This window comes from Spermophilus citellus, assembly GCF_964194105.1.
Source record: "Spermophilus citellus genome assembly, chromosome: 3".
NCBI lineage: Eukaryota > Metazoa > Chordata > Mammalia > Rodentia > Sciuridae > Spermophilus > Spermophilus citellus.
The window spans coordinates 166,460,786-167,037,501 of NC_138184.1; the positions used below are offsets into that span (position 1 = coordinate 166,460,786).

The 576,716-nt window shown below is 33.8% G+C and overlaps 1 protein-coding gene and 1 pseudogene across 2 annotated transcripts; one reads left to right on the forward strand and one right to left on the reverse strand.

The window, feature by feature from the left end:
- Positions 1 to 9,382: 9,382 nt before the first annotated feature.
- On the forward strand, positions 9,383 to 412,658 carry PCLO (piccolo presynaptic cytomatrix protein; the record flags this gene model as incomplete). The annotated part of the gene is made up of 25 exons (XM_081287316.1): positions 9,383 to 9,627; positions 14,606 to 16,007; positions 31,582 to 32,988; positions 202,579 to 203,271; positions 214,015 to 219,106; positions 219,461 to 221,475; positions 250,976 to 253,163; positions 258,144 to 258,280; positions 262,418 to 262,508; positions 280,287 to 280,412; positions 316,085 to 316,193; positions 316,731 to 316,798; positions 317,931 to 318,145; positions 324,158 to 324,208; positions 327,185 to 327,309; positions 329,836 to 329,862; positions 336,205 to 336,298; positions 337,542 to 337,613; positions 339,103 to 339,283; positions 340,823 to 341,017; positions 357,802 to 357,943; positions 364,568 to 364,641; positions 411,101 to 411,235; positions 411,691 to 411,836; positions 412,518 to 412,658. The coding sequence occupies 25 exons, from the start codon at positions 9,383 to 9,385 to the stop codon at positions 412,656 to 412,658; spliced, it is 15,171 nt and encodes a 5,056-aa protein (XP_081143442.1).
- Positions 50,546 to 51,792, reverse strand: LOC308645260 (heterogeneous nuclear ribonucleoprotein A1-like; annotated as a pseudogene). The gene has a single exon. The product of its transcript is annotated as a heterogeneous nuclear ribonucleoprotein A1-like (transcript).
- Positions 412,659 to 576,716: the final 164,058 nt, after the last annotated feature.

Here is a 576,716-nt window from a genome sequence, read left to right on the forward strand (position 1 = left end):
ATTGGGGGGCATGGCTAAGGAGTATGTATATATTTTGTATCTGGAGAGTGGAGTCCCTCTCTCTCTGCTTACTGATCATGATGTGAGCTGCTTCCATCTGCCACACTCTTCTCTCATGATGTTCTGCTTTACCTAGAGCCCCAAGGAATGGAGCCTGTTGTCTAGGGTTTGAGATCTCTGAAACTCTGAGCCCTCAAATAAACTTTTCCTCTTTGGCAGTTCTTCTGGTTGGGTCCTTTTAGTCATAGCAGTGAAAATTGACTAAAACTTTGACAGAACTATTCAAGGAAGTCTTATTAGTCACCATAATGAAATACATGAGATAATTAACTTATAAAGAGAAAAGGTTTATTTTGGCTCATTGTTTTGAAGGTTCCAGTTCATGAACAATAGGTCTAGGCTAATGGTGAGAGCACATGAGAACAAAACTGCTCACCTCATGATCATGAAGTGAAAAAGAGTAATGAAGGGGCTGAGTTACTATAGTTCTCATTAAGGGCATACCCCCAATGACCTAAAGACCTCCCATTAGTACCCACCTGTCGCGTCTACCCGCCGGCAGGAAAGACGACAACAGCAGGATTCTTCTTTAACACACTTTATTGGAAGCTTCCATGAGGTATAGATGAGAGAAAAAGGGGCCCCGGGCCCGAAAAAACCACCCCTTATATACTTCAGCTGCAGCCCTGCTCGTACACCATTGGACAAAGAGTGCATAGCAACACAGCAGCAGCCAATAGAATGATAGACCCAGCACTTGCACATAATGCAAGAGACACCCAGCTCCAGCTTGTGCAAAGCAACAAGCACTTCTTGAAAACAGTTTGTTCCAGGAGCTGGACAATTGATACATTGTATTCTAGGGAGTGGCTGAAAACAAAGAACTGGGTCTCAGCCCAAGAATTAGGCTCACGCCCACACAAGGCAGCACAGCAAAATGGCTCTCTACAGTTCCCCCCTTTTGTTTTCCAAAAACAATACAGGCAAGAGTAGAGGTGAATTGCCATTACTCATGCTAAGCCTTCAACCAGGAACCTTATCAGACCCAAGCAGGTCAGGACGTTCCCGCATGACCGGTATTGGCTGAATATGAAAACAGACACCACAGATCTTACAAGGCCTTGTGAGCTGGCCTCCTTGACGTGCATAAACTTCAGGGCTGGATCCAAGCCCTGGGGGCCGGGGGGAATCCACTGCCAGCAGTGTTTTCCTTTTGTTTGTTGCACGTCAAAGGGAATCAAGTAGCCCCTGTCTTAGGTCGTTCACTGCCCTTACATTGCTTACCCGTCCTTGGGGAGGCCCCATTCCCCTGTCTTAGGTTGCAGTGCAAGCGTGAAAGTTGCCCGTCTCTGGGTACTACAAGATCAGCTCGTTGTTGCCAAGGCGTTTAATGGTATCTACTCAGCCAGTCATTATTAGGTCTCTGAGGCTGAACTGTGGCTATAAAAATACAACGACAAACAAGTTGGCAACACCCTAAAAGAAAGGCACGGGTCCTAAAGCGATAGAAAAGCACTAGTGTGGAAACCCATCTGCGTGCAATGGCAGTAAAGCCGGCAGAGTGCAAGGGCTTTCCAACACTAAGAGAATAGCAAGAAGAGACATGTCGTTCCCAGTGCAATGTCCGTAAACTTGGGGTGCAACGACCATGTCAAAGATTCACTGTTTAATTTGCTCAAGCCAAACTTAAGGTGAGTTGCCATTTTCTAAAGCTGCAAGAGCTTGTGTGAGCATAGCCTTATCATGAGCATTGCGGGCCTTAAGGCGACAGAGAAACCACAAGCAGAGAACCATACCGAAGCAACACATTGCACCAATCTCTGTAAAGTGCTATGCTTCACTTTCAGGCCCTTGGAGCGTAACAGACCATCTAGGGCCGAGAAAAGCGGACTTGAAGGTGCGGCACCCCTGACACAACAACAAGAAAAACACAGAAAACAAAAGACACAGACGACAAAAAGAACACAGAAAACAAAAGTGAAAGCACACATTGCAGCTGCAATAAAATATGAGGCCTACGGGGTCCCGCTCTCGGGGACGAGGGGTCCGCTCACGGACGAGGGGTCCACTCAGGGACGAGGGGTCCACTCACGGGATGAGGGGTCCACTCACGGGACGAGGGGTCCACTCACGGGACGAGGGGTCCACTCAGGGACGAGGGGTCCACTCACGGGACGAGGGGTCCACTCACGGGACGAGGGGTCCACTCAGGGACGAGGGGTCCACTCACGGGACGAGGGGTCCACTCCGGGACGATCGGTGCACCACTCCTGTCGACTGAAAGTTCTGATTCTCCCGGGTTTCGGCACCACTTGTCGCGTCTACCCGCCGGCAGGAAAGACGACAACAGCAGGATTCTTCTTTAACACACTTTATTGGAAGCTTCCATGAGGTATAGATGAGAGAAAAAGGGGCCCCGGGCCCGAAAAAACCACCCCTTATATACTTCAGCTGCAGCCCTGCTCGTACACCATTGGACAAAGAGTGCATAGCAACACAGCAGCAGCCAATAGAATGATAGACCCAGCACTTGCACATAATGCAAGAGACACCCAGCTCCAGCTTGTGCAAAGCAACAAGCACTTCTTGAAAACAGTTTGTTCCAGGAGCTGGACAATTGATACATTGTATTCTAGGGAGTGGCTGAAAACAAAGAACTGGGTCTCAGCCCAAGAATTAGGTTCACGCCCACACAAGGCAGCACAGCAAAATGGCTCTCTACACCCACCTTTTAAAGTTTACATCATCTCCCCAAAAGTGCTATACTGGGGATGAAACCATCAACACAAGGGCCTTTGGGGGACATTTAAGATCCAAACTACAGCCTAAGGTGATCCTAGTAAAAGAAAGTAGAATTCCACACATAGTCACTCTTAGGGAACCTGCCCAACAGCTCTATTATCTTTAATCCATGGAACCATTAGAGTGGCCTGTTGATTCCATCCCTGTCTCAGAGGAGCACACACTAGAATTCTTTTGTGCCAGGCCTGAAAGTAACACATTTTTAAGAGGTGGAGTATGGTCATAAGGTCAAACATAATTCTAGAGCAAGTTGGACACTTGACCCAAACTGATGTTAGTGAGGAGTAAGCATCTTTCACCTAATATGAGATATGAATAATTAATTGAACCAGACTCTGTTTATTTGACTAAAGGTGATCTTTTTTCATGTATCCAAAAAGCCCCTTAGTTTCAGTTTATCAGATCTGAGTGAACCTTCTTGTGCACATTATTCAGTAATATGCTACAGTGCCCTCTTCAATCTTCTAGAATGAAGTGATTAATTAATCTTCTCATTTAATTTACTCTACCCCTCTAGTACTATCACACAATTATCAAACACAGTGACCTGAACTGTACCCTATATTCAAAAAGCAGACATACCAATTTAAACAAGGTAATCTGCGCCTTCTACCTTTTTCTTCAAAAATTTCTCATGATAGCTTTTGACATAGCTTCAAATAAAAGTCTAGACTGCATCTCAGATGCCTTTTCCTTGTCTTTGGTCTTGTGATTCTGATATTTAAACTTGCTATCTTTTCAGAGCAGTGGTCCTAAACCTAATCTACATATTACAGTTATCTAGGGAGTTCTAGAAATATTTATGCTATCACCTCACCTCATGATTCTGGTTTAATTATCTTGAGGTGAGGCCCAGATAGCAAGGATTTCAAAATAGCTATAGATACATGTAATACACTGTTAGGAATTTAAGCACTGTAATATGAGCAATTTATAATTTTTTCCAATTACATTTTACACATCACCATTAAAAGTCATGTATTTTTTTTTTCTGCTTGCACAAAGACCTATGCAAGATAAAAATTTCCCAATGTTTTCTTCCATGAGCTTAGAATTAGTACATAGGAAACTATGGTGCTCCCGGAAAACCCATACAAACCTTGCACTTTAGCACATTCTGCTAGCTTTGAAAAGATGATACATTCTCTTAAAGGTAATTTGTTTTGACTGAAACAGATATCAGATGGCTTTTTGTACTCTGGTTGCTATATTGCCTATGACTGTAATGTGTATCAACTTGGATATAAAGCTCTGCATTCTTTCAATGTCTTGACTGCCTTTTGTGATTCTTTGGTTTGATTGCACATGTTTTCCTGTTCTCACCTGGTTCACTGATATGTCTAGCCAGCAGGGGTCCCAACTGAGTCAGTGTACTTTAAGGGGTTTTACTAAGGCCTCAGTTGAGATAGCTAAAGGACAGGATAGGCTGCTTGCTCTACCGTCTCACCAACTTGGGCTTTTTCAGAACATCGAGTTCTTAGGATACACAGAGGGCAAAACTGGAAGGCTAACCTGAGAAATTATATGATACTTCTCCCCATACCCCCCATTGTTTTGATTAAAAAAACAAAGTGTTCAGTTCTAGTTCAGGGGCAAAGAAATCAACCCTACCTCTTGATAGAAGGTGCAAAGAGTGGTGGATATGGGGAGTAGTGATTCATTGGGCACTAGTACTGTAACAATCTACCACACTCAGATAGTATATCTGATAGTTTACAAGTACATTCACACCTTTTTCTCATTGAATTGTCACAACCATGTAGAGAGGTAGAAGTATTATTTTCTCTATTTTTACAGCTAAGGAACCTCAAGATCTGAAAAGTCAATGACATTATGTATCCAAATGGCAGAGATTGGCAGAGAGATGGCAGAGATAGGATTTAAAGTTAGACATTGTCAATCAAAAATCATCAAGAATAAGACCTGTACACATGTCCCCATTTTCTATACAGTAGATTTCAAAGTTCATTTATAAATTGATAAATAATGCTTAATCATCTAAGATATAACATGACTTCTTAATATGTTTAAATTTATGAAATAAATACTTTAAAGTGACAGAAACAAATTTTATGACTATTTTATATACCATAGTATATAGGAACATAGTTTAAATATAGGTGACTTGTTCATTTAAATTATAGATTAACTTTGGAAGAGTATGAATGAGAGAAATTGAAGTTTCAGATGTCAGAATTTTAAATATATATTTCAAAGTTTTCTCTAAAACACCTTTATGATTTTTCTTTCAAAATTGAGAAGCCAGTTCATAATCAACTGTAATCTCACTGAATTTCCTACATTCTAGCTATAAATACCACTTTAGAGTTAACAAAAATGGCTGAGAGCAGCAATTCAGAAGCAGCTCAACCATCACAAAAAATGAAATGCTGAACCTCAAGCCACTGCAGGTTCTTCCTTCACTATATGAACACAATCCTCTATCATCTTCTGTTACAGAAGGAACACAAAAAAAGAACATATGTATATACAACATTATAAAAATTATAAGCTATGTTGTCTATATTTATATATTTACAGATCCGTCATACACAAAATGTCATGTACTTTTAAACACAGAATAAGATTCATTTGAGTTTTAGCACTCATCACATCATATGAAAACACTATATGGTGTATACCATGTCACCATTTCTTATATTTTAAATAAATATATTCATAAAATATTATCACCTTGTTGTGCCAGATTTTATTTCTCTATTCTTATGTGTTGAAACTGTAATGGTTATTTATATTTATTGTTATCATACATAACAACCACTGAACATCTTTTTCACAAAACCATTTTTCATAACTCAAATGATTCTTGAGAAATTATTTCCAGAAATATATCATAGATTAAAAATCTTTTTAAGGCAATTGATAACTCTTGTCAAATTATTTTTCAGAAAGCCTGAATTGATTTATATTCTCAAATTGAAGTGACAAAAGACCTTTTTTTTCTACAAAACATTCATCAGCATTATCATGATAATGGTATTAATATTATTGTTTTCTAAAAAGACTTTAATAAGTACAAACAAATATTTTTAGTTAAATAGGCAGAATTTGATTATAGGAAGATAATTTAATTGTAAGTATTTAAAAACTAGTGAGACTAGATATTTTATATATTTGAAATCTTTAACTGCAACTTTTGAAAATCCTCAATTTATTCAGGCATTTCATTTATGGGAACACACAGATGGTGTTTTGATTTAATCTTGGGTTGAATGGAATCTGTAAAGATATGGATAGATGGTCCAACCCTCTTCCTAGGTAGCATTCTCTAATCATGTTTAGTTTTGAATTATCATTGTTAAGTTGGCTTCTATATACTAAATTAGAAAATACCTGGGGAAATGAGACTAGAATTAAATGAAAGGAAAAGTTTGGTTCTATGGAGTTGCCATTTTAATGGACATAAAGTATGTATTAGCAAAGGTTTTCAGAAATTGTTTCATGACCAACATATTAAGTTGAATATATTATATATGAACTATCAGTTCATTGAACTCCATGAAAATTCAAATAATTATTACACTAAGTATAAATAATGAACAAGGAACAATAAAGATTTGGGATATAGCACTATCAGTTCATGTAAAAATATCAGTAATTCTGATATTTTTCTGGTAATCAAAAGGAAATTTTATAAAGCAGAACTAAACTTCTCATATTTGTTCTTTTGATTGCTAACAATTCACACATAAGGAACACACCTGGACTCTGCTTCAGTGTTTCTCTTTAGATCAAAAAACTTTCTAAGTACAAGCCATCTCAGCCCCAATTAGAAGATTTGGAGAAAAACAAATACTTTTTTAAATAACTCAGCATTATAAAGGTCTAAAAGGCAAAATAAATTTAAAAAGAAGACAATCAAAATATTTACAAAGTGCCATCAGCATCAGTTCTCTTGTTTCATAGTCCATTTATTCTTCCTATCATACAATCCATTCTCCTATTTTTCTGATAATATTTGCTCCTAGAAGAGAGGAGGGAAGGAGAAATTGAATCTATATCTTCACAAAGGGGCTACACAATATTTTTATTTACATATCATTGCTTTTTTTATTTGTCTAGCAACATGACTTTGTATATTATCAATTATTTCTTCTTCAGTGGTTCCTTTCACCAATGATGACAAAGAATATGGAATTAATATCCCCTGCTTAATCAGTGTTCTAGGTCTAGAGGCTGAAAGGTTATTCATCTTATTAATTTTTTAAACTTGTGGTTTGTGGATGTGAAACATCATATATTATTTTATACTCACAAAACTTGAGCATATTATGAGAAAACAACCAGCATGTAAACCATCTCTCTTTTTCTCACATCTGTCTTTGAATGCTACTCATCCTCAGGCAGTCTGGACCATGGAACAACTACCTGTTTTGAAAGAGAAGGTATTATGATTCCATTCCTGTATCTAATTATGTCCTTCTTCAAAGCACACTCACTTTTAGGAGCTATGAGTATATTGTATTTGACTGCAAATGTGGCCATCAGAATATTAGGTTGCCTAATCTTGATTTGTTTGAAGAGAGTATTCTCTTCTTTATTTCAATGAGTGATTACTGCAGTTTTGACTTTGGAAGTTTTTGTTATCAGAGAATCAAAGCTTACTCAAAGTTTCTTTAAGAAATCCACCAATGACTTTGTCTGACAACTAGCCATCTTTAAAACCAAAACATTATCATAAATTATTACATCTGTGCTACTTTTTAGTTTTAAAACAAGTAAAAAGCACATATCTTTCTATATGATTATTATAGAAAAAACTTGGAAGTGTACCTTCTGAGCAACCTATTCATTTTTTTATTCCTTCTCAACTGTTAGCTTTTGAATTTCTGTTAACCTCAATAGTTGAGATTTTAAGTCTACATTGAGAGAAAATGTAGGTAACAAAACTGGAATTACAAATTCAGTGCTGAAATAGAACAGTCCTGTTATGTTTTAGTTATGTGTTTTCCCCAAAACCTCGTGTGAAACAATGCAAGAAAGTTTAGAGGTGAAATGATTGGGTTATAAGAGGTTTAACCTAATAAGCGCATTTATCCCCACATTGGGATTTACTTGGTGATAACTTTAAGCAGACAGGATGAGGCTGGTGGAAATGGTTCCCTGGGCGCCTGCCTTTGGGGTTTATATTCTGTCCTTTTGGAACAGAACTCTCTCTCTGATTCCTGGTGCCATGTTCCCAGCTGCTTTCCTCTGCCACATTCTCCTACTACCATGTCTTGTCTCACCTCAGGCCCCTAGAAATGGAGTTGGCCATCTATGGACTGAGGTTGCTGAAACTGTGGGCCCTCAAATATTAACTTTTCCTCTTCTAATTGTTCTTGTCAGGTCTTTTGTTCACAACAGCAAAATAGCTGAGTGAAACAAGTCCCCTCTTAAACAGGAGCAAGAAGCTTGGTGGTGGTGGTGGGGGTTATATTAGTTCTAGCTATACTGCTAACCAGCTGTATGATTCATACTAATTTACATTTATACAGTCTTCTCTCCATATTTGTTAAAAAAAATTAAGGTGGAGTGGAGGAGGAAGGGGATAAAATCTCGTTTTTAATATTTCAACATAGCTATAACATTTTAATATTTAACAATCTAGATGTTACTATAGTTCCCCTAGTGCACAATATCCCATTATCCACAATCCTTTACTTTTGTGTAGTCCATTTGGACTACAACACAAGCTATAAGGATTCAAAAACCTTACCGGCTTGTTTATGTATCACTTTAAATAGTTTTAATCTAATTGGAAAGTTCTAAATGAAAAGGCCTTTCTTGGCTCCTTTTGGGAAGTTTCCCTCAAAGGTATGAACTGTCTTTCTTTTTCATTTCCAGTTACCTGAACTCTTTCCTAGGATCTTTTAAAACCCTCCCTTAAGAAAAAAAAAAAAAGAAAAAAGAAAAAAAGAGAGAAAAGAAAGAAAAAGAAAAAGGAAAGAAAGAAACTACAAATCCCAGGAACCAAAGCTAGAAGCAGACACTTAATCTCCACTGCCTCCCCACTCTCCCTTAAATCTGGTCAGCTAAAACTCAAGTTGAGGCATCCTGAAATATGCCTGAAAGAAACGTCAGGTCTTTGGTCCTGGCTTTTATCAGTGTTCTTGCTCGGTTCCTTTAAATCGGTGATGAGAGCGAAGAGAGACACAGCGCGACGCAGAGTGGGCTGGGCGAGGGGCGCGGGCATCACCTGTTCAGAGGCGCACGCGCACGGCGAGGGCGCGGGCAGGAGGCGGGGCGCGGTGGGAAGGGCAGACGGCGCCTGGCTGGCACGGCTCAGATCTGCTTTTCCCCAGCTCACGGCGCTGAGGCGGCGTCGGGGAGGCGTCTTCTGCAAAGGTTGCCTGGCGCTGTCCAACATGGAGGAGACACCGGCTCTGGCGGGCGTCACCTGCAAACGGGACTAATCCTCGCCTGGCGTTCCCAGCAACTGAGCCGAGTGCAGAACCAAGGACTCAGTAGCCTGCACGCCCTGGGCGGACCCCGGCTCCAATTGCTTCTCCGGCCGCGGGCTTCTCGACTGGGACGCAGCGCAAGGCGGGAGCGCAGCGGCCGCGAATCTCCCTGAGCCATGGGCAACGAGGCGAGCTTGGAAGGGGAAGGGCTCCCCGAAGGGCTGGTGGCGGCTGCGGCCGGAGGAGGGGCCGGCGGGGCGGGGACCCCCTTGCACACCGTGATCCCGGCCGGCATGGAGGCGGATCTGAGCCAGCTGAGCGAAGAGGAAAGGAGACAGATCGCTGCTGTCATGTCAAGGGCGCAGGGGCTGCCCAAGGGAAGCGTTCCCCCGGCCGCTGCGGAGTCGCCTTCCATGCACAGGCACGCACAGCATGCTGTATATGTCCGGGCATATATGTACAGATTCTCGTGCACATATGTGCCAACCCATATGTGCTAACAAGGCGGTACATATATGTCGCCTCCGTTCATTTTATTCTCCTTAATGGGGTGGCGATAAAGAGATCATAAGCTTTTTCACGGGCGTAATAAAAATGATGCATTATGGAGTTTCTAGTGGGATAGTAAAGGGTTGCATTCTTGGAACTGTGATTTTAGGTTGTGATTTTTGGCCTTTTGGAACCTTTCCCCTCTAGGATGGCACGGAGAGACGCCCTCCAGTGTTTTACTAATCTGGAAGTCTTCCATTAATACAATGCGAATGTGTTAGGAAATGGATAGAGCTGGGCTGGGTGTTTACCTGTATCTGTTTAAACCTCCTCAGCATTTCGGGGGTCTTTTTCTCTGCGAATGTTGTCTAAATAGTCCTGTAACAATACCCTTAATCTCTCTGGAAGTGATTTGCCCTCTCCACCTTACCCCCAGAGGAGAACAGGAGCTGTTTAAGCAGAAAGCATAGAACGAACACACCTTATATATTCAGTTGTGAGACCCTGAAATACGTTGTGGCATTAAACAGATGGTTTGGTCACAGCAGAGCAGGTGCTGTACATGTATTTCTGAATTAGCATATGTCATTTTTAAACCATTGCTCTTTTTATGCAAAAGTGACTTTCAGTTTATGGAAGAACATTTTATTACTTTAAAATTAGTTTTCATTACACACTTTGAAAAACAAAACAAATAAGTGACAACTTGTATCAGCAATTATGAGAACTAATCTGAAATCAACTATTCATTTCTTTTTCTTCTGTTTTTATTCATCCCATAAATCAGTTGTTTCCTAATTAAAGTACTAAAAGAGCATAATAGTTGCTTGCCCTGCTTTTATAATTGTAAACAAACTAACTTTGCACCCTTCAGCAGAGAACAAGTCTCTTTCCATGGTCCTGAAATCATCCCTTCCTTATGACACTAAAGGGAAATATACGATTTTTAAAAGATATTGAAAATACAAAACACCTGGACATACAGATGTATATAGTCCTCTACTTTGTAAAATAAGAGCATTTTAACATAGTCACTATGGTATAAGTATATAATTTTCCAGATAACTATAATATTAATATAGGAGAAACTTAAAGAATTATGGACAGTGACAGTATTTTCACATAATATCTTAAGTGTGGAAAATCTGTCAGGTAAAACCCTTATTTATCTTGAAAGAAAATCACTACTGATGAAAATTAGCCTCATTATATTAAATATGCTTTGTGGTATTTAAAAACTATTCATGTATTGGGTCATTTCTTTAATATAAAGCCTTCTTTTTATTACCTCAGTGGTAGAGTTTATAATATGTATTTCTTTTATTTACTTGATGAAAACTTGACTTGTAAAAACATTTAATGTTCATATACTAGATTTTCATAGGATAATAACATGGTCCAGTGCTTTTATTAGCCTTTTAGAAATGTATGCCAGCTCATTGTAATTTTTCCAAAGAGGCACATGCAACAGGTCTAGCATGCTGGTTACAAATACCAAGAAAAGTGTGGTCTTCGATTATTTTTTTCTGTTCAGAGAATGGCTGAGAAATATTATTTTAGCCCATAAAATGTTATTTTATGTAGTATTTTATTAGATAATATATTCTTAAAGCTCTCTATTAATAATTTTATTATGGTGGAATTGCTATGAACAGGTAATCTGTGACCTAAACAGTTCTTGGTGAAGGCTTCCTCCAGATACTCGAATAACAGTACTAAAAGATTTTTGTAAAATGTATATAACTTTTGGAAAATTGACCACACATATGATAACCAGAGAAACATAAGTCTATCATTTAGAATTTTAGAATTATGTTAATTTATATATATGCATATGAGAGCATATCCACATTATTTGAAGTTTCAGATGTTAAAGAGATACAAATTGGACATAGTGAGATTTATTATTATTATTATTTTTAAGAAACAAGGATTGGCAGTTCCAAAACGAGATTCTTATCCTATTGATTTTAACTGACTCATAGCTAATTACATGCACTTCACAACCAAAATATACCTCAGGTTCCTTGTCTCTAAATAGAACTAATAGTACTTATAGAGTCATAATGGGGATTAAAATATTTTTTTATTCCAGCTGCTTTACATTCTTATATTTGCATACATATTGACCTTATTTTAGTTGAAATATCTTTTCTACTAATGTTTGAAAGAAAAATTCTTCTCTGGGGATGGCAATAATAAAATGAAAAAGGAGATAGCATTAAACCTGAGTACCGACAAGCTAGAAGTAGAAGGCAGGATACAAATAAAATCCTCCTTTTTATTCATTGTAGTACAATTTTATTACTTCATCTATTCATTCTATTATGGCTACAGATTTGTCGTATGAGAGGGCTTACTAGAAAACTTTTCTGATAGAATGTAAGAGTCCTGGCTAAATTGATTATTTCTGTTAGTATTCCTTGGGGTCTCCCCTACTGAGTAGCCACCTGCGCTACTGTTTTTTTCCCAGGGCAACCTGAAAAGTCCAGGTTTTAAAATGAGTATGGGATATATCCATTTGTATGGTAGAGGGCCTATAGAAGAATTTGAGGTAAAAAGAATTCAAGAAACATTAATCTAGAGTAAAACAAAAACCCAACATGTTCATTCATCAGTTTGCTCATTGTTAACCATTCATTTATTCATTAATTCATCAAACATTAATGCCTGTCTACTAGTTTTCAGGATTGATTCTAGTGATGGAAAGTTGAGTGAAATACACTCTCTCTAGGAGTTCATGGTCCAGTGTACAAGGCACAGATTATATTTTAATTACTTTGGTTTTAACACAACAACTGCTAAACCAACAAAAATTCACAGAAGAACACAATTAACTAAGGTAGATTTATGTTTTTGTTTGGTATTAAGCTGATACCTTCTCTTAATGATTTTCCTTCTATTTATTTCTCAGTCTCAGATCTTTGTGTTTTATTTACATAATTCCAACAACAAAAATTTAAATTGAGTTTACATGGTAGAGCAACCTTCATGGCTACATAGGTCTTTTCTGGCAGGGAGAATTTTTAAAATATAGCTTAACTTAATGTTTGTAGGAAGAACATGCACTTATAATGTGTGGTGCAAGAAACTTGATCTCAATTTTGGCATTTACTGTTATCACAAATATTTGCCTACATTGCCATTTATAGATTGTTTCCATTCTGAGTCTTTGATGCTTCTTTCTTCTGTGTCTTATCTCATGGTCTGTACCCAGATTTCTACATCAGTAGGGAAGTTTTGGAAAATGTATATTATTGAATGATACAAAATTTAAAAATTTGTAGTTTACTTTTAGTAGGTAAATTTTGGTGCACTGATTTAAAATCTGTAGAGCTTTATTATTATTATATTTTAGGTGCTATTGGATCTCTACTTCTTTATCCTTATCTCTTATATTTTTTCTAAAATTGAAAAGCAATACTTGGCAAATTAAACAATTATCTGATTTTCTGTAACATATGTAATACTCTTTTAGTTGCAAATTTATTTGTAAAGAATGGCTTATTTAAAAAGTAAACATTTAATGTAATGTTTGAGTAAATTATACGTATTTATATTAAGAAACACCTATTTTAATTATTTAACCATAGTCATTTAAAATTGATAGTATTTACTGTTTTTAAAAAGTTCATCTTATATATTTTTCTAAAAATTTAAAGGAAACTTTAAAATTAATTTTCACATATTTATATCAATCTAAATAGTAATAAATATGATTATGAATAATCTATCAGTGATAATAATAAATAATGCAGCAATATTGAGTATACAGATCACTGTGTATTTTCATTTGAGGAAAGTAACAGTACTTCCTAATAGTGGGGACATACCTTGCTTGCTGTTATTTGGATATCAGACTGTATCTCAAGATGCTTTAAGCATGTGTTGTTAACATTGAATAGAAATTTCAGATCAAGAATTATCTATTTGAAAATATAAATACCATTGGTCTTAACAAAAAGATGGATTTATTTTTTAAGACTATCTAATGAATGTAGAGATCCTTATTCCATAAAGTTTAAAGGTACAATATCTGATGGATGTTAACTTTCTAGATAGAATAGAGCAAATATGAATAGGTTATCAATTTTCTTAATGTCCCTAGAAAGGCATCATTTATCCTACATTACCCAGAACCCCCTAATGTCACATTGTGTGCCTTATGTAACTAATGTACAGTTTCAAAGTCAAGCAAACTCCTACATTTTAAAATGAATATTTTTACTTCTTAATGATCCTGCTACTTAGGAGACTTTCTTTGACCATACATTTTAATTAAAAAAGATGCACTGGGGGCTGGGGATGTGGCTCAAGCGGTAGCGCGCTCGCTCGCCTGGCATGCGTGCGGCCCGGGTTCGATCCTCAGCACCACATACAAACAAAGATGTTGTGTCCGCCAAGAACTAAAAAAATAAATAAATAAATATTAAAAAAATTCTCTCTCTCTCTCTCTCTCTCTCTCTCTCTCTCTCTCTCTCTCTCCCCTCTCTCACTCTCTCTTTAAAAAAAAAAAAAAAGATGCACTGGTGACCACATAAGAACTGTGATAGGACATTCATTGACTTACTTAGGTTTTTAATTTAAACATACATTTAATTAAGTTTTAAGTATTTGAAGATTCTATTAAATATACATAAGTTATTTTCATTATAAATATTTGTAATCTGTATATCTTAATTTTTCATTACTCTTGGCAAGTATTGTTTCTTCTTTACCTCCCTATTGAAAATTTCTACCCACTTATTTAAAAAAAATAGCAAGACCATTGTGATCACTCACAGGTTGCTACATAATTGTTTCTACTTAAATTTTTGCATTCATAATTTTGAGGAATATAACAAAGTGATAGCCTTTTAATATTTGATTTGAAGTAACTTCTACTATTTTCACTTTTTTTTCTTTTTTAGGAAACAAGAGTTGGATAGTAGTCATTCTCCAAAGCAACCAGGAAAACCTCCAGACCCAGGGCGTCCATCTCAGCCTGGTCTCAGTAAAAGTAGAACTACAGATACTTTCAGGTCAGAGCAGAAATTACCTGGAAGGAGTCCTTCCACTATTAGCTTGAAAGAATCAAAGTCCAGAACTGACTTTAAAGAAGAGCACAAGTCTAGCATGATGCCTGGTTTCCTCTCTGAAGTTAACCCTTTAAGTGCTGTATCCTCTGTTGTAAATAAATTCAACCCTTTTGATTTAATATCAGACTCTGAGGTATCCCAGGAAGAAGCCACCAAGAAACAAAAAGTAGCTCAAAAGGAACAGGGAAAACCGGAAGGAATCACAAAACCTCCACCACAGCAACAGTCACCCAAGGCAGTTCCCAAGCAGCAAGGACCTGTTAAGGACCCACTTCAGCAGGATGGCTCTCCCAAATCAGCATCTTCTCAGCAGCCAGAAAAAATTAAACCACAACCCCCTGGTACAGGAAAGCCAGTTCAGGGGCCTGCCCAGCTTGCTCAGACAGACACAGCAAAATCACCACTTCAGCGAGATGCAGCCAGGCCTCAAACGAAACAGTCAGACATAGTAAGGGGAGAACCAGTAAAACCCACACAGCAGAGCCCATCCAAATCACCTGTTCAGCAAGTAACTTCTGGAAAATCTCCAGCCCAGCAGCTTGGACCTGAAAAACCACAGCCTGGGGCTACAAAGCCTGTAGTCCAGCAACCAGGGCTGGTGAAGACCCTCACTCAACAGCAAGGGACAGTGAAACCCTTGGCCCAGCCGCCAGGGACAACAAAGCCTCCATCTCAGCAGGCTGGGTCAGAGAAGCCTTCATCTCAGCCTGGGCCAAAGTCTCCAGTCCAGCAGCCTGGTACACCAAAACCCCCAGGTCAACAACCTGGACCACAGTCTCCGGCTAAGCCATCAGGGCCAGGAAAGACTCCAGTTCAGCAGCCTGGGCCAGGAAAGGCTCCAGCTCAGCAGCCTACCCCTGCAAAGCCCCCACCTCAGCAGCCTTCCCCAGCTAAGCCCCCATCTCAGCAGCCTGCCCCAGCTAAGCCCCCACCTCAGAAGCCTAGCCAGGCAAAGCCCCCACCTCAGCAGCCTGGCCCAGCAAAGCCCTCAGCTCATCAGTCTACAAAACCAGTAACCCAAATGGTAACTGAGAAGCCTCCACAACCACCACCAACTTCTCCATCTGTAGCACAGACTCCAGTACAAGGCCCATGTAAAACCATCTGTCCTCTTTGCAATACCACCAAACTTCTGTTGCACGATCCAGAAAAGGCCAATTTTAACACATGCACTAAGTGTCAGACCACAGTCTGTAGCCTCTGTGGTTTTAATCCCAATCCTCATTTAACCAAGGTGAGTGGATGTATTCAGAGTCCATGTTCTTAAAGCATATCATCCTTCTGTAAATGATGCTTAGTTTACCTTATATGGTAGAATGGCATTGTCTTTCTCTAGTTCCATTATTCATTCTTCCCTCCCCTCTTCCTTTGTTTTCAGTTGTCAATTGATTTTTTATGTTTTCTCCAATAATCCCCAAATATTGCACAATTTTTGAAAATTTGGCACATAAAACAAGTACAAATTGATTGAAAGATGCTGAGTTCCTACTCATTTCACTCTGTGTAATATCTACATTATTTGTTATTTGGCATAAAATGATTTTGCTTTAAGTTTTAAATTGATGCTCCTACCTACCAAAATTTTGGTATTCTTGACTAGAATTGTATTTGTTTTAGGGAAAAGTGGACAGGGTTCTCAGATTCTACATACAGTTTTAATGTAAAATTGAGTTTTGATATATCCAATGAGGGCATGTTTCCCTCATTAGTTGGTAGTCATTGAAAATGGCATAGATCAATACAAAAAAAAATGAAGTCATTAGAGCAAGTTTAGCATTGACGAATGTCTTCTCTGATGATTACAGTTAATATTGCCAAGGCTTTACCTATATAAGTCTGCCTAACCACTAATCATAAAGGGACTAATTGTGACACAGATAGGTACAAAAGAACGAAACATAAAATAGCAGAGCACTTAGGAAATTCTCTGAGTTAAGGTAGTGAAGATGGGATAATAATATGAATAAAGTGGGGAACAATAGGTGTAGGATCTAAAAGAGTATAAGAGAGCAGATCCAATAGCCCCTACTTGATGAGAAGGCATGTGGAGTCCATCTGGAGGACAGCTGTCAGTGGGCTGACCACGCATCATATCTGTGAATACTCGGGAAGTAACTGACAGCAGGCAGTGAAGGATTATTGATTTAAATATCCCTAAATGAGGTTTGTGTATGCTTGTTGTAAGTGAAATCTATGTTATGATAAATTATAACAATAATGAGTATTGATAACTGTTATATTAATTTGGGTGCTAATGAAAATGAAAATGATATAGATTTAAAATATGTCAATATCTGTTTTTTTTCTGAAGTACTGTTTACTCTTTTAACCAAAAGTCATATTAAGTGCTTTAACATTTTAAGTACATTATTCTTTACTGGTAATGCAACTAATAAGAACACACTACATTCAAATTAATGAAGAAATTATAAGTAATTTGTTTATATATGTAGTTTTTAAAATTTTGGTAATGATATGTTTCTGCTCATTGTGTACTATCTCAATAGAAAAAGTAATAATATCTCAAATTATAATTTCATCAAATGTTTGAATTTGTTATATTTGAGTATCAATTTATAAGATAAATATATGAAGTTGGGAATTTAAACCACGTTATTTGTATAGCTATTAGTTGGAAGACAGATAGTATTTGAATATGTACTAAATGTACATTCTGCTACATGTTTGGTGGGACATACATATACTAAAACACGAATGCTGATCTTTACATGATTAAAATATACTCAATTAGAAACTATATAAATGTATGCACAAGGAAATATATTTTGTGTACAGATGTTAAGAACTGTGAGGGATATGAACAAATATGGATTTCAGAGTAGAAATTTATTCCATTTCCAGTGGATAAGATCAAGGAAATCTTCATGGAGCAAGTGGAATTTGAGCTAGGTGTTAGGGTCAGTACTATTTTAATAGATAGAGAACATGACAAAGGGTAATGACTTAGGTCAAGATCTGGAAACAGAAAAGTGGAAGATGTATGTTGGAAATCAGGAATAAATCCAAGTTAGCTGGATGATGGGGAGAAAATGGGCAGTGAGTTTGGAGATGGGTTGAAGTTATATTTTTTGCTTTTTATACTCAGCAGTAGTGATAGATGTCTGTTTTCTGAAACATACTTTGATTAATGTAGTCATGCATTTGATTATTTTCCAAATTTGTATCAAATGCCAAGTTGTGAAGCACCATTGCGTACTTTGACAGAATAAAATATTTGTTAGATAATGGGCTATTTCCTAAAGTAGAAATAGGGGAAATGAAATTGTGTGTGTGTGTGTGTGTGTGTGTGTGTGAGAGAGAGAGAGAGAGAGAGAGAGAGAGAGAGAGAGAGAGAGAGAGAGAATGGATAGTAACTTTATATAGGGCTTTACATTTCACATAATTCTTATTTCTTTTATCAAAATTAAACTTCCAAATATTTCCATGGGCATATATTCTATTTTTTCTATTACACTAGTGAGGAAACTGGTGTTCAGATGGTTGCTATGATTGCTTTAGTTATTAGGCTCCTCAGATAGTAAATTACCAAGAATAACTCAAAGCATCTAATTCCAAATCTGTTTATTCCTGTGGGAAGAGACAGAAAGTACTTAGGACAAAGGAAGAAACCATTACTACCAGAGGGAATTTGGAGCTCTGTTATCAAAGCAGAAGTACTTGAACTGGAATGTGAAGAATAATAGAAATTTGAACACACATGGATGGGTAGGGAAGGAGTAGGAAATGTGAAGCTGAGGCAGGCAGAGGTCCTTATTAGCTAAATGAAGGAAGGCATTCCTTATTGACTGAATGGGCTTAGACAGGTCATTTACACTTTCCATTATAGTGGAACCATTAAAATATAAAAATAACAACACATTCTCTGTCAAACACATTGGGTTGTTAGAAGGATTAACTGAAAATTTGTGTGAGATAGTATTTTTTAAGTATACAGTGTGATTTTAGACTTGTAATACATTGCAGAATAGATAATATTAACATCTTAAATAGATTTGACTTTTAAAGTTTACTTGTACATTGCACATTATTTTCTATATAGATATAATATCAGAAGTTGGATTCTGAGGTAGCAATCTAAAAAATTTGATCAATAATATTAATAATTACATTTTGTTTTAATTTTCATTTCTTTTCCCCATAAGGAAAAAATATAATTATAGTTCTAATTCTGAATTCTAGAAAGGTATCCTACCTAATCTTTTCACCACATGGCCAGCTTCTTAACCTCCTGAATTATCTGGAGGTCAGAGTTGGGAAGTTAGGGCTGGGTAGAGGCTGAAGGCTTCTGTTCCATGAGATAAAGTAGATGGAATTTTGGGGATGACCACTGTTTCTAAACTGTTATACGTATCCATGAAAAAGTAAATCTCCATGCATATTCCAAGCTGGCCTCAAATATTCACATTCATTAAACAGTTCTTCCATGCAAAATAGGAACAGATTTTAGACATTCTTTGGTACTTCAGTTTACATGAATGTTGTTTTCCAGTTTGACCTTTACATGTACGTAACTCAGTATATGACTTTTGTGTTCTGTGAGTAAAACAAAATACTGGTCTTTTGTATTGAAAACACTAGAAGAATTTCTCTGATTTTTTTTTTTAACCCACACATCAGAATTGTGACTATATTTACTTGTGACTATACTGACTTAAATCACTAAAACCTCTGGGGAGGAAGGACTGGAGAGGTAGCTACACTTAGCCACAAGATTTAGGGGCATGTTTACTTCTTTAATTATAATTTGCCAACCTTTCTCCTATCCACAAAGACTTCTTAGACAATCCAGTAACCTATGTGTGAGGATGACCTGTAAATTAACTGCCCTCCTTGGAGGCTATGAAAATGTGTGCTATTCCAAATAAACCTTAAGAATCCATTGGCTCCAAGCCTAGACTTATGATGCCAAAAGGAGTTTATGGCTGTAGCTCTTCTTCCTGATCCATTAATGGAATTAATCAGTACAATATATTTCCTCTCTTTGGTCTTGGTTTCTGACACAGAAACTGAACATTTACTTTCTAATCAGTGACAAAGCAATTTTTATTGTTGTTTGTATAGATTTGTTTTATCTTTTTTGGTGTATAATCTTAGGAAAGATAGATTTAGGGCCAGATTGAAAGGCTTGTGCCTAATGTTTGGTAATTCTTTAAACTTTTTCAAATTTTAAAATGTATGAAAATGAATTGTTACTTTTCATGATGTTGATAATGAAGCAAATGTTAATGATGAAAGTGAGTTTAGGTGCCCCCCTGTTTTATTAGATTATGATATATTAATTAGTTTTTTTTCTGCTGAAACTAGATATTTTCTTTTCAAAAAAAAATGGCCACCTTTCAGGAGAAAAAAAATTACCCCTAGACTTACATATATAGATGTGCATAAAAACTTTCATTATTTACTAAAATGACAGATCAAACAATGACTAAAAATCTCCAGTTGGGTAAAATGGCTTCACTGGCCACCTCTTTTAGGTGGATAGTGTTGATGCTTCTGGTTCTAGTGAGAAACAGAATGGGCCTGCAGGGGCCTTGGGGGTAAGGATTTGTTTAAAAAGAGCTGGTAAGAAAAGAGAAGAGCTATGCCAAATATCAGGAGTCTGGTACCTGTGGAAAAAGCAAACCAGTAAGGTATTTCTCATGGTGGGATGACTGAAAGAAGTTTTAGAAAAGAGGATAGTCTTTTTCAAATTCCTTGGTGTTTTTAGCACAGATTTTTTAATTTTTTCTCACCTCAAATTCAAAGCAGACTGCCACACAGTTCCTTTATAAAAGGAGGACTAAGCACTCAAATATTCATCTACTCTTTCTAGAAGTCCCACTTTTAAAATATTGATGGCATAATAGTTCCTGAAAAGATGAAAGAGTACCAGTAACATCATTTGGTATATCGAGGGATTCCAGGCAAAGGGAAGGAGTTGACAAAGAGCTGAGAAAACCATTCATTGTACAGTAGCTTTCTGAAGGAACCTGAGAAAGGCCCTAAACTTGTAGTCAACAAATATAAAAAAGTAGTAGTGGCTTGTGGGTGGTAATCAAAGAATAGATTTTAAAATTGCAGTAGGAGCAAGGAGCATACCTAGATTCTTTCCTACATTCAGTGGGAAGAGCATCCATTGTAGTAAAGGGCAGAAATAAATAAGACATATGGTGTGATAGACACTTTATTTATCCCTCTGTACCACTAGAGAACGTTCTCTAAATGAAGAAGAGAGTTGCCTAAGAAGTGCCCTCTTAAGAAAACTAGAAGCTTTTGAAATAAGAGTAGGAGTGGAGGTAATGCTCCTTTCTCACAACAATGTGTTGTAGAGAAAAGAAATAATCTCAACCATGAGTCAACTGCACTAAATCTTTTACCTTCAGAGCAAAGTTGGCCTTACTTATTTGACCAACATCCTACTTGCCCTCAAAAGAGAGTAATAACAGGAAAACAAAACCGTCTATACGAATAAATTCTGTCAATTACTCATACTAATGGTGGTACTATAAATTAGTGGGTTAAGAGCCTAACTAGACACTTGACATTAATACCATATGAATGCTAGAAATGAACTAATAGGGAGAAAACATATAAACCCAACCTCATAAGAGTTCATTCAGGAAAAATAACTTAAGAATTCTTATTATTCCTCACAAAGATTTAAGTGGATATTTCATTGATAATTATCATATGAAAATATCAATGGGCTGGTTGAGGATAAAAGTGTACCCCATTAATGACTCAGAAATTTCCTAGATTATACAGCTAAACAACATCTATTGTTGTTTATTCAACTACTTAACATCCCCTATATTTTTGGCATGTTCTAGACTATGGGGATATGAGAATAAACAAAATACACAAAAATATTTTCCTCATGGAGTGGATTTTCTAGTGAGGTCACAAATCAGTAAAACATATGGTGTGACAGATGGTAGTGTTAGGAAGAAAACTGAAGTACAGCAGGGTTATCTTATGTACCAAAAGAGGGATGGGGATTAGTTGTGGGGTTCCCTCACTCTGTCATTTGGAGATTAGTCTTGGAGTTGATGGATGACTTGAGATTCAAAAATTTTGAATGGTGAGTAAATGTATAATTGATGCATATAGTCCTAATGGCGGCTGAGGGTCAAGGGGTGAGGGCAGTAAATAGGAAAGAGAAGGAATGCACCCGGGAATGTATACAATTCTGAGATTTTATATTCATTCCTGCCTCCTTTACAGGTAGGGAACTGGTTATTTTATGAGAGGAAAATTATTATAAACTTCTAATAAATTGATTGTATCTTTGTCTTCAATGCAATACCTTTGAAATATTTATAAATAAAAGCTCTTCTTATTTCATAGAGAGCTATTTCTATTCCTAAAAATAGATGATAGTATTGTCTTTTGAAAAAAAATTTAGTTTGAAAAAAAATTCATGCAAGCCGTAGATATGTAACATTTTAAATTTATAGATCAAAAGTAAAAATCAAAGCATTATTTAAAGTTATAATGGCAACCGCAACAAATAATTACAAGAAAAATTTAATACGGATTGATCCTGAAACTCAAGCCTCAGTGTTAGAGAAGAAGACATTTAATGACATACATTTTTGCATTTTTTCAACTTGTGAATTCATGTTATAATTAAAATCAACTCTGATGTAATCTAAAAGTTCTGAATGTTCAAATGATTGTTTAACCAAGTATATGATGTGAAGGAATGGATAAAGGATTTAAATGCTTGTTTTTTAGATTGTTAGCTATAATTTTAGAATTAATTGGAATTCATTTTAGTTTGGCTCAAAGTTTTGGAGGTTTTAGTCCTTGGTCTCTTGGCCCTGTTGTTTTGAGTGTGTGCTAACACAGTGTGCATCATGGAAGAAGCACGTGGTGGATAAAAAACATTCACCTCATGGTTAGGAAACAAAAAGAAGAAGAAGCGGGGCCCCACTACTCCCTTGAAGGGCATGTCTCCAGTGACCACAAGGCCTCCCACTAGACCCCACTTTTTAAGGAGTCTACCTCCTCCCAGTAGTTCCATACTGGGGACCAAGGTCTTAACAGATGAGCCTTTGGGGCGGCATATATAAGGTCAAAAGTATGGCAACATTGTTCTTGGTGAAATTTTAAGAATTTTTGGTTTGATTTAACAATGAAAATTTGTCTTATGTCTGTGATACTGTTTAATCATTTTCTTCATCATTCTTTGTCAAAGTTGTGTATACTTTAACTGGCACCATGTTTATATGAAGCCAATTAAGGGAAATAAAGCACCATAATTCTAAGCATAAGGTTTTTGGAAGACAAAGGATCCTATCTAGTTCTTTTTAAAATATTCTGATAATGCCTATGATGATATATAATAAGAGTATCACTGTTCATACTGTTAAAACAAGAATATCCTAATTATAACAAAATGAATTTACCCTTATTAAAAATATTTTCTAATGAAGTTGAAGAAATAGAATGACCCAAATATTTTAAAATATGTATTATTTATATATGTTTACACATACCATATTGGTTTTGGTCAAATCTTTGATGTGGTCCTCTAGAAACATTTTACTTGTTATGTGGCTATTTCCTGAATGTTTGTGTGTACCTCATGTTGTACTCATACTTTAGTCATTAAAACTAAAGACTGTTTTTACTTCCAGCTTTTAAATCACTAGATGTTTCAGATATCTTTTTTTTTATTTTTAATTTTTTGGTACCAGGGACTGAACTCAGGGGCATTCGACCACTGAGCCACACCCCCGGCCCTGTTTTGTATTTTGTTAGAATCAGGGTGTCACTGAGTTGCTTAGGGCTTCACTTTTGCTGAGGCTGGCTTTGAACTCATGATCCTCCTGCCTCAGCCTCCTGAACTGCTGGGATTACAGGTGTGTGTACAGCCTCAGATATCTTTTTGAAGAACTGACTTTTATAGTAAGCTTGTTGTTGTGTATTATTAGAAGTTGTATGATGTTTTACATAACTTGGTAATACCAGATGTTCTGTGAAAGCAGATATACACTGTTAACAAAATCATCTTTTGGATCAGTAAGCTTAACACAGGGATAAATTAACTCACATATTGTTTATTGCACTGAAGACAAATATACAAATAATCTATTAGGGGTGTATAATAATTTTCCTAAAAGAAATTACCGTATTATAGGCATCAGTAAGGCATCAGGTGATCTTGGTTCCAGGGCTAGTTCTGCCCTTCTCGTAACTACATTCTTGCTGGTATTACTATAAGTTCACTTGAAAATATTGCTAGTTACATAGCAACAACTTCACTGCAAAGTTTCTTGCTTTTTTCTTAAGAACAAAAGCAGACCGGTTCTTTGTCACAGAGATGAGCGTAAGTTTGAATACTGTGCATTTCAAACACTACTAAGCAATATATCTGCATTTTGTCATTTAATACTCCTTTAATGGGGCATTCATTTTAAAAATAAGTATGCAGAATAGGAAGATAAGAATTCAAAGTCTTCTGAGCCAGCCATTTTTGTTAGAATTTGATAATAGAGATTGTAAAGGTAATAACTTGGTTTACTGTTAAGTTCAGAAATCAGAGCTTAGAAGGAGAGCCAATAATTTAGCAATCTACAAGGGAACAATCCTGTTTCTAAAGTGGAATGTAATAAGGTATATATAGGTGAGATCTGGTCTTACCTGATGTAAAACAGCAAATCATCTTTTTTTCTTATTTTTCTAATAAAAATTTTATTAAATGCAAAACAATTCATAGAAATATGATATTTTATCACAGTTTTCAACTGTATACTTTCAACAACAGATTTCTATTTATGTAAAAGAAAATAAATTAAGTGGCAGTTTTCATTATGTGAGCACGTGATTTAGGAATTCTATAATTGTACCTATTAAAAAAATTTTAATGTATAGATCTTCTTATTTTTTTTTACTTACAGACAGAGGAAGGATTTTAAAAAGACCAGAAGAAAATAAACAATAATGAAAAATATAAATAGTATTGGGGAAAATACAAAATAATGTAAATTAAGCATCATTTTGAAATCAGATTTTCCTTAAAGATTCACGAAACTATGTTAAATTTGAGCAATTTACAAGATATAAGGGACTTTCATTCACAACAAGTTAGAAAAGGTTAAAATTCCTTTTACCCAAGCAATAATACATTTTAAGCATTTCATATATTTTCAAAAATGTACTTCCTTTTTTTTTCCAAGTCAACACACAATAAATTGGCTTAATTCCATGGAACATCTGACATATTTCATTTTATATTAAATTCATGAGACCTTTGCTTCATTTCAGTAATGTAATTTATTATTTCATTTTTCGTCTTTAAATAAAATCATAAAAGGAAAATTTAATAAGCTATTCAAATAACCACGCAAATATTGTCTAATTGGATCCACTAGATCACAGGCTGCAAAATTGTATGATAGCCTAAGGTGTGTGTTAATCCATTGAGATACTACAGTTTGAAATCACCATATGTGAGGCAGTCTAAAAGTATTAATGTATAATGTAGGTAAGCTCAGTTTACTAATTTGTCATCCTCTTTTCTTTGTGTAACTGTAATAGAATATAGATATACTTTCATGTCTATGTGCTGCAATTATTTTATAATTTGTGCTTTAGCAAAAGTGTCAGTTTTCTTTGTTTTGGGTTACCCTGACAAACATATTAAAAACATTCTTCTATATTCTATCCTATTTGTTAGGATTTACAAATGCTATTGCTAGCAATTGATGAACATTGTTATGGTGTATGTAAAAAGTGCATATTTAGTTTGCATATCACAAGCTTTGTTTATGATTGCTGAATTATGCAGCTGAAAATTGTAATTCACAGTTTCAGAGAGGAAATATCCATCTAACTTTTGGATATTTTAAATGAAATTTCTTTTCCAAGTTGCTGAGCATCTTATTAAAATCTGACGAATGCTAGTGTCTATTTTTTAACCAAAATAAATTATGTATTAATATGAAAAGCTAAAGATGATAACTACAGTGAGCCATCTGCAGCCAAACTGCTGTTGGGAGTAACAGCCTCTGTAGGGGAGGTCGTGTGTTTTGGGCAATCTTTGAGTAGCAGAAAGCATAATCTGTCACCAAACCTTAGCTTGAATTATTTTTTATAAGGCTCATTTTTTGGCTCTATTTGTCTGGTTATCTTTCTATGGCATTCAAAATAATATAAGGTTTTCAATAAGTATTTTAAGACAATTTGATCAGAAATAGGAAAAAAATCCTTTTGTATAGTTCAGCATTAAATGAAATTCAAAATTTAATTGGTATCCAATACAGAAGCTAATAGTAAGCCTGAAAACTCATCACTCCATTTTTTTTACAGTGTATTGGTTCTTTTTAGTTATCCATGACAGTAGAATCCATTTAATATAATTATAAAAGTATAGAATATATCTTATTCTAGTTGGGATCCCATTCTTGTGGATGAACATGATGATGGGATTCACTGTGATATTTTCATATATGTACATAGGAAAATTATGTCAGATGTCACTCCTTTTTAAAGTCTAAAATGAGAGAAGGGGAAATAATTGGAAAATACTTTAAACCACCACGTATGGAGTCTAAAATCCATTTCAGACTATAATAGTAATAGTTAAGAAGTGGTAGATCTTCATTAATGGAGAAAGAGTAAGTGGTAAAGGAGGTAATTCACTGTGGATTGTAAAGGATGAATAACTTTTAGGTAAATAAGAGAGAAGACCATAGTTGGCTGAGAATCATTGTTCGGGTGAGAGGATGAGAACACTGCCTCCATGGCAAATGGTCAATTCAGATGTTATGGTTGCAGAAAAGTTTACTTGTGAAGAGTCAAGAAGAACCCAACAGGTATTACTGTCTATCTACAGGATAAGATCATGGTTTAAGACAGTTTATTAAAAAACTAATATGAATTATCACCAGAAAATATAAATTCCTAACATTATCTTTCTATGTTCCATTATTACAAGTACATATGCTTTGTAATTGAGTACAAATTTAATTGTAAATCTTATGCAAATTCCAACAAATTTGTATTTGTTGGAAGTAGAAGTTTTTCATTGTTGTTTTGAGAGACTTTCATTCAGTTTCAAAGCTAAACAAATTAGTAATGCTGAGCAGGAATATACTTTAATTCTGAGCTCCCAAAATCTACTGATTTAATTCATTACTTAGATGTAACAAGTTAATTACTTTCAATTATTACTGAAGACACTCATAAAAATCATGATATAATTTTTTGGCAATCATAGTTTTGAGACATTTTTTGAAAGTGGCACCATTAGTTGAAATTCTGTATGTAATGTTCACATTAAACTTTCAAGTTGTAATTCTTGAAAGATCTAAGGCATTTATAATTATCCAGCAAAGGCTTTAGCCACTGAAATTTCATTACTGTATTTTCCAGCACCAATATAGATATATGCTCAACAAAAAGTAACCCTGTGCATTGCAATTACCAAGGAAGTATATTAGAATAATTAAATGCAAATCTATATGAAAATATACAGCGATCTGGGCAGGGGTTGTGGCTCAGTGGTAGAGTGCTTGCCTACCATGTGTGAGGCTCTGGGTTCAATACTTAGCACCACATAAAAATAAATAAGATATATTGTGTCCATCTACAACTAAAAAAGTATCTAAAAAATATACAATGATCTGAGGATGAGCAGGAATGCTTTCTGATCACTTTGTTCTCCCCATTTATATAGCATATCAAGCTGGAAAACTAAATGAATGAAAAATATTATGCATTTCTTTTGATCCTTTTCATAGAACTGAGTTAGAGTAGCTCATTAAATAATTGTTTCAATAACTTGAATTTCATTTATACACCTTCTGAAAGGCCATGGTTAGGAAAAGCAAAAGATGACTGTTTCTCCTTGTTTGTCATATACAATGTAGAACTGAGCAATAGTTCAGGCTTGCCACCCCGATAGTTAGGTAATTTCATTTAATGATTGCACATTGAGGGAAAGAGTCCTTCAGGATACACTGATACAGTTGTAGGCTCTACTGGTACTAATTATCACATTTGTCTCATGGTTTATCAAAGTGGATGATTAGTGTAGTGTTAGGGAGGGGGTGCTACTTGTGACAGGGGATCAGGGAAGTTGCTTATGAACATAATCTTTGTGAACTGACTTGTTGGAATGAGTCTTGGCCTCCAAGATTGTCTGACTTGTGTGGCATGTAGAGGAAATGATAAGGACTAAAATAAGGTCCTCATTCATGGCTATTATAAAATGAAGACTCAATCATGCTGAAGGATGGGGTATAGACCTGCAAGTAGCAGAGCTGTGTAAGTTCTAGCATAACAACACTAATGAAATTATATATTTTGAATTTCTCATAAAAATTGTCTTTATTTGATAGGTAGCAGAGAGGCATTGAAGTTTAGGGGAAGTGGTTAGAGTCAACCTCTTCTGTTGTTTATTAAAATGTTTTTTTTCATGGAAGTGTAAAATATTTGAGAAATTTGTAATAAGGGTCAAATGAAGGATAGTAACTTTGGAAATGTGAGAGAATAATGGGGAATTTCTTTTCATAAGCAATGGAGATCCACTTGGGGAATAATTGAGAATGTGGGAAAACTATGACAAGGTTTCTAACATGAGTGACAGGGTGGTGGAGCTATTCCTACTGGTATTCTCCCTGAGTGCCTTGTGGCAGACCTACCTAACAGTAGAGTGGAAGGCTGTTAATGTTGGGGCTGGTTGTGGATTTTTTTATTTGCTCAATGTATAGGAAGACCCTTTTTTTCCCTTTTCTCTTTTCCTGTTTTTCAATTAGGATATTGGAAATGCTGGTGTTTTTAGTAGAAAGATTGTTAAGTAATGAGATAAAAATCATTTCTATATTCACCAGATTTGCCTAGTAGAATTAAAATGGAGGCTTTTTCTAAAACATCCTAAGAGGATAAAAAACTTTTCATATTGTGACAGCTATAGACAATCATTTCAATCTGTATCCTAGCAGTGACAGAAAACATGAATCAAATATCTTTTATGTGCTTATCAAAGTTAAAAAAAAATGGTCATTAAAAGGATAAAAGAGTCAGTTGCAGTGGTGCATGCCTGTAATCCCAGCAGCTCAGGAGACTGAAACAGGAGGACCACAAGTTCAAAGTCAGCCTCAGCAACTTATCAAGGTGCTAAGCAACTCAGTGAGACCCTGTCTTTAAATAAAATACAAAATAGGGCTGGGGATGGCTCAGTGGTTGAGGGCCCCTGAGTTCAATTTCGGGTAACAAAAAAAAAAAAAAAAAAAAAAAAAAGGACAAAAGATAGGACAGTGAGCTCTGTTCCTGAAAAGGGTATGTTAAGAGGAAAGCTGAATTTTCAGCAAAGGGACAGGGGCTTCATGTTTCCCTTCTCCCTTTTTCTAACTTTTCTCTTTCCATTTTTGTGGAGATATATTTATGTACACTTATAAACTAACACAAATCATTTTATTTGGAGATAAGTTTTGTATATAAGGCACTTCCCAGTGTTGATGTATATCATATACTATATATATCATGGTGGTTTTCTAATTTTGCACTTGACCAAAGATGAAGTTAGAGCCTAAGGACAGGTTGTGCATAAAGCTTCAATGGTCAAGTTGACAAGGAGCTTAGAGTTCACTGATAAAGCCAAATGTATCCAAAGAAATTATCTGGAGGGGTTGGGGTGGGAAAACATTAGCAGGAAATAAAGAAGGAATTATCACAATGTTATCAGATACTTACTTTACATGTGTAAAATTGAAATTGTGCTCTGCATTTAACTTGTTTCTAATCTGTTTACTGTAACATAGCTTCCACCAGGACAGGGATTTGGGGTTCTTTATTCAGTGGCATGTTCTCTATAGAGAGTACTTAATGAATATTTGACTAATGGAATAAATATTAATTAAATTTCACATTTGCTTTGGTCATGACACTTGTTACAAAGGAAATAAGCAAATAATGATAATGAAAGTTACTAACCCTAGAAGTGTATCATTTAAACTGGTTAATGTGGATACACATTTCATATAATAGATATTTAATAGAAAAAAGTTATCATACTTATAAAGAATTGTTTTTAAGTTATACTTTACTTTTGTCTGCCTCCATGAGTATGAGGTGATCATATAAGGCTATATGAAAGAAAATAAATGAGAAAACAACTTAGCAGAATAGCAGAATTACAGCAGTAATAGAGAACGTGAACAAGTGGGTAGATGAATATTTATAGAGCTATTTTATTCCTCAAGAAGGGGATAAAATGGAGTGAAAGTTTTCTTACATTTTAGCCTGCCTTTTATCTTGGTACTTGCTGGAGTAGCAACTGCTTGTTTTGGAAGTTCAAATATTTATATCTATTTATATCTATATCTATATCTATCTATCTATCTATCTATCTATATATATATATATATATATAAAGTTATTTTTTGAAATGCTTCAAACATATAGGAATATAAAAAATATAATAACTACACAAGTGCTTGGCACCTGTAGTGAAAACAAACTTAATGAACACCCAATACTTCCCACCCACATTTAACAAACATCATAATTTTACTTTTTGATTTTGTTTTTAAAAAGAAATGAAATACGTTAGTTTCAGTTGAAAATTTGTTTTAACCTCCTCTATTCATAAGAGTATTTTTCATGAGATGGCAAAATAAACGTTGTTATTTTGACACATAAGTTTAAAGGAACTTTCAAGTTCCGAGATGATACTATTTCTTTTCAAAATTAGCTGCTTGAAAATAAAGAACATTTTGTTTGCCAACTAAATAGTTTGTGCTATGGGAAAATGACCCCCATATATTTTTTTTTCGCCATTCTGTACAAAGAACTTGAGTTTCCAACTATATATATTGATTACTTTGGGTTGAGAGGATTGGATTGTGGTAGAAGTTGATGTTCTAAATTATTTTGGAGATATTTAAAATATTCTGTGATAAGCAAACATAGTTTGAAAAAAATAAAAATTATTAAATATGGGTACTTTTAAATTACCTTCTAATTTATGGCATTAAATTCAACATCTTTTCATAGTTGATGCAGCATGAAAAGAAGAGTTATATATGTTATTATTATATATGTTATATAAATGTATATACACATATTATATATGAATATATCCCACATATTCACCTTCTCTCCCTCTTGTTCTCTCTCACATTTGCACATATTGCTAGTCAAATGTATACATTACTTTTTTAAATATTGCCTTTTAAGTATACGCATAAAACTTATAAGAGAATTTTTTAAATAAATAAGGCTATTTATGATAATTTGAGGGGATGCCAATTTTTAAATTTATTTTCTTTGGAGGTAATATTCTTTCTAACCAGCATGGTTAACAATTTTTGTTTTCTCATATTTAAGTATGTTAACTTGATCAGGGAGGTAATACTCTAATGCTCTGCTAATTTAAGAAACTAGCAATGCTTTCAGAATCTGACTAGCCTACTCTGAGTTGTATAACTAAAAACCATTTATGAGCCATAAATAGAGAAAACATATATCATAACTGACTAAAGGAGTTTAATATGGTTTTCTATATCTGGGAGTAATCAGAATTTGAATAAATCAGAATAACAGAATTAACACTGGAACAAAATTAAACATGTCAATTTTTACTTTTTATTTTCTTTAAAACATTGTTCTTTGGTCTCTGAGTTTATTAATTATGTTTTCATATAATTCAACATTTTATATAAATTAGGTGGCGTATATTTTATATTTTGAATAATGAGAGACATAGTTTGAAATGGTAACAACATATTTTTTAAAAAAATTTTTTGTGCTTTCACAGTATTATTATCTCAGTGACCATTATTTTGTATTATTTTTAGGTAAAAGAGTGGCTCTGTTTAAACTGTCAGATGCAAAGGGCTCTAGGAGGCGAACTGGCTCCAATTCCATCATCACCCCAGCCCAAACAGAAGACTGCTGCTGTTGCTCCTACAACAGTGAGCAAATCAACCCCACTGCCACTGCAGAGTTCCCCAAAGAAGGATGCACCACCCAAACAGGATACAGCAAAGGCTCCTGAGTCGAAAAAGCCCCCACTAGTGAAACAACCAACGCTTCAGGGCTCCCCTGCAGCCTCAGCCAAGCAGCCGCCTGTGGAGGAGCCCTCCTCCAAGCCAGCCCTTCCCAAAGACCCTTCTGTTCCTACAGCTGAGCAGGTGAAAGCCTCCACAGCTGAGGAGAAATCAAAGCAACCCAAGACCATAAAGCCACCTGCAGACATTCAGTCTTCAGCAGAAGGAACAGCCAGGAAACCTGATGCTTGGAGCTCCCAAGTACAGGCTCAGGCTCCAGAGAGCACAGCCCCTCCAGTGAAAACAGACTCTGCCAAACCCTCTCAGAGTTTTCCACCAACAGGAGAAAAAGTCACCCCATTTGATTCTAAAGTCATGCCTCGACCTGCATCAGATTCAAAAATAATTTCACATCCTGGGCCTAGTTCAGAAAGCAAAGATCAAAAACGAGTGGATCCAGCTCAAAAGAAGGAAGAGCCTAAGAGAGCGCCAACCAAAACGACCCCTAAACCAGATGCCAAGCCTGTGCCAAAAGGGTCACCGACACCCCCTGGCCCAAGACCTTCCACTGGCCAAACTGCTCCCGCATCTCCACAGCCCCCCAAACCTCAGGAGCAGTCGAGACGCTTCAGTCTGAACCTGGGCAGTATTACTGATGCGCCACGATCACAGCCCACAACTCCTCAGGAAACTGTGACTGGGAAACTCTTTGGGTTTGGAGCATCCATCTTCAGCCAGGCATCAAATTTAATTTCCACAGCTGGCCAGACTGGACCTCAGCCACAAGGAGGGCCCACAGCCCCAACAAAACAAGCTGCTCCCCCACCCCAGCCCCCAGCTTCTAAGGGGCCACCCAAACCTGCAGGCCAGGCATCACCTGCACCTGAAAAGGCCATACCTGTGAAAAAGGAAACGAAAGCTCCAGTAGCTGAAAAATTAGAGCCCAAAGCTGAACAGGCTCCAACAACCAGAAGAACAGAAACAGACAAGAAGCCTCCACCTGTTAAGGATAGCAAACCTTCAACAGCTGAGTCCCAAAAGTCTGTCCTTCCAGACAAGTTGAAGAAAACCACCAAACCCAAACCAGCCTGCCCTCTCTGCAAAACTGAACTCAACGTAGGTTCTCAGGATCCTCCTAATTTCAACACTTGCACTGAATGCAAGAATCAAGTGTGTAATCTCTGTGGATTTAACCCAACACCCCACTTGACTGAGGTAAGCAATGTGTATATAAGACCTGTGAATGCACAGTTTATTTTGAGATATTTTGGGGGCAAATTTATGAGCAAAAAATATGTTTCTAGTGGAGAAAACAAATCAATATTGATACATTAGAAGTTTTAATTATTCCTTGCTTAATTTACTAAGATTCTCAATTATTAGGACTTTTATGAGTTAATACACTTCAAGTAAGAAAATGGAATAAGTTGATATTAAAATAACAATGATCCCCATCCTTCATGAATCCAAAACCTGTATCTTAGGAGGACTATTGAGTTTTTATATGGAAACTGCAAATAAGAGTTGTAATATATCATTCTCATTTCTCTAACCTTCTACTCCATTTAATATATAAAAAAAAAAAAGTTGGTCGCAGAATCTACAATGATACGAAATCTGTTATTTAAAAAAAAACTTAAAAATCTGGTGTAAATTAATAATGTTACCAAGTAGAAAGTAGTGGCTCAATTATATCTAGGCTTTTTATGATTCTGTTTGAGATATTATCTGGCAGCACCTAGAGTACTTTACTAAGAACTGTGGAAAGGGAAAAGATGGATGGATTTCAGTGACTAATGTGAAGATATGTTTTATGGGATGTCAAGAATACTTTCTCTGCAATGTCTATGACCAAAAAACAGATGGTGCATCTCTGCGTAATGTTGTATTTATAAAAGAAAGAGTCTATAGGCATTAATAGCACATTAAGGCTGTCAGAATATGTGATTTTTGGAATCTCAGGAGTTAAATGATCATTCTGGTGTTAGTAAGTAACAGCAATATTTTAATAAGCATTTTGAGAGTGAATTTAAAATAATCATTCATTGATTTCGTCAAGTCAAAAATACTTAAGGACCATTTTACTTCACTGTATTTGATCTTGTAACTCATTGGAATGGTAAGACCAAATAGACTAGCATCTTATAGAAAAAAAAAAAAGCTTCAAGTTGTCTTTTTTGGGGGGAGGGAGTGTTCATTAAATAATTATTTTTAGAACAAACCATAGAAAATTTTTATTTTGTTATTTTAAAACACATTAGTATGGTTTGACATAGTTAACACCATATGAAAGCATTTTCACTGCAGGCTAAGACAGATTTTTCTCTTCAGCTATGATGAATAATGTTAACTAAGATCCATTTTAAAAGTAGATAAATTTTAGTTTCTGTTAGCATGTTATGATGTTATGAGTGGTAACAACTATAATTATTACATACAGCATTTGGGATTCAATATGAAAACAAAACAAAAATCAACATTAAATTTCTTTTATATTTTAGAAGAATAGCTTTTGGTTGTATGTTCATGATGAGGAAAAATTCATTTTTCATTTTTTCCCCAATACAACTGCATTTATTCTAAACGCTTAAAAAAGTGTACCCTTTAATGAGGAACTTTATGCTATCTATACAATACAGTTAAGTAAAATAGTTCTAAATCAAACTGTACTACTGAAAACAAAACTATATACATATTTTAAAATATTTGAACACTTTTAAAAAACTGTGCCATATAAGGGGAGGTCTATAACTTATAATTTACACATCATGCCTGTGCATGCATATGCATATGCACAAGAGCATGTTGGGATCATCGTGATGCTTAGAATTCTGTCAGTGTTTGGAAGAATGAAGTGAGAGCCCTCTAGCTAGAGAATCAATGACTCTTCTAGGGAAATCTTTGATTTCCTGTGTGTTGGTAAATTATACACTGGAGGTGGTAATTTGGGTATGAGATTTTTTGAATGATACAGAAATTAATGAGGATGTGTGGAAAATCAAGTTTGAATAATTTCAAAATAAAAATTGTCTCAAGTGTTTAGACCATTTAGGTGAGGTCCTATTTTATATATGGTCAGTGGGATATATATATATCTCACTGTTCAAATTCTGCTCTGCTGTCAATTCTTTGAGTTTGGAAGATTATATTTCAGGAGGGAAGGATATCTTATGTAACAAAAGAGTGTTCCTTGCTCACCTTGAATGTGCTAATCTACATGAAGTTTTTAGTTAGCTCAAGGCCTGAGCTCTAGCTTCTAGTAGAGTCCACTGGCTGATCTGGCATCATGGGAATGAATCAAGGTTGGTTGCCTTTATATTATCATCACCCTAAAGGACTTTGGATGAACAGCAGAGAGGTTAATTGAAAAGAATTGCACAATGTGGGGGCTGGGGCTGTAGCTCAGTGCTTGCCTCCAATGTGTGAGGCACTGGGTTTGATCCTCAACACCACATTAAAAAAATAAAATAAATAATAATAAAGATATTGTGTTCATCTACAACTAAAAATATTTTTAAAAAAGAGTGGCACAATGTGCATGTGTGTGTGTGTGTGTGTGTGTGTGTGTTCATATGTGTACGTTTACATATAAATATATACACATACGTACATATACACATATGTGTGTGATATATAAACAAATTCTAAACATCATTTATAGGCTTAATTTGTGCTATGATTCCAGTGTTCATGCTGAAATATCTTTCATTTATCTCACTTAGGAGTTAGGGAAGCACTTTCTTCTTGATTCATATTTTGTTTTATACTTTCTAATTGTGATATTTTTAATGAGATCCATTATTTTCTGCAGGGCTGATTACTGTACTTTCATGTTAGTTTCAGAGAGAACAGCCTGAAACTACTCAGACTTTTATGACTGAAGTAGAAATCTTATTTCTCAAGAAAGAATTTGGTGATTTCTGTTTATTTTCTGCTATGTTTGATTATATCCTAGCCTCTACTTCTCTTAGACTACTCATGAGGCAGGAAGTCATTCCTTGCTTGTGGCATCTTGCACCCCATCCCTTTTTGTTGTCTCTTCCTCTGGTGGTGAAAAGACTCCTTATCCTTTGCTGTGGTTTGGGGAGCTGTAGACAATGTCCCTCTTCCCTCACCTATTAATCCAACTCACCTGTCTCTAAGGATGTTTTCTAGTCCTGGTGCCAACATCTCGCCTTGCTCCTAAGTGCCAAGAGCTGCCTGCAGGCCAGACTTTAGCCTAAGTTATTCTGCTTAACTGCTTGATGCTCAGTTTATATAAACGGTGCTATAAATCTGTTAACCTTTGATAGCATGAGACAATTCTTTTAGGCTTCAATTTCTGCCAACTCGGGATGTTTTGTCTTGGAAAGAGTTTTAAAAGTCACAGTAGGGCTTTTTGAAAGGGCTAGTCTTACAAAATCTGAAAGCATAGTGAGAAAAACAGTCCAAGATGGCAATTAATTTACCTAGTGAATTTTAATCATTCATTAAACAATTAAGCAATTAAAATGCTTAAAGGAGCCAAAATAACTTGCCATCCTCTTTTTAAAGTAACTTTTGATTATGAAAATAAAATGAAATATGTTTCTCATGTTTCAGGAAGTCCTAGAATCATAATTTTGCTTCTTAGCAAGATAATTGTGCCTGGCCTAAACGATGTAGAAATAGCTGGCATATATTTGTCACTAGGCAACAAATGAGTCTTTTGGGCTGATTAAGACCCAGTGGTGTGACTGAGTCCCTTCAGATCTTTGCTCTTTGGCAACAGCAACATCTGCATTTTCTATCAAATACTCAGCATGTGGCTTAGTGGGGATGTGCTGTGTTTCTTAACTTGGCAAAAAAACATATTATCTTCCTTTTAATGAACTTATTATTTTCAAAAGTATGTATTAATACTGAATTAATACTGAAAAGTATTTAAGAAAACAGGCACACGGGCGCGCACATGCGTGCGTGCGCGCACACACACACACATTAAAAATGAAAGGCTAAAAGAATGATCAAAAGTGAATTAGGAGAAGACAATTCTGCTAATTGTTTCAGAAGAATTCCATAGTGGAAATCTACATCCTAGATGAAAATTTCTGCATCATGACAAAGAGGGACACTTGAAGGCACTTTTTGACTGATATAAAAAAAATTTATCTTGTAATCTGTTGAAAAATAAAATTAGTCATTAAGATTTAGGAGAATTTTGATGTTAAAAGTGATATTTTGTTAAAATATTCAAACAATTGATTTAAAATTGAGATTGTTTTTAATAAAATTTGAACAAAAAAGAAAATTTCCTAATAATTCTTATTTTTCTAGACATTTTTACATATTATACTCTATATGGTATCTATGTATCTTAATCAACATATAACATTTCCTCATGTGATTAAACACCTTAAAGTTATTTTAAATGATTAAGTATTCTATGGATTTGTGTTCATTATAAAAAATTTTCTCCTTATTAGGAATTTAGTTTGTTGTCATTGTTTTATTATTATGAACAAGTTAAACTGTTTTGAACATAAATATTTGTATTTTGAACAGTTTCCCAAGGAAAGTGTACTCATATTAAGGTTACTAAATCAAGGATAAGGACCCTGCTGTATCAAATTCTCTTCAGAGCTGTGATAGCAGTTGGCATTGCCACCACTCATGCATGTGATTTCTTTCTCACTACTGCCTCTCCAAATGTGAAAAATATCATTTAAAATAACATTTGCTAATTTGGAAGTCTAAAAATGCTTTTGTTTGATTTGTATTTCTTTGCTTCCTGGAAATTTTTTATTTTAGACATTAAATGTAAATAGATGTCCCTAATCTTGATCCAGACAAAACATTGAGCAGACAATGTTTAAAAAGGTAAAGTGCTATCAGCCATGCTCCTTTTCTTTTTATTCTAATGGGACCACATTTGACATTGTGAGAGGCCTTGTGCAAAGTTTTTTTCTCTCAACCACTCTCTGAGATGGGTTTGCAGATTTGGAGATGAGTAGAATGAAAATCAGAGCTAGGTGCACTTTTCAAGCCACAAAGGTTTAACTCAGAGGCTGTCAGTGCTCTTTTTACTACACTATATTTAAATAACCTAAGGAACTAGATGACAAATACTATTTGTTCTGTGCTGTCTTAACTGTAAGTTGTGTCAGTTGGTAACTGGTAGGATTTTAGTACTAACAAATTTGTAAATATGTGCATCAAATTCAGCTAACACTTTAACTTCACTCACATTCAAAATCATGGGTCTGGAGGCTTGGAATGTAATGCGTGCCAGAGAACAGGTTTAACATGCCGGAACCTCTGGCTCCATTTCCCAACACCCAATCTATCAATGAAAATCTTGGGTAATAAGGAAATTTCTGCCTAGTCTGGGGCATAGCTCTGGTCATTCACTAACACAACTTTCTTGCAAATTATTGGTTTAAGATATTTAAATTTGTAAAAATATAGGTAAACAAAATCAATAAAAATACAACTTCTATAAATAATTTAATGAAAGAAAGGAAAACCAAAGGAATAGAATAAGAAAAAACAAAGTGACAGATAAATTGAAATAAAGTATGCATGGGGGAGGTTTTGTCAAATTTTCACAAGTAAACTGCTAAGTTTCTGGCTTTTTGATTTTAGACTATGTATGTTTTTTTTTTCCCTAAAATGACAAAAAAAAAAAAAAAACAAAATGATTTCTCTTCAAAAAAAAAAAAATTCAGCTTACATTTGGGACCACTAGAATAACAGTGGCTGTATTGCACGGTTGAATTTTAAAGGACTTATTGAAAGATTTAGAAATGTAAAAGCCAGAATCATTGTGCAATCTTCTTCCCAGATAAGTTCACCAGGTGGTCAATGATGACAGATAACAGCATATGACTCAATGAAGAAATGATGTCCCTGTCTTCATATGTAGTGAATGTGAGAGTATAAAGCATACTTGTTCAAGTTGTAAAGAATATTTTTATCCTAATACTTACAAATGATGACCATAAAAATGGTGAATGTCTCAGTGTTCCATTGGTGGTAGTAGAAGTTGAATCTTTGCTCCTACCAATGCTTTGATAGTCTATTGGTGATATTCCTAGACACAGAATATTCCTGGGAATGCATTTCCTATGCTAGTTCTCCATAGTGGTTGTATGAATTTTTATCACAACGCATTTTGCATGCGTGCTCCTATTTTACTAGAGATGCATAATCTGATATAAAAGTACCTGGCCACATGTTCTTATAAGTACTATAAGTAACTCAAGTTAGGATTTTTTTGTTTTGTTTTTGTACACAGATTGAATCCAGGGCTTCCTGCATGCTAGGCAATTACTCTACAACTAAGATACATCCCCAGGTCTTTAAAAATTTTTTGTTTTGAGAGATTCCCACAAAGTACCTAGGCTGGCCTTGGTCTTGAAGTTGAAACCCTTCCTGCTTCAGCCTCTAGAGTAGCTGCATTATTGGTGTGCACCTAGGCATTCAGCAGGATGTGTTTTAATTGTAAACTGCAGAATGGATTTCAAAGCCTTAGCAGGAGACAAATGTAAAAATGTCTTATTAATAATTTTTCATTAGTTGTATATTGAAATAGCCATAAATTTTCATATTGGGTTTTTTATTGTTTTTTTTTTTTTTAATGATCTCAGTTTTCGTTATTGGTTACAGGTTCCCACTTGCTCTTTTGTGAAAATCATTTTTTAAAATTCTTTTAATCTGGGTTTTATCCTTGTCCTATGGATCTTTTTGGGTAGCAATTAATATTTTAAATTGTGGAAAGGCTAAAAGGTTTCCTCTGGCTTCTGAGTCCATTCAAATCCAATTACTGTTGTATAAGGTTTTCATTCCTTGAATATCACTATTATTACCATCGTGTCTTCTTATCATTTTACTTTGTAGTTGCACATGCATGTAGTATATTTGCTTCTATGTAGAATGTTTATTTCTTTATACAAGAAAATATGAAGATTCTTGTATTTGTTGCAATCTAATTTTCTTTTTCAGGGCTTTTTTATGTTACATAAGATAACTGGTTACTTTTGCTTGTTTCCCTGAGAAGACAGATCTCAGTGCTCCCCTAGTAAACACTGCAAATGAAATCTTAGTTCTGCTAGTTTCTATCTACTGTAGCCATTCAACCTTTAGTTCAGGACAGCCTATATTCTCCAATGTCCCCTCTGCCTCCAAATGATCTCCCTTGTTTTCTTAGAAATCTTGAGTCTATTTATAAATTCCCTATGGCATTCAGTGAAAAGTTTACATTTTGGATCAATTTCTACCAGAAGTCTCAGAAATACAGAATATTTGAAATTGAATATATCATTCATTCAGTATTTTATTCATTTCTTTTTTTGATGGCTATCCATTTTACACTTAAAACTGTATTCCACATTTTGAATTATAGAAGTAAAACTCTTCCTCATAATTAGTAAAATAATGAATGAAATGTTTAAAGGTAAATGAATGGCTGCTTTTCATCTAGACACTTCTTTTAGTGGTCTGTTCAGACATGTCTTTTATTGTTTTTTGCTTTATTTTTATAATGGTTATACAAACACAGTAACATGAAAGTATCTTAAGATTTTTAAAAAGTTTTTTTGGGGGTAGTTTTTAAAATTATCTATTTTGAAGTGAATCTTCAAAAGTATGTTGTATTGACTTCTTTTTGTCACTAAGTGGTATACTTTGGGCATTCTCACATGAATCTTTGCTGACTTACCTCGTTCTGCTCTACTCTATGTGAGGTAAGTTGCTACAATTTCACACGGTCTGAACATACATTGTCTTCTTGGAAACTAAGAAATTGAGGGTATTTCTAGTTTCTGTTAGTATATAAACAAAGCTTAAGTCAAATGTTTATTCATATATTTTACATTATGCTTTTATATTTAAGATAAATCCCTTGAAATGAATATATAAGGCTAAGACAAATGGGGTTTTAAAATTTTATCAAAAATTTCTATTATTTTGTTAAAAACTGATAATAATTACAGTACTACCAACAATGTCTGTTCTTTCTTATATTTGTTAGTACATCACAGTTACCAATTTCATGAGTCAGTAATTGTTGTATTATTGCATAAATTTACATTTTCCTGCCTATTTTGAAAGTAAACATTGCTGAAGTTTTATTCATATCATGAGCTTATCAATCATTTTTATTTCTCCTCTTTTATGTTGCCAATTTATACCATAGCTATTTTTTGTTGGAGGAAGTCTATGTATTTATTTATCATATTTTAGATAATTTAACCCTTTATCAAAAACTATCTTGAAATGTTTTCTTATCACTTGTTATTTCTTTATAAAATTTTCATCCATGCATGTGGGTTGTTGTTTTTTTTCCTAATGGAAGCAAATCTTTTAATATTTTCCATGATTACCTACTTTTCTAATGGCCTTCTTCACGTTTCTTTATAAGAAAAAGCTTTTGGTATTTTCTCTTAAGTATTTGTAATTTTATTTTTCACATTGAATCTCTGTCTTATTTATCTGTGCATCTTTTTTTTGGTGGAGTATTAGGTGAAGGTCTAATTTCATATATTCAAAATGCACAGATGCTTGGCCCATGTCATTTACTAAATAATTTATCCTTTTTTTTCCTGATCTGTAATGATACCTTTACCATGCATTACATTTACATTAAAACTGTTCACTTTTCTAAATTCTTTAGTGTATACTATTATTGTCTAGTTTATGGTATTCATACCTTACTATTTTTATTAGACTAGTTTTAATATTTCAATATATTCCATACCCATGCAAATCTTGGCAAAAGCATCTAGTGATAGGATTAATCTGGCCTAGGATTTAACTTTGCCCAACTTACATCTAATAAATTATCCTGTTAGGGTTTCATAGATTTTGATAGTATGCTGAAAATTCCTGGATCAGAGAAAAATAACTTTATTATCAACATATAGCAAATAGCATAAAAATCAGCATGTTTGTATTAATTCTCTTTGTTCCACAGTCCCATGCAGGTGTTACAGTCTGGGTCTAAATTGGTGCTTTGCACATAGTGGGTCTGAGTCACAGGCAAGGATCACTGAGTTTGTAGGCTTTTCCTCTTTTGTAGCAAGCAGAATGCAAGAGATTACCTCAGCCCTTGAAGATTTATAATGTAAAGACAAGCCTGAGAAATGGACAGAGTAATGAGCTACCAGGGCCTTGTTGGCATATGATGCAAGATGTGTAGGGGAATATTATGTTTCTTTATAATATTACAAATTTCTTTAACAAATGATATGAAGTGTAAAGACCTACTATAGAAAACAGGTAAAAACGAAAGTGCATTGGTTTTGACCAACTTCACTCATTCAACTGGCAAATCCTCTTATTCTTGGACTGTTCCTAGACCAACTCCATAAAACTGCTATTAAGGAGGAATGCTTATCAAACCTACTTTAAAGAAGAAATAAATTAGACTCAGGGAAATAATGTGATTATCCTAGATTGAGACCACATTAGATTACTACAGTACTAAATAAAAATACCCTATTTGGTAAATGTTTTTTTTTTCCTATCTTCATTTTAAAAATTCCTCCTCTATTGACCCTATGTGAAGAAGTGATGGAAAAATTAGTGAAGCTAATAATTCTGTGTTTAAGTTACCTTTTTTTTTTTTTTTGTCACTGTGACCAAAGTACCCAACAAGAACTTAGAGAAGGAAAGTTTGCCTCACAGTTTAAAAACAAAAAAGTCTCTCTCCTTAGACAGATGGCTTTGTGGTTCTGGGCCCAAGGAGAAGCAGCACATTATGGGGAAAAAGCCCCTTAAAGAAAAGCTGCTCAGCTCATAGCATTTCCAGGAAGCAAAGAGTGAAAGGGAATGGGCCACAGGGAAGCTGAATCCTCCCAAGGCATACCCTAGTGACCCACCTCCTCTGGCCATGCCCCACCTGTGGACAGTTACCACCCACTTAGTTCCTTCAGACTAACTAGGATGAAGTGATTAGGTTATAACTTTCAAAGTTTAATCATTTAACCTCTGAATATTCCTCATAATATAGGAGATTTGGGGGAATACCTCATATCCATATCATAATAAATATCTGATATCCAAGTAAGCCCTTTCAGGTCTAAATTTGTCAGTCTTTACTATTGCTAATATAATTTACATGTAGTTTGATACTATTTACTATAGATATATTTTATCCTAGGAGAAAAAGGGAATACTTTGTATCATAAAAGCAAATGATATAATGTATTTTGCCTTAATATTTGCTAATATTGGAAGATTATATATGTATATGTATATATACTTATATATACAGATATGTGTGCAAATATATGTATGTGTATCTTGAACCTAAAATATAAAATTTCCTTGGGAAGAGGTTAAGACCAGAATACCACAAAATACCTAAAATGACCTTTGTATGTCATTGGAGAAGATGACATACACTGTTGCACGTTCATATATAAAACTGTGAATCACATTTGCCTTGTCAATTTTTTGAAAAATAAGTTGTAATGACGAGGGGAAATAGAGCAAGCAGGAGAAGTAAAACAATGATTTACACATGGAATTAACCACAGGAATAAATATAATTTTTTTTTAAATTTCTGTGTGGAATGCCTAAAATTGGACTTAAAGACAATTTGCTTCTCTGTTGTATTTTCAAAAATGGGATGAGAAATCATGTTTATGGACAGTTTTGTGTGAGAGGACATGCTGTTTCAATTTGCCAATCTGGCAAACCACAGAAAGATGTTCATTTAAAGCATCCTCCAGTTTTTTAAAGTAAAAGAATAAGATTTTAGCAGCTTTTACAGGTCACAAGTCAGTAATGGTTGAGGAAGTTTACCTTTAAAATTCTGGAATTAAATTTATATTCACTTTGATTACTTTCAACCATGTTGGAGTAACAACTATCATACATTTTCTAACCATTTTCAGTTTATCTTACTAGTTTATAACTTTATAAGTGGAAATTTTTTTTCAACATACCAAATATTGCCACTTCTCTCATCATTTCAAATCATAAGCAGTTTTCTTTTATACCTGCAAAAAAATAGAACTACTCTACCTGAACCACACTTCAAAAGAAAGTTAATTAGAAGATTCTATACAATACACCTTTGATTGAGTAAACTGCTTGCAGGAGCACTTGTTAATTTTTTTCACTATTTCCTCAGCCTTCATGAAACTCTGGAATTCTTGACACCTATTATATGTCACATATTTGTCATTCTGTTCTAGTTTAATCCATCAACACACTATAATACATAAGTACAAGAAAAATAACATGCTTCATTAAAAAAAATTATGCCAAAGTAATTAGGTAGGTATTACCTAAGTATACAAACCCTTTAACAATAGACTTACACAACTCATAATAGTGCCAACTGAGCCATGCAGAACAAACGAATGAACATGTTTTGCAGTTTTTATAAAAGAAATCCTCTATATAAAAACCTTGCTCACTTTTCAGTACACTAAACCACTTGAAGTTTATGTTCTCATGTCACGTAATTCACTAACTAATGATCCCAATATAATCTAGTATTATACCTGGTTGAATAACCTAGAACAGGTTTTATTTTTTTCAGAAGTGTTGTTCATCGAAGCATAGACCACGATAATGCTATACTAAACTAAAATCATGTTCCTTGGTCAAGAAAGTTTACAAAATGCTTCACATTTAGTCCACTTATAGATATGACTTCCATGTATTAATATATTAGTGCAATGAGAAATTTTACAATAGGATATCATTTAAACTATATTATAAATTTATTTTACCACATAATCACTTATGATTATGTATATGATTATATAGTAAATGATTATGCAGTAAAATAAATTTGTAATATACTTAGTTGTTTGAGAAATTGGTGTTTTAGAAGACATTTGTTAGGAAATGCTGAGGTAGACATGTTTTGAAAACATTTTGTCATTATGGAAGAAATGGAAATTTGCTTGAGTTAATGAACCAAACCCAGAGCAATCAAACCATGTTTGTATGTTTAAAAACAGAAACAGAGCAGATGAGAGAAACCTTCCTAATTAGATTAAATAACATTGTTTAGGGTGAATCATGAGTACATAAAAACCCATGTGAGAAAAATATCCTCAGACCATCTTCTCATCATCTCTGCATAACTTAGAACAGTGGCTCTTTGCAAAGACTGTTGACATTCCAAAAGTTTCTCATCTGTAGACTCAATTGCTTTCTTATGACCTTTTATTGTCTCATTAAAATACTAAATACGCTGACCTGTAACCTCCAAACTAATAGCATGATGGTTTAGAGTTCTGACTCTTTTGAGTTAGGACTCAACTCAAATTCTTGTCTGACCACGTATTGGCTAGTTGTATGATTTTGAGTGAGATATCATTCCTCAGGTTTTTACCTATGAAGAGTATTCTCACAGATGCAGGAGGTTTGTTTGTCCTGTTTTTGCCCTAAACAGTGCTGGACACATGGAGACCCTTAATAAACATTTCTGAATGAATGAAAGTAGAAATAACTATGAATTCAGAGTGTGGTTGTATTAGATGAAATAATCTACTTACTCTTCCCAGCCTTCCTAAGCTGACAGCATAGTATTTTAAATATTAAACAGTTCATTCTTATTTCTAGAATTCTTGCCTTTGTCTCCACAGTCATAAATTATACTGTCCAGAGAACATTTCCACTGAAATGTAGCAGAGAGGCTTCATGTTCCACATGGCCTATGTTGGGTTCATCCTCTTCCCTGTGTGTTCCTCAGCTGTTCTCTGCCTTCTTGAGAAGCACCACAACTCTTCAGAATCATTTCATCCATCAGAAGCAAGGGCTTTCAATTCTGGTCAATTCTTCCTGCTAAACCTCTCTCTGTTCTGTTATCTCCTTCTAATCTTCATTATAAGAGATTTGTTTGCTTATCAACTTTGCTATGCAAAAGACAAATTTTTTACTTGAGGAAACTCAGTTTCTCAAAGTTCAGCCTCCAAAAAGTTTTGATTATTTGTGGAGTTTCCTTATTTATTAAATTCTACTAATTTTTTTTTAATTTTTCCCCCCTATAGGACCATGCTCAGTGCCACAAGCAGAGTGTGTACTTTCAGTCCACCATGTCTCTTTGCAGGCCTCTAATGCTGTCCACTAACCATGCCTTTATCTCTTCTCCATTCTTTCAGATTCATCTAAAAACTCACTTCTCCTTGTGCCCTGCTTCATGTTCCCTAATAAGCCTTCTTACTTAGCATTATGATTCTCTGTTCATTTGTATGAGCTCACCAGAGTGTGAACTGGGGAACACAAGAATTAGTCTCCTCAGCACTCTTAATGCCTGTATGTGGTAGGTGATCAATACACATTTGTTTAATGAAGGAAAAACAGCCTTTTGGCAAATGGCTTGTTGAGTGAAACACATGATTTATGTTAATAGAATTATAATTGTATTTAGAAATGGCTTCATTTGGTTCTATGTTGGATGCAAGGATTTTTAAAGCCCTTGGAAAAAATTTTAAGTACTAATATGCATCTCTACTTTTTAAGGTATGGAAGGATAATAGTGAGGCAGTGCTTCTTTTTATGTTTGGAAAAAATGTGGTTTTCAATCATTTGCTTATTATCTCCATGAGGCATATTCTGACTACCTTATTATACTTACTATAAGTGCCTACTGCCTTCCATAATACAGTATTTTTACCCTGATCTTATCTTTTGTTTACAGCTCTTATTATTGTTTAACATAATAGTTAACTTATTAGTGTATTATTCCTTACTAGAATGCAAATTTTATAAATATCAGACCCTATTTCAGGTAACTAGTGCATAATAGATGCTAACTAAATGTTTGTAGAATGTAAGAATTCTAGATAATTATTACTGATGTATTATCTGGAAGATTGGTTAGCCTCATATTTGGTTAGTTACAAATATTTTTAACCAGTTTATGAACTGATTTTTGTCTTGGTATGCCACATATTAATAGGTGAAGAAAAAAGTACATATCATAAATATTGGAAAACTTTTCAAATCTCATTTATAAAATTAGGCTCATGGGGGTAAAGTACCTTTTCTTAAGGCTGAGGGATAAATAAATGAAAATAAGCTTCAAAGTAAAAAGACATTTGGCTTGTAAATTTATAGAGTGGTTAAGATGGTTCCTATGGTGGTGATTACCTGTGCTTGGAAATCAGCTCAGCAATTTCCTAATCATCTTTTTTTTAATTGTTTTTTTTTTCTTTTAGTTATATATGACAGTAGAATCCATTTTGATAAAATTATACATGCCTATTCTTATTCTAATTATGACCCCATTCTTGTGGATGTACATAATGGTGTAATTCACTTAAATTTTTTTCATATGTGTACATAGGAAAATCATGTCAGATTCTTTCCACCGTCTTTCTTATTCCTCTCTCTCCTCCCTTCTCTTCATTCACTTTGTCTAGTGTACTAAACTTTTCTTCTTCTCCCATCCTCTTATTGTGGTTTAGCTTCCACATATCAATGAAATCATTCACCTTTGATTTTGGGAGTACTGTCTTACCTCACTTAGCATGATAGTCTCCAGTTCCATCCATTTACTAGTAAATGTCATAATGTCATTCTTCTTTATGGCCAACTAATCTTCCATTGTGCATATATACCACAATTTCTTTATCTATTCATCTGTTGAAGCAAACCTAGATTGGCTCCATAGCTTAGCTAATTTGAATTGTGCTGCTATAAATATTTATGAGGCTGCATCATTGTAGCATGCTGATTTTAAATCCTTTGGATATGTGCCAAGGAGTGGGATAACTGGGTCAAATCTTGCTAGTACAGATTCCTTAACTTCTTAGGGCTGGGTTGTTGTAAGAATTGAAAAGTAATACATTGAGTTTTAAAAGCATGTTCATGGCACTAGAAACAGCAAAAATGAGCATTCGTTTTGTTAGCAACAGATGTTAGGTCCAGAAGGTGTATGGTATCAGGGTACTTTTTTTTGCTAAACAGTTGAGTTAAAAATGATTTTGTTCTGGCTGAAGTGTCACCTCTAAGAGGAGTTGGGCTGCTTAATAAAATGAATTTTGGTGTTAAAAGGTGAGTGAGGACCTTTACTTCAAGCTTGAAAAGTTATTTCAGATTATTTTATATAATGTGATGAAAAGTAATGGGCCTTGACCAGAGAGAGAGAAAAAAAAAGGCCTTGATGTTGTTTTACTTGCAATGTAAATGCTGCTCTATTTTTACTTATTTGATGGGCTTTTTTCCATGGCTGTGTTATATTAATATGAATGCTTTCTTTACATATGAAAGGAGCAAAATATCTGTAAGATTTTGAACAGAGTTTTATTGGAAGAAATTTTATCATGGAATTGCTTAAAATGAGTATACTTGGAAAGCCTTAGAAAATTGCTGACAAGCGATTACCAACAAGAATATATTGACATGAGAAATGCTTACTGAAACTTGTAGCTAAAAGTCCAAATTTATGTAGGCTATCATCTGAGATTTATTTTCTTTTCTGACATTTAAATAAATTGTTCCTACTTTTGTATTTCTATATATTTTGGATTGAGAAGTTTTATTATTATCATGACTTTTTGCTAAATGGTTCCCAGTATCCAGAATTGTTATAATAATTTATCCCAGTTCTTAATAAAACAAGCAGACATTTCCTAATTAAAACACTCTGTCACTCTCAGTGAAATGTACCCATATTCAACAAATTTTCCTCATGAAATCCATCTTAGACTCTGAGATGGATTTCATCCATCTCTCACCTGAGGAAGGGCCCTTTGAAGAACTCACTTGATTAGGTTGAACCTAATTGGATAATCTATTTTTTATTTCATCATAAGTCAGCTTACTTGAGCAGCAGAATCCCATCGTATTTATTGTTTTCAGCCCCTCAAAGGGCAGAGAATCAAATAAGGTGTGTATACTAGAAAGCAAAAAATACTTGAGGATGAAGGGGTAGAATTAGAGTTGTCTACCAAGCAATTAAATCATTGGATCTCTTAAATGAATTTTATAGAGAAGGTAACATTTATGTAATTGATTCTGTCTGGATAAATTATAAAGGAAAGAGGTTTACTTTGCTGAGAGTTCTAGTCTTGAGTTTGAAAGGCTGCATCTTGCCGACAGATCCTGTGCAAAAACATGGGACCACATGGCAGTAGGTGTGTGTGTGTGTGGTCTCTCCTTTTTCTTTTATAGCTACCAGTATTCAATCATGGGGGCTCATCCTGATGACCTTATTTAATCATAAACACCTCCCAAAGGCCCTGCCTCTGAACATCATAATCGGATTAAGTTTCTGCTCTCTTAATACCAAACAATGGGGATTAAATTCCAACATGAGTTTTGAAGAGGAAAAAACATATTTAAATCACAGCTCAGTGCACACATACATAAATATATACCTGTAATTCACTGACATAGAAATGTAAAGTAGAACTGATTTACCTTAAATTCCATGGCAGGGAGAATGACTGAAAGCAGCACCTGAAGTTCTCAGTATGGCATCATCTCTCCTTTAAGGTCTCTTCATAAAATCAGTAGTGTATCACCCTCTTTATTTAGGATAGTAACAATAGGTTTATATGATTTATAGCTCAATGCTCAATTTTACTTTGTGATTTTATTATTAATTTATTAAATGAACTAGTTGATGTTAGAAATTAGATTGTAGAGTTTCCCCAAGGGGGTGAGAGGGACTTAATAGACTTTAGCAGCTGACTGGATGTGTGGAAGTGGAAAGAGAAATATGACCCCATGGCTTTTATCCTGGGATTGGGTTAGCCATTGTAAAATCGAGGAAGATTTAATTAATGATCAAGTAAAGTGAAAAGTTTGTGTTCAAAGGGAAGTTAGATTACTCAAGTCTAGGTCACAAAAGATATTTAAGGGATAATCATCTTGTTTTGGGTGTTGTAGAATAGAAATTATGTCAAAGTCATGAAGTTATAATATGGAAGGAAACAACATAGAAAAGCAGACAGACCTAAGAGCCAGAAAGGTCAGGTTTAATTTAGGAAAGAGGAAATAGGCTACACTGGCATATTGACTGATTAAAGAGAAAAATTAGGCAAAGGCCTTTGAAAGTAAAGGAAAAAGAAATATTTAAGGAAAACAAGTGATTAAGTGCCAAAAATATGGTGATTAAAACTGGTCTCTTTAATAGCTGTATTATAAATTATTACAAATATTTTTAAATAGGCCTGTAAAGAACATTTTGGGGTCTAATTTATAGCATTCTTTTTAAATTTATTCTTCTTAAATATATATGACAGTAGAGTGTATTTTGACATACATACATGGAGTATAACTGGTTCTAATTAGGATCCCATTCTTGTGGTTGTACATGATGTGGAAGTACACTGGTCATGTATTTATATATAAGCATAGGAAAGTTATGTCTGATTCATCCTATTATTTTCCTATTTCGATTCTCTGCCTTTCCTTTTATTCCCCTTTGTCTAATTCATTGCACTTCTATTCTTCCCCTCCCCTTTCTCCCTTGCAGCCACAAAGAGATGTGTGGAAGTGTTAACATCCATATATATGTTAGCATCCACATATCACAGAAAACATCTGGTGTTTGGTTTTTGGGGATTGGCTTATTTCACTTAGCATGATAATCACCAGACCCATTTATTTACCAGCAAATTCCATAATTACATTCTTCTTTATGGATGAGTAATTTCCACTGTACATGTATACTACATTTTCTTTATCCATTCATCTGTTGAAGGGCACTTATGATGGCTCCATGGGTTGGCTATTATTAATAGAGTATTCTTTCTTTTTTTTTTTTTTAAAGACACATTTATTCAGCGTCATGATCAGACTATTACATTTAGCAATCAATAGCATGGGTGCAAAAAAAAAAAGTCTACATTAAAACCCTTTGTTGGAATGCTTTACACTTTCCACAGAACAGAAACTAAAATAACCTGTTATACAATTAGTTACAAATACAGTCCTCGAGTTTTTTTTGCCCATATACATGAGTATTGTCTAAACCATGTCTTCTTTGTAGCAGCTAGGCCCTGCCACCACTGTGCTTGGCTGAGTTCACAAATCTGTTGTAACCTGTAGCTTCCCTGTCACTTCTCTGGCTCTCCTCTCCTGCTAAGCTTTGTTTCCTGGCAGTATTAAAACCTTCTGCCACTGCCAGAGCTACTGCTGCTGCTGGAACCGCCATAGCCACCTTGGTTTTGTGGTTTGGCAAAATATTGGCCTCCACCACCGTAAGGTCCAGAGCTTCTGCCTCCAAAGTTTCCACCCTTCATGGGTCCAAAATTTGATGACTGATTGTTGTAACTGCCCAAATCATTGTAGCTTCCACCACCTCCAAAATTGCTTCCATCATTACCAAATCCATTGTAGCCATCCCCGCTGCCACCATATCCACCACCACCACGACTGCCACCAAAGCCACCACGACCACTGAAGTTCCCTCCATGACCGAAATTATCATTTCCACCAAAACCACCTCCATGACCACCATGGAAGTTTCCAGAACCACTTTGACCTCTTTGGCTAGATGAGGCACTAGCCATCTCTTGCTTTGACAGGGCTTTCCTCACTTCACAGTTGTGGCCATTCACAGTATGGTATTTCTGAATGACAATCTTATCCACAGAGTCATGGTCATCAAAAGTTACAAAAGCAAAGCCCCTTTTCTTTCCACTGCCTCAGTCAGTCATGATTTCAATAACTTCAATTTTCCCATACTGTTCAAAATAATCTCGTAGGTGATGTTCTTCATTGTCTTCTTTAATGCCACCAACAAAGATCTTTTTCACAGTTAAGTGGGCTCCTGGTCTTTGAGAATCTTCTCATGAGACAGATCTCTTTGGTTCCACAACTCTACCATTCACTTTGTGTGGTCTTGCATTCATGGCTGCATCCACTTCCTCCACAGTGGCATAAGTGACAAACCCAAAGCCTCTGGAGCGCTTGGTGTTTGGATCTCTCATTACCACACAATCCGTGAGTGTTCCCCATTGCTCAAAATGGCTTCTCAGACTCTCATCAGTTGTTTCAAAGCTCAGCCCTCCGATGAATAGCTTCCACAGCTGTTCGGGCTCTTTAGGGGACTCTGATTTAGACATGACGGCAGCAGGAAGACAGACTTTAAGGATGCTTTCTTGGCGTCGTCCACGGGCAGAAAGCTAATAGAGCATTCTTGAAAACTTAACCAGATAAATGACTCAACAGAAAGGTCACTGCTTATTCCAGAATTTTCTTTAGTAGTGAAAACAGAGTTGCAAAAGAACCTTAAACCCTACCAAGACCATCATTTCCAACAATAGATATATACACATAAGGAAAGCATGGCATATTGCGATTTATATAATACTTACTAAGCATTCACTCAAGTTCTAGGTTCAAAGTACTTCATGTGCAAAATTACATAAGGTTGCATTCTTATTGTCTGTTTATGTAGAAGGGAAAACTGAGAATAGGGAAATGGCTAAGTTCATAAGCTAATATAAGACTCAGAATAGAAATTGTAACCCAGACAGTCTGGCTTCAAATTTAGAAATCTTAATTCACCTGCAAACTTCTCTTTCAAAAACTTGATGGAATGTTATGAAACCACTAGAATAATAATATAAAATAATAGTAGTATTTAAGAATTTCTATAGTTATAATACCAAGAAAAATGTGGTTTTGTTATTATTGTAGTAATTTATAAGGACTGGATGAACTTTTCTCAGGAAAAAATAAATGGATTAAAATGATGGGATTACATTCTTTAAATTTTTGTCTTGGATCTTTTAAAGCTTATGAAAATGAGAGGTTATTGAGCATTTAACTAGCTAGAATGTGAACAGTGTTATGTTAATATCAGAGGAATATCATATGAGTAGGTGGGTTGTACATCATCAAAATAACCATATTTGAAACAGATGCATTTTATTTGTTTTGAAGCCAGATAGCTGGAAAGATCACCTACATTAATATCAAGGTCACAGAAGATGGTTGGGGAAGTTAGACTTCAAGCTATCAGGAAGCTGCTGAAGGTCAATAGAAGTGGGACTCATACATTGGCCAATAATGAACCAATAGAGATTTCCAAAGAGGAGAGCAGTTTGTTAGGTGTTGAACCATGGTTGGAAAGTGGTAGTGGAGAGCAGGAAATACATCGATTTCCTAAGTCCATCATACTCCTGGACAGGTTTTTTGAAAATCAGACTAAGCCAAGGATAATTAGAAAAAACACACCAGTTAAATAAATAGATACGTTACTGTGCTAAAACATGGTTCGCTTGTGGCATATTGAAAGTATAATAAAATTGGGGATATGTAGGTATTTGGTTTGCCTGTAAAGGTATGGGGTTAAGTTCTAGGTATAGATAAGGGTATCTTAATGTGATAGTTGGACAAGTACACTTTGATAAGTAATTATTGTTTATAAGCACAACAAAGTGAGGAGGCTAAGAGAGGGGAGAGGAAGTGAACAGGGACCAGTGAGAACTAAAAAGGTGTCTAAATTTCAGAATAGTTACATAGAGCCACTTCAGTTACTCACAGATGTTTCTAGCTCCAATACATTTTTCAACATCAGCATGGTTCAGGTGTAAATTAATGATGGAGGTGTTTTAATTTAACCGTGGATGTTATTGGCGATGTATATTGATTAATCATCCCCAGGTTAAAAAAGTGGAGAAAAAGAATATTACAAAATAATGCAAAGAAGGAATCTCACTAAAAATATCGAACATGTGGGGATGGGGTGGTGGCTCAGAGGTAGAGCACTTGCCTGGCACATGTTAGACACTGGGTTCAATACTCAGCACCACATAAAAATAAATTTAAAAAAATAAATGTATAAAAAGTATTAAACATGCATCCTTTTCTGCTTTTGAAGATTAAAAAGTAAGTATTGAATTTAGTCTGCTTCAGAATTATGTTCTTGCATCTAGTATTCAGAAAATATTTTGTATATCATTTGTGTAATATTTTTTAATTGGCAGAATTTATATTTAAGATTTCGTTATTATATAAGATATTATAGCACATATAATGGAAAATTGAACTTTTAAAGTGGAAGTTCCATGTTGAATTTTTTTATGTGAATAGAATACTATTTCTTTGGTATATTAAAACAATATTATAAATAATTTTTAGAGATGGGTTTTTTTTTTGTATGTATACACACAAAATATTTCTTTGACTTTATGTAAATTATTACTTTGTCTTTGCCATCTTTTAATAGCTATAACTGTTGCCAAAGAATATGTACAACGAATTATAATTTGAAATTCTGTGAGTGTGTGTATGTGTAATTCAAGCCCGGTTTTGTTTATTTATGAGTTAAGTATCTTACAAGGAATAAGTTTTCTAATGAATTCAACTGGGTTTATTTTTGGATTTTAAAACTCCAGATTGTCAACTCAAAGTTAATTTTGAAAGTGACTAGGGATTGACTTAAATAGATATTTTGGTCATGATTAATTTATAATTGAAGTCATTTAATTCTAAGCTAAGGCCAATAATAAGAAAAGAAGCAAATGCTGTTCTAATTTTTGTATTTGACCAGTGACAGAAGGGTAGACTTAGGTGAACTAGAGTGATGTTAGTCTTGAGTCAATTTTGAATTCTCTCCCAGCTCTTGATTTCAGTAGGTCCACCATGACAGTGATGGGTGGCTGTGCTCCGGAGATCTCTCCCTGTTATGTGGTCACTGACACGATAAAGCATGTTTGCCTGGCTGAGCAGATGCTGCTCTTCTGTTGGCTTCTTTAGTAATTCTGTCACATTTCCACATCACTTGTCATTAAAATGCAGAAAATTTCTTTCTTTTAAATACTTTTCCATTAAAAAAAGGTGGAATAACAATTGGTAAGAAATATATTCCGTTGTTTCAGTGTCCTGACATATCTATGAATGATTATATTTTAAGCTGGTGAATCTTTTGAAAAATAAAAGCTACCCCCAAAGACAGCAGAGACTAAGAATTTGACCAGTTAAATAATCCTTGATAACTTTTGTTATACTTAGTGGCTTGCCAAAACTATTGCCATTGATATTTTCCAGGGATGGAATCTAAATCAAAAAAATTCTGGAATGTTGACTTACATTGAAAAATAAGTAATATTACTCTACATTTATGATTAGATTGTTTTTTCTTCATTCGGTTATGAAAAGGGTTCCATAACAAGCCAGAACCTGGCTGCACAGTTAGTTATAAGAGGATGAGTATAAAGGAATCACATTGACAAAGATGAAGAGCACTTATATCAATATGTATAGTGACTGCTTTTTTTTTCTCTTTGAAAATGCAATAAGCTTGTATTTAGTACATTTCTCCAAAGTGTTTAGATGTATTTACTAATCTATTTGTTTAATGCTTCAAATATAAAACAGGCATGTAAAAATCCACAGACTAACAGACAATTTTTTCAAAAATACTTTTTAGTTATATATAGATGGACACAATACCTTTATTTATTTATCTTTATGTGGTGCTGAGGATAAAACCCAGGGCCTCATGTTAGGCAAGTGCTCCACCACTGAGCCACAACCCCAGCCCCTAACAGATGATTTTTAAGTGATCAAAATCGCTAAATAAAAATGATAAACCACACTACTAACAATCACAAATGTTTAATATATTAGGTCATATTGGTTAAAAAGCTAATTTTTTAATCACAGAGAATAATCAGAATTTTGAATATCATTAATTATGAGGAACCTTCAATAACAATACCTTTCTCATACTTATTTTCATAAATGTGCCTGGGTTTTTGTGTATATTATTAGAGACATACTTCTGGAAATGTTGACCTAGTTAAAATTACTATAGTCCATCAAAATCGAATAATCATAGGAAATAGATTTATCTATGTTTGTTTTTGTATTCAGACATTTTATTGTTTCATAAAAAGTTTTAATTAAAAATTTAAATGCTACAGGAATTTTTTATAAAAGCAATAGTATGACTTTTACCCTTACAAAACTTGTAGTCCATGGAAACAAAAAAAAAAATATAAAAATGACCAATAAAATTATACAGTAATAATTACTATAGTAATAATATGAAAAAAAGGTGTTATAAAAATACAGAGAAATGAAGAATTTTGTATAGAGTAAAATTTTAGCTGGCCTGGAAGGTAGACGAAGCTTTTGTGATAGAATTTGCTATGTTTTGGTGTTCAGGAATCTGAGCATTCTTGTAATTTAGAATAATGCTCTGTTTGGAGGTTTTGGTGGGAGACAGTTTTGTCCTATAATCTAGAGGGAAGGGCAAGTGCCTTCCCTGTGGTGGCAACTCTGTCAGCATAGCATTCCTACCTGACTGTTTCTGCATCTCGATTTCTGGTTGCTCTGGTCCAGTCTGTTTCCTCTCTCTTTTCCAATATTGTGTTTCCATCCTTCTATTTTGAGAACTACATTTAGTCTTCCGTGAAAAAAAAATTAAAAATGCCCCCTTTTTCCTTGTTTATCAGAACAGGATGTTTGTATTTGCCAACATGGACCATTCTCATTCAGCTTTCAAAATTGAATTTGCCAGAAAAGATATTTCTTGACTTCTACAGTGCAAATTAAGCAAAGAGAACAGAGAAAATCCTGTAGGTAGGGCTTTCTCTTCAAATCAGAGAAGAGAGAAGGTGAGAGGAAACTATTTACTAGCTCAAAACTTTCTTGGTTCATGGAACCTTTAGTTCTTCATCATTTTTTCCTTTTGCCCCTAGGCAAAATGAAATGTCTAATATTTCCTTTAATTAAGAATTAGGAGCCAAACAACAAAATACTAGCAGTTCATGCAATGTCTGAGAGTTGTCTCTGCTGTTCTCTTGAAAATTTACATACCCTGTGCCCCTGGTAACTCACTATAGTATCTAAGGTTCCTCCACACTGTATCTGGGAAGCAGAAACCTAAAGGATTCTCAGCATTTTGTTGCTTATTTAAAAACTTACACTTCTCACTTCACACAATATTTGCATGAGATATGCAAATAAAACACTGAAGTTCACAAACTTAGGGTAGACTAAGGATGTATAAATACTTAATATGGCAGAATTTTGAACCCAAATCTTTATTTTTATAAGGTATACTGACCATAGCAATTAGATTTCATGTTTAGGATATATAGATTTATAAGGCTAATGCAATGAAAATAAATACTCTTTTTTTTAAAAATGAGCAGAAGATAGGCATGGTGGCATAAACTTGCCTATAACCTCAGCAGCTAAGGAGGCTGAGGCAGGAAGATTATAATTTCAAGGTCATCCTTAGCAATTTATCAAGATCTTGTCCATAAAAGGAAGAAAGAAAAAAAAAAGGCTGGTAATGTAGCTCAGTGATAAAGCACCCCTGGGTTAAATCTCCAGTACTAAATAAATAAATAAGCAAGCAGAAATATAACTGTCATGATGAAAAAGAGTTAGTATATTCTGTGAGTAATCAAAATTTTTAATCTGTTGCTTTCAAATAGTTCTAGAGCATAGATTCTATAAACAGAATGACAACTTTTTGTTTGCATTATAGTTTACACTGTACAATTTATCCTATTCTTGGTAAACAATGTATGTTTATTTAAGTTTCTATTTTTGTTGAAAATTAATATATAAAAGTGATATTTTACACAAAATTTATGCTATCATAGGAACAATTATGGTTTTGCTGTTGAAAAACTCTGAACTTCTTGAATTCTGCCTTTTGATGATTCATTTGCTCATTCTTCATTCATTCATTCAATGGACATATTTATTGAATACTTCTCTAAACATTTTATTTTATTGAGAAGTTTGAAAGTAATATCCAAGATGTAGAAGCCTTTTTCCAAGTCTGTGTTTTGATCCGGGCATTAGTTTTGTCACTTCTTCCTTGATCCTGAAACAACTGAAAGGGTAGAGTTCAATAACATTAAGAAAGTGTTGGGTTTACAGAAATAATTCTATAATATTATAGAAGTTTAAATATTCACTTTTGAATTCAGGAAAAAATATGGATGTATTTTTAGGATGATTAAAATCAGTTCCTTCTGATTGTTTTTGGAAAATATAATTAATTTCAAATGTTAGGTAGCTACTATAGCCATGTGACAAATTTTTTTCAGACATGGTTTGGGTGTCTCATTAATAGTTTCTGACTAATAGCTTTCATTTATAATCACAGCTATCTTGGGTAAATCTTAGATAGAGTATGTGTGTTATTTAGTGAAGAATCTGGTACATTAAACTACATAAAAGAATAAAGTGAAATGCAATGTATGTGTATTTTGTTAAAGTGGCTGAAAAAAGACTTATTAAGAATTTACCACTTTGTTTATTCCTCCTAAAGAAGTTATTTTCCTTTAAAATCAATCAAGTATGATTTAAAACCAAATAAAATATTTTGAATCTACTTATGTGGCCAAAGATATACTCACATTTCTATAACATATTCTTTGGTGTGATTTTTATTATTTTATGTCTCCCTCTTAAATTTCTAAAATTATCACGCTCTTAAACCATTTCCAAATAAATTGAAATATGAAAGTGTTGCTTCTTTTTCAAAATGTCCTGTACTGCTAGAATATGTGTTTGAGAGAACAAAAGAGTTTAAAAGCCTAGAGGCTCTAAATGTCCTAGTGAAGAAAACAATTTCCAATTTTAAAAAGCATTCTTGGGCTAAATGTCATAATCACTTAGACAAGTCTTGGGAATCAATCGGTGCCTTAGGACATTTTTCCTGAAATTTAATTTAATTTTTTTTACAAAGTATAGGGAAATATCTTTATTTGGAGGAAGTGAGGTTTCTTCAACTTCAAACTTTAGCTTAATGCAATAAACTGGTTTGTGCCTATAATAATTAATGATTGAGGGGAGGGTGAGGAAGGTGTCCTTGTGTTTGCTCTTGCTTAACATTTTATAATTTAGTTTTTCTTGATCTTGAGACAACATAATAAAATCACTTTAAATTTGAGTAATCATTACTTCCCTTTAATAATTTTATAATCAGAAAAGAACATTTGAAGTATTTACTATGGTTTGGCAAAGTTAGACATTGCATCCGTTTCTATGTCATCTTTAGTGAATGGAGTACAAAGGCACCTGCCTGCCATGCTGGTTCCAATCTATGGCAGAGACAGGAAATAGAAGGAAAATAAATAAATCCTACTAAAATCATGGGGTTCACCAAGGACCTCTCTGAGGTAAGATCATTTAGCTGAGATCAGTGAGAAGAATAAAGCCATGGAATGGGAGTTGGGTACCTGAAAGGCAGTCCAGGCAGAAGGAATGAATGTTACAGAAAGCTCTGAATGTTACAGAAAGCCAATTGTGATTTAAGTAGAGTGAACCAGGAAAAAGTAGCATGAGATGGCACTCTCCCAGGCCTAGGAGACAGATGTTTATAAATAACCTTCATAAACAAGTACATTGGTACAGATTGAAGTTTACCTAAGAATTACTTCCTCATTCACACAGATGTGTTTTCTGATGAGCTTGTTTTAGGGGTAAGTAGCTAAGGATTATTTCTCTATTTTTCATATTTGTGGTAGTTGTAAATTACTGTAATGTTTTATTTTACCACAAATAATTTCTAGAATGCCTTTGAAAACTTGAATGTGAATGTTGTTTGTGCACAGATTAAATAGAAACATTCAGAGTCTTATTTTCTGATAACTGCATGGTTCTCAAAATTTTACATCTTGGGCTCTTCAGACCTCTCAGTACTACTTAGATAGTCCTTCACATTGTTGATGCTTTTTTCCCTTTTTTCTTTCTTCTTTCTTTTTTTGACATAATACATGTTTATTATTGTTTTAATATAAGCTTGAGTTACACAATGATCAACCACCAAATCTGAAGGGGAAAAAAAACCCTACAAGTTAACGGACAGCTGATTTTTTTGTGCACTGTTATTAAGAAAGATCATGATGTACACAGTCAAGACTATGCTGTTATTAGAGATATTAAAGAATCAGAAATATTAAAGAAATATTAAAGAATCAAAGAATTACACACCTGTAATCCCAGAGGCTTAGGAAGCTGAGACAGGAGGATTACGAGTTCAAAGCCACCCTCAGCAATAGTGAGGTGCTAAGTAACTCAGTGAGACTCTATTTCTAAATAAAATACAAAATAGGGCTGAGAATGTGTGTGGCTCAATGGTTGAGTGGCCTTGGTTCAATCCCCAATAACAAAAAAAAAAAAAGAAAAGAAAAGAAAAAGAAAATCAAATAGTCTCAGTTTTAATGAGTCAAGGATTGGATGAAGGATATTCTACTTTAGATGATAATGCTTATAGAGAAAGAGGTTTGACTTCTGACTCAGATAGGATGTGATTTTTTTTCTTTTTTTTTCATTTTTAGTATTTTATTTTATTTTTATTTAAAAAATAATGGCTCCTTCACCACAGTAAGTTTGAGAAGCCCTAGCCTAGACAGTGGCTTTCTCCTGCTCAGGTACCAAGGTTAGACTTACCCGGGGTTTCTCTACAAGGCTTGTGTTGCCCCCATTTTTTCCTCCTAATTTTTTAAAATTTATATATGACAGCAGAATGCATTACAATTCTTATACATATATAGAGCACATTTTTTTCTTTTTTCTGGTTGTGTACAAAGTATATTCACACCAATTCGTGTCTTCATACATGTACTTTGGATGATAATGACCATCACATTCCACCATTATTTCTAACCCCATGCTTCCTCCCTTCCCCTCCAACCCCTCTGCCCTATCTAGAGTTCATCGAATCCTCCCATGCTCCCTCTCCCTATGCCACCATGAATCAGCCTCCTTATATCAGAGAAAACATTTGGCATTTGGTTTTTTTGGGATTGACTAAGTTTACTTAGCATCATCTTCTCTAACTCCATCCATTTACCTGCAGATGCCATGATTTTATTCTCTTTTATTGCTGAGTAATATTCCATTGTGTATATATGCCACTTTTTTTTAATATTCATTCATCTATTTCAGGGCATCTAGGTCGGTTCCACAGTTTAGCTATTGTGAATTGTGCTGCTACAAACATTGATGTGACTGTGTCCCTGTAGTATGCTGTTTTTTAAGTGCTTTTGGTATAGACCAAGGAGAGGGATAGCTGGGTCAAATGGTGGTTCCATTCCCAGATTTCCAAGGAATCTCCGTACTGCTTTCCATATTGGCTGCACCAATTTGCAGTTCCACCAGCAGTGTATGAGTGTACCTTTTTCCTCACATCCTCTCCAACACTTATTGTTGTTTGTCTTCATAATAGCTGCCCTTCTGACTGGAGTGAGATGAAATCTTAGAGTGGTTTTGATTTGCATTTCTCTAATTGCTAGTAATGATGAATATTTTTTTCATGTATTTGTTGATTGATTGTATATCATCTTAGAGATTAGTGATCTTATGTGTGAGGGGTAAAGATTTGCTCCCAAGATGTCACCTCACAGATTGTTTCTTTTGCTAAGAAGAAACTTTCTAGTTAAGAGTCCATCCCATTCATTGATTCTTGATTTTAATTCTTGCGTCAAAGGAGTCTCATTGAGGAAGTTGGGGCTTAATCCCACATGATGGAGATTAGGGCCTCCTTTTTTTATTAGATGCAGAGTCTCTGGTTTTATTCTTAAGTCCTTGATCCATTTTGAGTTGAGTTTTGTGCATGGTGAGAGATAGATGCATATGGATTTCCAGTTTTCTTAGCACCATTTGTTTAAGAGACTATTTTTTCTCCAATGCATGTTTTTGGCACCTTTGTCTAATATAAGATAATTGTAATTTTGTGAGTTGTCTCTGTGTCTTCTATTTTGTACCATTGGTCCACCAGTCTGTTTTGGTGCCAATACCATGCAGTTTTTGTTACTATTGCTCTGTAGTATAGTTTAATTCTTTAAGTCTGTTAATGTGATGTATTACATTTAATGATTTGTGTATGTTGAACCAACCTTGCATCCCTAGGATGAATCCCTCTTGATTGTGGTGCACAATCTTTTTGATATGTTTTTGTATTTGATTTGCCAGAATTTTATTGAGATTTTTTGCATCTATGTTCATTAGAGATATTAGTCTGACATTTTCTTTTTTTGACATGTCTTTGCCTGGTTTTGGAATCAGAGTAATATTGGCCTCATTCTATAAAATGAGTTTGGAAGTACTCCCTATTTTTCTATTTCCTGAAATAAATTGAAGAGTTTCGGTATTAGTTCATTCTTAAGATGTTGTAGAAATTGGCTATGTATCCATCTGGTCCTGGGCTTTTATTGGTTGGTAGACTCTTGATGGTGTCTGCTATTTTGACAATGAAATTGATCAGTTTAAATTGTGTTTATCATCCTGATTCAATTTGGGCAAACGATATGATTCTAGAAATTTGTTGATGCCTTCAGTATTTTCTATTTTAATGGAGTACAAGTTTTCAAAATAATTTTTAGTTATCTTCTGTATTTCTGTAGTGTCTGTTGTGATATTTCTTTTTTCATCACGTATGTTAGTAATTTGAGTTTTCTCTGTCCTTCTCTTTGCTAGCATGGCTAAGGGTCTGTCAATTTTGTTTATTTTTTCAAAGAATCAGCTTTTTGTTTTGTCAATATTTTTGTTTCTTTTGTTTCAATTTCATTGATTTCAGCTCTGATTTTAATTATTTCTTGTCTTCTACTGCTTTTGGTGTTGATTTGTTCTTCTTTTTCTAGGGCTTTGAGATGTAATGTTAAGTCATTTATTTGTTGACTTTTTCTTCTTTTAAGGAATGAACTCCATGCAATGAACTTTCCTCTTAAAACTTCCTTCATAGGGTTTCAGAGATTTCAATATGTTGTATCTGTGTTCTCATTCATCTCTAAAAATTTTTAATCTCCTCCTTGATGTCTTTTGCAATCCATTGTTCATTCAGTAGCATATTATTTGATCTTCAGGTGTTGGAGTGGATTTTATTTCTTATTTTATCATTGATTTCTAATTTAATTCTATTATGATCTGATAGAATGCAGGGTAGTATCTCTATTTTTTTATATTTGCTTAGTGTTGCTCTGTGGCATAGTATATTGTCTATTTTAGAGAAGGATCCATGTGCTGCTGAGAAGAAAGTGTATTCTCTCGTTGAAGGATGAAATATTCTGTCAGTTAAGTCTAAGTTATTGATTATATTATTGAGTTCTATAGTTTCTTTTTTCAGCTTTTGTTTGGAAGATCTATCTAGTGGTGAAAGAGATGTGTTAAAGTCATCCAAAATCATTGTGTTATGGTCTGTTTGACTCTTGAACTTGAGAAGAGTTTTTTTGATGAACATAGATCCTCCATTGTTTGTGGCATATATATTTATAATTGTTAAGTTTTGTTGGTATATACTTCCCTTGAGCACTATGTAGTGTCCTTCTTTATCCTTTGTGATTGACTTTAGTTTGAAGTCTACTTTATTTGATATGAGGATGGAATCCCTGTTTGCTTCTGCAGTCCATGTGAATGGTATGATTTTTCCCAACCCTTCACATTCAGCCTGTGTATGTCTTTTCCTATAAGAAGAATCTCCTGGAGGCAGCATATTGTTGGATCTTTTTTTTTTTTTAATCCAATCTGTTAGTCTATGTCTTTTAATTGGCCAGTTTAGGCCATTAGCATTCAGGGTTATTTTTGACACGATTTGTTTCATCATTGTATTTTATTTTCTCTTTGTGGAATATTTTGCTGAGCATGTTTTGTAGTGCAGGATTTCTAGTTGTAAATTCTTTTTAACTTTTGTTTATCATGGAAAGTTTTTATTTCATCCTCAAATATAAAGCTTAGTTTTGCTGGAGATAAGATTCTTGGTTGGCATCCATTTTCTTTCAGAGCTTGATATATGTTGTTGCAGGATCTCCTGGCTTTGAGGGTCTCAGCAAGTTGAAAAATCTGCTGAGATGTGAATTGGTCTCCCCCTATATGTGATCTGATTCCTCTCTCTTGTGGCTTTTAAGATTTTATCTTTATTCTGTATGCTAGGCATTTTCATTATAACGTGCCTTGGTATAGACCTGTTGTAATTTTGTACATTTGGTGTTCTGTAAGCCTCTTGTATTTAGTTTTTCAATTCATTCTTCATGCTTGGGAAATTTTCTGATATTATCTCATTGAAGAGATTGTGCGTTTGTTTGGTTTGAAACTCTGTGACTTCCTCTATCCCAATAACTCTTAGATTTGGTCTTTTGATGCTGTCCCATAATTCTTGGATGTTCTGTTCATGGTTTCTTACTATCTTCGCTGTGTGATCAGTTTTATTTTCCATGTTGTATACTCTGTCTTCATTATCTGACATTCTTTCTTCCAAGTGATCTCCTCTGTTGGTTATGCTTTCTGTTGAGTTTTTTATTTGATTTATTGTATCCCTCATTTTGAAGGATTTCTGTTTTTTTTTTTTTTCAGGCTCTCTCTTGAAGTAATCTTTTGCTACCTGTATTTGCTCTCTTATCTCATTGTTGGAGTGATCAGTCTTTGCTTCTATTTGCTCATTTAGGTCATTCTTTAATTCACAGATCATTTTAATTATGAACCTTCTGAACTCTTTCTCTGACATTTCATCTACTTCACTGTCCATGGGTTCTGTTACTAGAGTATTCTGGTTTGTTTCGGGCACTTTCCTCCCTTATTTTTTCATGCTGTCTATGTGTCTTCCTTTCTTCCAGTGTTGATGAAAGATATTACAGTTTCTACCCTACAATCTTGTAGTATCCATGCAGATTATATGTACCTCACCTGCAGCTGTCCCTGGATGTATGGTACTGCACCTAAAGGTGGTAGCAGCAATAGCTGAGGTATCTTGAGATAGCAGTGCAGGTGCCCAAGATGGACGGAACGTCTTTCAGAGATGGGGCTGAAAGGGTAGGCCTCACACTGTCTTTGGGATGACTGCTACTGAGATGCAGCTGCTTCTAGGCCCTGTCTGTTGTCAAAAAGTTAGGGGCTACTGTGTGGGGAAGACTGTGATGATGACAGCAATGTTCCAAGATGGATGTTGGTTAGGCTTAGGCTTCCAGGTTGGTGGGGCAGGGAGGCAGTGGGGGTGGCGAGGAGGGGGTTGAACTAGGACCTACCCTGAACCTGGGTCTTGTACAAGTTGGTGTGGACAGATCTGGGCCAGGCCTAGACTCCCACAGTAGTCTGCTGTTTGGAAGAGGTGGTCCTATGCCAGAGGCTGGGCTCCTGTGGGTGCCTGCTGGTGGAGGGGTAGACACAGGCCTACTGTGAGCCTGGGTCCCACACAGGTTGGTGTGGGTGGATCTGGGCCTACAGGTAGTCTGATGGTCGGAATGGGCGGTCCCTGTGCCAGTGGGTAGGCTCTGGTGGGTGTCTGCCCCACTGGTGGAGGGGTGGACCTGGGCATACTGTGAGCCTGGGTCCCATGTGGACTGGTGTGGGTGGTCTGTTGATGCTTTCTTATACTTATTTTATCACAGTCCTTAAAACTAAATATTTTTAAAACAATTTTCAATTTAGGTAATATTTTAATTGTGTAAAGAATCACATAAGATGCACCCTACTATAGTTTGAATGTGTCTTCCAAAGTTAATGTACTGGAAATTGATCACCCATGCAGCAGGGCTGGGAGATGGGGCAAAAAAGGAGTATTTGAATTGTAAGGTTACACCTCATGAATGTATCAATGCTGTTTTTGCAGGAGAAGGTTATCTCAGGATTTTCTGTCACAGGTGTGGGTTCCTTATAAAAGAATGTTTTTCCCCCCTCTTGCTCTCTATCTTAACCCTTTCCTCTACTTCCATATGACAATTTCTGCCATGAGATGATCCAACAAGTAAGTACTCACCAGCTACCAGCCTCTAAGTCTTAGATCCCCCATCCTACAGAACAGTGAGATATCAATTTCAGTTCATTATAAGTTACCCACTTTCAGATATTCTGTTTCAGCAGCACAAAACAGACTGAGGCATACCATATCCAGTCTTGTCAAGTTTTAATATGCAGCTATAATAGCTTTAGACATATTCATTAGGGGTACAAACAAAGCACTCTGTATTGCTCTTTGGTTCTATTACCTTGCTTCAGTCCTCGGGGAGGAAAAACACTACCCTCCTAAATTTGTTATTTTCTTATCCTAAGCAAGGTGTATACTCTTCTCATGTACACATACATTCAGAAACTGCATAAAGTATTATTTGGAAATTTAATTCAAGATGATATGTGTATCTTTAGTCTTTAATCCTAACTCTTATTATATAGGTTTGTTTATTATATTGGCATATAATGATTATACCATATAATTTTTATATTCCCTTGAGATGAATAGTTAATTTTGTTTTTAAACCCAGTTGACTCTTAATTTATATCTTTGTGCATAAATGTAATTTGTCTTGCTTCATTTTCTTCTTTCCTCCAAATTCAATATCTTCTCTTTAAACTAGTATTTTAGTGGGTTGGGTATGTAAGTCAGTGGTATAACACTTGGCTAGCATGCAGAAGGTCATAGATTTGATCCCTAGGCTCTGAAAAAAAAGTGTTTTTTGGTTATCATAATAACCTAACTTTCCAAACATAACATATTTAAAACATTTTATTTGAATTAATTTGTCTAGCATTATCAAAACAGATTGGAATAGATTACAATCAGTACATCTCAACGTTAATAATTACTCTTTGACATTGATAAAAAATTGCCAACTAGTTATATACCTGGTAAGATTCACAGTCTTGATACTTTCCAAACCTATTACTATTGTTTAACTGTTGGTATATTTTTTTTTTCCTCAGGATAGGCAGTCAATATTCTCAATAATAAACTTTTAAAAAATGTTAATAAATCCCAGCATCTCAGGAGGCTGAGGTAGGAGGATTGCAAATTCAAAGCCAGTGTCAGCAGAAAAGCAAGGTGCTAAGTAAGTCAGTGATACCCTGTCTCTAAATAAAATACAAAATAGGGCTGGGGTTGTGGCTGAGAGGTTGAGTGCCCCTGAGTTCAACTACTGACAAATATCCCTCCTTCCCAAAAAAGTTTTAATAAAATAAAGGTTCTGGATCCTTAGAAAAGTACATTTTAATAAATATATAAATGTCATATGATTGTATTTATAAGCATTTAGCAAGATTAAATAAGAAAAGAAAACATGCCTCTTGGCATGCAAAATAATTAATGTCTGAGGTGTGTGGAAATAATAGATATTTTTTCATCTGCAAGAAACACCAGACCTCATCTAAGTGTGGACTTAGATGAGTTATACAAGCTGCTATACAATGTGCAATCAGAAGGAAATTATTATTCATTTTGAGTGATTAGAAAAATTATAATGAATTATGTCAAGGCTAAATTTATAAGGCCTATTACAATTTTTCAACTCTAACAAAAACTTCCCCTTCTCAGTTCTTAAAGTACCAAATATAGTTATTTGAAATATTGTAGGTCTTCTTCTTTGCTTGATTAAATAACATTGTACTTTTGATCTGAGTCACACAAAGAAGTAGTGACTCCAAATTTTGGGGAAAAAATAGATTTATTTGAGTTGAATCTTTTATCACTGGAGTACTTAAACATCTATTAAAAAGTTAGACTTGAGAATATCTCTGAGGAGGATGATCCTGAAATAAACAAATTTAGAATTTTTGCAGCGTGAGGTAGGATTGCCTCGTGATTGGCAAAGTTAATTTTGGAAGATTTATTCTTAGAATCAACAGATTTCAGCCACTGCAGCAATGAAATGTCAGTTTCTTGTGCCAAAAGTAAAACACATACCAGTCAAATTTTCCTTTATTTCCACATATATTACCTAACTAATGTCCATCAACTATTTTCAAATCACTAGGTTTTGGCTGTATTTATAATTATATTTTCTGTTAAGATTATATTTGTATGCAGAAAATGACTGTCTTATGATTCAGAGAATTCTGGAGGAAATTAAAGTATTTAGTTTACTATTAAATAGAAAAATGGACAGTTTGTAATTTTATGTCTAGCCACGAAGTTTAGGAAGGATTTCTCAGGGGACAGAATTTGTACTATATCATACCTGTTAATCAAACTTTTTAATTTAAGAGAGTAAAACTATTATTTTAGCTATATATATTATATCAATATTTATACATTTGAAGTATGTATATATTTCCTAAATATAAATACATATATATAGATAGATAGATAAAGTTTGACTTTTATAAGCTATATATTTTTTTCAATAAGAGTTTGTCTAATACATATTGATTGTGTGCTTATAAATATCATTTCAGGTGACAATTTATTATGATGACATAAAATGAGTATTGCCATTTCAGTATTACAGTTACAATAACTGAATGTCAGTGTGTCAAGAGATTTTAAGTAACTTGCTCACTATCACAGAATGCAGCAGTAGAATTCAAATCCAGAGCTTCCATATTCCACAGTCTCTGTTTTGTTTCCTCCCAACCCAGTGTTCTGTTTGTGTCTATATTTGTAGGGTTAAGGGGTGAGAGAAAGTATTATGAAAGATAGGAGAATAATCATTCAAAAAAAGCAGTACTTGATTCTAAGTCTAATTACTAATGTTGTCTACAGTGTGTGGGTGTTTAATGAAGTTTGGAAATTATTACTTTATTGTACAAATTATAGCTCTTCAATTTACTGCCCCTTATTTGTTCAAGACTTGAGGTCATGAGATACCTAATAATTCCAGTGGTTTGTTAAGTCTGAGACTAATGATATTTAGAATCTATGATCATTACACCTACAGCTTTATTACCCAGACACACCAAGTGATATTTGCTAAATGAATTCATTTATTTATTTACTTACTTTATTCATTACAATGAAATATTATATTTTTTTAGCTTCTGCTAAATTTGGTTGAGTGTTAGCATCAATATCTATTTATTTTCACTATCTTATTCATATTTTACAGTTCAGAAATCAAGAATGAAGAATGTTATTGTTTTATAGATTAAATACACTGATAAAGTAATTATAATATTTGTTTTTGTAGAGTTCAAAAAATAGAGGTGGTATACTCTAAGAAATATAACCTATGGTTATATTTCAGTCCTGTGAACATTTCATATGTAGGTTTTATATAAAATATCATATATAAAATTCAGTATATAACTAAAGATATTTACATATTTTAAAATAAAACTAGCCTTTATTTCTTGAGTGCAAAGCAAAGTAGAACATAGGTTTAGTATATTTTATCTGACAGAATTTTAAAAATAAAATTCATTCTTAACTCTAAGTCAAATTCTCACATTGAATTATGACTCTCAAAATGTGGGACTACTATATATATATCATTGTAAATGGGTATGTATATATTTTTATAACCCTAAAGTAGGAAAAAAATAATAAAGAAGGCCTTGTAGTAAAAAATATAACATGAGATGAATACCAAAGATGAGACAGATGATATTCAAATTCCTTTCAAGAAATGCTATCATGATATTCCCTGTTCTGTGCCAAATTCTTGTTTACATTCTCAAGATTGACTCACTGAAATTTATTGTAGAAACTTACATCTAATTTTGTAACATGTGCCCTTAAGGAAACCAATTTCTATGCTGACTATGTCTAAAAATGTATTCTGTCATGTACTCTCATGCCTCATGCACGTCCTTATAATCTCAGAATTCTGTTTTTAATTGTTTATTTTATTTACTTTATTCATTACACTTACATATTACATTTATTTTTTTAGCTTCTGCTAAATTTGGTTTAGTCTTAGCATAAATATCTATTTTCACTATCTTATTCATATTTCACAGTTCAGAAATTAAGATTTTTAAGTCTAGCAGAGAGATGTCATTTAGCTTAGGAACCGAATAACAATGATCGTTCTAAATAAAATCCTGAAATATGGGGTCCAAGAGGGACTTTGCTTATGACTGATTTTAGGGAAAGTTCTGAAGCTTTTATTGGAAGTTAAAGTATCCTTTATTCAGAGGGGCTACTGATTCCCTCAGGCACTAACATTTCCTTAGGGATTAATAATTGCATTTAAAGTGGGTTTGGGATATAGCTCATAGGTAGAACACTTGCAGAGTGGCCATGAGGCCCTGAAAATGCCAGCATCACATACAAACGTAATAATAAGTAAAAATTATGTCTCTTACTTTTCTACCTTTTATGGCCACAACCAAGTGATAAAATGAGAAACTCTGCTCAAAGACTGTTTACTACATATGATAAATGATAATAGGATGTTAAGTAATGAAACTGTATTTGTGGATCTTTCCTGCAGATTACAGAAGAAAAAGATTCTCATTTAATTTCTGGATCTAGTATTAAAGTGCGCGCTCATGTGTAGGTGTATAGTTTTATCATAGTGTGACTCTATGTCTCTTAACTATATCTAACTGATGGTTTATTCTTATAAATTCTCCTTTGGTGACATCATTACTTCCTTGTAATGATACAGTAGCCTTTCCCCTTACCAACATGTAAACTCTGTAGTGGTAAGATCCTTACATTCTTTCCTTTTTAATTTTTTACAAAACAGAGTAAACTTTTTTTTTTAAAGAGGTATCATTCACTTTTTTTTTTTGGAAACAACATGAAGTGAAATCTGTGTTTCTCTAAGGATTGCATAAAAAGCCTAAGGCTTTGTAAAGCCATAGCTGTAGTGTCCTTGACATTGTGGTTGTAAAATATACAACAGCCTGCCATTCCTCATCTTCTGGGCTCAGTCACTCTGAATTTAAAGGACTTACTCTGAATGCCCAGTGTTGTACAAAGTGGGGAATATTCTTTATCCTCTCTGACATAAGGAAGTACATCTTGGTTGTATAAGATATCCAGATAAGTAAAGATAGAAGAATTTGAGGGGTAAATGAATTAAGAAGTTTTAAAGTAATTATAATGATTTTTAGTTTTTCAGCCTAAAATAAAGAAAGTCAGTGTTGTAAATATCTTTTCAAAAATAATTCAAGAAAATTATTACTACCATTACTACAGAGTTAAATGAGCTGGTCATTTTTGGACAATGAAACCTCAACATGATTGCTGATAAATAGAAGGAACTTAGATACACTGGTCCATCTCTTGCCATCTGCCATCTTACTCCTTACTCCTTCTGGGTAGACAATCTGAAAAGTGTACATGTTGGAGATGAACAAGGACCTATCTCTACTTCAAGATTATAATAATTGAGCTCCAGCTGTGATGGCCATTTGATGATCTGCCTGTTTTTAAATGAGCTGTAGGGGTCCTAAATGACCCTACTCTCTATGTATCCAAATTAGAAATGTCATAGTTGTCTAGTTCTTTTTGAATCCTGTATAACATTGGAAGCTGTTTTAATTTTTCACCTTTGAGGCCCTTTTTCTTGTGATAATGTTAAAGCTTCTGCTTAATTATTCATCTTTTCTGATCTGTGTCAGGGTTTGCTTTGATAAAGAAGGAATAAAAGCTCAAAGTTGAATTGGAAAGGCAGTTAGATATGAAGCCATTCCAAGACAGGCAGGACCATAGTGAAAAAGTGAAACCCACAGCAAATGTGCCCCTGGTATTAGAGGCTTGCTGGTAATCATGCACAGTTTGTCTTACGGGTCCAGTTGCAGAATTGTGCCAGAATTGTTCGTTCTTTCTTTTTATACCACCATTTCCCAGTTGAACTAAGGGAGAAAAAAACAAAACAAAACAAAAAAGAAACACTGGACTTTTTAGCCTCAGGCTGAATAGCTGAAGAGATCTTTGCCTCAATCCTACCCAGAGGCACCAAAGTACCTAACACAATCACTTTGAGACTATATGAATGAAGCCCAAGAAAATAATTTGAACAAAATTAAGTTAATTATGGGGTAAAGACAAAACCTTATCTTGTATTATTATTCTATTTTTTGTCTTATTCAAAATTCTTTTCCATTAAAAGTGAATGTCCAACTAAATAAAATTACTTGGTAAATTATTGACAATGCAAATCTATTTGACCATGGTGATATCTTTCTTTTTTCTTTTGCTGACCTTTAACAGAAGACAGCCACATCCAAAATGGGTGTAATATCAATTTCTAAGTAAAATTCAGAGAGGAACTTCAATATGTTAGTCCCACTTCATTTTGATTTTAGATTTTAAAATTTTTTGTAGTTATTTTCAATGAGTTCTAACATAATGATTTTCTTTTATAGGATATGTATGAAAAAGAGATTTGATCATCGTATGTTTCCCTTTAGCAGTATAGAAATAATATTTAAGCAAGAATTAGCTATTACATTAATTAACTTAAATAACTGCAAGAGTCTATTGTTAATTAATTTAGTAAAGGATAATAAAGTGGCTATAATTAAATGCCCAAATTCTGTGTTTAATATATTTCTGCAAATGGTATATTTTGTAATATTCAAGGAAATTATCCAAGTGTGATGTACTTTAGGTAAAAAGAGGATTCAAAACCTTTATTAAATTGAGTGACTACAATTTGTATGTCTGTGTTTCTGTGTTGTTTTGTTATTTTAGAATAATTCTAATATTCACAATATATAATTTTCTCATATGTAAAATAATTTTATAACAAGCATATATTCTTTAGTTGAATAAAGTGCACAAGTTCTTTTATATAGATAGAATAATTCTGTCAGTCAGCTTTTCATTCCTGTGACAAAATACTTGAGAAAATAAAACTAAAGGAAGAAAGATTTATTTGGGCTCATAGTTTCAGAAGTTTCTAGAATTGCTTGGTCCTGTTGCTTTAGGTCTATGGCAAGGCAGGACACCATGATAAGAATCTGTGCTAGAGCAACTCTACCTTATGGTGGCCAGGAAGCAGTGAGAGAAAAGGAAGATAACAGGGTCCCAATGTCCCCTTCAAGAGCATGCGCCTAGAGACCTAACTTCCTTCCATTAGGCACTACCTCCTAGATTCTGTCATCTCCCAGTAGTGCCACAAGTAGATGACCTGATGACCAAAACTTTAGCATTTAAACATTTGGGGGAAATTTAAAATTGAAACCCTAATAGACATGTGTATGTCTATTTCCAGAAATTAGATATTTTTTAGTAATCAATCCCATAGTGATATTTAATATAACAGGTGTTATAGATTATAATCCAGTGTAACTTGAACAAGATCCTATGCTTTGTAAGAAACACTTCAAAATGGCTTTTTAGCATGTTAACATTCCTAAGATTTTCTCTACCAATTTATGGATTCAATACAAGAATAGAAAGAGAAAGAACAGTTGGGGAAGCTTTATGAAGAATATATCATTTCCTATGATATAAATTTAGATTAATATATGCCTAAATTTATGTACTCTTAGAAGATTTGCAAGTATATTATACATTAAAAAGATAGTAAAAAATCTATGCCACTATATTTTGTTTGTTTCTCTTTTATATTCTTTGTTTATTCAATTATTTTTTTCTTTTGTAAGCCTTGTTTGGATCCTTATCACCTCCAAACAGGTTTCCTGTATGCTCTCCTTGACTTCAGTATCCCTTTTGATCTGGATACTTATACTCTTCTTCCCTACTGCCTCCATCATTCTGCCACCAAACCAAAACATTGCTAGTAAATGCTTAGGAGATTTCCTTTTTCTATAGAAGAGATTTCAAAGTCCTTATTTTTGATATTTGATAACTATTAAATTTGCATTTAACTTATATGCTTAGCATTTTTGTAAGCTATTCAATTCATCACATGTACTACCCCAATCCTACAGGTAAACCTCACTGGACTTACATATGTTTTGTGCTTTTCTATTCCCTAGCCTTTCTTCTCACTCATCTTGTTGTTGTAAATTCCTTCTTTCTTACCCAAATGCTAGTTAGCCTTCAAGACCCAATTTGAATTTTTTTGGTTTGTTTGTTTGTGAACTAGTTGCTGATTAGTGTAGCTCATCATCACAATTTTCTGGTGTACTATACTTCATATCACTCAGAAGACACATTATGACATCAAGTCAACATCATAGGAATAGCTCATGTTTACTGGACCATGAGGGAATATTTGGGTATAATAGAAAACTTGGTCTGGGAAGGTAACTGTTGTTAGTAAGACAGCGCTGAAGGATGGCCATGAAAAGAAAGCAAGATGTAAAATGTGCAGAAAATGTTATAGACATATGCTAAGACAAATAATAGTAGAGATTGTTTAGGTCCATTACTGATGTTACTGGTGTCGAGTCACTTATTCTTTTTATATATGTGGGCCAGAATTTTAATATTTAGAAGTATTCTATAGACACACTAAAGATTAAGACTCACTGTTAGGACTTAGATTTGTTGCTTTAGATAAACTATAAGCTGCATGAAATAAGAATTTACTTTCCCTTGGTATCTAGCAATCAAGAATTTCCTTAAATCCTTATTATTAATTCATTTATGTTTTGATTAGTTGATCATTAATAATAATTTTTGTTGTTGCATGTTGTGTATCCAAAAGACAAAGGGTATCTTCTTTTGCTTATTTTGCAATATTTACCACTAAGATGGTAATTCTTTCCCAAACTGGAAGTCTGTTCATTAATAAATTATTTTCTGGAATGAATATTGTTATTCTGATTATCTTAATTACACCATTAGTAAATAAGAGATGCTATGATCTTCAAAGAACTCCAGAATCATGGCTTTCAATAAGTCCCCTGAAATTAGAATGATGTTTCTGATATCCATCTGAGATACATTGAAATATATCTCTCTTTCCTTCCTTCACTTAAACTGTATCACTGACAGTTCATTTCCCTAATAAAAGTGTGGAAATACAAGATAATTTATAGCATAATTTAATAACTATACATTATATATTTAATGTTACTATTTTATTAGCAAATTGTATTAATGCAAGTGTCATTCATGAGAAATACAGAGATGGGGATATATTCATAAAGCATTTAATAGTCAGTTCTTAGAGATAATTTTTGTTAAATAAAGAAGAATTTTTCCTGTGCCTTATTTAGTATAGCATGCTCACTGAAGACTTTCAACTTTTCTATTGTTCTGGGCCAGTTTTTGAAAGAACATATTTAACTGTATATTTTGGGTCACAGATTGTGAAGCATGTTAATAAAAAAAAGATGAGTAAATACTTTAACCATTAAAAATAAAGATTTTTCATATACAAAAAGATTAGTCAACCCACTGATGTTTATTTACCTTTATTTACCTTGCCAGTTGTTAATATTCTAAATAGTGACAATGGAAGACAAATTTTAGGATATTAACTGTTGACAGCCTTTTTTCTCCATTGTTAATAAGCAGTCGTGGCTGGCACATACTGCCCAGATGCTCTGTAATAGACACTGATCATTAAGTTCTTTATATGTGTCATTTTAATTCTTAAATAATATTTTGCAGAACATAGTATCCATGCTTTCATTTTTAAGATAAGAAAACTTTCTTAGGAGGCTTAGTAATTTGTATAGGGTTCCAAATATAATCATATAGAGCTGGAGTTCCTATCCCACCACTCTGCCATAATAACTCAGATGACAACTCAATTTCTGCAATAAAGAATGTGGGAAGAATATGAATCTGGGATTTAAAAAGTAGGTTCAAGTCTTTTGTGCAAGTTCAAGTGGCTTATCTCTCACTCTGCATAGTTTAATCATCAGTGAAAGTGGAGATGGTAGGCAGATCTTTCAGAAGGGGTAATATAAAGAACATGTTAGCTACTAAAAAGGAAAGTGCTGTAAAACCAATGAAAAGTGAGTCACAGTCTTTCACATATTAATGAAGTGTAAAGTCTCAGCAGATAGAACTGAGAAGTTTAATTTGAGGTGTGTTCAATATCATTAAACTTATTCTTTAAAAACCAAAGTATCTATCATAGAATAGAAGTAAAGCCCCAGATTTAATGGGGCTTTGTTTATGGAGAACAAAATTTTGGATTTTGGTTTTATAACAGTGATCTAATAGGCATTTATAAAACTCTCTTCCAACATTCTTTTTAATGACAAGGGAAAAGAATGACATACCATAGCAGGGATCATGAAACAAACCTCAACAAATTCAGAAGAAATGAAATCGTAGAGAATGTGTTCTCTGACACAGGAAACAAACTAGTAATCAGTAATACAATGATAATAAGAAAATCTCCCAACACTTGGAAAAGAAACTGCAGATGTTTAAATAATCCATGGTCAAAGGGGAAGCTCCAAGAGAAATAAAATTAAAAGTAGATTGGGCTGGGGATGTGGCTCAAGTGGTAGCGCGCTCGCCTGGCATGCGTGCAGCCCAGGTTCGATCCTCTGTTGTGTCTGCTGAAAACTAAAAAATAAATATTAAAATTCTCTCTCTCTCTCTCTCTCTCTCTCTCTCTCTCTCTCTCTCTCTCTCAAACAGACAAACAAACAAAAGTAGATTGATTATGGCATTTGCAGGGAAATGGATGACATTAGAGCAGATTATACTAAGTGAAGTTAGCCAATCCCTAAAAAACAAATGCCAAATGTCTTCTCTGATATAAGGGGGCTGATTCAAAATGGGATACGGAGGAAGAGCATGAGAAGAAGACTACCACTAAATAGGGAAGAGAGGTGGGAGGGATAAGGAGGGAGAAGGGGAATTGCACAGAAGATGGAAGGAGACCCTCATTGTTATACAGAATACATGTATGATGTTGTGAGGAGAAAAAAAAAGTGTGTCACATTAGATTGGGTAGAGAGATGTGATGGGAGGGGAGGGGAGGGGGGATAGGAAGGGCAGCAGAATAAAATAGACATTATTATGGCTGTATGTATATAGGTGACTATAAGACCAATGTGATTCAGCAACCTGTACAATCAGAAAAATGAGAAATTATACCCCATTTGATTCAAATGTATGAAATGTCAAGATCATTGTACTGTCATGTGTAACTAAAAAAAGTAGATTGAACAGAATGAATATGAAAATAATACTTATCAAAATTTGTTGGACACACCTAAACGGTGCTGAGAAGAAAATTTTTAAGTGCATAAATTAGAAAAGAGGAAGAAGTCTCAGGTCAATAATCAAAGCTCTCATCCAGAGAACTAGAAAAATAGAGCAAATCCAAAGCAAGTAGAAGGAAAGAGATAATAAAAAGTAGGTATCAATTAAATTGAAAACAGAAAAAAATAGACAAAAACAATGATCAGCTTTTTCTTTGAAAAGCTCAATAACATTGACACATCCCTAGGATGACTGTCAAAAACAAGAAAAGAAGAAGAAAAAGGAAAGAAAAATTTAAGTACACAAATTAGTCATGTCAATGATGAACCCAGGCATGTATTTATCTTATAGACACTGAAAATATGATGAGAATGCTCCAAACAACTCTACATGAGTAAATTTGACAACAAAAATGGAATATAACAGTTCCTCAAAAAGCCTTATCACAGCACACAATAAGAAATGACTACATTAAATAACTCTGTGATCACTACGGAAATTGAATTTGTAATTTGAAAACTCCCCCCAAAATAAATCCCTAGGTCCAGATGATTTCATTGTAGAGTTCTGACAATCATTTGAAAAAGGATTAATACTTTGAGTATATAATCTTTTCCAGAAAAATAGAAGAGGGGGGTCACTTCCTAGTTCATTTTACAGTGTTTGCATTACCCTTGTAACAAGACAAGACAAAGAGTTCAAAACAAGAAAATTACAGACAAATCTCCCTCATCAATATGGACACAGAAGTCTTTAAAAATTCAATGCTATATAACAAGAATGATGCCCTCTGGAAAACAGTATACTTTTTTCTTTAAAATTTAAATATATAACTACTATATAGCCCATAAATTGCATTCCTGGGCACTTAACCCAGAAAAAAATGAAGACTTACATTCGTATAAACAAATTGTACACAGATATTTAGAGAAGCTTTTTTTCCCCAAAAAAACTGAAAATCATCAGGATTTCCTTGAAGAGGTAAATGGTTAAACAAAATGAAAATAACCTGAAGTATTAGTATGTACAATAATCTGAATAAATCTCTAGGGAACAATGTAGGAAATGAAAAAATCATTTGTGGTAATTGGTAAAATGACACAATATCTCAGGATTAATGCATATATGATTCAAAACAAATATTTCTTTCGTTTGTTTAGTCTTTGCCTGGCATTTTTATAGATTTTTAAATAATTATTTTGATTTCTTAAAATCTGAAATGTAGGATGATGAATTCTTTATTAGATAATGGTATAGTGTTTATTTCGAGTGAGTAGATAAACACACTAAGACAATCTTCTAATATTTTATTTATTTCCATATTAATGGGGTTCAGTGTGATATTTTAACACATATATACAGTGTGCGCTAATTGTATCTATCCTCCCTTATTTTCACCCTCCCCCTCCCCTTCCCAATCTGCAATAACCAGTATTCTGCATTGAGATTGACTTTTATCTTCCAGGTATGGTATGAAAGAGTACATATGGTACGTACTTGTTTTCCTGTGTCTGGCTTATTTCACTTAACATAATACCTATCAGTTCCATCCATTTTATTCAAATGACAGGATTTCATTATTCTTTATGGCTTAGTAGTATTTTATTGTGTATGTAAACCACATTTTCTTTATTGTTGATTGGTACCTAGGTTGATTCCTTATTTTAATTATTGTGAACATGTCCCAATAAATGGGTGTGTAGGTATCTTTTTGGTATACTGATTTTGTTTCCTTTAGATATACACAGCCAGAAATTAGATAGCTATATAATATTGCAGATATATTTTTAGTTTTCTGAGGAACTTCTATATTGTTATCTATAACAACAATACCAATTTACATTCCTATCAATAGTGCATGAGAGTTCCCCTTTCTCTACATCTTTGGCAGCACTTCTTGATATTATTGTAATTATTTGATAATAGCCATTCTAACTTGTATGAGATAGTATCTTAATAAAGTTTTGATTTGTATTTCCCTCATAGCTAATGATATTAAGTGTTTTTTAATATATTTATTGAAGATTTGTATTTTGTCTTTCAAGAAGTATCTGTTCAGATCATCTCCAACTTTTAAATTGAATTGCTTGCTTTTGTTATTAGGATTTTTGAATTCCTTATGTATTATGGATATGAGCCCTTTGTAAGATGAATAGTTACTCTTATTTTGAATTTAGAAATATTTAGCGCTCTCTGCTTTCATACTACTATGAATTTTTACTAAAACATGAAAGAATATTTTTCTATATTTTAAATGCAACTGAAGATTTAAAGAATACACGGAATCTGGTCTGTGGAATATAGTATTTTCTAGGGAGTGTGTGTTCTGATTTCTGGAGTCTAATGGTAGTCATGAAAGCAGTGGACAGAATATTTGGTTTTTGTCTATTATTTCAATAATGTTATTTATTATTTGATGGAATTTACTTCCTATGTCTTTTATTAGGATTATTCCCACTTTAATCAAATAGTAGGGGCTAGGACTCTTCACATCTAACTTTGTTTTAACAGAGCATCTGAATGCTAGCCTGAGAAGTTGACTTCGGTTTAGTATTGATTCTACCAGCAGCTTTGGGAATAAAGTTATGGGTTGGGATTAGGCTAAATTACAAAAACAGGCAAACTCAGTTTCATGTTTTCCCACCTCCCATTTTCTGGGCTTCTTTCCCTTGTTCCATTGTCTATTTTTTGCTCAGCTCCCTGTGTCTTTGCTCTCAAGTGTTTGTCACTTCTGTGTCATTATGAATCAGGGATAATGGTTTAAGGTATTTTGTTTTTGAGGTAGTTCAGGTTTAGTAGAGAATCTCTCTAGACTGAAAAGCTTTCAGGACTGTAATGACAGAATTTCAGATTGTAAAGAGAACAGTTTGTTCAGGAGGGCTCTGTGGAGTGACTCACGTATCATATTATGTGGGCAGCTGCCACTCTAGGGTATCCTTAGTTATCCCTAACTACTGTGTTCCATAGATTGCATCAGAGTTTCCTAAATTGAACTTATGAAATTAATGCTTTACTCTCTTGCCTCCATTCAAATGTAACATTAAATAGTCATATTGAATCCAAGTGCGGAACTGGCACATTTTTAAGGAACCAGTGAGAAATGAAAGAAATTTGGGAATGGAGTTTCCATAATACTAGTTGTCAAGTGACAGCTCTAGAATGATTTGGGGATGTAGCATGAGGAAAAAACTATAAATAAATGGAGTCTTTTTTTTCCTTTGTTGTTCCTAAGGCAAATGCCTTAATTGGTATCTGATTAAAACCTTCATGGTAAACATTTTAAAGGACTTGGTAATACAATCGATTGTCTTACTAGTAGAGATAAAAGATTACTTCTTATAAGATTGAAATACAGGCTGGCCTTGTTTTAAAAATGCAAAATCAGTTGAACATTTATTATAAGCAAGTGTATAAGATCTCTATCCGAATATGATAAAAAAGTGAAGACAAGAAATTAAGGAGCAAATTTCTTCTCAAGAGAGTTTAGCAGAACTGATACAAATTGGTAGCTAATTAGAGGTTTTTGAGCTCACAATCACTTCATTTCTTACTTGTAAGATTGCACCATTCTTCTGTAGCAATTCTCGAAATCAGGGTTGTATTTCTTATATGCAAGTGACAAAGCACTGGAGATAAAGTCAGTTTTCTTCATTCGGCCAGAGAGAATATGATTCTGTTTTCCCTAACTATATTTATTTCTTCGATCTTTTGATATACTTTAAAATGAGTTGTTTACTTTTCTAATATATAATTGATGTTATTTTCCCACTTTCAGATATGGCTTTACATTAAAGAGGTGAGTATTTTATATATATAAATGTGTGTGTGTATATGTATACGTATATATATATATATATATACGTATACATATACACACACACACACACACACACATACACACATACATACATATATCACTTCATTTCACATATCTTTATTTAGTGGTGAGAACTACATAAGATTGGAGGAGGGGCAGGTTCCTATGTTTTATAAAATCTATTTTCTAGGAAACTAAAGTATTTAGATCAGCATATTTCAGTGCTTATTAAAACATCATTTAGTTAAAGTTCTTACATTATATCTAGATTGTTTCTCTAAGTGGTACAAAAAATTACTCTGTACATAAATTTATCTGCCATAAACTAAAATCTGTCACTGTAGCCTCTTTAGTAGCCAAAAAGGAGGACTCCTGTGAGAGAAGAGGGGCAAAGATAGATTGTGGTAGTTCACATTTAGCACAAGGTCAAAACAACCATCCTTATTTTTTTAATTTGGAAAACGTAAAGTTTTACTGAAAACACAAGTGTTCCAGTTAGATGTTTATCAAAAATTATGTTAATGGAAACAGCTTTTGGAATATTTTAGTATAAAATAAAAATGGAACTAACAGCCAACATGAATGTTCTCTTTGCTCTTCTGAAGATACGCATCACAGGGGTTTGTGTTATGAAATCTTGGGATTTTTAGATCTGAGAAAGGGCCTTAATGAAAAGCAAGTCAGTTTAATATGAGGAAGCTGAGACTCAAGAGTTGAAATGCCATGCCCAGTTCACTTAGATTATTCAGGATTTCTGATCTGAAGCTCATTGTATTAGGTATAAATGCAGAATGTTTATTGTTGGGAGAAAGCTTTTGGGAATCCAGTCATGCTGATGGCTTCCTAATTGAAGAATTATTTGAAGAGTCTTAAATTTTTGGAGGACATATAAATGTCACTTTTCATTTGACTTTAGTTTCCTGGATTTTTAGCTATCTGCATTTTGAAATCTTTCTGTTTTCAGTACACATCAACAAGTAACTTACATGTGTTTATATATGTAGTTAGTACCTACCTTATTCTACTAAGCTTTACTCAGGTTTTATCTTGTTGACTTCTTATATTTTATGTTCATTTGGAAGAGTTGGTTGCAAATTTATATGAATACAAATTACTTAACATTCATGAATTAAAAGAAGTTGAATTTAGAGGGAAGTATCCTTCTGCAGTTTTTAATTTTTTTTTTTTTTTGAATACTGGGGTTTCAACCCAGATGTGCTTTACTACTGAGCTGCAGTCCCAAACCATTTTATTTTGAGATAGGGTCTCATTAAGTGAATAGGGCCTAAGTTGATGAGACTGGGCTCAAAATTATGATCCTCCTGTCTCAGCCTCCAAAGATACTGGGGATCTCAGGTAAGTACCAGCACACCTGGTTTAAATTATTATTAACACATATTAATTTTGTAGATTAATGGTACTCATTGTGCTATGTCCATACAAGCATACATTGTATGTTGATCATCTGACTGTAGTTTTGACAGAAATATGTTAGGAGATTCAGAAGGCCAACAGATTTATGGACAAGCTAGGGTGATGACAAGACAGACTTGATGCAGTACCATGGGACCCCATGATTTTCCTTAGTGATCTCAGGTGCTGAAACTTCCTGTCCTGCCTGTCCATACACCCACTCCTGCCAGTGGTTACTGCAATGGGTTATATAGTGAACCATATGGAATCCTTCTCTGAAGGAAGCAGAAAGATGATAGATGAAATAGTGAATAGAGTTCGGTAAATACTGGGTGCTGTGGGTTTCAAAGAGTATATGGAAAAATATAAGTAAGAAGTATTACCTTGAAGAATGTGAGTTTTGAGGCCTGAGCCAAAGGAGCCTTCAGGTAGAGGCAAGAGAGGAACCTGGAAGACATTTAGTTAATAGACATTTCTCCTAAAGAAGGAAGAGATGAACATTTCAGTGAGATAGAAAAAAGTACAACGCTATAGAGACATGAGAGAGCATGGTATATTCTAGAATGTGGAAGCATTTAGAGACTGAGAAGGATTGCCAGAGTGTGCTAGTGTTTGACTAGAAAATTTAGCCTCAAGAAGGGCAGCAGAGCAGTCACGCAATTCAGAAGGCTTATACATTTCTAACTGCATGGACTCCTAAAATGTAATCTAACAAAATAATACTTACTTTTCATTAAAACTTGAAACAAAATATTGCAAACACATGGGTAGCGTAGCTTCCTTTCAGATTTTGCTTGTAGAATTTAGGGACGTTACCCAAAGCTGAACTTGACTTATCTTCTAGTGCATGCTTCTTCTTCCCAATGTGTAATGCAATTCTATTGAAGGGATTTATAAACCATAAAATGGATTTTGGATTTTATCCTGTAGGAATTGAAGTGATATTGAAGGATGTTTCACAGGGGATTTTTCTGATCACTTTTGATTTTTCAAAAGATAATCTTGTCAGCATGGTGGAGAATGGCCCAGAGGACACTACTGAGATGAGATAGGTGAGGTTGTGAGGGAGGAAGCATTATAGTTCTGTGGCAAGTGAGGATGTCTCAACTCAGGCAGCATCAGTGAACATGAAAATGAGAAAAAAAGACCTCAGAGGAGGTACCCAGGTGGCAGGACAGCAGAACATTATGGCTGTGGATAGGAGAGAAGGAGGAGCCATGAGTCTGTATTCTAGTGGAAGATGAGGAGGAATCAGGCTTGCCATACTGGAGGAGTTAACCTGCCAGCATGTAGGTGGAGAAGTGTGCTGAGGCAGATCTAGAACCACTGAGGATTGAGACGGTGAAGTAGATGAGCGCCAGGGTTGAATGTGGAAAGCAACATTTCTCTCAGTTCCCTGTTAGGGCTTCATGGTCCTTAAGAGGACTGTGTTTGACAAGTCTGTGTTCTTTTGCTGCCTACATAGTCTCTGAATTCCAGATGAACACTGTGCTGCCCCTGTGTGAATCTGCTGCCAAGCCCTCACATCTGTCTAGTGTGGGAATGCCCTTTCTCCACTCTCTTCCATGTCCCCAGCCTTCCTTCTCCCTACCTCTTACCTTTCTTGGGATGTCCCTGACAAGTACCACCCATAGTTTGTGATTCTGGAAAAAATACCAGTTGGCATTCACCAGCCATAAATTTTTCAAAACTAACAATTTGAGAATGAAGCAAATGATTCTTTGGGGAGAAATTGGTGCCAGATAGGAAAAATTAGAAATTGCTTATCATACATTTAAAAGAGCTATTTCATGGATTTACATTTTGGCAAACAAAATAATTTCAGCATTTTATGGATTATATTTTGGCATAATATTTGAAGTAAGCCTTTAGAATTAAATGCCAAATCAATTTAGTGATTTTTAATGCAATTAAATACAAAGTATCCTAAATCTATGAAAATCTCTTCATGAAGTTGTGACCTTAGATAATTTCATAAAAGTCTACAGTAGCTATGAATTATTTAAGAACTATATGAAGCATACCCAAAGGACTTAAAATTAGCATGCTCCAGTGATACAGCCACATCTTTGTTGATAGCAGCTCAATTCCCAATAGCTAAGCTATGGACCAACCTTGGGGGTTTTTAGCAGAAGAATGGGAAAAGAAATGTGATATATATACAGAATATGTCATTTTTACTCAGCCATAAAAAATGCAGTAAATGAATGGATCTGGAGACTTATGCTAAGTGAAATAATCCAATCCCCAAAAAACAAAGGCTAAATGTTCTCTCTGATATATTGATGCTAACAACGGTTGGGGACAGGGGAGGGGAAGAATAGAAGTTCAGTAGATTAGACAAAGGGGAATGAAGGGAAGGGAGGGGGTTCAGGAATAGGAAAGACCATGGAATGAATCTGATATAATTTTCCTATGTAGATATTTGAATGAATATATCAAATTATATTGTACTGTTATGTATAACTAAAAAGAGAACAAATAAAAAAGAATTTGAGAAGGTAAAAAACCTGTATTAAGCAAATATATGATTCAAGAGTATGGTTTTCATTTAATATGTTGAGAAATATAAGTTTTTAAAAAAGGAAATGGAATTCTTCAATATTAGGTATCAATCTTTGATATATCTCGTTTTGATTACATGTTTATTGAATCATGAGTTTAATGATATTTAATATTTTTCATTGTACAAGAATTTTGTATTCAAATTAGAATACTTGAGAAAATATAAAGAAAAATGGCAAAAGTCATCTATTATTAAAACCTGTAGAAAAAATGTTGCTTTTCATGTGTAAATAAGTGTAATTTTTTAGGCTGTTGAATGTTTTTAATAAAAGACAAGAAATTTATTTGGCATGGTTGTACCTGCCATTGTCAAATAAATGTGACAGCACTCCCTTTGGTGGGAATTCATCCAACGCATATTTACCAATGCTATTACTTGGCACTGTGAAATCTGAACACAAAATAATTGAAATAAGGGGAAATTAGCATGCTGTACCACATAGGCCACTCTGAAGTATGTGGGTAGAATGCGGACTATGGTGGACAGCTACCTGATTTTAAAACATGTCAAGTTTTCATAAGTTGGCTGACATTGGGCCAGATACTTCACCACCATGCTCCATGTGCTTTTATTCTCTCATGTATAAAAGTTACAGTTGGAAATGTTTCCATTCTTGTTTTCTAGAACATATATATTCATATTCATATTCTCTCTCTCTCTCTCTCTCTCTCACACACACACACACACACACACACACACACTTTAAAAAACATTGAAGAAAATTCTAAGAGACTCTTGATCAATTTTTCACCTTCAATTATAATTTGACTTGGACTGAAAATGCACAGACCTTTGCCTGTTTACCTATCAAAACAAAAGACCTCTACCACATTGCTAAATTTATCAGTATTTATCAAGAAAAAGTTAGAAAATTCATCCTAATATCAACTTACAGAATTAAGAACATCTTAAAGTATGAATTCCTGTAACTGACAAACAGTTCAGTGCAGTGTCTTCTCTGGATCTCTAGTTCACACAGATAAGCATTGATAAGAGAGCCTCTTCCTTATTCTCACCTCTTCTTTCAGCCTTAATCCTTCTCAACAGAGCCAACAGAGTCGCTCTGACTTATTTCCCACATCTTGTTTACCTGCTCCATTTTTCTTCACTGCTTGTTCTGATGAGGTGTTTGGAGAGCTATATTCGTCCTATTCTTACTAATGACAGATGGGATGTAAATGTATTGGTTTCTTCTAAAGGTTTTCATTGTTTAAAGAAGAGATTTGTATAAAAGAAATACATTATTCATGGCAAAATTTCAAGAATCTGTTTTAATAACTGGAAGTGTTTTTGAGAGGTAGGGTCATCATTACTATGAATTGAAATACTGACAGAGAACTGAGTTTTTACTTTTCATGAAGATATAGGGCACATACTTGTTTCCATTTTTTTTTTTAAGTTACTAATGGGAAACAGATGGCTAATTTTCCATCTGCTTAAAATTGTAGGATCCAGCTGTTACAAAGGTGATTATAATTTATCCATGAATATATGGAGTGTTTTCTTATCAGCTTGGGAGTAATAAATGAATACATAGGAGTAGAGTTTGACAAAGGTTAGGGGAAACAGATTGTCTTTATTAATTTTAGTTATGCTATGCAATATAGAAGACTTTAACTTATAATTTATACCTACGTTTTTCACAATGTAAAAAGAAACCTTTGAATACACAAAAGGCTAACATTTCCCATCCATATTAATATTTTTCTGCATTGCACACTTTTGCTACATAATGTTTAATAAGGTTGAGATTATATTTGACTTTGTATGTTGCTTTTAAAACATAGTTATTTTCCATATTAACAAAATGTTTAATCATTATAGGATTCATATAATATCTTATTTTCATGTATACATTGCAGTATTATCTATTTAAATTTCTTCTAATCTAATAAGATTAATATCTTCTCAGTAAACATTTGCTTTTGCTTTTATCGTTTTTGACATTGACCATGTTAATTGTGTGGTATTTATTTTGTGTATAGAATGAACGTTAAAGTTCTGAAGTGATTTGGGGGAAATAGTTGATTCTGTCAGCATTCATTACTAAATAAAATTTTTCCCCACTGATTTATGAGAATTCTTTATTAAATGTAAAATGCATCAATCTTTCTGACAATGTTTTTAGATACTCTGACCTTTTGATGACTTTGATTTTTCTTCATAACAGTCTTTAAATAGTATAATTTTTTATATTCCATAGCTCGAGTAAACATATTCTCTGCATAATTCTTTTTGTTTTCCAAATTTTCATAACCATTTTGCCTGTATATTGTCCTAGACGTACTTTTCCCCTCAAATTCCATATACACAAGATCTTATTATTGTTGCCTTTAATCTGTAATTTAATTTTGGCAAATTAAATTCTTTATATTACTCTGATTTTAATCTGGGGCTATTAATTTAGATTTCCATTACTATAAAGCAAAAAAAAAATGTTCATTGATGTTCTACATATGAAACATAATTTATTTTTAATTTGTAATATTCATATATTTTATTTATTGTTACTGAGAGTGATGGTGTTTTCTATTGCATATTTTAATTGGTCATTGCCCTCATAAAAATTCTTTCATTATTGATAACACATTTTAAATTTGTATAAAAATATATTTGATAATGGGAGAAAATTTCTTATAAATTCCTCTGCTAAAATAAGTAGTATCACTTTTACCTAATCCTTTTATTTTATGAGCTTAAATATTATTCATAGAATAAAATGTGCAATACAAATATATTAAAGATATCTAAAATAGGTTTTAGGAAATAATAAGTAAAGAATTAATATTTACCAAACTATTGCTAGTTCTAATATCTATATACTCAGTTTAATTTAGTACTGAACTTCCTGTGAAATATGACATATATGAGACCAAAGGAAAAAAGTTATTTCAGGTAAACTAAGTATTTTTATAAATATATACAGTTGGATTTATTTAAGAATCATACAGTTGGACTTATTTAAGAAATATTTTGCATAATATATGAGATTAAACATATCAGGTTTAAATTTTTCTCATTTTTAATATGTGAGCATAGTCTGGAAATTTTCCCTTCTCATTCACATGATGTAGAACCATGATGAAATGATACTTGGCTCTTTAAAGTCGACCATACTTACTATCTAAGCTCAATCCCATCATTAAGTTCATCTTTTAATTGGCATATACATTGCTAAATTCCTAATCAGAATACATGTACATTATTTTTTTCCCCACAAATTATAAAATCTGTATTTTTCCAATTGGATAATTTGAAAATATTTATTTCTTGTAGGTTCTGAAAAAGTAGTCCAAAGTTTATTTGTATGTGTGTATGTGTGTGAATGGTTTTGGTTCAAATAAAGAATACAAGATTGTAAAATGTTAAAGTTCATCCATTTGTTCCTCTTTTTTAAAGTTATCCTTTTAAATCCAGAAAGTAGAAATCAATATAATGAAAATAATCCAATATTTCAAATTAGAATATACTTCCTATGATATACAGAAAAACATTTGAAAATATATTAAATATATTGACTAATATTCTATCTTTATTAAGAATATAACTAAGAAATATTCCATTGAGTTAGAGAATATCATGCTAAGTGAAATAAGCCAGTCCAACAAAACCAAAGGTCGAATGTTTTCTCTAATATGTGGATGCTAATTCACAATAAGGTTGAGGGGGCACTAGGGAAGAATAGTGTTACTTTAGATTATGTAGAGGGAAGTGATGGGAGCAGGGGAGGGGATGGGGGATAGGAAAGAGTAGAATCAGACATTATTACTGTGTGTACATGTGACTACATGACTAACATGATTCTACAACTGGTACACTCAGAAAAATGAGAAATTATATCCCATCTATGTATATCAAAGTGCATAAATTCATTCTACTTTCATATATAACTAATTAACAAAAAAAATTAAAAAATATATAACTGGTATAAATATAAAATGAATTAAAAATTTAGTAAGAGACAGGAGCTCAGGATATTTAAGCATTCAATTGACAGGAAAATAGACTTTTAAATTAGTCTTTTTCATTGACAGCTTTGAGTCATCTTTCTACTAATGTGTTTTAAAGAAAATAAGCCTTGCTTTATTCATTATGCAAAAAGTCCTCTCAATCATAATTTTCTTTAGACTGTATTCTAAGTAGGATGTTATAGCCTGCTGAGAAGCAGTCAAAGCCACCAACAAAAAGTGCATATAAACATGAATGTAGAGTTAATTTCTAAGCATAAGGCCTCCAGAGACCAGTTAGTTATTTTATACTCAGAGAAATCCACATTTAGAATAAGTTGAAAAATGGATATCAGGATGAAGTGCTAAAAGAGGATTTTTAAAAATTTCTTCTTCCTCAGTGGTTCTATCAGAGTTATTTCTGCCCCTTGAATAGCAGGAAGGCAAAATGAGAGCTGATTATTCGTCACCACTCCTATTTTTATTTCAGTTGACCCGGTTTAGAAATAAGAATAAAATAATTTGTCTTGTTTTTATAGGCCATACTGCAGTTTTCATATTAGTTTCAAGTTAACTCTGGTTGAGTGATTAACAATTTTATTGAACATATTGTTGTAGCTTTGTTGATATTCTTAGGATGCTACTACACTGAGCTATAAAAATCAAATTTTAAAGTATCCTCTTAGTGTTAATGCCATCCCCCAAAATACATCACTTCATTAGCAATATTACATCAAATATTATTGTAAAATAATTATGTTACATATAATTAACTTTGTTAGTATTTTAACCTTGCCTTTATTATTTAGCTTGGATTTAGTTAATACTGATGAGAAACTTGCTCTATCTAAGCATCACCGATGTATGATTTTATAATATTCATTTGTTTTAAGTTGGCTGCATTCATAAACTTATGTCTTTGCCAGTACTAATTTATGAATGTTATGTTCTACAAAATAGGCCTGTCTTAGCATTTAATGCTAGCAACATATGGGGTATATTTGAATCATGACTATTTGGCCAGATAGGGTCATATTACATAAACTGCAATAAAAAAATATTTTCGTGTGTCATAAAATGTTTTTTTTTTCTTTTTGTGCACATCATCACAATTTCTGTTCAAAAAATAGGGCAGCTAAGGTTGACATAGGCTATTTTGGGAATAAATAAGAGTTGGCTCACTGCTACCAGGCTAAAATTCTATTTGAAAATGACTCCTTGAAAGTAATGCTTGAGTGCTTTTGGTATCTAGCAAATCCCTCAGCTAAATGTCATCATTTTGATGTTTTAATAATGTATGTTTACAGATTATAGGATGAGGATAATAGGTTCAGTTTCCATTTATCTGGTTATATTTGAGAAATTAATCATTTATTTCTCTTTGTAGCCATTATTAAGAGGCATCTGAGAGACTCAAGAGCTTCAAGGGCAGGGCAGAGCCTTTTTTTCTATACTCCGAGTACTGGAAATGGCTCTGCATGTACTGCTTTCAAATGCAGTCCCCAACCTTGAATTGCCCTGACTGCCTTTTCTCTCCTGTCTTCTTCTATCAGTTGCTGAGATAATTTGGATCTTTCCCATTAAATCTTCTAAGGACCTGGATTTCTAGATTTACCTTTTCTAACCTGAGTGTTTCTCCTTGATGGATCTCACTACTTACATTTTATGTCCTTCAGATAAATCTTTTCAGATGTTTACTTATTTAACTTTCTGCATAAAACAATAATACATTTGTGGGACAGAATGATTTAGATGTGATTAGATTGCACAACAGGAGTCTACTCACATCAGAACACAACAGTAAGAGCTTCTCAAGCACTAACAAGTTAACTGCTATTCATTTAATCGAAACTTTATTTAGATTTGATTGTCTTTATTATTAAAAGAATGTATCTATTCCTTAAGCACTTTTATTTGCAGTTAGTTGTTAATTGTTTTCATTTTCATACTTTTCATATCTGGCAGAAATCAGTTTTGATGGTGAAACTACTTTAAAAGCCTAACAAGAACAACAACAACAAGCCACTGGGGAGGAGACCAGTTAAGGAGGTAGGAGACTAGAAAAGGAAGGTTAGGGACTGGGGTTGTGGCTCAGCAGTAGAGCACTCACCTAGTATGTGTGAGGCCCTGGGTTTGATCCTCAACCCCACATATAAATAAATAAGTAAAATAAATGTTAAAAAAAGGAAGGTTAGGCAGCATTTGCACATTTATAGTGACCTCCTTCTTGGAATTGAATCTTATCATTAATGACTGAGAATCAACTTTTCCCCATTCTTTCCTTAATGTGTTTCACACAATCTGGAAAAAAGAAGTGATATCAATAGAGCATTATGGGCCAGGAGATAATGGCAACAATTATTAAAAGGTAATAGGTCTCTTATTGTAATAATGTAATAGCCAGGGCCATTTTTTTTTGTTATACTTTATGTACCAGCTTTTGTAAAATAGCTTCTTATCTGCAGAATGTAATCATATTTTAATCTAAAGGAAGATTATTAAGAATTATGAAAACTCTTCTAGAATATTCTTATACAAACACTATACATACAAATATATATGTCAATGTACTTTTCATTTTAAAATTATCACATTTTAAATTGTATCCAACAGAATGTTACATTTTAAATAAAGGAGCAGTACTCAAGAAAATCTTGAAAGTAGCCATGTTAGAGTTACACTGTTCTACAATATAGTTTACTATGTTAGTCAGCTTTACTTTGATGTTACCAAAATACCTGAAAAACCCAACTTAGAAGAGGAAACGTTTATTTGGGGCTCACAGTTTCAGAGGCTTAGTGTGTGGTCAGCTAACTCCTATCACTTTGAGCTTGAGGTAAAAAAGCAGAACATGATGGTGGAAAGGAAGTAGTGGAGGAAAACGACCCAAGGTGCCTGGGAAGCAGAAAGCAAGACGGAAAGGGGCCACAGGGAAGATGAACCCCTTCATGGCATACCCACATAACCCACCTTCTCTAACCATTCCCCACTGCCTACAGTTATCAACCAAAGAGTTCATTCAAAGTAGAATGGACTGATTAGGTTCCACCTCTCATAATCTAATCACTTACCTCTGAATATTGCCTGCATTAACACAGGTGTTTGTGGAGGATACCTCATTTCCAAAGAATAACATTCTACCCCTGGCCTTTAAAAGTTCATGTCCATCTCACAATGCAAAAAGCGTTTAGTCCATCTCCAAGAATCCCCATAACCATAACATTCCTAGCATTACCATAAGTCTGTGTACAGAATCTGCTCTAAAACTCAAGACAAACTCTTGCCTCTGAGCCACTTTCAAAGTCAAAAGGAAGTTGCATACATCTAATACATAATGGCACAGAGTAAACGTTCTCATTCTAAAAAAGGAGGTATAGGTTCATAGAAAGGGATGGGATCAAAAAACAACCTAAAATCAGCCAGGAGAACATAGTTTGTTGATTCACCTCTGACATCTGGAATACATGGTGGTTTAATGTTCTCTCTAAACAACTTGGACAGTAGCACTCCTCTGGCCTTGCCAGTTGCAGTTCACACAGCCTCCCTCTTGACTTCTCTCAAAAGCCAGCTGCTTTCTTGAGCAGACAATCTGTGTTACCGGCATCTATTAATCCTGGGGTTTCCACTAAAGCATTGGCTTCCTCTTCATAGCATCATGCATTGTCCTCTCAGGGTCTACCTGCAGGATTTTCAACCCTGCCATACTTTGACTGACCTTGGCCTTCCTTTGAAATTTCATTGGAAGCTTCATGACTGACTATCTAAATACAACATCCTGCATATCTACAAACCAGAATCACATAGATGTTGCCAAGACCTTCCACCAGCTTGAGCAATAATCAGTTTTCCTGGGACCACCACCATGGTGGATGCTGAGTGCTGAATCCTGGGGAAATAAAACTTTGGGGCACCCCTGTGTGAGCAGGGCACCAGTAAGGTCCTTTAAATGAACTTTCACTCTTATACCTGTGAGTCTAAAATGGGTGTGTTCTTTCTTATTCCTGGGATGCCCTTAAGTCATTTTCCTATTGTCCCTAAGTAAGTATTTAACAATCAATTTGGGGCTGTAATCTCTTCAACAACCACACCTTTTTTGGCCAAACAGCAGTTTTTTTTCTTTTTAAATCCCCCTTCTCTGCTTTCTGTTCCCAGTTCTCATAGTAAACCTGGCTAAATGCTGCCAATAATATCCATGCCACTGCCTGAATGCTGGGCTGCCTTAAAATTTCCTTCACCAGGTTCATTAGTCCATCATCATTAATTTTACTTTTATTGACACTCTCAGGACTTGGGTAAAATGAAAGTAACTTTTTGGCCAAAACATAACATGAATGACCTCTAATCCAATTCCAATAGATCCCTGTTCTCCTTTGAAACTTCATTAAAACACAGTCTATGATGTCTACATTCCTGTTGGCATTCAGGACTTCTGAGCTCCCACCAGAATTGCCCATTAAACTCTGCTTACTAAATTCTAAGTCATAGGTAGCCTGCATCTCCAGATTTTTCCAAATTCCTCCTGAAAACCAGTTCCAAAAGCATCTAACATCGTCAGGTTAGTCATAGCCACAACTCCATTGCAGGTACCAGTTTCTATGTTAGATAGCTTTACATTGCTGTGACAAAATACCTGACACACCCAACTTAGAGGAGGAAAAGTTTATTTTGGGCTTATACTTTTAGAGGTTTAGTCCATGGTCAGCTTACTCCATAATTCTGGGAAACAATGTGAAGTAGAACACCATAGTGGAAGGGCAGTGGTGAAAGAGAGCAACTCACTTCATGGTAGCTAGAAAGCATAGAGCAAGAGGGAAAAGAGCCAGAGGGGAAATGTACCCTTCCAGGAAACACTCACAGTGACCCCCTTCCTTCAGCCATGCCCTACCTGCCTTCAGTTATCATCCTAGTTTGGATGCACACAGACTAACTAGTCCATTTAAACTAGGGTGGACTGATAGGTTACAGCTCCTGTAATCATTTTATCTCTGAATATTCATGCATTAACACCAGAGTTTTGGGGGGCCACCTTTTAACCAAACCATAACATTTACTATATTTAGAGTAGACAGATTTGAGAGCTGATTATTGGATAGCTCCTTAACCATAAGCTGGTCATGTGTTCCCCAATTATCATTCATAGCTGAACAAAGGATTAGAAAGATTAGAAGGTTTTGTTGGATTTTTATATGCTTTTTTCTTGGTTTTTGGCTAACAGGAAATGACATTGGCAGAAAGTAAATATTTTACATGAAAGTTTTAAGAAGAAAATTTATCAACCATTTACCTTTGAAAGGATTCTTTGATGGTATCAATTACCTAGCAGGAGTGAATTATGAGAATATAAATATATATAGATATTTCATTATGAACTGGTATAGATTTATGAAAGCTATGCATTTTTTTAAAAGTCTGAGAAATTACTATTTAGGAATGGTTTGAAGAGGGAATCAGTCTTAGGGAATCATTAAAGACCAAGCACTACTTGATATAAATATTTAACTCAGTTAAAAAAAAATCATGGTTTTGATATATATGAATGATCTGAGAGTGACAAAATGAAAAATGTTTTCCACTTAAAACTCTTTAAATATGTAGTCTTTCATTTCTACCTCTAAATTTCCTGGTAAAATATAAAAGATATGTGAAAGAGGGCTGGGGATGTGGCTCAAGCGGTAGCTTGCTCGCCTCGCATGCGTGCGGCCCGGGTTCGATCCTCAGCACCACATACAAACAAAGATGTTGTGTCCGCCGAGAACTAAAAAATAAATATTAATAATTCTCTCTCTCTCTCTCTCTCTCTTTCTCTCTCTCTCTCTTTAAAAAAAAGATATGTGAAAGAAATTTCTTCAACATATTATTTAGTGGACATAAGTTAACTAGGCTTTCTTTTTTTTTGGGGGGGGGTGGGGACATTCAGTGGATTGAACCCAGTGATACTTTATCATTGAGTCACATCCCCAGCCCTTTTTACTTTTTGAGACAGGGCTTCACTAAATTGCAAGGGCCTCTTAAAGCTGCTGAGGCTGATCGGGAACTTGTGATCCACCTGCCTCAGCCTCCCAATTTGCTGGGATTACTACAAGCTTAGCTAGGCTTTGTTCTTTCTTTCTTTCTTTTTGTATGTATATGTTATTTGTAATTATTTAAAAATTCCTAATTATATTGCAATCATATGTACATACATATGAAAAATTTCCCAAAATTTTAACTTGACATTGCATAGATAATACCACTGTGAATTATTATATTGATAAAAATGCATTGAAAAGCTAAGGATTACTTCAAAGTAATATTCTATTTAAATGCTATCAATCCTCAGCATCAATTTATATTGAATAGAAATAGCAGTTATGTTCTATAACTTATGGATTTTTTTCTGATTACTGTCTTTTCTATACTTATTTTGTGTCTTAAAAACATGCAGAACACAGATTTGAAGTATGCTTCTTTGGGGATGAAAGTAAAACAAAAGAACAATCTACCTCCATGGGGCATTTTAGAATTGAGGCATGACCTAGTGTCATTGAGGCCTTTAGACATGGAACAACTTATAGCCTGATTGGCTTCTGATTCAAATATATAAATTAAGGGCTGTGGTGGAAGAAATGCAGCCATTTAAGGGCCATCATACAAGAAATTCAGCCCTTTAAAGATCTGGCTTTTACTATAAAAAAGGTCTTGATACTATTTAGCATTTATACTTGGTGATATATCTTAATTGTTGTATTTTTTAGTTTTAATGGGATCAGATAAATGGCATATTAATTTTTAAAAGCAATCTCTCTTCTAAGTGAGCATATTTTGTTAAATGTATTATGAATTTTGTAATAGTCTCTAGCATGTGCAAAATACTAACTTGGTGACATGATTAATGAGCAGTTTCAGATGCACTTTATTTAACAGTTTAAGGGATTGATGTTGTCTTTCCATGAAGGAACATTTAGTATTTTGTCTATGTTTTCTTTTGGTGACATTACATTATTAAAGTAACCCAGAAGATTTTCAGTTATAGTTAAGGCTATATAACAACAGAGAATTATTTCTTCATTAGTGGTGTACTTCCTCTTTCAATTTGAATACACAAATTTTGAGAGAATGTGTTTTATACAATTTTTGGATCATAAAATTCTTTTTCCCAAATATTTTTGTTTTTAAAGCATTACCTTTTGTTAATCATTTTATAATTTTCAAATATCTGGTGACAATTCATCTAATGTCCCCACATGGCCTCAAATTACTAAGTACTTAAATCAAAAGTAATTTGATAAATCACTGCTCCAATAAGTTTCCATATGTAAAATGTTCCTGTAGAAGACTTTAATTGCTAGTGTGGTACAGTGTATATTCTTTGATATTTATTTTAGACCTTAGAACATATATCCAGTTTATCTGAACATTTTATCTGAACATAGTTGTGCATAATTGGACCCTTATGTATCAAACATAATTTCATACCATAAATGTTTAGTAGGCTTTTTGTAAGATAGATGTAGAATCACTCCTAATTTAACAAAATTCCTTCATACATATACTAGGATGGGCTAAGAGGATCAGCTTTTATGAAAAAAATTTAGATTCTAGATATCAATTCTACCTTATTCTGTTTTTATCAATCTCTAACTCTCTGACCTAAATTGCCTTTGTTATAAAAAGTAAAGAATCATTGTATGTATTGCATGGTAATGCATTGCCTTAAAATTCCTTATTAATTTTTTTAAATGTAAAATGAAGACCTAGATATATCCCAGAAACAGGACATTTATCCAGAATTATAATGTGTTTAATTTGAATTATTTTTTATATTTAATAGCACAAAAATTAAATTGAGATTTAGGTATGAGGCTTGCTTTAATTACTCATAAAGTTATTTTTGTCTGTTCTTTCCAAATATAGTTAGATTCCATAATAATGATTTCAACAAATAATTTTACTATGGAAATTAAATATTTTAAAGAATAAAATTTATCTTAAGGACTAGGGTTGTGGCTCAGTGATTGAGTACTTGCCTAGCACATGTGAGGTACTAGGTTTGATCCTCAGCACTACATAAAAATAAATAAATAAAACAAAGGTATTGTGTCTATCTGCAACTAAAAATATTAAGAAAACTTATCTTAAATTCAATTTGAACTTCAGGATTATAATATAGCATTTGGAGTTTCATCCCAGTATTGTTATGTAATTCTTGGGCATTTTAGAATTAATGTCTTCCACTAAATTTTTACAATAAATTAATAAGATAAATATAAGGAAGCATTTGTGTGATTTACTTTTTTATTTTTATTTATTTATTTTTGCATTAAAAATGTCTTCCTTGGCACTTAGTGAAGATGAGATAAATGCAAAGCATAAGGTCTTTTTCTCTCCCAATACAAGACATTTTTCTGTTTTTATTGTGATTTATATTTGCTTATATTTCTGTCTCCTCTGGCACATATAATATGTTCTTACAGGAGTGATCCACAATTCAGAATGTAACAAAATATTTACTCTGTATTATTTTATGATGATAGTTTGTAATTTCAAAATGAATGTAATTTTATCCAATTTATGAGATATTCAAGAGGTTGCACTAATTTATGTCATCTTCAATTCAGAAATATTTTCCAGTATACTGTGGGACTTAGAGGGGAAAATGGTATTGTCCCTGCTTCCCAGTGATATTTCCAAGCTATCGCTGGATTAGGGGGAGACTTTAGGCAGTATCAGTAAATTGGAAGCTTAGCAGTTTTCCTAGTCAGCAGCAAAAAAAGACCAGAAAAAGTCTGTAACAAGTAAAAATGGAAGGTAAAATACTAAAGAGACCAAAGAAAACTAAAATGAATTTTGCTACTGATTTGATTTTGAAGGGGAAGGGAAAGGCATAAAGATTTCATGACTTTCAAATTTAGATAATGGAGAATTATAAGACCCTGATCAGGGAAAGCAGAGAGTGAATAAGAGGGAGAACAGATCAATTATTTTAAATAAATTTGACTTAGAGGAAACAGCAAGTAGAGAAATGTATAGACAGAGTAAAATACTTCAGTGTTTATAATTCAGAGATAGGAATCTGGATATCATATTTGAGACATAAAGGTTATAGCTGAATAAAGCAGTATAATGCTTAATTTAAAATGATTCCAGGAAAATGAAGTAACATGGCCAAGATACCTGAGATGTTAAAGATTAGAATTTTCACTTTTCCAAAGTGAAGATTAGAATTTTCTTTTCTTTTCTCAATTCATTTTGTCCAAATTTCTTATATTTAGTTGAAGATATAGGGGTGTGTATGTAGAGACATACGTGTGTGTGTGTGTGTGTATGTATATATGTGTGTATATATTTTGATGAAGAGTACAGTAAAAGAAGAGGCCAGATGGCTAATACATCTATTTTAGATGCAAAGGGATAGAAAAGAACATTATTATTTTATTCATTTATTTTATTCATATGTGGTGCAAAGAATTCAACCCAGTGCCCACACATGCCAGGCAAGTGCTCTACCATTGACCCACAACCCCAGCCCTAGATAATATTATTTTAACAATCAGGAAAGAAGGGACATTTTCATTCTAATATTTTGTTTAATCTCTGGCAGTTGTATTAAATGTTATCTTTTAAGTAGTCAAGCTTGTATTGTGAAATGTGTTCCTCATAAAGTATTTAAATGCTTTCCATAATTGAAACTCTCTCATGAGTTATGAACTTTTTCATGTTTTTTTTTTAATGCCAAGCACTTTTACTAGAATCTCTACCAACAAAATCACAGCAAGAAAACCTTTATCATGTAATTATAGGCATCTGTGATAAATTATTGTTTTAGAAAAATTTTTAGAAATTTTTTTTGGAAAAATTTCAAGGCATCTGTGATAAATTATTGTTTTAGAAAAATTTTCATCAGCTGCCATTAAGCTAGTACTTTAATCAAAAACAACAACAACAACAAAATTGAACTTAAAGAAGAATTTGAATAGCTGATTTGTTTGAATGAGAAGTTCATTATCTTCCATGTGAAAATATTCAATATATTCAATATTTAATAGTTGTCTTCTTACCTTCCAGATAGGTCTTATGGAGAGTGCATTCTAAAGCAGTCTAAAACCAGTTGTAAATAATTATTGTGGTTATTCTTATACAATATTTTATTTACTAATTCTTCCTCTAAATCACATAAGCAAATAAAGATCGTTTTATCTGTCATATATTTACTTGGAAGTTAACTTTAAAAGGAGAAAAATTATGTTTTGTTCTTCCCCACCCTCATTGATGGAAAGATTCTTTTAATTAGTAATATTTCAGATACTTCTGATGTAGTATTACTGACAGCACTTGATTACTGTCTAATTGGGAAGCACTATTCTTACAACTATCTAACTGAAGAGAGGGGAAGAGGAAGAGGGAAATGAGATAAAAATGAGAATTTGATATTGTGAAATATTCCATAATTTTATAACTAAAAAAATGCTTAGAAGCAGTTCCTTATATATCTTGGATATTAATCCCTTATTAAATGTGGCTTGAAAAAAACATGCAATTCTTACAGAAAACAATTCATTAAAATTAGTGTTTTTCTTTATTCACCCTTTATTTTCCAAATATAATTTTTTAATATTCTGCATATTCTCCTTAGTATATTTTCTTTCTAGTTACATTGTTTTCTAGAATTTTTATATATCAGACTATTTTTTTTTAATTTGCAAAAGACAGTAGGAAGAAATTTTTACTTTGGTTAAGTATGTATATTTTCTGAAATCTTGGCTGAATTTCACTTTTAATATAAAATTTTGGCCTTAAATATTACCCAACATTATTAAAAGGAGAATTCTTTTGGAAAAAAAAAAGTAGTTTTTATATACATTTACCTTCTAAAAATAATGCTTCTCATTACCAGTTTAAAACAAACATCCAGAAACCACCCAGAAGGTAAACATAAAGTAATTTCATGAACACAGAAAGAAAACACCCCTTGTTTCAGACAGGGACACAAAGTACATAGGTAAGGTTTACCCCAGAAGCGTTCCTTATAAATTTTACATTTGGGCTTCTGTGACCTTCTTTGTGCAGGGGGAATTAGTTGTGAGAATCTTTAAGTGTGATATACCAACCTCCTATTGAATTGCCTCAGAGCAGAAGGAATGGTAAAAACATTGCTGCTATTAGCATGGTCAAACTCAAGGTAGGGGTGATGGGGTATTAGAAAAAGATACATACAGACAGATATGAAGAAAATAGCTGGGATTAGGTAGAGTGCTGCTCTCTGATGGAGAAGAAATAGTTAAAGAAGTATTCCAGCAATCTTTACTTATATATGTCTCATTATCTGGTTAAAGACTTATGGAAGCATTATTCTCTGTACTCAGGAAAGTTATAGAGCTAGAAACATCTATGCAGCTTTTCCACAGTTGCAATGTTCAATGTTAAGAGGTTTGTGTAGTGCTCAAGGAGGCCCATTGTTTAAAATTAGTATGAAGTAGGTAGGCTCAGGAGTAGCAGAGCTGGTGAAACACCGTGGTTGTCTAGCATGAGAATTCCTCTATCCCTGGGAGCAATGTGCCTGAGATCAAGATTGAAGCTGATAAGACTCTTTCACACAGCCTTCTCTGGCAGGGTGTTACCATGCAGCCAGGCATCCTGTGCCTTGCACAGAAACATTCCCAGGCAGCAGGTGCCCAAAGCCATGAGATCATCAGAGACACCCAATCTCAGTCACTGCTCTCCCATTCTCTGTCTCCAAAAACATGGTGCATCCTTCTGAGTATGAAACATAACAAAGCATATTAGATAAGGAAAGATACAGAGCTTTTGTAGCTAACACAAAGCAAGTTGGTGGCTAAAACCAAGATGGACTCTGTGAGTCAGGACACTCAACATGACTGGGCATTCAGCTAGTATGGAGAGACCCTGTATTATGCTGGCTTCAGGGGTCTCAATGTATGGAACTTTTGATTCTCTATTCTTTCTCTTTATTACCATAATTAGTTCAACAGTTTGACTCTAGTGACTCTTATAGAAACAGACCAAAAAATCTCTTGCTCAGAAGGAAAAAGTTATTTAAATTCCATGCCTTGAAAGTTAGTTTGTAAAGTATCTCAAGTAACCAAGTGAATTGATATAAATGGATAAATGTTTGAGAGAAAATCTCTGGAATCTAAATAAATATAAGAGTAGGAAGCCAAGAGGAGGAAGCCCCTAGAATAGGAAAGCCAGTCACTAAACTAGCCTTTTTCACATGTAATCTCATTAATCCTTATAGTAACTCAATGGAGTATTAATATTACTCTTTTAAATTTTAGTAAGTGGAGGCACAGAACACGTTTATCTCATATGTGAAAAAAGTGATGTGACTTAATTTTTTTTAATCTAAGTCCTAGATTACTTCTGCTTTTCCTCTGCCCCATTGGATATTTCTCTGAGTTGAGTATAGTGAGGCAACTTGATAGAACATACACTGTATAACAGAAAATGCCCATTTCATATTTATCAGCAATAATTCAAGTTCAACAGATATTTTGATCTACTAAACCCACTAGAAACACAGTGTACTTTTAAAGATACAGGTGTTGATAGAGTAAGAAAGAAATATATTAAAATATCCTTAAGTTGACTTTCTGGCAAATATAAATGAATTTAAGTGTTATATGAAAATATAGATGAACAAACTCCTAAAAGTCCTATTGTCTTTGAAATTGAGAGTTTTTTCAATTTATATGTGTCTTTACATACATGTACATTTGTATGTGTATCATATATAATGGTTCCTTCCTGAGCAAGTATTTAAAGTTCCATTATAGAATTGAAAAAAGTAACTATAAAAATGGAGAAATGGCATGGGAGATAAAGTAGATTTAAAAAATGTGTGAGGGCTATAATTTAATACCATCAATATAATAAATATGAAAATAAGTATAAATGTAACATATGAGATCTATATTAATAAGGTTTGACTCTAGTGACTCTTAAAGGCTTTTAGAAGTTTCAGCAATTAATTCTTTGGTCTATAGAGGTAGAACTTTGGGGGTTAGCAATAACTACTTATAGAAGAGGACCTATAGGAACTAGAACTTTATATTTATTCACATGCACTAAAACTCATGAACCAGCCAGGGAGCTTCAGAAGAAAATTAAGTACCAAAATACTTTCTCTTGACTACTGCTGTCCTAAAAACATTTGAATACAGCAGGTAGGATTCATTTAATGAAGTAGAATCTTCTGTCAGTCTACTAAAGATGTGTTAGGGAAACAGGCCCAAGAAGATTTTCAATTTAATCTTTTCACTATTATCAAAGATGATCAGATTTTTATCGTATCTATTGACCTATCCTTTTCATCACAATTGTAACTATTGATGTTTTGATTTTCATGGTCTTTTATCTAGGGCACAGGAAAGACAAATGAAAGCTTTCCTGTGTTTATTTTCTTTACTGTTGTAGAGTAGAAATAATTATAATTACTTAACTCTGGCTAAGTTTATCTGTTTCTTCATTGTATCTTCCTCTTTATCTAAATATTTATTTTACTTTAATTAAAAATTTATTGAGAAGATGATTTTTCATGGTCCAGAAGAAAAGCTTAGTTCTCTTTTTGGAATCTTCACTGTATAGTTTCAAGCTTAGGAAATAGTGGCTGTTTTGTTTTTTGTTTTTTTTTTTTTTTTTTCCTTCACATTTTAAGCTGTGTTTCAGAAAAGTGTTCTCTTGAGACTCTTCAAACCAAATGAAACCGTACCTCCTCACAGCAAAGGAGCTTAGGAATTAAGAGTTTTAGTTCTATTTTCAAGCACATGATGAAGTATCTACCTTGAGAAATGGAAAGATCAAAGATCTTAAAATGTTTCATTTCCATCTAGTGTCTTTCTTGGAACCCAAACATATGTAATTAGCCAAAAATAATTTCCACACAATGATTCTAGTGGAGGAAATGAAATGTCTGAGATGCTGGAAAAAGCAAGGCAGTAGTATTCTGTTTCTAACAGATTCCACTTTCTACCTTCACAAAGTTTCTGTACATTTTAGGGGAAAAAGTGAGTTCAAATGGGAGACTACTAAGAAATTACAGGATTTTGGTTTTCTTTTTTCTCCTGTCTCCCTGGGGGTACATGAATATCTATGGCATTCAAGGAAAGACAGATGAACAAATGCTGTTCTTATTGCACTCAGCGATATTTATTGAATTCCTGTGCCTTGAGCATATCTCTATTCTTTCAGAGGCCCAGTAACTAGAAATCCACCTCCATTTTCTCTTTTATTTCCCCCATTCTGTGAAATCTTGGCAGCTTTATCTACATAAAGTAGAATTTTGATCAGTGAACAATGAGAAAGTATCATTTAGGACATCTGTTATTTTCTAGGCACCATGCTAGGTGTTTTACAAACAGTTTTATTCCATCATAACAGCAACACTGTGTTGAGATGCTGCGTTCATTATGAGCTGATACTCAAAATCATTGAATACCCTCAAGGAGAATTGAAAGTCCATAGTGTGCCTTGCTAGGTGCTCCTTGCGTTTTTCATATATTTTTTCCTTTTTACTCTTTCATTTCCTATGTTATATTTTTGCCAGACTAGTTTATGCACTCTTCTTGAAGAATAAAATCTATTCTTTCCTACTCAAATTTTTGGTTTTTGTTTCCTTGGCATCATGGATTATACTCCAAATACTATTAGTTTACTAAACCAAATGTTAGTTTCAATTATAGTGAATGTATCTCTTTTGATGTGATTATTCAACCTTTATCCCACAATTTGACTGGAAGTTTTTTGTTTTTTTTTTTCACAGCAAGGGAATTCTTTTAGGAGTAATGTTTATTTATTTCTATATAGAGAATTAACTTTATTTATTTATTATTTCTCTCATGATATGGTTTTTAAGTTGCAAGAGTTTGTCCATAGAAGTATTTACTGAGTTGCATTGAATTAAATCTCACTTTCTGCAAAGTACTTTACTAATTAAGGAAGGCATTAGTTGAAGCCATATACTAATAAATTAAGGCAAAATCGCATGTGCTTGAAGGACACAAGAAAATACAAGGCAAAGTCTTTGTCCTTAAATAATTTATGTTCTTTCAAATAAGGTCCAAATTACACAGTGTAGTCAAGTGGCCAAATGACCATAGTTTAAAGGGACATTTTATAAGTGCAAAATGATTCGAGTTCTAAGTTAAGGCATTCTGATTAAATTTTGCCTAATGAACATTTTTCTACTTGTAAATTTAATTAGGAAAACAATAAAGTGGTGATAATAAAGTTAGATTTTGAGTTAGATAGCTCTACATTAGGAAAATTTCTTGAAATTTATTTGTTTGGTTTTGTCCTGAACAACAGAAATAGTAATAGTTCAACTAGGTCTTTACAAGTTCACATACAAAATATATATAAAGTAGTTAGAATCTGGCAACTGTCACTCAACTATACAGGCAAGCAGTAGCTTTTATCAGGAATTTTAGAATATTAATTCAACAGTTGTGTATGTGAAAGTTTAGAAATAGTGATTTTTGTCAGAAATTTGAGTTTAGTACAATAAAACCATAAAGGTTTGTGATACTGGGTTCTTAAAAAGAGTGGCAGGAGAATGAAAATGAAAGAAATGTATTGTGGACATGTGAAAAATAGAAAGCCTGGTGGCCCATTTTCAGAATACAGTATTTAGCCTTAAATGTAAAATTGGAATGTAAGAAAGACAGCAGGAGGGAAGAGCAAAGTGGAAAGTTACAAGTAGTTAGCATCACAGTGTGACAAATTCACAGTCCCTTGATAAACAGAAGATGAGGGGGAAGGGCGGAACTAACACACACAGATAAAATACATCCCTGCCAAAGTGCACTTGCCCCAAGAAAGACTTCCCACCACAAGGGAACAAAGGGCAGTGGGGACAACTAAAGGTATGTTTCTTTAAATAACCCAATAGGAGACAATCCAAACTAGGTAACATTTGGGAAGATCTTACACCCCATAGTACTCAGCCACTGAGGAACTGGGGGAGGGACCTTGATCACTAGGGATTAAAATGCAGATTGTAACTGTTTTGAGTATGCCTGCTCTCCCAGACACCCAGTAGTCTTGTAAGACTGTCCATTAAAACCCTTGCTATCTCTGTACCTTTTGTCTCTCAGTTCATTCTGTGTGTTTGGACAGGTTCATTATCATGAATGGAGTTAATCCAAGATGTCAAAAAAAAGAGAGTTTTGAGCTTGAACAACAGAAAACATATTAATTGCACTGGTTGAAATAGAAGCAGGAGTTCAATTTATGATAGCTGATGCTGAGGTAGGGTAGTATTAAATCTGATGTTTGCCTGACACATAGGAATCACTCAGTGAGCATTTGCTGTTGGTGAATGGCATAAGAGAGTCCTCTATTAGGGATTGACAAAGCTATTTTTTTTTTGCTTTTATTTAATGATTATACATAGGTATTATTAAAATTCAACTTGGAAATCATATCATGAAAGAAAATGAAGGAAATATAAGTAAACTTGGCTTTAATTGTCTTCAACACTGAATTATTGTTTAGTTTTATGTGACTCCCACTTTTATCATGGACTTATTACAAGTTGTCTTTTAACTAGAAAGACAATGACATTTCAAAATATTTTTACTTTACCAATGACTTAGCAAATTGGTGAAGGCAGTCATTACTTTTTAGCAGGGGCACTGATAACGTCTCCAGTTATGTGAAAATTTTGAAATTAGATCCATTTGTATCTACAATTGTTTGTATTATATAATGGTTCAATTAAGACTATCATACAAAATAGCTATGACAGACTTTGTGAAACAAAATCAGTATTTGAGATCCAAAGACATGTTTCTTCAAGCTTGGTACACATTTTGCTAACTACTAACCTTATGCCAATTGGCTTTTAGTTACCAAATGTCATTCATACAGATCTGATAACCTGAGTAAGGTAATGAAATGTCCTCTGCCTCCTCTTTGCTGTCAAGTTTAAAATCCCCAGATGTTTAAAATAACATGATCTTGATGCCAGAATAGGAACAGGGTCTCAAAAATAGGATTGAGATAGGCAGTTTCCTATATTCAGAACTTAAAAGGCAGGGTCCACCCACATAGGTATAGAGTGAATCTTGAGCTGAGTCAAGGTTATACTTAGATTTAAAGTCAATGGTTTATGACTAGTATAGTTGAGGAGTGATGTGGAGTGATATAATTCACAAATTAACTGCAAAGGCAGAATCTTATTTTCAGCAAGAAAATAAATGTGACCAGGTAAGAATTTGTGCTGGAAAGTTGCATGTATGATTAGTAAGAGTAGTTAGATAACCTATCTACCAGTGATAGGAAGAATTTCAGGATGGTCCCAAAATTCCTCACACTTTATTGCACACTAATTGTATAATCCTCTCCATTTGAGTGTAAGCTGGACTCATGAATAAGATAGGTTATCAATTCCCTGACTGTCTCATATTTTATGGCAAAGGCAATTTTGCAGATATAATATGTGCTACAGTCAGTTGACTTTGGAGATTTATCCAGACATAGTTTTGTAAGCCTTTAGAAAAGACAACAGGAGCAGATGCTATTCCCAAGATGACCTTAAAGAGGCCAACTTCCATGCTGTAGAGATGACCACATGGCAGAGAACAGAAGGGAGCCTTTTATAGTGGGGAGCCTACCATGAGGAGTTAAATTCTGCCAAAACCCTGAATGAGCTTGGAAGACACCAAGCTGTGAATGACAACATAACCCAACCAACACCTTGATTTCAAACATCTAAAGCCCTGAGGAGAGAAAATAATGATGTCATTCCTGGATTTCTACCTTCCAGTTAGTATGTGATGAATTTTTTTTTTTTTGTTATTTTAAGCCATTAACTTTTTAATAGTTTTTAACATAACAATAGGAACTAATATACTGCTCATACATCTATATCTTTGTACCCAGTAACTCTGTGGCAGGGTCAGAAAAGTATTTAGGGAAACAAATATTGAAGTTGAAGTTTAAATAACACTAGTATATCCACCAAACTTTCTAGACCAGTAGTGAAAAGGAAATTATCAGGATATAGAGTATCAATCATAAATAAATTAAATATATATATAATTTTAATGGTATGATCATTATGAAGTTGGATTTAATAACTATGTCAGATGGAGTAGTGCTTCAGAACCTGTCTAAAACCGATATCAAATTTTTCCCACTATTGCAAACCCTGACTTTTATGCATATAAGAGAAATGATTGCTTGTATATTATTGGAAGAATTAGCCTTTTGTGCACCTCATGTCCCAAAGATGTTCTCTAAGACAGTTGAATTTAGAGGATTGGATGAGTGACATCAGAGCAGAGAGAAAAAACATTGTGATGGCACATGGCATTATAAGCACACTGAAGGAAGGGCTGAGTGATGGCTAGCAGAGAGCACATTCTGGAGCAGGTTTCAAGCTCCTTTGTGGTGGAATGTGCAGTCGAGAGAAATCAGTAATGAGCAGCAGTGTCAGGCAGCATTTCTGGCAGAGCAACCAGCAGTTACTTGGAGGTTTTTTTTTTTTTTTTTTTTTTTGTCTTTCATCCTGTTTATTAATCCAAGTAACCAACTCTGGAACATGAAAATTCGCAAGCACATCAGTCAATATTATCCCAAATTTTCTTTAGTTTTATTTTATACTTGGAAGTTAATGGCAGTCACAATGTAGCAGCCTCAGCACCAGGCCAGAGCCAAGTAGAATTAGCATTGTGATTTTCTTCCCTGGGTCCATGTAGGACACCTACCAGAGAGGCCCCTGGCATTGTATCTGGAGTGTGACCTAACAGGGGCTGAGGTCTGACCATTTCACTGGGAAGGGTTTGGATTTTTAAGGTGACATTTATTACCTGCTCTCATTGCAGTACAGAAGCAATGGTTTATCCTTGTTCAAAAATAACTTGACCATGCAGCTCTTTTCTTACGGTGAAGATGATTTAAGGCACACTGAGAAGTGAATGCAGTGACCGTCTAGGATCCAGGAAATCATTACACTGTTTTTGTTTCTTTTCGGATTATCCCAGCCTCAAGAGAATAATTCTGCTACCATCTTCTTATCCTCACATCACATGCTGATTCAGAATCTGCACACTTCCAGGGGACTTAAAATTTCTTTTATTCATTTCATGTTATTCCACGGCTTTTGGTATTTCTTATTGTTCTGCTGTCTTTTCTGCTTTCCATTTAAAATATATTTTTTTTTATTTTTTATTTTTTTAAGAGAGAGTGAGAGACAGTGAGAGAGAGAGAGAGAGAATTTTAATATTCATTTTTTAGTTATCGGCGGGCACAACATCTTTGTTGGTATGTGGTGCTGAGGATCGAACCCGGGCCGCACGCATGCCAGGCGAGCGCGCTACCACTTGAGCCACATCCCCAGCCCTCTGCTTTCCATTTAAATGGAGAACCCTGCCTGCTGTCTGGCTTCTTCCTGACCTGTCTTTAGGATTCCCATCTTGACACTCCTTTCAGGTGCCACAGCTTGTCCCTTCCTAAGCACCAAGCTGAGAGGATCTCAGGATTTACTACTTATCTCAGGTTCAGACTTCTGTCAGGTTGCTTGTCAGCAATGTATAGAGTACTTAGATACATCTATGTCACAACTGTATTTTAGGCCTACTCATATATCTTTTTATTAAAAATAATCAAATGATAGTCACTCTCACCTGTATTAGAATGAAAGTTTATCCTGTTCCTGTCTTATTTTTAATATAAGTAATCTCCTATAGTATATATATACTCCAATGTAAATAGCATATAGTGTGTGTGTATATATATGTGTGTGTGTGTGTGTGTGTGTGTGTGTGTGTGTATGTGTATGCATATTTTGTCAAGTTTAAAAATGCAATGACTTACAAGACTATTGGTAATTGTGTTTTTAAAAATAAATGTAAGAAAGAACTTAGATCCTTCTAATCTGAGTTTCTTTGTAGTTTGCATTCCTATTAAGTGTGGGTAGAGGGGTCGCCACCCTTTAGGAAAGAACAGCAATTTTATTCACACAAGTATTATAATTTTGCACGTTTGGTAATGCTTCTTCTATAAAACTGACTTTCATTATTCTCAGGTGCAATATTCTAGTGACAGGATATGATTAAGAGGGCAAGCTGTGGAATCAAGATGGTCCAGGTTCAGACTTAGTGACAGTATAATAAAACCCCCTTTCCTAACTCTTAGATTCTTTACTTATAAAGTGAGAAATGGTAATAGGGCAGTTTTGAGGTGGATTAAATTAATATAATTTACATAATTATATTAAATTAATAAATTGATTAAATTTACATTATTTATATAATTATATTAATTTAATTAGTTAATTCATATAATATTATTAAAACAGTACCTGACATATTAAGTGTTTAATAAATATTAACAATCAGTATTGATAAATATATTTACATTAAATTAGTCAATGTTGGTATGTGGTATTCAAATTACACAATAATTTTTTGTCCATAATTTAATGCTGTATTGTCAGACCATATGTTAGGGAAGCACCTCAAATTCTTTTATGTTTTTGTTTTCCAAAAGGGCTTGATACTTGCTGAGAAATTGTCAGCTCTCTGTGTAATTAAAATGGCTTAAAATGTGTTGCATTTTGGATTTTAACAGAAGAAAAATTGGCAGAAGATGCTGCTTCTTTTGAGGTTACTTCCAGCAAATGATACACAAGAGGAAACAACTTCTTTTAAAAAGAAATATTTATTTTTTAGTTGCAGTTAGACACATACTTTTGTTTTATTTATTTTTATGTGGTGCTGAGGATCAAACCCAGGGCCTCACACATGCTAGGCAAGTGCTCTACTGCCAAGCCACAGCCCAGCCCAAGAAGAAACAACTTCTGGATGCCCCTGAATATATGATATCAAATAACTCTAAACATGTGATATTCTTCCACATAATGAATAGAATTTATATGCCTGTGACTTGCACCTATAGTTACAAATTTCTATAACCACATAAAATAGGCCTAAGCCTTAAATATACACCAGAGATGTGAAAGGCTGCACACTTCACTTCTTCAAAGAAAACTACTCTATTTATGCTTCACAGTCCCCAAACTGCCCATATTCTATTTCCCCAAGGTTTTCATTCTGCCCTGTCCTGTCCTGAATTTGTGATAAATTCAGGATCAAGTTTTGTGGTCTTTCATATCATTACAAAATTAATTTAGCTAATTGTATTTCATCCAAATGATTTGGAGGAATACTGTATTCTTTTCAGCATAACAATCACTTTCAAAAGTGGTTACAAAACACTTCAATTCTTTACTGCTTGAGAGAAATATATATCATACTTTGAATTTAATTATGTGAAATCATAAAATATGCAAACTTCAATATACTTTTCATTAAAATTCTTACAAAGTTTAAATCTCATTTTACTTTTTAAGTGAGTACTGTGATTGATTCTTATATAGGTTTAGGATCCTGAGGAAAATCCTATTTAAAAAAAAAACTTCCATGATTAAAGAATGATTATTTTTTAATTTTTAATTGACATATTTGTACTTGCATATGCAATAGAGTATATGTTCAACATGTAATGAAAAAACCAGGGTAATTAGGTTTTCATCTCCTCAAATATTATTTTATATGTGCTGGGAATTCTTCAAAATTTCTTTCTCTAGTTATTTTGAAATTTATAATTAATTGTTGCAAATTATAGTTAATTTACAATGTGTTGTAACATTTGAACGTCAGCCCTCTCAACAAAAGTATCATTATCCACTTTCTCAGTATCCCCCTTTCCATCTACCATTTCTACTTTTTATTGACCTCCGTTTTTCTCTATACTTCTATGTGATCAGCATTTTTAGCTCATTCTACAAATGATAACATGCAATATTTGTCTTTCTGTGCCTGGCTTATTTCACTTCATATCCTGCAGTTCCATCCATGTTATTGCAAGTGACAGGATTTCATGCTTTTGTGACTTGGTAATATCCCAGTGTGTATTTAGCATTTTATATTTACTTATTTAATTGAATATGCAATTTAGAGCAAATGGCAGGTGAGTATAAATTATTACGCACAAGAATTATCATTTATGGGAACCTAAACTGTTAAAATATATGGAAAGAAAATGTCATTAATTAAGAAATTTATAAGGTAATGATATAAGAAGGTTGTATGGTTGAGACATTAATAAAGAATAATGAATTCAACATAAGTAATTTTTCACTTTTGCACCTTTATCTTAATATCTGTGATTCGAACATTGTAAAATGAAATTGCTGGACTACATAACCTGCCAAGTTATTTTTTTCCCAATTTTTTTTTTTTTTTTATACTGGTGATTGAATTCAGGGTCACTTGACCACTGAGACACATCCCCATCCTTATTTTGTATTTTATTTAGAGACACAGTCTCACTGAGTTGCTTAGCAACTCGTTTTTGCTAAGACTGGCTTTGAACTCTTGATCCTCCTTCCTCAGTCTCCTGAGCCGCTGGGATTACAAGTGTGCGCTACCACGCCTAGCTCCTACCAATCTTAACCTCTGTGTTTCTAAAATCTTCATCTCCAATTAGGTTGGAGTTGTATAATTTTGAAATTGAAGTCATATTTTACACTATTGAAATAGCTTCAGAATATATATATCAATGTGAACAGGAGCTAACTATGAAAAGGCCCTGACTTGTAATGATTTGATTTAGGAGTTTTCACCTTTACAATGGTGCAAAAACAACTTGCATTCAGTAGAAACCATATCTCAAAATATTGTCTGTGGTGCTAGGCAGCAACAGCAAGATGCAGCTCCCAGTCAGCCACATGATCACAAGAATAAATAACTAATTCTCTGTAGTGCACTGTATTGCTAAGCTATGAGGTTTGCTATGCTAAGTGTATTAAATACATTTTCAACTTACTATATTGAGATTATAATGAGGTTACTCACTGTAAGTTGAAAATCATCTTTATTCGCTCTGATTAGGTCTCAAAGTAACAGCGGCATGATGGTTATTTTCTGACCACTTAGGGCTAAATCACTCTATAATGATAGGCACATTTATTGTCTTCATTTGATGCATATAGTTATTGACTAATTTGAATTATTTCTCAGTATTTGATTGAGGACAATAATACCATATTTTAAAAGGTGTTTAAGTACACTTGATTTAAACCCTGAGATTTAAGAAGCCTGAATTCATTGTCTACCATTCAGTCCGAAAATAATTCTTCCTCACGGTGAAAAGCAATGGAAATTTATCTCAAACACATATACCATTTGTTTTAATGCAGTGGCTCTCTGACTTTACAGCATTTAAGAATCTCAGGATAAGTTTGTAGAAAACCAAGATTAATATAATTTTTAATATCTACTACTCCAAAGGGACTCTGAGATTCAATCCGATGTGTGAGGCTCCAGAACTGACATTTTAAATAAACACTCTATGTGATTTCAATTAGGTATCCCTATATTTGGAAAAATATAGTTAAATTGCCTAGAAAACAAGTTTGGGCTGAGCCAAACTTGGTTCCAAGTACTTTAAACTGTTGTATTAGAACATACTTATGCAAATCACAGGCCTTTCCAGAGAAAGCTAGATGTCTTTTCACCCATCATTGAAATATCCCTGTTACCAGATTTATAAATAATAGCATTTGTATGTTTGACCTGAATTTCAGTTTGAAAAAAAATGTTTGATTGCTTAGGTGGGAGGGAAAAAGAGGGAGAAGGTGAGTTGCAAAGAAGATGGAAGGAGAACCTCATTGTTATACAGAATACATATATGATGTTGTAATGAGAAAAAGAAAAAAAAAGTGTGTCATATTAGATTGGATAGAGAGAAAGGATGGGAGAGGAGGGGAGGAGTAGAGAGGATAGAAAGGGCAGCAGAATAGAATAGACAATATGATTGATGTATGTACATTCCATATATGCATTATATATCAAAATGCATTCTACTGTCATGTATGACTAAAAAAATAAAGAAAAATTTAAAAAAAAGAAAAAAGAAAGAAAAAAATGTTTGATTGCTTAAATTATCTTCCTCTTTATACCCAATATATTTTTACTAGTACATAAAATCAAAATTAGAACAAAACAAGATATTCTAGAGATAATTAAACCCCACATTTCTTTAAAATATTCAGCGATACTTTTTTTAACTAGAAAATTTACAAAGTTTTAAAATCTCATATACTTACTGACACTACTTTTACCCATCATTCCTGACAAATAATTGACTTTGATAGTTTTGTAACTGCCTGCCTTTCAGAAAGAGATCCAGACAAGTGTCTGATGGATATGATCATAAAAAGTCCACATTCACACTGGGAATGCAGTGTTGGGGATAATAGGTCAGCTAAATAATTTTATGCTGATGTGTTCAGGTTAAAACAGATTCTTCATAAAGCTCCCTTAGGTCCAAAAATAATAAAAGGTCATTACTTTCTTATGCTGTGTTTCATAAAGACCATGGTGAGTCTCTTCAAATAAAAATCAATAAGTAATTGTGATGGAATGTCACAGGTCATTAGGAATCTCATTCTAAAATTCTTCCCTAGGCACTTTCTTCTCTACTCTCTTTTTACCCAGTGGGAAGGAAGGTGTCCTATTTATTCTCCAATCTCTGCATCCCTCTAGGGTTTGAATTTATTGCAGGATTATTCACACTATTAGGGAGAAATAGTATAAACATGTTAAATTTGTTATTAATAATATCATGCTTTTTTTTTCTATAAAGATGAAGTTATGATGGCAGTGTATTGAATACCCATGCCCTTCAGAAGACTTTCAGGTGTTGGAGATGGAATTTACCTTTAGAATAGTTCTTTTTACAAATAGATGTATGCAAGAGTCTTCATTTGTAAAAATTAAATATGGGAGTAGAAAAAGAAATGAGTTTTTTAAAAATATATGCAAATATATAATTATTTTACTGTGCAGTGGTTGAAACATTTAAATTCCTTTTGAGCTAATGAACCTACCTGGGAAGTTGGTTGGCTGATTCAACAAAATTAAATTTCCTAGCAGGAAATTTCTACTCATTGGCAATACTTCTGTCTTACTGCCCACTTGCTTTGCCAATTATTTGTATTAAAATTACACTCATTTTTGAGTCAATTGACCTTTTGATTTTATGTTGATGAGTTATTATGGAAATTTTGAACTTGATGTTGCATCTTAGCCACAGGGAGAATTTTTGTTCAGCTACTTGATTCCTGTTTCTGGCTTCATGCCTGAATTAATTCCTTGATTTCAACCTTAGAACTAATATCTTTTTTTACTTTACATTGTTTTTAAAATGATGTTTAAAATTTAGTAGTTACAAAATGGCTTCTAACACTAATTGAACAAATATTCCAAGAATGCCATAAAACTGTGAAAGATTAAATATATTTAGCATTTATTATGTCTGTCTTGAAAAGGAAAATATGGGGCATACTATTATTTTGAAGATTTTGATTGGATTTGCAGTATTATGATGTATTGCAAAAAGAGCATTTTTTTTGTTGTTGTTGTTCTGTGTATTACATGAGAACATTTCTAGAGCTTGGTTTTATAGCATTACTTTTGGAATAAGGAAGCTTCTAAGAAATTTTTACCTGTGGTAGAAAATTTCCTCTTTTCTTAGTAACTAGAATAAATTATTTTGCCTATGCTTGTAAATATTTTATAGATCCTCTGAATCTGAAGTACCATGTTTCCCTCTTGACAGTAACTACTGAAAATTTTAGAACCAAGTTAAAATTATTTTGTGTTTTATGTTTTGTTTTGTTTGAGTACAAGGGATTGAACTCAGGGGCACTTGACCACTGAGCCAAATCCCTAGCCCTATTTTTGTATTTTATTAGAGAAAGGGTCTCATAGTGCCTCCCTAAATTGTTGAGTCTGGCTTTGAAATCCCAATCTTCCTACTTCCGGAACCCCAGCCCCTGGGATTACAGGTGTGCATCACCAAGCCAGGCCTATTTTGTGTTTATTTAGCTGATATTTGCTGATCTCCACAGTACAATTAAATGAATAAAGCTTCTCTATCCTTTTGGTATACATAAGGAACGGTCCACAAGAAGACTTCACTTTATGTCTACCTACTTTCATAGATTCCACAAAGTATATTTTTTTCCATATTTCAACATCTTTGAAATTAAGGTGCATCTTACAGTTTTGTTAAAGTTTGATATTTTCTTTTGTTTCCTCTAGAGGATATATAATATTGTCATTTTAGGGATTCTTATCTAGATTGAAAAGAACAGAGTTATTGAAAACTCAAAATGACTGGGTAGACTTAGAATTAATTCCAAGATTGTTGTGGATATTCACATAACTCCAAAACATGGCTCAATTCCTGGTTCTTCTTCTCTTTGTTTAAATGATCTTTCCAAAATAATATCTACCCTAACTCTGACACTCTTTCATCTTTCCATTTCTCCTTTCTACTGTCTTTTCCTCCATGTACCTCCCTCTGTCCTTTCCTCCATTGGTTCATTTTAAGATTCACAAATATTTTTAAAAATATTTTTCAGTTGTCAATGGACCTTTATTTTATTTATTTATATGCAGTGCTGAGAATCCAGTGCCTCACACATGCTAGGCAAGCTGTTTATGACTGAGCCACACCCCAGCCCAGTATTCATAAATCATTTAATGAGTACTTTTATGATTTGAAAAAGTAAAGGTATGAACTTGATAGTTTCCTTGATTTCTAGTTACTTATCCCTGATTTGCAAATTGATAGTAGAACAAACCTTTCTCATGGTGTAATGATCTGCAGTAGCGGTGCCCAGGGGAGGCATATGATTTTTGTCAGAGTGGGATTTGAATGGGAAAGACTTGGTGATGCCTGATCTGTATATTAAAGAATCATTAAGAAATATCCAGATGAAAAAGGAAACAAACCTTTACTGAGGAAGGTAATGATTTGTTGGGAGTAGAGAATCTATAGAAAATTCCAAATGGGTTAAAATGACTGAAAAAGTTATGTAAATCTGTAGTGCTGGTAGATGAGGCTGAAGAGGTAGGAAAACCAGAAACCAGATCAATAAGAACCTTCTGCATCAAAACCCATTGTCAACTACATTTTCTCGTATGCCATTTTCTAGGGCTTTTTAAAAAAATATTTTTCTTTTAAGCTTTTAGTCTATTTTTGAGTTAGTTTATAAAAGGCATAAGTTTGAATCTAGATTCATTTTTATGCTCATGGGTATCTGGCTATTCTAGCACCATTTCTTGAAAAACCACCTTTTCTTCACTGAATTGCCTTTGCTCCTTTGTTCCAGATCAGTTGACTATATTCATCTGGGCCTATTTCTGGGCTCTCTATTTTATTTCATCGCTCTCTTTATCTAATCTTTTGTCAAATATCACACTTACTGTCATGATCTCTGTAGCTTTATAGTAAGTCTTAAAGGTGTATGGTGGCAGCCCTCCAGCCTTCTTCCTCAATATTCTGTTGTTTATTCTGGGTCATTTGCCTTTCTATATTAACCTTTGAATAAGTTTGTGGATATCTACAGAATAGATTTTGACTGGGATTTGGACTGGGATTGCATTGACTCCCATAAATAAGTTAGGAAAACTTCTTACTAAGGTGTCCACTTTTCCTATCTATGTAGTATATGTACATTTACTTAGATTTTAAAAATTTTCTTTCATCACAGTTGTGTCATTTTTCCTATAGAAGATCCTATATATATCTTGTTAGATTTACATTATATGTTTCACTTTTCTGGTATTAATGTAAATGATATTTGTTTTAAATTTTAAACTCTAAACATTGGTATATAGAATACACCGGTATATAGGAAAGCAGTTGAATTTTGCATATTAACCTTATATGCCACCACCTTGCTATACTCACTTTTCCCAGGAAGATTTGGAGTAGGGGTGGTGAGGGGAACATCCTTGCCTTTTACCAATCCTAACAGGAAAGCATCTAGTTTCCCACCAGAATGTATGATGTGAGCATGAGCTTCTAACTTTTTGTAGACTGTTTTTATCAAATTGAGAAAGTTGCCCTCTATTCTTAGTGTGTTGTGATTTCTGATGTATCTAATTTTTTTTAATATTAAGCCAGTCTTGTATACTAAGTTCCTTGGCTATGAAACATAATTGTCTTTTTTAAATAATTTTTTGGATTTGAATTGCTAACATTTTGATAAGAGCTTGTGTTTTTTAGTCATTCTTCAATAGTAGTCTAGAAAAGATATTTTAATTTAGGAGGTAACAGTATATAAACGATAGGCAGTGTCAGAGAGTGAAAAGTAAAGTGTGGTATTTGAAGGCAAGTAATGGTAGTACAAAAATTAATATTACCATTAATAATAATTATTATCATAGCACATATTACTGAGTGTTTTATGCAAGATAATCTTCTAAATGGGTTCAAAATTATTTAAGAGGCACTGGTAATTTTCTGTTAGCTTATTGCAATTTTATAGTTGAGGAAAGGTTAAAATTCTAGCAGGTTAAATAATATTCTCCAGGATTGCATTTCAAGCCCCAAGCCCAGGTATTCTCATTTCAGAATTCAAGTCCTCAATCACCACACAAATTTAATGATGGGGATCCCCTGTGGTCGCATAAGAATAGAAGACTGGGTTCAGGGCTTTGGTCAGGAAGGGAATATTATATTTGAAGAAATAACAAATTTGTAGAGGAGGTAGGAGAGAATAGGACCTGGAATTGTTGTACTATGTATTCACACTACACTAAAAACCTCAATTAATCTTATGTTATTATATAAGATATAGCACATCTTGAATCATATTATTAGACCATAAATTCCCTTTATATCATGCTCTATGAGGTTAATTGTTTTATACTTCATGCACTAATACATGCGTTATCCATGTCATCTCTGCAAGATTTCATATTAGAATGTGTAAGAGCTGACTTGAAGTTTCTCATATTCTTGCTGTTTCCTAAGAGGTGAACTTGGTGGCTGTAGGAGAAATCAAGATAGTGAGAAATTAGCAGCAGGTGGCTAAATCAGCTTGATCAAAATACATAAGGGTGCATTGTTGCCATTTGGGAGGACACTCATCCATGACTGAGCCACCTGGTCTAATACTTTCTATGTGCAGGATACTTATTAAAGTAAGGAAGATATGATCCAAAAAATATAGGTAAAACATGTATAAGATATCAAATAAGTGTATTATAGTGGATCAAAAAAGTTTTCTTAGCTAAGTTCTGAAAGATCAGAAAGCCATAAGAGAAGTTTTACAATATTGTGCTCTCTAAAGCATCAGCAAAGTGAAAGTAAAGCTTCTGCAGCATGTTAAAGCAGTCTTAAGTAAAGGAGAGGGTAAGAATCTCAGAATGGTCCTTTCACAAGCTCATAATTATACCTCTAAGACTATTCTGCTAGTCAACTACTTAGCCACAGGGAATACAGCTTTCTTTTTGAAGACTATCAGGTAATCTTTCAGAATTGCATGCAGTACTAGTGGGAAATGGGAGAAAAAAGAGGAAAATACTATAATTTCCTAACTTGTCCAGGGATGGTTTGGTTCTGGCTGACCTGGAGTATAAATGAAGACTATAGTTAATTAGAGATGTAGTTGAATTTATGTCAGTGGAGAATATCCTTAAAAATGACCTGATTCAATAATGATTTTTCTCTTCTAGGGCTAGGATATTTGAACTGATCTGTCTTCTATGCACTGTCTATACTGTGTATCAACAACTCAAGTCAGTAACATGTTCAAATGTTAAAAACAAGCAAGGTGCAAAACCTTTTAATAAGAACTCTGGGCACATAACAGAAATGTAATGCTATAGCAGTGCTCTAATCTCATAATAATCTAACTTGAAATTCCAAAAACAGGTGGGGAAACAGGCAGATGCATATAAAATAGAAATATAAAAGTAAATAACCAATTTAGTGCAAAAATATGTGGTTTAGATTGTAAGTCCTATAGAGTTGAGAGAAAGCGAGACATCAGCATATGCTGGCATCATAGGAGAAAACCCATGAAGGTGGACATTGACTCTTAACAAGATTTGGACCTCGGGTTTGATCCTCTCATAAAGTATCTGTTGCTTGCATTCCTGTGTATGTCTTGGACAATTTATTCTTTATAAAGAAAATAAAGGTCCATGTATTTTATTTATTTATATGCAGTGCTGAGAATTGAACCCTGTGCCTCACACATGCTAGGCAAGTGCTCTACCACTGAGCCATAACCTCAGCCCAGGACAATTCATTCTTTCTGTGGTGCATTCATGAGGCATGCATATTGGAAGGTGGTTGTATATGGGTGGTGGAGGAATGAATGGTTGGTTAAAGTTACATGTTTCAAGTTAGACTTACTGGGTTCATATCAGGGCTCTGTCAGTTATTTATATATAAAACTTTGAGAAAACATTTTATATTCTCTGATTTTCCTATTTATGAAGGGTGAAATATTTCTTCAAAGTAATTTTGTAGATTAGATGTGATCATGTAGTATGCTATGTACTTAACATAGTATCTGGAAAAGAGTAAACCCTCAGTGAGGGATTTTAGTACTTGTGCTAAAAAGTGCAATATTGCAACACTGTGTGTGTATATATATATATATACACATGCACACAATATTGGTGTGTGTGTGTGTATATATATATATATATATATATATATATATATATATACACGTGCACATATATATATATATATATATATATACACACACCATTATAATATATATACACATACATACATATTTAATAGTGATTTGTTCTTCTAAGTTAGGCTAGGATATTTCAATTGATATGTCTTCTATGTACTGTCTATATTGTGTATCAACAATTCAAGTCAGCAATGTATTTAAATGTTAAAAACAAGCAAGGTGCTTGTTTCACATATATATGTGTGTATTTTATAGCAATACTCTTTCTATTACTATTCATATGAAAACGAAAGCAAATGAATTTTGAAATCAGTGATACAGATCAAATTGGCTATGTCAATTTAAAATATCATTAATACCTGCAAAATAGGAAAATATGCATTAATAAAAACTTATTTTAATCCTTTATTTACATATAACATATTTGATTTAAAGTGCAAACTGTATAAATTACTTCCCTAAATTTAATCATACATGTTTGTTGATGTTGGTAAATCATGCCTATATATACAAAGATTTTTCATTTGTAGGTAGATAAAAAGCATTTCTCACATATTCACCTTGATTTAAAAATGATAAAATAAAGGCAAATTATTCATTGTTTCTTTCCAAAGAGTTGGCAGGGTGTCCAGCAAAAAAAAGTTACCAAATGTGATTTATGAAAAAGGAATCCTTCCTTGTCATACTTTTCTAGATTTGGTAGAGTTTCTAATATTTCCCTGTGTACTCATAGTAAGGTGTTAGTAGCTAGCTTCTATGATAAGAAAAAACATGCTAGAATAAAAATCTAGTAGTGTATTTAAAAATAACTAGCTATTTTTATTTCTTTAATGCTACCTATACAGGTTTGTTGTCTGATATTGATTTTTTATACTATTTTTAAAGTAATTGCTTCTGGGCAAAACTCAGCTATGCTCTTAATGTTCCATATTTGTGAACAAGTTAAGACATAGAGCTTAAGAAATATCAAGGGTAGTAAAGTCTTTTATGTTTAAAAATTGATTTGCTATTAAGTCCCTATATTATAAGAACACATTTGGGGCCTTGGATATAGAGTCTTTTTTATTATAATTTGTTATGTAGGACAGCAGAATGCACTACAATTCATATTACACATATAGAGCACAATTTTTCATATTTCAGGTTGTACATGAAGTAGAGTCACACCATTTATATCTTCATACATGTACTTAGAGTAATGATGTCCATCTCATTCCACTGTCTTTCCTACACCTATGCCCTATCTTTTTACCTCTCACCCATTTGCCCTATCTAGAGTTCATCTAATCCTCCCATGCTCCCCCTTCCAAACCTACTATGAATCAGCCTCTATCAGAGAAAACATTCAGCATTTGGATTTTGGGGGATTGGCTAACTTTAATTAGCGTTATCTTCTCCAACTCTATCCATTTACCTGCAAATACCATGATTTTATTCTCTTTTAATGCTGAATAGTATTCCATTGTGTATATATACCACATTTTCATTATCCATTCATCAACTGAAGGGCTTCTAGGGTGGTTCTACAGTTTACCTATTATGAATTATGCTGCTATAAACATTGATATGGCTGTGTCCCTGTAGTATGCTGTTTTTAAATCCTTTGGGTATAGACCGAGGGGAAGGATAACTTGGTTAAAATGTAGTTCCATTCCCAGTTTTCCAAGAAATCTCCATACTGCTTTCCATATTGTCTGCACCAATTTGCAGTCCCACCAGCAGTGTATGAGTATACCTTTTCCCCCACATCCTTGCCAACACTTATTGCTGTTTGTATTCTTGATAGCTGCCGTTCTGACTGGAGTGAGATGAAATCTTAGAGTGGTTTTGATTCGCATTTCTCTAATTACTGCAGATGTTGGACATTTTTCATATATTTGTTGATTGATTGTATATCACCTTCTGAGAAATATCTGTTCAGTTCCTTGATCCATTTATTGATTGGATTATTTGTCTTTTGGGTGTTAAGATTTTTGAGTTCTTTATATATCCTAAAGATTAGTGCTCTCTCTGATGTGTGTGCGGTAAAAATTTGATCCCATTCTGTAGGCTCTCTATTCACCTCACAGATTGTTTCTTTTGCTGGCAAGAAGCTTTCTAGTTTGAATTCATCCCATTTATTAATTCTTGATTTTAATTCTTGCGCCATAGGAGTCATATTAAGGAAGTTGGAGCCATCCGACATGATGTAGATTTGGGCCTACATTTTCTTCTAGTAGGTACAGTGTTTCTAGTTTAATTCCTAGGTCCTCGAGCCACTTTGAGTTGAGTTTTGTGCATGGTGAGAGATAGGGGTTTAATTTCATTTTGTTGCATATGGATTTCCAGTTTTCCCAGCACTTTTTGTTGAAGAGGCTGTCTTTCTCCAATGTATGTTTTTGGTGCCTTTGTCTAATATATGATAACTGAGTTATTTGGATTTGTCTCTGTGTCCTCTATTCTGTACAAGTCTATTTTGGTACCAATAACATGCTGGTTTTTTTGCTACTGTTGCTCTGTAGTATAGTTTAAGGTCTGGTATATGGATGCCACCTACTTCACCCTTCTTTCTAAGGATTGGTTTCACTATTCTGGGTCTCTTATTTTTCTAGATGAATTGCATGATATATTTTTATATGAGGTATGTCATTAGGATTTTGATTGGAATTTAATTAAATCTGTATAGTGCTTTTGGTAGTATGGTAATTTTGACAATATTAATTCTGCCTATCCAAGAACAAGGTAGGTCTTTCCATCTTCTAAGGTCTTCTTTAATTTCTTTCTTTAGTGTTCTATAGTTTTTGTTGTAGAGGTCTTTCACCTCTTTTGTTTAGGTTGACTCCCAAGTATTTTATTTTATTTTTTGAGGCTACTGTAAATGGGGTAGTTTTCCTTGTTTCCCATTCTGAGGATTTGTCACTGATATACATAAATGCCTTTGATTTATGAGTGTTGATTTTATAGCCTGCTACTTTGCTGAATTCATTTACCAATTCTAGAAGTTTTCTGGTGGAATTTTTAGCATCTTCTAAGTATAGAATCATATCATCAGCAAATAGTGCCAATTTGAGTTCCTCTTTTCTATGTGTATCCATTTAAATTCTTTATTGTGTCTAATTGTTGTGGTCAGTGTTTCAAGAACTATGTTAAATAGAAGTGGTGAAAGAGGACATCCTTGTTGTTCCAGTTTTTAGAGGGAATACCTTCATTTTTTCTCAATTTAGAATTATGTCGGCCTGGGGCTTAGCATAGATAGTTTTGACAATGTTGATATATGTTCCTGTTATCTCTAGTTTTTCTAGTGTTTTAAACATGAAGCTGTGCTGTATTTTGTCAAATGATTTTTCTGCATCTATTGAGATGATCATATGATTCTTATCTTTAAGTCTATTGATGTGATGTATTACATTTAATGATTTGCATATGTTGAACCAACCTTGCATTCCTGGGATGAAGCCCACTTGATCGTGGTACACTATATTTTTGTATTTTATTTGCCGGAATTTTATTGAGAATTTTTACATCTATATTCATTAGAAATATTGATCTGAAGTTTTCTATCTCTGATGTGTCTTTGCCTGGTTTTGAAATCAGAGTGATATTGGCCTCATAGAATGAGTTTGGAAGTGCTCCTTCTTTTACTATTTCATGAAATAATTTGAGAAGTATTGGTATTAGTTCTTCATTAAAGGTCTTGTAGAAGTCAACTGTGTATCCATGTGATCCTGGGCTTTTCTTGGTTGGTAGGCTTCTGATGGCATCTTCTATTTCATCACTTGAAATTGATTGGTTTAAATTGTGTATATCATCCTGATTCAATTTGGGCAAATCATATGACTCTAGAAATTTGTTGATGCCTTTGATATTTTCTATTTCATTGCAGTACAAGTTTTCAAAATAATTTCTAATTGTCTTCTGTATTTCTGTAGTGTCTGTTGTGATATTTCCTTTTTCATATGTATGTTAGTGATTTGAGTTTTCTCTCTCCTTCTCTTTGTTAGCAGGACTAAGGGTCTGTCAATTTTATTTATTTTTTTAAGGAACCAACTTTTTGTTCTGTCAATTTTTTAAATTGTTTCTTTTATTTCAATTTCATTGATTTTAGCTCTGATTTAATTATTTCCTCTCTTCTACTAATTTTAGTGTTGGTTTTTTCCTTCTTTTTCTAGGGCTTTGAGTTTAATGTTAAGTCATTTATTTGTTGACTCTTTCAGTTTTTAAGGAATGAGTTCCATGAAGTGAAGTTTCCTCTTAATACTATGTTCATAGTGTCCCACAGATTTTGATATGTTGTATCAGTGTTCTCATTTACCTCTAAGAATTTTTAATCTCCTCCTTGATGTCTTTTGCAATACATTGTTCATTCAGTAGCATATTATTTAGTCTCCAGGTGTTGGAGTAGCTTTTACTTTTTTATTTTATCCTTTTTTTCTAGTTTTATTCCATTATGATCTGATAGAATGCATGGTAGTATCTCTACTTTTTTGTATTTACTAAGAGTTACTTTGTTGTATAATATATCATCTATTTTAGAGAAGGATCCATGAGCTACTGAGAAGAAAGTGTATTCTCTCATTGAAGGATGAAATATTCTATATATGCCAGTTAAGTCTAAGTTATTGATTGTATTATTGAGTTCTGTTGTTTCTTTATTCAGCTTTTGTTTAGAAGATCTATCTAGTATTGAAAGAGGTGTGTTAAAATCACCCAAAATTATTGTGTTGTGGTCTCTTTTACTCTTGAACTTGAGAAGAGTTTGCTTGATTAACATAGATACTCCATAGTTGGTGGCATATATATTTATAATTGTTATGTCTTGTTGAGATTTGGTTCCCTTGAGCAGTATGTAGTGTCCTTCTTTATCCATTTTGGTTAACTTTGGTTTGAAGTCTACTTTATTTGATGTGAGGATTGAAACCCCTGCTTGCTTTCGCCATCCATGTGAGTGGTATGATTTTTCTCAACCTTTCACCTTCAGTATATGGATGTCTTTTCCTATGAGAGGCAGCATATTGTTGTTTTTTTGTTTTGTTTTGTTTTAATCCAATCTGCTAGTCTATGTCTTTTGATTGGTATGTTTAGGCCATTAACATTCAGGGTTATCATTAAGACATGATTTGCATTCCCAGCCATTTTTGTTTATTTTTTGCTATTTAATGTGACTTGGTTTCTCCTCTGATTAGATTTTCCTTTAGTGTAATCCCTATCTCTGATGATTTATAGCATTGTTTTTCATTTCCTCTTCATGGAATATTTTGCCAAGGATGTTCTGTAGTGCAGGCTTTCTAGTTGTAAATTCTTTTAACTTTTGTTTATCATGGAAGGTTTTTATTTCATCCTCAAATAAAAAAAAAAAACTTATTAGTTTTGCTGGATACAAGATTCTTGGTTGGCATCCATTTTCTTTCAGAGCTTGGTATATGTTGCTCCATGATCTCCTGGCTTTGAAGGTCTGGGTTGAAAAATTTGCTGAGATGCGATTTGGTCTCCCCTTATATGTGATCTGATTCTTCTCTCTTGTAGCCTTTAAGATTCTCTCCTCATTGTGTATGCTGGTCATTTTTATTATAATATGCTTTAGTGTAGATCTGTTGTAATTTTGCACATTTGGCATCCTGTAAGCCTCTTGTATTTGGTTTTCTAATTCATTCTTCATGCTTGGGAAATTTTCTGATATTATCTCATTGAAGAGAGAGTGTGTGCCTTTCTCTATCCCAATAATTCTTAGGCTTGGTTTTTTGATGCTGTCCCATAATTCTTGGATGTTCTGTTTATGGTTTCTTACTATCATCTTTGTGTAGTCAACTTTATTTTCCAGATTCTATACTTCATCTTCATTATCTGACATTCTTTCTTCCAAGTAATCTAGTCTGTTGGTGATGCTTTCTATTGAGTTTTTTATTTGGTTTATTGTATCCTTCATTTTAAGAATTTCTGATTTTTTTTTCAGAATCTATCTCTTTCTTGAAGTAATCTTTTGGTATCTGTATTTGTTCTCTTATCTCTTTGTTGAAGTGATCAATTTTTGCCTGTATTTGCTCATTTACATCATTTTTTAAAATTCACAGGTAATTTTACTTATGAGCCTTCTGAGCTTCTTCTCTGACATTTCATCAACTTTGCTGTCTATGGGTTCTGTTATTGTAGTGTCCTGGTTTGTTTGGGACATTTTCTTCCCTTGTTTTTTCATGTTGTCTATGTGTCCTCCTTTCTTGCAGTGTGGATCTAAGATATTACATTTTCTACCCTATAATCTTGTAGTATCCATGCAGATTATCTGTACCTCACCTTGATGTTGAGCTTCTAGACACTGCAGCTGTCCCTCAATGTATGGTACTGCAACTAAGGTGGTGGCAGCAATAGCTGAGGTATCTTGAGATAGCAGAGGAGGTGCCCCAAAATGGATGCAGTGCCTTTCAGAGATGGGGCTGAAAGGGTGGGCCTCACATTGTCTTTGGGATGCCTGCTCTGAGATTTAGCTGGTTTTAAACCCTGTCTGTTGTCAAAGGTAGAGGCTACTCTACGGGGAAGGCTATGACAATGTCTGCAATGTCCCAAGATGGAAATGAGTTAGGCCTGGGTTCTCAGGCAGGTGTGGGTGGTGGACTCAGACCTACCCTGGGCCTTGGTCTTGAGCAGGTTTGCAGAGACAGTCCTGTGCTGCAGTCTGAGTTCAGGTGGATATCTGCTGGTGGCTGGATGGACCCGGGCCTACCCTGGGCCTGTGTCCCGTGCAGGTCAGTATAGGTGGATTTGGGTTGGGCCTGAGCTCCCATGGGTATCTGCCAGTGGCAGGATGGACTTGGGCCTACCCTTATTCTTTCAAAATGTATTCTTTAAAAAAAGGAATACTTGGGCTGGGGACGTGGCTCAAGCGGTAGCGCGCTCGCCTGGCGTGCGTGCGGCCCGGGTTCGATCCTCAGCACCACATACCAACAAAGATGTTGTGTCCGCTGAGAACTAAAAAATAAATATTAAAAATTCTCTCTCTCTCTCTCTCTCTCTCTCTCTCTCTCTCTCTCTCCTCTCTCACTCTCTCTTTAAAAAAAAAAATAAATAAATAAAAAAAATAAAAAAAAATAAAAAAAGGAATACTTAAGGCCAGAATAGTTATAAATAAAAACAGAATTCATCAGAATAATTATCGTATTTCATGATTTTTATATTTAAAATCTGGAAAAAATACTATTAAGATTCAAAAGCATCGAACAATCTAATTCTGGTATTTTTGAAAGTCAGTATTTATGAAATGTTTTCAGATGCTCCAGTATTTATGAAATATTTTCTTGAAACAGTTCTGAGGTAATAGAATTATTATCATCTCCAGGAAGATGCTACCTATTTAAAAATTATAATTTCTTTAATGCACTTATAAAATCTAAAGCAGTATAGTAAGTATGTACAATAGAAAAGAGACACAAAATATATATCTGCTTTTAATAGTTTATCATGGAGAAATATTAAGGAAAATGGTACAATAAGGAATTTAGAAATCCAAATAGGCAGTGTTACAGGCTTAATTGTGTTTCCCTCAAATTCATATGTTGAAATCCTGACCCAGTACCTTAGAATATGATTGTATCTGGAGAAACAGTCTTTAAAGAGATGACTAATTCAAAATGGCATTATTAGAGTGAGACTTAATCCAATAAAACAAGTGTTCTTTTTATAAAGAGGCGATTAGAACACAACCAACACAGACTGTAGGGGCCGCTCTGTGAGAATGCAAGATGAAGGCAGCCATCTGCAAGCAGGGAGGAGAAGCTTTAGGAAACAGCCTGCAGACACCTTAGACTTGGATTTTAGGCTCTAGAGCTGGGAGAAAACACATTTCATTTGTGAAAGCCACTCAGCAGTACTTTGTTATAAGAAACCTAGAATACTCAGAGGCAAGTATCTAAGTATCATAAAGTTCATATTTTAGCTCTTGGAATCCTTACTTGGTATAGTCCTCCTTACAGAGACCTGCCTCTTTTGGAGTATTGGATAATTTTGTTTTTATGAATGAGTCAAAGATTATATCTTCTAGATTATCATCCTTTTTCAAAACTTCTTGGAAATCCATTGCCTATGGGCTAAGGAAAATAAAATTATAATTAAATAAACAATATTTTCAATATTTCTATATTATGCAATCTCAAGATATAAAGATAGGATATTACTACACCTAAAGAGTTTGCATTGCCAAAGGAAAAATATACTCTACAGTTGAACAGCTATGAATCAAAATATACTCAGTGATGTAAGACAAGTCCATGCATTAATATAAAGTTTTGAGGAGAAAAAAACAAACAAGCCCAAATCATTTGTTCCAGAGGGCAAATTAAGGATGTCTCCTTGCAGCAGAAGTTTTTTTTTAGTAAAATTGTAGAGAATGAGTACAGTTTTTGAAAGAGGATTTTTAAGAGTAAATGACAATAACAATGAATAAACTGACTTGCATTCATGGAAAATAATCTATTTTTATTTCTAATACACTAACATAACTCTTCTCTATATTTTTTCTTTTTCTTGGGGGATTTTTTTTCTACAAAAATATATATCTTAAGTACACATTGTATCTGTTTAGCATCTAAGACATATGATTGGCATATCATTAGGAGGCCAAAGGATAGCAATAAAATTGAATTACTGAGGCAGGAGGATCTCTAGTTCAAAGCCAGCCTCAGCAATGGCAAGGCTCTAAGCAAATCAGTGAGACCCTGTCTCTAAATAAAATACAAAATAGGGCTGGGGATGTGGCTCAGTTGTTGAGTGCCCCTGAGTTCAATCCCTGGGATCCCCCCCACCCCAGATTGAATTACATCATGCTTACCTATGATTCAAAATAATCCTGTCATAATCAGAGGTAATGATTTCTTTTCAGTTAGGTTTTAAAACTATCATCAGTTTGTAAGAAACACTGAATAATAGAAGTATGTGGTTTTACTGATATTTTATTATATACTACACTTAAGAATATTGATTTAATTCCATCATAGTTTCTTTTAACTTAAGTCATTTTCAATGGCAAAAGAAATATATCCTTTCAAAACTCTGACTTCTAGTAAGCCAAGTAATATCTTCCCCAACTACAACAACTTCACCATTTGTAGACAAGAAACTATAGTTCTTATAAAATTGTGACAATTCTTATTTTAGACTTCTTATGCTTATTTATGTAATATATGTAATAATGGTAAAAGACATTTATACTTGACTTTTGCTTTACAATTGTTATTAAATTTTAGTCATTCAAACAACCCGTTAATAATTTACTGATCATCTACTATCTGGAAGGTACTATTTATATAACTGCCCAGTTTTCTATTTTGTAGTTTTCAAAATCCCTTCAAGTTGAAATAATTGTGCTTTTTAAATTTCTCACAAATTCTACTTGCTCACTTTAGGGATATTTGGAATTCAATCAGACAAGATACAAAGGAAATATTTTTGTGTGTACTTTTCATGAAAGAAGCCAGGTTCTGATCTCTTCTTTAGAATTTGAAAGAAAACCAGTAAATAAAAATGGGTTTGCATGCAGTGAACATTTACAATCAGTTTTGCTTCTAGCAGACTTCTGCCCACCCCAATTATTGTCTGAGTCTTTAAGTTACTTTTAGAAGCTGTGGCAGCTCCATGGATACTGGAAGTCTGGTGTATGGGATGCAAATGAAAATTGAGGGCAATTCAAATGGTGCCTGAAAGAAAAATAACACCACTTCAGTTCTCTGTTAACTTGCTACTTCCACACTTATGTAAGAAGTTACCATATGAATTATAGATTTGGAGAATTTTATGCCTTGTTAGAAATCAAGAGGGTATATATAATCAAATATTCAACACATTTTTTCCTCTCTGAAATATTGAAATTATTTTGAAATAATGTCATTTAAAACTACTTACTTGCTGCTTTCCATATCAATATACTAAGGCTATGAAATAAAAAATAAAAAAAGATTAATCAGACATAGCCCCGTATTCAAGGAACTTATATACAGAAAGGTCAAAGGAAATGGAGAGAATAGACTTTCAAATTCACAAATACCTTTTATATTCTTGTCAACTATCTTAAAACTTTCTTTAGAACTTCGGTTTCATTAATTTTAAAGTAAGTGGTTATCAGTTGGGTGAGAATTTATCCCCTATTTAGTACAATGGTTTGGATAAATACCTTCCAAAGGATTCCTCATTTCCTTAAAAGTCTGGTCCCTAGCCCAATGATGCTACTGGGAGGTAATGGAAACTTTTTGGAAGTAGATACAAAGGAAATATTTTTATGTATACTGTTCGTGCAAAAGGCCAGGTTCTGATTTCTTCTTTAGAATTGTTAAGAAAACCATTAAATAAAAATGGTTTTGCTGGAAGGAAGTTAGGTCATTGGGGATGTGCCCTTGAAGGGAATATCAGGACCAGGGTAACCTCCTTTTACCCTCTCTTTTGCTTTTGACTTCCATGAGGTGGGCAAGAGATCCATCTCCTCCCACCATGGTATACTAGTATTTCCCTATAGGTCCTAAAACACAAGGCCAATTGACCGTGGACTGAAACCTACAAAACTGTGAGCCAAAATAAACTTTTCACTTTTTAAAGTTGATTACCTCTGATATTTTTGTGATAGGTACATAAAACTAACATTTGACAACATCTTTAAATATTCTTTAAAGAAAAAAGTAACTTGAGAGAACAAAATGCAATATAGAGAGGTAGTTTTGCCCAGTTGTTTCATCTATTTGGATCTGATTGTCTTGTTAACCTCTTAAATGACTCATTTCCATACTTTCATATAGCTTCCTTGTTTATGAGGTAAATATTTTGATGATATCATCTGTCAAAGAACTATAAAGATCATCTGTCAAACTTTATCAATCTTGCCAAATTAATTTATAATTTATTTTGTGAGGGGCAGGACATGTGAAATTATTTTAAGAGAACATTTAATTAACTTATTCCAGTTATAATTATTTTTAGGTCAGAGTTTTGAGAAATTCTCAGTGTGTTTTTACCAAGCATGCGAATGTGATTCACCCAATTATTTTTCATTAATACACATAAATTGAAAGAAGTTTAAAAACACAGAACTTAGTATTCCTTATTTATATGAGCAAAATGACATTAATTTTTAAAATAATAACAGAAACTTTGCCAATATTCTTCAACAGAAAAAAGTTAATGGTATATTTTCAAAGCAAATTAATATTTTAAAACAACTTCTGTATCAATTCAAGTTTATTTATACCAACACAGAATATATCAATTTTCATGCTGCAAAATACATTAGACCTTAAAAATTGAAAGTCTGAGATCCAGCCAAAGAATTTATTAGTCCTTTTTAGTGTTCTCTGTCACTTTTCTACAAATATGTGTTTGGAAATCCTAGCTGGTGCTTATGATAATATTTTTCAAGAACATTTTTCTGATTCAGTTTAATAGTATATACGTGATGATAAAGTAAACCATGCACTATAATATTTTTATTTCATTAGGAAATGCAATTGTAAGAATTAAAGTAAAAGCTCTTATTAAATAGTAGAGTTTAATATTGTCATTTATTATTGAATATTTGAATGGACATTAGTTTAAATGCTGAAGTTAAACTTTATGCCCCTGACTGCTCCATTTTGTGCTCAACATTTCTAGAATGACTCTATGTTAATTCAGTCATTAAAAACTATGGATATTTCACAAACATTGGTTTTTTGATTCAGTATCCTTATTCTAAAATCATTTATAATCATTCTTTTTTAAAACTTTTATTTATTTCATTTCTAATTGATAAATAATAATTCTTTATATTTATGGGATAGAATTTGGCATTTGGATATGTATTTACATTTGGGACCAATTAAATCAAATTCTAATTAACATATCCATCACAGGACTCATAGAAGTAGAGTATAGAGCAGTGATTACTGAGCGGGGGAGGGGTGGAAGGCACAATGAGGAACAGGGATATTTCCAGAATGTACAAAGTTTCAGTTACAAGGAATAATTTGTGAGGTCTCTTTTACAGCATGATTAATAATGTATTTATATTGAAAAGTTGCTTAAAAAGTAGATTTTAAACATTCTTAGAATAATTTTTAAAAACAACTTTGCTAAGAGGTTTAAGCATATGGGAAAAATGGGAACCCTGGACAAATAAAAATACTTTTAACTATGTGGTTAGTACAACATTACAGACTTTATGTCTGAATATATGCACCCAAAACAAAAGGGAACAAAATATAGTTTATAATGAATTATTCACCATTTTAATGAAAATTATCAGTATAGCTTATATTTCAGAGGCAAAATTAATAACTATCTCTGAAGGAAGAAAATTTTAGTATTAATAATTATTGACTAAATAAATTCCAGATTGACTAGATGTTTACTTGTAATGAAGATCTATGCATAGTATTTCTTCTGCCTATTCTTTCTTGGAGATAATAGAATATAGACGAAACTGGTTTTATTTTTAAACAAGTTCGTTAATGTCATAACAGAAACTAAAAAAATGCTTAATACAAAATTATTGATAACATATCATAGTTCTTCTTATAATTACTGAAATTTTAATGTACAGTAAATCTTTTCATGTTCTTGCTACCAAGTGTATTCATTTTAATTTTTTTTAGTTGTAGTTGGATACAATATCTTTATTTTTATTTATTTATTTTATATGGTGCTGAGGATTGAACCCAGGGCCTCATGAATGTGAGGCAAGTGCTCTACCACTGAGCTAGAACCCCAGCCCTCAAGTGTATTTTCATGCTACTCCAAAAATACAAAACATCCTGTCTATGTTGATGAAGGCTTACTATATGTTCTGGTTTCTGCTTAACTCTTCCTGATGGCCTAAGATGGATGTAACTTCTCTCTCAATATACTTATCTTTTCTCTTGTGGTGTAACTGCTTGTGGTTGATAAAAAAGAAAGAAAAGATTCTCCCATCGGCAAAACATGTACAATTCAAGCTTATTACAAATAAAGCCCCTGGAGTTTCACTTTTGGCAGAACAGTAAGAGGAGCTCCAGGGGTCTGCTGGTTAATGAAACTGGTTAAGACAGACAACACCAGTGTTTAGAAAACAAACAATCATTAAAAGTCCCTGGAAATGGAGCATCAAACAAATGAAAAAAAAAAAAAAACAAAAACAAAAAAACCCAAAAAACATCATTTAATATGGCTGCTAAATCTCTGTAAGAACTGAGCCTGTGGTGTTTGAACCAAGACCCACCACCTCCCTTCCTTTCTGCATTGGGACAGCCCACACAAGTGCCCTTTCCCTCAGGCTCTCAGTCAGATGGCCATCCTTCCGGAAGGGGCAGGATTTCTCATCCTGCGTGTCTCATACTGCCTGCAATCGCCTGTTATTGAAGCTAAAATACGGGCCATTGTAGGTGAGAAATGGCCTCTCTCTTGGACCAGCCTCCACTCAGGGACAAATGCCCTGTCTTAGGAGGGGCACCAGTGAGAATGCTGGGCCAATCATCCCTATCTCATGAGAGAAACCAATTGGAGAAAGGCAAGGTAAAAAGACAGGCTTCTGCGACCCACTTTCAACCTGTGCTCAGCACCAAAAAAGAGGGTTGCATTGTCCTTGGGCTCAGCACTAGGCCTGCCTCAGAGATTTTCCCTGAGGCGGGATACAAACTTTAGAATTGAAAGTTCTATTTCCCTTCTCAGAGGAAAGGAGATCAGTAGATTGTGGGCAAATTCTAGCCTAAAGGCACTTTCAAAGCAGTGAACTTGTAGTGAAAGGCAATTGGGAGATGAAGGAAAGACTCCTGAGATATAAATGGAACTGAAGGTCAGCTGGTCCCCTACAGAGAAATGCAACAGATAGAGACGTCTGGGAGGAGCTGCTCCTTCTGGAGTCAGAATAAATTCCTTATCCTGACATTAGAACTTTCCCTTCAAAGAAACCCTATTTTGAATAGATTAGACTGCCCTAAGGCACTGTTGAAAACAGTAGAAAAATGGGTTTAGGCAATTAGTGGGGTTTAATAGTTGGTGTAATCTGGAAAAAGAAAAGTCAAAGAGAACCCTTCCCAAACCTCTGACATTCCAAGGTGACCTGTCACTCTACCAGGACAGGGTACACCCTGTGCATCAGAGACTTTACACACTATGAGTGAGGCAGAAGAATAGACCACTAAAATATTTACTTAGTCACTAAACAAGTAAATAATAGTACTAATAGAAAGATGGCTGTTACTTACATCTTCTGTAATTTATGATCTAAAATGTCTAGTTATTCATAGAAAGTTGTAAGATGTACAAAAACAAAAACACACAAACAAGAAAACAACAACAACAAATCAAATCCAGGAAACCATGACCTGCTATCTTAGGTGGAGATAGGAATTTAGGGATTCAGAGTCTCAAAAGTGTTGATAAACAGTTGGAATGAAAACTAAACACCTGTGAGCCCCCCACCCTGTGTACTTGGACCTGTGTCCTTTCCTGCAGCTTGCTGGTTGGCTGACTGAGGAGAAAAAGTGACAAAACTGCAATAAAACTATAAGCCATCTGGAGGAACCACCCCTTTGGGAGCATGTGCTTCAGAGATATTGCTAATGACTCTTGCCTCATTATAATAGTCAAATCTATACCCCAGAGTGGAAATGTAGGATACTGATGAGACATGATTAGAAGATGTGAGGAGGGCAGTGGGCAAGTGCAATTAAAACTGACCTGAAATTAGGTAACCCTACCCTAACTCCTCCTCTAGTTCAGCCCCCTAGCTGCTGTCCCTCTATAAACTATTTAAATTCCAAACCCAGTTAGTACCCTCCCTTCTCACTTTCTCTCTCCCTATCTCCTTCTGAGATTACCTGCACTCCCATACTTAAGTGTGTTCTCCTTTACAATAAATCTCTTGCTCTGCTACTCAAACTGACATGCACTTAAACTCTTTTCTGTGATGTGGTCAGGGTCTGAATAGAGGTTTCCTCCACTCCTGGAGACCTCCTTGGACACCCATCCAGTGATAAGGAAACATGATCTTGCATGAAAAATCCTCAGGAATCCACTAAAATCTTTTAGAGCTGGAGCTGGAGTTGTATCTCAGTGGCAGAGAGATTGCCTAGCATGCATGAGGCACTGGGTTCAATTCTCAGCACTGCATACAAATAAATAAAGGCCCATCAACAACTAAAATGTAAATATATATAATATATTTAAATATTTTAGAGATAATAAGCAAGTTCAACAATGTTGTAGGATAAAGATCAATATTAAAAATCAATTGTATTTCTCTGCATTTGCAATGAACAAATCGGATAAAAGAAATCAGACTAAGTCTATTTATAATAATACCAAAAATGCAGAACTATATATTTAACAAAAGAAAGGCCAGATTTGTACTCTGAAAACTACTACACATTGTTGAAGACATTAAATAAGATGTAAATAAATTCACATGTTTGTGAATCAGAAGACATTGTTCAGATAGAAACACTCCCAAATTCTTCTGCAGATTCATTACATTACCTATCAACATTCCAGCTGGCTTTCTGTAGAAGTGTAAAAGATAATCCTAAAATTCATATGCAATCACAAGGGGCACATATTATGCAAAATAATCCTGAAAAAGATGAACAAGACTAGAAGACTCACATTTCCTGATTTCAAAAGTTACTGCAAAGGAACAGTAACCGAGATAATGTGGTAAGAGCTGAGTTTAGTGGCACATGCCTGTAATCCTTGCTACTTAAGAAGCTGAGGCAAGATTGCAAGTTTTGATGTTCAGCCTTAGCAATTTAGCAAGACCTTGTCTCAAAAATAAAAGTTAAGAAAGAAAAGAAAAAAAAGAGATAATGTTGTTGCACAGGATAGACATAAAAATCATAATTATAGAATCCAGAATTAAATTCATGTTTCTGTGGTCAACTGATATCTGACAAGAGTGCCAAGGCAATTCAACAGGAAAATAATTGTCTTTTTAACAAATTGTGTTGAGACAACCAAGTAGCCACATGCAAAAGAATGAAATTAGAGCTTTACCCCAAAGCAATTATAAAAAGGAATTTAAAATGAATCAGCAACCTAAATGAAATAGCTAAAATTATAAAAATTTTAAAAGAACATATAAGAGTAAATCTGCATTAAGTAGAATTTGCCAGTTGATTCACACATATGAATAAAAAAGCACAAGCAATAAAAAAATTAGAGTTCATCAAAATTGAAAACTTCAGTAATTTGAATTATATTATCAAGAAAGTGAAAAGCCTATCCACAAAATGGGAGAAAACATTTACAAATCATATAATTCATATTATATGATTATATCTTATATATCTGACAAGAGATTCTTATCTATACTGCAATGGAACTTTTAAAGTCAATAAGAGAAATAACCCACTCAAAAAAGTTGGCAAAAATCTAAGTAGACATTTCTTCAAAGAAAAGATACAAATGGCAAGTCTACATATCCTTGGCATCTTCTGCCTGATTTCTTTAGGTATCAGAGAAATGTAAATAAAATACATAGTGAGATAACTATTTTATATCCTCTAAGTTAGAATAAAAAATTCAGAAAGAATGTTGCTAAGTGTTTGAAGAAATTGGACCATTTGCTGACATACTTCTACTGTGAATATAATCATGTACCCACTTTGGAAAATAGTCTGGAGGTTCCTCAAATGCTTAAACAACAGTGTTACCGTATGGCCCCACGATCTTACTCCTAGATATAAATCCAAGAGAAATAAAATCTCAAATCTACACCAAAACTTATAAATAAATGTTATAGCATAGTAATGCTACTTGTGATAATCAAAAGATGGAAACTACCCAAATGTCCATGGTGGATGAATGGATAATCAAAGCATGATATACATGTACAACGAAACACTATGCTGCTAGTAACATGGGTGAACTTACACATGCTTGTAGCATGGGTGAACTTGAAAGTTTTATTTTACCTGAATGAAGCTGATAACCAAAGACTACATGTTATTTGATTCCATTTATATGAAATGTCCAGCATAATCTCATCTATAGAGACATAAACTTGATTAGTGAGTGGGGTGAGGAAATAGGCAAAATGGAGTGGGAGTGATAACTAAAGGGCATGCAGTTTCTTTGTGAGATGAAAATAAAAATTCCAAATTGACAGAAATTAAAGTCATAATATCTGTGAATGTATCAAAAATATTAAGTTGTATATTTGAATAAATTTATGACATATGAATTATATCTCAGCAAAGCTATTATATAAAATAATAATAATAAAGCATCTTCCCCACAATCATACATTTCAACTAACACAGGAAATTTAGTCAAAATTTGGTCCACAGATTAGCAAATTGTAGACAGGATCAACATTATTTGGCAAGAGTTACTATATGCACTTTATCCCTCAATGTTCCTATTAAAAACAATCATTACCACAAAGTAATTTGCAGATTAAAAATATCTGCAACTGGTGAATTGCAAGGTGGATAATTTTTAAGTGCAAGTAAACAGTATGACATAATTTCAATAACTGCCACTAAATTTTGATTTTTTTTCTGTTTGATTTTTTTGGGGAGATACATGAGAGAAGCCAGAGCATGCTGGAGCCCCGGAGTATGCATGGTCCTTTTCTTTAGTATAAAACAATTGATAAATGTCATCCCATGTCAGCTATGAGTAAAAGTTATTAATTAAAAAGTAACTGGCTGTTACCCTCGGTTCTATTCCTGACCAAAGCTCAGTGCTTATTCTTTCTAACTTGCCATCAGAAGACAGTAGAGTGCACTTTCTGGTGTCTCATTAAATTAGATCGTCACAAACTCTAGTAAAAACCATGTCTCAGTAAGAATCTATCAAACCTTTCAAACCAACTGCTATCCTAAACATATTAACACAGCATCATATACTTTTGTTTTATGATGTGGTAAAAGGCTCCTTAGCTATTGGTAAATCTACTCAGAAAATAATATGGTAGAGCATGGTTTTAACAGCCCATTTGTAAGCTAGGACTCTGTCAATATCAGTGCATTAGGCTTAATGTGGCCTAGCAACCTACTATTGTCTGATTACAAACAAGTTTGTTTTGTCAATAAGTAATGAGCAATATTTCTTTATCTTTTGTGTTTCTAATCTACTCTTTTTTAAAAATGAATACTTTTTTTCTATTTACCTTCTTCAAATTAGAGAAATGACATCAGAGTTGAGAGTCAAATCTATTTACTTCTCCATTTTTTGTTACTACATAACCATTATTTTATTGACCCCCATAAATCACCTATGGTGCCCTAGGAAGTAACTTGAAAAAAGGACACAGTGTCTATGAAACTATTTAGCCATGAAGAAGCAGCCTGGAAGCTAGAAAGCAGTAGGGGACAGGTTGGAAGCAATTATAATAGTAATGGTCATAGGAACTGTGTAATTAATAGCTGTGCCAATGGTAAATATCTGTAGACATTATGACAATGGAGAGTTGATGTCCCTGACACTTCCCACCTCCTGAAATGTTAATCACCTTTATTCAGGGTAAAGCAGGTGAAATAAATAGGGCTGTGTACTGGAGCCTTAAGGAGGACCTCTCACTGTGCTGAGGTCACCCCTTCCCAAGTATATTTGAAGATATCTGCACTCTTATATGAGGACAAGTGCTTCCGCGATAACAAAAGCAGAGAAGTAGTTACACTAGTTCAGGAATAATAATTGAGCAAAACAAATACCATGACTTAGTAATAGGTGATAATCTGTTCTAGATTCATAAGCAATAGGCCTGAAAGTGATTTAGCAGTGTGGACTAATTGAGTGGTTTCCAGTGTGGTCTCTGGAGGAACCACATCAGCAGCACATAGCAACAGGTAGCATGAATCTTAGAAGGAATGTGCTCAAAACCCTACCTTAGTCCCAAAGAAACTAGTGCACTGTGCAGGAAGGCATAGCCTTGGGTACATTATGACATATTTAGTAGGCAATGTATATTCAAATAAAAACATATGGCTACAGATGGAGCTGTATAAATCCCAAGGAGCTAGACTGCTTGTGCTCAGTTTTGTCTTCTCTAAGTCAGTATAATAAAAGTGCGGATAGCTTTTCAGAGTTACTGTGAAAATCTAATGAATTAGAATACTAAGAATAACCTTGTCACATATTAAGGACAGGATAAATGTTAACTCACGTTATACATTTTATATTATTAAAACTGTGGTATAAGTTTTAGGAATTCTAAATTATAATTTTCAAAAGTTTAAACACCTGGTTTCATACATAATAAAATAAAAATTGTGCCAAAATTTAAAAAATTATTTGATGACATAACTAGTAAGATGTCAAGTCTTCATTCTAAAGAGATTTTGGAAGACAAAGATGTAATCTGTCAAGAATGCTGAAATGAGCTTCTAATGGCTGTAAAACTGATTAATGTCATACAGGCCAATACACTGACATGTTTGGAGTTTTCTAAAATCAGACTAAAACCAGTTAAATTTTTCTGCACAACATTTATTTCCATTATTATACATGAAAATTATTTGCTTTACTATTGGATAAGGATAAGGTAAATTGTTATCACTTTTCTACGAGATAATCTTTAGACTTAACAAAATTATAAAAGTGGCCTATTTAATAGAAAGTCAATCAAAGATGACCTTTGTATCACTTTCAAAGAATATGCAGCAATTGATTTTGTTTCCAGTTTCAGGATAATTTTTCTTGACTGATGTTTCAGGTTATTGGAACTGATTTATAGGAACAATTCAGGACCAGAGGCAAGTTTCCCAACTTTTCCCGAGGCAAAGTTGGCCTGCCTCATGATTCTTGACCCTGGGGCATTATTGACCTTCAAACAGCAATAACGTTTTTATAAGGATTAGCAATTTACCACCAGAGAGCCTGTATGAACATTTTGACATCTACTGAGATAGACATTATGAAGAAAGATATACACAGTTAATTTGAAAAATATTTTCATTATATTTGGTTCACAGAAACAAGATGGAACATTGTACTCAACAGTATAAGACATTTACTTATTTAAAGTAATATTATCACCAAAGGTACAAGACATTGAAGGGTTTTATTGTGAGTCACTTTTGATATGACATTCAGTATGTTTTCCTGCAATGCAAATAGAATCAGCAGGTTTTAGATGATTACCTCAGCAAGGGTCTTTAAATTTGTTTCATATGATAACTAGAATATAAAACATAAATGTGGATACTGTTTAAGAACAGTAGAAAATATATGTAGTTAGATCACCACCAACATGACCACTAGTTTTTGTTGTTGTTGTTTTTTTGTTCCAAGGATGAACTCAGGGGAACACTACCACTGAGCCACATCTCCAACCCTATTTTGTATTTTATTTAGAGACAGGCTTCTCACTGAGTTGCTTAGCACCTCACCTTTGCTGAGGCTAGCTTTGAACTCCTAATCCCCCTGCCTCAGCCTCCTACACCACTGGTATTGTAGGCATGGGCCACTCTACCGGGTTGACCACTATTTTTCTTATGCCATTCTTCTTCACTCATTTCTGTGTTCCATTAAAATAATGTAATAGAATTTATTCCCATAGGATACATACATAGAAGTGGAACGGCTACGTTTCTTCAACTTTACAGATTGCTCAGTTGTTCCCCAAGGGATAACACCACTCTACTCTTACCAACAGGGTATAAAACCCATTGCCTACAAGTTCATGACATTTTGTATTTACAGATATTTTATTTTTTGCCATTCAAGTAGAGGTAAAATAGTATCTTATTGTAGTTTTAATTTGCATTGCCCTGGTTATTAATGAGATTGAGTATCTCTTCATACATTTACTGGTCATCTGTTTTCCTAATCTGCGAAATACCTATTCAAGACTTTTGGTTATTTCTCTATAGGTTTTGGTCTTCTTACTAAGTATCATAGTTCTCACGTATCCCAGAAACAAATTCTCCATCAGTTATAGCTTCTCTCAGTTTGTAGTTAAACTTTTCACTTTCTTTATGCTATCTTTTGATTTAAAAAAGTTAAATTTTAATATAGCTAAATTTATCAGTTCCTTTTTGAGTTGTGTCTCTTTAATTATTGTAGAAATTCTAACTCAACTTTTAGAAATTATTTCAATTCAATATGCTAAAAACCTTCTGTATCTTATTAATGCTTTCTCTTTCACCTTTAATTATCAGTCCCCTGTGTCTGCCTTTTGTGCAAAGCTTGTACTAGGAGTATGGTTTCAAGTTTTGCATGTGAGTAATTATTTTCCGGAGCACCAATGACTGTGTAGTCCCTTCTGTGCCCACTCAGCGTAATTTCTAGCTCTGTTATAGCCACATGTCTATATTTGTATAGGCTTGTTTCTAGGCTCTGTATTTTGTTCCACCATAAATTAGCCATCCCTAAGCTTATATTCTATTGTATTAGAAGCTATAATTTTATTTTAAAAATCTTGGTATTTTAACAGCAAGTCTCCCCATCATGTTTTTTTTTTTTTTTCCTTAGGGAACTTTCGACATTTTTGGCTTTTGTTGCACACAAATTTTAGAAGCTAATTTGTCAAATTCCTTAAAAAACAGATTTACAAAAACTATCTGTATCTTGGTTTTGATTGACATTCATAACATTAAGATAAATATCTTCACAATATTAAGTCTTCCTAACCATGTATATGGAATAGCATTTCTTTTGTAGGTTTCTTTAAATGCCTTGAGTACATTTTTAAAATAATCGCCCCATAAATATCTTGTGAAACTGGGTAGATTTATTCTAAAGAATTTTATACTATTGCTGTTTGCAAAATATTTCTTTTTGTAAAAAAAAAATTTTCTGTTAATTGCTGATATAGAGATATTTAGTTCACTTTTGGGTGTTGATCTTTGTATTAGTCACCTATGGCTAAATAACAAATGTTACAAAATTCAGAGACTTAAAACTTTAAACATTTGCAATCTCATAGATTCCTTTTTTTTATTGGTTCGTTTTAGTTATACATGACAATAGACTCCATTTTGATATAATTATACAAGTATGGGATATATTACATGCTAACTAGAACCCCATTCTTGTGGATTTCCATGATGGTGAGTTTTACTGTGGACAGCTGTTGAACAATGATTTCAACATGGCATATAATATACCCATAATTAGATTAGTAAATCTCATATGTAAGAGATTTGGCTGCAAAGCAGTGCTGATTAAGGAGATGAGTGGCCATTTACTCACATAAAGAATCCTAAATCATTATGGAGAAGTTATATCCAGTTTTTTCTCAAAAATCTTTTATAGAAAACACCATAGATCTTAAGGGAAGATACAGAAGAAATTTAATTATTTTAGGTTTTCTGATTTTCTGTCCTGGAATGGAAAAACAGGTAATCGGAAGAGATGCTTTAGATTTTTTTTTCTTACCTGCATTAATGTATTCTCAATTTACAGATTTTTTAAACTTATTTAACTACAGTTTATTGAATGTCTACTTGGAAAGGCTGTTAGTAGGCACTGCAGATGAGAAAAAGATGAATATGACACTCTTTTCTGAGGAAGTTATCATTTTTATTTAGGAATGAATTAAATATGGCTTCACATAAACCCAGAAAGGGGTGTGGTAAATGAGTAAAGCCTGGCTGAGCAGTACATTACAGCAGGAATGTTTTGGAGGATTTGAAAATATAGTGGGAGAGATATATCCAGTAAATAAACAAATTGAAAAATTGAGGTCAGAAAGAGACCAAAGAGAAATGCAAAGCAACATATGTATTAAAAGAAAGAAAGTGTACACCTATATGGAAGTGTAGTTTAGCCTCTGATATGGCATCCATCTCAAATTCAAGGGCTATAAGAGTCCTTTCTCAGCTCTGCTTATAACTTTCTATAAGATGTTGGAGGAGTTACTTAGCTCCTCTCAGGTATAATATTCACATACATTGCTATATCAGAGACTACAGCAGCTACTCTTAACAACTATATATGTTCCTTTTAGGTAGCACTTTTAGGTAGTGCTTGAGGAATATGTTACTTACGAAAGAAGACATAATAATAAGAGATACCATTTATTTAGTGGTGACTCAATGCCTTCAACATTCCAAATGTTATTTTGTTTAATCTTTATAATACATTAGCATATAATATAACTATCTTTTTTGTAGAAGGAAATAACCTGGATAAAGTCAAATAACTAGTAAGAAGTTGGACTGGTAGTTTAAATCAAATCTATTAAATTGGCTTGAACCCCATGTTTCATTTCCCCTTGAATGGAAAAACAGGTAATCAGAAGAGATGCTTTAGATTTGTGGTATTACATATATTAAAACTTCATGATTTAACTCTAGTTCTTGGATGTGGGAGATAAAGGAAAAAGAGTAATCAAAATTGATGCTAATGTTTCATGGCTTGGTGATTTGGAAAATTATTGTACCATAAATGGAAAGGATTTCATTATGGCCAGTAAATAAAAAATAATTAGGAGACCTTCAAGAGGTTATATCAAATAAAAACTGAAATCATATTTGAAATTCAGGAGAATGTGTCTTGAGTTTAGGGTAGAAAGGAAAAGAATAACAATAGAATAAAACTGTGGAGAACACCAATATCCAGCTTTGAGAGGAGAAATTTGAGTATGAAAGTTCACCCGGGATGAAGAGAGATAACCCGGAGAAATTTGTGTTTTTTAATTTCAAGGTCAAGAAGGGAATTTCAGGTAGTAATTGTGAACTGTCTGACACTCATAGGATAATGAATTTGTCAACTCTCAGGGAGATCCTTAAAAGCCTGGTAAGAAGTATAGGGTAAAACCAGAAGCCAGACTGAAAGAGGAATAGGACTGGGTGATAGGCAAATGAATACAAAGGCCATATGCTGAGAAATTAAAACTTAGTTTTCTTTGTGTATTTTAAGATAACAGTCCCAATTTTTGGTGTGGCAGAAAAATTGAAGTAAGGGACAGAATTTGTGTATATGCGAGAGGGAAAGAGAAGAGAGAAATTGAAATTTCCCTAAAAACGCATATCATGGTCTTTTCTTCCTTATCTAATTTACTGATGATTCTTTAAGAAAAAAAGGCAATCATTACAAGTATGTTTATTACCTGGTCCTAAAAGCTGTTCAGAATGTCTTTGTGTTTGTTCAGAGACACCACCTTAACTTTACCATTTTCTTTTTCCTAGTAATATGGTATGTTACCCATGTGGATATGAAATTGTACCCATATGACATCCAGAATATGTAAGCTAACATGGGAGCATACCCACAAGAAAATTTAAAATTAAGCTCTGGCTCTGAATTTTAAAATTCTCAAAACGTTTGATCTACTGTTCAGTGTCTCCTAAATAGAGGGCCATCAGGTTGCTTTCAGGGGTAGCAAACATGCTCAGATTCCCAGGATGACTGAAGAAGACAGTTCCCTATTTTTACTAGTATGGTATGAAATAGAGTTTTGGCGAACTTATATGTAATATATCTTTGTATTTCAACTGACCTGAGATGATTAAACTATTATTATGAGTTGTAAATTAGATCAAAAAACCTTTCTGATTTTTTTTCTCACAATAGCTCTGTTGTTAAGAGTAGTTGCTGTGGGCTGGGGATGTGGCTCAAGCGGTAGCGCGCTCGCCTGGCATGCGTGTGGCCCGGGTTCGATCCTCAGCACCACATACCAACAAAGATGTTGTGTCCGCCGAGAACTAAGAATAAATATTAAAAATTCTCTCTCTCTCTCTCTCTCTCTCTCTCTCTCTCTCTCTCTCTCTCTCTCTCTCTCTCTCTCCTCTCTCACTCTCTCTTTAAAAAAAAAAAAAAAGAGTAGTTGCTGTAATCTCTGATTTAGCAATATAGGTGAACATTACAACTGAGAGGGGTAGGTAACTCCTCCAACATCTTAGAGCAAGTTATAAACAGAACTGGGAAGGGACTCCTACAGTCCTTGAATTTGAGATGGATGCCATATCAGAGACTAAGGAAAAATAAAATTTTGTTCCATTAGAGATACTTATCAAAATATCCTTCTACTATTTAAGCTAAGTGGAAAAAATAACAAAAAAAATAAAAAATAAAAAAGCTCTACAATAAAAAGTTGACTGAATGTATAAAGGCCTTCCCCATTCTGTCAGCACACCATCATCAATCTCCATAAATCTGTCAGCACACCATCATCAATCTCTACATGGCCATTGGCCTGAAGGAGACCTGAAAGGACTTCCCCCATTGGATAATAACACAAGGTCATAAAATAAGCAACATGTCTTTTACTCAAATATTTAATATTTATTTTTATATTAAAATATCATCTGGCTCTTGCTTTCTCATCACTTTAAATTTGCTCCCGAGGTGTCTTACTTACCTACATCCCCCTGTCCCCCTGCTGCTGATTCTTCCTGTTAGGTTACAAATTGCAGTGTAAATCACACAAAAATTAAAAGGCCAAAAAGAGGTTGTAGAGCTCAAGGGAAAAGATTGAAACACAAATGTTTTAGAACTCAACCAATAGTTCATAGACCACTACAGGTTTTCTCCTTCAGCATGCCTTTACTTATGCCATCTGTATCTATCTACTTTCCTCTCATTGTGATGAAATGTTATCATCCCAGATCAAAGGTACATCCTCTCTAGAGTGGTTTTAATATTCAGATATGTTTAATTATTTGTAGCTCTCTACTACTACACTACAAACACCCTGTGCAAAGCCCAACTGTTAGGCTTATCAAATTGTATTAGCATTTTAAATGTCTCTCTCATCCCATCAATTGTGGAACTCTTAAAGCTGAGCTGAGCCTTTTCTTATCTGAGTAACTTTAGCACCTAACAGGGTGACTGGCCCAAAGCCAGTGGACAATAAATGATCCTGGAGTGATAAATGGTTAACATGAGTTATCTCTCAAGAATTGCCCATCAGGCAGCTTTATGGTCTTTTAATTTGAAATGCATTTCAGAAGTAAATTTTCTAGAAATGGTTATTAGAATTTTAGGATTTATTTGAGAAACCTTAAGACTTCCCAGACCATAGTTTTGTTAAGTTACCTGTACCACTCTGGCCTCATAAATGTTTACTAAGTTTTATTTTTTTAACTATTAAATTTTATCCCAAAATAGTATTAAGCTTTCTTAATACTATGGCACCAGATACATGTTCAAACCATCTTTTTATTTATTTTTTTTGGCAAGTGAAGTTTGCTGAGAATGCAATTTTTTTTTTTTGTTTTTATACTCAGTTACACAATCTTTTGTACTAAAGCACTAAAGGATAATAGTTTTACATAGTTCTGAATTTTTCAGTTATCAGTTTTGGATTCAAAAATATGCCCGGTTTGATAGTTCTCTATTTCCCAATCAGAACATCATATATATGGTACTGGGCACCAGGTTTCCAGTGAGAGGTCGTGCGTGTAAATGAGTCAGGTTGATAGAATATATTATTAAATTCTAAATATTTATATTTAGAATATTTCTACAGGTTGATAGAATATATTATTAAATTCTAAATATTTCTATTTAGAATATTTCTACTGTTTGTAGATTCTAATAAGAGAATAATGTAAGTTCCTGTATTTTACTGTAAAGTCATAGATTCACTTTGCAATTTACTGTCTATACACTATCAACAATTCATGTATCAGAAATTCGATTTCTACTCTTTGTAGATTCTAATAAGAGAATAATGTAAGTTTCCTGTATTTTACTGTAAAGTCATAGATTCATTTTGCAATTTACTGTCTATACACTGTCAACAATTCATGTTTTAAAATTGGCATGCTCTATGGTAGTCAATTTTTCAGGTCAAAATAGCTAGTGGTACAGCATAAAAACATTTTACTGAGATTTTAGTCTTACGCTTACAGATGATATTTTTTCACACCAAACAATTAAAAATAGAGTCATGTGTCTAAGAGCAAAAAAGGATCTAAAGTTAGCTTTCCTTTTTTCAATCTTCATCCATAATAAGGTCTTGGGAAAGGGAATAAGTTTAACCTTTAGCCCATATTTTCAGGCTTTCAGAACTTTCATTCATGCTAGTAGCACTTGGGAGCTAATGTGTGTTTCTTACATAAGACCAAAAATTTACTATAATCTTTTCCAATTTAAAGAACTCATACAGTACAGGCTTATAAAAACCCTGCAGCTAAAGTACTTCTTGCTCTATAAATCTAAAACAAGAATATGCCTATCTTGAAAGAAAGTATGGAATTGTGTGAATCATATGTATCAGAAATTTGATTGATACAATCTATACTTATTATTTACATATTATATATTTTTTCATGTAGTATTTGCCAACAATTCTAGGTGATGATCTTGCTGCAATCCTATAAATTTCCAGTGAAAAATATTAACTGGTCCTGGGTAGGATCCTGGCACTTTTTGATCTCATTACATTCAATTTTCAGCTGCCTTTGCATTTGAACTATTAACTATATAATTTAGAAGTAATTATTTATGTATTTCCTTAGTCTATTCAGATTACTCGTAACAAATTTATAAACAACAGAAATTTATTGCTTAGAGTCTCAAGGCTGAGTAGTCCAGTACCAAGTACCCACATCTTGTGTCTAATCAGGGCCCATTTCCCTTAGATGGCACCTTCTGTGTGCCCCCTACTTCCCCAGTGGGAGGGGCTAATAAGTGTCTTTAAGTCTCTTTGCTATGGTGCATCTCATTTATGAGAGCTCTACCTTTATCACTTTGCCACTCCCCAAAAGACCTGACCTCTTTTTGTCAACTCTTTGGGGATTAGAATTCAACATATAATTTTGGAGACAAAAACATGCAGACCATAGCATAAATTGAAAAAAAAATTAAAACATTTAGTTTATATAACTTTTTTTTTTCTTTTTTGTTACTAGGTATTGAACAGTAGGGAATTTTACCACTGAGCCACATCCCCAGTCCTTTTTTATTTTTTAATTTGAGACAGAGTGTTAGTTGGTTAGGGCCTGACTAACATGCTGAGGCTGATTTTGAACTTTCCATCCTCCTGCCTCAGCTTTCTGAGCTGCTGGGATTACAGGTGTGTGTCATGACGCCCAGTGATTAGTTTATATAATATTACCTTTCTGGAGTGCTTACAGGTCAAAATAACAATTCTGTACTAAATTTTCTTTAAGAAATATTTGTAAAATATTTTTCATAGCTTTCTAATCTTGTAATAAAGATTGGGATTTTAGCTTTTGTCGATAACTCTATGGGAAAATTAAATAAGATAATGTATTTTAAACTTCTTATAGTGAAGCACCCTAAAAATTAAATACCTTCTTCTTCTTCATCATCATGATATGATCTTCTCATATTGCTTCATCATCATGATATTATTTTACTTTATATAATGTGTGCTGGTCATGTTCCAGATATAGCAAAATATATTTTTTTTTCTATAGTTTGCCCATTCCACTAGAAAATGGATGTAGGGGAGGATACGAAGGGAGGTCAAAAGAAGGGCTATAATATCTATGGAATTCATATTTTAAGAGTATGTTTTATTCTTTCAATATTTTTACTCATTTTACTTGAAACGTGGACTTAATAATTAATACATTTAATTATATATATATATATATATATATGAGAAAGTTGAAGTCTGTAAACTTTATCTTATTCATCTGAGATCACATTGTCAGTAAACGGGAAATTTAGATTTTAGTTCAGGAATCTTCAGTCAGTGCTTTCACTGACTTTGATAGTTCTTGTCAATGCCATGGTCACTGTCTTAGTCCATTAATGCTACTGTAACAAAATACCACAGACAAGACATTTTATAAACAACAGAAATTTCTTTTTTACTGTTCTAAAGACTTGGAAGTCCAAAGTCAAGGCTCCAACATTAGATGTCTGGTGAGGGCCTTCTTTCGGTAGCCTACAGGACAGAACAGAAGAGCAAAAGGAGTCTAAGTTAGTTTCTTCCATCCCTATTTTAAAGCACTAACCTATCCATGAGGGTTAAGCCCTTGTGAATTAATCACTTACCTAAAGGTCCCAGTTCACTGGAGATTAAGTTTTAACACTTGAGTTTGGAAGGGAACACATTCAAACCTTAGCAGGCACCATGGCATTATTAACACAGATCATTTAAGATTTATCTACTGTCTGCAAACTATGCATAACTGTGAAAGATGAGATACTTTGCAATGCATAAACAAACAAATATTCCCTTTGCTGATTATAAAATACAGATTTGACATAGCTTTTGCCTAAACAGTGTTAACATTAAAACAAAAGAGCTTAGTTCTTTTGATCTACTCTACTTCTTGCCTTACTCCAACTACCCCACACACAAAATTTAAAATTCATCTGGTCTATGTAATCTAAAATAGTTAAACTATTTGCAAGCAAAGAAAAATACATATACCTTTGAGGGAACTATTGGCATTTCCATTCAGTCATTCATTCACTTGTATAAAAGTCAAAGGATTTTGTATCTCAATAAAAACTACCCGCAAAAAAACCCACCACTAATGTAACTACAGTATAATCATGCTCTATAATTAAAGGGAAATTAGTTTAATTCCTAAAAATACTAGTTAATGTTTAATGCAAGATAGTTACAGAGTGATTTGTAAAATCATTAATTAAGATGGGATTTGTGATTATTTTAATATAGCCATTAGGAACATTCTAAAAACTCTGTAACTGTTACATACATGTATTCTCATCCAAACACCAAAATATACAAATTCTTTCCACAGAATATCAATATTTAACATGCTTGTATATCTGTGTATATTTTTCTGGTTATAATAGTGCTCATTGTAAATAATTTAGCAAATACAAAAATGATTTAACAAAAAACAAAGTCAGTGTAAACTGATTTTTTTAAGATTGAAACTAGTTTAATATATCTTATTTTCTTTATTTTTCACATTTAATCTGTACACATTCTTTATTCTTTACCATGTCTATATTTTGTCTTTCTCACTTAACAAGATTGTGAAGTAATCTGATTTTGTTACTGTGTATGTACTATGTATTTTTTTATTTTTATGTAGTGCCTCACATGTGCCAGGCAAGTGTTCTGCCACAGAGCCACAACCCCAGCCCAATAGAACTATTTTTCAAACATCATCTCTACTATCTAAAAAAAAATCCCTTTTCAATCCCACTAATTATCTAAACAATGACCTTTTGAAGACAAGGTGAAAAGACACATTCTTTAATTCAGGAGTCTTCTGTCTTTGCTTCTTGAGGTAAGATTTCTAAATCAACATGATATAGCTATGGTATGACAGTCATTTAGAATTATCAAACAAAAAAATAATTTTCTTCATTCATTTTGTTATAGCCCTGACATGTGAACTAAATTCTACTTATAGCAAGGGAAACATTTTTGGTTCTGCTTTCTTCAACATGGATTCTAATTTCAAGTTTTCTTTTTCACACATATTTTTTCCCATTTTTATCAACCTATTCTTTTTTTATAATTTTATTTTGACATTTTCAGATTTTGGCTTCAGTACAAATTGTTAGTCAGTCCATCTGTTGTTGGGCCTCTGATAGTGGGTGTCCAACCTTGTGCCATGTCCTTTTTTACATGGGGAACTCAGTGAGCTTGTGAGAAGAACATCACCTGTCTCCCAGTGTTTTATTTTCTACACAGGCTGTGCACTTTCATGGAAACAAATCGAGAGCTGATGCTTGAATGCTGCCAAATTTCTGATTTATTTTTTCAGGAAATAGACATAAGTATGTGTGACATTTCAAAATTTAAAAGTCTTTGAAGAACCATTGTGTTAAGAAAAGGTTTTTTATCCTTGGCTTTTGGCCATAAAAATAAGCATATGTTCTTTAGGGTAGAAAAAAAAAAAAACAGTTACATTTTGTGACTTTTCTAAGAACCAGTATTGTGGAGAAAAGAATAAGCTTTTGAAAAAGAAACTAATTTGTAATTTAGTAGAAGAATATGATATATTTCATTCTAAGGATACTGAAAGATGATGTTTGTGCATCATTTAGCTATTTAAAAATGTTGTATTTGTGAGCCATATGTGTTATTTTTTTATTTGTCCTGATTTTCATAGTAAAAAATTATAATGACAATTTGTTATAGATTATTGCCTATCCCATCTGTTTATATCAGGAAACATTATCTTATTTTTACAACTCATCAACATTTTTATTACCAAAATGTGTTTATTTAAAACAACTGCTGCCTTATTTCAACAGTACAAAGTGTTTTGTGTTATCTACTCACAGAGAGATGAGGATATATGGAATTTGGGAGGAAATTTTGATACAAGAAAACAAAAAAGAAAACCTGTTGTTGAAGTCACATAGCACCTGGAGGAGAATGACTGCCCACCAAAAATATATGGTTTTTATTTTTATTTCATTTTATATTTTAATCTAGACATAGCATTGAAAGCCCCCAGAGTTGATCTTTACCAGATCAAGAATAGGTAAGGGATTTAAAGATACTGATTTATACCTACCAAACTCACAGAAGTCGTGGTATAATTGTAATCATAATATGATGCTGTGAGAGACAGTGGAGTATCATGCTTGAGGAAGTCAGGACTTCAGAGTCAGTTTTCCTGAGTCCAAATGCTATGTCTGTGGCTTCCTGACTGAGTGATCTCAGTAATGCTCCCTCTCTGTGCCTCAATCTCATCTGCAAAGTAGAAATAGTAACTGCATTGTTCATGCAGTCATTGGGATGATTCAAAGAATTAATTCAGCTAAAGCTCTACCACCAGGCACATAGCAATTGCTTAAAAAAAATCTCCTGTTTCAATTACACATATTGTGAGAACTATAACTAAAAAGGGGCATGATGATCACATTCTTTTTGTTGTATTTTTCTCGCTCTAGTGAAGCTTCCACAGAAGTTCTATGAGAATCCATGGTTTTCTCTTTTAATTAGAAAATAGAGGACAAAGTGTTACATAATTTGACTGTCTTATTTATTTAGGAAGAGGTAGTCTAACCTATCTACCTTCACAAATGGTGCAGCCTTGCCTCAGAGACTGAATAGTCAAAGTCTACAGACCAAGACTTTCCTCTGGTTGATGCTTAGATGAGCCTGGCTAATTTTGTGACTTTGCAGTTGTTTTTCCATCTTCCAAAGTTGAACAGACCTCCTTTCCCTTCGTCTTAGGAGTTGCACATTCTTTTTTTGTGTGTGTTACTTTTTGGGAATTCTGCTGTGGACTGGGAGTTTCACAGAAATATATTTTTTGATGGATTATCTATTCATTTCATAGATGAACCCCTGCAGGTGGCCTACTTATCTCCAAAAACCTCAGGGAAATCTTATCTTTAGCCCCCATGTACTCTATTCATTACATATAAAAATGTTTAATTAAGCATTCTAAATTTCTGGCAACTGACAAATATTTCTGCTGTTTTTGACAGTAGAATAAGCTGATATTTAATTGAAGACCTCTCAGGGAATTGCTTGACCTCTTATATCATTTAGTCTGGCATTTGCTCTTTTTTTTTTTTTAATCTATCTCATGAGTTTCTCTTATCTTTCATAGAAGATTGTAAATTTTTAAAGAGAATGGACTTTTTCACACTTAGAATCCCTTTCCTCAAGGTGCTAAGCATAAAGTTGGGCCCAGAATTTATGTTCAGTAAATATTTGGTTGCTATTCAATGAAACCATGGGTTGCTGTTTTCTTGTGCTTTGTAGATCCATAGCAGTACTTTTTAAGGAATTCCTATCTTATAGTAGATATAGGAATAACAAAACCCCAAAACTAGCTTTTATATATTTAATATGAAAGATTATCTTGCATCATGTGAATATCTGATAATCTTTATAATTTTTCTCTCACGATTATTATCTTGATATTTCAAAAATTACATGCCTTACAGTTGTGTTAATTCACAAAAATATTACTTTAAATTTTTTTACAACTATAAGAAAGCAAGCTCAGAAATTGTATCTGCATTTCTTGACTCTTTTTTGCAGAAAATCAGAAAACCTTTTTTTGTGTGTTTTGTTTTAAATTTATTAGAACCCAGCCAAAATGTCAGGACTCCCATGCTGTGAAATTTTCTGGGGCAGGGATGTCCCTTATGCAGATGGGCATCTCTGACATCAAGCATCCATTCTGGCTCCAGGAAGCATTCAGTAATTTCATTTGCTCAATGGTAAATAAATACACTGTGACTGTAGGCATTGTACAAGGAATTTGAGCACTTACTTTTAATTTTATCCTGACAGCATCATTGAAAGTGTGATATTATCACTACTTTGAAAAAAGGACATAGAGAGGAACGTAGATTATTTTCATAGAAAATACAGTGTAAAGCAAATATTCTAACCCAAGTTTTATTGTTGATTATGTTTCAACTCTAATGATTGAAGTCTATCTTCGGTGGTTTTGTCGTCTAGCATAATTCAACTTCTAATTTCTGATTTATTCACTACTAACTATATATATTTGAAATATAACAGATCCATATTAATTAGGGTAGACTAATTAGTGAAGATTGATTCTGTCTCTTCTGGTTAGACATTTCTTTTAAATTCATTCTGAGATTTTCAGTTTTCACCAAGATGAATTAAAAAAAAAAATCAAAGTTAAAAAGCTAAAATTTCTAGAGTTGTTCTCTTCATTGATAATGCATTTAAAGTAATATTAGGTATTGAATGTTCAGGGACAGTATTTGGTCTAATTGTGAAATATTCAAATACTCTTAATTGCCATAAGGAAAAATTGTGATAGATTTTGAAATTTGAGTCCAAGCAATCAATCTCATCCTTCTGGATTGTCTCCAGCTTTGATTGCAGTTGAATAGGCTGTTTTACATCTTTATAGAGGTGGAAGTAAAGTTATAGAAAACTAATAGCCATGTTTCCAGGGACTACAATTGATTATCAAATTGTAAATAATGACTGCTAGTTTTGCATCCATTTGTGAATTCACTTATGTTCTTTCCTGAGCCAATTGTGACTTCTATAAGTTCCCTCATTAATTAAACTTTCTGAAAAATGTTCATTCTATATGTATATGATATATGTACATATTATTTTTGGAAGTATTTTTAAGATTGGCTTCTTTGTTGTATTTTCTTTCAGTTTCTATTTCACATTTAGCTTCCCAATGATATACCAATATTTTAGAAATCTATTATTAGATAAATATATCAAGACAATTATCTTTCCCCAAATTTAAATTGAATTTCGTATCTTTTGATGATTAACTACTAAGAGGCACTTAAATCCTGGAGATATGAATGATGCAATGAAACCTTAAATATTACCACATCTCTTAACTCCATTGCATGTATATTTGGATAAAATATAAAATACATACAGTGAATGCAGTATTTTATACATAAGAGATATTTATTTTCAGTTTGATTTAATGTAAACAGAGAAGGCTACTAATCATCATCAAGGAGGAAGAAGAAAGAGTTCCTAAAATTTGCCTCAGGATCTGAAAATATCAGAAGGTATATTGACTGTATATGATATCATATTATAATACAGTGCAGTATTAACAAGGAGAATATTCTGTTAAATTTTGAAATACTTGGTAAAATTTTGTCAAACTTGGATTATTTATGTGTGTTGAGCTCTCAGTTTATATCAGATTTCTTCAGAAATGTATTATATTATTGTGTTAGCTTTACATGGCAATGCCCAAATTCTTGACAACAACATAAAGTAGGAACATTTTATTTGGCAGTTACAGTTTCAGAGGTCTTAGTCCATGGTCAGCTGTCTTCATTGCTCTTGACCCAAGGTGCAGTGGAACATGGTGGAAGGGTATGCTGGGGAAGATCTGTTCATCTCATGGTCTAGGAAGGAGAGAGGGGGGTGGGGAGAGGGAGGGCGGGGGAGGGAGGAAGGAGTGGGAGGAAGGGGACACACACTAGAGCACAAGAGGTATTAGAGACAAAATATTATAATACTCAAGGCATGCCCCCATGACTCACTTCCTTCATTTACTCCTCATCTTCCTACTGTTACCATTCAGTAATCCATTAAATTATTAATCCAGTATATGTCTTCATCCACTGATTAGGTTACAGCTTTCGAAATCTAATCATGAGCTTTCAGGGAATACCTCATATCTAAACCATAACAATTATATCATCATAAAACAGCTAATGTAATTTTTATTTTCATGATGAATGTCATTTTTATTTAAATTCCTACCTGGAAATTTTAAGTAACATGTACAAAATGTATACACATATAACATAGTTGCATGTAGAAATAAATGTATAATATACATATGATCTTAGGGATTAGAAGACTGATTAGCAAGCTAAATAGTAAGTGGAAGGCAACAGGGAATTTGAGCAAATTCAAATCTCTTCCCTCACTCTCTGCTGTGGCAGAGTAGGCAAGTTGGCTTTTTTTTTTTCTTTGCCTTAGCTGAACTCCATTAGAAGCAAGTTATAGAAAGAAAATAATTACAACTGAAATTCCTAATCTGTTTTACTATCTAACACTCGAGTTTAATCTGGATATTGACTTCTCATGGCATATAGGCCAGAACAATTCCACATGGGCATTTTCTTGACTTGTGATATTTTCTTCCCTGCTGGGTTCTATTTTGTTTTTAGATAGTTATAGCTGATTGTGAACATTGGATGTCTAAGGGGTTTCACATAAAAATTGTGTTTTCTGATTTTTCTTTAAAAACTGGGATATAAAACAGCTTTGTGTGCGCATTTCCTCAGAAGAACATTTGGTAGGAACATAGTAATGATTTTACTCTTTATCAAGGATACATATTCTCCAATTCACAATATTTAATACTACTTATTATATCTATGAAAATATCCATTAAAACTATCATTTTGCTGATATGTTTTTTTTCCTGTGTCCAGTTTGCTTTACTTATTTGTTGATTCCTTGAATTCTTGAATGCTTAAGACCAAGTTTTAAAGTTTTTAAATTGATTTACAAAAAGTATACACATTTATGGAGTACTATGTGATGTTTCAATTCATGTGTAATCATGGAATGTTCAGTCAAAATAAACATATATGTCACCTGAAACATTTATTATTTTTGAGGCAAAAACATTCAAAATCCTTTCTTCTAGCTTTTCTGAAATGTACAGTATATTTTCATTATCTTTAGCACTCTAGAATATATTTCACCTACATATAACTTAGTACCTATTTGTAAACCTTTCCCCATTTCTCCCCCTCCTCTTATTCTACCCATCCTCTAGTAAACACTATTTTACTCTGAACTTCTATGAGATCAATTTTTTAGATTCCACATATAAGAGAGATCATGCAATATTTGTCATTCTGTGCCTGTCTTATTTCATTTAACAAAATAACCTTCAATTCTCTCCATGTTCTTGAAAATGACAGGTTGTCATTCATTATTTTTATGAAGAAACAGTATTCCATCAAGGCTGGGATTGTGGCTCAGCGGTAGAGCGCTCGTCTAGCATGGGCGGTACCCGGGTTCTAGCCTCAGCACCACATAAAAGAAATAAATAAAAAAGGCATTGTGTTGTGTCCATCTACAAAAAAGATTCTCTCTCTCTCTCTCTTTAAAAAAAGAAAGAAACTGTATTCCATCATATATATATATATATATATATATATATATATATATATATATATATACACACACACATACACACACACACACACACACACATATATATATATATTCCATTATGTGTGTGTGTCACATTGTCTTTATCTGTTTATCATTTAAAGATAGGTTGTTTTTTTATGTTTTTATTTTTGAGGGGGAGGAAATTTATTTTGGTTCACTTTTAGAGGTTCCAGTACATTGTCATCTGAAGAAACAACATGATGGAAGGGCATGGTGGAGGAAAGCTGTTCAGTTCATAGGAGCTGGGAAGCAGAGAGAGAAAGAACAAGGAGCCAGGGACAAGATATAGTCTCCATGGGACAGGTACATTGGCAAGTGCTTGTCATCCTAGTGACCTAGGAGGCCAAGGCAGAAGGATTGCAGGTTCAAGTTCAATCTCAGCAACCCAGTGAGGCCCAAGGCAATCCAATAGGACCCTTTCTCAAAATAAAAAATATAAAGGGCTGGGGATATAGCTCAGTAGCAATATGATGTAGCTGTCTCTTTGACACACTTAATTCATTTCCTTGGATATACATCCATTAGTGGGATTGCAAGATTCTATGGTAGTTCTGTTTGTAAATTCCTAAAGAAACTCAATACTGTTTTTCAAAATGGCTATATAATTTGCTTTTTTCACCAGCAGATTGTAAAGGTTGTATACTTTCCATCCCCTTGCCACTTTTGTTGTTGTTGTTGTTGTTAAATAATGGCAATTGTTTCTGGGGTGTGGGAATATCTCCTCCTGGTTTTGATTTGCATTTTCCTGATTAGGGATGTTGAACATTTTTTCGTATACATGTTGTCCATTTACTAATTTTTAAAATTTTTTGCTACTGAGTTGTTAGAGTTCCTTATAAATACTATTAATCCCTTGTAAAATGTATAATTTCAAATATTGTTCCCATTCTGCAGGTTGTCTCTTTACTCTGATAATTGTTTTCTTTGATGGGCAGAAGCTTCTGGATTGATGCAATCCCATTTGTCTACTTTTGCTTTTGATTCCTGTGCTTTTGGGGTCTTATAAAGGTGATCTTTGCACATTACAATGTCCTGTATAATTTTCTTTACTCTTTATCTAGTAGTTGTTCAGTTTCCAGGATCACACTTAGGAGTTTAATCAATTTTGTGTTGATTTTTGTAATTGGTGGTAAATAAGAGGTCTAGCTTCATTTTTCTGCATGGATATAGCAAAAAAAAAAAAAAAAAAAGACTAACTTTTCTCCAGTGTTTCTTTTTAGCAGCTTTGCTGAAAATGGGTTTGCTGTAGATAGTTTATTTCTAGGCTTTCTATCTTATTTCATGGTTCTGTGTATCTGCTTTGATGGCTACCACTTTGAGATATATTTTAAAATCAATAAAATCAGTAGTGTATTGCTTTTTGCTTTGTTCTTTTTTTTTGGTCTAGATCTCTTTGACTATTTGTAGGGTTTTTTGTTGTTTCTTTTTTTATGTTTTGTTCTTATTCCACACAAACTTTAGGATTGCTTTTTTTTTCTAGTTCTGTGAAGCATGTCCTTGGTATTTTAACAGGAATTGCAAAGAATCTGTGAATCACTTTGAGTGCCATGGACCTTTTACCAATACCTCTTCAATTTCTTTCATCAGTGTCTTGTTATTTTCATTATAGATATCTTTTACCTCTTTGGTGAAATTTATTCCTAGATTTTTTGTAGCTATTGCAAGTGAGACTACTTTCATGATTTCTATTTCAGATAATTCGCTGTTGGCATATAGCAATGCTACTGAGTTTTCTATCTTGATTTTATATCCTACAACTTTAATGAATTGTTCTTTTAGCCTCTACTTATTGTTGTCTTCTGATATCTTTTCAAGTGTAAGTTTTTTATTATTACTTTCAAGTGTAAGTATTTGATAATAATGGCTATGATGTGTTAGTCTCTGATTCTCAGGGCCAGTGTCTGTCATTCTGGAGATGTCCAATGTTTTATGAATGAAGACATTGATAAAATCTCATTGTAAACATCAGTGCTATTTCTGTGAGAATCTCATATAGGGATCTTTACATTAGGTTTTAAACACTACTGATTTGGGGGCTGTGTATTCTTATTACCAGAATTAAATACAGATGAAATTCAGTCATAGTTGTATCTTAGAAGCCAAGTTTAGGGAGTGGGGTCAGCACTCTGAAGCTAAATTTGGAAGACCTAGCTTAAATTCTTTGGGGCTTTATTTTTATTTGTTTCTTTCTTTTAGCTTTAAAATGTGTGTCAGACCTTTGTGGTGCATTGGCATCTATTTGTCTTGATCTTATTTATTTGTATTTTTTTTTTCAGAATAAAATCACAAAATAAGAATCGTAGAGAATAAAAATATTCACTAGCTCAGGTATTTTTGTCTTATCAGAGTATATATTTACTAGTACAGATATGCCTGTCAATATGCAAGTATCCAGGCAGTACCCAATTAAACAAAAACAATGATGAAATTTAATTAAAAAGTAATCATATAGATGGTTAAAATAATGTATAATAATCAATTTTTTGGAAAAAAATGATAAAGTTTAGCTATTGAACACTGACAATAAAACATATTTAGTTAATCATTGTAAGTTAACAATATTTGTTTTTACATTAGATAAATTTTACTTTGTGATTTGAAAAGAAAAAAATAAAGAGTAACTAAAAACATAAAAGTTATAAGGTAAACCAAATCAGGCAATGAGAAGAAAATTATTATAGAAAACTAAAGATAAAAAAATATAATATTGCATCAATATTAATGATAGCCCTATCAATGTTTATAGCAATATAATTCACAATAGCTAAATTGTGGAACCAACCCAGATGTCCTTCAGTAGATGAATGGATAGGGAAACTTTGGTATATATATATATATATATATATATACATACACACACAATGGAACATTACTCAGCATTAAAAGAGAATAAAATCATGGCACTTGCAGGTAAACAGATGGAGTTGGAGAATATAATGCTAAGTGAAGCAAGCTAATCCCAAAGAACCAAAGGCTGAATGTTTTCTTTGATATGAGGATGCTGACACATAATGGCTTTGGGTGGGGAGGGAGCATGGGCAGAATGGAGAAACTTTAGATAGGGCAGAGGGGAAAGGAGGGGAAAGGCTAGGAATGATGTTGGAATGAGTTAGACATCATTACTTTAAGTACATGTATGAAGAAAACAAATAGTGGGAAATACTTTGTGTGCAACTAGTAACTTGAAAAATTGTGCTCTATATGTGTAATATGAAATGAACTGCATTCTGCCATCATGTATAACAAGTTAGAATAAATAAATAATTTAATAAAAAGTTTTCAAGAGGAAATGTTATTTATATTTCTTATTTATTGTATTTAAATGTGCAGATCTATAAACTTTACATTTTTATTCCTTTATCTTGAATTTATTCCTTTCTTCAGGAATAAGTCTAGTAGCTAGAATAAATTTAGTAGCTCTTTTGAGAATCTAGAACATGCCAGCCTCAGTCATAAGGGCTAGAAAATCAGAACTATAGGTCAAGTTCTTCATTATTTCCTGGAGAAGTAGGAAAAGTAAACCTTGACAACACAGTTTGATAAGAGCAGTGTTAGAATTGTGCTCAATATATTGTCAGAGTTGTATGGTCAGAAGTTCACACTGTGGATCTAATGATAAGATCATGTATAGTTTCATTGATTGAATGGAAGCTCAGATTTCCAGATACTTAGGCAGTGGGAATTATGCCAGAGGGAAAAGAATATATGTTTGGCGTGTGAGAAATATTCATGAAGGTCTAAAACAGAGTTAAAGGAGAAAGATGAGACTAGATATAATGAAGGGCATTATTTTAAGCATTATTGAAGGAGTTCATGGACCAAAGATTTGGAAATTCATTTGTTACATGGAGAAAGGACATTCATATATTTTAGACATGGATTCACAGGACAATTTAGGGCCTTGGAAATATCACTAATGTGATATTTGAAGATGGAATGGTTTGTGTTATAGACAAGTGATAAACTGAATTAGAGGAAAAGCTAGAAGGTAATTTCAGTAGTTTTGGAGTGAAAGACAAGAAAGAATGGTGATAGGGTATAAGTAAATCAACATTTTGTAGGCAGGATTATCATATTTGATGGCCAAAATTATATTGGTGCTAAATGAGGGAAAATTTTAGCTTTTTATTAATTGGATGTCAACTTAGTGGAGTGGATGTTGGTGGTATTCAGTGTTTGAATTTGGATTATATAAGAGTGAGAGGGTTTTTCTAGGGCGGCTGGTGGATTAAGAATGAATTTAGTTTGGTTTATAATTAAGATGCCTGCAAAATATCCAATTGGGACTATCATAGAAAGTTATAAATGAATTTGGGGCCCAAGATTTTATAGTCAGTGTTCCAATTGAGGTTAGTTCTAGAAGGAAGAATGAACCACATGAAATAGTTCCAGAGTGGAGTCCTAGAAGCACTGATATTTAAGGGCATGAAGAAAAGAATGCATATAAAATTTGTCTGACAGTTATTACTTTAATCCTCATCTCAATCCTATGACAAAGTATCAGATATTATCCACAGGGTAGCATAGAGCTACAAGAGGCTCAGAGGCTATACCACTTGCTGAGGATTAGAAAGTGATGTCCAGAAATGTCAGAGAAAATAGTGAGTGGTGTTAAGGACTTTTCATGTTACAAATTAATGTGATTTTGAAAGTAACATTTGAATTGGGTATTTAGAGAGTCTTTAATAAATAAGCAAATTATATTCTTAAGATTTTGTGATATCAGTAATCAGAAATACTTTTAAACATTTTGGGAAGGTAACCATACATAAGCCAGTATGTAACCTAGTATTATTTTTCTTTTCCTACAAGTAGAAACTCTTATGTAAAGTTTCAAATGAAATTCAAATCTTTACCCAAGAAATAAGCATTTATTTCAAATGTATATTATTCTAACTTTAGGAATTTGCTTATACCAAGAAGCCACTGAATTTGATACAAACTTTATATTCTCTTCACATTATTCAGTTATTCTAATTAATCTTTCAAGTTAGTATAGAAATTAAAAAAAATTATGTGCTTTCAGCTCATAGAATAAATAATGTTTTTAAAACACAAGCTATTAACTTTTTCTCATACTTCAACCATTTATCAGAAGTTGGTAGAATTCATAATTAAGTAGAAATTGGAAATCTTTGGCACATATGGGCTGAATAACCTGCTCATAGATCACTAAGAAAACACACTGGCCTCAAGCTGTCATCCTTCTAAAGTGCTAATTTCACAATACTAACATGGTTTTTTTTTTTCAGATAATTGTTTTCTATCTTTATATTAAACCTTGTGCCAATGAGTCCATTTGATACTAGTGGAATTATCTGTCTTTTAACATGTTCAGATATTATGTAATACTCAAGTCTGTGATTGATCCATTACTTTCAAGTCAAAGAAAAATTCAGCAAACTATATTTAGACATTATAAAATATCTTTTTACAGTACTCACTAAAAAGGCCGTTTTAAAATAAAGTAAAATGCATTAGGGTAGAGGTGACTTTTCTGTATGTGAAATTTGTGAATATAGAAATCACTGTAGTATTTATTATCTTATTGAACTATAATTTGTTTCATCTACTTACTATGGTTGTATTTTTAATGCTTTAACATTTTGAGTCTTATAAAAGATACTGGGATGATCCATATTTACAAGCATTTTTTCATAGTCTTTAGAATAAATTGTTTGAAAATGGAGTTGTGTTGGTCAGAGTCAAATTAAAGTACATTGAAATGTGATTCTAGAGTATGAAAAAATTGCATGGTTAAATACAGAATATAGATTGTATAGGATATAGAAGGAAATGATAGAATAAAAGTGAAAGACAGTAATGGAATGATCAGTAAAAAATAGAGCAAAAAAAGATTTCTAGGAATAGAAGACAAAATTACTACAGTGAAAACAAGAATGGATGAGATAGACATGATTAGTTACAGACTAAGAATTGATGAGCATGAAAATATATATGATAAAATTAGCATTTAACAGAGAAAGGTAGAAAACAAATGAGAAGTTAGCAGTATAGGTAATTACATAAATGAGAAACAAATTGATGTATGTCCATTCAGAGAACCAGAATGGAAAAACAGAAAGAAAGGACAGAGGGAGTACTTGAAGATACAAATAGCTGAGAACTGAGGGAAGAAACTGAGTCCCAGAACCTGGAGGAACTATTTATCCTAAGATAAATTTTAAAAATATCTGCCTAGATTCATCATAGTGATACCAAGTAAATTCATACAAAGTGACTGGAATATTGTATGACCCAATGAGTCACAGCTTCTCACATGCTTCCCTGATATCTCTATGCCTTGCCAGAATAAAAGCCACCATGGACAGGGACCCAACTCTCAGTTGGCACCATGTGGCAAACATGTTTGGAGACTATTTTGTTCTGCCCAGTGAGTCCACCTTCAGCTGAATGTAACTCTATGATGGGCCCCAGCCAACACAAAGGATCATAAGAAAAATTTCTTTTCTGAGCCACTAAGTGTAACTGATTTAACTGTCCAGTATTCTTTTCCCACCTTAGAGTAAACAAAGGTCCTGATATAGGCTTGATTTTCTTTTTCTTTAAATCAGACATAGCTGCTAATCCATTCTGTTATATAACATAAAACATGAATTTATCACAAATATTTTCTATGTATGCAAGAATTTTTGTTTGTTAGATGCACAGCTATTCCTTCAGATAATTGGCATTACTTTATTTCCATGGCAGAAATAGAATCAGGCTATTCCATTTTCTGCATCCACACATCTGAGAATACTCTTCTCTGCAGCTCCACTGCCACACCTTGGTTTTCAGACTTATCATTCACTTTATTAAAACACTATTATTAAAAAGACAATAATGTGTCTGTTTTAAGTTTGTCAACTATTTTGTCAATCGGAAGACATAGAAAAGAAGTAAACTGATGAATACTACCATCATTATTTTGAAAAGGTAGGATATTTTTTAACAACAAAGTCTTGGAAAAAATAATTTCAAAATAAAGTGTTATTCTTTAGTTGAAAAGGTTTTATTTCATTAGAAATTCACTAACTTGATTTTTTTTATTATTATGCTGGTGATTGTTTTAAAAAGAAAGAAAGTGCATTACAGTAACCAGTGAACCAGTGGGTCATCACATTTCAGTGTTTGATTTTGTTTGTTTGATTGTCTTGATTTTTTTGCATTTTATTTTCTTTTCTCATGCTTATTTAAAGAATGTAGAATATCTTTATAATTTGGCTGACAGTTTCTTTTTGAACTGTAGTGGAAAAATCATTAAAAGTTTGTGTTTGCCCAATTGCTCCAGGTACTATCTTCTTTTTATTAAGAAAACATAGCCATCATTTATTGTTACAGGTCTATATTGAGGTTTACAAAGATTACTACATTTTTTTACTATAATTCTTTAAGTTGGATATGATATGCCATTTCACAGATGAAGAAAATCAGGGTTAGAGTAGATCTACTGACAACAAATTTATGCAATTTTTGTTCATCTGAGGAAAATCTTTCTCCACTTTTGAAGGATAATCTTACAAGTTACAGAATTTTGGGTTGGTGTTTTTGTTTTGTTTTGTTTTCTCTCAAAACTAAATATTTCACTCCACTCTTTTCATGTTTGTATGATTTCTGAGGGGAAATCAGATGCACTTCTTATTTTTGTTTGTGTACATTAAAGTATTTTTTCTTCTGGCATATTTCAGAATTTTTTCTTAAATCTCTAATCCTCCATAGTTTAAATATGACATGTGTAACATAGTTTTTTCTTTCTTTCTTTCTTTTTTCAATATTTATTCTGTTTGGTGTTCTGTTACTTTCCCAGACCTGTGGTTTGGTGTCTTAACATTTATAGGGGAGGAGTTCTTCATTGTCATGTTTTCACATATTTTCAGATATTTTGTTTGTCTCCTTTCTCTTTTTTTTTTTGTATTTAAATCTTTTGTAGTTGTATCACAGTTTAGATATCCTATTCTGTCTTTTTTTTTTTTTTAAAGAGAGAGTGAGAGAGGGGAGAGAGAGAGAGAGAGAGAGAGAGAGAGAGAGAGAGAGAGAGAGAGAGAGAATTTTTAATATTTATTTTTTAGTTCTCGGTGGACAGAACATCTTTGTTTGTATGTGGTGCCGAGGATCGAACCCGGGCCGCACGCATGCCAGGCCAACGCGCTACCGCTTGAGCCACATCCCCAGCCCCCCTATTCTGTCTTTTTAAATCTTTTTTCTCTTGTTTTTTTTTAGCTTGAGAGGCTTCTATTGATACATTCTCAAACTCAGAGATTCTCCATTGCTCATGTCCTGTCTACCAATGAGCTAATCAAAGGAAATCTCCACTTCTGTTAGTATTTTTCTTTTATTTCTAGCATTGGTTTTGCTTATTTCTTAAGACTTCCATCTCTCTGCTTACACTTCCCATCTATTCTTACATGCTGTCTACTTTGTTCATTGAGCAATAATGTATTAATCATAGTTGGCTTGATAATGACAGCCTCTCTACAGTGCCTAGATCTGAGCTTATTCTGTCTTGTCAAACCGTGTTTTATTTGCCTTTGTGTATGCCTTGTGATATTTTTTTTTCCTGATAGCTTGACATGATGACCTGGTTAAAAAGAAGTGGTGAAAATGAGCCTTTAGTGGTATGATGGTAAGGTGCTGAGGGAGAAGAAGCATTCTGTATAACTGATTAAGCCTCACTCTTAGTGAACTTATACTTCTGGACTGTGAACTTTACGAGTGTCTGTCTATATCCCTTTAGGTGGGAGAGCATGGCTAGAGTAAGCTGCAGTTCAGTAATTCCCTTCTCCCATGTGGAAGATGAGTTGGGCCTTTCCCTTCCCCTGGTCAAAACCCCAGTGGGTTAGGCACTACTTTACTAGATTCTCCTGAGAACAAATCTTTCTAAAAAAGTATAGACTGCTCTGGCACATTTTAAAATGATTCCTTTCTTCCTCCTGCCAGAAGCATTCAAGGACTTTTCTCCAGTATTTACTATTAAAATCTGATTGGAGCAGCTGAAGGTAAAACTCCCCTCATCAATGACTCAATTCCCTGGGATTTTTAACTCTCAGAACTGTCTACATCAAGAGTCCAAAAATTTGTCAGTTGTAGTTCCAGCTTTCCTACTCAAGTACTAGTTCCTACTGAGTTTTCTGTTTCCCAGTTTGTGCTCTGGTAAGCTGTAATTCTTTATGCACTGTTCTGTCACCACGATTTTGAGCCCTGTGACCTCACTTGTCTTGCCAGATCTAAGAAGAGTTGTTGATTTTTCACTTTGTTCAACTTTTTTACATGTTGTTAGAATGTAGTGGTGATTTTCCAGATTCTTACATGCAGAACCAGAAACCAGAAGTCAGCTGCTCAATTTTCATTACTGAAAATTAACTGTTAGTAGTAGTAAGTCTCTTTTGAATGTAACAGAGATATAGAAATAAATATCATAAGTTCAACACTCCCTTTGAATTTTCCTTCTAAATGATATGATAGAGTTATTTTGAACTGGTTCTTTATTCACTAATGATAGTTTCCTTCTGGTCTCCTGATCTGGTCGCAAAGTGAGGAGCATCTGTGTAGCTGATATGAGGGCAAAGTAGCCAGCTGACCCATGACAATGATCTTTGTAAAATTTTCTATTTATATACTTACACCATAAAAACATTTTTGTTTATACATCTCTATTTCCTAATATGTAATTTATAGGTAAATGGAGAATAGCTTTTATATATTTTAAAAATATCATTACTAGTTAGTTAATATAGCTTACAAACTGACTTATTAAAAATCATTCTAAGTGTGAAGGATGAAACCATCTACAGATGGTGTGTATGTATATATATATATATATATTTTTTTTTTCTTTTCCCCCTCTAAACAGGGCAAAAAGAGTATGAAGCTGATATTTATCTTGATGATAGAAATTGTCTGTTAGCCACCATCTGATGGCTCTAAATTCAGCATGGAGTGAACCCAATAGTACTTGACCTTGTATTTCCTGAGATGTAACCTATAATCACCTTTCATGAGATGATTGTTATCCTATTTATCTGCACCACAGTAGGGACCAGCTGTTGCACTCTTTTTCTCTTATTTAGTCTTCAGTGTTACCAGTGATAAGACAATTTTCATTGAAGTCTTGGGTGTAATTATCTTACTGAAGTAAAGTGAAGACCCAAAAATATCTGTTCTGACTCTAACTTATCTTCTCAAGTCTAGTCTTTCCTGTCTAAATTCTTTGATTTAAAATAAATTTTAAGTGCATTATTGGACATAAATGAGAAAATTCTAGAACTGTTCTTTTTTTTAACAAATTAAAACAGTTTGAAAGTTTAAAAGTTTAAAAATTATTTACAGAAATTTCACAGAGGCTTTGGAAACATTAGGTGCACGACATACCAGTTGGCTTAAAATTAGCACAATTCATTTAGCAAAATGTTTCAGCAAGATGCTTAGTTATGGGATATATGTGTATTCTTGAAAGAAGTGGCTGAGAGTACAGGGGACACAAAAAGAAAAAGACTATAGTATGACACCACTGTCATCTACTTTGAAAAAGGTATGACTTCTGGGCAAGGAAACCATTTGGAAAACATTACCTTTTGGGAGTAAAAGTGAATTCAGTGTGTCTTCCACTTGGAAATGTGTGTGATGGGGCTTGTAAATAGGCTATTTTATACATAAGGAAAGGGAATTAATGTAGGAGTTTGTCATATTCAGACTTGTATTTTATTGAGATTGTTTGGATAGCAATGTGTTAACTAACAAGATTTTTGCCAAACCTCAGGAATTTTGGTGGAAAGACTATTGCTGACTCAGTAACCCAAGACTGCTGGGTTTGATACTTCTATGTCAAATAAGTACCTAATTTCTGAATGTTCAGGTTCCTGATAAAAATCTCTCTTAATTTTTTAAATAATATTTTATGCCTCATACACAAAAATAAACATGCTAATTTTAGAAAATACAAAGAGCACTAAAAATAAAATTATAATTTTCTATTACCCTACCACTTATAATTAGCTACTATTAATATTAATGCTATTAATGTTTTGACACATATCCTTATAGTATTTTCTGTATCTGAGTGTGTGTGTGTGAGAGAGAGTCATCCAATCCACACACACAAACACATGATTTTCAACAAAATCACATAATTATAATACTATTTTATATATTTCTCATTATTTACTGAACATAACATGTGCCACTATCATGACATTATGCATATTTTTTCTAAAATAATATTAAGTGTTTTTATTATAAATTTGATAACATGTTTACCATAAAAAATAGAATATACTCTTAAGTAAAAATGGGAGAATAAGAATCAACCATAATCTGTCTCCCTAAAGAAAATGACAAGTATTTACTTCATTATTAGTCTCCTACATTGGATTATTCCAATAGACATTTGAACATACTAAGTATTTTTACATGTTCAGCAAACATTAATAATAATTATATGTGTGTTTGCTATGTATAAGTTATGGTTTGAAGGACTTTACATATATCAATTGCTAATTTTTTTCACAAAAAAATAAGTGATATGATTGTTACCAATTTTAAGAAATTTAAGCACAAAAATAATGAGTAACTTATCTAAGATCACATAACCAGGAAGAATCAAAGCCAGGGTCCAAGGATGGGCCATCTGTTCCTAGATTTTTTGACCTTAAAAAAAAGTATTTTATATTGCTTTTCCTTTGATATTACATAGACTAAAGGCAATTGCTTTATTTCCACCTACTCCTTCACAGCCAAACTTCACAGAAGAGTTATTTATATTTTATGATTGCATTTCCTCACATACCGACCACTTCGTGACACACTCCGGTTCAGCAATTTCTTACATCAAATTGTCAAAATTATTGATTCGTGCTAAACTTTCTAATAAATTTCAATCCAATAGACATTTTGGGTACTCAATTTCTTTGTTATGTTCATCCATCCTCTGGAGCAGAGGACTCCTCCTCCTTCATTCTCCCTTGTTTTCCATGGTACAATATTCTTCCTATGTTCCATCTATGCCTTTACACACTCCTCTCAGACACCTGTGCAGGACCATTATCTTTAACCTGGCTTCTAAAGGTTGTGTAGCTTCAGGGATTAGCCATAGCCCTTCATGTCTTTTCACTGTTTTCCCCCTAGCAGTCTGTTAGGCTTAGATATTATTGTCACCCAAAAGACTGTTGTGTTAAAAGCTGGTGCTAAACCTGTGGCACCATTAGGATCTGGTGGAACCATTTAGGAGATGGGACATAGTGGAAGGAAACTAGTTCATCAGGAGCATGTCTTCAAAGATGATATTGGGCACCTCGCTCCTTTCTCTCCCTCTCTGCTTCCCTCCTGTCTCAGCCTTTCAAGCTGCTAAGGTTATAGGTGTGTGCCCCTCCACCCAATACTTTTCTATTTTTTATATCTGTATTATGGTATATGGAGTATAATATTGTTTAACTTACATCATGCAATAAGACAAATTGTCTCTCACTTAAAAATTTCAGCATTTAATCTTTTTAAATATTTTCTATACTCTCACTTTGATCTCTGCCTTCCAAATTAGTGATTTATTTTTGCATCAACTAATTTGCTTTCCTAATTTTTCATCTAATTTTCCCTTATTAGTTTCTTGCTATAAAACTTAACCTATAATCATATTTAAGTAGTTTTCAAAATTTACCATTTTTTCCTACAACAAAAGAAAGGGTTAGAGATGTTAAATGTTGTACCCAAATCAGAATAATTAGTTGCAGAACCAGAATTCAAATTCAGGATTTTATTAAAAACCCCAAAGCCCTATAGCATTCTTGTTCTGCTCCTGATTGTAAAACAAAGAGGTGAACTTAGTTTCTTGCATTGTGAACTCAAAATATTGAAAGAAACTGTAAAAAAAAATGAATAAACCAATCAATAAGAGGAGCAAAGGAACTGAACAGACACTTCTCAAAAGAAAAAGTATGAATGTCAACAAATATATGAAAAAAATGTTCAACATCTCTAGCAATTTAAGAAATGCAAATTAAAACTACAATGAAATTCCATCTCACTTCAGTTAGAATGGCAATTTTCAAGAATATAAGTAACAACAAATGTTAGTGAGGATGTGGGAGGAAAGGGTACACTCATACATTGCTGGTGGGACTGCACACTGGTGCAACTACTCTGAAAAGCAATATGGAGATTCCTCAGAACACTAGGAATGGAAATACCATTGGACCTAGTTATCCCATTCCTCAGTAGTGGGATTTTAACCCAAAGGAGATAAAATCATCATACTGCAATGAAACAGCCACTGTTTATAGCAGTACAATTCACAATAGCTAAGCTATGGAACCAGCCTAGGTGCTCAGATGAATGGATAAAGAAAATATACACAATGGAGTATTTCTCAGCCATTAAGAATAATGACTTTATGACATTTGCCAGTAAATGGATGGATCTGGAGACTGTCATGCCAAGTGAAATAAATCAGTCCCCCAAAACCAAAGGTCAAATGTTTTCACTGATAGGAAGAAGCTAACTTACACTAAGAAGGGGCCAGCAAATTGAAGTTCAGTAGATTACACCAAGGAAGATGAAGGGAAAGGAAGGGAATAGGAAAGGGACAGAGTGGAATGAATGTACCACAGTGAATCCCACCATCATGTACATTCTCAAGAATGGGATCCTAATTAGAATGAAATTCATTCCATGCTTATATATCAAAATATATCCTACTTTCATGTATACCTATGATGAATAAAAATAAAAAGAACATCTTTATAAAAGACAATAAGAGATCATTCACTTTTAAAAATATTCTACAGAGATATCTCACATTTACTTCATCTCCCTAAGCAATTTTTTTGAGTGAGGTACACTAAATTTATCCAATATAAGAAATTCTATATTGAGATATCAAGTCAGATAAACATATGAGATTCTAAAGATCAAACCTAGAGAAGGGGAAAAATGGCATGCTTTTAATTTTATGTGGTAAGAGTTTCACCTTAGATGATAAGATCAAATACAATGTTCTGTGACTCTAAGTATATTTATTACTCTGCATTATAAAGTGAATACTGAGCACACATCTTGGTTACAGGATGCATTATTAGCCCTGGGTCTAGGAAATCATTAAGAACTGCCCACAATCATATTTGATGTAGATGCATTGGTTACCAGATTATTCCTGACCTATCTTAGAAAACGTTTGATGTTATTTCTAAAGCAACTCATTGTTAAATGTGCTTTAAAAGAGTGACAATATTATAAATATCAATATTCCATCCAAGTTCACAAAAAGGCATCAAATGTTTGGAAATCTCATATTCAGGCTTATCAATCTAATATAATGACTTGAAAATACTGGGTAGGGCATGTTCTATTATTACTGTGCTCTATGATTGACCCTTTGAACAACTCTTGGCTATTAGCTCATCTTAAATATGACTGTCTCAACTAATATTAATTGTAGAAACTCTCAAGGACAAAGAGAACAGTCATTTGTTGTTTTCTCCCTCCAAACACAAACATTTATTGTCTTAGAGGGAAATGGGGGGGGGGGGGGCTTCATCTTTCTTAGTCTATGGGGCTTTCTGTGGAACACAGGCCAAAAACACTAAGAACTAGTTTTGATGGTGTGGGACCAAGTTCATTAGTCAGCTTTCCAACCTTAGCCACTCAGGCAGAATAGAATACAGAAGATATTTCTTCTTCAGTAATAAATATCATTCTAATTATGGAGAAGGAATCATGCAGTGATTTTATTAATAGGAAAGGATAAATTTTTTCTTAAAATTCTTTTTTTTTTGATCTAGGTAAAACAAGATGCCCGAGTTCCTGAAACTAACAGTGCTGTCTCTCTCTTGAGCCCTTAATAGGTTTTTATGTGAAAGGCAGTTTTCAGCAGTATTCATGATGATGCCATAGATAGTTTAAATTATCTTGAAGTATTAAGAATTGTGAGAAGCCTGAAATGATTGTCCTGTGAAACTAATTTAAGCAGGTGTTACACTTAGAACATTTTATGTTTGCTTTATGAATTTCTCCCCCTGAAAAGGAAGTCCAGGAGATGTACCACAGCAGCAAGATAGGAGTGCACTACAGTTCATTGATATTTTATTTTTATAATGAATGATAACTCCTCTGAACAAATATTTAAATACTACAAATATTTAAAATAATTCTGTAACCTCATTGTATTTAGAATTTGCATTTTTCTATCATTCTACTGTATATCTTTGAAAGGTCTCTTTAAAAAGCCCCAATAAAATTGTATTTAAAAATATTAAATTATGCAACTGTTAGCAAAGACTTTCATTTGTTGAGAGCCAGGAAAAAGCACTGGTGGCCCCAAGATCTGAATAAATTGCTTGTTAATAAATTTTCAAAATGAAAATGACTTCTATCATTATACCACTGTCGTTTCTTAAGATCAGTCAATTGTCACAGGTATAAATTTCCAAGATACAAATGTTTATTTTTATTCTTAATGTTTATCAAAGATGTGAGCATAAGAATAGAGAGGTATATTAAGGCTTTAATAATATGCCTTATGAAACAATTTTAATTAAAAATAGAAGTATAAACCATTATGGCTAACTCATGGTATCAAATTTTGAATTATTACTTAATATAAATTCAGTGTTTCACGCCATAACTTAAAATTACATCTTGAAATAAGTTTGGCAATATTAACCATATATTATAAGTTGTGTAAAATCAATATAAAAATGCATATTATTCCAATGGTGACAATACAGATAACTATAGGAGATATGCAGTTATCTGGGGGGGAAAATCCTCATATAATTCATATTTTATCCCCATTGGATAAAAAAAATTCTTATAAAATTATTGTTCATAATTGTTTTATAATTCATATTATTCAATATTTATTGAATAATTAAATGATGCAAATAGTTGACTACTTTTGCAGAGCTTGAGAAATTATTACTTCTGGTTTATTGACAAATGATATCTGATTCTAAAATTAATATGCAAGGGATAAATGAATATCATCTCAAGAACTTGGAAATAACTCATGGTTCATTTGGTGGTTTGATTTTTTGTTATGAATGACTTTGGTGGTGATTTTATTTGCCTATTGTACCATGATGTGTTTTCCTAATAGCTTTTCCCCTGTTCATATGATATAATTAATTACATCAATGCTTAATGATGTTTCTCAGAGAGCATAATCACATTTGGATATCTCTGGGGAGATAGCATATTTAATCAATAATAATAGCAGCCATGCAAACAGATAATACATTATCATAAAGTCTTTGTTAAAGGCATGGTAGAGGGCAAAGTCTTTCTGTTTATAGTAGTTATGGAATTTCAAAAGTGCAAATGATATGTTCCATTCATTTTGCATCTGTATGTAACCAAATTCAAGTTCTATTCTGAGTCCCATTCATTAAGTTGTAAAAACCTCATCTGTCTCAGTTTGGAATTCCCCTGTGATAGCAATCACTATGTACAAGATCCAGTGGGTTTATAAAGGATGAGGAGAGAGGTGGTAATCTATTGGGTAATCGAGTTAAGTGTCTGCAAAGAAAATTTTGAAAAATCACCTTGTCCTTGGTCTTGGGCCACACATTTTAGTGAGTTCTTCCTTTTGCTGTTTTTATAGTTCATTTAGTTTGGGAAACCATTCAGACTGCACAGAGATGTTCTGCTTCTTTGGTGTCTTTTCAAGACATACACTTATCTACTGGACTTTCAATAGCCCTATGAATCTGCACAATGAATCCACAGGCACCCGGGGTCTTTTCTGCAACTCCCACAACCTCTCTGCAGAAAGTTTCTTAATAGCTCACTGTTGAGAATTTTTATTCCCTAGAAATATAATTTCAGCTCTCTATTCCCACAACTTACTTTCTGTATTCTCCCACAAACTCCTTTCAAACCATCTCATCATACAAGCCAATAAATATTATTGTTGGAAAAGAAAAATCTTTACTCTTAAACTTTAGTGTTTCCTCAGTTGAGGCACTGTCTACATGGTGACAAAGACACTTTGAACATAATCCTCTTAATGGATTGAGATTTGGGGAAGCACATATTTGAAAGAAGACCAGGTCATTAAGTCTTTTTAGCATATTATAATTATTCCCCATTGTTCTCAATAGGGAATAAAATATTTGTTGGAAAAAAATGATTGGATAAGGGAAAATTCCACAAGAAAAAGATGTTAATAGTTTAAAAATAGTATCTCTTTGTCTACAGAGAAGATATATCTGATATCTTTGTAAATGTTTTGCCTTAAGTAACTTGTGGTATCTGTGAATTTAAGGCTATATTAGCAAACCAGGCATGGTGACACATGCTTGTAATCCCAGGTAATTTGGAGGATGAGGCAAAAGGATTCCGAGTTCCAGGCCAGCCTGGATAACTTAGCTAGATCCTATCTCAAAATAAATGATAATGTTGCTCAGTGGTAGAGTGCTTTTTAGTTAAATTTTCAGACATATATATGAATTTAAATATATTTAAATATTTAAATATATTAAATATATATAAATATATTTACTTTCATTCATACATATGAATGAAAGTAAATATATTTAAATTCTATTCATTTAAAATCATATAAACCCTTTGGTTCAAGACAGCCCCTTTCGACCAGCATACTACCATGGGAGGTCAAGCCCAGTGGTCCAGATCCACCCACACTGGCTTCTGCAAGGCTCAGGCACACAGCAGTTCTGTTCCACCCCTACCCCAGTGGGGCAGACACTCATTAGAGCCCAGCCTCTGGTGTAGGACTGCCCCTTATGACCAGTGGAGTACGCAGGACTTGAGATCCAGCCCAGACCACCCACACCAGCCCACGTGGGATCCAGACTCTCAGTAGGCCCAGGCTCTCAGTAGGATCCAGGCTCTCCTCTGAGGCAGACACCTCCAGAACATAGCCTTTGGCTCAGGACCACTCCTTCTGACCAGCGGACTACACTAGCCCTGCAGCCCAGATCCACTCACTCCAAGTTACGCAGGAACCAGATTCAGGATGCAGTAGCATTCATTGAGGGATACCAGCAGGGTCTGGAAGCCCAACATCAAGGTGAGGTACAGACAATCTTCACAGGTATTAAAGAATATAGGGAAGAAACTGTAATATCTCAGGTACACACTGCAAGAAAGGAAGACACATAGACAACATGAAAAATACAAGGGAGGAAATTGCCCCAAACAAACCAGGACACCATGGACAGTGAAGTTGATGAAATGTCAGAGAAGGAGTTCAGAACATTCATAATTAAAATGATCTGTGAATTAAAGAATGACCTAAAAGAGCAAATACAGGCAAAAATTGATCACTCTAACAATGAGATAAGAGAGCAAATACAGGTAGCAAAAAAATTACTTCAAGAGAGAGATAGAGACCCTGAAAACAAAACAGAAATCCTTGAAATGAAGGATACAATAAGTCAAATAAAAAACTCAATAGAAAGCATAACCAGCAGACTAGAAAACTTGGAAGAAAGAATATCAGATAATGAAGACAAAGTATGCAATCTGGAAAATACAGTTGATCACATTATGAAGAAAGTTAGAAACCATGAACAGAAAATCCAAGAATTATGGGACAGCATCAAAAGACCAAATTTAAGAGTTATTGGGATAGAGAAAGGCACAGAATTTCAAACCAAAGGAATGCACAATCTCTTCAATGAGATGATATCAGAAAATTTCCCAAGCATGAAAAACAATTTGGAAAATCAAATATAAGAGGCTTACAGGACACCAAATGTACAAAATTAAACAGATCTACACGAAGGCACATTATAATGAAAATGCCTAGCCCACAGAATAAGAATAAAATCTTAAAAGCCACAAGAGAGAGGAATCAGATACCGTATCAGGGGAGACTAATTTGTGTCTCAGCAGATTTTTCAACCCAGATCCTCAAAGCCAGGAGATAGTGCAAAAACATATACCAAGCTCTAAAAGAAAATGGATGCCAACCAAGAATCTTATATCCAGCACAACTAAGTTTTAGATTTGAGGATGAAATAAAAACTTTCCATGATAAAGTTATAAGAATTTCCAACTAGAAAGCCTGTACTACAGAACATCCTCAGCAAAATATTCCAAGAAGAGGAAATGAAAAACAATGATGAAAATCAGCAGAGGGAGGTATTACACTAAAGGAAAAACTAATCAGAGGAGAAACCAAGTCATATTAAATACCAAAAATAAACAAAAATGGCTGGGAATACAAATCATATCTCAATAATAAATGTGTATGTTAATGGCCTAACCTCACCAATCAAAAGACATAGACTAGTAGATTGGATTTAAAAAAAGTGCCCAACAATATGGTGCCTCCAAGAGCTTTATCTCATAGAAAAAGACATTCACAGACTGAAGGTGAAGGGTTGGGAAAAATCATACCACTCACATGGATTGAGAAAGCAAGCAGATGTTTCCATCCTCATATCAAATAGAGTAGACTTCAAACTAAGGACAATCAAAAAGGAGGAAGAAGGACACTACATAATGCTCAAGGGAACTATACACCAATAACACTTAACAATTATAAATATATATGCCCCAAACAATGGAGCAGCTATGGTCATCAAACAAACTCTTCTCAAGTTCAAGAGTCAGATAGACCACAACACAATAATTTGGGGTGATTTTAACACACCTCTTTCATCACTAGATAGATGTTCCAAACAAAAGCTGAACAAAGAAACTGTAGAACTCAAAACACAATCAATAACTTAGACTTAACTGACATATATAGAACATTCCATCCTTCAATGAATTAATACATGGAGGTAATTGATCAGGAAATTCGAGTGTTTTTATTTTTAGTTAATGGTATTTCATTGGATTGCTTTTTGCCCTTAAAGATTCTCCCCTTTATGTGAAAAAGGAAGAACAACTACCTTTTTTTTTTTTCCCCCACCGGGGAGTAATTATAAGTAATACCAGTTGAAGAGCTTCATTAGTGAAAAATAAAAACATCTCAAGTGTGTAATATTTAAAGAATGATCAAATAATTTTTGCTATGTTTACATAGTAGATTGTGATATTGGTATTTTCAACTATATAAACAAAAAAATTAGTAAATAGCATTAGTTGTGCTTTTAACAGATGAGAGTAGTATGAAAAGTTATATATTTTACAAATGAATGTATGTCTCTTCCTGCACATATGATTAATAGTTATATAGATACAGTATATAAGTATTAAATTAGCTCTATTAAAATATGCATAGAAATAAATTAGAGTAAAATGTAAAAAATGCCAAGTAAATAACACCTGATTTTTTTCCATATTCTATTTTCTTTTTTTTTTTCTTTGCCCCATGGAGATACAATATTGGGAATTGAATTCTGGGGAACTAGCCCACTGAGCCACATCCCAGCCCTATTTTGTATTTTATTCATGGACAGAGTCTCACTGAGTTGCTTAGAGCCTCACTTTTTTTCAGGCCAGCTTTGAACTACCAATCCTCCTGCCTCAGCCTCCCAAGCCACTAGATTACAGGCATGTGCCACTGTGCCATGTTTTTCAATAATTATTGCTCACTGTCTCCTATCAGAATTGTTAATAAGTATAAACAACACTCAAACTTCTGAGAAACAAGAGGGGCAATAAAATTAAAAAATAAATCAGTATAACCTAAATGCTGTATGAATTATTTCATAACAAAGACACATTTATATAAATGGTTGTATAAATGGTAGAACTATTCTCATCCATTTGTTTAGTTATAATTATATAATGAACTGAATATATAGGTCATGGATAATATGCTATTTCCATGTTTTAAAAAACTGTTCAAACATTGTTAGATGCCATTGGCATATAGCACATTAATGAGTATTGTTATCCTACTTTGTTTTCTCCCTTTTAATTTCCACTCTTTAGTGTTTAAGACTAGGTGTGTCTATGAATGGGGAAATGATAGGGAGGGATAGTAGGTTAAAATTTTCCTTTTTAGTTTTACATTCAACATATCAAACTTCTATGCTGATTATTGGTTGAAACTGATGCATTTAATTTACTCAGTGGAAAATATTTCTGTAAACTTGTTTGAACTGGAATATTTTTTTGAAATGCAAGTATACCATTAAACCTTCAGATCCAGTTTTACCTATGTAGATTTGTACAATCTAACACAATTTAAAATCACACTTTATTAGGCTTTTGGCTGATGATGAGATTATCAACCAGATTAACCAGAGTCCTGTTGAAGAAGTGCAATTATCACATGCTGAAACACTCATACTTGCAATTTTTGACATAAAGCAAGTATTTCAACCCTAAATTCTCTGCTATTTTTACACACACACATCCACTACCCCATAGGTGTTTTATATATTATTGTTAGTTGTTTTTTATGAACACTCTGTATAAATTGCCTAACTTAAGGCCACAAAACCTCATGTGACAGAATCTATTATTTGTATTTCAGGAACTTAGAAGGTTGAGTATTTTTTCAAAAAGTCAAATAGTACATAGAAAAATTAAGATTTTACTTTATATTTTATCTGACACAGAGTATAAACCACTTTGCTATGATGCTATAAGTAAAGCCTAACTAGACTGTTGGTATCCTGATATCCGTTTATTGAACCTGATTGAATTTTGAAGGTGGGTCACAAATTATATGAAATAATATGACATCTACCTGCAATGAGTCATCAGTTGTAAAATATATTTAATGTTACTAGAATGGAATACCCTTATGTTATTTTTTATGTGTACTTGTTTTGGTGTGTAATTGATACATATACACACTCATATACATTTATATATAATAGAGCTTATATATATTTTTTTATATAAGCTCTATCTAAATTTATATATGTATATATTTATATATATTTGATATAACTTATAAAATCAATGATTTTTTGTTGAAATCTTGTTCAGTCTTTGCAAATTTCATTTGCCTATAGTAAATATTGCACATTTATTTAATGAAATATGAATTATATCCAGATCTAGTGAAATTATTGGTTAATCAATTAAATGCATTTCTAAAGTATTGATATTTAGCTCATTAGACTGGATTTATTCAGCATCTTTTACATTTACATAGAAGAATAATATCAGGATTAGGTCTACTTTTTAATACTAATAGTAAAGAATAAAAATCAGGTAAATTAGAAGGACTTTTATGAAAGAGTTAATTATATGTAAGTAAAGCTCTCCTCATTCAAATAAAATGCAACCTTTAAGAAGAATAAAATAGTTTGCTACTTTAGAACAAGCATATTTGAATGTATAAAAAATACCCTGACTTGTTAATTATAACAGAGCATGTTTCTAATTTATTTTGGTACACATTTAAATATCTATTTGAGAAGAAAGCTGTTATAAGTCATCTATGAATGAAGCCATCTGCAAAGAGATTCATGTAATGATCTTAGTAAGTTATGGAGAAATATGTCAAGTTTTTAAACAAATGCAACCTATAATATATTTTCTGATTCCAGTATTCTTTCAAAATTATTATTATTTTTTAATTTTTTTAATATTTATTTTTTAGTTTTCGGCAGACGCAACATCTTTGTATGTGGTGCTGAGGATCGAACCCGGGCCACACACATGCCAGCCGAGCGCGCTACCGCTTGAGCCATATCCCCAGCCCTTCTTTCAAAATTATTATAGAGTTCTTATGTTTTTTTTCTCCCTCATCATACTTGAATGTAGTCACAACCTTATTCGTGACCTTATTAAATAATTTTAAGAAAATTTTAAATATATCAAATGACCTTTCTAAAAATTCAATGTATTAGTAATCATGGAATTAAAAAGCTTGTGAAAAATAAGAAAAATTTTAACTCAGCTTTTATTTGAAACTTTTTTCCTTTGAAAAGGACGACTAAAATGAATAGTTCTTTTTAACATTGCTAAATTTTATTCAGAGTACAAAATTGTAAGAAATATACATGAGAACAGATAGAGAATGTTATTATTATGTCTAATTTTTAAGCACCTTGTTGAAATGCTGAGTGATGTTTGGGTAAATGACATGGGCATTCTATGAAGTATTTTTAGAATGTGAAAGGTCTCAACTTTTTTTCCTAACACATTTTTAAATTGAAGGACATTTTAAATATTTTTTTCTGTTTCGTCTGTAATATTTTTAGTACTTTGAGAATGAGCAGCTTTAGATTCATGTTGGTTTACTGCCATATACATTGACAATTTTAATCAAATGTTTAGTTAAAATGCTTTGTGAATCTTTGTAGACACTGCTGAAAGCAAGTAGAAAAAGATGCAGCCTTGTCCACTCAGCATTTATCCTTGTTCAACTAATCAACATTCACAAGAAGATAACAGTATATCAGCCCCAACCCCGATTTGGCTAAATATTAAAACATATGGCTTCCCAATTAATTGGCTGCATGGAATAACTGCACGGCAGGTGCTTGTCACAATATCTTTCTGAATCAGCTCCAGGTCAAGTTTTTCTAAAGCTTAGCCAAAATAAATACCATGGCAGTTTGCTTGAAGGCTGTTCAGTCCATTGATCCTCTTAAATGTACTCTTGGACTGAAACAGAATCAGAGAGCCTGGATATTATTATCTTGCCTGCCCCACATCCATGCCATTATAATTGCTTTTTATGTATTGAACTTTGGCTCTGTACCATCAGCCTTTATTTAGAACATTTAGGAAACACAATTATATATAGGGTCAGTTGTTTCTCTTAGAGCATGTCTAGTCATTTACCTGCATAAGTGCAACTAAACAGTTTCAGTTATTATATGAAGAAATTCTAGGTTTAGGAGTGATTCAGATTAAATGGAAATAATAACTATAACATTCTTCCATCTTCACCAGTAAAAACTTTGTGTCATAGTTAATTTTCTAGAGCACTCTAATAACATTTTTACTTTAATTCACATTGCCTATTCAAGGATCACTTTCAAATAAAATAAAATAAATTTTATCATTTAAAACAATACCTATTTCAATAATTAGGTTTTCATCACAGCCTCAGGAGTAGCAAGAAGCAGGAACATTTTCTCAAAGATGAAGGAATGAATGTGTTATAAATCTCAAAATAAGATAAAAATAAAGAAAGGTAACTGAGCCAAGGTTTTGGCAGCTAGTTGTGAAGAACAAATAAAATAACAAAACAAGCTGATTTTAAGTCATAAGATGGGGACTTGTCATATGGTAAATGATGTACCTTTATTCCTCAAGGTGTTCATAGTAATGATCCTATCTTTGTAATTATTCTCAAGATTTTTGACCTAGGTCCTTTACCATAATAGTGATTTCATCTTTGTTCCTTTCTAAATACTTTGTATGCCTTTTGTAAAACTAATACACACACACACACACACACACATACACACACACACACACACACACACTAAGGGGAATGAATAGTTTTTACATTATTATGAGAGATTTAAAGTCAACTTTGTCACAGTTCAAGATAATAATTGTAGTAAGAGGTCATGTTTAAATAAACAAATATGTGCCTCAGAATCTTAATATTTGAGAAAAGCACCATAAAATTAAGTAACCCATGGAACTAAAGGAAGCATTTCTGTTGGAAGAGTAACCTTTGAAATGGTGTAGTGTCCCTATTGAGATAAATGTCTTCAAAAAACTAAGCTTCATGTATTTATCATATGTCATAATTGTACATGTTGGCAGATTAAGAAACCAAATTCATATGTTCACATGTTCAAGTCCCAATAGAATGCAGAATGAAACTAAGTACAACTTAGCCTCAAATGTTGGTTGTTCTCATTCTATTTTCCTACTAGCTGCCAACATATATTCATGTTTTAAAATTGGCCTACTCAGTTTAAGATTACAACTTCTTCAGTGATATTTAAAACTGTTACAGTTAGATTATTTTGATTTTTATGCAGAAACTAAAAGAACAAACCTCAAGAGTAATTGCAAAAATGTTTCTTCTGAAATGAGCATTAATTATGTCCTTGGTGATACTGTTGCCTTTATTTTGTTGTTCCTCCAAAGACCTCATTTACATCTAACAATGTGATGGAACATTTATAAGTAGTTTTATACTGTAATGTATGGATTTATAAATTTAAATAATTATATATTTGTAAAACTTATAATTTTGCTTAGTTGCCTTAAAATATAATTTTTAATCTGTTTCTGTGAAACAAACCTGTGAAAGGCCATATTATATCCATATTATATATTAATAAAACTCAACAAGTTATCTCAGTTCTTTTCTCAAATTTTAAGTTTGATAAATTAAAATATAAAATAAGCATTTTAATAAACAAAATATTAGTTAGAATATTACAGCTATATTCTAGGTAATATGAAAAATATTTCATTGAATAAAGACAGAGAAAATACATAGAAATACTTTTTTTTTCAAAAAATCCTATGCTTTTTCAGAGAGAATATTTTTAAATTTACATTTATTTTTAACTAACGCAAAATATTTTTTTTTTAGTGGAGGTCCATGTAATGTTTCAATACATGTATACATTGTATAATGCTTGAATCAGGTTAAGCATATCTATCCTCTCATTTATCATTTCTGTATAGTAAAAACATTTTTAAAAACCTTCAGCTTTGAAAAATACAATGCATTTTTTGTTATCTATAGACATCCTACTATGCAATAGCACACCAGAATTTCTTACTCCAAACTCTAACTTAGTATCCACTGATCTATATCACTTCAATTCTCCCTCCTCCTGAGTATCCCCAGCCTCTGGTAACCATCAGTCTACTCTCAACCTCTGTGAGAGCAGCTGTTTAATATTCCACAGATGAGTAAGATCATGTGGTACTTGTCTTTCTGTGCCTGACTTATTTCACTTAGCATAATGATCTCAGTTCCATCCATATTGTCACCTTTAAAAGGATTGTTGCTGGCTAGAATTCCATTGTGTGTGTGTGTGTGTGTGTGTGTGTGTGTGTGTGTGATATTTTCTTCATTAATTTATCAGTTGATGAACACTAGGCTGTTTCCATTTCTTGTCTTTTGTTGTGTCATTCTGTGATGAACATGGAGTGCAGATATAACTTTTGATATACTGATTTACTTTCCTTTGTGCAAATACCCAGTAGTGGGGTTGCAAATCAAATTGTAGTTATATTTCTGATTATTTGTGTGTGGTGTTAGGGTTCCAACTCAGGGTCTTGCACACACTATGCAAGTGCTCTACCACTAAGCTATACCCTCGGCCCACTTTTTAATTTTTTGAGGAATCTCTATACTCTTTCCCATAATGTCTATACCATTTATATTCCCAGCAGTGCAAGGGTTACCTTTTCTCCACATCCTTGCCATCACTTATGTTTAGTCTTTGTGATAATAGCCATTCTTACTGGAGTGAAGTAATATCTCATGCTTTTGATTCATATTTTTCTGATGATTAGTGGTGTTGAACACTGCTTTGTCATTTAGCTAGTGTGCATTTGTAAGTATTCTTTTGAGAAATGTCTACTTAGGTCTATTGCCTATTATTTAATCAGGTATTTTGGGTATTGAATTTTTTGAGTTCCTTATATATTTTAGATACTAATGCCTTGTTAGATGTATAGTTTGCAAATATTTACTCTCAATCTGTTGGTTGCTTCTTCACTCTGTAATTGTTTCCTTTGTTTCACAGGTTCAGTCTTACAAGCTTTTATTCCATTTTGAGTAGATTTCTGTAACTAGTGAGAGATAGGGGTCTTATTTCATTTTTCTGTATGAGGATATCCAGTTTTCCCAACTCCATTTATTAAAAAGACTGCACTTTCTCCAATATACATTTTTACACCTTTGTTAAAGTTCAGTTGGCTATAGATATGTAGATTTACTTCTGAGCTCTCTGTTTTTTTTTCCATTGACCTGTATGTCTTTTTATGTGAATACCATGCTGTTTTAATCACTGTAATATTACAGTATATTTTGAAGTCAAATAGTATTTCCTGCTTTGTTCTTTTTGCTCAAAATAGCTTTGGCTATTCATTTTGCTCTGGTTCTATGCAAATTTTGGCATTTTTCTTTTTTAGTTACATAAAGAATAACATTGAAATTTTGATAGGGTTTGTATTGAATCATTAGATTGCATTCAATAATAAGGCATTTTAAAAATATTGGTTCTTCCAATTCAATAACATACGACGTCTGTCCATTTGTTTGTGTCCTCTTCAATTTCTTTCATCAGTTTTGTATAATTTTCATTATAGAGATATTTGATCTTTTGGGTTAAATATATATTTTAAGTTTTTCTTTTTATGTGGCTATTGTAACTTGATTCCTATTTCAGAAAATTCACTATTAGCAAATAGCAGTGCTACTGAGTTTTGTATGTTGATATTGTGTCCTACAACTTTGATGACTTTTTTACTAATTCTAATAAGTTTTTGAGGGCATATTTGGGGTTTTCCACAATATAAAGGCATGTCATATATAAACAGAGTTGACTTCTCTTTTCCAGTTTGGAGTCCCTTTCTTTCTTTTCTTCTCTGATTGCCCTGCCTACAACTTCTAACAGTATGTTGGGGAAAAAAAAGTGGTTTACATGGCATCCTTGTCTTGTTTCAGATCTTAGAGAAAAAGATTTCAGCTTTTCCCAGTTTAAAGTGATGTTGGATATGGGCTTGTTATATATGGTCTTTACTATTTGAGGTTTTTAGTCAACTTTTTCACCATTGTGACCAAAAGACCTAAAAAGAACAACTTTAGAGGTGGAAAAGTTAATTTGGCACTCATGGTTCAGAGATCTCAGCCCACAGACATCTGAGACCATTGCTCTGGGCCTGAGGTAAGGCAGAACATCATGATCAAAAGGTGTGGAGGAGGAATATAGTCCAGGATATAGCAATCAGAAAAGAGATAAAGAGCTCTGCTTACCAGTAACACAATATAAACCACAAAGGCAGACTCCACTGACTTATCTCTTCTAACCATATTCTAACTGCCTATGGATACTGCCCAGTCAATCTATATTGGTGGATCTATCCATTGATTAGGTAACACCTGTCATACTTTAATCATTTCACCTTTGAGCATTCTTTTATTTTCTCACAAATGAGTTTTTTGGGGATACTACATATCCAAACCACAGCATGAGGTACATTCTTTTGATCATTGAAGAGATGGTGACATTTAAAAAATATCTTTTTTTTCATCTTTTGAGACAAAAATCAATAAAAATGATTCAACCTATTTACTTAATTTGTTGGATCATGTTTATTGATTTTTGTGTGTTGAACCATCCATCCTTAGCAAGAAGTCCACTTAGTAATTATAAATAATCTTTTTAACATGCTGTTGAATTTGGTTTGTTAGTATCTTGTTGAAAGGTATTTGGCATCTTCATCAAGAATATTGGTCCATCCCTCCCACCCTCCCATCCTCCTTTTCTTCCTTCCATCTTTCCTTTCATTCTTTCTTTCTTTGTGTGGTTTTGATATCAAAACCAAGGTGATGCTGGTCTCCTAGAATTCATTTGGAATAATTTTCTTCTTATCAATTTTTTAAAACATTTTAAGATGAAACGATGGTAGTTTAAAATGTTTGATAAAACGCAACAGTAAACCCACCTGGTCAAAGGCATTTCTTTAATGGGAGACATTTTATTTCTCATTCAATCTCATTTTGCTGTGGGGGTCCAGATTACTCATTATATCTTCTTGATTATCTATATGTGTTCAGGAATTTGTTTTTTCTAGATTATCAAATTTGTTGGCATATGGTTACTCATAGAGAACTGGGGAATCTTTTACATTTCAGTGGCATTTGTTATTATGTCTCATTTTTCTCTCTATTTATTTTAAGCTTTCATCTCTCTGTTTTTTTAAACTAGTTAAAGATTTCACAATTATGTTTATCTTCTTGAATAAATAACTAATTATTTTATTGAAATATCAGTTTCTGCCCTGATCTTTATTGTTACTTTTCTTCTACTAATTTTGGGTGTGTTTTCTTCTTGTTTTTCTAGTTCCTTGGGATGCAGTAATAGGTTTTTTGAGATTTTCCTGCTTTATTGATATAAATATTCATTTCTTGAGACTTCTCTAGAGAATTTTCTCTAGAGAACTTTCTAGAAACACCTGAGACAATTTCTAATATTGAGTTCTAGAAACAACTTCTAGAGAAATTTCTAGAAATACCTGAGACAATCAAGTTATAAAGAGAAAATGTTTATGTTGTCTCACAGTTTTGGAGGTTCCACTCCATAATCAATTAATCCTATTGTTTTGGGCATGTGGTGGCACATCCTGGTGGGCCTATGCAGTAGAGCAGAACTTCTCACTTCATTGACCAAAAGCACAGGAAAGAGAAGAGGGGCTACCTCTTTCAAGGGCATACCTCCAATGATGTAAAGACTTCCCATAACCCCCCACTTTTTAAAGCTTCCACAGCCTCCCAGTAGCATTACACTGGGAAACAAGCATTTGGGCATAGGCATTTGAGGGTGATATTCTAGGTCCAAACTGTGGCATTTCAACCCTAGCTTCCAGGGGTCCATGTTCATCTCTCAATGAAAAATACATTCTTTCTAGCCCCAGAGTTCCAAAGCATTAACTAATCTATTATTGCTCAAAATTCCAAGTCCAACATCTCTGAGACCCAAGGCAATCTTAACTGTAAGCCCTTGTTTAAATAAAAAATAAGTTACATATTTCCAAAATACAGTGTTGGAACAGGCATAGTGAATATGTATACATGTTGTTGTTAAAAAAAAAAAAAAGAATGAACAGAAAATAGCAAGAGAGGATCATGCCAAAGCAAGACCAAAATCCAACAAGGCAAATCTTAAATCCTATGTCACCATTTCCAACATCTGGGGATCCAGTGGCTTGTGCAGCCCCAACCATAAAGCTTTGCTATTTGAAGTGCACATGGCTACTCTCTCAGCCTTGCTTGCATTTTGCCTGCATCTTTCCTTGGCAGGTGCTTTTCATTACTGCCCTCTCTGTCTTCTTGGGGTTTCAAATGAAGTCTCAATTCATACCTATAGCTTTGTACATTGCCCTCTCAAAGGCAACTTGCAGCAATTCACCCTGTAGTATACTGCTTGGCCTCCTTGGTTTTCCTTTGAAGTCTCAGTGTAATCCTCCATGACACCAATTCTGTACAAAACCAGCATCACATGTGCAGTGCCAAGGTCTGCTGCCAGCATGGCTTGTACCTGGGCCTACTTGAACATTGTCAGGTGCTTTCCATTACTGCCCTCTCTGTCATATAAGAGAAAAGTTATATTTGGGCTCACTGTTTGGAGGTACCAGTCCAATATCAGTTGGGCTCATTGCTTTGAGCCTTTGCTGAGGTTATGGCAAGGACACACGGCAGAGCAAAATGAGTCACCTAGACTAGGGAGCAAAAGAAAGTCACACTCCCAGTGACCTGAAACTTCCTGCCAATCCTTACTTAAATGTTCTACAACTCAGTGGAGCCACTCTGGAGGAAATATCATTAACTCATGAGCCTTTGGGGAAAATTACAAATCCAAACTACAGTACTGTGTCTTTACTTTCATTTGTTGCAAGAAATGTTTCAGGTTCCTTCTCAGTTTCTTACTTGATTCATTGATTGTTGGGAAGTAAGTAGCTTCGTGTATAATTTATTTGTGTGCTTCCAATTTTTCTTGTTATTGATTGCCAGTTTTATTGCATTATGTTTAGAAAACAAATATTTGATATGACTTAAGTTTTTTAAATTTCTTGATACTTGTTTTGCTCCTATCAAATGATCTATCCTGGAGATAACCCCACGTGCTAATGTGATGAATGTATATTCTGTACCTGTTGGATAGCATGTTCTGTATATGTCTGTTAGATCCTAATGGTCTAATGTGAAATTTAACTCTTTGTTGTTTTTGGTTTCGAATACATACATGTCCCTTGTTGAAAATGAGGTGTTAATTCTCCAAATATAGTGTTGCAGTCTGTCTCTCCCTTTAAGTCTGTTAATTTTGTTTTTATATTTGGATGCTCTAATATTGGGTACTTGCATATTTAAAACTATTTTCTCTTGATAAATTGACCTCTTTATTATTATATAATTACTTTCCTTGTGTTTTTACTGCTTTTGATTTGTTTTATTTTATATGATAGAACTATGGCAAATCATGCTTTATTTTGGGCTCCACTTTCAAGGAACACCTTATTATTATATCCTTTGAGTTTCAGTCTATACCTGTCCATAGAGATGAAGTGAGTTTCTTATAAGGAACTTGTATTTTTTTAAATTTCCTTACTTGTATTGGCTCTTATATATTTATCCTCTCTGTTACTCTATGTTTTTAATTGGAGAATTGAATTCATTTTACATTCAAGGTAATTATTGATAAGCATAGTCTTTCTAAAGCCATTTATAATTATTGATATTATTAACCTTGCTAATACCATTCTGTAAGTTGTTTTCTAGTTTTATTGTACTTCCTTTTTCTTCCCTTTCATAGTTTACCCTTGTGGTTAAGTGATTTACCCTTGTATAGGGTGTTTGGATTCCTTACATATTATTTTAGAATTTTTTTTAGAATATATTTTACTTTATAGCTAGTATAAGACAAAAAAAAACCCCACATATTTTGAATTTTGATTATAACAAGTATTTTGAAATGAAAACAACTAATATGATTATAAAGATATAAAATCAAAGGAAGTGGGAGAATTTACTAATAAAAATTCCAGGTTAGCACTTGATTCCTCCACATTTTAATTTTTTTAAATAAATTTTTATTTGTATATGACAGTAGAATGCATTACAATTCTTATTACACATATAGAGCACAATTTTTCATATCTCTGGTTGTATACAAAGTATATTCACACCAATTCGTGTCTTCATACGTGAACTTTGGATAATAAGTCCATCACATTCCATCCATCATTTCTAATCCCATCCCTCCTCCCTTACACTCCTACTCCTCTACCCCATCTAGAGTTTGTCTATTCTTCCCATGCTCCCTCTCCCTATCCCACTATGAATCAGCCTCTTTATATCAGAGAAAACACTCAGCATTTAGTTTTTTGAAATTGGCTAACTTGATTTTTAAATATATATCATATAGTTCTATGTGGCTTGTCTTAACATGTAGACATAGTTATATTTATTTGTTTTTATTTTCTCTCTTTGGTCATTATACTAAAGATGTTAATGGTTTGTGTATCCTGTTCACAATATTAGAGTATCCTGGATTCTTGTGTATAGTTACTCTTATCAGTTGGTTTCATACCTTCTAATATTTTCTTCTTAATCATTAATGCCTTTTTTTTCAATTTGAAGAACTCCCTTTAGTATTTCTTATAGACAGATCTGGTGGAGATATATTCTCTTAGCTTTTATTTGTGACCATGTTCATTGCTTCTTAATTTTTAAAGGACAACGTTCCTGGGTACAGTATTTTTTTTTTAATTTCTTTTTTTTTGTATGCACATGTAAATTTATTGTAGCATTTTTTTATTAGTTACACATGACAGTACAATGATCTTGACAATTCATACATTTGAATCAAATGGGGTATAATTTCTCATTTTTCTGATTTAATTAGAAGACTTTTGGGTTTTTGTTCTCATTTTTCCTTTAATACTTCATATCACTCTTTCCTGGCCTGTATGGTTTCTGCTGAGAAATATTCTGTCAGGAAAATTGGGACATTCTTGTGTTATTTTCCTCTTTTTTTCTTGCTGCCTTGAGAACCTTTTATCTTTCCCTTTTGAAAGCTTGGATAGACTTAGTTGAGTTAAACCTGATTGGTGATGATTGGCTTTCCTATATCTGGATATTTATATCCTTCTCTGCATTTGGAAAGTTTTCTATTATCACATTGAATATGGCTTCTTCCTTTTTAACATTTCTCAAATCCCTAATGAATTTCAATAACCTGTATATTTGTTCTCTTAATGCTATCCCAAAGGTCCTATAAGCTTTATTCAGTCTTTTTCATTCTTTTTCTTTTTTCTCTCCAGACTGTGTATTTTCAAATAGCCTGTCTTTGAACTCAATAATTCTTTTTTTGGTTTGATCTATCCTGCTAATGATGCCTTCTGTTGCACATTTTAAATTCCCTTAGTGTATATTTTAGCTCAAGGATTTCTAATTTGCTTTTGTTAATTTCTTCCATCTCTCTATTAATCTTCTCTTTTAGAGTACTAAATCTAACTTCTCTGCTTTATTTAAGTTCACCAGTTTTCTCTAAGTCAGATTCTTTATATTCTTTATCTGAAATTTCTCCCATACTAATTAATGGTCTGTCCATTTTCTGGTCACTATTTTAAGTATTAGGTGAAGTAACAGTTTCCTGAAAATTCTTAAAACTTGTTTTTACAGAAACTAGAAATTGAAAGATTAGGTATTTTTTTTTTTGAGTCCTTGTAATCTGTCTTTGTGCCTGCCTTTCCATAAATTCAAAGCAGTTGCTTATTTTCTCTGAACCAGTAGTCACTTCTAGTATTTCACTGCTAGAGGATGCTTTAAGTCTAGATTATCACAAGTCTGCTGTGTTGTCATTCTTTTAGTACTAGATAGGATGATCCAAGCTCAGTTTGTGCAAAATCCACAGTTGTTTGTTCAGAAGGAACCATGAGACTATTTAGGAAAAATATTCTGTCCCAGGGTATGGCTAAGCCCAAATGACTCATCCAGTGTCCATAGCCTTGTGATTGGTCCTTGCATGATTCTGTCTATCTCTGAGCACAGTTAACACAGAAAGACCCACCCCAGGCCTCTGGGCTTGCTGCAATGCTGTGTCACAACCTGAACCTACAACCTGTCAATACCAGTACAACACTGAGTTAGTACCAAGGTCTATACTGTTCAGCATTGCCTCCTGCCAAGATCAGCTAGTAGCCCAAGATTTACAGTTGATATTGGCCAGAAAAGAAGTTCAATAGACTGGGATGCTGTTTCTTCTGCTGATATAGTTGCTGTTCCAGAAGCTCCAACCACAGGCCTAGAAATGCGGACCATTAGGACCTTCCCAGTTTTAGGTTTCACTAGCCCAGCACTCAGTTTGCAGGGCAAAGTCATTTTCTATCTACCTTTTCCTACCCTCAGGAAATGGAACCTTGCTCCATGGTATGCTGTCATAAGTTGGGGTAGTGTTAATGAAGGCAGTCCTTTGGCCATCAAGACTGAGGCTAAGCCAGGTTGTACCTGAATCTCAGCCACAAGGATTCACAGAGTCTCAAGAGTGCTTCTCATCCTTTGGTGAAGGAGTGATGCAGGTCAAAACAGGAACCTGTCCTATTCAGCACAGTTACCTTCCTGGTGCCAGGACAGGTAAGGTCTCAAAACTCTGTCTATGAGCACCGGCCTGGGAATTGTTGTACTGCCTGAGGTTGGAGGAGAGATGGTAGAGATAGTCCCTTGGGCACCATGACTGATAAGCTAGGTCACACATGAGTCTCACAACCACAGGAACATGCTTAGTCAAGGGAAGATTATGTTCCCAAACCCACTTTAAGGCTGGCAAAAATGCGAGCAGAAGTTAGTCTGTTGCACTAGCATTCAAATCTCCTCTTGATGGCCGGGCAAGTCTGGAAGTTCTGTTTGCCTTTCTGGACCCTTTAGGGTTTTCTTGGTGCTGAGTTTCACTGTATTGGGCCCAGCATGGAGCTCCAAGATGGAGTCATGTGCTAGGTTTTATGCCATGTTTCCTAGTAGCTGGAGTCTTACTCCCCACACTGCTGCTCAAGGTTTGGGGAGGGATGATCAGCACCTGGCTAACACAATCCCATCCACTCAGTCCATGGGTGTTGGCCTGGGGGTATGAATTATGAGGTTCTGCCTGGCACCATGTTTTACCAAGACAGGGCTGGTTTCAAGTCTAAGGCCTGGACTTCTTTCCCTCTGTCTCCACGAAGTCAGAGGTGGCTGTCTCCCAGCTGTGCTGCTTGGAGTTGGAAGGATAGTACAGGGCATCTCCTTCCTTTCTACCATCTTAATGCCCACTTTTTAATTGTACTAAAGCTAGGCATTTACAGCTTCTCACTCACCTGGCTTCTTTAGCTCTCATGGAAGTGCATTGGTGTGTAAATAGCTACTCAATCTAGTGTGTCTGTGGTGAGGTGATTACTAGAGGAAATTACTCAGCTCCCATCTTGCTTCACCCAGAGATTTTGTTTTTCAAACCTATACTTTTGTTACTATAGAAAGATAATTTTTAAAATTTGAAAGAGTGTTAGTTATATATACATATAAGATAAATCCCCCCTCAAATCAAAGAGTGGTTTTAGGATTACCTTAAAACTTCAACTAAGATGAGTAGAACGTTATATTATGATTAGTAAACTTTTTCTTATAAAAGTCAAACAATTCCTTAACTCACTGTGAATAAAGAATAGTTTTTCTCATTTACAACCATTAAAACCTCTTATAATTACTTTTATAAATAGTAGTAAAAGTTATTTTAAAATGCCTTATATTCATAAATTCATTTGCTTTACAATTAATAAGCAACTTTGACCTCAGTATTTTCCATAATTTATCAGTTAATTAGAGTGAATAAATCATTGTCCTAATCTCACAGGTGAGAAAATTGAAATTGCACACTGATTATCTATAAAAGCCTCAAATATAATAAAGTTACACTTAAATTTTATTGTTTCCTTAACAATTTTTATTTATCACGTCAAGTATTTCATTTTAAATAGCAGTGTGAGGGCATAAAGATTAATTGTGGACCCTATCTTTTAAAACAGTGCAACCAATAAGTGTTCTGAACTTCATAGAATTTATCAGAATACCAGTACTATAATACCAAATTAATATATGACCAAAATGTTGCAAGCCTTAATTCATGCATCACTGTATGTTGAATTTATGTCTCTCAATTTTAAACATCCATCCCACTTAGTTCTTCGCTTTAGTGTCCTCAAAATAAAGTAAATATTCTAGGAGATGAGGGAAAGCAAAATCCCATCCACTGAGACTTTTCAATCAGTATTTCACTTTGTATGCACATTTTCCTTCTGTTCATAAAACATCCTTCATCAACTGGCCCCTCCATTTCTCTTACTTTCACTCAATAACACTCATCTTACAGTTCAGCCAAGTTGTCATTCCTCAGAAGAGCCTGACAACTCTAGTTCCCCATATTACATGAGTCGCAACTTCATTGTGCTTTTAGAACATTTTCTTCTAGCATTTTTTTAATAAAGACAGACTATGTATTCTTATTTCCAGCTATACATTGGGGTCATTTTTGTACTAGACAGCTATGTCATTGAGTTAATATATGCAACACAGTATCTGATAAGTTAATTAAGAATTACAGTGTAATATTTTAGTAACTTCTCCAGGAATAAATATTACTGAAGCATTTTCTATGTGTGCATTGATATATACAATTTATAGAACATTCTCATTTCTTTTCAACTTATTTTTTTTTACTTTAAAAGCTTGAAAAAATTATTGTTAAAGTATTACATTCTATAGTAAATTGTTTATATGAGGTCTAATTATATAACACTTTATAGTGGGAGTTAAATGACACCCATTAATTTCTACTTCAAAATTTAATGTTCAAAGCAGTATTCTACCATTAAAACTTGAATTTTATTCTGGAATATCTTGTGTTTAGATATTTACATTTATTATGTAAACAAGAAGCAATTTAATATACATCATAACTCATTTCTTAAGAATAGGTACACATTTAATCACAGGTAAAACAATTGTTTAGAACCAGTTATGCCAGATATTTGAGGAAACTAAAAATATTTACTACAAAAATGAAAGAAAGAAAGAGATTAAGAAGGAAATATATATAAACAGAGTACTTGGTTCAGTTGTTAAAAAAGACATGTCTCTTTAAAATATGTCACTTAGCCTTGTGCAGAATTTGTTAATGTCGCCTATCACTTCCTTGAAATGCCCACCTTTCTCCACTCTAATTTATTACAAACTGCTGCTTTCCACCCATCTTTGTTAATGATTCTGAGTATTATGCTTGACTGGATTCTTGTTAAATAAAGTTATTCTCCAAGAATCTGCCCTCTGTTCTCTTCTTTTGCACATCATCTCTGGGAAATTCCCCCTTACATCTGGCTTATGTTCCTTCCATCCTGTCATCTTTAAAATCTGAATCTTTTAACCACTGCCAATTCTTTGTAGTCTTCCACTTTCTAGCTTTAGATACCTAACACAGTATTACTTTTCAGTTTCTGCATCTGAGTAAGGAACATAATTATAAAAACTCTCCTAGGATTGTTGTGAGAATTCAACGAGATAAGCATATTCACAGGGTCCTTTAACTCAACATGCCCCACCCTGTGTTTCCCATTGGGACCTGTTCTTCCTGCTCCGTTTTTTACTCACCTATTTCCTTGTAGATTAGGATAGTGTTTTTCCTGGCAATGTCAATTCTGTCATTCAGTTTCTTCTGACACTGTAGTCATCTGTTCAAGCTTGTGACCTCTGCAAAGCAGTGTCCTTCCTTCAGGGTAAACTTATCCTCTTCAAATATGAGTAGCCAACAGAGGAAGTTAATGTTAAATGGAAATCGGCTATGTATTAAAAATGGAAATTCCATTTTATAGTTATGTTTCTTCACCCAGCGCACTGCACACTGTGAAAGGCTGAGAAAGCAGCATTGAGTTCTGATTTTTTTTTTCTTTTTCTAGGGTACATTTTTTAATTGGATTCTTTCCAAAATGACAGATTCAATAATACCACACTTTCTGACTCAAAATTCTTTGTCTCATCTGAGCATTTCAGGCAGTGAGGTTGTAGCTGACTTCCTCCAGGTAGCAATTCTGTCTCAGATGTTCTGGCTACACTTCTATCACAGCGGCCCTGACAGAAAGGTGTGAAAATGAAACACTCCATGTGTTCTCACAAAGACTCTTTTCTTTCTTCCTCCTTCTTCTCTCCTGACTCATTTGAGGTCTCACATCTTCCCTTTCCAGGAAGGACTGAATTGATGCATGGTTCATGGGCATTCATTGTAAAGTTACTCTTCATGCACAATACACATTTTATAGTTGATATTTTTCCTAGGCAGGGTTTACTGGAGAAAAGAAAAAAGATAGCTCCAAACTGTTATCATAGAGATCAAAAATATGCAAAATTAGCAATATATAAAAAGGACATAATATTAAAACCATAACAAAAAACAAATATGCAACAACACAAACACTAAAACAGTGTTTACTCTTAGAGAGTATACAATAGGATGTTATCAAAAAGAGCACCTGTTATCAAAAAGAGCACATTAGATAATATTGTGATGTTTTATTTCTTAAGTGAATAGTGGACACATGGATGTTCACCTCTAATTTTTAAAAATTTTATTTTAAATTGACAAACAATTTAAATTTTATATATATATTACAATTCAGTGTTTAGATACATGTGTACACTGTGGAATTATTAAATTCATGATTATTAACATACCCAAAACTCTATATATCACAAATTATTTAAATGACTGATGACTGAAATGTCTCACCATTACTAAAAAGAAAAAAAAAAAGCCCTTATAGTTTGTTGTTGTTTGTTTGGGATACCGGGGGTTGAACTCAGGGCCACTTGCCCACTGACCCACATCCGAGCCCTATTTTGTATTTTATGTAGAGACAGGGTCTCACTAAGTTGCTTAGCACCTCACTTTTGCTGAGGCTGGCTTTGAACTCGCAATCCTCTTGCCTCACTCAGCCTCCCAAGTTGCTAGGATTACAGGTCTAAAAATTTTGAAATGGCCCATGTATGCATACTACAGTCCCTATATCTCTTGAATTTCACTAAAGTGCACTATCTTTGTCATAAAACTTAAGATCTAGAGTGGTTTGTTAGAATTACTTAGCACACATTCCAACAATAATGGATAATTGTGTGAAAGCTAACTATACCTTGAGTAATAGTTGATTCAGCCTGAGGGTATCACTTAGACTTTAATTAGAGGAGCAGAACTATTAAGAGTTAGAGAATGTATACAATGAGGAGTCTGACCTTACAGAGTTATGACAACTGGTTATGTGATTGCTGAAAGGCTGCTGGAGTTCAAAGGCTGAAGGGCAGGCAGAGGAATGGAAGAAGTAGGGGAAGAGTAAGAAAAAGCTGGAACCTCAAGGATGGGCTAGAACTCCAGTCCATTCTTACTGCCTCCAAACTAAAAGCTGATCAAGAAGCTGAAGGGGAATCCAGAGGGCAGCTGCATTCCTGTCTGCTGTCCTAAACCAAACCATAAGTGATCATCACATGTGATCCATAACAGCACATTGATGGTCCTGCTAAATTTTTCTATACATACAAAAAAAGAATATGAATGGTGTTTTCATTCTCTCTGCAAAGTCTCAGACTGAATTTTACTTATGATATACTGTAATGGAAATCATTTGGGAAGGCAGTTCTGGAAACAGTCCGAACTAGACCTGTGTTTGCACTTTGCATAATCAACACATTGATTCTTTTCTGCAACAAAGGCTTTGCCTAACCACCTTGTCTCTCCAACTACCTTGCATCCATTCTTTATCATGTAATCAGTCTGGTACAACCCACCCTTCCTCTGCATTATCAGGCTTCCTGTGCTGTGATACTTTTCTGTCTTTGAATATGCTTAAATTTAAGAGTGGGGATTGACTTTTATTTATACTATAAAATATTCTGCACATTTTATTCATCTGCAGTATGCTTTAAATACTCTATCTTCCAAATGCAAATGACTGAATCATCTTAAATTCTCCTATGGTAGCATATGTTAGAATCTTTAAAATAAATATTGTTTTAAAATTCAGTCAATCACGGCTTATATTACTGAGTAGCAACTAAGAAAGACTTAAGAGAAGTTTTTGGCTTGGATTTAATTATTCATACATGTAAAATCACCTCACAGGTCTTATAATTGGATATAACAAATTATAAGAGTTTAAGGATCAGAACTTATTTTAAAATGAACTTGAGGTTTGGGCACAGTGGCATAATCCTAGTAATCCCAACTACTTGGGGAGCTGAGGCAAGAGGATCCCAACTTGAAGGCCAACCTGGGTAACTTAGAGAGACCTTGTCTCAATTTTTTAAAAAAGAAAAAAATAATTATAAAAAAAGTGAAAAGTTGGGAATGTAGCTTAATGGTAGAGTGCCTGCCTTGCAAGTGTGAGTCCCTGGGTTGAATCCCCAGTACCCCACCCCCCAACACACACACATACACACACACACACACACACACACACACACACACACACACAAATTTACTTGAAACCCATACAACACAAAACTTTGTTTTAAAACATGTAGTTTAAAAATTATATCTTTTTAAAACAATATACATAACTACTCACATAATTGATTTATTGAAATACATGTATAAATATAAACATATATTCAGTCAATTCAGATATATTCAAACAATTGCTTATATATATAAATACATGGTATGAGTATTTGTACCCCCATCAGAATTCATAAATTGAAATCCTAATCCCCATGGTGATATACATTAGGAATATGGGCCTTTTGGGAAGGAATTAGTTCATGAGGGCAGAGTCCTTATGAGTGTGATTCATACCCTCATTAAAAAGGCCTGGAGAAGGTTGCTTCACTCTCCATCTGAGGTCACAGAGAGAATGTACTGACTAGGCACCAGAAGAGGGACCTCAAAAGATACCAGATCTGTAAGCACCTTTAATTGAACTTCCCAGCCTCCAGAACTATGAGAAATAAAGGTCTGTTGTTTATAAGTAATTTCACAGTAATTTTTGTCACAGCAGCCTATGCAGTCTGAAAAAAATGTATACATATAGATATAGATATAGATCTTGCAAAGCACAGTAAGTCCAATTTTTTCTGTAGCGAGTTCCGTGAAAATTGTGTTAATGTAATAATTCACAATTATTTTAATTAGTTCAGGCACATTTTATGTGTTATTTACATAATGATCTTTAAAACATCAAACACTCTGAGGTGGATTTTTTTAGTTTAGGAAAATATATGCAAAGTGTGTTGATAAAGCAACCGGAAAAGGAGAAGAGTAGGAAATTCTAAACACAGTTTTAATGTCTGCTGTAATATACATTACTTTAGTTGGCATGTGGTTATTGTGGACATGTCTGTGAGTGTATTTGACATTATATAGAAGATTACATTACAAATTTCTAATAAAAGAAACAAAGCAACTTCTACTTCGCTTGAGTATGTGGGCATGGGAAGGTCTTACACAAATAAACATATACAAAAAGAAGAGATGAAACATATTCAGAAAAAGAAGAGGAATAGGATGTGATCAATTTAAATCTAGGAATGATAACCACAATATAATTTCTAACAGCCTTCAATATTCTGTTAGGTTTCAATATTGATTTCTAATATTTACAATTAGTAATGTAAATATTAATCTATTAATGTAGAATAAATTGAATCTTTGTTATTTCTTATTTTTCATGTTCATATTTTGTAGTACATGTTATGTAATTGTGTTTCTACATATGAGCAAGTGAGAAAGAACCCTAATCATTCAATTTATATCAGTCATTTTTGTGTTAATGATTATAAAAGCAAGGGGGTCTATACAGTCTAATTTAAAGTGTATAATAATAAAAGAACCTTATGCATGTTCATTTTCGGGAGGGATAGAGTAAGATCAGAAATCTCTAAAATGCATCATTGTGTACACTCAGCAATCTCATGAGTGATTGCAGATTCCTAACATCCAAATTTTGAAACTGCTTCTATTGTGAATTCACTCCTTTGCTTATTTATAGTTGACAAAAGGAAATGTATCTATAAAAAAAAAGAAAAACAAATTATTAGGATATCAACTTGAATTATAAGACTGCCTGGAACTAATATACACAGACCCTTATATTGCTAAGTTTATCAGTTCCACTGATCCACATGGTAAGTTGCAAGTAACATTTTTCCCTAATATGTGGATTTATCAGTGAATGAAAAGGTGATTTATAAGTGGAATATTATTGTAATTAATTGTCTGCTTAAATAACTTTCTTAATAAGCAAATTAACAGGCCAAAAAAATTTAAATATTATATAATTTTTTTAAAATTTTTGAATCAAAAGTTGTTTAGTAGACAAAGCACTCAATGGCATTATAGTATCAATCCCATGATCACTTATGAAGTCTTTCCTTTATAGAATTTAAATTTTACCTACACTAAAGGCAAGAGTTGCAAGGAGACATTTCTTAAGTAAACAGCTGTAAATAAAAATTAATTAATTTTAAAAAGATGTAACCTACAGCCTTTGCTTAAATACTTCTACTAGAAATAACTACAGGAGCTTGCAATTAGTTCAGTTGGACATTTAATGAAAGCTCATGATTAAATGATATTTTCAGGGTACAAATACAATTGCCAATGTAGAATTTTTGACCATCATTTCCCTACCATTTTAAGCCTGAAGGGCAAACTTTCAACCTGATGCAGGTCTTATTATCAGGCTTCCAAAAAGATATGTAGAAAAGTAAATAGGAGCCCTGAAGTTCTAAGATTTTCCTTAATGGTATTGTTGCTATAGTGACAGCCAAAATGTTATACCAAGCAAATTGCTTATTGATGGGAAAATGCTGAGTAGCACAGCAGCATCCTTTTTCTGTTTTTTTTTTTTTTATTGCCTTCATTTCCAACTCTACTCTTAAGATTAATGGATTTTTTTGAGTGCTGTTTTGTTTTGAGCAAGCTTTGAGGATTTGATGTTAAAATAAATGCATTTTATTATCATGCAGTGGCTGACAATTGAATATATTTGAATATGGTATGATCAACCTAGAGTTATTTTTTATACACTATTTGTTTATCAGAATTTTTTCTCTACTTGGAAATGAATTTTTGAATTGTAGTTATTAATGTTAAAGGAGCAAATAGGAATTTAGTTTCATAGCATGGAGATTTCTGGGCTTAATATATCTAAAACTAATATCGAAGAAACATAGCCTTTTTTAAGGTTTATAACTGTTAAGAGATATGTATAATAGTATATTCAAAATATATGTTAAAAACACAGAAAAACAAATGGAAATGGCCTGAGAACATCCATAATGATTACTGATCTTTTTTATTTTTAATAAAAAACCAAAAACCTCAATTAGCTTCAATAATTTGTATTTCTCTATGTAGTAAATTCAGTGATATAATAGAAATTCCTTCAATGTCTCTGTGTATGAGTATATGTATGTATATATGTCACTGTATATATATACATACATACACTCATACATATATACACTGATATATATGAACATCTGTATAAAATACATGTACATATATAAAAGATAAAAAACTTTTGATTGTCTCAGTGATGATAAGAAAATATTACAAAGATAAAATCATAATCCATTTGATACTTAACCTTAAGGCAGGATATGAACTATCATGTGTTTCCCAGTTGTTCCTCATATAGAAAGGGTGGAGGCTATGTTTAGATAAATCTTTTCAGCTAATGAAAGATGTGTATGTCAGTGATATATTATGCATTGAGTTTTTGTAAAACTTAAGGACTCCTCTTGATTAATTTATTTCCCAGTTGCTACTGGTTTAAAAGCAGTGGTAGTTAATGGATTATTGAGGAACTAAAAGTACAGATGAGATATTTTGGCCCTATAAATATAATACTTCATTAAATTCCTGAATGTGGTAATACAGAAATCTTTGTACTATTTTTATTAAAGAATGTGACCTACAACTTTTTGTATTCCTATGCTGATCTACAGTATTTACAAATATAGTTTTTTGAAGGAAACTTGTCTGGTAATTTTGTTTGTAATTAACTATGACACAATAATGATGATGACCCTTATGGTCCAAAATGAACTTTCTTGGAGAAATTTATTGGTATTCTTTTCTACTCATTGTTAAAAACTTGGGCTGTTTTGTTTTGACATTTGTTTTTCCCTAGCTTTGATATTTTTCAGTGATATATCTAGGCTCCCACTTAAAAAACAAAATTAAAATTTACATATTGAAAGAAATGTATAATTTCTACTGTTACTATATATAGGTTGTTGTTTTCAATTCCTCATTGACATTGTAAGTTTTACTTGAAGATTTTGGTTGACATTCTAATTTTGGTTCTAGGTCTGCAGAAAAAAAGAAGAGAAATATACAAGCCTGACAATTCAACATTTCTAATTGTCGAAAAATTATCCTTGTGTGGCTTATAATTAATCAAATGCCTTGGTTCCAAATTAAATTCATTGGACAGTCCTGTTGCATCCATTATATCCTTCTATTTCTTAAAACAATTTTAGTTTCTTTCTGCCTGTAGATTTAATTTCTACCTGTATAGTTAGGTAACTATATTCTTCATGATTGATCTTGATGTAGCCGGCCTTGTACAGAAACTTTCACTGAATCTCAGTTTCTTCCACAAAGTGTCTAATTTCTTTATGTGGCAATAAATGCTAAGAGTCTCTACTTGATTCTTCAAGCTTATCTATCCTTTTCTTCTTACAACTAAACAATATATTTATTGTTTAAATTTCCACATGTATTCACATAATTATATTTTTTGAAGCATTTACATATATTTTGATATGCCCCATCCCTTACTGTAGTGGCTGAATTTCAATGCGAATAAAATAATCAGGCCTTCCCCTGAAGTTATTGTCTTTGATTGCTACTGAATATAAATATTATTTTTGCAGTCAGTATTATGTTATCTTAAATAGTCAAATGGTGACAATAAATAATTTTGACAAAAATTATTTAACATTCATAATTTATTCCATTTATCTATTTTAAAGTCAAATCTTGGAAAATGTGTGGCTAGAAATGGTATCTCCCTCACTCTGCATTGCAACACAGTATATTCCTCCTGCCTATTTATTTTTTATTGCATATTGTAATTTTTTTACTCATGCTTTATTTCTTCTCCTTGAATGTAAGTTTACTGATACAATAAGCCTTGCAAATACACTTCCCAAATGATGTATGTATTCAGTAGATATAAAGAGAATAAATATGTACAGAATAGATAGATACAGGAATGAATTATGTTTTCCTTATGTGACATGATAGAAACATCAATTTCCAAATTAATTCTGATTACAACCAGTCAAAATATAGTGAAAATAATTAGGATTGGCCTTCTTATTAGCAATGTAAACCACTCAGATACTCAAGGTACTAAGAATATGGCAATTTAATGTTAAAAGTAATTATAAAATACCAATGATTAAAACAATATGCTTTAACTAAATTCATATGGATAGGAATTTTAGCAAAACATTAAATCAGAATAGCCAGTGAAGATCTCTGAGTGACACCACTTTTGTCTTGAATTTATACCATTGCTTTCTGTTCATATGACAGGCCTTAGTTACATGGTGATTATCACCGCTTTATAGTTTACCAAGCATTACATTACATTAGGAAAGTGAAGCACTTTATAATGACAAAATAGAGTAAGTATATTATACCTTTTATCCTTTTACTTCGATTTCAAATCACTTGAAAATGAGTGTACTTTCAGTTTTCTAATAGACGAAAGCTGTATTTCTGGTATATTAAAAGTTTCTGACTGACTTACATTAGGACATGGCCTGATGGGAATGCTCAGGACACCTGCATATGTTTTTCAGAATTCGTGTGACAAAATAGAACTGTGCTGTAGCTATTTGTATCTGTATTGTCTTTAAGAAAGCCATACTCTGAATGAAAATATCTTAAGGCTTGGCTTAATTCAGTAATGGTTTTCTTTTTTTTTTTTTTTTTTTTTAAAGAGAGAGTGAGAGAGTGAGAGAGGAGAGAGAGAGAGAGAGAGAATTTTTAATATTTATTTTTTAGTTCTTGGCGGACACAACATCCTTGTTGGTATGTGGTGCTGAGGATCGAACCTGGGCCGCACGCATGCCAGGCGAGCGCGCTACCGCTTGAGCCACATCCCCAGCCCTCAGTAATGGTTTTCAAAGCTGCAGCACAGGTGATGACTGGTTTTCTGTAGGTATTGTGGAGATGCTTGCTTCAGGGACAGTTCAACACAGGACTGGAACTTTTAGTATTTGACATAAAGGATCAAATAAGTTTCTTTCCAATGACTTGTGTACAAAATCATTATATAAAGATCTACTTAAATATGAAATTAAGGAGCGAATTGATATGGGTTGATCATACACATGAAAAGCCAATGAGGGCTGGTGTTGTGACTCAGTGTTAGAGCGCTTGCCTAGCATGTGTGAGGCACTGGGTTTGATCCTTAGCACCACATAAAAATAAATATAATAAAGGTATTGTGTACACCTATAACTAAAAAAAAGTAAATAAATACATAACACATCCTAATGTTTTATATAAACTTTTACTGAGGTTAAAGAATTGACATTAGTCTTTACAATTTTTAATCAGCAAATAAGAAATATGGTGGTTTAGAGATTTCAAAACAGTCACAGATATTAAGTAACATTGTCTGAAGATACTGGAAGCTGAAATAAGTAATGAAACAGATCTTTAGTAATATTCTACAACAGTAAGTGGTTTTTGTCTTTAAATAAAGCTAAGCTCCTAGAAAGAGTATGCCAATCTGAAAAGCAATTTGAAATTGACCTTCTCAAGAGACAATGTAACATATGAATGCAATAATATTTGTAGGTCCATTACCCCCTGTGTCTTATAAAATTGGTACACATCAAATGGTAATAATTAGAAAGTAGATACATGTATAGCCTTTATTTCTTATATTAGAAATGGTATCATGTAGGAAAAAGTACAACATGAATTTCTGTAATTTTATCAGTCTAACATCATCTGTTTCTTGTGTGATCATTTGTCAAGAATTCTTATTTATGAATGGTTTTCAGTTTTTATTTGCAAAAACTTTAACTTGACAGTTTGTCAAGAAAGTAGACACACTTTTCTTTCACTCTCAGGATTCTGCTTAAATAGTTTTGGAGTCGTTGCTAGGAAACTGTATGTCTGAATACCACCTCAGTTGATTTGGTGCAGGTGGCTTTGGTTTACAGGCTGAAGAGCAAAGAGATGGAAATGTTTCAGACAGCAGATTAGAATATTCTGAGGAAAAGATGACAAACAGTTTGAGCTGTTGAATTCTATTTGCTCAATTGCATGAGGAAATGTGATTTGTGTTAAAAATAATGTTATTTTGTTAATTCAAAATCAGGTTGATATTTATGCACAATTGGTTCTTAAATTCGACCTGTACGTGTAAAGTTCTATTCTGGTAGGTAGAAATGTATTTGGCCCATGCCAAGAGTTAGGAGATGATAGGCTATATCCAATAATGACTTTTGATTAATTGATTGTTAAAAGGAAATTACTATAAAATGTAATATTATTTGAATAAATTCATGATAAAATTATAATTTTGAAGACACCAAACTTAAAAAAAATAATTTTTTTAACATACAGATTCCTCCCCATCTCTACCCCTCAAACATGGAGATTGCCCTGGGACATCTCTATTTCATTTTTTTCCTCTCTTTTTGTTTTATATTTTGATTTGCTTTCTCATTTATGGTGAGCATAGTGAATTGTTAGTATCTAGATATTTTTGCCTATTTTTACAACTCTAGTAGTCTGTTTGTACTCTTTTTAAAAAGTCACTGTTTCATTGGTTTAGAAAACAATGACCCACCTTCTTCTTATACCAAAAAAAAAAAAGCAACCAGACATTGCCAAATTTTCATCTGCATAATTACACTGAAGCAGATACATTATAGTCAATCTGTTCATTTCTATTTTATTTGCAGATTCAAGAATGGCTTTGTTTAAATTGCCAAACCCAGAGAGCAATATCAGGACAGCTAGGAGACATGGGCAAAACACCAACTATACCAGCAGGATCCAAAGCCTCTCCAGTACCTGTCCCTGCAGAACCACCATCTCAGAAAACAGCAGTGCCTGCCCAAGTAAAAGTAAAAAAGAAGGAACCAGAAGTAAAAGCTGAAGCTGAAAAACTTATTCCAGAAAAAGCAAAAGAAATACCTTCAATTGATAAAATTCCGCCTAAGGGAACCACAGATCAAAAACAAGAAGAGAGTAAACTAAAGAAAGATGTTGTCTCAACCCTTCAAGAAAAAAAGCTACCTTCCAAAGAAGAAAAACCCCTCTCAGAAGAAAAAGTATTAATCTCCGAGGAAAAGCAGCCAACCTCTGAAGACAATAAGTTACCCCCAGAAGCAAAATCATTGGTTGTAGAAGAGAAAGACAAACATGAGGTACTCAAAGCTGAAGGACAGACTGCTGAAGAAACACATGAAAGCAGAGTGTCTCCAGAGGCAGTCCAAGAAGAAAAGCAACCACAGGCCCAAATGGAAGATTTGCCACCTGGTACACAGAGTTTGCCCAAGGAAGAAGTTAAAATAACTGCAAAAATGAAAGAACAGCCACAAGCAGCAGGCATCACAAAATCTGATCAGGTGGAACCTGGGAAAGAAAAAACAGTAAGTTATATTTTTCTAACTTTGCTTAGTCTCCTGTGTTTATATACATATACCAATTATTTACAAAATGCACTAATTTTTACTAAATACACAAATTATTCAATGATAATTACAGACCTGAAGGCCTTTACGCAGTGCATTATATTTTCAGAGAAGTGTAATAATTTTTTGCTGAAATTTACTTTAACTTTAGATAGTTTAATCAAATTTACATAAAATATAATTATGATTTGTTTTTCTATCTCATGTCTATCAAATAACTTATCTAAATTATATAGAGTGATAAATTTCCTATAGTTTTAAGTTACTCCCTTTCTTCACAATAGACATGTCAATATTTCCTTTTAATGTAAAATTATGTGTTTTTATATGTTTCTATTCATTTAGTCACTTTGTTTTCAAAAGGCTACAAGTTTCTTCCCACTTTGAAAGCCTTATAAGGTATGGTCATCCATAAAATGATTGCCAAAAGTACAAAAGAGTTGTGGCTAAAATCCAGAATAAAAACAATTATTCATAAAGTAGTTTATTTTAGTATTTAACCACAATTTTAACATTATGTATTGTTCAGTGTATCTAATATTGAGGATTTATTTATAATCCAAGTACAATCTGGAATAATATATATTCTTCAGCAGAAACTTTTAAGAGTACCTCACTTTAAGTAGTATTTGCACAAACAATTGTATCATTTTTAAAGTAGCTCTAATGTTTGTAGAGCTACAAAAGATCTTACACCATCTAATGGAATAATTTAATTCACAGTTAACAGCAGTGATATATAAATTATTTTATCAGTACTAAAGCCCCAAGTAGAAATTATAGTCTATTACAACCCTGATTTAATTTTTTTTTAGTCTATAGTTTGAATACATGACTGCTAACCCTAACCCTTCTCTAATATATGATGCACTGCACATTAACTAAATGAATCCTGGTTTTCTTGTGTTATATAAATAAGTGTTATCAGAGCCAAAAATAAAAGCAGATTTAGTAGATTCTCCATTATAATGACTAGCTCTAGCCATCACTTCCCAATGCTTTTATTAGCAAACTATTTTGCAGAATTTAATGTTTTATATTGATTCCCACTTTTGTAAACTCTCCATAGTTTTCATGAGCTCTTTTTTTTTTTTTTTTCACTTTTCTCTCTAAGAAGTCTGGTGAATTCTAAAATGATAAATTGACTATCTCTATGATTTTTCTTTTGCCCATCCCAAAACAATGACGTTTTTCTTTGGGTTCTGTCTTCTTTCTCCCAGGAGAGCCACATGAACACTTCTCACATTTACTCCCTTTCTTCACAATAGACATGTCAGTATTACTCATTCTCCTTCTGCCTCTGAGTGTTAGAACTTCATTTTCAAGTAACATGTAGATAGTTCCCTTCAAAACCTCACTATAAACTCAAATTCATTATGTCAGAGTCTTACTTACTTTTCTATAGAAACATTTTCTCCTTCCAGCATTCTAATAATGGCACCATTACTCACTTACCACCTGCTTTCCAGTGCTAATCTGTTGAGTGATCTGAGTTCTTCTTACCTTCCCTTTGTTCTCTACATGGAAGGTATTACACTCCCCTCCTAATCCTAAGGACACTATCCTACTTACTGCTTTTGTTGGCCTTTGTCAATGACTTGGGTAATCTGATTACTGATCACCATGACTCCTCTTTCTCACTTCTCTAGTATGTAGTTTTCAAATAAGTTGTTTTCAGGGTTAACAATTTAAGTACATCACTCAACTATTCCCAATGATTCTATGTTGAATTTTAAGCATAACTTAAGAAATACTTGAGATATTTTGAAGTACACTAATTTTGCTTCCATTCTACACATTTAGCATTTTCTCTTTATTATTATCAATGCAACCTCAATATGCATGTACAAGTTGAGTAGCTATAATCCAAAATTCCAAAATCTAAAATGTTCCAAAATATGTGAGTTCAGACTCAGTGATGCTACAAATAGAAAATTTCACATCTGATCTCATGTGTGGGTCTTAATCAAAATGCAAAGACATTAAATATATTGTGCAAAATCACCTTCGGGCAATGCACTTAAGTGTATATGAAACATAAGTGTATTTTATGTTTAGTCTTAGGTACTACACCCAAGGTATTTCATTGTGTATATGCAGATATTCCAAAATCCAAAAAATCTGAAGTCCAAAATACTACTTGACTCCAGCATTTTGTGTAATAGATATTCAACCTGTATTAATTTATTCATAAATTGAATATCTGCACTATTTTACTACTATGTTGTAAAGCATTCACAATGAATAGAAAATAAGTCAGTGAAATAAAATAAAATCATCATTATCATATTTATTTAAATATATGTATGTTTTCACATTAAAATGTTATTAAAAATAATATATATTTTAAAAACTTTGAATACGTATTAATATTTTTTTAAAATCCTGGTCTAAAGTTTTATGTTAGAATTATTTGAAATCCAACTTCACAGTTAAATTGTAGTATAAACTATTTTGACTGTACATAGCAGAAAATGGATAATTTTCACAAAAATATTCCATAAATGGAAGAAGTAACCCCAATTTTTTAAACACCAAATCTTTCTACCTGATTCCCATGTATAGCTTTGGACAGCAGTTCCGGAAACAATTGTGAAAAATCCACATATAAATGTTATTCTTCACTGATTCTCATCATTGTTAACTAACAGAAAGTGTGTTTTTAAAAAATTTTATTTTTAACAAATGGCTTTCAAAACTACTCTAGAGTTCTTCATTTTGGAGATTTTTAAGCTGATTAAAATATTATGTTTTAAAATTTATTGAATAAGTAGATATGACAGCTTTTAAAAGTGGAATGTCATTTTATGTAGCATAATAACATGATGATTTCAAAATATTTATCTTCAAAGAGCTGTTTCTACATCACAGTTTTCTCATAGAGATAGATAATATTTGCATAATATACCTAAATATGTAACAGGCAGCATTTTCTGGTAACCAATATTTATTTTCTTCCTACATAGCTAATAAGTAGCACATTGCCAATAACAATTTGTCATCACCAAAAAGTTGGACAACTATGGAATTCTTCTCTTTTTATTTGAATTAATTAAATCTTTATATTCTGCTACTTTTAAATTAATTTAATGAATTTAAATAAGTAATTTAATTAAATTAGTAATTAAATTAGTAATTTAGTGAAGTTCTGTGAGTAAAATATTTTCATAGTTATTTTCCATCTCAGCACAAAGTTTTAAAATACCTTCAAAACACAAAGAAAGATCTCATTGGTATAAAATGTATTACTTTAGTAACATTCCGAGGTACTATACAATCCTAGCTTATTTATAACAGATACAGTAAATGAATTTCACATATGCTGCTATTTACGTAACCTTTGCAACTCTTATTGTTTAAAAAAAGAATAATTCAAATAAGTGAAGCCACTCTTCAATATTTAATTTGCAAAGTTTTGATATTAAAATGTTTAATATATATATACATAAATGTGAAATTCACTGTGATATATTCATGTATGTACAAAGAATAGTTTGATCAGTTTCATTCTACTGTTTCTCCCTTTTCCCATCCCTCTTCCCGCCCCTTCAGTCCCTTGGCTCTACTCCACTGATTTCTAATTTCATGGGATTCCCTAACCCCCTTTTTTCCCCTAGAAAATAATTTGGTCTAGCTTTTGCATATGAGAGAAAATATTGAACACTTGAATTTCTGCTTCTGAATTATTTTCTGTAGGGTGATGTTCTGCAGTTCCATACCATTAACCAGCAAATGCCAATATTTCTTCATTTTTTATTGCTGAGTGAAACTCCATTGTATGTATATATAAACTCACACAATGGAGTTTATATATACACACACATATATTTATATGTATACATATATAAAACTTTCTTTATCCATTCATCCATTCACAAGCATTTGGGCTGGCTCTGTAACTTAATTGTTGTGAATTGTGGTGCTAGAAATTTTGATGTGGCTGTATCACTATAGTATGCTGATTTTAGGTCTGGATATATATAAAGGAGTAGGATAGCTGGGTCATATGGTGGCTCCATTCCTAGTTTTTTTGGAGAATCTCTATACTGTTTTTCACTAATTAAAAAAAGGAAAAAAAAACTATAAATAAAATCCCAGTATAATAGAGGAAAGTGAAATGGGGAAAAAGGACATAAAGGAAAGGGGAAATACTGGGGAATAAATTGGAGCAAATTAAATTCCATGTTTGCCTAATAATGTCAAAATGAACCCCAATAATATGTTAACCCCAATATTATGTTTTAAATTCAGTTTTGTCAAATTTTGTAAATTATTGAAATACTTACTTGCTGAAATTATAAAGTTACATGATGGTTTCTCAGTAAACTGACTATAACTCCAAAGCATGTGATATGTTTAGGGTAAGGTTTGTTATTTACAACAATTGAAGTAGATATAGATTTCAAATAGTACTCCTGAAAACTATTTAGCTAACTTCATATCAGATCTAATTTATCACTGTTTTTACCATGTTGTTTTACAAGCCAATTGAAAGCTTATAATAATATGAAAAGTGTTAGCTTCCTCAGTAACATGTGTTTCTTACATTATTAGTTTATTCAATAGTGATTCTTTTGCAGGGCTGTTTTGCCTACCACTTACTCATGATAGTTTAGTTGAAACAGGTATTATAAGCCACAACTCTGTTTAAACCATAAATTGTAATATAATATTATATTAAAGGAAGCAGTTAATATAAAGTTTGAACAAAGGAAGTGATTGCCTTACTGTAACTTCTCCTCATAGCAGAACTTCCAGTTTTCTGCCAGGATTTCCATAGATCATGTGACCAACTGACAAGAAGTGAAAGAATACTGGTATCAATCTATTTAAAATATTAATAAAACTTAATTTACTTTCTACTTTGTCTTTAAAACATAGAGTAAGGATCCTAATGATTTCTTCTCATTTCCCACTGGGTGATTTTACATAGCTGGAAGGATGTCTGCACCCTGTGGTGAGATTCCTGTTTAAGTGGCTTGATTTTCTCAATGCTCTGGATTCTGGCTCCAATATAGCTTTCAAGCAACCCTCAGCATTCTGCATAAGTGAGAAATCAAACACCAAACAAATGCGCCTCTGCAATTCCTGAACATAGACTGCTTTCTCCCATCTGAGCCTGCAGTTGGTTTCTTTCTATGTACCATGTAACACCTTCATTTCAACCCTATCAGAAAATCCCACCTGGGCCTCTAGGCCACTTTGGTGGCAACTATTTCATGAATCTTTTCTTCTTTTCCCAGTTTCAGTCCCTCCTCCTGCTGCTGAACTCCCTATATTGATTAGTTTCTTAATTAGTTTTTGTCTAAAATCAAAACAGTACCTTTAATTTACCTCTTACTATATTCTGGGCTTTGTGTTAAGTCCTTTCTCTTTCAGTTAATCTACACAACTGTTGATAAGGCACATATTATGATAGTTGTATTAAAGATGAGAAAACTGGATTTCTATGCCCCAAATCACACAGCTGGAAGGCAGCAGTCTTGGATTATAGTCTACATGTGATTATAAAGGTTGTGCTCACAGCCACTGCACAAAATGTCTTTCTTCTGTGACAATTTTAGCATCCTGCCATTTCATTATTAAATTATGTCTCTTTTAGCAATTCCCACTGCAGTCTTACTTTGTGTAGTTTTTATTTTTTGTATTTATTGATTGATTTGTTACTAATGTCATTCACGTTATTATTGTATGTTGTTTCATTGTGTTGTTACATCATTTTGTTTCTTCATTCAAGCTTTTAAATGTGTTTGTCAGGTAAAATATAAATTAACCCTGAAATATAATAATGAATTTGAAAAGTATACCTTTTTACCTTTTTTAAAAAGTAATGTTGCTACAAAAAAATCTGTCTTTTGACCTATATACTTAAACAGAATACTATTGAAGTCTATATTTGATATGTTACACTGGAACAAGATAGCCCTCTTGATCAAAAGTGAATTGTGAACAGGCTTTAGCATGTACTTTCTGTTTAAAATAACTGAAAGTTATTATTCAAGTTAAATACAGCTATTGTATAGTCATATTTCATGGGGGTGAAAATTAATCACATTTTCTGTAGTGACAAAAACTCCTGTATCACAGTGCTTGAGTGGAATTATTCTATCCTTTGCTCAGACCCTGTAAGTTTTCTAGATATAATATAGTTTGGAGTGTTTCAAGCACTCAGATCAGGAATACATGTTTACATAAACTTTGTATAATAATTAAAGATCATTTGTTGCTTATTTAATGTTGCCCAATAAAACTAAATGACTTTGGGAAAATTAACCAAACACTTATTGTGGCCTTTTCTTTGCATACATTTGTAAATAACCTAGAATTCAGTTCCTATTCCCAACAATATTCTATATGCCTTCAATGGGGAAAGCTAAAAGCTTCAACAGTTATGGACAGGCCACAGCCAGATTTGATACTGAATGTGTTTTGGCACATTCTTCAGTACTAGTAAATGCTTGAAGATATGCTACTATCAGAAGAGTTTCAAATGAGGCTTAATTTATCACTACTTTCCTCTCAGTGGTCTCTCATTCAATAAATGGTGGTGGCATGTTGGAGGGAAAATCTTTACTTTCTGTTTTTAGTTATTAAACTTAAAAAAATGAACCCTAGCCTTTAGAATTTTCAAGTAATTGTTTTATATTCACAGAATAGAAAGACTTAAGTAGTCATAATTCTGTATATGGGAAAATGCAATGTATAGTAAAAATAAAAGTGATTGTAATAGAATATAATGCTAAATACATAAAAAATACATAGAAAATGTTTTAAAAATACATAGAAAATGTTTTTCTCAGGGAAAATGAAAAATGATGTTGCTATTTTTAAAAGTATGTTTAAATTATACCTATTCTCACTGCCTGAATCGAAGATGGCAAAAATTTTATGCAAAAGGAACATATGAATTATATGAATTTATAAGGCACAGATTATTCTAAATTGTATTACATGTAAAATGTGAAACACTTAATAAAAGTGCCAATTTCCTGAATATTAAAATGAGGAAAATGGATATTTGTTTTAAATCAGTGATATTCATACACACATATATATGTATAAATGTATTACATTTTAAATGTATAACTTATCAAAAACAATTCAAATAAATTCCTGTCATTAATTATTATGTTACTAAATAACTTCATATTCTTTAAAATAAGTACACCCTCACATACTTTTGAAGCAACTGAGAAGAAAATTCCCAATCTTTTAGTCCTATGGAGTTTAGGAGAAAATGAGCTGAATTATGCCACCTTCAAATCCTTTGATCATATTCTTCTAGTTTATAGAACTTCAGACACTTGTTTGAAGGTGGGTAATTAGAGAAAACAGCTCCATCTTACACATCATCTTTTGCATTCTTCTCTGTTTCATCTACTATTTTGCATTGGATTTAATTTCCCCCATTAGACGATGTTATTAATGAAGTAGTGTTAAGCAATATAGATGAGTTAAAAGCAATATAGACTGCATGGGTGCAGATTGCACTCTTGTTCTAACCTAGAACTCTTACAAAACCAAGTAAGTAGTACCGGAAGAACGAAATGGATGGACAATGGATAATTGCTTTAGTATGCCAATCTCTGTGTATAAACAACTTTTTAAAAATGATTGTTTACAGTTGTAAAGATGAATGTGTAGGTTCCTTAAATCCAGGCAACAGACCTGGCTAGTGTCTGCTGATGACTCACAAGCTAACAGTTTAATGAAGTAGAAGGACACTCTATTAGGAGATTTCATACCTAAAGCTAGTTAGTGTGAAGAAAATTGACACTATTAATTTTTTGACATGTTCTGGTATAAAAAGTAAATGACCTATTTTCATTCTGAATATTTCAGCCTATCACCTTTTGTTCAACTAATTTGACTTCCTTATTAACCACTTCTGACATTTTGTCTTAGACCCAGAAACCTGTAGAGCAAAAATTTTACAGACTTGTCACCTTATAATGTTAAATAGGAAGATATCATTAAGTAAATAAAAATAATCATAGAATTACCACCTCAGGCAAATATGAATTGGATCTTGTGAAGAGTATATAGAGGAAAGAGACCAGGACCAGGAGGATAAATGGATAGAACACAGTGCTGAGAAAGAAGGAAAGAATGGACATATAAAAAGTGACCTAAGGGGCTGGTAGAGTGGATATTTTGAAATTCATGTCAGTTTTATCTAATATCTGTGATTTCCTTTGTTATCTATGTATATCTGGTCTAAATCTTATTTTTGTTAAATGTTTGTGGATGTTTTAGTCAGCTTTTTCATTGGTGTGATTAAAAGACCTGACAAAAACAATTTTAGAGGAGGAGAAGTTTATTAGGAGCTCACAGTTTCAGAGGTCTCAGTCCATAGACAGCTGGCTCCATGGGGCTTGAGGTGAGGCAGAACAATACCAAGGGAGAGTGTGGTGGAGGAAATCAGATCATATGATGATCAGGAGGCAGAGAGAAAGTCTCCATTTGTCAGATACAAAATATATACCTCAAAGGCACACCCAGTTACCTACCTCCTCCAGCTACACTCTACTTACCTTTAGTTACCACTCAGTTAATCCCATAAGGGATTAATGATTAATTCAGGATAGGATTAAGGCTCTCAAAACCCAATCACTTCTCCTCTAAACCTTCTGCATTGTCTCACACATGAACTTTTAGGGGACATATCACATTCAAACCATAACAGTAGAGTCTCAGAACCTATGGGATAAAACTATAATTTCTCTTCTATTATTCTGAATGAATTGTCATAAATAATAGTTCCTTTCATTCATCACAATGTGTATATTGACTTGTTATATTTTGCAATATATGTAGATATAAAATTAAGAATATAAATGAACCATCAAAATTTGATTATGGAAGATCATATTCTTGTCATGTTTTCCTCCAAGAGCTTAGGTACCCTACTTTCAGAGTAATGTTATTTACTGAATCAGTGAAGGATCAATGACACTAACTAAAGCAGTCTAGAAAGCATATTGGAGTAAAAAAAATTGTGCTATGACATTTTGTGAAATGTGATGAGATAGGAATGTCCCTGAACTATGACCACATAGAAACCTTTTGTTAGAAGGTTGCTTCACTTTTGCTTGCTTCTTCAATGTGTGGCTCCTAAAATAAAGGAATTAAAGTGAGTTGGGTGCTCAATAGCACTGCTGTAATAGTCTCACTGCTCCAGATAAGCATTTTATGCTTAGAAAGACATTGGAAATGATCCAGGAAGAGTTAAAATTGCTTTCTGCACTAATGTTATTAAGAATATGTTAGACTACATTTATGAATTGAATCATTTTATAAATTCTGCAAAACCTTTTACCCAGGATATGTTGCTCAGGATATGTTGTTAATATACAATAAAGGTATATATTGATGAAACTGAATGTAAAACGAGTATTAAGCCAGCAGTATTTATATTTGATAACTCTATAGCTAGAAGGTGAAGGAGAAGGAAATAGAGGGAGGTGGAAGAGAGAGGCAGGTCGGAGAGAAAGAAAAGGTGTTTCATATGTCTGTTAGTATATCCTGATGTGTGTTCTTCTGAGCTATGGGCATGTAAGAAGAGCCTACATCCACAATCCTACTAAGAGTGTCTGGATAGTTCACAATGCAGACATAGTGAAATGGAGATGCCTCCTATGCCAGCATGAGATGCAATATGTTCTCATGCAGCTCTTCCTCTATTGTGACACCCTCTAAACATGGAAACTATCTAGATCAGTTCATGGGTATTTTTAATTAGCAAAAGCTTTATGCAAAATGTCTGCATGCTTAACATTTTCATTCATTTTATTAACATTTTCCTGAACTAAGGCTGTTGGTGTGGCATTATCACAGCACAGGAAAGCAGCCAGGTCCAGGCTAAGTTGTATACTGTGTCCTGGGTCCCTGGAAAACCCATATTTCCACTCACAAATTATTGTACTGGTTGAAGGTATCTTTCTTCAGGATAAAACACCAAGTAATTTCAAAATCAGTGACATAAGCAGTATCTAAACATTGAAATGGGATGCTGGAGATAAAATAACAAATTAAATATTTCTCTTTAGCTGAACTGATGAGTACAATAAGTATTGCATGATTTTTTTAAAGTTTACAATTTCTAAACATTCATTACAAATGATATAGAGTAATAATATTAGCAATACCAAGTATATATAATTTTTTATACCTTTCCTTTGTAGTAGGAGACACATGTAGTATTATCATGTGATTTGCTTATTTTGTTAAGTAAATTTTTTATCACAAGTATAACTTGCATTCAAGTCTATTCTTTGTTCTCCTTTTCTGGACCTCATAATCCAGAGTTTAATTATGTCAGTAGCAAAGTAATCATTAAAATTTTTCTTCACAATTTGAATTATATCACAAAGTAAATATACTGAAAGTAAATTTGAAGGAAAGTGAACCTGAAATGTAAAAGGATAGAGTACTAATGAAAGAATAAAAGATAATTATGAATTGGCATATAAATTAAACTTAGTAAAAATAAAACTAAACCTTGATCAATATGTATCAATTATTTTCATTTTTTATTCTCATTTTAACTTCTTCTTTTTTTAATAGTGGTTTGCAGTTAGGTAGTTGAAAAGAATTTCCACAATTATTTCTCAGTTTTTAATGGCTATTTGGGAGTGATGGAGAGGCCATGTGTTAAATTTAACCATGTTAAGTTTTCCTGTATCTTTTCCTTTCTGTTAGGAAAAGGAAGAGGACAAATCAGACACCTCAAGTTCTCAGCAGCCTAAAAGCCCACAAGGCCTGAGTGACACGGGATATTCTTCTGATGGAATATCAGGTTCACTTGGTGAAATTCCAAGTCTTATTCCAAGTGATGAAAAGGATTTGCTTAAGGGACTCAAAAAGGATTCTTTTTCACAAGAAAGCAGCCCTTCCAGCCCCTCAGACTTAGCTAAGTTAGAAAGTACTGTCCTGTCTATTCTGGAAGCTCAGGCAAGTGCACTTGATGAAAAGTCAGAAAAGAAAGCACCACCCCAGGAGGTTTCTTCTGAGCAGCCTGTGGACCAGCTGAAAATGCAGATTTCTTCAGAAACACTGGAAGTTACTGTTCCAGAAGAGGAGCTCAAGGAGACTCAAGAAGAAAAGAAGGAGACTTCCAAAAAGGATGGCCAACAATCCATTCCTTCTAGTAAGGACCCTAAAGAAAAGTCTGAGTTTTTCGATGATGTAGCTACGAGAAGACAGCCCTATGATTCAATTGACGACAGTAGTGAAAGTGAAAACTCACCTGTCCCACAAAGGAAACGGAGAACTAGTGTTGGTTCATCTAGCAGTGAAGAGTACAAACAGGAAGACAGTCAAGGGTCCGGGGAAGATGAGGACTTCATTCGAAAGCAAATCATAGAAATGAGCGCTGATGAAGATGCTTCTGCTTCAGAAGATGACGAGTTCATCCGGAACCAGCTCAAAGAGCTGAGCAGTATCACGGAGAGCCACAAGAAGGAGGAAATGAAGGGGAAGGGGAAAGCTACTGCAGGGAAACACAGACGACTGACTCGAAAAAGTAGTGCAAGCTTCGATGATGATGCAGGGAGGCGACATTCGTGGCACGATGAGGATGATGAGACATTTGACGAAAGTCCAGAGCTGAAATACAGAGAAACTAAAAGTCAGGAAAGTGAAGAACTTGTAGTTGCTGGAGGAGGCGGGCTCCGTCGATTTAAAACAATTGAACTGAACAGCACCATAACAGATAAATATTCCGCAGAGCCATCGCAGAAAAAAGCAACTTTGTATTTTGACGAAGAGCCAGAATTGGAAATGGAAAGCTTGACAGATTCACCAGAAGACAGGTCCAGGGGAGAAGGGTCTTCTAGTCTTCATGCTTCCAGCTTCACTCCTGGTACATCTCCTACATCCGTGTCCTCACTTGATGAGGACAGTGACAGTAGCCCAAGTCACAAAAAAGGAGAAAGCAAACAGCAACGCAAAGCCCGGCACAGATCACATGGCCCTCTTTTACCTACCATAGAAGATTCTTCAGAAGAAGAAGAATTGAGAGAGGAAGAAGAATTATTAAAAGAGCAAGAAAAACAGCGGGAATTAGAACAACAACAAAGAAAGAGTTCTAGTAAGAAATCAAAGAAAGACAAAGATGAACTTCGAGCTCAGAGGAGGAGGGAAAGACCAAAGACGCCACCCAGTAATCTCTCTCCCATAGAAGATGCGTCTCCAACCGAAGAATTACGCCAAGCAGCAGAAATGGAGGAGCTCCATAGATCTTCATGTTCTGAATACTCACCTAGCATAGAATCAGACCCAGAAGGTTTTGAAATCAGCCCAGAAAAAATAATAGAAGTACAAAAAGTTTATAAATTGCCCACAGCTGTGTCTTTATACTCTCCAACAGATGAGCAATCTATTATGCAGAAAGAAGGTGGTCAAAAGGCATTAAAAAGTGCTGAGGAGATGTATGAAGAAATGATGCATAAAACCCACAAATATAAAGCTTTTCCAGCCGCAAATGACCGAGATGAAGTGTTTGAAAAAGAGCCTTTGTATGGTGGGATGCTAATAGAGGATTACATTTATGAATCTTTAGTAGAGGACACATACAATGGGTCAGTAGATGGCAGTCTGCTAACAAGGCAAGAAGAAGAAAATGGATTCATGCAGCAGAGAGGAAGAGAGCAAAAAATTAGACTCTCAGAACAGATTTATGAAGATCCCATGCAGAAAATTACAGATCTCCAGAAAGAGTTTTATGAACTGGAAAGTTTGCATTCTCTTGTGCCTCAAGAAGACATTGTTTCAAGCTCTTACATCATTCCAGAAAGCCATGAGATAGTGGATCTGGGTGCTATGGTCACTTCTACCAGTGAAGAAAAAAAATTATTAGATGCTGATGCTGCCTATGAAGAACTCATGAAGCAGCAACAGATGCAGTTAACACCTGTATCCAGCCCCACCCAGCCCCCACTAGGGGATGACATGACAGAGTCCACCATGGACTTTGACAGGGTGCCAGATGCATCTTTGACATCAAGTGTTCTCTCAGGAGCATCACTTACAGATTCAACCAGCAGTGCAACACTCTCTATTCCAGATGTTAAAATAACCCAACACTTTTCAACAGAAGAAATTGAGGATGAATATGTAACTGATTATACAAGAGAAATTCAAGAAATAATTGCCCATGAATCACTGATTTTGACCTACTCTGAGCCTTCAGAAAGTGCAACATCTGTCCCACCCTCTGATACACCTTCTCTCACATCATCTGTTTCTTCAGTTTGTACCACAGATAGCTCCTCACCTATTGCTACCTTGGACAGTATAACCACAGTTTATGCAGAGCCAGTGGACATCATAACTAAATTTGAGGATTCTGAGGAAATTTCTTTGTCGACCTATTTTCCAGGCAGCATTATAGACTATCCAGAAGAAATAAGTGTATCTTTAGATAGAACCACCACACCAGGAGGTAGAGCTAGTGCTGATCACGTTGTTATTCCCTTATCTGATGAAGTACCTTCTATCACAGAATCTGTAGGAACTAAACCCGAGGAGCCAACTGCTGACACTATTTCCACTGACTTATCTATATCTGAAAAAGAGCCAGTGAAAAAAGTCAAGAAGGAAACTGAGAATGGAATGATTCTGGAAGTTTTGGAAGCTTATGAAGATAAAACAAAAGAGTCTGAGGCTGAACTAACAAAAATTAGCTTATTTGAACCTATGTTTGACCAACTACCTTCCTCTACAACAGCCCTTCCAATGAAGGAGCAGCTCTCGTCTACCTACTTTTTACCCAGAGATGTCTTTGGTCAGGAAAAACCTCCATCACAGTTACCATCTGGCAGTCCTTCTGCTGCTTCTCTTCCAACTAAATCTCGTCCATTCCTCCGAAGTTCTTCTTTGGACATATCAGCACAACCACCTCCACCTCCTCCTCCTCCACCTCCCCCTCCTCCCCCTCCTCCCCCTCCTCCTCCTCCTCCACCTCTCCCCCCACCAACCTCACCTAAACCAACTATTCATCCTAAAAAAAAGCTCACAGTTGCAGCTCCAGTGACTCCAGTTACTCCTGCTACACCTCTGGCTGATGCTATTACTACTATAGGGCCACCAGTTGTTCAGAGGGGTGATGAGTTACCTGTAACAAAAATATGTACCACTGCACCTCCTCCTGTCCCTCCTAAGCCTTCTTCAATTCCATCTGGACTTGTATTTACACATAGGCCTGAGCCAAGCAAACCTCCAATTGCCCCCAAACCAGCAGTTCCTCAGCAACCAGGAACTGCACAAAAACCAACAGATACATACCCCAAACCAACAGGTCTATCTTTAACTTCAAGTATGACCTTAAATTTAGTGACCTCAGCAGATTATAAATTGCCTTCCCCTACCTCCCCACTTTCCCCACACTCTAACAAATCTTCACCAAGATATTCCAAATCCCTCATGGAAACCTATGTGGTTATTACACTGCCATCTGAACCTGGAACTCCAACAGATTCTTCAGCTAGTCAAGCAATTACCAGTTGGCCCCTGGGATCACCCCCAAAAGATCTGGTTTCCATTGAACCAGTGTTTTCCGTAGTTCCTCCTATAACATCTACAGAAATTCCAAGTTCTCAGCAAATGCTATACATTTCAGGAGCTTTGGAGACATTTTCTGCTGCCCCTGTTGTAACACCATCTTCATTTCAAGCAGCTCCAGCTTCAGTTACACAGTTTCACACAACTGAGGTCTCCAAGGCTGAGGTTTCAGTTGCTAGAAGTATAGCCCCTAGTGTTGGTCCCAGCAGTGTTTCTATATCAATTCCTCCAGAGCCTCTTGCTCTAGATAGCCTACATTCAGAGAAGCATCAGTACAAGGAAAACGGAAAGTTGCAACTTGTTGGTGATGTCATTGATTTGCGTACAGTACCAAAAGTAGAAGTTAAAGCAACTGAAAAATGTATGGATCTTTCCGCTTCTGCAATGGATGTGAGGAGACAGACCACAGCAAATGAAGTTTATGGGAGACAAATTAGTGCTGTCCAACCTTCTATTATAAACCTCAGTGCAACTTCATCAGTTGTGACACCAGTATCCCTGGACACTGAGACAGTGACTATTGCTGCATGCACAGCTACTACAAGTTATACTACAGTCACAGAAAGCCTAATGAGTACAGAACATACAATGACAGCACCACTCCAGCTTACTAAAACAAAGCATGCTGAGTCCCCATACAGGATGCCAATTAGCCAGGCCTTTGCTGCAGTTAGAGAGGAAGCTCCAATCAACTTATCTCTAAGTACTTCAGCACATGCAGTAACATCGGCCATTACAAAACCTGTCACTGTGCCTCCTGTTGGTGTCACAAATGGATGGACTGATAGTATTACATCTCAGGGGATCACTGATGGGGAAGTGGTGGATCTCAGTACAACAAAGTCTCATAGAACTATTGTAACAATGGACGAATCTACTTCAGGTGTAGTGACCAAAATAATAGAAGATGATGAAAAACCTGTGGATTTGACTGCAGGAAGAAGAGCAGTGTGCTGTGACATGGTTTATAAGTTACCTTTTGGAAGGAGCTGTACAGCACAGCAGCCTGCAACTAGTCTGCCTGAGGATCGCTTTGGTTATAGAGATGACCACTATCAATATGATCGTTCAGGGCCATATGGTTACAAAGGGATTGGTGGAATGAAACCTTCTATGTCTGACACTAACTTAGCAGATGCTGGACATTTCTTCTATAAAAGTAAGAATGCTTTTGATTATTCTGGAGGAACTGATGCAGCAGTAGATCTAACTTCAGGGAGAATTACTACAGGTCAGTATGATATGGCAACAGACCTTTCCTTGAAATATCATTATGGTGTTCCTCATCTCATTTCAGGATGAAAATGCGGTCCCCATTCCAATTTTGTTACTTTTTCTCTTTCTTTGGATGTTTTGGCAATATATTTTTTGAATACATGTGCGCTTTTGTTTCTTCAGTTTTTAATTTGTTCTTCCCAGAGTTACCTGCATGTGCCTGCATGTTCAACATTGCTTTTATTCCGCACATAATTAGGTTAACCTATGGATTTGCATGTGGTCCCATTCATTATATTCATCAAGATGAGATACCCAAAAAGCATCATTCGTTCTGAGAACTGGACTATAACTCTACCCTGTATTTCAGGTGAGGTAATGGATTATTCAAGCAAGACTACAGGTCCATATCCAGAAACAAGACAAGTCATTTCAGGAGTTGGAATTAGTACTCCACAGTATTCCACAGCAAGAATGACTCCACCTCCAGGACCCCAGTATGGTGTGGGCAGTGTTTTGAGGTCATCTAATGGTGTTGTCTATTCTTCAGTAGCAACTCCGATCCCCTCCACATTTGCCATTACCACACAACCTGGCTCTATTTTCAGCACCACTGTGAGGGATTTGCCTGGTATTCATACAACTGATTCAGTGACTTCATTATCTGCCCTGCACCAGAGCCAGCCTATGGCTAGATCATATTTCATAACAACAGGTGCCTCCGAAACAGACATTGCAGTGACTGGTATTGATATCAATGCCAGCTTGCAAACTATTACTATGGAAACTCTCACTGCTGAGACAATAGACTCTGTTCCTACTTTAACCACAGCATCTGAAATATTTTCTGAAATGGTGGGAGATGAAAGCACTCTTTTAATTGTCCCTGAAGAAGACAAACAGCAGCAGCAACTTGACTTAGAGCGTGAGCTCCTAGAACTGGAGAAAATTAAGCAACAGCGTTTTGCTGAGGAACTAGAGTGGGAGCGACAGGAAATTCAAAGGTTCCGAGAACAAGAAAAGATCATGGTTCAAAAAAAGCTGGAGGAGCTGCAGTCTATGAAGCAGCACCTTCTCTATCAGCAAGAAGAAGAGCGGCAGGCCCAGTTCATGATGAGGCAGGAGACACTAGCCCAGCAGCAATTACAGCTTGAGCAGATCCAGCAGCTGCAACAACAGCTTCACCAGCAGCTAGAGGAGCAGAAGATTCGCCAGATCTACCAGTTTAATTATGACCCTTCTGGAACTGCTTCCCCACAAACTACTACAGAGCAGGCAATTTTGGAAGGTCAGTATGCTGCCCCAGAAGGTGGTCAGTTTTGGGCAACTGAAGATGCAACCACCACAGCTTCCACTGTAGTGGCCATTGAGATACCACAGAGTCAAGGATGGTACACGGTCCAGTCTGATGGTGTCACACAGTACATTGCCCCACCTGGCATCCTGAGCACTGTCTCAGAAATACCACTAACAGATGTTGTTGTAAAAGAGGAAAAACCACCCAAAAAGAGAAGTTCTGGAGCGAAAGTCCGGGGACAGTATGATGAGATGGGGGAAAGTATGGCAGACGATCCCCGAAGTTTTAAAAAAATAGTGGACAGTGGTGTACAAACGGACGATGAAGATGCTGCTGATCGGAGCTGTGCAAGCAGGAGGAGGAGAACTAGGAAAAGCGTTGATACCAGTGTCCAAACTGATGATGAAGATCAGGACGAGTGGGACATGCCTGCTCGATCAAGGAGAAAGGCTCGTGCGGGGAAATATGGTGACAGCACAGGAGAGGCTGACAAGACCAAACCCCCTTCTAAAGTCTCCAGCATAGCGGTCCAGACAGTAGCAGAGATATCTGTGCAAACTGAACCAGTTGGAACCATAAGAACACCTTCCGTACGAGCTCGAGTGGACGCCAAGGTAGAAATAATTAAACACATTTCAGCACCTGAAAAGACTTACAAAGGGGGCAGTTTAGGATGTCAAACAGAAGCAGATTCAGACACACAAAGTCCTCAATATCTGAGTGCCACATCTCCACCCAAAGACAAGAAACGCCCAACACCTTTAGAGATTGGTTATTCATCTCACCTTCGGGCAGATTCCACACTCCAGCTGGCTCCTTCCCCTCCCAAATCTCCAAAAGTCCTTTATTCACCCATCTCACCACTTTCATCAGGCAAAGCCTTAGAATCAGCCTTTGTACCTTATGAAAAACCCCTCCCTGATGATATAAGTCCACAGAAAGTACTGCATCCAGATATGGCTAAAGTTCCCCCAGCAAGTCCTAAGACAGCCAAGATGATGCAGCGTTCTATGTCTGACCCCAAGCCTCTGAGTCCAACAGCAGACGAAAGTTCCAGGGCTCCTTTTCAGTATACTGAGGGCTTCACGGTAAGCGTGATTCTTTTCAGTTAGAAGACAATGGATGAGTTGCTATTAATCATGTGTTTTCAGACCTTAGAAGGTAAATAAAAGCTTGTGGTAATCTAGAAATCTAATACTAAATGTCAGGGAAGACTATTGCATTGGAAATTTGAGGAAAAAACAGAAAAGCATATGTTTAAAAACCAAGGGAAGAAAACATTCTGTGAGGCAAAATGAGAAGGTTTTTTGTTTTTGTTTTTGTATGGAATGATGTGTGTGTGTGTGTGGGGGGGGGATTGTTTCTTTTTTGGTACCAAGGATTGAACCAGGGACACTTAAACACTGATCCACATCTCCAGTCCTTTTTAATATTTTACTTAAGATACAGGGTCTTTCTGAGTTGCTTAGGGCCTCACTAAGTTGCTGAAGCTGACTTTGAACTTGAGATCCTCCTGCCTCAGCCTCCCAAGCTGTGCCATTTTGCCCAGAAAGAAGGGTATTATTTTATGATTTATTGAGATTGAATATTTTGTTTTAATATCAAAATATCCCAAATATCAATTGTAAATTGATTTCAGTGGGTATTCATTTCTAAACATGATGGAATAAACGTTGACTATAAAACAGATTTGACAAAGAATGTTCATAAGTTTAGATTCTAAGTACTGGAATTCATTAATGGGAAGGTTTGTGGACATCATCTGGTCCATCTTTTCTTCTTTCAGCTAGAATGTTTACATTAAAAATCTTAGGATGTTACTATTCAAAAAAGAGCATTTCTAGGACTGGCAGATTGAAAGAATAATATAATTATCATACTTCATCCATGCTTATTTTATATCTGGAAACTTTGTTAGCCTAACCTCAAGTGAGACTTGGTCCTAGTACTTGTAGAAGCAAAAGGAATTTTTATGTTTGTTTGAATAGTAGAGAATATTTAAAAATGTGTATATATGCTTTGAGGGAAAACATATAGATGTTTTAGACATATTTGTGAAAATCTCTATAAGAATGAGAATTATTAATAATCAGTTATGAAAGCAGGCATATTATAATTAAGAAAATCTAATATGTAGCTATTTCAGGAGGTGCCTAATAAGTACCATAGTTCAACTTAAAACAAGTCTTCTATTCAAATTAAGAGCTCTGCCTAGTGCACTAGTTTCTGGACTCTATGTCTTTAAATCCTAACACTTCTAAGTAGGTGTTTCTGTGATAATGCCATATTTTCACTGGTCCATTTGTGTTAAACACTGGCTGTGGGTTAAAAAAATACATTACTATATATCACTGTGAGTCTCTTTGTAGATACAAAGACAGATCGATAGTCATATTACTGTTAAAATTTTTAAATTTTCTAATTTTACAATGGAATTTTGCTATCATATTCTTATTTATTAAACAATATATCTAAAAAGTAAAAATGTCATCAAGTGAGGTTCAGAGACCATATCTATAGAGTCAGAGAACCATTGGTGCATTGTGATTTTATCCAGTTTGACTAGTAATTTTTATTTCAGTTACAACGTGTAGATATTTATTTTTATAGCTGTATTCTATACATTCTTTTAATGAGTCAAGTAGAAAATTTTAAAATATGTTTTTACAGTATTTAAAAGTAATATTCCTATTCCAGGCATTTGTCATTAAGAAAAAAAAACAGGCTTTTATATTTGGTGTACTTAATATCTCTCCATATACTCTTTTTTTAAAAAGAATTTCTTTTTTTAGTTGTAGATGGACACAATACCTTTATTTTGTTTATTCATTTCTTTATGTGGTACTGAGTATCAAACCTAGTCCCTCACGTATGCTAGACAAACACTCTACCACTAAGCCACAACCCTAGTCCCTCTCCATATATTCTGAATTCAAATGCACTTAGTTAAAAAAGAGATTCAAGTTACCAGTATTTTTCCTGACAGTATTCATTTTGGATTTGGCAATATACAATAGGGTTATACAGGTTGCACTACAGATTGTGTAAACAATACTGATTAATAGTTTAGTCATAAAAATGAGTAAACTTATAAAATAATACTGAGTGTGAAAAATCTTAGGTGTATTGAGCTTTGAAACACAATGTTCAGAAATTCTTCCAAATGGTCAAAATCAATGCATAATTTAATGTGAACCAACTATATATGAAGTCAGATTTATTGTGCACAAAGTAGACAAATTTATAAACTATCAAAGATCTTTTTTTAGCATTTTAGATACTTTGAATTTAAGATGTGAATTTTAAATTTTTATACAAATGACTAGACATGCTTTGAAACTATTTTAAATTAAATTTCTTAATTCTAACTATGGATTACTAGATATTAAATGTACTGAGATCTTCCTGAGTGGTAGTCAAAGTCATGTAAATTTAAGAAGTCTAGAGCTCAGTAGTTTACAGATTGTAAATTTTCACAAACTAATAAAATTGGGGGGTGGGGGAATTAACGTTTATTGGGCATTAAGATAAAACAAGTAACATAATACAGTGTGGACGATATATGTTATACTATACAAGATTCTATGTTATCATCTCCTTTTCCCAAAATGTCAGGAAAGGCTCCAAGAGGAAGTTCTAGGCATGAAGGTTGTACTGTCTGTTGTACCATGATGAGAAAAATTGAATTCATTCTAAATAGAGGCAATTAAATGTACAGAGGTCCAGAATGATGGATATATGCACAGCAAAGAGGAGGAGAGAGTTTACTGTAAATGGAACTGGAATGTTGAGGGAGGGCCAGATAGCAAGGAATATAATTTGGGTTTTACGTACATTAACCCTGACAGCCTGGTCCAGAACCCAAACAGTTTTTATTTCCACTGTGCTCTATAACCTGGCCCCTTTATACTCTTGCCTTCCCTAGAGTCAAGTCTCTAAAAAGCAATGAGGGTGATTTTCTAAAATGTACATTGGGTTATTCCACTGGCTGCAGAGCTTAAACTCACCAGTAGAGTTACATCAATTTCAGAATATATGATAAATTTCTTAATAGGGCCCCATATGTTATGATATCTGCCTGTCTCACCACCTCAACCACTCTCCAGACACCCACAACTCCTCACTCTGCTCCAGCCAAGCTGTTCTTGGATGCACCAACCTCACCCCATCCAGGGATCACATCTGGATCTCTTCCCAGATCTTTGCATGTCTCACTCCTCTGTACAGATTTCTGCTCAGATTTCACCACCACAGAGATGCTCTCCTTATTTGATTCTGTTAAATGTCTACCTATCACCATAAGTCTCTATTTCTGCCCCTAATTTGCATGGATCACTTTTTAAAGACGTTGTGTATTTCATTGAATATCATCTTTTTCTTTTTTTATTAATTCTTTAATTTATATACAACAGCAAAATGCATTACAATTCATATTACACATATAGATCATAAATTTTTCATATCTCTGGTTGTATACAAAGTATATTCACACTAATTCTTGTCTGCATACATATACTTTGGATAATGATGTCCATCACATTCCACCAACATCTTTTTCTCCAGCAGAATATAAGTTCTTATTTATGGATGAGGATTTTTGTCTGTTAAGTTCACTGTTAATAGGTTCTCTTGATAATTTATTTGGTTAATCTGATGTGTAAATTAACCTCTTTAGCCATCAAAGTTTTCATTTTGAAGGATTCACAAATTCCCAACTCCCACCTGAACTCTATTGGTATTGACAAAAGCAAAAGCAAAACCATATTTATCCTACTGCACTTTCTGTGTAATTCACTGTTACAGTATTTTCTTCTGCTTTCTCCTCTTTGTTCTTCCATTTCCTTAATGCATGACACTACATCTTCTCAGGATTTATTTTAATCCAATATTTTGGTATGTTTTGTGGGTTATCTCTAGCTTCATTTCTATGAAATTTTCATAGACCACAGCACAAAAATATGTTCTTCATGCCCCCTCTCTTTCTTCTATACAATGAGAGATTTGTATCAGTACTCCAGATAATCAGTAACTTGAAGAAAGTGGGCTAATTAACCATGTTCTTTTCTAAGTCAGAGGAGAAAGTGATGTCATCCATTGCAAGAAATAGCAAGGTAAATTAAAAAATTTTTACTTGGAAGTACAAGGGTTCTAATTTATTCCAAGATTTATCTCTCTTAAGCCATAAGAATTTTTAATGAGATTTCTATTAAAAAGATAGTTTTCAGAATAGCTCATGCTTTATCAATGATAACACATACTATTTTTTTCACTTTGAAAGGCTACACTTAAATATTTTTACCAATACATGACCATAAAAGTACATAAGCCATGAAGTGCTGAACTATTGTATCCTACTTTTTGACTTTTTTAATAATTTGAGGGCTTTTTTAGTAATAGGCAGACTCTATTAAAATATTTTTGTTTCAGAGTTTAAGCCAGAATCCTATTAAAAAGCAGATGGTGTTCATGAACTGATTGTTACAAGAATATGTTTTGCTTCACTGATTGCTGTTTGATAGCTATTTTTAAGATTTTGGGAACTTTTCAATATCTATTTCTGAGAGAAATTTCCATAGCATAAATTGAGAAATTCTACTTTTGTCAACATTTTATTTTTATCTTCTTCTAATGTGAAGAGTTTAGAAAATAATGGCCATGATGGCCAAATGGGATTTGAAGAATAATACTTATTAGGGTTTTTTTCATTGCCCTTTTTGAAAAGCTACATAAGAAATCAATGTATTAAAACTTACTTTCTTGAAATCAGCTGTATTTAAGGATATGAAAAAACAATGTTCACATATATAAAAAATATTCGTATATTAAAAGACAGGCTTTGTAAATGATAGAAGACTCATTCTGTATCTTAATCTTCATTAATAATGAAGACATATTACATATTTCTTTTTTAAGATTTAAGCCTTCTACCTTAAAATCCAACTATCTTAAAATAGAAAGTACTATATTAGAGTTTTGCAAAAGAAATATCAGTAAAATAATTTATAGTCCTTAATAATCAAGAAGATATGGTAAAATCAATTAAAAACACAAATGAATTCACATATACAAATGGGAGTGAGTACAAATTTTTAAGGTGATTTCAATTTAGTGTTCAGTAATTAATATTGCTGTTTCATTGTAATCACCTTTAACAATTGATTCCACAACAAATCTTTGCATGCTGAAGGAAAGATCATTTTTGTTACACTTTTCAGATATCCGTATTTCAAAACATACAAATTGACATGACTTTTTAGGAACTGATTTATGTTACAATTGCACAGTGAAGACCTCTGCCAAAACTTGTTAGAATATTTGATATACCAGCATAGCTACCACAGGGAGTCTTGACTTAACCAAGATTTTAGTATGACTGACCAAGTTAAATAACACAGAGCATTATTTAATGTGTATTGACTTCCTAAATATTGTATCATATTAGTTTTAAACAATTCATTACACTTCCTATTTTTACTACTTGAGAAGTTTATATTGGCTTTATGATAAAGCTACACAAATCTTCTCCCAAATATATGTCCCCCAAAATATACACATAAACATGCATGAATTTTTTAATATCTCTATATATTTGTAAAATTACTAATTATTTAGTACTTCATAATTTGTTGCATTAGTGACTATTGACAAAAAAGTGAACAAGCAACTAAAAATGATTTTAATATAAAAATTTGAAAAGTTTGGGGTATATTTTGAAATGCATATTTTGTGGTAGCATCACAGCAGGTTCCCATATTTGTTTGGCTATTTTTTTATCATATTCAACATCATAATATATATTTATATTAAGCAATATCCATACATACAGTCTGCATATACACATAAAATACTTAAGACTTATTGCCTTATATAACAGAATAAAACATTTCACATATTTTTCACATAGTTGCTTTGTCAAGTTACAAAATACTTTCTGTATGCTTTATGTTGATTTAATTCTATATTTTAAAAATGAGAACTCTAAAGTTGAGATCACTGTTCTTTGTACCCCTACACCTACCAAATATCAATACTGTTTGCATTAAGTAAGCCTCCACCATTATGTACTAACAGTTCTGTATGTAGAATGTTAAGTAGAATTTGAATTAGGAAAGCAAGAGAATAAGCATGGGAAGCTAAATTGAGTCTTAAGTGAACTAGTAAATAAACAGGTAGTTTGCCTGAAGCTATAAATAGCAAAGGGAATATTTACCTATTTTAATTTCACCTTAAGAAATTAGAAAGGATTCAGATTAAAACAGTGGAAAAAATTAATTTCAGTCCTTGATAATAATATAAGATATTGTTAAACTGGATTATAAAACTGCTATTTTAGTTGGTTTTCTTAACAAAGTGCCTTTGTGTAAGCTTTTTGAAAGGGCCACTTACAATTTTATAAAATTACTAGTAAAAACACAAATGAAAGCTTAGCATTATGGAGAACAATGAGTAACTATTGAAATAATCAAAGTTCAATAAAAATAGATTTGAAACTAAATGTCATTCTCCTTCTTCTTCCTTCCCAACTGAATGGTTAAAGTGTACGAAAAATACACAAAATTTGTTCTGCTTCTCTGATAAACCATTTTAACTACACGAGTAAGTCACTTTTAATCAGGTATATATTTTAGCATGACAGGGGCAAGTAAAGTTCCTCTTTTTTTTTTTTTTTTCATTCCCCCTACCAGAACTCAGCCCTAATTATAGAGCTCATTCTCCAAGCAGAGAGGACACTTAAATAGTCTAGTCATTTACTTCTTTGAACCTGGGCCCAAATCACTGCTTAAAGAACTAATTTACTCTAAGTGTAAGAATTTTAAAATCTTCTTAAGTCACTTCACATCCCAACATTAATTTTTCCTTTGACATGAATAAATGTCCATGAATTTCTTCATTGCGCTATAGGTATTGAAATGACAGTAATAGTTCTAACAAAAATAACAATGGCATTGTATATAGAAAAAAAATCTTTGCTAGTGGTTTCAAAAAGTTCTTCTATTTATGTCAGGAGTTGATATCTATAAATGTTCATACAAAGGCACAGCAACCAGTAAGCTCATGTTTCCTTGATTATTCATTTGGAAAATCACTTAATAATGTAGTCACTTCAACCTCTGTTCTTATGGTACTAAATAGGGAAAAATGAGAAAGGAGAGGAAAAATTAGACTTTTAAAATGACATTTAGTAAAAATGTTGTCATTTTTGATGAGTACTTGAGTTTTATATTCTATATCAACAATAGAATATTTCTTGACACTAATATGATTTAATTTACTATCCCTTAATCAATGTTAATTGTATTATTTTCTAAAAAGCAAATGCTTCCATAGACCATATGGAATATGAGCCATAGTCAAGTACTTTACAAGAATGTTTTATTATTTAATTTTAGAGGAGCTTTTTCACATGGTTTAGGTTTATGAATAAGAGATATTTTATTCATTGGAAAGATAAAACCATGTCTTAGATATTTTAATGTCATGTTTCAAGGTTGTGCTCCAGACCAAAGAATAATTAATAAATGATGGAAAAATAAACAACAATAGACATTCCTGTGATTTTGTGGTTAAGCATTATAAGAATCTGAACATAAAAATGTCTTTGTCACATATATACGCACAGTAATAATAATGTCTATTTCATTCTACTGTGTACTGTCATGTGTAACTAAGTAAAACAAATTAAAAAAAATGTCTTTGTTATATAATTTAGTCAAGGCTTTGTGCCACTATTAAAATCATCATTATATTTGCCATAGCTTTTGATATGAAGATACTAAATCATTCTTCATATTGCTAATGATCTGATGCTCTTAAAAACACATATAATAGTCATAATTCTAATATTTCATGTCAGAAACATAGCATCATTTGTATTTGTACCATGTGAAATAGAGTTAGTTTTGTCCTGATTAGAGTATCATTAAATATTTTACAGGAACGTTGGAATAACTACAGTCTCATTATGGGCCAATGATTTGTTCTCAAAATGGAATGACTATAGGCAGAACTACAATATTTAGCACCTTAGAGTATAAAAAACTGCTCAAAGGGCAGTGCATTTTAATGTTTATTTTTAATTTTTTTTCCGTGTCTTCAGACAAATTGTCATCTTAATTATTAGAATGTTTTGTTAACTTTATTATTCTACTTCTGATTGCTTACATAGACTGTTCAACCCATGGTATAAAAGATTTTGCCCATGAAACATGAGATAGTTGTACATAGGATTCATTATCCTAGTCCAGCAGTATCATATGAAGGTTAAATGGTATAGAAATGAGAAAATAAGAGCTGCATGTGCATTCTCCAATTATTGTAATTCTTGCTTATCTTGTTTCCATAGCCTTTAAGTTATGTGAATTCATGGAAGTTACTGCATTGTTTCTGTTCATGCTCTCTAGTCATCAGGCCCTCTTTCAGTCTGGCTGAAGGCACAAGGGCACAAATTCCCTGTAAGTTTTTGAAGTAGTAACTACAAGAAGAGCTATTTTTTACTTTCTAATAACTTCATACTAGGAGATTAAAAGGAAGAAGTAAAAGGAGGCTATCAGTTCCTTTGAGTACCTTTTCTCCTAGAGAAATTCAAGAAAATATAACCTCCGGTAAAGCAACAAATCTGCTAAAAATAATATCTAAATTCTCACTTAGCAGTTTCTTTCTAAAGAAATATAAAATTTAGAAATACAGTTGTTTTCTAGACATTAACACTAGCCATGCTTTAAATTTTATACTTTTGTAGTGAATATTTTACCTTACAACACTGGAACATCTAAACATAATATTTCTTTAATATATTAAAACAACTTGATATATCATTTCTTTATTGCTCCCTGATGGTGCTGTCCTATTCCAAGTCCTGATGGCTCTTTTTTTTTTAAATTTTATTTTTTTTTATTTTATTGTTGGTTGTTCAAAACATTACATAGTTCTTAATATACCATATTTCACAGATTGATTCAAGTGGGTTATGAACTCCCATTTTTACCCCGTATACAGATTGCTGTGTCACATCAGTTACATTTCCATTGATTTACAAATTGCCTTTCTAGTGACTGATGTATTCTGCTGTCTATCCCATTCTCCACTATCCCCCCTCCCCTCCCCTCCCCTCCCCTCCCCTTCTCTCTCTCCATCCCCTCTACTATAAATCGTTTCTTCCACTTATATAATCTTTCTCCTACCCCTCCTTTCCTCTTATATGTAATTGTGTATAACCCTGAGGCTCACCTTCCAATTCCATGCAGTTTCCCTTCTCTCTCCCTTTCCCTCCCGCCTATCATCCCTGTTTAATGTTAATCTTCTTCTCAAGCTCTTCTTCTCTACCCTGTCCTTGGTTACTCCCCTTATATCAAAGAAGACATTTGGCATTTGTTTTTTAAGGATTGGCTAGCTTCGCTTAGCATAATCTGCTCTAATGCCATCCATTTCCCTCCAAATTCTATGATTTTGTCATTTCTTATTGCAGAGTAATACTCCATTGTGTATAAAAGCCACATTTTTTAATCCATTCATCTATTGAAGGGCTTCTAGTTTGGTTCCACAATCTTGCTATCGTGAATTGTGCTGCTATGAACATCGATGTAGCAGTGTCCCTGTAGCATGCTCTTGTTAGGCCTTTAGGGAATAGACCGAGAAGGGGAATAGCTGGGTCAAATGGTGGTTCCATTCCCAGCTTTCCAAGAAATCTCCATACTGCTTTCCAAATTGGCTGCACCAATTTGCAGTCCCACCAACAATGAACAAGTGTACCCATTTCCCCGCATCCTCGCCAGCACTTGTTGTTGTTGGACTTCTTAATGGCTGCCAATCTTACTGGAGTGAGATGGTATCTTAGGGTGGTTTTGATTTGCATTTCTCTGACTGCTAGCGATGTTGAGCATTTTTTCATGTACTTGTTAATTGATTGTATGTCCTCCTCTGAGAAGTGTCTGTTCAGGTCCTTGGCCCATTTGTTGATTGGGTTATTTGTTATCTTATTATCTAATTTTTTGAGTTCTTTGTATACTCTGGATATTAGGGCTCTATCTGAAGTGTGTGGAGTAAAGATTTGTTCCCAGGATGTAGGCTCCCTGTTTATCTCTCTTATTGTTTCTTTCGTTGAGAGAAAACTTTTTAGTTTGAGCAAGTCCCATTTGTTGATTCTAGTTGTTAACTCTTGCGCTATGGGTGTCCTATTGAGGAATTTGGGGCCCGACCCCACAGTATGTAGATCATAGCCGACTTTTTCTTCTATCAGATGCCGTGTCTCTGATTTAATATCGAGCTCCTTGATCCATTTTGAGTTAACTTTTGTGCATGGCGAGAGAAAGGGATTCAGTTTCATTTTGATGCAAATGGATTTCCAGTTTTCCCAGCACTATTTGTTGAAGATGCTATCCTTCCTCCATTGCATGCTTTTAGCCCCTTTATCAAATATAAGATAGTTGTAGTTTTGTGGATTGGTTACTGTGTCTTCTATTCTGTACCATTGGTCCTGATGGCTCTTTAAAGAGAACAGCTCAATGTTTATATCTGCCAATTTAACCCATGGTGCTTCCAGTGGCTTCCAAAGCCATTGCTCTTAAAAGTCCTATCTTGGGAAATTCCATCCAACTAGACTTTAGATATGTATATTTAAGGAGAAGAAGGCTTTGGGTGGACACTATAACTCAAAAGATATGGTGGCCAAGTATGCAGTCTTGGAATCTAATGGGAAGCTACCTTCATATGATTAAAAGGGGAGAAAACTTCTCATTATACTAATCTCTTATAACAAAAATAAAACACAACTGAATGTTTTAGTAAATAATCCAGCCATTCATAGTATATTTACTAATGTACGAATGCTGTATTAGTGAAGCACAAAGTTTGGGTGGCCTTGGTTACTAACATGCAATTGAGACTGAAATAGAGCCTGGTGGTGGCTATATTTGTGAAAACTATGAAAAGTAAAACTATTGATTTTTTTTAATAATTATCAGTTAAGATATAAAATATATAATGGGATACTACTGACAAATTTGGTTAAAGTTTCCAAAAGCATATCAGAGCATAATTAATCAATATGAGAAGTACATTTTATAGTATTCTAAACAGTACTGCTTTTGAGTAATTCAGAAACATGATAAAATTTGCAGATTTGAGGATTTTGATAAATGAAACTAATTAAGCAGACTTTTTAAAATTGTAACTAATATACTTTATTATTTTATATAAAATTAAGCTTTATTGGTTTTTAGTTTTGTTTTGTGTTTGGTACCAGGGATTGAATCCAGGGAGACCTTAGACACTGAGCTGCATCCCCAGCCTTTTTTTAAAAAAAATATATTTTATTAGAGATAGGGTCTTGCTGAGTTGCTTCGGGCTTTGCTAAGTTGCTGAGGCTAGTTTTGAATTCTTTGATCGTCCTATCTCATCTTCCTGGAACACTGGGATTACAGGTGTGTGTCACCACACCTTACTGAAACAGAATTTTTTGACAAATGTATAAAACTATAGTTTTGATGTTACTAGTCAATATCAGGAAATGTGTCATTAAAACATAAATTTAATAAAACATATATTTTTGAACTAAAATTATTTTAAAAGGTAAATTAGTTTTGTTTGTATCTCAGAATATCGGAAATTAATAATACTTTTTTAGGGACTGCTTTTTACAATACAGATGACATTCATTAAAACTAACCATTTGTAAATGGACTATTCAGTGGCATTCAGTATATTCATTAATGCTGTAAACTCACCACTACCTCCCCCATTCAAAGGTTACTATCCATTTCTTTCTCTTAGCCTCGGGCCACCATCAATGTGCTTTCTGATTATGTACATTGACCCATTTTGGATATACATGTAAATGGAATCATAAAATATGTGACTTTTCGTGCCTGGCTTTTGTTTGCTAGGTTCTCCCACTTTGTAGTTCCTATCAGTACATTATTCCTTTGTACAGTTGAATTCCATTGTATCATGTATGCTACAATTTGTTCATCATCTATTGAGGGACATAATGCCTATTGAGAATACTGCATAGAACATTAATGCATAAGTATTTTTTGGAATACCTGTTTTTTAATACTTTTGGATATATACCTAGGAATAGGATTACTGGAACTCGCGGTAATTTCATATTTAACTTTTGGAGGAAATGACAGTCTATTCCATAGCACTTAAACTATTTTTTAGTCCCACTAGCAATGTATGAGAGTTATAATTTCTTCACATGCTTCCGAATACCTATTTTCATTTTTTAAAAATGATTATTATATAGAAGAAGCATCAATGGAGTAGATGAAGGGGACTAAAGGGGAGGAGGAAGGATGGAATAAGGGAAGAACAGTGGAATGAATCTTATCTAACTTTCCTGTTTACATATATGAATATACCACAGTGAATCTCACTATTATATATATATCCACAAGGCACTAATTTAAAAAAATAGCAGAATGATCATTAGAGAGAAGGGAACATGGGGAGGAAAGAGGGGAGAAAAAAGGAAGTACTTCAGACTGAATTATTGCAAATTATATTCCATGCATTTCTAGTTATATCAAAATGAATTCTAATGTTATATATAAATAAAAAGAATCAATTTGAAATATGATATGTCAAGAACTATGTAATGTTTTGAACAACCAACAATAAAAAAAACAATAAAAAGAATAGTTAGTAAATGTTATTTTAAAACTTATTATAGCCATCCTAGTGGTTGTAAATTTATATCAAATTGTGGTTTTGAGTTTCCTTTCGCTAATGACTAATGATGTTGTGCATCTTTTCATATATTTCTAGTCAATTTTGTTATTTATTTGGAGAAACGACTGCCTAAATTAGGTTACTTACTTAATTAGAATAGTTTGTTATATCATATTTTAATGTTATTTAATATGCAAAGACAAGTAATAGTTAACTTCTAAAAAATGTCAATAATCTGGCCAGTGCAGTGACCATAATGATTTCAAAGAGGCACTAGGCCAAACCTCACAAATATTTACCTCACAAAGTAATGTTCTATTTATTTCTCTAAGTAACCAAGATCTGCCTTCTATGCACACACGTAAAGCAAACTATTAAATTTTACATATATCTGAGAGGGATATAAATTTTAAATTTATAAGGAAGAATTCACTCATTTAGAAAGAAGAATACCCCCCCCCCCAAATCAAGGCAGACCATTTGACCCTAACCTTATTTTGAGAAAGGGCCTCAAAATTTGGACTTCTGGTGTCATCTTCAAATACAAGTCATTGTGCTCCTGTGTATTTTTGAAAGCATAATTCTTCAATGTCAGCATTTAAAATCTATTAAGTTTTATGATCTTATTGGGAGCAGTTCTTCATTTCTTGTATAGGAACCAAACAGATACAGTCTTGGCCTCTCCTACATGAGCCAAGAAGTCCTCCATGTAGCAATGCCAGTAAGGAAAGGCTCCGAGGGCTGGAGTCTGTCCAGGAAATGGGAAGTCAAGTAAATGAGAAGTCCTGAAAAACACATTTTGCCCTCAGCAAGCTGTTTTCTCAAATTGCCTATTTTTTCTAAAAGTAGCTACTCTGAGGAATACTTGAAATAATTTTCACAGAAATTTCTAATCTTCTATAAAATTGAAAACCTCAGGATAATCTCAAAAAATGGAAGTGGTGAGGCTTTAATTAAAATCTTAAAGTACAATGAAGAAAAGAAAGTGTTCCTTTGGTACTTAATTAACATCCTATTGAATTTTCCTTATTATTGGAAGGTTCAAGGACTGGTCCAATCTTACCTGGTAAGAACAGTCAGAGAGAAGGGAAATTGAAGCAGTAACCCAGAGAGAGCCCTGTTGACTCCACAGTGAGTTATGTCTGCATTTGGAGTCAAGGTTTTATGATAAAAAATAACCCAAATAGGCAAGGTAAAACAAAAGAGCCAGGAGTCAACACCTGTAACAGCCTCCTTAGGGAGAACTGTCAGACTAGATGGGCTGTCTGTCAAAAGAATATGAGACTAAATTAATAGCAAAGTAAACAGGCATTTAATCAGAAGTCTAGTAAAAGGTCTCTGAGCATATTGGTTATTTATTTTTGCATGGAAAAATGCCTCAAACCCTATTTGTACAAGTAAATATAAAGGAAAGCACCAAAAACCCAGTGGTATTAGTTTTCTCTTCAAGAATACCGTTGCATTGATGGTAGAATGCAGCATGCTTCCTCTACACATGACTTGTCACGTGACTTCACTTCTTGGTAATAAACTGATATTATACCATCTAAAGTCCTGCCAGGTCCTGAGTAATGCCTACATCTGTGACAATGATGACCCAACACCTAATTTTCTATCCAGTCACCTTCTTAACGTCCATCTCTATTGACTGTCAGTCTCCTCCATGTTGTCCGTCCCCTCCCATAATTGTTTTCTCTCCTGAAGTTACTTGAAAATAATTTAACTTAGAAATAATATATATATATATATATATATATATATATATATATATATATATATATATATATATATAAAACCCTAAGATGTAATTTTTTTCTCAGAGCTTATTTACTTAGGTATCTTTTCACATTTATCCATATTCTAACCATTGGAATGTTTACTTCATCTCTGTTTATTGATCCTCTCTTCTGTATTGCCTTAATAAGCCAAGTTCCACCACCTGACCAATCTCCTTGCCATTAATCTGTCTCACAACTCTGGAAAAAAAACATTACCCTGTATGAATCCGAATATCTGCCTCTTCTTTATGTGTATATGGCTTATTGAGCACTTTCAGAGGAAGGCTCACAGGAAGGGATATTGAAAAAATTTAGAGTCATTTATCTCAATAATACACTCCCACTGCCAAATTCTCCTAAAAGGTTTAGTATTCAGTTTCCTTTCTCATTTTCTATTCTGCTCAATTCCCTGCCTTAATCACAGTGGATAAATGTGCTTCCCACATTACAGTGATGATAAAAGTCCCCTCAACTTTTCGTTACCAAATATATGAGCATCTTATATACCCCCATGAGTCTGTCCTAGCACATATAGTTTGCATGCAGTCATAAAATCTATTTTATGTTTTATACAGTTGCCACATGGCTCTCCATCTATCCTATATCCTGGTGTTCATGTTTTGGTGGAATCCATTCCTACTGAGTATGGGCTGAACTTAATGACTTGCTTCTATTTAACAGAATATTGAAAGAATTGTGGGATGTCTCTTCCATGATAAGATTACGAGACTATTGCTCCCATATTGCTTGTATTCATTCTCTCTGGCTCTTACTTTTATGAAGCAAATAACTTTTCTACAGAGGAGCACATGGACAATAACAAGGGGGGCCATCAGTAAGCTGAAGCCCCAGTCCAACAGCCCTCCAGCAATTGAATCCTGCCAAAAATCACATGAATGAGTCTGGGAGAGGCCTTCCTCAGTCACACTGAGAAGTTACCACAGCATTGTATAGCAGCTTAATTGCAATCTAGTGGCAAACTCTAAGCAAAGATCACAACAAAGCCATGGCTGGATTGCTAACCCTCAGAAAATATAAAATAGGCAATATTGTTATTTTTAGCCACTAAATTTTGGAGTGAATTATTATACCGCAATACGTAACTAATAATCTACCATTTTAAATACTGTTTAAGATCATGAGTCTAGATATGGTTCAATTCAAGTCTCTTCATTTTCTTAATTCATGTCCTGTCATATACCAGCAGTGTGAACTTTAGGAAGTTGCTTACTTTGCTATCCCTGAATTTCCTCATTTATAAGCAAGGATATAAATTGTATCTACCTTATAAGCTTGCTGTAGGTTGAAATAAGTTAACACAAGCAAAGCAGTAAGAATAAAACCCAAAATCTTGAGTCTTCTAGTTCTAACTCCTGCTATTACCACTCTGTTTTCTTTTCTTTTTTATTTGTTCTTTTTAGTTATTATACATGACAGTCAAATGTAATTTGACATATCATATGTACAAGGAGTATTACCCCATTCTTGTGGTTGTACATGATGTGGAGTTATACTAATTGTGTATTCGTATGTGAACATAGGAATGTCCAATTCATTCTACTGTCTTTACCATTCCCATTCCCCCTTCCCTTCCCCCCACTCCCCTGTCCAATCTGGTGAACCCGAACCCACACCTCACTCTCACCTATTGTGATTTAGCATCCATATCAGAGAAAAGATTTGGCCGTTGTTTTTTTGGATTGTCTTTTTTCACTTAGTGTGATAGTCTCCAGTTCCATCTATTTACCAGAAAATGCCATAATTTCACTCTTCTTTAATAGCTGAGTAATACCACTCTGTTTTCAAAGGTGTAACTTCTTTTTCTCATGGGCCATTAAAATAGTTCTTAACATGTTAACTACTTTTATCTTTGTTCCTGTTCTATTCATTCTACATTTCACCCAAATGCTGTTTACATGGCAGTGCTACTAATACTATCATTCCTCCTCAATATTTTTACGTGGAAATATTCCTTTTAATTTACACATTATCAGTATGACCAACAGGAACCTGCCCATCATTTATACACATCATACACCATTCTCCCCCTTGCACTAAAGTTTCAACTGCATTTAGTCTATTGAGTATCCTACATGCTCACCTGAGTCAGTTCCTGTATACATGCAAAAGCCCTTTGCTATCTAGAATTTCTTAACATTTAACACAATTTGTTATTAATACCTTATGATTTTATATCTGTATTTTCCTCTCACGAGACAGGGGTCATATGATTCTTAACCACTACTCTTTCCCTCAGATCACAAACGTGTGGTTCACACAGAAGTGAGTGCTGAGTAAATATTAATAGAATGAATAATATCCTAAACTAAAGCAAAGACTTAGCTTCAGAGGTATTGATGGAAAGAAAAGTGTAGGTAACTACTAGGAATAATTTTTGGCTAAAAGCCTTTAAATTCTGCAATAGAGACATACATAATAGTAGTTTCGATATGTATTATCAATAAAAATGCAAACCTTAGCTCACACAATATTATATGTTGTCTGTGAATAATAGACATGTATATAGCAAAAATATAAAAAATATATTTAATACATGAATATATGCAAATATAAAAAATAATATGAAAAGGAGTAAGAAAATAATAATTTTAAAATCCTAGCACTTTAAAAGATAAAATGCAATCTCCCAATCTCTACATCCAATAATTTTGTGTAAAATTCACTAGGCATTGTGGGTCTTAGGGCATATGTGAATCCATCATTATTGCCTTTATCCATGGTCTGGTGTAGGAAATTCCTCCCCTGTTTATCTTGCGATTTTCCCCTAAGCATTTGCAATTACCTCATGTGTCTCCTCAAATGATTTGTATGATCAATTCTACTTGAGAGAAAGATTTCCTTCTTCTATACTAAGTACCATATATAAGATTTTATTATATTAAATTTTACTTCCTATTGAAATGTCTGTGTTTTTTAAGTTCCAAAATCTGTGTGAAGGCAGAAATGATACAGGTATTCATCTTTATGTCACAGTGGACTAGCACAAAACACAATAGCAAATGGAAATTTTGTGAAAACTCATTGGATGGATGGACAGAGGGACACTCAGTTAGAAACCTTCAGTCCCCAATGTTTAAAGTATACAGTTGATGTTAGGCTCCTCAACAATGACTCCAGCTCATTTCACAAAATAATAGTTATTTATTTGAACATATCTTCTAGAAGTTTAGGAAATACACATTACGTTTAGAGAATAGGACTGTTAGTTTAAATTATCAGAGGAATGTGAATATGAAGAAAATTGAAACAAAAATTTATATCGATTATTAATTTAGTTTACCATCTTCTAGTTACATTTGTTTCTTCCAAACCATAAAGTACAACACTGATTTTATGTATCAAATATGGTCACTCTGTATTAACACATGCTCATTATTTATCATATGCTAATGTAGAAATTTGCATTGTATGTTATTTTGACTTTTTATTTGTACTTCAGTCACATTGTACTTAAACTTGAGCATTAACTTTAGATTAAGTCCCAGCTCTGCCACTATTGGTGATGCAAGCCTGATGAAGCTACATAGTATCTCTAGAGCTGTAAATATCTGAAATAGAATTAATAACAGTTCCTCTCTAAAAAGTTATGTTAGAGATTTAATAAGATATTATTTATGAAGCTCTTAATGATACTCAATGCATAGCAAGCTTTTGTATAGTTTTAAATATTGATCTTTAGTTATTACTGTTGAAAAGGTGTATTATCTCTGATTAGATGATATCTTTATAAAAAGACTGTTTTCTCCTCCCTTTTGTCTAATTTCAAACACTTTCACTCCTGTGCTCTTGACCCTCAGATTATATCTAATTTATTCCTTAAATAATACTTTTTCTCAGAAGACTCACCCCAAACCACAGCCATATCTATCCTAGTTATCAAAGCATGAAGAGTCAGTTCGTCTTATCATTTATTCTTTAATCTAGTGAAATTATTCTGTAGAGACTGCCTTTCTTATTATCACCAATAACTTTCTAACTGATAAATCAAAAGATGTGTCTAATGCTGCCTTTTTGTGATTCCTGTATGTTAGGTGGCATGAATAAGCAATTACATCTTGATTCTACCACATGTGCTTCTGATAGCCTGGTTGATCCATTTCAGAATTAGCTCACTTTGTTCCTATACCCATGTTTAAAAATTCCTGTTTGTGCCAGTTAATTTCATTACATTGTTTACAACTGTTCTAATTTTTTTTTTATCTCAGAAGTCTCTTAACTGATTTATATACTTTTTCTTAGTATTTCATAAAGTTGGAATGACTACATGCTGTTACATAAGTAAATAAAAGATTACAAATTAACTTAAATCACTGACAAAAATACTGTAAATTTTATCTGATACATTAGGCATGTGTTCCCATTTAGCAGTGAATGAAATTAGCAAAGATATTATTATTTTGCTTAAACATCTACTTAGAGTAAATATAACAAACATATTGAGTATCTAGTTAGTTCTAATCACAATACCATGTAACATTGATTAAAAGAAAAAAATATAAATCTTTATATATTATTCATAATGCTATTCTGTGTCAAGTGAAGTACATGCCTATGATTCGAGGCACTTGAGCAGGAGGAGCACATGTTCAAGACCAACCAATGCAACATAGTGAGAGCCTATCTAAAAAAAAATGCCATCCCAAAGCAAAAATTTTGTTACTTAAAAGAATATGGTTAACATAGCTTTCCTTTACCCGCTCTCAAAGTAATAATAGTAACTGAAATTAACTAGCCTTGCATATGAGTACTGTTTTCACAAACAAATTTTAACTTAATGGGACTCAAATTCTATTTACAAGTTTTTAAGTGTTGAAAGCATGTCTTGGAGTTTAGTTATAAATTTTATCTTCATTTTTGAAACTAACTCTGCATATCCTAGTTATAGATATGGCGTATTTTTCAATTATTCATTGGTATCACAAAATAACTGAGAGAGTATCTTTTATAAAGAAAAAATGGTTTACTTGGCTCACAGTTTTGGAGATTTGAGGTCATGGCACTGGCCTCAGCTCAAGTCTTGTTAGGACCTCATAGTGATGGTATCACAATGAGAGGAACATGGGCAGGAGGAAGCAATCCCATGGCCAGACAGGAAGCTAGAGTCTATAGTCCCTTCTAAGGGTATGTCCCAGAGTGACCTAAGGACTATTCACTAGACTTCACCTCTTAAAGATTCCACATGACATATATACTGTCAAATTGAGATCAAGCCCTCATGAACTCTTGGGGTAAAAAATCACATACTAACCACAATATAGAGTATTCACTTGAGTACATATATAATTCTTCAACTGAATGTTGAAAAAAATTGTAAAAGAGAATACAAATATAAATACATAGTGAAGAAATACCAGTTAGTATGGAAAAGGAGTACAGTAAAGAACAAGTAGTTGGCACTGCAAGAAAATTTGCTAACATGAGATTTAAAACATTATAATGAAAAATAAAAAAGATGGATAGGTGAGTGTTCGACATACCACTGAAATTCTGGCAGAGCAGTTTGGTTGACATATAATTATCAGTAGAGAAATTCGGAGAAAAGTAAAGAAAGGGTTGGCATGCTAATAATTAGTCTCAGAGATGGGTTAGAGTAAAGAGACTTCCTGGAAAGGTTTTTCATTATCCAATTATGAAATAATAGTATATTAGATATACAGACTCTAAAAGCATTCTTAGAAACATAGAAAAAAAGATACTAAGACACTCTAGAAAAAAAAAACAAGCTCATCTTATCAACATATAGTGATGATTAATAGATTGATAAAAAGAATAGTGCTTATTTAATGAACAATAAAGTATCAGCCAAGAATTTTATGTCTGATAACTACTTCACACATACCATTATGCTGTAAATATTAAAAATGGTGAAAACACAGTATATAATCAGATCCCATTTTTTTATGGTCCTGGGGCTGTCATTTGATGAAAATGAGTTTCAGGAAGAATCCATCTTCCAATAAAGCATTCTAAGTAAAGTAATAATCTGAGTAGGCTTGGTATGGACTATGGATATTTTTGTTGAGATCCATAGATCTATCTATATATTTTTATATTTCTGTTGAGATATATATATATATAGAGGTATCTATAGATCTATCTGTATATATCTCAACAGAAATAGATATATGTGTGTATATAAGTATGTATGTATGTATGTATGTATGTATGTATGTATGTACATGAAAGCAGGTGAGAGGAAAAACAGCAAAAAAAAAAAAAAAGAAAGAAAACCTATGGCTATCATACTGAGCTATATCAAAGGAGCATATGAACAGAATATATATTATTTTATTCATTGTGTCAAAGCCAGCTATTGGGGAGGAAGAGAGGGAAGGAAGGAAAGAAATGGAAGGGAGAAATACATAGACACATATATAAACATTTTTTAGAAGTCTACCTTAAAAAAAAAACTCTTAGACGGTTTTCTTAAATACTTTATACTGATTTTAGAAAAGGGAAGAAATTAATCTCTTTGGAACTCTTCAGAAAATACAAGGCAATAAATGCCACACAGACTGGCATGTCTAATGCTCTGTCCAGTGAGGTAGAAACTAGTTTTCTGCTTGACTGCTCAGCCCAAGAGCAATGACTTTCAGCAAGAAAACAAAACAAATTGGGACAAGAGGTGCATTAAGGAAAAGCTTAAAGAAGTCTGATGAAACGTTGAGTGCCATTTTCACAATATTTATTGAAGAACATTTTTGTCTAGACGGTTAGACTTTGATAAATAATTTGTGCATGACATATAAATATGTTTTATGACTTTATTTTTATTATCTTATTAATAGGGTCCTGTAAATTAGTTTCTCACAGTTTTGTTGCCACTGGAATTTTGCAATTAGAGAAAAATTACTTTTTCTAACAATTTCAATTACATTTACAAATGGTAAATGTTCTCTGCTGGCAGTGCATATTCAAGAATGTTTGATGATATAAGCGTCTGTACTTTTTCCATAATTCACAAGTATTCTCATAGTGATAATTCTGCTTATCTAGTATTTGTTTCATGGAAACCATTGCTCAACTGTTCCACAGTACTGTAATTGGAGAGATTTGATGGCTGTTTTATGTAATGAGACACTGCATTCTATTGCAATGCCTAATGGATTTCCAGTAATTTATCAGTACTTAAACTATTTTTCTATGAATGTTATCATTTAGAACTTCCTTCACATTAAACATGTATGTTTCAGCTCTGTGGGGTTTGATGTGGAGGATAGAGTAATGCTGAAAAATAATGGCTTATTCTGGGAACACATTACTAATGTTGTAGAGCAGAGATATATTTCCATATCTAACTGCTGCTTTGTGTCAAAATTGAAAATTTCTGTTGTTGAGGGACAGGTGGGGACTCTGTGTATTAATATTTTCATTGATATTTCACAGTAAAACTCTGCTTAATAGTCAGTTTAGTAGGAAGAATGTGCCTCGTCATATTCCCCCACCTTGACTTCCCAGTGTTAAAGGAATATGATGATATATGTTTATATATTTTACAAAGCTACCTTATTTAGAAGGGGACAAACCCTACATATTTCCTCTCACTTCCTAATGCTGAAGAATCATAGCTCTTTGTAGATTTTCTTTACATCCTAAAAAGAATGAATAGCCACGAACAGAACTGAAGAAGATAAAGTCAGAGAGGAGGTTAGTATGTATAAGTATTGTTCTTCTTATCAAGGTTTAAAAGTGTATTTATTCTCTTATTAAAATAGAGTTTCTAGATGAGGAGAGTTCAAATGAGATTGAACCTATGACCCTGAAAGTTATTTCTGTTTTCAATTTCTATGTGTTTTCTTGCACAATTAAATGGCAGTGGCGGTGTCTTACTCATCATTACATTCTCAGTCTTTAGTATGGGGACATGAATAACATGTGAATGTTTCTTGTTCATTATAAATGTTTCCAACTATTTTTTAATATTATGTGGGCTTCCATATAGATTAATTTTCTTGGTTCTAATTCTTACTTTCCTAAATGTTTATTAAGATGACAAGAGTTTCTTGATTTTAAAATTAAACGTAGTTCTTCAACTGATCTCCCTGGTAATTCTGGTACTTAATTTCTCAAATGAACTATCTTCTTTTCTTAAGGTTTTAATCTTTTTAAAATTACATCATTGACCCTTCTTTTTAAATAAATCCTAGAGTAAGAGACAACTTTAATTAAGTGCTAGCATTTACAAAATTTTTCATTTAATTTGACAATTCCTTACATTATAAGCTTTTTGTAGCTATTGCAGTTCTAGAAATTTTCTCATGACTTTTATTTTCTGTTTCTATGACAAAATACCTGAGTGTTGGTAAGATATAAAGAAAAGTACATTGTTTTGGAGGTAAAAGTTTATGGTCATGCAGCTCTATCAGTGTCATTTTGGCTCACATGGTGGTCATGGATTGTCTTTCTTTATAATAACCCATTCTCAGGAAAGCTAACCGGAAATAAAGATTGATTTAGGGTCATGAAACATTTAAAACAAGGCAAAAATAATCTGGTACATACTTATCTTCATTAATTCACTCAGTTCATTATCATAAATTAGAATGTGTCTTTTTCTTTTATCCTTTTCCCCACCCAAGTATCCATCAAGGCACCATTGAAGTTACAGTTCCTCTGAGAAGTCTGTTTTCCCGTAGACTAAGATACTATCATACAAATAGTAGCATTCTCCTCATCAATAAATATGTTAATAATAATATCAATAATCTCCTCCTGACAGCATTGTCTAGTGTATCCCTTACATCCGTGATTCTTAACGCAGGACTATTTTGCTTCCCAGGAGATAATTTGGAATACATGGTGCCATTTTTTGATTGATACAGTATGCTGTTAGTATTCAGCAGGTACAAAGCAGAGATGCAGCTAAATATCCTACAATGTACAGAACAGCCCCCAATAGCATAGAATCATCTGGTACAAAATATCATTAGTATCAAGTGAAAGAAACCTTGACTGATTCCATATATTGGTGACCCATGAGTAACCGTGATCTGTATGCTGGTACCTGACACACTGTATTACTACTTTTCATTCTTATGGACAAAACCATATTGGTGACTGTCCTGGGAAAGCATTAACTATTCTGCAGAGACATTTCTCGATTATATCTACTGCTTCTGTGTTATCTGCACAGACTGCCACATTATCACTGAAGGAAATTAAATTGGGCTGTCACAGTTTTCTCTTTGACAAACCACACAGATTGTTGCCTAGTACAGTGCATTGTAAGTGGTTACTTTTATGGCTTGCCCTGGTATGCTGTTGGAGTCAATTTGACCAGTATGTAATAAAAAGGGATGATTTTCCACCTGGAAAAGAAGAAAATGGGTGAACTGAGATTTTAACATAGACACAGCTTTAAAAGATTTGTTTTGTATTTTCATATACATTTCATTTACTCTTCCATTTTCCTCTCTGCTAGTGCACTGAGCATTCTCTGGATCTGTTACCCTATCACTGATATCGATGCATCATCCTCTCCAAATAAAACCAGATCATTCTTGGTATTTCTCTGAAAATTTATATTTAATATTATTCCCTCCACTTTAAATAATATTTTACTGTTTAAGTCCCATCCATTTCCAAAAGGCCAAGACTTCTGTTAGGTCTATTATGTCTTGTACTTTTCCAAGCTGTAGATAAACCCATCTTATCTGGGTCCCATTAAAACTATGTTTATATACTCCTCTAAGTCACCTGGAACATCACATAGATGACCTTTAAAGAGGTTACATTTTCTCTAGAAAATTATATCTTCATATGTAAGATCTCCTTATGAATAAATATATGTGAAATTACACTTTGAGAATGAATCCCCATCTCCATCATCTAAAAGTGAAGAGCCTTCATCCAAACTTCCTTCTTAACTGAAAGAACAAACTTAAAAATATGATATGTCATGATTTTCATGATGAGCCTTTATTCCAATTGGCTAGTATAGTTTTCTTTATTTATAAAATGAAAAATACATTCCCAAATATCTTTAAGGGCAAAATAGTTTAGAAGCATGTCTCTGATATTGATACCAGCAGTTATTTAGCAAAATACTAAAGTAGTTTTTTTTTAATTTTTAACTGGCACAAAAACATAAAAATTATATATATATATATATATATATATATATGTATATATATATATATATATATATATACATATATATATATATATATATATATATTAATATACATGTAATGTTTCCATATGTGTTAACTGGGTACCATGAAATGGTTTCATACTTGTTCAAATCAGGCTTACCATCCATCTTGAGGTGGTTCCTTTATACATCAGTTGCCTAAAGGAACACTGGGGAGTGTTTGAGTTCTTAACAGCACTATGGATAAAACCCAGGGGAGAGAGGAGCTTCAACCCTGAGGTCCCCGAACTACATCCCTGTTTTTATTCCCTGTTTTGGAGTGAGTCCTGAATGCTGCTGTTTTATATTATATTGAACTAGTTAGAATTATTAGAATTAAGTAGTAGTTTATAATATTTATCATCTTGAAAGTCAGTTCATTTTAAATCATAAGTTGGTGAGAAATTACTTGAAATTCTTTATAATATTTTTCTGTTCTTAAATGATACTGATCAACCTAAGTACACACATAACCATGCACATTTAAACTTAAATCTGTAATTATTGAATGGTTCTACAGCTTGTATTCACTAATACAAATGTGTTCAGCAATGAGCTGTGACCAAAGAGGATCTTAATTATCTGTATAGCTGAAAGTATCCTAGGAACAATAGATAGGGAAATGGGGCATTGTAGAGGAAAGTACTCTTAAGGAGGAGAGGTAAGAGTTAAGCAATGATGATGAAGGAAGCCAGAAAACTTAACAAAGAACTGAAGTTTGTCTGCAGGACTCTTCTCCTCTTTCCACATCCTCCTTCATTGCTTCATTTCCTTCTTTCTCTCAACTAGTCTGTATCACTGATTGACCAACCAATGACTTTTTGGTAAGCACCCACCTCCGCTAGGAAAACTTTCTTTAGAACAATGAATTTTGACTGTGCAGCCCCCAAATTTGGTTTCTTTGGCCTCAACAATGTTTTGAAGCCATTTTAAATACATGCCCAAGTTTATAAATAAATTTCAGACATTCTCTGAACAACACAGAAGATCTCATAATACTGGGTCTCCATTTCTTCATGATAGTAATCTGCTAGAGACAACCTTGACAGATGGGACTTAATCTCTCAGCTCAACATATCACCTCTATTTTTCTCTAATCTCATTTTAAGCTTCTCACCTTCTGGCCCTATAGGTTTTGGGTTTATGGTTTCTGTTATAGTCAAAATAGTCCTCCATTTTCATCCCCAGTATAGCTTTCCTGTTATGATCTATATCATATTCTAATGTTTTATCAATGCTAGCAATTTAAATGTAACCACATACATTATTATCGTAGTCCAAAGATCTCAATAATGGTGAAAAATTTTAAGTCCTAAAGAACTTCAGTTTTTGAATCCCTATTTGGACCTGGAAAACAGTTTTTTTAAAAAATTACATACTACAGGTAATTATGTATTGTACCTATATGCAAGGTAGGCTATTACCTCTCTGGCTTAGGAAATTAGAAGGTGAGCAAATGAGCAATTACTGTTCTATTTTTATGTTCTTACGTTCATGTCTACAGAACATAGCTCTAAGTCCTGCACCAAAGATGCAAAGCCAATCCACAGAAGAAAAGTGATTTAAAGAAAATGTTCATTTGGTATCCTCCTTACTTTGTTGCATTTTTGTTAGGCATCAAAACCTTTAGTAATGAACCCTTCTAGTCCCTTATACTCAGAATGTGACCCAATCCTTTATCCTAATGCAAGATTCTAGATATTTGAGCTTTTGTGGGAATGTACCAGAATGATAAGAAACAATTGTTATCTATATAGCCTCATATTTTTGAAGTGTCCAATGCAATTTTTAAGATACCCTGTATGTTCATATGTGCTAATAGATAACAGACTAGTATTAGTTATCATTTTTATGCTAGTGCCTAGCACATGGTAGCCAGCAATCTCTTTTTTTTTTTCCTGAATGGATGCATGGACATGATTGAAAAATATCTTGATTTGCAAAGTGGATAAATTTGACATGTACACTATTTTTTTTAAAATTCTACAGCTAAGAAATCAAGTATCTGATTTATTTTCCTTTGTTTTGCCTTTCAATTTACGAAAATAATTTTCGTCATTCCTCATGGTCAATACATGTTTGAGAATATATTTATTTTGAATAATCAATGGTAAGATTTTCACTATAACAAGATTTGCACATGTTCTAATAGGACACTATACTATAGAGGATCCCTCTATAGGAGAAAACTTCTTTGAGGGATTAAAATCTTTTCAGTAATATTCTTGCTTATTCTTTGTTTCTTATTTTCATGATTCAGATCCATGGCTCCCAAAACATTAATGAACACCAGTCATGGGTCAGTAAATATTTTCAATCTGGAAAGATAATTAGAAGTTCCAAACACCTGGAATGTTTCTTTAACCTGGAAATTCTTTAGAAAAAAAATAGATTTGACTAAGCCTGATCTTAAAATGAAAACATAAACAGCAAAACAAAGTTACATTAGGAAAAAATTGTGTGCAGGTATGAACCATAAAAATTTATGTTAATTCATAGTTATTAAGAATTATTCAATATAATAAGTAGTCATTTTTATGGTTTCTTGAAGTTCTATTTAGTGAATTCTGAAATGTTGAGAACCTTTAAAAATAGTCACAAGTCAATAGTCACAATTCTTTCATTTCTTCATTTAACAAATATTTGTACCCATTAAATGAGTACCTACAATACTTTTTAAAATAATATTTAAAAATTTAGTTAACTACCTAGAAATTTCATTTCATTATCTCTATTTCTCCATTCCCTTGCAGTAATATCTGTTTTGTGTATCTTTTAATCATTCTACCAGAATCATTTAATTTTGTATTTACCAGTGGACTTTTTTTATTTTCCCTATTTCTATTTTTTTACTTTGGTTTTGACACATAATTGTACATATTTTTGGGGTGCAGTGTGATGTTTTGATACATGTACATTGTTGTAATAATCACATCAGGGTATTTAGCATATCCATCTCCTTTGGTAGGAAGGAGAGTTCTTATTTTGGAATGTTTCTATATTCAGTGCTATAACACTTCCATGGTAACAAAACTAAACACCCCCTTATCAAGCCATTTCATAGTCATTAGCATGTAGTACAGGAGAAAATTCTAAATTTTAAAATTCCTATAACTAATCTCCCACATGCAAATTAAGGAAAAACAAACAATGCATAATTTTCACCCTATTATTGAACTCCGTTGGACTGAAAAGATTATTGTGAAAAAACTTTCAAAATTATGAAACATTTATCTATGTTGCATTTTGGAAAATTATTAATGAAAAAAAATAATTATAAGATCCCTATTCTCAGTTTATTGTTAATTATGACCAGTTGATAGTGAAAGATATGACATGTATATTCTTATAAGTCAATATTTTTAAGGGATTTGGAAAGTGACTTTATCGATACCTAATAGTTTTCTGCAGAGATAAGATTTTTAAAGAAAACAGTATTTAATGGGTGCCTACAGTATTATACAATTTTCTCATTCAGTTCTCAAAACAACTTTATGATTTGATTGTCTCTATTATATAACAGGAAATGAACTGAGTTTGAGCAAGAACAAGTAACATGCTAGATAGCCCCTCTGGACATATGCTTTATGCGTTTTTCTTCAGATTTCTCTGTGAGGAAGAAAAGGCTACAATTTTAAAATCACTGTAACCTGTTTCAGAGACTGACAGCCTTTATTCTTTTCCATTCAAATATCTTAAATTTCAGAAACACACATATCACTTTCAGATAATGTTTCATATTATGGCTGTTGACTGAGGAACCAAGTAGTGTAGATACATGAGCAGAGAAAATGACACCAGAAAGCAGATGAAAGCCATGGAGGAAATGAATTTAGAAGTGATAAAAGGCAACAAAAGCCCAGGGTCTAGGACAAATGCGGTCTAATTAATTTTCAAGTTCAAAATTCATAGCCTGATGTATTTTCTATTATTTTTCTACTATCAGTATTGTGGTGACTGAGGAGATGGAGAAGAATTCATGTCTTTGGATTTTAATAGAAGGAAAGTAAAAGACAGCTTCTCATAAAGAACAGGCAGCTGGCAGGCAGAAGACCTGAGTAAATCTGCTATGGAATACTTGGGTACTTTGAAAACATCAGTTTAGCAACTCTCATATCTTATGATAGCCAAAAATTATATGATTCTCAACACCTGTGCTTCTTAGTAGGCAAGGATATGGCAAATTAACTAAAAAAAAGTTAAAATACTTGACAACTCACCAACTGTGTATTTTATCTTATTGATTTCAAAAATGGTCCCAGTGAATTTTTCTTTTAGTCAATTCTTTTTGCTTCATGAAGATATTGCTAAAGCATTTAGAAGGAGAAAAAAAATACATAAGAATACTAAATTGTAAAGAAAATGTGGGACCTAAATAATTAAATAATTGAAAGAGGTAATTGGAAATTAATTAAAATCATTCTTTTTTGGGGGGGAGGCATTAGAGAATTTGAGGATTTCATTTCAAAATATTATAGAATTAGAAAAGGAATGACAGCCACTCCAGTGGGAAGAGGAGGGAATGGCAAGATAGGTATAATAAGAAACATAATATCATAAACAAACATCTTCAGCCAGTGAAACTTGTATTTTAGATGGCTAACACAGATAGTCTGGTAGCAGATTCATTAGGTAATCCCATGTGGGTTTAGAATAAAAATGAGTTTTTTTAAGATTTCTCCCAAGAATCAAACTAAGTAGAAGCTTACATAAGCAATGAGTTTGGTGCTGATTTCAAAGTTCTCTCTCATGTTACTGGTGGTGTTATAACAATAAGTAACCAATTTACCAGGAAAAAAATGTTTTCCAGTTAGCCATATTTGTGACCAATACTTGAAATTACATATGACATTTTTATTTTATTATGCTCTCATAGCTAAAAGATATACATGAAATCATTTTATTTAAATGTAAATTATGAAGTTTGTTTGGTGTTTGCTTTTGTCATTGATAATAAAATACTATATTTTGTTTGCTTGATTATAGACAAAAGGTTCTCAAACCATGACACCCTCTGGTACCCAGAAGAAAGTTAAGAGAACTCTGCCAAATCCACCTCCTGAGGAAGCTTCGACAGGAACTCCATCGACCTTCAGCACAATGGGCACTGTGTCCAGGAGAAGGATCTGCAGAACCAACACCATGGCTCGAGCCAAGATTCTCCAGGACATAGACAGAGAGCTTGATCTTGTAGAAAGGGAATCTGCAAAGCTCAGAAAGAAACAAGCAGAACTGGATGAAGAAGAAAAGGAGATTGATGCCAAATTGCGATATCTGGAAATGGGAATTAACAGGAGAAAAGAGGCTTTATTAAAGGAGAGGGAAAAGAGGGAGCGAGCATACCTCCAGGGGGTAGCTGAGGATCGTGATTACATGTCTGACAGTGAAGTCAGCAGCACCAGGCCAACCCGAATTGAAAGTCAGCATGGCATTGAGCGACCAAGAACTGCCCCCCAAACTGAGTTCAGCCAGTTCATACCACCACAGACACAAACAGATTCTCAGCTGGTCCCTCCAACGAGTCCTTACACACAATACCAGTATTCTTCCCCTGCTCTTCCTACCCAAGCACCCACCCCATACACCCAACAATCCCATTTTCAGCAACAAACTCTGTACCATCAGCAAGTTTCACCTTATCAAACTCAACCGACTTTCCAAGCTGTGGCAACAATGTCTTTTACACCCCAAGCTCAACCTACACCAACCCCACAACCATCTTACCAGCTACCATCACAGATGATGGTGATACAACCGAAGCCACGGCAAACCACATTGTATTTAGAGCCCAAGATAACTTCAAACTATGAAGTGATTCGCAATCAACCCCTGATGATAGCACCTGTTTCTACTGACAATACATATGCTGTTTCCCATCTTGGTAGTAAGTACAATAGCTTAGACTTGAGAATAGGTTTGGAGGAACGAAGTAGCATGGCAAGCAGTCCAATATCAAGCATATCTGCAGATTCTTTCTATGCAGATATTGACCATCATACTTCACGAAATTATGTCCTAATTGATGACATTGGAGAAATAAGCAAAGGAACAGCAGCATTAGGCAGTGCATTTAGCCTTCATGAAAAGGATCTGTCAAAAACAGATCGTCTTCTTAGAACCACTGAGGCACGTAGGTCTCAAGAAGTGACGGATTTCCTAGCACCTTTACAGAGTTCCTCCAGATTGCATAGTTATGTGAAGGCAGAGGAAGATCCAATGGAGGATCCTTATGAGTTAAAGCTTCTGAAACATCAGATTAAGCAAGAATTCCGCAGAGGAACAGAGAGCTTAGATCACCTTGCTGGTCTTTCACATTATTACCATGCTGATACCAGCTATAGACATTTTCCAAAATCTGAAAAGTATAGCATCAGTAGACTCACACTTGAAAAACAAGCAGCCAAACAATTGCCAGCAGCCATACTTTATCAAAAGCAGTCAAAGCATAAGAAATCACTAATAGACCCTAAAATGTCCAAATTTTCACCCATCCAAGAAAGTAGAGACCTTGAACCTGACTATTCAAGCTATATGACTTCTAGTACTTCTTCTCTTGGTGGTATTTCTTCTAGGGCAAGGCTTCTTCAAGATGACATCACTTTTGGCCTCAGAAAAAATATTACAGACCAACAAAAATTTATGGGATCATCACTCGGCTCAGGATTGGGCACATTAGGAAATACCATACGGTCAGCTCTACAGGATGAAGCAGATAAGCCATACAGCAGCGGCAGCAGGTCCAGACCTTCCTCCAGACCTTCATCTGTCTATGGGCTTGATTTATCAATTAAAAGGGATTCTTCCAGCTCGTCACTGAGACTGAAAGCTCAAGAAGCTGAAGCTCTAGATGTTTCCTTTAGTCATGCATCATCCTCTGCCAGAACTAAGCCTACCAGTTTGCCAATTAGCCAGAGTAGAGGAAGGATACCTATTGTGGCCCAGAATTCTGAAGAAGAAAGTCCATTAAGTCCAGTTGGACAACCCATGGGAATGGCTAGAGCTGCAGCTGGACCCCTGCCACCAATATCTGCAGATACCAGGGACCAGTTTGGATCAAGTCACTCATTGCCTGAAGTTCAGCAACACATGAGAGAAGAATCACGAACTCGGGGCTATGACCGTGACATAGCATTCATCATGGATGACTTCCAGCATGCCATGTCAGACAGTGAAGGTAAATTGGGCCTCAGACTACCCTGTTACTATCAAAACTCAAACTCTCATTTTTCTGCATGTTTAATTTTCCTTCTCCAAGGATATATTCTACCTTTCTTGGTGTGTGTTATGCATGTTTACTTCAATTTTATTTCTTGTACATGGAAAATTTATCTTGTGTATAGATTTTGTGGCATGCTTTTATTTTTAATTTATTCTTTTATTCTGTTTCTTGATTGCTTAATTTGTTTTGTGTCTGCTTTTCTAAAACCATTATCAAATAATTCTGTTAATAAAATATGGTCATCCTTTAAATACACAGCTGGAAAGTTTTTCATTTTGTCAGATACATTTTTAAATTTTTTGATCAGTTTCTTTCAGTTTATGACATTATTAAGGGTTAGAGCCACTTAGCACTATTTTGCTAGACTCTGTAATAGAGAATTATTTCATCGTTTTTATGACATGATTGTTTACCAATTTAGAGAATGTGCTCTTTTTAAGAAGTTTTCAATCAGCCTCTGATGTCAGTATAATGTAATTCTCACTAAATGAATGATTTCCTTTTTATCTCTCTCATGAATAGTATTACTGACAGATTTGCACATTTTGCACTACATGCTAGAAAGCTTAGCACTAAATACGTATTGAAAATAAATAAACTTACCAGTATCTATGAAGCATTTTTTAGATTTCAAATTGAAAAATTTGTAAACTGCTTGTCAGATGTTAGCTATTTGGAGTTCAGTCCTTCCTGTTTCACACATTGGCTTTACTTTTGGTTATCATTTTATATTTTCAGCCCTAAATTGTTTCAGTAGTTTTTCATATTGAACAACTGCTTTAAGACAAGCACATACTTAAATAAAAACCAGTTTAAAATGGGTTTTTATTTACTTAATTGTACAGAAGCATGAGGATTTTAGAAAATTATCTACTTGCAATTCTTGTTTTAGACATGAAGGAAAAGTACAGGGGTGTGAAGAGCCTTGCCCCTTCCAAGAGATCAACTCTTAGTTGACTCTTAGGTTTTCATAAGAATGTAGGTTCTGTCAACCAAAAGTATTATTGCTTCATTTTTTTTTGGAGACGCCAAAGACTAACCTAACTTGTAAATCTCTCTTTTCAAGGCTTTTTCCTGAGGACTTGCAAAGGAAATGTGTTTTATGAAAAGGAATTTCATTCTATTTCCATATCTGGACACAACCATGATTTATTTTATTTATCTATCTACCTGAGTACCAGGATTAAACCCAGGGACACTTACTTAATCACTGAGCCTCATTCTCACAACTTTTTTATATTTGATTTTGAAACAGGGTCTCGCCAAGTTGCTTAGGGCCTCACTAAATTCCTAAGGCTTAAACAGGATTATGATTTTAAAAACTAAGTTCTACAGTTCTTATAGGACTTATCACTGGATTGAAGGCAGACAAAATGCTTTTGTTTGTAAAATTCTAGTAGTCCAGTCACCTTCTGCTGTTTTTTTCTCCAGGATGTTGAGTTGACCATTGTTATTGATAGTTATTTAAATAAAATGCTCCATTTGTGTATGTTTTAAAATTTAGCCAGTTGTTTGAATGAATCTATGTATCTTAGCAATAACTGTGATATTAGTAGAAACAATCTTTAATTTTTTTCACTTTTTTCAAATACACATTTATTTCTCACTAATGTTTTCCAATCATGGGGCAGGATATAAAAGTATTTATGGGTATCACAGTATGTGGCATTTATTTATATACAGCCATGCGAAAATGAGCATTTTCTCATTTATATATATTTGATGTATGCTCAGTCATCAAAGGATGAAAAAAAGTGATTTGATAAAGTAGATGATCACATATTATGCAGCCTATATTATTCTGCAGTGTCTAAAAAGAATACCAAAGAAGAAAGTAGTTTAAATGACATTTAAAAACTAAAATGCATTTAAAAATTAGGCAGTCAAAAAATTCATAAAGATTATGTTAATACAATATTAAAAGACAACTATAACAAATTGAATTATATATGCAACATTTGAATCATAGTGAGTATATAAAAGATGTGCAGGGCTTGGACTGTGGCTCAGTGGTAGAGCATGTGCCTTGCCCATGTGAGTTACTGAGTTCAATCCTCAGTACCACATAAAAATAATAAATAAATAAAGATCTTTTAAAAATATGTAAAATCTACATATTTGTTTTTGTCACATGAATATTTTGCTTTTCTCTGGTGAGTAACGAACTACTTTTATTTTGAAATTTTGAAATCTTGGATTCCTTGGGTATTTAAGGAAAAAATAAAAATTATTTTTCCTAGTCACGCAATTCCTGAAATGTATGAACTCAAAATATTAGGCATTTTTTAAACAACCTTTTATCAAGTATAATCCTATGTCTGTTTCTGAATATTACTAACATATATTTAAACAGTATAACATACAACAGGTTTTTTAGCATTATGTTGACAAAACAAATTTACTGCTTTCAAATTGTGTTACATGTTTCCTTTGAATTTAATTGAACTCTGTTATAAACTATGTTTTTCAGATGTATTCTGTAAGACTCTAGTTCTTTGAAATATTTCACATGATATAAAAAATCTAACTAGACATAATTTATTTTACTTGATATTATGGTCATTGGCTTGATGCTAAGTTAGAAACAATCAAATCATATTCCTCTCTGCTACCACAGATCTTTTGTTAGAAACATACTTTACTTTGTCCCATGTTCACCCCAAATATCAATGTATATAGTTTTTTAAGTATTTGATATCAAGGAGAATTAAATTATTCATGGAACTGTTCTTATGGCCAATACTGGACCCTAAACTTGCTTATTTGTATTTTACACATAAGAATTCAGGAAAATATTATCAAGTTTTTAAAAAGACTATAAATTTCCAGAAAAAATTTTTAAATTAATTTGGAACATGATACTATTTTTATAAAAGTTATTTTGTAAATCTGACTCTACCATGACATGTCAGACAATTGTAATTATAAGCAATTGACATTTATGACAAACTAAGTATAAATGATGAACATAGAATCTAATACAAAAGTCAATTTATTCAGTTACATATGGGTTAATATATATATATATATATATATATATATATATATATATATATATATAAATATGGCAATCACAAAATTATAGATTGAAGTGAAATCATATATTATTTAAGATATTTACTTATTGAAAACAATATGTATTATTTTATTTTCACGAGAAATCTATAATAAAAGCACATCAGATAAAAATAGAATCAGTGTGGTTGAGGATAATCCAGTGTTTTCAAAGACTTATTATTAAAGGTTTATGTTTTATTTACTTTTCAAATGTTTCTTATACTAAATATCCTTTTATAAATTTAGACCTTTGGTTTCAAATCAAAACTATGGTATACCATAATAACTGAGTAGATTGTGAAGAATAATCTTTTGTATCTAGTAATGAAACTCTGGGATAAATTTTTATTTTAAAATCTGTCATATTCAGAATATTTAGCTTCTTTCTGTAGTTGATGACTAATTATCTATTCTTTGTTCCACAAATATCAATTGAATATTATGCCATGAATGAGGAATATTTTCAGTGTTAAGGAAAAATTTTTAAAAAACCAAAGAAGATCTGAACCTTGCCTTCAAGCAGCTTATACTCTAATAGGTGAGATCAGTTAAATACATATGCAACCTCAAGCAAGGTACGTACTGTTGTATTTCCTAAAATCCAAGGCTGACTGAACCACTGCACATCATATTTCAGTCCATGTTTACTTGGAAAATGCTGTGGTTAAGTAGCAGCTCTGGATAGGATCACAGGAGTTTTGAGGTGTGTAATGGTACATACATTGGAAATGGCCTGAGAAGGATCTTGGGAGCAAGTTTTAGAAAGAAGATTCTCAGGAATGTAGTCAGAAAAAAAGAATCTATAATGAGAGAGGTAAACGCAATAGTGTGCTTCATAGAAGCTGCTGTTTTAAGAAAGTATAGGTTAACAGTATCATCCACAAATACTTCAGGATGAACATTTGAGAAGAATTACTCCATTTACTGTTTAGGAAGCAACAGTGTATTTCTAAAAGACTATGAATAGGGACACTTTTTAGAAAGAATGTAACTAGTCCATAATAGGACAGATTCTATATATTGTATATATAGTCACTTTATAATAGCCTTAAGAAACCTTGGAAGTACCAGTGGCATGAGATGAAAATTATAAGTAACAGTTGTGTATTTTAAGTATGTTTGCATTTTCAAAAAAGTATTTATGTTGTAAAGTTTTGTCACAGTATAAATTTTAAAAGTCAGTTAATTCTTGATCTAATTTTGGAATCAGTGCTTTTTTCAGAGAGTAGTATTTTATTTGTATTTAAAATTTCTAGTAGATACATTTTTAATATTAAGCTGCCAATTGCTTGTGGCACACATGTTCCTAGCAATAACATTTGGGATCTTCTTAGAAATAAATGTTTTTGGTTATTTGTGAATGTCATAGAAATGTCATATTAAAAAAAAACACCAATTTTAAAACCAGAAGCTTCATATTGCTATTGGGTTTATATAAATGTGGGAGAACAACAGAAATTTTGACATTCAAGGCAAACATTTGCTTTTGATTTTTAATGGTGCGTGATGGGTTGTAAGGAGAGGTGAAGAAGTAGACACTGAAGGACTGAGGTTAAATAAAATGTTCATTTGTATATTCCATCACTATCTAAATTCCATTTTGTTCTGATTTAAAATTTGATTTTGTTTTATTTTGTTCTGAGATGTTGAAAATCCATGTGCATCATTTTTTCTATGTTATTTTCTGGTATAAATTTTAACATAATTTTATCTTTGGTGTAATATTGAAAGTAGTTTTTCTGATCCCATTGGGCATTGTGTTTGAAATGCATGTATGATTAACAAGCCTAGTGCATGTTAGTACTGCAGAGAAGCTGCCGCCCTCTATCATCTTTTTGGTTGTAGTTGCAATGTATGATGTTTCCTTGGTCTCCAAAGCCTATCACTTGCGACGTGAGGAAACGGATTGGTTTGATAAACCCAGGGAGTCTCGTTTGGAAAACGGACATGGTCTGGACCGAAAATTGCCAGAAAGATTGGTCCACTCTAGACCTCTCAGTCAACATCAAGAGCAAGTAAGTGCTATATTTAGTAATCTCTTTCAGATTTACCACCAACAAAAAAAGACTCAATTCTACCCTAGAGTGGTCTCAAAATTATCCTAAATGTTCTTCAATCAAGTTCACAAATTTTTTTTCAGTAGCTTAAGTATGTGTCCCACTTCATCAGCTCTGACTCATTGACATTGGATCATAGCTATTTAAATGAAGATTTCTCCAAAAGATAATCATTACATTTGTATAAGACATACACCACTGGTATGCAAGGAGAATAATGGACCTCCTAAAGAGCTCATAAGAATTATACTTTTCTTAGCTTATCTTTTTATTTTTACAATTTCCCTGTTTGTTACATTTCAACTCTTATGAACAAAATCTAGATAGGAACTTAATGTTCTAATGTGTTTTAAAATCTGAAATTTACTTCCTTAATCTGCAATTACTTAAATAATAAATACAACAGTTGAAAATAAAACTCTTAAATATCTTTCATCGTAAGAATTGCTATTTAATAGCATACTCATTATATCCTAACTGTCTAATTTGTTTCTCTAAACGTTAACATTTTCCACAAACCTAGGTCAAACCAATGAAAACACAAGTACTTTAAGAAAATTATAATAAGCTCAACTGTGTAAACTGAAGAACTAAAACATAAACTTTTATACATTTAACACCCAACCCTACTATTCCCACAATATCCAGAACAGTGTTCTCCATTAATTTTCCATCTAACATTATTTGAGAATACATTTAAGAAATATGTGTTCACCCTCAAAAATTTCTGAAATTTTATTCTAATGTAAATAGATGAAACATGGTATCTCTAATGACATTTTTATTTATAATTTTCTATTATTAACATACATGAATTGATACATTAGATTTACGGAGGATATGTATATTATATATTATATTTATGGAGGATATTATAATGTATATTATAATTTTAAATAATATAAACTTTTAGAATAATATAATGACAGAATTAAGTAAAGAGAACTGAGAATATTGAGATGTATTTAATAAATTTCTTGTTATGATTGATAAAGCAGAAAATGTTTCTCATTAGGTGAATATAATAGACTAATGAGTATTTTCTTGATGTTACCAATAGTTTACCTTTTTCACATTTTTACTTTGATATACATTTTACAAACTAAAAAAAAGAAAAAAAATATATGCATAGTCATGTAAACTGCAAATATATAAAGTTATAAATAGTTATAGATTTAACATTCATACAACCACACACAGGCCAAGAAATGGAAAACTGCCCATCCCCCAATCCCTGGGTGCCTCTTCTGGATCATTACCTCACTCAATAACAAATATGCCTCACTCAAATAACAAATATGTTGATTTTGGAGGGCAAAATTTCTCTGTATTTCTTTATAATTTTTTAATAAATAGATACCAAACAGAAGATAACATATGCTTAACTACATAGCAGTCCAAAGTTTATAATATAAAGCACAAAATTCACACTTTTTATATGTTAATATTTATCCTCAAGTACTGTCTCTATTGCATCATAACTATATTTTCATCTGGAGAATAGCAAAATAATATTTTCATTTTATTCACTTCTATGCATCTGTAGTCATAAAAAGGTAATAATGAGCTCTTGGAACCAATAAAGTCAGATGCTTTTATTTGAAAACATAAGCATAACAAGAATTTGTGTTCATTAAGTGCTGTGGAGGCAAAAAGAATTTTAAAAACTAAGTAATGCAAGCAGTAGCTTATCTGCTTTAAAAGTATTTTAAATAAAACATACATTAGAGGGATAGAAGAATAGTTCTGAAGATGTTTATTAGTTATATTCACTACAAAAGTAATCAAATCCGCAAACTTGTATTTGTTACCTTTCAATATGTATTTTTCAGTTTGTTACATTTCAATATGTATTTTTGTTTAACCTTTGCTATTGAGTAGGTCTCCAACTCTGGCTTTGTGAACTGAACATATCACATAACCTCTTTTATTTTTAAAATTTTCCTTAGTTACTTAATCTATAAATATGACTAATACCCATTACAGAGCCATGCGAAGGTCAACACATGATGACTATTACAAAACACCTCCACTCTGCATTCATGCCCACATCCTCTGTAGTTCCCATGCAGCTGCTGCATTGAGGCACATGAAGTTCCTCTGAAGGAGCCACTTGTCTCTTATGCTGGCCTTTGAATGTTCTGCTGATTCCTTTGCCTGGAATCTTCTCCTCCTCTTTCTCTTGGCTAATCCTGCTTATCACTATCCATATGCTCCCTCTTGCATGAAGACTTCTCTGATACTACTACCATCATCACCCTGCGAATCTGGGAAAAGTATTCTTGGTTCGTGTTCCAGTACTACCCCATACATTATGCCCTGGACTATGAGCATATAGAGCAAGCTCTATTCCATCCACATGGTGTATCATTATGAAATGCTATGAAGCCAGTAAGACACACTGCTCCCTGCAACAAGCTAGTGTAGTATTCAGGTGAAAGAATGGATGAATATTGTATGTGAACACAAACTTGTTATTTCATAAACATGAGAGCTCATTACATGAAGATAATTTCTTTTGAAATATTTGTAGTTAGGGAATAAAAACAATCCTTTTGAGGGGTGGTATGCAAGTGATAGTTCTGTACGTGAAGAATTTACAATACACAATAGGGATAGATACCAGATCCTTAGGGCAAGATATGGGACAATACATAACCTCAGTTCCATCCCCTGGCATTTCTTCTACTCTTAGGCAGCACCTCCCCACCTGTGACTCTATTCACTAGAGGATTCTCTCAACGTTCATATGCAATGATAAGAAAAAAGCTGAATCACATCTAGTCCATAGGTAGGAAAAGGTGCCTCTGCTTTTATAGATTCTTGGTCATTTTGAGCATAATTATGGAAGTTTAATGTTTTTGATTTATTAAAGGATATAATTTTAAATTGCATTCTTTAATATCTATTTTACTTTTAATATTAAGTATTCTAATAATTTTACAACTGGGAATTATCATGACACATTAAAGACACATGAGTTTTCAAAGGAATCTTTCTTCATATAATACATTTCTTCAGGTCTAAATTCTGTTTAATATTGGGAATTATATTCCCACATCCTCTTAAACACATTCTAAAATAGCACAAAATTTCCATATTTATTAAACTTTCTTTCATTTTTCAATATGAGTCAAATATTTTTCTAAGACAATAGGAAAAGTCTATACTACAAAAAATCCATAATATTGTTATGTATGAATAAATCATTCCCATTTCTATTTCTCAGTATTTCACAAGTCTCTTTTGAAAGCAAAATTCTATAAAATATAAAACCAAGTTTCTATTCACTAATTTACTTTTGTTTGAGAAGTATCGTTTCACTAGGTAGAAACAACAATAATAGTCTATAGCATTGTTATGTTCAAGTCTCAATAATAAGAATTGAAATGACAGACTTGCAATAATAGCTTGAATTGTTACTCCTTTTAAGAAGCTTCTATAATAAATGAGAAATAACACTATCAATAACACAACCTTTGAATACAAAGGAAGTTTAGAATTTATTAGAATGAGCAAAGACTTCATTTATTTAAGTGAAATTTGTCTTGACATACATCAAGATTTCTAGATGTGCTTAACAGAAATACAATTCAACAATAAAATCAAGCAACTTAAACATAAAGCAATCCTAACTATAATGATAGAATGGGGAGAATTTTCTCTGTTTTTTCTCTATTTGCACTACTAAATTGCTGAAAAATATTTTAAAATGCTTTTGCATTTCTAGCCTGTCCATAAAAAAATCAGAATTTGAAAATTTTGCATTTATATCTTTTATCGTCATCAATAATAACTACATCTGGCTGTCATAAAAGACACTTCTAGGACCTCTTATTACATGCACTCATGAATTTCCCAAATAAGACAAATCACTTTGCAAGAATAATTAGTTATAAATGTTTATTATGAACTCAGAAACAAATATAATAATTATATACAGTGAGTATGCAATGCTTAAATTATCATTTGACAATCTTCCAATGCATTTTCATTGATTTAAACAATGTGCTTTTAAATGAAAAATTCTAAAGTCTGTATACTGTACTTTGTGTCTTTGACGTTGAGTTTCACCTTGTCACATGTATGTCTTAGATTATACAGATGAATGGGAAGACCATGCACTACATCTTTCCTCATGCAAGAATAAAAATAACAAGAGACTCTAAGGATCACACAGTTTCAGGTAAAGTAAATCAAATAATCTAGTCTCTTTTATTTTAATGTCAGTTTAACATGTATTTGTATTTCATTTTAAAAGACTCATTATATTTTATAAAACCACTTTTCATATCAAAGTTGTTTTCTAGAAAGTGTCCAAAAATAAGCAGGCTGAAAATAAAAGACATCATTGAAATGGTCCTAAATGTGAGAAGTCACTAAGTTGTACATGATTAGATCATTCTTATCACTAACTATATTTCTTACACGTACAAGGTATGACAGTGTTCCATAACTAATGCTCTATTAAGGAATGCTGTCACTGGCTTTAGGAATATAAAACATTCTTATACAGAAAGTAAGGAACTCTCTTAAGTTCTTCTGAATGAATATTTTACCCTATATTACTCAATGAAAACACTGTCAGTTATGCTGTTGTCATTCATTCGTGTCTTTTTATAAACTGAAGATGAAAATTGAATATTTTTATTTGTTCCTTATAATTATTCATGACAGAAGACTCTATGATAATGGAATATTAACTTCTTATTTCAAAATAATTTTAGACTTCAGAGAATAGTACAGACAGTTCTTTTGCTCAATCTTTGTTCAATTTCCTAATGTAACATCTATCCAACTATATCCCCAAATTAACATGATATGATATTTTTAAGATATCTATAATACTTATACAAATTTTGAGTTTCCCCACTAATCCATTACCCCCACTCCTCCCAATTCAGGATCTAATACAGGATCTGTCACTAGATATAATTTTCATGACTCCTGCATAACCTCCAACCTGAGAGTTCCTCAGTCTTCCTTTGTCTTTCATGAACGTGAAATTTATGAATGATAATAGAATTTCTACATTACAAATAAATATTGTTTAAGTTAGTGAGATGAAGCATTTTTCAAATGTAATGAAATTTCAAAGACTGAATATTTTCCACCTTTTCATTCAAGTACTATACATTTTTTGTTTTGTGAACGCTGTATATCAACAGAAAATATTCATATATGAGTATTAATGTGTGAATATATGTATAGGCAGTAGATGGAACATGGCATATAGTAACATGATTTGGTTTGGGGGGGATTTATAAAGCAGTATACAACAAAAAAAACAAAGAGGGTTTAGTCTAAAATCTGACTATGGAATATGTAAATATGGAAAAGTTTTTTGTTTGAGCAATTTTCATCTATTATCACAGAGAATTAATCAATTAGTACTCTAATATTATTGTTTTCCTTTAAGACTATGTCATTTTTCATCTGCCAGAGACAGATAATTCAAGTTATTATATTGCTCCTCAGACTGTATTTTAAGCACTAATAAAAATTCCATGGGTAGATCTTTAAAATCCAGGGACTGTTTTGTAGAAGTTATTACAGAATATGATTTCATTCTACCAGCTCATAAAGCAAAACACATAATACTCTCCAGCAATGCCAAAATTATTTGTGCAGGATTTATAAAAGAAATCTTCAAATCATTTTTCCTATATCATCAATAGTCTATTACAGTGTATCTTTTTTCTACCAGTATTGTTATTTTTACTATCCCCTCAGCCTTATTATTCATTTCCTGCAATTTATTTTTTAATTTGTTCTTTTACTTCAAATAGAAAAAAAATTTTAAAATATAATAGCAAAAATAAGTGCTATTGATTTGTTGTTATATTCTACCCTCAAAACTAAATTCAATTTCCTCTATTTTACAGAATGAGGAAAGAGGATTATTATTTTGAATAAAATTTTTCTAGCAATGTATTATATAATCTCTCTACCTGCCCCCTTTTTCTTTTGCTATCTACCCAAAATAATAATACAACATTTTCCTCATTCTGTTTCCCTTTACTGACTGCTGCTGAATATATTACCCACGTATATATAGGAAATATCATCCTTTGCTAAATTAAATGTTTGAAACAATCTGTAATATTTTTAAATAAGTCTTTAAATTTTTATGTTGTTTTAAATGCAGGTATATGCAAAGTTAAAGTTATAATGGGCAGTCTTTGGCAGAGAATGTCTATGAGCAGGTAAACCCTGGAATAGAATATCTATGCTCCTGGTGATATATTATGATATTTTCTGCTCAAGCAAAAGCCTAATAGGATTGAATAAACATGTGTTGATATTAATGACTTCTTAATGGTTTTTATCCATGATTGCCATTTTGTGTAAATGTTTCTATTGGGCATATCTTTTTAAATTAACAAAACTGGGTATATTTATCATGTACATCATGATGTCTTGAAGTATGTATACATTGTGTAGTAACTAAATATAGCTAATTAACTTATTATTACCTCACATAATTATCACATTTGTGGAGAAAACAGTGCCTCCACTTTCTGAGCATTTTTCAAAAGCACAATATATTGTTATTAGTTATAATTACCATTTTTAGAAATGCATGATAAAATATTTATAGATAAAATGGTATAATTTCTGGGATTGGTTTCAAAATAAACTAAGTCTAGAAATGGTGTAGAAATAGATAAAACCAAATTGACAGTGCTTGCATGATTTTTGGAGCTGGAAGATTAACTGCATTTGGGTGTTATTATAGTCTTATAATTTTTATATGAATGATATTATCCATAATAAATTTTTAAAATTCCTGTTTCTCATGTTTAAGATAGACAGCAGTGTCTAATAGCTTTATCAATACTGAAAAAGCTGGCCAAACCAATAGTTTAACTGCCTTTGAAAAACAAGATAAGAATAAGCCAGGAAAAAGCAAAAAGTAAAATGTAGTGCATACCTGCACTCCCAGCAGAGAAGAAAACAATCTTCATTTTGGTTGCATAAACCCATTGAAAGTAGAGATACTGTGTACCTTTTTAAATATTTTATCAGACAAATCTTCCTGAATGTAGCATAAAAATTTATTTAAAAATAATGTAAAATAAGCTCAATTAGTGAATTAAATAAGTATGTTTTATGTATTAGAAACAAAAATAATTTCAAAATAAGAAACATGAATAAAGTGTGATTTTAACATATCCATTGTAGAATTTTCAAAATATGACAGTTGAACCCTCATGATTCTCATGATACCTTGAGGGAGTCCTCAGTTCAAAATTGGATTCATAGACATATTAAGGCAACATTTGCCCTTATCTCTCATCCTTCTGTGAATACACAAAAGACTTTTCCAGAGGCTACACACTGTGTGACATCATAAGAGATTGTATACAGAATCAGATCTGAACTCAACTCTCTTCCATTAAGCCCAAGTTAAGCAAATTTGAAAAATGTAAACCAACATCGCCCTTCTCATAAGTTTTTGTTTATAAAATAGTTATTTTTTCATAAAAATATGTGACTTATTTTAACATGAAATGTACTTACATTATTTGAAGTGCAGTAATAAATATTTTAATTTAATTCTCCATTTTAATTTATTCTACAGGAAATGTACATAGAGCCATACAATTTAAATCTCTTTGAGGTCCCTAGTGATATTAGAAGGTGAATAGTACCTGACCCCAAAAGCTTGAGAGCCACCTCTGTAAAGATGTTTGCAGAGGTTAAAAACAAACAAAAACATATATGCTTTATTAGTCTTCATTAAAATATCTTATACAACTCAAAATCTATTTTGTAAATATTTTTGTAACTCATATTCCATACATTTTTTAAATGTTTATTTATCAGTACTTGTCCATTTAATAACCATAGTACAACTTAAGTCAATTTGGATGCTATGTGAATAGAAGGAATAAACTAGTCCTCAATTTACTGATGATGTAGTAGAAGGACTTGATATATAAGTAATTATTATAATGAAATTGTAGAAGGAACTGAAACAAAACCTAAGGAACTTATACCCACACCTATATATAAATAAGGGTATACACATATACTATCCATGTGCATCATAATTTGTAATTGTGTAATATACTCAGAGAAATATATAAAATAACCTCCTACTAAATGATCTTTAATTTTTAGAAAATAGATCCTTTAACTTTTATCATGTAAACTGTAAAGATACAGTTGATAGGTATTTTTCAAAATTTGTACAATAGTTTTTGAAGTCTTTACTCAACTTAGCACAAGGCAACAGAGTGAAGAAAGTAGGTAAAGACTTTTGGAATCATAAAGACCCATATTGGAATTCAGTTATAACATTTATTTAAATCTTGAGAATAAGTTTTTTCACCTATAATATCTGATGAGCTCCATGTATTTCACATAATCACAAGTGAACCTAACACAAAATTTTGTACTTACTACACACCCACCGAATATTAGTTCCCTTTATTCAGAAAGAAATGATCAGAAAAAAGAATAAAATGCAATGCTCAAGAAATGAGACTCTCTTTTTTAAATTTAGAATTCAGTCTTATGGCTCCAGAAACACAGCTGTTTGAAACAAGCCAAAGAAATTCTTGTGATTTTAAATAAAGCCATTTGCTATGTATGTTCCATAATAGACTGGCTACATCTGCAAGGCTGAGAAGACTACTTAGCAATTTTAATAGTGAGGAACATTAAAAATGTCTAGCTTCAGGATATAGCAGTATCTTCTTAGGAAATAGTGACTCTTTTTTTATTCTTCATGAGTCTTTTAAAGACCTTTGAGTCTTTATTAATGATAGAAAATTTATAATAAATTTCATTGGATCTTAGTAGCAATACAAAATGTGAATAGTTCCTTTTTATAACAGCTGTATTGATAAAAACTTTGTTATAAATATCCATTGTTAATGTTCAAGTACATAATTTTAGTAAATTTGCAGTTATTGAATCATCATCACAATTTTTAGTTGCACCCAGAAACTCTGTTCTGTATTTTTAAAAAGAGTTTCTGAAGAATTAGTAGTATCTGTTCTTTGAGAATTTGATAGAACTCCACAAAAAGAAGTCATATAGCCTGAGCTTTTCTTTGTGGTGAGACTTTTCATTACTAATTCATATAAGTCTAGAATTTATATTTCTTCTTTATTCAATTTTGGTAATTTGGGTGTCTCTAAAAATGTGTCCATTTCACCTAAGTTTTAGTGTATTCATACTATTTTTTTACAGTTCATTTCTTTTTGCTTGGGTCCATGATGATGTTCCCTTCTTCAATCTTAATTTGGATTATTTGCAACTTTTCAGTTTTTTTCCTAGACGTGTCTACCTGAAGATTGATACATTGTACCATTTTTTTTAAAGAACCAACTTTTGTTTTCATTGATCTTTCTCTACTGTTTTTCTGTATATTATCCAATTTCTTATCTAAAGATCATTTGTTTTGTTCCTTCTACTTATTTTATGTTTATTTAGCTCTTCTTGTTTCTTAAGTGGAAAGTTAGATTGTTGTCTTGAGACTTCCTCCATTGTTGATATAATTTATAGCTCTTTCTTTTCCTCTTAGCACTGCTTTGCTGTATTCCATGTGTTTTATTTTCATTTTAATTCAGCTCGAAGCATTTTTAATCTCCTTCCTTTTCTTACTCAGTTTTTATTTAGAAACATTTTAATTCCCAAATGTCCAGGGATTTCTCCTGTTATTTGCTGTTATTGACCTTTATTTCTATTATGACTACAGAATCTACTGTGAATGATTTCAGTCATTTCAAATTTTACTAAAACATGTTTTATAATGTAGAATATGTACTATATCAGAGAATGTTCCAGTGCTTTTCATTTCTTTCTGTCAGTTTGAGTTACCATCTAGGGACATTTCCTTTTAACCTGCTATCTACATCTCTGACTTTATTAGAGAATGTCTTGAATTCATCTTCACTTCCAGTTAGTTTTCCGGGATATGAAATTCCTGACCAACAGTCAATTCCTCTTAGTATTTCAAAAGTGGCATTTTCCTGCTTCCTGGCTCCCTTTGTTCCCAATGAGAAGCTAACCAGGCCTGAATGCCGTCAGAAGTGTTATGCTCCTTTCAAGATTGTCTCATTTTCTCAGCTTAGATATGATTGTATGTACCTAGGTGCGGATCTCTCTTTGTTCATTGCAGTTAGGATTGATTATGTTTCTCAGAGCTGCACATGAAAGCTTTTTCTTTAAATTGGAGAAGTTTTACAGTGTTGTTTATTGAAATATATTTTTGTTGTCCTTCTTCTCACTCATCTAATTCTGTGATTCCCATTTCACATGATTATTCACTTGATGGCTCTCAGATGTCTGAGACTCTGTTCATCTTTCTTTCATCTTTATTTCTATTCATCAGGTTAGGTCATTTTCTTTGGTCTGTCTTCAAATCTGCATAGTCTTCTGTCTGCCACTTCAAGTATACTATTGAAAATACTAATAATTTATTATTTCATTTGATTTTATGACATCTCTTGCCTTCTTTTGTGTAATATTTGGTCCTTGTTGATTTTTTTTACTTTTAAATCATTGTCTTTATACTTTATTTCTTTTAGCACAATTTTTAATCCTTTGAACATATTTACGATAGGGTCTTTGTTTATTACACAAAACATTCGAGGGCACTGAGAGATTATTTCATTTGATTGTTCTTTTTCTCCTGAATATGGATCATACTTTCCTGTTTATTTGCATGTATCATATATTTTTGTTGGAAATCAGATGTTTTGCATAATATATGAATCTATCACTGGATGCATATTTTCTCACTAAGGAGGATTCTCTCCTCTGGTATGGGTAATCTGAGATGTCTACTCAGCATTTGTTTTATTAGTATTATTATTACTATTTTTATTATAATCATCTTCATCATCTTATTGTTATTATTGTTGTATTCTTTTATTTTTAAACTCTATTCCTAGAAGTTGGGTCTGCATAGCTAAGTGACTAGTCAATTGGTCAGAAGTTCTGCACAGGCATATTCAACCTACATTTTTTACACAGATGGATACACATTAAAAGTACATTGTAATGTAGTTCACATATACATGTTGATATAAATTTCCTAAAAATGAATATTAATAGATGCACATCAAAATTCTTCAGAAAGATAAATTTAATGAGTAGTTTTATTATATTGTATCGCTGTTTATTCAACCATTCTTCAATTGATTGATATTTGTACTGTCTTCACTTTTTCACTACAATAAACAATGCTACAAATGCCATGATTTTTTCCTTAGACTAAAAGTAAAATTTTAGTCTAAGACATAAAATTACTGGGTAAAAGGAAAAGATATTTTAGATGTTTTTAGACATCATGTCACATTTCTTTCTGGAAAATTCTAACAATTTGCACTTCCAAGCTAATAAATTATTTTTCATTTACTCTTTGCTGTATAAAATGATATAGTTTTAAGAAAAAAAATTAACTTAGTTCAGGAGTCAAATTTTATATTCAGTGTTGCTTTAAGTATTATTTCTGTCATTAATTATCAAAATATTCTTTCCTATGTTTAATAGTTTAATTGCCTCCTTTTTTGGTGAGGGAGGGTTTCCTGTCATACTAGGGCTATGGCAAGGTCCGGACACCCAACACCTAACACTAGACAGGTGAGATCAATAGAAGTTCATCAGTCACAGATACTCACAGCTTGGGGGAGAAGGATACCATAGGACACAGGGAAATGTGAAATTGGTATTTGGGAAGGGAGAACAACCAGGGACTGTGGGACAGGCAGGCTTTTTGAAATTGAAGTGTCCCTGGTTCCTACAGGATATGACTGACTTGGTTAAATAATTGTTTAGACTGACAGGAAATTATAACACCCCCCCACACACACACAGGAGCTGCACCTGATCTGGTTGATAAGGAGGGTTGTTTGTCTAGGGGACCTTATCCATCAGAGCAGAGAAGGGAAGAGAACTTGTGGTTCCGCTCTTCTGATGTCACTAAACAACGAAGCCGCACATAGTGTTATCTTCATTTTAGACCTTAGACCACAATTAGCCCTTTTTATTTCCTTTTAGTGAATTATTAATTTAATATGTGAGATAAAAGATTTTTTTTACTTCATTTTGCTTTGCTGTAACGGATTATACAAAAGGAACCACTCTAAATAGTTAGAACCTGGGCCAGGTAGACAAATGAAGAGCCTGAATTTAATGTAATAGGCACTATTAGTATCATTGCAATCAATGAAAATAAAACCCCCCTTTATAAGATCTTTGTAAAAAGTGTATATGCTTCAACTTTGAATTTTGAAGACAGTTTAATCATAATTTAAAAAGATCAACCTTTATTTTTTTTTTAATTTGATCACCTTTGTTTGAGGCCATGCTGCTGTTCTCAAATATGCTGTGTCAAATAAAGAGGAATAGTAGCAAAAATAAAGTGAGCAACTCCACATTCCAAGCATGATTTAGATGAATCTGGCTATAGCCCACTGAACATTTCTCTAACATCATTTACATGAACATTTCATGAGAAAAGTAACTTTTTTTTTTCAGGCCAGCCAACTCTTAGAATAGAAAGTTAAGGGACAATTGTATCCCCTCCTCTGCTTCTTCTGGAAGCTCAAGAATAAGGATAGCTGCCACCTGGAGGACTTGCATGCTCCATCCTCACTGCAGAGGCTTCTGTGGAGCAGAAGGCTCTAGGAAGGGTACTGGACACCCAAGTTTCCCTCTGACCACACAAATAACTTTCTCTCTCTTGTTACTTTAACAGTGCAGTCATATGTGACTCAATTACTCATTGAAAGCCTTATTTTTGGAACAAATTAAGTAAAAGGCTATAGAGATAAAATAAGGTTCAGGTTGAATCTGTTCTGAAATACTAATTCCTTCCAGGTAAATTTTGGTGAAACCTTGGATTCACTTCTTCAGTAACAAAAGTAGTTTTTTTTTTTTTTTTTTCCTGTCAAGGCTACTTCCCCCAAACACTACTACTTTTCTTGACATCTGTCAGGACAAATATTGCTTATACATTGTGTCCCAGCTAAGGAAGTGACACTGTGGTCTTTTACCCAGCTGTAGATGGTTTAGCACACTTTTCTGTGCACTCATAGTAAAATGAAATTAAAGGAATGAATAATTAATTCCATAGGAGAGTAAAAACATTCCAGATACTTAACCTATAAGAAAGGAGGATAAATGATAATATTAATTTGAAATATAAGAGTACAAGCATATAATGTGCATAAATTGACCATGGAGAAATGAGCAAGAAAAAAAATGGTATTCAACCACAGGAGTAGGATTAGTGATCCTCTAGAATATTTTCTTGACAATTGAAATAATGACCAGGAGAAAACAGAAAAAAAAATGATGTAGGAGTAAAGAAAATATAATGAGTTCAAATCTAAGCCTTTTTGTGTCCTGAACAACCTATGGCAAGTTTCTAACCTTCCTTAGTCTCAGATACTTTATTCAGAAAATGGTATAGATAGTACTAACTTAGAATGGTACAGAGATAGCTTAATATACAATGCAAGAAGGTTATATAGAATTGTGTCTCATACAGCATAAAGTCTAGTAATGTTAGTTACTTTCTGTTTTCTTCCGTCCATGAATATGATACTCAAGAATTGGAGAAAAATCAAATAGTAATTTAAATACAAAGTAATATTGTCACATTATAATTATATGTATAATATTATACATATATAATATATATATACACACACATACATATATTTATGAGGCACAAAGGAATGTTATGACAAATGTATCCAAGGAAAAATAGTGAAATCCAGGGCAATATTTAATAAAATAAAGTAAAACATTGGCATGAGGTATAAATAGAATAAACCCAAATAACCCATCTGTTTGAAGTCATATTTTGAAGTCATGTTTTGACAATTGGAAATCAGTAAAGCTTATATAATCGAAAATTAGATGAAAATAAATTTAAAAAGCAGTTGACTTTTTTTTTAAAGCAAAATTTAATGGACTGTTTGATTATTTTTGCCCTAGTTATCTAATACCATGTAACCTATTTCTTATCCATTTCAGATAGTTGCAGTAATTTCAGTAGAGAAATGAAAATAACCAAAAATAATTGTACTAAATAAGTCTTCAGTAAAAAAAATTAAATTAAAAAAGAAAAGAAAAAATATTCCCTAATGGATTTTGGAAGACAGAAGCTCTTGAAATATTTCAAATACCTCCTTCACCAATAGCAAATTAATTGTGATGGGAACAATTTCAGCCTTCAGTATAAAAATAATCTGGACACCTAGATTCATTTATATCCCTAAAGTGACTCAGCTACTTTAGTACCTTTCTCCATGAAACCGTTTCTCAACTCTTGCCCAAAATAGTGGTTATTGAAATAATTATGTTACCAGGCCTGTACATGTATTGTTTCATATATTACATACCAAGATATTTAAATATCAATCCATACATTTATTCATAAGTATACAATACTAAAAGCCATAATACAAAAATACATAATAGTTACATCTTTATAATGTTTGATAAAGATGATCATGGAATGAAAACAGATCATTGGGCCAGAAATACTTTCTCTCATCTGGACTGAGAGATGGGGGCTCACATACCTTTGACATCTTGTTAGATTTTCCTTTTAGTGATCCAATGGCACCCTCTCTCATCACCGTTTCTCTACAATTGAGTGAGGGAAAGGAGGGACCGGAGAGTGTTGATTAAGGAATCAAACTGATTCCTTAAGACTCCAAACCAGGTGGACTGGCATTCACCAGTCAGTAGATAATGGCTAAGTCACTCATGTGTAAGAAGAGCATGAATTCTGCTCTCCAGCTTTACATTAAATTAGCTATGCTGTCTATTAACCTCCCAAATCTTACCTTTTCATGTGTAAAATAGAATTTTTTTTCTAGTCTGTTTGTTCATTTATTTTAAGACCTAACAAAATAATGTAATTTTAAAGGCATTTTCTAAGAATAGAATATAATACATATTTTAAACATTATTTTAACTGATGCATTAGTCTCACTTGGAGAGAAATAGGCTTCAGTATTCATCTATTCATTATTCATTCAAGCGTATATTTAAGTGTAGTCTATGTGATATGTAGTTACTATAAACATTCCAGAGCACCAACATTGAAGAACTGAAACAGAGTACTTCTCTTGCCTTCATGAAGGTCAAATTGTCTTTTCATGACCTATTTTTCCTTTTGTCCCTACACTCTATCACAATGTTAATCACTGTTTTCACTACTATAAGCATAAATATCATGCAGGTTCTGCCACCAAGGTAATGTTCAAATATTTTAGTTTTCTATAACTGCACACCAAATTTAGTGGCTCAAAAGAACACACATTGAGTATTTCATAGTTTTCATGAGTCAAGAATCCAGGCATGGCTTAACTGAATGCCCTGGTATTGTTCTCATGAAGTTGCAATCAGTGTGTTAGCCAGGTTATGTTCTTTCTGGAGATTGGGGATCCTCTTCCAAGCTAATATGGTTGTTGTAGGACTGAATTTCTGACTCTTAGCTGACTTTAGCTGAGGCCACTCAGAATCTAGAGGCCTTCCTCTTTGTCTTGCCACATGGCCCTCTCTTACAGCTTGCTTCTCAGACTTGGCAACCTACTAATTGAATACCAGCAGGGAAATCTCCTCTTAAAATCTTCTAGGACAAAACCTTTTATAATATCCAATAATCATGAAAGTGAGTTCCATCGCTGTCACTAGATTCTATTGAATAGAAGCAAGTCACAAGTTCTAGCTGTTAAGGAAAGGGATTATGTAGAAAATGACTCATTGGTGATCTTCATACAGTATGTCTGCCACAATCCCATATTATATCCAAAAGTACAAAGGGAACATACTACTCAATTTTGAATTAGAATAGTATTTTCGTCCTCCTATTTTCTATAATTAAAGTGACATTTACTTTGGAAGGTGCATCTTAGCTTTGCACTAATGTATATTCAAACTATTTTATTTCCAGTAACTCTAAAAGTGTACGTAAGTATCTTCCCAATTAAACAATTTTCTTAATAGACATCGTGAATGACCCCACCACTAGCGCTGGCCTGCCATCAGTAAGATTAATATCTTAATCTACTCTGATACAAATAGATTCATTCAGTATAATTTAATATTAAGGACATACCTATAAACTGACCATATTTTTTAAAAGGGTCATCCAATTTCATGTCAGCAATAATTTTTTCCTGGACTCTAAGAACTGCTAAATGGAATAAATTTATTTTGTTTCTTCTTACAGAAGTATCAGGCAAATCTTTCAGACTTGATCTTTATGGTTGTAATTTTGCAGTTGCATTAGGAAAGATAAAATGAAGAGAAAAGGAAATTGTATGTCATTGCAGAAATGAAGAATGCATTTATGAATGTGGCAATGTGGAAAAATCTGTGAGAATTATTTCTGAAGTATGTCAAGAGAAGAGAATCTATTATTTTAAGTAAAATTACTTAAGCAGCACAGTCATCATCTTTTATTTGAAAAAAAATGTTCAACAAAATCAGAATACTAATGTCCTCTATTGTATATTTTAACTTGTCTTCTATATATCCCATTCCAATGGTCCTTTCAGTCATGTGATGTGCTAACTTGGATGTGGATATCCTTTTGTATATTCTTAGATTCCAACATTACATATTTGCCTTATTATTATTTATATTGTGTTACAAAATCCACGTGTAAATTTAAGTACATAAAAATATTAGATGAAATGTTCTCTTTAAATCTTTCAAAGAATAAAATACTTTTTTTTTCCCCTGCCCAGGAATTGAACCCAGGGGCACTTAACCACTCAGCCACATTACTAGCCCCATGTTTTAGATTTTTTATTTTGAAACAGGGTCTCACTAAGTTTCTTAGGGACTCTCTGAATGCTGAAGCTAGCTTTGAATTTCGAATCCTTCTGCCTCAGCCTCCCAAACCTCTGGGATCATAAGCCTGCACCACCACACCTAGCTAAATTGCTTTTCATGCATGTGGATATATATTTAAAACTAAGAGGAAATATCTTGGCTTGGCACTCTTGTGTTTCCATTTTAATACTCCTGAAAAATGTCAAGATTGGATGGTTGTTAAGGTGATCAATACTGTTGTGTCTGTAGAAAAGGTTTTCCTGTAGTGAGCAAAACATTACTGGGGGAAAAAAAAGGAAAAATAGTGAAATATTTCTTAGTTCTCTGTATTCCAGTGTTGATGAACAAATTATAGCATTCTATTGGACACAAGGGGAAATTACTATGCATGTTTCATATAATTTGGTTAATTTTCCTAAATATTACATTGATAGAAATTTGTAGGTGAAGGAATATGAAAATAAATTTTCAAAGCCTTAAGAGAAAAATTAACATTTAAACTAAACAAACATATGTTTAACTGAACCATCCTTTGAACACTTTTCCACTATCTTTGGTATTTCATCCACATTAATATTTGTACAGCAAGTGTGTTATCACTTTCTTCCAACTAAAGAATATATGCAGTTTATTTTCATTTTATGATAACTTTATTATGAATAATATTTTATTTACCTACCACTATTCTATATGATATAGTATATTTACTTGTGTAAATTTCACTTCTCCTTGAGACTTAGATGTATCATATAATAGTTTTTAAATGAAATAAGTACTTTATATCAAAGTTTAATGCTCTAATTATGACTTAATAATATTTTCATAATAATTTTAATGATGAAAATAGAAACATTCTTTTTATACAATAAAAAACAAATCTTTTATGTAACATATCACTAAACATAAAATTAGATTTTTAAATACAAATTTAAATGGAAATTAAAAGATTTTCCTTAAATATGCTCATATTTGTTTTTTTCATAAAAAGTGAGTTCAATAACCTAATATCATATTATATTCATCAAATACTTACAAATACAGATTTTAAAAGTCTATGGGCTGGGGTTGTAGCTCATCAGTAGAGTGCTCAACTAGCACATGCAAGGCCCTGGGTTCGATCCTCAGCACCACACAAAAATAAATAAAATAAAGGTATTGTGTTCAACTACAACCAAAAAACAAACATTTTTTAAAAAGTCTAATGTTCCTTGGTATTTATCCAAAAGAACTAAAATCAGCATTGTATAGTAATAACTGCATACCAATGCTTAGAGCACCACAATTCACAATAGCCAAGTTATGGACTCAATGTACGAGTCCATCAGCTGTCACATGGATAAAGAAAACATGGCATATATACACAATGGAGTTTTTCTCAACCATAAAGAAGAATGAAATTATGTCATTTTCTGGTAAATAGATAGAACTGGAGAATATCATGCTAAGTGAACTAAATCATACTAAGAAAGCCAAGGGTCAAATATTTTCTCTCACGTATGGAAACTGGAGAGTAAAAACAAATAAAACGGGATCTTAAAAAAAAAAAATGGAGGGAGACTGGTAGGGTAGAGAAAGGGGATTGAGAGGGAGGAAAGAGGAGAGGGCTTTGAGAAGTACTAGGAAATTAAATTTACCAAATTGTCCATGTATAAATATACTGCAATGAATCCTCCTTTTGTATATAATCATAGTGTACTAATTAAAATAATAATTATAATAATGGGAGATTAATAGAGTAAAACAAGCAGATTGAGGAGAAAGGAAGGAAAGAAAAAGAAAGACACTATGGAATGAGATTGATCAAATCATGTGCATATATGAATGTGCTATAAAGAATCTCATTATTATTTATAATTATAATAGACCAATTAAAAAAAAACAAATAACTAGTAATTTATTTAAATTGTAATTCTAAAGTTAGAAGTAATATCTTTTCTTCATGTTTTGGTACTTTTATCACTGGACTTTTCTGTCCTACAAATATTATATTCCCAACATGCTTTAAATATTTTCTGAATTGAAATTACCCCATAAGACTTCCTTAACCACAGGTATACTTATATATTGTGAAATTGCATTATCTTCTGGTTTTCTTTATTAAAGAACTATATTCTCTACTATTCCATACTGTGAAGTCAGAACAAGAACCAATGCATTTCATGGCATCTTAGGAGACATTTTATCAGTGTTTCTAATTGTAACAGAAGCAAAAGATGCAAAGGAGATTTGCTGAAAAAATTGGTTAAATAAATATTAATTGCCAAGGACCATTTCAGATCAAAATTAATGTTGCTTCTTGAATTTACTGAAACTTAGGTTGACATTCTGCTTTCTAGATTTGAAGAGGGGTATTAAATTTTATGAAAATATTTTGTCTATGTTTAATAGATAAAATATAAAAGTGCAGCTATAGAGAAATATAAAATCAAAATGACCAAATTTTAATTCTCATTTATTATTTTTATAATATTCAAGTTGTACAAGAAGCTACTGTAAAACTACAGATATATTATATTCCTTGGAATTATCTTCTTTGGGTCTTTTTATTGTTTCCTATGCTGTTCTTGTGCAAATTTTTAATATTTTACGCAACTTTATTTTTTATATAAAAAACTGCAGGAATATCAATAAGAGTTAACAGTAATTTTTGAAAATTGATTATGCACCTGAAGTATTTTCCATGTATATAATCTTATTTTTCACAGTATTCTCATGATAATGTTTTATTCCATTATACCATCCACCCTGAATTCTATAAAGTACATTTTATAATATTTTGAATACATGATTTCACTATGAGGGTTTATTTCACCATAATTCAGAAATAATTATTCTCTATTCTAGTTTATCAAGATGGATATAGTTTTGGTTTCCTATCACTGATCCTACCACAGGGTTCTAGATTGTGTTCAGTCACTAAAAAGCAAATAGCTGTAAGGACCCAATGACTTAACCTCAAGTCACTGTTATCTTCAGAATGAGGCTATAACCAAATTGTAAAATAGTCACTTATACTAATTATAGATTTTGAAACTTCACAACTAATCTTTTAGCTATACCTTTAAAAGGGTGTCATGATCTTAGATCTATTTGAGACTTTTTAGCATATGGTTGTACCACACATCATATAGTGCTAAAACTATTTTTATATGCTACCTTTGCATTCTAAATATGCAAAGCCAGTGCCCTGAGCTCCTTCCTCTGCCATAATCTACATAAAAGTATATTTTTTGAGAAATTTTAACAGTGTGACCTTAAACATATCCCTATAAGCTAAAAATAAATCTTGTAAATCACCTTTGAGTTCTTAGACTGACCAAGTCTTAAAAGATATTGATAAGCTAACTATATTAGGAATTTAATATCCAAATGAAGTTTTATGCAATCTTGAACAAATAATGGATTACAGTTTGTGAGTGATTCCACCATGGAAAGAAAAGTGTTGGTTGTGAACATACTTTTATTCCTAAAGATAAATAAAGGAATAACCTTTTGTTATGGCCAGTAATATAAAAATACTCATTTTATAATTTCTAAAATTTTCTTAGTACATTGAAAAAATTAGACCAAACTAATTGAGTGAATTCTGGCTAAATTCTTCACACCCATCTAATATCATATTATAGATTCAGTCCTGGTGATTCCTTAAACTCTAATATCTAAGAACGCATCTGTCTTTACCCAAACTTAGCGGAGGAGTAAATCACTTAATAAAACACATTCATACAGTTGTGTTAAATTTACATTATAAATAATTTCTGCTAAGAGCAGTAATGCTAGACCAAGAAATATTTAGCAGAAAATCTCCACAGATGGGGTAAGGAGAGCTAGTATCCTGTTTAACTATGAACTCTAATACAAGGCATTTAGAAACATAGTCAACTTGTTTTCATTTTCATTTTTTTAAATTTTTTATTTGTTTTAATTAGTTACACATGACAGTACAATGACCTTGACATATCATACATTTGAATCAGATGGGATATAATTTCTCATTTTTCTGAGTGCCCAGGTTGCAGAATCACATTGGTCATGCAGTTCTAAATCTTCTGAATACCTATAGTGGTTAAGAAACAGAGGAAATAAAGTGTAGGAAATGAGGATAGGTAGAAAAGGAGAGAGGAAGGAAGAGAGAAGGAAAGAGAGAGGAAAGGAGGGAAGGAATTATTTTGAATCATCACAACTGGGAAGAAATATTTTACCAGAATATATCCTTGTTTTTCAAGTGACAGGAAGGTTACATAATTCAGTGTTAGTGGTGGCTGAATGTTTAAAATGTATAGATGCTTCCCATAGCATTGTTTTTTAAGAATACAGTAGAAAAGGGACAAAATTTTAAAGCAGTAGCTTTTAAAATTTGGAGATTTTGAAAGACAATCTGAAAGAATTTGAAAATAGTACTTCAATCAATGAATGAATTTCAGTGAATTTCAATTTAAGTAGTTTATTGTGCCTTCCATTAAAGATGAAGAATTCTGCTTTCCTTTAATGCTTTATGGTAAAATATTTTTAGCATTTACAATGAAAATGCATGAGGTACTATGTCCCCTCACGAGCTTTTAACTGATTTAGAAAAAAAAAAACACATAAATTTAAAATATCAACAGTTTTTACCTATCTCAATTAGGTTTCTCATTATTATTGATCATCTTTCCATTTAGCTAATTATAGATAAACCTGTCTTGGGTAAGAAACAGTTTACTAAGTGGGTCATCAATCAAGATCAATGTTATTATGCCACAAGCAATATAAATTGATGAGTGAAGACTGAAAAGTGACAAATAATTCATAGGTTATAATCATGTTTTTACGTTATCAGCTGAAGTCCTTTGTATGTTCACATCCTCTGTTCAATTTATGACAGCCATTACTGCTTTTCTGTGAGTAAGATGCTCCTAAGTTTCATAGGTGAATACTCAAGATTTTCTTGCACTGAGAATATCCTTTTATAAAATTTTTATAATATATCTGGTTAAAAACTGGCAATGTGTTAGTATATGAAATTGAAGTCAGCATAAAGTACTTTTATTGATGATGTTATATTTAGCTTTCTGGAGCCAGATCCACTTTTTGTCTTCTCTAAAACTATGACAAATATAGTCTCTTCTTGAATTATTACTAACTTGCTAATTCTTCAATACAGGTAATGGACTAGGAATCAGAATTGTAGGTGGTAAAGAAATCCCTGGGCATGGTGGAGAAATTGGAGCCTATATTGCCAAAATTCTTCCCGGGGGAGGTGCAGAACAGACAGGGAAACTTATGGAAGGTAAGAATAAGAGATTTCAAAACAAAGAAAAATGAATGTACTCATATTAAATACCTTTTAGTTTAACATGCAAATTTTCTCTTTTATTACTGTGTGGTAAGGCTCTGTCTTTATGGTAAACTATGAAATAATGGTATGGCAAGACAAAAGAAATTATGTCCACAGACATATTCATTTTATTTTCAATTGCATTGTCCTTTTGGCAGTTGGTTAGCTACAGGATTGACTTGTATAAAAGACACTAATAAGCCAACAGTTTTCTTATCTGGGGAAATTTTATTTAAAAAAAAACAACAGTTTGGTTCACTCTAATAATGTTTCATAAATAAAAGAAAAATCATATTGAAAGCAGAGCTACGAAGATTCAAAGAAATGATTCAGTACAAGCATAAGTCAGGTCATCAAACTACAGACAGGTCACAAGTCAAATCTGTTTACCACCTGTTTTTGTGAAGAATGTCTGTTAGAACACAGGCAGGATCATTAATTCACATGTGGAACCTGGGTGATTTCCTGCTACAGTACTAGGACAGCATTCATGACAGACACTGTGTGATTTGCAATGTCTAAAATATTTACTTTTTGGGCCCTTCACAATAAAGTGTTCCAACCCTCTTGCTTGGTGTTGTCTTCTTTTACATTATACTACATGCGCTTTAATGTAATAACTTTATAGAAGTAACAAATGGTCAAAAATATTATTACATCATTTCTGTTCAGTACAGTATTTCAGCTGAATTTTCAAAATATATAATGATAATTTTCAATTATGAATCATAAATGTAGTCATCAAATATTTCAAAATCTCTAACACACATACACGGGGCTAACACTACTCTTTGGATACACATTTTTGTGTATGAGTGTGTATATTTGTGTAGAGCTTGTGAGCTTCTGGTGATATTATTTATAGTGATATTATTTACAGTGAACACTGTTTATAATAAATTAGATATAACCTTTTATTTTTATTCTAAATAAAATTCTCACTTGGAAAGAAGCATTTTTATGTCATTTCATGGTTTAGCTTCTGCTTGTTGTTAGTTATAATCTTTAATTATGCTGAAAATGATTCACCATCATCTTTTTAAGCCAAACATTTTGGAAACTACCAAAAATGTTCTTGGATATTTTGATAAACTATGAAAATAAACAAACTGGAGGTGGTATTTATTCTTCAGTATTGTGCCACAGGCATCTTGATTCAGCTCATTAAAATGTGCTGTATACATTTCTTCCCAACTTCAAATTATTGACATATCGTTGGTAGCCTTAATTTGTCATGATGGAAGTACTTATGCTTTTAAAATAGAAATATATTATAAATTTAGCCTTTTTTGTTTGTATTTTGTTTGTTTGCTTGCTTGTCTCCAGAATGCTAGTTTAGCACTACATCAAAAAATAGGTAACTGAAAGTATATTACCAAAAATATTCTAATGATATTCATAAAATAGGAAAAGTTAGGCGAGCTAGCCAGATAGCTAATGAAGGAAGACTAATAATAATGATTATCAGAAAAACACTGGGACTGCATGAATTTTCTATAACTATAGCTTTCAGGGCTAATACTACTCTTTGGATGTTGCAGTCTGGGATACATGAATTGAGACCCATTTTCAAAGATGGGAGTGATAGGATCACTTTCACATAGTAGACTCCCAAAGGAAACTGAACATTCAGTTTTTATTTTTAAATAAAAGTTGTGATAGTAAATTTCTGATATTATTTGGCAAAGATACTTGAATGATCTACAGATAAAATTCCATAGCCTTCTTTGAATTAACATACCACCATAGGAATGTGCCCTTGCTAGCCTGTGTGGCATTTTTAAAGTTCAGAAATTTAATTTTAAAATAAACATAATACAACTCATTCAAGAAAGAAAATTAAAGTTAACCTAAAATTACCTTTGTGAATTTTCAAGATGGAAGATTATTACTAATGTCCTCATTTCTTATTTGGGGATAGTAGTTTTGTAATTTATCTGATTTATTTAAGTGGAAAATCATTAAAAACTATGTGCATATAACATATTTAATTTGTATTAATTATTTCATTTATATATTCTCTCAAAGTTTTGCCACAGTGCTAATTCAGGCTTTTCTGTGAGCACAGATCCTCTAGTTAGAGTTCAGTTTTTGTGTACCCATAACCATAATTTGTTATTTATGATTTTCATCTTTATTTTATTTACTCCTAACCCATAGATCCATAATAAAATACTTGATAATGTTTCTATTAAATTCATGATGCTGTCTTAACTGTGGATATTTAAATACTGTTTTTACATTAAATATTTTGTACAATATTTAATTTAACACATGATAAATCATACCCTTTCTGGGTAGCATAAAGGCTATGCCTGTGTTCTGTGCCACCAGGCTATAACAGTAAAGGGTCATTCCTTTCATATCCAAAGATTTCCTAGGTAGAAGGCCACCACCCAAATGACAATGCCAAAGCATTTTCCTAATAAAGATTAATATATTTTCTGGTGCTTTATGTGTTTTTATGCATGCATGTGTGCATGTTTAAACATTATATTCTGAGGTCTTAAGACCATCTACCTCAACCCCTGACAGATTTTGCAAACATTGCAAAGCAGTAGATTGGTTGAGATGTAATCCTGGTTTTTGTGATTGATGTGAAGCATTGCTATAATACCAAATTTTTCATCACTAGAGGTTTTGTTTTTATCTTAAAAATTTATTTCATGGTCCATAATTGTTAAAAATTTACTTGTTGAAGGAAATCAAAGTGATTATTTTTCCATCCTTTTAAATTAATTTTATCTTAGGGAAAAATTTTATATATTTGAACAGATATGCAGAGATTTCTTTATCTGCCTAAGGAATTCCAAATAAACTTAAGAATCAGTGATCTCCAAGTTTATCTTTGATGTATTTTTTAATACAAAACTATGTCAACAGAGCCTTTACAGGTTGAATATTTTCTTCCAAATGATTTAAAATATCATTTATCGATATTTGTAATATCCATGTAGGTGGCGTTCTCCCGGATCCCAAGAGGAAGTTCCTCCTCCGGAATTCCCTCCAACCGCACTTCCCCAACCAATGGGAACTCTCCAGGAGTCCCATAGCAGGCCAAGATGGACAGCAGGAGTCCAATATCCATATGAATGCAAATCTTAACATAATCATATCATCTCAATGGCTTGCTGGCATCACCTTTCAACCAAAAATGCCATGCATCATATTACTTGGCCGTGGCTCTTAGCAAATGACAATTCAGTTGGCTACCAAATTCTTAAATTCTTCTTCTTTCTTCCCCAAACTACAAAGCTGTTATCAGAAGAGTTTGCTGGACCTAAGGTTTTTCAGACTCATTAGGTTCTGACATTTTAACACTTCTACTACACTCCATGGCATGGATTTTGATCAGGTTGATTTTGGTGAAAGCAATAATATTTTCAAATTTCCTCTTTCATTTTGTTCTTTGCTTTATCCATTTAAATCATACCAATCACATAAGTTTTCTGATGCTCATAAGTTTTTTTTTTTCCTGAATGTACTTGTTTTAAAAATGACAAAAGAATCCCCAGTATATTTTCTGAGTTACTGATCCCATTAGTTTTTTGAAAAAAGATTTGGTTTAATCCATTTTTGAAAATCCTTTCTGAACAAGGTAATTTTGTCTCATTTAATAATAGAGAAGAATGTTGGGTTTAAGAATGCTGAGAATTAGCAATAATTTTTATTGCAAAATTATGAGGATTTACTCCCCAAAAAAGATGAGGTTTTGTTGGGGACTTAACTACAAATATAATTAAGTTTCTAAAGTACTGTTTCTTGCTATTTGCTTTAAGATTATCCATTTTAACAATTTTTAGATGGACAGTGCTGACTTTTGAAATGTTCACCAATGTTAGTCTTAATTATTGTATAATATTTTATCCCATTTTGGTCTCCCCCCATATGGTATCTCTTTCTGAACTAATTTAGATATCTAAAAGTATACTCAAATATATGGACTTTGAAAGTTTATTATAGCTTTTAATTTTCATTTTAAATCACTATTATTAAACAAATTATTATAAACCTTTTTATATCACAATATCAATAACAAGTTCAGTAATCACCTTTAGTAATGGGTTCAAAAATTAGATGTCTCCTCTGTTAAAAACTTTCTTTTCTCTACTAAGTATCATTAAGATCTTAGAAAATTTTGAATTTAGAATGTTCATAATACAATTGTCAATACCTTAGATGTGGTTCTTTTCATCTGATAAATTCTTCTCTGTATCCCACACCACTCTGCACACCTCTATTGTCCTGTAACACTGTCAATTATTTTTTTTTTCTGCATACTTACTGGCCAACACAGTGAGTAACTAATAAAACAAGAGTTCAGGCAATGTATGAAGAAATGTGATAAAAAACTCATTTTCAGTTACAAAAATTGGATAGTTATTAAAATGCAGCTCCTCGAAGGTTTATGTGAGACGTTGTAGGTTTATGTGACACGTTGTAAAGAACCACATACATTTATAGCATCATCAATATTTTGTACTATAACTTTTGATTATCTTTTCAGAAAAGATGAACAAAATGCAAAGTATTTCCTCTGGGCATACATTCTCACAACTTTGAGCTTTACTGCTCATAAATTTACTCTAGGTTTATTTGCTGTTGTTTTTCCTTAGTGTTTTTTCTTTGCTGTGAAATTAAATTCAGAACTCAGGGGTGGGGATGGGATTGTGATGGACAGAAATGAAAGCTCCAATCTGGAAAATGCAGTGCTATATTCCTGTGCAGTGTTGAGCATGAGATTTTTACTCTGCCAGTTCTTTGGCTCAGAAGCTCTAAAACAGTGTAGTTGTGAGAAGGTGAAGGGCACAAAACAGGAGAGTTTTGCATTTGAACTTAAAATCTCAACTCAAAATGTTAAGTTCTGTTGTGGAATCGCTTGATGACCAACACATTTGCTTTGGATTCATTCTTCCTTAAACGGCAAGCATGTTTTTTTTTTTTTTTTCCTCAGTCTTGTATATTTTTTTATTGAAACAACTCAATGGTTAATTTTTCATTACATGGTAACCACAGAAAGTCAGGGTGTAACCTTGAGCAGGAGGGAGCTGAACAACATCATGCTAAGTGAAGTACACCAGACTCAGAAAACCAAGATTCTAAGATTTTCTTGCATATGGGGAAGCTAGAGTAAAATAAGGGGGAAAGGGAAAATAGAAAATAGAAAAGAGATCAGTGGAAAAGAGAAAAGGTATTCAGGGAAGGGAAGAGGGCTGGGGAAATGGGAGGAACTGTGGAATGAAATTCACCAAACGATCCTATGTACATATACTAATATACCATAGTGAATTTCAACTGTATGTATATTGATTAAAGTACCAATTGAAAAATAATAAATAGGGACTGGAATTGTGGCTCAGCGGTAGAACGCTCGCCTAGCACGTGTGAAGCGCTGGGTTCGATCACCAGCACCACATAAAAGTAAGTAAACAAATAAAATAAAGGTGTTGTGTCCAACTACAACTAAAAATATATAAAATAATAATAATAATAAATAAATAAATAAATAAATATTTTAAAATGGCAATGATTTTCCAGTCTACACCTCTCCCCAATAAGGAAAATGACCTTACCACATTTACACAGTTTATTGATACTTTGTGCTCATCTCACATATTAAGATGCCCAGTGCAACATCTCCCAAGTATGACTCCTTCTCTGGTGAGTTGGTTGGGAGGAATGCCTCTTAGCAGCCATAATTTGATGTTGATACTTAATAGGACACTGGACAATTTTCATCACAAATGTTTGAGTGTCAATGGCCAACAGTCATATGCCCAACATACTATATTGCAGTCTTAACATTTGACCACACATATTTTGTGTTTTTAAAGAAATAAGTACATATAAATGAGACAAAGCATCCTATAGCCACTTCTTCTCTCACAAACGTACTACTGCCTCAAAATAAACTACCAGACTTAATTTCAGAGTCACATTTTTGCTTGCTTTTCTTCAGTGTTATATATGTATCCACAACCAAATATGATTCATTTTAAAATATCTTACTGTACATATCTTTGTGACATCTTTTTATGGTCAAATGAAGCTTTTGAGACTTATCCAAACCGAGTACATTTTCATTTATTTTAAGTACTGGGCAGAATTGTATTATTCAACAACTAAGTAGAATTCTTATCATTGTATGTCACTACTACAGTTCAAAAATTCTGTTTATTTACAGTTTTTGTAAACTCTTCCCAACAATGTTAAAATTATCTGAAGTAGTTTCCTAGTCCAATAGCATCTTCTGAAATGTAAGTCAAATTTCTGGGTTATAATGACCATCATCCGTCTTGACAGATAATGTAGGAGAAGGTCATGTGGGCTATGTCAAATATAGTAAATCTTCCAAATTTCTCTCTGAAGTATTGTACTCTTTTGGACATTCTTTTGTGGAAATTTGGTGTTCTTGTTTCTCTAAATCCTTGCTCTCCTTCACCTATATTCTTTTTTTCATGATTTTTTTATTTGTTCTAATTAGTTATACATATCAGTTTTGACACATCATATATAAACAGAATAGAACTTCTCATTCTTCTGGTTGCACATGATGTAGAGTTACACAAGTCATTTAATCATATATGCACATAGGGTAATAATGTCTGATTCATTCTACTATCATTCCTACCCCCATCACTGCCTTCCATCCTTTCACTGCACTCTGTCTAATCCAAAGAACTTCTGTTCTTCCTTAGTCCCCGCCTTTTATTGTGAATTAGCTTATGCATATCAGAGAAACCACTCAGCCTTTGGTTCTTTGGGATTGGCTTATTTCCTTTAGCATGATATTCTCCAGTTCCATCCTTTTACCTGCAAATGCCATAATTTCATTCTTCTTTATGGCTGAGTAATATTCCATTGTTTGTTTATGTATATATGTGTGTGTATGTGTGTGTGTGTATATGTGTGTGTGTGTGTGTGTGTGTATATATATATATATATATATATATAATCACTATATAGAGATAGATATAGATATAGATAGATAGATATAGATAAAATCACAATTTCTTTATCCATTCATCTGTTGAAGGGCACCTAGGTTGGTTTCACATTTAGCTATTGTGAACTGAGCTGCTTATAAACATTGATGTGGCTGTGTTACCATTGTATGCTGTTTTTTAAGTCTTTTGGGTATAACCCAAAAAAGTGGGATTACAGGTTCAAATGGTGGTTCCATTCCAAGTTTTCTAAGAAATCTCCATATTGCTTTCCATAGTGGTTGCACCAATTTGCAGTCCCACCAGCAATGTATGAGTATACCTTTTTCTCCACATCCTCACCAACATTTATTGTTGCTTGTATTCTCGATAATTTCCATTCTGACTGGAGTTAGATGGAATCTCAGTGGAGTTTTGATTTGTATTTCTATAATTGCTAGAGATGTCGAACATTTTTTCATATATTTGTTGATGACTCATATGTCTTCTTTTGAGAAGTGTCTGTTCAGTTCCTTAGCCCATTTACTGATTGAGTTATTTGGTGGTTTTGGTGGGTTTTTTTTTTGAGATCTTTATACATCCTGGTGATTAATGCTGTATCTGAGGTACATGTGGTAAAGGTTTTCTGCCATTCTGTAGGTTCTCTCTTCATAATTGGTTCCTTTGGTGATAAGAAGCTTCTTAGTTTGATTCAATTCCATTTATTGATTCTTGATTTTTACTTCTTGTACTTTAAGAGTCTTGTTAAGGCCCTGAGGTTATGGCCCAGTGGTGGAGTGCTTGCCTACACGTGTGAGGCAATAGGTTTTAGCCTCAGCACCATATAAAAATGAAGAAAGAAAATAAAGGTATAGTATAAATAAATATACAACTAAAAAATATTTTTTTAAAGAAAGAGTCTTGGTAATGAAGTCAGATCCTAAGCCTACATAGTAGAATTTAGGGCATATATTTTCTTCTATTAGGTTCAGGGTCTCTGTTCCAGTGCTTAAGTCCTTGATCCACATTGAGTTTTGTGCAGGGTGAGAGAAGGGGGTTACATTTCATTTTGCTGCATATGGATTTCCAGTTTTCCCAACACCATTTGTGGTAGAGGCTATCTTTCCTCCAATATATGTTTTTAGTACCTTTGTCTAGTATGAGATAACTCTATTTATGTGAGATTGACTCTGTGTCATCTATTCTGCACCATTGGCCTATATTTCTGTTTTGGTGCCAATACCATGCCTTTTTTGTTACCTCATCATTATAAAAGCTATGAATGCTAAACTCAAGGCCAACATCATTCTAAATTGAAAGCATTCCTTCTAAGAACTAGAACAAGACAAGGATGCCCTCTTATACCACTTTTATTCAACATCATCCTTGAAACTCTCGCCAGAACAATTAGACAGAAGAAAGAAATTAAAGAGATATGAATAGGAAAAGAAAAACTCAAACTATCACTATTTGCCAATGACATGATACTATATTTAGAAGATCCAAAATAATCCCACCAGAAAACTTCTAGAACTAATAAATTTAGCAGAGTAGCAGGATATAAAGTTAATGCCCATATATCAAATGTGTTCCTATACATCAGTGATTAATCCACTGAAAGACAAATTAGGAAAACTACCCCATTCACAATAGCCTCAAAAAAATAAAAATATTTATTCAGTCTAACAAAAGAGTTATAAAATGCCTCTACAATGAAAACTACAGGACACTAAAGAAAGAAATTGAAAAAGGCCTTAGAAGATGGAAATATCTCCCGTGATCTTAGATAGGCAGAATTAACATTGTCCAAATGGCCATAATACCAAAAGTATTATATGGGTTTAATGCAATTCCTATTAATATCCCAATGACATTCTTCATAGAAATAGAAAAAGCAATCATGAAATTCATTTGGAAAAATAAGAGACCCAGAATACCACTTCAATCCTTAGCAAGAAGAGTAAAGCAGGAGGCATCACAATACCAGACCTTAAGTTATACTATAGAGCCTATATTTCCTTTTTAGCAGTCATATAGAATGATATCCTACTGTTATTTTCATTTACTTCCCCTTTAGTAGTGTTGAGTGTGATCATATTTTAGTAATCTTATTAGCTCTTCAGTTTTTCTCACTTGTGATTTACTTATTCTTTGTCCTAATTCTTCAATTGGATTTTTGTGTATTTTTATCGATTTTTAGAGATTCTTTATATATTCTGGATATAAAGGAAATACCTTCTTCTACTATGTGGCTTATTTTTTGAAATTCTTTTTTTGAATTTTAATGTAGTCAAATTTGATTTTTCTATTAAGTTAAATTTAAGAAATGTTTCATGCTCTAAAGTCTTAAAAATGTTATTCTATATTTTCTTCTAAAAATTATAAAGCTATATGTTTCCTTATAGTCATTGAGTTAAGTTAGTTCTAGTTTATCTTTGATCTGGAATAGAAACTTATAATATACTTTTGTTTTCCTTCCCAATTTGAATAGGCAATTTTTCATGCACCAGTTTTTGAATCATGTATTATTACTCTGACTGATCTACAGTGCTGTATATAATACACTGAAGTTTTTGCACATTTATGAGTCTTTTCTGAGTTTCATATTCCGTGATACTGGTCTACATGTCCACCCCTTCAATAATATTACAGTTTTAATTCTAATATTTTTCTATTAAGTCCTGACATGTTATAGGAAAATAAACTATATTGTGTTCTTCAAAATCCTCTTGGAACAATTCTTGACCCTTTAACTTGTGTATAAATTCTAAAATCAGCTTGTTCATTTTCATGACAATCTCTGTCAAGATTTGATAGTTACTATACTGAATGCATAGATTATTGTAGAAAAAATATATTTTTACAGATATTTTTTCTTTTTTACATATATTAGTCCTATTTGAGCCTTCAAAATATTCATAATGCAGAATCTTTGTTTGACCTGGAGATTTAGTCATTGTATTCTAAATCAATACAATAAAGTAGGCTTTAAGAAAGCTAAAAATAAATAAATAAATAAATAAATAGCAATTATTTAACAGTAATTTTGTATTTTTCTATGCGAACTCATAATAATATTATTAAGTATTCAAAATAAGAGGCATAATAGAAAATATTAATAAAATAGAAATTTATTTGGGAACTATTGTGGATAAATCTAATACTTTATGTGCATATCCTGCATTCTAAGTTTTATTTTATCACTGGATTTCTTGTTCTCCAAATAAATTTTGTCCTGTTTTTTTTTATATCATAACATATTAAATGTGAAATACACTTCTGGAATGATAGATTTATAATTTCAACAATATTCATAAGAAAAAAATGAATCAATGAGGACTTGAAATATCTTTTATCTAGTGGACCAAAAACAGTTGGTGTACATTGATAGGTTTTTTGAAAGTTAATTTAGTAAAATCTTTTGAAGATAATATCTACAATATTATGAAAATTTTTTTGGAATTTGTAGCTAAAAACTAGGAATATAGTATTCAAATATGAATGTAGCTCCAAGAACCTTTTTAATGAATAAGTGGAAACACAATGAGAACAAAAGTTAAAAACCAATGATGCCCAGTGTTTACTTGTATATGTAGAGCCTAACAGCAAGTTAGCTCTCCCAGACCTTAGACCTACACAGAGATGAGGAAAAACCTCATTGTTATCAATAAGCTAGTCTATGAGGAATTTTACCTTTGCATAAATTCTAATTCATAGATAGTTTAAAATTTTTAAGTTTTTAGTTGTTTCAGTGAAAGTGGTTGATAATGATCCAACTGGCTAGTTCTTCTTAAAGATGAACTGACAGTTTCTGGCAAGAAAATACTGGTGGATTTATTGTTGAGAATCAGTATTCCCTGTAAGAGTGACGTTAACCAATTTAGAAGTGGTGATTTTGATTTTAGAAGGTGGCCTCTGGAAGTCCCTTCCGTGAAGATGTCTATTGTACAAGAGCTGATTCCAGTAGCATTCTTAGAGGACACACTTCTGTGTAACCAAGGGAGATTGTTCCCAGGCAAGAAAAATCTCTATTTCTGCTTATGCTTTTTTGGCATATGTTACAGATGGCATGGCAGTGATCAAGGTTGGAGATCAAGAAATACTGCACACAGATGAGTGAGCTTCCTTGTTCTTGTTCCAGGGGGAATACCAGGTACGGATTAGTAATTAGCATGAGATTTCTCAGAATTCCCTATAGCCAGTATGTTAGGTACACATGACAAGGTTACATTTCATGTTGGTACAGAGATTTTCTAATGAATATTTAGGAACTGTCTTCTGGGAAGAAAAAAATACAAATTGTTTGTATGTGGACTGAGAGGTTTTAATACATTTTTATAGGCTGCAGTAATATCAGTCTTACTACATCAGGATGCTAATAATTAGCTTCATTGCCAGGACAAAGATATGTCTTTCCTGTACACATTTATTTTGATATTTATCAGAGGATAATACTTATTTGGGTTCAAGTGTCATTACTTTTTGTTTAATAATTGAGAGAGTATTTTTAGAGTGAGATAGGTTAGGATTTAAGACCAGGACTAGTACTTGCTGCCTGGATAAGTTGTTTAACTTTTAGTATCTGGGTGTTCTTAGTTGGAAAATTAGGATAATAGTAGTGTTTACCAAATTGTTATCAGATTGATAAATAATATATCAGAAACACATAGTGTTTGGCATATTGTAAGTGGTGCAGAAATTGTCCTTATTTTCAACTTTGGAGTTCTTATATGGTAAGAATAATGTTTGCTATATTAATTTTGAATTTCATGCCCCATACCTGTACCTGTTTAGATCGTTAACCATGCTCAAATCTTAACTGTGAACTACAGAAATATATCATATTCCTGATGGAAAAATCATCAAACTTGGAGTCAGAAGACTCTGAGTTAGTGCCATTTTCATGATTTTACCTGGTCTTTGACATTAAACCTATAGGACTTATGAGACACTTTGCCTGTTGAAGAGATATAAGGGACAGATTTAACCTGAAGAAACATAGAGTCAAAGATTTGGAGTTGGCAGACGAGGTGGTAATATGTGAGTGCCATTAAGCTGGGTATGTCATATAAGATGGAGATCTAGGAACTAAAACTTAATCACAAGAAATGAAAGAATAAGTGAGATAAGAAGTAGATAAATCATGACTCTCAGTGCTCCTTCCTCTCATATAGCTCCTTACAAAGATAGGATTGGCTTAAAAATATTTGAGAATTGTGGCATATGTCAGCTTTATAACATTTGTAATTGGTTGTTGTTTCATCTTTTAACAAATATCCACTTTAATTTAATATAAATAATTTTATACTTTTTAAATAAACTGTGTAAGCTTCAAGCTTTACAAGATCTGGCTTTATCCCTGAATGAAATGTTTCTTCCTGGTGAAAGATATTGAGGATATTACTATAGAAATACAAGAACCTACTGATTTGAAATAGTAAAATGATGAAAAAGTGGCTGGAGGGGATAGACAGAAGTCCAGAGAGATGACTGCTGCAAAGGAGCAGAAGTGAGAACATTAGGAATACTAGAAATAATGAAGAATTAAAATAGGTCATAACATTCACTCAGTATCAACTCTGTGTAGATATATCCTAGAAGGAAATATAATGATTTGGTTCTTCTTGCTCTCACAGTGCCAAGACCCTACAAAGCAGTGGGCCCAAAATTTCCATTGTGCAGGGAAAGTTTGATCAGGATCTGAAAGAATAAAAATATAAACTACATCTGAAAACTATGGAAAGTATGCCTTTAGGGAAGAAAAACTCTTTTCCTTACCTAACAATGTTTGTGGTGTTTTCATTATGATGTTGAAAGAAAATGAAAATAAAGAGATGCAGAATACATTGTTCAAGTCTTCATGCATTATACCAGGATCATGGCCTAATGGAGCTCACAGGTTTACATTCCTGCAACCCAAGCATTCCAAGTAACTTTTGGATTATTTTGAAGAGCAAACCATTACTTTTTGTGGACAAGACACTGTGCAGACCATACAGATCTTTCAAGGCTTTTATTCACTTAAAATTTTTAATAGATAGTTATAAGGTACTATTATATTCTGGATATAGTGACCAGAGCTTAAGCAGAAACAGTATTCTACAGGAATACAGTTTTTCATTTTAATACTCAACAAGTTCACATGAATGGTTTTTCGTATATTTATTGAGTTTCACTGACTGTGTGGGAGAAAATAAGATTCCTGATTCCATATCTTAAGCTACTTTACTCTCTGCTCATGCCCAAGATCCTCATCATTGTTGACTATGGGTGCTTGAATTCACCTAGTATCATCATTAATCCATTTAGTTTTGGAAAAAAAAATGCTTTAGGATATATAGGTAAAGCAGTCATTTTTCTCAGTCCTTTTGGAGCTTCAATGAATAAAAGCATTGACCTTACATTCTAGTAGCAAATTCAGAAAAGTGTTTTTATTAATATCATATATTAAATGGTAATAAATGCTAAGAAGAAAAATGAAGGAGGGTAGGCATGGCAGGTAGGAAGGTGGCATATCATTTTTAGATGGGTGATCAGAGAAGACCTCAGTGAAAAGGGAAGATTTCAGTAAAGCCACCAAGGTGAGGAAGGGGGACCTTGAGCAAGAGCATGCTGGTGTATGCCAAGGAACGGTAAGACAGCAAAGACGTTGGTGTAGCTGGAATTGATGGAATATGTGGAATGGAGGACAGCAAGAGTTTTGGTTAGAGAAGTAATAGAGATTAAATCTTATAGGCAACTGTAAAATATTTAATCTCTGATGTGAGATGAGAAGCCATTTACCTGACACAAGCTGAACACTGTTAAATAGAATTACTCTTGCTGCCATATTAAGAATTGTCTGAGGGCTGGGGATGTGGCTCAAGAGGTAGTGCAATGGCATGCCTGCAGCCCGGGTTCGATCCTCAGCACCACATACAAACAAAGATGTTGTGTCCACCGAAAACTAAAAAATAAATATTAAAATTCTCTCTCTCTCTCTCTCTCAAAAAAAAAAAAAGAATTGTCTGAAAGGAGTAAAAGTAGAAGTAAGGAAAGTAGTTGAGAAACTTTAGAAATAACCTAGGTAGAAATAGGATAGGTGAAATGGTGAGAAATAGTATATATATATATATATATATATATATATATATATATATATCACACACACACACACACACACACACACACCATATATATCTGTTACCTCATTCTAACCCTGGAAATGCTGCCTCAGTACCTCATTTACACTCTGAAAACATTTGTTCCTGTTCTGATCCTTAATTGTATGATCCAAAATCATAACCAACTGATAATCGTGGCCCAGAATCTCAATCCTCTTTGATACATACTGACTGAATATAGATTTAAAGTATATTTAGATTTATATATATAAAATTTCATATATATATACATATATGTTAAATTTATCTCAATGAAAATGACCTCAATATGTTCAGTCATTTATTCCTATACATAGTTTCCATGTTTAGTAATTCAAAAGTTACTCAAATATTTTTTTAAAAAGTTAAATCTATATGTAATATAACAAAACTACAGAGTATTTGGCATACACATATTCTGCCTTGTTTTAAATTAATACAATATACATATCCTTTAATAAGAACTTCTCTTAAATGTATATTTGTGTGATTCTCCAGATGGTAGTTCAATTTTTTTTTATTTCTTTCATTGTTAACTCACATCTTGGTAGAAGAAAAGATGGCCAAAAGCCACATTTTTTAATGTTTGTGAAGGAAGGTCACTATGTAATATTTATTTATGAAAATTATGTGTCTGCCAATATTGCCTTAAGTATTTATGGAGAAAAATTGAATAAAATCTCTACCAATGTTTTATGGTGCTTAGGGAATTTGCATTAATAAACTATGAAAAATGGATTTAAGTACTTTATTAATGAGAAGAACTGATTCCCAGAAATCCCATTTTTTATCATGATAACATTCTCTGAAAACTGCATTTAATGTAAAAATGTAAAATCAATTATGATTTTGAGTTCTTATTGTCTTACCAATTCTCCCAGCTTCCAGTCTGGTTTGATTTTCTTCATTTGTTCAGTAAACACTTGTACTATGGATATAGAAATTCTCACAACAGCAGTAGAAACAATTACAAAAACAAAATAATGTGTATTTAATATAATAGAAGTATGTGCATGATACAGAGAAGACATAAAAGAGACTGAAGCCAACCTGCCAAAGTTGGGAACAATATGAGAAAGAAAGCATATGTCCTCTCCAAATGGTAGAATGTTATTAAAATGAGAATGGGATTATTGTAAATCTTTCATCTATGCCTTAATATCATCAACTGAATTAAGTCTGAATATAATGTGGCCTACATGGCTTTCACAACATATGCCAGCCCATTTGAACTCTTCATCATCCCCATCTCTACTTCTCAACTTCACACCCATTGTCTCATTCTAACCCTGGAAATGCTGCCTCCATACCTCCTTTACACTCTGAAAACATTTGTTCCTATTTTGCTCCTTAATTGTGTGATCCAAAATCACAACCAACTGATAATAGTGGCCCAGAATCTTCAATCCTCTTTGATACATACAGACTGAATATATGTAGATTTAATGTGGTTATATTTATCTCAGTTAAAATATATTCATTTATATTTGTTATGCACTTAAATATAAGGCATTAGCTATGAAAATAGTCAAAATTTTATGAGATATTCTGTATAACTTAAATATAAAATAGGCCTGTAGAATGCTAATATTGCTGAACTTAGGCAACTCATCAAGAGACCTGGCTTTTTGAACTGTCACTAAATATGGTTTCCAAAACTGAGTGTTTTCATCTGTAAAAAATAGGGATATTTGTACTCTATCTTACTGGATGACTATGAAGATAAAATGAGGAAAAAAGTAGGCAAAATGACTTCATTGTTGTTTTCTTAAACATCTTTTACTGGTGCTCTTTATTAATATCATAGGTAGAAACATAAGTGAAATGGGTCTAATAACCTTTCTTTTCATCAAAAGGACTCCTTATAATTACATGGTGTACATATGAATATTTTCCATAATTCTTATAGAACTATACTGCATTTATTTTTTATGTTGCAATTATGTTTGCTTATGAGAAATAATTTTTTGCATGTATGTGACAAAGCTGGAGAGAAGAGATATATTTGTTATATATCAGATGACAGATATGCTGTTAGACTCTTCTTAGACAATCTTGTTTTTCAATGGAAAATCAATTATTGTAGGATGCTGTTTATACTATAATATTGATTGATAGCATTTGAAATTGAATTCTATTTATTTAAAGTGACGGAGAACATTTTTTATGGAATTCAACCATCAAATGCCAGTTGTTCTTTATTGAACATCTATCAAAACGAAGCTAACTCTTCTATATAATGTAAAGAAACAAATATTGGCACTTCTTGTGAAATAATTTGACACATAATTTATTTCTTTGAAAATTCTCTGAGGAAGGTAACATGGTTACTGACTTTTTATTATTTAAAATGACTTCTCCACATGTAACTTTTTTATGGGTTTTATTTATTTATTTATTTTTATTAGTTGTTCACAACATTACAAAGCTCTTGACATATCATATTTCATACATTAGATTGAAGTGGGTTATGAACCCCCAATTTTACCCCAAATGCAGATTGCAGAATCACGTCGGTTACACATCCACAATTTTACATAATGCCCTATTAGTAATTGTTGTATTCTGCTACCTTTCCTATCCCCTACTATCTCCCCTCCCCTCCCCTCCCATCTTCTCTCTCTACCCCATCTACTGTAATTCATTTCTCTCCTTGTTTATTTTCCCATTCCCCTCACAACCTCTTATATGTAATTTTGTATAGCAATGAGGGTCTCCCTTCATTTCCATGCAATTTCCCTTTTCTCTCCCTTTCCCTCCCATCTCATGTCTCTGTTTAATGTTAATCTTTTCTTCCTGCTCTTGTAACTTTTATACTTCTAGTGTTGAAAGAAATTGTGAATCAAAGGATTACTGTTTTAATTTTGATTTTATCATTCATATAAGCATTACATGTCATTGATTCAAATATAAACAAAGTATTTGTCAAAAACTGTTTTCACTTTAATACTACTTTCCTTATTTTGATTTATGTATATATTACAAAGCTAAATTAATTAAGTTTAAATAATTAATTTAGCTAATTGTTAAAACTAATTAACATATCCCTCATCTTACATATTGATTTGTTTATTGGTGAGAACATCTATGATCTACTTTCTTAGCAAATTTTAAGTATATAACTGTATTGCTAACTTTAAACATCATCAATGTTAGAGTCCCCATAACTTATCTATCTTGTAACTCAAAGTTTCAACATTTTGGCCAGTGTTTCCCATTTCCCCATCTCCCATCCCCTGGCAAACCACCATTTCACTCTGATTCGGTGAGTTCAGCCCTTTTAAATTCTACTTATGAAGGAGATCACACATTGTTGTTCTCTGATTGACTTATTTCACTTAGAATAATGCTCTCAAGTTTCAATCATGTTGTTGTAAATACAAAATTACTTTTTCTATTGTGTGTGTGTGTGTGTGTGTGTGTGTGTGTGTATTATTCATTTCAATCCATTCATCCATCATCAGACACTAAGATTGTTTCCATGTCTTAGTTATTTTGATAAACAGGGCGGGTTTTTTGTTGTTTGTTTGTTTTTGGTGTTTTGTTGTTGTTGTTGTTGTTGTTTTTGGTGGTAGTGGTGCTGGGGATTGAACCCAGGCCCTTGTACATGCTAGGCAACCACTTTACCAAAAGAGCTATATCCCCAGCCCATCAGGGGTTATAATTTCCTTCAGATATATACCTAGAAACAGGAATACGTCATTTCCCTGTTGTGTGTTCTTGGTACACCATTAGAGGATAGTTGAGTATATATTTTTAAATTTATTTTTGGGCTGTCAGTTCTGTTCCATTGGGCTGTGAGTATGCATTTTGAAATTAAAAATTGGGATGCAGCCAACTTTGTTCTTTCTCAAGATTGTTTGACTATCTGGGATACTTTTGATTCCATATGAATTTTGAACTATTTTTTTCTGTTTCTGTGAAAAAAGTTCTTAAAAATTTTATAGTGGTCACATTAAACCTACAAAATCACTAAAATAGTATGGAAATCTTAACAGTATGAATTCTTTCAATGGATGGCATGGGACATCATTCCATGAAATTTTGTCTTCAATATTCATCAGTATCTTAGTTTTCATTGTAGAGATCTTTCATATCCTTGGTTAAATTTAGGGCTTATTAATTTATTTATTTTTATTGCTTTTGTAAATGGGATTTTTAAATCATTTAATTTTCATGTAATTCATTGTTTATAGAATGGTGGCCATTTTTTATTTTAATTTTTATACTGCAATTTGACTAAGTACTCATTATAGCAATATTCTGATGGAATTAAAAAGGTTTTCTATATGTAGGATCATGCCATGCCGTCTACCCACATTTACTTCTTCCTTTCCCATGTGGATGCCTTTTAATACTACTATTACTATTGGTGTTTCTAGGACTCCTCCTTCTCTTCTGAGGACTCCTCCCCCTCTCTCTCCTCCTCCTTCTCCTCCTACTCCTCCCCTGCCTTCTTATGTCCATGGAAATTTTTGTATTTTGTCAATGTGATATACTATAAAGAAATGTTCTTTCTGCACTTATTGAGATGATCATATTTTTCCTCCATTCCATTGATGTAGTATATTACATTTATTGATTTGTGTATTCAAAACCATTCTTGCCTTCCAGAATGAAACCCCACATGATCATGATGAATAATATTTTTAATGTGTTTTTGAATTTGCTACTCTTTTGTTTAGGATTTTTGTATCTATGTTCAATAGAACCATTAACTTGTAATTTTCTTTTCTTGTAGTGCCCTTGCTTGGCCTTGGTATTAGGATAATGCTACTTTTAAAAAATGAGTTTGGAAATATAGCCTATTCATCAATTAAAATATGAATTTAATTAACTTTTTAACACAGAAAATAACTGCTTTATAACTTTCTAGGGAGGAATAGTTTTTTAACTTTTTTCTTATCATATTTATTAACACATAATCTTTCAAATAAATGGGATTCGCTGATATTTCAATTAGCATATAACATGCACTGATGATATTCTAACATTTACACCCCTCCCACTTCACCCCCTGGCACACTTTTTAAGAGCACTTTTGGTATTTGCATTGTCCTAAGATATCCCTCCACCTTTGTGAAAGGAAACATTTTATTTTCTCATATAATGGGATGAGTGTGTATGTTTTTTTTTCAATTTCTTTTTTTAAAATTTGTTTTAATTAGTTACACATGACAGTACAATGACCTTGACATATCATACATATTTTGTTTTGTTTTGTTTGTTTGCAGTACTGGGAATTGAACCTGGATATGTTTTATTATTGAGCTATATCCACATCTTTTAATTAATTAATTAATTAATTTGTTTATTTATTTATTGAAAAGGGTCTTGCTGAATTTCCCAGGCTGGCCTTAAACTTGCAATCTTCCTGTCTCAGCCTAGCTAGGATTACAGGTATGCTCCATCTTGCCCTGCTTCCATGAGGGCATTTCAATTTTCCTTTTATAGCTAATTTTTGATTGGGAGAGACTTTTGTCATAACAGTCCCTTTTAGAAACATAATTTCCTCTTTGCCTCATTTATGCATGATTTAAAGTTACATCTCAGTAGTGTAAGCAAAATTCTATGCATTTAATCTGTCAAATAATATTATAATATGGAACTCATATTCTTATATATATTATATATATTATATATTGTCATTATATATAGGCTCAGTGGGGATAATGATGGTTTTGCCACTAATTCATTGTTTATAAGAAATAATTTGCCTAGAATAAAGTGGTTATATTTTATAATAAACTATATTATCTGAATAGTGGGGCACACTTAAAAAATATTTAAAAATGAACAATTCATAAAATATTAATATCAAAAAGGATGCAGAACTTCAAATGAGGTGGTGATTTACATGTTACATTTTCTGGGGATCAATAAAAAATGATTCTAATACATCCATGCCCCTTCTTCTGACTCATTCAACCACTCTGATTTTGTCTGTGACAAAATGACACATGTAAATCTAAATATAATAAGCCATAGAGTGACTTTGTCATTTCACCAGTCCTTCCAGTAAATACTGTACTGGAATACTTGACTAGTCTAGTGATCATTGTAAGTAGCACAGAATCCTATCATGGTAATCTTCCTTAAATGGGCCACAGACTATGGCTAATTATATTCCCTTATTCAACTTAACCATGTTTTCAAAGCACAAATTTGTAAGTCATACTGGATTTCAAGAAACATATTACTTTTTTCCTATAAATCTTCTGTAATCAGTTCCAATCTTCCCTTCACCTGTTGGTAGGAAATATAGTCATATTCATTATTTGGTGTTTCCTGCCCCACCTGCACTGAGGAAATACCTGGTGAGGGTATTATACATTCTGTAATGGTGGGGACTCAGCCTCTACACATTGATCTATAACACTGAAAGTGCCATGACAAAGCCAGGCCACTTCCCCCAGAGTAATTGGCGCCAGTAACTGTACCCAAGTTTTTTAATAAGAATAATGAGTCACAGATAGTCTAATGTCCAACTTTCTGAAGGTGCCTGATAGTGTTTTTATTTGAGGTAATGCCATATTCCTTGAACAGAATGACAAGCAGATAGACAGTTGCAATTGCTTTTGAAAACTCCAGCTACATCTCTTTCCTAGAACTGACTCTCTGCCTTCCATTTCTTTAACCATTACTATATTATTTTATCTTCTGGCAGGTTACAACATAACTTTCTGGAGAAATGTGATATTGGTTTCTTATTTGGGAGAGGGATGAGGAAAAGAGATGAGGAAGCCAATTAGTTTTCATGCATTTATAATTTTTATTGTTGCCACCCTAAATCCATACAACAAGAACTTTCTATATGTTCATTAATATCTTCAGTTTTTACATGCCCAAGTCTTCAAGATAATATTATCATACAGATAATACAATTTGGCCTTATAAATTATTTGTGTGTTTTATGCTGAGTTTTATATCTTTGAACATTGTTTATATTCAGGTGGGCTACCATGTAAGTTTAGATAGCATCAATTAAGTGCATTTTTCTAATAATTGGTACTAGCATTGGCCTGGTTGTGTGGACAAGACATATCAAGATACATCATCTCTTATATATCACCTTTTCAATAATTAGGTTAACAAATTAGAGTATCTGCAAGGATCTTGCATTATAACATCAGTCTATAAAGTGATGCCAACTTATGCTTCAACAACACACATTTGATTCATGTAATCCTCCAACAATGTATTTTCATTATTAATCATTAATACTGCAAAGTATGTCAGAGTCTATTTATTTTACAATTATTCTTTTTGCAATTGGAGCCAAATCTATTTTAGATCTGAGTGCAGAAGTTGTTGATTATAAGTATTTTTCAATATAAGCCAGATGTATAAAAGAAGTTTGGGTCAGCTCAGGGAGCTCAGACAATTTTGGTATTCATTAGGTTTTTAAATTTTTTTTCCTATTCAAAATGTCATGAGAACTTTTTTATATTAATTAATTTTATTTGGGTATTTTTGTGTCCATACATTAACCTTGCTAATTTTAATTGCTTGTTCTTACCAAAACACGTGAGTGAAAAAAGTCACATAGAAAGTAAATTGCTCAAGATCATAATCCAAATGAATGTTTCAAATGTATAATTTAATTTCTTCAATTCTGAGCAATTTAAAAATATATCCAAGCTATATAATGTTTGTCTGTAGAAATCTTGCCTATATTCCTGCCCAAGGATGGAAATAGATTATGCTATACTAGTATATATTTTTGCTTAATAACCCTTTTTTAATCTTCATGTTCAATATAAATTATACAGTGGCTTAAAACAAAAAAAATAGACAATTACTACAAATCTTCTATATATTTTACATATAGCATGTCTGATATTACTATATTTAAAGGAATATGCACTGATTAAATTCACATTAAAATTTCCTATGAATTAGAAATTCCCTTACCTTGATACTATGGAGAGGAAATTTGCATATCACTGTTTTTGTTCTTTTTAATTATACAAGACAATAGAGTATATTTTGACATATTTATACAAACATGGAGTCCATCTTATTCTAATTAGTATCCCAGTTTTGTGGTGTTCATGATGTTGAGATTCACTGTGGTGTATTTACATATGTACATAGGAAAGTTAAATCAGATTCATTTCACTGTCTTTCCTACTCCTATCCTTCCTCTCTTCCCTTTATTCCCCTTTGTCTAATCTATGAACTTCTATTCTCTGCCCCCCACCCCAAGTTGTGTGTTAGCATCCACATATCAGAGAGAGCATTTGACCTTAACTTTTTGGGGTTTGGCTTATTTCACTTAGCATCATAGTCTCCAGATCCATCCATTTATCAGCAAATATCATAAAGTCATTCTTTTTTATGGCTTAGTAATATTTCATTGTGACATATCACATATTTTTAAAATATATTTTAAAGAGTAAAATTTGACATTTTAATTTTTTATTCTCAAGAATCTGATGAAAATTTAATGCAAATAACTAAAGTTAATAAAATGCATTTTAGATTTATATCAACTTTGGAAACTCAATACTTCATTTGGCATGTAAATTTAAACCAAGTTTAGATTCAAATTTAACATTTTATATTCCAAACCCAGAGCTGACAAACCCAGAACAAGCATAGCAATGGCTGGGAGTAAGGAAAAGTTATGTCAGGATGATACCATAGAAACCTTGGGAGCCAGGAAAAATGAAGAACTTGGAAAACTGCCTCTAAGAGGGAAATGGGAGGAATGCAAAATAGAAGATGACATTTTTTTGTATGCTTGAGAAATTTTATTGCATATGTCAAGAAAAGTTGTAGATAGTAAAAATAATTTAATTTACGGAGATTTTAGGATTCTAAAATATTCTTTAAATTTATCATATAAATCTGCAGCTCAAATATTGCATTTTCTATTCCATTCTATCATGAACCTCCCATTCTCCACATCATGGAGCAAAAATAAACTAGTTATGGAGCAAGTGTAATCTCCCTTGAGAGAATCAAGGATGGCAAATTAACCAACTTGTTCAAGGGTACAACAGCTAGTTAATAACCAAAGTAAATGTGAGCACAGTTTGATTATGGTGAAGAGAAAGTATGAACTGTCAGCTACCTGCAGCAAGGTCATTCAAAAAATACACTTCTGAAAACTACGACATTTATCCTTCTGAAAATAGTACATATTTTCTTTACTGAGAAGTAGGCAAGTTTTAATTTTCTCTCTCTCTCTCTCTCTCTCTCTCTCTCTCTCTCTCTCTCTCTCTCGCTCGTGCCCGTGCGCGCGCACACACACACACACACACACACACACACAGTTACATGTGAAAACATTATTAAAGTTACTGGGTTAAAAAATGCTTTTCAATTAAGATTCCATTTTCAACAAAACAAAAGTCAGATCATCCTTCTTCCAGTATATCTCTAGAGGCAGTGTCTTGGTTAATGCAAATTGTTCTTACATCCTTATTCAGGACTATGGTTTGGATTCTGAATTTCATCCAAAGGCCCATGTGTTTGAGGCTTCTTCCCTACAGTGGTGCTTTTGGGAAATGGTGGAACCATTCAAGGCCTTGTGAGAAGTAGTGAAGTCATTGTGTTCATGCCCTTGAAGGGAGTTGTAGGACCCTGGTTCTGTCCTCTTTTGCTTTACTCCCTGGTTTGTGATGTAAAAGGTTTTGCTTTCCTACATGCTCAGACCTAAAACAATGGGACCAATCAATCATGGTCTTGAACCTCCAAAATTTTGAACCAAAATAAACATTTCGTAAGTAAATTATCTCAGTTTTTTGGTTATAATAACAGAAAGTTGAATAACATATTGAGGTCATTTAAATTCATAATGTATTCATGTATATCACGGAAACTTAGGGTATCATGTAAGTGTGTGGCCAGGGAAACAGCATGTAAATGCAGCCTGATTTAATGAAAGTAGGTCAATTTTTGTATATTTGCATTATTTTAAGTTTTGTTTGAACTACCAGTACCAAGAGTAAACATGATAGCAATAATAAAGATAAAAATAGCAAAATTATTGTATTAGGTCTTTAGTGAGATAATTTCCAACCTTTGGATTTCATATTTATAGATGAATTTCCTCAGTTAAACATACCAGGGTTTTTAATGTCTTATCATCACTGAGGGAATCTGCTTGTCCTATAAGTAGGACACTGTTCAAATACTGATTTTCCCCCTTTGCTACATATTCCCTTTCTCCTATTTTCTTATCCCTTTCTTCTATGCTTCCTTTTTATTTTCTTCTTTGATGTTACTATATGAATAGGTTGAGATTGCAAATTACAAAAATTATATTTGTCAAAATAGAATAAAATGTATCTATATATTTCTCACATATTAACACAGCCTAACATAAAGTGAATGTGTAATTAGTATAACTGATATGAATAATTTGTTGGACCCCTGAAGTTTTTGGACCCCTGAATGTGTTGGACTTCTGAAGTTACAAAAATACTATATAACACACATGCATCTATATAAATCAATGTGTGTGTGTGTGAGTGTGTGTGTGTGTGTGTGTGTGTGTGTGTGTGTGTGTTTAAATTTATTTTAGAATTCTCCTTTCTGTTCTGGACCCCCACATACATAAAATCCTCATTTTATAGCCCACCATCCTATTGGTTCATTCTAGCTTTCCTCTTCATGCCTATATTTTTCATTCATTCATTCATTCATTTATTAACTCATTCATTTTCTCTTATTTTCTTCTTCAGTTCCCTTCTTGGCAACTATTTTATGTAATGCCTGCTATTTATTTGTAAAACATATACTATAATTTTACATGCATATCATTGAAGTCTACATAAATGTCATTACTCTATGTATGTACCAGATCCTGTTTCTCACTTGATTTTACTTGCCAAAGATATTATGATGGATTCACCTTCTGGCATCAAACCAGGTGTGTTCTGTTTCTTTTGCCAACTATTTCCATCATTAGCATTCCTACACTCCCAAGGCCCAGCTTTTCTAATTCCACAAATACTCAAGAAGGGGATGTCTGGGCATTTGTGTGTTTAATTTAATGAATTTCTTTCAGATTGCCTTCTGAAACAGTTGCATTCTTTAATCTCATTAAGATAATTACACCTTTAATAAACAAGCTCCTTTTCTCATCTCATCCTAGTAATAGCATTCTCACATCACAGAGTGGGAATAAGCTGGATGGAGCACACCATCTAGAAAGTATGATCTTCCTTGGAGAGGTCAGGGTCTCCTGATCCTATATCCATTTAACACATGGCATTTTCTGGCTTTCATACTTTTTTTTAATATGATGAGAAGTAATATTGCATTCTTGTTTTAATTTGCACTTCTAATCACTAATGAATCTAAATGTTTTTTAATTTACCTGTAGCAGTTTTAGACTTGCTCCTCTGTGAATTACCTTTATTTTACTAATTGCCAAGTTATTTCTAATTTTTCTATTATAATCTTTTTATTTTTATAACTAATATTGAACATAAAGGTAACATACTAGATGCTGGGAAAATACATGTGGAAAGAAGAAAATGAGCTCGGACATGAGCTTTGGTGTGATGTATGTTTGAATACAGTGACCTGTAAGAATTTTGACTGTTAACTAAATAATTGTAACAATAAGGTGTTTTGATTTAATGGTAAATATTAAACAAACCAAGTGGTAATGTAACATGAAATTTTGTATCATAAAGTTAAGACTGGCTTGAACTAGTTTGAGGAACATTCAAAATTCATCATGGAATTAGGAGTACATATACAAGAGAATATCTTATTGTTGATTGTTTTTAAATTCTATAATTATATAATAATTGTCTTTTTTCTTTTTAGTGTTTTGTAACACATTTTTTTTTATTGATTGTTCACAACATTACAGAGCTCATGATATATCGTCTTTCATACATTAGACTCAACTGGGTTTTGAACTCTCATTTTTACCCCCAGATAGAGATTGCAGAATCACAACTGTTACATACTCACAATATTACATAATGGCATATTAGTGACTGTTGTATTCTGCTACCTTTCCTATCCCCTACTATCCCCCCTCCCCTCCCCTCCCCTCCCATCTTCCCTCTCTACCTCCTCTGCTGTTGTTCAATTCTCTCCCCTTTTTCCCCCCCTCCCCTTGCCCCTCATAACCTCTTATAATTTTGTGTATTATTGAAGGTCTCCTACCATTTCCATATGCTTTCCCTTCTCTCTCCTTTTCTCTCCCCCCATTCGTCTTTGTTTACTATTAGTCTTTTCCTCATGCTCTTCCTTCCTATTCTGTTCTTAGTTGCTCTCTTTATATCAAAGAAGACATTTGGCATTTGTTTTTTAGGGCTTGGCTAGCTTCACTTAGCATAATCTGCTCTAATGCCATCCATTTCCCTGAAAATTCTAAGATTTTGTCATTTCTTAGTGCTGCATAATACTCCATTGTGTATACATGCCACATTTTTTTATTCATTCATCTATTGAAGGGCATCTAGGTTGGTTCCACAGTCTAGCTATTGTGAATTGTGCCGCTATAATCATTGATGTGGCCGTATCCCTATAGTGTGCTCTTTTAAGGTCCTCAGGGAATAGTCCAAGAAGGGCGATAGCTGGGTCGAATGGTGGATCCATTCCCAGCTTACCCAGGAATCTCCATACTGCTTTCCAAATTGGCTGCACCATTTTGCAGTCCCACCAGCAGTATACAGGTGTACCCTTTTCCCCACATCCCCACCAACACTTATTGTTGTTTGACTTCATAATGGCTGCCAATCTTACTGGAGTGAGATGGTATCTTAGGGTGGTTTTGTTTGCATTTCTCTGATTGCTAGAGATGGTGAGCATTTTTTCATGTACGTGTTGATTGATTGTATATCCTCCTCTGAGAAGTGTCTGTTCAGGTCCTTGGCCCATTTGTTGATTGGGTTGTTTGTTATCTTATTGTTTAATTTTTTGAGTTCTTTGTACATTCTAGATATTAGGGCTCTATCTAAGGTGTGAGGGGTAAAAATTTGTTCCCAGGATGTAGGCTCTCTATTTACCTCTTTTATTGTTTCTCTTGCTGAGAAAAAACTTTTTAGTTTAAGTAAGTCCCATTTGTTTATTCTTGTTATTAACTCTAGGGCTATGGGCGTCCTATTAAGGAATTTAGAGCCTGACCCCACTATATGTAGATCGGAGCCAACTTTTTCTTCTATCTGACGCACCGTCTCTGATTTGATATCTAGCTCCTTGATCCATTTTGAGTTAACTTTTGTGGATGGCGAGAGAAAGGGATTCAATTTCATTTTGTTGCATATGGATTTCCAATTTTCCCAGCACCATTTGTTGAAGATGCTATCCTTCCTCCATTGCATGTTTTTAGCTCCTTTATCAAATATAAGATAGTTGTAACTTTGTGGATTAGTTTCTGTGTCCTCTATTCTGTACCATTGGTCCACCTGCCTGTTTGGGACCAGTACCATGCTGTTTTTGTTACTATTGCTTTGTAGTACAGTTTGAACTCTGGTATCGCTATACCTCCAGATTCACTCTTCCTGCTTAGAATTGCTTTTGCTATTCTGGGTCTTTTGTCTTTCCATATGAATTTCATGATTGCTTTATCTATTTCAATAAGAAATGCCGTTGGGATTTTGATTGGCATCGCATTAAACCTGTAGAGAACTTTGGGTAATATCGCCATTTTGATGATGTTAGTTCTGCCTATCCATGAACAGGGTACATTTTTCCATCTTCTGAGATCTTCTTCTATCTCTCTCTTTAGGGTTCTGTGGTTTTCATTGTATAGATCTTTCACCTCTTTTGTTAGGTTGATTCCCAAGTATCTTATTTTCTTTGAGGATATTGTGAATGGAGTGGTTTTCCTTATTTCCATTGCAGAGGTTTTGTTGCTGATATACAGGAATGCCTTTGATTTATGAGTGTTGATTTTATAACCTGCTACTTTGCTGAATTCATTTATTAACTCTAGCAGCTTCTTTGTAGACCCTTTTGGGTCTGTTAGGTATATTATCATGTCATCCGCAAATAGCGATAATTTAATTTCTTCTTTTCCTATTTTTATGCCTTTAATTTCTTTTGTCTGTCTAATTGCTCTGGCTAGTACTTCGAGAACTAAATTGAATAGAAGTGGTGATAGAGGGCATCCCTGTCTTGTTCCAGATTTTAGAGGGAATGCCTTCAGTTTTTCTCCGTTTAGGATGATGCTAGCCTGAGGTTTAGCATATATAGCTTTTACAATGTTGAGGTAAGTTCCTGTTATCACTAGTTTTTCTAGTATTTTGAACAAAAAGTGATGCTGTACTTTGTCAAATGCTTTTTCTGCATCTATCGAGATGATCATATGGTTCTTGTCTTTAAGTCTGTTGATGTGGTGAATAGCATTTATTGATTTCCGTATATTGAACCAGCCTTGCATCCCAGGGATGAATCCTACTTGATCATGGTGCACAAGTTTTTTGATATGTTTTTGTATTCGATTCGCCAGAATTTTATTGAGAATTTTTGCATCCAAGTTCATCGGAGATATTGGTCTATAGTTTTCTTTCTTTGAAGTGTCTTTGTCTGGTTTTGGGATCAGAGTGATGTTGGCCTCATAGAATGAATTGGGAAGAGCTCCTTCTTTTTCTATTTCTTGAAATAGCTTGAAAAGTATTGGTATTAATTCTTCTTTGAAGGTTTTGTAGAACTCCGCTGTATACCCATCCGGTCCAGGGCTTTTCTTGGTTGGTAGTCTTTTGATGTCTTCTTCTATTTCTTCCTTTGTTATTGGTCTGTTTAAATTGTGTGTTTCTTCCTGTCTCAATCTGGGCAGATCGTATGCCTTAAGAAATTTATCGATATCTTCACTATCTTCTATTTTATTGGAATACAGGGTTTCAAAATACTTTCTAATTATCTTCTGTATTTCTGTAGTGTCTGTTGTGATATTGCCTTTTTCATCCCATATATTGGTAATTTTAGTTCTCTCTCTTCTTCTCTTCGTTAGCATGGCTAAGGGCCTGTCTATCTTATTTATTTTTTCAAAGAACCAACTTTTAGTTTTATCAATTTTTTCAATGGTTTTTTTTTGTTTCAATTTCATTGATTTCTGCTCTAATTTTAATTATTTCTTGTCTTCTACTACATTTGCTGTTGTTTTGCTCTTCCTTTTCTAGGTTTTTGAGGTGTAGTGTGAGTTCATTTATTTGTTGGTTATTTCTTTTTTTGAGGAAAGAACTCCAAGAAATGAATTTTCCTCTTAAAACTGCTTTCATTGTGTCCCATAGATTCCGGTATGTTGTGTCTGTATTATCATTTGTCTCTAATAATTTTTTCATCTCCTCCTTTATGTCTTCTGTAACCCATTGATCATTCAGTAACATATTGTTCATTTTCCATGTGATGTAGGATTTTCCCTTCCTTCTTTTATCATTGATTTCCAATTTCATTCCATTGTGATCAGATATGGTGCATGGTATTATCTCCACGCCTTTATATTTACTAAGCGTTGCCTTATGGCATAATATATGGTCTATCTTTGAGTAGGATCCATGTGCTGCTGAGAAGAACGTGTATCCACTTGATGATGGTTGATATATTCTATATATGTCGGTTAAGTCTAGGTTATTGATTGTGCTGTTGAGTTCTATAGTTTCTTTATTCAGTTTTTGTCTAGAGGATCTGTCTAATGGCAAGAGCGGTGTGTTGAAGTCACCCATAATTATTGTGTTATGGTCTATTTGACTCTTGAACTTGAGGAGAGTTTGTTTTATGAACGTTGCAGCTCCATTTTTGGGGGCATACAAATTGATAATTGTTATGTCATGTTGGTGGATGGTTCATTTTAACAGGATATAGTGTCCTTCTTTATCCTTCTTGATTAACTTAGGTTTAAAGTTGATTTTGTTCGATATGAGTATGGCTACTCCTGCTTGCTTCCGAGGGCCATGTGAGTGGTATGATTTTTCCCAACCTTTTACCTTCAGCCTGTGTATGTCTTTTCCTATCATATGAGTCTCTTGAAGGCAGCATATTGTTGGATTTGTTTTTTTGATCCAGGTTACTAGCCTATGTCTCTTGATTGGTGAGTTTAGGCCATTAACATTTAAGGTTACAATTGAGATATGATTTGTACTTCCAGTCATGCTTCTTTATTTATTTATTTTAGTTTGGCTGGTTTTACTTTTTGGTTATTTTCCTCCCCCTTTATTGAGACACCTCCTGCTGTTAGTTTTGGGCACTATTTTTCAATTCCTCTTCTTGTAGTATTTTGCTCAAAATGCTTTGCAATGCTGGTTTTCTTGCTGCGAATTCTTTTAGCTTTTGTTTATCGTGAAAGATTTTAATTTCATTGTCAAATCTGAAGCTTAATTTTATTCTTGGTTGGAATCCATTATTTTTCAGCATTTGAAATACATTGTTCCAGGATCTTCTCGCTTTCAAAGTCTGTGATGAGAAATCAGTCGTTAACCTAATTGGTTTACCCATGAATGTAATCTGCCTCTTTTCTCTCGTAGCTTTTAATATTCTCTCCTTGTTCTGTACATTGGCTATCTTCATAATTACATGTCTTGGAGTTGGTCTGTTATGGTTTTGAATGTTTGGGGTCCTGTAGGCTTCCAGGATTTGGCAATCCATTTCATCTTTCATCTCTGAGAAGTTTTCTAGAATTATTTCATTTAATATGCTGTCCATTCCTTTGGTTTGAGTCTCTGTGCCTTCTTCTATCCCGATGACCCTCAAATTTGGCTTTTTTATGACATCCCATATCTCTTGAATAGATTGTTCATGGGATTTAAGCATTTTTTCTGTGTTGACTATATTCTTTTCAAGTTGATAAACCTTGTCTTCATTATCTGATGTTCTGACTTCTACTTGATCAAGTCTGTTTGTAATATTCTCGTTTGAGTTTTTAATTTGGTTTATATTTTCCTGCAATTCTAGGATTATTGTTTGATTTTTTTTTAAGATCTCTATCTCCTGGTAGAGCTCATTCTTTGCCATTTGAATTTGTTTGTTTAATTCGTTTTCAAAATATACTTTTATTGCTTGGACTTGCTGTCTCATGTCTTCCCTAATATTCCTTTCCATTTGAGTTAGGTAGGCCTTGAGTTCATTCCCTATCCCTGCTTCTGATGTTTCTATGTCCTCCTGTAGAATTAAGTTGTCCTGTATTGTTTGTACTCCTTTTTTCCCTTGTTTTCTCGTGTTGTCCACGTTACTTTCCAGCTCTATTTGTTACGCGGACAGTGGGTGAACTGTCGCCGGCGGGCCTGCGGTTTCCAGCCGCCCAGTCGCGAGGGCCTGGCCTCTAGTCCCCTAGTTTCTCCTGTTAGTTTTGGTTTCTCCTGCTAGACCAGATTTCCCCTGGGTGATGGCTCTCGGCAGTTCAAACTGTACTCTGGACCTGCCGTTTGTTGGGTGTGGAGGGTGTCTATTGGGGACCCCGGCACTCTATTATTTTGTTCCCGTTGTGGGGGATAGAACTGTACCGCTTCCTTCCCCCTCTGAAATCCCGTACTCATCCCAGGGGTCAGTGCGGGCTCATCCAGCAGGATTCCACAGAATCGCAGCCACTTTTCTCCCTGCTTGCTAATTAATTACTTCTCTGTGGCGCCCCGCCTTCTGTAGTCGTGGGGAAGGCAGGGCGAATCAGTCAGCCCGGATCCCCGGGGTCGCACAATTGGCTATTGGGATCCCTGGCACTCTATCGTTTTGATTTTTTCTGCTTGCCCCTCCCCCAGCGCTGGCTAGACAGGTTTCGTTTTGGCTGCTGATGGGAGGGGGAGTTGAAGGTCAGGTGTCTCTAGTTTCCCCCTAGTCTTTATGCGGGCTCACTCTGATACTCCCTCCCCCGGAAAGCCTAGGAGAGCCTAGGAGACACAGACCTGTTTTATTGTTGCAGTCTGTCGGAGAGTGGCGGTGGATACTTCAGCTCTCCAAGATGGTGGCCGCTGATTGCCTTGGAGGGGTTTCCGTTGTGGGGGACGGGACTGTATCGCTTCCTTCCCTGTCTGAAATCCCGTACTCAGCCCAGGGGTCAGTGCGGGCTTGGCCGGCGGGGTTCCACCGAATGGCAGCCACTTTCCTCCCTGGTTGCTAATTAATCACTTCTCTCTCGTAACACATTTGGTTTGAGAATTTGAGCAACAAATCCTGTCGCTGGTGTTATAAATTCCACAAAAATCCACATTTTCTCTTAGTATTCCTACGGGAAGCTGTTACATTAGGTACCATCTATCTGTTCACTTGCACACTTGAAAAACTGTTCAACAAACATTTGGATATAGGAAAAATGTGAATGATTGCTCACAATAATAAATTTTATAATTTGTGTGTATACTATCTTTTAGAATATTTTTCTAAAACAGTATATAAAGTATTTTAAGATTGAAAATACATTCAAAGTTATTAAATGAAAAAATATTACTTAATTGAATTTCCAAAGAGCATAGGGATTTTCAACAATTTTTCCATGCATTTTAAATTATAGGATTTTTACAATTAACAAATGTATTTCAAATATTTTGAAGTCAGGTAGTCTCCTACTTTGTTCTTTTAGATCAAGATGGCCTTGGCAATTTGGGATTTTTTTTTTTTTTTGGTGTGTGTGTGTGTGTGTGTTTTCACATAAATTTTAGAACTGTCTTTTTCTAGTTCTGTAGAGAATGTTGTTGGTATTTTGATAGGAATTGCATTGAACCTATATATTTCTGTGGAAATGTCATATGACATTTTAACAATATTCATTCTTCAACCATGAGCATGAGATTTCTTTCCATTATTCTTTTGTATCCTTTTCAAATTCTTTCATAAATAACTTTCATTCTAGAGGTCTTTCACCTCTTTGGGTAAATTTATTAATATTATTTTTTTAGCTACAGTAAATGGAATTGCTTTCTTGTTTTCTGTTTCAGATAATTCACTTCTGGCATGTAACATTACTACTGATTTTTATAGGTTGCTTTTGTGTCCTGCAGCTTTGCTGAATTTGTTTCTTAGTCCTAATAGTTTTTTGATGGAGTTTTGGGGGTTTTCAATATATAAAATCATGTCATCTGTGAACTATGAGAATTTGATTCTTTATTTTCCAATTTAGATATTCTTTATTTCTGGAATACTCTGGCTAGGATTCTGCATACTATGTTGAATACAAGTAGTGAAAGAGAACATCCTTGTCTAGTTGAGTTTTTCCCTGTTAGTGTAATGTTAGCTATTGGCTTAACATGAGTGATCTTTATTACGATGTGTCCTGGTTTTTTCTTTGTTTTTATCATGAAGAGATAATAAATGTTTTTAAATGTCATTTCTATATCCATTGAGATGATTATAAAGTTTTTGTCCTTTATTCCATTGATGTGATGTATCAAGGATATCTTTTAAAGTTTTGTATTTAATTCTCACAACTTCTATAACCATTTTATGAAATGAATACAGGGTGATTTGTACTTTTCATTCATTATTTAGTACGGTTCTTGCAGGATTTGTAGGTATACAAACAATGGAAAGGGTAAGTATTGGGTAACTGTTCCAGTCATCACCTTTCTTACAGGGTTTCATCATGGGTACCAAACCCAGACTTTAAAAAAAAACAACAATGGGGCTGGGATTGTGGCTCAGAGGTAAAGCACTCACCTAGCACAGGTGGGACCCGGGTTCGGTTCTCAGCACCACATAAAAATAAAAGGCATTGTGTTGTGTCCATCTATACCTAAAAAATAAATAATAAAAAAACCCGACAACAACAAATGATAATCTTTTGAACTCCAGCACTGTATCAACTCTGGGGAGAAACTGAATGGAAAAGAAGTTCAGCTGGCCTGTTTTAACAGAGATGCAGATCAAATAGTTCATGGTCCCCGATAGGTATCAAGGCAAAACCCCAATTATCTATAAATTTTTGGCAATATTGAAAAAAATAAGTATTGCTTATGAGCAGTACTGGATGGTTTTCCTTCCTATGACTAGATGCATTTTTTTGTCATTTCACTGAATAATCATTTTTTTTTAAATTTGCTCTTTATTTCAATATATAAAGAAGTGGGTAAATTCAACAGAAAAATAATGAAGATATATGATTATTTCTTTCAATAAAATATGCTTCTGCAAAAAAGTGACAATGCAATTTCTGAATTATAGCAGCATTAATTTGTTTCAATTCAGAATCATCTGTTTATAAATGTACTTTTTGTCCAAATTTTAAAAAGTGCTTTGCTTTCCTCTCTCAGTGTGCCATAGTTTTTTTTCTAGAGGTGTTGTCACTGTCTTTTATATAATTTTCTCATTTTATGTGTACAACAGCCTTGGATTATTGAAATAAACCTAAGGCCCAACTGAAGATAAAGTTTTCTTGGAGTAAGTTATAGAAAAGTCATTTTGTTTGTGTTACTGTGAGCCTTTTTATGGTCTTCTTTTGGTATTTCATTGGAGTGGTAAAGCATTTCTCTTACTTGATTGCAACTTATAATCTGCTTTCTTTGAATGTATATCATAATTATTAAAACTTTTAAATACGTGTTTAGAATTTTCCATTAAAGCCCGTAGTGAACAATATGGAAAAGGGAAAAGCTCATTAAGAACTTACTTGTTTAACAATTATTATTTTATTTAGATTATGGCATAGACACATTTTTTTCAGGTAAAGCTGGTTAACATTCTCAAATATTTTGGCACTGTGTGGGATGATTTCATCTTTATATGTCCAGCTCACATACCCACATATTAGTTCCATGTGAGTCATGCCAAATGTGTACCCTAAATTATTTTGGCGGCTCAAATACAATGGACCAAAGAAACTAGGTGTAAACTGTTTAAATATCAATGATGTAACTATTTTACTTTTTTTGGTATGGAATTATCTTTTTAGGTAAAGAGGAAAAATAAAATACCCTGGCCAGGCAAGGCCAGCTACATAATTTAAGGGACTCTGTGCAAAATGAAAATGTGGGTTGTTTTTCATACATTATTTTAAAAATTTTTAGATGGCAACAGCCTCAAGCATGGAGCCTTTCTGAGTACAGGCCCTTAACTGTACAAGTCACAGACCCACAGGCTGTTTTTCCTAAGACATTCCTGCTCCTGCATTCAGGAATAGCTGACATGCAGCAACGAAAAAGATACAAAGTAAAATCTGTTTTAAAAAAAAAAAAAAAAGAGAGAGAGAGAGAGAGAGAAGGTACAGCAGTTTCTGGAGAGATTTTAACAAGAAAATCTTGATGACTTTTTTTCTGTCACTACCATTCCATGATAGAATATGGAAGTTCATGCTTTTCTAGTAGTTTGCTCCCCAGGGGCAAATTATATGGATAGTTGTAACTGTTCGTTTTCTAAACAAAATTGGTCCAAGCAATATATATTCAATGTTTTCTTGATAGCAGTGTGAACAGAATGCATGTGTTTGCTAACATGTATAGGTTTTCAAAGGCAAAATTGTGCATGTTGTATTAAATATATTTTGTGTTCTCACATAAGTTGATGAAATCAAACTACAAAATGTTCCAGAGAAGTTTGAGATGATGTTCTCTGAAATGGTGTGCCGAGTTGACTTTTAAATACAAAGAAATGTCTTCTATGCCCTGTGGACCCAGAATAGAGATAGCTTACATGTTTAATTTTATACTCAAATTTCTCTTTTTAGGGATGCAAGTATTGGAGTGGAATGGAATTCCCTTAACTTCTAAAACATATGAAGAAGTACAGAGTATCATTAGTCAGCAAAGTGGGGAAGCAGAAATATGTGTAAGACTGTGAGTTTTTCCCCATCTTTCTGTTTCCATTTTTTGGCTATTCATGGCTCTTTTAATTTAAAATTGTTAAGGTGGAACCTTTGCCAGTCAGCAAGATTTCCAGTAATTAGAAATTAAAGTGAATACAAAGTTCATAGATTTTTGGTTCAGAATCTAAGTCTAAAGCATAGACAGAATTCAGCTAATTTAGTTTCTGATTATGTCAATAGCTCTCCCCTTTCATGCTGTTATTGAAACACGCTTCATTTAAAAGAAAGCCTAAGCCCATTTAGATTTCATGGATGTGTGTTGTTATCTCAAATGAACTTACATTTAATCCATAAAGATTTCACCTTAAATAATCATTTTTGTCAGCTCTGACTTTTAAAAGCATTGCAAATATATATTGGTTTAGAAGGGTGAGCATGCTTTGAAGTTGCTTTATGTCATTAACCACTTCTCATTTACCTACTGAAAAAAAATGAGGGTAGCTGGAAAAAGTGTCCTTTGTCTCAGGCTTGCTCAATTTCTTTCTGAATGTTATGTCTTAATTTTTAGGGATCTCAATATGCTATCAGATTCAGAAAATCCTCAGCACCTGGAACTTCATGAGCCACCAAAAGCTGGTAGGTAGAAGCAATCTGCTTTCAACTATAGATTAAGATGTAGATAGAGAAGCAGTTGTAGAGGCAAATGTAGCTGTAGATGAAGATATAAATAGATATTGATAAAGTAATAGATTTCTATTTAAATTTTAACAAAATCAAAAACACTATAGCTATGTTTTTAACATTCTGGGGTAGTACATGTTTGCCTGTTAAACTCAGTAAGAAATTCATATGAAATTCTTTCTGTGTGAGTCCACATTTTTAATCTTTTAAATATAAATTCATTTTGTGAAAGTAATCCATGTAGCCATTTTCTTTTGATTTTATATAATTTTTAGTTAATACTTATTTTACTTATTTCTTTTCAATATAACTGTTTTGTTTTGGTTTGATGATAGTGGGGATTGAACCCAGGGTCTTGTGCATGCTAAGATGCTAAGCAAGTGCTGTATCACTGCAATGCACGCCCAGCCCTATAACTGACATTTGAAACACTTATTCCAGATCCTTTTGGTTGCTTTTTATAATAAATAAAAATCAACACATAATTTCATAAGTAGATAATGTAAAACTTACTTAACTCTTTCTTAGATAACAAATGTACACATTTATTAGATTTATTGTAAGACTAAAAGTATCACTTTTTCCTGTATTTAACTTTTATCAATTACTTCCTATGATTAAAGTGACAATTCTAAAGTCTGGGTTTAAAAAATATGCACTAAACAGACCAAGTACTATAGGAATTTTAACACATTTATTAATGTTAATATTCTCCGTAAGATTTCCCCCTTAAAAAGGGATGCATAAGTTTAGAGAAGGAAAAGAATCTGATGATACAAGTGAATTTTGGTGAATAAAATATCATGTCATTCATAGTTTTTTACATAAAACATTAAAAACATTTCTCTGAAGATGATAGGCACTTCTGTGTTCCTCTGTAATACAGCATGATGTCACTTTTTCTGGGTCTTCTAAATTTCCTCAGAAATTGATCCAGAGTGTTGCAATTAAGTTGATTTAATTTTGAAACCTTAGCTTAGTTTATAAGTCACAGTTTGCATTTTATCACATAGGACTTCAATAAGTTCCACAAAATTAAGTACTTATGAAATAGAGAAGTATGTAAAACTGTTTCATTTTGTTGTAGTGGACAAAGCGAAATCCCCAGGGGTTGATCCTAAACAGCTGGCAGCAGAGCTCCAAAAGGTTTCACTACAACAGTCACCTCTGGTCATGTCCTCCGTGGTTGAGAAGGGATCTCATGCTCATTCGGGTCCCACATCAGCAGGATCCAGTTCTGTTCCCAGCCCTGGGCAGCCTGGGTCACCCTCAGTGAGCAAAAAGAAGCACAGCAGCAGCAAGGTGAGAAGTGTTCAGTGTAACCTCTGAGTCACTTTTCTGAGCTCTTGACTCAGACCAGGGGACAGGAAATAAAACATCATTTTCTAAAGTGATTTTCTTGTGATATCTCATTTCCTATGATCTTGTGGTACAAAAACCATTTTTCCTTTTCTGACTGTGTAACTGATCAAGATGTATCAAGATGATTTATGTCCACCTCTCAAAATATTTCAGTAATGATTATCATGAGGAATTTGAAAATGTATCAGATGTTTCATATCTTCTGGTTATATCTCTTTATTGTTGTATGAATCTGAGCTTTGTGTGGAAGACATTGGCTTTACAACTATTTTGGAAAGAAAAGTTAAACATTACATAAGATTTATAATGTAAGTAAAAAGTAAAAAACAAAAATGTATAGAGATAAGGAAAATTTAGGACAATAAGAAACAATACTATCACCAGTTTGAATTTTACCCACATTTCCACACTAATCAATTTTTTTTAATAATGTACATCTTCATTTGAAACAAATGCTTCTAATACCATTATTTTAAAATTGCAGGGAGTTAAAAGGGAACACAAATTTAACTTTTTATCCTTATAAAATAAGATCACAATGAAGACAATTTATAAATTATCTAATTCTGTCACTCTTTTGTTTAAAAAGCATCCCTTCTACCTGGAATCTCCTCTGCCCCATTTCTTTCTTTGGCCATATTTTACCTGTTCTATAAGGGCTGAGTCAAATGTTTGCCTTGGGAAATTATCATAGTAAGCACAATGTTGTCAAATATTGACTAATATTCTTGCAATAAGCAATGTATTTATTTAGGGTTTCCAAACTATCCCCATTTTCCTCAGATATTTTCAATGCCACATGCTCTATACTCAAGATGCAAAGATGGAAAAATCCCTCCATACCAGGTAGACCAATGAGTGGTTCTTGAAGCAAGCTCCCAGTCCAGGAGCATCAAATTTTGCATTTCTAACAAGTTTCACCTGGGAACTTGTTAGAAATTCAAAATTTTGACCCCCAACCCCTGACCTACTATATCAGAAACTCAGGAAATGGGATTCAGAGACACTTGGGTTTTAGTAGGTTCTCCAAATGGGTATGATGCCTCTTGAACTTTGAGAAGTGCTGATCTAATTACTAGTGAAAAATAATTTGTCAAATTCAGTGAAGGTATAAAGTTGGAAGCCACTAAGATGTAGAGTGAGCACTCCTGGAGAATAGTTAGGAAAGCTGGTGTTTAATGGAACAACATTGGTAACAGGGAAAAGGGGCGAACATTCCAAGCAGAGAGTGCAGCATGAAGAAAATCTCACAAACAGAAAGTTGCCTACATAGGTGTACAGAATCTAGAAAGGTAAGAGAGTTGAAGCCTAAACAATCAAAATTTGGAGAATATTGTAGATTGTTCCTAACCTTTCTATTACCATTTGCAGGTAATAAAGAGCCAGTGATGGGCTTTAAGCAAAAATATATGAGGACCAGAAATCTTTGCATATTGTGGTCTTTCCCTAACATCAGATGATTCTTTTCCTTCCTCCCTCCAAAGTGCAAAATGCTTTATATGTCTCTTAAGATAATTTATATTTTAATTGTAATTACTTGTTTGCTTGTTTAACCCTCACAGTTGGGCTACAAACTCCATAAGAGTTAACAACCACTTCTTATTTACATATTAATTTATATCACCTTAAACTCATAGCTGAGTAAATTGCACAGAAAAAAAGCAAAATAAATAAATATTTGTGAATGAAAACATCAGTGGTCACTTGTGAACCTGATGAGTATTATGAGAGAACAAAGTTGACTTATTGTAATATTTCAACATCTTACGTGATGATTAAAAGATTAAAATAGTTGTATTGGAACATTAAGGAAATCACACTGAAGTTTTATGATATTCAGCAGTTCTTTTCTATGTCAAGTATGTGGGTGTATGTAGTATTACAGTATTTTTGCTGAAATGCTAAGTTGTAGGGCTACACTATCTAATAAAGTAGCTCCTCGTCACTTGTGGCTAGTCCTAATGAGAGCTGCTCTCTATATAAATTTCAGGTGACAGATATTTCAAAGATAGTATGAAGAAAGTGAATGTAAAATATTTTATTGCAATTTCATGTTGATATGTGAAATGATAATATTTTGAAAGAATGGGGATACATAAAACATGCTGTTAAAATTATTTCAATGTATATTTTTGTATTTTTAGTGTGACTACTAGAATATTTAAAATTACTTATGTGGCACACAGTAAAATCTATTGAATAATACTTGTATGGAGACTAGTCAACTCTACTGATAGTAATTTTAATCAAATCTTGTTATTTTGGATATATAATATATATATATATATATATATATATATATATATATATATTCTTTATTGAAAAACTGTACTCAATGTATGTTTTCACTGTAGAAGGGAGGGGCTATTATCTATCTTTTTTAGCACATATAGAGTTTATTAAAACATTTTTGTTAAGTGAATGAATGAATGAATAAATAAATAAAGTTAATGATATTTTTAACCCATTAACATGTAGTATGCATAAGAGGCAATACTTTTATTTGTTCCTCAAATCCTAAAATTAAAAACCATTATTTCGAGATTATTAAAACATCAAGTGATGATCTGAAGGTTATATGTTCGTAAATCAGGTTACAATATATCAAATATATGTTCATAAAATAATTTTGAAAATAATTTTAACTTCTTTAAGCTTCATTTGGTATGAGACTCTTTAAATATTAAATTATAAGCTCTATTAATGTAATACAATGTAATAAAACTAAAATATTTAAATCATAATTAGCATAATTTTATATATAAATATTAGAGCATATCTATTAGCATTTTATTATTTTATGCTTTTGGTTGACTTAACATATATCTGTTATGTACATTGTTATCATTTGTTTCAACTATATCCTGGGTAATGATCAAGTAAAGGTAATTAACATATCCATCACCATAAAGTTTTATCATTTCTTCGTGGTGAGTACATTTAGAATTCTATTAAATATTTTGAGGTATTTATTGCAATATTCTTAATTATATTCACCCTCCTATGCCATAGAACACTAGAGCTTATTCCTCCTGTTTAGCTGTAACATTATACACATGTACTAGCCACGCCCCTTCCCCTCACCCCATCTCCCTGCATCTCTGATAATCACCATTCTAATCTTAACTTCTATGAGGTCAACATTTTTAGATCCACATATGAGTATGATCATTCAGTATTTGTCTTTCTGTGAATCAGTTACTTTACTGACAAAATGGTCTCCAGTTCTATCCATGTTGTTACAAATGACAGGGTTTCATTCTTTTTTTAATGGCTGAATACCATTCCATTGTGTGTATGTACCACATTTTATTTACCCATTTATCAGCTGATGGGTACTTAGCTTGACACTGCCATATTTTGGCTACTGTGAATAATACTACAAATAAACACAGGAATGCAGATGTCTCTTCTACACACTGACTTCTTTTCCTAGGATATAACAGAATATTCAGATTGCTGGATTATGTGGTAGTTATAGTTTTTTTTAAATATATTTTTTAGTTTGTGATAGACCTTTATTTTATTTATTTATATGTGGTGCTGAGAATCGAACCCAGTGCCTCACATATGCCAGGCAAGTGCACTACCACTGAGCCACAGCTCCAGCTCTAATTTCTACTTTTTAATTTTGAGGAATCTCCATAATGCTTTTAATAATGGCTGGACTAATTTTGCATTCCCATCAACAGTGCATGAGATTTGTTTTTCTCTGCATACTCACCAGCACTTAACTCCATTATTTTTGATAATAGTCATTCTTACTTACTGAGTGAGGTGATCACTCATTGTGATTTTGATCTGCATTTTCATGATGATTATTCATATTGAACTCTTTTTCATGTCCCTGGACATATGTTTATCTTCTTTTTGAGAAATGTCTATTTAGGTCTGTTGATAATTCTTTAAATTAGGTTATTTGTGTTTTATTTTTGTTTTGTTTTGCTTTTGAGACTTTAGAGTTCCATTTATACTCTTGATAGTAATCTGTTAGATATATCGTTTGCAGATATTCTCCTTTCTGTAGATTGCCTCTTCGTTCTGTTAATTTTTCCCTTTGCCATGCATTTTAGTTTGATTTAATTTCATTTGTCTATTTTTGCTTTTATAGCCAGGTCCAATAGATATTGGCCTTTATTCTCCATAATTACAAATATCCATATATATATATATATATATATATATATATATATATATATATATATATATATATATATACACCAGAACCTCAGGACAACTAAAAATGACTCATTTGATTATTCTCCTCACTAAATATATTTCCATGGTCATATGTCAAATAGAGTATTCAAAGGGAAATCAAATGAAACAGTTTATCAGTAATCATTTTTTATTTTTACGTGGAGACCCTAGGGTGAGGGATTCTTATTCAGTTATTCCCCAACTATGTGTCAAGACACAAAGATTTATTTGTTCTATGAATCTTCGAATTTCTTTCTTCTAAAATTTTGAGATGTATAATGCATTATTATCAACTGTAGTCACCCTATTGTGCCTTAGAGCACTAAAAGTTCTTTCCGCTTGTCTAACTGTATTTTGGCTTCTGCTACTTGATCTTGCTTCCTCTTGCCCTCTTTTTGTTCTAGCCTCTATGAGATCAACTTATCAACTTATCTGTTATCTTTATGTGAATGAAAACATGCAGCATTAGTCTCTCTGCACCCCCATTAAATGCTAATTACCCTGATTTTATCATTATACATTGTATAATGTTTATTAAGTGCTTACCAGACTTCCATGCTGTATCCATAAATATGTAAATTATGCATCAACTGAAATTTTTTTAAAGTTAAATAAATAAAAAATAATTTTGATTTTTAAAAGGTTCAAGATATCTGATTTGAAGAAACTCTAAATCTTCAATTCCAATATAAATAGTAACAGGAATTAGTGTGAACCATTTTTTTCTCAAGATTTATTTGTCTTTTTTTTAATTGAAATAGAAAACTATTAAATGAATATGTGTTCAATAAATAATAGTTTATACTTTGGAGCCAGAGCACAGTTTGAGTTTTACTAAATGTAGTTTTTAAATAAACTAGTTGAACTAATAAAGGATATGTAACTTAGAAGATTTAACCCTCACCCCCATAACTTTATCAGTGATTACATAAGTGTTATTCTTTTGTTATTTCATAAAACAAGACTTCGAATAAAGCTATCTTCTTTTTAGTGCCCTCATTTCTAAAATAAATACAGAAGGGGAAAGATTTGCTTCTGTAAATTTCTCCTCTACATTGATATCACATTGCCTGAAAGTCTATTATAGATTTAGGATTGGAAACATCCTCTCTACTTTCTATAAATACTTCATGCAAATGTAACTAGTCAACAAGTGGTCATGAACTGCAGCATGAATTGCTTTCCTAAGGCTGTTTTAAAGGCTTATTTTTAAAAGAAATTATCAAATATATGAGAACTTATCTGTAATGGATAGAACTTTAATTAAGCATCATCCTCTAATAGGAAGCGACCACTTGGTGATTTACTCTGGGAGGGAGCAGGAAGTAGCTGAGTACCCAGCAAGCATAAAAAAGGACTTTTATTATTAAAACTTCTGTGCTCCTAGGCAGGTCTTGTGTAGAAACTCTTTTTCATTACTATATACATCTTTAAAACCTCTAAATACTTTAACAAAGTACTTTAAACCAAAAGTGTTCATTTTCCAAAGTAATTTAAAATATTGCTGGTATAAAATGACAGCTTCAAAACTGGCCTAGCAAAATTAAAAATAGATTTTATATATCTATTAAATTAAACTTGTATTGAGAAATATAAGTGGATCCTGTTATTCTGAAGCAACCAAATGGATGAAATATATTTTCCAGGCAGTGTGCTCTGAAAAAATAGAAATTAATTTCAGAATAAAGTTGAAATGATAAATTCTGTGAATAATTTATCTCTTAAAATAATGCGTGGTCTTTAATATTGCAGCCTACTGATGCAACAAAGGTTGTCTCTCATCCAATTACAGGAGAAATTCAGGTATGAAAGTTTTTAAAAAGTTGTCATTCTACCATCTTTTTTGACTGTTTTTACCACTGGTCTATGGAAACTGTAAATATAGTAGGATATTTCTTTTTCCACAACACATTAGAACTATTCAGGAAAAATTAAATTTTATAACAATATATTTATGTAAATTATGCTTTATAAAATCTAATTATACCTTTGGAATTCTCTACTTTGAAATCTGTCTGATGGCAGTGTCAATAATTTTTTGTGCTTCAGTGACTGTATACTTCTGAATATTTCAACTATAACCGATTTTCCCAGAAATCCAATCGTTTATCTTTAAGAGATTTACAAATCTAATTCTGCCTTTTTTTCTTTTTGATCAATAATTGCTAAACAATTGCTGAATGATTATTGTAGAGAAGCATTTTTCATACTGTAGGTAAAAGGACTTTATCATTTATGGAATTAATTGAAAAACTTTTGACTAGGAAAATAGAACAAAAATAGTATAGGTCACCATCATTTTAAAATATGTGGGTGTGTTTCTGTATTTGCATATTGTAAAAATGTTTTTCTTAGTGTGGATCATAGTAAGAAATATTAGAAAAATTATGCTTTAAGTAATAACACAAATAAATGGAGATGATAAGAAAGGACACAGAAAGAATTATCACAATAAATTAAGTTTGTAAATAGTGTCAGATAAGGAAAAGCAACACTCTTAGCTCAGTCTCCAACAAACTCTAGAGGAAATTTTCATAAACACCTTCACAAAAGATAACAAAGATATGGACTAACTTGAGGATAAGCATAGTGAAAGTGGGTGAGGGTGTTCCTGGAAGAAGAAGGAGTGCAAGGAAAGGCATGGCATTCAGAAAGTAAAAGAAGGAGATCAGCTGGGAGATAGGTTGAGGCTAAATTAGAAAGAACTTGGACACAGCAAGGGATATTAATTGCTACATAGTGTAGCCTGATGACTAACTAATTGCAGTGAAAGCAAGACTAATTAAAAAAAGTAATACAAATCCCTATGTAGTGACTACAATAAATACTGTGAAATGGAGTCATGAAGACCAAAATTATCAATTAAGCAATTATCTAGGCACATATAAATAAAAGCAAAAGTGGGGGGTGAGTGTGAAAATGGAGAAGTATAGAATGTGGACACCTTACTTACAAGTAAGTAGCAGGATAGAGCCTGATTTTTCATGTATTACAGATCTTGCTATCTATGCTCTTTCCCCACTTCTAGGAAGCATATATTTCACCTATCTTTCATCATTTCACATACCTTAAAGAGAATACTAGAATTTTTTAATCTGTCTCAATTTTTGTTTTAAAATTTTTGCCTTTGGACTATTATTCACCGAGTTTCCTTTGGGTTTATTGCTATTTTGTTATTTTTCTTCTTTTATTTGTCTTTTCCTTGAGCACCATGATTTGATTCTGTAGGTGAAATTTGTCCTAATAATATTATTCTTAAGGCTTAGGATATTTTCTTGAGGCAGTAATTTCAGTATTTTTTGTCTTTATCAAAACCTGATTCCAAATGGAATTTTATATAGAAAGCCAGATTATGAATCTGTAAGCATTGGAGCTGTGTGGCTGTGGTCACTGGCAGTATCCTCTTCTGTCTCAGAACTGAGCCCTGAATATCTCTAGATGTTCTTTAATGCCATAACAGCACATTTTGAAATGCACTCTCTTGGGGTAGCCTGCAAGTTTTCATTTCAATAAGGAATGGCTTTGGCACTTTACCAGTAAAAAGTGAACTCCAGGTCTGGCAGAAAAAGGAACGCTTCTCTCCATGATTTGGGAGCTGTACTAAATTTCAGGGAAATTAATTTTAGATAATTTATTATTCTATGTTTCAGTACCACATTATTATACACAATTTAAACTTCCCATTTATCTTCATTAGGGTCTACTACTTCATTATTCACATGGCTTTTATGATGATCATAGAGACTCTAGGCTTTTTTGGATTGAGTCAGTCAATTAAAGATTCATATTCTGCCAGGAAACTTAACTAGATTGAAATTATACTAAAATGAGGATTTATTTCAATTATAAAGTTTTAAATGCAGGGTTGACTCATTTAGTTGTCCCAGTTTTAATATAAACTCTGTATATCTATTTTGTATGGATTATAAGAAAATGTTAGTATTTTTATTTATGGATTTCCCCTTTGAATACAGATCTTTCTGTTTCTACTATTTGGTAAACAAAAGTACATCAAAAAGAACTAAGGCTTATTCTAAATGATGCCAAAAGAATCTTTTAATTATGAAAGAGAAAAAATAGCTTAATTATGATGTAATATGTCCACTTCTCAAATATTTGTTTGAATTATAAGTCTTTTACTATTCAATGACAATGTGCCACAGCCAATAAGCATCTCTGAGACCACTACTTTTATTTCTTCTTCAGCTTCTAAAATTAAACAACAAGATTAAATTTAAGTCTCTCACTATATAAGAAAAATAGGCAAAGAAAGACAGGCTATAGGTTTGATATCAATGCATGCAAAGGAGGAAGTGGTAAAATCTATACATTCTTAAATATTCTTACATCTCAGTATTGATATTATGTAACATTTGTGAAATACAAATAGCATTTTATAATAAATTTACCAGTTTCTTAGCTTCAAAATCCTGGTAATTGTAGTTATGAATATTAGCAATATGTAGTATTTTCCTAAGAGTGGAAATTTAGTGAAAAAGTAAAACTTGCATTTGTTGTATCATTTTCCTTTTAATGAACTTTAGATAGGCCAGGCTTTTCACTGTAAAAGAATGAACAGCATGTTTACTAAAAATTAAAATATGCCTGGGAGCTCCCAATTAAATTAAATCTTAAGTGATCTGTTTAGTTTCAAATCAAATGAAAATGAAGGTTGATGCTTCTTATTTATAAGATTATGAAAACACACTGGTAGAATATTGAGTGATAATGTATTTCGTGTTTAAATAAATTCATGGACTATTTTGCTGTCCCCTAAAGCTTCAAATCAACTATGACCTTGGGAATCTCATAATACATATTCTCCAAGCAAGAAACCTAGTCCCTCGAGACAACAATGGCTATTCTGACCCTTTTGTTAAAGTCTACCTTCTTCCAGGGCGAGGGTAAGTGAAGAAGCAATGTCTTTCAAGTACAAGAGCCCAGGATTCAAAAGCTCTGATTTCCAAAACCTCACCTCAATTTAGTACCCTTTCTTTAGTTTTGTCTACATGACAAAATTAAATTTCTAATTAGTAGATAATATGAAACTAAAAATTCATAATTAATCCTTAAAGAGTTCTGAAATAGCAGTAATCACAACTCAGGCATCCTCTGGAATAAATCAACATTTCAATTCTTGGAACCACTCTTGTGATGACCAATCAGGTTATGAAATCAGATAAGAAATTATCTGTGGTAGATGTAAAAAAATAGTTTTCATTTCCAAATTTATTTTAAAAATCTATATTTAGTTGCTGTTTTATAAATGAGTATATTTTCCAACATGTATGTTTTTAAATGGCTTGTTGATATGCCCCTATTTATATGTATATTTCCACACATTTTAAAAAATCAATGTTTTAAAAATAATAATAAGTAAGAACAATATCTGAGTGGTTGACTTGGGTAAGAAAATAAAAAATATCTCTGAATCTCTTTTGTGACATATACCTTGTTGACACGAAGTAAGTGCTTAGGGCTGAGCATGTTGCTGAGAACACATGTGCAGCATGTTTGAAGTCCTAAGTTCAATCCCCAGCACCAAATAAAATTAATAAATAAAAGATAAGTGCTCTTTCAAGATGTGTAATCTTCATATAATTAATGCTAATTTCAATGTTCTAACATGTGAATCACTACTCAAGGGTGCTTTCAAAACAGTGATTTGACCACTACAAATTGTTTTTATCTGAACAATTTATATAAGCCAAATTAGCATGATGAAATCATAAAGTAATCAACAAATGGAGGTATAATAAAAAGAAATCTTGGTTGGTAATTTGATGAAACAGATTTTATTTTTTCTTTATTTTTTTCTTTCAATTTGGGGAATTACATTTGAATATTACTTTTTGCTTGGAATATTTTAACTGTGGTATTATAGAAAAAGAGAACCTAGTACAGTGACCCACCATGTACCTATCTCTCATCTTCAAGAATTATTATTACTGGACAGTTTTGTTCCATGTTTACCCTCATGCACTCGCTCTACCCAGATTGTTTTGAAATAAATTTCATTTATTGTAACTTTCTATGCAAATATTTTAATGTACATATCTAAAAAATAAGGACTTTTAAAACAATCATAATAGCAATGTATAAACATAATTTTTAAATTTACCAATAATTTCTTATTTTCCCTGTTGATTCATAATATTTTCCTACTTGGTTGGGAACCTAATTGATATTTATAGAACACACTATCCATCAATAGCAACTTGCATATTCTTTTTAAGTACACATGGGGCATTCACCAAAACTATTTTCTCTACACACACACAAAAAAAAAGCGAACACTGAAATCCTACAAAATATGTTTTCTGTCTATAGTTGATTGTTTTGAATGGGATTCAAATAAGAGTCATACATTGCACTTATATCTGCTATTTATTGTGTGTCATCATGGTAGATGATCAATTTCTTTGAAATTTGGCTTCTGGTTATTATTGAGAGAGGGTAGGAGAACCATAGTTTTTTAGTTTTTTCTGAGGCAATAAATTAGGTAATACTCAGAAAATAATTTGAAAAATGCAAGGTGCCAAGTTAAATTCAGTAGACAGGCTTTAATTTCATCCTTTTCCAAAATTCCATTTAGAAACTTAGAATAGTTGGTATGTTTGTTCTAGCTTTAATTTATCAAGCATTTTTTAAACCCTCAATGATGTCACACAGAGATTACCCACTAGCCACATAACCTAAAAATAGAGATCTCTTATTTTAATTTATTTATACATTTTTGTAGTTGCATGGCTATATCTTTTAAAGTGAGTATGACAAAAATGACAAAAAAACTACATTCTGACTTTAATTGTGGTCATTAAAGCTCTAGTATTACTTAATGACAGTATTATGAAACAACGGGAAATTACTTTCAAAGGTTTGTCTCTAATTATTATTTTTAAATAAATGAACAAAAGTATTTTATACTACATGAAGTACCTATCTTTTATTTATACAGGATATATTTTAATTAGAATGTTACAAACTTGAATAACCAAAAAGGGACAGGCAGGCAATGTGAGTATGTCAGTCCCTTCTAGAGAAAATAACAAGGAATAATGAGAACTGTAGTGAAATGGCGATAGAAAGCCTCACCTCCAGCTACCCTCATTTAATTTCTCCAAGAAAATATCCTAATGAGTGGAATTAGCTTAAATTCAGCTAATATGATACTGATATTCAACTCCTAACTCTTTCACTAAATTACTCCTAATTATTGCAGTGACTAAGGCATTGAGACTTACTAGTGAAGTATTTTTTCACTGTACTTCTAAGATGATCTTCTGCCTCATGTCATTTATCTGTTATGATATAGTTTCTCTAATTATTATTCTTGTATTTTCTTCCTTATTTCTGTTCCTAACTTCCTTCTTCCTCTTTTTCCTACTTTCCTGTTGTGTCCTTCATTCTCACTCTTGGAATCAATGCAGTCAAGTCATGGTTGTCCAGAATGCAAGGTAGAGTTGACTCTCTTTCAGTGTCAAGCAATGTTCTTATGTCTAGAATTGTACTTTTTGTATTGTTATATGCATTGACTTGCACTTTGATTTCAGTTTTAACATTTATTTTTTCTATATTCTTTTATCTATTGAATTAGGCCTACAGCAAATTGTTCTGACCACATTCTAAATAGCTTTAGCAGGTATGTGCAATAAGATGCAGAAAAGTACGAAATATTAAAAACTAGAAAATATTAAAAACAGAAAGCAAACATGGAACTATCACGCTGAAATTAGACAGAACTAAACTTTTAATTTATAATCTGTCCAGTAAATCTCAATTAACTTCTCACTTTGACACAGTGATGGATTTCTTCTTAGGACTAGTTCACTCATCCAGTTCTCTTGGGCTGATATGTGAAATCTGCTCTGTTTCAAAGAGAGAGTGTCGTTTTTAGAACAGACTTTTTCAATCACATTATTCAAAAATATTTTCAATAGTTTGTTTGATATTTAACAATGCTACTTAGAGAAAGTCCAAAATAATTGAATTTTCAGGCATAATGATAGCTAAACCTAGTTAAAATCATAGGAAAACCTCATTAATGAGAAAGAAATGTACACTTAATTCAACAAAATTTTCTTAGCATAATTATGTGCCAGATACTGTGCAAAGTGCTAGGGTTCAAGTTGACAACACAGTGATAGCCTCTACTCTCAGGGAATAACTGGGAAAATAAAGTGACAGATGATAAATACACTGCTGCTTAGAAGAATAAAGCTTACACAATGGGGTATGCCCTGTACCCATTTTTTTTTCAATACACATAAAATATTATTCAAAATTTCTGGGTCTTTTATCTAGAGAAATGGGGGGAAGCACCATCATAGTAGTGATTGCATTTAGCTTCGAGGAGTTGTCAATGTAAATAAAGGTTGAATGTCTGGAACACCTTAGGTTACAGTTTGAAAGTTCTAGAAGTCAGTCTTTCATCTAAAAGTCATTTTTAATGTGTCTTTAAGAATCATCAGTGTAAGCGGTAACTGAAATGACTAGGTCCTGAAATTAAGTTGGACTATGGAAGCCAGCCAATGAAGTCCTTAAGAATGTGGGTTTGCCAGGCATGCTGTCACATGCCTGTAATTTCAGTAACTCAGGAGGCTGAGGCAGGAGGATCACAGGTTTGAGGTCAGTCTGAGCAACTTAGCAAGACCCTTCCTCAAACTAAAATAAGAAAAGGCCTGGGGGTGTCACTTAGTGGTGGAGTGCTCAGGGTAAAATCTCCAGTAGCACAGAACCAAAGTTGAAAAAAGAAAAGAACTTGGGTTTGAGTTCACCCCTGTCACTTAGAAACTGTGAGATTTATCTAAAACTATTTTATCCTCCGCTAACCAGGAATAATATCCTATTCCACAGAACTTTTGTGAAATACATGGGTAATGAATCAAAGTGATAAGCATAATACCAGGCACATAATAAGCTTTCAGCTAATGGTAGTTGCTATTATAATTGCTAGTGATAAATATAAACTTCATGTAGCCAATGGTCAATTATCTCTGGAAAAACAAAGTGAGGATAGAGTAATCTGGCATATTTGGGCTATTCAATTATACCAACTTACATAACAAAACTAAGAAAATCAAACAACTTTTCTTTATTAACAAATTGCAGAACATTAAAGTTAAAAAAAAAATACAAGTTCTATTAGCTAATTAAAAATGACACTGATCCCTTTTTCTCATTTCTTCTTATTTCCTCTTCCTGGTCTTTGGTTAATAAACTCATAAGCTCTGAGATAATAAATGTCAGACCAGAGGAGGTGAAAGAATAACAAGGAAGGATCCCAAATAATTCATGAACCTAATATACACCCCTGGATAATTAAGAAGTGGAAATGAATATATCTGAAGTGTCTCTTTCTGGTCTGTCTTCACACTGTTGGGCAAAGTGCACATTTCTTTCTCATTAATGAGATTTTTCCTATTATTTTAACTAGGTTTAGCTATCATTAGGCCTGGAAACTCAATTATTTTTTGCACTTTCTCTAAATATCATTGTTAACATATCAAACAAACTATTTCCTCTGGGATGGATATTAGATGCATGTGCAATATAACAGCCAAAACTTATTTTATTTCAAATGAATTTTAAAGGAAAACAACGAAGTACAAACATGTTTTAAGGATGTATTCAACAAATTTTTTTAGCATAATTATGTGCCAGATATGTGCAAAATGCTGGGGTTCAAGTTGACAACACAGTGGTAATCTCTACTCTCAGGGAACAACTGGGAAAATAAAGTGACAGATGATAAATACACTGCTGCTTAGAAGAATAAAGCTTACACAATGGGGTGATGGAGTTTGCACTGCACCTTTTTTTTTTTCAATATACATACACACATTGTGAGACCAGTAGAGGAAAACCAAATAAAAGAAGACTACTTCCAGGGTTTTACATAATTAATTATATGAAAATAAATACAAAGAAGTCATCACATTCTATTTTTCCTCATTTTTTTCTTTTAAAATTGAAAATATGTGGAGAACTCTGTTCTCTACTGGCTTATGTGGAATAATTGAATTTGAAATATTTTCTTGAGACTTCCTTAAAAGCATCTCCCTATTATAAAAGAGCCAATGAAAGCAAACGAAAGAAATCAGTCAAAACTTCAAGGGGATAAACATAAAAATATACATACATACTAAGATAAACACCATGTTCTTCTTAACAAGTTGAATTTTTATTTCCCCATATTAATAAACCTTTGATTATGAGATATGACCTAATTGTCATAGTGTAATATCATTAACGGAATCTTCCATGAGGTAATGTACTGCCATGCATATACCAGACAAGAAAGGAAAATAAGAGTGAACTCTGTTTCTCAGCCTGAATTTATTCTCACATTCAAGAATCCCCCAGCTTAGCTGCCCACCTCTACCTGTAACCCACAGATTTCAACATGGCTTTGAGAATTATAGCAGGTTTTCAATTATGTGAAAGGCTACACAGCCTGCTGGGATCATTCGAAAGATGGACATAACATATTATTTACGTACAAGTGTTACTGAAGAAATGACCTCTGTGGCCAGCTCTGCATGTCAGGATTGCAAATGCAAAAAAAAGTTGGCAGAAGATTTTATTATTTACACAGTCCAGTCCAGGGGTGCAGGGGCAGCATGTTTACCTCTATTCATCCTAAAGGCAATGAATGTCTGGAGTCTGGAGAGAATTAGAGAATCAAATACCTTAATAAGATTAAGATGCTCTTTTAAAATGGGCAGCTTAATTTGTGTCTAGTTTAGATTGCTTTTGAATGGATCTGTTAAAAAATAAATACTTACAATAACTATCCCTTTTTGTCCCATGATATTCACGTAGGTATGCAATTAAGAATTTCCCTAGGCAACTCTAAAAATGGCCTACTTTTCCGTGCCATGTGTTTGTATACACAAATCATTTATAATTTATATTGTGTAAATAAATATACAATATTGTGTGTATATACATATAAAATAAGTATTTAAATTATAGTAGGGAAATTTAGGTTATAAAAAAAAACTAGACACCCCTGTTCATAAAGCCTAAAATTAAACAAATAGAAGGATAAGTGACATTTTATGATGGGCCTAATCAATTAAGTTCATCGGTTATGTATTTAAGAGAAAGGATTCAGATTTTCTATATTTAAATCCTAATCCTGACCATCGATAACTATGCAATCTTGCCAACCCACCTTAATTCCTCTGAGCTTCAGTTTTTCTTCCTATTAAATAGGATGACAAATAATACCTGTCTTTTAAGGATGACTTGAGGATTAATTGAGTTAAGACATAAAAATAATTTAGAACTCTGCCTAGAAAAAAGTAAGGATTTTATAAAAGTTATTATTTTAGCATGCTTGCTTTATAAATGATTTTTATGCATGAACCAAACTTGTTCATGATAATCAAAGATATGATCATACGTTAATACAATTAAGTAAGAATTATGTGGTTGTACAACTTAATAGAGATGCAAAGTTTCTAGTATAGAATTAGTATTCAATAATTGTTACTACCTGTGTAACTGAAAAAGAAAGGTCTAAAGGTGAATATGAAAATTTTAAAAATAATTATTTATATTTATGAATTAAGAAAAGACACTGATAAATTCTTTTGAAAACATTTCAACACTACATATGACTTTAATATACACATATCTAAAATTTTAGTGAAAATATGAGTTTGCATTTGACATTTATTCTCAATTGTTAAAATTATCAGATTCAAATTTTTAGAATTTAGAAAAATGATTTTACTACTAATCATTGTATCATGAATCCTTTTTATGGTTTTCCCATGGTCTTGCCACTTTGATAACTAAGTCCAAAACAAGCAGAAACTTTAAAAATCATACTATCATGTTTTAAAACTCATACTATCATGTTTTATTTTCTATGGGAATAGCTATGGTGCTAGAGAGTTGAACAAGTTTGCTATTAACTTAAAAGTGGTCACATTATTCTTCCCATGTCATCATCAAAAACAAAACAAAACAAAAATCCTAAATATAAGGAGACATAATTTAACAAAATATTTGAATGTTTGTTACAAAGTACTGAAAATTATAGAAAATACCTTAACAAATATCTATGTAGTTCTTATCTAGTTTTATCAAATATCCAAATACTCATATTTTGTTATATTTACTTCAATGTTTAATAAAAGGTATTTTAAGAGACCCCTGGATCCTTCTGATGTCACTTTCTTGTCTACCTAACTACTCGATTGAATTTAATACCTCTACTTCCTTTTATCATATTATATTTACATAAATGTCTTATATGCATGTATACTAGATAATTTATACTATTATTTCATGTGATTTTAATTTTATATCATAATATTTTATATATTTATCCTTCTGCAAATTCTTTGATGAAGACACTTTTAAGATCTACATATTTTGTATATGGATATTTAATTCATTTCACTACAATTTAGTATATAATTGATTCAATAAATCATAATGTATTCATTTTCTTAGTGTCTTACTATTAGAAATAATATTGCAAACAATATTGTTTTATTATTAGGAACAATATTGCAATGAACAAATATCTTGTGTACAGATGGGATAACTTCTTTAGGGCAGAAGTGGAATATTCCAGATGTTTGAGTAGCTATAAACTTAAATTTCTCTAGATATTAACAAAATTACCTAAGAAGTGTGTGTGCAAATATACTTTCTGTCCACAGTATATATTATATGAGTTACTCTTTCTTTAAATGATTTTCTTTATATTTCCCCAAGGGTGTTTGCAATTTATCTTGAATGACAAAATCATCAAATACTGCCCTTATTTTTGTATGTTCAAATAGGTGGTTAAAAGTGAGAAGAATACCACTTTATTTTTAAAATAGGTTTCAGGTCACAATGGCTGACTTGTGAGGTGTTGTGAGATACAAGCCCAGTGAGTCATAATCTAGGCTACATTTACTGGGAGCTTTCAAAAATCCATAGGCTCAAGCTTCACACTAGAATGATTAAATCAGAGTCTCCTTGAGAATGCAGGGTATAAGGAAGTGTAGATGGAATGCTGATTACCTCTAGTTCCCCTGCCAGACCTCAGATCCCCAAGTGACCCACTCTGCAGTCAGTGTCAGGAATTACCACCCCTGCAACTGGCTGGTAAGAGCGTAAAGCCAGAGAGAGGGAAGATGGCAGAGCTACCTCTAAAAGTGGGTGTGAACTAGAGTTTGATTCTCAACAGCTAAAAATTTATATTTAATTAAAATTGTTATAGCTAAATTATCATACTTTACCAAAAGCATCAGAATATACTTTATATATTAGATAAATGTTTACAAAATTTCAGCTATAGCAATAACTATTCTTCATACTTTAATCAGTTAATGCATTCATTGCTATTTTTGGTTTGTTTTATAAATAATGAATTAAAAGACAATATAGCTTTGCTGGCTTGATTACATGCAAAACCATTGGAAAGTTAAACACCACATTAGTATTTATGGGACAAGAAGATGTTGATGTTACCATATAGTCTGTGCAATTACCTCCTACATTGAGGAAAGATTAAGATTTCCAAAATTATAGTATTGTTAGAACATCTACAGGCATTTCTTTAAAAACAATATTCAGTAGAGCAAACAAAAATCAAGGCATGCAACATATTTTTAAATTGTCATTGTACATTCAAGTTAAAATAAGCCTTAAGACATGAGGATGATGGGATGATTATACAGTGATCTGGAAGGAAATATCTTGAAAAGGCTGCATGTCCTTCAATTTAACTATGAAGTCATCAGTTAAGGTGAATAATCAAAACAGCTCTTTCTTTTCTTCCAATTCAGTGCTGAGTACAAGAGAAGGACTAAATATGTTCAGAAAAGTCTTAATCCTGAGTGGAATCAAACAGTAATTTATAAAAGTATTTCCATGGAACAGGTAAGTAATGATTATTTTCTACATGACAGATTTGGGTTAATATAAATATAGGATGGCAAAATTTTTGAAATATTGGGATCCATATTAATTTTGTCATATAAATAAGAGTTTGATAAAATACATGTAAAAATATAGCCAATGAAAAGAAATGAGTGAAGTTCAGATAAGATGAAAATGATGTATGTATTTTGACAAAATAGCCCAAAAAAAATGAGTAAGTAAATTAGACAAGTGCAAAGTTTTCCATTGATTATCTCAATGGAAAAAAAATTAAATATATTAGTAGAGTAGATTATCTTTATGCTTTTGGGAAGAATATTTTTCTTATAAAGATATTTTGACTATCTTTATTTTGACTTTCACAAGTGATACAAAGACAACATCAAAATTCAGCACATCAAAATGGATTACTGCACCAGGCAATATTTTAGGAATTCATCTCTTCCCTAAATTAAGGCCTCTTTACAGGTGGCAGTATGAGGCTCAGTTGTGCAGCAAGATCATAGTGGCTAGCATAAAGATCATTGCCACAAATATGTGATTTGAAGCAAAATTGCATCAATGTGCTATCAAAAATCTTAACTTTCCATGAATACAGAAAATAACTGAAGTTTATAAGGTTAAATTCAGAGAAAAGAGAATACTAATAGAACAGTTAGAACTTATATTGTTTTATATGGACATTATCTTTAAAAAATGTGCCTTTAATTTGTCCTCTGGAAGATTAATTTGAGTATGAAATTGCAGGTGGATATAAATTATAATCTGAGCTCTTTAAAGTAAGTGAAATTTACCTGCAAAAATAAGATAGTGTCACTATATTTTTTTGGAAATCACTGAAACAAAAATATTTTAAATATTTTTAAATGTCAAAATATTTTAAATAATCCTAGATATTTTTGCCATCTAAAGATTTCTTATATTCAAAGGTTGCTTAGATTATGCTTGTTACTTTTAAAAATGGGTGTGTGAGGATAGGATAGAACAATAGGAAATGAGAGTTGCCATTTTGTTCACAAAATAATGAGTTCCCTTATGATCAAACAGTAGAAGGGACTGCAAACTAATCATTGAAATTTTAAACAATATTTAGGATAAATCCAAATTGTTTCAGATGGAATTTCAAAAGGTTTTACACAAATGGAAAGGATTCAAGGGTGAAAATAAATTAGCCTATTACATGAACATAATGAAAATTTCTGATGGAAAAAGGGAGTTGATGAGAGTTTTATTTGAACTGTAGCTCAAGAAGAAAACTCTGGAGGTGACAGTTTGGGATTATGATAGATTTTCTTCCAATGACTTCCTTGGGGAGGTAAGCCTCTGATTTCATTTTCCTTATTTGCTACCATTATAAACCACCAATTAAAGCATGATGCAAAGCACATATCTTAAGTTCATAAAATAGCGTTTTCTAAATAAAATTCTTTTGTTGCTATAATTTATTTCCTGAGTTACTTTTTGAATATTTGAACAGCAACTTGAAAAATGGTTTCGCCTGCTACTTTATGTACTTTATAATTATTTCCAAGAATAATTAATTATTTTATTTATTATTACTTCACAGCAATAATCATTGGGAAATGAGATTTGAGGTAACAAATTTATGTTATAAGATGAGCTGGATTTTTTAAATGGAACTTCATATTCTCCAATTGCTGTTCCTTGCTACATGTATAAATGACTTGATGTAGCATTTTACATTGTAATTTATGATTAAATATCCTGAGAAAAAAATTCCCAAATATTATTAAAAGCAAATCTAGGAATAGGACCTAATAATCAAAACAAGATCTTGTGACATATTTTCATCTATGATGTTCCAAAACTCTCTTATTTGGTGATCTTAGAGCAGAAGTTTGGGGTATATATTAAAAATAAATTATTTGCAAGAAATCTAAAACCTACAAAAGGTGATATCTTTTTGATAGAGATTGTGTAAAGCCATTTTGTAGTCTAGGTGATAACATGGGCTTCTTTGGTTTTTAAGACTCTATAACCCTCTTTCTGCACAAATCAGACCATTAAACTCTCACCTTCACAGTCCATCTTAGTCCAGCCCATGCAGTAACCTTGATCATAGCAGGAGTACTCTAGGATATAATGATGTGTCTGAGCTAATGTCTGACATGTGGAAGTCCTTCCAGTTTCTTGTCTTATGTTTACCCTAATCCATAACTTATGTCCATTGTACTGGGGCTTATTAGATCTTTATAACTCATCAACTGAAAATTTGCCATTATTTATGTGCCACTAAGAAAAAAATATGACATCAATTAAACCATGACACAATGCTTTCTCATCGTGTTGTTACTCATATCTTATTTCAAGTATTAAAGTGTATTTTAAAATGGAAGAAATTAGTAATTGCAATATTCATTTTTTTCATAATTTTCACTTTTGTTCCTCTAGTGACTAAAATCATACATTTTAAAAAGTTGCTAGGTTAGGTTAGAACTAGAATTTCATGTAAAAAGTTGTTTCATGAGAAGATTGACCTGTGACCCTATCTTTTTACATAATATCCAAATAATTGAGTTAATATTAAAAGACATTATGTAGTTGAATTTAATTATACATTTTCTGAGTATCCAATATACATAAGACTTTGTTCCCAATATTATGGGTGAAGAAAAATAAGGAAATAAAAAAGAAAGAAAACTGAGCAAGACAGCATCCTCCTCCTCACAACACAGAGTCCTTTAGTTTATATTTTTGAATAAATTTTAGATTTACAGAAAAAAGTAATGAGTTGAACATAATTAATCCATAGATTTCATTGAATCATTGCCCTCTTTTTTCAGGTACTGATTGATTTATCTAGCACATCTCATCTGGATAACACTCCTAGGTGGTATCCACTCAAGGAACAGACTGAAAGCATTGATCATAGCAAGTCTCATTCCAGCCAGAGCAGCCAGCAATCCCCAAAGCCATCTGTCATCAAAAGCAGGAGCCACGGTATCTTCCCTGACCCATCCAAGGGTAGGAGATGTTTCAAGTACAAAAAGTTTTCGTCTATTTGTTCACTAAGTATCTTCTTGAATGTATATTTAATGTATATTGAAAAGTTAAAGAATGTCAAAAGATTTAACATAATCTCAGGTAAAGCATTGATATGGAATTGAGACAAAGAAGTTCTAATTTCAGATAACCACATTCTTAAGTAAAATACTTTTCAATCTTCACTTTAACTCTCCATTTTTCAATCTACAAAATGGAGAATGTTGGGCTATATGAACCATTTGGTCTTTTCTGTTTTTTAAAATCCATAATAATATGATTTTTAGAAAAATGCATTGGGGTATTTCATAAAGAAAATATAAAAATCCCTTTAGCACACTGACAAAACATAATCATCATTACCATTTAGGCATATTCCATTTAATTGTTTGAATCTCTGATTTTTCACAAATACACTCTTACTCTATAGATATAATTTTGCATTCTTCTTTTTACTTATTGTGTCAAGAAAATTTTACCCATGTCATCGAAACATTTGGTATGCTAAATTTTGTTAAGTCTTTCCTAAATGTTGAACTGCAACTAATTTGTAAACTATTATTATTTTTTTAAATAATAGTGGCATACATTGGATTTGGCAATATATACAGCATTCCATTTGAGTGATATTTTCCTTTGGGAGATTTATTACCAACCACCTTATAGCACAATATGATTCCTTGTCATAAATTAGGTTACAGTATAAATGTGTGATATCTTCTCTACATAAGCTGAACTATTGATAAATATTAAATACAACTTTTATACCAGACTTTAGTATTGTTTCCTTGTCTCTTACGCACTTCTCAGCACATCAAATTAAACAGCGCTTCTATGTGTGTGAGAAGAGAATGGATTCTATGTGTTGTAGGAGATGGGAATCTAAGGCCATGTCTAGAAGGCTATTGCGTTAATATGGTAACCACTGACTGGCAATGAGTGCTATAGACTACTTATGAATAGGTTCCATAGTTCATTTATGAGTTCTGCTTAGCCATTTGAATTTTGCTAAACAAATTTTTGTTTAGCATTCTGCAAGGGGATTGACTTGACCTCTGTCTCTATGACTAACTTAGTAAACGTGATTCATACATTCTCTAAAATTTCCTGAGACAATAATTCTACAATATTTACATTTATTATGTACTAAAACTTCACTATAATTTTGTTTAAAAATCCTCCTGGAGCAATGCTAAGCCTATTGTCTTTTACTGGACCTCTATTAGAATGATCAGAGTTGCAAGAAAAAATGAGAAGTTAACAGATTCATGACTTGAAGCTAATTAGGATATATTCCGCTTTATTAACCTATCTCTTCTCAAAATTCTGTTCCTTTTGCCTTTCATCCCCAAAATTTCCAAATGTTTAGTCACATTACTATATGGTAAGCAGTAGCATAAATGATTCCTTAAAGAGTATTAAAATAAATCTGAAACAATTTCAAATTGTGTGTAGACCAATCTCGACAGCAGGAAGGCTGGAGCAACTTTAACTTTAACTGTTCTACCCTTTTGTAACCAGACATGCAGGTTCCTACCATTGAGAAATCCCATAGTAGTCCTGGTAGCTCAAAATCATCATCTGAAGGCCATCTTCGTTCCCATGGACCATCTCGAAGTCAAAGCAAAACCAGCGTCACTCAGACCCACCTGGAAGATGCAGGGGCTGCCATAGCCGCTGCGGAAGCCGCCGTGCAACAACTCCGCATTCAACCAAGTAAAAGACGCAAATAAATTCCTCAGCATGGCAGCTTAATGTTCATCTGTTGCCTTTCTCTCCTGCTGTCCTTCCCTGTTTGCTTTCTGTTTTTGGCATCCCCTGCTCACTCTGTTCTCTGTCCTTTTGTCTGTGTAAGAACAGTATCAAAACATAAATATGCTCTCTCTTATTCAGTTCTTTTTCTTTTTAATTTACATAGACTGCAATAAAACTGGCTGTTTCTCCATTGTTCCCACCATCCATCCACCCTGGCTCATAGTATTTGATAGCTGTGTCTGTGACGTTTGCAGGCAAAACAGTGTTGTGCGTCCTTTTCATGTGTGCTTAAAAATTATTTAAAATGCAGGAACTATAAGCACAATTAGCTGCCAATTCTCCAAGTATTACACACAAAAAAGCACACACACACCCCTCACACACACACACACAAATATTTGTAGAAAGTTAGCAATGTGATTCTTGCACCTGAAAACACTCAAAAATTTAGACAGAAGAGTACTGAGACCAATAGTCAAGTTCTAGAGCCTAGGGGAAAAAGCCATTTCAAACCAATGCTTAAAAACATAAAGAAATTATGCATGTGAGACATTGTAGCTTTACTTGTGTCACTCTTCCTAGTCTTTTGAAAAATCTGTGAATAAAATCATATTTCGTATATTCTAAAAAGTACATATTATGATATATGTATAAGCTTATGTGATGAGGTAATGTAACCTCGTTAAGGAGCACAATTGGTCCCTTCTGTTGGATCACACTTTATATATGATAACAGAGAATTTACAGGTTATTTTTTTCCCTAATCACTGATATCCTTTAAAAGTCAAGATGTGCTATGTCTAGTAACTGTAAATCAATTAAAGTGTAGCAGTTCACCCATCTTAACTACTGTGTTTCTTTTTTCACTTCACTTGTGAAAATGTAAAGCAATTGATATAATTATATAAAAACTTAAGTGCAGGCATTTCACAAATGTAGATGAACTGTTACTTCCACATGGCATTAGCCAGGCAATGAGATAGATGGTTGTTTTCCCATCTCCCAGTCATCATTTTAAAAGAAACAGCCAGTTTTAACGCCCTCTAGTGCTGTGCATGTGATGTCATTTTGGCATTTGAAAACACAATTGAAATAGCAAAAGAACACTTCTGTTTGCATGAATAACATTGAAGCTGGTTCCATCTGAGGTACATACTCTGGGTTTCCATTTCACCCACACTGCCACAGCAGCACATAAAAGCGGTCAGTCTAATCATGCCAGGAAGCAGCACAGACACAGCATAGCAGGAGTCCTCCCCATTCAAAGAACTCAGTCTGATAATCTGCCTCCACCAGCCAATGGCAACCAAGACCAAAGCCAGCTAGCCCTCAGGAAGGTGATGTCTGATGGACCAGTCAAGCCAGAAGGAGGTGAGCAGAAAGGCCCTGTTCAAAGCACACAGCAAGAAAATCCCCCAAATTTAAAGCTCACATCTTTAATTTTTTAGAGATTGTCTGATAAAATGTTTATCCACTTTTTAATGTGCTTTTGTGGGCATGGCATTTTAGGACTTCATCATCACCATGTAAGTCCCAAGATCAGTCTCGTAATATATTGACTACAGTGATTTGTATTTTTCTATGCACTGGGCATCTTTTTGACTTTTGTTGGGAAATAGATTAACAGTATTCATATTGCAGAATGGAATGCATGCTACTAACCTAATCTGTTCAAGCATGACTATAAATATGTTGCATTGTGATAAAAGTTTAAATTGCTCACAGTTCAAGTTAGCATACCAGTTGGAATGTAGATCAGTTTTTGTTGCCTATTATTTAAAGTGTAACTTTTGGAAATTCTTAGAGGAAAGTAAAGGAAAAATTGTCAATGCACTCATTCACCTTTCCACGGTGAAATTCTCTCTTGATCCTACAAGCAGACATTTTCCATTCGTGTTTCCATAGTTGTTAAGTGTATCAGATGTGTTGGGCATGTGAATATCCAAGTGCCTGTGTAATAAATAAAGTATCTTTATTTCATTCATAAACTACTGGGTTCTGAGCCATTGTTATATGATGCAGTATAAAATGTGTCACTTTTTGTTTTCTCATTTGAATCCTTGCAGTAGAGTGTAGTTACTATTCTATGCTAGTGAGAGCTGTGAGAATAGAAACATTGGGGAGCAGAACAAAATTCCACATTGGAAACAAAACAGAAGGAAAATCATTACCAATGAAAGCATCAGAGCTTACATAATAAATGTAGATAATGGAGTCGGGCTAACCTAGGCAACACTTCTAATGTTTCTTGGCAATATTCTCAGGTTCCAGGAAAGAGGAAGGCAAATCCCATGAGCCCCTGCTTAGAGAAACAACTAATCTTGATCCCATAGCTGTACTCAGAAAGAAAAGCAAGTTTATATCTGTTCCTCACCTCATCCCAACATTCATGAAGTTTTCCCCAACAAAAAGTTCCATTGCCAGTGACAGGAATAAAACTAGTGTGATTATAAAATAATTTCCAAATTTAATTTAAAAACCCTTCTTTAAAATTTATTTTTTAAAAAGACTAGGATAGCAGGTAACAACCCTAAAACACTCAATATTATGAGTATTGCCACAAAATTAAATTCAAATCTTGTACTCTACTATTGATTTTTATTTATTTTCAGAAAATTAAAAGCATTTAATATGCCTTTCTCCCAACTAGCTAGATACTTGGGGCAGCTGACATATGTGGCAATATGAAGGCAAACCACTGAGATATTTCTTAGACTCTTTAGTAAATAAGAAAACAGTTTAAATGTTAGTATAATTTTGAATGTTCTTTTTCACAATTAAAAATTGTTACCAGTGCACAATTTCCCTGTCCTTTCTGCTCTTATTGGTACTTTCCAAAAGTACTTGAAAGTCCACCTCTCACCTTTTCTTCCATCAAATGATTTCTTGATATTATTCGTTTTCTTACTTGAATATTACATTAGTTACAAATGGCACAGTAATCAAATGCTTCCCTTATTTCGTGCTTTATTTTTATATATTGTGATTTATGTATTTATATAATTATTTTGTCAGATTTTTAATCATAGATGTGGCTCTTAAAAATCTATATGGAAATGTTTTAATCCCTTTTCTTTAAATAATGCTTAAGTAGATATTGCTTTATCTTTAAAGTGTTATGATTGAATTAGGAAATCACTCTATTGAAATTATAACCAAAAGGAAAACTGGATATCACAGTATGCTTTCTTTTTTAAAAAATGTTTTCTTAATAGATAGTAAATAAAATGCCCTGTTTTATAAAATATAAGTGTATTATTTCCCCGCTTCTATAAATTAACCAATAATAAAATTGAACCATGCCAAATGCCTAATAGCAAACATGCTACAGGGTTAACTTTATAAATACAGTGTACTGAATTTAAAATTTGGAAAGAGAAACCGATCAAGATATAAACTTAAAAACGGCAGGTTCCTATTCACAAGTTCACAGACTTCAAAAGCATTAGTAATAAGTTTACATATTCGGATAGAAATTTCCTGTTTCAATCCTCACAATGGAGTTCATGTAATCCCACCTGCATTCTGAAAATAATGCTCTACATTTGAATAGTTCACGTTGTACAGAGTGTTTTGTCATCCATTTCTCATTTTATCACACCAAGTGGATGAGGTAGTCACTCAGATATTCTTATCCCTGTTTTGTGGGTGAACATTCAGAGAGTCAGAAGGGTAGAATGGTTGATTTAAGAACACAGCTAGAAATTTTCTGAACCAGCAACTACAATCCTTGTCTTGTGACTCTGAGGCCTTTGCTTTTAAAATATATGGGAACTTTCAATATCAAACTCCTGATTTCAATAAAAACAGTTGTCATTTACTTATTGGTTATTTATCACTAAAATTCCTGCAAATTCTTAAAAGTGGCTAGAAATAGTGACAGGATGCACTTTACACTCTCTTTACCGGCATCGTCCTCCTTTCCAAGGGCTGGAGACTTAAAAAGCAATGAAGAAAACATTCCTGCTGCACAAGCCAAGTGAGTCAGAAGGCAGGATCTGTAGAGGAAGCTGTGTACATCTGTAGGCATCTCTATCAAGGGTGACAAAATTGTCCCTAAAGAGCTTTTCAAATATTTTTTGTAAGCTTCTCAGCAGATTTCTGCTTGAACTAGCATAATATATGGGTCAACCAAGAATTATGGAGTGAGCCAAAAGGAACTCTTTCTCTCCCTCTGGGGTTTAGTTGCATGCTAGGAAATCTGAAGGGAAAGATTAGACAGATTGTGCCAAATCATCCTGATGCCTAAACAACTCTATTTGTATTTAGAAATCCTTGAAAGTGTTTTTTTTTTTTTTTTTTTTTTTTCCATGCTCCTTGGTTTGGTTGATCACAGGTCCTGCTATTTTACAAAGTGACACCAGCCAGGGAAGGGAGTTTAGAAAGCAGTTTTGCTTTGTTTTTGTTTTCTTATTTTACATTTTTGAGAACCATACCAAAATGAAAGTATTCTTAAAGCCCAGAATAATGATTTAGTTGGCATCTAATACATTAAATTTTAAATGCAACTTGAAAATTCCTGTCTATTTGTTGTTGTTGTTGTTTGATATTAAGATTTGGGGTTTTGAGGTTTAAATTTAGAGATCATACAGAATGGGTAGACATACCCTTCTTTGGGTAATAAAACAAGAGCTATTGGGACAGGTGGAAGAGGATAGATAAGAAGCTGATTTAATAAGAACTTATTAAATAAGTTGCATGAGGGAAATACGAAAGCCAGTTTCTCTGTGTGGGCCGAATTGTAGGAGAAAAGTCTGAAGCTACTTCCACAGACCACTGCTGGAGACTCCACTTTCAATAAAGCTCATTTGCGGCACCTGTCAAAGAAGAGTTTCATATGCATGTGTTGCTTTGCCGGACTCTTACCAATCTATCCCTCTGTGGGAGTTGCTCTCAAGGATAAGTGGTAGTGGGAGGTTGGGTTGGGGAGTGGATGGGCTCTGGGGAGTGGAGCAAATTATTGGTTACAGAATGTAGTAGCTAATCACTATCTCATTTTCTTCTGACCCAAAGTAGATGATCACTTTTGGTCAGAAGGAATTTAGCCTTCTCTGTATTTGGAAAGGGCAGGGCCCATAAGGGAAGTAAAGGAGAAATCATAAAAGAAATAACAATTGGTTCATTTGGAGGGGAAATCTGCATTAATATTGTATGTACATGGTTAATAAAAACAAATTTGACATTCCTCATTTCAATGTGTTTGTGCAAAAGCAAAATTAAAACTTTTTTTAAATGAAAATTGAAACTGTACTGAGGTGAACACAGCAAACATCCAACAAAATTTGAGAGAATCAGTTTGAATAATTTTTAGCTTTCAAAGTTGTATGCCTGTTCTCTGGGGATATAGACATTCATTTTTTGTTGTGTGTAAAAGTCAAAATGTTTTTTGAGAGTTTCCATATCTTCTTAGAGTATATGCATTTTTCAAATATTTATTTAGTTATTTGAATTCATTGCCAAAAATATCTCTGCTATACATGCAGAGTCACAACCATTAAATGCATATCAATCATATTCTGATCATATGACACTCTCTTATTTATGAACCTTCATTACTGAAGGTGAATCCACTGATTCACCATCAATGGCTACTTTTGGTCTCTTCCAGTAGTAGCCATAGGTCTCTACCATGCCATCCATGTGGTCCACAATGATTATTTTTATGTCCATTTCACTTGACACAAATAGCAAACCAACAGGTCCGTTTAAATTTTAAATTTGGCTTCAACATTGCTATGCTTTAGTCAAATGATCTAACCAGAGACTCTATAAATGAAGGCGGAACTATCAATTCAGGACCTAAGGAGAGGAAATCTTGTTAACAAGCTCCTTTAAATACTATGACATGTTTTTAGTTTAGCAAGAAATACCTAGGAAAACTCATTTTTAAAATGCAATTTCTTTTACATTGGGTTAGAGCAAATCATTTTCAAAATGATTACTACCAAGGAGCAGGACCTGTGGAAAAACGAGACAGGCAAGTAAATGGAAGAAAGAAATGAGAAGCATGGATTAAGGGAAAGCTGATGGAGACACATTGGGGATGCTGGACAGTCAGGATGTGATACATGATCATGAGGCCAGGAGCTTTCTCATCTGGGATGGAGGGATCATGGAACTAGGGAAATGCCTCCTAAAGAGTGGAGGAATACCAAGGTCACCATCTGGCTACTTAACAGTTTTGCCTAAATTCACATTTTAACTTTCCATGAATTACTTGATTATTTTTCTATGTTTCATCCACATGTATTACACACATTTTGTAAAACCATGATATTTCACACATTCTCCATCAAGCAGGATGAATTGGGGTGGTGAGGGATATAGGTATAGAATAGAATGGGGGGAAATCTTCATGTGTATTGAGCCAGACTATGAAAATATTTATTTTTATTTTTACTTTATTACTGTGCAATATCTGTAAATACATAGTTAAGTATTGAGAAACCAAAAATACTCATGTATTTTAAAAGAAAGCATGTCAGAAATATAGAATTTTGATTGGGATCTTGAATTTTTAGATGTGTGACTAGAAATAACAGACATAATCACAGCTTTATATGTTAATCTGTCCAAAGATACTGAAAAATGCAAGTAATAAATTTAACTGATGATAATTTGAACAAACACAAATGAAAATATTAATATCACAAATTACATAAGGCAGGTCAACTTTTAAGAAAAATGCTTGGTAAACACCAAGAGTCTGGATCCCTATATTTAAAACTATAGGAAAGAGTAAAATAAAAATTTTACTATATTTATTTTTAAAAAGAACATAGAAGCAGGGGCTGAGGTTGTGGCTCAGCGGTAGAGCTCTAGCCTAGCACATTCGAGGCACTGGGTTCCATCCTCGAAACCACATAAAAATAAATAAAATAAAGGTATTGTGCCCAACTATAACTTTAAAAAAAAGAACATATAAACAAAATCTGCTTTTCCTCATAAATATATTTAAATTCAAACATGATTTCTACTTAAATGTCTATGCAGATATATTATTATACTTTTAGTTTTTTGTTTCTTTTAAAGCATTCTTATTGCTAATGACATTTCATAATGTAAAAAACTATTGAATCACTATTTTTGCTTCATACAGCTATTAATGTACAAGAATATTAAAAGATGTCATGTTCAGACAATCCCTTGTGGGAAGAATCTGTATTGTTTTAGCCTGCCAATTTTCATTATTTACTCGGGTCTCTATGCACCATAAATTTTGTTTTGTTTTAAGCAAAGGTAGAACAGAGAAGCAAGTTTTTAATAGTTACATATAGTTTTTAATTAGCTACATGTAGTTTTTTTTTTTTTTTTGGTTTAGCCAAATACTCTTTTTAAAAATTTTTAATTTATTTTAATTAGTTATACAATGACAATAGAATTCATTTATGCACTTTGACATATCATATATGGATGGGATATAATTTCTCATTTTACTAGTGCACATGTTACAGAATCATATTCTGTATATATACATATATACTTTTTAACTAAGACTATGTTCTTCTAGAGGTGTAAACTGCTGTATGAAGCAAGTTCTGAAATAACTTAAAGACAATTAAAAAGAATAATATAAATAATGTATTTTCTCAAAAGAGGTTAACCATTGAATACATTTTCACTACAGATAATGAAACATGAATGCACCATAAAATGATCCTGGTGTCTGTAATGACTATCAAGGAAGCTGATGCTTACTGGTTTCTTATTCTCACGGTTCTTCATTTCCACCAGTGTAGGTCTTGTCCACTAATTTCCTCTAAGTGTGCCCACTGATCTCCCAGGGATCCCTGCAAGATTGAAAACATTAGTATCAAGATCTTATTTGCTTTTTCACTCATTCTCAAGTGTATAGTGGAGTTTTCAGGCATCAGAACATCATTTTTTTAAAATACGGTAGATCTTTGAACCATTTTGAGTTAATTTTTATTTATGGTGCTAGGTAAGATCCAAGTTCATCCTCCTTTTTAAAATAATTTATTTTTTATAATTTTATTTTATTTATTTTACTTTTTATGTGATGCTGAGTATTGAACCCAATGCCTCACCAGTGCTAGGCAAGTGCTCTACCACTGAGCTGCAGCCCAGCCCCAGAACATCATTTTTTTTAATGGCTAAAGGAATATGGGCTGTTGACTATTTTAAAGTTTTATTAAGTTTGCATATAATAAGTATCAATAGCTATAACCTGCATGAAATAAGTTTCTTTGGATTATAATGTAATTTTTAAGAACATAAAGGGAATCTTGAGACCAAAACGTTTACAATCCACTGACAGAGATCTTACATACAGTCATAATTTTTTATAATAGTCAAAGACTGGATAATTAAGGGCTTTCTTCTAAGACATCATATTTGTCTCTAAATTTTCTGTACCTTGATTATCTCTTCTATTGCATTTGAGAACCCATTCTTTCCTTTTTTAATGTTAATTTATAACTATTAAGGTTGACAAATGACAACTTTATATAGCAAACTTAAAATATTTAATTGGGCATGAATTAGATTAAATTATGATTACATGTCCATATTCATTACTTCTTTCTATTGAAATCTGGTAAGTTGCCCATCAGCTTTCATCTAGTTTCTTCAAACTAATATGGGTGATGGGAATTTTATAAAGGCAGAGTAAATTTTATTTTTATTCTTATCTTGAAGGAAAAACTTAGTGGAAAAACAGTTATTCATATACTATTAGTTCCTTTTCTGTCATATTATCTGCATTGCTTGTCTGCATTAATTTGCAATTAATATTACAAATTATGTTGGCATAAACAAGAGAAAAACTGAAGATTTTGATTTTGATTCAAATTTAAGAAAAAATTGACAGTTTCTTACCTCTTAGACTTGATCCTTAATTTCTGGTACATAATTTAGTGAGTTTTTAAATACTATAAGAAGGAAAATCTGAAAATATGTTTTTATCACCTATAACAAGTCTTATCTGAATTCCTTATATTTGTTCATCATTTATACACATTCAACAATATGTTGTTTAATCTTTTGAGTGCATATTATGTTTCAGAACCCCTTCAAGTTGTTCCTGATACTGCAGCAAACATAATAGACAAAAATCACTGTCCCTGTCAATCTCCCATCCTGGAAATATTTACTGAATAATTTAAAGTATCTGGGAAGAAATGTGAAGTATGATAGAAGTGTGAATTTTATCTACTTTCAACTAAGAGGAGAAAGAAAGGCAGTCATTGACCTGTTTAGAAATGTCTGGGAAATAGAATTAATAATATTTGTATTTGTTCTGACTCTGGTTCTCTCTCATAATCTTTATAATCCACTAACATATAACCAAGTACAGAAGGAGGGAAAGTATTTGACAATGAGCAGTTTGGAAATTAAGGAAGCTAGATCTCATGGGTCTGCACCTGCAATTCTAAAGTAATTAAGCTTCCTCTTTATTCTGTGGCCCTTGACCAAATTTGAATTACATGTGTTTATTGTAGCATTAGTCCTAGCAGTTTGCTATCATTAATTTATTATTTATTTCTGCTGGAGATGTACTCCACTTCCTTTGGGCAAAATTTTATAAATCAATCTAGTGGAATTTCATTGAAGACCATACCCTCCTTATCAAAAAAATTGTGATCTAAGGTATCAGAGTTTCAGGATTATATGACAAAATTTCTTTAAATGACTATTTTTAGAATTTCCTTGCAGTCATTTGGCAGGTTTTAAAGTACTAAGCTCTATTTTGTTTCCGGTTTTTGTTTTTAGTTTTTACCTCTGATTGTCAGCTTTTAGAAATACCTGTCTGACAACCTAATGCAAGATTAGCACAAATTTCAAGAGAGAGTATTTCTGCTTCAAAAGAGATGAAAGGAATACTGAAATATTAAATTGTTCATGAAGAATTAATGTAGATCTAGAATGTTATTTCTCTGATGCTCCTTCCTATTAATGTTTTAAAGATAAACTTATTATTTGATACATTTTTGTTCATTCTTTTTATTTGAACATAGATAAAGCTATAGCCTAAATTTATTAAAGATAAAAGGAAAGGAATATTCTTAATTTTCATTTATGATAATGTATTAATCCAATTTTCTTCAATCATTCACTATGAAATTTTGGTCTCCACAGAAGTTGTACATAAAGTACAACTGCATTTGGATTTCTTCCAAATCAGTTCCTAACCAAAATAATTTTAAAAAGGGAAGATCTATTTAAAAGGCAAATTATAGGATAACTGCAAGGATTTTAGTATACTGTGCCATCAAGGTTTTTATTACTGCATATTAAACTAACTTTACTCTCATTTTTATACTGAATTTTTATACATTATTTCAGTTCCCTGAACTGATCATTGATCCTGTTATCTGCAGTGCCAGAGTGAATGAATTAGTATGTATAGAAAACACCCGCAATTACTGGTAGCTTGAGATAAAAACACATTTAATTGTTCATTAAAATGTCTTGAAAACTTCAGTCATAAGGCCAATGTGTCTGGAAAGAGGAAAATAATGCAAACAGGATTAAGAGCTTTACCAGGGGTCTTGAGGTGAAACAAATGAGACATCATATTTCCATCTCTGTCTCTTAAAGAAGCTATATGAATATGGATTATCTTAAGGAGCATATTTTTATTTTTATAGGGGAAAAAGATTGCAACATTTCTTTTTCTCATTGTTTATAATATCTTTGTATGCAGGTATATGTGTATATGTGATATGTATATTATACCTTTAATGAATTATATGTATATGTATATAGTCATTTCATAATTTGTCATTTTAAAAAGATATTTCAACTGACATCCTTCCTTCAACTGCCCCACCTAAGAATTTACAAATGACTTGTATAGATGTCAGAGCTATCTATTTTCAATATTTTTACTCATGAAAGCTTGTAAGTTGTACCTATATGAGCACTCCTACAAATAGCTGTATCGATCTATGTCATTTTTCTTATGTCCTATTTTCTTTAAAGCTTTCCAAATTAGATAATGAATACATTGAAATAGATTTTTTAAATATATAAATTCATTAAGTACTACTTGTAAGATGCAACATCTCTTCTTAAATTAATAACTGGACTATAATCTGAAATTCTAAATGTTTTGATTAGACAAAATTCAAATAATAGCTGGGCACAGTGGTGCACAACTATAATCCCTGCAGCTCAGGAGGCTGAAGCAGGAGGACCCCAAGTTCAAAGTCAGCCTCCACAACTTAGTGAGGCCCTAAGCAACTCAGCAAGACCCTGTCACAAATTTTTTAAAAAGTTATTATCCCCACGTGGCTGGGGATCTGGCTCTGGTTAAGCACCCCTGGGTTTAATCTCTAACATCAAAAACAAACAGGAAAAAAAAAAAACTCTAATAATATTGGTCACATTGAAACTTAAAACCAAACATTTTCAGATCCATGCTCAAATGAAATAAAAAAAAAAAGATAAAACCTAAAAATACTTTTAGCAAAATAATAGAAAGTAACAACAGAAACAGCTGAGAGGGAGCCAGACAGATAGGAAGGAAGGGCAAGAGGGGGAGGGAGGCATGAAGGGAATGCAATGAAGGCAGGCAAGCACAGGGAAGAAGTAGAAAGTGTCCCTAAAGTAAATACCAGCTAAGTCAAAGCTACAGCCAGCTAAAGAAAACTGCCTGAGTACATGATTTCTAAAACAAGTAGGTAGTTACTTCAGTTCATCATTAACCTGTTGGAATAAACAAAAGAATAATTGATTAATTTCTTGTAATTTCAAATCGTTCTTAAAATTTTATAGATTGTGTTTATAAAGAAAATATTTAATATTTTATGAGCCAAGTAATTTAGGAGATTACCGGATACCTACAGAATGAATTATTCGTGAACTAGTTGTAACAGCACTGTGCTGGTGTCAGAACATCACACAGGCAGCCAGGCTACATACATTCCAAGCACTGAATTCTGAGGGAGGCAGAGACCTCACGTTTTTAGTAAAGACCATTGAATGTGGTATAAAAGTGGATTACACTTTTAATTTTTTTTTTGGTCATTAAATGTGTGACCTATATGAATTATTTAATCATTACAGGGCTAAGTTTTTCTGAAGTCAGAATAACGATTTGGGAGAGGATATCTTCAGAGTTCCTATCAGCTTCTAATTTCCAGATTTACCAGTCTACAATTTGATCTGTGGACTCTGAGTATAGTGCTGCCATCGTGTGGTAGGCACAGAGATAGTTTTGCACATTTTAGTAAAGCAGAGGAGAAAAACCAATGGAGCAAACTAATTGAAGACAGATGTGCAAAGAGACTCTACCAGATTTAATTAAGGTTAGCCACAGTGGAGTAATAAAACACAATGATGTCTAACCATCTAATAGCCAAAGAGAATGAAGAGGTCAAAGGATAATTTAAAATAGATTACATTGCCTCACAGAAGACAAAATTTGTTTACCTGCAGTGCCCCCTCAATAACTGAGTCTCAAAAATGATCAACATTCTAAGATTGATTTTTCTAGGGTACAGGGATCCCCTCTATAGTAGCAAGCACAATCCATTAAATATGTACATCAACCACTCTTTCCTCTAGTTGGTACTTGATTGCACAATTAAAATTTCAAAAAGAAAACAGAAACACCAAAAAATGCAGCTCAAAAAAGGCTCAAAATGTATTTTATTATTTTTAAAAACATCAATTCTATAAAATAATCATTTTTCATATATAATATGCAGGTCATAATACGTTCATGCATAGTAGGTGTATGCTCAGACTTTTGATTAATCAAATTGAAAAAAAGGCAGAGGTAGAATATTTTTAAATTATTAAATTTGAAATCATAAAATTATGGAAAATCATATTCAGTGTTAATATTTTAAAATTTTGCGTCCTTCATGGAACATAAAAGGACATATTACAATCAAAACCCAGGCTCTCCAACTACCTATACACCAAGATGGAAGAGGAACATAAATTCTAGCAATAGCTTCCACACAGTTACTATACACATTATTTTGTGTCACTCTAATTTGAATGTATGTGTGTATGTGAATATTTATGTGTATATATACACATATACATATGTATTTATTTATTCATATGTATTTATTTATTCATGGTCTATTATGAACTTTTGTAGCACATATACCTTTACAAGTGTCAGGGCATTATCACTAAATATTTTCCCCAATCAAACCAGCTTTTGAGAATACTGGGATAAAAACCCAGACTTGGATTAAAAAGTGAAATCTTACCTAATAAATAATTCAGATGTATTAGTTGTTGGTTTAGGTAAGGAAGTATTAATGTCATGTTATTTATGTATTTATTCATTGAATAATGCTTCCAGAACAAGATTGAAGGAGGTTGCCAAGAGCAAATGCAGACTCTGCTTACAATAATGTAACATTGATATAAAACTATAACCAAAAGTGGAAAGTGATAATTTTCCATAAATGATACACATATCATATGCTATGCAGAGTCCAAAGTTAGAAGAGGCTATTCTGATAGGGAAGACAAATAAAATATAATTTTAAGTCAGATACAAGAAAGTGGATGGATAGGGGAGGAGGACATAACAAATGTGGAAAGTATGAGAGAGAGAGAGAGAGAGAGAGAGAGAGAGAGAGAGAGAGAGAGAGAACCAGAGTGAATGATGTAAGTGGGCTGTAATGTAAAAAAAATTATATATATATATATATATATATATATATATATATATATAGAGAGAGAGAGAGAGAGAGAGAGAGAGAGAGAGAAAGAATATTGTGGGTGATAAATTTAGAAAGAAACAGACCACTAAATAATATTGAGAAGCAAACTAAAGAATTTAGCTGAAATATTTAGATGACCTAAAATTACACTAAATTTAGCCTCATTTATAAGTCCAAAAGCACATTTTCATTAAAAAGTTTACAATAACACAGATTATGTGGAATTTATTAAAATTGACGTTTTTTTTTTTTTTACTTATGGGTTGTTTCAAGAGAAATGTGAAAATACATGTGTTCTTTCAAGTATCTGAAAAAGAACTATTTAAATACTTGAATTTTTGCAACAACTTATCAAATCCTTGCACTCTCATGTTTTGTAGCATTTTATGCTATGTAGGCATAGCCTGATTTTAAAAAGGCTCATTCTGTATTTTTATTTAATTCTCAGAAACTCACTAAATGTTAGGTTGTCTGTATCTATACTATACTTACTAAGTGAAGAAAAATTCAATAAGGTACAAGATGTTTGCTTACAATAATGCCAAACATCTAGATTTATTTGAATTAGTCACCTGACTTCTCATAATTTCTATAGACTTGATGTTAAATGCAATCTTGTTTTGCAGAAATGCTAGATAGACTTGTTTCATTATTTGCATCACAGTGTTTGATTTTCTTTTTATATTTTTCTAAAATATTATTTGTTTGCATTTAAAATCATGAAGGCATTTGCACAAGCTTTCCAAATGAGATTTCTGTTGAATGAGATAGGCAAGATGAAACAAAAACAAAAATCAACCTTCCCTTCAATTTACCTCTAGTGCTGTTTCTTTCTTCTTATGATGATGCTTAACATTCTATATATATTTCTCATATTTCCCAGAATAAGAATAGAACTGGAAATTGCATCAGATTAAACCAATGTTAACAAAAGACTATTCTGAAATGTAGATAATAAGGTATTATTTCCATAAGGTGACTATTCTGATGCATTGTGAGTTTCCCCTTAGAGGAAAGTTGTTTTAATTTAGTAAAGATAAATTGGTTATAATTAATGTCTATTAAGGTTGTCTTTGAAAATAGTATATTGAGTTTTTTTGTTTTGCTTGATAAAATCAATGTTTTTACTTAATCTCATACTATAAAATATTAACAATATAGTTGGCTGGATTATATAATACCAATCAAAAAGCATGACAGCTTTCCTTTACAATCAATTGACATCTTCTCTGATTCATCATGTGGTTTATTATGCAATTTTATTTAATTCACACATGTTCATAATTTTATATCCTAGTCATATTACCTTCACATTTAAAAAAATATCCTTTAAAATATTTTCTTTAACACTAAATACACTATCTGGGTTTCTTCTACACAAAGTTGTAGAAAATGTTATACAAATGTTGTAACAATTCTTTTTCTGCAATTCTAGTCCTATGGTGACTGGTAATTCATTGCGGACCAGCTATTCAGACCATTTTTCTATATAGCTGTTCCCAACTTATAAATACCTAATATAAAATTAACACATTACTATTTTTTCTTATTTCCCTATTGGGGGAGGGGTACTACAGTCACTGGAACAGATGTGAAAATTCCTGGTGTTTTTAGAGAATCTGCTATTTCTAAATTGGAAGAAGGGAGGATGTGGGAAAAAAGCTAAATCTTTGGCGAGACCTGATGGTGGATATCCTGTCTTCAAATGGTTTCCCACAAAATATCCATACTTTTTCATTTCGTTTAGTTATTTTAGTTATTTAGTTCAAAATCCCCCAGATTAAGAATCACTGTGACTTTATCATTTCCCTTATGAAACATGTAGATATGTTGGATCATGAAATAATTAAAAATCAACTCTTCCCCAGTAGCACAAATCCAATCTACTAGCTAAGAGACTCCTAATGGAACAGGGATGTAATTTTGTAGCTTAGAACACATCTAAATGTGGAAGAGAATCAAGATAAATTTATTGTCAATGATTGTGTAAGTTCAAAGACACAGCCATTGGGGTAAATCCCTGAAGAAGAGAAGAGGGTATGGTGGGGTATAGCAAGTAATAGAAGAGGAAGCAGAGTGAGTCACTGGGCTCACTCCTCATAATCTGAGTCTTAGGAAGTAGGCATTACTGACCCCATGGTTTTCAAATGAATAATCTCAGAGTTAATACAGAGTGGGTTGGGATTAAAAACTGGATCAGGTTTTGAATGCTCTTTGGCAAAATACAAATATCAACAATTTTTTAAAACTTGCTAGGAAAATTTCTCTCCCAGAAAATATGAGGAAACACAGGTCTTATCTTTCTTCTTTCTGCATAGAAATTTCTTCCCAAATCTCCTTTGAATCTATAACTCTGCTAACAATATTAATACCCTACCCCAACTACATAAAATACCATAAATTTACACGTTTCTATGGGAATGTAAATTCACATATCCAAAGTCAAAATTATGAAACTTTTGAAACAAGTTCCAATCATAAACTGTGAAATATCTAAGGAGAAACAATTATCTTTAAATTTTAAAATCCTCCTGGAGATTATTGGTAGAACCATATACAAAACAAGCACAGAATTTTCAAACTCTTTTTTAAATTATCTATTCTGTTTTGCATCTTTACTTCTGAGGAGAAAAAACAGATTATTAGTTTTTAATATATAACTAATAAATTTTAACAACTTCTTGTATTCTGCTATTTGTAACTACAGAAGTTTTCTTAAATCACTTTCTCCATGAAATAGCCCAAATTCTTGTTTGCCATATCACTACTATTACACTGTACAAATCACAAAAATAATGCTAGCAGAATAATTACATACTATTTAACTCTGTCTAAAATATTAAATGGGTTTTCTCTAAAAGTAATTTTGTTAATGTCCAATTAAAAAACAAAAAAGCAAAGTAATTTAGTGTTGCCCCTGCTCATTACTGGCTAAGGAAGTGACAATGAAAGTTAGGCTGGGGAATGTAGGGTTCTTGCTACAGCTTTTTCTTTATACACGTAGTTTAAGAAAACGTATAATTATACATTTGGAGATTAAAGTGAGCTTCACTTATTGACTGTGGTGTTGACTCTTCCCACATCATGCAGCAAAGCCTACCAATCACCGGCCTGCAGAAAGCTCCGTGTCTACTGGCTCCTCGGGCAGCAGCTTTGGCAGTGGGTATAGCGTGGACAGTGAAGGAAGCAGCAGCACTGCAGGGGAGACTAATCTATTTCCTATTCCAAGGATGTAAGTGGTTCTTTATTTTACTATAAAGTTAACAGCATCATGACTAAGACATTCTTAACATTTAACAGGGAATAAGTAGATAATTAACCAATTCGGAATCATTGTCCCATAAACATTTGTTTATGCCTACATAAAAATAGATTTTTCAGGAGAGACTAGATTAATTCAGTTAATGCTGAGGATAAATGCTAGTCACTAGCAGCATTACTTAATCAGTACAGTCTTTAATACAAAAACTGCTAAAATAATAATTCAGCCATGCTAGACTAAAATTCACCAGCACTATGTTTGTGTTTTAATCACATAATATTTGAGATAAACATAGGGTAACTTAATTTGATTCAAGACAGATTTAAACATATTCAAAGGACACATATCATCTTTGAAATAGATGACCCATTGGGTTAATTATATTAACTTTCCAACTGTAAATCTCTCTATAATTAAAATTGAAAGCTCTGAAGTGTTTTCATATTTTCTAGAACATATCAATTTGTATATAGGTCCCTGAGTAACTACTCCCAGAAAAGCTCATTCATAATATGTTAAGCTTCAAGAAAATCATCCTGCAAATTACAAGTAAAACTCAAGCAGCTTGTATTTAGAATGTGTTAGAATAGATTTAGTCCTATTGGTGGCAAAATTTAGCAGCATTCAAGATAAATATGTAGATAATGTCTGTTCCAGCATCAAAATCTAAACCCCAGACCTTTCCTTCTCCTCTCAATTTACATAGTCTTGTGGATTTTCAAAACACCACTGAGCCATACAGATCTCAGAATCTAGGCCACTGGGTTAATAAAGCCTTTTGCCTAGTCTTGTAAGGCCTAAGAGCTAAAATGGTTCTTGAATTTTAAAATGATTTTTTAAAACAAATAAATAAAAGAAGTTTTTTAGGACATTTGAAAATCATATGAAGTCGAGATGAACACAAACTAAGTTGTATTGGACACAGCCATGCCCATTACTTATGTGCTGCCAGATGCTGCTCTTGTGCTTTACCAAGGCAAAAATCCAGTAGTTGCAACAGAGACCACCCAAAATGTTCACTATCTGGCCTTTTAGAGAGTTTGCCAACCCTGATCAGGGCTGTTATTAAAGACTCTTCATTTTCTCCAGTGCTGAGGGAAATCTCTCAGGGAGTGGAATTTCTACTTATTTTAATATCCAAGGGTTTTATAAATATTTCTTTTTTATCTCCAGAATAATTCTAATAGATAATGGTTCAGTTTACAAAACTAAAATAATAGGGAAAGCAGATTATTATCACAGTGAATAACATGTTTGATTTGTAGTGTTCAAGTTACATTTTTCCCAACTTGAATTAAGCAATTTTTTATTGTATCACCTGTCCATATGAGGGGTTTTGTGTTTATTTTTGACACTAAGGCTATGGATTTAATAGAATTGTTTTATTTTATTGGAAGTTATTCCTAAAAGGAATTTGATCTTATTAGTCCTTGGCTTCTGATAATCCATTCTGAATTTTTAAACATTCAGCAAATTCATTACATTTCTCTCTAAACTGTGAGTATAATGTAAAGGTTTTGTAATTAATTTTATATCCTTCCAATTTATTTGGACCCTTCAAAATATATAATTTAACATTGATAATAAAGTTGACTCACAGAGAGTAAATGATGTAATTCCATCAATATTGAATGTGTGAAGTGAGATTATGTATTTTTTACATACATACCATATGACAATTTGGTTTTTGTGCCCACCACCCTGTTTTCTATTTCTCTTGTAAATCAAGAAGAGGCTTTTATTAACTGTTTGGGAGAGTATTGTTTTGTGATATTAGCACAAAGAAAATTCACTATTTAAAAATATTATATAATATGTATAAGAAATACTATTTGTTAGTTCTTTTATATGCCCCATTGTGTCTAATAAAATTACTGCTTGGGCTGATGTAAATGTTCAATTAATATTTGGTGATTGAAATATATAAATTACAAAAAACATACAGTCAAAATGTGCTGAATTTAGAAAAATCACATTCTTCACACATGCACAGTTGCATTTCCTCTATTCTTCACTAGCTTTGCTGTGCTGCAGATTTTCTGTATAATCTTTAAAATTGAGTAACTATGCATTTTGGCTAAGTATCTTACGTTTAAATCGGTTTTCATTAGCAACAAAACTGTTGCCAGATATCATTAAAATGTGAAATCTAGGACTACAACAAATCTAAAATTATCAAAACTTTATTTCAATTACAATTATTAAAATTTGTAATAATTTTTAAAGCTTGTCAAAGTATACAGATAGTAATTTTTCAATACTATGCTCTGCTAGATTGGTGATACAAAAAGATCTTCATTTTCAACTGAATTTGATGATTCAGTAACAAGATGGTTTGGCTCTTTCTACCAGTGTAGTATACTGCTAAAGAGAACATTACTGCTAGGTTATTAAGCTTTTCTTCCTAATGGTAATAGAAAACAGAGTTCACTTTTTTATCTCAACTACCTGAATTTCAATTAAGCAATTACATGAATTGCAGTTTTATGCATTGCTCAAACAACACTATATGTTCACATGCAAACCATATATATATATATACATACACACACACACACACACACACACATAAGTGTTAGAAATTACTTAATTTGCATGCACTTGGTCTTCACATAATCTCTTCACACAAATATGTGTTTAAATCTTTAACCTTGAATTGGCACAATGGAACAATATAGTGGTTACCAAGATAAAATTATTCTTAAATTTACATCATTTCCTCTTTTATGATGTGCAAAAATATTTCAGCATCTTCTCTGAAGTAGAATGATAAGAGGATCTTTAGAGCATTTTTCAAGTGAGATGTAATTGGATTCTTAAAAAAATATGTATAGTTACATTTTTCAACAGGTTCAACAAACCAGACACTTTTTGAGTAAATCAGAAATGTTAGCAAATCCTGATATGTTAAAATTACTGTCTAGAAAGTAAAATACCATGGCATTCTTTTGTTCAGCCATCTTTTTTTGAGGATTTAAGAGATTTAATTTTATTTTTAATGTCTTATCAAAGTACACATGCAAGAAATCTCAAAATCTTTTATATGCCATGGAGTCTTTATTCTGGCTGAAGCAATAAGAAGTGGCCTACAGTCTTTTGGCTGTTACATTATCTGCATACTAAACTCAGTTTTGAAAATAACATGAACTCATTATATAAGTGGCTTTCCCAAAATTTGAGGCTGAAAGTTAAAGTGAGTGACAGATTGTAATGGAATTCTAAGGCTACCATGTGTGTGTGTGTGTGTGTGTGTGTGTGTGTGTGTGTGTGTGTATCACTATTAATACAGTGTATTTATTAAATGCTTATAATTTCTCAGGCACTGTGTTAAACCCTTCATATATATTTGCCATTTGCCACCTCTATCAAAAGGTTGCTGATATGGCTATTATCATATTATAAAAGAAAAACAATCTTGACCAAGTACTTTGCCTTAGATTCCACATAGTAAGAAAGAGCAAACAAAGTCAAGCAGTTTGCTCAACACAGTCTGAAAACAGAGGAAGAATCTGAAAAGAAATTACATATATATATAAATATATAGAATTATATATGCATTATATATCTCTTCTTAGAAGTGTCTCCTCAGGTCCTTGGCCCATTTATTCATTGGGTTATTTGTTTTTTTTGGTGTTTAGCTTTTTGAGTTCTTTATATACCCTAGAGATTAGTGTTCTATCTGATGTGTGAGGGATAAAAATTTGCTCCCAAGTTGTAGGCTCTCTGTTCACCTCACAGATTGTTTCTTTTGCCGAGAAGAAACTTTTTAGTTTGAATCCATCGCATTTATTGATTCTTGATTTTAATTTTTGTACTATAGGAGTCTTATTAAGGAATTGTGGCCTAATCTGACATGATGAAGTTTAGGGACTACTTTTTCTTCTATTAGACACAGGGTCTCTGGTTTAATTCCTCCTTTATCCACTTTGAGTTGAGTTTTATGCACGGTGAGAGATATAATTTCATTTTGTTGCATATGGATTTCCCATTTTCCCAGGACCATTTGTTGAAGAGGCTATCTTTTCTCCAATGTACGTTTTTGGCACCTTTGTCTAATATAAGATAATTGTAATTTTGTGGGTTAGTCTCTATGTCCTCTATTCTTCTCAGAAGAAGATATATAATCAATCAACAAATATATGAAAAAATGTTCGTCATCTCTAGCGATTAGAGAAATGCAAATGAAAACTAAGTTTCATCTCACTCCTATCAGAATGACAGCTATTATGCATACAAACAACAATAAGTGTTGGCAAGGATGTGAGGAAAAAGGTACACTCATACACTGCTGGTGGGACTGCAAAATGGTGCAGCCAATATGGAAAGTAGTACGGAGATTCCTTGGAAAACTGGGAATGGAACTACCATTTAACCCAGCTACCACTCTCCTTGGTCTATACCCAAAGGAATTAAAAACAGCATGCTACAGGCGCACAGCCACATGAATGTTTATAGCAGCACAATTCACAATAGCTAAACTGTGGAACCAACCTAAGTGCCTTTCAATAGATGAATGGATAAAAAAAATGTGGCATATATACACAGTGGAATATTATTCAGCAATAAAAGAGAATAAAATCATGGCATTTGCAGGTAAATGGATGGAGTCAGAGAAGATAAGCTAAGTGAAGTTAGCCAATCCCCTGCCCCCCCAAAAAACAAATGCTGAGTGTTTTCTCTGATATAAGGGGGCTGATTCATAGTGGGGTAGGGAGAGGAAGCATGGAAGGAATAGACTAACTCTAGATAGGGCAGAGGGGTGGGAGGAGAAGGGAGGGGGATGGGGGAAGGAAAGACAGTGGAATGAGGTGTATATCATTACTCTAAGTACATGTATGAAGACATGAAAGGTGTAACTCTGTATTGTGTACAACCAGAGATATGAAAAATTATATTCTATATGTGTAATATGAACTGTAATGCATTCTTCTGACATATACAAATTATTAAATAATTTTTTAAAAATATGCATATATAAACAATTTTAGGCAGTCTTTATTTTTAATTTATACATAAAAATTGTACATTTTTGTGTAGTATCATGTGATTCCAATAAATATGGTCTGTAATTTTGAAATCCAGGTTAGGCAGATCTACCTCCTCATTTTTCATTTCTTTGTCATAAAAAAATTAAAAGCCCTTTTCTAGGTTTTTTTAAATACTAACCATGCTATCATTATTTGTATTCACCCTAGTATGCAATAACACACAATACAACTCAGTACTCTTTGATAGAACTATTTCATACTCTTCCTTTCCCCTTCTCTCCTGGGGCTTTTGTACCCACCATTCTACTATCAATTTCTCTGATATCAACATTTTTTTGGAATCCACATATGAGGTGATCATGCAGAAATTGTCTCTGTGTTTGATTCATTTCACTTAGCATAATGATTTTTTTTAGAATTTTAATTATGTATGACAGTGGAACTCATTACAATTCTTATTACACATATTTTTAATATCTCTGGTTGTATACAAAGTATATTCACACCAATTCATATCTTTATACATGTACTTTGGATAATGATGAACATAACAATTTTTAATCTTATCCATGTTGTTGCAAATCACAGAATTTCATTTTTTTATGACTGAATGGTATTTCATTGTGTACATGTACCATATTTTCAATTCAGTTGATAGAGTTTGACATTGCCATTTCTTGGCTATTGTGAATAGTTGTGCAGTAAATATGGGTGTGCATGTTTTCAATCTACTTTCAATGTACAATGTGCAGTTTCATTCCCTTTGGATATATACCCAGTAGGAGAATTATGGAATCATATGGCAGTTCTACTTTGGATTTGTGAGGAACCTCCATACTATTTTCCTTAATGGATAATAGCAATGGCTACACCCAGCAACAGTGAAAGGGTGCTCTCTTCACATCCTTGCCAGGATTTGTCAAGCCACTTTTACTAGATTGAGGTGGTATCTCATTGGGACTTTGATTTGCACTTCTCTGATAACCAGTGACGTTGAACATTTTGCCCTGTACATGTTGGCCACTTATACATCTTTCTTTAAGAAATATCTATTTAGGTTATAGTATTCATTCCAAAGCTTATTTCATTGAGTATTTCCCTTCTCACAAAATAATCTATAACAAATCATTATTACAAAGTGTAACGTTATAAAATCTTCTTGAGTTAAAATCAAAAACAATTATAATGTTTGAAGAGATGGACATGTTTGACCTGGTGCAGACTTTGTGCATGTATACATTCAAAAGATATCACATGGTTTCTCATTCATAAGAGCAATTTTATGATTTTATGTATCAGTTAAGTGAATAATTTTTAAATGGGAAAATTATAAAACAAAATTGAAAAATGTAATGATGGTCTGATTTTTTGATAAATGAAACTCATTGAATTTCAAGATATCATTTTGACTAAATAGGAACAATAAACAAGTTCCCATTCTAAAATTAACATGATATTTGCCATTTATGTATTAATGTATTTGCCTTTCAAATTATTCATTGCAGGTCTGAATACACAATGTTATTTTATTTTTATATACACAGCTTCCTCCTTTTTATTCAGGATATCATAACTAAATTTATCATTCTGATTTCTTTTACAAAAGAGGGAAGATGGGACACAATGGACAAGAGCCTGTAAAACAGCCAGGAGTGGGCGTAGGACTAGCAGATACTGAAGGTTAGTGAAATTTACAATACTAAATTTTGGTTGAATTTACATATTGTATTATAAATTCTTTGCTTTTAACATGAATGAAATATCTAAATATGAATTGTAAAAGCACAAGGTAATGAATCACTATTACCCATTAAATAAGGATGACTTTGTATTCATTTAACAATTTACCCTTTTATTTACTTACCTTAGGGTACTGGAAAAATTTAAAGCCTATGGGAAGAATTAAAATAGAAAGAACATAAAGGGTGACAACAAAGATTCAGAAGATTTTCTCAAGGAAAAAAATATGCAGGGCTGCAATTGATTATACACTCATAAAAGAACCTGAGAAAACAAAGAGGGGATAGTGAGGCAGCAGAAGAAGGCTACTCTTCTTTTAGGGTCAAGGATAGTAAGAGGTAAAACCAGGACAAGCTTGTTGCTAGGAACAGGAAACAAGGAAGAGACATAGCAAACACCAGAAATATATCCTGAGATGAATTAATTTGAGAAGAAAGACACTGGTTTCCAACTTCCTCCCAATCTCTGCCAGTGCCTGATCAAACACAGTTGGAAGCCAGGTAACAGGAGACCTGGGAAAGAGCCTATGTGACAGCTACTCTGAGAGGGGTGCAAGGGAAAGACCAAAGAATATATCTGAGAACATAGAAGCATAGGGACGGCAGGTATTTTACCTGAGGATCCCATAGATGCATCAAGCAACATATTCCCTGGTCTAAATTCACCCTTTCCCCCGTTTGGTTTCCTTTTCTGTCTATGCTCTTCTATGGCTCACAAAATTTGCACTTATTTTCACCATAATTTGCATAATTTATACTGTTCTTTGACTTACATTACTTGTATTCATGCTCATCACCTCCATAAGACTGAACAACTTTCAAAACAGAAATATGTTTATTCATCCTGGTATCACAGCACCTGGCAGAAAATCTTATCCATAGAGTTGCTTAAAGAGGCATGTGGAGGGCTGGGGATATAGCTCAGTTGGTAGAGTGCTTATCCATCCTGGGTAGGACCCTGGGTTTCATCACCAGTAACACACACACACACACACACACACACACACACACACACACATACACACACACAAGTTATTGAATGAATGAATAACTAGGATGAATGATTATAAATAAAACTCATGGCTTTTGATTTCCTATGACTCTAAAATTCAGGTATAAAGAGAAGAAATCAATGGGTAGCTTTAATACCACTCCCCACACCCTCTTCCCCCAAGGTCCTAAGGGTGGAACCAAGTCCCACTATACACTAAGCAGATACTCTATGAATTACATCCCTGGCTCTCATGTGTGGTTTTAGCTACTTTGTTTTGACTCTCTTTTAACCTCAAAGTTTATAAATACAATTATTTTAGTTATCAGCAGCTAGCTGTCAATGAATAGATACTGTTAATCGCAGTATTGCTTTCTTTCCCCCTATCAGTCCCACATAAAATGTGTTTGGTTTTTAAGAAGGAGCCAATAAAGGGCTACTTTATTTTGATTCAAACTTATAAGTCAATGTATTTATAATTTAGTGAACGGACCCTGACCAACTGTTGATCCCAGATTAGTTATTGAGCAGAGGATTGGGGGTTGAGGATGGAAACAACATGGAATATGTGATGACTCATATGTAATGTGAGTCATTTACAGTCATGTGCCTTTTTGGTAGCAATATTCCAGACAACTTGTTTTTGACTTGGTTATACCCAACATTAAACAATAACCAAATATCTAATTTAAATATCTATGTGAAGCTGGGCTATAAGAGATATATAAAAGACAGTTAATAGTATGTAATAAATATTAAACTCTTTTAGAAATAACTTAATTAGAAAGAATATATTGACAGAGTAAGGAAAAGTTATTTAACATATTTGTTCTAAGCAGATAGAAGAAGACATAAAATTAAAGTGCAAGATTTTGATTTGTCCATGTAGAAATATGGAATCAACTTTGTGTTGTACTTTAGGCATATAGATAGCTTTTATTTTATTTGTTTTTGTGATCCAGAGACTTACTTTCACTTCCTTTTGTTGTCAGTCAACATAAAGAATTTAATAGGAAAACAAAGAAGCAAAAAGGAATCAATGTAAATTGTTTTAGACCAAGTATTCACTTACCTAATTGTGTTTTTACTCCTTATAATTCTTGACCTGGGTATTAGAAAAACAGTGTCTCTTATAAATAAGGCATTTTTTTCTGAAAATAAAAAAAAATGTTTGTAATGCTCTTCTTCATTTTGAAATTTCATATTATTCATCTAAGCATTTTGTTTTGAGTACTTTGGCCTATTCTAAGAGAATTGACCTACAAAAACTTCTCTGAGACAATGTACATGAATGTGTAACATAAATGTATCATACACTTACATAAAATATGTCATGGATTTTAGGTAATCATCTTTTCTAAACAGTTTCTTCTCATAAAATTTTTATTTCTGTTTTGGCATTACAATGTATAGAATGCAAAAGTAATGTATATGGTGTTGAAATTTTCTGTTGAGTATGATATTGAGACTTTTTTTATACTCAATAGCCATGCCCTTGTTCACTTATTAAACAAGCATATTTATGCTGGCTTCTGATATTAATGTGTCACTTAGTTATTTTCTCTAATAATGTTTCATCTTCCTTATAGCAGTAACTCATAAATTTTAATCTCAGCCTGAGATTAATTCAGTGGGTCAGAATGTGAGATCTATTAAGTTTTGGACTCTTTGTTGTACTAGAAAATGATAATAGTTTGTTGGACTATCTCTGATAATGATTGGTTGAATGTCCATGACTTAATGTAAAATGCAAATGAGCACTGTGTTTGGCACATGGTTAACACCCTTTAAGTTGTGATAGAGGATTTGAGACAGGGACATTGGATCCCATCCAAACCAGTAAGAATATTCAAGATTGATCAAATGTCATGCACTTATTGAGAAAGATGCTCAAGATTACTTCTCTTCAAGATTTAGATCAAACCAATTAGCTTTTCCAATTGTAAAGATGAGTTTTTCCCCAATTTATGTTAATATTTCTAATTATACCCTTAAGATAGGCCATCTAGCCCTTCTCTGCATTTTTTCATTAGTTAGATGTATTTAATAGGGTTATTCTTTGCCAGCAGGCATCCATGCAGTAACTGCTTTGATATAATTATTCTCCTAAGCTTGGTGTTTGAAACTTTAGCAAGCATTATAATCCCAACTTTGTATGAGACTTAATTTTCTTGGCTGTATATATTTACAGATAAAATAGCCCTAATAAATCATTAATTTTCGTAAGTATCTTTGGAAGCTTGAATTTAGTTTCAGTGAGAATGGAAATTCAGTTTGCATTCTCAATGGGCCAGAACAAATAAACCTCTACCATCACAGAAATATACAAAGCTATACTTTCAAATATTTTCAGATAATTGAGTAAACACACACCACCATTAATATCAACCTAAGAGGAGAGTCAGACAGAAATTTGATTCAATATCTCACTGGAAATTGTCTGCAAAGCATAACAATTTAAGGCAGAAATGATGGGAATCTATAATGACAACAACAATATCCTGTTACCAGGTATTTCAATACCTATTTTATATAGATGTATATTTTATATATAGTTCTGTGATTAGTATAGACCTGTTTTAGGTATATGAACACACTTTATTAAGTCCACGACCCAAGTATGGGGCATAAATGACTCCCTGTGTTGATCAGATAGAAATCTAAGCCTTCTGTCTTATCTTCTAAGACAGAAGAATTAGTCTTCTGTCTTGTTCAAGATAAACATAAAAAGACTTCTGAAAAATTATTTTCTCAAAGTATTTTCTCTGTTAAATAAGAACTGGATTAAATAACTATATGTCTTAAGGAGTTTGCAAATTGAAATATCCAAATGCTTTATGTAAATATTCATTTAATTTTTTTTCCTCTTGTTCTGCTGACTTGTTTAAAAAAAACACAAGAGAAAATTTTTTTCAAAGAGAAAAATTTTAAATCACTATAGAAGACCTTCAATTAGAACATAATAACAGCTATTATTGGAGCATCTAAAATTTGCTCCACAAAAGGGAGCTAAAAGCCCTGTTTTTACCCATACGTTCTTATATTTCCAACAATGACCAGTACCAAATACTAACATTTATATTATGCATAAGACACTGTGTTAAAAATCTGGATACTATGGAGAACAAGTGAATCCGGAAGCTGATCTGAGGGAACATATGGTCTATGTAGATGGGTCCATCTCATAATGAGCAGGTAAGCATATTTGCTCACCCAGGTGTATACAGCCTGGGGCTATTTGGAATGATTGATAACTATATCATATCTGTTGCTAGATACTTAGTCATTTCTCTGAGGAGGGACTTTAATAACCATCATGAAAAGAATAATTATGACAAAATTTCATAACCAAGAGAATGAATTATGTGTCATGAGATTTCAGCCTTGGAAAACATTACTACATCTGTAAGAATCAGGGTATGGGGGAGGGCTTTGTGAAAGAGGTTACACTTAGTGACTGCTTTACAGATGGGTGAGGTCTAAGGTGGTAATGGGAGGGTCAAATTCCAGGCTGAAAAAACAATATGATGATAGATGGAAAAAAGGATTGTGGATGTCAAGTAGGAAAACAATTCAGTGAAATTAGAGGGAAGAGAGCAAGGAGACAGCAGAACAACTGGAAATTTCTACAAAGTTAAATCATATGGGAGTCCAGTGCTCTGTGATCAACAAGATTGATTAATGTAAGAATAATTAAACCTTAATAAGGAATTTTAAAGTATCAACATTGACAATGATGAGCATTTCTACCTTAAAACAGGGTACTCCTCTTTATTTAAGACTTTTAGAGATTTTTGTATTTGAAATATTATACATGGGAGATTCAAGCATGATAAAACTGTATATTATATAGGTAGACTACAGATCTAGAGTTCAGATCAATAAATCTCAATTTGAATCTAGATTTCAGTTATGGTGTAGTAATATTTGTAAGGCACGTAACATAAACTAGAATCAGCAAGGAGCATTATCCCTTGTAAATTCCATCCACTAGAAAAAGAAAAAAAACACAGTAATAACATCTAATAAGCTTCATTTTCTTGCAACCTGCACAAAGGGAAATGTGGGTCAGAAGATTTTAGTGCCTTCAGCAGCAAAGTCAGGGTAAACCTAGTTGTGTCTGATGCTGAAGCTTATTCTCTCAGTCAGCATACAATACTGCCTCACCAGGTTTTATGCATGGCATCTGAAGTTATTTAGGTTACTGATAAGAATGGAAAGTACAGAGGGTGGCTGTTTAGTCCATGAGCATTGGTAAAATAACATGTGAACAAAGGATGAGACTAGTACTTTAAAAATGATTGTTTAAATCCCTGACTTTCCCTCATGAACTTAAATGAAAAAAATTTTAAGGTCAAATTTACAAATAATTTTATTATTTCTTTATTTATTTGCTTATGTTGTGTCCATGTCCAATTTAGGTACATAATTATCTTTATTTTCTTTTAGTTCTTTTGTGATGTGAAAGGTAATACTTAATGCTTTAAACCAATGTCACAACTGAATCCCAGCTACTCAAGAGGAGAAAGCACAAGGTCACAACTTCAAGGCCAGCCCAGGCAACTAAGCAAGACCCCATCTCATTATAAAATAAAAAGGGCTGGGGCGTAGCTCCCTCTAAGAGCATTTACACATCATGCATAAGGCCCTGGGTTTTAATCCCAGTATTACAAAAAGAAGCAATAGTCACCCAATATTCCTGGAAACATTTGTGGTATAAACTTTCATTTCTTACTGTTTTAGTCAGCTTTGTTGTTGCTGTGACTAAAGAACCAGATCAGCACAGTTGTAAAGGAGAAAGGATTTATTTGAGGAACTCGTGGTTTTCAGAGGTCTTAGTCCATAGAAAAAGCCCCATTCCTCAGGACTGGAGGTTCTGGGCTTGAGGTGAGGCTGAACATCATGATGGGAGAGGGTGGCAGAGGAAAGCATCTCACATCCTGGTGACCAGGAGGCAGAGAGAGACTTCACTGGTCAGATACAAATTTATACCAAACCCACGCCCTAATTCCCACCTCCTCTAGCCACAACCTACCACTTCAGTTACCACTCAGTTAATCCCTCTCAGGGGATTAAATCGCTGATTGGGTTAAAACTTGGACAACCGAATCATTTCTCCTCTGAACCTTCTTGCACTATCTCACATGTGAGCTTTGGGATGGAAACCTCACATCCAAACCATAACATTCAATAATATGAATATCACATTGATCAGTGAAAATTATCAAGTAGGTTTTTAGTCTGACTAAAGGTTTATGGATAATCTCATTGACATGTCTCCCTGGATTTGTCAGTGCCATCTGTATTCAACTATTCCAATTTTAAGTTCTGTTTTTCTACATTGGACTGTTTTGCCTACTTATTTTAAAAACGTTTGAAAGTAACTTTTAAACTGTTGAAAAGCAAAGAAAATTCTACACAAAGATCTATTTGAATTATACTACAACTTGTAATTTTTAGGGAATTGATATATCCACATGTAATAATTCCTATCCATGAACATATATGCCTGTCTATACTAATAGATTTTTTTGTTTTTTAGTAAAATTGCTTTTGTGTTTTTTTAACATTCCACTTAAAACATTTTAGTTATTTTTATTCTAAAGAATGTTGTTTGCTTGTGCTATTGTTGTGGTAAATTTTTCTAAGTTTTAACTGATCAATATGTTACTTTCTAATACAGTTATTGAGATTTATTTGCATATCAAACCTTTACATTACAAAATAGAAAGGTGGTAGCAAGTCAGGTACAATAGCAGCTACATAGGATGAATAGCAAAGAGAATTTATGTAAGTGTGTATGTGTATGTGTGTATGTTTCCAAATACATCATTTAGAATGGAGAAATACACACACACACACACACATACACACACACACTAAATAGATTTGGTTTTGCTTTTTCAGAGTTATTAATCCCCAAAACAAAGAAGAATATACACAAGCAATGGTCATGTAGTATGATGTTTGACACACTGGAGAGGAGATAAAAAGGGGAAGATACCATCAAGCAATTTCATAGACTCATTTTAAGATAAATTCTAGTAATATGAAGTAAGTTGGACTTCTGTATCAACTCCAAAGAAAAATTAGAGACTGCCTGGAATGCTATGCTACTGAAGGATGCTTAGAATAAGCACAAGCTCAAATGCAAAAGCTTTGATGATAGATTAGAAAGTTTCAGTGAGGCTTAAAGAAGAAAATGATATTGTTTCAAACATTACTTACAGATGCCAACTTTTATGTACAAAATGTCAGGCAGTTACTCAAATTTTCTAGGTTTGGGTTCTTAATTGATAGAAGCAAAAATAAGAATAGTACTTAACCTTTGATTTTTTGAAATTGGCTTATTTTACTTAGCATTGAAGGGAAAGCCAGGACAGAGACACATAAGCGAGAAATGAAAGATGGAGACCAGGCAGAGATACACAGAAGAGTTTATCTGTCAGAGCTGACAAATGAAGGCCATCTCTCTGTATAGAAGAGAGGGCAAAACAGGCTTGAGTTCTGGGACTTTTATGGGGCAGGTTCAGGAATCAGAGCCAGGCAGGTCCTAATATGGGCGGGAAGTTAGGGGTTGGGTTGGTATGAGGGAGTAGTGAGCCTTTCTCAGAAACGTCCTTGGGCAAGAAAATAAAACTTTTTCCTTAAGATGGCTGTCCAGATGCTAAGCAAGGACCTTATAAGCATAATAATCTCCAGATTCATCCATTTGCTGGAAAATGTCATAAAGTTATCTTCTTGAAGGCTGAGTAGCACTCCATTGTGCATATATACCACCAAGATTTCTTTATCCATTCATCTGTTGAAGGGAAACTAGGTTGAGTCCTTAGCTTAGCTTTTGTGAATTGTGCTGCTATAAACATTAATGTGGTTGTGCCACTGATTGTCGCGATGGCAAAAGGTGCGACTTATGCAGTCAGGGGGGAGAAGTAAAGAATGTCCACATGCTTCTGCCCTTTTCAATGTTTTATTCACTCAAATCACTCAATACAATTTCACTCTATAGGTTCTTTTTTTTTTAAAGAGAGAGTGAGAGAGGGGAGAGAGAGAGAGAGAGAGAATTTTTAATATTTATTTTTTAGTTCTCGGCGGACACAACATCCCTGTTGGTATGTGGTGCTGAGGATCGAACCCGGGCCGCACGCATGCCAGGCGAGCGCGCTACCGCTTGAGCCACATCCCCAGCCCCACTCTATAGGTTCTTAATCAATAAAATAACAATCATTAATGCTAGGCACTGCAATAGACATAATCAATTCACAGCAAACAATTCTAGATTAATTCTAAGCGCTGCAAACACTCTTAATCATGACAGGCCCATGACAGACATTCCCTCTGCGTGCTAAGCTCAAGAGCCAGATCTAAAGTCTCAAGCCTTAGGCTTTAAGTCCAGCGGATGCACACTCACTCAGACCATGATGATCAGGTCAGAAACCTGGGGTGGAGCTGACAGCTGATTGAGGAGAGGGTCATAGGGAGAAGTTCTTTTCTCACCAGAGTCAAGAGGCTTCTATAGAGTTTGAGAGTGGTGAGAACAACGCAGAGGATCAGGCAGATGAGAAAAGTTGGGATGTCAGTCTAGGTCCTCATCAGGCTTTCAGGCTTGTGTTTATCAGTGTAGGTTGGCTGAATGTCTGTTCATTTGCTCCATCATTTATATACTAATTTGGGGGGCTTCTGACCACCCTTTTAATTTCTATCAGCTGCTACCAGATTTCTTAGTGATGTCATTCATCCTGAGGTTAAAGCATCTGGTTTGGTGGTCCTCACCCTGATTTTCTTGTTTTTTGCTCTTACCTGGGCTAGGGCAACATGCCAGAGACTTCACTCTGCTTGTCAGGATGGGGAGAAGTGACTTGTTTGTGCCTGAGGGCCTTATTGGAGGGCTCCATTAGGTGTGCCTGGTGAGACTGCAGGTTTCAAACTGGAGTTTTAAAATGAAGTTGCTTACTCTAAGGCCTAAGGCCATCCTTACACTGTAGTGTGCTGATTTTAAATTCTATGGATTTTAACAAAGGAGTGGGACAACTGGGTCAAAGGTGGTCTCATTCCTAGTTTTTTGAAGATCTCCATACTGCTTTCCAGAGTGGTAGCACTATAATATTACCAAAAAGGACTCTCCTGCCATGTATAACAATAGTACTTACCACAGTGTATTTTAAGGATTAATGGTAAAAATGGGTGGAAGGTATATGATACTCTGGCTAAGAAATGTTAGTTGTCATTTTTCTAATCATCCCTCATATTATCCTAGGGACTTCTCAGTTTCCTTAATCTCATATTCTCCAAGATGCTTTCTTTTTCTGCCTTTTGGTATTAAACCAAGAAAAGGCATTTTTAAGTAGTCCTACATTGGTCAGTTTGTTTTGAAAAGCTCTTACATAAATTTATTACAGTATTTCAGACTGCTTTTCTCCCCAAAATAATCCTTATGTGATTCACTATATAGAAATGCATCCTCTGTGTAGCTAATGGTTTCCCTAGAATTTACCAGACTTTCTTAAATTGCTTGGGTTTAAAAATCAGTGAAATTGATTTCTAGTCCTGGATTCCCTCACTGAATTTAAAATTGAAGTCATCAACTGAAAAATAGTCTATTATTGAAATATAAAATATTTCATGCCTTGACTCTGAGCCAGATTTATCTCTATAGGATATTGACTGACCACTAAAAAGCTAAATAAATAAAATTTCTTGAACTAACCTTGAATATTTCTTAGTGTTACATGCACCAAAGAATTGGCAATCGTTTCATTTAAGGCCCATAGTACTTTAGACTTTAAGATATTAATATATGAAGTAGTAGTTCTCAATATTTTTCAAAAATGTCTTCTTTGCTCAGAAATCTATCTAATAGTTGCATTGGGATTTGATATTTTGATTTTTTTAAGTGAGAGAGCTTTTTAATGAAGAAAGAAACACTAAAGGATAGCAAAGGACCAGGGCTGGATCTCAGTGGTAGAACATTTGCCTAGCATGTGCAAGACCCTGAGCACTCCTTAACCCACCTTAAATTTACTTGGTACATGGTATAACATTGGAGTATAATTTTTATACTGCAACAAATGAACAAACATAACAAAGTATAGGGCACCGAATGAATATTAGCTAAGAATGCTCCCTTTGGTATAGATGTAGATAGTTAACAAAAGGTATATATACCAAAGACATGGTGTTTTGTTTTAAATGTTTTTCCATTACTTGGGTAATTTGCCTCCAAATAATAGGAGATATAGATATGAAATAATTGGAATTATGACTTGCATTTTATAGTGAAAGAAACTCAGAGCGGTGAAAACATTTCACCCAGAAATACCTAGCAACTTGTTCACCATTCAAGGTTAAAATCTGTAAATCATCTAACACCACCCAACTTGTCATTGTACCTATCACCATTTTTAATACTGATGATTATAGTGTTATTTTATGAAAAACTGTTATAAATTTATAAAATCATTTTTAATGGTTTAGGAAGAAATCATCCAACACTTTCGATGATTAAGGCCAATCAACTAGTAACAATACTGTTTACATTCTGGCACTAAGTATCTTACCAAACAAAAAATTTAAATCTTGTTATATCAGATATTAAAAATTTTCATAAAATTATTTTGCTCAATATAACATTGTATTAACACAAATTGGACAAATATTTACATGGGATAATATACACAGTCCATATGTTGCTCAAAGCAAGTAAATTTTATGAAGTCCAATGAAACAGACATTTCATTTAGTAGGAAAACATAATTTATTAAGCAAATAGTTTGCCATAATTTTAATATGTAAGAAAAAAATATATAGTCCTAGATTATACCATTAACCAAATAAATATAAGGAGTCAAAATTTTAAAATGAAATTACAAAAATACTTGAGTGAAGTTTAGAAGAATATATGTATAACCTTGGTGGAATGTATAGAGACAGCTTCCTAAATAAGATATGGAATCCATACACCGAGACAGAAATAGTAGACATTTTTATTTACATAAAAAACACAGAATTTATATAGTTAAAAAAGACAATAAACAAATAATAAATTTAAAATTATTATTTAATTGCTAAATTATTACTATCCTAAGTAAATGGCTCTCACATTTTGCTCAAAAAAGGACAATCAAGAACGAGAAAATCTGTCGAAGGTTATGAACTGTCATTTCAAAGAAAATGGTCTTTGCCTGAGGAGAAATTAGGGAAAAAAAAAAACCAAAAAACTTATAATTGTTAAAAAAAATTAAGTGATTTATAACTCATAAGGTTACTAGTAGAATTCCATAGAAAGGAGAGAAATATTATTCAAACATAGCATATTTTCCCTCTTATTGAGGAAAACAAACTTCCACATTGGAAAGATAATGAATTAAGAGACCTGTACTATGCAATATTATAATTCAGAAAACAAGAGATATAAAGAAGATCCCAAATGTTTCTAGGGATATTTAATTAATTATATACATTATATACAAAGAAGCCAAGATATGAGTATAAACAATTTTTCAACAGCAGTAATAGAAGCTTAAAATAAAAGGACCTGTCAAGAAATGTCTTTAAAATTTCAGATGGAAAGGATTACAAACTAAACTTGTACTCATTCACTATAGATCAAGTATAAAGTTTGTGTAAATCATTTGGGGGAAGACTACAATTTTTCTTTCTCAGAAAACTACTAAAGGATGTACTCTACTAGAGAATAATCACACACAAACACACACTGCCCCCTGCCACACATAGATGAGAAAACCTAGGTGTGCCCTTGAAAGACCCAGGTGGTCTTTAAGATTGAAGCCAGGAGGGATTAAGACTAGTGATGGCATAGAATGTAAATCTTCCTTCTCTTTGACTTCACCACCACAATATATATGCAGAGAAGGGGAAGGGACTCATATAATCTCTAGAATGCACTGGAGAAAAAAGCAAAATCTATTGGAATCCAATTGTTAACTTTGAATATATGATTAGACTTTTTATAAAAACTCTAAGAACCTTTATATCATCCATATTTTATAGATATGTTTAGAGTTCTCAACTATGAAAGTGTGATGATAAGTTTTTTCAGATAAGAAAGAAAAAAAATGGTAGAAGTAATGATGTGTTTGACCAAACAATGGAACTGAGAGGGGTGTTAGTATTCATGGAAATGTTAGGAACAATTAGAGATATTTTCTTAGAAAATCATAAAGTAAAGCATCTTATTTCTAACATTTTTTTTTCTTTCTCATTTGAAAAAACTTAATCATCACACTTTCAATAATTTGAAGAAAAAACAAAATTAAGTCAAGAATTCCATGTAATATTCCAATTGTCTCAATAAGGAGAAAAGTTAGAGAAATTGATGTAAATGTCAAATATTGATTTAATTAAGATTATTTCACAAGGACAAAGAAGGTCAAAAGAAAGGCAGGAAGCCTTCTCCATCTACCAGAAAGAAAAATCAATACCTTAAGAGAACAAAAGAAAATGTATTCATGTTTTGAGAAACATGAATGTACAGAACCAACTAAATATAAAGTTTGACAGTAGGTTTTTCTTGGCAATTCTAAGGGTTAGGTAATGAAATGTTGAGATATGATATATACCTAGAATAAATATAAATAGATATATAGAGATATATTTTTTTTTGTACCAGAGATTGAACTCAGGGATGCTCAACCACTGAGCCATATCCCCAGTACTATTCTGTATTTTATTTAAAGACAGGCTCACTCTGACTTGCTTATTACTTTGCCATTGCTAAGGCTGGCTTTGAACTCAGAATCCTCTTGTCTCAGCCCCCTAAGCTGCAGGCATGCACCACCTCAGGGGTTTGATATTTTTTTAAAAGAAGTCATAATATATAAAAGGATTTAACATTTTGACTATGAGGAAATTAAAAATGAGTAAGAGTAATCAAACTGTATTAATGACTAATAAGAAGAGAAAATAGCAGGGTGTGGTGGCACATGTTTGTAACCCTAGCTATTTCAGAACCTGAGGCCAGCCTGGGCAAATTAACAAGACCCTGTCTCACCAAGAAAAATAAATAAATAAACAAACAAACAAATAAAAATAAAAGGCTGGAAATGTGTAGCTCAGTGGTAGATCAAAGAAGGAAAAGAAAAGTTTTGTATTTTTCAGTAAATAAATAATTTCTTACTCTTCTCCTGAATGATATGAATATCCATTGTCCTAAAATTCTTTTATAGTAGCTATTACAGCTAAGTATTATATTTAACAGATTTATAAAAGACCAATGTTGTATTAATAAGAGCTTTTTTTTAAAGAAATAAGACTTTAATAACAGTAAAATATAAAATCTCTGGGGAGAATGTTTATGTTATTTTAATTTTTTTCATTCCACTCAAAAGTTAAAATAAAATTTATAAATGTTCAACAACAAAAAATTTTAAAACTTTGGATAATATTTAAGTTCATTGAAGATGATTTAATTTTCTACTATGTAGATCATTATTTTCTCTAAAGATATTCTTATTTATACTATCCAGCAAGTTTCGGAATTTACCTAGTTTTCTATAAAGCAAAACTATTTTATATCTTACTGAAGAAGTAGAACTATAAAAGAAACAATATATTTCACAAAAGAAGCCTTTGACTAACCAAGTATAACATTCCCTTAAGGAACCAACTTCACAGATAGGAAAGTACCATGGACAGGAAATAGTATACTCTGAGGAAAGTGCATACTGCCTAAAATAGTCAATATATTCTATTTTTTGCTTTGTGACCTTAAAAACTGGGGGAGGGTACATTTTATTTAAATCTTATATTTTTATAAAAAGAATTGCTCTCTACTCATCTTTTGCATTTGAGTATTTTCCTATACTAAGCAGATGCAATTTTAAACCGTTATCATCTGAAACAGATGCTTACTTATCAAGGAAATAGCATATCAGTGTGATTTCTGCAATTTACATTGCATTCTGGAGCCCAGACAGCCCTCATTGATATTACAGAATACTAAGTAGCAGTAGGAAAGTTTTACTCTACACATTTTATTATGACATTGTTGCAACTGAATAAAATTTATATAAATATTCCTTCTATTTGATGATTCATCTTTTTTTTTAAATGTAACCCTTAATAATAATAACAGTACAACTGACATTTATTTAACAAGCACAGCTAGGTTATTTTAAAAATTTCTGGCCAGAATTCTGTTGACAATCCTTCATAACAGGTATTATAATATTCATGATTCCCAGTGTCTAGCATTGAGACTTGTGCAAAATACCCACTTGGTAAATATTTTTGAATCAAAATTGAATCTAGAACTCAAGACTCAAAAAAACTAACAGCTAAATCAAGCCTGATATCAGTTGTCAAAGCGAATATTTTGAGAGAATATTGTGAGAGAATTTTAAAGGTGCTTGGCATATGTCTGCCAAACACAAACATCTTGACAAATGATGTTAACCCTGTGTACTGACTTACAGCTTTTAAGAAGTTTACCTCCCCAAACTGGACCCAGAGAGATGATATTGCTTCAGTTAAAAACTATATAATTTAGTTAAAAAGTATAGAAACTGCATTTTTGTTGATTGCTCCTCCTTTTTTTCACAAAGCACAGCTAGATCTATAGAAGATGATGAGTACTGAGTCTCTAACGGAAAGAACCAGCACAGCTGGACAAACAGACATATTCATGACCGATTGGGATAAGAGTTCTGATAGAGTTGAATATATGTTGACTAGGAAAGAATTCCTAGAAGAAGAATACTTTTTAAAAAATAGTTCTGGAAATTAAAGTATATGTAGTTTAGCTGGGGGAATGCTGGAAAAAAGTCTCTGCAACATGAGAGAATATGTGACATGGATGAGCTGTAGTCATGTCTGTTTGACTGTGTATCATAGTTCTGAGCTGCAGAGAGTAGGAGATGCAACTTGAAAGAGAATCACAGTTCAGTTAGTTTATGAAATATGACATGCCAACAAGAGAAATTTAGACTCCACATGGTACATAGACAATTGGAAGATGCAGATGAATTTCAAGTGCGACAATTACACACCGATCTAGAGCTGTGGAAGATGAATTACAGGGGATCATATTTGCATCAAGGGACCTATTAGGAGATACTTTAATAACCTGTATTCCAAATAAGAAACAGTAAGAACTGGAATGCATGTAGCTGCAACAGTAGAAGAACAGAGAGTCTGGAAGCTATCTAGGAAGACAAATGAGGTTGCCTTTGGTCTAAAAAATGATTCTGAATCAAAATGCAAATAGAACAGTTTTGCATACTAGTAACATACAAATGAAGTGATGCAGTAATGGTCATTGTGTAAATGATGAGCAATTAAATGCAAGTATGATTTACATAGAAAAAGTGTTAACAACAAAGGGCAACATGACAAATTAAGAAAATAATAGGAACCATGAGGAAATGATGAAATGCAAACCTATGCTTCACAGAATTTTTAAGAAAGAAATTGGCTATGTACTTCAAAGTAAATTTTAGAGATGAATTAAAATAGTAAAATGGAATTTAAAGTAGGTAGGATGCTTACACTTTAATCTTAGCTTTGTTTTTATGTATGGTGACATTGATCTGTTGTTCCATATATGGAAGGCTTGGAGAACAAGAATCTCTGGCAAACAAGTTCAGAAGAGGAATATGATTTTTTTTTTTTTGGTACTAGCAATTGAACCCAAATGTGCTTAATCCCTGAGCCACATCCCTAGCCCTTTTTATTTTTAATTTTGAGTCAGGGTCCTACTAGAGTGCTTACAGCCTCACTGTTATGGTTTGAATGTGAGGTGTCCCCCAAAAGTGCATGTGTAAGACAATGCAAGAAGGTTCAGAGGAGAAATTATTGGATTGTGAGAGTCTTAACTCAATCAGTGATTAATTCCCCTGATAGGGATTAACTGAGTGGTAACTGAAGTGGTAAGATGTGGCTGGAGGAGGTGAGAATTGGGGGCATGGCTTTGGGTATATATTTTGTATCTGCCAAGTGGAGACCTCTGTCTCTGCTTTCCAATTACTTTGGAGCTGCTTCCCTCTACCACATTCTTCTGCCATGATGTTCTGCCTCACTTCAAGCCCCAAGGAGTGGACCTGCTATCCATAGACTGAGACCTCTGAAACCGTAAGCCTCCAAATAAACTTTCCCTCCTCTACAATTGTTCTGGTCAGATCCTTCAGTCCCAGCAGTGGAAAAAGCTGACTAAAACACTTGCTAAATTGCTGAGGCTGGCTTTGAATTTGCCATCCTTCTACCTCAGTTTCTGGAGTCCCTGGGTCTACAGGCGCGTGCCACCATGCCAGGCAGGATATGATTTTTCAAGTAAAAATTTCTAGGTTATATCCTGAAGACAGTAAGGGATGCTATGGTATTATATAAAAAGATAAGGAATTCAAAATACCTACCTATACAAAGCATTAAAAGCAGTTTTACTCAAACATTACAATTTTATATTTAGAAAGACTTGTATATTGATATATAAACTTTACAATGTTCCCTGAGAAAATTAGGGGATTTCTTTGAACCAGAAGAAATGGAATTCATCAAAATACTTTATTTCCTAAAGTAAGAAATTTATCTGACTTATTATTTTGCCTTTTATATTCTTTCCCTGATTAGTGTTTCATAAAATCCAAGAAACAGGTGTCTTGATTGAACATTTTCCTTCAGTCAGCTGTCTGCTAGCCCTCATTTCACGTTCTGTGGTTCTGTGTTGAGCGAGGCAGGGCCATGCTCTGTTTGGCTTCTATTTTATCAATGGTAAAGGTAATTTAAAATGATGTTAGTTGTTACAAGAGGACAAAGACAGGAACCACTTTTTAGCAACTTATTTTCAAGACAAATAACTTTTCTTCAAGTGTTTAGTACTCTTGATAGTTAGAGTTCATTTCCTTTTAATAAATGATGAATTGCCTGGGTCAACATAGAAGTCATTTTGTTTAGTTTTCTTTGATTTTGAGACTTAAGTGATATTTTTCAACCAATTTGCAGCTTACTTTTTACAATAATTACCAGTGAGGTTTTTCTAAGTAAAATTAATATGAGCTGTTGTTACATATTGACTTATGGGTGTTTTGGAGCTCTAAATATAAAATCTATTTTCAGAATGTGTTTTTCTTGTGATTTTAGGAACATGGATTAGCACTCTCAGATTGAAATTTTTATAGCACTAGAGTAGATCTTTTAAACTGTCATATAACTAAATTTGATTAATCACTTTCTTGTTCATAGATATTTTCTTAATAATTTGCATATATTTAAATATAATATTCCTGAAAATAATCATGTAATAGATTAAAAGGATAGAATAATGTGGAAAAGAATTATGGAGTTATTTGGAAACCTGCTTTTAAAAGTTTGATCTTTCTTAAATAATGAGTAAGTAGATTTTCTTCCTGCCAATCCATTAACTAGAATTCAATCTACATTGAATTATTATAATAGCAGACACGATAGTATAAAGACATATTGTAGAAATACATAATTTTGTTACTTGAAGAAATAAAGTTGTTTAATTTATTAAGAATAATTCCCTGGGGATAGGGTTGTAGCTCAGCAGCAGAGCTCTTGCCTCACAGATGTGAGTCACTGGTTTTGATCCTGTATCGCTCTACAATTAAATATGTGTGTGTGTGTGTGTGTGTGTGTATAAAATTCCCTGCAGTCTTAAATTTTAAATATGCAAATTTATTACATAGAAAAATATATAGGATTTTAGTTTGGAGTTTGTTTTACTACAGGATGGAAGTAAAGACTATAGCTATTAAATTGTAAACTCTTTCTGTTTTATTTTAAGTCTAAGGTATAGCTCAGTGGTAGATGACTTGCTTGGCAATTGGGGGTCCTTGGTTTTGACCCCCAGTAACAACAACAAAAATTACCAATGTATTTTTTATCTCATGTTTGTTGAACTATTTTTATAGTCACTATCTCAATTCCACAGCTGAGTAATTGCTAAATCCTGGACGATTTTACCTCTTAAGTATTCTTAAATCTCTTTCTTCTTTTACATCCTAACTATTGCCCAAGTTTAGGTTTTCATCACATCTCACCAAAAAAAATGTGAAAGTCATAATTGTTCCCTTCACCTATGTCTGAAGCATTTTTCCAGTATTACAGCTATTGACTAATCTGACTTTGTCCATCTCTAGCATAATACATTTCTATGGACCCCCATCAACCACATAAATCTAGCTGGATTACTACAAGTTCCACTTTGTACTTCTCTGGGTTATCTCCTGACATGCTCTTTCTCCTATTTTATATCCTGGTTATATTCAAATTGTTCATAGTTTTCCAAAAAAGCTCTACACTTCCTCTCTACTTAGCTTTGCTCAGGCTGTTCTCTTTGCTTAATATGATCACCTCCTCCCAGATGAATCTGGTCTGGAAAATACTTGTCTATCCTTGAAATCAGACCCTCAGCTTACCTCTTTCTTGAAGCTATTGATCAAGTCCACCTCCACCTGGCTATTTTAAGGATGTTTTCTTCTGCCACCCTCATCACCTCTATCATTACCCCAACCACAATGAATTGTAGTGATATTTTAGAATGAACTGAAATCTCTCTGAGATGGGAGATAGAAGGTTACAGGGATATTTAGAAGATTTCTTAGCTTTTATCATTGAAGATTTTATTTCTATAAGACAGAAACAAAGCTTGGATAAGCTACAAGCAAAAATAAAATACAAAATGTTACTAAACAAACAACATATTTAGCAAGTCAAGAGTTATAAAAGCATCAGTAAAGAGATGTTTTCAGTTTCTTTTCCAAAAATTCAGTATTCTACTCTTCAGCTTTTTTGAGCTAAGCAGACATTACTATAATAGATTTATAATTTTAGATGCATTGCAAAATCAGTCTTTTAAAACTGGTGTAGTTAATCGTGGTGGTCAATCAAAATAAATAAAAATAATAATAAATTATCAGTAGTTTGCATGCTGTAACAGGGCATTAATATACAGAAGTTTTCTTTCTTGCTAGGAAAAAGTGCAGTTTCATGCCACAATAGAAATGGGAGTTCCTTCACACAAATACAAAATTATAAATCATAAGTAAATTTAACTCAACATAAAAAATGGTCAAGAGCATGATCTTCCTCTTACCTGAAATGGAGAATTTTAAAACTTATTTACATGAATTTTAATTTTAAAGTCACCACACAATTGCCTACATTTCTTTTAAAAAGTACTAATTTTTATTTTTTAAATGTTTATTGGTGTTGATTATTTTAAAATGATTTACCCTTCTTTCTTCTTTATCAGAAAATTTGCTCATTTTGATCTAGTCCTGTTATTTGAGCCTGTTTTCAAGGATTGTTTTATTCCAAGTTAGATTTGTATTCCAGTACTTATAATAGTATACTCTCAACATCCCTCATCGAATCTGAATGTTATGGATTCACCCATTTCCTATGATTTCTTTAAAATTAAACTAATGAAAATCTGGTATGATAATTTGGCAGATAATAATTCCAAGTACTTTTATATCAGATACTGTCAGTACCATTTTAGGAAAATGTCTGACATATGTGGGCTTAAAAGAGTGTAATATTATTAGTAACTACTTATTCATAGTATTACTATGTAAATTGAGTATAAAATGAGAGATTTGCAATTTGCTGTTCAAGACCTGTGGCAGATGATAGCTCTATTTAATTAAAAAGTGGTATTAGGACAGGGTAGCTTTTAACAGTTGTCTGTTGGGAAGAATGGCATTTGGTAACAGGTTTTCAAAGGAGGTGGACAGATATATCAATAAATTCACAGAAAAAGCATATTATATTCTCTCTCTTAAGATTGGCTACTAAGTTCTCTACTTAGTGATTTCAACTTTCACAGCAATTGTGTTTTGTATTTATCAATAACAGGGATAATCTTGAATATCTCATTTACTTCTACTCAAGTTTGAACAAGTAGGATTTGCACAGCCCATTTCAGGAAGCACTAGTCACATAAACCAGTTGGTAATCTGTACCCTCTGGAGTTATCACTGTGGCATGAAGGAATGCAGTAAAAATCCAAGTAGATTTGATTCAGAAACACTTGTGTTTACAAGAACAGAAGGGTAAGGAGTACTTTATATTATAGAAAAAAAGCACTTCTAATGATTAACACCTACGTAGGGTGTTAATATTATTCACATAAAATATATCTAAAGTTAAATCTCACAAAATGGTTATGAAAATATACATATAATGCAATTGCTATTCAAAATGAAGCTGGTGAAGTGATATCAAAGTCAGGTAAAATAAAAATTCTTTTATTTCCTGTCATGACCATGTTTTTAAAAATAATAAAACCTTTTAAAGTGTAGCTGCAAAAAGTCTGATTCTAATATATAAATGTAACCAAAAAACACATTTATGAGAAAATTATAAAATAGTGTTGAAGTTTACAAAAGAAGAAGTGAATGAACAGACACAAAGAACATGCCATTTAAGTGAATATCATAATGATTACAGTTGTTCCCAAGTTAATATGTAAATATAATAAAAATTCACTTAAAAGTTTATTATTGACTTTTCACAGCTGATCCTAAAGTTCATATAAAAGATTAAAAGGATTAAAAACACCTAAAAGAAAAATGGTGAAGTACAGCTCTTTGCAGTTATCAAGATTAATTATATAGTTATACTATATAAAACACTATGGTATAGAACAATTATAACAAAACAATGAAACAGAAAAGGAAGCCTAGAAAATATCCTTATATATGTAGAAACTTTATTTATAAAAAATTGCATTTCAGATAAAAAAAAATTGGTTGCTACATAAAAAATAATTACTACCACCTCATGTTGTAAAAAAAAAAAAAAAGCAAGGAATAAACAATTGTGGAAAGTTTTAACTTAAAACACAAAGTAATGCTCTGAAATTTTCAAAAGAAAATTGATAACATCTATTTGTTGAATGAATAATGATAGATTTTTAAAATTTAAAACCAAAATCATAACATAAAAGGCTAAAAAAAATTGACTACTTTACAATTTTCACAGAACTTTTGTTCAACCAATGACACCATAAGCAAAATAAAGCAATATGAAGACTGACAGCAGATATTTACAATGCATGTAGAGGAAACGTGTCAAGATACAATGTGTGTGGGCTGGGGATGTGGCTCAAGTGGTAGAGCGCTCGCCTGGCACGCTTGCGGCCCCGGTTCGATCTTCAGCACCACATACATAACAAAGATGTTGTGTCCGCCGAAAACTAAAAAATAAATATTATAAAATTCTCTCTCTCTCTCTCTTTAAAAAAAAAAAGATACACTGTGTGTATGTGTATGCATTTACATGTTTTTCTTAAAAATCACTAAGAAAACACTAGAATTCATAGAAATGTGGCAAAATGGAATTAAATATTGCTGATAGAAGAACATTACATGAAATATTAGTATAAATATTTTGGAGAATTATTTGTCAAAGACAAAGATAAAAATGTGCATATGTTCTTTAAACCAATGATTCTAATATATCCTAAATATTCTAATTTATCCTAGCTAAATATTTGCATTTGAATGTTACAAATAAAATGTTCATTTCAGCTCTGTTATTGTTAGTGAAAAATTGAAAAACTATAACCAACAACAAATTGACAAATAATTTTATATATTCATTAATTTTTAATACATGAAATAATACACAAATGAAGAAAGATCATTTGATTTATATTAAACACCATTTTTTATGAAAACTTATAGCAAATTAGAAAATAATAGGGCCATTTCTATATTTTGTAAAGATTCTATTATTTTTTAGGTCATTTTACTTATTGGAGAGATTTTTGTTCACTACCAACACTAATATTTAACATGATATTGACCTTTATTAATGTATAAGGAAAGAAAATAAAGTAAGATGTATAAAGATTGGAAAAAAATTAAAACAAATTATTTGCAGTGTGAGCATCTATATAGAAAAACTGACAACATCAACATATATAGCTAATTAAAGTTTCTCTAAATTACCAATAAGTAACCATAAATATAGCAATAGCATCAAAAATAATATTTATAATATCAAAACTAAAATGAATTTTGTCTTTCCAACAAATTATACAGAAACAAATGGATGTCCACAGGCAAAAAAAAAAAAAAAAAAAAAAAAAAGAATCTAGATTCAGACTTTGTTCTTCACAAAAAGTAACTCAAAATGTATCACAGACTTATGTGAAAAATGCAAAACTAGAAAACTCCAAAAAGATAACTGGAGAAAATCTTGGCTTTGACAATGACTTTTTAGATGTAACATCAAAAGCACAACCTATGAAGGACTTAATATACCAAATCTCTTCAAAGTTACAAATTTCTGCCCTGTGAAAGATACACTCAAGAAATTTCAATGATAAGCCACAGATTGGGAGTAAATATTTGCAGAAGACACATCGGAAAAAAGGACTGTTGTCCAAACTTTTAAAAAGAACTCTCCAAACAAGCAACTCAATTAAAATCTGAGACAAGGACCTTAATATACACCTCACTAAAATGCACAGAAGCAAATAAGAATGTGAAGAGATGCTCCACATTATATATCATCAAAAAATGCAAGTTAAAACAATGAGGTAATCCTACACACCTATTAGAATGACCTAAATCTCTAACACAAACATTCAGAAGAGCAAGAATCTCATTCACTGCCAGTAGGAATGCAAAATGGTACAGCCACTTTGGAAAGACAGTTTGACAATTTCTTAAAAAATTAAACATGCTCTTATTATATGATTCAGTAATCATGCTTCTTAGTATTTACTGAAAGTAGTTGAACACTTATGTCCACACAAAAACTCTCAGCGAATGCTTATAGCAGCTTTATTTATAATTGCCAAATCTTGAAAGCAACCAAGATGTCCTTCAATATATGAATAGATAAAAATTAGTATGGTACAAAGGCAATGAAATATTATTCAGTGCTAAAAGGAAATGAGCAATCGAGCCATAAGGACATGGAAGAAATTTAAGTTTATACTATAAATTGAAAAGTCAATTTGAGAAGGCTACACATATTACAATGCCGGATGCTTATAATGATGCCAGCTATATGACATTTAAAAGAAAGGCAAAACTGTCGAGATAGTAAAATAATCAGTGTTTGCTAGGTGCTAAGGGAAAGGCGAACTAAATAGGCAGAGTGCAGAGGATTTGAGGAGCTGTAAAATACTTTGTATGACACTATAATGGTAGATTTTTATCATTATTATTTGTCCAAATCCATGGAATATACAACATTGAAAGTGAGCCCTAATGTAAGTGTGTTGTTTGGGTGGTAATGATGGGTCATGGTGTGTCCTTGTATATCTGTCAATTGTAACAGACAAGCCACACTGGTCAGAGGTATTGGTAATGGGGGAGGAGGCTATGCATGTGTGGGAGTGGGGGTATAAGGAAAAGCTCTGTATCTTCCTCTCAATTTACTGTGAAATTAAAACAACTTTTGTAACTATATATATAACTATATGAATATAGTTATATATAATTTTTTTACCTTTATTTTATTTGCTTATTTTTTATGTGGTGCCAGGGATCAAACCTAGTACTTCATGCATGCTAGGAAAGCGCTCCATCACTGAGCCACAACCTCTGCTAAAACCACTTTAAAAAATAATCTTGAAGACCATTTTTAAAGTATTTTAAAGTTAATGTGTAAAATAACAAAGATGCCTTCAGAAAAACAGAAATTCCATCAAAAGACATTTTTTAAAAAGTTATCCAAATAAATGAAGTGCTTCCATGCTCCTTAGTGGGATAGGAAGATTTAAATCTAGTGAAATTCCAATTGAACTACCAGCTGCATGTGTTTCAGGAACTCAAAGTACATATTTAAATTCACATGAAATAACAGAGAAACTGTAATATCCAAGTCCACTGGAAAGTGAGGAGCAATAAAGACTGTGCTGTTCATTAGTGTTGCTCACTGATTATATTTCTATTGCTCTGTCTCTCAGATTCTCTGGCTTTCTTTTTTTTTTTTGAAATGTTTTTATTAATTTTTTAAAATAAATGGCAGCAGAATGCATTACAATTCATATTACACATATAGAGCACAATTTTTTATATCTCTGGTTGTACATAAAGTATATTCACACCAACCAACCATTCAAAGTTTCATGGGAGAAGACTGTCCCCCATAAATGGTCTGAAGAATTCCTGGAAATAAGGGGGAATTTGACTCAGCACTAGCAGTGTTCTTGGCATATATGAAGGAAAAAAAATTAGCACATACTGGTCAGAGGTATAGACAGAAATTTATTTAGGAAAGCAGATACATATCCCAAAAAGAATGAAGACATTCTCTGGGGGAGATGCCATTTTAGGTGAAACACAAAATATCCATTCAAGGGAGAATGTGGGATCATCTAGAGATTAAGATACTTGCTTTGGAGGTTCTCAGCTCTTTTTTTTTTTTTAAGGAAACTCGATGAGGGGTGGGTATGGAAAGGCATGTAGAAATGGCATCAGTCTCATGATCTCAAAATGGTTTCTGGTGGTCTCGTAAATTTAGAACCTTAGGCAGATGTGGTCTTCATTATCTAGTCAGTAGATAATGCTGGAAAATCCCCTAAATTTTAGTTTCCTCAAGATATTGTATCACTTTTTGCTTAATCTAGTGATCAGGGGTTTAATTAACAGCATACAGGTAGATTAACAGATTTCCTAGGAATTTGGGGGAGTAACAGACCTAGGAGAAAGAATAGCTTGAGAATGATAGGCCTGGAAAAGTATATAGAATTTCTGAATTAAAATCCTATTTTCCTCTCTTTTCATTATATCACCTTTCTACCTATTTCTTATTTTTTGGGTCCTACCTCACTACCTTCCTTAAGACTTTGGTTGCTTCGTCTTTAGAATCAGTGAGGCTGAAGATCCATCTTCTAGCTGCTTCGGGCTGTGTAGCCAGCAATTGGAAGTCTCATCCTAAGACTTCCTGAGAAGACAAAGAGCCACTGGTTTCTGTTGTGGGCATGGGTTGGAATTCTTGCATTGCCAACTTCTTAACATGGAAGTGTTATGATCTAGAAGATATATATTCTATCACAAGCTTAAGAATGCAAGGGCCAAATAATAGAAATAGGAGCATAGCAGGTCCTGATAGTGGTGACAGCTAGGTGAAGACAGGCAAGAAATTTTTAATATTACTCTTGGAATGTGCATTGCTATATAGTAGCTCCCGGGAGCATATATAAGAAGGTGAGGATTAGGGTTGCCAAGAGAAAGCAGATTCCTGATGGAGTAGAGTAATTCCCATAGCCAAAAGTGAAAGTCCTGTAGGAATGATAATAAGGAGGATGCCTGATATAGTACATAGGGTAAAAGTGTAAACAGTTTTGTTTTCTTGCCGCAGTCTTGGCTGGGCACAGAATCACGAGCCACTCAAGCAGGAACAAAACTTTATTTTGAAAAAGCTGCCAATACTCTGTAGGCGCCGGCAAGCCAAACCCGGTCCTCCCACGCGGGCGTCTAACGGAACCTCCCGTCTCCCGGAACCGGGGGTCCCCCAGACCTCCCCCGGAATTTCCTCCTACTATCCTTCCCCAACCAATGGGAACTCTCCATGAGTCCCGTAACATGAGTCCGGTAGCAGGCCAGGGTGAACAGCGGGAGTCCAATTTCCATATGAATGTAAATCTTAACATAATCATATCTCAGTGGCTAGCTGGCGTCACTTTACAACCAAAGGTGCCATACATCGTATATTTGCTTGTGGCTCCTAGCATCTGCCCCCTTCTGTTTAATTAAGCAACAAGCAATGTGGCTAGGGACTGTGCCTGGTAGGTTGTCCAATTTAACATATGGTTCTTACCCGTCATGGGAGAACTGACATTTAGGCGTCAGCTTCCTGTCTTAGGTTGAATCCACTGTAATCAGATCAACCCGTCACTGACTACCGGTCCAGCATTCAGCCATGCTTGTGGATAGGCCTATGCATCAGTGGGGGGGTGAGGTTCTTGCCTCACCTCTGTTGGCCCCCAAATTTAGCCTTGGTGCCAGTGGGGGGGTGAGGTTCTTTGCCTCACCTCTGTTGGCCCCCAAATTTTAGACCATCACTAGTAGAAGGGAGGAGGATACAGAAATGCCACGACACCAAGCCAATTGATGGCTCCTTTGGAAAAATTGCGTCACTGGTGACACCATCAGCAAAGATATGCCAGTATTACCACAATAAACATGGGGTGAGCTGGCAAGGAAATTGCATCACTGGTGACACCATCAGCAAAGATATGCCAGCAGTACCACAATTCGGTGCACCAGATGATATTTCACAATGTATGCAACTGATATATAGTCCAGGCAAGTTCTGCAAGCAGTTCAAATTGGAGGAGTCTATCAATATGTCCATTTCCTCCCAAAGTAAATCAAGTCCTTGATTGAGCATTACTTGTTGAGTTATATTCATTGATGCATCAGTTTATACAGTTTACTGTGATAGCTATCATAGAAGCTGTAGTTTGGTTTTATCTCAGTCTTCACCGGAATTGGGATGGAGATGGAAATTCTGGCAATGATGCTAAAGAGACATTATCCTGAACAGAATTATTAAATATAATGAAAAGGAAAGGTGAAAGTAAACAAACAGATCTGTTAAACTCCTTTAAAAACAATCCTTAACAGCTGTTTACCTAATTTAAATTAAACCATATAAATCACGTGAATAAAGAAAAAATTCGGATCCATTTTTTCATGAGCGCTCCTCATATAAGAAATATGGACATACACACATACAGACATACAACACAAAACAGAAGTGTGCACACAACATACAACACATAAGACAATAGTAAATAAAGGCCTTGTAACTATACCTAGGTGAAATCTCCATTGCAATGTTTAAAAACTCCACAGTCAAAAAAATAAAACACAGTCAAAAAATAAAACTGATCAGAAAAACATTAACCTAGGTTTGTATGAGCTCAAAATTAAAATAGAACTTTATGATGTGGGAAAAATGCAATAATAAAATAGATATTGAAAAAAAAAACACCTTGGTTAATCACTGTCGCAGATGTAAGAATAGCCAAGCTGGAGCTCTGGATGTCAGCTGTTATGGATTTGAGTCAAATCATCTTCTTTTTCTGTAGAAATTGTTTTAGTTAATCTCTCTGGAATCCAAATCGGTTGCTGTTCATCCTGTGGGAAAATACAGACAGCGCCCCGATTCCAGACTATCACTGGATCCGGGCCTTTCCATTGTCCTGTTAGAATATCTTTCCAAAGTACCTTAGGCTTATGTACATTTTTTGGGTACAAATGTCTTTCCGCAGCACTAAGTCCCGATGAATCCAAATTTTAAAAGTTTAGAGTAAAAAGGGTTATTTTAAGTTTATCTTTGGGGGATATACACCCCTTTCCAATTCCCTCCTTTTGTTTTAATAAGTACATTTTAATAGTTTGATGAGCTCTTTCAACTATGCCTTGTCCTTGTGGATTGTATGGAATTCCTGTTATGTGAGTAATGCCAAATGATGAGCAAAATTGTTTAAAAGAGGTGGAAGTATAACCAGGACCATTGTCCGTTTTTAACTGTTTTGGAACGCCCACAGTGGCAAAATTTTGTAAGCAATGAGCTATAACATCTTTAGTTTTTTTCTCCGGCATGAAGGGAGCCCATCAAAAATCTGGAAAAGGTATCAACTGTAACATGTAAATATTTTAATTTTCCAAATTCTGGCAAGTGTGTGACATCCATCTGCCAAATATGGTTAGGTATCAGTCCTCTAGGATTGACTCCAAGATTAACTTGTGGTAAAAATGTCACACAATTTTGACATTGTTTTATTATATGTCTGGCTTGTTCTTTAGTTATTTTAAAACGTTTTTGTAAAGTATTAGCATTGACATGGAACCTTTTATGAAAATTTATAGCTTCTTCTATTGTGGAGAAAATATGTATGTCATGTGTAGATTTATCTGCTAGTTCATTGCCCATACTAAGGGCACCAGGCAATCCTGTATGTGCCCTGATATGACCTATAAAGAATGGATCTTTTCGGTCCCACATTAGACTTTGTATAGCGGAAAACAAAGAGAAAACAGTAGAAGAAGGTGAAATCCTACCAGCATCTTCAAGGGATACTATAGCATTAACTACATATTGACTATCAGAAAATAAATTAAATACAGAATCTTTAAACATCATAAAAGCTTGTAATACTGCATTAAGCTCTACCTTTTGAGCTGATTGCTTGGGTACTAAAAATGTAAAAGTTTGATCAGGAGTAACTACTGCTGCTGTACCATTGTTTGACCCATCAGTGAATATATTTGGAGCATTTATGATAGGGGTTTTTCTTGTCATTTTTGGAAAAACTACAGGATGCTTAGACCAAAAAGACAACAAAGGATTAGATGGTAAGTGATTATCAAATGAAACACTAGTTTTACACATGATTATTGCCCAAGTATTTAACTCATTAGCTAACTCATCAATTTGATCCATAGTATATGGAGTAATAATTTTATTGGGAGAAATCCCAAATACTCCCTTAGCTGCTTTTATTCCTTTGAGTATCAATTGTCCTACAGCCTCAGGATATCTAGTAAGAATAGTGTTAGGAGAATAAGATAAATGTATCCACAATAATGGACCTTCCTGCCAAAATACTCCTGTAGGAATATTTTTTGTTGGTAGTACAATAAATAATAAAGGCAAACATATCAATTCTATCCAAATGCATATTTTCCATATATTTTTCAATGATTTTTAATGTTTTTCTTGCTTCAGGCGTTAACATGCGGGGTGAATTTGGATCTGATGGACCTTTTAGAATATCAAAGGTGCCATACATCGTATATTTGCTTGTGGCTCCTAGCATTTTCTTTTTGCTTGTTTGGTTTGGGTACCAGGACTTGAACATAAGGGTGCTTAAAATTGAGCCACATGCCCAACCCCCCCCCCTTTTTGAGACAGGTTATTACTAAATTGCTTAAGTGGCCTCAATAAATAGCTGAGGATGGCTTTGAACTTGTGATCCTCCTGCCTCAGCCTCCTGAACTCCTGAGATTACAGGCATGTGCCACCACACCTAGCTCATAAACAGTTTTTTAAAAGCAGGATTTATAGATTCTCAAGGGGCTCGTATGAGTAAGAATTTTTCCCTTCTGGTGGTGGTATGTGGTCTTGAACCTGTGAAACCGCTAAAGGGACAGTATTAATTTTATAACATAAGGATTCAGTTGGAGACAAGTTTTGGGAGCCAGTGCCATATCTTAATCAATACTGTATGCCCCAAAGTAGAAGAATTAGTATAAATTACAAAGTAAAGTATAAGAGGGCACCAAAGTCAGAAGATATCTAATGAAATAAATTGTGTGCTGTGGGGAAATGCTCTGTGAGTATCTCTCTCTCTCTCTCTCTCTCTCTCTTTTACTCCTGAAATTGTATAATTCTCTGTGGTTATACTTCCTTTCTGGGTGTCCAAGACTAAGTGCAGAATCCTATGTTGGGCAAATATATTTCTCTAAAGTTTTTGTTAAGGTCAGTCAAGTATCCTCAGGTGTTGCTTCCACAAACTTCGTGAGGAACCTCTTGACTCCTTTAGTCTTTCTCCTTTATCAGTTGTGCTATCTGCCAGGATGGGTCAGTGCCCTGCTGAACACATGGCTTCTTTTAGAATCACTGGGGACATTCCTTTCTCCAGGGGTCCTCCTTTTTGGCAGAATATGCACTGGTAGCTCCTCTGGAGTTTTAGCAATCCCCCTGATGGGACAGTTGGTTGACTTGGCAGAGTTGTAGGCCCCTTGGAGGAGTTCTGTCATTCCCTGGGTCCTAGTTAACCTTGGAGGATAAGAGCCAGAATACGGGCTGCTTTTTCCTTATCCCTTTTATTTCCTGATTTTTTATTTTTTTTTAATTCTCAGATGTTGAGCACTAAGAGGGTCAGTTCTACAAGTAATTGTTAATGAATAGGTGTCAGTATTACAGCCTATCTGTCTTGCAGGTGGTGACTATCATCTTCAAATACTGTTTATTCTAAGTTGTACTTCTGTAAAATGTTAATAGGAATCAGTTATGAAGTTTAACAAGGAAAATATAAGACAAAACTATTAGGAGTAAAACAAGTCCAGTTTATATAGTAGTTTTGAAAATATTAGATGATATAAATAAATCCCTTTTTAAATCCCACTCTTTACAGATTACTATTGACTTTTAGGCTATCAATGTCCAATCTTTTAATCATTAGAGCAACATGTTTTGAATAAAAATTCTTTGGGCATATTTATTTACTTTTGCTTAAAGATGATGGTCATTATAGAAACACAAAATATAAGCATGAAAAAAGACAGATATTTCTAATTATCTGAGTTTGGAGGACACCAGCTTGTTAAAGTTATTTTTTCTTTTAAGCTTTTGCTTTTTAGAAGACTTGTACACTTGTGAAATACACATACACGTACATACATATACAAAAGATAATTAATATCTCAGTAACATAGGAGTCTTTTATATATTAACTTCGCCTTTGGAGTGAAATTTAGAATCCATGATTTGGTAGGATAGCTGTAATTATGGTGTATATAGGTTAATAGCATTGATAAAAATCAAAGAATAACTTTAACTCTCCTATAAGTGTAGGTGACAGTGTTAATTATCACACACAGACTTATTACCTGATATACAAGTACATATCAGTTATACAATAATAAAGCATTTATTTCATCAGAGCAAATGGGTGAAAGCCAGGTTTTAAATGCAGGTGGTGTGTGTGTGTGTGTGTGTGTGTGTGTGTGTGTGTATGAATGAGACTAAAAATGGAAAAAAATTGTAGAAGTTTAATTCAACATTTTATATGTTTTAAGGTCCAGCTAGAATATATAAAATACAGCATTTATTGGTTTTCTTGAATATATTAGAAGTTATATACCTTTAATTTTAACACACTTTTGCATACTACTTGGACAAAACTGATATATATATATCACCCATCTTGGAATGATCCAGTCATTTTATTTTAGGACAAGAAATCTTATCATACAAAATCCTTTCTCATTGAAAATCACTTCTCTTTTCCTTTCTTTAACGAAATTCTTCCACATGTCTGTATCTGTTTTTGAATTTAGAAAAACTATTCCTTCTTCTCAATCAGATAAAATATTTTCTACTTTTCATACAGCTTAAATATTTTGTATTCCTTGTGCGTAATATTACATATATTAGTTAACTTTGTAGTCTTAGTGAAAATCCAGGAAGAAAGCAATCTAAATTGTTTTTTTAAATATATTTAATATACCCCAATATATTATCTTTTTTGGACTTTAAGAAAATAAGAATATTGAATTCATAATTATCAGTTCGTTTTTTAGTATTTTAGTTCAACTTACAAACAAATCATGTTTCTAACTTATAAATATTTATCCTGTCATTATTTACCTAATTTGTCTATTTTAATAGCTATTCTTAGATCACTATGAAAATAAAGATATCAGACAAGCAGTTAACATTTTAGGTGATTGTTTTTGTCAAAGAGAAATCTTAAGAACAATGGACATTTTATTTTAAACATCAACAGAAACATCCTGATTGACAAGCAACCTGGACAAAAGTATATAATAATTTTTAAAATATCCTTTACTTTTATTTAACCAAAAATTTAAATTAACTTTTTTTTGTTAAAGATTAATTAAGTCATATGAATTTAGAGGCATTTGGATTCTTTTTTTTAAAACTCTATGAATCCTCATTTATCTATAAGCCAATTTGGCATCATATAATTAATACACATGTAGAAACGCAATACACATGTATTCAAGCATACATAAAAATAGGAACAATGATTTTAATAGTTTTCAATTTCCATTCACTGGATCCCCACAGGTAGGGAACAAGAAAGTTACAGGTGCTTATTAAGCAGAGCCTGTCACAGATGGCTGGCAAACAATATAAAAGAGAGATCATAGAGTAGGAATAGTTTGCTCTAGAATAATTGCCTAAGATAACAACACTTGAATAACTGGTTCTCTTAGAAAAGATAGCAGGGAGATCTATAGTCAGATCCTGTACATTTTCTTTCCCATTAATAGAACAAAATAAGCTGACATATTTAGGGTCCCGTTTTCCTTGGCTGTTTTTCCTCATTCTCCATATCAGGGCCAAGTTGTGTTACAGAAAAAGTTAATTTACTTTTCCTTAAGTTATCTGCCTTAAAATAATTCCAGTTATTTACCAATTATTTATTATGTACCGGAGTGGTAACATCTCGGGGATAGACATGAAATTACCCATGATTTTGTAATTTGCATACTTTAAGGTTGTATGTGTGTGCACATGTGCTTGTGTTTCAAGAAAGAAAGAATGAAAGAAAGAAAGAAAGAAAGAAAGAAAGAAAGAAAGAAAGAAAGAAAGAAAGAATAAAGGAAAGAAAGAAAGAAAGAAAGAAAGAAAGAAAGAAAGAAAGAAAGAAAGAAAGAAAGAAAGAAAGAAAGAAAGAAAGACTGACTTCAGGGTGCTGTGCAAGTCTCTACTGGATCTTTTAAGTCTGCCCTACACTGCTGGTCTCACAGTGGTCAGGTGTCCCTACTATGGAGATGCTGCCCAACCTAAAATCTCATGCCATCTGCATCTTTCAGTGGTACAAGCTTCCTTATTACTAATAAGATGTCCACATGAAGAAATTTCTGGACCAGAAGGATTCCCCATTTTAGGATCTTCAGGGAAAGAAAGAAAAAAAGAAGTCCTTAGTTCTTTATGAAAAGAATATCCTGAGATCTCAAATAATCTGGATGTGCTTGAGAATTTATGATTGTAAGATAATGAGTACACAAAGACCTGGTAGAGAGTTTGGAGACATTTTATAATAGAACAAAGTCAGGTAATTGAAATAGAAATTTGTTTATAACTGACATTTTATCTCATGACTAAGAAGGATGATTGCTTCATGGCAATAACATCTGTTCGTGGTGAGATCTGATGTCAAGCAAAGAATCTGAAGTATGGCAACTGCTGCCCTACCAGCGGTGGAACCATCATTCTTTCAGCTAGAGAGTACCAGTAGGTTGGGTATTTATTGCAACAAAATAAGTGGTCAGACAGAGAGGAGGACACTTTCCTTTTGGACTGTGTCTGTTAAAGGTTGGGTTCAGATTTGAATGACATACTTCCCCAGTGTCAAGCACAGAAAGTATGAAAATTAGTATGATTTTGGTTAAAGCAACAAACTAAGAATGACTTCTAGCTGACAGTAGCTGATTTAGCTGGACAGTCTGATTTAGCTGGACAGTCTGATTTAGCTGGAGCATGAAATATGAGATTGCACATAGATTGTTCAAAGAAGGGAGTGAAGGAAGACAGAATAAGAGCTCATCTTCAGAAGTTAGGTTCATATCAAAAGCTTAAAGAGTTAAGAAATGAACTTCTAAATGTATCAGGTCTGAATGTGGTGATTGATGGAAATAGCTTCCTTGATTATCACATCAAGGTCAGATTTTCCAAAAAGCTATCTTGGATTAACTGCATGTTTGATGAAATGAAGAAGTGCTTAGGACACTGGGAGACCAATTCTTCATATGCATCTTCCAGATAAGCCACTTATATTCCTTCTGACTGAGAAATGGGGTAGTTGACCAAAGGCTATCTCCTATCTTCAGTGTTTTATGAAGAAACACTGATTTTCTAAATCTTATCTGGTGCTTTAATGAACAAACACTCATTTTTAAAGAAGAAGAGGGTTTGGGGGCAAGGAAAAAAGAAAAAAAGAGAGAAATCATCTGTTTAAGTCCATTGGTAGCTTGGATCTAAAAGTAACACTTTTTTCTTTTGGTCTTAAGGAAGTCTGGGCAGTGACTCATGTAGTTTATATTCCAGTCCAATTGAGTTAGGGAACCATAGACAGATATCAGGCAGGCAGCTGAGGAACCTACAGAGGTAATCCTGCAAAGCAGCATAAGAAGAAGAGAAAGAAATGATTTTAGAGATCATTGAGCTTATTTGTGCTTTTAGAGGAAAAGTATGGCCTATCATATTCTGAATTAAAATCCTATTTTCCCATCTTTCATTTATATCTTCTTTCTACCTATTTTCTTATTTTTTTTCTGTCCTACCTCAATTGGACTTGCAGAGTTCTCTTACTTCAGGTATGTCAGTCAGCAAGGGAGAAGATGATGGCTACCCCATCAACCTGAGGTTTTATAACAGTAAAGAGCAAAGAAAAGACCCTGACAACTTACAATTGACTGGGACTTATGAAGATAAAGGAAACAATGCCATAGCATATAAAGCACAGCATATAAATCAAAGATAGATTTAGGAATATATGGAAATAAAAGTGATACCATAAATTTAAAAATAGATTATCAAAAAACAGAATTGGGAAACTGTCTCCCTATGAGGAGAAAGAGATCCTGGATCCTTATTTCACTTCCTATGCAGTACTCAATGTCACAAAATGTGCTAGTATTCAAATACAAGTGGAAGAAATGATTTACAGTAGAGGGGGTAGAGAGAGAAAAGGGGAGGGGAGGGGAGGGGAGGGGAGGGGAGGGGAGGGGAGGGGAGGGGAAGGGGGATAGTAGAGAATAGGATAGACAGCAGAATACATCAGTCACTAGAATGGCAATATGTAAATCAATGGAAGTGTAACTGATGTGATACAGTAATCTGTATTATGGGGTAAAAATGGGAGTTCATAACCCACTTGAATCAAACTGTGAAATATGATATACTAAGAACTATGTAATGTTTTGAACGACCAACAATAAAAAAAAAAAAGTAGTTGAAAAGATTTACAAAGAGAGGCATGTTTAGAGAACCAAATGGGAAGGTGAAGCACGACTGGAATCCACTACAACAAAGCGCCATAGTTATCCTTCTATCTAATGAAGCAGGAAGAGAAGAGGCTGTGATCAGAACCCAGTGAAAGCTATCACTGTGGTATACAAGCGACCCTGAAAAGTAGTAGAAGCCTTTGTAATACAATGAACTGGCAGATTGGATTGGGTGAGAGAAGGAAATATAGAGGATAGAAGCCTATCCTTCCATTCTCAGAGCTCCTGCTGGTTAAAGCTTTATCTACATCAGAAGTTAGAAGGTAAGGAGAACCAGACAGTGAAGGTCATGGGGATCTTCTTGGGGTGAAGCAAAGGGAGACAAATGAAGAGGGGAACCCAAGAGGTGAAAAAATGTCTAGTATATGAGGGTTAAGAATAAATTGTTGGGGTAGAATTACAGTTTGCTCTCTTATCTAGTGTGACAGTTAAGAAAAAAGAGATGAACTAGCAGCTGGAAAAAATAAAGTTGGAGAAGGGTTTTATAGAACAGTAAGCTATTCCTCTGTGATGCATCTAGTAGAAAGGAGAAAACCACAAATTCAAGGAAATTCAAAATTATTGGATGTTAAGAATATCAAATTAAACCAGGGACAAAGAAAGAAAAGTGATGTAAATAATCCCATGGGCCAATGCAAATATTTGACTCCTACCATCTGTTCACCCCTTATTCAGGAAGTATTGGTAGGTACACTCAGAGCTTACCTGGCTGCCTGGTGGCCATTCACATCATGGAGAAGCCCAAGTCTGTCTGCAGCTACCATAGCATCACGCTTACAGAGACAGACTATTTTTCCTCATAAGATCTTCTACTTTCCCTGAATTATACCATTATTTGGTTTTATTTTCTAAACCTATTATGAAGGCGCTGATATCTCTCCATATTAACAGGATATATGTGAACCTTTTACTTCCCTAGGAGGATGATTTTCCTGCTTTCAGACAGAAGGTCAATAGAAGGAAGCGAGCATTGTAGCCAGGGCTTTGAGGACACAGGAAGCTACTCTTGTCTTAAGCTTTATTCTTCTCTGGAAAAGGATTTTACTAGCATATTGGTCATTGCACTAGCTCTCCTACCTCACTCCTGGACTTTGTTTCCTTAAGGCTTTGGGGAGTTGTTTCAAAACTTTAAGCATGTTGAAGGTAATGTCCATTTAAGTTTTCAGTTTTGGCTTCTCATGAAATTATCTGATGTCTCAGAGAAGATAATAGGAGGCTTTCAATTAAAAATGTTTACAAAGAAGTCTGGTTATTTTTAGTCACAGTAAAATGAACGCTAGAAAGCATCTACCAAAAGGACAAAAAAAAATCAAAAACATTGTAGGAGCTCAATCAGAAAAAAATTCTATTTTTCCTCCTAAAATTATGTTCTTTCTGGCTTTATCTCATAGAGAATGGCTTCCTTTATGTAACAGCATACAGAGAGAATGCACAAACTTGTCCTATTTTCACAGAACTCTTAAATCAGAATGCTTGCTCTATTTTATGATGTATCTCCTTGAATCTGGGTTATTTCAAATAAAGGTCTTAATGAAAGTTTACAAGAACTCTTCTTCCTTGGAAAAATATTTTTTAATAAAAATATAATAAATGCCTCCTTCTTCATCCCCCATGTAGCCCTAAGATATGAATATATAATACCACTCTATAGCTTTAATAGAGCATCTGATGTTACATAAATAAAAATGAAATTAATAGGCTGACATACAATCATTTTTTTCTCCATATTGACTTGGAAAACATTCCAAAATATCTCTCACCAGCCTCAGCATAGTTGAGTCGGGGAAATCCTGGGCTTTTGAGACCTGAGGGATCACTTTCTTCGGATCTAGGTGGAAAAAGCACCTTATAGGTGTACTTTAAAGATTAGAGAGATTATACAAATTCAAGCCAGGTACAGTGGCACACACCTATAATCACGATGGTTTGGTAGGCTAAGGCAGGAAGATCCCAAGTTTCATACCAGCCTCAGCAATCTAGCAAGGCCCTAAGCAACTTACTGAGACCCTATCTCAAAAGAAAAAATAAAAAGGACTGGGGATATGCCTCAGTGGTTAAGCAATCCTAGGTTTAATCTTGTGTACAAAAAGAGAGAGAGAGAGAGAGAGAGAGAGAGAGAGAGAGAATTTATACAAATTCAACCATTGAACATCTAATATATGTTAGGTGTTTTTATAGTAGGCTTAAAAAGGAATAAGTAGGTTTCAGTACTTTTATTATCTTTATACTATAAAGACTTTGAACTATACATACAGTACCAAGAATACAATACTTGTTCAACAAATTGAATACATGCTAATGTCCTTTAAGTCAATCATAATTCCCTGAACACAACAGACAAAGTACCCTTTCATAAATTAATGGTTTAGAAAAGAAATGGATAAGCATTTATTTCCTGTCTTGATTATACTTCATCTTTTTAGTACAACCTTCCCACAAATCCAAATCCTATCATAGGTATTTGCTTTTTAAATCTTTACTCATGGTATATGTTAGTAAAAACTGTTGTACTCAAACATTTACAGTCATCTCATAGCCAGCTAGGTAGAAAGAGAGCTGGATAGTGGAGATAGCTGCATAGTGTCATTTTCCTTGTACAAACAAAGTAATTTATCAAGAACTAACCCCAGGAAGTTACACCATTAGGCATTTGGAATAAAATCTAATACATTGTTGAATTAAACAAATTAGTTCCATTTTGCTTCTCTCTTTCAAACATAAGTAGGATAAATAATGTGGTTCCTTCATTCTTTCTATTTTGTCCTTACATATAAATTATTCTTTATAGCTAAGAAATTTTGTCCAGAAAACATGTTTCTGAGAATTAAAATACATGTCAGTGCTTTAGCATAGCCTCAACAAAATGATCAAATCAGGAGATGAAATTCAATACAAATAAGATGGCCAGACCTGTTTTAAAAATCTAGCAACTTTTCTTTCTACTTGAGGATATGGTATAAAGGAAAGATGGATAATTATTGAGTTCCACAGTCTAAAGGCCTTTGAACTTTTTGAAGAGGGAAAGTGAAATTATTTTCGACTTCAGGGAAGCTTTAATACACCTGTTTGGAAATTATAGAGAAAGACTGGTGAATAGAATAAATTATAGTGGGCTTATTTTCTCTCTCTGACAAGTTCACCAAAGTGGAAAAATGGCTTCTTTTCCTTTCCTTTTCTTTCATAGAAAATTGACTTTTAAATATATTGACATATAGATACTTTAAGACATGATTTTTCTTGTTTTGTTTTTTCTGAGTATATAAGCAATTGACCTAATGGTACAGACACATTATCAATTAGTTTTAGAATGATTTTTTTATTGCATCAATAATGCTGAAAGAATATAAGTATGGGAGGTGAAAGATTTAATTAGCTTCAATTCCTAATTCCATATTCTAAATGTATATCAAAACATCACATTATATTCACAAGTATATTTGATTATTTTTCTCAAGTAAATATAATTCTTAACAAAAACCCTGTAAATAATGTTTAGAAATAAGAATTATTGTTCATTAGTAATGACCATTTCAGGCATTGTGCTGTTTAACTTGGTAATCTTGTCATTTTAAAAAGAAAACAATCTTCACATGTATGAAACTGATAGAGTAAAAAACAGTTAAAGGGAGGTAAAGAAAACTATATATGAGGAAATATACAACCCTACTTTGTCTATTGACAGGTGTTAGAACATTAATAACAATTTCCATAACAAACAGAAAAAAAAATATTTACAGAAGATGTTTAGTTATTGGAGGGCCAGAACTAAGCTATGTTATTTTATTTAGAAAATGTTGAAAATATTATTCTATAGAGCTAAAAGAGATAAATAATCTTATTATATAGTTTCACTTTACATAGCAGGAAACACAAACCAGAGAGATTTAGTGGACTTGCCTGTCTTCTCATAGGGCTAAAAGTCAAGATTGCTTATTTGTTTCCTTTTAACTATATCTTAATTCTTTATTAGACTTTTCTTAGTTTTGGAGTGAGCAGTGGGAGCTAGGTGACAATTATGAGGTGGAAGACTGTCAGGGCTAAATATACAACTTACATAACACCAATTTAGACTTGATTAGCTAGTTCCACTGATCTGCTCATGGGTATATAGTAAAAATAGCAATAGAAATTTGCAAATGCAAAGAAAGCTGTTGATGAGAATTTTATTTGCACTCTACCGGTTTCCTTACACAGACTTTCCTTTTATTGAGCATGATTCTTCCTTTTCTTTTCCACATTTTACTCACTTTCAGTTAATTTAGCATTGCCTCTTTAAGAGAAATTTACCTAAAAGGAAGATGTACTTGCACTGAACAATGTTGCTTGAGGCTGCAGGAGAATTCTGATAGTCAAACTCAATTTACACAATGTCAGGTGTTACAGATTCCAATAATGTAATGAGAATAAATATCAATCAATATTCACTTCTTGTAAATCACTTCACATGTTTAAACAAATAGGATCTCAAATTACTGAGTACTTCAAAATTTTTTTGTTTTTAAAAAAAGTTGTTTTGGTTGTTTTTTGTTTTATTTAACTACATTATTGACCTAATGTCTGCTTGCAGACAATAACTTCTGGAATACTGTTGCATGGTCTAAAGAATGTGGCCAGTTGCTGGCTGTACCTTCTCTGCTAATGTCCAGGATATGGTCCAGTATGGCTAAAATAAAGCAGAAAAATAGACTAAAAATGCTTTCATTCTGATATTGTTTAAAAAAAATCCTTCAAAATGAATATTCCCACAAACGAGTCAATCTTTAAATGATCTCTTTCATAGAAAATGAAAGGTGTTCATGGGAGAATGAATCCCTGGACTTAGAATGAGAAGATAAAGATTAAAGTTCTAGTTGAGTCATTTAACAGCACAGCAAGTTATTTTAAATATCTAAGCCACTGTTTTCTTATCTGTAAAACAGAAATTATACTAATTTGTTTTGTAAGATGATTGTTTTGTTAATTTTAAAATACATTTCCCCCAAATAGATATGATAGATATAGAAATATGCCTGTAAATGTAGGCATGTAAATAAGACATACACATAGTTACTAAAGAAAAAAATACATGTGAACTTTTTCTGGAGAAAAAAGTGGGGACTGAGGTGTCCCTCACATTTTTCTAGCATCTAGGTTTCATCACCAATACCATGAAAAGAAAAAAGAGAAGCAAAGGAAAAGAGGAAAAAGTGGGAAGATTGCTGCATATCGTAATGAGAATGTGTAAAACGCAAAGCTGTGAAAAACAAAAAAGTAAGACAAGCTGACAATTACATCAGTTGGGACATTTCATCTAGCAAAAGAGATAATAGGACTCAATTTTGTTAAAATGGAATTAAATTTGTATGCTCTTTGTCCAAAAAAAATGATTATATCATTTTTTAATTTAACAAAGAATAAATCAAAGTAAAAATGAAGGAATGAGTTAATTTCAATAAATATTTTATCCATATTAGTTCAAGAAAATTTTCATTACTTAAGAAACAAATTAAATATTTGAATATTGAGGGCTTGTGATTTTTAATACTATATTTCAATTTTAAATTCTATTGATTATCTACATTAAAGCATAAGTAGATCAGTTCTCTTCTGATTTCTTCCAATTTCCTCTTCCATTATTTGATTGTTTGCCTCAATTTCATCTTCAAGTTTTCCTCTCTGCCTTTCCACCTTCTTCCTTCTTTATGTCACTCCTTGTGTTATGTTCTCAAATAGTCATTTAGTCTATTAGTATTCATACTCTCATACATATTTTTAAATATTTATTTCATATATCAATGTTCCCTTTTCCTCATGGATTTTTAAAGAATATTTTCTGTATCTGTGAAGTATAGCATTATATTGGCTATGTCAATATGTCAACTTATCAATATTTCCAAGTATATGGGTTCTCTTTCTATGCATAGATCTACTTTTCTGTTATTTTGGAGAAAGACTTCTATAATTTAAAATAGATGTTGCTTTCTATTCTTTCAAATTTACATTTTCTGAGAGACTTTATATTGAATCTGATCTTTCTGTTCTATATTTCTATCATTGTTTCCTAACTTATTATTCTTTATATATTTTCTTTATATTATCTTAAGCCTTTCCTCTGTGACAGTAATATTTATTTGTTTAACACAATGCCTTTATTTATTTTTGTGTCATGCTGAGAATTGAACAATGGCCATTGCCTCACATGGGCTAGGCAAATGCTCTACCACTGAGCCACAACTCCAGCCCAGTAATACTCATTTTTGTATTGTTTAATTTCATCCCCTGATGTTTTGAATTATTAATACTTTAAAAATGAGATTGGTTGTGTATTTAACTTTATAATCCCCATCATTATTTTGCTATCTCATTTCTCAAATATTCCTCCCCCTTCATTCCTTTTCTCCCTCTTTCTAGTCTTAATTTCTAGGTTTGTTCCACCCTACAGGATAAATATCTACTCTAGAGTAGTATTACTTTTATTATTTTCTAAAAATTGACACATAAAAATTACACAAGTTTCTGGGGTACCAAGTGGTATAGGTGATATATTGATACTTGTATCTGTTTTGAGTGTTCAAATCAGGTTAAACATTTCTGTCTCCTTAAATATTTATGGTGTGTGTATATGTGTGTATGTGTGCATGCACGTGCACATACACACATGCACACACACACACACACACAAACACATAGTGAAAACATTCAAAATCTTTTCTTTTAACTTATAATTCCTATTCTTTTAATACCACCAAAGAAACACAGGGTTCAGGATATCAAGAGACCTGGAAGTTGGTGAGAGCATTTCTCAACCACCATTTGCTCTTTATTTTAAAACATCAGCGCACATCCTCTGGGTTTGAGATACGCTTTTGGGTTCAAAGTCAAACAGATCATGAGCTGCTGCCCACCATGTGGAGACATGGTTACAGAAGTTTCAGTCTCCACCCAAGCATCTGCTTCAAAAGACAGGGGCTTCCAGATTGTATAAAATAGAAGATATGATAGATATGATGAACCACCATTAGCACATCCACAGCTTTCAGATAATTTCAGTGAGCACAACCTCTTCCTTCAGGAGAAATATGGAAGTACAAGCCAGAAAAATCTTTGACCCGAGAGCAACTCATCAAAAATTTCACAGGTATCACACTGTGAAGCATGTGAAGTTAAACTCCCAAGAAAGAAACTGGCAATGTGATGACTTGGGAACTTTAGCAAGATTTTAATTCACCTTTCTTCCTGAGTGAGAAGATGGAAAACAACAACAAATTTCACCAGTGGGTGTATTGGGATTTTAGGCATACAAGTAGACTATGACCTAAAAAAGAGTGAATTTCTCCAAAAAAAAAAAAAAAAAAAAAAAAAAAAAAAAAAAAAAAAAACACCTCATGCTTATTAGTGTTATTAATTCTGTCCACAAGTTCTATTGGGTCCAAATTTGGGGAAGGATACTTCCATGACTCCCTCCCTTTCTATAGAATCCTCTTTTTTCCCTCTATTCCACGTGTGGTTTGAAAGATGAGTGTTATTCTTATCTACTTTTATATTCCTTTAGAGCAAAGAGTTACAGTTACCTGATGGGTGTATTTACAAACCTAGTTGACTAGGTTTTGTTCCTTTTTGGGATTTGATTGGTTGAATGTTTTTTTGCCTATGTTCACCAGAGTAAACACAGGAGTATCTTAATCCTAACAAAAAGACGCTAAGATTTGCACACTCCTGTGATTCATCTTGGAACACCAGTTGTAGGGAACCCTGTCTGTTTTTTTGTTTTGTTTTGTTTTGTTTTGTTTTAATCTACTGAACCTCTCGTAACTTCATTGTGATGTGTCAAAACTGCTGGCCTCTTAGCAGTTAAGCTTGACTCTTCCTCAACAGTCTGCGCTCACTATTCATCTACCTCTTGGTAATAGAGGATTTAGTGATAATTATCAGGATTTTGTTAACCCTTTCTCTTTTTCTGGGAAGCTCCTGTGACATATGATATGTTCATGAATGCTGCTCGGCTGTATTAGAATCAGCCTTCTGCTCTTAAACACCAGTTTTTAGGTCTTCTGGCAGTAGGCTGTAACTTATTCTTTGGTTGCTACTGCTTAACCCTTTCCTACATTTTTAATTTGTTCTTTTCTTCTCCCCTCCCCCAATTTCTCTAGATGTTAGAAAGAGATTTTAAGACCTGTCCTATTTTTTCTTTTTTTATTTTGGAGACTGTTCTCCTGTGAAGGTCCTTTTGAAAAGAACAGATCATTGGAATGAGCTTGTTAAGTTTTATTTAAAATATTTAGTACACAGAACTGGATTCTTACCTGCAGGTTCTAATAAATATATTAGATGGTATTTGTACTTTCCTATCTGTCAAGAATGTGCAAACATGGGCTTGGGATGTCGCTCAAGTGGTAGCATGCTCGCCTGGCATGCGTGAGGCACTGGGTTCGATCCTCAGCACCACAAAAAAAAAAAAAAAAAAATATATATATATATATATACACACACACACACATATATACGCATATGTATATATATACATATATATATGAATATGGAAAGATCTCCCATTTAAAAAAAAAAAAGAATGTGCAAACAGAATGTTGGCCAATTAGTATTAGAGTATATTCATGAAGTTCAATGTTTTACACCAAAATCATTGAAAAAAGAATGCTACCATATATAAAATGGCTGCATGTCCTTAACTATTTTTTTCTGTTTTGTTATTTTTCAAAGGGTCAGAATTTTGATTTATTAGTTTTACATACTGTCTTATACTCTTTACTTCATTAACTTTAGAATATAAATTTATTATTTTCTTATACTTTTGTTTTTCTTTGTTGTTCTTTTTCTAGATTTTGTAGTTGGAATTTAAATCAATTATTTTTTAAAAATTTTTATTGATAGAATATTAATGTATATGTATTTTCTTCTGATTCTTATTTTATGTGAGACTAGAGTATAATGATTTTCATCTGATCATTACTTTAACTCACAGATTGTGCTGCAGTGTTTTAATCGTCATTAATTCTGCAGAACTTACTATTTTCTCATAACATTTCATCATTCACCCAAGAATTGGGTTTTTTAATGTATGTTCAAAGAATTTTTTAATAGTTAGTTTTATAGAACTTATTGATGTCATCTTTTTAACACAATGTATTATCAATCTTTGTGAATGTTCCATGCCAATTGAGAAAACTTTGTATTTTCTATTTTCATGATATAGTGTTTGATTTAGATCCATTAGCTCTACTTTATCAGTTTTGGTGCCTCAATTTTATGTCTACTTATTTTAGTCCCCTTGGCCTGCCTTTTACTACCAATAATGCATTAAAGTCTTCTCTTATTATTCTCTTTATTCCTTCTTCTATCTCCTATACATTTATTTTATAGTTTTGTTTATTTAAATTACATAAATGATGCATAGACATTCATAATTATTGTATCTTCATTATGATTTCTAGATTTTTGGTTTTATACAGAGTTTTTATTCTTGTTCACTCCATTTTGACCTGAATATGGCTGACATATGGACCAGTCTCTGCATTTTTGACCGTCTAGAACAAAACTGGAATTTTGTTTTTTATATATAGCATAAAATTAGGCTTTGCTTTATTAACCAAACAAAAATGCTAACTAAAATTTGATCTATACATCTAATATATCATGAAATACAAACAAAATTGATTGATTTGTAGCATATGAACCAAATTTTCCTAGTTTTTAACTCAATATTTTTTCAATTCGTAAATTAGACTGACATATTTATTATCATCTTAGACAAAGTCAAAAGATCTGTTCAACTGGGCATGGTGACACACGCTCTAATCCCAGCTACTCACAAAGGCTGAGGGAGGAGAATGGCAAGTTCCAGGTCAGCCAGGGCAACTTAGCAAGGCCCTGTCTCAAAATAAAAAAAATAAGAAGTGCTAGGGATATAAAACTCAGTGATAGAGCACTTGCCTTGTATGTGTAAGATCACAAAACCAAAAGCAAAATAAAAAATTCAGATCTGTTCGAAGAGCAGTATGAAATGATGGATTTTAAAATAATATTCAGAAAGTTCATTAATTTGGCTTCAGATTCCTCATTGCCCCTCATCCTAGGAAACTACCTCTTGTAAAAGTTTTAGTTTTCTAAGAAAAAATATCCACAATTTTCTGATAAACACAGTAAAATATCCTTCCCCCTTTCAACTAAATATCTGAGACTGGATTTCAGATATACTCCTACTAAAATAACATATTGCTCTTGACTTAATGTAGACACAGGCATGAGAATCTATCTGTTCTCTATCAGTCAAGCATTTGTGCAATGTGAAAAAAATAACATTTTTTTATTTTAGAAAATTTGTTAATTTTCACTAAAACATTTACAAATACATTATTTTCATTTTAACTGAATTAATTAATTTTTAAATATGTTCACATTTTTATTTAAAATTAGAAATTTAAGGTTTCTAATGTCAACAGATATAATCCACATAGATGAAGTTCTCTGAAGATCTTCAAATTTTTAAGAGTATAAATAAATCCTGACCAAAATGCATGGGAACAAATAATTGACAGTCGTGTTTAGACCATCAAGAGATTTCTGTGTTCTAAAGGTAAAAATCAAGTCAACGATATGACCTCAGTTAAAAATATTTTAGTATCACATGGGCCTTCATTTCCCACATAATATTTCCATTTGTGAAAACACCATTCCTCCTCTGTATAAGAATGTCCTTCATCATCGATTTCACTTGGATAATTCTTTCTCATTCTGGTTTCAGCTCAGGCAGTACATCCTAGGCAAGTGTTGCTTTGTTTAAGACTCTCTTGAAATCATGCTCTTGTACTTCAGAGCCTTTTGTTTCTTTCTAATCATACATTTATCATAGAAATAATCTGATTAGTATTTGTCTCCCAGGAGATGGAAAAGTCATGAAACCAATAACCATGCACGTGATTGGTTATGGTTTAAATTTTCTTATGTTCTTTCTCTGTAGTAGAATGCTCAGCACAGTGTAGGATGGCAAATAAAATATTTGTTGTCACAAGAGTCTGTGGATGAATATATGAATTAATGAATAATGAGTGGAGTAATAAAGGATTGGACCTAGTATGAATGGCTTCTTCCAGCATGTAAGACCCAAGATAGAACACTGGAAGGAAATGCATTGATTGCCATTTACATCATTCATCATCTCCTGCTTTAGACAATATTATTACATATTCTTGCTAGCTATTTATTTTACTAAGGAAACAGGAAGTAGTAGTAATAATGTACAATGATGTTTAGTTGTGTTAGTGAATGTTCTGCAGCCAGCCTGGTAATAAGCAATTGTTGGCAAGCAATTTCTTGAATTTCCATGACTTATTATTATTTCCTATAAATTATATTAGAATTCTGTTATGTATGTTTTTCTTCCTATAGTCTCATCTGTTACTCTTTTTCTTAAAAATCTACATCTGAATAACACATCTACTTATCAGTCCTCATACCTCCTTTGTTACTAGCCCATCATTATATTAAACATACATTGTTATAAGTAGCTGTCTAATTTATCCATATCTTGATTGGACTATTTACTCCTTAAGAGTTTGGACTGTATTTTATTCATCTGTATATCCATAGGACTCAATAAGGTGTTTATCATTTGATAAGCATTCAATAAATTAATGCATTGAACTAATATTTAATAAATGGCGCTATTTGTTCCTCAACTTTTTATTAAATTCTTTCAGTTAAAACACAGGTAATGGGAGAAATCAAAATTGCATTGAAAAAGGAAATGAAAACAGATGGTGAACAATTGATAGTTGAAATTCTCCAGTGCAGAAATATTACCTACAAATTTAAGTCTCCTGATCATTTACCAGGTAAGTAATCTTATGACAATGGTAAATATATCTAGAAATTTATTTGGGATATGTCTTAAATGTTATAGGAAACACTAATTCAAATGTAGTCAGTATACTGACCACATTTATATACATCAAAGAATATATATATATATACAGAGTGATAGATAGATAGATATAGATATATAGATATGAAAAAAATTCTGCTGTATACGTCAATTTTTTCCTAGTTTTTGGTTAGATTCTTCAGCACAAAAATTAGACAATTATACTTATTAATCAACAAGAAAACAAATCCAAGTTGATAAGAAGTTGGTATGTTTTTAATCACTTTATGTTGTCTGAAACAAATTGTACACCATTTATTGCCTTTGTGTAAAATATAGGTAGAACTCTCAGCATTAAATTATAGTTCTTTCAGTAGAAAATTATCTGGTTTATGGAAACTTACTGGGATGGAATCTTATTTTCAGATTTATATGTGAAAATATATGTCATGAACATCTCTACCCAAAAAAAGGTGATCAAGAAAAAAACAAGAGTATGTAGACATGACCGAGAGCCTTCATTTAATGAAACTTTTAGATTCAGCCTAAGTCCTGCTGGACATTCTCTTCAGGTAACTCTGTAGTTACTATTTTTAAAATTTCATTCATGTTTTATTTATCTATTTTCTATTTGATTTTTAAATATTTATTTACTTATCATATACTATATGACACTTGAGAAAATGATAAATCCTTAGAAGTATCTCCCCCAAAACTATTTATACTTTTATAGTTCACTCACTTCATCCAGTCATCTGCCAATTCTTTTCTACTCTGGCCATTCTGCTAATTTTACATTGATTCATCATACTTCCATGTTACTGCCATTAATTCTATTTGTCTCCCATCTTTGTTATTCACATTATTTTGGTAGTTTATATGGCCAAATTGTCATTGATGTTTTATTCCTTTAATTCATTTTATCACACTGTTTACCTGAGTTATCATTTAAAAACACTAGTTGGGTTGCCATTTATCTTTAGTCATTCAGAGTCCTTCAAGGTGAATTTCAGTTGTATTGATTTAGTCATAGCTCCTTGTATACTTTTCCACTCATTCAATACTCCAGTCACTCCAGAACCTTTTCAAATCAGGCTAAGCTTCCAATCTTTGCTCATATTTTTTCTCCACTTCAAAGCTCCTTTGTCATTCCTCTCCATCTATCACCATACTCCACATTTTTTAAATATAAATGTCATGCTTTTACAGGTGATCCTGGATAAGTATGTAATTTTGACTATTTATTTTTATAGATTTTGCTTTTCTCCAATGGAGGGAAGTTTATGAAAAAGACCTTGATTGGTGAAGCCTGTATCTGGCTTGACAAAGTGGATCTTAGAAAAAGAATAGTCAACTGGCACAAACTTTTGGTCAGTCCTACTCAACCACATTGAAGAAAAGTGTCTGCTCAGGGTATAAAATGGATCTACATAGCCTCAAATCAACGTTATAGTTAGATACTATTGTACTGAGCTATTTTCAGAGGCAAAAATGAAGTGGGAAAAATAGATGAAAAGCATATGTTAAAGCCTTGTAAATTTATTGCTGTGGGACACAGAAAAAGACACATGAGAAAGTTTACATGTTGATAACCAACCCACAAAAGTAGAGCTCTGAGACCTTGGATTTCCCATGACTGTGAAGATAAACCATGAGAGACATTTTGGATACTTAAGGCAAAAATCTTTGAGCAGAGTGAGCTGTAACTAAAGACAGCCTCAAAGATTGACTTGGCTTCCAAATGCAGCGCAGACGCAATTCTTTATGCAAAGAAACCTTGGTTGAAAGAACTGATATAATGAATCTCTGTTGTCAAAAAGCCTTCTTCTTAGTATTCTCAGGCAACTTGCTGTTTTGAGATCCTGATATAAGATACATCTATAATATGTGTACAGGACTGGACATGAGGTGGCTGTGTTCATAGGGAAGATGGAACAGGAGATATAGAAATCATGGCTTTTAGGCCATATCTACAGGTTTTCCCTGTGTAAATGTTACAGGGATATACAAGACCAGTTTTGGAATCCTTATGGTTAAAGCACATTTGTTTCAATAGAATTTGAAATATATAGAGTGAAGATAATACTAGGTAGACATGAAATTACATTTATCTAGAAATAAAACCATGAATTGTTAATAAAGAAGAAAGTTGACCCACAAAATATTGGAACTCTGGTTGAAAATATCAAAATCTCCATAATTTATCATTAAGCCAAGGCATTTCCATCTACATAACAAAGGGCCTCGATTAAATTGGTATGTCCTAGGAAGCATGATCAGTTCTTTGTGGTATTGCATATAAATGTATTAACCTGCATTTTTCTTTTTCTTGAGTAACATATTGTTGGAGAGAAAATTCTGGCAAACAAATCATATTAATTTGGTACATTAATTAGTTAAATTAGTATAATTTCTTGTTATCCATAATGTTTTTTTCATAAAATCATTAACCGATTGTACAATGATAACTCTCACATCAAACTCAAGTTCTCTCAAGTACTCTCTTTTCCTCTATTAGTGACAATATCATAGTGATCAAGTTCATCAATGTGGGGAAAATGTGAAAAAGTCAACATTTGAGATTAAAACATACTTTGAGCTATTTTAATAATATACAATGAAACAACGAAGGTTTAAGTTATTAAAATGAAGCATCCTCTTCTCCATCAACCCACCACATTGACAAAGGAAGTAATGTGGATTTGTAGAAAACACATTCAACTGAGATTAGAACCCTGGCTTCTGTCTAGATTCTGTTACTGACTTTGTACATGTCACTTTGAAAATGTCACTTAAACTCAATTTTACCCAGTTTTTTTAATTGTAGGTAATAATAATGATATATTCCTAGCCCTCCTCATGGGATGTTGGGATGATTCAATGAAGAGATCTAGGAAAAATGAAAGCACATTTCCAAATATAATCTTACACAGAAGTGAAGAATAATTGTTATGTAGCTTCTTAATTCTCAAATTTTGTATGTGAGAAAAGTCCTCCAAACCAATGGTAAGCATTGTCATAGATAAAAGCAGTAAATTTGCTCCCAAACTCATTTTTTATTTAAAATATGAATATTCATTTAGCCTGAAAAAAGATGGAAGAATTAATTAAAAATTATTTGTTTTATTATACTAAATTAAATGAATTATATTGATCTCATCTTATTTCCATTTCCTGACCAAAATAAATTTCAATTGCTTCTCAGAGCATTTTGAACTTAAAAGCTGCTATTTCAAGGTGAGGTTTTAGTGGTTAAATTAGAGGAAATGAGTACCAAAGTGTTGGTTGGATGTCAAATTTTCTCATTTTTAGAGAGAAATTACTTTCAATTAGAGAGTAATATAAAACACTAAAACTAAAGAATTTGTAATGTATATCCCAGGCTATATATCTTTATAATATTCATAAAGAAATACAAATTCACTTTTTCCCAACCTAACATAACCATCACTTTTCTTCTCTATATTTTTTAATCCCCCTCCTCTGATAGTATAATAACATTGACCATTGATGCTACTCTAAAGTGAGCATGGAAGAGGTAAATCATCAAATATATGATATTGCTAGGATTTTATTTTTAGAGATTACTAGATCTGCTGATAGTTGCCATGGATATTTCCAGCAGAAGCTAGCACTTGGGGAAGCCTGTAATCATCAGTCATAATTGGGGAAGAAAAAGGTCCAGGAAGATCTCCTTCTGACATATAAAGGCTCTGCTGTTTGCTCTTAAAAGGATACCCTGGCTCACCTTTGTTCTCTTCTCCAGCCACTTTCATCCAGAGGTATGCATGAGAGGTTATATAACCAGTTAGCTTACTTCATTGCAGTTGCAATTTCTTTTGGAATAATACAAATGGAGGGCCAATTAAAACAAAGATCATCCCTTAATAGCTATTTAACCTGAAAGAATAAGAGCCTTTCTATTCTAGGTGCCCCTCCATTCCAAGAAACTAGTGATAAGATCAATCAAGAAGGTTAATGACAGGGCTTCTTTTCATGCACCAGCATTCCCCTTCAGAGAGCATAAGATCCTGCCAGTGTGCCAAGTTTGCAACTGACCAAACTCCTAGGTTGTACTGGAATTATTCTATGCAACACTGATCCTTATATGAATGCATTTCTTCTGAATGGTGTTGATTACCCTTCTTACAACTAAACTATTTCTTTTTTAATTTCATATAGGGCTCTTGGTATTTTTTACTTTTTTGTATATATCACAGCACATGATTTTCCACTTTTTATTTTATTTAATTTTATTGGAATTAGCTTCTTTTTATCCTAATAGCAACAGTTTGTAATCTCTAATTAATATGTGACTAGTCCAAATACAACACCTATACCTTGAAAAGCATCAGAATTTTCCACTATTTCATTGAGTCATCAAAGACTGAAGTGGTATGTTACTTGAAAATTTGTTCCTAAAGAAACATTAAGCTGTAGAGGAAAAGCACAGAGAGAATTTTTACAAAAGACAGGGACTCTAGAACTGTCATTACAGACACAGACAACACTGGTAGCAAGAAGTTGGTGTTTTCCCTGTTTTTACTAAGATTAGGGAAATTTTCTGTGACTATGAACTCTTTGTTTACCCTTTTGGTTCAAAAGTATAATATCCAAGACAAAGGGGTAGCAATTGTTTTTACTCCTTAATATTGCCCATATTTTAATAAATCATACTAATTAAATGCATATTTTCAGCATATCAATAAATTAATTTTGTGAATCACACACATTAAAATAGTCATATTGTGGGATTATTATAGCTGGTAACCAGCTGATATTGATTCTTATTACAGGAAAGGTCGTGACGATGGTGGTGGTAGTGTAGTGATACTAATGATGGTGATGTGAAGTAAAATAAATTGTATATTATATGTGCCCAAAATATTAGGAATTATTTGATTAATGCTTCATTTCATTAAGAAATCATAAAGATATTTATAGTATTTTTTTACTTTATTATTTAAATCATAACTAACAATATTTTTAAAAACTTATTTTCATTGCTAGAATGTCTAATATTCTAAAATCAGCCAACTACAGCTATGTGTTTATAAATATATGTGTGACAGAAGTGATTTTCCCTCTTTTTGAGATTGAAATGAAAATGAGAGGTAGCTCAATGAATAATTATGAGCTGTTTCTTTAATAATTTCTTGCCTTTGGTATAATACAAGAATGAATGAATGAAACAGATTCTCATTGAATAAGACACACTGATGTTTTCTGTATGTCCCATGTTGTTATTATTAAAGTTACCCATTAAACCAAAATAATTGAATCAAATCTCTTATCTGATAGGTAGATTGAGAGCATTTTCTTAATTCATTACCCTGTACATAACTATACATTTGGTAAAATAGATGAAGTTGAAATATTCATTTTTTGGCATTCAGCATGTGAATATGATTATTATTTGATTGTGTCTATATATTTGTTCAGTGATGTGCTCAGGTGCTCCCACTACTGATTAATGTGTGTGCTAATATCCTAACAACACATCTGATGTTAAAAAAAATTTCTTGTCTGAAAAAGTTAAAAACCTAATAAAGTCAATTTCAAAACAAAAAACAAAGTACTTGGAGATATGTCTTGTTTGTGACTATGTTGCATGCTGTGTTGGTGATTTGCTAATGTTCTTTTCTCTTTCTTTCTTTCTTTTTTTTTTCTTTTTCCCCCCTTTGGTTTGCCCAAATCCCTCTGGGAAATCTAATGAACAAATGCAAATTCTTGGACTAAAGATGGTATAAACTGACCTGAAAATAAATGAGAATTATATTTAAAAAAATGCTTGTAAATCTGTTTTCAGTTTTATTCTATGTAAAACTATGTCTTGGTTTTGTGATTGTATACAAGATGTATCTTGATAACTTATGTAAATTGTGCTGTATAAAGGCTGTTGTCTCAGCCTTACTAATAAATATTGAAAATGTGAACTTTGATGTCTTCAGTTTATCAACGAATTATGGGACCCAGGCATATGCCCATTTGTAAATATTGTTGATGTGCAAGCAAAGTTTAAAACTACCACTCTAATAAAACAAAAAGCAAAAGGAAAGGAGATGATTAGAAAGATGTAGATAGACTTTAGATCTTTTATGAAGAGGTTCAAAGAGGGTCCTTCTGATGGCTACAGTTTTCTCAGTGGAATAAGGAATGAAGTTATCTGCTTAGAATGGAAAGGATTAAGTATTTGAAGGGAGTACAGAAGGTTTAAAACAGTTCTGGGGTAGAGTGGAGAATAAGTAGCCAGGAAGAGAAAGATTCTGTGCATGTTGGGGGTCCCTTTGAGCTTAGTGACAATACAAAGTGAAAATAGCTCAATGCCTGGTTCATCTTTAATGTTCTCCACCCTGGACTTGGAGTCTATTCATCAGATCACAAATAGGACATGGTAAGTTTTAGTTAGAATGGGTCTTACCAGATGGATTAAACAGAAAGAGAGAGAAAGAAACTGAAGTCCAAGAAAGTGCAGGACACAGGACGATTTGATTTTAAATTGCTTGACCATCTAATATATAATACTTAAGAAAGGAAATAAAGAGAAAGAACAAAGAACTGGGAAATAGAAACACATTTTAAAATGAAATAAGAGGATAGAAAGACAAGTTGTCCTTGGACAATTCTGTGAAATTACAGGGGACTGTGAGTCAAGTCAGAAGGTAACTAAAAAGTTGACCAGTTGAACTAAGAGAATGAGAGCCAAAGTGGTGGTGAAAATGTGTTATTTATTTTAGAAATGCAGAAACTGTTCCAAGCATAGTTTACAATGGTGATGACCTTTAAAGAGAGGTTTATAAGGTATTAGGATCAGATTGTATAACTTGCCATATATTTGATATTTTAAATGATTCATCCAGTACTATCTGATTCTACCTTTCTTTTATCAATGAAAAGTAATGCAAGTAAAATATTTCTAGACATATTTAAGAGCCTCTATACTTCATGTTTCAAAAAACAGGTCACCATTTTCTTCAATATACTCATAATTGTACCTGAATATTTGAAAAAAGAGAGCTGAACCTGAGGCAACAGCTGATTATTAGCAAAATTGGCCAATTTTCTTTCCTTTTCTGTGTGCTATTTTAATCAGTTCATACTGACCCTTGGATGTTCAGATGACATTTATGCTTTAGAGGTGAAAAGTTTTGTGTTGTGGAGACAGGCTTTATTCTGTCAAGCAGGAGAATTTAATTATTTTTGTTTTATTTTATTCAGTTATTTTTTATTTTGTCTGTGAAATTCAAAGAACTCTTACTGTCACTTGTTTAGAGCTTTTGAATAGTTCAAATACTGCCTTAAAGAGGGCTACTCAAATCTGCTGTTGTAAGCATTTCAAAGAAAGCATTTAGTATACATTTTATTTATCTATCTATATCTATCTATCTTTTTATTATGAGTGGCTTACTAATGCAAGATTATAAATTTCAGGAATACAAGAACCATGTTTGTTTTGCTAATCATTATAAACTCCTTTTCTAACATTGTGTCTGCAATAGAATAGGTACCTAATAAATATTGTTTAAATTAAAGGATTATTTTATTTCTCAGACACTTTAACCTAGAGGAGAAGTAAGGAACATCTGTCTTCACGATGCACTAACTCTTCACAATGAGAGAAAAGTTTAAATATTGTTAGTTTTATTAAAATAAAACCAGTTATATGCCAAAATAGAATTTTTAAAAACATGAATAGAAAGGGAAGAAGAGAAAAAGGGAAAGGAAGAAATGGAATAAAATAATTAAATGCTAAATTCAAGATCTAAGGAAATCTTGCTCTCCTCCTCTCCCACAAAGAATGTACCTCCTCATAACAGGACGATTTTTTGCAACTTAGTGCAAAGCATCCATTGAACTTAGGCTCCTATTCGCCATGCACAGAGACTGGGAGACAGGGAGCTATCTTTGATGGTTACCTTTCAAAGGGATGGTTCTAAGGTACTTGAGAAAGACTTTCCTGGGTTATAAAGTAGACTTGAGGCTTGAAGAAGGAAAAGTGTATTGTCTGAAAGAAGACAGTCTATGGTTTGGTCAAGCAGAGGTAACTGTTCAAGCCATCTTGATCACTCTTTGATTCCCACTCCCTATCCCCAACACACACACACACACACACACACACACACACACACACTCACACACACTTCCTTTTCTCTATCCTTTCCTCTGGAAAGAAAATACCAGGTGAATTCAAAGTCAGGGAAAACACTAAGAGAACGAAGGACGACACCCTTTCTGAACAGTACAGAGATGACTTGCCAGGAACTGTGATGGGAAAGAGACAACAAGAAGAATGACTGAGGCCTATGGGCACAGGTATAATAGCAAAAGACTTTCATGAGTTTCAATATTCTAAACAAGAAGAGCCATAAAATGTCACTAAAACTGATTCCCTTCCTGATTCTAGCATTCAGTCAAATCTTAGGCAAGTAGGCCTTTTTCCTTAGAAATTCTGAGAAAACATTTCTTGTAATTAAATGTTTTGGTGAATGTATTTAATTTAAAATGATCACTATTACACAAAACACATTTTACATAGAAAAATATCTCATAGCAAATGGCCAAATTGAAGAATAAGTAGGAGAGAAGAGAAACAATTCTCAGATAAAATTTTGATAACTTATCATCACAGTATCATTGCCCAAGTGACAAAATACTTGCAGGAATCTAAGGGCAATAACTTTAGGGGGAAAAAAGCATGAAATGCTGATTAACTAGTGACCTGGCATTAGTGTGATGTTTAGAATCTGAAGTGAAAACAAAACAAAACAAAAACAAACAAACAAAAACCCTGAAAGTGAGCTATTGTCAATAAAATTATGAAAATCTTAAATAAGATTATCTACAGTCAAGGGTGGAAAGAGTTCAGTAACATCTACAATCTCTTCTCAATAAAAATGGCAATCAAAAAAATTGTGTCCAGAGTTCATACAGGTTTATTAACATTTTCTGAAATATTTTCACTATCAAATTTGTAAGCAAACACCTGGGACAAATTTGTAATTTGAATTTTTTTTAACCCACTATCATTTTTCACACCACTTTCTCAAATTTTCTTTTCTTTATGTTGTTGGTTGAAAAAAAACAAACCGTGAGGATTATCTAGGTCTGTAAACCATAATTAAGATAAATTTTAAAAATTGTGGGGGAGATAATTAAAAGATGCTTAGCATAAGCATAATTTAGTCTTTTCCCATGATTAAAAAGTGCCAGCAGTATGCCAGGGCCATTACATTCACATACCCCTCATACCAGTTCTAGAGTGTTAATGAAAAAGGTAGCTAGTGTCATTAGACCGTGTTACTCTATTTCATTGTTTAGCATCTCTTTGGGGGTTACTTTCTGTTAGGCATGAGCTTATGATTCAAACATTTTCACAGTTTCAACTCCCAAGTGTCCTTCAACATGCTATCCTAGACCTCTTTATTTCTTATCCTTTAGTCTTTTCTTTCTAGATCCTTCACCAGCGACCTAAACCATTAGTATGTGTCCAGAATCTGAATGTATCCTTGCTGGCCACTTCTCCTTCCACAGAGTGGATGACCATGTTCTCCATTTGTACCTCCACTAATCAGGAAGATTTTCTTTCTCCATGGATTAGCAATTAATACTACTGACTGCTGAAATCCATTTTCACTTTGAACTCATATGTTGAATCTCCTTATCTTTGGAGAGCGGCAAATAAATTATTGCTTTGAACTCTGCATCTGCTTATCTTTCCACACAAAGGTGTAAAAGATACATCCACCTGCAGATGGCTGCTATTAATAGGGCTGATTCCATGACTGTCTTGGAATTTATGAGTTCAATAGCTTTGAATTTAGATACATTCTAGCCTTAGGTAAAAGAGATACCAGTGCACTTAAACAGCCTTGAGGTGCCCCTGCCTGAAGGAGGAAGAATTACTGCACAAGCAATTAAGGCCAGGACCGGGCCAATTCCTCACAGCTTCTTGCCACTTGGTTACCTTGAAAAACCCCCTCCTCATCATAAATTTATTTGGTGTGTTTCACTATAAATAAAGGATTTATGGGTTTTTCCATTTGTTAGGATCAGACCCAACTTCCAGCCATCAGTGCTCCTGCTTTTAAAACTATTTTCTGTCTTTTGTCTTCTGTTCCTTATTGATTATTTTCAGACTTCTTATTTCCAGCCAGCCCACACCTCCAAGGGTTCCATCTCATGCAGGCCTTTGGTTGACACTTATCCATAATCAATCTTGTTTTTGTTTTTTGTTTGTTTGTTTTCTCTTCCTTCATTTGGTCATACAAAATTCACTCGGAAGGAGGACTGACACAATCATGCCTATTGACACGGGGTTCTGCAACACCTGCTCATGTGACTTGTCTGTACCCTCGGCCATTGCTTAGACTTGGTCTCAAATGTACATCTTGTAATTTATGATGGCCACTACTGATCCTGATGATGTTATGACATTGTGGTTCTAAGAGAATCCAGCTCATTATGGGAAGTTCCAGACACATGTTTACCTGTTGTCCTATAATCAAGAGTTCCATCTATACATTCATAAAGTCTTAGGCCAGGAGGTGGTTTTCAAAGGGAATAGCATTTCTCCACTGCAGACAACTTGGCCCTGCTCCAGAATCCCAATAGCATTTATTATAATTCTCTCACTGGAATTTGCCAAAACTTACATTTCCATCTTTTCCACTAATGATATTTATAATATAAAACCTGACAGATTATATAGCCCAAGTGGTAGGGCCACTTGTACCACAACTTAGACCAGCTTCAGAGTCCTTTTCTGTTCTGGGACTCATTCTAACCTCATGTCCTTCCATATCATTCACATTTAGGTCCTTGCCATTATTTGTATGTTAGCAATGCATTCTGACCTGAACCCCAAAAGTTATGCTGGGCATTGTGCTTCCATTTCTGTGACAGGTATTAGAAGGTATATCAAAGTGTTTTACTTTGTACTAAATATCTCCAATGTCCCTGACCACTAGAAACTTAAATGAAATCACAGGTCTCTGAAATGTGTATGAGCAAGGCCTCCAAAATACTAGCCTATTGTTTTCTTGTCCTTTGTACTGCCAAATCAGTATAATGTCACCAATGTTATAAATAAATATGTTAAGATGTGAAATATCCAGAAGTTCCAAATCAATTTTTAATATATTATAATAGAGGGTTGAGAGAGTTAGTAAGGACCTTGGGGGAAACTAAGTGAATATTATCCATTCTGTATAAATATAGATTTTTCCCTTATATTTGTATCAGAATTCAATAGTATACATTTCCAAAGTCATATTGGTCAACCCTATCAATAATGTCATACCTGGAATAGCAATTGCTATCAAAACTATTAATTGGCTGAGTTTATAGTAATCTATGCTGCAGTCTTGGCTGGGCACAGAATCACGAGCCACCACACACCTTGTAGATTCAAACAGCAATTCTTTATTCCTGAACTCACACCGGCCTCTACACACGTTCTGGGGAAATCCAAGTTCTGCCACGCAATTCACGTCCCAAAATACTTTCTGAATTCCACGAGAACTCAACGGGAACTCAGGCAGCAGGATACGCCCTATTCCCAGCAGCAATAACCTTAAACCTGGAACTTCCCTAAACCCAGATTGTCTTAAACCGGGAATGCCTTAAACTTGTCTTAAACCGGGAACGCCCTAAACCCAAGGAGCAGGATACTTCCTAAAACCTGCAGGATACACCCTAAATCTGGATCCACTCTCGTCCTTGAGCAGGGTCACCTTTCTCAAACACACATGCAATGTCACAGCGAATTTCCAAGGCAAGTCCATTTAACATGGGGTACGCTGGCAAGGAAATTTCGATACGTTATTCCTATTTGGCAATGGCCCTCAGCAAAGCTACATTTATTCTTCTGGATCATTCAGTTTTTCCAGGGACCAGAATGATAGATATACTGAAACCTCATCCCTTCATACTAATTTTTGACCATTCTTTCCTGTCCTCTGAGGAATCTTTGATTTACAATTTTGGCTCAGGGAAGAAGAGGGAATAATTGCAGACTTCCACTTGGCCTTTCCAATGAGTCCAATGACTCACCATGGGGAATGCTCCAACTGCCAATGGGCAATACCAGTTACATATTTGGAAACCAGGATATGACCCCCAGATATGTCTGTGGTCCACTGAAAGCCACCCTTTATTGGACTCTATTTATTACATGGCTTCTGTAATCCACACCTTACTAGGAGGCCATGATCCTTCACTGAGTTTCCAAGTCTCAATGTCAACTCAAACCCTGTGCCCAGAAATCCCTTTCTCTGACATATGGTCCTGTGTGTAAAATGGCTATAAATTCAGTGGGGGGCAGACTTGTATCTTTCAGTGTTCCTCCCAGGAATGGGGTCATCTCTTGAGTCAATTTTTAAACTCAAATTTGGTTTGGGTTTGAGAACTACACAAAGGATTGTAACTTTTAATTGAGGCAACAATCTTCAGCCTCCTGCTTCTCCTGACTGTTTCTGATTAGAGATGTCACACAACACACTCATTGGTTACCTGTTTATTTTGCTTTCTATAACTCCCTAAAGATCAAAACTTACTGGGCTGCCACTCCAATCTCTGGGTCACTTTCTTTTGCAGTTAAGTGCTGCCACCTAGCCTTGATCATTCAGGGAGGGCCTCATCATCCTTGTGGATGCTAATCAGTACAATTCAGCAAGCAACTTTTCTACTAACATCTCTGTCATTCTGATTTGAGCCACTACTGAATTTATTGATATTGGCTGCCCCCACTAATTTATTCCTGAGTCCTGCTGAGTGCTGGGTTCCCTAGGACCTTTCAAGAAGCATAATTATCAAATAAGTCTTCTAGTTTCAACCAGGCTCACATTCCTGAACCTATTTCTTTTTTCCTCTATAATCTACAAGGCAACACAGGCTTTTACACTCTGCCCAAGTGTGGGCCATCACTTACTCTTCTAAGAACTATGTTAGGGTCTTTAAACAAGTCAAGAATGGCGCCTGGCATTTTGCCAGAGGGAGTGGTTTGTGAAGTAATGCCAGCGAGCCATTAAGTGTGGAGATTCCTTATTGGTTGACTGCGATATCTAGTTTATGTTAATTAAGATAAGCTGTGTGGAATGGATATACCCCTCCTGTCCTACAATAAACGGCTTCCACTCCTGCTGCATCAAAAAATCTACACAAGTTGCTCATCACCCCCTGGTTATTTTGCTGCAGCCAGACTGCGGCAGAACTACTCTAAGCAATGAGTTTTTTTCATTATCTAGAGCTCTTAACAGAATGTAAAACCATGTTTCAAGAAATTGCTTCTCAGTCAACAAATTTTTCTCCAGCTTTTCATTCTGGTCCTCTTGAACAAACACCCTCAAAACCTAACACCAGAGGTATGCATTGATTACTGTTTGTTTGTTGTAGCTAATTCTTGCAGCATCTTCAGTGTATTATCTCATTTCTCCTTTATCAGGTCTAGCAAGTTTCTAGTTAGATCATGCTAGAATTTTGTCAGCCTGAAAGCCAGTATGGAGGGAAGGGGCAACTCTTGCAAAGAGCACCTGCTGTTTTGCAGAGGCTTCTTCCTGGGTGGAAGAAGTGCTGGCTCTCACTAGGAAGGACAGCCTCATCCCCTCTGCAAATTCCCAGAGAAAGAGGAGTCTGAAGAGCCATAATCCTCAGGGCATCGCCCTGGAAGGTAAGAAAGACTTCATTCATGAAATATGGGAGAGAGGCCAGAACTCAGTCTGAACTCAATTCCATTGAAACAAAAGGCAGCAATGATTGCAACGTGGGGGTGAGATAATGGCAAAGTCTTGGAAGATGTGGGGGTGGTGAGGCACAGAGCTGATCAGTGGGATGTGCTACTCCTGAGTGTGCAAAAGTTCCTCTTGGTGTTTAGGCCAATCACGCTTATTGACTGGTGTCCCTGGAAGTTAGGCCCCCAAGTCACTGTAGAGAGAGGGGTGCATTCCCTTTCTTGAGATTTCATTTCACAAAGATAGCTTCCAGGTCCTTCACAAAGACTTTCCTGGGTGGTGACACTGGCGAGAATTTTGTTTGTTTTGGTTATTTGGGTTTGTTGAGTCAGGCTTTCACTAAGTTACCCAGGCTGGCCTTGCAATCCTCCTGCCCCAGCTGCCAGAGTACCTGGGTTAACAGGTATATCCTGCTGTTCCCACTTTGGCAAGAGGGTTTTAAAGAGATTTACATCTCAACAAGGCAGGGAGAGAATTGACGATATCAGCTTTTCTATAGCAGGTGCTTTAACAAAGGGCAGGTCAGGGACCTGGAGGCAGGAAGAAGGTTGTCTAAAGTTCAGTCAAGCTGGGTGACACAGTTGTCACATTCCTATGTTTCCATCTAGTGGGATTTCAGATTTTCCCAGCCCCAGCCAAAACTTTAGATTGAGCCAGTACTGTCCACAGAACATGTAATGTTTCTGGAGCTATGTATTTCTAACTGAAATGTTGGGTCTATGCATTAGCACATCTGTTCTTACACTGCAAGAAGAAAGGGCTTCTCTGTAAACTCTGAGGGTACCCACACTTAACTTTAACTGTTTTCAACTGCTCTCAATTGATTATTAGACCTCTGTGAGGTATCAATTCAGCTTAATGATAAAGAGTCAGCTGTGCTGACTCACAGGTTTTATTCATTTTATGTCTTTCAAATGATTTCTTTAGTCATCACACCCACAAGACATTCCCCTCTATGGGGACTTCTATGTCACCACTCCTGAAATCATCAACAGTGGTTGACATTTGGTTGATTTCTCATGCAGAGACTCCCCATGCCTCATATTTCCCAAAATGATGTTTTTATTTGCCAACTGAACAGTGTGTGATCCTATCCCAGATCCCTGTCTTGCCACCTACTTTCTCGGACCACACTCTGAATCATTTGTTTCAGTTTGGGTACTCTAAGAAGTAGACACCATGCTGGATTGGGTGTGCCAGGGATCTGTTGGGATTATTTCCTATAAAGGATAAAGCAGCAGAGAGAAGGAGGCAGGATGGGCCTTCAGGCTGGGATGCAAAGATGACAGCAGTAAAAAGTAAGGGGAAAGGAAGGAAAGGAAAAAGAACCTCAGAGCAAAGAACTGTTCTAAGGAAATCTCGGACACAGAGAGACTTCAGACAATTTTTTGCTTATTAGAAGAAGTGTCACTCTGTGCAGACATAGGCTATCTGGTGTCCTTGCTGTGCTTAGCCATTCACTGGGAGCAAATGAGGAATGCAGGGCCTCCACGGTGATGAGGAGGGTCACAGCTAGAGATTATTGGTCAATCAACAACATACCTCCCCACAGCAGCCTTTCAGGAAGGAAAACTAAATGAAGCAATTCCACAGCCACCAGAAGAGGCCACTTGCAAGAATCCAGTTTAAAATATGGAAAAGTATATGTAACAACAAATCCCACCATTATTTACAACTATGATACAGCAATAAAATTATGATGAAAAATATAAATTAAAATATGGAAATGTATGCTAGAGAAAGTAACTTGGGGATAGATTTAGAATTAGAAATCAATTTATCTTCTATTCCATTTCATTTTGAAGAGTACTGAACACTTTTTCTCTTCTGTTTTATGATTTTGATTTCCTTAAATAGTCTATTTCTTATATCAGATATTGTGGGGTTTGAGTTTGTCCTTTTAAAAAATTTATACCAAGTAAACACTGAAAATGATAAGATGAATAGAAAAATGTTGGCTAAGCACACTGTTAGTTGGTGGAGAAAAAGGAGAACAGAGCTTTTTAACTAAATTATTTTGGATAGCTTGATGTTCTTTTAATGTGTGAAATAAATGGCTTAGCCTGGTGTAAACATGCTTCAGGTTCCTGAATTTTAATATTGGCTTTTAATGATGGTACAGCAAGCTTTTAGTAGTGCTTCAAATGCCTCCTTAGTACCTACTTCAAAGGGATGCTCAGAGCTGCTGCCTCTGCAATTGTACTCTCATAAAGTGGGATATGAAAGGGTGTCTGCTCCCAAGGATGAAAATAAATCCCCAGACCTAGATACCTGGAGACACATAAGGGACAGATAAGTCATTCTGTTTTCACTGAGGCCTAGTTAAAACATCTAGGCTGTTGCCTATTCTAGTTCTTTTCTATATTCTCTCCTGTTCTTTTTCCTGTTCACATAGTACTGTTTATCATCATCACTAATATCAACAACATAATTGAAAGTCACCATTAAAATTATCACCTTGCGCCAGGTGCAGTGGTATATGCCTATAATCCCAGCAGCTTGGAGGGAGGCCAGGTAGGAAGATAACCAGTTCAAAGCCAGCCTCAGCAATTTAGTGAGATCTTTAGAAACTTGGCAAGACCCTGTCTGTAAATAAAATACAAAAAGGGCTGGGATGTGGCTACATGATTAAGCACCCCTGAGTTCAATCCCTGGTACTTGAAAAAAAAAAAAAAAAAAAAAAAAAACAAGTATCACTTTTGCCTTCAGTAGGTTAAACATTACTCAGTGGGAACTAATGTTTGCAGTCGCCTAATCACAATAAGATAGAATCAAGATTGAGAGCTAAATACAAGTTAAAGCTAAAAACTCAAATTCAAAGAACACAGAAACACATTCTCAGGGACATCAAGATGAGATGCTGGGTCTGTAAGAAGGTAGGAGAGGAGCGTTCATGGGAAATGTTTCCTCTGGTCATCATGAAGTTTAACCTGATTTGGACATGGAGAGCCCTGGTACCCACTCAATGGGAATTTTTTATAGAAATTCTTCTGAGGTCAGGGGAAACCAAGCCATCCAGATGAAATAGGAAACTTCTCCTCAACTTCTCAGTTAGTTTCCCTGTAGTCTGAATGTTTTTGAGATCCAGGAGTATTTTTAGGTGCAACATGTATATTTTAAGACACTTGCCTAAGGAGCAAAGTGGTATTTTATTTAGTGATGTTTAGAACTCAATATTAAGAACTCTTATCAAGCTGTAAGTGTTTTCTCACTACAGTCACTCTTCTCCCCTGTTAACTTTGGCATTAAAAAAAAATGTGCTTTTTTTTTTTCTTTCCTTCAGATTTTGGATTCAGTAAATAAGCTCATATTGGTATAGAAAGATACATTCCCAATCATTTTAAAGAAAAATTCAATTTAATTTTTAAAAATTCTTGTTCAGGTTGAGCATAGGGGTATATGCCTATAATCCCAGCAAGTTGGGAAGCTGAGGCAGGATTGCAAGCGCAAGGCCAGCCTCAGCAACTTAGCAAGGCCCTAAGCAACTTAGCAAGACCTGTCTCAAAATTTAAAGAATTAAAAGGGCTGGAAATATAGCTGGTTGGTAAAGTACCCCTGGGTGGTCCTATCCCCAGTACCAAAAAAAAAAAAAAAAAAAAAAAAAAAAAAATTCTTGTTCAGTAAATATTCTATGTATTTTATTCAATAATTAGTCTTTTCAGAAAATCAGTTTCCTGTTTCTCATTGTTCTTTTTGTAGGGCAAAAAGCATGAATCATATTATTAGTTTAAACTATTGGATTACTTGAATCCAGATCACTGCAAAAGAAAAAGGAGCTGGGATCTAAACTGGCTGGGAATTCTAGATCCATTTTTACCTCTATATACTGACCAAGCTTTTCCTGCTCCAGCATTTGTTAATCATGCCCTCTACTGGAGCCCCATGTGCTCAATTTAACAGATATTAACTGAATACACCAATTGCACTAAGAAGGCTTTAATCGATGATGATCCCTGCTAATGGAGAAGATACACAAAGTGCATGCTCAGCAGTCCCTCAGAGAGGAGAGTCTTTATGCTATGGCCTATTTATGTTTTATTTCTTAAATAACTAATGAGGCTAAGTCAGATTTTTCTGACAGCTTTGGGTACTGTTTTTCACATTTATCATTTCCTGTCCCTAATGGCAATATTTATATTTAAAGTGTTTTAGGTTTTTTTCTTCTATCTATGCCAAGATAAAGGTAGAAAATGTATATCCCATACAAATATATCATTCTCATATTCTCCCTCCCAGTATTTTATAATGACCTTTGTCATCCACAAAGTTCTTCTTAAACAAACAGTATAGTTGTGTAGCAAGATTGGGAGAGAAAAGGAGTTCCCTGTGTAAAGAAAATTGCATTTGTTATTAACCCAAATTAATGCTTTATATCCTTCAACACCACCATTATCCAACTCAGACTTTTTAAAACACATCCCCAAAGAAGTTACTGTGGAAAATAGAAATTTGTCTGTTTTCAGTTTGCTAAAAACATATCAATACTATTCCTCTTTATTTTGTGTCCGAAAAAGAGCATAATCTCTATCAATGTAAGAGATCATGTTTTAGAAAATTTCAATGTACTGAGACCCATTTTTTTTTCCTTTAAAATATCTGATAGTCTATATCACCAGAAAAACATAATGGGTAAGAGAGAGAGAGATGATTTGATACATGAATGAATAGAGAGATAGATAGATAGACAGACAGTCAGACATACAGATTTACCTTGAAGAGTTTGCCCATACACATATGGAAGTAGAGAGGTTCAACATCTGCAGTTGTCAAGATACGCACACACACACACACACACACACACACACACACACACACACAGTGTTTATTAGTGGTGTGGTTGTAGAAGGAGGCAGATGCAACAAACTGTCCTTCACCTTAAGACGGTATGCTGACCTGACACAAACCACTGGAACCCTAAGAAATCTCACTGCTATAGAAGGTTCCCGAATTCCTGTTGCATTTGTTTCCACTATCTCATGCACAGATGTCTTAGCCATAAGTCTAAAGTAGCTGCTACTCCTTTCTTACTAGGTCCAATCAGCATAGTATCATCAGTATGGTGGACCAGTATGACATGTTGTGAAAGGAAAAGGCAGTAAAATTCACTGCCAACAGAATTATGGAATAGACCTGGAGAGTTGATATACCCCAGACATAGGGTAGTGAAGGTGTATTGCCTTGCCAGCTAAAGGCAAACTGCTTCTGGTGTCCCTTATTGTCAATTATGGAGAAAAAAGATTTGTCAGATCATTTTTTTTAATCTTTTTTTTTTTTAAAGAGAGAGAGAGAGAATTTTAATATTTTATTTTTTGGTTATTGGCAGACACAACATCTTTGTTTGTATGTGGTGCTGAGGATCGAACCCAGGCAGCACGCATGCCAGGTGAGCGCGCTACCTCTTGAGCCACATCCCCAGCCCGATTTGTCAGATCATTAACTACATACCACATACTGGGGGTGTTTTAATTTGCCCAAGCAATGAAACCACATCTGGTGCAGTCACTGCAACTGGAGCTATGACTTTGTTAAATTTAGGACAATCCTCTCATTATCCAAGATCTATATCTGTCTTCTACAGAGGCCAAAGAGTAAGCTGAATGAAGATGTGAAAGAAATCATTACAGGTGCATTTTTCATGTTCTTGATGGTGGCACCATTATCTGTGAGCCCTTCAGAATTGCAGTGTTGCTTTTGGTTTATGATTTTCCTGGGTAGACACAGTACTAATTTCCTACCTCAATAGTCCTCACTCCAGAGTCAGGGAAACATTGTGGGGATTTTGCAGGCTGCTGAGTGTACCTAATATGACTAGCCTTCAGAAGTCTATAAAATCCCCACAGGATGTGTTCAGAAGCCCACTGAGACAAATCTAAGCTAAAACTCTGCTGATCACTCTAACTCCATAAGCCCTACTCTAGTCTGTTAGATAGATCACAGTGACATTTTGGGTCTTCTAGAATTAGTATCTTCTAGGATTAGTATCATTTTAGAGCCAGTATCTAGTATTCCTTGAATGAATTTATATTATTTTCCCCCATGCACAATACCATGGTAAAGGCCATTACTCCCTTTGGGAAAGACTGGGAGAAAGATAAACAATAAACATTTTTGGCAGTGTACCACCATCCTTTCTCTAAAGGACTTTCTCTCCCCTCAATTCAAAAATATCTGAATCCAAAAACTGACTCAAGTCTGGGACTCATAAATGGAATCTATGGGATTGATTAAGGGATTGTGTTTTATGATTCAGGTTAGACTTTTGTAAGTTTGATCTAGAAATTTCATTCCTTTTCTTTCCATTTTGTTTTTTGAGATGGGATCTCATTATGCTGCCCAGATTGATCTTAAACTTCTGAGCTCAAACCCCTGCCTCAGCCTCCCAAGTAGCTGGCACTGTAGGTACATGTCACCATACACAGCTTGACTTAAAAATTCTCTGCTTATACAGGTCAAGCAATAATTAGTAGAATTCCTCTCTATTTCACTTCCCAAAACACCATGATTAACTAGGAAACACCAGGTCTGTGTGAGTCAGGATAGTCTGATTGCTGCTTTGACTCCAGTGTCCAATATGGTAACCATACTCACTTTGCCTTCAGTGGTAAAGTTCTGCCACTTGGCCCCTGGCAATCCAGTGTCCAATTCCTTCAGTTATATTTAGATTTCCCAGTCTAAATAACTACAGTCCCAACTATAAGGTCTGGTCTACAAAAAAAAAGTAATTATAGAGTTCTTTAAGGAAGGTTAGGCTGTCCTCACAAATTTATTTCTCATGGTAGAAGTGAAAGGTATGTCTTATAGTCCCTCACAGGGAGGCTGAGTAGGTCTTAAATGACAGTTCCACTCTAAATCTCCAGTCTTCCCAAGACTTTTTATCTCTTTTTCTACCTTTAACCAAGGAAGATCCTGAATTTCTAATTTCCTCACTGTGGGTCACATGTTGGCCCATGCTTTAACCACAAACAAAATTGAAGAGCCTTTCCTTACTCAAGAAGCTTCAAGCTTAAATGAAGCTTAGTGAATTCTTATGAATAAATTCATCCCGATCCAACTATATTTTTCTTCCATTATTATTCCATACCCTCAATATCCAACCCTACATATGCTCCCCAGATTTCTGTCAGTATAAATTAGAAAATTAAAGTAGTGCTTTTGGAGTATAACCAAAGCTTTCTCATGCAATCATATTTTGTATCTCACCTGTAGGGACCTTCTGGGATTTTAGTGTAGTTATAGGTCTAGAGGTAAAGAAAGGTGGTGGTGGTAGGTCCTGAGGAGAATGAGCATTGTTTTATGTGGCAACTGTCTTAATAAGGGCTGTTCTATAATGAATTCCTCCAGCAATGTAGGGTTGCTGTCCTCACAGTAGAGGAGAGCTCATTACCATTATAGTATGGAAAACCATTACCCCTTTGTGGGAGACAAGGAAGCATTGTTTCTACTATTGCTGGAAGAAGCAAGCATCTCTTCACTGGCAGAGATGATTCATTATGATTCAAGAATTCACTGTCTCCCACTTCCTGTGGTCTTCCCACACATTCCAATTCTGATTGAAAGGACTCCATTCTTCTTGGTCATTGCCTTCACTTTAAGAATAGATACCATATGACTCTGGGAGTTCAATTTGCTTTGCCATTTAACCCAAGAACAGGATTAGATTCTGTGCCTGATTTTCAGTAGCTTAGCCCCTCTTCAGGAAACAGGCATCTCATTCAGGCAGAAATGATCACTTTCAAATTATTTGTGTACTTACATGGGGATGAGGGAGATCTCTGGTCTTTCTTGTTCTACTAATGGGCTCTACTAATGCACACTAATCCCATCCTAATACCCCTACTCTTATAGCCCCACATGAATTCAATTACTTCTCAAAGGCCCCATCTCCAAATGTCATTACATTTGAGTTTAGGGCTTCATCATGTAAATGTAGTGAGGGTCACAAACAAGCCAGTAAGACCAGGTAGCTTAAATTAATAGCAAGAGTAAAAATTTATTGAGTGGCTATTATGTGCAGAGATAATACTATATTATATAAATTATTTCCAATCCTTCAAAAAATTTATAGTACATATGGTAAAATTCTTGTTTCTGAACGAAGGAACTGGAACTTAGTAAGATAACACAATATACTCAGAGTTAGTTTATTCAGTCTTAGAGTTAGTATTTAAACCATTGAATCATAATCTAAATTTTATATTTCTATTAATGTAGACTCTAAATCTCTGGTACATTTGACCCTCACATATCCATGATTGTGGAATCAGCCAAGACATTTTTTTTTCAAAATTTAAGAAAAAAATTTTATCTGTACTAACCATTTTTTTCTTGTCATTTTCCCCCCCTGAACAACACTGTATAATAACTATTTGCATGCCATTTACATTGTTAAGTATAAAAAACAATCTAAAGATGATTTAAAATATACAGGAGGATATATACAGATTATATACAAATATTATACCATTTTATATAAGAAACCCAAGTGTCTTTAGAATTTGTCATCTGGGGGGAGTTCCAGAATCAATTCTTCAGTTACTGAAGGACAACTATACTAAATATTGCTGAAAAGGCAAAGAAAGATTAGAGTCTGTGAATATGTCTTTACTAGTATGACTAGTAAGACTTTATTTAAAACTCCAAAACACTACAGCATTCTTGTTTTGCTTCTGATTAGGATGCACTTATAACTTGAATTGTGAACTCACAACAATGAAGGAACCTGTAAAAAATGAATAACCCATTCAACAAATGAGCAAAGGAACTAAACAGACACTGCTCAAAAGAAGAAATATGAATCATCAACAAATATATGAAAAGATGTTCAACATCTCTAGCAATTAGAAAAATGCTAATTAAAACTACACTGAGGTTCCATATCACTCCAGTCAGAATGGCAATTTATCAAGAATATAAGTAACAATAATAGTTGGTGAGAATGTGGGGGAAAAAGTTCACTTATACATTGGTGGTGGGACTGCATATTGGTATAACCATTATGGAAAACACTATGGAGATTCTTCAGAAAACTTGGAGTGGAATCATCATTTGACCCAGTTCTCCCACTCCTCGTTTTATACTCAAAGGACTTAAAATCAGCATACTACAATGACACAGCCACATCAATGTTTACAGCAGCTCAATTCACAATAGCTAAGTTATGGAACCAACCTAGGTGCCCTTCAATAGCATGCCCTTCAATATCCTTCAATAGATGAATGGATAAAGAAAATGTGGTATATATTCAAAATGGGATATTACTCAGCCACAAAGAAGAATGAAATTATGGCATTTGCTGATAAATAAATGGAAGTGGATAATCATGCTAAGTGAAATAAGTCAGTGACAAAAAGTAAAGGCCGAATGTTCTCTCTAATGTCTGGATGCAAACCCACAACAAGGGAGGGTGGTGTGGAAAGAATAGAAGTTCATTGGATTAGACAAAGGGAAATGATGGGAAGGAAGATGGGATGGGAGTGAGGAAAGACAGTAGAATGAATTGAACATAATTTTCCTATGTTCATATGTGAATACACAACCAGTATAACTCCACATCATGCACAAACACAAGGATGAGATTCTAATTAGAATAAGTTATATTTCACATATGTATAATGTCAAAATACACTACTGTCATGTATATCTGAAAAGAACAAATTTAAAAAAAGAAAATGAAACAAGCAGAATGAGAAAATTATGTAAAAATAATTTTTTTATTACAGATCACTGTAATAGTTGAACATGTGGCTGTTATCATAACCACATTTCATAGTGATTGGTGGGATAAAGATTCTGGTTATTTATTTAAAATAGTTTTAAAAGAAAATAAATATAATCCCAGAATGATAAAAGTAGCAAAACAATAAAATTTGTTTACTGCTTTACATTTTTTCAGAAGCCACGGTGAATAATGAAATATTTACAATAGAATTGGCTAGCTAGAGCCTTGGGTTTATACATTATGTTATTTATGGATATATTTAATATCTAAAAGAAGAATTTTATTTTAAAAATAATATATTTAATTTGGTACAAATTCAATCTATATAGAAAGGCCTAGCATCATCTTTTATTTTTTTCAGTCTTTTAATTTTTCGGTTTCTTTTTCCCTCCTCTTTATTTAGTTTTTATTTAAATAAAGAAAGTATCATAGTGTTCAGAGTGTCAAATGACTCTCATAGACTCTTTAGCCTCCCATCCCCTTCATGCTTCCAACTGGCAATTACTGAATTTTTTAATTTTATGTCTTCAAATTTACCTATAATTTCCCATAACATGTTTCCATTTTTCTACAGCCTGTGTTTTTTCTTTTTTTCCCCTTTTATTTATTTATTTATTTAGTAAGTAGTTGTAGATGGACAGCATGCCTTTTCTTTGCTTATTTTTGAATGCGGCACTAAGGATTGAATCCAGTGCCTCACCCATGCTAGACAAGTGCTCTACCATTGAGCCCAAACCCAGATCCTGTGTTTTTTCTTTGAAATTATCTGTTAACTTCCCTTTTGCAAAGATAAGAATTTACATCTTTTTACAGTTCTCTCTTTAACCCAAACACACTCCCCACCCCACTTCCAATCTATTTCAATTTACTTATGAGTTAAAGTTGATTTGGGTTTAGACTAAATCGAGTACACTAAAATTCTTTTTTTCTGGTATAACATTTTGCTTTTCTTTTGATCTAACATTTGTCTCTTTGATTAATTTTATATTCACCAATTCAACACAAAACTCTCCTTCAGTTACATAATGCACTTCTTATTATATTGAAGCATATTCAACTTTCACACAATTTTCCCTTCTTAAGAAAATACATATTTATTGGAAACTTCTGACCTACAAGCTGGAGTGGTCACTGTCTGATCCTGTGCCATCCCTTCACTATATTTTGGAGTCCTCTTCACCTCTCTTTTAGAGGATCTCCTATTTCCTAGATCACATATCCTCATTTTTCTTTGTTCCCTTGATTTTGTTGTTGATGATGATATTCTTTCTTTATTTTTTGCTAGAGCATAATTTCTGAAAAACTCCTAGTAGAAGATGCATAAGGAATTCTGTTATTATAGTTTTATTTTCCAGATTGTGTCCCACAGATACTGCAGATTTCAGGTGACATCTCTTTCCCCAGATGTTGATGACTAACACCAGAGAAAAGCTGAGGCAAGTGAAGAAAGCAAGTTTTATTTAAAGAATATAAATAGACTTCTCCCCAGAGAAGGGGACCCAGAGTCGGTATCCAAAGAAGTGGGAGTGTCCAGTCCTTTTACACATGAGATTCTCTTTCTTCTCCTGCCCTCTTCTCCCTTATTTCTCCCCATCCTGACCAGAGGCCAGGGTGAGCCAAAGGTGCAGGGGATGGTCAAACAGTGGAGCGATCCAGGCAGTCAGGTAACTGCCAGGACGTATTAATTCACAACTCTTACAACTCCCTGCAGGGAGGAGCAATTCCTGGGGCAGGGCTACCTGAGCAACAGGTTGGAACCAGAGCAGGGGGAAAGGGCTTTGAAAAGAGGAGGAGGAAAGGACAGCATTTAATTTTCTTTCCAACCAGCCCCCACTTTCCCAATTAGACCCAATTATTTATTATCTATGTTGACTCTCACCACTAAGTTGCTGAGGCTGGTCTCAAATTCACAACCCTCCTACCTCATAATTCTGAGTAGCTGGGGTTACAGATATGTGCTACCACACCCAACTCAAGAAACATTTTCATGAGACCTTGTATACCTGAATATTTTCTTATTCTACCATCCTTCCACTTAATAATTGGACAAAATATAGGTTGGAAATTGGTGTCTCTCAAAATTTTGAAGGTATTACTCCACTGTCTTCTAGTCCCAGTTGTCATTGAAATTATACCAATTTTTGACTTTTTGTTTGAAACCTGGTTCTCTCACCAGCCCCACCACCTTGTCTGTGCTGTTCTTGTTGCACAGGTGTAATTTGGTGGACTATTTTTGATCATTGTGTTTAGCTCTGAAACGAAAGTGAGAAACCAGGAGAAGGTCGAGGAAGAAATGAAAGATGGAGACCAGGCAGAGAAGAGATACACACGAGAATTTATTTGTCAGAGCTGAAAAATAAAGGCACATTTCTTCAAAGATGGAGAGAGGCAAAAACAGGCTTGGGGTTTGGGACTTTTATGGGGCAGGCTCAGGGATTAGAGCAAGGCCATCCTAAAGCAGCTGTTGAGGGTGGGGTTGGTATGAGGGAGTGGTGAGCCTTTCTCAGAAATGCCCTTGGGCAAGGAAAGTGAAATTTTTCTTAAAATGTCGGCTGTCACTTAAGATGGCTGTCCAGATGCTAAGCAAGGATCTTACAGGCACTCTGGGTATAATTTCTTTGGAGGAGGAATTACATTTTTTAGGTAATCTTTTTTTTTTTAAATTAGTTTACTCTTGTCGTTGTTGTCTTTTCTATGTAGTTTTTAAATTTTTTCCCCCCAGAAGCTGAAAATGGATTTCCTAGACTGCTTTTTTAGTTTGCTTACTTTCTTTCTTTCTTTTTGTTTTCCCCTCAACTTTTTTTTTCAATTTTTCAATGTTTTTCATTTGTTCTTTATAGTTATGAAGCCAGATTTAAAGTTAGGTAGTTAGTGTAGTTAGGTAAATCGGGTCTAATATCAAGTGAAATCTAAAATGGAGGCCATGCTGGGAAGCAAGGACTCGTCACCGGTCAACAGCGGTATCATATTGGTTACACCGGTGACGAGTCCTTGCTTCCCCGATGTTGAAGAATAACACCAAAGAAGCACGCCGAGGCAAGGTCAGAGTAGAAATTAGAAGTTTATTAAAGGACAGCAGAAAAGACTTCTCCCGGAGGAAGAAGGGGACCCAAGAGGTGGAATCCGAGGAAGGGCTGTTGTCTCCCCTTTTTATAGTTTTGGTGATGGAATGTAGGTTGAAAGGCCTGAGGGGTGGGACACTTCTTTGTGATGGGCTATCTTTAAGTTTGCTGGGGGCTGTTCATTAACACTTCTTTGAGGTGGACTTTGGCCTAGGGCCTTTTCGGGACTTCGTCATCATTCCATGAATTGTCCTGTGTTTTCCCTGAGTCATTCCCAGCATGGCCTCCATTTTAGATTTCACTCGGTATTAGACCCGATTTACCTAACTACACTGACTACCTAACTTTAAATCTGGCTTTATTCCCCCCTCTAATTTGGGAACTCCTTACTGCTGTAAGGAAATGGGGCGAAGAAGATCTTTCTGGCTTCTTCAGGCTGACAAAAGGGGCGATGTTGGGGCAAGCAGTTTGGAGTCCCCCTTAAAAATATCGGGTCTATCGAGTGGTCCATGCTAAAAGTCCAATTGAGAAGTAATAGGCTGGAGGGCCATTCGAGTGATAGGTGGTCTATAAGAGAAACAAGAGTTCATTAGTACTGGAACCAGATTGATACAGCAAGAAATGCCACAGCACAGAAATATGCCAATGAGTATAATGGCCAAGACAAAGATCAACAATGTTTTCTATCAGGCAGTGCCAGGAACTAAGAGTTAAGATACTGTTTCCACGACAATATTGCTGAGGACATGGCTTCTATCTGAGCATGTAAATCTTTAAGGATATTTGCCACATTGCCAGAAATGTCAGGGATGTCAACACAACATTTAGGGTTACAGATGTCTTTTCCTTTAAGATATAGTCTAATAATTTAATGCCATCTGATCCTGCAAAATCCTTTTACTAGTATGACTTCTGTGTCTAATAGAAAAATCTTTAATTCTGCTACACAGGGCTGGATAACCATACTAGCAAACATCAAGCCTACCTGCGTTGGTTAGAAATAAAGGCCTTAGACTAAAACTACTCTAGCAGTCCCTTTGACAGTTATCAGGCATTTCTGTCTAAGAATCTCTTTTGTAGCCTCCAGTCTACTTTTTTATGGAAGTTACATTTAACTATTATTATCATTAAAATGTCCAGGAATAGCTGTGTTTTGGCTTTGACTGTCTTTGCTAAGTGTTTAAGATGAAGCAAGTCAAACTGACTTTTGTTTCAATCTATTGTTAACAGTCAGCTGAGTTATGGGAGTCCTCGGGAACTTCACAGCAGCTTCTCAGTTCTGCTAGTGCCATTTGCGCTAGGATGGGTCCAGGCCTTGCTTGACCATGTGGCTTCCCTCGGAAGCATCAGGGATGTCTCCCTTTTTTGATGACCCTCCTCTTCACAGCAAATGCACTGACTGGCTTCCTGTCCTCCACTGGTCTCATTAATCTCCCTGATCAGGAGGTTATGTGGCCTAGAGTTGCAGAGCCCTTTGAAGAAGTCCCCTATTCCCTGATTCAGACTGACTCAGAGGGCAAGAGCCAAATATTGGTTTTCTTGGCCCTTTTAATTTAACTTTAATTTTAAAACTTAATCTTAAACATCCAGCAAATAAGTTTCAACAGCCTTATACTAAGAGTACTGGACTTTAATGTCTATCTCTCTATCCTGTAGGTGATAACTTCTTGTCTTAAATTAACCCAGGTAGTGAGCTCTTAAATCAGTACCTCTGCAAAACATTAACAGGCAATCCTTAGTCCATCTAAAAGCAAACTACAAAACAAGACTAACTAGGGTAAAAACATATTTAGTCTATGTAATAGCTACCTAGAATTTTGGCAGAGTACATCCCCTGTTTGATATCCTGGCAATCGTGACAAAAACCAACTTTTGGGCACAACTTTAAATGTACTGAAATCTAGCCTACTTCTTTCATAGTCACTTTCACATGAGGTGGGACATAGAGCCTTATCTCAAGTAAGGTGGGGCTCTTCATAAATCTTAAATACTATAGTTCTGAAGCTGATCTTTGCTTTTTAGACACCATTTTACAAAGCCTACATAAATTGTTGCTCAAGTTCACATGAATATTAGCTAACACAACATAATCACATCTAAAACAAGAATTAAAGAAAGGCTGAAAGCTTTTAACCTTTTGTAGAAAAGTAGCAAAGTACTTTTGTGTTTTGCAATAAAACCTTTACATAGATTAGGCTCTCATTAACTTAAAAATACATTTAAATTCTATCTCGGTGTAAAAAGTAACATGGAACTTTACATAACTTATTGTTAATAAGTACAGTTATAGAACACAAGTAATATAAATAAATTTCCAACATGTTTTTCTTTTAAGCCTAAAATTACCATACAATTTTAGAACACCAGCTTGATATAATGCTCTTTCTAAAGCTTCTACCTTACAGACTTGTATACCTGGAAGATATGAACACATTAATGGCACCAATTACATTGATGTTTTTATATTAACCAAGTTTAGCTTTTAAAGAAATAACATAGCACAATTCTCTAAAACAACAGCACTTGTTTAACCAGCTGTTTAATTTCTTTAAGATTACTTGCTCAAAAACTTACACTTATAACCAACTTGCACAGACCTTCTTCATCACTTACTTAAACCTCTTAATTACTTAAACTCTTAACCAGAAACACACTTTCCCTCTATTAAATCCATACCTAGAACCTTCTAGTTTCTCTTTTTATCTGTTAACCTCTTTCTGTTCACATTTTGAAACAATACTTGTAAATTTTTGAATTTAAGCAGATTATTTCATAGACATCAACATTTTATTAGGGCCTTTTTGAACACCTAGAAAAACTTATAAGCTTAATTTTAAAGACATCTTTACTTTCATCTGTTTACCCAACTTAAATTGAGCCATTTGAATCACGTGAATCAAAGATATTTGGATCCATTTTTAATTTTTCATGAGCGCTCCTCATCTGTCAATTGTCATATCACTGCATGACATATGGACACACAGACGTACGGACATACAACACGTAACACAAGTGTAACACATAACACAAAAGGCCTCGCAGCCTTCTCAGGTGAAATCTCATTGCAATGTTTAAAAAACTCCAGTTGATCAAAAATAGAACTTATCAGAAAAACATTAACTTGTCTGTAGGATAAAAATCATGAGCTCAAAAAAAAACATAGAATCTAAGAAAAGGCAAAAGTCCTAGAAAAAATTGACCTGCCAGTAATTAGTAAATGCCATACAATTTACTCTTTGGTTTAATCTAGTTTGAGTTCAGGTAAGACACCTTTACTTTTTTTTCCTTGGGCCTCAGATCTGTCTCCTACTGAGTGCTCCAGGCTTCTTCTATTTGCATATCAATTTAAGTCCTGGCTGAGGTCTAGAAGGAACTGGGAAAACTGGAATTTTGAGCAGAAACTTCATGTCTAAGGCATTTTAACCATAAGTCAAAATTTTCAGGTTTGGAAGTTGAAAATATGGTAAAAGTTTAAGATCATCTTTATATCTTCCTACACTAGAAAAACTTGCTCACACAAAACTGAAAATAGGATCTTTCTTGATAATATAAAAGCCACCATCAGAATAAGTTCCTTCAGGATCATTAAGCTACTTTCTTTGTTCTGAAGTTCCTAAAGTAGTATTAAGTTACATTAAATCACCTGGAAAAAATCCACACACTACCATGTGTATCTAAAATTAAGCTTTGAAAATTCCCAAGACTGTTGCTAATTAATGTCATTTCAATAAGCCAGACCAACGTTTTAATTCAACACTTTTTCCTAAATCTTACACACTGAGAGAAACAGATACCAAATCATAATTTACTATCCTTGCCCAAATCAATGCACTGTATACCTAGTGAAATCTCCTTAGGCTACCCAGTTCAAAAATTGATGAAAAAATAAAACTGAATGATTGGGAGTTACTTGCCAACTTAGAAGTAGAGTTCTTTTAATTTTCTATCCTAAGTATTTAATTTCTCCGGCATGAATTATCTGAAATCAAACTAATCAATTACCTAACCCTAACTTTTAACTGCAAGATTACGAAATGCTTCAAACTCATTTAGATACCAGATGTTACAATGGAACAACTTTTAGACACACATTTAGCCTAGATTATCCCCAAGAAACAATCTATAATAACCTTTAAAACAGACCAGATAAGAAAAAAAATCTCTCCAGGTTTTGAACTTTCATTTAATTATGACTCTTATCAGTGGCACCTTAGATTTCCCCATAAGTGGACCAGATGTTCTCACATAAGGGCAACTATAGGTGTAAAATCAAGGGTCTCAGCGTGACTGACTTTACTGCATTTAGGTGGAGTAATCCTTAAGTGCTGGGAAATTATGAGGAAATTTTCCCCAAAGCGAAAATGGCTCTGGCAGCTGCTGGGAATTCCTCAGTTTCCCTTTCACTTGCAAGATTAGCTCCTTTGGATAGATCCAATCCTAGGCAATCTGGCATATCTCCTAACTTTCCAGTAGAGTCAGTTTTTACTCTGCTTTAGGTCTTGAAGGGGGAAGGGGGTATGTACTTTGATCGGCCCAAATTTTTCTCTTGATTCTTTTTCCTCAGTGAGTCCAAGATTTTTTCTCTTCATGGCAGATATCATAGCTAAGTCTACCTTACACTGTTGGCATAATTTAGGATTTTCCCTTAGAGCAAAGAAAATCTGAACATACGGCACCTCACACCATTTCCTTTTTTGTAAATTTTATCAAACTGTAAAATTGCATTAAAATTGATATTTCCCTCTGGTGGCCAGGTTTCTCGTATTTGAGGCCAGGCCAAGAAAATGAGGTGCTTTTTCTTGAGCATCTGAGGTTCAAATCTATCCCAATTTTTCAATACGCAGGCTAGTGGTCCACCTGGCGTATTGGAGAGAGAGAAGCTCCCGTCTGAGTGATAAGAAAACAGGATTCAGGCGCCCACGCTGCGCCAGAGAAAACTGTTCTCATTAGGGACGTCTCCCTAAGTTTGAGCTTCCTAAACGGTCCAGAAAACCCGTCTCTCACCTTACTTTGCCAAGGGGTTTCTGGTCCCCTTTAGCAAATTGCTAGGGTCCCAGTTTGCCCTGTGCCAGAGACCCTGGGAGGATTCAGACTTAAGGGCCTTACTGCTTTCCTCCCGACCACTAAAAACCCATTGCAAAAGAGAATCCTGTGCTCTTTTGTTGTTGTCTTTGCTCTGTAGACTAAAGGAGCCGCCTAAGTGTTAAGGGATATCTACTGGTTGTAAGGTAGCAGATTACCTTAGAGTTGATAAAATTAAGGAGTTGATTCAAAAAATGCCTCTCTAGTAGCTTAAGGAACACAGAACATTTTAAACATTGGGGCGGTAAAACAGACTAGTAAAAGTTACCTATGCATCTTAGGGAACCTGGGCAGATTTTACTAATTATCTCATGCCTTTCTCAGTCCTGCAACCTGAATTGCTAACATTTCTGACCTGCGAAGGAAGGGAAGCATCCAGGAGGAATGGATGCGAGGTTGGGAGTGTTGCGCCCATACGGAGGCAAATGTGATTGGGGCTTTCCCTCAGTGCCATTCATCTACCGATCACCCTAGATACCCCTGAGGGCTGTCGGAAGGGGGCTCAAGAGAAAGGAACCTTAAGAATCCTCTGAGAGTAGCCCAGACAGGAATTCCGCAGTTGTTCCAAACTCCTTCCTCCACCTCCACGCATCCGAGGCAGATCGGGATTAGGGACACTGTGTACTCACACCAATTGCTCTCTGGGCCCAGACAGAAAAGTTGGAAGCGGTTTTGGCAGAACCCAACATGCCTGCTCTGTATTGAACAGGTGATTGAGAGCTGTCTAGGCCGGGAAACCTCTCACCTGAGTCTTGAAGAGTGGCGGCTGCACTAATTGCGTTTAAGTAGCCGTCGGGTGCCCACCTTACCCTCCAGAAAGAAAGAGAGAGAAAGATGCACCTCAAACAGACATGGGGTGCGTAGAGAGGCGCTTACCTCGGTATCTCGGTGGGACCTCCAATATGATACCGCTGTTGACCGGTGACGAGTCCTTGCTTCCCCGATGTTGAAGAATAACACCAAAGAAGCACGCCGAGGCAAGGTCAGAGTAGAAATTAGAAGTTTATTAAAGGACAGCAGAAAAGACTTCTCCCGGAGGAAGAAGGGGACCCAAGAGGTGGAATCCGAGGAAGGGCTGTTGTCTCCCCTTCTTATAGTTTTGGTGATGGAATGTAGGTTGAAAGGCCCGAGGGGTGGGACACTTCTTTGTGATGGGCTATCTTTAAGTTTGCTGGGGGTTGTTTATTAACACTTCTTTGAGGTGGACTTTGGCCTAGGGCCTTTTCGGGACTTCGTCATCATTCCATGAATTGTCCTGTGTTTTCCCTGAGTCATTCCCAGCATGGCCTCCATTTTAGATTTCACTCGGTATTAGACCCGATTTACCTAACTACACTGACTACCTAACTTTAAATCTGGCTTCAATAATAGAATGTACTTTGACATAGTATATACACATGGAATGTGACCTCCTCTTCTTGTGAGTGTCCATGATGTGGAGTTACACTGGTTTTGTATTCACATATGAACATAGGAAAGTTATGTCCAATTCATTCTACTGTCTTTCCTATTGATACCACCAATTACCAGTGACGAGTTCTGCTCCCTCACATGTTGAAGTATAACATTAGAGAAGCACACCGAGGCAAGCAAATAAAGCAGGGTTTATTTAAAAAGGGGTAACATAACTTCTCCCAGGAGGGAGAAGGGGGCCATAGCTGGTATCCTGGTATCCCAAGAAGTGAGGTGTTTGGCCTTTTTTTTTTTAATTTTTTTTAATATTTTATTTTTTAGTTCTCGGCGGACACAACATCTTTGTTGGTATGTGGTGCTGAGGATCGAACCCGGGCCGCACGCATGCCAGGCGAGCGCGCTACCGCTTGAGCCACATCCCTAGCCCTGTTTGGCCTTTTTATATGTTTTGGGCTTCCTTTGTTCTCCTGCTCTCTTCCCCTTACCTTTCTCCTTCCTGGTATGTGACTAGGCCCAGGAAATGCTTGGTGGGATGACCAAAAAGTGGGAAACAGGTGGTTTAAGGGTAAAGGGCAGGATGCAGCAGCCCCGGACACATTGATTAACAACTTTTACAACTCACAGTAGGGGGGGGCAATTCCTGGGACAGGTTACCTTAGCAAAAGGTTGGTGCAGGAACAGGTTATCTTGATAGGGAGGAGGAAGGGCTGTGAAGGTATTTCAGTTCCTCAAGGGGGCCATCTCCAACTTCCCGGACTCACTCAAATTGACCTCCTTGATCTGACCTGACTCGATTTACCTATCCAGATGCTAAGCAAGGACCTTATTGCCTAATTCTGGCTTCACTATTCCCATTCACCCTCTCTTCCCTTCATTTTCCTTTGTCTAATGCAAAGTACTTCTGTTCTTCACTCCCTACACCTCTTGTTGTGTGTTAGCATCTTCATATTACAGAAAACATTTGACCTTTGTTTTTTGGGGATTGGCTTATTTCACTTAGCTTGATAGTCTCTAGTTCCATCCATTTAACAGCAAATGCCATAATTTCTTTTTTTTCTTTTTTTTCTTTTTTGAGAGAGAGAGAGAGAGAGAGAGAGAGAGAGAGAGAGAGAATTTTTATTTGTTTTTTTAGTTTTCGGCAGACACAACATCTTTGTATGTGGTGCTGAGGATCGAAGCCAGGCCACACGCATGCCAGGCAAGTGCGCTACCGCTTAAGCCACATCCCCAGCCCCCAAATACCATAATTTCATTCTTCCTTATGGCTGAGTAATATCCATTGAGTGTGTATGTATGTATATGTGTGTGTATATATATATATATATATATATATATATATATATATATATATATATATATTATATATATTTATATCACATTTCTTTATCCATTCATCTGTTGAAGGGCACCTAGCTTGGTTCCATAGCTTAGCTATTATGAATTGAGCTGCTATTTATTGATGTAGCTTTGTTACTATAGTATTCTGATTTTAAGTCCTTTGGCTATAAACCTAGAAGTGGGATAAATGGGTCAAAAGGTGGTTCCATTCCAAGTTTTCTGAAGAATCTCCATGGTGTTTTCCATAGCGGTTACATCAATTTGCAGTCCTACCAGCAACATATGAGTGTAGCTTTTTCCACGTCCTTATCAACATTTATTTTTACTTGTCTTCTTGATAATTGCCATCTGAGTTGGAATCTCAGTGTAGTTTTAATTTGCATTTCTTTAATTGCTAGATATTTTGAACATTATTTCAGATATTTGTTGATCAATTGTATTTCTTCTGTAAAGTGTCTGTTCAGTTACTTTGCCCATTTATTAATTGTGTTATTTGTTTTTTGGGTGTTATATTTTTTAGTTCTTTATATATCCTGGAGATCAATGCTCTATCTGTGATGCAGGTGGCAAAGTTTTTCTCCCATTCTGTAATCTTTCTCTTTACATTCTTGATTATTTCCTTTGCTGTGAATAAGTTTTTAGTTTGATACCATACCATTTATTCATTCTGATTTTTCTTCTTGTGCTTTAGGACTCTTGTTGAGGAATTTGGTGCCTAAGCTGACATGACGGAGATTTGGGCCTAATTTTTCTTGTAGTAGGCACAGGAACTCTGGTCTAATGCCTGGGTCCTTGATTAGTTTGAATTGAGTTTTGTGCAGGGTGAGAGAAGGGTTTAATTTTAATTTGCTACATAATGGCTTTCTAGTTTACCCAGCGTAATTTGTTGAAGAGGCTATCTTTCCTCCAATGTATGTTTATGACATCTTTGTCTGGTATGAGATACTATATTTATGTGACTTTGTGTCTTCTATTCTATCCCAATGGTCTTCATGTCTATTTTGGTACCAATACTCTGCCATTTTTGTTGCTATGGCTCTGTAGTATAATATAAGGTCTGGTATTGTGATATCTTCTGCTTTACTTTTCTCAGTGAGGATTGCTTTGGTTATTCTGGGCCTCTAATTTTTCCAAATAAATGTCATGAATGCTTTTTCTATTTCTATGAAGAAAATCATTGAAATTTTAATAGGAATTGCATTAAATCTGCATAGTGCTTTTTGTAATATAGTCATTTTGACGGTTTTAACTATGTCAATCCAAGAATATGGGAGATTTTACCATCTTCTAAGGTCTTCTTCAATTTCTTTCTTTAGTGTTCTTTAGTTTTCATTGTAGAGGTCTTTCATCTCTTTTGTTAGATGGATTCCCAAATATTTTATCTGTTTGTTTTTATTTTACTTTATGGGAGAATTACTAACTTCATATTCCAAATCTTGTTTTAAATTTTTCATGTCTGCCATATCTTTAATCTTCAAAAGCATCTCTATTTTTTCTTTGTAACTTTTTCAGAGTATTGAATTGAGTTTATGAATTCAATATCTTTTTATTTCCCTATGATATTAATGTTGTGATTATTTTTATATGTTTACATGAATGCTGTTTTCCTTTTCGCTGTATGATTTGTGTTTCTTTTTCTATTTCTTCTTGTTCTTCTTCCTCCTTATCCTCCTTTTCCTCCTTCTTTCTTTCTTTTCTTATTTTGCTGCCTGTGTGTATACTCAAATGCTCATATTTTAGTGGTACATCAGAAACTCAAATGAAAGATGAGTTTAGATGAAGCTCTTCAATGGTGGTATTCATTGTAGAATGATCTGACTGGGACATTCCCTTGTTAAAGTCCTGAAGTTGGCATCATTAGCTTATTTTTTTTCCTTTTATTTTCTTTATTTTCCTTCCCTTCTCCCCCAGCTGCTTAAATTTCCCAGGGAAGACTTAGAGGAAATTCTTCTGGCTTTGAGAACTGCTTTGCAGGGCTGGGATTGAACCCAGGGTCTCACTAATACTAACCAAGTATACCAATGAGCTATATGACCAGCCCTTTTTCTTTTTCTTTTACTTTGAGACAGAGGCTCATGAAGTTGCCCAGGCTGACTTCAAAGTTGGGATCCTTATACTTCAACCTCCCAACTCTCTGGGATTTGGGGCATGTGCCATTACACCCAGCCTAATCTTCCTTGTTTAACTTGAAATCTTACAGCTAGATCTCAGATGGAAGTGCATGAGAAGTGACAACATGAGAATCATGTCTCTGCTGTAATGTATCCCTAATCCTGCTGTCTGTTCATGAACCTGTCCCTTGGCCATTCTTATATATGACCTCATTAGATAGCAAAGAAAGCATAGAACAGAAAAATGTAATTCTATAGGATGTGATTTTCTTTCTGTTTTCTCAAAATGGGCTAAATTATAAATTCTGAGTGTAGGTGCCTGTCCCCTGTCCATAATAAGGGAAAGCTTTAAAGTATTTATAGAGTCACTAGGGATCATGGCTTCCAATTATCATTTTCTGAACCAAAACTTGAAATCAGGGGTTGGGAGAGGAAATATTATATGGGTAAAATTCAGTGTTCTCACAAAAATATCATCTTTTAGTATGATAGCAAAAATACAATGTTTCCATGGTTTCCTAATCTAATTAAATGTCCACTTTATAGAAATAGCACTAGAAAGAGGCCATCCATTATGAATTACCATAGAAATGAGAAGCACAATAATATTTTGAAAATTTCTCATTTTATTCTCTCTACCTTCTTTTGTCAACCGAGAAGACACAAGAAAGTAGATCTTAAACATTTTTTTATATTGACAGTTATGAATCTATGAATGCACAAGAAAGTTGACCATAGTTGAATTTTACAAACTTTCATTATAGGTTATAAATGTGTCTCTGTTAAATAATTAGTTTAATTGACTGATTTGGCTATGTGAGGGCATCAAAGCTCTCATCCATTTTTATATAAGTTTTTTTTAATCAGTAATATGACATCTATCTAGGTTTTATAAAACATAAATAATTTAGGCTTAATATGGGCTTTCCTAAGTCAAGTCTGGTAATCTTTTCTCTTTGCTTTTCTCTGTGAAGCCAAATTCTATGCCCCTTATTTCAAAAATGTCAAAAAAAGTATGCAATGGCCCTGTTTTGTGGACAAATCTAGAACTTTCTGATCAATTTGGGGTGAAAAAAAGCCCAATCTATGAATGCATTTTCCACACTACTGATTTCAATAAATCAGGAAACATAGCATATGTTTCTGAGTATATGAAAATACATTTTTATTATACATATAAATTTTATAATGCAGAGAAGATAAAGTGAAGACTTCAAAATCACTAGGTTGTTTCATTTCTAAATCTGTAAAATGTATTTATAAACACGTTAAACTTTAACATACTTTGCTGTATTTTTGCACCTCAGAGCTACTGAGGATAGAGTAATGGAATGTAGTATTACCTACTTCCAGGGCAAGGACTTATCTGTTCCTCCTTAAAACTGAGCTCTCACCAGATGTGGTGGCAAATGCCTGTAATCCCAGCAACTCAGGAGGCTGAGCAGGAGGATCATGAGTTCAAAGCCAGCCTCAGCAAATTAGCAAGACCCTAAGCAATTTAGCAAGACACTGTCTCAAAATCAAAAATAAAAAAGGCTGGGGACATGTCCCAGTGTTTAAATGCACCTGGATTCAATTCCTGATACAAAAACAACAATAACACTAACAAACCAATAGCAAACCTGAATTCTCTTTGTACAAAATATGCATAAGTAACATCAATAGGCCTATTTTGTTAAGTGAATTTTCAGTTCATCAAACTGCAGCTGAGTCTTGAGCCCTGAAGTTTTATTGTTTGTTTCTGGGTGAACTGTAATAGAGTCTGAGGACTTTGACCAGTATGTGTAAAAGCTGCCACTGGTGTCCCTGATGGTCTGTAACAGATGTTCTATCCATCTTCCTCCTCAGATTAACTAAGCCTGTTAAGATCATCGTATTTAGTATATCCCTAAAATCCTTTCAGTAATTAAAATTAATTTTGTAGACTAGAAGAAAAAGAGACTTGTATACTTCTTAAAAATCTCAATAGCCTGGCATCATAAAAAGCAGAACACTTACCTTCTGTATAAATTGGCATAAGAACCCTGGTGAAGGAAAAAATGAGAAATTTTCATGTTCCATTATGAATAAGACAACTTCTTTTAAAGACTTCAGAAATGTATTTGAAATTAATCTGCTTATTGCCAATGGAACCTGCTTGACTTTTCCCATTATTGCTGAGGAGAATCATTTCAGATGGTACCTAAAGGCCCCCTGGATCACCACTCTCTTGAGACTAAAAATATGGAGGCTGTTCATGTCTGTGTAATAAGGATGCTGTTACTCTGTGTCAGTGTGTCCCCCTGTTTATCTGAGTGGTCAGCACATTGAAGAAGCCCTGACCAACCCAAGAACCATATAGAATCTCTTCTATAGTATTATCCTTTTCCAGGGTAAGCACCACACACTCTAAGCAGCTTTAAAACTGCCAAGAGAAACCCACTTCCATGAAAGAGGACATGTGAGAAATCTTCAAGATAGAGTGGGGGCAAAGAAGAACACAGGCAGTAAGAGTTCTTTGTAGAAAAAAAGAATCTGCAGCCAAAAAGAAATGCACAGCAAAAAAATAAACTTGCCAGAATATAGAAAAAAACTATATATATATAGTTTTTTTCTCTCTAAATATTAATATGTGTATATACACACACACGTGTGTTTGTGCTATCCTTTCTTTGTACAAATATGTGTGTGTGTGTATATATAGCACTAGAATTCTCATAGAATTCTCATCGAATTCACAATCTATAAGACAAAGTTGAGAATCGATTTCAGTGAGTTTCTAAGTAATAGAAACCTATCAAAAAGTGATGATGAGAGCTGGGGCTATAACTCAGTTGGTAGAGTGCTTGCCTTGAATTTACAAGGTCCTGGGTTTAATCCCTGGCACCACACACACAAAAAAAGTGAAGATGAGACACACACACACACACACACACACACACACACACACAAAGAGAACACACACAAATCCTTCATTGTATCCATAAAATCCTTTTTTATCTAGTAGAACAGAAAGCTGGTGTGGAGCATGGCACAGAAGAGAAACAGGAGACTGAAAACCTCATGAATAAACTCATAGCAAATAAATAAACTCATAGTAATATTTTTTTTACCTATTTCAAAACAGATTTCTGTGGTTTCAGACATTGTTTAAAAAGATAGCATATATGCTGATATGCTTAAGAGAACCCCTACCAAACTCAAAAACTGTAAAAGTACCGAATTTCATTTCAAAGTCAAAAAATATATTGTAATTTTTTTAACTCATAATCTTTCTGAATACACCCTCAGCTATTATAGCTTCTTACAACTAGAATATTATTTTCATATATTAATTTAAATTCCTAAGAAAGTGAATCATGTTAGTCTAGCTGCCCTTATCAACCATTTTGTACTACTGTCCCTGATGTGTAACCCCGATAAAAACTGAAATTGAGCAACCAATATTCCACTTATGATAACTTTGAGATAGTTAGTATGTTCACAGAATTGAAAACTTGTGACTTATTAGGTTAAACAAAGTCACATAGCTCATTGGTCAGCTGCTACCTTTGCATCTGCTGCCAAGGAAGTCACATGTGCATAATTGATCCATGAACTATGGAGGAAGTAGTAATGGAGATGAGCTATGAGTCCTGGCTTCCAGGCAGTCAGGAACTGTCTCAGGGAAACCTTCACTTGGAAAGGAAATATGATCATTTCATATCTGCTATGATCAGAAAAGTTCGTGTCAACCCTAAGTCAAATGTTGAGATCCTGCCCTCCAAGGAGACAGTATTAGGAAGCTGGGCACTTGAGGAGATGATCAAGTCATAAGGAGATTCCCTCCTAAAAGAGCTGCTTCCAGATCCATGGGACTCTACCCCTACCTGGACTCTTTTTTCATTCTATTTCCTTTTTATTGTCTGTTACAACCACACTGACCTTTCAGTTTCTGAAACCATCTTTGTTTTCCTCCACCACAGGGCATTTACCCAGGTGTTCTTTGCCCAACTCATATACATGCTTTAGATATCACTTCAAATATTATATTTTCAGTGTGTTTGAAGTATAAATAACAATTTACTTTTAGAGCTTGAAATCAAGTAAATGCATTTTATTATGAAATGAATTGTGGTCACCTAATATATATAATTGGCTTATGTTATTTGATCTTAATTCAGCATATTGAATTTTTGACTGGAGCTATATTAGAAATGTAAAAATGTGATTTGCTTAAAGCAATAATTTTTCAATGATTTTCTGATAGTTTATATCTGCAAAGTTACTTCCCTGGATGCCTGAGCGTGTTTAGACAACAATTAGGCTTGTCTCCAAATGGCCATGTAAAAAGAAGAGACCAAATAATTGTGTACAGGAAGTCTGAGTCAACATGGTACAAACTTGTGTCCATGCTACCATTTCTATTGCATTTATATAACCTTCTCCTGACTGTGTACTTTGGCCCTCTGTGCTTCCTGTAATTAAGTTTTTAGAACTAAAACGGAGAGTGGGTATTGTGGTATAAAAAAGGGATGACTATGTGTTCGGTAACTTCAAGTTTCTTAGGGAACTAGAAGACTAGATGGAGACAAAAAGTTGTGGAGATCTCTGTAGAGGACAGGAACAGAGTGGCGGCTTTTTAAAATGATTGCCCCACATTATGGAGAAAATATTTGAGCAAGCCAAATAAAAGTTGACTAGTGATTCTGGTTTTTTGGATATGAATGAAAACTATGAAATTTTGGGCTGGGGATGTGGCTCAAGCAGTAGCGCGCTCGCCTAGCATGTGTGCGGCCGGGGTTCCATCCTCAGCACCACATACAAACAAAGATGTTGTGTCCGCCGAAAACTAAAAAATAAATATTAAAAAATTCTCTCTCTCTCTCTCTCTCTCTCTCTCTCTCTCTCTCTCTCTCTCTCTCTCTCTCTCTCTCTCTCCATCTCTCACTCTCTCTTAAAAAAAAAAAAAAAGAAAACTATGAAATTTTGATGCCATCATGTCATGATTGTTTTCTGGTGTTCTCCATTAGTGTTCTGTTCCTCAATTAGCTGTGCATGCTGAGAAAGTAGATTTGGGAAATAAGTTGTGGTTGGCACTAAATAGATAGGTTGGTTACAGAGAAGGATAAAGGAATGAGGGGACTCAGGATACTGATGGGTGAACAGTTCTAATCACTGGCCATGTGATACCACTCTCATAAGTGACCTCTCCTATCTCTGAAATCTCATTCCAGTTACTATTGGTTTCTATACTTGTTTCATTTTTTATTTTGCTCCCATATTTCCAGTGTACAACTTGAATAGTATATGTGGATGCCCTGGTGCATAACTTCAAAAAAATTTTAATTATCATTGATTGGATCCTTGCATCATAACATTAAGAAACACAACATCCAAGGATCATTAGTGTTCATGTTATGTTTAACCTCTCTACTTCCTATTTTTCAGGTATATATTTTTAAAAAATGAAAAAAAAATCATTGAATTATTTTAAGGACAATCATAGGTCTCTAGGTTCAAAGAATTACTTATTAGGAAATGCCCTTCTTGCCCCATATTCAGGCATGATCATCTTCTAATTGCTACCATGGTGAAGTAGGTTAAGGAAGTCATCATTGGTGTATATGTTCATAGAGTGATAATTGAATACCTGTGGGTGGGAATTCAATAAGGAATGTCAAATTGTGTTCAGGGAAGTTTCATTAAATGCAAAACAGGATAACGCTGAGGACCTTGCTAGCAATAGTTCTTTTATACCAAATGGCTTTTTAAAATCAATTTCAGCTGGTCAATGATGTTAACTTGTCAGAAAATAAGTCAATAAGTAGTGAAATTTACATTTGAACTGATGAAATTTAATAGGAGAGAAAGAATTCAGTGACAGTTCATATCAATGTGTTTCATATTAATGACAGACTGAATAAATGCTTGATTTTTAATATTCATCTTGAACAGTGAAATTGAAATACTATAAAATTTTCATGAAAGTTTTGTGCTGACATTATAAGCATTTATACCATCAATTTTGAAAATTCTCAGGGTAGAAAGGGAGGTTTAAAGACAGAATTCCATTAGACATGGTGGTGTTGCCTCTAACCAAAACACTCAGCAATCTAATAATGATCTTTTTAAAGTTCAAATATTGACTAATCATGTGCCTCTCTGCAGCTCAGGAGCAACTTGTGCACCTGGCAATTCCTTAAATTGGCAGCTTCCTACCTCTGAAAGATTGGCAATTCTCAAGTTAAAATTTTATTTCTAAACTTGACTTCTATGTTTATGAATTTATTTGTTTACTCATTCATTTACAACTATTGGCCAAAATTTTTAAAGTTGAATTCATTTCCTTACTTGTATAAATAATTTTTTATTCCATCATACCTAAGGAATAATCTGGTAAATTGTTGTCTTTGTTCTACAGTCATTTTGCCACAAGATGGCGGTATAACTCTTCAAACGTTAAAAAATTCCAAAAGTTGTCTGATTTATTTCAAGGTTTATAAAACACAAATGCAAAGCATGAGCACAGCATATTTTTGTTCCACAATTGAACTTCTCTACAGTTTTCATAATCATGGAAATTTTCTATGGTTAGTAACATTTTCTGAAGCAACCATAAATCATAAAAAGTGAAATCACTTAAGAATGATGTTGACATAGCAATAATCACAGCTAAGATTAAGACTTGATTTTGTGCCAAATGCTATGCCAGATGCTTTACATACACTGACTCAGTGCCCACCACCCTATCATTGCTCATGTGCAATCATTGTTACCCTTTTCAGGTGATAAAAATCCAAGGCTTAGGTTAGCTAAGGCACATATTTAAGGTTAAAAGTATCAGATCAGAGATTCATACTCATCTTGCCTTTTAGGATTGTGTCCTGTGCTAGGTTTTATATCTAAATTAGAACTGTGATTTATGAAGCAGCATGAATAATCTCGAAGATGGTACATTTTACAAAAAAAAAAAAAAATTCAGACTTTTTCCCCTGAAGATTCTGATTTAGCAAGTTTGAGACAAGGGTCCAGTATGTTGAACAAATGTGATCCTTATCAAACAAACTTAAGCTATAGACTTATTGGCAACTTTAGTTCTAACTGATATACTTATCACTGTTCTTAAAATTTTCTTGTTTACCACTTAACTCAAGATTTAAAAATCAATATCACAAAATCAAAATCATGTAAATTCTGGCTTTCAATACTATCAGATGCAACAAATAGTAAGGATTCAGGTGAGTAACATTGTAGAAACGGTAATCTCCCTGTGCGCTTTGTTCTCTTATAAAAACAACCCAGTGAAATTCGCAATACACAAGGTATAAAATCAGATACAAAAAGCTTTATCAAGATAAAAGTGTTTAAATTTCTAGTGAGTATTTTAACAGTGTATACAAACTATTAACAATTGAATTGTGATATGTCAACAGTGATTTAATAAAATCTCTTAAAATCACTGATCACAGCTCTAAGGATGTAATAATTTGCCTCACTGACTTTACAACCTTAAAGTAAAAGATGAATGAACTATAATGTATCAAAATCAAGTGACAGCAGCTGATAGAAGTTTCCTTTAGGTGTAAAATACTTACAATGTCATGTGTATGTAGAGATCTCTCCTCTTAGGTAATATGTATAGGTACTTTTGGTTTTGCTCATTTTTCAGAATAAAAATTCCCTTTTGTCTTAGATTTCTGCCTCTATCATCATCTCAAAAGCTTCTAACGGGATGATAATTTCCCAGAGAAAGATATTTCATTTCTCTGTTGTAACTCCCAAGATTTAACATGATAGAGAAGAAATATGATTTATATCAGAATTATAACATACTTTTATAGATGTATAATAGGACATTATAACAACCATAATTTTAAAGGGCAATAAGATTCTTACATTCTTTTTAAGGTGAGAGCTTTCACCTGCATTTGTCATGCACATCTAAGTTCACACAGTAATGGAGCTGGGTCAGAACCCAGGGCTCTTTGCTATCCATATAGTGCTCCATCAGAAACACCCTTGCCTGGAGGCAGTGGCACAAGCCTGTAATCCCAGCTGCTTGGGAGGCTAGGCAGGAGGAATGCAAGCTCAAAGCTGGCCTGGAAAATTTAGTGAGGTCTTGTCACTAAATAAAATTGTAAAAGTGGGCTGGGGTTGCTACTCACTGGTAGAACACATACCTAGCATGCAGGAGGCCCAGGGTTCAGTCCCCAGAATTGAAAAGCAAACAAACAAACAAAAAAACAAAAACTTATCCCATTTGAACAACTAGTGGATTGATGCTCTATAAAAAAATATGAATGATTTGGGGGCCGGGGATGCAGCTCAATGGTAGGAGGCTTATCCAGCATGCCAAGTGTGAGGCCCTGAATTCTGTCCCTGGCACCACAAAATAAATAAATAAAAAGAATGATGAAATAAATGAACAAGAAAATACATTTGGAAATATATGCAGACTTGATTGAGAAAATTTATTTACAATATGGTATTCCAACAGAAAGACAACACTGAAGTTGTGTTGACAGTGAAGGGATCAACCAAGATTCAAAGAGAAGAAGGTTTAAAGTGGACTGTTGTATGGGTTGATTTTGTTTTTAAATGTGATTGTACTAGATATTTTGAGGAATTCTCACTGCTATATCGTAGTGAGTGGTGACATATTTTCACACATTGAAGTGATTGCTATCTGTAGCTTTGATGAAGTTTGATAAGTTTTCTAAATTCCTTAGCTTTGACAAAACCTAAAGACACAAAGGTCTAATTTTAAAAATCTGCTTTGCAGTGTCTAATTTGAGACAGTTGTGCCCCGTCCGGTGAATGGACCGAGTCCGGCGAGAGACGTCGGGGTTAAAAGAGTTCACAGGACACCAAGGTTCTTCATCCAGGAGGAGGCATGTGTGCCTCTTTATTATCCAAGTTTGTTCCCTTATATACTTTCTATAACTGCAGTGGAAATTTTGCCAAAGCAGGGGAGGGATAACACCTGCTACTCTTGGGTTACCGTGACCATTCCTTATCAGGAAGCTCCGAGAAGGCCAAGATGTTCCCAAAAAGGCACATATGTCTGAGGCAGATAAACATGAAACCGCAAGCCTGCATCACGACCCTGTGAGCTGGCCACTTTGACATGCAGAACAAGGAACTGGGGGCTGGGCCCCGGGGGCCGGGGAAGGCCTGCTACCAGCAAGTTGGGCTATTACTGTGGACATTTTAAATCTCTTGTTGGTTATGATCAACATAACCAACAAGGGATTTAAAATGTTACTGGTTTAATAATCTTTAAATTCTTTATTTGGTTAATATCACAGTCATCCCAAGGCTCCCTGTCCTTTCTCCTCTTTCCATATCAATTTGACAAATGATATTTGCTATTTAAGAAAGAAAATCATTTTATTTTAAAACTATTTTATTTGTTATACCAAGAAGGGCCACAAGGTGACACCAAGTGACTGAACTTCAGAATCACTGGAAGAACTTGCCTAAATCGAGTTTCCAACATTAGTGTGAATTTTGTAATATGAGAAAGACTATAGCAGGATTGAGGTCTGATCCAATGTGTGTTTCAATTGCCTTGAACTTTACTTTTAGAACTTGAGAATCGATCTATGGGTAGTTTACTCCAAAAAAAATTTGTTTTAGATTAATTTTTCCACTTATTATTTATAACTTCCAATGAGATCCACTTATCACTGAATATTACATTTGATATTATAAATGCCAATTACCATCAAAATATTATGGAGTATACCAAAACAATCAAGTATTCATTTGGCTGTTTCTATTCATGGAAGTGATTGTTGAAAGAGAAAATTGATCTAAGTCATTATGAATGCCAGAATGAAATAAGTGAAGAAATCACCTTCCTGACTTTAACTGATGCCCTGCCCTTGCTCCTTCTGCTCTGGCCAGACTGGGCTCGAACATTTTTTACTTTTTACTCAAGGACACTATCCTTGAGTATTTTTTCTGACTGTTGCTTCTTACTAAAAAACTCCTCCAAGATGTTTTGGCAAATTGCACCTTCTCATGAAGCTGGACTATTCTCACCCAGAAGCATCTCCTTCCAGGCCCTCCCAGCAATCCCCATCCCACCACATTGCCTGGCCTGGTCCTTCTTACATACATTTGTTATACCACACCATTGCTTAGATCAGTTACTTATTCAGCTTGTCTGAACATAAGTCCCCAAGACAGGGATCTTTGTTTTTCTCACTGACAGACCACAAGCACCTGGAAAAGGGGTGGTGCAAGACAGACACTCACCCTGTCCACTGAGTTTACTTAACTTAAACTCCATTGACACCCATGTATTGTGTGCCTACTATGATAGGCCTACCTCTGGCACAGGGTGGGGTACAATGGTCCCACCTTATCCACAGGGCATATGTTCCAAGGCCTCCACTGGGTGCCTCAAACATGGAATAGTGCTGAACTCTACATATACTATGGATTTCCCCATTAATACATACCTATGATAAAGTTTATTTTAGAAATTAGGCATAATAGATTAATAACGGTAATAAAATAGAGTAACTGTAAAAATATACTGTAATGAAATTGCCACTGTGCTTTGGGATGTTATTAAGTAAAACAACGGTTACTTGAGCATCAGCACTGCAATGCCATGACATAGCCTGACAAAGGGAGAGCTCTTCTCCCAAGAGGGATGGACAGTGCACAGCACGAGATTTCATCATGCGCTTCAGAATACTGCACAATCCATGTTATAAATGGTTTGTTCCTGGGATTTTCTGTTTAATATCTTCAGCCTGTGGTTGACCTTGGGTAAAAACCACAAAGTGTAAAAACCACGGTTGGAGTTGGGGGCTACTTTATTTTCTCTCAGTGAATTATAAGAGTTACTTTCTTATATCTGTTCTTGACATTTGACATGACTTAAGTTTTGGGTTAATATAAACCTCCAATTACTATGACAGCTTTACTGGCCTCATTACCATAACATATAGGTTAGTATAGACCCTACCATACTTGCCCTTATTTTCTGGATAAGACTAATGAAGGAAGAAACTGCCTTTCCATGTTTGGTCATCAAATGTCAAAAGAAAAGTTCCAAAGGAGAAGCTACTCAGGAGATGGCTAGAACTGAAAATTGCAAAAACAAAAAGGTAAGTCCCTGCCCTGAGTTAAGGCCTCACGGACTTACTACAAAGCAGAGATAATTTGGACACATTAACAAAAGGCAATGCATTTAAAAAGATTTTTTTTCTTGTCTAAGATGTAGAAAAAGGTATTTTGATTGGTAGAAAAGTTACCACTTTATCAAATAGGCTGCTATTTCAATACTGGAAAAATTTAGGTGTAGGATAGTGTTGTGATTTGTATGTAGCCTATCCCCCAAAAGCTCCTGTTAATGAAGGAATATTCTGAGGTTAAATGATTTTGAATTACAAAAGCTAAAGCCAAATCAGTCCATCCTAGTTTGAATGGAATGACTGGATGGTAACTGTAGGCAGGTGGGGAAGGGCTGGAGGAGGTGGGCCACTGGAGTGAGCCCTGGAAGGGTGCATCTTCCCTCCAGCCTCCCCAACCCCTCTATTTCCTGACCCCATCATGAGCTGACAGCTTTTTGCAGCTGGGCCCTCCTCCCATGATATGCTGCCTTACCTTGGGCCCAGAGCAATGGAGTCAACCATTTATGGACCAAGATTTCCAAAATCATAAGCCCCTGTGAAATTTTTCTCCTTTCAGTTATTCTCTTTGGATATTTTAGTCACAATGGTGCAAAAACTAACTAAAACAGACTGTGAGGCTGTTAAATACTAAAATTCTGAGATTCTCCACCCAAGAAAGATTTTTAATAGTATTACTCAAAAAAGCCAAGATACACATGCTAAGGCCAGAGAAGAATGTATTCATAATTCAGGACTGAGACTGAAATCCTGCCCAAAATACTGTTATGGTTTGAATATGTGTCCTTCAAAAGCTCATGTGTGAGACAATGCAGGAATGTTCAGAGGTGAAATGATTAGATTATGACAGTGTCATAATCAGTTGATTAATCAATTTGATGGGCTAATAATTTGAATGTATTAATGGGTAATAACTCTAGGCAGATAGGGCATGATTTGAGGAACTGGTCACTGAGGGTCTGCCCTTAGGGATTATATTTTGCCTGGATCCTGCATTCAAGGTCTCTCTCCTTCCTGGTTGTCATGAACTGAGGAGCCTTCCTCCAACATGCCCTTTGACCATTATCTTTTACCTCACCTGAGGTGGGCTAAACATGGAGTAAACCTCTGAAATCAAGCCAAAACCAACTTTGCCTTCTCTAAAGTATTCTTGAGTATATTGGTCATAGTAAAGCAAAGCTGACTAACTCACTAAGTTAAGATCTTCTCACTATTTTCACTTGGTGTGTTTTCCTATGACCCCATGTTGAAAACAAAGAATAAGAGAAAATGGAAATACAAGAATCAATTAAATATGGGATAACTTGAGATTAAATTAAATAGGGGATAACAGAAGAACAAAAAGAATCGAAATTTAAAAAGAAATCTGAACTATGCCATTAAACAAATTATTGCCTACAAACAGTAATAAGGGTAATGATACAACAATATGAAATGGAAACCAGCCTAATTCTCCACCCCTGTGCAATAATTCTGAGTGAAAACTTACTTTTATACTATGTGTTAAATAATACCAAAGGCAAGCAAAAATAACTTAGCAATTTGACTCAGAAAATATGTGCTTCTGAAAAATAACACAGAATAAATTAAATTATCTCAATTATCAAGACAGAAGTTTGTTCACCAAAGCGCATTTCAACATTCCTATCTATTTTTACTCTTCTATCCAAATTTATTCTGACTTTAACTTGATCTAGTTACAACCAGTTCCCACCCCCTTCACAAAATCCACTTTAAAAACACTTAACCAAGGTGTTAAAGCCTCATAAATGTCATCTCTTTTTCTTTTAAATTATTTTAATACATTTATTATATGTATTTATTTTATGTAGTGCTGAGGATCGAACCCAGGGCCTCACACAGGCTAGGTGAACGCTCTACCGCTGAGCCAAGACCCCAGCCCAATAAATGTCATCCCTTAAATTCTGTATTTTAAAAAACTACTGTTAATCTGAAATTCTGCATTAGAGTTAATAAATTTAGTTTTGTTTGACCAACAGGTGTCTCTGTTGGCCTCTTGGAAGGTCAATAATTAACAGATAATAAGTAGCCCAGTGTTTAAAGATGAAGAACAAAGGTCAATCAATGCCCAAATGATTAAAACCACTGAAAATGCAGATATTGTTGAAAAAAATTGAAGGGATTTCTCATTACAATAAGGGGCAAATGCATATCATGGGAAATCATAGGTGCATCTCAATAAGAATGTAAAAAATAACTTATAATATTTGGGTACTTGTTAGGCAATTTTGGGTCTGCTTAAAGGAGTAGAATTTGCTATAGAGTGATCATTGTCAAAAATTGGAGGCAGTTTTACAATTGACTATTTTATTAGCTATCTATTATTGCATAACAAATACCCACAAACTTAGCAGCTTACAACAACACATATTTATCTTATCATTTCTCTGGGTCAAGACTGTCAGATTTAATTATGCTAATGTTGATGCCAAGATAAGGCCATTTAACCTTTCCAATGAATGGAAGAGTAGATAATAAAATTTTGTTGATTTGTGCCTGAGCATAGTTATATAGATGAAAAAGAACCCTTGTGTAACCTATGAGAATCTCTTAAACTGTAAACCCAACTCCCATAAGGAAACCTTGACAAATGAATGAATAAATAGCACCAATAGAATTGCCTCATGAAAATGGTAGGTAATTCATGGTCAATAAGAGAAGTAATTCATGGTCAAAAAGAGAATTGTTCCTAGGTAGTCATGTTTCCCAAAGTATTTGAAAGGTTCATGCTAATAGCAGAGGGACTTTCATTTGCTTCAGATTTTCTGAGTCAGATTAATCCTTCTACACTAGTCTTTACTTCTCACCCTCTCATTTACACATTAATCAGATTATTTCCATTATTTATTTATTTATTTATTTATTTATTTTGGTTTCATATGATTCACATATTAACCCAGTGAAGACTCATAGGCAGTTTACCCTTTATATTCTGTATTCTCCCTTTAATGCCTGATTACCTGTTCTTCTGGCCTCAGGAGAAATGTTCTTAATATTTTAGCATTTTCCTTGAAAACACCCTGCTCTTATTCATAATACTCAATAAGAGCCATTTTGCTATAACTTTTTAGTACCTAGCTCCTGACTAAATCAAAGCACTTGTCATATTTTTTAATCATTGAAGAACTCTCTTTCCTTCTGCTAAGAAAAGCACCCAATACTTGAGTTAAATAAAAATTGTAGGAGGCCATTGTTTTGGATTAAGCTCCTGCATTGGGCCACCACAGATCAAATGTCAAAGTGGAATCACTCATGCTAAAGTTCCATGTCACCAAATGGAAATTAAGTTGTTACCTGACCTTACCCAAATTAGGAGAATGAGAGAGTAAAATTTCTAAAACAGGCCAGTGGGCATGAAAATGAAGTCCTTCTGCTTTAATTCTTACATCCTATAATCTTCACATAAAGTACTCTAAAGTATCATCATGTTAACAAGTTGCCTGGCTGGTTCTCCCCCCACCCCCATTTCCCTCCCTCCATCCCTCCTTCCTTTCTTCTTTCTTTTCTTTCTTCAATACTGGGGGTTGAACCCAGTGCTTTGTGCATAATAAGCAAGTGCTCTACCACTGAACTACATCCCCAGTCATACCAATTAGTTGATTTTCTACAGTTCTGTCTCCCTCTCCATGCCTTGCAAGGAAAGTAACTTTGAAATTATCAATCTGCTTTTCATTCTTTGTTTCGCTTTCTTCAGCCCTTCTCTATCTATAAAACCAATCTCTCCTGCTCAACCCATCAGAATACTTATTCAATTTTATGGTATAAAGTGGTGCTCAAGTCTAGGATCACAACATAAAGTCAATTAAGATCTTTGAATTTGTTGTAATTTTGTTACCAGAATCAAATGTCCAGGCTGCCCACCACTCATGGTGACCAAAATCTAGGAGACATGAGTTGGTAAAAAGGAATGAGGTTTATTCAAAGCCAGGACTGAATAAGACAGTGTGACTAGCTTCTCAGTGCTCCATCTTAAAGATCAGGGGGGATAAAGGAGTTTATGGGCAGGGAAAGAAGATACAGTGAAGCTGTAGGCTACATGGGCTCTCTCTATCAGCCAGAGCAGGTTTTCTCTAGAATATTGCAATAGACTCCAACATCCTGTGGCTAGTTACTAAGGAAGGGTGTCACCACGGCCATCTGGGTTCTATGAGTCTAAAGAAAAATTTATTAATCATCTAGAATTTTATTTATTTATTTATTTATTTATTTATTTATTTATTTGGGGGGCAGCTACCAGGGATTGAACTCAGGGGCACTCAACCACTGAGCCACATCCCCAGCCCAATTTTGTATTTTATTATAGATGAGGTCTCACTGAGTTGCTTAGCACCTCGCCCTTGCTGTGGCTGGCTTTGAACTCAGGATCCTCCTGTCTCAGCACCCTGAGCTCCTGGAATTACAGGCGTGCACCACTGCACCCAGCTATCAGTTAGCCATCTAGTGGGGCTTCTCTTCATCCCCCAAATTACAAAGAGTCAGAAGGGCAAAGCAGGGAGGAGCAAAGGATAATTTCAAGGAGCCCTCCCTGTGTATTAGTCAGCTTTTTATTAATATGACCAAAATACATGACATGGACAAATTAAAGGAGTAAAAGTTTATTTTAGCTCTTGATTTTATTCTAGTTCTATTTCTTTGAGCCTGAGGTGAGGCAGAGCATCATGGTGGAAGAGGGCGGTCAGAGAGCTTCTCACTTCATGGCAGTTAGCAGAGCAGGGTTGGGTGGGAAAAAGAGAAGAAGAGACCAGGGAGAAAAAATACTCTCCTAGGGCACAGCCCCAGTGACCTATTTCCTCTAACAGGGCCCCTCTTCCTATATTTTCCACAATCTCCCCATATTACCATCAAATTATTAATAAGTCATGATTAATGATCTGATCATTAATATCTTATCACTTCCCAAAAGCTCCATTTCTGACCATTGTTACTTTGGGAACCAAGTCCTCAACACAAGAGCCTTTAGGGAAAATTCAAGGTTCAAACCCTGTTGCAGTTTTATTTTGAGGCCATTACAAATCAGCAAAAGGGATTGTTGTATTCCTGTTTTGTTGTTGAAGGTTGCGAAATCCAGCTAGGGATTATCTAATTCCTAGGGTTATGTGCTTCAGTTACCTTGCTGTTTTACTATTGATTTAAGTTTTAACAATTTTGTAAGGATTGCCGTAAACTGTGATTCTTGTTTTAGAGAAATTCGGTTTTGTTGCCTTGTAGTATATTAAATGGAGTTTTATCTAAATTAGAACCTACTGTAGGGGAAGAAAATATTTTTCCCTCTGCCTTCCTATGTTCAGTGCTTAGGGCTGGCTCACAGGATTGAATTTTTTAAAGATGGATTAATAAAAGAAAAATGTTTTAATTTGATACATTGAAAATGAGACTCAAGCAGACAGTCAAGTGATTGAGCTTTATATACTACCTATAAAAAGGGGTTTTGGATTTCAGACAATAGATGAAAATATAAGAAGATAATAATGGGGGAAATGGATGGTAAATAAGGGCAGTCTTGTTATGCAGATAAGAGTCTCTTAGGTAATAATAGCTATTACCATTATCAGACAAATTTAATGTTGTGAATTTCTGTCAGGAATGGTGGTATACCCAACTGTAATCCCAGCTACTTGGTAGGCTTGTAAGGGTAAAATTTCTAAGCTGATTCTAAGCTGCAAAAGTCTGAGTTAAAGTGTAAAAGACTAGGGCATTGTAAAGCTTCTAGATTACAAGGCCTGGGCTAAAAGGTAAAAGCCTATTGTTACAATTCCTCTGCTATCCCCGGAACCTGCAATCTCTGTAAACTTGTTAGGACAATGCAGGACCTGCTCAGTAAATATCTCCATTGATTCCCTGGTTGTTTAATAGCTAAGGGCTCCAGGTAACATGGCACGTAGGCATCCAGGCCCCAGAACCAATCAGTTTGAATGTGTACCCCACTTAGAAGTGACCAATCACCCCTGCCCAAACTGTTCCCTCCAATGAATGGACTAATCATGTATCAGAATTGTTGTTTAATTTCCCCTCGCCTCATGATGATTTGTTCTGATGTATGCAAAGCCCCCCACCCTCTCCAAAAAGTGTACTTAAGCTCTGCTTGACCTCTGCTCTGGGCTCTGGGCTGCTCTCCCTTCTTGAGTGAGCACAGAGTCCCAACGCGTTGGAACGGATCCCTAATAAAAATCCCCCTTGCCATTGCATGAAGCTAGTCTCCTGTGGTCTTTCCTTCTCCAACGTTTCGCCGGACCCTTACAGGCTGAGGTTGGAGAATTGCAAGTTTGAGTTCAGCCTGGGAAACATAGAAAATCCGTATCAAGAAAAAAGAATTTTCTTTATGAAAGTAGATTTCCTTGGGCTGGGGATGTGGCTCAAGCAGTAGCCCGCTTGCCTGGTATGCGTGCGGCCCGGGTTCGATCCTCAGCACCACATACCAACAAAGATGTTGTGTCTGCCAAGAACTAAAAAATAAATATTAAAAATTCTCTCTCTCTCTCTCTCTCTCTCTCTCTCTCTCTCTCTCTCTCCTCTATCACTCTCTCTTTAAAAAAAAAGAAAGTAGATTTCCTTTATAAAAGGGAAACTTATACTCATTTTGAGATTTTTGGACAATATTTCCTATATCTACTTATCTGCAATTACCCTTTTCTCAAAATAATTCATGAGCCAAATAAATGTCTTGGAGTAGCATGTTCTGGTAACCTTCATTATTCAGGAATTCATTCTTTTAGCTACTCTAAATACTTCCTTCAATTATCTTTGAACTGTCCTTACCATCTTACAAGTTCCATCTTTAATTAGTGAATTCAATCTTTGACATGCTTACTTCATGTTCTTATGATAATTCTTGTGTTAGCTTTGTGCTGCGATGGCCAAAATGCTTACATGAACAACTTAAAGATGGACAGGTTTGTTTTGACTTGTGGTTTCAAAGATTTCAGACCATGGCTGGCTAGCTCCATTGTTTCTGGGTCTGAGCAAAGTAGAATGTCCTGGTGAAGATGATGTGTTAGAACAGAGCCACTCACTTCATGAATACCTAGAATGGGGGGCGGGGTGGGGGGTAGGGGGTGGGAGCAGGAACAAGACAAAGTCCCTACGGGCATGTTCCCAATGATTCACTCCCTTCAACTAGGTCCCACCTCCTGAAGTTTCCCCAATTCTCAATACTGCCATCAAATTATTAAATTCACTGATGAGGTCACATGATCCAATTGCTTTCCAAAAGCCCAACCTCTGAACATTGCATCACTGGGTCCTAAGCAGTCAACAACGAGCCTTTGGGGAGCATTCTGAAATGCCCAAACCATAATAGTTATATACTTAAACTTTTAAAAATTATACTTTGACATCACTGATATCTTCGTATTTGTGATTTTAACCCTAGATTCAGAGTTAGAATATATCAAGGTTTCTGAAAATTTTTATGGAATGAACTAAATATTACAGAGAAAGAAACTAAACTTAGAATAAGAACTTGCTTAAATTCAAATGGCTTCTGATGTGATGTGAAATTCAATTGAAAAGCCAGCTTTTTAAGTTTCTAATCTAAGGACATTCCTAATGGAACATGACAGCTTGAGCACCATATATAGGACTAGATATTCAAATACTGTGGTTACCACATGCTCGGAACAAAATATTCTGTTACCTGAAATAAAACTGAAAAATGGTATAACTGCGTTCAACTTTATTATAATATTCAATCACCTTTATGGATGTCAAAAATTATGTATAACTGTAATGTAAAGTAGGTAGTTACCATAACAATATCACCCATTACATATTTAGTGAACAGTTTTATGACTGTAATACTCAGATATTAAAATTTCAATAACAAAATGTAATAAATATGAGTTATTTTTAGAAGGAGGAGCACAGCAGGTCAAAATAGTGCCATATTTGTTCAATATTTATGAATCATAATATTTATATCACAACTTCAAAATTGTGCATTTGTAGAACAAGAGAGTACGTCACAAAATCTGTCATAAACTTACATTTTATTTCAGAAGACAAATCTAGACATCTACGTAAAATAATGCCCTCATTTCAATTACAGACAGAGACACAGAAAAAAACAGATACACAGCCATAGAAATCAAGCAAGCCTAGTAGTGTCATTAAAGAGCCTCAGAAAAGTGATTTTTTTAAAAGATTTAAATCACATTTATTTCAAAGTTTAACTGTTGATTTATATTAAATGTTCAGCTATTATTATGTGAGGCATGCATTTTTTTTTTGGTAATAAAAAGAACTCACTACAAAATTTTAGGTACAATGTTGTAAGATAAATGATCTTCTTAAGACAATGCAGTATAATAAATAGAAAATTACAACAAGAATCGTAGGATTCAGCTTTGAGCCCAGATTTTACCACAGTCTGCTGGTGTGGTCTTGAACAAGTCATTTACTATTACAATCATAGCAAAATGATTTTTTTGAATATTATTAGGTCTTGCTTAAAACAAACAAATATACATGCTACCATAATTATAAAACATATTAACACATTGGACTATGACAAAATAAGATACAAAGGAATAACCCTTTCTTTCCCTAAAATGTAAGTTCTCCAGATGAGGAAAAATAACTTTTCTTTCTATCCTACATTCTCGGGTGGTCCCCTGTAACAAGAGACTAATAAGAGGGCTGAGGTTGTGGCTCAGTGGTAGAGTGTTTGTCTAGCATGTGTGAGGCCCTGGGTTCGATTCTCAGCACTGCATATGAATAAATAAAATAAAGTTCTATTGACAACTTAAAAAAATATTTTTAAAAAGAGAGACAAATAAGAGAAAAACATGCAAACTTATCTAATATTGTCATCAGAGTCCTAAGCCAGAGGCCAAACAAACAGGTCTACCCCTCACCCCAAAACCAAATGGAAAAAATATGGTGAAAAACATGACAGGAGCTTAAGTCAGTGTTGCCACACCAGAAAGACAAAGGGGACCAGCATTTTCAGCCCTGTCTACCTGGGCACTGACAGGAGCTTCCATATTATGCAGATAAGAGAGACCAGAAATAATGCACAGTCAGGCAGCCTTGGTCAAACTGTCCTGCCAGATCACTGTCTCAGGATGGGTCAGGCAGGGCCTTGATGGTGGTGATAAGAAAGCTGCTATTGCCTTGGGGATAGTTTTGCTTATTAGTTTGTCTACCAGAATTGTTCCTAGAATTGAAGGTGACTCAGAACAAAGAAGATGGATGCAAATTGGGAGCAGCTATGCCAAGTGTTTTAATTTGCAGGCTCAAGTGAAGAGTGTTTTTAGCAAAAGCAGCCTCCAAGTCTTCGTTACAAAATGAGTATTACACCACAAAGGAGCCTTCATAAGGAAGTAAAGACCTGAAGAATGTTGTGCCCAAGTGTCTTTAATACTAACTTTAGTGAAGAATATAGAGTTGAAGGGTTGAAGATGTCCTTTAGTTCAGTGGTTGGGGACTTGCCTACATGATTAAGGCCCTGGTCTCAATCAGCAGCCTGAATGAGAGAGGGAAAAGGAGAGGTCAGAGGGAGAGAGAGAAAGAGAGAGACAGAGAGGGAGGCATGGAGGGAAGGAGAGAAAGACTGGAGTAATGTGATGGATCAAATCTGGGTGTAGTCAGCTTGGGGAAGCACAAGGACTGTTTCTTCAGAGTCCTTTCAACATCCATTCATCTTTCCCTCCTTCCAGCTTCAGGCAGGGCCCTCCTCACAAGAGGGTCTTATGTACTACTTCAGGAAAAGCTCAGAAAGTCCTCCCTGCACATGCCTGTTCTCAAATTCCTTCAGCCTGAAGTATTCATGTCTAAAGGGAACTTATTTGTGGTGCTATGTTTAAGTATCATGAGTTCTGAATATCTATAAATGTAATACCAAGAAATCTTTACAGATGGGAACATTGGTGCACACCTGTAATCTTAGCAGTTTGGGAGGCTGAGGCAGGAGGATCACAAGTTCAAAGCCAGACTCTGCAACTTAGCAAGGCCCTAAGCAACTCAGTGAGATCCTGTCTCTAAAATATTAAAAAAGGCTGGGGATGTGGTTCAGTGGTTAAGCACCCCTGGGTTCAATCCTCAGTACCAAAAAAAAAAAAAAAAAAAAAAAAAAAAAAGAAAGAAAGAAAGAAATCTTTACATAAAGTTTCTTTAAAAAAGAAAAACTAAATTGAATTGCTATGTTTATCTTTTGATTTTTTTTCCTGTAGATATTCTCTTTTGAGCAAATTATTACTCATAATAAAACTACTGTAATTGAATCACTGGTTCTTTACAAAAAAAATAATTTTATAGGTGTCTGCCATAGTTTAAATGAATGTATCAAAACTCATGTTTGGGGACTGGGGTGTGGCTAGGTGTAGAGTACTCACCTAGCATGTTTGAAGTACAATCTCCAGTACTTCAAAAAGACAAAAACTCACTTTAAAATTTAATACCCATAGTGAGATCTTTGAAAACACTTGAGACCATTAAAAGGTGATGATGTCATGAGCTCTCTGCCATCACTGACAGATTAGTAGGTTAATGGGTCATCTCAAGACTGGGTCTTGTACCAAAGCCAGTTTGTCTCTTAGATGTGCCCCCATGCCATGTGGTGTCCAGTACCACCCCAGGATTCTGCAGAGTCCCCACCAGCAGATGTGACCCTTCAACTTTGGACTTTTCAGCTTCCAGAAACATGAGCTGAATTAAGTGTGTATATGTGTGAGAGTGTGTGTGTGTGTGTGTGTGTGTATGTGTGTGTGTGTATATATATATATATATATATATATATATATATGCCGCAGTCTGGCTGGGCACAAAATCACGAGCCACTCACAGCCTTGTAGATTCAAACAGCAATTCTTTATTCCCGAACTCTCACCGGCACTCTATATGCACGTTCTGGGGAAAATCCACATTTCCACTGGGCTCTGCATCCCAAAATACTCTCTGAATCCCGCGAGAACTCAATGGGAACTCAAGGAGCGGGTGCCTGGAGGCAGCAGGATATGCCCTATTCCTAGCAGGGTCCACCTTAAACCTGGAACTGCCCTAAACCCTGATCACCCTAAACCCCATCCGCTCTAAACCCAGATCGGCCCAAAACCCGGATCCGCCCTCGTCCTTGAGCAGGGTCACCTTTCTCAAACATTCATGCAATGTCACTGCAAATGACCTGGGTCCAAGGCAAGCCCATTTCCACAATGGAGAGTCCTCCCTCTAAGCAACATGGGGTAGGCTGATAAGGAAATTGCCATGCGTCATTCTTACTTGGCTATGGCTCTCAGTGTATGTATATGTATGTATGTATGTATGTATATATATATATATCAGTCTAGTAAATTTCTGGGCACATGGTCACACTTGTAATCTCCATGACTCTGGAAACTGAGGCAGGAGGGTCACAAGTTCAAGGCTAACTCCAGCAACTTAGAGAGATCCTATACCAAAGAAAAATAAAATATGGCAGGATTACAGCTCAGTGTTAAAGTATCCCTAATTTAAATCTCCTGTACCAGGTGGTGGGTAATAGAATAAGACAATGAGGGAGTTGAATTTTTTCCAGGGTTCTATTTACTAATAAGTAACAATGACATGGAGTCAGAATTTGAACCACAGGAGTCCTTGGCCAAGGCCCAGCAGTCTATTTTCAACTGTATCCTGGAACATTCTTCTTTCTCTAATGATTATTCATTCTTATATTCATTTATGGTAAGAGATTAAGATAAAATAATATTGTAGTTGATAAAACCTGGTAACTAAGAAACTATTAACACCAGAATAAATTATATTCTAATATACATATCCTACTAAAAAACCCCTAAATTCCTTTGGGTGATTCAAGTATTTTTTGCTGGAGGTAGAAGTTGGAATCAAGGGAAATGAAAAATATTCATCCACTCTCTGATGCATGCATATTCTTTTATTAGATTTCTACTCAAGGGATTATTACAAAACATGAGACTTGCACTCTAATTGAAAAGATGTGCAGGAATTATTTTTTGAGAGAGAAAATATGCATCATGAAAGATTTATAAAATTATTATGTATATTAGTGTCCTATCATGGGGATTATTAATAGTTAGAATACTAGGCAAAGATTATTGTTTTTCATAGAGATTTGTAACAATTTAGATTTGAACTGTGGCAGTGATATTTATCCATGAAATACTCGGAATGTTTTCATAGTACTTTTATCTCTCATTAGTGACTTGAATAATATTCCATGGCAGCATTTGCTCACAAATCTCTGAGCATTACAACAGATGATAACAATCCAAATAAAAGTATGATATAGGATTAATATGTATAAACCCAAACTCATTTTCCAAAGTTTATCCTGCATATTTATTTCATTAACAAAAAGTCAACTGAAAATTATTCAGACTATGACCAAGAGAAATCACAAAAAACGTGGAAAATTTGGATGTCTGTTAACTCAGTTATCATCTAAAAAATATTTAAGTTCAGATAAAGAAGCAAAGAATAATCCAAGAGTCAAAGAACCAATATATGTGGTATGGCTTTTGAAACCTTTTATGCTTAATCTCACTTGAATAATTTAAAAGTCATTTTCTATGGCTTTAAAAATAGCACAAGAAGTGATTTCATCAGTTTTTATCTAAATTTTATTCTTATCACAACATTGCTGTATACTATTTCCATGTACCAGCTGAGCCACCATCTAGCAATCCTCTGAGAATCTACTTACTGGTGCATTCTACTTCCATGTGACAGACATTATCTTTCAACTTGATCACTTTGATAGTTTGATATGAAATATCCCCTGAAAAGCTCATGTGTTTGGCAATGCAGGAATGTTCAAAGGTAAAGTGATTAGATTATGAGAGGTGTAAATTTATCATGGATTAATCCATTTGATGGATTCATAATATGAACAGACTACTGGAAGACAACTGTAGGCAGTGGTGAGTGGCTAGAAAAAGTAAGCCACTTGGGACATACCCTTGGGGATTATATTTTGTCCCTAGCTCCTCACATTCTTTCTTTCTCTACTTCCTGGCTTCCATGAACTGAGTAGCTTTCCTCCACTCTGCCCTTCCACCATGATGCTCTGCTTTAATTCAGACCCAGAGCAATGGAGTCAGTCAACCATGGACAGAGACCTATGAAACCATGAACCAAAATCAACTTTTTCTCCTGTAAGTTCTTCTTGTCAGGTATTTTGGTAACAGCAACAAAAAGCTGACTAATATTGTTCATCCTAAAATAAAGAAAATTGTCACCAATAATCCTTAGACTCGTCCACATCTTCTATTTACTAGCATTTACTAAAACTCTCTGAGTCTTAGGTGACACAAATATACAATTGGGTTTATCTCAGTCAAGGATTGAACTAATACCTGAATTGAGATGTTTTTCAACATGCTTTGAAATAGACAGTATGTCATACAAATGTAAGATCTTATAACCACACTGATTTCATCAAACTCACCAATTCTATTTATTATGTACCTTGAGTTAGAAGCAAAAGATATTAAATAAATTTTCCAGACTTTAATTTTGTCTCTGATACTTTTTGTTAGCAGTAATGAGAATGCAGAAAACTATGTTTAAAACCAAGAGCCTTACATTAAGATCAGTGAGTATCTGTAAAGATCAAGGAGTAGCAACATTTTAAACAAAAAAAATCATATATAACTTCATTATCATATTATCTATTTATATTTAGTTTAACTATGATATTAAGGAAAAAGTCAGGCCAAGAGAAGAAGAGGTAAATTGTTTGGTTTGTATGAAAATCCACAAAAAAAAAAGTAGATGGTAAAAACAGCACAGTGCTTTTTCTGACTGGCTGACTGTTCCAGGAGGAAGTTCTGAAGAATGAATATTGTCTTAACCAACACTTGTGGTTCTCAAACCTTTAAAGGGAAATAATCAATCCAGATACTGCATTGCATACAGTTATATACTAAAATATCAGATGAAAGCCCTTGTTTGGGGCCCACACTCATCAAGTAAAAATAAATTTGAAAATGATTTTTTGCCCCATACAAAGACCATGATGCTCCACTTAGTAGTTATATTTCCCATTGTAAGTAATACCTCTCTCTCTCTCTCTCTCTCTCTCTCTCTCTCTCTCTCACACACACACACACACACACACAAACACACACACACACATTTCTATGACTTTGGTTACTGTGAACCAACCTCTAATTCTAACTATTTGGCAGAATGTAATTTTTGAATTCTGTACAAACAGAATGCCAGGCTAGACTTGGTGACAAGCAAGGTTTCCCTGAGGGACACACTAAATTATGGACTATGTAGAGAGGTATTATAATATAGATGCTCACACTAAAATAGAATAAAACAGTCATTTACACTCCAATTTTAGGTAAAGATCTCTTAAAACTTACTCAAAAACTTTGACTTTGAGCATATTAATATGACAACACTAAGTTTAATAAGTTAATTCAAGAAATATTTATTATATAACTAAAGGGACTGGACTGACCTAAATGCTAGAAATACAAGTAAAATACTGAAATTAAGTAAAATACTAAAAAATATCTCCATTCAACCTGAGCTTGGCATTCAGTTATTGAGGTACTAATCTGTGGTACTTATCAAGTACCACACTTATCTATAATTCATGGCAATATACCAGGGACTTCCGGACAATTCTAACTGCTAAATGTTCAGCAAAAATCTACATAGCACAATAATAAATAATTGGTTGTTGGGGAAAATATAGGTCACAGATCTTTTAAATGAGTATTTACTTTGAGGGTTGTTGAATTTGTAACCATTCATTTAATTCCTGTTGAAGCTACCTCGTATGTCACAAAAGCTCTTCTGTGGCTTGATGCTGGTTAAGTGCAGTAAGTACTTAGCACTCCCTCAGGATTCATTAACCCTCACTATTGCTTTTATTGGACCTATTTATATATCATTATTGCAGTGATTAATTGTCCTTTACTTCCTTTTATTCAGTTAAAAATGTTTGCCCAGCTGTTCAAATATTTTATAAGCTCTAACTAGAACATGGGCTCATAAATTACTCTGTTTTTCAAACTAAACTAAATGTTTATTGCAATAGGCTAATTCAATATTCCAGTGTGCTTAACTGTTGTTATTTTACAAGTAGGAGCAAGAAAATAATGCCCACAGGATAGCCTTCAAACCTTTCCACAGCCCTTGTGCTTCTATTCAACTTGATATTAAAGATGAACCTGAAAAGAAATATGAGAGAGCTTCGGGCTTCCTGCCAAAATGGGCAAGATAATTTCACAGAGTAGCTGTGTATCTATGCATTGATAGGCGTCAGGAATCACTGCCTGGTGTGGCAAAGAACGCAATCTACATTCTCTTGTGTAGATATTGAACTGAATTTATAAAGTATGAATCTGAGACTCTACCAGTTTATGAAATTTTCATTATCAATTTAACATTTATTTTTAAAAAAACCCTACAACATTTAACTGCAGGTAGATGTGTTGTTTTCCCAGGTTCCCCTCACTAAATATTTGTTGAGATCACTGAGAAAGTTTAATATGTTCCAAAATGTAAGCTGGTTGTCATTTGCCAGTTCAGCCAGCCTCCTACCTACAGTAACATCTTGCAGAATATCTGAAATTTCCTCTCATCTAGAGACCTGCTTTCGTCAAGAGAGATTTTTGTCAAGCTGTCTCTCTCATCTATCACTTTTACACAATTCTCATTTAATATAGCACATTACTGCTTCAATTCTATTTTTTCCTAGTTTTCCCTCTCTAATCCATGGCTTTCCATATCTCTTTATTTTCCTCTACTATCAACCAACTACTATGACTCATATTTCTTTGATGGGAACTCCCTTATTTTTTTCTATGAATCTGTGAACATGTCTTCAGCTACCCATGCTCTTCCTTATTATCACAAAAGTACTTGTTCCAAAGACCAGTTGCTCCCTATGTTTAGGATCTCATTTCTTTTTCTTCTATAAATAACTTCTCTTTATCTCAATGTGGCTACTGCTTCTCTAAAAGCAATCAATCTTTTTTAGTCTGGATGCTTTTACAATTTTCTATTTGCCCTCCCATCTACACATATACACATACACAGAGAGAGAGGGGGGGGGTCTTTCTGATGTTTCTATGGATTCAAATCATTCAGGCTACCTGAATTTTTAAATGAAAGTACTCCATCAGTTCTGGAAAATTCTCAGCACCTATCATTTTAAAGGTTGCTCCATTCCATACTTTCCTTCTGAGATCCTGATTGAATTTATGTTATACTTTTTTTTTCTACTATGTCCTCTATTTAACTTCTCTACTTCTCTATATTTTCTTTTTTGTTTCTCTGTATTTACTCTTAATATTTTGTTCTGACATACAGTCCAGTGCACAAACTCTCTCTTCAACTATGTCTAGTCTGCTATTGTATCAAGATGTTGAATGTTTTAAAATCAGTTGTATCAAGGAAGAAAATAAAAATGGAGAAGCATTGGTTTCAGACACTTAAAATGGAATCAGGAGGCCATTGTTAAATCTAGCCACAGATATATCCAGACTTGAACCTTTAAATTGGCTATGAACACATCCACCCACCACCCACCTTCTTACCTTCCTCTACCCCATGCCCACCCCCAGCCCCCATATGATGCCACCTTTGGATCGATGCTACAACCAGCACAGCCAAACTAGCAGCTTCTGGCAAGGGGCAATGGGAGATTAGAAAATGTTAGAGTCTGTAAACAAGTCAGGCTGGCGCCTGGCATTTTGCCAGAGGGAGTGGTTTGTGAAGTAATGCCAGCGAGCCATTAAGTGTGGAGATTCCTTATTGGTTGACTGCTGTATCTAGTTTATGTTAATTAAGATAAGCTGTGTGGAATGTATATATACCCCTCCTGTCCTACAATAAATGGCTTCCTCTCCTGCTGTATCAATCTACACAAGTTGCTCATCACCCTCCGGTTATTTTGCCCAGCCAGCCGGGCTGCGGCAAGAAAAAATAAAAAATAAAGAGTCACACACACAGATCTTGAAGATAAAGCTGGGATTGAGTGCAGCATTGCTCTCTGATGGAGAAGCAGTTCTAAAGAATTAAACCAGCAATCTATATATATATATATATATATATATAATCAGATTAAAGACTATGCAGACATTATTCTTTGTATTCATGAAAGTTACAGCGTTAGCAACAATATGCAGCTAATTCCTCTGTTACATTCTACAGTTGCAATGTGCAATGTTAGAAGCATTGTGCAGCTCTCAAGAAAGAGCAGTGTTTAAAGTTACCAATTTGCAGGCAGATTCAATTCAAAGGTAAATTCCAGGAGCAGTGAAACTGGTGAAACATTGTGGTTGTCTTAGCAAGGAAGTTCCTTTATTCCCAGGAGCTGTGTGCCTGAGAGCAAGGTGAAGCTGATAAGACTCTAGCAACAGAATCTTTCCATGGAGAGCATTACCATAGCAACCAGGCATCATACATCTTTGCACGGAAACTTTCCCAGTCACCAAGCATGCTACAGCTATGAAGTCATCAAGGATCCTGATCTCAAACACTGTTCTCCCAATCACTGTCACTACTCTCCACAGACTGGGCCAAACTGCTGCTTCCTAAAGCACTGTTTACTTCTGCTGACCTTCTGTGCAATTGGTGCCCTCCTCCAAACTTCCCAGAGACCCAAAACTCTACCCAATCCTGTTCTTACATGACAGTTTTCACCAGCACCAATCATAATGCCAGACTAACATGTGCTGTAACTTCCAAAACCCTTCTGGTTTAAATAATAAGTAGAGCTACCATTTTGCAAAATCTCAGAGTATATTTTAAAGACCATTTTATTTTGTAGCCATGATTTTCAGAATTGCAATACTAATTAGTTCCAAATAAATGTAATTTTCTAAGTTCTAGACTAAGTTGATTTTATTCTTAGTCAACACTTATCATTTATTTTTATTCTTACTAATCTTTTGATTTGATTTTAATAATTCCGTGTAACTTCGATTACTTTTCTGTTTCCCACAGATACCTTCAAGCTTATCTACTGCTGTGTGTCGGTGTGTGTGTGTGTGTGTGTGTGTGTGTGTGTGTGTGTGTTGGGGGTGTTTTGCTGGTAATTGAGCATGGGATCTTCTATATGCCAGGCAAGCACTCTACCACACAGCTATATTCCCAGTCCTTTTAATTTTTATTTTAAGACAGAGTCTCACCAGGTTGCCCAGGCTGGCCTCAAACATGTGATCTTCCTTCCTCAACTTCCTTCATAGCTAGGAATTTTAGGCATGTACCACCACACCTGGATTACAGTTTTATTTTTCAACACTTGAAAATAAGCAAAAAGTATTGATGTGATTTTTATAAACATGGTTGAAATAATAGTTTTACAGCCTGAATGCAATAACTCCAATATCATATGCATTTAAAGAACTATTTCTGTTACTGCTGATCTTGTTATTTCTGTCTCCAGAGACCTACTTATACTTTGGACCTACTTTTCTTGAGTGTTTCTCATATTATATTTTAAAATTATGTAAATAAATCATTTGAAACCTATAATGTAATAAACAAAGTACTTTCCTCATTTATTCTGCCATATGCATGAGGTGATGATCAGTTTAGGACTACCTTCAACCAAGGCCATAATTTCTAGACAGGAGATTTTTCCCAGTGTAATTTGTGTTAATTATGCCAAACTTGGTTCATTGTAATCTTTAAAGCCCCATATTTCCAACAAGTTATCTTCTTAAACTTGCACAATCTAATGTGGTTGGTCATGAGCTACTTGTGATTTACATAGGTAAATGTAAATTAAGACATCTACTTAATATTATAATAGTTAGTTTTCATTACTAAGACATGCAAAACAGTTAATTTTTAAAACTAAAGATGAAACTATCTTTTCTCTAATCCAGATGACATATAACTCCTTTTAAGAAGAGAATTTCAGTAATGCTTCTAAAAAATTAAACAATAAATTGATATCCTAAATTCTACTGACAATGTGCACCCTAATAAAGTACTTTATTTTAAAAATCCATTTATTAATTCTAAATAGCCATCAGTCTGCATTTCTGTTTCTGACAAAATCAAAGAGAAGGCAATGGACAAATCATGAAAGCATTGGGGAGCTGGAAGTATTTCCTACTCTTCTGAGGCAAATACCTTCTGGGAATAAGCTATAATCCTACTTTCAATTATAAGTATAAAAATCAGAGAGAAATTTTAAGTACTAATACTGAAAGATACAATTCTTTTTAAAAATTTATATTCTTGGCATAACTGAACAACCAGTGAAAAGTGAAAAGGTGTTTCATCTGGCTTTCAATTTTAAGTGATGACTTCTGAAATAGGCTCCTGGAGTATAGCTGGATGGGAGAAAGGAAAAGATGCTGCCTTTAGAAGGTGGGGAAGCTAATTAGGGAACCTGTCTGATCCATGAGGATCCACCAGGAATCCTTGTTGAGCCTCTCTGTTCTTATTTGAATCCTTATCCAGTTGTATATCCACAAGGAAGGTGAAGAAGTCAAGATAAGATTTTACAAGGACACACCCTGAGTCTGATATTCTGCCCTAAGAACTCCAGAGCTCAGTGCAACAGCAATAAAAGTGTTGCCCCGACTTCCCCTAATGAGCTGCCTTAAGAGACGGTCAGTGTGTTCTGCCGTGAGATTCAATGTGTCATTAAAACTTAGTCTGTTTTATATAGTAACAAATTATTTTATTGGAGAGATATTCTTTCTCACACTCTATTCTGATGAAACTGGAAGAAACTTGATCTCCTTTAACAAGTAGAATTAAAAAAAAAACAAAACAAAACTCATCATGCAAGTAACTTTCCAAAACATACATCTTTTGGGGGTAGGACTAGGTGGTCAATTTGCTTATAGTAAAATAAGGTTTAAATTATGTTAGAAGAGAAGTAAGAATCTCTTATCTCATATAGGCCAATAAGGGTTTCAGCAGAAAAAATAATTGTTCAAGCTCAAGATAGGTCCGTTATTTTACATATAGTATTTGAGAAAACAATAAATGGTAACTAAAGGATGTATAAAATCCAGAATCATTCCTCTCTTCCTAGGTACCTCAACATCATCCATCCTACTTCCCCAGAGCAGAAACTTGGCTCGCTACAATTTAGAGGAACGTGTAAAAGCTCAGGAAGGAACCAGGAACTCTGAAGTGTTCTTAGAAGAGTTAAATGGCATTTAATAAATCATTGTGATTTAAAAGAAATAGGGCCTCTGAGAACTAAGCATGATCTTTAAAGAAGGTGAGAATCCCTCTTGTATGACCATGGAACACTTAGAGCAGTGCTTCTCATTTTAATGTGTATATAAATCATCTTGTTAAAATGCAGATTCTTATCCTCTAGGTCTAGGGCATGGCCTGAGATTTTGCATTTCTCACTAGCTCCCAGATGTTGTTACTCATCATTTTGGTTCTTGGTTCACACTTTTGCTGGTGAAGCCCCCATGAAGTGGGCAAGCCACACCCTGAACACAGTGGTGTTCAGCAGAAACCTAGATATCCATCCACTCCATGAATGGGTTCTTTCTATCTGGATTTATTAAAGCAAATCTTTTGTAAAGAACTTGGCAAATTTTCCTTAGTGAGACCATGATTTCAAGTACTAGCAAGCAGCAAGCAGTATTTTTAAAGCTTTCTTCCATTTTTAGATTAAAATTTGTGTTTCTTTTTTTTTATCCTTTAACCTCAAAGTAATTTTTACATAGTGGTATGTCCTCGTTAAAAATATAATCTTGCTGCATGAGGTGGTGTATGCCTGTAATCCCAGAGGCTCCAGAGGCTGAGGCAGGAAGATCACGAGTTCAAGCCAGTCTCAGCAAAAGCGAGGCATTAAGCAACTCATTGAGACCCTGTTTCTAAATAAAATATAAAATAGGGCTGGGAACATGTCTCAGTGGTTGAGTACCCCTGAATTCAATCTCCTGTACAAAAATAAATAAATTAAAAAAAAAAAATATATATATATATATATATATAATTTTGCTGGGGGATGGTAGGGAGGATGATCAATGTTTATGGTCAGGAATTTGTCTGTCTTTTCAATGTGGCATTGTGAATTGTTTCCTGTGTGGCTCCTTGATCTCCATAGAGCCTTTGGGCTAAGGCTGTGACTAATTTAGTACTTAACACTGAATGAAGAAGTGAAAGACATCTTGTTACCCTGAAGCAGAATGTAAATCCTTTCCTAGTGGAAATCATGCCTTTCAATTTCAAAGTACTTTGTGAATTCATGAGACATTTCTAGCATGTCAATATTTGAACCCACTTAGGAAGTATCTTTCATAGTATGTATGAACCTATGTATCAGAAACTTAGTTGTTTAATTTTTAATATTTAACATGAAATTTAAAAAGTTTTGAATATAAGTATTTTTGTTTATACTATTCTGGTAAATGTTATTAAATGCTCTTAGAATATCAATTTGGTTGAAATTTTTAATGCAGTATGTTCAGAGAGTACGGCAGAAATCAAATCTAAATATGATAAAGGAAATGTACACACATGATTGTTTCCTCCTCCATCCAAAGCTGAAGTTTTCCTGAACAAAACAAGAATTATCTTTTTAATTAAACGTCCAGGTCCCTGTGCTGGAGCCAAAGGTTCACTTTATCATTAACTTTATATTTGCTTGAGTCACTTAATAGAAAAATTTGCCAGAAACCGTGTAAAACACTAAGCCATCTCTCTAAATAACATTTTAAATTATTAATTTTCCAGTTAGCAGTTCTGGAAAATGTACAGTAAAACAATTGTTACTAAATATTTGATTTTATAATTTTTCAATCATTCTCTCTATATAGTAGGATATCTTGAATGTTTTCACTCATAGTTACAAAGTATTTTTCTATTATTAGCTATGTTTGAAAGCATATCTGATAATATTTATATAATGTGTCATATATGAATATTTTATGATTAGGTTGGACAAGTATGATGTTTTTCTTAATTTTTTTACTTACCCTAGCAATAATTTTCTGCTTACATTTCCTTCAAAGATACATTTATATATGTTTTGCTTTTTCTCTACCCTTCTTCTCTATGAGAAGTTTGGTTGTTATCTTACGAACCTTATTTCTCTTCCTAAGAATCATATAAAGTACTGAAATTTTCTATTTTTAGCAGTTTGTTTTGGAGTTATTGTGTGTCTCAAAGCAATCTAGAGACCTCCTTCTTATGCTGTCCATGTATTTTGGAAGAAAGAAAAGTTAACTTTATTATTATGCCCTTTTTTGTTTCAAGGACAGACTATTTTAAAAGATACATGGAACTTTCCATTTTCACTCTAATTACCCTTTTTAATGATGTTTAATGTTGTCACACACAGTGAGGCCATAAAACACTCTACACTGAGGAGGCAGCTGTTAATGATGGCTTCAAAAGAGTATAGTTTAGGGACCATGCAGAACTGCAGACAGGATTTTTTTTTTCCTAGCTCTGAAGGGATTTTCAATGCAGCACCACTCAGAGGAACTGCATCTGTGAGTTTGCTGAGTTTACCTCAAAGACATTTTCTGTTTTATCCTTTCTTTATTTGCCAGGCAGCCTTCAAGCAACAAATTTACATGAGAAAACCATAGTGTACTGACTCTTAATTAAAGCTTCACACTCAGTATGCATTGGGACTAAATTTAAATATTTAATTGACATACCATTTTAAAATGAAAATCAGAAATGAGAGTTAGGAAACTAAGTTATTACATTACTAAGGACTCTCCAATTTAACCAGGACAGGTGCATGGAGGGTTCTCTCACTGTCCAGGGTACTTTTCCAACTTATGTCCCCTAAATATTTCTTGCTAATGTATAGCTCCTTCAGTGCATTGTGCACGTCCCTTGACTCAAGCCAAACAATATTGAAATTATCATCCCTTGGTGCTCTTGTATCTCCTATTGTGATGAAATGTCAGTGGCATCAATCTAATTCCCAAGACTTGAAGCCCTGCTTTTCCAGACTCTTAATCCCTCTCTCTCTCCTTGCCAAGAATAACCTGGTGTCCTTCATAAATATGCCTTGGCACAAGTTCCACTTACACAGGAACAATACTAATTGGCTGGGTTAATCTGAGTTGTTTTTTTTTTTTTTTTTTTTTTTGCATGGTTTGATCAAAGATTACTTACAAGTTTTTCTTTTTCTTTTATATTAAAAGACAACTACAGCATTTCCAGGTTGGTGTAATGAGAACTGTTTATTTTCCACCTTCAGTTACAAGATGAATTGTAATATTTCTTTTGTTCATATCATCAATGAGCTTAAATTTGATTGCTAAAAATGAATCTCATGTTCTACTCACTGGTGTACAAAAGCCATCTGGTAATGACTTGCAAAAACCAGAGTTAGAGTTTCAGGAATTTGTGAGCCTGTTGACAGCACACTGGTGACTTGGAAATGGGAAATAGTTGAAGTGTTCACACCAAGGAAATCAGAAAATGCTGCACATCAAGCTGTTTTCCTTTTTCAGAGAGCTGGTTTTTAAACATTTACCAGCTACCACTGATGCCATTCTTCCATCATCTCATGATTTTTGTGTTTTGAAATAAAAGGACACTTTCAGACCCCAAATCAAGGCACTCAAATATTTGGCTATGATGTTCTTTCCACATCAGATGTAAATAGATTTATGAAAGAAGCCTGGCATCTTCTGTCCTTTGTAGAAAATAGGAACATAAATCCTGTCTGTCCAGCATGTAAACAGAGTAAAAAATGTTACCCTGTCTTCCTTATCCCATCTGTCATCTTAGGTAAAATTTCAACTAAATCTTTTGAGAAATCTCAATAGAATATTTATAAAGCCTTATATTATAAGGTGTAGTCAGCATTTTAGATTCAGGGAAAAAAATAGGTTTTAATCTAAGAAAAAACAAGAATGGTTTCTAAAGGAATATGAATAGAAATCCCACGGAACTTTTTGAATTATCTTGGCAAATATGCCATTCAAAAAATATTAGCTGCTAATCCCATACAAATTGACTCTGAGAGAATTATTAAGTCTTCTTATTCTGACAGTAATACTGATTTGTTCATAGAAAAAGTTTATATATATATATATATATATATATATATATATATATATATATTCCTTTATTTTATGTTTGATAGAATTCAGATGTATAAAAAATAAAAAATGGGAAGATATAAATGCAGTTCTTATAACTTTCTGATATTGCTTCATATATGAAGAATCCTCAAAATAGATTTTTCAATGTGGAGTAAGATTTAGACTTGTTGACACCTTTTAGAATTTTCAGACAATAAGAATGGATAGTATTTTAGAAGAACAATATTAACACAAAAGCATAAATTCTGGTTATCAGCTAAACAAGCTTTATTCACATAAAAATGAATGTACTTATGTGCACATTATGGTTTGAAAGAAATAGTTCTGTTAGTCTAATGTATGGATATTGTTTTAAAAATTGTTATGTATAACGCATTCTGCTCAGTGTTGCTGGAGTGATAAGACATGGCCACAGACATCAATAATAAAAGCTTATAATCAAGTTTGAAGCTGAAATAATCAGGAGCTGGTGAATAAAATCTTCGACGTTAACCTCAAGGAATAGCATTATGATTGTGTTTTTATTTTATTGAGATGTACTTCATATGCAATTTAATATGCCAATTTTAAGAGTAAAGATTTATAAATCAAGATATAAAGTATGCCCATTGCCACAGAAACTTCACTTATATCCCTTAGAAGTTCATTCCTCCATGCTGTGATCATTTATTTGCTTTCTGACACCATAAATTAGTTTGTCTTTTCTTGACTTAAAAAATAAATGTACAATGTATGCTCCTTTGCAAAAACAACGATTTTGAGATTCATTGATTTTTGTTGTAGATATTGGGAGTTTGTTGCACTGATGGCCATTAAGTTGTTTATATTCTGAGACTATTTGAATACAAGTTTACAGGTCCTTGGTTGGATACATGCTTGTATTTCTCCTGGGTAAATAGAAATTGCATTGCTTAGTCATATGTTAAATGTGTTTAACATCATAAGAAATCACCAGATTGTGTCCCAGAGCAGCTGTGCAATTTGCACTCATAGAAGCAATGTATGACATTTCTAATTGCTCCATAACCTCACCAGCACTTGGTATTGCCTAGCTTTTAAACTTTTGATATTCTAGTCTGTGTTAATATCTCTTTGTAGTTTTAATCTGTATTTCCCTGATGACCAGTGATATTGAACATCTTTTTCTGTTTTGTTTGAAGTACTGGGGTTGGAACCTGGACCTCACATATGCTACAGAAACACTCTACCACCGAGCTATATTCCCAGCATAATATTTTTTTCTTTTTCTTTTCTTTTTTTTTTTTTTGACAGATTCTCAAATTGCCTAGGCTCTTCTCAAACTTGTGATCCTCCTGCTTCAAGCCTCCAGAGTAGATTAAAGGCATGTTCTACCACAACTGGCTTTTCTTGTTCTTATTTGTCTTTCCTTTTGCGACTAAATTTTCCTCCACATGTTTATTTCAAGTGTTAGTTGTTAAGTCTCCTTCAAATAAAAGCAAATAAAACTCACTGGATTGTTTTAATCAAAAAGGTACTTTATTGGTAAAAGTACCAAAGAAATTAAAGATTTGTTTTACAATCAGGCCTTGAAGAACCCAGTTCAGGTATAGGTGTCCAACACTATAAGTGTACAAATAGATGGGTTTTTTGTTGTTGTTGTTGTTTGTTGTTGTTGTTTTTTAATTACAGACCTGACATTAAAGTGACTCAAGTGTAGAGCTGTAACATGCCACAATTCCAAATTTTGAATTTTCAGAAGAATCTTATTTCTTCCATTTGAATTAGAATCTTCTTTATACAGCTCCTCCCTTAAGTGATTTCCCCTTATGAGTAGAAAGGCACATTTGACCTAGTTTCCTCTCCTATGTTGAAGTTTCTTCTCATTAGCCTGATCTTCCTTTAGAGAATAGCTTATCCTCATATTCAGCTTGATGTGGTAAGGATGAAAATTCTAAATGCACAGGGTAAGAAGAATACGGCCTCACATTCACTTCTCTGATAATGCTTATGGAAAAGAGAGGCAGAGTGTCCAGGGAAAAATACCAGGTGCTACAGGTGGAAACAGAAAGCCAAGTGAGGGATGGAGCCATAGAGGAGAGCTTTCGGAAGAGAACATGCTCATGATAGAGAGTGACTGTGAGCCTGGGGCAGACAGCATGGCCTTGCTATGGAGCCTATGTGACTATGAAGGGATGAGAGTTTATATATGGGTGGTTGATTGGGAGTTGAGCAACCTCTTGCCTAAAGATCTTTATTCTTGGTTAAGAATCCTGATGGTGAGAGCAGAGGTGGTAAGATTTGAAGAACTAGAAAAGAGAATCATCTCATGAGAACAAAGGAAAGTCTAATTTCCCCAGGCAATATGAGACTGAGGATGCAGGAAATATTTAGTCTGCAAATGCATGGTGACACCTATCTGCATGATATATGCAGCAGTCTGTGAGTAGGGAGGGTAAAGAAATAACATTAAATTAATGCCAGTACTGGAAATTTTTGAAAGTGTCACCCAGAGCTCAAAGCTTTATTGATCTTGATATTTTGGTATCTGTGTTTACTTGTATGGTAGAATTCTTCACTATAAGGAAGAAAGGGATAGATATCCATGCCAGTTGCTGAAATTCTTTTTTATTTTTAATATTTGGGTATTTCATTGGCTATCGTTATGGTTTGGATATATGGTTTGGATATGAGGTGTCCCCCAAAAGCTCCTATTTGAGACAATGTAAGAAAGTTCAGAGGAAAAATGATTGGGTCGTACAAGCCTTAACCCAATCATGATTTAATCCCCTGATAGGGATCAACTCAATGGTAACTAAAGTGGTAGGATGTGGTTGGAGGATGTGCGAATTGGGGCTTGGCTTTGGGTATATATTTGTATCTGGTGAATAGAGTCTCTCTCTCTGCTTCTTGATCACCGTGATGTGAGCTACTTCCCTCTGCCATACACTCTGCCATGATGTTCAGCCTCATCGCAAGCCCCAAGAAATGAAGCTGGCCTTCTATGGACTAAGACCTCTGAAACCGTGAGCCCTCAAATAAACTTTGCCTCCTGTATAGTTGTTCTGGTCAGATCCTTTAGTCACAGCAGCAAAAAAGCTGGATAAATAACTATAAAACCCATTTTATTATATATTTTGTGAAGAAGCCTATTGTTATATTTTTAGATGGTCATCGATGTAGTTAATTTGGGGCACAGGATCTGACATCTCATATTTTCTTTTGTGAATATTGTTGTACTCATGAAAATAACAGAAAAACAAGAAGTCACTTATAAAAACATAACTAATTATGCAAAATTATAAATAATTCAAAATTACAAAATTACAAATTATTTAGTCAAAATGAAAGCCAGAAAATCTAATGTTTTGATATTTTATTTTCTTTCCTATATCCTTATACCTAAAATGACCATCTTCAAATACATAATAACCAAGTTTACATTGAGAAAACTACCTGCAGAGAAAGTAATACTGTAGGAGTGGGCATGGAGCTAGATAATCTGTCTCTGAGTCCAGCCTTGCTACTTTTTCTCTGTGTGACCTTGAGAAAGTTATTTAACATCTTTGTCTTTATTTTTATTATCTGTAAAAATGGAATGATCATAGTACTCACTATGTATATTTGTGAATAGTCAAAGTTAAACCTTAGAAAACACATAGAAAAGAGATCAGTGCATAAGAAACCCTGTATAAATGTTGGCAATTTTGTGTGTGTGTGAACAAATTACTTTCATCAACAAATGAACTGTGATGGTTTGCAGAACAGAGACATGGGGATAACTCAGGCTCCCAATTTGCTACACTACACTTAGTCAAAATGACTTCTCATTTTCTAATGTGCTGAATCTTTTCTTGAGAGAAAGCAACATGCCTGTCATGCAGCCAGTTAGTACCAGGCTTCCTTCTTTCCAGCTCTCTTCCTTTTCTCCTCCAGCAGAACTTCTGCTCATTTTATAAGACTCGCTCAGCTTAAACATCACCTTTTTATTAAACTTATTTTGACCCTTTATGATCAAAATATTTCTATTTTATAAAGACTGCCTATGAAATATAAACCACATTGGTGGTTTTGGGTTCATAAGTATTTCTAGTTCCTCTACTAGTGATTGAGCACTTTCAAAATAGCAGCTCATCTTTCTCTCATTCTTACCCTAACAACTGTGACTTAAAATATTTGTTCTATAGATTTAAAAATATTGGAGAATCAAGAAATCAAGTAGTTCATTGGTCATCCCAGCACACATTTTAGGGAAATATTTTATATTTATCAAATGCTGGCACTGTGACAATCCCTGCCCCCAGCACTTCACTTCTCATTTCATCTTCCTTAATATGGGGAAACTGAGGCCTGAGTCATATAACACACTCAAGAATACAACTCCTACTTGATAAAAACTAACATCTGAAGCCAGGATGTCTGATTACAGAGTTGAGTGATGAACCTGACATCAATTTTCCTTATATTGTTGATAAATATAAGTCATACAGGGATACATACAACACATCTATATAAAAATCACAAGTGTATTTCTATATATGCAAAATTATTTCCTTTGTGTTTTTTATTTACCTCTAGCATCATTTCCCTTAGGAACAGACTTGTTTTGATGCGCTAATGAAAAACTGCCTAGTCCTAGTAGAATAGTTAATTACATTTTGTTAATTTGCAATGATTGATTGTTTTTTGTATTAAATTTGTTTTTTGTATGCTTTTCCCAATAACTTTGTAAGATTCCTGATATCAAGATCACTAATCTTGATGCCTTTAAGAAATAATCTACATTCACTTTTTATTTCTGTGCTATTCCATGATTTGCTTATTTATTTAATAAGAATAAAATACTGACAAGTTTTCTAAATAGTCATCTAAAAAAATTCAAAATTCATTCGCAAAAGTCCATTGTTTTTGTAAAAACTGTATATATGTAGTTAAAAATAAATAATTCTTCCAAAGTAAACCATGTGAACTATATTGCACGGAAACCATACTGTTATGATCTACTGTCCTCTTAATAGATTCCAAAGTAGACTTAGCACCTAGTCACCACTGATCTGAAATTAACACACACAGTTTACTTTTGGTTTTGTTTTTGTGTAAATCTTATATACTCTAAAAAAAATTGTAAGATTTTTTTAAATTCAGACAAATTCACACATGGTCTAGATTCCTAATTTTTTTAAAAAAAAATCAGGACTGGGCCCACCTTTCTGCAAAGGAACCATTCATTGCTCCTAAGCAGTGATATCCCCTTTGGACCATGGGTATGATCTTACTTCCCTCAGTTCCTCCACCCATTGTGTTCACTCAGCCCAATTCACTAGCTACATAATTTACCCCATTTGTGCACACATTTAATTTTGTAGCCCTATTCCAAATAGACTTTGCTTAATTGAAGCATTGCTAAACATTATTCATAACTTATCATTTAAAAATCATTATTCAAAATTTTCTGTTTTCCATTTCTTAAACCTTAAAATAAATGGCACAGAAATGCTAGAAGAACTAAGCTGTTTTGACAAGCCCTGCAATATCTTTGGATTTTCATACCCAGGTCATAGTGCTTAATGAAAGTGACTAGTCATCCTTGACATGCTAAGAACCACAGAGGAATGCAAAGGAAAAATTACTTGGCCTTCAGTTTGACAGCATCAATGTATCTTAAGGTTATAACTTTATAACTTCAATTTCTATTTTCAAGTGCAACAAAGAAAATGAAATCATGCATGAAAACTTCTAGGACGACAACAAAAGTAGTTTTCCTGATCAAAGAAAATTTGGAAATGAGATATGACTATTAAAGAAAATTTAAACCGTGGAAAATAATTTCTGTTACCAAAAGATATTTTTAGCATACTGAATTGAAGTCACATATTCATTAATTTTTAAACATAATTTTATTTAGTTTAATAGCCACTAAAGGAAAGAGTAGTCATTATGAAGTTATCTTTATATATCACATAGTCTTTATTTGTAAACTCATTTAACTCATAAATATTGAATATAGACTATGTACACAGCAAAAGGAATATTGTGCTCAAGCAGTTCACAGTCAAATAAAAGAAATGTACATGTCAATAAAAAAATTGTGATGAGGCTAATGAATACTATTATGGGAAAATTTTATGGGTGGTTGGTTTAGATCCAGTTGCAGAGAAGAGAATTTGTTATCGCTAAATTAAACAGTAAGAGGTTTATGATGGTCCAATAGAATAATTCAGAAAGCTGAAAACAAACTCTAATTTGAACTTTTAGAAAAAAAATCCCAAAGCTACACCACAAAGCTAAGCTGCTAAGGAGCAATTGTCTCAGCTATTGAATGGGGTTGGAGTTGCCATGGTTGCCGGGTTGTACCACCACACTACTACAGCCAGGGTGGAGAATAATAGAGTATTTTAAAAAGTGGCAGTTGACAGAATTGGATATCATATGACAGGTAAGGAGAAGGGAGGAGAAATATATTTTCTGTTCCATTTTAAGCAGATTTGGAGAGAGAACGTTCAGTTCTGAAACTGATTTGCAGAGACAATATTGAGTTTTAATTGTATGGAACTTGAGAAATCTGAGACATCTGTTATAGTGTAAATGTTCATCTTCCCTCAAAATTCATCTGTTGAACCTCACCCTTCAGTGTGATGGTATCAGGAGGCAGCAAACTTTGAAAGGCAATTAGATGAAGTCATAAAGGTGGAGCCCTCATGAATGGGTCAGTGCCCTTATAGGTGTCCTGGCTTGATTCCTCTCTCTCTGTTCTACCTCATGAGGGTACAAAAGAAAACTGGCAGTCTTCAGTCCTAGAGAGGACTCTTGCCAGCACTTGACCATGTTGAAACCCTGATCTCAGACTTCCAGCCCTCAGAATGTGGGTAATACATTTCTATTTATAAAACAGCTAGTGTACTTTGTCATAGCAGCTCAAACTAACTATTCAGTAGGAACGTTACCAAGGCAATTGAATAGATGAGCTGTGGAATTAAGAAAGATTTCAAGATGTAGGCTTGGATATCATTGGGTTAAAGGTAATTGCACAAGTTGTAAATCTAGTTAGGTTTGTTCTAGGAGTAAGAAAAACAGAAGAGAGGAAAGGGGAGCTTTGAAACAACAACAACAAAAAATTTGGTAAAGGTGACTGAGAATGTAACAAGAGACTTAGCAATATAGGAAAAAGACTTTTTTAAATATTACAAATTAATGAGAGAACAGCAACAATTTTTAGTACTACATAGAATTTAAGTAAACCGAATGAAAATTATCAGTTGTTTTGTTAGTGTTGGCAAGTCATGAGTGCTTTGACACCAGTTGTCTCTTGGGAGTGAAAATAGCAGAAAATAGATTCTGATGCATTGAGAAGTGATCGGTAGGTAATGAGTCAGAGTCAGGCTGCAAAAATACACTCTTCTAAAATGCTCACCCCTTGAAATAAGGAATAATAGACTCTGATATCTAGAAAAAAAGATCAAGGCAAGAGAATTTTACATTTTTGGTTTATTAAGAGGAGAATAATGAATATATTTATATGCAGAAAAGAAAGATAAGAGAAAGATAAATCTGAAGAAAGAAGAGAAACATGGAATACTTGATAAAATAACTTTTTAAATACATAAGAGTGATAAGCCTTTCAGGAAATAACTCTTCCCAATAAGACTAGGGAGAAATTTGCTATAGAAATTTTTTTTGGTGTGATTATTAAATATTTTTAATCATAAAACTAAGACTGGAATAAGGATGATAAAATTTTATATAATTTTATCTGTTCAGAGAATTATACCAGATACTAAAACAGTAAAGATGCACACTTTTATATAGAAATATACATTTATATATATTAATATATGTGTTCACATGTGATATGTGAAAGACTAGATGTGTGTGTGCAAACATAATATATACATGTTTTTGTTGTTGAGATAGCTCAACTAAACAAAACATGAAGAGTATGAAATAATCCTATTTATTGCCTTATAAGCAATAACTTAAAGTAAAATATTATTGAAGTGGACAAATTTAGGAGTAAAATCTAAAGTATATGTATGAACACAAAGATATGCACTCTCAAAAAAGATAACATTATCAACTAAAATAGTATGCTAGAAGACAGAAGGACAAGAAATTTTATTTTGTTCATGAAACAATGCTTTTTTAAAGGGGGACTGAAAATATTAAGATCAAACAGTGAAAATGGATGACTTTTCAAAATAAAAGAATAGCTGAAGAAAAAACATATAGAAATATACCAGATATTAAAAAATTATATATATACATGAATATGAATATATATGTATATCCACATATATAAATTTACATGAGGTAAAAATACATATAAAAGTAGTTGCATATATGTATTTATCAGTTATTGCATTTCTGTGACCAAAAGACCTGACAAGAACAATTTTAAAGAAGTAAAAGTTTATTTTGACTCATAATTTCTGAGGTTCAGTCTATGGTCAGCCAATCTAATTGCTCTGGGCCCAAGATGAGGCAGAACATGATGGTGGAATGGTGTGACAGAGGAAAGAATTTCAAGATATGGCAACAAGGAATCTAAAAGAGCTCCTATCACCAGGGACAAAATATTTACCTCAAAGTCATGCCCACAGTACCTACCTTCTCTAGTTTACCCTGCCTGCTTACAGTTACCACCTAGTTAATCCATATCAGTGGATTAATCCACCAATTAGATTAAACCTTTTACAATCTAATAATTCTACCTCTAAAATTTCTTTCATTGTCTCACACATTAGCTTTTGGGGGATACCTCTTATCTAAAACATTACATTATGCCTGCATCCCCTAAAAACTCATGCGCATCTCACAATGCAAAATACATTTTGTCTATTTCTTAGAGTCCCCATTAGTCTTAACAATTATAGTATTGCACAAAGTTCAAGTCCAAACTCTCATCTGAGACTCAAGGCAAATTCTTAGCTATGTGCCAAGATCAAAACAAGTTGCATATATTCAATATATATGGCACAGACTTTATATATATATATATATATATATATATATATATATATATATATATATCACAGAGTAAATGAAGAAATATTTTCATTTTATAAAGGAAAAAAATGGAGCATACAGTGGAAGAATGGGAACAAAGCAAGACAAAAATACAGCTGAGCAAACAAGTCCTATAGCTCCCCATTCAGCATCTGGAGCACAAGGCATTATGATATTCTCTCCAAAGGGCTGGTGTAGCTTTACCACTATGGCATGCTAGTCAGAACCCACATGGCCTCTCTCTTGGCTTGCTTCTGCTTGATTCCTGCAGCTTTCTTTGGTAGATGACCCACATTACTGGCATCTCTTAATCTTGGGGTCTCTACTGCAGCTTTGGCATCTAAAGGCTTAAATCGTTGATACATAGGATACTGAGGATCAGAGTGGTTATGTCTTGCAGTTACTGAGAAGGAGTATAGCAATGGACCTCCTGCAGAACTGTGGTCTCTCCCTGAGAGGTACATCTGCAACCCAGAGCAGAGCATTGCCTATCACACTGCCTTCAGCATAAAAGGTTAGTTTTATTAAAAAACTTTCAGGAGTTCAAGTCTCTTCTTTTCATCTTGTAAGATCTTTCACGGCTTTTTTATTTCCCTTCTCTGCCATCTCTTAAAGAACCAGCATCTACAGATGAATTCTGGGTCAATGTCAGGAAAAATCTAAAGTAAGCTATTTGTGTTTGCTGTCGGTAACTCATCTGATGATGTTAATTTACTGTTTGAGCCCTTCATGTATCAAAAAGCCCTTTGTTTAAAAAAAAAAAAGTACCTAAATTGGTCCTTACACTGTTCACAATTTCTTTAGATGCCTTCCCCTTCCTGAAATGTATATTTATCCACATATATGTAGCTAGTTTTAAATCTATTTTCTCAAAAGAAATATTAACATAGTTTTCGGCATTTTTCCCCAGTAAATGGGCTTTAGAAATCAAATACTAGCATTAGTATCAGCATTCCATTATTTATCATGTGGTACAGTATAATATCATATTCGTTTATTAAGTGTTAATCTGTTCCCTAAATGAACATTTTGATTGTTTTCAGCATTTTTCTCTTACAAAAGTTTCTCTAATGAACATTTTTATACATGAATTTTGACAAACTTTTATAACAATATTGATAAAGTTGTAGCAGTGGGCAAAATGTGTAAGTATTTTAAGTTTTGATGGGTATGGCCAAATATTCCTCCATAAAGAACGCAGCAATTTATTCTCTTAGCAACAATATATGAGTTAGTCCAATTATCTACACTATTGCCAATGCTAGGAAAATCAAACTATTCTCAGTTTTGACAGTTTAATTAGGAGAGAAACACAATTTGTTTTTCATAATTTGCATTTCTTCAGTTGCTGAGATTGAACATCATTTGCATGCAATTTATCATCATTCCTATTTTTTTGAAAAGTGCATGGCTCTTTTAAGAAATAGGTTTGTTCATCTTTTTTTATTGATTTACCTGTTTTTTTTTTTGTAGGTTAAAAATACCACTTTGTTACATGCATAAAGCTTTTTCTGAGTTGTTATTAATTTTTCAAACTTTGTGTTTGTAAATTTATTTATTGTCATGTGGAAACTTTGTTGTTGATGATTTTATAAGGACAGCTTTTCCAATCTTGCAATTAATGGCTAATCAAAAAGTCTTTCCATGTTCTAATATTATGAATAGAGGCACTCTTGCTTTCCTTGGTTTTATTTATGGTCTAATTTTTTCTTATGTTTTTAATTTTTGAACTACTTGGAACTGATTTTTTTAAATTATTATTTCCATTAGTAGCAGTTTCCATACCACTTATTGAAAAATACTTTTTATCATAGTTTAGTTGAAATCTAGAATGCCCCGCAAAGGCCCACGTGGTAAAGTTTGGCCCCCAGCTTGAGGTGCTGTTGGGAAACAGCGGTGGAAACTCTGAGTTGGGGCCTAGTGGGAGGTCTTAGGTCATCAGAGGTATTCCTTGGAAAGGGATAGTAGGATCCTGTCCCCTTCCTGCCTCTCTCCTTGGCTTTTGTATCCTGTTCACGAGGAGGGAACAATCTGCTTCACCAGGTTCTTCCACCCTGATGTGCTGCCTCTCCACAGGTCAAAAAGCAATATGCCTGTCCATATCATATACAACCACAAGTGTGGGATCCTAAATATAATAAGTTATACTCTTTGTATGTATAATTTGCCAAAATACATTCTACTGTCATGTATAACTAAAAAGAACAAATAAAATTTAAAAAGTTAAAAAAAAATCAATGGTCCTGCCTAACCATGTAATGAAACTTCCAAAACTGTTAGCCAAAACAATTCTTTCCTCTTATATGTGTCTCAAGTTTTTTTTTTTAAACAGGAAAAGAAAGTGTATATACATAACATTTTTTTTAAAGAGAGAGAGAATTTTTTTAATATTTGTTTTTTAGTTTTCGGTGGACACAACATCTTTATTTTATTTTATGTGCTGCTGAGGATGGAACACAACGCCCTGTGCATGCCAGGTGAGCGTGTTACCACTTGAGCCACATCCCCAGCCCCAACATAATATTTTTATACTTCCAAATTTGATATGCCACAATTGTTATCTAATTCCCCTTGGCACTTTGGTATATAAAAATCTCTGATTTGTTCTGTTGCCCTGATGGTTCTTTTCTGTATCACATAAATATTTTCAGTAAGAACAGAAAAATTTTACTGGTCAACTTTGCCTTGAAGCCCTGTATTTATTTATTTATGTATTTGATGCATTTTGTGATTATGACTCCCTGAAGGTGAGACAAGATGGATAATGCCTGACATTTACTGTAAACCTGTATATGCCATCTCATTAAATTATTTAATTTATTCTCAATCACACTACTTTTATGCAAATATTATTACCTAACATTGCAGTAAAAAAAAAAAAACTCCAAAGAGGTCAGGTATTTTCTTCAAAGTCACATAACTAACAAGTAGCAAAATGAGATTAAAATCTTTCTATGTCTGACCTTAAAGCCCATGATTTTTCCACAATCTGTAACATCTGGTGTTAGATGCAAGAAATTGCTTGACAGGGTCAAAGTCAAATCATGTCGAGGTCATTCTCCAGCATAAAGCATTGTACACAGAGCTGGAATTTAAGGTAGAATTCTAAGGTAGATAGGCATGTATAAGGTACAACAGGTATGGAGTTCCTAAATCTCATAGATAATACAAGAATTGTTTATTAGGTTTGTGCAAAAGAACACAGAAGAAAAAGAAACTGAGAAGAGAATTTAGATCAGATGATAGTTTTGATTACTCAGCTCTAGAGCTTGTAAAGTCTCACTATATAGAAATTCTTTCCTTTTTAAGGAATTGTGATTGCTTTTCAAATTGGATCTACAGCAAGGTCGGACAAGTACTTCCTACAGGGCAAATTCCAACAGCTGCTTGTGTGTGTGTGTGTGTGTGTGTGTGTGAGAGAGAGAGAGAGAGAGAGAGAGAGAGAGAGAGGGGGAGAGAGAGAGAGAGAATAAGCTTCATGGAAAGAATAGCCAACCTAACTTGTTCACATATTGCTTAAGACTATTTTGTGCTACAATGGCAAATGAGAGAGTTGCCTACAACCCCCAGCCTAAGACTCTTTTGCAGAAAATGTTTCCCAACACTTGTGTAATGGTGTTTTCTCAAAATGTCATGATAGTTGACCTGCACAAACACATTGATTCTGTTTATATGAATAAAATGCCAGATAAAGGATTTCCTGCGTTGATTCAACATTAATTATTTGATTGTTCAAACTTTATTACCATTTGTCTAGTTTATTTTCTGCTGCTATAACAGAGTATCACAGACTGTATGAATGATACAATAGAAGGCTTTGACTTGCAGTTCTAGAGTCTGGAAATTCAAGATTGAGGGGTTTCATCTGGTGAGGGGCTTCTTATGTCAACATGGTGGAGGGCATCACATGACAAGATTCAGTGGAGCAAGCAGGGAAGCTCGGGTCTCTCTTCCTCTTCTCACGAAGCCACTAATCCCATCATGGCAGCCCCTCCCTCATGACCTCATCTTATTCTGATTACCACCCAAACCCCTGTCTCCCAGTAGTATCATCATATAAATGTGAGCATTAAGTTTCTAACACATGAAAATTTTGGAAACACATTCATATTATAGCACCATCTGAATATGTTTGAGGCATGTTTATATTAAAATTTGTGCTTATTTATTCTTTTTATATGATGACACTTCAAAAATCGTTTGATATGATTCAAAAATAAATAAAAATTCAGAACATAAATTGAACAGTAAAATTGGCATACATGTAAGTCATAAAATAATTGAAAAACACTCTTAAAGTTTTGCAGTACTATGAAAAATTTGAGAAATAATCCCAGGGAATATCAAGGAAAAGAGTCTAATATAATGAGGAAATAATTCTGCCTATAGTATGCAAATTAAGTTATTCTTGTTCAACTCAAGAATAGGATAGATCTTAATGGTACTGATTATTTACTTGAATTTTCATTATTAAAACACTTGACTCATTAGCTAATTAATTTAAAGTGTATTTGTAGAAATTTGGGGGATAAAAATGTCATTAGACTGTCTCAAAATGTGATTTGGTTCCAAGAGCCCACTGAGCTTTCTGCAGCTTCTGACTCTTGAGCTCCTTGTCAGGGGACCACATCCCGAGGTGCTCAGAGCCTCTCTTCCAAATGTCACCTTCCCACTTAATGCCATCATCCTTCTAAATCCATGGAGAATGTGAATTATTTCTAAATAAGCAGTAGATAATTTTTAGACCTATGTGAACATATCTGTTTGGGGTTGCTTTAAATTGGCATAGAGTAAAAAAAAATAATAATGACATTCTAAGCAAGGCAGAAATGGACTCCCTGTAACTTTTTACTTTAAGAATAAGGTATCACATCTAAAGATGACCTAAATATTTTTTCCCATACAGTAGACCAGGGTTCCTCAACCTTAATGCTGTTGGCCTTTGGGGCCAGATAATTCTTTGTTGCTGGTTGTTGCATATCTGGACTCTTCCCCCTACATGGCAGTAGCAAACAACCCACCCTCCGACTCCTTGCAAGTTGTGACAACCAAAATGTCTCCATACTGCCTATGATTCTTATAGGGCAAAATTGGCCCTGGTTAAAATCAACAGCCTTAGATAAAGATGTGTGACAGACTGTGAGAGCATGTGTCCTTTGTCATGTAGTTAGTAACCAAAACACTGACTTAAAAAGGCAGCCTGCTGCTAGTGCTTTTGCTCATTTCCTTGAGGATTATATTTATTTAGTAAATCTTTTATGGGGAAGCGAATGAAGACCCAGATGTTTAATCCTTAAATCAAACTTTCTAGGCTCTATCAAACACCAGGCTCTATCATTTATTACATGACTTCGTATATTTTTTGACCTCTTGTAATCTCAAGTTCCTTGCAATGAGACTAACTCATGTATTTGATACCATGCCTGCTATATAACAAGTGATTACTAAGCTTGAGATTATTATGGGCAATTACTTTAAATTGTATGATGATTTAAAATATTTGTTGTTATTCCTTATCAAAAGATTTTGTATTTCCATCTCTTGAAATGCTACATGATTTGACTATTAATTGTGGATGAAAGTGGCCCCTTTAAGAATTATTCTGTGATCCTATCAGCTCTCCCCTTGTTCTCTCTGGAGTCCAGATAGTGGTTATTCCTTCAGCCTGGGATCTGGGGGGAAAGAAAAAAACAAAAAACATGGAGTAGAACCATAGCTTCTAATAGTAGGGAATTTGATTTTGTTGTCTAGAAACACAATACTAAGTTTGGCTCGTGTTTTTGTTTCAACTGAAGCTTAACTTGGCTTAACCTAATTAATGAAATAATTTATCAAACATTTTGCAAGCATTTATATCATGCCAGACCTTTTACTGTAGATAAAGAGATCAACAAAACCTTCCATGCTTTTTTTTTTTTACTTTAGATTCTCATTATAGAAAAGGAAAAAAGATAGTAATAAATATAATGTGATGGAGGCTGTCACAGAGAATGGAAAGGGAGGTGCTCCAAGTTGTATCCTGGAGAGTTATTACTAGTTTCTAGTATAGAAGAGGAAAAAAAGAGTCAGGCTGTAGTTTGGGAAAGTCAGGGGAGCAGGGAGCAGGGGGCATTTTCCTTGGATGGTGAAGAGTTAGGAGAGGTAGAACACGCACTGTCTGTACACAGGAAAGCTTAGGATGCTTGCTTAGGGATCATTTACAAGCCCATCATATCCATCTTCCCATACTTGGGATTTATCTTTTTCAACAGAGAAACCATCAAACATTTCTCATCAGGAGAATGACAGTCTACTAAATATCCACTCTGTCAGTGACCAACCTATAAGATACTAATGCCCTTTAGGCATTATTAACAATGTGCATCCATGTCTGAACATCTTCTTTACCAGAACAAAATCAACTTTTCTAACTCAATTTATTGTCTGAGAGGCTATGATCCCCAAAGTAAAGTGACCTGTAATCTTCAGTACATATTGACTCTTATAAGCTTTTTACTTCTTATTGAAATTTTATCAGTGACAGAGTGCTAAGGTATTCAGGAAGAAAGAAAATAGCAACAAGAGACACAATCGTAATACCAATAATGACACAATGGTAGAAAAGTTCAAAATAGAAATGGAAAGTTGTCATTGAAAAGGGTTTTGGAAATGGTATACTCCTCTCTTCATTATTTTTGAATTTTTGCCATTTGGGATTCATCAGGAATCAATGTTATTATTTCATTGGGTCTGGATTGATTTGTTTTACTGAAAAAATAGCTGGTATTATCCCCCAAAATATTCATTAACCCAGTTAAAAGAAAATACTTGGCATCAGTCTTGTCAAACAGTAGTTATGCTATTTACTTTGTGAATCATCTTCATGCTTTCTAGGATTGAAAGAAGTACATCAGGGTTCTGGGGCATTTCCAAGAAAACTGATTTTTTTCCTTGGTACTGAGGATTGAACTCATAGATGCCTTACCACTGAGATACATCTTCAGCCCTTTTTATTTTGAGAGAGGGTCTAGCTAAATTGCTGAGGCTGGCCTCCAACTTTGGACCATCCTATGTCAGCCTCTCAAATCAATGGGCTTACAGGCATGCACCACTGAATTCATAGGAAACTGAATGTGAAGCTTGCTCCAGAGTATTCTCTTTTGACTAGAAAGAAATGAAGCTCTTCACAATTTTAGCTTTCCTATATGGTTTAGGGATGTTTTCTATTACATGAAATCAAACAACAAAAAAATCAATTCCCAATATTTCTCTAACTTAACAACAGATATACACAATCCAAGTCTAGTGCAGTTAACAAAGCAATCTCATCAGGATCCTAGGCTCTATCTAGCCACTCCACCATCATAGAATTCTTTCTATCATTCATATGCATGCACCCCTGGACTAAAGGATCTGCTGCCATTTCATCCACGTTTCAGGTAACAAGTAATGAACCAACCACTGCAAACTCTTAAATCTTTGTGCCAGGATGCCTGCCTTTTGTGGCCTCAGTTTGACCCTTTGCTTATTTTCCCCTGTTCCTCTCAGAATTTTTTCAGTGATTCCTCTTTAGATCCTGCACTGAGGGACACTGCTAGCTTGCAATGTGAAGAGCAGAGAAGCACTTATCCTCTAATGGTATCTCTCAGCAACAGTTGAAATAACTGAAGATAATTTCTCTTGGCACTCGAGTTCACTGGAGAATCAACCCACTGTGGGCAGTGAGCTCATGAATATGTACTTCCACAGATTTTGAGTCCTGGCAGGTGACAGCTTCTCTGCCATCTTATATGGAGTTCCTGAAAGCTGTTTCTGGCTGCAGAGCATATTCCTAACATGTAAGTTAGAACACTTATTCCTTCCAACAGGTGTGTAGCCATTATATTATTCTTGTTAATTCTCATTATGTCTCAAGTGGCTCTACTTTCATGACTGTACTCTGACATATACAGTCTCATCAATCATACCTGGGACACATGATCACAATCAATTATAAAAGAATATTGAGAAAATGAGCCAAAATTTAGGATGTCTTTAACCACACTCTATCCAACTTGGAGCCATTAGCCATACATGACTATTTAAATGTAAATTTATATTAATTAAAATTAAATTAAAAATTTAGTTCCTTAGTTTCAGTAGGTACCTTTCAAATGTTCAAAGATATATATGTGCCTAGTGTCTCTCATACTGGACAGTACAGCAGGTGTAGGACATTTTCATCAACACACAACATACTGCTATAAAGTGCTGCTCTAAGGCAAAGATACCACAGGAAGGAAGTTCTCCCCAGTTCCTCATTGAACAGCAGTTTCTAACAAGGATGAGGCTGAATATTTTAGAACAACTGCCATATTTAAGGGTTCTTTTAGAAGGTTACTTATCTATTTTTTAACCCACATGCTTTCTCTCTTCACTGATCCATATATTTCATATTTAGAATTGAAAACATAATAATGAGTAAATTAAAAAGTAGTACTATACTACAATGATCTAAAATTCAGTGGAATCACCTATAAACTTTGATCCTCTCCTGCTACTACAAAATTCAAGTAAAGGCATGAAATAAATAGGACAGCAACTTTTTAGAGATTTAATACCACTTTCTGTGCCAGCTCTTCTATAAAATATTAATGAGGACATTTGTGGTAATAAATGTTAATACATTCTCTTGAATGTGTGAACACTGGCAGATGATTCTTTATAGTGATATTCAGTGGTAGGAGAGTTTATTAAAACAATATATTAATTTTCCAGAAACTAAAAATAATACTTAAGTTCATATTGCAGTTTTTAATAGTTTTCTATTAATTATTTTAAGGGAAAGAAGACAATATTTTGCAGTGGAAAGTGTTTGAAACCAGGAACTGAAATCATGGGCCCATAAAATAGCTGACTTGTGCTCTTATTCATGATAACATTGCTAGGGTTACACAGAGTCAGAGGCATCTGTGGAACTTTTATTTTTGACTGGAAAACATACTAACCTCAAAATATCTAATAGAATGATTTGCAATGTAGTATCAATCAATGTGTGGTATTGAGAGGGTTCAACCCTCTGATATGCTAATTTGCACACATACAACCAAAACATCCTCATTCAAAAACTCCATTTGAATATGTTACTTGTGTGATATTTTTGGACCAAAAATGAGTAAGGATTTTGAAATTTCTTAACCAATATGTAAATCATTTAACTGTTGACATGTGTCTAACAGTTATGAATTTATGGAAACATTAACTAAATTTGCTTTCTGCAGGGTTTAAAAGTTTGCATGATGCTTCTGATTTTGATTATATCAATGTAATATTATCTTTTTTGGAAAATAGATAGTAAAAGTAGAGAGAAATGCTCTCTAACAACTCTGAGTAAGATTCAAAATTCGAAACTTGTGATTCCTATAAAGTTGCAAAGGCATGTCTTGAATATTCGTGCTTGGTTTCTGCTTTATATAGCACAACTCACATATTTAGCCATTTATTTTTCTTTCTTTTGTACCAGGGTTTAAAACCACAGGCATTTTGCCACTGAGCCAAATCCCCAGCCCTTTCTATTTTTAATTTTGAGACAGGGTTTCACCAAGTTGCTTGGGACCTCACTAAGTTGCTAGCCTTGAACCTGAGATCCTCCTGCCTCAACCTCCCTAGTTGCTGAGATTATAGCCCTGTGCCACTGCACCCAACATTTAGCCAATTTATGAAATACCTACATTATGCAAATTCTTATACTACATACTTTGAGCTATCTCAGAGAATTTAAAAACAGACCAACCGTAGTGGCACACAGCTGTAATCCCAGCTATTTGGGAAGATAAGGCAGGATTGCAAGTTCAAGGCCTTACTAGGCAACTTTGCAAGACCCTGTCTCAAAGTAAAATACAATAAATAACACAAGAGAACTTGAGGTGTCGCTCAGCAGTACGAGTGCTTGGCTAGTATTATATATGGGGCACTATGTTCAATCCCCAATACCACAAAATAAATAAATAAAACATAAGTTGTTTTTAAAAGCAAAACAATAATAAAAAGACAAGCTCAAGCTCAATTTCACTTCCAGGTGTTCTTATTAATTTGGTTTGATATGGCTCTCAGGTTTAGCTAGTATTCAAAGTTCTTCACATGATTTTATTCTATAGCCAGGTTTGAGAACTACCATCGTTGGAGAACTCTGATTTTTTTTTTCTTTTCACCCAAAGGGAGCCCCTCTTAGTCTGTAGCTATTTTATGTGAGGAGAGGTGTGGGGTGTAGTTCACAAAGTTATGTAATGGGGCTTTCTGGGCTGACTTCTTCCTTCCCTGCACTCATTGAGAGTCACTTTAAAATAAAGAACTCTTAGGGAAGAAGATGAAGGTATTTTTGTGAAAGTCTTTTTATTTTATTTTTAGTTATACATGGCAGTAGAATATATTTTGGCACATTATACATACATGGAGTATAACATTCTAATTAGGATCATATTCTTCTGGTTATACATGATGCAGAGTTACCCTGGTCATGTATTCAAATACAAAGCTAGGAAAGTTATGTCCCATTAATTTTACTGTCCTTTCTATTCCCCTCCCCCTCCCTTCTCTTTATTTCTCTTTATCTAATCAATGGACTCTATTCTTCCCCTCCCCACCCTCCCTTACTGTAGGTTGGTATCCACATATCAGAGAGAACATTTGGCCTTTGGTTTTTTGGGATTGGCTTATTTCACTTAGCATGGTATTCTCCAGTTCCATCCATTTACCAGCAAATGCCATAATTTCATTCTTCTTCATGGCTGAGTAATATTTAATTATGTATATATACCACATGTTCTTTATCCATTCATCTGTTGAAGGGCACCTAGTTTAGTTCCATAGTTTAGCTATTATGAATTGTGCCACTATACATTGTGTCAGTGTAATATGATGATTTTTAGTCCTTTGGGTGTAGGCCAAGGAGTGTGATAACTGGATCAAATGGAGGGAATCTCCATACTGCTTTCCATAGTGGTTTCATCTCACTCAGTCAGCTCATTCCAATGGCAATAAATGTTGGCGTGGATGTGGGGAAAAACGTATTCTCATACATTGCTGATGTGAAAGGCGGTGTTTTTGTTTGTTTTATTTGTTTGTTTTAAAGTCTAATGTTTTATAAGATTCCAAATGTTCTTCTCTCTGGACTCCTTTCATTTTTCATACCTTCTGAGGTTAGGAGAACTGGAAGCTTTGGGTTAATCCTTGAGTACCAGTGGTATAAACCATTCAAGCTTGGAAGATGCACTGTTTCAACATGTGTGAAGTCCACAAATTGTTGCTAAGCTGTGCAAAGAGAATGAGAGATCTTAGTGTACAAATGGGGGCTAAAACAGGAATTTGGAATTAGGGGCTAGGTTTTCCAATGAAAGCATTGTGATTCTGGATATAGATGTTAGTCATTTAAATATTTGTATGGGTTTAAGCAAATATGACATTAGTAATAACCACATTTTGGAAATGAATTGTCTATATTTTTATTTAAAGGAGTTGTGTGTCAGGGGATTATAGGTAAGGCCATATTGTAACTCTTCTTTTCACCCCATCCCAGTAATTTTATGTCATACTATGTATGTAACTGGAGGAACAAAATACAGTATTCTTCCTCATAGTCTAGTAATACTCAAAGGGACAGAATGTTATTTTCTCTAAGGAGTTTCACTAGGACAATAGAAGAAATAATTTAAAGTATTTCTAATCCCTGTGGAAAAAGTGAGGCTGGAAGTCAGGTTTTAGATACAAAAAAAAAAAAAACCCTGCAAAACAGAAAAAAAAATTGCTATTAAAGTTTTGTTAGCCTTATTGAATGTTTTAATGTTTTTCATATATGTCTAGGAGAGGCAAAAAAGAAAGATAATGGTTAAGTAACTTGTGAGAGTGGCAAAAGAACATTGATTTCTTTTTTAAGGAGGGAGATGGGGAAGGTTTCTAATAGTCAATGATAAACCAGTTTTTTGCCTGACATGTAAAGTTTTCTTCTTCTCCCTGAATGTTCTAGCAAATGCACACATACACAAAATTGTTTATAAACATTTTTGTTTGTGGTCAAGCATAGAAAATAGATGGAGTCCCACATGTGGGTCGAGACCAAATGATGCTGGAGGATAGAAAATGGTATATAGAAATTCAGAAAGCATGAAAAAATAGATGTAAACTTGCAGAAATTTGGAAAAATAATCCATTCTTCTTGAGAAATGAAATGAGATTTTAAACTATCCTTGTGTATACTAAATAAATAAGGGCATAAACTTTAGTGGGTAAAAATAAATATACTTTTAAAAAAAAATAGGGTACCATTTTTAAAAATCAACCTGTTGTTGAACTAAGTAAAATTGACCCAATTTTTCACATAAATCCATAACCCCACTATCAGTAATTTATTTATTCGTTTGTTTGTTTATGTATTACTGGGGATTGAATTCAGGGCCTTGCATATGCTAGGTAAGTGTCCTACAAACTTACTAAACTCCAGTTCATAACTTACTAAACTCCAGTTCATAACTGTTAGTATTATGGGCAAAGATACCTAATGCAGCTCCTGCTGAAACTGTAGGAGTTACTTAGATTTTATCAACCTGCTTAAACACTTCATCTTGGTTAACATTGTTCATGAACTTGACTGGTCTGAGAATTACCTAGAAAACTGGCAAAGCACCCTTCTGTCTGTTTCAATAGAGGTGTTTTCGAGATGACTGGCATGTGGGTCAGCAAACTGGGTTGGGAGATCTGCTATAAATGTGGGCGGCACCATCCAATAGGCTGGTACCCAATGAAATAAAAACTGAAGAACGAGGCTTGCTCACATACATTGACTCCTTCTGAAAGAGCTTCATGTTTTTGCTGCTGCCATTGCCTGAACACCAGACTCCAGATTCTTTAGCCTTTGAACATGCAATTGCACAAGCAGCTCTCCGGGAACTTCCAGATCTTCAGCTTTGGACTGAGGCTGTGTTTTTTTTCTGGTTCTGAGGTGTCCAGATCCTCACACTGAGAGCTACTGGTTTCCCAGCTCTCTACCGGTAGACAGCCTTCATGAACTGACCAGCCACTGATCATGTAAGCCAAATAATAAATCTACTCTTATATATACATCCTATTGGTTTTGTTCCTCTGAAGAACCCTGACTGATAAGACTTCAAATCAAAGAAACAATAAAATGTTTCTTCCAGGGTTATGAAAGGCAGAAATATCTCCCGGTTCCCTTGTCTCCTCCCTTGGCGTAAGCCATTTACTCCAGAGCCTTTACAATACTTCTTTAAAACAGAGAGTCGCAGGTGGTGGGGAGCATGGCAACTGCATCAGCTTCTCCTGAAGTTCATTAGAAAAATCAATTGCTTGCTCCACCCCAGGCCTGGGGAATCAAAAGCTCAGGGTGGAGTATGCCCAGCAATTTGGGCTTAAACAAGAGCTGCAGGTGGTTTTGGTGCAAATTCTAATGTGGAAATCAGTGCTTTAAATAATATCTGCTATGGGCTGCGGCAACAGTTGCTGCAGAAATAAAGAAACAATTCAATCAGTAAAAAAACTACAAATTATAAGAACAATGATAACAAACCTTCAGAATATTACTTTTTGCATCAGGTACTAAGCATTGCCCCAGGGTCAGTATAGAACAGTTGATTATGAAAAGACTCTGGAGCCAGATTCTTCAGGCTTGAATCTCACCTTTGCCTTTAAGACTAAAAACAAGTTCTATAAATTCTATGCATCTCAGTTTCTTCTTTAGGCAAATAAATACCTAACTCAAGGAGTTGTTATAGGGGTTAATGAGTTACTATTTATAAAGCATTTACAACAGTGCTTGGCATACAGCATACAAGTTTTGGCTATTTTTAGAGTTATCAATATATAATACATAATTTTATATTGTATTATTAAAACTCTAATATAGTTAAACTGTGCATTATACCTATTTTACCCATGTAGCACTGAGTCTTAAAGGATTTAAAGATCTTGATGAGTAAGGATTCTTTTGATACAATTACCAGAGAATTTAACTCAACATGCTTGGAGTTAAATAAAATGTGTAGACTTGCAGCTGAAAATTCCAGAGGCAGAACCCACATGATTGTTTTGGGACCTGTTTTTCCATGTTGTGCCTCCTCCTGGGAGGACCACTATATATTGCAGCTCCACCTCATCCCTGCTGCTGCCCCTAGCTGCAAACCAGTTCTCTCCTCCCAACAGCTTTCTTACAAGTCCTGTGTTGGATGATATATCTTTGGGCCAGTCACTGTCATCTGTTGATGAATACATGGATCATTTAGTCTGGAACACTTGTGGGATAGAGTCAAACCACCTGATCCACATTCTCTTCTCTCAAAAGAAGCAGGAACACTGCTGAGGGCCATTGCCAAATAGGAATGACACATCGAAATTTCCTTGCCAGTGTACCCCATGTTAAATGCACTTGCCTTGGAAATTCACTGTGACATTGCATATGTGTTTGAGAAAGGTGACCCTGCTCAAGGAAGAGGGTGGATCCAGGTTTAGGGTGTATCCTGCAGGTTTTAGGAAGTACCCCGGTTTAAGACAATTTGGGTTTAAGGCAGTTCCAGGTTTAAGGTTATTGCTGCTGGGAATAGGGCATATCCTGCTGCCTGAGTTCCCGTTGAGTTCTCATGGAATTGAGAATGTATTTTGGGACGTGAATTGTGCGGCAGAACTTGGATTTCCCCAGAACGTGTGTGTAGAGGCCGGTGTGAGTTAGAAAATAAAGAATTGCTGTTTGAATCTACAAGGTGTGTGGTGGCTCGTGATTCTGTGCCCAGCGAAGACCGTGGCATTATTCTCCCCCCTTCTGATTAATTAAACAACAAGCAATGTGGCTTAAGGACTGTGCCTGGTAGGTTGTCCAATTCAACATATAGTTCTTACCCGTCATGGGAAAACTGACCTCTAGGCGTCAGCCTCCTGTCTTAGGTTGATACCACTGCAATCGGATCAACCCGTCACTGACTACCGGTCCAGCATCCAGCCATACTTGTGGATAGGCCTATGCACCAGTGGGGGGGTGAGGTTCTTGCCTCACCTCTGTTGGCCCCCAAATTTAGCCTTGGTGCCAGTGGGGGGGTGAGGTTCTTTGCCTCACCTCTGTTGGCCCCCAAATTTTAGACCATCACTAGTAAAAGGGAGGAGGATACAGAAATGCCACGACACCAAACTAATTGACGGCTCCTTTTGAAAAATTGCGTCACTGGTGACATCATCAGCAAAGATATGCCAGCACTACCACAATTCGCTGCACCAAACGATAGTTCACAATGCATACAACTGATATATAGTCCAGGCAAGTTCTGCAGGCAGTTCAAAGTGGAAGAGTCTATCAATATGTCCATTTCTTCCCAAAGTAAATCGAGTCCTTGATTGAGCATTACTTGTTGAGTTATATTCATTGATGCATCAGTTTATGCAGTTTACTGTGATAGCTATCATAGAAGCTGTAGTTTGGTTTTATCTCAGTCTTCACTGGCACTGCGATGGAGATGGGAATTCTGGCAAAGATGCTAAAGAGACATTATCCTGAACAGAATTATTAAATATAATGAAAGGGAAAGGTGAAAGTAAACAAACAGATCTGTTAACCACCTTTAAAAACAATCCTTAACAGCTGTTTACCTAATTTAAATTAGTAAACAAACAGATCTGTTAAACACCTTTAAAAACAATCCTTAACAGCTGTTTACCTAATTTAAATTAAACCATTTAAATCACATGAATAAAAAAAAATTCAGATCCATTTTTTCATGAGCGCTCCTCATATAAGAAATATGGACATACACACATACAGACATACAACACAAAATACAAATGTGCACGCAAATGTACAACACATAAGACAATAATAAAGGCCTTGTAGTTTTACCTAGGTGAAATCTCCATTGCAATGTTTAAAAACTCCACAGTCAAAAAATAAAACTGATCAGAAAAATATTAACCTAGGTTTGTATGAGCTCAAAAATAAAATAGAACTTTATGATGTGGGAAAAATGCTATAATAAAATAGATATTGAAAAAAGCACCCTGGTTAATCACTGTCGCAGATGTAAGAATAGCCAAGCTGGAGCTCTGGATATCAGCTGTTATGGATTTGAGTCAAATCATCTTCTTTTTAGTCTGTAGAAATTGCTTTGGTTAGTCTCTCTGGAATCCAAATCGGCTGCTGTTTTTCCTGTGGAAACACAAACAGAACCCCGACTCCAGACAATCACTGGATCAGGACCTTTCCATTGTCCTGTTAGAATATCTTTCCAAACTACCTTAGGCTTATGTACATTTTTTGGATATATATGTCTTTCCGCAGCACTAAGTCCTGATGAATCAAAATTTAAAAAGTTTAGAGTAAAAAGGGTTATTTTAAGTTTATCTTTGGGGGATATATACCCCTTAAAGATCCTTTTAAATTTAAGTCTTTCAAAAGCATTCTGCCTTAGTTTTTAGAATTACTTTAGTCCTTTTAATTTTTTTGATGTGGTTTTAAACCAATTTCCTTCTAGTTTAATGTTTTCTAAATTGGCTCTTGTCTATAAATTTTAACACCCTCATCTGAGACTTGTAATTTCTGCACCACAAAAAATTAAAATTGATGGGATTTTTGAAAAATTACTAATAATATCCTTGTTCTTCTATTTTATCCAATATTTGACTTTAAACTTTTCTCTTTTACCTTTTTTTTATCTTGAATGTCTGTATCTAATAGTTGTCTTAGCTTTTTGTATTTTTTTATCTAAAATACCTTTATTTGACATTTTTAACCATTTTTTTTAATCTTGTTTCTATCTTCTAGTTTTCTTCTAAGGTTTGTACATTCACTCTTAGTTGCTTTTTTTCTCCTAGTTTTCTTTTGTTTCCTTTTTTTTGGGGTTTAAAATTCTTGTCTTCCTACATCTTTTTTATCTTTCTACATCTTTATCTTTTTTTTAACTTTCTATACTTTTTCACTTCAAGTTTTTAATCTTTTTTATCTAAATATCTTTTATCTTATTATATTTCCATTTTCATGGGTTTTTTTTCCTCCATCATGAAGGCATCTTAACCACCTTCAGTTTAACCTTTTAAAGCCTTTTGCAACGTATTTAGACATTTTACAACTTTTTACTTTACCACACAAAGATTATCTCATCTCCCTCTTTTTGGTTTAATAAGTACATTTTAATAGTTTGATGAGTAAAGCAATCTTTTTTCCGCCATGAAGGTATCTCGACCACCTTCAATTTAACCTTTTAAATCCTTCCAGTTATCATCTATACTGTACTTTTAAATGTACTTTTTCACCACCTACGGCTTCACTCTTTTAAACGAGGCTTAGATTCTGTTTAAATCGCTTAATGTTAGTTTACATGGCTGCCCTTCAACCAAAGTCTTTTTTTTTAAACTCCATTAAGAAGCTTTGTCTCAATCTGCCATGTACAAATACCTTTTTCTTCTTTCTTCCTTTCTCAAGCTTATAAAGTAAGTCTAGTTTCCTCAAAATCTTTTTAAATGGCATTTTACAACTTTTACTTTAAAATAGAGATTATCTCATCTAGAAACATTTCTCTTTCCTTTAACCTTTTATATTAAAATATATTTCCACATCTTGAATATTTTTATCTCTTTTTAACTGTTAACCCTTTTTATAAATTCACATTCTGAAACAACCCTTATAAAATTTTTGAATTTAGACAAATTACTCCACTTTAATAAGATGAAATACTTTCATGTTTTTTTTTAATGGTACTATAATACTGTAATTGAAACCCAACTGAAACTTCTTATACTCTTTGTATATAAATTACACCTGATAGAATCTTAAGACTTAGTAACCTTGTTTAAGCAAAGACACAGACCAAAGGAATATTAAACTTTTTTCTATTTACCAATTTATGAAAAAACAGATAATGTTTAAATATGTTACCTTATGGAACTTAATAAGTAAAGAGTACTTGATTTTATATTTAGTGGTTGATATTTTAACACTTTAGCTTTGTAAATTAATCAGATGTCTGTAAAAACCAAGATCTTAGACAAATGTAGTAAACAGAACTAACCATCTCTTTCTTGTTGAAGGAAAATCCTTCTACAGGATACCATGATGGTCCCTTTGATATACTTAATAACTTATCTCTAAAAAGCCATGGGCTACATTTTTGTATTGTATCAACATATGTCCTAGCTGTTCTTGGTCTCACTGGGGTGCCTCCTTTCTCTAACAATTTCTCTTCCTCGGAGGCGAACAACTTCAAACCTTGAGTCAACCATTTTCCCAAGTTTGCCTGAGAAAGTTCTAGGAACAGGCAACTTGAAACAAAAACAAAATAAATCAAAACAAGAACACATTGTTTTTTGAAATGGTCACCCATTTTCTCGCCTTCCCTCAGGGGCAAGCAATTTCACTTACCTCCAAGTTTCAGACGTTTCGCGTACGGACCACCAAATGCCGCGGTCTTGGCTGGGCACAGAATCACAAGCCACCACACACCTTGTAGATTCAAACAGCAATTCTTTATTTTCGAACTCACACCGGCCTCTACACACACGTTCTGGGGAAATCCAAGTTCTGCCGCACAATTCACGTCCCAAAATACATTCTCAATTCCATGAGAACTCAACGGGAACTCAGGCAGCAGGATACACCCTATTCCCAGCAGCAATAACCTTAAACCTGGAACTGCCTTAAACCCAGATTGTCTTAAACCGGGAACGCCCTAAACCCAAAATGTCTTAAACCGGGATACTTCCTAAAACCTGCAGGATACACCCTAAACCTGGATCCACCCTCGTCCTTGAGCAGGGTCACCTTTCTCAAACACACGTGCTATGTCACAGCGAATTTTCAAGGCAAGTCCATTTAACATGGGGTACGCTGGCAAGGAAATTTCGATGCGTCATTCCTATTTGGCAATGGCCCTCAGCAGAACACTTTCTGGTTCTGCAGTAGAAATAAGAAAGGAATAATGAAAACAACAAATGTTGACTACATTTGCCTAAGATTACCTAGCTATTGGGGCAAAATCAGACCTCAAACTGAGATCTGATTCCAAAAGACTGTGCTGTTAAGCCTTCCAAATACTACTTCTTGAAATTAAATATGTACCAAATCAAGTGCTAGCTCCTAGGAATGTAAAGCCCTAGAAGAGATAGTTCTGCCCTGAGGAACTCAAGCTAATGGTGGAATTAGGTGTAAAGAAGAAACGACAGTGCAGTGATTAAGGTGCTCAGATAGAAGCATGCAGGGCTCATTAATAGCAATTAGAAGTGTGATCATTAATCATCATCCCACACTTTAGAAGTCAGGGATCTCCACCCTTCCACTGCCAAGAAGCACTAGGGAAGAGAGTACGTTAACATGGAAGATTTATCTCCTAGTGGAAGGAGAAAGTGCCCTAATGTATTTAATTTGGCTTGTAAGGGTCTGGCGAAGCGTCGGAGAAAGAGACCACACAAGACTAGCTCCATGCAATGGCAAGGGGGATTTATTAGGGATCCATTCCAGTGCGCTAGGGCCCCGTGCTCACTCAGGAAGGGAGAGCAGCCCAGAGCCCAGAGCAGAGGTCAAGCAGAGCTTAAGTACACTTTTTGGAGAGGGCGGTGGGCTTTACATACATCAGAACAAATCATCATGAGGCGCGGGGAAATTGAACAACAATTCTGGTACATGATTAGTCCATTCATTGGAGGGAACAGTTTGGGCAGGGGTGATTGGTCACTTCCAAGTGGGGTACACATTCAAACTGATTGGTTCTGGGGCCTGGATGCCTACGTGCCATGTTACCTGGAGCCCTTAGCTATTAAACAACCAGGGAATCAATGGAGATATTTACTGAGCAGGTCCCGCATTGTCCTAACAAGTTTACAGAGATTGCAGGTTCCAGGGATAGCAGGGGAATTGTAACAATAAACTTTTACCTTTTAGCCTAGGCCTCGTAATCTAGAAGCTTTACAATGCCCTAGTCTTTTACACTTTAACTCAGACTTTTGCAGCTTAGAATCAGCTTAGAAATTTTACCTTTACAGGCTAAAGGAAAAATTTATGATAAATTTTAGAGTTGTTACTATAATAGATGAGCAAAAATAAAATAAAAGTAAATTACAATATGGAAAATTAAGTTGCTACAAGGATGAATTTGAATATTCTCCAAATGTGGATATCTTGATCTTGAAAGATCCAATTATTTTCACCAAACCTCTTTAATGCTTCACAGAGAGCCTGAGTTTATTCAAAAAGGGAGAAAAAGATTTTTCCCCCCCTTTGGCACTCAACAGTGGAGTTGTACATTTAATATAAAAATGACACATTGGGTGAAACCAGCTCCATCAGGATAAACCAGAAAGCTGAGAATGATCACCGATCACAGTTCTGCATTAACATTCAAGTGCTGTGCTTGGCTTGTAAGGCAGAATGACCAGACTACAGTGGACAACACGGAATTTTCACCATTTTGAGGAAACTCCATGATGTAAATAACCACAAGATGAGTGGCACAGAGCCTTCCCTACCTAAATTTGTGGGATTAAAGGAACAATGAGATGCTGATTAGTCTGCTTTGCAGTTAAATTCCAGGTACAGGGATAAAACAACTATTCTCTTATTTTTTAGGTATCAGTTATTTGTGAGGTGGTATGCTATAAATTATAAGACTATTAATGTCATTGAGCTGTTAATGGACTTGCTAAGCTGTTGTTCCAGTATGAAAAAATTCTTTAGGGAAAACAGTACTCCTGTTCAATATCATCCACCTATCGATGGTCTTATTTTACACAATCTGTTACAGACACCTGTTAAGGAAAAAAAAAAGTTGACTAAAAAAAAAAAAGTATTCAGAACTCACTGTACAAAGAATACAAGTAACAAAATTTGAAAATCAGCTCTATATACTTTGGTATGAAACAATAGTAAGAGGGGCTGGGGATGTAGCTCAAGCGGTAGTGCGCTCGCCTGGCATGCGTGCGGCCCGGGTTCGATCCTCAGCACCATATACCAACAAAGATGTTGTGTCCACCGAGAACTAATAATAATAATAATAATAATAATAATAATAATAATAATAAATATTAAAAAAATTCTCTCAGTCTCTCTCCTCTCTCACTCTCTCTTTAAAAAAAAAAAGAAACAATAGTAAGAGTACTTTCTATTTAGTATTAAAGTTCCAATGTCAAAATTGGCTGATGTTCCTAATTAAGTGCCTGATAATTTTTGTAGAATAATCAGCACTAGCATTTAACACCTTAAATGGAGATAGATGTTATAGGCTGAATATTTGTGTACCAGTCCTGTTCCATATATATGTTTGAGCCATAACCTTCAGTGTGGCAGTATTTGGCAGTCTTCTAATTGAGATTAAATGACTTCATGAGAAACTGATGTGACTCCATTTTTTAAAATAAATAAATAACAGAGCTTCTACCTCAAGGCCTGTCCTAAGGAAGGGGGCATGACCCTTGTCCTTAGAAAAACCCACAGAACCTTTCTAGGCAGATAACCACCCTGCTGAGTTGTTTGTCTGCAAATAACAGGAGAGATCTGTGGCTCCAAGTATCCCTGACTCAGTTAGGCTAGGTGAAGACCCATAGCAACCCCCTAGCAACCACCAATCAGTATGAGACAGGGAAAATACCAGGGATGCTAGATGACTCCCCAGTAGTTTATGGTGGTTGATAACATGTTGGGAAACCATGTAGTTTAGCATGTACACCCCTCATGGCCTAAACCAATCAGTTCAAAAGAATCCCCTTCTTGTACTAACTAATCACCCCTACCCAACTTGTTCCCTACAGTGAATGTGCTAATCAATATTAAGAATTTTTGTTTGATTGTCCCGCGGTATGGAATGATTTGCTGTATGATGTTGTGACACATAAAGTATCCCCCCAAAACCTATAAAATCTCACTGAACAAAGGACCAGGACTCACTCCCTGGGACCAATGTGTTGGAAAGGTTGTGAGTCCAGGCTGGAGCTTGTGATAAAGACTCTTGTGTGCTTGCATTGGATTCAGCTCCTGGAGGTCTACTGGGGTCCCACTAATCTGGCATTACAGTCTCAATGGTGGGGTCTTGAACTAACAGGATTAGTATCTTTGTATCAGAGAGCTTGTGTGATTTCAAGCTTTTCAGCCTCCAGAGCATGACAAAGTAAATTTCTGTTGTTTAAACCATCCAGTCTATTGTGTGTGTTATGGCAGCAGAAGCTGGCTAATATAATAGATAAGGTTATTGTCAATATATGTGATTCTTGGGCTGAGGATGTGGCTCAAGCGGTAGCGTGCTCGCCTGGCATGCACGGGGTGCTGGGTTCGATCCTCGGCACCACATAAAAATAAAATAAAGATGTTGTATACACCAAAAAACTAAAAAAATAGACATTAAAAAATTCTCTCTCTCTTTCTCTCCCTCTCTCTTTAAAAAATGTGATTCTTATATCTATCTGCCTATCTACATATTAATGGAGAGATATTATAGAACTTATTAATGGTACTGCAATGATTGATAGTGATAATTGTTTTTCCAAATTTACATTCTAGTATACCTCTTAGAAATGACATTTATCTAGTTATTTTCACTAATTCTTAGTGTTCTGCTTTTCCATCATCCTATCTAGCAATGAATTACATGTCATTCCTAACATGCATTTTTTTTATACCTTCATATGGTTAAGCATAATATTCTCTCAACTTAGAATTCCTTCTGTCTTTTGTAGAACTAACAACCTTCTAATCTTTCAGGTTGGGTGAGCCATCTGTTGGACTCCAGACACACATGGGCTCTTAGCTCAACTCCTGAGTCGGCCCCACTTTCATATCCCTTTTGCCAATCTTTTGCACACATTTCAAAAGGAACAGATGATGGTGTAGTTCTCCAACAAGGCTACCTAAGTGTGTTCAGCAAGGCTTATAAGATCATTAGTGCATTCCGCCTGTGTGAAGAGGCATACTCTAACATTCATTCAAAGGGACTCTGCATTTAATCACACTGAACAACATTCAGGCTCCATAAGAGCCTGCTCCAATTCCTGTTTCTATACTATTGCATAAACCGTGTCTCCTATGTGAAATGCAGTTAACTGTATTCAACTGTAGTTCTAGATCTCACATCTAGACATTTCATCTCCTCCTTAGGAACATCTCTTTTCATTATCTGAAATGTCATGGGATTAATAAATGTCATGGGATGGGTTGAGGGGATATTTCCTAATCTAACTGAAGCATTACTAACTGATCATTATAATTCTCTAGCAAATACATCCTCATTCCTCTTCTTCCACTATAAGGAAGAGCTCAAATTTGGGTACTTTATAAAGTAAGGGTGTTTATTTCACTCATTCTGAAAGATGGAGGGTCCAAACACTGGCACCTAGCAAGGACCCCCTAGCTGTTTCACAACATAGAGAAACTACAGAAGGGTCCAATAACCCACTACCCTGAGGATTAACTCCATGAGACCAGTATTAATCCATTCATGAGGGTATCTCCCCTGACTTAATTACCTTGCACTAAGGCCCCTCCCCTAAAAGGTTGCACAATCTCCACACTGCCTCATGGAGACCAAGTTTCCAAGATCTGAAAACTTTGTAGGACACACTCAAATCATAGCAAAATTGTACCTACTTTTGTTGTACTGCAAATTATACTGTATTTTTATGATTGACAGACCTTCCTAGGACAACAAGACTGTGAGCTTCTTAGGAAAAGGAACATGTTCTTTTTAAATCATGATATATTTTGAACCTTGATAACTCATTCAGTGTCACAGAGTAGATATCGAATAAAATTATAAAATTATGTGGACCAAATAAATGTAACAGCCTATAAGTTATTACTCTAGAGATCTCACATCTGGTTTAAAGGGGACATGATCCAGTTGTGACATATTTTATCCTATTTATTTATTACAACAAGTAATTCAGTTGATCCATCTGGTCAGGCAGATGTCCTCCTTCTCTCCAAATTATTTATTCTGTATATATTGTTCCTGATTTAAGATCAACAGAAAAGCTGATATGACCAGAATATTATAAATTTTGACACTAAAATTAAATTTCATAATCCCTGGGGATTATTTTCATGCCATTTTACATGAAAAATATTTATTTTGCATTTTTCTTTGGATGCATTTAATAATTAGTTTTTTAACGAGCAGTAAAAAATATTGAAATAACCTTTTCAACTGTAGTTCAATATTTGAGATATATTATCTAGCTATGATTAAATTAGATGACAAAAAAATTCAATTCATTCAAATAGAACATAAGTGATAAAAATATTATGTATCACATGGATAATTTAGACCTAACAACGGAAGGCCATCTTTTCTAACTCTGTGATCCAATTAATTCCTTTCATTTACTGCATCACCTATAAACAAGATAACTCAAATGCAAACTTCCATTGTAATTTACTGAGCCCTTTGTCACTCTGCTTAGTTTAATAAACAAACTTAATAAACTAAAGGGTTTAGCTTTCAATTTTTTCCTGCACAGATGAAACTTCAAAATAAAGTTTCCCACCTTCTGTTAAGCTTTCAGGAAGGCATCTGTGCCTCTATAAGCAGCTAAGAGGCTAAGTCACATATTTCTCAGCTGCAAAGTTGGTCCATATTTCTCCACTGTCTAGTTCCCTGTGAGACTCTAGGTAACTCTTAGAAACTGAGGTCTGGTGAAGGAAGATGGTGAAAGAGAAGCTGGCAGATGTATCTAAGTTGGCCTTGGGCCATACCCTTGGCAATTACTCATGCACTTACTGTAATATATGGCTTTACAAGATGTTGACCCACCTGCAGCAGGGAGAATCTCTCTTCTTAGAAACAATACTTGAAGTCACAAAATGAAGTCAGAGATGAAAACTCTCAAATGCAACTCTGAGGATATCTCTTTAAGGAAGAGCATAGAATTCTTATCATTACTATATGTATCTCAATAAACAAAATATTATGGAAAAATCACTAATATGCTTATTAAGTTTGAACAGAAAAACCACCTATTAAATGATTTGGATTAATCCAAAAATTACTTCCTGTCCCAAATATTTCTGAACATAAGCAACAAAGGTTCAATTTGAAATTATCTAAATAATTTTTTTAATACTTAATGAACAACTTTAGTTTGCTTTTTAAGGAATACTTATAGGAATCCTTATGAAAAATGAATTATTTTATGAAGCATTTATTTAGATCTTAATTTTTGAAGTTTTTATTTTTAATTTTTCTATTGAGACATATTTTTAGGAACATTGATTGTAATTTAATGCATGTATACAATATGTGCTAATCAAATCAGTGTAATAGGATTTTAATTTATCTGAATAGAAATTCAAATGTTAACATCTATCAATGATGTTATTTCCAATAATACTAACACACTGTTTTGACCCCTTTGCCCATTTCAATGGGTAGTAAGGCAAACATAGTATTGTACACCATCACCAGTTCTTTAGCCATCTAATCATATAGCTGTTGACACACAGAGAAAAAATAGAGTGTATTTCCTTCTCCGGGCAGACCTCTAAGCAATAACACTCAGAGCACTGAAGTTTACCAATAAAGTAAAGAAGAAACAAATGATCTAATATGTGTCCATTTTGTAAGACATTTTTCTTCATAGTAAGCTTTGATTAACACATCAACCTTTTAGAGAACCCATGTGTACATAAGGAAGAAAGCTCTGAAAGTGAGACATAAGTCTCAGCTCCAGAAATGTCTTAATTGTTGTGACTGATGCTTTAGTGTATGCTTTTGCACTTATTTTCATATTTTAGATGGGGATACTTACTGAGGTACCCCAGTTATGGAACTATTTTCTTAGATTATTTTAAGCTTATTTTAATAAATATATTCTATAATGCTGTAATGAGTAGCTTTATTTATATCCTGATTTTTTTTACTCAATACATAAATATTCAGAATATGATTTTCAAATGGTGAAAATTTTACTTTGAAGGTAGTTTAAGATGGCAGCTGAGGAAGATCCTCTGGTGATCCCTCTCCACAGACACACCAAGTTGAACAGCTATGCATGCACTCAGCTACCTCCACAGGAGCAACAGAAATCAGGTAAGAGACTACAGTGCCTGTTTTTAGTATAACAAAATGAAAAGAAACACTGAAGAAGGCACAAAGGAAATAATTGCCCACTTCACTCCTCCCACAAAGCTAAGCAGCCTGGACAATGATGCTTCCTGCTGGGAGGCAGGAAAAGGAATTAAGTACAGGCCTTAGCCTTGAAAATGCAATCCCAGATTCACCACCATGAAAGTGCTGGGCAGAACCCCAGGATCCCTACCATCAAGCCAACAATCTGGGGACTGAGCCACTGCAACTACTGTGGTCAGGTTGTGCAAGGGTTTGCTGCTACCATCTTTCTCCCCAACTTCAGACAACAGAGGAGGAAGTAAGACTACCTGTTGAGAAGTAGGGCATGACACAAGACTTGGTCTTAGAGCTGAGTGCCAAGCCCACTATGGTGAGGCCTAAGCTTCAGCCCCAAATCCAAGTCCACTAGCCCCAGGCAGAAGTTCCCTGATAGATCCTCTAGAGCAGCCCCATCAGGTGGAGAACTGAAGGAGAGGGGAAATATACAAGGATAGGACTCATTAGGACAAAACTTGGGGTGTGCCTATCACAAGGTAGCAGATAAATTTAGTATTTATTACTTCATGTTAAGTGGAAAGTGGAAATCTTTCCAATTTTAATTGTTGCATATTTTCTAATTGAGTCTACAAGTATAGTCATAAAAATATTAAATACAGATGATATTAGACATTCTCACTAATTTTAAGAGAAATATTCCCAGGCTGGGTCTGTAGCTCAGTTGGTAGAGCACTTGTCTAGCACATGTGAGGCACTAGGTTCTATCCTTAGCACCACATAAATTACTATTGTGTCCGTCTACTATAAAAAATATTTTAAAAAAGAGAAATGTTTCCAGTATTTTACGATTATTCATTTGCATGGTATATTAAGGAATAACATATAGATTGGTATGTTATTAAAAATATATATTCAGGGGCTGGGGATGTGGCTCAAGCGGTAGCACGCTCGCCTGGCATGCGTGCGGCCCGAGTTCGATCCTCAGCACCACATACCAACAAAGATGTTGTGTCCGCCGAGAACTAAAAAATAAATATTAAAAATTCTCTCTCTCTCTCCTCTCTCACTCTCTCTTTAAAAAAAATATATATATATATATATATATATATATTCAATTTTATCAAGTATATTTTCAATTTTATTAAATGTTTATTTTTCTTTTGTTCTATTAATATATTAATCAACGTTGAACCATATTTGCATTTCACAATTTACCTCACTTATGTTGTATGTGATTTTTTTTCTTAGCATTTTATTTATGACTGTTTTCATTAATGAGTATAGGTGAAATTATCCCATAGTTTCATTTTATTGTATTATTGTAACATTTTTAAATGAATGTTATGCCTATGTCATGAAAGAATCTGGACTCAAACCCCTTTTTGATGCTTTAGAATGGCCTAAACAGTGTAGTAAATTTTTCCTTCAATATTTTATACAATTCACAATATCTGATGTTTTGAGGAAAACTACAGCTCTTAAATAGTGCTCTCAAATTACTCTATAAATGTTGGTTTGATTAGATATTTGGTCTCTTCTGATGTCAACTTTGTATTTTAATATTTTGCAATATATTCTTTCATTTATGTTTTAAAATATATATTATAGAACTTAGAATAGCAATATTTAATAATTAATTTAATTCCCATTGTGCCTTTTATTTTCCAGTTTGCTGCTTATTTGGGGTATTTATATACCTTTATTTTATTTATTTTTTCTAATTTATTATATATGACAGCAGAGTGTCCCTTTATTTTTAATTAGATTTGCAGATGGTTATTTGAATGTTCTTTCAAAAAGAAGAGTTATGTCTTGGATTACTTTAATAGATTATTTATTTATCTAATTTTTTTCTTTACTGATTTTGTCCTTTCTTACTTTAGATTTTGTTTATTCAGTTTTCTTCCTCAAGTTAAAAGTTTAATTAATTTGTTTGATATTTTCATTTGATTTGCCTGACTTTTCCTCCATGCTGTTTTTCTTCTATCTCATAGTTCTATGTGTGCAGTTTCATATCATTGTTTTCTAAGAAATTTGTGATTTTAAATGTTACTTTTTCTTGATACAAGAATATTATGGAAATAATATTTTAATGTTAATAGGTAGTACAATTTTTTTAAATTTTGTAATTTTGTAATTTCTAATATCCACTATCAAAAGTGATCATAAAATATCATCTCTACAACTTCTAGATCTACTACTTACTGCTTATGCTAAAGCCAGATGTAGGATCAATAATGAGCACTTGCAGAGAGGGACTTCTATGCATGCAAAATTTGTCCACTCAGGTTTAATTTTTAGAAACTAAGAATACATTCAATGTGAGTCCTAGTAGCAATTTTTAAATACAGTGCTTGACATATATTAAGTTTAGGAATTATGGCCCACTGTTGTTTAGATGTTAATATAGTCTATAAATTTACAACTAGTACAATTTCACAATACCTTAACCACAGAATAATGAAATTCAGAATCGATCTGAAAACTGAAAAGTTTTTTTTAGTTAATCCAGCAATACACCAGGAAGCGCAAGGGGGAACGGAGAGAGGGAGAGAAATGCCATTTAGTTTTAATTTATCTATTTACCTTGAATATTCATGTTTTGCCACAGGTATATTAATGTACTTGATTGTGGAGTGGTGTTTCAGACTCCTCTGGGGTGTTGGGTAATACTGGCTATCATTAATATTCTATCTTTCAAAAATCCAAACCATATTAAATTCTAAAATATATCTGGTCCCCAGGATTTCTCATAAGAGATTTTTAACCTGTCTCTAATTTTGTTAGCTTTATCTCTAAAATTTCCCCCTAGAGCAAATGCATAAGGTATTTTAGCTTATTATATTTAAAATTTAATAAGACTAAGAGTTAGCCCTTGTTTATTAATCTTAAAAGTCTAAACTAAGATGTTTGTTGTTTTATAAAATATTTTACTCATTTGCTTCTTTTAAAATGTTTTGTTTCAAAAAGTAACTAGAGATAATCAACTATTTTTATCAAATATTAAAATCAAATAACTGAATTTGTTTTCATAGGGAATTTGAATATTTTATAATTATTTTCTCACAAAAGTTTCATGTTACAAAAATTGTGTTAAAATGCTCTGAAGCTCAAGCTAGTATAATGGAATTTTCCTTTAAAATGAAAAGGACTTTATAAAAATAAAATTATCAGTATTTTCCAGAAAATAAACTGTGGGTAGAATCCTAAATAGGCTTAGTTTTGACCGAGTGTTATTTTCTTTCTCTGCTTTCTTCAGAATCTCTATACTTAGTACTATATATCCATCCAAATGTGCTGTACTTTCCACCCTAACTTTCAAAGCTCCAATCTTATAGAATCAGTTTGGTTATTCACATTGGCTATTAATATTCAGCAAATGTTCCCTGGGCACCTAGCACCCATAAGGAATAGTACTAGTTGCTGAATTCTCAGACAGAGGTGAAGACAAACAGAAAACTTATAGAAATATTACCATTTGCATGTGGCATAATGGTAACTACAAAATGTTTTGGGAGCCTAGAGTTTGGGCAGCCATTCTTTGTTGCAGATTCCCTGACATTTTTAATGTGGAACAAGTTCTATAAATCATAAACAATTGTACAAATGTTAAGTATTAGCTACAATGGATCCCAGGATAGATCTGTAGACTTTTTATGGTGCATAATTATCCTAACTTTTCAAATTAAAATAGCCTAACAGTGATCATTGAATAAAATGAATAGAACGCTAATGGTAGTTATCTTAAATAGATGAGATAGTGGTGAAGCATTTTGGAAAGAAAGAAAATTGTGCAGGAAAAAAATCATTTTAATCTAACGTTATAAAAGAAAACTTGGCAATTTTATAAAAGCAAAGAGATTATTAATTATTTTCATTTTAAAGTGATAGACATTTTGCATTTCTTGCTTTACTAAATGGCTCATTTGATGTTATCCACTAAAATCTGATGCTTTGTATCTCAGCCCCCTTGTGTTCATTATGTCATTTCAGCTCATATTAACAATATGCGCTGTATTTGCTTTGCAAAAATATGCTTCAAGAAGAAAACTCTTGGATTTTATTTTCTCCGATAATGGGAACTACTTAATAACAATTTATTTATAGAAAAGAGACAAATACTGACAAATTACTTTGGCTTTTCCTTACTGAATAGATTGCAAACTGCTTGAAAGTAAAGAGTGTTTTTTTCCATTTTAAATTGTTAATGCCAACAAGTGTCTTGCAAAAAAAAAAGGGGGGGATTCAATTGATGTTGTTTAATGAATAAATAAAGTGCATGAAGAAATTATATCATAAAAGAGAAAATATAATTGTTGATTAGAAAACAGAAGTTCAAACTCACAAGCAGAAAAAAACCATGAACTGAATAAGTTAATGCATTCACCTAGCACACTAATTTAAGGAAGAGAACCATATCAAGAGCACAGAGAAATGAATGCAACTCAAAGGCTGCTTTTAGATTGTTTTTCTTCCTTAAAGCAATTTCTACCTTTCTGTCCTAAGTTTTTCTGGAAATCTATCTTAATAAAATAATCCAAGTATTTTTTTTAAACAGAGCTACATAAGTAAAATGATAACAATTAGAAAACTTAAAAAATGATTGAAGCAAACCAGGTATCTTGTTAGATGCTGCTTCCAGCATGACGTTTACACATTTACACAAACAGGGCTGATGAGGGGATTGGAAAAAGATGAAAAAAAAAAACACAAAAATAGAGAAAAGCAGGACCTGGGTGTTCAGCTGACCTCTGATGGAGGAGAACTGACCAGAGCAGGCTCCACATGTTTATTATATAGGCTTTTACATCAAAGTGTTTCATTGTGAGAAAGTTACTTTAAAACAGAACCAGGATCAAAAATTTGAACAGCCCAATTACAGTCATTAGCTTGTGCCCACAATTCTCTACTGATAGGGTCTGGCACCTGGTCAAGAAATGATAAACTCCATGGCCCACAAAATTTCCCTTTTTTAAAAATTTTATCTTTTGCCTCTGTCTGGCTGGGCACAAAATAACCGAGCCGCCACGCAGCCTTGTAGGTTCAAACAGCAACCTTTGTTCCGGAACTCTCACCGGCCCTCTACCCACACTTCACCGAAACACACTCCTCCACCGGGCTCCGGCTCCTCACGCCAATTCTCTCAGAACCCCACAGAACTCAATGGGAACTCCAAAGTAGCGGGTGCCTGAGGCAGCAGGATCTGCCCTAATCCCAGCAGGATCTGCCCTAATCCCGGAGCCACCCTAATCCCAGACCAGGGTCACCTGTCAACCATTCCCTCTGGCAAAAATGCCAGGCCTCATTCTGACTAAACTATGGCTCTCAACAATCTTTTATTCTAATTTGTTATATATGCCAGCAGAATGCATTACAGTTCAGATTACACATTTAGAGCACAATTTTTCATATCTTTGGTTGTATACAAAGTATATTCACACCATTCTTGTCTTCATATATGTACTTAGGGAAATGATGTCCATCTCATTCCACCATCTTTTCTACTCCCATGCCCGCTCCTGTCTCCTCCCACCCCTTTGCCCTCTCTAGAGTTCATCTAATCCTCCCATGCTACCCCTTCCAACCCCACTATGAATCAGCCTCCTTGTATCAGAGAAAACAACATTTGTTTTTTGGGGATTGGTTAACTTCACTTAGCATTATCTTTTCCAAGGCCATCCATTTACCTGCAAATGCCATGTTTTTATTCTCTTTTATTGCTGAGTAATATTCCATTGTGTATATATACCACATTTTCTTTATCCATTCATCTACTGAATGGCATCTAGGTTAGTTCCACAGTTTAGCTATTGTGAATTGTGCTACAATAAACATTGATGTGGCTGTGTCCCTGTAGTATTCTTGCTGTTTTTAAGTCCTTTGGGTATAGACTGAAGAGTGGGATAGCTAGATCAAAGGGTGGTTCCATTCCTTCCCAGTTTTCCAAGGAATCTCCATACTGCTTTACATATTGGCTACACCATTTTGCAATCCCACCAGCAATGTATGAGTGTGCCTTTTTCCCAACATCCTCGCCAACACTTATTGTTGTTTGTATTATTAATAGCTGCCATTCTGACTGGAGTGAGATGAAATCTTACAGTACTTTTTATTTGCATTTCTCTAATTGCTAGACTTGTTGAACATTTTTTCATATATTTGTTGATTGATTATATGTCACCTTCTGAGAGGTGTCTCTATTCAGTTCCTTGGCCCATTATTAATTGGGTTATTTGGTTTTTTTGTGTTAAGATTTTTGAATTATTTATATATCTCAGAGATTAGTGCTCTATCTGATGTGCAAGTGGTAAAAATTTGCTCCCCAAGCTGTAGGCTCTCTATTCACCACACTGATTTTTTCTTTTGCCGAGAAGAAGCTTTTTAGTTTGAATCCATCCCATTTATTAGTTATTGCTTTTAATTCTTGCACTATAAGATTATTATTAAGGAAGTAGGGGCCTAATCTGATATGATGGAGATTAGAGCTTACTTTTTCTTCTATTAGCTGCATTTTCTCTGGTTTAATTGCTAGGTCCTTGATCCACTTTAAGTTGAGTTTTGTACATGGTGAGAGATGGGGGTTTAATTTCATTTTATTGCATATGGATTTTCAGTTTTCCCAGGACCATTTGTTGAAGAGGCTGTTTTTTCTCTAATGTATGTTTTTGGTGCCTTTGACTAATATAAGATAACTGTAATTATGTGGGTTAATCTCTGTATCTTTTATTCTATACCATTAGTCTACCAGTCTATTTTGGTGCCAATACCATGCTGTTTTGTTATTATTGTTCTGTATTGTAGTTTATAGTCTGGTATAGTGATGCCACCTGCTTCACTCTTTTTGCTTTAGCTGTTCTGGGTCCCTTATTTTTCCAGATGAATTTTGTGACTACTTTTTCTATTTCTATGAGGAGTGTACTCTTCAGTTTATTTCAGGAAATAGAAAAAGAAGGAACACTTCCAAACTCATTCTATGACGCCAATATCACCCTGATTCTAAAACCAGGCAAAGACACATTAATGAAAGAAAACTTCAGACCAATATCTCTAATGAACTTAGATTAAAATTCTCATTAAAATTCTGGCAAATTGAATACAAAAACATATCAAAAAGATAGCACACCATTATCAAGTGGGGTTAATCCCAGGGATGCAAGATTGGGTACAGAAATCAATAAATGTAATTCACACATTAATAGAAAATAAAGATAGGAACCATATGATCATCTCAATAGATACAGAAAAAGCATTCAACAAAATACAGAACTCCTTCATGTTTAATACTAGAAAAACTAGGGATAACAGGAACATATCTCAACATTGTAAAAGCTATCTATGCTAAGCCCCAGGCCAACATCACTCTAAATGGAGAAAAATTGAAAGCATTCCCTCTAAAGACTGGAACAAGACAGGGATGCCCTCTTTCACCACTTCTATTTAACATAGTTCTTGAAACACTGGCCAGAACAATTAGATGAAAGAAATTAAAGAAATAAAGATAGGAAAGGAAGAACTCAAATTAGCACTATTTGCTGATGATATGATTCTATACATTGAAGACCTAAAAAATACCCAGAAAACTTCTAGAACTAATAAATGAATTCAGCAAAGTAGTAGGATACAAAATCAACACCTATAAATCAAAGACATTTCTAATAAGTGTGACAAATCCTCTGAAAGGGAAACGAGGAAAACTACCCCATTTACAATAGCCTCAAAGAAAAAAAAAATCTTGTGAATCAACCTAACAAAAATGGAGAAAGACCTCTACAACAAAAATTACAGAATGCTAAATAAAGAAATTAAAGAAGACTTTAGAAGATGGAAAGATCTCCTTTGTTCTTGGATAAGCAGAATTAATATTGTCAAAATGACCATACTACCAAAAGCATTATACAGATTTAATGAAATTCCAATCAAAATCCCAATGACATTCTCTTTGAACAGGGTGTCACCGTACAACTGGATGGTTTCATTGGCCCCAGAGATTCCCAACAGGTGTCAGCCTCGGTCTCTGGGCAGTTCAAAGACCCTTAATTTATTTTCTGCTTTCAACAGGGAGAAATGTTGAAGTGAATTCCTGCACCCTTTTAGTGGACAGTTAGGCAGCCATAGAAAATTGTTTAGGAAGGTTATAATCATATGATGACAGGGAAAAATGTCAAGTAAAATTATTGCAATAAGAATCTACGCATATCACTATTAAAGCACATGCATGCCATGTACACAGGAGAAAATGGAAAGAGAATGGCCAAAATTCAAATGTGGTTTATAATGTTTTCACTAGGAGTGATTAAACAAATTGCATTCTAATTTTCTGAGGTGGTAATTTATATTTAATTTTAATAATTTTATATTATTATTAATATTTTTAAATATTATTAATAATTTTTATTATTGGTTTTTTGTAGTTCCTTTTCTGAATCCTGATCACTATTAGTTCAGTAATATTCAGTTTTTGCTTTATGCTGAATAATCTGCTGGACATTGAGAATGTGGGATCAAATATAGCAGTTTATCACATAACAATCAATGGAATGTAATCTGTGGGAGAATTTTTTTCTAAATTTCAATCTGTATCTGTAGCACTACCTTTCCAAATAATGCATCATCATTAATATGATAGCTGGTGGGAAGGTAGTGAAATAATGGAGTTAAAGTCTTTTATCTGTCAAAGTGAAGAAGAAATCAGAAGAAGATTTTATAAAAAGGTGTCCTAAAAAGTTGTTAGTTGGGAAACAAAAGGGAAAAGAAAATAAAGACAGTTATTTAGTTTTGCATAACAGTATAAAAATATATAAATTCCAAATACTTCAATTTTATCATAGTCTCTTAGCACATAATCCAGACTTATAGTACTGTACTGTACTGTCTTGGAACTTTTCTTTGAACTCTACCTTTGTTTTCTTACTCTATTCACACATAACTTAGCATTACTTACTCTATTCACACATAATTTAGTTCTTGCATTTGAAAGTGGTGGAATGTTACTGAAATGAAGATCTTGAACAGCAGTGCACAGGTGACTTTAATGATCCCGTACAGAAGATCCTCTATATTTGAAAGATTATTGTATTAGCAGTTTAGCATGTTGGAAAAACAGATTTGGGATTTCTCGGTAAATAATGGGTTATAGTCCTCTATTATTAGATTCATGATCTAATGTTTTATTTTAAACTATATTTCCAGTATTATTCCCCTAGAGTAATTGTAGGGTTTACAGATATAATGACAAGTGGAAATATATGTAATAGCATTCGTGTGTTTTTCCATATGATTAATAGATGAGCCTCTCTTGTTCTGCTGTACAAGTCTCTTAATTTCTGTTTCAGTTCCTTATACATTTATCAATGATAACAGATAATATACTTATTTTTCTACTTACCAATGCCATCATCATTTTATTGTGAATATCAAATGAAAAATGTAAATGAAAACATTTTTCTACATAGAAGTGAAGTATATATACCAATCATCAAAAATAGTAGTCATAATGATAAAACCAACATACTACATCTCATTTATGACAAAACTGTGTTCATCCAAAAGAGGAGGTCAAATATTTCAGTACTCCTTCTACTCAATTACTGCTGTCACCCCTAAAGTTCTTGCCCAACAGTACAGTTAAAGCAAGTGTAGGAAGAGTGTCAATAGTTACAAATGACATGAATAAATTGCACTGCAAGCAAGTTTGAGTTAACAAAGGCTAAGCTATCTTGGTAGTTTTATAATTTTGATTCTGATTATTTATAGTATAATTTACAGTAATAGATTTTGTATTTTCAAACTAATAGAGTCAAAGAAGGTGGAAGAACTGCACAATGATGTAGAAATTCTCCAAATATTATTCTTAATTTTCCAAAGTTTGTCCAAATTTCATAAGTGACCTCCTGTGTTGAGAATATTGTTCTTATAATTTATACATGTTTTTCATTTAAAATAAACTTACAATCATTCCATTAAGTGGAATTTTTTATGAAGTTGCTTCCTTTTGTTTTCTGTGGTGCTGGGGATTAAAACCTAGGTACTGACACATGAGAAGATCATGGTCTACCACTGAGCTACACTTCCAGGCCCTACTTAAGCAAATTTCAATTCTGTTGTATGAAAGAATTTGATTCTCCAAGAGAGACAACTTGAGAACTTTCTCCTCTTTGTGACATCTAGTAAAAAAGCAAAGGTTCACAGACAAAGGAATGAACCAAGTGATAGAGGAATGGTTAATAATATTGATCATTGCATAAAGATTACAGTTAGAATGTTGAGGGATTTAGACTTGTCAGCAAGTCTCTATGGGAAAAGAGCAATTTCAGTATGGCACATCTAATATTTATAGCATATGATTTGGCACAAAAATTGTTCTATGAAAATATTTTGAAAATCCATTGATTGTTTCATGTATCTCTGATATCAATATCCATCGGTCTGTTCTTTTTTTAACTTTTGACTACATGGGCAGAAAGTCTAGTTGTGTGTGGGGTTGGGGTGTTTATTCATCCAGCTGATGTCATTCCTGCTTAATTAGGGTGAAGGGTATTTCAGCAGAAATTGAAGTGTATGCAAACATCTGGACTCACCATGCTGTCCCACTTTTCCTTCTCCAAGGCACATATTATTAATTTAGCTGAAATCCAGGAAGTTCCTAAAGTATTCCCTTACTTAGTGATGGGGTCTGGTCAGGCACTGTGATATCTGAGAGATCTGCAGAGGCAGGGAGGCCATGTCATCTTCTCCTTGCCTTCTTCTATGATGCAGGTCTTGTAAGAGAAAGATGCCCTTTCTATGCCCAGAAGAAAAGGACATCTTATGTCTAGAGACTCATGTCACAAAAGAGAATATGAACCAAAAGGGCTTGCTATATTTCCCCAGCTTATTACCATTGTAAACTTTTGTCCTTCAATCATATTTCACCAGGACTGTCTTTTCCTCACCAAACCTCCTATAAAGTGTATGCAATTTAAGGTCTTTCTTCAATTCTTCCTTCCTTGTAAAGCCTCCTCTGTCATACACAACATATATTAAATAAATGTGTATTTTTTTCTCTTTCTAATCTTTATAAGGCCTTAGCATGAACCTACTATGGGGTGAGGAAAAGGTATTTTTATCTCATCTAGTCATATATAATCAATTTGCATTAAGTACTCATTAGTTCCTTTATTCAGTCCTTAGGTACAATGAAAAATAAAGACTCATACAAAGACTTGAAGAGGATTTAGAACTAGTAAGGTATAATTTCTCTCAGAAAACTTACTTTTCTGTTCATTCAAAAAACTCTGTACATAAAAGTGTACAACTTTTATTCTAACATTTCTTTCTGTAAGGTTGTGCTATGTAAAAATTCTAAATATGAATAACAATACCTGAATCAATTGCTTGATAAGCAACAGCTAGTGTTCCTAAATACTTTGTTACCTTTGGAAAGAAAGGCAGAGGCCAGCTAATTGCAAAGTGATGAACACTTTCAATATCAATACACTTAGAATGCAGACCACGTTTGGCGTGCTAGATTTATAAATTTCACACAGTTACCCATATTCATAAAATATTGCCCACTGAGCAATATAAATAGGCCTTTTATATATGCACCTATAATAAAAAAGGTAGCCCTGCCAAGCATCTAGCTGAATTGTCAGATTCCAGATTAATAGCCAATCTACTTGGAACAGATGTTAAATCCTCATTTACACCAGTGTGCGTCTATTGTCTGTTTCCGGTGGAATGGGTTTTGCTCTGATCAATAAATGTAGCAGCATAGTTGTTCATCTTGTTAGAGAGGTCAAAGCAGTGACAGAGGTACATCTGTTTTCATGTCAAATAATGTCTGAGGTAATGAATCCTCTCCAGTTAGATAAACAACACTGCTGCAATTGTCCTTCAGTCTCTTGCTACAGAGCTGATCATGATTAAGCTGAGGCACTGGGGGAATGGAAAGCGTTGGCACTTCCTAAAACATGTTTAACCTAAACTTTATATTCATCTATGTGGTGCTTTCAGCTCCTGAATAGTGACCCTGTTATATAATACACATCTAAAGTGCTACATTTTACTTTACGTATGTGGGGTAAAGTGGAAGAAAGATTGCTTCAAAATGTAGCTGGTAAAAATTGTTTTAAATCACCTACATAATCAATAAAACCTCTTTGCAAGAATAAATATGCTACACTTATCATTCTAATGAACATACAATGCAAAATGGATATAAACATATTCTATACTTTGTTAATACTTGATGAATGTAATTCATTTAAGTAACTAAATGAAGTCAACCACTAGTTTATTGGGGTGTAAGGCATGAGGAGATATTTAGACACATCTAGAAAGTGCTATAAGGAAGTCAATTCAAAGTAAAAAAAAATATGAAGGTGATATCTCACTTGCTTGATGGATACGCCAAGTTGTTTCTGGGTGGATTAAGTTATTGTATTTCATCAGGTGTATTTCCTACAACAGAATTGGATGTGATAAATAGATTTGGTCACTCTGATTTGTAGTCATTTGCTGAATTTCGAGCATTCATTTAAGCTCCCACTCCACTTTGGCATTGATTGACCATGTAGTCTTGTCACTTGAAGCAAGTCACTTGAGCCCTGTAGTCATTGGCGTCTACATTGCCAAAATATAGAAAATAGCTCCTTATTGAGCAGCCACCCTGGGACAGAGCATTCCTCAGACAGTAGCACCAAGTGCAGTCTTGCTGATGGACTGGGGATCCAAGTAGCAGCTTAACCAGTAAAAGGTGGAAGTGGTCAGGCTGTTAGTGTCCCTGTGAATGACAAAGAGGAAAATGTAATTATCAGAACTCTCTCCCCTGACCCCACAGCTTTGGATTTTATGATGTAATAAAATTTCAAACTTTGGTCAACTTACTTTTTCAACCAAAGACTTAAATAAATAAATATATCAAACACTTACTACCAAAATTATTACACAAATTAAAGGGCATTCAACCCAAATATTGGGAAAAATAGAACTAAAAATGTATAATATATTAAACAATTATTTTTCATTATAGTTTCCCCAAGTTAGTTTAGTTAAAAAAAAAAAAAAGATCATTTGTTGACCTCAGATGATGGAAGCATCATTTCAGAACAAGACTCTGCAATTAAAATTGTGATGCTGGTCAGCCTGGAGATTAAAAAAAAAATAGGTTACAATGTGGTGCCCTGATGTCCAAACTAGACAGCTGTGCGTTGGTTTGAAAAATGGGAATTGCAGGAAGCCTGCAATCCTGAGGTAAGCACCCTGACCATAGAGAAAACAGCTGACCAAATTACTGAATCTGACCTCAATTTGAAGGACAACATGTTGAAGGTTAAGTCCTAGGACATGAGTAAAAAGTCTTGGTAATATTTCTGCAAAACAGCTAGGTCTCATAGTCACTGGTTATGTAAACCTAGGTCTCATGCATACTAGGCAAGCACTGTACCACTGGGCTACATCCTCAGCCCTTAGCTATTTTTCAAATGTCCAAGTTTTATTGAAGAATTCTGCAACTCAGGTAGTGGCACACAAACCACATTTGTCCTAACACCTCCCTTAAATAAACTTTAAGCCAAGAATATTTTTATAGATTAACATTTGCAACCAGTTTGCCGATAAACAATGCTAACTTTGAATACTGAGGAAGTAAATTTTTTTTAAGTGCATTTCTCTTCTTTTTTTATCATATTCTGTATCATTTATTTTTTTAGTTTTCAGCAGACACAACATCTTTGTTTGTATGTGGTGCTGAGGATCGAACCCGGGCCGCACGCATGCCAGGCGAGCACGCTACCGCTTGAGCCACATCCCCAGCCCAGGAAGTAAAAATTTTATCCTTCCAAATAGAATTTCTTTCTCCTTACTACTAAACTAATATTACAAAAATATTATGCTTAAATACTATTATATGATTACCAATTAAAAGCAGGGAAATTTGTTTTCTCTCACTATATGATAAACTATATAATATCTTCAATATTTCTTCTTTCTTATAAAGCCTAACATCACTGTTATTCATCTTCAAAGAAAACTATGTCAACCAAAGATAAATCATCAAAAAAAGTTTACTTTCTATTCATTATATTTTGATGTAAAATAATTTATTTTAAATCTTTAGAATTGGTATATATGGAAAATTTGATTATCCTATATTCTGTATCATATATACTTATTAATTTTTGTATATGAGTAAAGAAATAAGGATGTTCAAATTTGATGTATTCTGACCTACTGAATAATTGAAAATATACCTACATTGTGAAAAGAATATTCTTTTGACATCTAAAATAAATTAACAAAAGAAAACTTATTAAAATGGCAGTAAATTCATATTATACTAAATGTATTTTTAAGTAATTTAAACAACAGAAAACTAATAAAATTGGATATTAGTATGTAGTATTATTAGAGTGAGAAGATAATATATTATCAATAATAGTGAGAGTATATAATATTTAAAAGAAAAATAAATGCTTTTAAAAGTATAAGGAAGAAATACAAGCAATGAATAATATACAAAGAAAAAAACTATTTTTGGTCAAGAAAAGATGCATAATTTTGAAAGGTTTTTAATTATACACTAATAGGCACACATAGAAATTATTAGCTTAGTAACGAAATAGTCATGCAGAATGTTACAGAATAGAGAGTAGAAAAGATTTATTCAAGAAGTTATCTTCCAAGAATTAAATATGAAAAAATGAATGCTTCTTGATTTTTGTTCTTAAATAATAAGCAGCCATATTGTATATTTCATTAATTTAGTGACAGAAAGAAAGAAAAATATTTAGTGATGTGAAGGTAATTATATTGAAAAGCCAATATCTAAAAATAACTCAAATAGTTAGGACATATGCAAACCTTACCTACTTTTCTTCAAAAAGGTGAGGTCAAATCAAGAGTACAAACCTCTTCAAGCTAGTGTTTTCAAATCAGATATCAAATAATAGGATTTGCCTTATTGCTCCTTACATTTAAAAACACAGTAATCATGTACATATTCCACATAAGTAAACTATTAAGATGAAAAATATGGATAAAATTTGATATCCTCATCACTTAAAGCTTCAAAGATGCCTAGGTAAATGTCACCTATTTCATTTTATTTTACCTATTGTGATAATAACTTACATCCTCCTACCTGGTCTGGGGAAGGTAAAAGGCAGGGATACAGAATAACAGCCAGGAAGTGGCAGAGCCTGAATTCTAATCCAGTCCTGCCTGCATTCAGAGGACCATGAGACAGGAAAAATTAATCACTGAGTATTCTCCACTGAAACTACTTATTGTAAAGCTGAACAAACTAAAATTTGAGCAATAATTATCCCCAGATTGCCTATATCATGTTCTGATCAATAAAATTCCTAAAATGTAGAAAGAGATAATTTAGAACTAGGAACTTTTATGTTAAAATTTTATTCTAATACATGTGGGCATAATTTTGCTATGAATATGTAATTAATTAGACAATTATATGAATCCCATTCAATAGAGACTATTTTAATGTCATGAGATGTTTATTTCATTCTTGCTACACAAGTATGACCAGAAAACACCTGTGAGAAACACACACCTAGAGTTCTTTTTTTGTCGATGTGCTTTTTTAATTTCAATGCTCTTTTTAAGTTCTTTAATCAGCTTCTATGGATTTAAGTATCAACTTTATAAGATGATATTAATACTTCACTTCTCATATTACTATCAATTCTCTACAGAGGTCCAACTTGTATGTATTGACTTACTAAAAATTTCCTGCTGAATAGTTTAAAGGTAAATATATCTGAAATGAAACTCATTTTTCAACCACTAATAATCATACAGTAAACTTGTCTATCTACTTACAGCTTATGCCTTATGTACTATCCTATTAGGTCCCCAAATCAGAATCTTTATAGTCTCCTTAGATGTTTCTCCATCATATTTCATCTTCATTCTCTCTTTGCCCTTTTAAGATATTCATTCAGATCACCCATGTCTTTATGTCTGTAAAAATATTTTTATTCCACATTTTGTACATTTAAAAAATTTGTTGCAGTAACTTCCAATCCCTCTATATTGGGCTCTTCAAATTGGAACAACTTTTTCACATCACTTTCAAAATAAACACACACAAACACACACCTACACATACAGTCTAACTAGGACATTTGTCTGTTTAAAATTCTTTAATCGTATCCTAGTATCCTCAGAATAAAAATTAGATTTCATGGTAAGGTAAGTTTTTCATGACCTTCCTTTCTTTCTTAAATCTTCAGCTTTTCCTTGTCATATGCATCAGTCAGCTTTCCATCACTAAAATGAAACAGCTGAGACAATTACCTTATAAAGAGAAAAGATTTATTTTGGTTCATAGTTGTATAATTTCCAGTTTAAGACTGGGCAGTCCCATTGTTTGGGGCCTCTGGTGGGCACATGAGATGGCAATGGTAGGGAGCATATGACCGAGCAAACTGCTCACCTCCTGGCCACAAAGCAAAAGAAAAAAAGCCAGAGCCCCACAGTGACCTTCCAGGATACTTCCCCATCCAATGACCTAAGGACCTCCTACTAAGCCCCAACTCCATAGGTTTCACCATCTCCCACTTGTGGCACCCTGGAAACCAAGCTTTAACACACTGACCTTTGGGGAATGTGAACCCAAACCATAGAACCCCAGGCACAAGCTTTCTCTTTAGCAGAATTCAGTCATGTCACTGTGCCTTTGTAACTTATGATGCCTTTTTCTCTCTTCCCCTTACCCATCCCTCCAGGTGTCTCTCCTCTGTGAAGGTTTTCTGAACTTGTCTGTTTCTCTCCCTTACAAAGCTAATTACCTCTTCTTTTGTGATTTGATCAAGCGTGATAGCATATATAGAGTATATATTATAAATTTCATCTTCCTGTGTCCCTACTAGGCTGTGTATACCTAGATGACAGAGGCTAATGAAACTTAGCTTTTTATCTTCAACATGTAACACAAAGCCAGCTACTTAGCAATAATTCAAATGTATCAAGAGAAGTAATAGATATGAATGAATACAAGAGTGACTGAAAACTATCTATTCCTTTTTACTAACAAAATCCCATACTAACTCATAATCATAGTATCAAGCATTTTCAAAGCATACCCTAACCTACTCTGGAGATAATTATTCCTGCTTTGACAAAATGCCCTAATGTACTGGTATTATGATCAAACCATGTAAATGACAAGTTATATTGAGTACACTATATATCTCTAACTAGTCAATAATTATGCTTAGAAATTTCAATAATAAATATGATATATATGTATTATAAAATAAATAATATTTTGCATTTTAAAGCACTTTCGAGTTACAGTACCCTTCTGTATAAATAAATATTTTTTAAAACGTTGTATTTTGCTAAACATATAGCATCCTAATTTTGTAGAAAGTGAAATTGAGCTTTATATTATTGAAATAATTTTTCAAGGTCACAAAGTAAGGAATGAGCCAGAAACTAACATATGGATTTTATTTCCCAGTTCAGTTTTTTTTTTTTTTTATCAGATACTTTCACAGGAAAACAAAATAGGAAAAGTAAACAACAGCATAATTGTATTTTACCACTTCCTACTTGTAAATGTGTAAGAAGAAAGACAGAAACAGATCCAATCTAGCTCTGAGTTTAGTGACTGGAAAGTTCCACTACTAAGAAGTTGAAGGAGATGACAGAGGTAATTATGTTGCTTGTGCACCGTCCTTTCATTTTAGATTCTTCTTGAACTTAGCTCTACTGAAATTTTTCCACTCAGCAACCTCTTGTGACTGTTTACCCCCCAAGCTGTCAAGATTATATCCTAATGTGAGGGAGAAATATTTTATCTTAAAATAAATTTCCTCTAAAACTAAATACAGTGAAAGGCAGCCACCCAAGTTCACCCTGTCCCTAGTAGTCTTAGATTAAATATGCATCTCCCTGACATTCTGGCAGAGCAAGGGTTGAGGTCTTTTCTGGCAAACTGACAGTTGCTCAACTAAGGGAGGCAAAGGGGAAAGGGAGTAGCTAAATCCCTGATGGATGTCTTTTGAGTAGACAGCGTTCTTCCACTGAGTTTAACCTCCCCAAGCAGAAGATGCCTCCTCAGTAGAAGGACATTTCTTTCATAATATCTACATGTTAAATAAAACACTTATACTGACTGGCAGTTTCTTACTTTATGTAAAATCTATGATATTTTAAGTTTCAGATGATAGAACCATTGGAATTCTCAATTTAAAAAATAGTTCAAAAACCTTCTAATTAGCATAGGCTTTATGTGGGACAAACAGTTTTTTACCTAAACCTCCATAACCCTGAAATGACTTCTTTTCAGGGATGAAATAACCATACCCATTCTCTTGGGATTCATCAATAGTCATTCAGTAAATTAACTTATTCTTTCTTGAAATGAAATTATGCATCTTCTCTGTGTCAATCATGATAGGCACAAATACAATATCTAGGTCAATGTTAGTAATGTCAGTATGAATAGTAATGTTAGTATATCAGGAAGAACTTAAAGATTCAGGGCTTTGTTGATCCCTAAAAGAGAAAGAAAGAAAACTGGTTTAAGCAGAACCAATTTTTTATTAGAATTGAAAACAAGAAGAGTATTTTGCAAGTGCACAAATCATTGTAAGAAGTAGTCATATCAGAACTAGAGAGAATTAGGAGAGATAGCAAAAAGGAAACTGATCCAGATTTATAAAGTTGTAGAATCAATACAATTCAAGGATTAAGTGTTAGTAGTAAGTCGGAGAAGCATGATGTTTAGTTTTCTGACTTGGGTGACTGACTGAATAATGATGCTATTTGGTGCATGGATAAACACAGGAGGAAGAACAGGTGGAAGAGGAAAAGGAAGAGGCAGAGGAGGAGGAAGCAGGCCTAGGTCAAAAGGAACTAAGAGCTACCTGTGAAGCATCTAATGAGGATATTAAAAAGTCACAAGACATACAGGTTCAGACAGAGATTTGGACATAGATCTTCAGTTTGCTATTGACTAGCATGGACGTTTAAGTGGGAATTTTATTAGTCTTACTTAAAATTTTGCTATTGATATGACTTCATAGTTTTTAAAGTCAAAATTTTTGCAAGAGTTTAATGCAAAATAGAATCGCCCTGCCTTGCCTGAGCTTACCTTCAAAATTTTACTTTTAGAAGCAAACTCTTTTAACTCTAGCTCTTTCTGCTCTTATTACATCTGTGTTTCTTACTAGCACAGCATACAATAATTTCTTGGCTTTTCTTTCAGTTTTAGAGCGTATATATTGACTTCCTATTATGGAAAGTGAGAATGTACCTCTTTCACACTTTTCCTAACCCTTTTCTTCAAAGAGTTATATCACAATTTTATCTGAAAAAAAAAAGACCAGTGTTTTTATTACTATAACTATGTAAATACTAAATGTCAGAGAGGCCATGAAATACGCTATGCTTGGAATTCCTATCTTATAGATCTGTTCTCCATGGAGTTAATTATTGCTTTTTTTTTTCCATTTGTTTTGTTTTCTACATATCTATCACAGATTTCCTTCTCTCAGAGAAGTAAATATTCTCTTAATATTTTCAAAAGTTCAGGCAAATCTAAAAGTTGACTGCTTTTCTTGTTGTAAATACATTTTCTGTACCTTTTACTTCATTTTTTCTTGCTTTCAGGAAATAAATATTTAATGAAATAAATATTTATCAAGTTTATAATAACTAATCTTATTTTATATATTATTTTAAATAATATATAAATGATAATACAATTAAATATAACAAATATTTATGTATAAATGTATATTTTTTAGACTTTTAAATTTAATATAAGCTTACAATCAACATCAAGTCTTATATTTAATAATCTTTTATAGACTGACAATATATACTTCTATTTAAATGGATAAACCATAAAGATAATTCATATTTCACAGCATGATGTGCAAAGTAGAATTGATACTTGGCCATCTCTCTTTTCTATGCTATCTTAAATTTTAGTTCATCACACTTAGGAAAAAAATCAAACAACCTATTACTTCGTCTGGAAAAAACAACTCAGTTTCTGTTATATTGATGGTGAATTACTTTCCAGTCAACATATGGATTGTCATTTTAAAAAATACTTTCCTGATATAAGGATGCTGATTCATAGTGGGGTTAGGAGGGGAAGTATGGGAAGATTAAATGGACTCTAGATTGACCATAGGGGAGGGAGAGGAAGGGAAGGGGCAGGGGGTGTAAAAAAAGAGGGTGAAATGAGATGGACATTATTACCCTAAGTACATATATGAAGACAGAATGGTGTGAATACACTTTGTATGCAACCAGAGATATGAAAAATTGTGCTCTATATGTGTAATATGAATTTTAATGCATTCTGCTGTCATATATAACAAATTAGAATAAAAATACTTTCTAAATCTATGAGTCATTTACATTTATGCATATATATGTTATATGTGTGTATGCATGTGTGTATATAAATAAATGTGGGTGTGTGTGTATATATATGTATGGTTTTGTTTTTGTTTTGTTTTTGGAAGTGCTGGCAATAAAATCTAGGTCCTTGTGCCTGCTAGGTAGGCACTCTGCCACTAATCTACATTCCCAGACCCATTCATAATAAGTTTAACAATGCAGAGAATTTTTAAAAATCAATTCATCTTAAAAGAAAGAAATATCTAGGCTAGGTTATGCTGCAGTAAGGAGCAATTTCCAAGTTTCTATGGCTTAAAATTGCAAATGTTTAAATCCTCATTCATGATTCATTCCCATTGCAGATCATCTGGGGCCTCTATACTACTTTATTTTCTTTCTGGAACACAGAGAAACCTCCATCTAGTGTATTATCATCATGGAAGAGGGAGGGAGAGGGAGAGGTACATATTTGGTTCCTAAAATTTACTCCCCCCATGCAGCATAAAATGCATAGCTCTTGGCTAAAGCAAGCCTTATAGCCTACTGCCTAGTTCACAGAAGCAGAAAAATGCAATTCTCCTCTGCTCAAGAGGAGAACTGGAAATACTTGGTGAATGGCATTAATAAAAACCATAAAAAGCAATAAAAAGAATGTAGCAAAAATTTGAGTAACAGAACTGTGTGGAATTTTAGATGAATAAAAATTGATGAAAATATTTCCTTGGCTAAATAAATTTCTAATAAACTATAAAATAAGAAGCATTGGGTCAAAGATGACAAATTTCTACATATTATTTTTGTAAGCCAGTTTATTCATTATGGATCTTAGTGAACCAAAGTCTGATTTCTTTGTAATAAAAAAAGCACAATAAAACTCTCAACCAACATAGAACAGTGTGCATTTTGAACAAGGAAACATAAAATGGTGATGGCCTTATTTATATATACCATGGACAATCTGCATCAGATTTGAATACTGAGAGCCTTCTATTTTAGTCTAATAACCCATAGAGCACAATGATAACACTAAAACATGACATCAAGAACTCCTAAATGGAATATCTTGGTGTCATTGAATAAGAGATATTGAGAATATAGAAACAGTGTGAATACAGTTAAATGTGTCAAAGAGGAGCTGGTGATATAGAGATCTTCTTAAATGTATTTTGATATTTGTACATTAGCACCTTCACTCAGATCTGTGGAGGTCTATTCAACTTGAAGAGTGCCAAAGACCAAGGAGAGTATTGATATAAATGTAAAAATTCACTTCAACACTAAGGGGAGCTAGGAGCATATGTTTAACACCAAATTTTTAGCTATGAAGAATTTATCAAACCTCAGGTGCCCTTCATAGTGATACTAAATGGGAACCATCATTGTGTAGTAAACATTTCCTTCAAACCCAGTCCTTAAAGGGCTAACTGAACTGCATGAAAAATATAATGTATTTGAATAGTTATTAAATGTATTAATATCATTTTAAAATATCACATAAATTAACTCACATAGCATCTTATAAATAAATTCTCAATAATTAAGACAAGAAATTCTTTGACTAAAATATAAAAAACTTAAATGAGATAGTAATTAAAATATCATTTTGTTATTCTTACATTATCAAAGCTTTATCTGGATCAAAGGGTATAAATATTGGACCAAATGTGTCTATACCATTCTGCTTAATATATTCACTCATCAAAAGTCAGGTTCCAATTCAAATCAATTTGAATTGATACTTTGCCACTTTAATCAAGTGATTTTTTTTTTAAAGAAGAGCAGCTATCCCCTGAGATCCACATAGAGCTCCCATACCTCTTTTTCTCCTCCACTACCACCTAGAGTCTCTGCTGTTTTCAGGGCACTACCAAAAATGGCACTACCAAAAATGGCAGGTCTTGGGGATCGGGATCGCCACAGTTCACTACACTTCAGGGGAAGATCTCTATATAATTTCCCTGTTACCCTGAGAAGGCAAGAAGTGCTTTATACATTTTAGAAGTAAAAAAAAAATATAGAAAGGGAAAAAAGAAAAAAAAGCCTATAGAATCATCTAATATCTCCTTAAATAAAAACCATTTCTTTTTGGATAGTTACTTCCATAGATTATGGGTATTAGTAATGTTCACCATCACTTTAAGTATTATTCCATGTGATCCTCACAATAATTATAAAAGGCTGGTATCATTCCTGGTTTTAAATCAAGGAAACAAATTTTATTGCAATTAGATTAACCTGTCCTGAGTCATACAGTCAGTAGGTACTGGAGCCAGAATTTTATTTAAAATCTGTTTGAGCTCAAGTTTCTACTTCTGATGTGTAACTAGCATATTAGGCATTGCCAAACTGGTGTATTGAAAAGGATTTTTCTAATACATCTGTATTTATGGTAGTAATAACAACTTCCCTTTACAAATGGTGCAAAAGCACACTTCTGTAGAATAAACACAATATGATAGAATTTTTGCATCAAATTTTTCTAACATCAAATTTACTCTGACTTCATTTAATTCCTTTAAAGTGATAATAATGACTGGTTGCAGCTTTAAACCGGAATATTTTTTTTTGCACTTAAAGGTGCTTTATCACTGAGCCACCTCCACCTTCCTTATGAATATATTTTGATACAGGGTTTTACTAAGTTGCCTAAGCTGCCCTTGAACATTTGATCCTCCTCTCTCAGCCTTCCAGATAGTTGGGATTATAGGTATGTACCACTGAATGTGGCTTGGAGTATTCTTCATAGGATCTGATCTATAACTATCATTTCACAACTTATAAGTGATATCAAAATCTATCAATTTCCCATACTGATTTATCTGTATATATTGATTTATCCATGATAGATAAATGGGGCCATAAGACTATAAGGATGAGAAGCTTATTAAGAGTTTCAAAGGTGTTTTGAACTAATTGGGAGCCCTCTTTTCCAAGGGCTTGTCACATCAACTGGACTATTTTATAATCTAAGAGGAGATCTGTACACACGAGTATATGTTATTTTATGTTGCTTGTTCACCAACAGGTAGTCATTGAATGCCTTAAAGAGGTGAAATAATATGGAATCAGGAAATGAAGTTTTAATTTGAATTTGTAAAAACAAAGGAAGAAAGGAAGGAAATGAAAGGTTTGCTTCCATCTAACAGATTAATCATTTCCATATTAACAAAATATTCATTGGCTCAAAAGGGAAATTTCTGCACTCTATCCTCTATACTTCCTAAAACTGAGACTGGATTAATGATAAAACTCATGTCATTAGTAAGTTCATGAATGAGCAAACATGTAACTTCTGCTTCTTTGGTGGTTAATATCCTAAAGTATTACTCAGCCATATATATAAAGTATATATAAAGAGAACCAATAAAAAATTAAAATAAAATAAGAATAAAAATCAAATTTGACCTACTATCAGAGTAGACAAAAGTTTGATAGAATTATGTGTAAAACATGGGATAACAGAGTAATGTATTAATTTGGAAATAAATGGGACAAGCAATATGAACTCATAACCATAGATAAGTTATAAACTTAGGGAACATATTTCTTAGTTGTGCTGTAGGAAGGAGTGGCTCAGGAGCTATATCTTTCCCTGTATATATCTTTTTTTCTGACCCTGAGTCCACCTGCGCACTTAGAGTATTCCCTGTTTGGCTCTGATCCTATTCCCACCACTGTAAGGAATTTGGGCTTTGTGGAAGATGAGTGATTGGTATGCCAGGCAGAAATACTCAGGATGGTACTGGTCATCAGCTGGGAGACACTTTAAAACCCTCTGGGGCAATGCTAAAAGGAATCAATATTCAACCTTAATTAGCTGCTAGTAAACAAATTTGATCACTGGAGCAAAAAATAATAATATGAATAATGGCAATATTGTCAATTTTGATTATGATGAAGATGACAATGGAAATATATTGAATCTACAAAAGTGTAGGGACATGCAGTATTCAAATAAGAAGTTTATAAAATATGTGGAAAGATAATGTCCAAACAAAATTCGGGTGAATATGATATGACCAATTCTTTCATTCATTTTAATGTGAAGTAGAGTGGAGTGTTCATTTTTATGAGTATAGTGTTTTTATATTATGTGTTAGTTTTAGAAATACCCTTATATAATGTGTTTTTTACCTGTTTAATGCAAGAATAAACATAAAGAAAGATGAGCAAACCAAATAGTTCAGGGACTAATTAACTTCAGTAGTTGCAAAAATAATCAAACCTAAGGAGAATCAGCAAAATAATGGTGGGTAGAAAGGTACTATACTAACAATGACAGTTAATAGTAACAGTGGCCTTACTGTTACCACAGTAATAACATTACTATGTTCTAATGTTTTAGACTAGAACTAATGCTAAGTAATGTAACTCATTCAATGCTTCTAGTAGCCCTGTGAGTTAGGTACCATCACCATCACCATTATCATGTTCATTTTACAGAAAGAAACTGAGAGAAATTGTGTAATATGCTCATGATCACACATTTACATGATAAACAGAGCTGAGATTTAGCACTAAGTAATTCAGCTATGGGTCCATACTTTATATAACACGCCACATTCTACAGGTAATCCTGGGAGTTTCCTCAAACTCCTTGCTGCCTTCCCAGAGGCCAAAACTTTGATCCTTTTTGATAGTTTTTTTTAAAGATATAATCTAATCATTTAAAGTAAACAATTAAATCATATTTTGTGAATTCATAGCTGTGCAACCAACACTCCAATCTTGACTGCATGTTTTAGGGTTCTGCTAATTCAGACTGCTATTCAGTTATTTATAAGAATTTGTTCTTAGCCAGTTGTGATGGTACACACCTGTAACACCAGCTACTCTGGAAATTAAGGCAAGAGGATCTCAAATTCAAGGCCAGCCTGATACCCTATCTAACAATAGAAAATTAAAAAGAGGGACTGGGGATATAGCTCAGTGGTAGACCACTTGCTTAGCATGCACAAGAGTCCTGGGTTTAATCACCATTATGTAACAAGAAAGAAAGGAAGGGAGGAGGGATGGAGAGAAGGAGGAATTTTCTCTTGAATGTTGTCTATTCAGGGGGCTTACTAAAATTGAAGGGCTCTATAAGATGAAAACATTATCTAAATAGTTAATGTAAAGATAATTATTTATTTATTCTATCTATCTATCTATGAAGCAAACAAATACATCACAGATGGTTTTAGTTTTGTCTTCTAGAGGATTTCATTAAGGATTCAGTGAAAACACATAGCCCTTCATGCTATTCCTACTTGGATTTCAATCTTCTTTAATCTTTCAGCTCTGCACTAGCTACTGGCCTCTTCAAAGTCCCAGGAGGATCACATTCTGTTCTGTCTACATCAGAATAGTCAATTTTTTATGTCATGGCATTTACTGACAGTTGCAAAGACAATTTCTTGTCATCTAGACTTTGTATACAGAGTTTTTGTCTGTTTTATCTCTAGTTATACACCAGTCTGTATGCTGCTAGAATTTAAGTAAGTCTCACTCCTTCAACATGGACCCAAGCTTTCTATAGCTGTTTATTATCAAGGAAATTGGATTTATTCTTTATATAGTTTTTAGCTCTGCAAATACTTTCCTCTGACTTGTCCACTATGGACCTTTAGTGTGTTTTATATAACACTGGGCTTTTAGTAAGAAAAAAAGCAGCTTCTGGCATACATTCATTTTTATTTATATAGTGCATAATATGGGCCAAGCACTCTTTAATGTGTATTACAAACATTGATTCATTTTATCTCACAACTCCATAAGGCAGGCATTATCATTATCTCCATGTTACAAATGAGAGCTGGGGTGCAGAGAAATTAAAGAAATAAAAGTCTGCACTGGATTTAGATTTTCATAAAATTTAAGATTCAATTAGTTAAAAAAAAAGTCTTGAGTGCAAATGGTATGCTCAGAACAGTCCTAAGGAGTCACATTATAAGTACATTATTCACTAATAAATCATCTATACTATAATAGGATGTTTTGTGACATGCAAAAATCACATAGCCAGTAATTGCAGAAATGGTATTTGAAATCAACAGTCTATCTCCAAAGCCCATATACTTATTACAATATGGAAAGTCTTTCTTTCCAGAAGTCATTCACTTCTATGATTCTTTTCACCTAAAATTATTAGACTGCAAGTCTGACTCTCCAGTTTTCTAAGTGCCTCTGTACCCTTAGTCTAATCTGTGTCCAAGTTCATAAGGAGTTAACTTTACCAAGTTTAAATCCAATAAATGCTTGGTAATGGAAAGAGGGAATAATATTTTCCTTGAGTGGAAAAAATATTGTGATGAAAAATATTATAATTAAAATCTGTAGAAATATGTGAAAATCTATTTTCTACATCAACTCTCTTCCCAGTTACATAGTTCTATAGGTTGTGCAAATCTAGGATATAAAGCTTGTCAGTAGTATTCTGTTATTTATGTTGAGTCTTCCCTTTGTGCCAAGTTATACTGATGAGGGTTTAATGAAATGTTTGTAATCAAATAGAAGAAAGTAAAATTCTGAATAGGCACTTACTTTTAGAATACTTAATATATGATTTAAACTAGTGCATTCTGACTGACCTTTGATGATAAATAAAAGTTGGCACCAGAGTAAGATTATCACATAGGTTATTGGGATTTAATTGCTGAAATAATCTGAGTGGAAATAGCACAATCAGATTGAGTCTAAGGAGTCACATTTAAAAGGACATTTTTAATAGGGAACTTCCTAGTTTATCAGGGCTAATATTTTTATAAAAACTAAACTGTTGTATTTTTAATTTCCCTCATTAAATAAAGTCCTGTTTGTAGTATCCCATCTCTAAAGGCAGACTTTGAGAATGATGAGAGAAGAGTCAAGGGGTTGGGGGAGATTGGGTAAAAATGTACCCTCTTTTCCCAGATAATAGTTCGAAGTTCTGTTTTTTTTTTAATAAAATGATTTGCTAAATAAAAGAGAAGAATCTTTACTGTGATGGAGGAGATTCATGTAGGAAAGAGAGAAATCTGTTTCGTCTGGCTCTGGAGAATCCTGGAAGGACAAGGAAAGACCATGAGATGAAGGAGGAGGCTACAGATGTGTTCACTTCTTACTATCTAGATTACAACTGAGGCTAGATAAAGAGAGGGATATACAAAGGGCAGGGAATTTGATTACTTTCTTGGGTCTGAAGAAGTAGATGGTTTCAGATATTAATTTTAGTCAGATGTGGTGGTGCACACCCATAATCCCAATAACTCAGAAGGCTGAGGCAGGAGGGTCACAAGTTCAAGGCCAGCCTGAATAACTTAGCAAGGGCCTACGTAGAGAAACCCTATATCAAAATAAAAAATAAAAGGGCTGGAGATGTGGCTCAGTGGTAAAGCACCTCTAGGTTCAATTCCCAGTAAAATAAATAAATAAATACATAAATAAATACATAAATAAAAATGAAAAGCATATTAATTTTACTTGAAGGTGTGGAGCACATAAAAGTTATGAAGAAGGTAATTTTAAGTGACTCAAATGAAGTTAGCACATTCTGATTGCCCAGCTGAAAAGTTTCTGTATATAACCCCTGACCCAGAGGCCTGAATGGGCAATAAGGTCCATGCTGCAGAAGTGAGATGACCATCATCTCCACAACCAAGACCTTGCTGAAGAAACCCCAGTTCCCCTGGATCCCATGGTCATTGTCACTGCTCAGAAACTAATGAACCGCACCATTGTTGCACACTCAGTCCACAAGGCAAGTGTGCAAGAAAACTTAACAGAAAAAAAAAATAGAAGCTATCACCTTTTGTTCTGTTTCTTGTCAATTTATTTATTCTCTATCACCTTTTGTTTTATTTTTCATCACCTCTCAATATATTATGCATTTTGTGCTTATGGTCACTCTCACTAGAATATAAGCTTCCTTAAGACATGGATTTGCTTCTGTTTATTTAGGGCTATAGTCCCAGCACTTAGGAAAGTGACACTTAACAGGTACTCAGGAAATTCTGTTGAGTGAAAGTATGGTCAAGTTAATTTACATGTTAAATAATTGCTGTGACATTTTAGTCTGTTAATAAAGGAGATGTTTTATAGAGAATATTGAGGAGAGAGAGGCAAGATAATGTTGAGTAAAAACCATAAAAGGGCCAGGTATGCTGGCACACTCCTATAATCCCAGCATCTCAGGAGGCTGAGGCAGGAGGATCATGAATTCAAAGCCAGCCTCAGCAAAAGCAAGGTACTAAGCAACTCAGTGAGACCCTATCTCTAAATGTAATGCAAAATAAGGCAGGGGATGTTTCTCAGTGGCCAAGTGCCCCTGAGTTCAATCTCTGATACCCTGCCCTCCCCCCTCCCCCTCCTCTACCCCCCCACAAAAAAAGAAAGAAGAGAAACAGGAAATGATAAAGAAGTAAGAGAAAAATCAAATTTATAAAATTTGGGACATGGAGAATAAATCTGTTTCTAATGCACATTAGTGTAGGAAAAGGGAAGATGTTACATATTAGGAAAATGGAAGGAGGCTAAGAGTATGAGATTATGTCTTATATTTTCCAGTATCATAATTGTCATCAATATTAATAAATTTGTGAAACAACTGAAGAAAGCAAAAAAAAAAAAACAAATAGTATAATGATGATAAATAGCCTATGAATTTCTGTACATTTTAATGATTTTAAATGAATCTGAGTCAGCAATATTGTGTTTTGTAAAATGAAGTTGTACAAAAGAGTTTATGAGATAAGAATGGAATGAATGACAGAACATCTCATATCCAGAATTGAACCACACTTAGCTGGGATTTCAGTTCCTTATCTATGGATGAATTGAAACCTTAGCAAGTTTACAAAAGTCAAAATCCAAGAGTAATTTGAAAAATGAAATTCAAAAGGAAAGCTTATTTTAAAGGTTATTTGTGGAAGGAGACTTTTTTTTAAAGTATGAAGTGTGATAGCTGTGAACAAAATTATTAATATATAAATGATAGACAGTTGTTCAGATTACTGAGGAAACCTATAGAACCATCCCTCAAATTTTAAATAAAGAACCATAAATGGATTTTGTGCTTTTTTAATCTTGATTTTGCGTATAATGATGTGATTCTGTTATTTATATACCATTTAATAATGTGTATGTTTTTAGTAAAGAAATCTTAGAATGTTTTCATCAAATATAAATTTGGAATTCCATAAAAGCAAATATTAGCTAGTAAAAAAAATATATTACTAGGTGCTAAATGGTTGCAGAACATAGTAAAATTAATAAAATTCAAACTGCTCAAGCTACAATAAAAGTTTCCCAAGGTATTGTTGAAGTGATAAAAGGGAGAACAAACCAATGAAAGTGTCAGGGACTATGCTTTGAAGGCTAATTGAGTTTTTAATGAGAGATCTCAAATGGATGTAGACAACCTTAAAATTGCAAGGAAGGCAGAATATGTAACAATCGTTTTTTACAAATCAAAAGATTTATTCTGGGAAGATTTCTACAGAACTCAATGACCATGAAAAATTGACATGGACTCCAATTAATTATTCATCTGGAAAAATCCCTGGGAGAAATCAACAAAAATCAAATTGCAAATACATAGAAGGAAACGGTCTAAGGCCAAGAATAATCTTTGCTTCTCCTGTCAGAATTGTCTGAATTCTTCCTCCAAGATAAAATGAAGTCTGATAGATGTGAGGCTTGAAACCCGAAATAGTATCTTGGCTTTTTTTCTTTTCCTTTTTGTCATTGTTTTCTACATTTCTCTCTAAGAATGCATTCTATTTTTAATCAGAATGCATAAAAAGTACATTTAAAATAAATTTGGGAGGGAATATACATAATTGCTTCTATTGAGTGGGCCCTGAGTAGCTGAATCTGAAAACCCTGCACAGTCTGACCCTCCCAGATGTTTTTGCTTTTCACCTGGTACCTTTGCTCTTAAGTCCTAAAAATAACCTGGCTGTTAGCTGAAAGAGTGATCCTGAAGGAACTTGTAGAAATGGAGTCCCCCAAGGATGCCCAGATATTGAAAGCTTTGTGCAAGTGGGATCCAGTGGAGTTGATGAAACAAAAACTGGGCAGCTTTCTAAAAACTTAGTTTTACAGAGAACAGAAAAACACAGCAGGAATCATCACAAGTTATTGGTTCTCTTCTCTTGTTGCTGGGCAGGGATTTTTTTTCCTTCACTTTGGTTTGAGCACTGTTATTTCAGGCAGTCAATACATACCCTATAGCTAATTTCCTGAAGGAAAAAACATTACATCAGTTTTTAAATGTGGGATCTCTGCACTAGCCACATTGGAGCACTAGAGAAATGAAAATTTATATTAGTTCTTTCCTCACAATTCATTAACTACATGTACGTGTATCATGTTTAAACTGTCTTGTTTAATATCTGAAGTAGCTTATGATTATGTGGAGATAAGTCAAATTATGTCTTGCCATGTCAGAAATTCTTTTCTCTCTTTAGCCAGACAGTTTCTTTTTGTTAAGCTTTCCTTTACAAACAAATAAGCCAAAAAAAAAAAAAACTCTCTGTATATGTTTATAGTCTCAACATTTAAACACACCAATTTGCACTCATGCATATACATGAACACACATAGCATGTACTTGAAGGTTTGTAATTCTGAACATGATTGACACTTTTGAATAAGCAGATTATTTGATGCCTAATTTACTTAGTATTGTTTTTCTCTTCTGGAGCTCACAAATTGGATAAAAGAAGAAAAAAAAAAAGAAAAAGAAAAGATGTACCCTAGTGGTTTTTAAGCACATACCTATGTTGACCTAGGCAGTAAGCTGGAATTTCATCTGGACTACAAATAGTCATTAGTCACTAGAGCACCTGAAGCTTCCATATGCTCATGACAATCTCCCAAGATAGATGTACTCTGTTATTGAAGATTTATGTTCATACCCATGAATCATCACTATATATAATTCAAAAACTGGCATTTGCCCTTGTGCTATGACATTTTATTTTCCCATTCAATCAATGTCTACATCTTATTTTTAGAATCTAGAATTAATTTGTCTTAATAAAATGGATAATGATATGTGTTTATGAGCCTAATATTTTTAAATGACTTAGAACTTTGTTAAGAAGAGAAATATTCATCATCTTATAGAAATAAGCATGCCTTTGAATTATTTTGGTTTGGTATTTGTATAAGTAGAAAAGATTTCTACAGGCCAAAATTTTTGTACTTGGAAATCAAAGTGAGGAAGAAAGTTTATTGGTTTGGATGACTATATGTATTCTAGAGCAACAGCAAGTTCTGTTCCATATGCCTAGTCTGCTTCCAAGAATCAAGACAAAATATAGAAAGAAATTATTGCTATCTGAACTGAAACATAAACATGTTGGTCTTCACACACAAAACAAAGTACATGGGCAGATACATAAGTGATTGCAAATATGGGAAGATGAATTCTTACCTTGTAAGCAGATGTAACAGTGCTAAGATTGCCCATCAGAGAGTTACTTCCCAGCTTAAATTTTTCCCCTATGGCTCTCTAGCACTTAAAAGATGGAACATCTGTTTTATTTTGTCATAAAATATATCTCAGAATCTGTCTTGACCTTCTTCCTCAAATTTATTCTGTCCTTTTTCATACATCAAATTTCTCATTGTCTCCCAGGAAGCATCTATACTTTATAAAACTGTTTCTCAGAATTTTGTTCCCATTTTTCTTTTTGAATAAAACAAAATAAAACCACCAATAACCAAAAATTCTTAGACATATTTCAAGACCAGAAAAAATATATGTCTCCTCTTGATGCTTTGAGTATTTTTCCAGGCAGAGTAATTGACTCCCTACACTGCTGCCCTTCGTGTTCTCTGTATGCATCTACTTGAGTTCTTATCACACTGCCACAATGTGGGACGAGTTATAGTCTTTAAGTGATAATCAAAATTATCAGTCTCCTTATATAGATTCTCCTTATATAGATGAGGGCAGGAATTCTCTGTTTATCTTTACTGCATCCCCAGAAGTAAGTAAAATGCCAGACAGCACGTAAGTAATAAGTATTTGTTAAAGAAATAGAAAGGTGAATAACAAAATACATCTTAAACTTAAAATTTTAAGTGGATGGATTAGTAGAAATGGGGAAGCTCACAAAGTCCCATTTTTTGAATTTCAAAATAAGAGGATGGGTTCATGAAAAGGAGAGAAATATTTAAGATATTACTGCACACTTTAAATTATTGAGTCAATATTCCAATAGCAGGGAATTATTAAATAAAATACCTTAAATGTATATTAAATGTGTATTTTTTTTCTATTGTACTGATAAGTAATTTGATATCAGAAATATAGAAAGTACTTAAGAATGAATTCTTTTTCAAAAAATTTCATTAGTGGTAGAAAATAGCTTGGTGAGAAAACATAACCTTTAGATCTCAGGGAGGTGCCTCAACTTCTGCAAGATGTTTTTCAGCCAAGGATTGACTATAATGTTCTATTTTAGACTGATCTTTCCCCTTTTGTGCTTAACTCCAGAGAGAAGCAAGATTTCACACAGTGAGATTTTAACCAGAAAACACGAAAATCCACATACAAGAATAAAAATTTCTTGCCACGAGATACGCAATAAAAATCATTAATGATCAAGAAATATTTTTTCACTACTAAAAGACAAGGGAGGGAATACAAGTACTTTGATGATCCAATAGGAAATTACACAGTATGAGTCCTGATTTCAGCATTTAAGTGTGAAACATTTTTTTTAACTTGTTTAAATGATCTAATTTACATGCCCTTAAAAGAAACAAGTTTTGCTGTTAGACACATCAATATTATTCATTTTTTTTTCAAATAGGTATAATATAAAATTTAATATTCTTATATAACTTATGTATTTGTGAATATTTAAAATTTTTATTGTGGAAATATATATTTACACAGATTTAGAATCTGAGAGACTTTTCTTGAAAATTGTTAACTTGTTAAATTTTCAATATATGGACTCATTTTCTCAGCATGCACACATTGGCTGCCTGCTTACACCATTTCATGAATAGGTGTTGGATATGCAGTGAGGTATGCTGTAGAGGATTTAATTGAGAACAGTATCTATGACTTTACCAAAACTTTGAAATTGTCCATTGTGTTCTTTACTGTCATGCTGAGAGCCATTGCCAAGTAGGAATGACGCATGGCAATTTCTTTGTCAGCCTACCCCATGTTGCTTAGAGGAAGGACTCTCCACTGTGGAAAGGTGACCTTGCTCAAGGACCAGGGCAGATCCAGGTTTAGGGTGTATCCTGCTGGGAATAGGGAGCATCCCCTCCCTGGGTTTAGGGCGATTCCAGGTTTAAGGTGGACCCTGCTGCAAATAGGGCGTATCCTGCTGCCTCAGGCACGCCCGCTCCTTGAGTTCCCGTTGAGTTCTTGCGGGATTCAGAGAGTATTTGGGATTCAGAGCCTGGTGGAGTGTGTGGATTTTGCCCAGAACCTGTGTGTAGAGTGCCAGTGACAGTTCGAGAATAAAGAGTTGCTGTTTGAATCTACAAGGTGTGAGTGGCTCGTGCCCAGCCAGACTGCGGCACTGTCATACTTTATATTTCCTAGAAAAATATACTTTAGTTATTTATCATTTTGCCTGATTTTTACAGTAAACAGTTTGATATTTACAGAGGCGTTCTGCTGAATTACAATATCAAACATTGTTTTCTTTTGCATAAAAAGAATTTTCATTCTAATTTAAATAACTTTTCTTATAATTTTAATTCTCATAAAAGCTATAAATAGTGCTTCATCTGTTCAATAAGTAAACAGAAGCTGATGATATATTAGTTGGGATGGTTTAGACTGTTGCAACAATAAAGACCCCAAGATTAGCTTAAATAACAGATTTATCTTCCGTTTTTCTTCTGTCCTTCCTCTGTTCCTTCCACCCTTCCTCTCTTTCTTCCTTCCTCATGAAAAACAAATCTGAGTTTCATCTTCTAGGCTGTTGGGAAGCTCTTACACTTGTAGTTGTTCAGGAACACAAGTCCTTTTAAGTTCTCGCTTCTCCATCCTCTAGGGCAGGCAGGGTTCTTGAACATTTTTATGCCATAGAACTCTGGTAATCTTGTGAACACTAATGAACCCTTATAATGTTTACTAAAGGTACAAAATAAAATGCATCATATAAAAAGAGAAACAAATGGCATTGAAATACCATTACACATATACATCTATATGTGTATGTATGCATAGATGTACTTTTTATTAACATTCTAAGTTATAAAATTTAAAAGGTCTAAATTAGGGATAATTTTGAATGAGTATGAACATAAGCCGTATTTTGAGATATTTACAGTAGCTATATTGCAATTTGAAATTGTTTGTGATTCTGATTTTGTCAAAGTCACAGGGACTGTTTATACTACTATAGTTTATTACCTGAATTCTTAACAGAATAAAATCCTAAATTCATTAAAATGAAGATTAAACTTTATGCATTCAAGTTTCATGGGCATGCTGAAATTTATAAGAGCAGTAGCCCTCAGGTTAAAAGCTCCTTCTCTGGGGTAGTAAGGGCATACTCATAAATATGAGTGGAAATGGGAAGAAAACACAGAGGTCTGAAAACCTAGGCTTCCCAGTTGCCACATAATATACCTACAGTGCTTTCCATTCAAAAAAAGTCAATCATGGGAATGGGAAGGTCACCCATGACCTTCAACTACAGAAAACCTTGGAGCATCCTAGATCAGTGATATACCCAGAGGATGAAAGGATAGAGGGCAGTACAGCCTGCACACTTTACTATAAAAGTCACACAAGTTCTTTCCTCCATTTTGTCTTTTCCTTCCCTTTTTGTGTGGTGTTTATTTTTCAGTGTCAATCTTCTTGCAGATATATATATTTTTTTTCTGGTTTGTCCCTGATCTGTTAGAAAATCTTCTAATATTACTATCTTCAAAGGAAGTGTCAGTTCATGGAACAGAAATCATATGAAGATATTTGAGTATCATATCATGCAAAGAAATGCTGCAAAGTTTATGCAGAAATAGGAATAGGGATGTATTTTGTCATTGATCTAGCTTTTCTGACATTGCATTAAATAAAATAGTTCTTGAAAAGAATGCCATCTGAAAAGTTTGACATTAATTTTATACATGTACATTAAACTGCTAAATATATGTCTGATTTCATATGCATGTATATTTACTTTTACTTTTTTTGTGTTTGATTCTGTTAGAATATTTTTCTGTACCTAGAACAATTAGTAAGATGAAAAAATACCTTACAAACCAACAATGTGATTATAAACTGACCTTCTAGAACTGCCTGAGGAAAAAGTATCAATTGTGTTTGACAAAGATGACTATACATTAGATTATTCTACACTAATATTTCTTCTATGAGCATTTGTGTCTGCTAAAACTGCACCTTTAGAAATTGAATTTGTGTGTAGAAGGAGATACACAGTCACCTTTTCATCACTATAACAGAACATCGGAGGCAACTAGCTTCATAAAAAAAAATGGTTTATTTAGGTCACAGTTCTGGAGTTTTAGGGGTGTGGTGCCCACATAGGCTTAGTTTTGGGGAGGATAGCAATAGTGAGAGCACATGTCACAGAGCACAAGTCAATAAGCAGAGAGCTGGGGGTGGTAGTTTCTAAACTCTGGCTTGTATAATAAATAACCTCTCATGAGAACTACCAAGGAGTTCAGGAGAACTACCTTTTGAGATGTCACTAGTGCTCTGAATACCTTTCTCTAGGCCCTTCCTCCCAAGGTTCTACCAGCTCTTAATAGAATCACCTTCTAGACCAAGTCTTTAATCACAGTGGACCCTTGGGAGGGGGCACTCAAACCATAATCAACCCATATCAGGATAGGAACCTATTTTATGATTTTTATTTATCTACACATTTCAATTTAAAAAACAATGTTTATAGCACCTCAATTCACAATAGCTAAGCTAAGAAACCAACCTAGATGCCCCTCAACAGATGAGTGGATTAAGAAATGTGATACGCACACACACACACAATGGAATATTACTCCATCCTAAAGAAGAATGAAGTTATGGCATTTGCCAGTAAATGGATGGAACTAGAGACTATCATGCTAAGTGAAATAAGCCAATCCTCAAAAAAACCCAAGGCCAAGTGTTTTCTCTGATATATGGACAATGACACACAATGGGGTGGGGGGTGGGGGGTGCCGGATAGAAGTTCATTGGATTAGACAAAAGGGAATAAAGGGAAGAGAGGGAAGATGTGAATAGGGAAGATAGTAGAATGAATTGGACAGAACTTTCCTATGTGCATACATGAATACATTAACAGTGAAACTATGTGCATACATGAATACATAAATAGTGAAACTCCACATCATGTACAAATGCAAGAATGGGATCCTAATTAGAATGTTATACTGCATGTATGTACAATATGTCAAAATACACTCTATTATCATGTATATCTAAAAAAGCAAATAAAAGTTTTTAAAAAAATAATCAGATCTCAGAACTTTATCTCACTTTGATCACTTCAAATAAAAAGATATAAAAATAAGAGAGAAACAAGCTGCTGATGGAGGAAAGAAGAGTTTGCCACCAGGAAATCAGTTTCACAGGATGAATCTGCCTAAAGTCCATCTTATTTTTTTAGTGGTTTATCTTGTCTATCTTTATAAACCACGAGTTTTTATTTAATAGAGAATGATGAGTGCTTCTCTTATTAGAATATATTCTTTTTATCTATTTAGTATTGATATTACTATATTGCATCAACATTTCTTAACCTTTGGGAGGAACAATTCTGGAAACATGGTAAAAGCAATAAATTTTTCCCCCAGAAAAATGCATGTATACAAATAGGCACAAAGTTTACAGAGAGTTTTGAGATATTTCTTGATACCCTAATGCTCCCACATATGCATTTTTAGCGTTTCATTCAAGGTCTGTTTTAAGCCTGCTTCTTCATTTTTCACATAATGGCAAAGGAATTAGTAAGAGTATGACAAGACCATTTTTCTGCAAACCATGTCTATAACAGACAAGTTGTTCATAATACTGGTCTTCTTGCCAGCAAAATGATCTTGGAGATATTTTCTTGTTTGTTCTTGTTTGTGTATTTTTATGTATGTATATACGAAAATTTTTTATTTATCTTTTTACTATAGTTAATTAAAACTAGTCCAAACTAATGAAGTTATTCATGCTATAGATCAAATAAAATAATTCAATATTCACAAATATATGATTCTAATTATATTGTAATTATTTTAATTAAATTCTCTATATATGTCACCATATATTACCACAGAAGAGACAGAATCTAGAGATGTGTTGAATGACAAAAGAAACTTCTCACATAAATGTAAATAAATATTAAGCACTCACTTTTTAAAATGATACCTCTAGCACCGAGGTTAGAACACTCCTTTGCAGTATTTATGGAGCAGGATAAGATCTACCCCGGAATACGGCAGAAGGGTTAATAACACAAGTGCTATATTGAATCAGCAGATTCATATACTGTTCTGATCATACTAGCTATGTAACCATGAGCAAGTCACTTAATCTCCTCGTCCTTCAGTCTCTTCAGTATAATGGGAATAATAATAATTATAAATATAGTGCTTATAACAGTTACATTATGGTTTGGATATGAGGTGTCCCCCAAAGTTTCCTATTAATGCAGAAATACTCAGAGGTGAAATGATTAGATTATGATAGTTATAACCTGACCAATCCAATCCAGCTTGAATATGCATACCAGGTGGTAACTATAGGCAGATGGAGTGTGGCTGAGGAGGTGGGTCACAGGGAGCATTCCTTAGAAAGGTTCATCTTTTATGTGGCCTCTTACCCCTTCTATTTCATGACACTGCCATGAGCTGAGAAATTTTTCTCTGCTAGGCCCTTCTCCCATGAACTTCTGCCTCACCTTGGCCTAGAGCCATGGAGTTGGACCATCTATGGACTGAGACATCTGAAACCATAAGCCCCAAATGACCTTTTTCTCCTCTTAGTTGCTCTTGGTCACAGTGATGCAAAAGCTGACTAAAACTACTTAGTGCATGGTAAAGGCTCAATGGTGCATATATCAGCATTTAGAAAGTCTCAGAATTTTCTGTGCTTCAACAGTCTTTTTAAATATCTACTTCATATGGTTACTAGGAAGGTTAAACACCAACAAAGATGTAAGTAAATAGAAAAGAGACTGGACTTTGCTAAAAACATCAATAAATGTATTATTTTTGTTATTTTTTCCATAGCTAATATGCCTATTACCCCAGGTATTTGTGAGTGTGTGTGCAAAAACCTGGGAAGTAGACAAGACACTGTCAAAGGCATGGGTATGGAGAGCCTCTAGGGAAAGGAAAGTGTGTTTTTTGAAGAGAGCAATTTCCTATGGGAGGACTGGGTTTGTAGCTCAGTGGTAGAGTGCTTTCCTAGCAAGTTCAAGGTCCTGGGTTCAATCTCCTGTAGAAGAAAAAAAAATCTGGACAGTAATTCCTTATGGAGAAGATTTCTCCAAAGTAAAATGAGGGGTGCACTGAGCTTCTAAGCCCAGTTATTAACACTCTCTGTAGGAAGGGGCAGGTACTCCATATCCTTACTAAATGCCAGTTTGGCAATGAACTTGATGACATACGATGGCACCAATATGCCTCCCCACACCATTTAATGTGTAATCATCCTATAGGGACCATATCAATGTCACTTCCATAGCTTTTGTTCACCCTCTAATCAGATGGAATTACATGGAATAGGTACATAAAACACATATTGCTGCTCTTGATAGAACTTATTGGAGTTGAGGCTTTTGTAATTATTTAGGGTCTGTTTGTTTAATAATTATTGGCTTTACTAGGATACGAAGCTTATTAAGATGGAGATCATGCTTTCACATCTAACTCTAGTGCCTAACATAATAACCAACTCACTGGGTAAGTAAATGAATGATGAAATTGGGAGAGAGCCACATTGTTCAGTTGAAATTGAATGGCATTAAGAGGTTCACAGGATCCTGAAGGAACACAAATACAAGGTTAGTTTGAGAAGATAACTGATTCTGGTTAGATGATCATATGATGATTATTATATTAGGGTAGGATGAAGTTAAGGAAGATAGATTTCAATAAATGAATTAGAAAGAAATGTGAGAAAACATGTACTGTTAAATATACAGGCTTACAAAGAATGAATTGAGAAGAGCTAAACAGACTGGAAAAATAAGATATACTTTAATTGTATGTCATTAATCAGATTCATTAATATAATTTTAATTACGTAAATACTTTCCCATAAAAGTGGGTCAGGATTGAGGTTTTTAAGCAGAGAAGGACATGTAATCAGTCAAGGTTTAATACAATGGGAAACTAAAACTACTTTTGGATATTTTGAGCAGAAAGTGATTTAATAGAAGATTAGGTAATTAAGAAAGAAATTGTTGCAGCAGTTGGAGAAACAAGCTCCAGTCTGGGCCTCCAGGGAAGGCTGTAAAATGCTTCTCAGAACCCAACAAGCTAGGAAATAGACATTAAAACTCTGCACTTTTGTATGACTTTGATTAACAGCTGAAACAAACAAAACAGGTCAAACACATAGAAGCACTATTATTTCTGTCTTTCAATATCACGGTATTGCATGTAACTAGCAAAACCTAACTAGAATCAAGAAAAACCTGCAGCAAAGAAATCTAAGAAATGTATGCTACCTCTCACTCTCTTTCCCTCCCTCTCTCTGTCTCTCTCCTCTTTGGGACATAAAGATGCCACACTATTCGGAGGTGGGCACGGAGCTTGACAGCTTCAATCCAAGGCATTATTCTCAAGGATTTGTGTTGCTCTTGTTGTTTTAGGTAATCCAGTGACAATTTTTGAGCTGCTGGGTCATTAGAGATTGAGCAAATAAAATTGGTGAGGAAGAAAATATTACCAATTACTTACCCCTGTTTGTAGTATCTGAGTGAATGTGGTTCTTTCAAAAAAAGGAAGAGAATTCAGCAGATGACTCTTTCTTCCCAGGTTAGTATGTAATCATCTATTCCCTTTAAAGTATACGATCAATGTGTTTTAAAAATCCTTTAGAAGCTGAACTTACACTGTGGCAACATTTCAATTCTTATTTCAAGGAAGAACCAAAAGCTCAGTATACCTTTTGCATTTTACCTTCCATCATAAGAAAGGAAAAGAAGAGTGGGGGAAAAATACATCAACTTTCGAAAGCTCATGAGGATGAAGTTTTAGCTTTCCAAAATAAATAAATAAATAAATATTGGATGTAATCACTACAATCTCATAAATTTTTAAATATCATTAAGGAAATATTGCCTATGAGTATTGCATTTCCAAGAATAGCATACACATTTGGTGAAGAACCAATAATCCATTCATCCAGTTTATGTATAGCCATAGCCAGTCTACTGCCCACACCCCAGCCTACATTTTCCTTTTTACAGTCCTTCCATTTGGAAATGAAAGTCAGGATTCCTGCCAATAACAACCACCTCCAATGTTTTCAATATTGCTGCCATCACCCTGGCAACACAGAAGACAGGACATAAATAGTTACTCTGCCAAACCTGTCTATTGCCTTGTTATGCTTGTGGGAGTTAGTGTTGTCAAGAGAAGTTTATGCCAAAGTTAAAAGTAAATTTTGACTTATCCATGGTAAAATTTTATAAACAGTACGTTTATGCTTTATTTATTCAGACAGGTAAATGGAAGCATCAATAAAATATAACCTCCATGAGGGTTGGGAAAACACTTGTCTTGTTCCCCAGCACTGAGGACCAGTAGGTGCTCAAAAATATGTACCAAATGGGTGAGTTTGTTTAATGCAAGTATGGATTTCTCAAATTGAAGCCTATAGTTTGACATTATTTCCATCACTGCATTAGTAGCATTGAAACATCTTAAAATATCATAGTCCAGAACATTTTTCAAAACCATAGAATTGTTGATAGATGCAGAGATGGTCTTAAGTAGTTTCTACCACTGTCTGGCACATGTGGTAGATATTTTGCTGAAAAGGAAACCTAGACACTGAGGGGTCAACAAAATTGAGCATGATTATTCAGCTTGTCATGGGAGAATGAGACCTGAACCCAGGATCATCAGGCTTTAAAACCTGTGCTCCTTCTGGTCACAGAACTACCTCTCTTGGTGTATTTTTTTCAATGGTGTATTTTTTTCAATACACCAAGAACCTTTAAGGATCTAGTAAATTAATTTAGAAATCATACCACAGTTCAACCTAGTTTCACTTCACGTCCCTAATATCACTTCTCCTTCATAGTGACCTTGGCATATTTTCCATAATTTAGAGACTCCCTACTTTCAAAGGAGAGAGACTGCAGAATAAGCAGATTGGTGGGAATTTCCCATGTGTTTACTGAGTGTCCATTTTTGAAAATAGAACTGGCTTTGGGAAATGGTGTAAAAAAAGAAATGTGTGCAATGCATTTTGTGTTACTTTAGAAAGAGAATAATCTAACATAAAAATCCATTAAATGAAAGGCTAATGGGAAAAAAACAGATATATTACTGATCTCCTAAATGAGGAAATACTGTGGTATAATAGACTCAAATTTGGATTTAGAGATCCTAGGTTTTATTCTTAGCTCCCCCAGCTACTAATATTTCTCACTTTGGTAAATTATTTAAATCCTATTTTTTCTTATTTATAAAATGGTTACTTATAATCTTTGACTTTCAAGGCTATTGGGATTTTAATGGATGACATACTAAAGCACTTTATAAATAGTGTCACATAAATTCAGTCATGTCCCTCAAAATGACATTTCAGTCAATGACAGATTTTACACACACATACACATAACACACACACACACACACACACACACACACACACACAATACTTTGTCTGGCTTTAGCTAGCATTTCTGCTGACCACATAATCTCAGAAGGCTGAGTTGACTTTCCAGTCTCCAAACTCCCGGTGTGTTATCTCACTCCCAAAGCCCTGGCTCAGTTTCAACTCCCATTCTACTAGTACAGCCATTCACCCCATTAGACTGAGGGCTGGCTTGGCTGTTTTATTTCCGCTGAGAGGTTTTATCCCTTAGTGCTAAAGGAGTTCCTAACTGTATTAATTATAAGGATATAATTATTGTGATTGTCCTGGAAAGAACATGGGATATTTAATCCAATATTCTAATTTTACACATGAGAAAACTAAGGCATAAAAAAGTAAAATGAGACAAATATTCACAGCAAAGTTAGAATAAAAAGATACTTGAATACAGACACAAACTACCATCTAGGATCAAACTACACCTAGGATCTAGACTGACTGACTTATATTTTACTATGTATGATCAAACCCATCAATCCTTGTGTTTTATATTTACATCTATATTTTTTAATTGAATAAAAGAAAAACCATTAACAACAAATGCTCTATTCTACCCAGACAGAAAAGGAGGTCCAATTTGTCTGATAACAAATATTTGCAAGATTTGTGGTGTTTCAATAGAGTGGGTTCAAGAGAAGGCCATCACAATTGCCATTTTTTTTAATTTAAGAAATGGTGGGGTAAGAGATTTTCCAGATGCTGGAATCAAGAAATATTTGGAGGAAAAAAGGAAACAGAGTTAAAACCAATCTATGGGATAGGCCATCTCTTTAGAAACCTGAGAAAGCATAGAGTGTGTATTAGCACAGGCTTCTATAACAAAATACATAACCTAGGTAGCTTTAATAACAGACATTTATTTCTTACATTTCTAGAGACTGGAAATCCAAATATCATGGTGCTAGATTCATCTGGCTTCAAATTATGGTTGGGTTCTACGGAGAGCTCTCTTCTTGACTTGTAAGATGGTTGCCTTCTCCCTGTGTTTTCACTTAGCAGAGAAAGAGAAAGAAATCAAGCCTTCCACTATCTTTTCTTATAAGGGTCCTACTACCATGATGAGGGTCCCACCCTTGTGATCTCATCTAAACCTAATTACCTCCCAAAGTTACCATCACTAAACATCATTGCAGTGGGAATTAGTGATTCAACATATGATTTTGATTGTAACATAAACATTCAGTCTACAGGAGAATGAGAAATTGAGTGATTGATTGCTTAAATAGAATGGAGTTGATTAAATTCTTCCATTTAAATAAGGAGAAACAGAAATTCCCTGTAAAGGTGACCACCTAAGCCAATATATTACTATTCTTTCCCCCAATCTCTGACAATGTCAAAGAATGTAAAAATAAGACTACATTTAACTATAAAATATAAAAACCAAATAAGTAGAAATAAATCATCAATGTTTAAATACATAAAACAAAATTCAAACTACCACTTGCATCAACATCAAGAGTGGTGAAGAGCTTCTGGAAATCATAAAACAGCAGTGAATAAAAGGGCAACACTAAACCCAGGAACTTGCAGGTATTTAAGAAAGGTGGGGTGTGATATCCAATGGAATTCTAAGAATGACACCAGGACAGAAACAATGGAAATGAGAAGCATGGTCAGCTACAAAATAAAGGAAGAAAAATATATCTGCCTCAGCAGGAGTAGGTGACTCCAGGACTTTAGGGATGGACATGAATTCCATGGGATATGGGATTGGGGGTTGGCTCTTATATTTCTCCAAACTTAATCTGGAAACGGGAGAGAAAGGGGGAACAGATCTCCTCATCTCCAATATTTTCCTGGGTCAAACTCTTGTTGAGGAGATGAAACAGGTGAATTATCAGAGAAGTTTCCCTATCCTGAAAGTTCCTAACTTCCAGCAACAACCACAGAATCAACTTCTTGCCTTTTAAACCAGAGCCGAACTTCCACCAGATGGCGCCAAAACTACAGCTGGGACCGGAAGAGGTGAATTTAGACCCTATGGGCAAAACGCAGTAAATTGGAAGTCTGCTGCAGCAGGTCAGCGCTGGGCGCTTACCAACTCTGAAATGAAGCAACCCCTTTTGTGCAATTATATTTTAATGACAAGATTTTGCTGTAGTTAGAATGAAGACTTCTTCATTCCGTCTGTACAGATATTTCCTTTTTAAAAAGTGAATACCTTTAAATAGAAAAATCTGAGGAAGGTTTCTGAGTTTTCAGCTAAGGCTTCCAAATAGGAAGTCCTTTTCAAGCGACGTGATTCAGATAATTTCATTGACCATATGACTCATTGAAATTTATTTTTCATTCTGCTCACTGATCTTTCATTCTGATTTAAAAAATAGGTAAGTTTTTATTCAGCATGGTCAACACAAGAGTATATTTAATATTACAGTGCTGAACTCTATCTACATTCAATTTCATGTTGATTAGCCAAGCACTACCCAGGTTCCCAGTGTTCATTTTGTTCAGAGTTCTCTAAAGGATGAACTGTAATTAACGTTATAATAAACTCTGGACGTTCAGCCTTCTCTTTATAGCCATTAGGAATCTGCTTCTTGGGACTTTGTCTAGAAAGACAACAATTTACAAAGACAAATCACCCTTCTCTTCTAACCTAATTTCAATAGAAAGAGCAGGAGCCCTCACAGCCCTGGCAGGCAGGCTGCTACTGTTCAAGCAGTATCTGTAGACAGTATGTGAGGTTCTACCTAAGCACTTTATATCTTTGTGATGTTCTTCACAATCCTTTTGAAGTGGTAGGAATCCTAAATTTATTCATCAAACCTCTTTCTGTTTTTTTAATATGACATTGTAAAGTTGACTCCTGAGACTCCAACTGGAATACAGAATTGCTGTGTATGTATTTATACATTTGAAGCAAATATTTATAAAATAATTTTTGAAATGCTAAGCTGGAAGTATTCTGCAAGAAAAATAAATAACCAAATACTAGTTTTAAAAATGCAAAAATCTACTGCATAGTACTTGTTGAAAATTGAACCCAATTGGTAAAAGAGAAAGAAATAGAATTCAGTATTTGTTCATATTGTCTTATACTTGCATATTTAACTTAACAGTGCCTTTTAACAGACTTCAGGGAGGTTCCAATATTAGTTACTTGTCAGGCAAAAAGGATCCCTCCAATAGGTTTCTCAGTTGGCTGATTCTGCATGTAGATTAATCTAATTGGTTGTCATAAAAGTATAAGTAGTCAATACCCAAATCACTGAAATTAGACCTCATTTTATGTTCAAATTTCCTGATTTACTTGTTATATTTCCTTGGGCAAATTACTTAATCTCTTATTTAATCTCTCTGGATGTCAGTTTTCCTTATCTGTAGAAAGGGAACAACAATGGTGTCTCATTTGTGGCTTATTCAGAGTTTAAATACAATGCATAGGAGTCCTCCTTCAGTGTTATTGTTATTGTCATCATTGCTGTCCTGGTTGTCTCTACAACACTCACTTTAGTGTGACAAATTCCAGACGGTTTTTGCTCATTTACTATTATCAGTAGAGGTTTTTGCTCATTTACTATTATCAATAGAAAGTGGATATGAAAATCTTAAAATGTCATCATAGACCTCAAGTGTTAGATCTTTAAATGTTCACTAATGTATCAAAATTAAACAGCAGAGGATCTGAGAAGATGAAAGTGATAGGGATGTTGCAAATAACATTTACTACAAGCTAATTATATTAATAAGGAAGAATGAGTTTATAAGTTTATAACTCATGAGATTATTTAACTCTACTTGAAGAAAGAAAAAAAAGTTCTGAAGCATGTTAGAATTTCATCATTATATTTTCAATGCCATAAATTCAGAAAAGTATTCAAATGGATACTTAAAAGTCATATTAAATTCTACCATCTGTAAAGAGCCAGTTACATGCATGTGTGAGAATATTTAATAAGTAAATTTTAAAGACAAAAAAGTAGGTGAAGAGGCCCTAAATTGGGGACATGCCCAGTGTGCTCTAGAACATTAAAGTGGATCATAGAACTATAGTAGATGGATGAAAAGAAGGTAGAGTAAAAAGGGATAACTAGTTAGAAGTCTAACGATGAAAGTACCTTAGATCAGAGTGATGGCAGTGGAACTGGGGATATGTCATTTGATCTGAATATATATTAAAATTAAAGCCAAAAACATTTATTGGTGAATTGGAAATAAGTTTTTCTAGAAGTCAGTAGCCAGGGGTGACTACAGGATTTGTGTATGGATAACTGCAAGTTGGGAGTTGTCCTTTACTGCCTTGGAAAGTAGGAGGATCAAATTTGGCAGGAAGTGGGGAGAATTAGAAGTCCCACTAGGACCTCAGTTCAGGCAATTGTCTCACAGTCTAAGTGGGCACATGAAGTAAGTAGTTGTATATATTAATCTGAAACTCAGTAGAGAAATTCTGGCTAAAGATATAAATTTGGGAGCCATCAGTAGATACATGTTTTTTAAAGTCATGAGAAAGATGGGATCATCTAGGGTGTATACAAAGAAAAAGAATTTGAAGGTTCACGCTGTGGGACATTTCAACTTCAAAGACAGACAGACTAGCAAACTGTTAAATGCTACCTGTCATTCAGATTCTATGAGAATTGACCAGTGGATTTTGCAATGTGGAAGTATTCGCTGCTCTCCCACTCAGTTCAAATGTTCTTTTCTATACTTTCATAATCTCTTGACATTCAAATATCCTTACTCTCAGTAATGACCAGTGTCTCATTTCGAACAATCAGAAGAGGAATTGCATAATCCTGTGTCTCTGACTATAGTAAACTGTTCTGATTAATGGACTCTTGATGCTCTTAACCATGACTGATCATTTGTGCAAAATTCCATTTACTCTAGAATATTCATGATCATTTTTTCAGCAATCCACACTTCCATCACCATTATTTTCTGTTATTTTTCTCCTCAGCATATACACTTCTAGAAAAAATTATTATGAAATGAACATGCACAGAAACTTTTCCTTCCTTCCTTCCTTCCTTCCTTTCTTTTCTTTTCTTTTCTTTTTTTTTTTTTTTTGTGGTGCTGGGGATTGAACCTAGGATCTGTATATGCAAGGCAAGCACTCTACCAATTGAGCTGCATTCCCAGCCCCTCTTCTCTTTCTTTATATTGTGGCAGGCACATAGTGCACACATGTTAATTAGGAGTAAATGAAGGCCCCTCGCCCCTTTGACAAGGAGTACCAAGCCAAATAAAAAGAAAAGTACACACAATATCCTGTAAAGGATATCTGAAAGAAAAGTAAAATCTTTCTGATCAGGTTGCCAGGATAAATGTGTCTGAGTTTTAAGTACAAGGTACTTCTGGCCACTTCTGGCAATTGCTTGAGCTAAAACTGGCTTGTCTACAACATTTTCTAATGTGAAAGAAATTAGTCCATAACCACAATATTTAATCCCCATAATGTCAAATGATCAAGTTCTTCATTGAATTGAGGGATTGTTTTGGCATCTACAATCCATCTCATCTATAACCACCTAAAGAATTGATTTTGAATCAAAGGTACTTTAGGCAAATTGTGAAATTGTGAACTACATTTAATGCTGAAAGATGCCAAGATGCTGAGAAGCCAGATTTTTAGAACTCTGACAAGGGACCCAGACAGCCTTGGCAGCCATGTGGACTAGGCTGTTTGCCCAGAGAGTCCAATGCTTCACCTTTATGTACCCATTGACTTGTACCTTGGCTTCTGATTCTCTTGTCCCATCAAAACATTGTTTTCCCCAGAGAAGATCCATATCGGTCCATAGGTTTTTTTTTTTTTCTATACTGAAGATTGAACTACATCCTCAGCTCTTTTTATCTTTTATTTTGTGAAAGCATCTCACTAAATCTCAAGCTTACCTTGCCTTAGCCTCCTGAGTCACTGGCATTACAGGCTTAAACCACTGTGCCCAGCTAGTCAATTATATCTTAATTTAAGATAAATGTGTTTTCTTGGTCAGAGTTATTTGTGTTTTAAATATTATCATAAATGTTGCATTTTCTCTTAAAAGAATTTCAGAAATAACAAGCAGGATATCTTTGAATGTACTACCCTGAGTTTCCAATCAAGTTCACTAGTTAAAAGACTCCCCAAGAGGCAAAAAATAATTATCCTATGACCATAGTGACACCTGTTCTTTTGGCTTGCACCACTTCCATTTTTCCCTGTCCTAAGAAAAAGTGCTCTTGTTTTAGTCAGTTTTTTCACCACTACGACTAAAAGACTTGACCTGCACAATTGTAGAGTAGGAAAAGTTTATTTCAAAGCTCACAGTTTCAGAGGTCTCAGTCCATAGAGAGCCAGCTTTATTCCTCGGGGCTCCATGTGTCACTGAACAGCATGGGGAAGAGTATGGTAGAGGGAAGCAGCTGACATGATGGTCAAGAAACAGAGAGACTCCACTTGCCCGATGCAAAATATATACCCCAAAGCCAAAGTCCCAAGGACCCACCTCCTCCATCCACACCCCACCTGCCTCCAGTTACCATTCAGTTAATTCCATTTACTGATTGGGTTAAGTCTCTTACAACCCAATCATTTCTCCTTTGAACCCTCTCTCAATGTCTCACACATGAGCTTTTGGGGGAACACTTTACATCTAAATCATAACAACCCTCCTCTTTGCTTGACGGATAAGTGACCTCATTCTATCTGTGTAGTTTGTGTAGGGTGACTCCATCACTGGCTCCCAAAATGAACATATGAATTTGGTCTAATTAATTTGAACATTAGATTTTCCCAGACTCAGGGATGAGTTTGTTGTTATACAAACCTGGAGACTAATACCAGGGAAGCAAAGGGCACAATAAGACCATTCTGGGCTGGGCCAACAAGTCAATGAAACACAACCTTAGAACTTCATGCAGACTGTAGGGGCAGGAAAGATCTCTCCTTTGTGAAGTTAGTAGAATGCATGTGACCCAACCTGCTTGCTATAAAGAGAAGGAACATGTTTGAAAATGAATCCTAGGAAGGAAAGCTAAGCGAAGAAAGAGGACAAAGTGCATTCAAATCATAAAGTCTAATTTGAGTCATTGGTATTTTTAGTTAAGTTTAATTTTGAGTCAGCTTTGTTGGGGTCATTTGCAACTAAATAAAATATCAACTATTCCAAAAATGTCTGTTTGTTTGGAATTCTTTTTTTTTTTTTGATTAAATTTTTTTTTATTGGTTGTTCACAACATTACAAAGCTCTTAACATATCATATTTCATACATTAGATTGAAGTGGGTTATGAACCCCCAATTTTACCCCAAATGCAGATTGCAGAATCACGTCGGTTACACATCCACAATTTTACATAATGCCCTATTAGTAATTGTTGTTTGGACTTCTTAATGACACACACCCAAGCTAAACCTAAAGACTCCAACTGTGTAAGGGCTCTCAAGACTTCAGATTTTAGGACTTCTTTACTGTCCTAAAAGTTCTCCCCATTACCCCAAAACATAATTTCCATTTTTTTATATTTGTTTCAGAGGCATTTACTTAGTCATTACTACTATCTGAGCTACTTAACAAATATTCACTCATTTAATTCGTTTAACAATCTTATGAGGTAGTTTCCAGTTTCATTCTCATTCTGTAGACAAGGCTGCTAGGCCAGGATCACACAGCTTAGTGCGGGAGGAGGTGGCAGGAAAGGAGGAAACCAGGTTCCATCACCGAGAGGCCTAATTCCCATTGCAACATTTTATATCAGTGTTTCTCAGCCCTGGCATGATAAAGGCATGAAGTATCTGGGAACTATGAAAATGACCATTTCTGGGGTCCCAGGCCTAAAAGATCTGTTTAATTGGTCTGCATCAGTGTTTTTTTTCAATGCTTCATATGTAATGCTAAAATCTAATTTATATTGAAAAAAGACACCTATTCACATAAAAGATAAACAATATTCTCAACCCATATCTGGACATCCAAAAGGTATCATTGACTTCTATATTATACTCACTAGAGAGCAATTAATTATTTTAAAGGTTTACCAAGACAATCCATTATGATATCTATTTAAGTTATAGATGATACTTGCTGGGACTAGAGATGGCATTATGGCTCATGGAACTATGAATATATATAATGTAAGAAATGGAGGTCAATATAGACAAATGTATTTAAGTTTTGATAACTGCAAATGACTTAATTTTAGCTGCTTATTCTTGCTATTAAGGTCAAAATGAGGATCTTGTTCATGTAGAACTTATATGTGGCCCAGATAAACTTCATGCCAATAAAACACTGTTTATTTATAGATTGCCTGGCTCCAAGGAATATAAAGTGTTTCAAACACTTGGTTCTGTCGTTTGTATCTGGACTAGAAAATGAAGAAAGAAGTCTTGTCTAACTTTTCTTTTTCACTGCCTACTCTCTTGTTACCATGTCCATCTACAAACTAGAGTCTAGCTCTTGGGGATCACAGGACTGTTATGCTTTTAGAGAAATATGGGTAAATGGCAGGAGTAAAGTTATGAGGACATCTTCAAAGTTATGAGGAAATTATTTTGCTTTAAAAAATCTCTCATCATTGCTTTTGATGAATTCATGTCTTATATTTTGGACTATTTGTATAGTATAATTTAGTACCCTCTAGTCCTGTTTCCATTCCCACTCCCCAAATTTCTTTAAATATTAGCATTTCAACCGAGTATAAATTCAGAGATTTGCATGTGCAACGTGGAGGAAATAAATATTTAAGTTTGTTGAATTTCTAATTTCTCTTTCCTCGGAGGAAATGAAAAGCCATTTTCCTGAAATGTCAAAATATCATTTATGCTTTTTTAAAAAATAAGAATTAATCTATGATCAGCAACTATATTCCTATTTCTGATACATATAATACTAGTATCTATATGTTTCTGTTTGCCTCTTTTGTGTTTTTTATGCTCTCTATTTCATTGTTTTTAAAAATAAAAATCTTTTTCCTAATAAAACCAACAAATTCTTATAAAATCTTGCTAAATTTATCACAGCAGAAAGACACCCTGCCCTCCCTACCCATTCCTCATGCTTTCTGAAAGTCATTTTGTCTTTTAAGTAAATACATTTCAACACTTAGAACATTGAGTTATTAATTAAAGTGGCAAACACAGAAAATAAAAAATTTCTACATTTCCATTGTTTAAAGCTAGCAAGAAGATATAAGCTTTATAAATTATTCCTTAATTTGAGAAATATAATCAAGAAAGGTAAAGAAACATTCACTCCATTTAATTAGCAATGTACAAATAGATAATTAATACAGGAGACTTACAATCTGTGGGAAATGAACTCAGTTGTCACAAGTCTATAGTGACCAAATCACTGTTGGTATTTTTGATTTGTGAAAGACAGCAGGTATACATTAATATGTACTTTCGATTAAGAGAAGAACAGAAAAACTATATTCTTACTTCCTGAAGAATAAGTTAGTATAACAAGTAGCAATTTTTTTTTGGCATTTTACCAGATTCTGAATGAATTGCTTGATTATTTGTTGAGGCTTTTATTGCTGATGAGTGATGAAGGAGAATTTGAGAGCATGGTATTCAGTGATTTTCTGATTTGCACCACAGGGGGCATATTCAACAATTAGATTGTCCTCTACAAAGTAGTTTCCCTATTCAGTAATGACTTATTGCTTAAGCTTTTTCAATAAAAATATTAAATTTTGCTTTCTCTTTTTATTTCAAAAATTCCCAGAATTTCTACCAAATATTTCAATAGCCCATCCATTTCTTTGAGACCTCTGTCTCCTGAGTTGAGGTCCTCTCTGGCTATATAATTTTAAATACCAACGATGTATATAGTTTTGAAAATAAAGTGGGAAAATGCCTGCCCAAACTTTATTTACTCAGTGGACTACTCAGTCTCAGATTAAACTTTGAAACAAATGAAATATGCCATTTTTCCCCCACAAGAAGCTGACCTCCTCATTAGCCTCCTGTGTGGTTCAGTTACCAGAGTTTTTAAGTTTTTACTGTATGCAAGCCACTGTGCTAAGTTGCTGGAGTATAAAGACAGATGGGTCACTTTTATTACTTTCTGTTCCTCTGTAAACCCAGAAAGTTCTTTTCTAATAGGTCTCTTAAGAGCTTGACCATACACACTAGTTTACCCTAAGCAGTCCCTGTTTACTTCCATCTCACTCTCAAGGAATCTGTTTGATCTATACACATATGTATGTGTCCATATTTCCCTTTTGTCCTTAATGACATCAATCACCATCACAAAGAAAATGATGTCTAGGCACAGTGGTACACACCTCTAATCCTGGTAGCTCTGAGGCTGAGGCTGGAAGACTTCAAGTTCAAAGCCAGCCTCAGCAAAAGTGAGGCTGAGGTGCTAAGCAACTCAGTGAGATCCTGTCTCTAAATAAAATACAATATAGGACTGCAGATATGGCTCAGTGATTGAGTGCCCTTGAGTTCAATCCCTGGAACCAAATTAAAAAAAAAAAAAGATGTCAAAATTAAAAAGAGATCAATATGTGGTTCTTTCTTAGTGGGTATTGACTTGTATCTAACAACGAATAAATTTTTAAATTTATTTTCTTTTAGGAGGAAGGTGATGAACCTATGGGCACTTCTTAACCACAGAGCTATATCCCCAGCCCTTTTTATTTTTCATTTTAAGACATAGTCTCACTAAGTTACCCAGGGTGGCCTCAAATTTACCATCCTCCTGCCTCGACCTCCCAAGTTTCTGGAATTGCAGATGTGTGCCATGATGTCTGGCTTAACTTTTTTCTTTTATCTTTTTAATTTGAAATTATTCATATATACAAATTTTAAAAATAGGCCAAAAAATTGTTGTTTTCCCTTCATCCACACTTCCCAAATGTTAACATTTTACAATACCACAGAAAATGATATACCAACAAGGAAATTAGTATCAATGCCATACTATTTTCTAATCTATAGACCTTGATCAAATTTCAACAACTGTCCCTTTGATTTCCTCTTCCTGTTGCAGTCTCCAACAAAAAGAATCATATGTTGCATTTAGTTATAATTTCTCTGTAGCCTCCTTTGTTCTAGAATACTTCAGTCTTTTTGTCTTTTCTTTCAAGACTTAAATACTTTTGAATACTACTGGCAAATTATGATATAGACTATCCCTCAATTTCAGTTTACTTAATATTTTAAAAATTAAAATGAGGCTATTTATTTGTAGGAGTAATACCACAGATGAGATAGAGTTTGCTCATGGCATCATGTCAGGACACACTAACAGAACTCTTTAAAATATGAAGGCAAATTTTTATTTTTCTATTGAATAGTGATAATCCTACACCCATTAGATTATTTTTCACTTTATGTAAGAAAACCTCTCTCTATGGTGTTGCACTTCTCTGTCGCTTTTATAAATCAAAGACTCATAATACTGTTGGAGGAGACTATGAAGACAGTCACTCCACTTACAAATTAAAACCACCTAGATAAACTAGAGGGGCCAGCTCTGATGTTAGAAAACTCGTTGCATGACCACATCATTAAAAAAAATCAACCTGAACAAGCAACTAGAGAGGGTTCTTCCTACATCTTGCCTTCAATACACATGTAACACTGACAAGTCAATGAGTCAAGTGTTTTTTGAGTATTACTTGAAAATTTATTGAGCATTTAGATTTGTTTTAAGGTTAAAGTGGTGGTTTTTTTGAAAGTTCAATAATATGCCTAATCAATAAACTCTGCCATCTTAAAAAAATAAGTGTTGTTTTTCCTTAGGGATTTACTCTTGAAAGTGCTACATTTTAGGGTATTCAGTTCTTCATGTGTATAAGGATTGATTCACTGGATTTGTTTGCATCCTGAAAAAAGATTAGGAAACACTAGAGTATGTGTAACATTATTTGTTGACTCCATAAGAACGAATTTAGTTTAGCCACTCAGTACTAAATACACTCAATGCTACATCACACATAATTTATATACTATGGGGTAAAAGGTTTTATTTTTTTAAATTATTCTTTTAAAAGAGCTGTAGCAATTCATTCCAAAGATTTCATAACTTACAAAATGCTCTAGGTAAGTTAACATTTTAAGGATTTAGAAGAAAAAATGTTTTTTTCTTAGGAAGATTCAAATAAAAATAATAATATTTGAGAACTAATAATATTTGAGAAGATTTTATTAAAATATGGTCTTGAAAGAAAATATACTTTGTTTATTAGGAAAAAATGTAATTAAAATGATAAACTCTACTTCGTGTATGTTTTATACCAGAACTGCCTTATTATTAGTCAATTTCAATTTATCACAAATTAAGAAAAAAGATGAGCACATTGTCACCAAAGCACTATGTGCAGTTGTGACAGAGAACACAGATTTATCTGATTGTGAAGTGTTTCTGAACTTCAGTGTTCATATCCATGTGTGCTTAGGATAATGGACTAAGGGTCAAAGACTTGCATAATTCTGCCTTTAAAAATGGTAAAGTCTCTTGTAAAATACAAATATTACCAATGTTAAAGTCAATGTTAATGCAGTTTTTTATTTTACCAAAATACAGATAGAAAATAATGATTTCATTCAACTGAATTTTCCAAGAAGAATATTAAAATTCTGGCCATATGTTCATGGCATGGGATAATCAGATAAGAATAAAATAATAGGGAGTTCTGATTCATCACAATTACATGTTCCTATGACTACAAAGAATCAGAATTTCCAGACCTACATTTTATTATATATTTAATTACTGCTATAAACCAAATTATTCAAATTTTGGTTATATTAAAATTCAAACATGATCCTACAGACATAACATAAGGAATATAGTTTTAAATTTACACAGCTACCAGTTGCTAGTAGTAACAGTTATTACATTACACATATTTCTCTTATAATATGTTAAACATTCCATCTTTGGTTTCTATTTGCCTCACAATTTTAAATTTGCATACTAAATTAATCATGGTACTTTAAATTTATAAGTGATTTAAATTCTTTGAAATTCAGTAGCTCATCTGCTAAACTAGATGTAGTAATTCTTAGAAGTTGATTGGGAGAATTAAAGGAGGTAGTGTATGTGGAAGCACCTCTCATTTTCCTTCATACATAAATGTTTCTTTTCGTCCTTTTTCAGTTAGACTATGACAGTAATATTTTATCTTCATTGTCTTTTGCTTATAATTTTACTGGATGCAAATTCACATTCACCCTAATAGTTGAGAATATCTATGGCCTTTATCACTCAGGCTATTTTTTTTCTGTTTATTAGAGAGCTCCATGAACTATTATTCACAAATCATTATTCTGAAGCCATTCTCTGAGGTGTGAGCATCTGCTAGCTGCTAACAGAGGGTGCAGCTGTTGTTCAGAGTCTGTGTGGTGTTGCCAAGCAACTGCTGCAAACCAAATCCCCGGGCAGGTTGCTTGCCCAGGCGCACCTGCCTGCCGACCCAGCTATTTATTTAATTAAAAATCTGTTCCTGCACAACAGCTTGGCTGGAAAGGCAACAGCAGCAATCGATTACAACTATATTAAATGACCTACCCATATTGTTTCATTGACTATTCATTGCAAATCAAAGGTGTCTCTGACCACCCCCACTTACTCTTAATGACTGCAAAAAGTGTTTATGAGCAAAGTATAGACAGATTCTATTTGCATGTCAGAGAAACTAAAAACAATGTCAGGAATATTCCTTCCTGTAATAAAATGGGTCCAAAATTAAACTACTCATCTCCCAAGAGAACACTGAATTTTTATGGCAGCAGGAGGGAAAAAGGAATTTAAAAATACATATATACTACTAACTGGGAATTTGGAAAGTAAATATTTTCAAGATCAGCATTGCTTTTCTTCCCTTTCAATTAAGAAAAAAAAATTTATCACTTCAGGTGCATTAGAGTTCACCCTTAGGTGACACTGGTTTTCTATTTCCATTCTGCTCTCCCCATTTTAAAAATTGACAGAGGCTTTTTTTTGTCAACCAGATGATCTTAGAAATAAAACTGTCAAGAATTAATACCCATCATTGAAGTTTCTTTTAAGAACCAGGGGGAGTCTTGGCAATGCTTATGTACATGTCAACAGTTCTCTGTCCTTTGAAGCGCTTTCCAACTCCTTTTTCCCTCTTAGGAGCAACTCAATCTAATAAGGTTTTCAAGGAAAAAAAATGAAAGGTCTTAGATGTGATTGTATGAAAGATTTATTTTTAATATCTTTGAGGCGAAGATTTTAAACTGGGGTTCCATAAGCAAAGTATGCCTTCCTAGTTTTTATGGCAACTATTGAAGTCAAATAAGGCCTTTATTAAGAATTCAGTGTTTGCTGACCAGCATAAATTATTATTTAAAAGCTAGAATTAATTCTCTTTGAGCAATGTGTAAATTACCTGTGCAAAGGAAGTTTGTTTTCAGAAAAGGTACTAAATAAAGAACAAATAGTGACTGGTCAATATGAATGGGAGCACATATTTAAAGAATATATAACAAAGTGTTTTTAGGCTGGGCTGGGGATGTGGCTCAAGCGGTAGCGCGCTCACCTAGCGTGCGTGCGGCCTGGGTTCGATCCTCAGCACCACATACAAACGAAGATGTTGTGTCTGCTGAGAATTAAGAAAAAATAAATAAATATTAAAATTCTCTCTCTCTCTGTCCCCCTCTCACTCTCTTTTAAAAAAAAAAAGTGTTTTTAGGCTATATAGGTATATCTATGGGTTTGATTTAAATGGTCTTAAAGGTTTTAAATTTAAAATTGGAATTCAGTTTTTAAAAAATTCTGCCAACACACAAATGTTCTTCCTGGTTTAGTGCATCTTACATCTTTACCCAGGTACACAACCTACAGGCTTCTGTTTTTGCTCCTTGTCCATGTTGTCTTTATGTTCACATTTTCCTTGTCATTGAGATTGGTGTTATTTCTACTGACTATAGACAATGCTTCATCATAATAGGAATCTCCTAAAGCATTGAAATTTCATAATATCTACTTCTAATACAAATTTCCTACAGGGATCTGCTATGAACTTACCAGATTCAGTCTTCATTTTATTTCTACAAATGCTTGCAACAATAGACTGTTTATTTCCATTAACCAACCAGGCATACACAGTTATGTGATGCCCACTTACAGGGTTGCTTACTTTTATTTTTTTTTTTCATTCCTTTTCCTTTTATAAAGAAACAACACATATCCTGAATCTTCTATTGGGTATTATTTGGTGGCTCAGAAGTAATTTTACTTCTATAATATTTTTTTAAATCCAGATTGATGATTCTTAACAGTACAAAATATATTTGATCAGATTTTCTTCCCTTTTGTTTTAAACTTGAACATACCAGTGATAGGACTGTAGCATATGTATAAAAATATTGTTCTCCTGAATTTGAACAGTTTTCTGCCTCAGTACACTCATTCAAAATTTACTCATTCTTCAAAGCCTGAGTAAATATCATCTCTTTTGTCAACATCAGGTCTCTGCAGTGCTGTGAATTCCCCTCTCAATCTACTGTTTAGCATTTATGTCTATATATATGGATACCTTGAACTGGTGATTGAAAATTACACAATATATCTGTCTATGCCACCGCTGATAGGCTACAGACTGTGCTGAAAATAACAAGGTAGTTGTCCTTTAATATTTACTATTTCCTTGTAATATTAAACATTGTAAAGCTATAGTAGGAATTTTTACTGGTTTGGATAGAAGGAGAGGAGAATCAATTGACAGAGAGAGGAACCATCAAAGGAAACGTAAGGAAGTGATATGTTTGTGTATGGAAGTATTGCTCTGTTATATTTCTGTTCCTCCAAAATCTACATTTTTCCTGGACAAATCATCTTGTGTGAAATAGAAGTGCTTCAAACTCCATACACTGGGATACTTATTCCAGAAAAGATAGAATTCATCCTTATTACTGTTATCTTATCCCACAGATTGTACTTTGAAAAATATTTTACTACCACTAATTGCTATCTGCTATTCATTTATTATTAATAATAGTTATTTCCTAGCAGTTCCCATTTTCAGGTTTTCCTGTCTCCACTGACTCCATACTGATGTTACATCTTTCTGAAACACACATCAGTCAAGCTACTTTCCTGTTTAAACTTCCAGTGGTTTCTTATTGCCTACATATGGAGACTAAAGTCCTTATCACAGAGTGCATAAACTTCTAAGAACGATTCTTCATTTAAAGTTCCAGTTCAAAATTACCTTCCTCTTGATCTTTTGCAAAATTCCTTCAGATATAATTTAATACCTCATGCTTTGTGCATCCCTCCTGCCTCATCCAGACTCCTGTCATAGCAAGAGTAAGGATAATCACTTATTGTGATTTATTAGTTAAAGAGGTGCTTAGTAAACATTTGTTAACTGACTATAATGTGCTCACCAATCCAAGACTGTGACAGCTTTGTCCCCTTCCCTTTCTTCTCTTTAGGCATCTTGCTCCACATTGCATCCCTATCAATTAAAGTAACTTGAGACATGAAGTCTTGTGATAAATGATGAAATAGGTAGGTTTTTAGTAAATAGGATAGAAGAAGGAAATGGTATTCACTGATGAGAATGAGTTGATTACTTGCAAAGTATATATTTCCAAGGCCTATAAAATTGCCAGAATATTGGAAACCTATTTCAAAACTAAAAGTGTAAAAGCAACAATATATACCTTCTGAATTAATGTTAAATCTTTCTAATGATTCTAACCATCAATCAGGTTTGGCACAAAGAAAGAGATCTGATAGCAAAAGTATTCACATTTTACAGAGATGGGAGGATTTGCTTTCTTATCTCCTAACTC